At 43.9% G+C, this 448,096-nt stretch overlaps 5 protein-coding genes across 10 annotated transcripts; 4 read left to right on the forward strand and 1 right to left on the reverse strand.

The window, feature by feature from the left end:
• Positions 1-10,714: 10,714 nt before the first annotated feature.
• PKD2L1 (polycystin 2 like 1, transient receptor potential cation channel) lies at positions 10,715-61,504 on the forward strand. The gene is made up of 15 exons (XM_075258179.1): positions 10,715-10,994; positions 28,384-28,497; positions 34,477-34,604; positions 36,776-37,029; positions 45,034-45,258; positions 46,461-46,689; positions 47,580-47,750; positions 47,856-48,037; positions 48,904-49,024; positions 49,383-49,481; positions 49,994-50,115; positions 51,257-51,374; positions 52,127-52,263; positions 60,424-60,571; positions 61,325-61,504. Exons 1-15 carry the CDS (start codon positions 10,715-10,717, stop codon positions 61,502-61,504), a joined length of 2,508 nt encoding a protein of 835 aa, XP_075114280.1.
• Positions 61,505-68,966: 7,462 nt separating this feature from the next.
• DNA2 (DNA replication helicase/nuclease 2) lies at positions 68,967-103,571 on the reverse strand. Its single transcript, XM_075258706.1, has 21 exons — positions 103,468-103,571; positions 100,408-100,575; positions 98,902-99,088; positions 95,592-95,737; positions 91,913-92,029; positions 90,795-91,008; positions 88,643-88,760; positions 85,591-85,756; positions 84,515-84,709; positions 83,431-83,661; positions 83,228-83,344; positions 82,340-82,449; positions 76,929-77,038; positions 75,522-75,746; positions 75,121-75,314; positions 74,066-74,155; positions 73,775-73,976; positions 73,487-73,576; positions 71,531-71,713; positions 69,682-69,828; positions 68,967-69,011 (listed from the first exon to the last, which is right to left on the reverse strand). The coding sequence occupies exons 1-21, from the start codon at positions 103,569-103,571 to the stop codon at positions 68,967-68,969; spliced, it is 3,159 nt and encodes a 1,052-aa protein (XP_075114807.1).
• Positions 103,572-189,320: 85,749 nt separating this feature from the next.
• Positions 189,321-235,961, forward strand: LOC142183195 (WASH complex subunit 2-like). Of its 2 annotated transcripts, XM_075258156.1 has the most exons (30): positions 189,321-189,618; positions 195,335-195,499; positions 195,594-195,659; positions 197,494-197,667; positions 200,881-200,974; positions 202,579-202,649; positions 203,142-203,189; positions 206,507-206,599; positions 207,349-207,436; positions 207,826-207,897; positions 208,129-208,262; positions 212,317-212,386; positions 212,472-212,531; positions 213,293-213,445; positions 214,430-214,560; positions 215,230-215,319; positions 217,669-217,773; positions 218,426-218,548; positions 219,712-219,866; positions 221,078-221,168; positions 222,649-222,789; positions 223,313-223,489; positions 224,279-224,410; positions 225,620-225,721; positions 226,370-226,456; positions 229,703-229,765; positions 230,025-230,228; positions 231,549-232,145; positions 233,908-234,088; positions 235,006-235,961. In XM_075258156.1, the coding sequence occupies exons 1-30, from the start codon at positions 189,508-189,510 to the stop codon at positions 235,143-235,145; spliced, it is 3,918 nt and encodes a 1,305-aa protein (XP_075114257.1). In that variant the 5' UTR covers positions 189,321-189,507; the 3' UTR covers positions 235,146-235,961. The 2 variants fall into 2 exon arrangements, with proteins under 2 accessions (XP_075114257.1, XP_075114258.1); XM_075258157.1 differs by lacking the exon at positions 229,703-229,765.
• A 3,174-nt stretch (positions 235,962-239,135) lies between these two features.
• On the forward strand, positions 239,136-257,842 carry ZFAND4 (zinc finger AN1-type containing 4). Of its 3 annotated transcripts, none has more exons than XM_075288047.1 (10): positions 239,136-239,208; positions 244,221-244,506; positions 247,819-247,894; positions 248,016-248,083; positions 249,038-249,224; positions 250,765-250,912; positions 251,799-252,905; positions 253,776-253,830; positions 254,848-254,965; positions 257,110-257,842. In XM_075288047.1, the coding sequence occupies exons 2-10, from the start codon at positions 244,323-244,325 to the stop codon at positions 257,243-257,245; spliced, it is 2,079 nt and encodes a 692-aa protein (XP_075144148.1). In that variant the 5' UTR covers positions 239,136-239,208; positions 244,221-244,322; the 3' UTR covers positions 257,246-257,842. The 3 variants fall into 3 exon arrangements, with proteins under 3 accessions (XP_075144148.1, XP_075144147.1, XP_075144149.1); XM_075288046.1 differs by lacking the exon at positions 239,136-239,208 and adding an exon at positions 239,219-239,451; XM_075288048.1 differs by lacking the exon at positions 239,136-239,208 and having other exon boundaries at positions 244,485-244,506; positions 248,027-248,083.
• Positions 257,843-266,234: 8,392 nt separating this feature from the next.
• On the forward strand, positions 266,235-436,794 carry MARCHF8 (membrane associated ring-CH-type finger 8). 3 transcript variants are annotated; one of them, XM_075258199.1, is made up of 8 exons: positions 266,235-266,377; positions 343,136-343,296; positions 413,803-413,853; positions 426,679-426,758; positions 426,973-427,800; positions 430,462-430,642; positions 433,118-433,265; positions 435,714-436,794. In XM_075258199.1, exons 2-8 carry the CDS (start codon positions 343,210-343,212, stop codon positions 436,019-436,021), a joined length of 1,683 nt encoding a protein of 560 aa, XP_075114300.1. In that variant the 5' UTR covers positions 266,235-266,377; positions 343,136-343,209; the 3' UTR covers positions 436,022-436,794. The 3 variants fall into 3 exon arrangements, with proteins under 3 accessions (XP_075114300.1, XP_075114303.1, XP_075114301.1); XM_075258202.1 differs by lacking the exon at positions 426,973-427,800; XM_075258200.1 differs by lacking the exons at positions 266,235-266,377; positions 343,136-343,296 and adding an exon at positions 384,778-385,143.
• Positions 436,795-448,096: the final 11,302 nt, after the last annotated feature.

A 448,096-nucleotide genomic window follows, 5' to 3' on the forward strand; every position in this document is an offset into this window, starting at 1 on the left:
GTATTATGTCCCACTGTAGACACCCATAAACAGTTATTATACTCTGGGGTCTTTTCAGACCCCAGAGTATAATAATCGGAGACTCAGGGGGAGAAAAACATTAAAAAAAACTCTATTACTCACCTATCTCCCGTCTCCTACGAGGTCGGCCTCCAAAGTAGTCCATCTTCAATGACGTCAGACGTCACATGACCTGGGACGCAGGCCGGGGTCATGAGACGTCAGACGACTAGGCCGAAGCCTGCCTGGATCTTGGAGAGGTAAGTAACTTTTTTTATGTTTCTTACCTCTCCTGGGCTGCCAATCATTATACTGGGGGGTCCCCCGAGTATAATGATAGCAGCGGTAGCGGCTGTCACTGAGCCCTGTGGCAGCTGCCTCTGCTGCTACGGCGGTATTTACGCCACTGGTTTGGGGTGTCCCCAAGCGGACTCCTCGAATGGAAATCTGAACACAGATGTGAACCGAGCCTAAAGTAAAAAGGCCAAAATCAGAATATGCATCACTACAACAGGCAACTATGGTATCAGATCAATGTCTTTTTGCCACGTTTGAATATTTTTTTCCAGCTTTGTTCTGACAAGTTTATGGTTTTGAAGAGAGTAATGGCAGATTATTTATGGCAGTGACTTCATAACTTTGTGCACATGAGCATAGTCATACTGAAACCAAAATGGGCAACCTCAAAACTCTTCCCATATTTTTCCCATAATCCCCCAGTGAAGCAAAAAAAAAGCTTGTAAGTCTCCATACGCCTGTGAAGGTGCACACTCCCTAAGGAGTGTTCTTATCCTTTAAACCCACAAAGCAGGCAGCATACACCTGTGTAAACTGTCTTTATATATCATAGCATTAACATTATGCTAGACTGGAAAGAATCACAGTTGACCAAGACAGATCTATCAGAAGAGAAAGCTTACAGCATGAAGTGACACAGGGGGCATCCTATGACGGTGCTCCAGTTTAATCCAAATTTACAAAAATCATAAAGTTATAAAAGTATAAAAAGTGATGGTACAGAATGTGTAACTTTGTATTAGAACAGATGTCGGAAAAGTAACTAAGTATCTTTGTGCTAAAAGAATCTGCTGTACTGCCAAATTATTAGGAGGAACAGCTGTACTGAAATTATTATTTTTATATAAACACAAAAAAAAAACAAGGACAGGTAATCAATTATTAGGCCCCTAATCCCCCATTAAGTCTAACCTTTCCAATATAATATATATACAGGTTCCCATTTATTGGACCTTCACTGTAATGTGTCCTAAATGATCTAAGGCCCGGTTCACATCTGCATTCGGTATTCCATTTTTGGAGTTCGCTTGGGGACCCTACCCCGATCGGAATAACGAACAAATTAAAAAGCGGTGAGCAATGAAAGCACACAAACCCCATAGTCTATAATGGGGTCCGTGTGTTTTCTGTGCGGTGTCTGCACGAATCATACAGAGAGAAAAGTGCGGACACCGCACGGAAAACACATGGACCCCATTATAGTATATGGGATCCATGTGCTTTCATTGCTCACCGCTTTTTAATGTGTTCGGTATTCCGTTCGGGAGTACTGAACGCAGATGTGAACCGGGGCTAACTTGTAATCCAGTGGCCACCTTGCCTAGAAGAACTGTATCCAGAGTTTAACAAGGCTCTGCAGCAGTGCTTCTGGTCACGCCAGCTAACCCAATGGTGTAGATCAGGATAGCCAGCACCTGGTTTTTCCGAAGTACTCCCTAGTGATAGGTGGCCAAATAAGCACTCACACACTTGCAAAATGTATGTTTCCCGGCATTTTATTTTAGGCAGTTGAAGTTACAGCTTCACAATAGAGTCACAATAATTGCAGTTGATGGCCCTCAATGACAATACTCAAATCACAAAGCCCACTGAGGCATAAGACACAATCCTGTTCACACCAAGCTCACTCAAAATCTGCTATCTAAAGCTATTGCCCTACTGCTAGTTTTCATGACTGGGTTCCAAAGCTCTGAATGGGTCATGACTTTGGCTTCCCCTGAACTGACAGCCATATGGATTCAGGAAGATGCGGGAACTTTCCTACCTATAGTGAGAATTACCACCCCAGCATGATGGAAAAGTCATGGTGTAGCCTGCAAATGCTGTACTACAGGAAGAGAGCAGACCACAACTGACCGGACAACCTACAGATGCAACAATGTTCTGCCTGTGGGGGAATCACCACAACACCTTGTTTAAGGGACATATGCATCTTAATAAAAATGAATACCTTGGCAATGGAAGCAACAATTCACAAGGGGGAAAAACAGATTTAGGTGGTACTAAACTATCAATGGGGCTCGGTTGATATTCTGATTGTGGTGACAGAATCCCTATAAGACCAACATACGCTATGGCATTTGGACCACTCAGGGAAAGTAGGAGCGGGGCATCTTAACTGCATAGTTAAAATGTTAACACAACTTTCCTTCATTGGATATCATGAGCTCTAAACAAATTCTAATTTTTATCATGAGCCTGAGTAGCAAAAACAGAGAAAATTAATATGGCTTTTTATATCCCTAATGCTCATGGCAAAGGATGTAAAATTAATAGCCGGGCTGGAGAGGAACTCAGCAGAAAAGCAATAACAGGAAAACCTCAAATAAAATATATGTAGCCATGCTGTCACTGGAGCAATTGGTTTCAGGGAAGACATGAGGTTGTTTGCTTGCTTAAGTATTGGAAATACTCTCGAGACAATCTGAAGGTCATTGAGAAGAAGCCTGAATGATTCCAACCTTATTTACAAGAGAACATTAGGTCACATTAAGCACAAGAGCCATGCAAAGTAATGTTGACATGTTGCTGGCTTGTATTCCTACAAATGATATTCATTCAGATAGTAGGTGCTCTACTCTATGTTGTGAATCTGAACCAGATACTTTGGGATTTACACATACGGTACAAATGAGATACTAAAAAAGACACCTACATACACTTGTATACAGCCTCCCATTCAATAAAAATACAATTCAGTGTTCAGATGATGCATATTTGACACCTCATATTTAATATACACAGTGTTTAACTTCAAGGGGCTTGTTACGTCTATAAGACATTTTTTAAACTGATTTTCCCATTCATTGAAATCAACGAAAGGACTTAACATTCCCCAGGTAACAACCTTAAAGAGAATTAGGAAAACAGCAGAGTAAGTGAGGAATGTAAAACAAAGAATAATACTCACCCGTCTCTGGGGCTCCGGTGTCCATTACCACTGTTCATTTAGGCCGAAGTAGGTCTTCCATGTGACCGCTCAGACAAATCAGTGATCTCAGTGCTGGCTGGACAAGACTCGGTGATGTCACTCGCATTCGTCACTGCGTCTTTTCCTGCTGCCACCGATTGGCCTCAAAGCAGGCACGCATGGGCAAAGCACTGTACGAATTCAAACAGAGTGGCGGTGGACACAGGTATGTTTTTGGTTTTACCTACCCTAGCTTTTTGATTTGTCCAATTCCTGGACAACACACTGTCAGCTTTCTTTTTTTTATTCAACTGTAATTTTTATTGAGTTTTCAAACAGGTATAACAGTACAAACAATATTCAAGCTAAATAAAGGCCAAGAACAGGAGGGAAAGGCTGAACTGCCAGACCCCAAAGAAAGTAAAACCAAAGACGATATACAACCCAGAATCACAATAATAAAAAAGGGGGAGGGAGACAACAGACACACAGAAACAGAAGGAAGGGGGGGGGGGCGGAGGAATAAGAGGAGAAGGTCAAAGATCAGAGGCCACATAATGCACAATGAGCATCCCAGGGAGACCAGACAGAGTGGAAATTGTCCAGAGTATTATTAAGGCTAGCAGTGAGAAACTCAAGACTTCTAACGTCTTTGATATGAGCCAGTAATTCAATGCCTCAGGGAGGGTTCCCGCTCCTCCAATACCTGGCAATAAGGGTTTTTGCGGCCGTATAGAGGTGCAAGAAAAGTCTGGAAGTCTTGCTACCTAGGTGTCTGGGAGGGAGGTTCAATAAATATAGGAAAGGATCTAAAGGGACCCCCTTGCATAGAGAGCGTCAGTCAGGGCTTTCACCTCCTCCCAGAAACCCAGGACAAGAGCACAAGACCAAAAGATGTGGAATAGCATACCCACTGCAGCGTTGCAACACCAGCACCTTGATGGAAGAGCAGGGTTCAAAGCATGAAGAAGAGCTGGGGTATGGTACCAGTGCATCAGAAGTTTATATTGTGTTTCCCTAAAAGTAATACATTGGGATGATTTTTGAGCACAAGACCAGACAATCTGCCACTGCTTCTGGGAAATGGGGATACCCAATGCCTCCTCCCATTTGGCCATATAACGATGCCGAATAGGAGAACCAGTCATCTGAGAGACAAGAAGCTGATACACAGAGGATATGAGGCCCCTTGTAGAAGTGCCAGCACGGCAAATCCTTTCAAATGGAGTAGGACGAGAGACTTTAATGGAGCCGTGGAGAGCGCAGACAAAGTGGACTACTTGAGAGTAATGAAGCCACTCAGTCTGAGGAAGACCCGAGTTAGCCACTAGATAGTCAAAGGACCTGAGCTTTAACGTCAATGGGTCTGTCATATCAGCAATCCAGAAGAGGCCTGCTGTGGACCACACTCGAACCATAGCGGGAAAAAGACTGTCAGGAAGGACGGGGTTGTACAATACAGATACCATGGAGGAACGTGGGGACACCAGAGAAAATTTAGCATTACACGTAGACCATATCGAATGAGTAAAGCGAATGGGGCCAAGCACGTAGGAGCATTTCAAAAGAAATAATCAATACGCGTGTGCGTGTTGTGGAGGTGGGAGAAGAAAGTATAGGAACGGGCCGTAGGGTTATCCACCTGCCAAAGGTCATAAAGGGTGTGAGAGCGAATTAGCTGGCGGAATTCTCGAGCCAAGAGGGCCTGTTGGTGAGGGGCTGGGGTTGGAGGGACTGAGAGGCGATCCACCCGTTCCAAGAAAAGCATATTGAAGTCGCTGCCAATCAGCCAAGTCATCGAGGGAAGAGAATGGAGGCGAGAGAGGACCCGGCGCAGGAAGGAAATCTGACTAGAGTTGGGGGCATAGAGGCTACATAATATGATGGGGGAACCGTGGAGGAGGCCCTGCAGGATAACAAAGTGACCTCCCGGATCGAAGTGTAATGCTGCTACAGAGAGCAGACATGAGCGGGATAGAAGTATAGCGACCCCCGCCCTGCGACGATCATGGAAAGCAGAAAAAGAGGTGGGGACGTAATGCTTGGCAAAATTAAACGTTCCTGTACGCTCAAAGTGGGTCTCCACTGTCAGCTTTCTAGTGGTCTATACAACTGCAAATTCGTGAGGATATGAAAGGTCTTATTAACATTAAAAAAAAAAAAAAATACCGTATATTCTCGAGTATAAGCCGACTTTTTCAGCACAATTTTTATGCTGAAAAAGCCCCCCTCAACTTATACTGTGATGTCATAAAAGGTTCTGTAGAAACTAGAATGTAAGATCTAACTCAAGGGCCATTATGTGCAGGATTCATTGTGTCTTATAGAAGATGTCTTTTGTACGGAGGAGAGGAAGCTACAGTAAAGTGAAAGTAAAACACACAGGTACCTGCAGGAGTGACTACTGCTAGTAATGTCAGGCATTAGGGGTTATTAATTTAGTTTCAGTAACTCCATGTGCCCACATTAATAGCAGTTAACCTCATCATGTCCCTCATATTAACCCCTGTGTGCTCCATATAAGGGTTACTTATATGTGAGACACATGGGGGTACTAATAAAAGGACCTTAATTATGAAGATACCTAATTATTACCTCCATATGTCCCACATATCAGTAACCCTAATGTGAAGCACACAGGGGGTTAAAGGGGTTGTCCCATCACAAGGATCCTATCTATACTGCTAGTTTATGTGGATTTAAGACTTTTCCTAAATACATTGCTTTATCAAAACTGCTTTGTTTGGCCGTTATCTTAATTTATTCACTTCATTGTTTACACTTCGTTTCTATGGTGCTTGGGATTATCTGCTCATTTGTCAAATGATGTAGCTGCCTGCTCTCAGGGGGGAGAAGGGGCTGGGAGCAGCTCTGAGTTGTTTGAGAAGCTCCGCTACTTAAATGACACAGATAGGGAGGTGAGAGCTCCAGGATTTATGAGCTCTTATCAGTCGGTTTAATTGAATTTGGCTGATAAGTGCTGAGATAGGGAGTCCTTTACCTCTGTATGTAATGCAAACTGACTCAAATCCAGCTCTGCTACATCAGCTTCACACTGTGGTAATTCATTTACAACCAATCCTGTGCAAGTGAATCTCCACCCACCTATATGCCGAGAGAAGCAGGAAGTGAAGAGAGCACAACAGCCTGCAGGTTAGTGAACAAGCGTCATGGGAATACCCCTTTAATGTGAGGGACATGATGGGGTTAACTGCTATTACTATGAGGCACATGGAGTTACTAAACTGTAATGCACATGACCAGACTTTTTATCTTCAATGGTGGATTTCCCCCCCTCAGCTTATACTCAAGTCAATAAGTTTTCCCAGTTTTTTGTGATAAAATTAGGGGCCTTGGCTTATTCAGGTCGGCTTATACTCGAGTATATACAGTACATCAAAACACATAATAAAATAGCAACAATAACAGCAGGACAATGCAATAAAACTATCCTTAAAACTAGGTCTAAAGACATGCAAGGGGAAGAGGCAGTCAGGATATAGAAGCGAACCAGATAAAACAAGGGAAGGAGGTGGGAGAGAGAAGAGATCAGAGAGCCTGGAGTTTACAATAGATATCCCATGGGGCCCAGATGGATTGAAAGACCTCCACTGTGTTTTTAAGGGTAGCTGTGAGTAGCTCCAAACTTCTAACATCCTTAATACTGGCCACCAGAGCTGGGCCTGTAAGAGGCTGAACACTCCTCCAGTGGAGTGCTATCAGGGTTTTGGTTGCATGGCAAATATACAAAAATAGTTTAGAAGTCTTTTTACTCAGATGCTTGGGGTGGGTAGATTGAGGAGATAAACTAGAGGATCTAGAGAAACACCTTGGAGGAAGAACGCATCAGTCATGGTATTGACTTCCAACCAGAAGGGACGAATCATAGGGCAGCCCCAAAAGATATGGTGCAATGTTCCCTCTTCTGAGAGGCATCTCCAGCAGGAGGTGAGAAAACTGGGATTGAGAGCATGGAGAAGGACCAGGGTATGGTACCAGTGCATCAAGATCTTATATGGGGTCTCACGAAAAGTTATGCAGATAGAGGACTTCGCTGCACAGGACCATATAATCTGCCATTGAACTGGTGAGAGCTGCTTTCCCAAGGCCTCAGTCCAACAAGTCATGTATTTGTGAGTCAGGTGGAGACTGTCCTTCTGGAGAGGATAGCATTCAATAAATGGCTGAGATCACAACCTCTCAAAAAGTGGTAGAGACGGGGGACCCCTGGAGACCCAAATGTGGTAAACATGAAGTGGGCTATTTGCTGGTATTGGAAACATTCAGTTCAAGGCAAGTGAAAGGTAGAGGTGAAATAGTCAGGGTCAGAGCTCAAGGGAGAAGGGATCAATCAATTAGGGAGAGTCAGTAAATTGACCAGTCTTAAATAAAGAAAATGTTTGATCTTGTACCGTGTCAGCCAGTGGGTAGGAAATATTAAAAAAAAAAAAAAAAAAAAAAAAAAAACAACTTGATAGTCTTCAGTAGTTGATACCTTTTTAATGGCTAACTAATAATGATGACAGATTACAACGTTTCGGAAGTCTAGGCTCCTTTCTCAAGTAAATTTACATGGAGGTAATAATTAGGTATCTTTATAATTAAGTTCCTTCATTAGTACCCTCATGTGTCTCACATATTAGTAACCCTTATATGGGGCACACAGTGGTTAATGTGAGGGAAATGATGGGGTTAACTGCGATTAATGTGAGGTACATGGAGTTACTGAAACTAAATTAATAACCCCAAATGCCTGACATTACTAGGAATTGTAACCCCAGTATGTTCCTGTGTGTTTTACTTTACTATATGAGCTCTCCTCAATGAAGACACAGGGGCAGGGACCTGCCGCTTCCCGGGCTTTCATCTCTCTTGCTAGTGAAGGGTGGAGTGTCCTATATCATTACTGTAGCAACCACTGAAGGACACTCCCCCTTCACTTAATCTATGCAGGTCCTTGCAGTCCTGTGCTGAGTTAGACCCTGACTCGAGTATAAGCCGAGGGGGGCTTTTTCAGCATAAAAACTGTGCTGAAAAAGTTGGCTTATACTTGAGTACATACGGTACTATCAAACTGCTTTTTGTACCAGTGTCATTTTGGGATGTGGGTTTTTCAATTAGAACAAGTTATTCCCACCATAGGATAGGAGATAACTTGAAGACGGGTGGGAGGGCCGACCATGCAGACCACAAGTGATCAGGAGAATGCCCCCCATTCTGAATAGAGTGCTGGTTGGTGGGCGTATAAACACCGCTTCATTCATTTCAATGGCCAGAGATAGATAGTTCATGTACAACTGTCAACAATCTCTGGCACTCCAATTGAAATCAATGGAGTGTATACTGCCCAACCACAGACCATTAAGAACTAGGGATAACTTGCTTTTGTGGGAAAAACCCTTTAACCCTTGTATGTCAAGAGTAAAACCTTAAAGGGGCTCTATCAGCAAAATCAATTTAAAAAGGCTATTCTAGCACCGTAAAAGTTATATTAAACTACCCCCCCCCCCCCCCGTTTTAAAATAAAACCCTAAAAAAGAATGTTATCTACTTACGCATCATGCACGCTGGGCGGGCATTCAGGGTGTGTCTTCTTCATCCACGCCTCTTCTTCCTGCGATGTCCTCCGGTCCCATCCTCCTCCGGCGCTCGCGAGCGGACACTGATATAAAAAAATGGCCTGGGCGCTTGCGCAGTAGCATGCGGCTGCTACTATGGCTACTGCGCAGACGCCCAGGCCATTTTTTTTTTTTTATCAGTGTCAGTTCGCGAGGCCGGAGGAGGACGGGACCGGAGGACATCGCAGGAAGAAGAGGCGTGGATGAAGAAGACGTCGGACCCTGAATGCCCGCCCATCGAGCACGATCCGTAAGTAGATGACATTCTTTTTTAGGGTATTATTTTAAAACGGGGGGGGGGGGGGGGGGGTAGTTTAATATTACATTTACGGTGCCTGAACAGCCTTTTTAAAGGCTATTCACGCATATGTGGGGCTCTATCAGCATGATTATGCTGATAGAGCCCCTTTAAGTTTCACCAATATATTACAGGGGTACTAGTGGCAATGAGACCGTCATGGAGGCATTGTGACTGTTTTGGTTAATTGTAGTCATCTTGGATTCATTGTGGCCACCATGGGAGTTATGTAAGGTAAAAGCTAGATGCTTTGGCATCAAACAGTATATAGCAAAAGTTGAGGATCATACACGGCTACAATTAAAGAAGGTGTCACTTACGAGTTATTGGATTTAATGGTTAATTCTTTGATTGCACATGATAGGTATGTTATATGTACCTATAATAGGGCAAGTTAATAAATGGATAAGTTAATGTGCCTCCATATATACCTACTAAAAATTCAGCTATGGGATTATAAAAATGTTCACTAAGGGCTAGTTCACACGTAAAAACCTCCTGGCTTATTTTGGTCCTGAAAAAAACCGCTTCCTAATTAGGAAGCTTTTTTTTTTTTTTTACATTGCCAAGCTTTTTTTGGAGCTTTTTTTTTTTTTAAAAACCGCTTCCAAAAAAAGCCAGGCTGTTTTCCCCTCCCATAAAAGTGAATGGGCTAAAAAAAAACGCTAGCGGTTTTTTTCCACGCGGTTTTTTTTGCAAAAAAAACACGTGGAAAAAAAACCTCATGGTTTTTGCCTCCCATTCACTTCTATTGCTTTCTTCAGGCGGAAAACGCCTGAAGAAAGGTCATGTCGCTTCTTTTTTCTGCTAGCTTAAAAAAAGCTAGCAGAAAAAAAAAGCTAGCGGAAAAAGAAAAAGCTAGCGATAAAAAAAAGCTAGCTGTTCACATAGGGCTCCATTGTAAAGGGGCTGATTTTGAAGCGAAATCCGCTGTCAAAAAACTCCCCTTTGCCCACGTGTGAACTAGCCCTAAAATTGTCAAAGGAGACAATGGAGGACATACTAGCTGTCATGGGGCATAGTGACCCTGTGACTGTCAAGAAGGCATTGTGACTGTTATGGGAGGACAGTGGCAGATTTGGGGGTTTTCTGACTATCAATGTACTTATAATGGGGCACGTTATTTGGGAGTTTGGCTCAAGTGGGAGCATGCTTATGTGGACAATAAAAAAAAAAAGAAACAGAGGCGCCTCTTATGATAAAAGTCAAAATAAGAGAAAAAGAAATTAGTGACATTTTCTAGTAGACAAAATTATACAGCAGTAAATTCCTTGAATTATATAAAATGCTGCTCAGATGAGACCATGTGCACCATGTACAGTATATCCAGAATAAATCATCGTATTATGCACCTGTCTTACGTAGGTATGTTTGATACAAGGATATAATATTATCTGCTGTCCCTGTACTATCATCTGAGACAACCTGTTTGTTAGAATTGCTTCTTCTATCCTACAGACAATAGCCAGTATGAATGACACTATAAAAAGACCTGTGCACTCCCAGATCTGTTAGAGTCTCGTGTCGGAGCGGAGTCTAATCTATGACAGAGCTGACCTGTGTACATCAACCAGCAACATAAAAAGAAATATGAACCCTGCCAAGCTCAGAAGCCGCACAGAAAATCAGTTCAGAGCTCATGAGGAACAAGAAATGGATAATTTAGGGAAAAGGGCTTGGGATAACCCAGCCTATGATGGGTCTCCATCTCCAAAGATCAAAGCCATATATAACCCTAAAACTGTTTTGGAAAATCCATATGACAGCATGGACAATTTGGGAGATCCCCCACCTTACCAGGAAGAAAAGGATCATAAGAGGGGTAACCTGTGCTCACAATGTTGTGCCCACATTGGCCGGGGGATTAGAGGTAGGTGGGCTAAGATTTATACCAACTAAAGTGAATCCCAGTAGCTTACGTGTAATTACTTGCAACTTTTTATTTATAATATATATATATATATATATATATATATATATATATATATATATATTATTCCATTTTAATGTGGGTTTTCAGCTGAGAATATGTCAAATTTAGTTTAAGAATAATGACTGAATTATATTGAATATACAGAAAGCTCTGTCACTGCTGCATGAGGATCACAAATCTGCTTTGTAATAATACACATACATTGACTGACACAGGGCTTAATAAAGCAGGGTCATAGAATGAACGCTCCGATGCATTCATATGGTCTGTAAAACAAATAGTTTTAATTTTTTTTTCAATATTGGAAAGCTTATATTTCATATATATGAAGGAGTTAATATGAGAAATCATCAGCAATAGTGAACTCACAGAAAGGGTTACATTTTAATGTATTATTTTATTTACATCAAATCATACAATTATTTTTTTGACAAAAACATTAGCAATAAAGGCTTAATGTGAATACCACGAGGAACTGACTAGGCCTATAGTCACTACTGTATGATAAATCCAAAACTGAGGACACATTTGGGCTTTAATCACATTTAGATTTGATGTGATCTCTACAGAAGTCAGCATTTCTGGTCTAGTTATTTGTCTGTATTACTTATATTGTCAAATACTCTCAAAATGATATTTAATTCTACAATTGTGATTACTTATCAGTTATTACAGGATAGCTGCCTGATGGAAAGATCAATATTTGGGCAAGATTTTTGTCCGGATCTTAGTAAATATTATTATTATTATTATTATTATTATTAATTATATTATATTGCACATAATTTGATTATTTATATATAATATATTGCAAATAATAATAATAATAATAATAATAATATTATTACTATTATTATTGCCACTACTATTTATTATTACTATTTTGCTTTATCTCACTTTCGTCTGATATTTGTAGAGCCTTAAAAACTTGAAGACAAACTTAAATGGTAAATTAAATGGTAAATGGAATCTCAAATTGTTCATTGTTTGAGATATATTAGCAATAGATGACAAAGCAGAACCTACAAAAAGCAGCAGTTTTTGAGGCAGCCAATGAGATAAATAAAGTTGGTATTCTGATCAACAGGATAATAATAATAATAATAATAATAATAATAATAATAATAATAATAATAATAATAATTATAATACACATTTTATTTATATAGTGCCAACATATTTGATCACACAACAACTATTTTGACCAATCATTATAGAATAACTGTTCTGTCTGAGAGATAGAACACATATACATTTATGGACAACTTTACTTTTCTGGTCTCGCTTTAAACTAAGTATAATGGTTTTCAGTGTTGCCATGATCAGTTGTATACAACATATAACAATGTCTGAGGCCTACTGTCTTGGATAGACATGTATGAGCAGTAACTTCAAGTAATACAGATACATTATATCTGTCACACAATACAATGGAAAAAGCAACTTCTAGTGTATTAATAGGGAAGAGTATGGCAACATACGGTATGTAAAACAGCCACAAATGCAAATTGGGTGTGTAATTTTACATGTATAACAATGGCTAAAAATAGATTTTCTCACTAAGATTCAGTGTATTCCAACCTGAATGATGGTTTGCCAATAGTTATCTTATATCTATGGCCATCGAGCCTATTAGTAGTGCCGTCATAAAGATGACTTGCCAGGAGCTGGAGTTCTTGTTTACACAGGGCAGGATCTATAGTTTGCACTAGTACAGATAAATGGCATATCCCTTTGTGTTTGGAGGGATATGTGAGCTTTTGTCAACACTGAGCTAGACCAGGAATCGGTTAACAAAAGACTCTTTATAGCGGCACTGTCACATTTGCTCCTGTGCAGAGCATCATTTCACAAGAGCTTTTTGAAATCCAATACCGATGGCAAGTTCTATAAAAGAGAATGTTTGTACATAGTTTTTGCTGCACATTGCATTATCCAAACCATAGTTAAGTGGAGTGTTACCAGACACCCGAATATCGCTCCTGCCTCATCATAGATAGGTTAGAATCACCTGAATCAGTGTTGTCCCATTGAGAATTGGGGTCTCTACTCCCAAGCTATCCACTCTTTTGTCAATATTCAAATGAGCTCATTGAAGCAATGATGGCAATGCCGCTTAGCTATTTGGAGCAACAGAAAACCCTTCATTGCTCCAAGGAGCTCATTTGCATATTGACATTTTGACAACAGAAGCAGCGATTAACAAGGGGAAAACAATCCCTCAGACCCACAGGATTCTCAAAATGATGAAGGCCCAGGAATAATTTACTGTTGGGTTGACTCCTACTGTTTTCCTGGCATAGTTGAGTTCTATGTGACAAATTCTTAGGGTTGGCGGACCGGACCGACCACCAGGATCAGAAAATGAGAACAAACCTTAACCCCTTAGTGACCAGCCTGTTTTGGACCTTAATGACCAAGCCAAATTTTGGAAATTTGCCCTGTGTGACTTTATCAGTGAATAATTCTGTAACAGTATTAGGCATCCAACAGATTCTGATATTGTTTTTTCGTGACATGTTGTACTTTACTGAGAAGGTAAAATTAGAATGATATAACTTGTGTAAATTTATTAAAAAACTCGCAAATGCTGAAAATTTTGAAAATTTTTCAATGTTTTCCATTATATAGTTCCAAATGTTCCTTTTGTGTTTCAAGCATATTTGAAATAATTTTAGCATATTTGAGTAACTTAGACAATTTACAAGTTTATAAGCAAATTTTGGAAATTTTGAGTATGTAATTTTTTTCCTGAACCAAACTATATTTGCAGACAGGAATAGGCGGCATAATGATAGAACCTCCCATTAAATGACCCAATTTGCAAAACTAGACCCCTTCAGGTATTCTTTGAGGGGTATAGTGAGTATTTTGATCAAACAAATATTGTTTTGCAAGAATTATTACAAATGATGAAAAAAATTACATTTCCATTTTCCTCAAATATCTGTCATTTTAAAGGCAGGTTTTTTGCACACAATACATCAAAAAGAAGAAACACACCCCAAAATATATCACCCCACTTCTCCCGTTAAAAAATGTACACTTTGTGGCCTTAGTCCTATATACGCACATACAGTCCTATGAAAAAGTTTGGGCACCCCTATTAATCTTAATCATTTTTAGTTCTAAATATTTTGGTGTTTGCAGCAGCCATTTCAGTTTGATATATCTAATAACTGATGGACACAGTAATATTTCTGGATTGAAATGAGGTTTATTGTACTAACAGAAAATGTGCAATATGTATTAAACCAAAATTTGACAGGTGTAAAAGTATGGGCACCTCAACGGAAAAGTGACATTAATATTTAGTAGATCCTCCTTTTGCAAAGATAACATCCTCTAGTCGCTTCCTGTAGCTTTTAATCAGTTCCTGGATGAAGGTATTTTGGACCATTACTCTTTACAAAACAATTCAAGTTCAGTTAAGTTTGATGGTCGCCAAGCATGGACAGCCCACTCTCAAATGATCTGAAAACAAAGATTGTTCAACATAGTTGTTCAGGGGAAGGATACAAAAAGTTGTCTCAGAGATTTAACCTGTCAATTTCCACTGTGAGGAACATAGTGAGGAAATGGAAGAGCACAGGGACAGTTCTTGTTAAGCCCAGAAGTGGCAGGCCAAGAAAAATATCAGAAAGGCAGAGAAGAATTGTGAGAACAGTCAAGGACAATCCACAGACCACCTCCAAAGAGCTGCAGCATCATCTTGCTGCAGTTGGTGTCACTGTGCATCGGTCAACAATACAGCATACTTTGCACAAGGAGAAGCTGTATGGGAGAGTGATGAGAAAGAAGCCGTTTCTGCAAGCATGCCACAAATAGAGTCGCCTGAGTTATGTAAAAGCACATTTGGACAAGCCAGCTTCATTTTGGAAGAAGGTCCTGTGGACTGATGAAACAAAGATTGAGTTGTTTGGTCATACAAAAAGGCATTATGCATGGCGTCCAAAAAATAACAGCATTCCAAGAAAAACACTTGCTAGCCACTGCAAAATTTGGTGGAGGTTCCATCATGCTTTGGGGCTGTGTGGCCAATGCCGGCACCGGGAATCTTGTTAAAGTTGAGGGTCGCATGGATTCCACTCAGTATCAGCAGATTCTTGAGAATAATGTCCAAGAATCAGTGACGAAGTTGAAGTTACGCCGGGGATGGATATTTCATCAAGACAATGATCCAAAACACCGCTCCAAATCGACTCAGGCATTCATGCAGAGGAACAATTACAATGTTCTGGAATGGCCATCCCAGTCCCCAGACCTGAATATCATTGAACATCTGTGGGATGATTTGAAGCGGGTTGTCCATGCTTGGTGACCATCAAACTTAACTGAACTTGAATTGTTTTGAAAGAGGAATGGTCCAAAATCCCTTCATCCAGGATCCAGGAACTGATTAAAAGCTACAGGAAGCGACTAGAGGATGTTATCTTTGCAAAAGGAGGATCTACTAAATATTAATGTCACTTTTCTGTTGAGGTGCCCATACTTTTGCACCAGTCAAATTTTGGTTTAATGCATATTGCGCATTTTCTGTTAGTACAATAAACCTCATTTCAATCCTGAAATATTACTGTGTCCATCAGTTATTAGATATATCAAACTGAAATGGCTGTTGCAAACACCAAAATATTTAGAACTAAGAATGATTAAGGTTAATAGGGGTGCCCAAACTTTTTCATAGGACTGTACATGAGGGCCCAAGAGGTAGGGAGTGCCAATTGGATTTCAAAACACAAATTTTGCTTGCAAATATTTTATGCCCATTGCATAAAATTGAGTTATTAAACAATTGAAAACCCCAATAAATGACCCCATTTTATAAACTAGACCCCTTAAGGTATTCATTGAGGGGTATAGTGAGTATTTTGACCCTATAGCCGTTTCACAGATTTTACTAACCTTGGGATGTGTAGGTTAAAAATTACTAAAATGTCCCTTTATCCCCAAAGTTTTCATTTTCACAAGGGATTAAAAGAGAAAAGCCCCCCACAGTTTGTTAAACAATACCTCATGAACACGGCAATACCCCATGTGTGGCCACAATCTGCTATATGGGTACATGGACTCAGAATGGAAAGAGCACTATTTGATTTTTGGAGGGCAGATTTTGCTGGAATAGTTTTCTGGTGCCATGTCGCATTTGCACAGCCCCTAAAGTATCAATACAATGGAAACCCCTCAAAAGTGACTCCATTTTAAAAACTACACCCATCAAAGAATGTATCAAGGGGTATTATCATTTTGAGCCTAAAAATGCTTCCCAAAAATCAATGTACAAAATGAAAATTGAAATTTTAAAGAAATATGCCATTTCGGTGCCCAATACGTTGCCCCCACTTTGTGTTGTCAGAGACTTGCACTCCTAAAACTATTAAGGGGCCATCCCGAGGGGCCAAAAATTATATATGTGCGTGTAAACTGCTGCTTGGGCTCACAAGGGAAGGAGCACTGCGCTTTTTAGCTTTTGGTGTACAGAGTTAGAGGGACTTTCTGGGCGCTATGATGTTTTTGAGGACCTGGAGTTGACAGTAAATTGGAATTTCCCAAGAAGTGACCCCATTTTGTAGGGTCCATTTTAAGGTCTCGGCAAATGTGACATGGTGTCCAAACATCAACAATCTAAATCTGCACTCCAAAAGCACATATCGCTCCTTCACCTCTGCACCCTGCTGTGTACCCAAATGACAGTGTATGCCCACATGTATGACACTGGTGTACCCCGGATAACGGACTTAATGCCATATGTGGGTAGAAATGGCTGTTTGGGCACAGTCTGGAAGGAGCAATATTTTGGTTTTTGGACGTCATTCCACTTTTGCAAAGCCCCTTAATTGCCAATAAAGTGGAATCCGCAGACATGTCACGCCATTTTGGACACTACTCCACTGATGGGATTTATCAAGTGGCGTAGCGAGCATTTTTAATCCTTGAGTGTTGCATTTATTTAGTTTCCAGAAATGAATGCGCAGCTGAAGGGAATTTTTGGGGCTTTATAAATTTATTCATTTTTATTATAAACTTTATTTATTTTTCACTTTTTTTTTTTTTTTTTTTTTTACCTTTTCATGTGTACCTTTTAGCACACTTGAATTAGTGATGCTTTGATAAAAGCATCACTAATTCTGTATTAGATGCTGCAGGACACTGACTGCTGTGGGGGTGCCAGTAACACAGTTACTGTGGGAAGTATATACTAAGTACTTATACTTCTACCATCTGCTAAATCCACTTCTGGCTATAGCTCAAAAAAATACGGCAAAACCTGGAACAAAAAAGTTGCATTTCCACTACATTGGGCCTCAGCCTAAAGGAGTTGCATGGTTCAGTAAACCCATTATATCCTATCTGAGTTAATAGAAGAGAATGCCCATTCAGGAGCCCCATTCATTGGTCAGAGTGGAGAGTGACTACAAACATGTCCATGAAATACAAAGAGAGACCACTGATTTTAAAGGGGACCTGTCACTAGATTTCACAAACTGAATAAACTATTACACAGATCTCTTAGACCCAATGAGTATACTAACATTTAGCATCCTGGTCTATAAGGCCAAACGCTTCAGTACTGATATTGAAGTGAAGTGAGGTAAAGGAGGGAAAACTATAAAACAAAATTAATGAGGATTGATGTGGATTCTCAATGTATACCAGTCTCATTATGCCTAAAAGTTCTAAGGGAGTCTGTCAGGTCCAAGACACCTCAAAACCAATAATATAGTCACGCAGGTGGCTGTTAATAGGAGAAGAAACACAAAGTGATTACACAATACAGAGATAATAATCCTTTTTATGGATATGCAAATAATCCTGCAAGGGCACTGGGTGATTTGTCACATTTGCCTATAGACAGTCACATATGCTCTGTCTCTCCTCTGGAATTGGAAGCCATTGTCTCCTCTTTAGCCCTGATTGAAATTTTCGGCCTCTGTCTACATTACTGCCATCTGTAAGCAAATTGCCAACCTGATGCGCTTGCAGGCTGATCTGCATATCCATATAAAGGTGATTATCTCTGCATTGCGTCTTTGGCTTGTGGCCATAAAGTTATATTTTGACTGCTAATAAAAGGCCCCTGTTGGGCACTAATGGGTGGGAAGGCATTTTAAACTTGACAGTCCCCCTTTAATAACATATGAAGGAATCTTAAGCAGCGTATACATGCAATGTTTTAGCCTCACCCAGGCCATTCACTTAAAAACTGTAATCGTATAAAGATCAGACTGAATTCTGCATTTATTTTTTAACATTTTACTGCCCTTAAGAGAACATGCTCGTCTAGGTAATGATAGCATTGTAGTGACTATCGAGTACTAATACTAAGGGATCATTGTTATCACTAAGTAATTTGATGGACTTGAGTGAATTTGGTCAACTTATCATAGCAGATACATATGCTGCATAAAATACATATAGACAACTAAAGAACATTTACTAATTTTCAGTTGAAAGGCAGAATCATTAGGCAAAGGCCCCACACGTAGCAAGCCGCAGCCAAAAAGCAGTGCAGGAAAAATTGCAGCCAAAGTGGATTGCGTTTTGTGCCGCTACGATTTTCACAGAAAGTCCTCAGTTTTCCTCTTTGGACTTTCTGCTTCAATCATATCTATAGGGAATACTTTAGCGTTTCTGTATGTATAATTGACCTGCCTTAGTGTGCAGACACACAATGTTGGTATATCTACAAAGTCATGTGGCCAGTGACAACCAGCAATGAATAAATGTAATCGTAAACAGCGACAGGACAGACCTGTAGCTGGTAGACCCATAGGTGGGTTATTATTAGAAATGCTCGCTTCTGATAACTGTCACAATTATTGGGTGGTCCAATAAGTCCTTAAAGGGATTGTCCAGTTTCAGCAAATAAAATGTTATTGTTTGTATACTGAAAATTTTTTTACAAATTTCCAATATACTTTCTGCATCCATTCCTTACTGTTTTCATAGCTGCAGAGCTCATTACAGTCACGGCACAGTAATGGGCCATCTGTACTATATCACATGACCATGGACTGTCCATCACATGACCATGGACTCATTGTTATACACTGGAATTGAACAAAAGAATTGCAGCAAGGAGAAACCTTGGAAACCATAAGGAATTGATACAGAAGGCCTATTGGAAAATTGTATAACATGTTATACAAACAATGACATTTATTTGCTGAAAATGGACAAGCCCTTTAACTGTAAATACTTCATACAGAATAGGCGTTCTTCTTATTTGATACGTAGGCCTTAGCTGCCTGTTATCTATAATGATAATAGTGGGCCAAAACAATCAAGTCATCCTAGGACAAATTCATGTAAAATAATACTGTATAATAAAAGCTTTGGTTACATCAATAGAAAGGCGTTTGACCTTCAAAGAGCAAGTAAAGTAAATGGCCCCTGCTGAAGCGGTATGGCACCACATGCTCACATTAGACGGCTATTATGCAAAGTAAAAGATAGGAAGAGCCGGCACCTGTAACTTAAGAAGTTAATGCTTTTTATGTTTCATTGCTAAATATATGAATATAGTCATTGGCTGTATGTTCTTCCACTTTTATTCTAATGTTCTAAAAGTGAAACCTTCATATTCACCTTCATTTGACTTTTAACTTCTTGACCTGACTTGGAATACCGTAATACATCCTAGTATTGCCTTTATATAAAGGTCATACCCTTCCTATATTTATGACTTCAGCTATATCTCACTCTCCGAGTCAGTGTTCATCTAAAAAAATGAAAAGCAGTTTAACCTTAACATAGTTTAACATTAACCTCCAAAATAGCTTTTTTTACAGTCTGTTCATCCATTCCAATTTTATTATTTTATGGAAGATGCTCAGTTCGGTTCAGTGGAATTGAAAGGGTTATGTGGAAAAGGATTGTATGTAAAAATACAAATAGAAAAGAAAAGTAGAAAAACCGGGAAATGATAGAGCGCTAATGGCAGAAAGATTCGTAATAAAAGTGGAACTAAACAATGTGGATGGTTAAGATAAATTAGTATGCCTGACTACAGTAACGATACAGATTTGATGAAGAAGCGGTATTTTGTTTAAACACCAAAGCCCCAACACGCATTATCTTCATTATACTTGACTCAGTTTGTCATCTTTAAGGGAGTGTGCGCCCACGCGGGTTTTTTCGTAGACTTCTTCGGATTCTACTATTATAACAACTTATGCTCAATTCACAGAATACTGCAGCCCGAACAATTTCATTTAAATTTCATTTAAAAATTTGATATTTTCACCCTAAAAAATGTTTTAAAAGTCCTGCCACTAAGGGGCTCCTGGCTTTTAACCCCTTCCCGCTGATGGCATTTTTTTGATTTTCGTTTTTGACTCCTTCTAAACCCCATAACTTTTTTTTATTTCTCTGCTCCCAGAGCCATATGAGGTCTTAATCTTTGCGGGACAAATTTTTCTTCATGATGCCACCATTAATTATTCTGTATAATGGACTGAGAAGCTGGGAAAAAAATCAGAATGTGGTGGATTTGAAGAAAAAAATGCATTCCTGCGACTTTCTTACGGGCTTCGGTTTTACGGCGTTCACTGTGCAGCCAAAATGACATGTCCCCTGTATTCTGTGTTTCGGTATGATTCCGGGGATACCAAATTTATATGGTTTTATTTACATTTTAACCCCTTAAAAAAAATCCAAAACTCTGTTAATTTTTTTTCTAAAAGTCGCCATATTCTGACAGCCGTAATTTTTTTATATGTCCGTGTACGGGAAGGGGATGCATAGAACGTCTTTTTTTGCAGGGCCGGGTGTACTTTTTAGTTCTACCATTTTCAAATGCTATTGCTTTGATCACTTATTCAAATTTTTATCAGAATCAAAACAGTGAAGAAATGGCGGTTTGACACTTTTGACTATTTTTCCCGCTACGGCGTTTACCGTACAGGAAAAATATTTTTATAGATTCATAGAGAGGGCGATTTTGGACATAGGGATACCTAACATGTATGTGTTTCACAGTATTTAAATACTTTTATATGTGTTCTAGGGAAAGGGTGGTGATTTGAATTTTTAATACTTTTTTTTAAAAAATGTATACTTTTCTTTACTTTTTAAAAAAATTTTTTTGCATTTATTAAATCCCCTAGGGGTCTTGAGCCCCACGAGGTCTGATCACTGCAATGCATTAGCATTGTAATGCATTGCATTAAAGTACCGGCACTTCTATTGCAGGCTATGTAGCATAGCCTGCTATAGAAGCAATGTAATGACAAGCCGGGGAGCCTTCACAAGGCTCCCGGCTGTCATAGCAATGTGACGTCGGCCCCGGAACTTACTCCGGGTGCTGGCGATCACCAGGAAAATGGTGGCACCCACGCACCGCCGGGAAAATGGCACCTCAGTCAGCTTTGACCAAGCTGCTGGAAGAGATAATGCCTCAGATCGGTCCGGGGACCGATCGGAGACATTAGCGCCGTTGTCTACTGCGTAAAGCAGTAGACACCCGGTGGCTATGGCGGCCGCCCGGCTCCCGGCATGCGCCGTACTAGTATGGCGGATGTCGGGAAAGGGTTAAATCTGCTGTCCACTGCCTGTTACCAAGTAAAATACATCCTTATTATCAACGGCTGCTAAGGGCCAGTTCACATCTGCATTGGGATTTCCGTTTCCATTAAAAAGAGGTTACCTAAGGAATCCTGCAGACTTCATAGACTATAATGGGGTCTGTGTGGTTTCCACATGAAACATGCGGAGAGAAAAGTACTGCTTGCAGGACCTTTCTCTCCACATGTTTTGTGCGGGGAACCGAACAGCAACCACACGGACCCCATTACAGTCTATGGGGTCCACTGGTTTTCCAGATAACCACTTTTTAATGCATATAGGTTTCCATTCGGGGGTCCCTAAGCAGAGTCCCAAAATGGAAAACAGAATACAGATTTGAACTGGGCCTAAAGCCCGGTTCACATATGCTGATGTGTTCCGTCCATAAGGATCCGCATGAGGACCCCTACGGACGGAATACAAGCGCAACTGCAAGCGCTTTGCAGTTCAAGCGCACAGGCCCCATAGACTATAATGGAGTTTGTGGGCTTGCCGCACACTGCCCGCACGAATTGTTCATGCGCGGCAAGCATTATAGTCTATGGGGCCCGTGCGCTCGAACTGCAAAGCGCTTGCAGTTGCGCTTGTATTCCATCCATGCAGACTCCTTCCGGACGGAACACATCAGCATGTGTGAACCGGCCCTAAGATGGGAATGTAGAATTTAGGTGGGTGGGTCCAGCACCTCCATCACAAGCCTCTCTCTCCTCTGAGCTCCATACACTGCTCTCTGCATTTACTCTCTGGCGACTCTTCACTGGACTGACTGAGGTATTATCAGTGCAGAGATCTGTGTTTGTGATAACAGACTGAGCAGGAAAAAGACATGCAAATTAGTTAAAGGGGTTGGCCACTTTCCGACCAATATTGAGAGACAATTGTAATTGTTTAAATAATCAAGAGTTGTACAATTTTCCAATATACTTTCTGTATCAATTCCTCACAGTTTCCTAGATCTCTGCTTGCTGTCACTCATTCTGCTTACATCTAGTACAGGGATAAGCAATCTTCAGCACTCCAGCTGTTGTAAAACTACAACTCCCAGCATGCATAGTTGCTCTGTCTTTCTTGGAACTCCCATAGAAGTGAGTGGAGCATGTTGGGAGCTGTAGTTTCACAGCAACTGGCGTGCCGAAGATTGCTTACCCCTGTCCTAGTAAATAAAAATAAGTCCTTGGTCATGTGATGGACACAAAGGTGCACAGCTAGTCACATCATCTGTCTGATAATAAGCCGTGCACCTATGTGTTTAAATAGGATCCTTGAGATGGAATTATCCCTTTAACTGTTAATGGCTTCAATCGCAGGGTATGTTCCCCTTGTTCTAGCATTTTGGAACGATGAGGCAGATTTATTAAGATTGGAATGTCGTACGCTAACTTTAATAATGATCCTGACTAACGTAAGGAGTAAGAGATTAATGAAGAGACTATGGCCTCTACATAAAATCATTTGGACACCCCTGCGCCAAAATTGAAATCTACACCAGTTAGGAATTGTAAATTTACCTTACAACTCATGGCAGAAAACTGGTGTGTTATAATGAATCTGTGCACCTAAGGTGTCCCCAAAATGTGGGTTCGCACCATGTGGTGCCCAAGTCATGGTTTGAGAGTTCTGGTGCACATTTGGCACAAGAAAAGTCCTCGAGCCAAATGTACTCTACAGTATCATCCTTCTACAACAGATAACTGGCATAGAGGGATTGATCAATTCCCCCCAAATGTGTGCAAAAAAAACCTGAGATACATGCCTTGCACCACTTTTTTCTTAAATATTTTTGAAACTTTTTTTGCATCAGAAAGAGAGAAAGTATATATAAGTGTAGACAGAGGAGCAGATTTCCTGTGTTACCCATGCATAAAATTGCATCTAATTTGACATCAAAGTTTTCCAACTAGCTTGATAAGTAAGTGTGGTTTTTCTGGAAAAAGGGTGTGTTTTAGTGGCAAAAGTGGCAGAAGTGGCAGAGTGGCAGTGGCAGAAGTGACAAATTCCAAATAAATTTAGACTAGACAGCCTAAAGATGCACCAAATTTATCATTTAGCATCAGCCATCAGTCATAAATCTAATAGATTTTTAGACTGTCTATGTTTGTGAGGGTCCGTGTGTTTTCCGCGCGGGGTCTGCACAGAACATGCAGAGAGAAAAGCACTTGATGAACTAATTTCCTCTCCACATGACTCGTGACACCATGCGGAAAACACACGGACCCCATTATAGTCTATGGAGTTTGTGTGATTTCATAAGCTCACCGCTTGTCAATGTTTTCAGTATTCTGTCCGGGGGGGGGTCCCCATGTGGATTCCCCAAATGGAATACCAAATGAAGATGTGAACCAGGCCTAAGACCATGTTTGCACACAGAGAATGGCAGACTTCATTGACTATAAGGTGTCTGCCATTTCAAAATTGAAAGCGGTGGAGAAAAAATTCCTATGTGCAGGACTTTTCTCTCTGCCGACATTCTGCAGTGGAGACTCCGGCGCAGATGTGAACCCAGCCTAAGGGAGGGAGATTGCAGACAAATATTATGAGATTGCATACAAAAAGTCGCAGTTCTTAAATATATCTAAAACTGTCAGGGTAAAATTGCTCAATAAATGTGTCCCAGAACAGAGAACACAATTTTTGTAATAAATGCACTAGAAAGAAGGCAAAAATAAATAGATGAATATGCAACACAATGTCCATATATCAGTAAGAATTAGCAAATTTGCTACTATGTATTCTTCAATGTATTAAGATAAAAGCCAAGAAGTGCCTCTTAAACCCTTATTTCCCTATTTAATGTAATAAGAAGGTGAAGCACTGTCTTCTGGATGTAAATAGACTGAAATATTTAACAGCGGGGAGGATGATGGAAGAGAAGAGCTCGGGTGAAGGGCAGGGTGACCTCTAATCGCTGTTTTCATGGTTTAATCAAACTCACTGACTTCCGTTAAATACCTGAAGACAGAATAGAACATCTGATCACAAGAAGCAATTGATTTCGCCATTATGGATCCTAATAAATTCTGTAAAAAAAAGTGTAGCCTTTCAGCTTGTCCTGGATTCACCCCTGGCCAGGATTACATATGCATGTAGCTTACATGTCCTGCTTGTACTAATAAGTTTCTACATACATTCCAAAATCATACTAATAATGTGTAACAATGGGAATTCGTGTGGGCTGCATGTAAATTGAAGATACCTTTGAGGAGCATTAAGGTGATGAGGCCAGGACGACACATGTTAATTGCATGACCTTCAGCTTCAATGGCATAGGATTCAGCCAAGGTTATACACTCACCGGCCACTTTATTAGGTACACCTGTCCAACTGCTCGTTAACACTTAATTTCTAATCAGCCAATCACATGGCGGCAACTCAGTGCATTTAGGCATGTAGACATGGTCAAGACAATCTCCTGCAGTTCAAACCGAGCATCAGTATGGGGAAGAAAGGTGATTTGAGTGCCTTTGAACGTGGCATGGTTGTTGGTGCCCGAAGGGCTGGTCGGAGTATTTCAGAAACTGCTGATCTACTGGGATTTTCACGCACAACCATCTCTAGGGTTTACAGAGAATGGTCCGAAAAAGAAAAAACATCCAGTGAGCGGCAGTTCTGTGGGCGGAAATGCGTTGTTGATGCCAGAGGTCAGAGGAGAATGGCCAGACTGGTTCGAGCTGATAGAAAGGCAACAGTGACTCAAATAGCCACCCGTTACAACCAAGGTAGCCAGAAGAGCATCTCTGAACGCACAGTACGTCGAACTTTGAGGCAGATGGGCTACAGCAGCAGAAGACCACACCGGGTGCCACTCCTTTCAGCTAAGAACAGGAAACTGAGGCTACAATTTGCACAAGCTCATCGAAATTGGACAATTGAAGATTGGAAAAACGTTGCCTGGTCTGATGAGTCTCGATTTCTGCTGCGACATTCGGGTGGTAGGGTCAGAATTTGGCGTCAACAACATGAAAGCATGGATCCATCCTGCCTTGTATCAACGGTTCAGGCTGGTGGTGGTGGTGTCATGGTGTGGGGAATATTTTCTTGGCACTTTTTGGGCCCCTTGGTACCAATTGAGCATCGTTGCAACGCCAAAGCCTACCTGAGTATTGTTGCTGACCATGTCCATCCCTTTATGACCACAATGTACCCAACATCTGATGGCTACTTTCAGCAGGATAATGCGCCATGTCATAAAGCTGGAATCATCTCAGACTGGTTTCTAGAACATGACAATGAGTTCACTGTACTCCAATGGCCTCCACAGTCACCAGATCTCAATCCAATAGAGCATCTTTGGGATGTGGTGGAACGGGAGATTCGCATCATGGATGTGCAGCCGACAAATCTGCGGCAACTGTGTGATGCCATCATGTCAATATGGACCAAAATCTCTGAGGAATGCTTCCAGCACCTTGTTGAATCTATGCCACGAAGAATTGAGGCAGTTCTGAAGGCAAAAGGGGGTCCAACCCGTTACTAGCATGGTGTACCTAATAAAGTGGCCGGTGAGTGTAGATGGAGAAAGGGTGGGCTTAAAAGGGTCCAAGAGCAGCCAGATGGCTTAGTTAACCTAACTGTGAACGCAGCATATCGCCCTTCTATTGAGCCAGCAACAGTGTTTCAGTTTGGGGAGTTGGATAAAAATGTGGTGTTATATGCAGATGATTTTTTTTTCTACAGATGGGGTGGCGACCATACTGTCCTGGGTTGTGTCTTTGACTGTGATTTTGGGGGTTTCTGGGGATTTACCAATAAACGGATGATCTCTCTTGATCCCAATGGATCCTCTCTAACCCTGAGGTACCAGTGGTATCAGAATTTCATTATTTGGGGATTAGAAATCTAAGATGCAGTGTTATATTGGTCTTAATCTCCAGTCACTATTAGTGCGAATGAAAGCAAAGGTGGAGAGATGGTTGAAGTTACCTTTATCAGCCTAATGGAGGATGAATTGGCTCAAAACGATTTTAATGCCTCAGGTGCTACATGTGATACATAACTCTCCAGTCTCCAGTTGGGACAAATACCTCTTTCTCTATCTATCTAGCCATACCCTCCATTTCATAAACTTCCCATAAATAAGCAGTTGTGTGTGGCTCTGAAGTCTTCAACAGAGGGAGGAATTTTACCTGGACAATAATATATTTTTATTAATATCTGCAAACTCTGCATGCATTGTAAAAGCCCAGGTGTCCAATGTAGATTTGAGAATTAGCTCACTGGGGATACTGGAGCACATAGTGGAGGCCTCCAAGGGGTTGATTTCATTGGCCTATGAAAGCTTGAGAGCTCCTTTTCTGGGATACCCTATGGCAGAGGTGAAAGTTAATTGGGAATTGAATGTGGGTCCACTGTCACCCGCGGGATGGTAAGAAGTTGCAACTTTGCCGAGTAAATTATTTATTAATGTGGCCCAGCAAAGATCTTGATGGTTTAGTTCCCCTGGTATACCAGATGTGCCTTGTGATATTTACAATGGGGACAAGAAGTGATGTACGCCGTTTGAGACGCAGGGAATATTAAGCTAATCTTTTACACATGTTTTGGGCATCTGAGCTGGAGGAGTTATGATGCAGGCTCATGACCTTATTTGTATACTGTAGTTAGAGTCTGAAGGCAAGAGTGTTTGGGAGATTCTGATGGTGATCAGATGGAACATTTGGCTGTGTTTAAAATACTATACCATGTGCGGAAGACTATAGTGAAGAACTGGATAGATCTGACCCTGCCTATGGTGAGCAAAAAGACCCAGGCAATTAATGACGTGCATGTACATCATGGTGTGGGAATGGGGGTGTGTATGGAAAAGCCTCAGGAGCTGAGCCCTCTCTATACACTGGGGTTGTCGACTGTATAATACAGCCACAGCACCTGCCGCTAACAGCCATGATCAGTGGCGACACAGATTGCGGGTTTTGACCATTAAGAAGCTGTGGTAAAACGCGACTGTGCCTAGTACAATCAGATGCCATGACAGCCAGAGGTATATTGAAGGCTCCCAGTCATGTCGTGCTATAGTTCTATTACACGCTGCCATAACTGAATTTTCTCTAGACCCCACCATTCCTGAGCAGTAAATGCTGTTAATTTTTGGCTTCATATGCTATTTATCCTCTTTGTCAGTTGTCAGGTGGGAAGTTCCAGGCAAGGGGTATGATTCTGAGCTCTGACACTGTTCACCTCTGAATAGAGCTCTTAATCACACTCTTCTGTCTGCTTTTGCCTGACACTGCCCACCTGACAGGACAGAGCCTTGCACTGACTGCTCGGGAACGGTTGCGGATTAAAAAAAAAAAAAAAAAAAAAGTGCACTGGAATCAGTGGAGCTGCGCCTATTAACATATGATGAAAACTAGGAGTTGGTGGAGATGGTGAAAGATCCCCTTAAAGTGTGTCAGTAAACCAGAGGCAGGTTTCCCTTGTTTGTAAGGACCATCGATTGTCCTGGAGAGTCAGTCTGGAAAGCCTGACTGCATAAGATGTACTCTCAACGACTGGCATTGCCTGCCAGGACCAGACTAATATTTGTGGAGGACTTTGTGACCACCTTTGTTTTTGGAAAGAGAAAAGAATGAGAATTCAAAAGAAAAGTATTTCTTACGGTCAGACAATTTGCACTAAAATATACCCATAGATAATATATTGCTTCAGTGAGCTCAAACCTCCTGCTCATAAAAATCACATTTATAATTTGGAATATTTTAACAATTTATACCTTGAAAATGAATGTCAAACATGTTTTATTAATTCTTTTCATTTTTGATAGGGCTTTGGGGAACAACCTTAACCGAAGACACAGCAGAAAACAGAGAGCTGTTTGTAAAAACCACACTGAGGGAATTGCTGGTCTATATTGTCTTCTTGGTGGACATTTGTCTCTGTAAGTGTGGCCAGAAATATAAAGGTTTTTATTTTGAGTGCTTTGTAAGCTGCAAAAAGGCTTGTGATAAATATGTGTTATCCTGACGGCCATGTTATGTTTTTCTGTAAAGAATATGCCATGGCAATGAAAGCAACTTAAAAAACAAAAAAAAGCTCATAAAAAGCAAAGCAGTAAAAACCTGTATGGTATTATGTAATTTAGTCAAAGTTACAAGCTTAAGTGTTTTTTAGTTTTTTTTAAATGTAGATTGTGAGCTCCATATAGGGATCACAATGTACATTTTTTGTGTGTCCTATCAGTATGTCTTTGTAGAATGGAAGGAAATCCATGCAAACATGGGGAGAACATACAAACTCCTTGCAGATGTTGTTCCTGGCAGGATTCGAACCCAGGACTCCAGTGCTGAAAGACTGCCGTGCTAACCACTGAGCCACCGTGTTGCCCCACAAGCTTCTTAAGAGTTGATCTTATCCTAAAAGTTTTCAGAGGCTACTTTTGAGTAGTGTACTCTTGGTGAGAGAAACAGGATGGTGTTTTGACCAATAGCTCGCTATCCTGGTCATTGAGATCTAGTTGTTAGGAGGTGGCTATGTGAGGGCATGCATCACGGAAAACAGGTTATCGAAGACCTAGACAGACAAATATTAGAAAGAATTTTTGATCCGCTAACAAACACAAGCAGTTCCAAAAGTTTCCTTGTCAACCATTCAGATATATAGCACCTTCATTGCACACACCTGCCTCTGCCTGGACCATGTACAGGTTACTTTCAGAAGGAGATTTGGTGTCAATATGACCAATACATGTCCTGCCATTGACAGCCAGCCACCGTCGCCTCCGTTCAACGTGGTGTCATAAATAAGAAACCTGCACTGCTGTTGACTGGAACTCTATCATCTTTAAGGGGGTTGTCTAGGAAAAACTTTTAAAGTTTAAATCACCTGGTAATGGTGAAAAGAAAAAAAAAAAAAAGCATACTCACCTGTCCTCGTTGCTCCCAGTGTCATCCCATGTGTCCAGGTTTGTCTGCTTTCCCAGTGTTGTGCTAAAGCCACTGACTGGCCTTGGCGGTCACGTGACTGCTGAAGCTAATCAGAGGCTTTAGAATAACACCGGAAGATGCCGACAGAGCAGATGATATGTGAGGTATGGGAGGACACCGGAGCAACGGAGAAAGGAGAGTACGCTTTCTTTTTTTTTCATTGCCCCCAGCTTATTTATACTTTAAAAGGGTTGTCCATTTTTCCCTGGAGAACCCCTTTAATGACAAATCTATTTTATGTATTGGATCCAGCAAGGTCAGGTTTGAATAAGAAGGCCTCATATTGAGTGCTTCAATCCTGCTTTTCATCTGGTAAACACTGGCAAATGATAGTCGGTCACCCTCTTGTAGTGATACAAGAGACACTAATGTGTTGACTTTCATAGCAGGGATTCCTTACCGGTCTTTTTTAGCAGGATAATGCGTTCCCACACACAACAAGAGTTTGCCACAAATGTCTCCACCAGACTTCCTTGGTCTGTTCAGTCACTAGTTTTATCACCAATTGAGCATTTATGGAAAGCGAGCTTCAGCAACCTACGTGTAGGATCTACACGTCAGCTGCAACCTATGTGGGCAAATATGCTTTAAGATTCCATACGGAACCTGTAAGCCTCCATGCCTAATCTTGTTTCATCTAGTATCCAAGATAGAGGCAACCCTACTGGGTACTAAAGCTTTCTTTCAACGGTATAGTTTTCCCCAAGACACTTATAAATTCACTCTAATACAGTGATCACTTACATTTATGATCATTACATTCACACATATAACATTTAATTCCAACAACTTCTTGGTGCGTTTTTTGTTTTGTCAATGAGTGCATAATATATGGGCAAGTCAAAAGTATATATTTTTTGGGGGGGGATTCAACAATCCCTCTACACCAGTTGTCTAGCATAGAGAGTTGCTATTCTGGAGCAAGTCCCTTTCTTGCACCAAACGTGTGCCACAAGCCATGCCTTTCTCGCCACATTGTGCGAATGTGGGTGGAGCGGAGATCCATTATATCCAGGTCCACTATCCTACTAATATTATATCCTACTAATCCTACCAATATTATAAATGTGAAAGTTTGTGTGTTTGGATGTTTGCTCCTCAATCACGCAAAAACGGCTGCAGGGATTCGGCTGACATTTGGCACATGCATACCTTGGAACCTGGAATGAAACATAGGCTACATATTATACTGGTAAATGGCCACACATTGCGACTGCTAGCCCCGAATTCGCCGTACTGCTAGGGTAGCGGAGCAGAGAAGACTTCATCCACTGTTCTTCAGCTGCTTCCCGATAGGCCCACGGCATTGTGTGGGTGGCGCTGAGGACGCTGTACACTCTGGCAACCATGGCGTCCAATTCAACCTCTGGAGCGTCCGGGGTGCGCGAGAAGTCCCTCCGCTGTGCCGGCTGTGTGCACACGCTGGGGAACTGATCGCTTCCGTCTCTACCAGGGAGGAGTCACCTGCACCGCTGTCGGCAATGGCGGGTCAGCCTGCTGTGCCACAGCAGCTGCTGGCAGATGCGACCTATGGAGTTTGCCTCGGTGTACAGTCGCACACAGTCTCATGTGCCAAACATTTCGTGACAACGCTGGCTGTTTCAGCTCTACTACCTATGCCGTGGGACGGGAGTTTGTGGAGGGGTTTGGGGGGGGGGACAGTGGCAGGGGCAAACAGGATGGAGGGCCACACGGCAAGGGAGTTTGGGGAGGAGGGGTATGGGTGGGATGAATGCGGGGGCTGCGTGAAAAGAGGCGGCGCACAGGATAAGGGGGGGCCCAAGGGACGAGAGTTTGGGGTGAGGAGTAGGGGGTCACGGGTCGGGGTGGGTAAGTGAGGGGCGTTGGGAGGGGGCATCGGGTGATTGGGGTCCAGGGACTGTTGCCAAGCGGCAGTGCGCCAATGGGTCGCGGGGATGGGGCGCCGCAGATGAAGTCGCAGGAAATGCTAGAACTTATTATGGTAATTGGTAATATTTACTATATAGTAGAGCATATGTGTCATGTTAGTCAGCTTTTGGTCTGCATAATATTTACAGACAAACTGCTTTCCCCCACCCCAACACTAACATGGTAGAAGAGTTTTGTAGTACAGAATGTTATGAGCTCTTTACTCCCCGGGTACTTTACTGAACATTCTGATTTATTACCTGACTTTGTAAAATTCCTTTCTCAGCTTTTGCATGGACCATTGTTTCTAGGTTAAGAATGATTTCCTAACAGTTACCTTATCCACTGTTTAAAAAGGAAACCTAGTGAAGATAAACCTCTGGTGTCCAATTGTAATCGCATCTAGGTATATACTTCTTTAGAAACACGGCAGCCATGTCATGTCCAAAATACCCCCCAAACAGTGCCACAAAGGGTCCGTTCACTGGAGTGGAAACATACCAGTGGGAAAATTATTACCTATTATTATAGCCCTTTGTTCTGGCATATTGAAAAGGATCTCTTTGCACTGTCCATGTTCAGTTTTAGCTTCATGCTTATGTTTAAACAATGAACCCATCACATATTAATGTACACGTGTACGCATGCACATACATACATTCAGACCTGTAATACAAAACTACATACCTAGATATTAATGTACACGCAGATCCATGTATTGACCCGTGTAAACCTGTGTGTAGAAGCAAACACACCATGTCAGTAACACGCACTCCAATGGCAGATCAAGGATAGAATTTTACCTTTTCTGTATTACAAGCTGCAAAGTTGATACTGTATCTAGTATATTTATTCCCCTGCATTTCACAAAGGGAAAATGGCTATCAGTCCTCAGCACTAAATAACAGTAAAGCTGGCCATCACATTCTATAGGTGTTGATTGAACTCCACTTGAAGTGTTACTAATCCTTCAACTTATTATCATAAATTGATACTACGTGTTGAAATAAGAAAAATTACTATATATTTTATTAAGGAAAATTGTCCCCTTCCAAACTTAATTGCTTACCTCTACTCATTCCCTACTGTGGAGAAAACTCAAGAGGCTACCATCTCTCGAGCATCCTCCTCCTCCACCTCCCCTTTCTGTAGACTTGACTGGAGTACAGATCTTCTGTCTAGAGAAGAGAGCATCTGAAGGGAACGGGGAGACCAGTGAACAGACAGAGGGAGCCAAATTGGGAAGGGGACAATTTTTCCTGAAAATATAATGCAAAGCAAGCACCTGTATAGTTTCTTGTATATTGTTTAAGAGTTAGAAGGGATATTATGTCTCATTAGGGAGAGATTATACAGGGGCTTAGTAGACAATGCATGCCCCAAACCACCCACCCCACCCCACCTCCCCATATAGCGGTCACCAACTAAGTGGGCGATGAGACTCTACGGACTTATACCAAAAACCACCCGCCCCACCCCACCTCCCCATATAGCGGTCACCAACTAAGAGGAAGATGAGACTCCATGGACTGTTATACCCCACATCAGCCACCGCCCACCCCCCCCCATACTCTCCCCCTCGACTCCAACTCCCCCCCACACACACACACACTTTACTAGCTTTGGCAATGCCAAATATCCATTCGGAGGTGCCAATAAAGCCTATTTGATTTGATTTGCCCTGCTAAGAATTCTTGGTAAGGAATAAATAAAATAAAACTTCATTGGTGGAAAAGATGAACATGTTTCATTGCCCCATTTTGGAAGGTAGCTTCCTATAGATCTATGGCCTAGTTCACATCTACATTCGGGTTTCCGTTTGGAGAGTCCACTTGGGGATGTCCCTCTGAACGGAAACCTACACACATTAAAAAGCGGTTACCTAAGGGAACCCGCGAACGCCTTAGACTATAATAAGGTCCGCGTGGTTTCCGCTCGGTTTCCAAACGAAACATGCGGAGAGAAAAATCCAGCAACCAGCACTTTTCTCTCTGTATGTTTTGTGCGGAAACCACACGGACACCATTATAGTCTATGGGGTCTGTAAGGTTTCCTTAGGTAACCGCTTTTTAATGAGTAAAGGTTTCCATTCAGGGGGTCCCCAAACAAAAAACAGAACACAGTTGTGAACCGGGCCTAAGCGTGGTTTTAATGGTGGGAAATGAATGCCTGAAACAAGCATTTGTTCCTGTCACTTTATGGTTAAATTGGTCGGTCTGATAGAGGCTGAAAAGCATAATCTGGCATTAAAGCACGATCCTCTTTTACACCACGGACGTCTTATTTGTTTAAACAACTAAGCAATACCATCACAATGTATAGCAAGGACAAAAATAAACACAAAAAAAGCCCCAAAACCTTAGCAAAATGCTGCATGTGAATCTGTCCTAATGCACATTCTACACGCCTCCTACTTTTGCTAGATATTGTTAAATAATAGCTAAAACTTTACCGACTTGAAAAAGGAGTGTATGTTCTCCCTGTGTTTGCATGGATTTCCATCCCATAAAGACATACTGATAGGGAAAAATGTACATCGTGAGCTCTATGTGGGGCTCACAATCTACATTTAAAAAAAAAAAAATAAAATAAAATAAAAAAGAAAAAAAAAAAAAGAAAAAGGAGTGAAATGCTTATTTACTGATGGAACCGAGTGTTCGGCAGAGGCTTTTGCAATGCTCGGTTTCATTCCAATATTTGAAAGGACCTGCTCTATAAATATCATTGTATGGAAGCGGAGCTCTGGCTGTGCTAGTCCTGCACACACTGCCTTAGGTTTATTTGGCACCTCTGTTATATATAATACCCAGCTAGTAGAAATGCTTACATATGAGAGTCTTGTTTAGAATCTTTTCCCCTGTATTAGAAGATTGCTGAAGAGGTTGGTCTTAAGAAAATCATCATCATCATCGACCGAGTTGTCATCTCCTAGGGAAAATATAAACAAAACAAAGGGAATTGACTCAGAAGGAATAGCAGCAATACATTATATGCGGTGCTTATATCTGAAACTATATCATCTTTACAATGTACTGTTTTTTTAGTGACGTATGGGATGACAAGCTCTAACTCCTATTATTACACCAACGTCATGTCTAATCTTTTCCTGACCACGCCATCTGATAGCGGTGTTACATTCCAGAGTATTAGCAGCATGAATGATTTTTGGTCGGTGAGTACAGTTTTTTCCCATTATTGCCAATGTATTTTCATAATCTCCAGAGTGTTACATTCATGGGGTAAGTACAATTATTTGTCAAGTCTATATGACGCTATTAGGCAAAGTTTGTACCAGGTATCCCCTAAAGTCCATGGCGAACATTCACATGTAGAGACAGATGTACTTTGTCTTTATAAGGACTAGCAGTGACTATAGTTGGACTCCCATATAGCCAACATCCATGCCACAAAGAATAGTACAAGACATTAGCAAGCAAGCATGGAGCTGTGTACATACTGAACAGGAGTTCATGGATTGAGGTGGGAGTCAGAGGCCACAGGTTGAGCACCCAAAGGCCATTTGCTGCCTCCTAGCCACCAGTTACCCACCCACCAGTCCATACTATGGTTATACAAGCACTATAGCTTATCTGAAAAACAATGAAACCACCTATAATGATGATAGACGTGCAAAAATGTTTTGCTTTATTGTGACAAATTTCGATCTGATTCCCCCTTTCTTCCCCTTGCCTCCCTGTATTCTTACGTTTGTAGGGCAGCACTGGGGTTTCTCTCTGCTTGTTTGTATTTGAGATGCCCTGTTTTTGTGCTGTTCGCCCTGTATTATTAAGTATCTGGCCCTATTGTGTTCCTTTGGGCCCGTCCGGTTTTTTGTTTTGTGCTGTTTCACCTTGAATTTTCGTGTGTTTATTTTGTGTTATAAATAAAGATTTTATAAAAAATTTTTTTTTTTTCGATCTGATGGCTTGTCCATTTATACAGACCATTGGTCTGATGTGTGTGTAACCAGACTACAAGTTAAAATCCAGCCTAATTCTCCTCTAAAATGCCAATACCTTCCATTTACAATTTTGTCATTGCAGATGTTACACAATTTGTAATGCACGTTTAAGGAATGACCCTCTTACATTACAATAATTTTATTTGTGATCCTAAGTTTAGACAATAATTATACAATGTTTCATGTAGTGACTTTACACCAACCATTAAGTGCATTCATGTAATATGACTGAGTTCATATATGTAACCTTATGCCAAGTAACTATATTGTAACTTTTATGTATTTTTATAATTCACACCTGTATTGTAAATGATTATTGAGCAATAGGTAATATAAGCCACAAATGTTGCAAAATTAAATCATTTTCTAGCTAAAATCAGGAGTGAATGCTAAAGAGTAAATATAAATGCAAAAATTAAGGCAGAATATGTTAGTATACAGTAGGTGTAAGAAGATGGTGCCCTGCTAATAACCAGCAGAGACACAGAGCATTTGTCAACCTTCTTGCAACCATCTTCTTCAAATTTGCCCCCCCCCCCCTTTTTTTTTTTTTACTTTACTTAACTTACCATGTTTTTCAAATGATTTTATGCAAGGTTTATAATGTTTCTTTGTTGGGGAAAGTGGACGTGGCTTATCTGGAGTAACATTTAACAAGAATAAGTTCTCCTTGGTGGAAAAAGGAAAAAAAAAACACCCTAGAGCCATCTTTTGGACGGTAGATGTTTATAGTTCAATGCCTGGTTTTCTATGACACTTAGAGACATTGTCAAAGAAATAAAGACAAGCCACAAAGGAAGAGAAATCCATCTGCAGAAAGCTGATTTAGGGTTATTGCCCCTCATCAGTGTGAAGCAAGGTACTGGTTTGGCTGGAAGAGAGGTCATCAACGTGGGTCAGAAGTGCTCCTGTGTTTCTTTAGGGAGGGAGGTTTCCTTTGCAGGCCACCTTACGTTGCATGGAGTCTGGGAAAGGAATATGCAAATAAGTTCTCTTTTCCCAGGACTCCTAGCATAATACATAATGCATTTATGAAATGTCTGTTTATCAAGAAGATGTTTTATATAATATAAAAAAAATGGGGGGGGGGGGGGGGGGTACAACTGCCCTCCAGTATATAAAACCAGCATATCTGAATACATTGGAATCACAAGTTAGGTAAAATTAATAATAGAAATAAAATTAGGCGAGAAAAAATCTCATGCCAAAAAGAGTCTCTGAAAAATAGAGCAATTGATAAATGACCCCCAATATCTTCAGTGTATTAATAGAATAGCTGTTGTGCCAAGTAAACAGAAATAATGGGATAACACCCAATAAAATGTATAGTCTATGTCTGATAATCCCTACACTAACATTGTGTCCTTACTTTTATCTACTAGTACACACAGGGACCATTACTCAATGGCCTTTATTGGACAAACTGGTACAATAACGCTTCCCTAGACAACAGTGAAAACTCATTTATATACTATGAGAACCTGCTGCTTGGAGTCCCCCGAATGAGACAGCTGAAGGTAGAAAACAATTCATGTGTTGTACATAAGGACTTCAGAGAAGATATCTATGGCTGCTATGATACGTATTCTGAGGACGAAGAGGACAAAAACCCATTTGGGTTAATGAATGGGACGGCGTAAGTACTACCTGGGATAGACTACTTGCACATTGAGGTTTATACTGTAGTAGCCATTACCAGGGTCGGACTGCCTGCTGGGGAACCGGTGAATTCCCCAGTGGGCCCCAAGCCCCGACTGTTAAGTTCTCATTGTACTAATGCAGATACATTGGTCAGGGGGCCCCCAATCGAGCAGCTGACCAATGCATCCGCATTTGTTTCAGCACACAGGGGCCCCCATTAGCTGATGCTGAAGCTGCACATAGTGTCCTCCAGATATATAGGGAAAGTATATATCGGAAGACACGTGTGCAGCTTCATCATCAGCTGTAATGGCTGCTCGTAATCCTCTCAGTGACCTGCTGCAGCTATGGGTGCTTTCCTGTGAGGACCTGCTGTGCTGCCCGGACTTCTTCCCCCTCCTGGACTTCCTCCCCCTCCCCCTCCTCCTAGTGAGTCGTCTCTCACATCGGAGCGTGTGGGGAAGACTGGAAGCAGTCTGCTGTGATGGGTCACTTCTGTAAAACGTGAGTATATTATTTTGGTAAAATCTGTCTATTTAATATGTATATATGTGTACATTTGTTTAAAGTTTGTGTCTTGTATATTGTGTGACTACTGTATGTTTGTATACAGGTATGTATATACAGTATACTATAATGTGTATGGGTGAGTATGTATATATGTGAGTATATATAGTATTCATACATTCATCCTATTAATATTATAAAGGGAGTTTGTGAGTTTGGATGTTTGTGGGTTTGTGTGTTTGGATGTTTGTTCCTCAATCACGCAAAACCCGCTCCACCGATTTGGCAGAAATTTTCCACAAACATAGTTACTACACTCGACTGCGCAATAGGCTACTTTTCGTCATAATAGCGCACATACGTTTTTCCCAGGACCCCCACAAAAACCAAACTCACATCACTATCTCTGCAATCTCACACACTTTGGACCATAGCAAGCCACAAAATTCATATTACCCTCTACAGCAGAGGTCTGCAACCCCTGGCACACGTGCCAAGAGTGGCACTCCTGCCATATTTCACTGGCACACCAGCAGCACAGGACCTGCAAGAGTTAAATGAAGTCTGAGGTCCCTTCAGTGCTCTGCTAGAGCTGAGGCATAAGGACACTCCCCTTTGAGAGGGGTGCAGGAAACCCAGGGGGTGGAGCTTAATCGCTCAGGACTGTGCCTGCTATAGTGGTCTGCATCCTGCAAAAATTGCCCGAGGAGGAGAGGAAGCTGCTAGCAAAGTGAAACTGAAAAACACACAGGTACATAGGATTACTGTTCTCATTAATGTCAGGCATTTGGGGTTATTAGTTTAGTCTTAGTAACTCCATGTGCCTCACATTAATAGAAATAAACCCCATCATGTCCCTCATATTAACCCCTGTGTGCCTCACATTAATATGAATAAACCCCATCATGTCCCTCATATTAACCCCTGTGTGCCTCATATAAAGGTTACTAATATGTGAGACATATGGAGGTACTAATAAAAAACCTCAATAATGAAGATACTTAATTATTACCTCCAAGTACTCACATATCAGTAACTCTTACACAAGGGTTAATGTGAGGGACATGATGAGGTTAATTGCTATTAATAAGAGGCGCATGGAGTTACTAAACTGTCATGCACAGGGACAGACTTTATGTTGCTTGCTCAAGAGTATCCTGTGCCCAAAACGTACATGTACTGGCGGAAAATAAATCATACAATGTCATATATCGAAGTATATTCACTTGAAATACCTCTGTCCCAAAGACACTATGTACAGTTTCGCAGAACACCGTATAGCAGCTGAAATACAAATTAACTTCAACACAAAAGTCTCATGTATTCTCAGAATTACAGCAAAAACAAGATACAAAGTTACATTTCATATCCCATACCTTATACACAGTACGAAAACCTTACCGGCGCCTACGTACCCACTTCTACAATCACCGCAGACGAAGTCGCGGGTACCAGCTAGTAGAAGTATATATATAGATGAATGTATATAAATGTATGTGTGTATATATGCTATAATAATGTATATATGGTATATGTATAAGGCCTGGTTCACATCTGCGTTTGGTAATCCGTTCGCGGAGTCCGCATGCCCCCCCCGAATGAACTACGAAAGCATTAGCAAGCGGTGTGAAGTGAAAGCACATGGACCCCATAGACTATAATGGAGTCCGTGTGCTTTCCGAGCGGTCTCTGTATGGAACATGCGGACAGGAAAGTAGATCATGAAGTACTTTTCTGTCCGCATGTTCCGTGTGGACACCGCAAGGAAAGCACACGGACTCCATTATAATCTATGGGGTCCATGTGCTTTCACTGCACACCGCTTGCTAATGTGTTCAGTAGTCTGTTCGGGGGGTCCCCATGCGGACTCCCCAAATGGATTACCGAACGCAGATGGGAACCAGGCCTGAGTGTGTAGGTATATAGTGTGTGCAAAACCAAAGAACGGAGATATAGGATGGCACTGCTGAATATACAAGTGAAAATCCAAATGAACTGGAGGTAGATGTGAGGACTATACCTTATATATCAAGAGCCGTGGGGGTGCTCAACAACCAGAAAAAGCAATATAGAAATGGAACAGTTGTAGAAAAATATGGAAGGACACTCACCCACATCAAGGCTCATCTTCATAAAAAAACTTCTTTTATTAAGGTAACATGTCTTTAACCCCTTCCCGCCGATGGCACTTTTTGACTTCCTGACCAAGCTCGATTTTTCAAAACTGACATGTGTCACTTTCTGTGGCAATAACTTTGGAACGCTTTAACTTACCAAAGTGATTTTAAGATTGTTTTTTCGTAACACATTATACTTCATGTTAGTGGTAAATTTTGGTTGATATGTTTTGTGTTTAATTATGAAAAAATTGGAAATTTGGTGGAAATTTTGAAAAATATGCATTTTATAAAGTTTGAAATGATGTGCATTACATACAGATATAAATCAAACGGAAAAAACATCCAGCGAAGCAGTGGAGTATGTTGAATAAAAACTACTCCTTTATTATAACAGCTTCAACTTCGAAGAAGGATTAGCATCCGAAACGCGTCAGTCTGACGCCCCCCTCCCCCTTTTTCCTATTTTATGTGTAGTGCTGACTTTTAAGGCTGTTATAATAAAAGGAGTAGTTTTTATTCAACATACTCCACTGCTTCGCTGGATGTTTTTTCCGTTTGATTTATCTCTGAAACTCTGCACCGAGAGAGTTTTTTCATCCGGGCGTGACCCTCCAAGGAGGCATATGTGGAACTACAGGCACCAGGAGAGCATATAGGCTGAGTATAATCAATTCCTTTTTCCTTTTCCCCAGTATTTTGTTACATACAGATAGTCAGACCGCCAAAATTATATCATAAATCTCATGTCCCAGATCTCTGCTTTATGTCGGCATCAAACTTTAGGAGCCCTTTTAATTTTTACGGACATTATAAGATTTACAAGTGAAACAACAATATTCAAAATTTTCAAGAAATTTCCAAAACCCATTTTTTAAGGGACAAATCCAGTTATGAAGGCGTTTTGAAAGACCCTTGTATTAAACCCCCCCATAAATCACCCCATTTTCAAAACTGCACCCCTTAAATAAGCCAAAACAACATATACCTAGTAATTTAACCCTATAAGTGCTTAACAGGAATTAATACAAAATGGAGGTGAAATTTTCAAATTTGAATTTATTTTACTAATATTTTCGTTTAGCCCTAGAATTTGCACATTCACAAGGGGTTAAAGGAGAAAACGCGACCCAAAATTTGTTAGGCAAGTTCTCCCGACTACCATAGTACCCCACTTGTGGGTGTAAACTAATATATGGACGCACAGCGAGACGCAGGAGGGAAGGCGCGCCAAAGAGCTTTTAGAGGGCAGATCTGGTTGTGATCAGTTTCAGGAACCATGTCGCATTTACAAAGCCCTTGAGGAGTCAAAACAGTGGAAACCTCTAGAAAGTGACCCCATTTTGAAAACCGCACCCCTCAAAGAATTTATCAAGTGATGTAGTGAGCATTAGTAACCCCGAAGTGAATGTGTAAGCTGTGCGGAGTAAATTGGGTACACCAAATCCCATTCTATTTTCCCACCAGCTCCTATGATGCGGACGGGGAAGAGGGGCATTCTGGGGGGGTCAGCGCTGCTGTATTATCTGTCATAAGCTCTAAATATGGGGTGTCCCCTGAAACCGCTCGCACCGCTTACACATTTCCTTCTAGTCGCAGCCACTTATGTCCTAATGATTTGGCGACTTTTGGGGTTTTTGTCTTCACATTGTACAAGGTAGATTTTTATTTTTATTTTCTGGCAATGTGGCCATATGAGGGCTTGGTGTTTGCGGTATTAGATGAGCTTCTCAATGCCACCATTTTGGGCCCTGTAACTTATTGACTACATTTTATTAACTCTTTCTGGGTGGGATGTAAAAGGAAACATCAATTCTGGCATTGCTTTTTAGCATTTATTTTTTTTCCCGTGCAGCGTACAGCATAAGTAACATGTTACCTTTATTCTGCGGATCGGTACGATTACGGCGATACCTCATTTATATGATTTTTTAATGCGTTGCTATTTGTGCAGAATAGAATTCAATTCAGGGAAAAAAATCAATTATTTTTGCATCGCCATCTTCTGAAAGGCATAACGTTTTTATTTTTCGCTAGACAGAGCTGGTTGAGGGCTTATTTTTTTGCGGGAAGACCTCTTCTTTTTATTGGTACCATTTTGGTTTTCATCTGACCATTTGATTACTTTTTATTGAACATTTTGTAAGGGAAAGGTGGTGAATAATCAGTATTTTGTGCGGTTTTCTACGTTTTTTTTTTACGACATTCGCCGTTCGGGTTAAATAATGTTTTAATTTTATTGTTCAGGTTATTACGGACGCGGCGATACCAAATATGTAATTTTTTTTCTATTTTTCTTTATTTTACATAATAAAACATTTTACATGTGGAAAATGGGATTTTTGGGGCTTTATTAATTTCTATTTTATTTTAAACTTATTTAAACTTTTTTATTTTTACTTTTGTCCAACTTTTTTTTTCTGTCCCCATGGGGGATTGAAGCAGTGATCGGCTGATCACTGCTTCAATAGAGATACGCTGCAATACACGTGTTACACGTGTATTGCATTGTATAGGAAGCTGTCAGCCTGTGTAGACGCACAGGCTGACAGCTTCATTTACGGCAGGATCAGCCAGGTGCGAGGACGGGGTAAGTGAAGGGGCAGACCTGGGGTCACTGATCAGACCCCGGGCTGCCCCCTACGAACACCGGCACCCCCAGAAACCGGCGCGGGGGGTGCCGATCGGCAACATTTTAGAACGGAACCCCGGAGGTGCCGGCGGTCATGTTGATCGCCGGCATATCAGGGGTTAACACCTGCGATCGGACCTGGTTCCGACCGCGGGTGTTACGGGGCATTGTCAGCCGTAACATACGGCTGACACCCGCAGTGCGTGGTGCGCACACAGTTTCTGTGTGCGCACCATGCATCCGCAGTAATAGTACGGCGGTTTGCGGGAAGCCCTTCCCTGCAGCGCCGTACTATTACGGCGAATGTCGGGAAAGGGTTAAAAGCAAATAGTGCAGGGAGGGAGAGCAGCATAAATAGACAAGTAGGTTACTTGCCTATTTATGCTGCTCTCCCTCCCTGCACTATTTGCTTTTAAAGACATGTTACCTTAATAAAAGAAGTTTTTTATGAAGATGAGCCTTGATGTGGGTGAGTGCCCTTCCATATTTTTCTACAACTGTTCCATATAGTGTGTGCAATTTCATCCACACATTGCAGAAAAATACACACAGTGGACACACTGCAATTTCCAAAACTGTTGTGGTTTTGGAAATTGCAGCATGTCACTTATACCTACAGAAACACTGGCAGAAAGTCCTCAGAGGAAACCTCTGCAGAGTTCCTGTAATAAGTGCTGTTGGAAAAACTGATGCGTTGCCTCTGGGGTTTTTCCACAGCATTTTTTTCTGCAGGCTGCTATATGGGGCCTTAGCCTTATAGTGTAGTACATATTTATTTTACCGTAGATTGTGAGCCCCATATAGAGCTCACAATGTAGATTTTTTTCCCCTATCGGTATGTCTTTTTGGAATATTGGAGGAAATCCACGCAAACACAGGGAAAACATACAAACTGCTTGCAGATGTTGTTCCTGGCAGGACTCGAAACCAGGACTCCAGCGCTGCAAGGCTGCGGTGCTAACCACTGAGCCAACGTGTTGCCCCTAGTACACAGTATATTGAGATGATCAGGATGAGGCCCAACAGCGAGACGCAGCTCAAAAACCCTGTGGAATAAATGGCGGCAAATCCCAATGTATTTTTTCCACAGCGTTTTTTATAGCACTTTTGATGCATTTTCCCGATACTTTCTCCCGATTGCGCAGCTGAAAGTAACCGGCCATGTTTTTAGAAGCGCTCGCATTTTAGAGTTTGTGCCTGTTCCACATCTTTTTTTCCTGCAGTGTGCGGATGAGGTAAATTTGATTACATTTCATTCACTTTGCTGATTTTGTAAAACACTTTTTTTTTCTATAGTAGCCAAAGATGTTGTGTTTCTACAATGTGAGGTTTGAGGTATTTATGGCTTATTCTGAGTATAGGCCATAAAAAAGATTAACCCTGCACAACCCCTTTAATATGCCCCACACATTTTAACATCCCCCCTCCGCACAGAGTGTTACCCCATCACTGCTCCCACACAATATATTGGCCCCATCACTGTACCCCATACATTATTGGGAACCAGTGAAGAGACCACTGTATTGGGGGAGACCAGTGAAGTGGCCATAAAAAATTTGGCCCAGACATCCTCTTAAAAGAGGTTGTCTATAACCTGGAGTGATCACTGTGGTGGCCGCCAGGAAGGTGTGTAAAAAAAAAAAAAAAATTCCTGGGCAACCACTTTAAGGGATTGTTCACACGGGGAAGTTGGCAGCGGATTTTGAGGCAGAATCCACCTCAAAATCCGCTGCCAAAAATTGCTCCCAATGACTTCAATGGGAGCCGCTCGCTTCTTTTTTCCGCTAGTTAGCAGCGGAAAAAAGAAGCGAGCTGCCCTATCTTGCCATGGATTCCACGGCTGAGTCAGTCTCGGCATCTGCAGCGCGAGGCTCTGGCCCATTCATTTGGGCCTAATCCAGAGCGGAATGCCACGACGGGATGCCTGGCATCTGCGACGGAATGTTCACACGCGGAGTTCATGTATCTCCGAGTGAACTAGCCCTAAAGGATTTATTCATCTTTCTAATATTGACGGTCTGTCTTTAGGATAAGCCATCAATATTGCATCTGCGATGATACAACAGCCAGGACCTCTACAGATCAGCCTTTTCCAGGACCGAGCAGCTACAGGTAATAGTAGCATTTATAGGAGCCATGCTGTTCACTTGCCATACAAGGTGTAGCAATACATTTAGGTAGTGCACATGGTATAGTGGGTGAACAGCATGGCTCCCGACATGTTATTAGCTTTTATCGTCGTGTCTTGGTACCGCCGCTGATCTGCAGGGCCCTGGCGCTGGGCCCCTAGAAACAATTCCACTGGTGGGCCCTAGACACCCCAGTCTGACCCTGGCTATTACTGTTCCACAAGTTAATACATCTCACCTTACAGGTGTATCATTAATACACAGCCTAAATATTGTGCAGACTAAGGCAGAAGTTTGACATACACATGTGAGAATGAGGCCCCAAAGGGGTTATACACACACATATGGTCCACTTACTTTTGAGTGGAACATTTGTTACTGCTCCTTTAACCCACTGAACTGATTGTGGCTGCATGTAGCCATTGCAGAAATGCTTAAGTCCATACATGCTGCCCCTTTCTGGCAAAAGTGCGCATTGTATAAAATACCGCTGCAGCAGAGAAACCCCTGGCTGCAGCAAAATAGATCGAGAAAGGTAAAAATTATTTTTATGCTTATATAAGTTAGTAACAGTGACAGGTTATTGTGATGTTTTCTTGTTTGTTTCTTACCAGATGGACATATTATACAGAGAAAGAACTAGGAGGCTCTTCCCACTGGGGTAAAATAGCAACTTACAGCGGAGGAGGTTATTATATAGATTTTCAGTTGACAAAGATGGACACATTAAGGATTGTGCAAACTCTGAAAAATAACCTGTGGCTGGATAGAGGAACTCGAGTAGTTTTTATTGACTTCTCAGTGTACAACGCCAACATCAACCTTTTCTGCGTTTTAAGGTAAGAAACATATCATATATGGTGGCATTAGCCAGGCCTCCTCTACCACCTTCAGCTCCATTTAAAGAGGATATTTCACCACCTCCACCAATTCTGTTCCACTGATTCCAGCACAGTCAGAATTTTTTCTCTAGCCCTCACCGTTCCAGAGCAACAAGCACAGACAAGCAGTGTCAGAGCTCAGAATTACACCCTTTGCCAGCTCCTGCCTGACACTTGAAAGAGGCTGAGCTGCGATCGGGTCAAGTGTCTGATGAACATGATCCTATATGGCCTGTGATACAGAAGTGGTGCTCAGGAGGCCCTGCTGCCTGCCACATCATACACCTGATCCTAGAGATCCGGATCCATGGGAGCACCCAGATGTTCAATTGATCACCTATCCTAACTTAAAGTCCATAGGATAAGTGCCACACCACTGGGGGTCTGATTGTTGAACTGAAAAACTAATAAAATGATGGCAGATGGAGAATGCGTTAAAGTAAACAAACAAAAAAAAAAAACAATAAAAAACAAAGTTTTTATCCACCCTATATTTTTCAACCGAAAAGTAAAGACCTGTATTCAGCAGTTTATCTTGTGCTGAAAAAAATAGATGGTATGGAAGAAAGTTTTTGTCTACATTTTTAAACAATCCATTAAATGACTTCAGATGCAGATAGAACGGGGAAGATTTATTATGCCTTGTATACAATTTTTCTGGCATACAAGGCATTAAAAAGTTGTAAGATTTAACGCTTTTGACCATTTTCATGGAAGGAGATGTGTCTTGAGCAGGGTCACCAGCCCTGACAGATTTCTGATCATTTACGTTAGATTATTGATGTAAATTATCTCTGAAATCTACGCCAGCTACAAATTAAGTTCAGGGGCATGGCCTGGCCGAACGTGCATGTGATTTACGAGGTGGTGTCTGCCACCTCATAAATGAGACTCATTCTCCACTAGTGCAGTGAATATGAAGACTGGAGTTGAAAACACCAATCTTCATAAATCTGACCCATCTGCACCTTTCATTCCATTAGTTTTTGTCTGTTGTTCTGATCCTATGATGGATTAAAACAATGGACTGAACAACAATGTGAAGGGAGCCTTATATATCATTTCTGCCAAAAAATAGTAAATAGTCAATGTATCAGTTTACTTAATGAAATAAGGTTGTGGATTGAATTATGTACTCAGCATTGTACCTATTTCTACAGGCTTGTGGTAGAATTTCCAGCTACTGGTGGTGCCATTCCATCCTGGCAGATTCGGACAGTTAAGCTCATTCGATATGTCAGCGGCTGGGACTATTTCATCATTGCCTGTGAAATTATCTTCTGCGTATTCATCTTTTACTACGTGGTGGAGGAGATTCTAGAATTGAGAATACATAAATTTAAATATTTTACAAGTATCTGGAACATTCTGGATGTTGTAGTTATAATGGTAAGGATTCTTTTTCAATGAAATATATATGAAACATGCCCTCACACATGGCAGAACAGAAGCTCAGATTTGCTAATGCGGTTACAGGTAGGCTAGACACAAGTATAAATATGGAACATATTGACCATCTTGAGTCAACTTGCCGCATCTAGTAGGACTTAAAACTTTTCTGATGTGTTAGACATGTTGGCATGGTTTCTCAGAAAAGCGTGTAGCTTAAGTGCCGAAAAAATGTGACAATTCTAGCTCAAAGTAACCCAACTAAGAGGTGGTATAAACTTAGACTAGACAGTCTTACGCTCGGTTCACAATAGTGTTTGTCTCCTCCATTGTTTGGGTCCGCATGGGGACCCAAAAAATAGAGAGCCTACCCACTAAAAAAGTTGGCCTCTCACCTTTTGGGGTTGTATTGGTCACAACACCCAGATGCCTGGCCCGACGTGACCTGTTACTCTGCACATGAGAAAGGGCTTATAGGTGGACAAAAACGCGTTGTGCTTTTCTGTTTTTATTCACTTGGACTGTCAACCCGGCTCTTCCTACACATACCAGCGAGCACGGATTCCCTGTTGTGGACCCAGGTCCATGTTGTTGTTTTCCATCATTAGTAAATCTAGGCCATCGTTTTGAGAAAACATGGACCAGACTGAGTAAACAGAAAAGAAAAATATATTACGATCAAGTTAAATCTACTAGAAGGACTCACCACTCTTCATGCACATAAACATTGCATGCCTAAAAAGGGTACATATAAATCATGTACATACATGGCCACATGACACACAGTCCATGAGAAATCTGTCCCCTCCAAGCCATTGAGAAAACATAACTGAATTTGGTTATTACCCATGACATATCCATGTTTAACTAACCCATTTCATTTTCTTAAGCTTTCTCTCGTAGCCATTGCATTTCATATCTTTCGAAATTTGGAAGTAAATCGACTTATGGGATCACTGCTGGAAAATCCAAAAATATATGCGGACTTTGAGTTTTTGGCATTTTGGCAAACACAATACAACAACATGAATGCCGTCAATCTTTTCTTTGCATGGATTAAAGTAAGTAGTTGTTATGACAATCACAAACTTATCACCTATCCTGTCGACGGTTAATAAACCTTGACTGTTACAATGATATTTATATCCATTTTGCTATTTTTGCAGATCTTTAAATATATTAGCTTCAATAAGACAATGACGCAACTTTCATCCACTCTTGCTCGTTGTGCAAAAGATATATTGGGCTTTGCTATCATGTTCTTCATAGTGTTTTTTGCCTATGCCCAGTTGGGATACCTTCTCTTTGGAACCCAAGTGGAAAACTTCAGCACATTTGTCAAGTGCATGTGAGTTAATAGATTTTTTATTGGTATTTATATAATTCCTTTGAGCATTGTGTTGCATTTCAGAACTCATATTGGGTATATTCATAGATCAAAATGAGGTGCCACGTACCTCATTAAAGTCTGCTTGCTGTACAACCAATTCCGAGGTCCTATTAGATTGGCTGATATTCATGGCTATTTTTAGGAACAAGCACGGCTAGGAAAGCTCACCGGCAACAAAAGCCCTGTCTAATAGTGAACACATGACAATAAACATAGTGATGTCACATCTAATGGCTAAGGCAGGCAGTGATGTCACAGCATAGAGATTTAAAAAAAACAGAAAAATAGTCATATTGCACCTAGTGATCTCACAGTACCTAGATAACAAATGTTATATATACAAACATGAATATAGCAATAATACACCCAAAAGGAGTAACTTGAAGCCCCTGGGCTCCAATGCAAAATCTGTAATGTGTCACTTCCTACCTTAGAAGAGTGGTATATTTTATGTAGCACAGGGACCAGTCACAACTATTTCCTTTGAACCCACTATACTACGCCCCTGGATAAACCCTAGTGTTCTATGTATCTATAGTGAAGGCCTAGTTTTTACTACGGATGGGTTCATATCTGTATATATCTCTATTGGAGGCTCCATATCATAAACCACTGAAAATCAGCAGAGAGAAGTGTCCTGCACAGAGGACTTGTCTCTGCATGTGTAAATTTTCTCTGGTGGTGTCCTTGTGTAACCGCTGAAACAGCAGTCCGTCTCTCCGTCACTCGAATTGTAAAACGTGCGCACTGAAGTCAAGCTTACAATAATGTATCATAGCACTGTACCTCTAAAATTCATGCCATTACTTTTTTCTTTTCCAAAGATTCACCCAGTTTAGAATCATTTTAGGAGATTTTGACTATGATGCTATTGATAATGCGAACAGAATTTTGGGACCCATTTACTTTGTCACCTACGTCTTCTTTGTCTTCTTCGTGTTATTGGTAAGTTTGAGTGATGGTTGATGTTATGGCCATATTACAATATCACATACTGAGCGTATTGTACTTACCATCATACAGTACGTGTAAACTCTTTTAGAGCAATACAGTACATACAACTTTATTACACATGGCTCGAACAGTCCTAATAAGTAGTCATCTTTATCCAAGTGAAAATAAAGAAAATATGATGAAAGAATTTATGATCTGTACATAGCAGTTTATTTTAGCTTATTGGTATAGATAATATTTATATGCCTTTCCCCATGACATTATAGAGGTCTTGCGAGTTGCTTCCATATTATCTGTATTTGTTATTTAGCCTTAAAGAATAGATTCATTGATATATTTTCCTATTTAGAACATGTTTTTGGCCATCATCAATGACACATATTCAGAAGTAAAAGAAGAGCTTTCTAATCAGAAAAATGAGCTGCAGTTTTCGGACATCTTAAAGCAGGTATGGCTAGTGTCAGACATTGATTTATGGGTACCAACCAAAAGGAAATTATATTTGGGGGTACCTTACATTTCTCTTGACTGTGACAAATTTACTAGGTTAAATGGGGTAGAATTTATCGATCCTACTACTTCAGTTTTGTGGCATACAAGGATGGTATTGTTACCCACATTTGGAGCAAGGCTTTTTCATGCACCACATGTGGGTGAAACAGAATGGGAACACTTCAGCCCAACATATTCATTATAACTCATCAGCCAGTGGATAGGGGATAAGTGTCTGTAATGACAAAGCCCCTTTAATAAAGCAGCTTCTAAAAATGGTTCTAAATTCACAATACAACTTTGTTTGTAAGCAACATAAGTGTTGTTGTCCTGATCATATTAGATACATACATACATATATATATATATATATATATATATATATATATATATATATATATATACACATATATACACACACACACACACACGGTATATAGATACAATTGTCATTTACAATATTTTTAGGGTTACAGGAAGACATTAATGAAGCTTAAGCTGAAAAAGGAGCGCATATCTGATGTCCAGAAAGCCTTGCAAAATGGCTCTAAAGAAATGTCATTTGAAGAGTTCAAAACCAGCCTAAAAGAGTAAGTAGTAAAATCACATTACCAAAATAGGAAATGGCTAGATGAAGACACCCAATATATGTACAGAGTTATTTTATAGAACAGCAATAAGTAGAAAGATACTTATTTAAATTTAGTTTAAATTGAATATTCTAAATTATTTTGCTAAAACAATTCGTGCAAAGGAAACAAGGAATATATACCGGTATATATTTTTACTATCACCATATGCCTTTGGCTAGGAGTACATGGTGAGATCCACTGGCTGACAATATCGCCTGTGGTGTTCAGTATTGCTTCGCAAGGCATCAGATCCTGCTCCACCATTCGTTTCAAGTTCCTCAGCATCCTAAGGAAGCCAATTTAGTCAAAAGATGACATCCGGCCACTTGCCCTCTAAATCGATGTGGCACCACGGTTGTGGCTATCGGATAAATGTGCGAAGGAAATGTAGAAAGCCACTACCATATTGTTGCCATGAACATGGCTGAACTATAGTAAGTAATCTAGCAAAGAGCTCTTCCCATGCAATACATGGTAAAGTTATGGCATTTCAAATTCTTGGTATTGTGTTACTATAGGGTGTCAATTTGCATCTTCATTACTTTAACAGATTTCTTACTATAGTTTAGCCACGTTCGTGGCAACATTATGGTAGTGGCTTTCTACATTTAAAATACCAGTCATTGCATTTATATTGCCCCTATTGTTGTGTCATTATATACCATACTTACCTGAATGCTGGTCCATTTGCATGCGTTTTTTTCCTTCTTTTCCTTTTTCTATTGGACATCCGTGCTTTAACATTTTTGTTAATAAAGTTTGGACAGATTTTTAATAATTTATTGTGGTAGTCTTGCCTTTTTGTTGGCAAAAGAACAATCAGTTTATCATTAGTCTCCCCCATTGCATGCCCTATGTTTATATATTTTGTGTGTTATGTGGGATAAATATGAGAATGCGTCCTGATGCTATGAACTATGACAGGAATGAGAGCAGCTTTGCAGATATTGGAACTTTTGCATAGACAGTTAAACAAAAGAATGAAACAAAAAAACAAAACAAATAAAATAAAAAGAAATCAAATTTAGCAAAGAACACAACGAAAAAAATAAATAAATTAGTGTGTTAATCTTTTAAACTTGGTCCTACTGTTTTATAGGATGGGCCATGATGATCATGAAATTACAGCTGCCTTTTCCAGATTTGACCAGGATGGTAACCGGATTCTGGATGAAGATGAACAGAGTAGGATGAGAGATATCCTGGAGAGAAACAGAGTATGTAAACAATGGGTCTTTGATAAAAGTTAAAAAGGGTTTCCCTGTGAATATAAACATATTAAAATTTGTAGACAATTAAATCTTAAAGTTTTTGCAAAGATAGTTAAACAATTTGTAGAGTTTTAAATATTTCCTCTAACCATCTTAGTGGTGACAGCCTGTTTTCTTGATCGGTTCCCAGTAGAGACAACCGTGAACTCTGTTTGGTCTAGCATTTGTCAGAAACTTAGTACTGATTTCCTTATTATGGCCGCTTTATTATCTGGTGCATGTAGTGCCCTTGTCTGATAACCTTTCCATAACAAGGAAAGCATGGCTGGGTTTCTGCCAGAACATAGAAAAGTATTGATGGTCGTACCCATTGGTAATCTATGAAGACAAAAGACTGTCATCCCAAAGAGAAAATCTTTAAAATTCTGCTAAATTTTTAAAATAAATTTGTAAAAATGTTTAACTTTTGTCTACAAATTTAAATATGGTTATTCATTGGAAATTCCCTTTAAAATACCCTTTGTAGAAATTACTACATGCTAAAACATGTGCAGCAAAGTGGGATCATACCTTAAGGATCCCTCCAGGAGCTTCACCACTTCCTTTTCTCCCAAGAGGATCAAAGAGAGTCTAGAGACAGTCCATGAACTTGTAGCCATGTTTCCTTTACCCATGTTACTGTATATATAGTTAACAATTTCCTGCCTTTTATGTTGTTTCATTGATCTAATACAACATTACTGTATAATTTCTTACAGCTGGCTCTGAATGCTGAAATTGAGAATTTGGGAAGATCACATGGGAACACTGACTTGGACACAGTGGTGAACCTATCAGACTTGAGGAATGACCTGTCCACTAAGCCAAGCTGGGTGTCACAAGAAGAATTTACAGTGTACGAAGATTTATTAAGGTTTTGGGTTCACCCAAGGTGACAAACCAAACATTTGCTTACATATCCCTTCCATCCGGATCAATAATCAATTGCAACTGATCGTAGAAATGGCATAAAGTAAAAGACTGATGATTGGCCCAACACTTAGGCTAATTTCACACTGGCATAGGGCCGTCCTTGGGTGACCAAAACAATGGACAAGTGGACTGCCACTAATATGGTTACATAAAGAAACCCATGAACCCCATTTACTATCATGGTGTCTGTATTTTAGAACTGAAACCGGGAGACAAAAAAAATTGTCCGTGCAGCATTTTTTTGTCCTCTGGTGGACATTGGGATGGACTTCTCTGTAAATGTGAACATAGCCTGAGATAACTAAGCACAATGTGCACAACTTCCCCTAGCATCAATCTCCAGAACCTTGCTTATGCTAAGGAGATGGAGTGTATACATATGTCAACATATCAGCATGCATGGGTGTGGTATGTACATTGGTCTCGGTACACAGCGCATAGAAACTGCAATACAGACATACAGGAGCAAATAAACAGGAAAATTGAGAAGACTGTCTAAAGTGAATTTTTCACTTTGTTCCAACAACAATGATTTGTAGGCTATGCGATATGCATCAGAAGTAAAATCCAGTTTGTTCAAGCGATTATTCACACGACAGGGTTTTAGGGATATGTACTATATGGACAGCCTTAGCCCCATTGGCTCTAGTCATGTGACCTTTTATGTAATAGCGCATATGTCTGATCTGAGAAAATACAGAGCTTGACATATCTAAAATCATTAGACTCATTTATGAGGGATCCGTAAAAATAAATATACATCGGCCCCGAAAAACAAACAGAGCATTTTACTCAGTCTGTCACAGCACAGTACCCTGCACGGCCGAGTGAATGTTTTTTGTTTTGGTTTTTTTTTAATTTACTTTCAGGGACATTTCTTGCTTCTTATTTTTGAATGTAAGTTTCATGGATGATATAGAAGGTATAGCAGAAAAAGGCAGGCTATATATAAAATAGACACATAGCTGTCAAACACGTTTGCACAAAAAATAAACTGGTATCTAATATGGAGACCAGAGATTTTGTAAAAAAAAAAACAAAAAAAAAAAAACAATGTTACAAGAACCAAGAATGGATGTAAATACCTGTCCAAAAGAGAACCTCTCATTACTTTTTGCCTCCATTGTGGTGGTTTTTTAATAAGTGCAGAGATTCTGAACATTTAAGGACAGTACAGTAGCCAAGTCTAGGGAAAAGGCTCTGAGAAGGGGAAAAGAGCATTTTACGTGATAAATAGTAGTACAAAGTTCATTGCCTTTGCCATACAGTGCTAAATTATGTAAAAAAAATAAGTACATATTTAAGTGCTATGATACAAGGAAAAATATCAAAAGCTCCTATAATCTTCAGGAAAACATACAAACTAACGTGAATATCCTTCTCCTGTTCTGTGTAATAATGGCTTGAAATTGTAGGCCCAATACCTGCATCACTGCCAGATTCTGATGACATCTTGAGATGAGTGAATACCTTTCGATCGAGTAGGTATTCGATCGAATATTAAGGTATTTGAAATATTCGATTCCAATCAAATACCACGCAGTAAACATTCATATGCCCTTCCACCTTCCCTGGTGCTTTTTTTGCACCAATAACTGTGCAGGGGAGGTGGGACAGAAAGCAGTAAAACGTAGGCATCGGAAAAAAAATGGGAAAAAGTCATTGGCTGGCGAATTCAGGTGACCTCCGATTCATAAGAATAGTGTCAGCCATATTTGTGTCACTTGCGGTTTGGAGTTAGATAGGGAGAGACTTTGTGCTGAGGGCGAGAGAGGATTTAGGTTTGGAAAGGAAGGAAAAATTAAAACCAACAGCTCTTTTAAGAGATAAACTACTTCACCAGTGTATATACACCACTAGTATATACACTAAGCTCATAAGATTTCACAAAAGCCCTTTTTAGGGCTCAAATTCTCCACCAGTGGTATACTCTGTATACCTGTCCCATAGGGGTAATACAAAAGCTGTATACTGTTATCCGGTATACACGGCAGTATATATGCTCAATAACCTTCTGTGTATACAAAAAAAATAAATTTGTATACAGTCCATCAGTTTGTCAACTCACTCACTCATTCCTGTATACTGTCATACTAGTATATACAGCAGTATACACTCACCGGCCACTTTATTAGGTACACCTGTCCAACTGCTCGTTAACACTTAATTTCTAATCAGCCAATCACATGGCGGCAACTCAATGCATTTACGCATGTAGACATGGTCAAGACAATCTCCTGCAGTTCAAACCGAGCATCAGTATGGGGAAGAAAGGTGATTTGAGTGCCTTTGAACGTGGCATGGTTGTTGGTGCCAGAAGGGCTGGTCTGAGTATTTCAGAAACTGCTGATCTACTGGGATTTTCACGCACAACCATCTCTAGGGTTTACAGAGAATGGTCCGAAAAAGAAAAAACATCCAGTGAGCGGCAGTTCTGTGGGCGGAAATGCGTTGTTGATGCCAGAGGTCAGAGGAGAATGGCCAGACTGGTTCGAGCTGATAGAAAGGCAACAGTGACTCAAATAGCCACCCGTTACAACCAAGGTAGCCAGAAGAGCATCTCTGAACGCACAGTACGTCGAACTTTGAGGCAGATGGACTACAGCAGCAGAAGACCACAGCGGGTGCCACTCCTTTCAGCTAAGAACAGGAAACTGAGGCTACAATTTGCACAAGCTCATCGAAATTGGACAATTGAAGATTGGAAAAACGTTGCCTGGTCTGATGAGTCTCGATTTCTGCTGCGACATTCGGATGGTAGGGTCAGAATTTGGCGTCAGCAACATGAAAGCATGGATCCATCCTGCCTTGTATCAACGGTTCAGGCTGGTGGTGGTGGTGTCATGGTGTGGGGAATATTTTCTTGGCACTCTTTGGGCCCCTTGGTACCAATTTAGCATCGTTGCAACGCCAAAGCCTACCTGAGTATTGTTGCTGACCATGTCCATCCCTTTATGACCACAATGTACCCAACATCTGATGGCTACTTTCAGCAGGATAATGCGCCATGTCATAAAGCTGGAATCATCTCAGACTGGTTTCTTGAACATGACAATGAGTTCACTGTACTCCAATGGCCTCCACAGTCACCAGATCTCAATCCAATAGAGCATCTTTGGGATGTCGTGGAACGGGAGATTCGCATCATGGATGTGCAGCTGACAAATCTGCGGCAACTGTGTGATGCCATCATGTCAATATGGACCAAAATCTCTGAGGAATGCTTCCAGCACCTTGTTGAATCTATGCCACGAAGAATTGAGGCAGTTCTGAAGGCAAAAGGGGGTCCAACCCGTTACTAGCATGGTGTACCTAATAAAGTGGCCGGTGAGTGTATAGGCCCAATATATCTATCCTCTGTGTATACAAAAAAAAAAAATTTGTATACAATTCATCATTTGTCAACTCACACATAAAAAAAACAAAAAACATTTGTATACATCTCTAAATGCGCAAGGCTAGTGCAAAGGGATGTGGAAGGGGACAAGGCCGGGGGTGTGGAAATGCAGCTGGGGAGCAAGGTTGCGGTCAAGCTACAGCGCATCCAATGGCTACTGGTGAGGGACAGTCAGAATCACGCTTCTCCACAATCCCTGGCTTGATGGCTACATTAAGCAGGGTGCAGGGTACAAGATTGACCAGGCCTGAGCACCAGGAGCAGGTGTTGCAGTGGCTAGCGGATAATGCTTCCAGCAACTTTTCCACCAGCCAGTCAGCCACTACTTCTAGTCGTCTTCCTAGCCAAGAGTCTGCCCCTCCTTCCTCCCAACATGCACAATCTTCCCAGCAGAGTCATCCCACCTTTGCCCCCTCCCAGGAGCTGTTTTTGGGTCCTTTTACTGTCCTTCACTCTGTCCCACCACTTTGCGAATCCCAGGAGCTAACAGATGACTTTGTGTGTCTTGATGCCCAAACACTGGAGCATCCGCCATCTCCTGGCGATTTTGTGATGATGACGAGACACAGTTGCCATCAGGGCAGGCTGTTGTCATGTGCGGTGTGCAGGAGGAGGAGCAGATTGAGGAATTGGAAGAGGAGGTGGTGGACGACGAGGCGAATGCAAACGCAGCACAAAAAAAGGTGGCTACAGGCAGAGACACGTCCAGAGACAGAGGACAGCTGCTTCACAGAAGACCCAGCAAAGCCCAAGATGTTCCCTGTCCTAGCCACTCGAAAAAAACTCTCCCATCGAGGCCACATTCCTCCATGGTGTGGAGATTTTTCAATGTATGCGCGGTGGACAAATTTAGTGCAGTTTGCACACCGTGCAACTCCAAACTGAGTAGGGGCTCTGAAAAGAGCAACCTTACCACCTCAGGCATGCGCCGTCATTTGGAAGGCAAGCACTGGGCCCAGTGGTAGAGAGCAAATGCAGGACAATCGTCGTTCGACGTTGCCACCACTGCCTCTTCCACTGTGTCCGGTGCTGTTGCTGCAGTCCAGACCACCAGCCAGGACACCTCCACATCTGCCTCTGTCACTTCACCCTCATCCTCCCCTTTTCCTGCCTCCGCTCCTTCTCCTACACCATCATGTGCCTCTTCCCAGCAACCCACCATCTCCCAGGCGTTTCAGCACAGGCAAAAGTATAGCACAACCCACCCACATGCCCAAGCCTTAAACGGGCACATTTCCAAACTGCTGGCCCTGGAGATGTTCCTGTTCAGGCTTGTGGAGACTCAGGCCTTCTGTGACCTAATGGCAGTTGCGGCACCTCGCTATGCCGTCCCTAGCCTTCACTACTTTTCCAGGTGTGCCGCCCCCGCCTTGCACCAGTACGTGTCGCGTAACATTAGGCGTCCCCTTAGTTCCGCACTTTGCACTAAGGTCCAGTTGACCACCGACGTGTGGACAAGTGCAAGCAGACAGGGACGCCACATATCACTCACGGCACACTGGGGGAATATAGTGGAGGCTGGGACCAGGTCGCAAAGTGGGGTTGCCTACCTCCTCTCCCCGCCCAAGATTCGTGGCAGGGGTTCTGAACCACCCTCCTCGGCCGTAACATCAACGCCAGCTGCGAGCTGGCAACGCTGCAGCACTGGCACGGGGAGACATCAGCAGGATAGTCAGCTTGGGGGACAGACAGCACACTGCGTCGGAGGTGAAGGATGTCATCCTCGATGAGATGGCAATGTGGTTTGCACCGCTGCACCTGGGCCCAGGCATGGTCGTGTGTGATAACAGCCGGAACCTGGTAGCGGCTCTGGAGCTTGCCAGCCTCTAACACGTTCCATGCCTGGCCCACGTTTTCAACTTAGTGGTGCAACGGATTTTAAAAGGTACCCCAACGTTCATGAGCTACTGGTGAAAGTGTGGCCCTTGTGCGCCCACTTTCGTAAGTCGACAGTAGCCGCTGCTAGCCTCCGAAGCCTCCAGCAACACCTACATCTGCCCAAACACTGGCTGTTGTGTGACGTCCCCACACGCTGGAACTCGACGTACGACATGTTGAGCAGGGTGTATGAGCAGCAGAGACCCTTGATGGAGTACCATCTCCAAAACCCAAGGGTTCCTCAAAGTCAACTCCTGCAGTTTTTGCACCATGAGTGGCCATGGATGGCAGACTTATGCGAGATCTTATGCGTCTTTGAGGAGTCCACCAAGAGGGTCAGCTGTGACGACGCACTAGTGAGCTTAACCATCCTGCTCCTATGTGTGATGAGAGAATCCCTCATCACCATCAATTATAACGCATTGCACGCTGAAGAGTCGGGGATGGGAGCAGACCCATCCCAGCAGGATAGTCAGTGCACACTCCTGTCAGCTTCTCAGCCTGTAATGATGGAGGAAGAGAAGGAGGATGAAGTGTCAGATGAAATCATTGTCACACATGAGGTCAGCGGGAAAGTGCAGTGCGTCCCATGACTTCAGCACAGATGTAGCGAGGGGAGGACAAAGAGGAGGAAATGGACAGTGACCCTTCCGGTGGGGGCAGTGAAGTCATGACAACTAATACCCTGACACACATGGCTGACATCATGTTGGGCTGCTTTTCCAGTGACAAACGCATTGTCAAAATCCTGGAGAGCAACCAATACTTGATTTTTGCAATCCTCGACCCCCGGTATAAAAATAACATATCATCTTTCATTCCGGTAGAGGGGAGGGACAATCGCATTTATGATTGCCACAAGCAACTTGTGCAAAATATGATGGAAATGTTTCCATCAACTCTTGTTGGCAGCAGAGAGGACAGTTCCTCCAACAGGCTAACAACTGCCATCCGGTCCACACCCACCAGGGGCACAATCTCCAAGGTGTGGGACACCTTAATGGCACCCCCTCGCCAAACTACCAGGAGGGACAAGTAGAGGCGCATGTTGCAGGAATACCTGGCCAACCACAGCCCTGTCCTCTCCGATCCCTCTGCACCCTAAACTTATTGAGTGTCAAAGTTGGACTTGTGACTGGAGCTTGTGCTTTACGCCTTGGAGGTGCTGTCCTGCCCTGCCGTCAGCGTTCTATCAGAAAGGGTCTTCAGCGCAGGTGGCATCATTAAGGCTCACCTCAAGGGCCTAATATTATGCTCCGAAAAGGCTCTATTCATCCATAGAGCATAATATTAGGCTCCTACAATCCTCAATTCACCCCAAGAGCCAAAAACTAAAACTCTGCTGTTTAAAGGCTCAATTCACCCAAAGGGCCATAAACTAAAACTCTGCTGCTACAAGGCTCAGCTCACCCCAAGGGCGAAAAAGTATAACACTGCTGGTGCAAGGCTCTACTCACCCCAGAGGCCAAAAAGTAAAACACTGCTGGTGCAAGGCTCAGTTCACGCCAAGGGCCACAAACTAAATCTCTGCTTTTTAAAGGCTCAACTCACCCAAAGGGCCAAAAACACTGCTGGTTAAAGGCTCAGTTCACCCCAAGGGCCAAAAACACTGCTGTTTAAAGGTTCAGTTCACTACAAGGGCCAAAAACACTGCTGGTTAAAGGCTCATTATTTCCTTGGGGCGTCATAGTGGACTTGGTGACTCTCCTTACTTGAATTGTGGTTCCCCTGAAACGAGCATTTTTTCCCCATAGACTATAATGGGATTCGATATTCGGTCGAATAGTCGAATATTGAGAGGGCTACTCAAAACGAATATTTACCGTATTTTTCGGACTATAAGACGCAAAATTTTTGGGGAAAAGAAGGGTGCGTCTTATAGTCCGAATGTGGCCGCCCGGCATCCGCTGTAATAGAGAGGCGGATGCCGGCGAGGGATAGACGCCGGCACAGGTGCCGGGGCCTGAGACATGGCTGCCCTGCCCTGCATGAAGCCAGCAGCGGGAGGGGCCGTCCCATAGACGGCAATACAGTTGTATTGCCGTCTATGGGACTTGCAATCAAGTGACTGCAGGTTCAAGCCCCCGGGGAGGAATAAAATAGTAAAAAAAAAAAAAGCTTTAAAAATATATAATAAAAAAATGAAATAAATAAAAGTTCTAAATCACCTCCTTTCCCTAGAATAAATATAAAAGTAGAAAATCATATGTCAAACACATACACATTAGGTATCCCTGTGTCCGAAAATGCCCGGTCTACTAATAGTTTTACTGTACGGTGAATGTCAAAATCACAAGTGCTAAACCGCCGGGTTTTTTTTTTCAATACAAGGTGATCTAAGCAATAGATATTCCCCAAAATGGTATAACTAAAAAGTACATCTGGCCCCACAAAAAAAAAACAAACACTGTATGCGTCCCCGTACAGCTGCAGGGTCACCTGTCAATGTGGCCTTGCAGCTGTTGCAAAACTACAACTTCCATATATTAAATATTTTACCATTTTTTGCTTCAAAATTTTTTTCCCCTATTTTCCTCCTCTAAAACCTAGGTGCGTCTTATAGTCCGAAAAATACGGTAATTACTCGTTCATCTCTAATGACATCATGTTCCCTTCTGATGCCTGTCAGGGGCAATGTTCAGATGAAGACCACATAGGTGCCTTCATACACACCCACACACAAATACACATACACACACCTGCTCCTAAAGTCCATAGAAATGGGTCATTTGAAACAAACCAGCAAAAAAACCTTATATCAAGTGGTTCTTTTATTCGGCAGTAAAACATGTTCCACTTTTATTCCAGATTTCAGAGAAGACTACAGCAACTTGAAATGTCTATTAATCGAATAATGAGAAAAGTAGAAACTGTGGAAATGAAATTGGAGACTATGGAAACAAACAAGATAAAGCAGTCAAACCTGATGGATAATCTGCCAAACAATATAGCCAAAGTGAGTATTCTGGTCATTTATGTCGAAGCTCCTACAAACACACCTGCTCGGAGGTGGAAAATTGTATCGCCAGTTATAATGGCTTAGCTCAAGTGATGTACTGCTAAGTTATAATGGATGGCTGACCACATAAAGCATGGGCAGGAGGGACTGACAGATCATTTCTCTATTTTGGCTCATAGAGTAGTTTCTAATGCAGGGGGCTCCCGACGACATTTATATGTCCTTTCCCCATACTTAACAGTGAAAATGTCACCAGGTCCCATCATACCAAGCCATCCCTGCAGATAAATAGATTAGAGTCCCCTATATCCTGCAGTGCTTTTCCCTTGTGAATCGGTGCCTCCATTACTGAGCTATTGACGCTTTTGTCAATATTGAAACGAGCCCTTTGGAAGAACAATGCCCTCATTGTTCCAAAGAGCCAATTTGTAAATTGTCTCTTAGTAAGGTAGGCACCGATTCACAAAGGGAAAACTTTGTGAATCGGTGCCTTAACTTAATTTTACTTTATTTTCAGTGTAAACTAATGGAAAACCCACAGGCATCACATGATTTTAATATGAGCTGTAAAATAACTGACAGAGGGCGCCACCTCTCAATGTCACACTCTTTTGATGCTTTTGTTATTCACTAGACATGCCATTACATTTTTTTTTATACCAAGTTTAATTTAATGAAGAAAACCTTTTTTTGTATTTTGTATTTTTTTGTATTGATATAGAGTATATTTTATAAAAATTTTTTTTAAAGGAGAAACAATCAGGCTGGGAAGAAATTCATCCGAGCAACCTAGGCCAGTTGGCGAAAGATGACAAGGAAAGCTGGGAATCTGAGTATAAGCCCAGGAACATCACAGAACCATCTTACAGAAATAGTAACGCCATCTATCCACACATGAATGGCTCACAGAATTCTTTGAACTTCACTTAATGTTGTTTCCTAAGATTGTATTTAGCCTTTACCTCTACACTAGGCACAAAGAAAAATATTTCCTAATCTGCCGTCCAGTAACTGTCTGTCCAGTGTTGTGGTTAAATATAGTTCTATCTGGAGCCTTCTTATTAGGGATATGAAATATTAGCTTACATCTAATAATAAAGTACACATCTGCTTTCATACAGAGGACCTTTACTTTTCCATCCTTCAGTAGGTGCTGCTCCAGATACTGACACAGAATTTTTTCTCTAGGCGCCAACTTTCCTGAGCAGTCTAAGTGTTAGTTTCAGCTCACAACATGCTGAATAGGTTATAAGATTGGCAGCCCTGGGCTCTCTGCTGTATTCCAGGAGCCAGCCTAGGAGCAGGATTTTGGATACTGAAACTAACTTCAGCATGGTAGATGCTAAACAATAAAATAATAATTCCAACTGCGGTGGAGTCAGTGGAGAAACCCCTCCTCTTTAAATTAAAAACAATGCAGTGTCTTCCTGTGCATGGCTTCTTGTTTGTTTGTTTTTTTACATAACCTTACTGCTCACCTCTTAATGTTTGCTACTGATAAACTCAACATGCTCACTTTGAGGTTCCCCTAATATCAGATGGAAAGCCAGGTGTCATCCATCCACCTCACAACTTTTCTCCAAAGCATATGGGGGTCTTAAAGGTGTTGGGATGGGTAATTTATTTCAAAGGATGGACATGAGGGATCTGGCCATGTCACAACCCCAGGTCATGTGATCTGAAGTAGCATTCAGCCTTTTGTTTTGCTCCACCCACTCCTCACTTTTCCTTTCTCAAAGGTAATTAATTACCTCAGTTATGGGAACTGGTTGACTATACTAAAGCCAGAACCCACTGCATAAGAAATTACCTGTGGTGGAGGATAAGGCAGAGCGACCTGGGAGGACGAAATCCACCTTATATCAAATGACTTGGGGACCATGATATGGCTGAAACAGGTAATAACCAATACATCTGTGACCTAGACACCAGCAGAGGACTGGGGCTTCAATTATTTAAGGATGTAACAACATATATGAACAGTATGGGTCATTATAAATCACGTTGATAATTATGACCTGTCCTAATAATATCTAATGTAATTTCTGGGGGACAGACACCTGACACACCCACTAGCCAGTCAATATCAGGGTACACAGTTATCAAAACTAGAACAGTGTAAGCATTCCGATATTGATTACCGGTAATAAAGGAAGGTCACCAATATCTAAATCCTGTAAAATCCCTTAAAAGGTGTATACTAACACTATGACCTGTTCAGCTAAAAAGTACTGGTGACCGTTCTTGACATGACAAAAACTTGCATTCTTGAAATAACAGTGGTGAATCATTCAGCCCCCAGATAGGTTTGGGTGACTTGTCTTAAACAGTGAACCACATTGGTTGCAAAGATATTGCTGTTTTGGTCAATATGCTAATGAGCTGTTTGGAGCAACAAGGTCATTGTCACTTACTACATAGTTATTTGCATATTGACAAAAACAGCAATGTCTGAGCAATGGAAGCAGCGATTCGCACACACGGCCAGCATTGTCAGTGATAAGTCTCTGATTACCTTATGCAAAAATACAAATCATTACTGTAGATACATTCTGCAGCTTCCACACAAGAGGAGTATAGCAAGGTATGTAGAGACTGACTTGTTATGTAGACCAATTATAGGGGGCAGCATCACCCCAGTACGGCTGTCCATATAGTCCTTAGCTTTAGCTGCATTTGTTGTAAGCCATTCATTCAAGTTGTATTGGCAGCTTAAAATTACAACTGTAATGTGCACAAAATGGCTACTGGATGTAAAAATATACAATATATAAAGATTTTAAGAATAATAAGATAGCTTTACTTCTCAACTGAATTTAGGACTCATATTCGTGTTTTTTCTGTTACTGAAACTCTAAACTGACCGACTATCCTCCACATAGTACTGTATGTGCCGCCTATTGTATTAACCACTACTGTATAAATTTTAGCTACAAAAATAAAATTCTAGTAAAGCGAATATTTAGGGCTGACAAGCATGTTAGCACTAGGAAATGAAACAATACAATGAAAAAATTAGAGCTAAGAAAATAGAGACCTGTCATAAGATAATTGATGTAAAATTATAATAAATAACTTACCTGACCACTTTGTCATAGTATCAATTTATAACCATTATTTAAAATAAACAAGCACATACTAAATGGATATTTTTGTACATTGCATACAGCATGCTATTATTAAACTGCAATTTAATAAAAATGGTCAATACACATTACTTTATATATATATTGACAAACTAGAATGACTGAAACCAATGATGGGTTGATCTTGGAGACTTGTGTAAGTACCGTATATACTCGAGTATAAGCCGACTTTTTCAGCACATTTTTCATGCTGAAAAAGCTCTCCTCGGCTTATACTCGAGTCAGGGTCCACGGAGCATAGAACACTGGAAGGACCTGGGAGGGGGAGGTCCTTTAGTACTACTGCTCTGTGCTTGTCATGAGGTCACGTGACTGTGATGTCATCAAAGGTCCTGTAGCCACTGGTAACATCTGCAGATAAAGTTGAGACTAAATCTTAGTAGCTCCGCCCACATCAGAGTCCGATCACATGGTCATGACGTCATCAGAGGTCCTTTAGCACACTAGGATTTAGCATCTACCCTGCAGATGAGTGGATTAATTGTGTCTTATGGAAGATGTCTGTTGTATGGAGGAGAGGAAGCTACAGTAAAGTGACATACACACAGGGACCTTCCTTTAGTTACTCTGCCTATTAACGTCAGGCATTTCGGGTTATTAATTTAGTTTCAGTAACTCCATGTGCCTCACATTAATAACAGTTAACCCCATCACGTCCCTCATATTAACCCCTGTGTGCCCCATATAAGGGTTACTAATATGTGAGACACATGAGGGTACTAATGAAGGACCTTAATTATGAAGATACCTAATCATTACCTCCATATGTCCCACATATCAGTAACTCTTATGTGAAGCACACAGGGGTTAATGTGAGGGACATGATGGGGTTAACTGTTATTACTACGGGGCCCATGGAGTTACTAAGCTGCAATGCACATGACCAGACTTTTTATCTGCAATGGTGGATTTCCCCCCTCGGATTATACTCGAGTCAATAAGTTTTCCCAGTTTTTTTGTGGTAAAATTAGAGGTCTCGGCTTATAGTCGGGTCGGCTTATACTCGAGTATATACGGTAACTCTAACACTCCAGGTAATGTAAATGGTTCTTGCATATGTTCTATCAATGAGGATGAATTGGTAATATATTTTAATATACTTTATTAACAAATTTTGGCTCCTTTCTGGTAAATCCTTCATTTTTTACTTTTTCCCCAGTCTTCTCTTTTGAGAGCGGTTTCTGTCTCTTATTGAATGTTACAGTGTACAGAAGTATGGTGCTGTGCAAGATGTAGATAAAAGGAGGATGCGGGGTCACTTCAAGCAGTTATAGCTCAAACATTATAAAACTTATCTTTAGTGTCATAACATGACAGAGGAGATTCTCTCCATTACCCTATCCTCAATTTCACTACACATTACACACCCTGTACTCCATACACAGCAACATTCAATAAAAACAGGAACATCTCTCAATATGGAAACATGCAGGATTTCACAGAAAGAATCCAAAATATGGGACAGACTCTCCTTGGCAATACTTAGAACTAGAGATGAGCGAGTACTGTTCGGATCAGCCGATCCGAACAGCACGCTTGCATAGAAATGAATGGACGTAGCCGGCACGCGGAGGGTTAAGCGGCCGGCCGCCGTCAAAGCGGAAGTGCCAGGTGCATCCATTCATTTCTATGGAGCGTGCTGTTCGGATCGGCTGATCCGAACAGTACTCGCTCATCTCTACTTAGAACATTTCTAGAGCGAGTAGAACAAGTAAAATAGGTAAAAAAATATTACAAAGAAAAAGCTGGGCTAGATATACAGTACATGACTGAGGTGCAAAATGGCCGTGAAAAAAGTAAATTTTTGACAACCATTTTGCACCCGTTTTCAAGGATTCCCCATACATTTCAGTGTATGGAGAGAGCCATGAAAATGGTCAAAAAAAATAGGACAATAGCTAGACTTTGTTGCCATGAACCGTAAAAATTACATTCATGGGGATAGGCCCCATTCACTGACATTCAATATAATTCTGCCAGTTGACATTGGTTTAAGACAAAAAAAAACGGCTAAGAAGAATCCAACCTTAGGGTGCATTCACACTGAGTAAACGCTAGCTTATTTTGTAGAGTAAAATTACACTTGTAAATTTTGCTATCCCATTGACTTCAATGACATTTTACAGGCGTATTTTTACAGGCGTATTTTTTACAGGCGAATTTTTACACTTGTAAAAAAAATATCATTGAAGTCAATGGGATAGAAAAATTTACAAGTGTAATTTTACTCTACAAAATAAGCTAGCGTTTACTCAGTGTGAATGCACCCTTAGAGTATATACTTGTTAAAAGTTTACATACTTGTTAGCTGCTGTTCCACTGAATCCCCCCCATGTTTATATTTTGTCAGTACCTTCCGTATTTTCTGAGATGTTAGTGCTTAGTTTGACTACAAATTACATTGTGCTGGTGAGAGGGTGATTGCTGGGCAGTGAAAACCCACTTTACACTTGTACGATCTACTGTCAAAGAGGTGTTTTCCACTGCCCTGTGACTGTCCATTTTACAGTAAAGCGATATCAGTAGTTGAACTAACTGAACTGATATTTCTGCAACTGGGGCAGCTACTGAGAACAAAAACACCAGGGAATTTAGCATAACAGTGGCGAACTACCGCAGCACTTGTGACAGCGCTGTGGCCTCATCAATATTCACATCAGCATGCACACTGTCTACAGAATAATGGGGCAAAAAATATTGCAGCTTCATTCTATTTAGATACATATAAGGCAAGATAAACAATGAATCAGCTGCAGTGCTCATCTGTGCAACATTGTCCTTTCGCACAGCTGATCAGCAATGGCACCAAGAGTTGGATCCCACCAATCTGATATTGATGGCCTAATCTGAGGATAGGCCATCAATATTATAAAAAATTTTTTTTAAAAAAAAGTTATATAGGTCGCTTTTAGGGTCCCAGGGTGATAGCATACATGGGATATATATTTGGATCAACGCACCGTCAACTTCACCTCAGTGCAAACTGACTATTTCATCAATTAGACTCACAACACACTATGTTAAGAGGTGCAAGTACTGGAATGTTAATGAAATCTAAAACTTGCCTAAATGCTACTAGTTTCCATGACCATCTCTTATGGTCAAGTATTAAAGTGGTTCCCCACTTTCTAATATTGATGGCTTATCCTTAAGATAAGGCATAAATATTAGATCTGCAAAGTTCTGACACCTGGGTCCCCCGCAGATCAACTGCTCCAGGACAGAGCAGCTCCCATCAATGTTTACATGGTGGGAGCCATGTGGCAGTTGTACTTTATCATGTACACAAGACGAACAGAGTGAGCCAGGAATCCCAGTATATATGACCTGTTGGCTCCTCCAGACGCTTTTCCCCTATTAATGTGCTTGTAGACAAAGCTGTCAGTCAGCAGTGGGTTGGTGGCGTAGCCTGCAGCTTATGAATATGGAAGACATTCGTATTCATTGAGGGGATTCTTGGCTCATAATGCTCAACCCCGTGCTGCACCAGACACTGTAGTTTTATGAAAATTACAACATATTGACAAGTATGTAAATAATAAGTTGCTGAAATGAGTCAAAACCTAAAAATATATTTCATTTGAAGACATGAACCAGTATGACATATAACTTCTGAAGAGAAATACAAAAATTTTATTGCAGTATAAACTTCTACAAATACTTAAAACATATAAATAACAGAAAATAGACTTCAACAACTTCTGAATAAAGCTTAAACATTGCAGATGGCTTAGCTGAGGTTACACAATCTGCAATCGGAACATTTTCTGGTCACACCAAACTTTAATGGCTTATTCGTTTACCAGATTTAGCGGCCACTCAAGTGAGTGCAGCATCAATGTGAGCCCCTAAGGGCTCATTCACATCTGCTCCCAGTCTCCGTTCTGCAGGTTTCCGTTTCCTGCACAAAACAGAGGCAGGAGACTGACACCTGCAGGAGTCTTTCTCACCCATTCATTTGAATGGGTGAGAAAGCTGTCCGGCCGTGAGCAGCAGTGAGCGTTTTATGCTCTCCGCCGTGAAACTGGGCTTTTTAATCCGGACACAGAGTCGGACATGCAGTACTCGGATTTTAAAAAACGGTTTCGCGGCAGAGAGCATAAAACGCTCACCGCTGCTCACGGCAGTAAACATGAAAGAGACTGGATGAAATTGAGGTCAGGAATGTGTGTATATTAACAAATATTTAATATGAGTTATGAAATATTTCTGCTGGATATTAGATGTAAATGTAGAAGTTGTAAATAAATGTCTATTAAAGAGATTATCCCACTAGCACCATTTACATTGTATCCACGGGATAGGGGATGGGTCTGTCGATGGGGTCCACCAGTTGCCTATGTGAATGGAACAGTAATGGGCTTGCATGATTCAACAGCGTACGGTGACCAGACTCTTACCTTTATCCCGTGGACATGGAATAAGTGGTTAGAATCCATTCACATGGAGGAAAATGGTAATTTCAGCGCTCAAAAAAGTCTCCCATTGACTTCAATGGGTTCTTTTTTTCTGCAAAAAAACCCCCCATCGAGTCAATGGGAGGCTTTTTCTCAGCACTGAAATTCCTCACCATTTTCCTCCATTTGAATGGACCCTTAGTGGGAAAATTTTAATTGCAATTACTAGTTACATCAAAGGCCCCATTTCTCATCCTGAACCGAGTCAGGAGACTAAGACTCCTTGTTTTATAGTGATCTCTGATGCTAAGAGACCCTGCCTTCCTGAGGTTCCACTTACCGCACTGTATATAGTAGTCATTGTGATGCAAGGAGTCCCGGTCTCCTCACTGGGTTGGGTCAGGAAAATCAAACTAATATACGGACTGGATTTTCCAGTCCAGAATCCCAACTATGCATTGGAGCCTTAGGCTACATGCACACATGTATTACACTTATTCATTCCACATATGTGGTAATCCTCAGCGTAATACAGTAGCATTTAATCCAATTTTACTTTTCTAGTTATATGTTCACAATGCAGATATTTTCCATACAAATTGTCATATAGTGCAGATTATAATATCCACAGCATGTCAATTCTTTGTATGGATATTCAGTACAAATTCCATCTATACGCTTACATGTGCATGTAGCCTTATACAGCAGAGATAATTTATCAGCAGCAATGAATGAAATCACAGTAAGTGCAATGAATTTTCTACAAAAGTTATTTCCTTTTTAACAAAAATAAAATGTAAACATCACATAGAAGTCTTGAAATGATATCCATCCACATCATTGCATGGATCACATGGGAAAGTGTTCATGGGCCCCTGGGGGGAGATTAAAAATGTGCTGCTGGTTAAGGAGAATACACAAATAAAAAATATATTTAATATTATAACTACCCCAAAATGAAATTAAAAACTGTGCCTATGAATCCCACAACTAAGATCCAGTCTGTTACTTCTAAATGTCTTCTGAAGACAGAACCGTCCAGCTTTAACCATGCTCGCTGTCATTAATGTGTAAGCTGCAGTGAAGTCAATACCCTGCAGATTTTCTGTGGCAGCAATTCTGCAAATTTCATCCTTTACTCTGTTGGGAAATGCTGCGGATTTCATTCATTGCATAGTGAATTTCAACCCCTGGGAAAAAACAAAACCTCCCAAAAGCCCGAACCCAAGGCTGGATCCAGACACAGCATAAAGTCCCTAGGTGGGATCTTTTGGCACCCAGGTGGGTATCTCTGATCTCCCGGCTTATTATCTTTACAATTTGGTCATTTCTATGGAAATATAGTCGGGGAAAAAAAAATAAAGCCACGGGTTCAACAAGTTGAACCTATAATGTTATCATAACTTGTAATATTGAGTATCTTTCAAAGCATCCAACTTCTTGAACTTTTGCGGAGATCCAAAGATCATTTGAATCTACTGCCCATAGTAAATAGTTTGCAGAAGGACACCTCTATACTATACACTTGGAATATCACCTTAAAGTAAATATAAAGAAAGGATATGAGATTTTCACTTCTTAGATAACAAATCAACTTCTCCAGAGAATCAAAGCGAGACAAGGTCGGCACGCTGCCTATCATTATGAGCTTGTGCTTGGCTCGGGTGAGGGCCACATTGAGCCTCCTCCAATCCTTTAGAAGATCTCCAAGCTGAACAGAGAAAAGGTTATAGAATAGATTTAGAGTATTTAAAAACATATAATAAATTCCCACATGGTCCTGTAACAACTAATTTCACCAGGAAAATCATTTGACATTGTAAATATTGCTGACACTTTTTATTAATGGCATACTTTATCTTTAAGTTGTCTTACATAAGTAAAGGTTATTTAGAAAGCTTAAAGGGGTTTTCCAGGCTAAAAAAAAAAAAAAAAAAAAAGATGACTTATCCTACAGATAGGGCACCAAAATCAAATTTAGGATGGGCTGGCACCGTCATCCCCACTGATCAGCTATTCTCCATGAATCAGTGGGAAAACCAATGACTCGACCAGTAAAGAGCCTTCTTGTCTAACCCTTTCCCGACATCCGCCGTACTATTACGGCGCATGCCAGGTGTGTAACTATGGCGACCGCCATAGCCGACGGGTGTCTACTGCTTTACACAGTAGACACCCTGTGCTAATGTCTCCGATCGGTCCGGGGACCGATTGGAGACATTAACTTCTCCGGAGCCGCGGTCAAAGGCACCATTTTCCCGGCGGCGCATGGGCGCCGCCATTTTGACGGTGATTGCCGGCGCCTGGAGCATGCTCCAGGGCAGACGTCATGTTTCTGTGACAGCCGGGAGCCTATGCAGTCTGCAAAAGAAATTATGGTTTTTGGAATGCATTAGCATTGTAATGCATTGCATTAGTGATCAGACCCCCTGGGGTTCAAGACCCCTAGGGGGTCTAATAAATGCATAAAAAAAAATATATTATATATATATTATATATATATATATATATATAAAAATTATTAAGTATTAAAAATTCAAAATATTCCCCTTTCCCTAGAACACACATAAAAGTAGTTAAATAATATGAAACACATACATGTTAAGTATCCCTGTGTCCAAAATCGTCCACTCTACAAATCTATAAAAATATTTTTCCTGTACGGTAAACGCCGTAGCGGGAAAAATAGTCAAAAGTGCCAAACCGCCGTTTTTTCACTGATTTGATTCTGATACGAATTTGAATAAAAAGTGATCAAAGCAAAAGCAATTCCACAAAATGGTAGAACTAAGAAGTACACCTGGCCCCGCAAGAAGAGACGCCCTATCCCCGTACACGGACGTATAAAAAAGTTACGGCTGTCAGGATATGACAACTTTTAGAAAAAAAATTTTTAACACAGTTTTGGATTTTTTTTTAAGGGGTTAAAATGTAAATAAAACCATATAAATTTGGTATCCCTGGAATCGTACCGAAACACAGAATACAGGGGACACGTAATTTTGGCTGCACAATGAACGCCGTAAAACCGAAGCCCGTAAGAAAGTCGCAGAAATGCATTTTTTCTTCAAATCCACCCCATTCTGAATTTTTTTCCAGCTTCCCAGTACATTATACAGAATAATTAATGGTGGCATCATGAAGAAAAATTTGTCCTGCAAAGATTAAGACCTCATATGGCTCTGGGGGAAGAGAAATAAAAACAGTTATGGGGTTTAGAAAGAGGGGAGTCAAAAACGAAAATCAAAAATGCCATCGGCGGGAAGGGGCTAAGATGAGGTTACTCTTGACCACAGCAGTCAAAAGGTTGCCAGGACCAGAAGTCCCCGCATACCGAACAGTGAAGCAGGTCAGTAGCTGGCCAGTTGTCTATATACTTGCATAGGGCTTATTTTAATTTGCAGAATACTTACTTTCCCATCAATATTGCTTCTAACAAAAGACAAAATGATAATACTTTTGTCTCTTCCTTGGTATTTGTCCACAGTGTTAACCTCTACAGCAGTGGATGACAAATTCGTAAAATAACCAGAGATCACTTTTAACTGCTGACGATATGGAGCGATGATCCCAATGTCTGAGGGCTTGCATCCAGCCTAAGCATGGTGGAGAAAAATTGCATTGTAAAGATGTATACAATAATGCATTTGGCTGAGACAACGGCACTAACTGAAATGAGAATACAGGCTGCTTATAGCATACTTATTGTACAATATTAGCCCAAACTTGTATTCAGAGTAATCCTAACTGTTATTGAAAGACCTTGTTGCGTTTTCTCCGCCTCCCATTGATTTCAATGGGTTTTTCAATGCGGAATCGGCCTGAAGATAGGCCATGTCGCTTTTTGTTTCCTCTAGTTGAAAAAAAATCAACTAGAGGAAAAAAACCTGCTACTGACTCCTATTGAAATGAATGGGAGGCATTTTTTGAGGCTGATTCCTCCTCAAAAATCATCCTGAAAAAAGTGTGTGTGAATGTACCCCTAAATATGCTGCAAACAAGCTATTGGGGAAAATAAACCCATAAGGGCATAGTGTCCCAAATCAACCTAACAGAACTTTACACAGATTCATTCTATACTACATTATACACTCACCGGCCACTTTATTAGGTACACCATGCTAGTAACGGGTTGGACCCCCTTTTGCCTTCAGAACTGCCTCAATTCTTCGTGGCATAGATTCAACAAGGTGCTGGAAGCATTCCTCAGAGATTTTGGTCCATATTGACATGATGGCATCACACAGTTGCCGCAGATTTGTCGGCTGCACATCCATGATGCGAATCTCCCGTTCCACCACATCCCAAAGATGCTCTATTGGATTGAGATCTGGTGACTGTGGAGGCCATTGGAGTACAGTGAACTCATTGTCATGTTCAAGAAACCAGTCTGAGATGATTCCAGCTTTATGACATGGCGTATTATCCTGCTGAAAGTAGCCATCAGATGTTGGGTACATTGTGGTCATAAAGGGATGGACATGGTCAGCAACAATACTCAGGTAGGCTTTGGCGTTGCAACGATGCTCAATTGGTACCAAGGGGCCCAAAGAGTGCCAAGAAAATATTCCCCACACCATGACACCACCACCACCAGCCTGAACCGTTGATACAAGGCAGGATGGATCCATGCTTTCATGTTGTTGATGCCAAATTCTGACCCTACCATCCGAATGTCGCAGCAGAAATCGAGACTCATCAGACCAGGCAACGTTTTTCCAATCTTCAATTGTCCAATTTCGATGAGCTTGTGCAAATTGTAGCCTCAGTTTCCTGTTCTTAGCTGAAAGGAGTGGCACCCGGTGTGGTCTTCTGCTGCTGTAGCCCATCTGCCTCAAAGTTCGACGTACTGTGCGTTCAGAGATGCTCTTCTGGCTACCTTGGTTGTAACGGGTGGCTATTTGAGTCACTGTTGCCTTTCTATCAGCTCGAACCAGTCTGGCCATTCTCCTCTGACCTCTGGCATCAACAACGCATTTCCGCCCACAGAACTGCCGCTCACTGGATGTTTTTTCTTTTTCGGACCATTCTCTGTAAACCCTAGAGATGGTTGTGCGTGAAAATCCCAGTAGATCAGCAGTTTCTGAAATACTCAGACCAGCCCTTCTGGCACCAACAACCATGCCACGTTCAAAGGCACTCAAATCACCTTTCTTCCCCATACTGATGCTCGGTTTGAACTGCAGGAGATTGTCTTGACCATGTCTACATGCCTAAATGCACTGAGTTGCCGCCATGTGATTGGCTGATTAGAAATTAAGTGTTAACGAGCAGTTGGACAGGTGTACCTAATAAAGTGGCCGGTGAGTGTACAAACTATAAAGTAGGTGTGTATACAACACAAAGCTGCGCAAAAAAAACAAACCAACCTTTAGGAAGAGCGACGTTAGTAGGAACACCAGCTTTGCTTCAATCTTATTGCTGACACCACATTTTTCTTCTGTTTCCAAAGCAGGGATCTAGAAATGAGATTGAAATAACCATTCATGCCCAATGAACCATTTATAGTCACTTGTCCTTTCTATGCAGTATTTACATTGAAATAAGATGATCTTGATAATATATGCAGTTTAATGAGAATGATCATGTAAAGTCATATCCTGAAAGGAACATTATGTAGCAGTGATGTATTAAAACAGCTTTATAACTAAACCTACCTCCTCTGTATTTAGAAAGCAGACTGGGTTGCTCGGTTCTAAAACATTTTTGACCCATGCCTTTTCTGGAGACTCCCTAAATTCCATTTCTAGCTGAAGAGACTTGAGCTGAGGCAGCTGGACGATGGCTTTAGACACACGATCAGAAGCACATTCTAGTCTCCCTTCATATACTAGTGTATTGCTTAGAGCCATTATTTTACTATAGGAAAGCAAAAAAACACCTGTTAAGACAACAGAGATGTAACAATTTACGGATATGGAAAATGAAGAGATTCCCAGGTCCATTACCTATTCATACGATACTGCACAGTGAGCTGCACAACAGCATCCTGGTTCTTCTCCAGTCTCTTGAACAAACTCTCACTCATTCCCAGTTCCCTGCCAAAAACATATAATAAGAACAGCAAGATGTGGTTTTGTTTTTTTTGTTTAGAGAGTTTTTCTACGCTGACACATTTCAATCCAGATCAAGCATTAACTGATGATAAAACCAATTGATCAGACCTTTACATGATCTGATGAAAACCACATGGGAGGTATATAAAAAAAAAAAAAGAAAGATGAACGATGTCAGGGAAGACGACGGTCTAGCTGTGAAATTTCACTGATCCTTTTGTACTTGGGGAGAGGAATTGTCACCAGAGGTAAGCATGCTTGGCTAAAGCTACTAGCTAAAAACTCCAACACTCTCCAGGCATGCCGATCTTATTCTCCATCTATATGGAGAATAAGAACAGCATGCCTATGGAGAAAAGGTCCCTCAGACGGAATCTGTGGCCAAACTGATACACTTAATTTTGATTGTTCACCTAGATGTGACTCATATGATGTCTGTAATCAATATGTAACACCAATGCAAGATTCTTGAGTACTGTGGATTCTCTCTCTGGGGGCATTCACACTTGTGCCCAGTGTCCATCCTGTGCCATTCCACTGGGGTTCTGTCCTCAGCCCCGAGAAACTGGACAGGGGACGGCTTCCCGGTGGTCAGCTTTAAACACTTTCATTTGAATGGCTTTTTAAAGTTGACTGCCCGTGTCCGCCTATGGCCTCTCTGTGGGGAAACCTGTTTTTACAGTCGGACATGCAGGACTGTGTCCACTGTCCAGTTTCTTGGGGCTGAGGACATAAACCCGCTGGAATGCCACAGGGCGGACACCGGGCGCAATTGTTAACACCCCCTCATTTGTGGATGGTTGTAACAGACCTTCTCACTGGCACCTCCTTCACATGACAGTGTGCAATACAATTTTGACATAGCTTAAAAGTCAATGACAAAATATAATAGTCATATGACAAAGGTATGTTACCATCTAGTCATTCTGATAGGGTAAAGCAGTTACCTGGCTTCTGCACTTTGAACAAGTGGTGGGAGTTGTTGATGGTCTCCGACTAACACAAATCTGTGTGCAAAAAATAAGGGACCGAGGCAAATTGGCTGACTTATTTGTGATGCTTCATCAACAATGCAGAAGTCAAACTTCCTCTTGGTGAAGATTGGATGATTCACGCCCATACATGTGGTCGCTACTACAGGCTGGGAAGAAAGATGTAGAGTTAACCTACAAATTAGGAAATCTGAATATATGACGCCTTTGAATCTGCATTACGTAATGCACTACTCAGTCAACATGGTAATGTGACTTACCATACTATAAGTAGGAATATTTAGCTTGTAGTCAGATAAATATGAACAAATAAGTGTTCTGATAATAGTGAACATAACAAGAACACAGACACACACCTGACTGTTGTAGAGTTCTTCTAAAGCACTCAGTGACTTTATGTCCTTTGCTTTGCAGATTTCTTCCTCGCCAAATTTCTGAACCTCAGGGTGTATTTTCTGTGTCCTACCCAAACGTAAAAATCCAACTTTAAATTTTTTAAGCTTCAAGAGCATGTTGTCAACTGCAGAGTGAGTGTAACTGGTTAGCAGCACACTAAAGCCACATGCATGGAGAATCCGTACCTAAGACACAATACAAGAGATATTAATGCAGAGCTCTGATAATCCAATACATAGAGTTCATTATTATCAGCAAGAAAAAGTTAGAGCTGTACATATGGGTTCCAGTCTTGCAGACTGGCGTGTAAAAGGTGGTTACATTTATTAAATTAGTTTTGTTTTTTTAAATCAAAAAACAAAACATTAACAAGAACAATGCAGGAATCATCACAGTCTGACTCCCCTGACTGTACTCATCCATAGACTAATACTGGGGGGCATTCCTCACAGCTTAGCATCATCATTGGGCAGTAAGGAACACACCCTCTGAAAGTACAGGGCTATGGACAAGTACTGTCAATGGGGGTGTTCCTCACAGCCCAGCTAGACTGTCAGGAATGCCCTTCTGACTGTGGACACACATCGATAACGGTATCGATATCTCCAGCCCTGGGGCTCATAATGGGAAAGCCGACAGTGCGCTGAATTCAGTGTACTGTCAGCTTTCTAGCGATATATAAAACCGCATGTGCCTAAGGATATGAAAGGTCCTCTTTAATAATCTGAGCCCATCACTAAAGCGCAGAATTATCGGTCTTAGGCCCAGTTCACACGGGGCATGGAATGGCCTGCCGTGGCTTTTGACAGTTGCAGTTTCCACTCCGTAGTAGGCCCAAATGAATGAGCCTAGAAGGGAGGGTGCTGCCACGAGGCGGACACCGTGCCTGAATCAGCCACGGAATCCACCTGAAGAAAGGGCAGCTCGCTTCTTTTTTCGGTGAGCGGGAATATACCGCTCACGGTAAAAAGGAAGCTAGCGGTCTGCATAGACCTCTATTGTGAGGGTGCAGATTCTGATGTGGATTCAGTGCCAAAATCCGCCCCCTCTTGCCCCGTGTGAACGAGCCCTTACAGTTGTGTAAATGAAGCCTCAGGAACAGACTAGATTGATGTATAGTTTTGTGGGAAAAGATTCAGTATACCTTGTAATTTACTTACTACCTAAGCAGTCTGTTTCAGATGGCCATGCTGGATTCATGAAGCACAGGCTGTTTGATCCCCAAAGTTTAGCTGAACTCACTACATCATAGTGGTATGAATTGTTTTCACAGACCAAACAACCCATCTGAAACCAGACTCGATTGTTAAATGATGTAAGTTAATGATAAATCAGACAATAATTATCATTATTATTGATAAACTTACTAAAGTGCAGATGGTGGTGGTCTTCCCTGTTCCAGGCATGCCAACAATTAATGTATAATCCTGAGACAGAAGAACACGTTTCATGGCTTGCTTCTGAGGCTTATTGAGGCCTAGACAAAGATACCATATTAAACTGGGTTGCAACATCAAGAAAAAGGCTACACTACTACTTAAGGTTATCATTACAGGAGCATATCTAAAGTGTTTTTCTTTTATAATAACCCTACTGAGTTAATGGCGTTGTCTGGTTCTTTTTTATATTGCTACCACTGATGTCGAACTCCCAGCTGTTTGAAGGGGCTGGGAGCAGCCTCTATGGTTTACATTGCACAAAGCTTGTTTCATAGTGGCCATGTAATGTAATTACAGCCTCGTCCTATAGAAGTGAACAGGACATGGTTGTACCTATGTCACATGGCACTTATGAAACAAACCGCATCCCATGTAAACAGAGATAAGGTCATGGACCTCACATGAGGACTGCAACCATTTTAAAACAGCTAATCGAAGGGGGTCCCAGGAGTCAGAACTGGACAACAACTATAAGGACTTACAATACCAACAAGTGTTTGCAAGATTCTGACCCAATAGGGACTTAAAAGCACTTACTGTACTTCTAAGTTTATATATATATACCTTTACTCATCTACATGATCATCTACAAAATAAAAAGCAAGGACTGAATAAAAAAAACTTAAATGAGCATGAATTATGTTTGGAAAAAAGCATAGCTAGCATTTTTTTTTTTTTTTTAAACCAGTGATCAGAGTGTTTATAACCGGTTAAGGACCGGGCCCAAAAGGACCAGGCCTCTTTTTTCAAAACTGATGTATCACTTTATATGGCAATAACTTTGAGATACTTTAACTTACACAAGTAATTTTGAGATTGTTTTTTCGTAACATATTATACTTCAAGTTAGTGGTAGACAACTGACCAATATTTTTGTATTTATTTTATAAAAAAACTAGGAAATTTGATGGAAATTTGGAAAAAATTACAATTTTCAAAATGTGAAATTCTCTGCCTTTCAGGCAGTCATACCACCCAAATACATGAATAAATATCTGCCATATCTCTGCTTTATATTGGCATCATCTTTTGATTGTCTTTTACCGTATTTTTCGGACTATAAGACGCACTTTTTTTCCTCCAAATATGGGAGGAAAATGGGGGTGCGTCTTATAGTCCGAATGCAGCAGGTGAATCACTGTGTGCTGCGCTGCTGTGAGGACGATGAGGCAAGTTCACGAGTAGATAGATACTACTGTACATTGACTTGTCTATGTACAGAAATATCTATCTACTCCTGTACTTCGCTCAACTTACCTGTTGCTGCTGCCCTCTGCTGGTCCGGTCCTCTGTTCTTCATGTGGCTTCAGAGCGCCCTGCGCCCCGCCTCCCTAGACTAGTATTATAGAGAAGGCGGGGATTAGGAGAGTGTGGGCAGGTACTGGGAGGGGAGACGTGAGTGATGCACTCACGTCTCCCCGCCCACACTCTCTAGCCGCACCAAGCCCCACCTACTCTCTGCATCTCTACAATACTAGACTACGGAGGAGGGGGGACGCGCTCTGAAGACGTGAAGGATGGAGGACTGGGTGGGGTGGGGGGTCTTAAAGATGGCGGGCGCTCCTGCAGAGCGGTTGCCATAGCGACCGAGTCTCCGCTGTACAGGAGACTCGATAGCTATGGCAATTGCTTTGCAAGAGCGGCCGACCTGTTACTGTGCCACGCGGGAGCCTCCCCTGACCAGCCTCAATAATAATATTGAGCATCTCCCATAGACTACAATACAATTGATTGCAAGTTCAAATGATTACAATATTATATATATATATATATATATATATATACACACTCACCGGCCACTTTATTAGGTACACCATGCTAGTAACGGGTTGGACCCCCTTTTGCCTTCAGAACTGCCTCAATTCTTCGTGGCATAGATTCAACAAGGTGCTGGAAGCATTCCTCAGAGATTTTGGTCCATATTGACATGATGGCATCACACAGTTGCCGCAGATTTGTCGGCTGCACATCCATGATGCGAATCTCCCGTTCCACCACATCCCAAAGATGCTCTATTGGATTGAGATCTGGTGACTGTGGAGGCCATTGGAGTACAGTGAACTCATTGTCATGTTCAAGAAACCAGTCTGAGATGATTCCAGCTTTATGACATGGCATTGCATTATCCTGCTGAAAGTAGCCATCAGATGTTGGGTACATTGTGGTCATAAAGGGATGGACATGGTCAGCAACAATACTCAGGTAGGCTTTGGCGTTGCAACGATGCTCAATTGGTACCAAGGGGCCCAAAGAGTGCCAAGAAAATATTCCCCACACCATAACACCACCACCACCAGCCTGAACCGTTGATACAAGGCAGGATGGATCCATGCTTTCATGTTGTTGACGCCAAATTCTGACCCTACCATCCGAATGTCGCAGCAGAAATCGAGACTCATCAGACCAGGCAACGTTTTTCCAATCTTCAATTGTCCAATTTCGATGAGCTTGTGCAAATTGTAGCCTCAGTTTCCTGTTCTTAGCTGAAAGGAGTGGCACCCGGTGTGGTCTTCTGCTGCTGTAGCCCGCCTCCCTCAAAGTTCGACGTACTGTGCGTTCAGAGATGCTCTTCTGGCTACCTTGGTTGTAACGGGTGGCTATTTGAGTCACTGTTGCCTTTCTATCAACTCGAACCAGTCTGGCCATTCTCCTCTGACCTCTGGCATCAACAACGCATTTCCGCCCACAGAACTGCCGCTCACTGGATGTTTTTTCTTTTTCGGACCATTCTCTGTAAACCCTAGATATGGTTGTGCGTGAAAATCCCAGTAGATCAGCAGTTTCTGAAATACTCAGACCAGCCCTTCTGGCACCAACAACCATGCCACGTTCAAAGGCACTCAAATCACCTTTCTTCCCCATACTGATGCTCGGTTTGAACTGCAGGAGATTGTCTTGACCATGTCTACATGCCTAAATGCACTGAGTTGCCGCCATGTGATTGGCTGATTAGAAATTAAGTGTTAACGAGCAGTTGGACAGGTGTACCTAATAAAGTGGCCGGTGAGTGTGTGTGTATATATATATATATATATATATATATATATATATATATATATATATATATATATACACTCACCGGCCACTTTATTAGGTACACCATGCTTATAATGGGTTGGACCCCCTTTTGCCTTCAGAACTGCCTCAATTCTTCGTGGCATAGATTCAACAAGGTGCTGGAAGCATTCCTCAGAGATTTTGGTCCATATTGACATGATGGCATCACACAGTTGCCGCAGATTTGTCGGCTGCACATCCATGATGCGAATCTCCCGTTCCACCACATCCCAAAGATGCTCTATTGGATTGAGATCTGGTGACTGTGGAGGCCATTGAAGTACAGTGAACTCATTGTCATGTTCAAGAAACCAGTCTGAGATGATTCCAGCTTTATGACATGGCGCATTATCCTGCTGAAAGTAGCCATCAGATGTTGGGTACATTGTGGTCATAAAGGGATGGACATGGTCAGCAACAGTACTCAGGTAGGCTTTGGCGTTGCAACGATGCTCAATTGGTACCAAGGGGCCCAAAGAGTGCCAAGAAAATATTCCCCACACCATGACACCACCACCACCAGCCTGAACCGTTGATACAAGGCAGGATGGATCCATGCTTTCATGTTGTTGACGCCAAATTCTGACCCTACCATCCGAATGTCGCAGCAGAAATCGAGACTCATCAGACCAGGCAACGTTTTTCCAATCTTCAATTGTCCAATTTCGATGAGCTTGTGCAAATTGTAGCCTCAGTTTCCTGTTCTTAGCTGAAAGGAGTGGCACCCGGTGTGGTCTTCTGCTGCTGTAGCCCATCTGCCTCAAAGTTCGACGTACTGTGCGTTCAGAGACGCTCTTCTGGCTACCTTGGTTGTAATGGGTGGCTGTTTGAGTCACTGTTGCCTTTCTATCAGCTCGAACCAGTCTGGCCATTCTCCTCTGACCTCTGGCATCAACAATGCATTTCCGTCCACAGAACTGCCGCTCACTGGATGTTTTTTCTTTTTCGGACCATTCTCTGTAAACCCTAGAGATGGTTGTGCATGAAAATCCCAGTAGATCAGCAGTTTCTGAAATACTCAGACCAGCCCTTCTGGCACCAACAACCATGCCACGTTCAAAGGCACTCAAATCACCTTTCTTCCCCATACTGATGCTCGGTTTGAACTGCAGGAGATTGTCTTGACCATGTCTACATGCCTAAATGCACTGAGTTGCCGCCATGTGATTGGCTGATTAGAAATTAAGTGTTAACGAGCAGTTGGACAGGTGTACCTAATAAAGTGGCCGGTGAGTGTATATATATATATATATATATATATATATATATATATATATATATATATATATAGTTCAAATCACCCCCACATCCCTAGAATACATATAAAACAGAAACATTACTGTTGAAACACATGCACATTTGGTATCCCTGTGTCCAAAAACCCCCGGTTCTATTTACATTGGTGAATATTATATTATTATGTTATTAAATATTTTACAAATTTTTTTGCTTCAAAATTTTTTTCCCCTATTTTCCTCCTCTAAAACTTTAGTACGTCTTATGGTCCGGTGTGTCTTATAGTCCGAAAAATACGGTAATTTATTTTGGACGTTACAAGGCTTACAAGTGTAACAGTGATTTTCCAGATTTACAAGAAAATTCCCCAAACCAATTTTTTAGGGACCACTTCCCTTCTGAAAGGAATTATAAAGGCCTATATAATAGAAACCACCATAAACCACCCCATTTTCAAAACTACAGCATGCATGTGTCTCACATTGCATACCGTAGCAGAATGTCAGTCTGTGCAGACATACAGCCTGACGTCAGAAGGTCTTGGCAGGATCACTAAGTATGTGGGGGCTCCGGGCAGCCTGGGGTGACTGGCCAGACCCCAGGCTGCCTTTTACTGATATCGGCACCCCCCAATCTTGCCGAGGGGGATGCCAATCGTGACATATTGTCGGCAGATCCCTTTCGATCCACGGCACGATCGAAAGGGTTAAAACGTCTAGTCGGACTCTGTTCCGACTGGACGTTATTGAGGGGGGAGGAGAGTTAGGTGTTCCTGCCCCCACCCCCCTCCAAGGGGGTCTCTGAAGACCAGCTGTATTTTTACAATAGGCCGATCTTTAGAGACCAGGATCGCTGGCCGTAATTTTACGGCCAGCAGTCCTTCACCGGTTAAGGTGGTCACTTTTTATGGTGACAGTGTTTAAAAGTTACACCGGAGTCTTCCTTGCCGGTGTGTATTCAGCCATCTGATCCTGGTCTTTTCATCTTTTAGACGCAGCATACAATGGCAGGGTTAACAGAATTGTTGAAGAACTCATAGTACTTACCTATCAATATATTAGCCACAGTATCCTTTGCATCAGAAGGTAGAACCCAACTTAAATATTTGATGAAGCTTGGTTTCTTAAAATCAATAATTAAATCTCTAAGCTTCTCACTGAGGAAGAGAGCAGACAATGTAAAAGCTGGAGATACAGACACTAACATTAACACATTATATTATTACTACATAATAATAACTGCTTACAGAGTCAACAGTGTTTTGCATATGATAGGTTCCCTTTAAAGTGACCTTCCAAGTCCACACTAAACCGATATTCATGTTTTCAAAAAAAAAAAATTTATGGTCACTTCTTAATATAAGCCGTAAACATCTGATCGATGTGAGCCAACAGGCAACCCCCGCATAGATCATCTGTATGGTTCAGATTCGGAGTACCATACACTGCAGATCTGCTCTCATCAACTTCAATGAGAGCTCAGCTGCAGTACCTACACCCTGCCATTATATAAAGACCAGAGAAAATTGCTTCTGGTTCCATGCTGTGTATAGCGTGGGCATTGGAAGCAGCTCCAAAAAGCTGATCCGTGTGGTGGCTGTCTGTCAGAAATCTCCTACCGGCCAGATTTAAGAATAGGTCATACACAATAAATCCTGGCCAACCCCCTTTAAGTAATCTGTACTTTATAATCATTCTGCAATACAAATTCATTGTCTATGCATTTCATGGTGAGCCCTACATAGATGGCAACATTAGCTACAAGAAAGAGACTGGGAATCAAAAAGCAAAACAAAAAAAAAAAAAACAATGATAAAGATAGCTGGTGTCTCTATGTAAGTAAAATATGTGCTATTTGACAAATAAAATAAGAAGTGTTAGAAGAGATCATTGGTGTAAGTCATGATATAGTAATATAACTAAAAAGCAACAAACCTCACTGGAGAATTCTCCATCAGCTTGGACAGGTTTCCCAAGTGGGATTCCATGCCTCCTCCTCCTTCCTCATGATCCAGTCTAAATACAGTACCTTGAGGTATCTTGGCTAGACTTCTATATGAAAAAACACATTTGAGTTTTTAGCGTATATTATGGAGCATTGAAAATATGATAATTCATCCACAAACAGGTTAACAAACCTGTCCAAAAAGCAGATTATGTTATTTCTGGTCACTTCTTTGATGTAACCAGTTGACAGAGCAAGGAATTTTTTTTCCTCTCCACTAACTACAACTCTGTCTCCCGTCGTCAGGTTTGTAGCTGGAATATCACCACTTTGGCGCTGAAAGCAATGAAGGTGTTGTCCATCACAGACACTCTGCACGTTTCCTGTATGAATAAGATTTCCAACACACTGTCCGTCTGCTTCTCTGCAAAATGGCAAACACAGATTATGGTTTAAAAAGCACGATCCTGCCCCATAAAACAGAAAACTAAGCAATACATCCTTTACTGCATACACACCATTATGGCCATGGATACTTTGCAACAGGATTTGTATTAAAACTACAATGAGCAGTGAAAGGGTTACTAAACATGGCCCACCTTGTATTGGAATCGCTCCTAGTCACACGTTATACTTTTATAGTTACAAAAAGCTGCGTTTCATCAGAGTATGCAAAAGTTCCCAAGTGCAATGGGGGCCTGTGAGTGCTTGAATGGGCTCTTTTCCCAGCACTGCCTTTCAGCCAAAACTGCCCCCTGAATAATTCATTGGCAACCTCTGCCTTGATTTTAGCTGACTTACTGTGAATGTTCCCTAGCCAGCAAATAACTAACAGAGAAACTGTATAGCGAATGTGGCGGCCAGAGGACTCTCACAATGAGTCTGCCAGATATAAACAAGGCAGAGGCTATCTAATGCCTTGGAGGTTGTGCTGGGTGTAAGTTTTGGCTCGCAGGCACCCCTGGGAACAGAGGTCATTCAGGCTCTGACACCTTGTTGCAGTTGGGGCTCATTTGTATACTCTGAATAGTATCTGGTTTGGGCTTCAAACGACAGCAACGTGTGCCCTTAGCCAAAGGGCACATACAGTTATGTCAACTAAAGACATGAACACATAATAGATGTAGCTGTCTTTCCTTCATACTCTTCAATCCTTTTGGTTAAACTGCATATAGTGAAACCTAATTAATTTGATTAATTGTACTTCATTTACTTAGCTATAATGTTCTACAGGAAACAACAGCAATGATCTGACTGAATACCCCAACAACTAATACCTTTCTTCCGATGAAAGCATCCAGATATTTTTCCGCCCAGTCTTTGATTCTTTTGATAATGCCTCTAAAGAACACATGAGGTACCAAAGATAGAAGTACTGAAGATGAGAGGCTTTCAGATGTGCAGTCTCACTCTCAATAACTGGAAGCATGTCATTAGGAATGTAAAAACTACTGCCCTGCTGTTCTATAGACCTAGAATAAAATGCACAATAAAGAAATCACATTAGGCTAGGTTCACATCTGCATCCGCTTGGGGGACCCCCCGTACAGAAACCTAATCCGCTTTAAAAAGAGGCTACCTGCAGACCCCATAGACTAGACAAGCGCTTTTCTCTGCATTTTTCAAGTAGAGAGGGGAGCGGGATCCCCATATGGAGGGTCAGTGTTGGAGTGAATCTAGTCTAAGACTCCCACAGTTATATGTTAATTCAGAATCAGACCAAATCAATGTTTGTTTTTTTTTGTGTTTTTTTTTTTAAAGTATAATTGATTTGGTAAATATGGAGCACAATCCCTGAAGAACCCATTTCTGCAACCCAATAGTATGGTGCTGGTAAAAAGTAGTTCCTGCGCCACTACATCGTATTGCAGAGCAGGGAGAGTATAGGTTAAAGGGCTCTTCAAACACATGCAAGTATTATTAAAGTGATAAACACTCCTCGATAGCAATAGATGCACATTTGTCAATGGGAATAATGACTTTTATACATTAAAATGGCCACGGGTATGTCCTGGTTGTTAAAAAGCCATGCTGCAATGTAACTGGTGTGGGTTGTGGCAAGTTTGAGATCTATGCAGTGGAGTAGTGGCCCTTCGTTCATGTCTGACGAGCAGCAAACTTAGGGCATGACTGTTGCACTGTATTACAATACAACGTGCACACCTTTCCCAAGTATCACCCATGTTTTTGCAACCCCATTCTTTCCATGAGAGGACCTGTCCTGAGATTTGCGCCCAGACTAAATGGGTCAGAAATGAATCAATGTGCTATCCATATTTTTCTGTGTGCAATAGGCCCAAGTCTGTCATTCTAGTCTTACCAGCTCAATAAAAATAAAAAGCCCATTAAATACCTGCTGTAGAGCGCACAATTCCGAAGCTGTGAACAAAATTTGCACGCTTGTTTGTCAGCAATAAGTGATGGCAGAGAGGCCAGTCTAATGTCCTTGGCTCCACTGTCAGATTTATGTATCACATTTGTTAAATAAAAGGACAACTCGTTTCTTATTTTCAATAATTCTGAAAAAAAGAAGACTCCATTGTATTAAGTATTTCAGTAACATGACGCTATGAAGCGGTCAGACTTAAAGTGCTTCCTACAGACAATCATAAAATATTTTCACCCTCTCTAAACTTTTACAATTACAATGGTGAAAAAGAGAATTCCTAAAATAAGAAGGTGCCCTGTAAATATATAAACTATAAGAAAACCTCCAGCCTTAGCATTTTAGGTTATAAAGCAATAAAGGAGTACTCTGCCATTTTCTTTAGCTTCACCTTCTTGGAGACTGCACACTGTATTCATTTTATTCTTTCAAACCAGACATACTGAAACTAAGCAAAAACTAAGTTTACCTAAGCAATGAATTACAAACAATTTCTAAACTAATAAGTTTCCTCTACAAACAAAAAAAGGGAGTATTACGAGGACTAGTGTATTTAGCTCCAGTATTCGCAACCCTTGCACCGACAGAAGGTGCCCCTGGTTTATAAGGAGGCCTTATTAATCAGGCACGCCCTCTACTGGGCTGTGCACCTGCACACTGGTATCAGAGATAATTGATACCAGTTAGGGCTCGTTCACATTTGCGACCGTACTCCCTTCTGCAGGTTTCCGTTTCCTGCACAAAACTGGGCAGGAGACAGAAACCTGCCAGCATCTTTCCAAACCCATTCGTTTTATGCGCTCCGCGGCGAAACCGTTTTTTTTTTTTTTTTTTTAAGTCGGACATGCAGTACTCTGTGTCTGGTTTAAAAAAACTGTTTCGCGGCGGAGAGCTCAAAACACTCACAGCCGGACTCGGCATGACAGGTTTCCATCATCTGCATGCAGAAGAAGGAAACCTGATAACGGAGACCGGACACTGGTGTGAACCCAGCGTAAATGGGTGTATATGATAGTAAATCTAGCAATCCTGGATAGGGGTATAGTTTGTGACATATCCCTTAGCTAATTGAAGTGTAAGAAAGGATGGCATGGATGCAAAATAATTGAAATAATCCATATCAGTTTTAAGCCTTTCCCACTCAGTGCCATACATTTACAATACAACCAGCAAGCTGCTCCTATAAACATCCAAGCATGTAACAAGATGGGACGTTGCTGGCTTAAATGATAACTTGCCTAGTTTAAACTATCCACTATAGGTCCCCTCTCAGATGGAACCATCCTGGCCACCATGGATGTAAAATCCTTGTACTCCAACATCCTACACCAGGACGGTGTATATGCGTGCCAGTTTTTCATGGAAAAGCGAGGTATGAATGCTGAAGCTGTGGTGAAATTGACAAAATTCATCCTCACCCACAATTACTTTTCTTTTGGTGACTGTATCTATCTACCGGCACCACAATGGGGAGCAAAATGGCACCCCAGTACGCTAATCTCATCATGGCCAAGCTTGAGAGTGACTTCCTATCCACCTGCACCATCAGGCCTCTGGCCTACTACCGTTTCATTGACGATATCCTAATCATTTGGACTGGGTCTGAACAACAGCTGAAAACGTTCCATGAACAATTCAACCAGTTCCATCCCACCATCAACCTGACGCTCAATCACTCCTTCTCTGAAATAAACTTCCTGGACGCAGTCATCAAGATACAGGACAACAAAATTGAGACATCACTGAATCGGAAACCAATTGACCGCCCTACCTACCTAACATGGGATAGCTTTCATCCTAAACACATAAAGAACTCCATTGTATACAGCCAGGCCATCAGATACCATTGCATATGCTCAAACCCTGCAGATAGAGACAAACACCTTGGAGGCCTCAAAAACAAATTCTTGAGGCAGGGTTATCATCCAAGAACAGTTGATAACCAAATCACCACGGCCACCAGAATACCAAGATCAGATTTATTAAAATACAATACCAAACAGGAAAACAATAGGGTGCCCCTGGTTGTCACATATAACCCACACCTGGAGACGCTGAGAGGAATCACACGCAAATTACATCCACTACTGCAAAAAGACCACCGTCTAAAATCCATATTTCCAGACCCCCCCTCTCCTGTGCTATAGGCAGCCACCAAACCTAAGGAATATGGTGATTAGCAGCTCACTGTCACCTCCAACTAACACAAGAACATTTCCATGCGGACAGAAAAGGTGCAAAAACTGCCCTCATATACTGATCACTGACAGGATAGAAATACCAAACTCTAACAGGGAATATAAAATCCCAGGTACGTTCACCTGTAACACACCTGATGTAGTGTATTTGATCATGTGCACCAAATGTTTCACTGAAAATCTGTATGTCGGAGAGAACGGCCAGAAACTCAGAATGAGAATCAATTCACATCACCATACAATTAAACAACAGAGAATGGATCTTCCCGTGCCAAAACATTTCTGCCAGGAAGGACATATCACCACCAATGACATGAAAATTTTGATTTTAAGAGGGAATTTTAAATCAAGAAAACAGCGACTGATTTATAAGTACAAGTGCATGACTCTATTCAAGACTCTGGATAGTGGAATGAACCTTTCACACGGGTTCATGTCTTTCTATACAAATCACTGAACTAAGACAGCCATAAAGATAAAGAACCTGGGAACTGGGAATTGATTATTTGTTTTTATATGTATATAGTAATAAGCCTCTTCCCCCCTCCTGAAATCCTATCTCTGTGTCCAGTTATACATAAATATGCAGCCTGCAGAAAGTGTTTTTAGATATATCTGAAGAAGAAGCCAGAGGAAGCTTCGAAACGTCATATTCTGTCATCATTATGAGTTAGCCATTAAGAAAGGTATCACCTACTGAAGACTTGCAAGTTTTGTTGTTTTTTTTTTTTATATTACCTAGTTTAAGCTTCGAAACATATAAACACAAGATCTAAAAGAGCAAGTGAGAATGTATACTAAATAAACCTAGTAAAATGAACCTCTTTTGTCCAGACGGTTTGCAGGCACAGTGTACATATTTCCAGTTTTCAGATATAAAAGAAGGCCTGACTCAGGATCTTCTCTTCTTTCCTGACTTAGTAAAGTATACAAAATAACCTGGAAAGCAAAACCAAAACATAAATGCCAGACCCAACACTCCACACGAAAAGAAAGATCAAAGATTTTATAAGTAAATAGATGAATGTAAATTATATAACATATTATAAATTAAAGTGGTATTCCCATTTCAAGGAGCCTATCTGTACTGGTAGCTCATGTAAATTAAAGACTTTTCCTAAATATATTGCTTTTGCAATGCTGCTTTGTTTGCCTGCTATGTGAAAGTATTCCTCCCATTGTTTACAGAGTTTCTATAACCACGAACCTGTGAGATAACACAAATGATGTTACTCACTGCTCTGCTGGTGGCTGATAAAGCCCTGCCTGTTATCTGTCAATGTAAAACACACAGATAACACTCAGTTGTCCCTTCTCTACAAGCATGTGCATATTATCTAATCTGCATTAATATCAGATTTCTAGAAATCATAAGTATTGTGATACTTCATAGTGTCCTGTTCAGCAAGCTAGGAGGGGAAGTGAGAAGAGAAGACAGCAGGCAAAGCTGCTGAGAAAAGGAGATGGCAAAACCCCTTTAAAAGGGTATTCCCACGTCGCATAGTCACCAGTCTTCGTTGCTGCAAGATCTTCTAGAGAATACATTCCTGAATGATGGGGGTCTGACCACCGAGACAATCATGATCCTTAGGGGGCTTGTTCCATAGTCAGGCTGAATGTGGGTGTGTCAGGCGCCCCTATTGAAGTGAATGGGAGTGGTGTTCACCACAGACACACGGACATTCAGCAGTCAGGTTAGAGTGTGCAGCAGGGGGAAAGAATCCTGCGTTTTTAGGATCAGATACTCACAGATAAAATCCTTTTAAGTGGGAATATTGTTTCTGCGCGTTTTCTCCCGCAGACGGGTTCAAACTTCTACGCCGACTGCACATAAGCGCAGCCATTTTTTTTGTGGCTGCTTACCCCAGCTTACTGTGTAAATGGCCACAAGAAAGTGGCCGCTTACACCAGGCGGGCATGCGCAACTGGCTCTGCCTGAGGCCTGACGACAGAACCGACTGCGCATGCATAGAAGTTTGAACCCAGCTCTGGAAGAAGACGCGCAGAGAGGCTGTTCCTGAAGATGGAGGCGGCGCTGGAGATTTCTCTAGCAGCATTGGGGACACTCCCAGTGCTGTTTGAGCGCTGGGGACCGCCCCCAGCGCTGCGAGAAAACTCACTTGCATACAGACGAACACTGGGATTTCTACTGAATGGCAGCGCAGAGAAGACATCTAAAGGTAGGAGAAGAATAGTCTTTCTTAAGGCTATTCCTATGTGTGATCGAGAAAAAAATGTGATTTTAATGATAGAATCCCTTTAAAGGATTGAAAAAATACTTTTTGTGGCATAACCCCTTTAAAGGGGCGCTATCAGCAAAATCATGCTGATAGAGCCCCACATATGCGTGCATAGCCTTTAAAAAGGCTATTCAGGCACTGTAAAAGTTAAATTAAACTACCCTCCAGTTTTAAAATAATAACTTAAAAAAGAATGTTCTCTACTTACGGAACGTGCACCCTGGGCAGGCATTCAGGGTGCGCCGTCTTCTTCTTCCCCGCCTCTTCTTCCTCTGACGTCTTCGGGTCCCGTCCTCCTCCGGCGCTTGCTCGCGGACACTGATAAAAAAAAATAGTTCGGGCGCATGCGCAGTAGAAGCCGCGTGCTACTGCGCATGCGCACGGGCTATTTGTTTTTATCAGTGTCCGCGAGCAAGCGCCGGTGGAGGACGGGACCCGAAGACGTCAGAGGAAGAAGAGGCGGGGAAGAAGAAGACGGCGCACCCTGAATGCCCGCCCAGGGTGCACGTTCCGTAAGTAGAGAACATTCTTTTTTAAGTTATTATTTTAAAACTGGGGGGTAGTTTAATTTAACTTTTATAGTGCCTGAATAGCCTTTTTAAAGACTATGCACGCATATGTGGGGCTATATCAGCATGATTTTGCTGATAGAGCCCCTTTAACTAAATTTGAGGTAAGTTGAGGGTGGACATATTTGTAATTGCACACTTTCTCCTATTCATTTACAGCTCACCTGGCTCCTGTGCTCTATGGAGTTTGATTCTTTACCAGTTTTTAGTTCTAGCGGCATTGTTTTAACAACCTTTGATTTCTGGTGTATTTTCACTTTGGCCGTTACATCAATTTTTCCTTTGAGGCCAAATCTAGGAGACCAAACATTTTCCTCAATGTCCAGAAACTCAGACACTTGAACGGCTTTTGTATCTGCAATGTATCTAGCAGATAATCTAGTAAAGTAAAACAAAACAATATATTAATATACATTATAGATACATACTGTGTAAATACACACACAACTCATTCACATTTCCACCGGCCTGCAGTCTCTCATAAAATCAATAATATGCAGCCCGCAAGCACTGTGGATCACAGCAGGCTTGCACTGCCTCACCAGTGTACCTGTGAATACCCAGATAGGCTTCATGCCTTTAGGGAGCCTTACTGAACCCCCACTGTTTTTTTTTTTTTCCTTCACAAATAAGGTTTTATTAATTTTTCAATAGGAACATACAGTAAATAAATGCCGTCATTTTATGACCAGTAGTGGTCCAACTTTTAATATCCACACCAGTCTTAAGAAAGAACAGATCTGTGAGACAGATCTCCTGACCACAGCGAGACTTGTGTGCAGCAATACAAGTTCAACAAGGGAGGTGGACTCAATAGGCCAATAGGCTATTTTTCTACAGCCTGAATCCAACTCCTTCATAAATGGTTGACTACCATGGTCAGACAGAAGCAGTAAAGCGCCTCTAATTCATTAAACAGTGACTGAATTCCTATTAAATTAAATATGTAACAAATTATACTACTAATTATTCAACACCAATAAATTTATAAAATAATTATTTTTAATCAGATTATTTTTAAAAGCCAGTATTTGCAAGTTCTTTTCCCAACTCAGACGCCAAAGCCCTGGGGCAACAATGCTGATTCAGCAATTTGGGTTCTTCACAACTCAGCTTTTCAGGGTCAGTAGGGGCCCCCAAAGACCTGACCTACCAATAGAACACTTAAATCCCTTATGATAAAAGAAGTTTCTGTGGCTTTTGATAAGTTTTTGCAGAAACCGAAAGTCATTCCATTAAACAGTCATACAACTGCTTGTAAGAGGATTTCATTTGGGCTTACAGTGTTTTCTGTGTTTGGGCCTCTGATGCCATATAGTTACTTGTCCATTTTTGAAATGATGGAAGATATTCCACAATTTCTTGTAACACATCAGCTTGATTCAAGTTCAGCTGGTACCTGAAATTAAATTTAAAAAAAAAATACTGTAAAAAATAAAATATATCAAAAACAGCACATCAGTTTGCAAATAAAATCAACCAGAACAAATTTGCTGCAAAGTTTAAGGAGAATGTTAGTTTCTGTACCGTGTTAGCCAGTGGGTAAGAAATATAAAAACAAAAAACTTGAGAGTCTTCAGTAGTTGATACCTTTTTTAATGGCTAATTAATAATGATGACAGATTACAACGTTTCGAAGCTCTCAGCTTCTTCAGGTATATCTAAAAACAACTTCTGAAGGATGCATATTTATGTACAGAGGGACACTCAGGAATAGAATTCTAGGAGGGAGGGTAGAAGAAGGTTATTGGTTATTGTTACACACAAACAATTCATCAGTTTGCAACGTTCTTATCAGTTCACAGAGTGTCTTTTATGGCTCTTTCAGTGCAGTGATTTCTGTAGGATGCCATGAACCCATGTGAGAGATTCATCCCTTTCTGGAGAGTGTTAAACAAGGTCATAAAACTTGTACTCATAAATCCGTCTCTCTTTCCTGGATTTAAAATTCCCTCTTAAAACCAAAATTTTCATGTCATTGGTGATATTATGATTAGAGATGAGAGAGTACTGTTCGGATCAGCCGATCCGAACAGCACGCTCGCATAGAAATGGACGTAGCCGGCACGCGGAGGGTTAAGCGGCCGACTGCCGTCAAAGCGGAAGTACCAGGTGCATCTATTCATTTCTATGGAGCATGCTGTTCGGATCGGCTGATCCGAGCAGTACTCGCTCATCTATAATTATGATCTTCAATGCTGAAATGTTTTGACATGGGAAGGTCCATTCTCTGTTCTCTAATTGTGTGACGGCGTGAGTTAATCCGCATTCTAAGCTTCTGACCAGTCTCTCTGACATACAAAGTTGAAAGCAGAAATAGAATTGTCACCATACCAGAACCTGGGCGTCAATACTTTGATACTTAGTGTACGATCACGACTATCATTACAACAATACTTTGTAAGAAAAAAACAAAACAAAAGACATTGCTATGCTTAACCCCTTCCCACTGCCGCAATTTTTTGATTTTCATTTTTTACTCCGTCTTCCAAAAGCCATAACCTTTTTAATTTTTCTGATCATAGACCCATAAGTCGGCTTAATTTTTGTGGGACAAATTGTACATCGTAATGTACATTTAATATTGCATACGATGTACTGGGGAACTGGAATAAATTCGGAATGGAAGGGAATTACAGAAAAACTGCGTTTGCGTCCCTTTCTTACAGGTTTCATTTTATGGTATTAAAAGCAGCCAAAACAACGTGACCAGAATTCTGTTGGTCAGCACACATATATAAGTTTTATTTATACCATTTTGGGGAATGTCTGATGTATTGATTGCTTTTTTTTTATGAGTCGCAAAATGGCGGTTTTGGAACTTTTAATTTTATTCTCCCTCTATGGCATTTGTAGACCATCATTTACAGATGCAAGGGTAGCCTAATATGTATATTACATTGTTTATTTTTATATCTGTAATAGGGAAATGGGGGTGATTTGAACTTTTAAATAAATTTATTTTATTTTTAGATCCCCTAGGAGTCTTGAACCCCAGGCCTTCTGATCACAAATTCAATACACTGCAATACTAAGAGACCCAACGTGCGGCAGGGACTTCCACTACAGGACAACAATGGACCAGTAGGACCGGACTGTGTTAAAAGACACTGGAGCACCAGGGAAAGGAGAGTATGATTTTTTTTTTCTTCACCTCCCCCAGCCTATTTAAAAAATAAACTTGTTGGCCAAGCTATCACAGTGATGACCTATCCTTAGAACAAGTCATCAATATGAAAATCAGCGGAAGTCTGAAATCTGGCACCCTCATTGATCTTTTGATTTCTGCGGACAGAAGTACCGTATTTTTCGGACTATAAGACGCACTTTTTTTCCCCAAAATTTTGGGGGAAAAGAAGGGTGCGTCTTATAGGCCGAATGTGGCGCCTGGCACCCGCTGTACTAGAGAGGCGGAAGCCGGAAAGTGATAGACGCCATTACAGGTGCCGGGGCCTGAGACATCGCTGCGCTCCTCTGCCCTACATGAAGCCAGCAGCGGGAGCTGGCTTCATGCAGGGCAGGGCAGCGATGTCTCAGGCCCCGGCGTCTATCCCTCACCGGCATCCGCCTCTCTAGTACAGCGGATGCCGGGTCAGTATCAGCGGCCCCTTCTCCCCCGTACCTGTAAAGATGCAGGCCGGCTCCTGCGCGGCGATATCGCAGGAGCCGACCTGTTCGGGTGTGAGCCGGGAGCCTAATGAGGCTCCCCGGCCTGTCACTGCTGTATTAGTATTGCGGCTGGTCTCTATGACCAGCCGTAATACTAATAGACAGAATGTCCCATAGACGGCAATACAGTTGTATTGCCGTCTATGGGACTTGCAATCAAGCGACCGCAGGTTCAAGCCCCGGGGGGGGGGGGGAATAAAATAGTAAAAAAAAAAAAAAAAAAAAAAAAAGCTTTAAAAATATATAATAAAAATATGAAATAAATAAAAGTTCTAAATCACCTCCTGTCCCTAGAATATATATATATATATAAAAGTAGAAGATCATATGTCATAAACCACCGGGTTTTTTTTTCAATAAAAGGTGATCTAAGCAATAGATATTCCCCAAAATGGTATAACTAAAAAGTACGTCTGGCCCCGCAAAAAAAACCACTCTATGCATCCCCGTACAGCTGCAGGGTCACCTGTCAATGTGGCCTTGCAGCTGTTGCAAAACTACAACTCCCATATATTAAATATTTTACCAGTTTTTGCTTCAAAATTTTTTTTCCCTATTTTCCTCCTCTAAAACCTAGGTGCGTCTTATAGTCCGAAAAATACGGTAGTTGGCTCTGCTCATGGTGTAGTGGCTGAACTGCAACAGCGTGGCATATATACTACATGGTTCTAATACAACGTATACATTACACAAAATCGAAATGTCATATTGATGTGATATGACAGACTTAAATCCCATTACTGCTCATCTGTAGGTTAATTGGTATACATACCTCTAGTTTCTTTCTCTCCCGCATATGGTTATGCTCAGCTGGTTTATATAGATAACACCCCCTCATCCCAATCTATCTTCTTAACCTCAGCTTGCACTATGATGGGGTGCCCCGAAATTTTTGGTTGTCATCAAACAAGATAAGTCAGCGAGATCAATGCATAAAATACAGCAGGGCACCCCATTTCATTATGGGGAAAAACAACTCAGCTGTAACATCTGTGAAATGAGAATACTTAGCTGCAATTATGTACTGAACACTTCTTATCCTATTATATTCTGGTGTTATCGTGGACATCCTTCGACCATCAAAAAAAATCAACCAACTACAACAGTGTACAGAGTCTGGTTCCATACACCGCAGAAGTCAGCTGTTGCCAGGTGTCGGACCCCACAAATTTCCCACTGATGAGCTTTCCTAAAGGTCTTACATATATCACATAGGTCATATACAGTATATAATATAGTCTTGGAGAACCCACTTAATATTGGGTCAGTCATCAATTAGTTTAGCTACCTACATTTCTTTCAGATACTTTGGTCCATATACAGTCTGTAGAGAAAGCTCTTGCAAAACATCTTCGCTAAACCCACATGTTGTTGCTTTTTGGAAAATATCGTGTAACATTGTCCCGATCAACATTTGCCTCGATCCTTTATCACAAACCTAAAAGCAAGCAGCGTAGTAACATTATGTTTACACACTCTTCTGAATATAATATTTCTTCTTTCCTATAATATGTTACATCTTCTTCTCCTAACAATGTCACAATCTACTTACACAGAACAACCTGCACTTACAGCATTTATTAGGCTAACCTAACAAAGTAAAAAATAGTAGCCATTAAAGGAGTTCTCTCATGTCACCGTTTCAGCAGTTTGCCTGTTGTCTCTTCTTCTCACTTCCTGTATTCTCCCCCTTGCTGAACAGACACTATGAGGCATCACAATACTTATGCAGATTAGATAATATGCACATGCTTGTAGAGAATAGACTCTATGTGTTATCTACAGTCCTATGAAAAAGTTTGGGCACCCCTATTAATCGTAATCATTTTTAGTTCTAAATATTTTGGTGTTGGCAATAGCCATTTCAGTTTGATATATCTAATAACTGATGGACACAGTAATATTTCAGGATTGAAATGAGGTTTATTGTACTAACAGAAAATGTGCAATATGCATTAAACCAAAATGTGACTGGTGCAAAAGTATGGGCACCTCAACAGAAAAGTGACATTAATATTTAGTAGATCCTCCTTTTGCAAAGATAACAGCCTCTAGTCGTTTCCTGCAGCTTTTAATCAGTTCCTGGATGAAGGTATTTTGGACCATTCCTCTTTACAAAACAATTCAAGTTCAGTTAAGTTTGATGGTCGCCGAGCATGGACAGCCTGCTTCAAATCATCCTACAGATGTTCAATGTTATTCAGGTCTGGGGACTGAGATGGCCATTCCAGAACATTGTAATTGTTCCTCTGCATGAATGCCTGAGTCGATTTGGAGAAGTGTTTTGGATCATTGTCTTGCTGAAATATCCATCCCCGGCGTAACTTCAACTTCATCACTGATTCTTGAACATTATTCTCAATAATCTGCTGATACTGAGTGGAATCCATGCGACTCTCAACTTTAACAAGATTCCCGGTGCCAGCATTAGCCACACAGTCCCAAAGCATGATGGAACCTCCACCAAATCTTACAGTGGGTAGCAAGTGTTTTTCTTGGAATGCTGGTTTTTTTGGATGCCATGCATAACGCCTTTCCTTTTTGTATGACCAAACAACTCAATCTTTGTTTCATCAGTCCACAGGACCTTCTTCCAAAATGAAGCTGGCTTGTCCAAATGTGCTTTTGCATACCTTAGGCGTGCTTGCAGAAACTGCTTCTTTCTCATCACTCTCTCATACAGCTTCTCCTTGTGCAAAGTGTGCTGTATTGTTGACCGATGTACAGTGACACCATCTGCAGCAAGATGATGCTGCAGCTCTTTGGAGGTGGTCTGTGGATTGTCCTTGACTCTTCTCACCAGTCTTCTTCTCTGTCTTTGTGATATTTTTCTTGGCCTGCCACTTCTGGGCTTAACAAGAACTGTCCCTGGGGTCTTCCATTTCCTTACTATGTTCTTCACAGTGGAAACTGACAGGTTAAATCTATATGAGAACTTTTTGTATCCTTCCTCTGAACAACTATGTTGAACAATCTTTGTTTTCAGATCATTTGAGAGCGGTCTGTACATGCTCGGCGACCATCAAACTTAACTGAACTTGAATTGTTTTGTAAAGAGGAGTGGTCCAAAATATCTTCATCCAGGATCCAGGAACTGATGAAAAGCTACAGGAAGTGACTAGAGGCTGTTATCTTTACAAAAGGAGGATCTACTAAATATTAATGTCTCTTTTCTGTTGAGGTGCCCATACTTTTGCACCAGTCAAATTTTGGTTTAATGCATATTGCACATTTTCTGTTAGTACAATAAACCTCATTTCAATCCTGAAATATTACTGTGTCTATCAGTTATTAGATATATCAAACTGAAATGGCTGTTGCAAACACCAAAATATTTAGAACTAAAAATGATTAAGATTAATAGGGGTGCCCAAACTTTTTCATAGGACTGTATGTGTTTACATACAGCGATAACAGACTCTTATCAGCAAACTGCTATTAGCGGAACTGATTGTCCTGCTAGAGAGCACACAAAAGAAAATTCGGACTGCACATCCCAATGTAAACAAGTGCTTAACTACCTTGGTAATATATAAGTATAGAAAATGTAGGAGCACCTTGCACACAGCAGAAGCACATTACTACTATTAGTACTATAAAACTAATATATTCTATACATACAAATTAGAGGTTCTTTGTTATACACATCACAAGGTAGGCTTCTTACTGTTTGATCAAATGAAGAACATATAATTTGTATGTATAGATTATATTAGCTTATAGTAATGTATAGAATCTCCCATAAAATTGGGGGGAGGGGGGAGCTTTAAAAAAAATAATTAAAAAATAAAGTAAATAAAAGTTCTAAATCACTCCTTTCCCTAGAATACATATAAAAGTAGAAAATGACTGTGAAACCCATACACATTAGGTATCCCTGTGTCTGAAAGTGCCCACTCTACTGAATATAGGGTATCTGCAGTGCTCCTGTTCCGCCAGGAAGGGGTTAATAGGAGCACTGCAAATACCCTATATTCAGCCAGGCTGAATTCCAAGTGGGGGATAAAAAACCTCAGTCCTCAAGCTCAGGGAAGGGGCAGACAGACAACCAAAACACCCCCTCTCCCCAGCACCCAGCAACTACTACACCCAAAAACTCCGACCATTTTAATTTTTGAAATTTTCCAGTAGCTGCTGCATTTTTCCCCCTTGGCTTATACTATTATTATTATTATGTCAATAAGTTTTCCCAGTTTTTTTGTGGTCGGCTTATACTCGAGTATATACGGTATATAATTTACATTCATTTATTTACTTATGAAATCTTTACTCTTTCTTTTCGTATGGAGTGCTGGGGTTGACATTGATGTTTTGGTTTGGGACAACCCATAAATAATGGTGCCCACACAAAATATTGACTTAATCTGTCCATTTTCACTTAGGGGTGTACTCACTTTTCTTGCCAGGGCATCTGACATTCATGGCTGTTGAGTGATTTTGATGCCAAACCAAATTTAGTTAAACAAGCTGTGCACTGGCTACTTAATATTGTATCAAATTGTCATGCCATGAAAATATATAATGAAATAATGACAAAAAAGTGAGGATGTAGGGTTTGTAAGATAAGACACACAAATACACATACACACAAAAGAAACAAACCTTGAATTTCTCACTCAGCACAGATCTTCGTAAGCATCGAATTCCATTTGCTATGCTGGTACCAGAAATGAGGAGATCAGGGAATAAAATAATATATCCAGAATCCCTGTCTATAGTCCATGTGTTTGGCAAAGTGACGTTACCCTCCAAGTGAATGATATCTCCCGGTTTCACTTGAAATCCAACCCTGTACGGTAGAAGAAGCAGCTATTATTTGCATCACAAACCAAACATTCACTAGATGGCCTTGCATTGTATATAACAGGGTCAACTAATCTATATCTAACAGATACACATTTGACTCAGTGGCATTCAGGCAACAGCCAACTCCATTGACCGGCCCAAACACATGCACAATTATTTCAATGAGGAGACAAACTACTACCAGACATCTCTGATAGTGGGCTACTGTCCAGCATAGAAGGCAGCTCAGTTGAGTTGTCGCTGCATTTATGAAGAGATGTGGGCTGTGTCATAAATGAGGTTGCTCTTCTCTTAGGGGATGTAAAGACCAGCATTCAATACACCAGTCTTCATACATATGCCCAAAAAATGCCATTTAAAAAATAAAAATACTGTAAGTAACTAACTCATTGTGATTTACTTTCAGCTTCCCAGTATATTGTACAAAATATTAAATAGTGCCATTCGAATTTATATGGCAATTTTGAGCACAATTTTTGGGAAACCAAAGACTGCTGTATTGCACTGCAAATATAAATGATTAGGCTCACGTTCATTGCTGGATTTTTGTTGGACTGAAAGCTGCAATCATAGTAACCATTGCAATAACGTACATTACTTGCAATGTCGCAGGGCAACGCAGAAAATTTTGGTTATGTGGGTTATGTGATGTGTGTTTCCTAAGCCTAGAGTCACATGGAGATTTTGGTGAGGCCTCTTGTCGAGCAACCAAAGATTGTTGTTACCCTTCAACTACATCACTAATGTATGTGAATGGAGTTGCATCGTGACCACATCTTCTAGTCGCAAAACAAAAACATCACTTAATCTCCATTTAAATAGAGCCAGGGAAACACAGTTTGTGCAATTTATGGGCAACCTTAGGCTAAGGCCAAACTAGCTAATTTTCAGGCTACACCTATACTTGATATAAGCAACAAGATCAAGCTTAGTAAGCAGGAAATAAGTGTGGCTGAACTGCACGGTTTTATTATAATCCATATATGCATTTAAATTTGGCAACTAAAAATTTTATTTGGCTCCTAGTTTTTTCAGTTTAGAAGCCAATGGCTCCTAGGTTATTTTTTTTTTTAGTCTAGAGCAATGTGCATAACAGGTCTCAGGGACCCTAGTTCTTGGGATTAGTTCTGATAGGACTTACATCTGTTGCACAGATGTGAATATTCCATAACCTCTTTAAATACAGAACTGGATCAGAAATGAGTAAAGGGCTGCAAAATCCAAATTTTAAAGATTAAAGTTACACTTGTGTGCATGTATAGGTCTGTGAGAAAATAGAAAAGACGATTTATTTTTTTTTACCAGTCATCCTTAAGAATGCAGAGTTCTGTGTCTTCTCCATCTTGGTGAGCAGTAACAGTGAGGTGTTTCTCCTCTCTAGGTGCATACACCTCCTTCACATCCAAAACACAGTATCTGTTGTACAGACCTCGGCATAGTTTAGTCCGGGGAATTCTTTTCTTAGGAGGTCTATTTAAAAAAAAAAAAATAATAATAATAATAATAATAATAATATATATAAAAATTATATATCTCTCAAGAATAAATCACTAATCATAAAGATATATCCAGCATAATTAACATTCTGATGGTGGTAGATTTGTAGAATAAATCTTAAAGTGGTGTATTTTATACTGTTGATGGTGGGCCAATAAACAGGAAAAACAAAACACAGTACTCACCTCTCTGAGCTTCTGTCTCCAACTGCGGCCAGTCCGTTTGTTTGTATACAGTTTGCCTAGCTGTTTGTGCCTGGTGACCACTGCAGTCAATCACAGGCCTCAGCATTTACCTCCTCACAAATGGTATGTCACAGCAGTCATGTGCCATTTGTGACAAGGTCAACAATGTGGCCTGTTACTGGCTGCAGCAGTCATCTTACATAAACACCTGCAGCACATCCAATGTAGTGTATTTAATAATGTGTACCAAATGTTCCACTGATAATCTATATGTTGGAGAGACCGGACAGCAACTTAGAATGCGGATGAACTCACATCACCATACAATTAAAGAACGAAGGATGGACCACCCCGTATCAAAACATTTCTGCAATGAGGATCATAATATGACTGATCACATGAAAGTTTTGGTTTTGAGAGGGAATTTCAGATCAAAGAGAGAACGACACATTCATGAGTGCAAATTCATGACCCTGCTCCAGACACTAGAGTGTGGATTGAATGTGTCACAGAGTTTCATGTCTCTTTACAGAAACGTGTGAACTGATAAGGACCTGTAAGTGTTTACATTGTCTCTACCAATTACTAACAACCCCCCCTTTCCTCCTGGAATTCTAACACCCTATGTGCCTTCTCTGTATATAAATATGCATCCTTCAGAAAGGTTTTAAATTTACTTTGATAAAGGACCCTAGAGGTTCCTAAACATCAGTAATTTGTCATCATTATGAGTTAGCCATTAAAAAGGTATCAACTACTGAACACTATCAAGTTTTTTTTGCTTTTTTTACATAAACTTTGGAAGTCAATAGTGACATTAGCCACAGATTATAGAAGAATGAAGAAGAATGGACCTCCCGTTGTTCGAAATGGAGGCTCAAAGAGAGGTAAATACTTTTTATCTTTATATTTGCCCACTAGCATCAGTATAAAGTGGGAGGCTCCCCTGACCAGCCTCAATAGTAATATTGAGCATCTCCCATAGACAGGGATACCAAATGTGCATGTGTTTCAACAGTAATGTTTTTGTTTTATATGTATTCTAGGGATATGGGGGTGATTTGAAATATATATATATATATATATATATATATATATATATATACACATATATATATATATATATAGAAATTTTGAACTTGCAATCATTTGATTGCAAGTCCCATAGACTGCAATACAATTGTATTGCAGTCTATGGGAGATGCTCAATATTACTATTGAGGCTGGCCAGGGGAGGCTCCCACGTGGCACAGTAACAGGTCGGCCGCTCTTGCAGAGCGACTGCCATAGCCATCAGGTCTCCTGTACAGCGGAGACTCGGTAGCTATGGCAACCGCTCTGCAGGAGCGGCTGCCATCTTTAAGACCCCACGCCCACCCCGGTCCTCTATCCTTCACATGTCTTCAGAGCCCCCTGCGCCCCCCTAGACTAGTATTGTAGAGATTCAGAGAGTAGACAGGGCTTGGTGCGGCTGGAGAGTGTGGGCGGGGAGACGTGAGTGCACTCACGTCTCCCCTCCCAGTACCCATCCACACTCCCCTAAGCCCCGCCTTCTCTATAATACTAGTCTAGGGAGGTGGGGCGCAGGGCGCTCTGAAGCCAAATGAAGGACAGAGGACCAGACCAGCAGAGGGCAGCGGGTAAGTTGAGAGAAGTTCACGAGTAGATAGATATTACTGTACATAGACAAGTCAATGTACAGTAGTATCTATCTACTCGTGAACTTGCCTCGTCGTCCTCACAGCAGCGCAGCACACAGTGATTCACCTGCTGCATTCGGACTTTATTTGGAGAAAAAAAGTGTGTCTTATAGTCTGAAAAATACGGACTACAGGGGGTTCCTGATTTCTGGACCCCTCCCAGAATAGAAGCTGTACTATACAAGCGGCTCCTTTTCTCAAGTACTCCTTCCGTTACAAGAAAGCCATTTTTCTCTATTGCTTCCATTAAATGACATTCCCCTGCCTGAATGGCTGTGCCTGGTAAAATCAGCTGTTTGGTGGCGATGCAAGGAGCCAGACCAAGGGAGGATGGTTCATTCTAAATTAACATGGTGTGGAAGAACAAGAGCGGCCTGAACCCTGACCTCAATCCCAGTAAGTATTAGAATGGAGATTGTAAACCAGGCCCATGAAAGTCTGAACTCTCAAATGATCTTCTGGATGAATGGGCAAAAACCCCAGAGATACACAGCAAAACCTTGTACACATAGGTTTGGGGATAAATTGCTGATCAACGGAAGTTTATCTACAGAGACCCCACTGATCCCAAGAATGGGAGTGGGGGAAAACAGTGATGGACGCAGAATGCGAACCCCCCAGAAACAGACGTGTATCTCATGCAATAAATGTAGAGAGGATGCAGATTCACAATAGCGCTAACACCCTATACTTGGCATTAGTGGGGGTCTCAGCTGTAAGACCCCCACCAATCAGCAACTTCTTCCCTATTCTATGGATATAATCCCTCTAATATAAGTGGATTTAGAAGGAGATGTCATAAAAGCTCCTGTAGGTGGAATGTGTAGGTGTCCCAAACTATAGGTCCATAGGGCAGATAGAGCAGTGAGTGTGTGTGTTACATATATATACACACACACACACAGACACACCTGAGGCGAGAGGTTCTCATGAACAAGAGAGCCTCCCGCTACAATATGGAGGACACATTGCCCCGCTACCTGTCCTGTGAATTCTCATCTACGTCCGTGAAACTTCTCTCCATCATTATCTCCAGCAAGTCATCCTCGGTGGGTGCGGAGCACTGGTCGCCAGGGGAATCCATGTCACAGTGCACATAGGACAGTGCACGCAGGGTGTTTAGGGAGTCTCAACCATTAGCAGCGATTGGGACTCTGACACCGAGCGACCGCCCAATCATACAGCCCGCGCTGTGAGGTGAGGACGGCGGCCCGCATGGTACAAAACTAGAAAGCGAAAGGCGATCCCAGCTCGAAATACCAAATACTTGCACGCGTATGTGACAAATGCATATGGAGGCTTCGTACACCTGCGGTTTCCCTGCGTTTTAGGATGGCAGATTACCTTATGAACATAGTGACGGTACAGCATAAGTACCGTCACATAAGTTTCTGACAGAAAAACTTAATTGTAAATACCCATAGTAAGCTGAGAGGATTTACACATGGGTTGCGTCTAGAATGGAGTTGCTCCTGGTAGGTGCTCCTTCCAGCAACTCCAATCCAGTCACCTCACTAGTGAACGGGCTAGAATGGAGTTGCTGGAGGGAGGACCTACCGTTCTAGACAATTCAGTAGTGAGGTGACTAGATTGGAGATGCTGGAGGTAGGACCTGCTAGAATCAACTCCAATGCATACCTCCCAACTTTTGAAGAACTGAGAGAGGGACAAAATGTGCGGCGCGCGTAGCGCGCCGAGGCAAATTTAGCCCCACCCACTTTTGTGTTGACTCCGCCCACTCGTTAATTTTACATGTGCCCGCACACAGTATAATCCTCCTACAGTCACCCGTAAATTATATGTCCCCCCTCTATCTCTCCCCCAGTTTCATATACACCCTTCATCTTCCCCCAGTTTCATGTCCCTCTTCCATCTCTGCCCCCAGATTCATGTTCCTCCATCTCTGCCCCCAGATTCATGTCCCCACATCTCTGCCCCCAGATTCATGTCCTCTCCATCTCTGCCCCCAGATTCATGTCCTCTCCATCTCTGCCCCCAGTGTCATGCCGTCCTCTCCATCTCTGCCCCAGTGTCATGCTGTCCTCTCCTTCATCTGCCCCCAGATTCACGTTCCACCTCCACATTAAACTTACCTTCTCCTCCGCTCCCTCGCCGCTCTCTGCCCGCCTCTCTCGCTGACACATGCGGCTGAAGGAAGGAGCTGACACAGGTCAGCTCCTCGCTTCGCCGCTGCCCGCCTCTCTCCCTGACACATGCGGCTGAAGCTGCTCGCGTGCTCGCTTCGCCGCTGCGTCTCTCTCTCGCTGACACATGCGGCTGAAGCGAGGAGCTGACCTGTGTCAGCTCCTCGCTTCGCTGCTGCCACGGGCTCCTGGCTTGTACATCGCGTCTACAAGCCAGGAGCCGGCGGCAGCAGCGAAGCGAGGAGCTGACACAGGTCAGCTCCTCGCTTCAGCCGCATGTGTCAGCGAGAGAGAGACGCAGCGGCGAAGCGAGTACGCGAGCAGCTTCAGCCGCATGTGTCAGGGAGAGAGGCGGGCAGCGGCGAAGCGAGGAGCTGACCTGTGTCAGCTCCTTCCTTCAGCCGCATATGTGTTCAACTCAGATCTGCGTCCAGAGGACGCAGATCTGAGTTGAAATTGGGACATACCTCCCTCCAACCGGGACCGCGGGACATGTCACCCAAATCGTGACTGTCCCGTGGAAATCGGGACGGCTGGGAGGTATGCCACTGTAGACTGTTCAGTACTGAAGTGACTAGAATGGAGTTGGTAATAAGAGCTGCCGCCAGAAACTCCAATCTAGTCACCTCACTACAGGAACAGCTAGAGTGGAGTGTCTATAGGAAGGAGCCAGAACTGGCCAAGAGAGACATTGTATATGTATATGATATCAATAGGAATATAGGAAAAACACATTCCTGGACATAGATACATATATAGATAGATAGATAGATAGATAGATAGATAGATAGATAGATAGATAGATAGATATAGATATAAAAAATAAAAAAAACTTGATAGTTTTCAGTTCATAGTCAAGTTTTTTTTGTTTTCTTTTTAAATATTTCCTACCCACTGGCTAACACGGTACGAGAACAAACATTTTCCATATATATATATATATATATATATATATATATATATATATAAATAGATATACCTATATACTGTATATTACATATATAGTTTATTTATAAATATATATTTGCCATATGGTCTGAACAGGGCGTTGACGCCGCAGCCTTACGTGTTTATTATAACTTGCGCCACTTTCTTGTTGTAAGTGATGATGGAAACATATGACAATTAATAACTGATATATAGCTAAATTCTGACGTATTGCTGTGCGCCTGATTTATCAGTATATAGTTACTGCAGGTAGGTTCATGGTCTGGGTATATTCTGTAGTTGCTATAGGTAGGTCCTCCCTACAGCAACTCCATTCTAGCTGTCTCACTACACAACTGATTAGAATGGAGTTGCTGCAGGTAGGTTCATGGTCTCGGTATATTCTGTAGTTGCTATAGGTAGGTCCTCCTTGCACCAACTCCATTCTAGCTGTCTCACTACACAACTGACTAGAATGGAGTTGCTGCAGGTAGGTTCATGGTCTCAGGGTATTCTCTAGTTGCTATAGGTAGGTCCTCCCTACAGCAACTCCATTCTAGCTGTCTCACTACAGAATTGGCTAGAATGGAGTTGCTGCAGGTAGGTCCATGGTCTGGGTATATACTGTAGTTGCTATAGGTAGGTCCTCCTTAGAGCAACTCTATTCTAGCTGTCTCACTGCAGAATTGGCTAGAATGGAGTTGCTGTAGGTAGGTCCATGGTCTCGGTATATTCTGTAGTTATTATAGGTAGGTGGATGGTCTGGGTGTATTCTGTAGTTACTATAGGTAGGTTCATGGTCTGGGTATATTCTCTACTAGCTGGTACCCGCGACTTCGTCTGCGGTGATTGTAGAAGTGGGTATATACAGGCGCGGGTAAGGTTTTCGTACTGTGTATAAGGTATGGGATATAAAATGTAACTGTGTATCTTGTTGTTGCTGTAATTCTGAGAGCACATGAGACTTTTGTGTTGAATGTAATTTGTATTTCAGCTGCTATACGGTGTTGGTATAAACTGTACATAGTGACTTTGGGACAGAGGTATTTCAGGTTAATATACTTCGATATACGACATTGTATGATTTATTATTTTCCGCCAGTACATGTAAGTTTTGGGCACAGGATACTCTTGAGTAAGCAACATAAAGTCTGGCCCTGTGCATGACAGTTTAGTAACTCCATGTGCCTCTTATTAATAGCAATTAACCCCATCATGTCCCTCACATTAACCCCAGTGTAAGAGTTACTGATAGAGATGAGCGAGTACTGTTGGGATCAGGCGATCTGAACAGCACGCTCGCATAGAAATGAATGGGCGTAGCCGGCACGCGGGGGGTTAAGCGCGCTGGCTACGTCCAAGCGGAAGTACCAGGTGCATCCATTCATTTCTATGGAGCGTGCTGTTCAGATCGGCTGATCCCAACAGTACTCGCTCATCTGTAGTTACTGATATGTGAGAGACTTGGAGGTAATAATTAAGTATCTTCATTACTGAGGTCTTTTATTAGTACCTCCATACGTCTCACATATTAGTAACCTTTATATGGGGCACACAGGGGTTAATATGAGGGACATGATGGGGTTTATTCCTATTAATGTGAGGTACATGGAGTTACTAACACTAAACTAATAACCCCATGCCTGACATTAATGAGAATAGGAAGTAAAGGAAGGTAGCTGTGTGTTTCTTACTTTCAGTTTGCTAGCAGCTTCGGCAGGAGCTATCACTATAGCAGGCAGAGACTTGAGCGACTAAGCTCCACCCCCTGGGTTTCCTGCACATCTCGCAAAGGGGAGTGTCCTTATGCCTCAGCTCTAGCAGAGACTTTATTTAACTCTTGCAGGTCCTGTGCTGCTGGCATGCCAGTGAAATATGGCAGGAGTGCCACTCTTGGCATGTGTGCCAGGGGTTGCTGACCTCTGCTGTAGGGGGTAATATGAATTTTGTGGCTTGCTATGGTCCAAAGTGTGTGAGATTGCAGAGATAGTGATGTGAGTTTGGGGTTTGTGGGGGTCCTGGGAAAAACGTATGTGCGCTATTGTGACGAAAAGTAGCCTATTGCGCAATCGAGTGTAGGGACTATGTTTGTGGAAAATTTCAGCCAAATCGGTGGAGCGGTTTTTGCGTGATTGACCGCCAAAGATCGAACATCCAAAGGGTCCTGGGAAAAACGTATGTGCGCTATTGTGACGAAAAGTAGCCTATTGCGCAATCGAGTGTAGAGACTATGTTTGTGGAAAATTTCAGCCAAATCGGTGGAGCGGTTTTTGCGTGATTGACCGCCAAACATCCGAACATCCAAAGGGTCCTGGGAAAAACGTATGTGCGCTATTGTGACGAAAAGTAGCCTATTGCGCAATCGAGTGTAGGGACTATGTTTGTGGAAAATTTCAGCCAAATCGGTGGAGCGGTTTTTGCGTGATTGACCGCCAAACATCCGAACATCCAAAGGGTCCTGGGAAAAACTTATGTGCGCTATTGTGACGAAAAGTAGCCTATTGCGCAATCGAGTGTAGGGACTATGTTTGTGGAAAATTTCAGCCAAATCGGGGTCCAAAGTGTGTGAGATTGCAGAGATAGTGATGTGAGTTTGGGGTTTGTGGGGGTCCTGGGAAAAACGTATGTGCGCTATTGTGACGAAAAGTAGCCTATTGCGCAATGGGGTGTATTAACTATGTTTGTGGAAAATTTCAGCCAAATCGGTCAAGCGGGTTTTGCGTGATTGACTAACAAACATCCGAACACACAAACCCACAAACATCCAAACTCACAAACTTTCACATTTATAATATTAATAGGATAGGTTATTCAGTATAGGACCTATATCTTATGATAAGCTCCGCCTGCAGTAATATTAATAAAACAAACATACATTTAAAAAAATATATATTTTATTGAAATAAAACCATCCGCACAATCCTCATTATCCATTATAAAAAAAAAAAAAAAACACCTCCACTAGTTACCAACATAGTCTATCAATTCCCCCTCCCCCTAACTTACCTTTCCTGGTCTAGTATTACCTGCTTTCATGGAATAAACCAGCCACTGTCGTCTCATGTGATGGTGTTACTAGAGTAAAGACAGGATCACATGTGCGCCAGGTTCTACGTTGTTTAAAGAGGACCTTTTACCTCCTGGGGCACATGCGGTTTAATACACCGCTAGAAAGCCAACAGTGTGCTGAATTCAGCGCATTATCGCTTTCCCTTTCTGTGGCCCTGGTGAAGAGATATCGATGCCGGTACCGTATCTCTTCACTGTCAGAAGGGCGTTTCTTACTGTCAGTCATCTATAGCGCTGTACTGTGAGAGCGAGGGGCATTGCTTACTGCCCAGCGATGATGGACGAGTATTATCAGGAGGGGATGTGGGCGTTCCTCACCGCTCTCACAGTACAGCACTATAGACGCTACTTTGAGGAAGGGCGTCCCTGATTGACTTTCAGAAATGTCTTTCTGACAGTGAAGAGCTACGGTACCGGCACCGATATCTCTTCACCGGGGCACAGAACATGAATTCAGCGCACTGTTGACTTTCTAGAGGTGTATTACACCGCATGTGCCCCAGGAGGTGAAAGATCCTCTTTAAATCGGTCAGGTGACTGTGATGTTGTTATAAGTAAGTTCTGTGTGTTCTGTTCTGCTTACTTATTCTGCTTTGTCTGCCTAGCAACAGTGAGGTAGTAATGGAGGAGGAGCTGAGCTTAGGGGGAGGAGTTGTTAGACAGGGAGCCATGATGGAGCCTGGAATAAAGTGTTCTGATCTACAAGAGTAACCATCTCATAGTGGACTTATTCCAGAAGACCGGCATCCTCACTACAACACTACAATTGGCGACGAGGATTAAGAATCATCAGCTAAAGGTATTTCACTGCTACAGAAAACTGTTTGCAAGACTGCAATCCCAGCACCAGCCATGGCCTGCTTACCCTCCTTTGCTGTATTTGATGTGCACCAGCCCCAAGCAAACTTAGCAGCATGCTGGAATAAATGGCTGAAACGCTTTGAGATATTCCTGCAAGCAATGAACATTACTGATAATGCAAGAAAGAAAGCCATGTTATTACACTATGCAGGGGAGCAAGTCTATGATATCTTCACAACTCTGCCCAATACAGGGGAGGACAGTGACTATGAGCTAAGCAAAGCAGCACTAACTAAGCATTTCTCTCCATACATAAATGCAGCTTTTGAAATTTTCAAGTTTAGACAGTCAAAACAGTCAGCAACAGAAACCATTGATGAATATCATGTCCGCTTAAGACAACTTGCAGCTTACTGTGAATTTGCAGATATAGACAAGGAAATTCTGATGCAAATCATACAAGGTTGTGTGTCCTCTAAGTTAAGGAGACAAGCACTCAGAGATCCCACCATGACTTTAACAAAGCTACTGGACATTGCACGTATTCATGATGCAGCAGAGAATCAAGCTAAACTTATAGAGAACACAGACTGTATACTAGAGCAGCCATCTTCTGTAGCAAAGCTCACTCAGAAGCCACATGTGCCACACACACAGGCTGCAGCCTGCTACAACTGTGGAGGTCCTTATCCTCATCAGCAACCATGCCCAGCAAATGGAGTAACTTGTCATAACTGTGGGAAACAAAATCACTTTGCAAAAGTCTGCAGATCAAAATCACAATCTTCTCTCTCTGCTAAACAAGCCTTGCCACAGAAAGTTCAGGCAGTGCAGTCAGTGTCCCCTGCGGATGAGCCCAGTAGCACCTACTTATTCTCAGTGACTGAGGGGTCTCGCAATGTGCATGCAATGTCTAATCCCAAACAAGTCATCTTAATACATGGCAATCCGGTGGAGACACTGGTAGATACAGGGGCGTCTGTCAATGTTATTAGTCATGCCACTTATAACCAGCTAAAGAACAAACCTGCTTTGCAATGTACTAACCTGAAGATATATCCTTATGGTTCAGCTACTGCATTACCCCTATGTGGCAAATTTCAGGCATTACTAAAGGCTGATGGGAAATCCATCACGGACACTTTCTATGTAGTGGAGTGTTCTGCAGACACTCTTCTTAGCTGCAATAGTGCGGTATCTCTGGGCCTAGTGAAACTGGCAAACAGCGTAACACACTCTTCTGTCCAAAATGTTATGCAGAAATATCCTCAACTCTTTCAAGGCATAGGAAAGCTGAAAGACTTTCAAGTGAAATTACACATTGACCAGTCAGTCCAGCCGTCAGTTCAACCTCACAGGCGCATCCCATTCCATGTCCGCAAGCTAGTGGAGAAAGAGCTACAAGACCTTGAGACAGATGATGTTATTGAACGTGTCGAGGGCCCAACTCCCTGGGTCTCACCAATTGTTGTTGCGCCTAAACCTAAGCAGCCTGGTAAAATCAGGTTATGTGTGGATATGCGACATGCCAATCGAGCCATTCAAAGAGAAAGGCACATTACGCCTACCATTGATGATATTCTCACAGATCTAAATGGTGCAAAAGTATTCTCAAAAATTGATCTAAAATCTGGTTATCATCAGCTTGAATTGCATCCAGACTCCAGATATATCACAACTTTTAGCACTCATGTCGGTCTAAGAAGGTTCAAGAGGCTGAATTTTGGCATTTCATCGGCTGCAGAAATCTTTCAGAATGTTATCAGGCAGGTTCTTTCAGGAATACCTGGAGTCCTCAATGTTAGTGATGACATCCTTATCTTTGGCACAACCCAAGAGGAACATGACAATCACCTAGAACAAGTCTTTCAGAGACTGCAAACCTGCAATTTAACTGTTAATCCATCAAAATGCGAGTTCAACAAGACGTCATTGAATTTTTTTGGCTACATTTTTTCTGAAAATGGTGTTTCTGCAGACCCTGAGAAAGTAGCAGCCATAACCTCTGCTAGCCAGCCACAAAATGTCTCAGATGTTCGAAGTTTTCTTGGTCTGGTCACATACTGTGGACGATTCATACCTGATCTGGCTACTGTTTCTGAACCCCTACGACAACTCACTAAAAAGGATACTCCTTGGTCATGGACAGTTGAACATCAATCAGCATTTGACACACTAAAGTCCAGTCTTTCTAGTGACACGGTCATGGCCTATTTTGACCCACTAAAGTCTACTGAGCTCATTGTGGATGCCAGTCCTGTAGGCCTTGGTGCAATTTTAACTCAGGTGTCCAAAACTGGCAGTATCTCCACAGTCTCCTATGCGAGCAAGGCTTTAACAGAAACGGAACAGCGCTATTCTCAAACTGAGAGGGAAGCTCTCGCAGTTGTATGGGGATGCCTTCATTTTCATCTTTACCTCTTTGGTTGTCCATTCACAGTGGTCAGTGATCATAAACCACTCATTCCAATCTTCAATAAACATTCATCAAAGCCACCCCCACGACTTGAACGCTGGCTACTCCGCCTGCAGAACTATCGCTTTCACTTGAGATATGAGGCAGGAGCTGGGAACCCTGCAGACTATTTTTCAAGACACCCTTTACCACAGTCTACCAAAGATGACTTGCCTGCCACTGTCTTAGCTGAGGAGCATGTAAATTTCATTGTTACACACTCTGTGCCAAGAGCAATGACCCTCGAAGAAATTAAACATGCGGTGGATTCTGATCCCCAACTTCAGTTGGTAATTGACACTGTTCGGTCTAAGAACTGGAACTCTTTTCTAGCTGACACTCGTCTTCAACCGCAGGGCCAAACAGCATATTTGCAGGCCTTCTTTAATGCAAGACACTCTCTTTCTGTATCTGACTCAAACATACTACTACGTGACAACCGCCTGGTCATTCCTCAGAAACTTCAGAGTAGAGTGATCGATCTGGCCCATGAGGCCCATCAAGGTATAGTTAAAACAAAGCAATTACTTAGGGAGAAAGTATGGTTTCCTGGACTAGATAAACAAGTGGAAGCACTTATTGCCACATGTATACCTTGCCAAGCAACTACGGTGGACCATAGCCGAGCACCAGTACAAATGACACCTCTGCCAGACAATCCATGGACTGCTGTGAGTGTTGATTTCTGCACTTTGCCAGATCATTCCTATTTACTGGTTGTCATAGATGATTTTTCTAGGTTTCCAGTCATTGAACCCATTTCCACCACCTCTGCAAGAGCTGTCATACCAAAACTGGACAAAATCTTCTCTGCATATGGCATACCTAAAACAGTGAAGACTGACAATGGGCCACCTTTCAATAGTGCAGATTTTCAGTCTTTTGCAACTTATCTTGGTTTTAACCACAGGAAAATAACTCCTTACTGGCCTCAAGCCAATGGTGAAGTGGAGCGCTTCATGCAATCAATCAACAAAACTCTTCGGATTGCTACCATGGAACACAAGGATTTGCAGCAAGAATTGTACAGATTCCTTAGACAGTACAGAGCCACCCCACACTCTACTACAGGAACTCCGCCAGCGACTGCGCTTTTCGGCAGGCCTTTGCGCATTAAGCTTCCAAACATCCCAGTAGTTCACGTCCAGACTCCATTGGTCCTCAATGATTCCCTTGCCAAAGGCAGGATGAAAAGATATGCAGATAAGAGAAGTTGTTGCTTCAAACAGCTGGATGTGGGAGACTGGGTCCTGGTTAAAAGGCTGAGACCCAGTGACAAGTTATCATCCCCTTATCATCCAGAACCCTTTCAAGTCATGCACATCAAAGGTACCATGGTTACTGCTCAACGCCAGGGTCATCAAGTGACACGAAATGTCTCCCATTTTAAAAAGCTTTGTGACTACAACCCAGGAGCAAGTGCAGAGGAGACAGATGATGAGGAAATTTCACCAGCTACAACTGGTTCAGCAACACCAACAAGAGATACCTCAGAAAATTCACAGACTGTTTCTGATAACGAGATGTCTCAACGCTACCCGACAAGGATGAGTCGAAGGCCACCAACGCACCTCAGGGACTATGTTCTGCAGTAAAATTTTCTTTTCAGTTCGGACCTTTTATTTATTGTTCATTTATAATGTTTGCATTTTATTTTATTTTTTTTTATAAGAAGGGGAGAGATGTGATGTTGTTATAAGTAAGTTCTGTGTGTTCTGTTCTGCTTACTTATTCTGCTTTGTCTGCCTAGCAACAGTGAGGTAGTAATGGAGGAGGAGCTGAGCTTAGGGGGAGGAGTTGTTAGACAGGGAGCCATGATGGAGCCTGGAATAAAGTGTTCTGATCTACAAGAGTAACCATCTCATAGTGGACTTATTCCAGAAGACCGGCATCCTCACTACAACACTACAGTGACCTGAATGATGAAAAGCCAGATCACTAAAACATCAGTTACTCATGGACACCAGTGGACTACATTGACTTAATAGGGTCAGCCGTTTCCACACTGAAAGGGGCAGAGAGAATAATCCTCTGTGCAGTAATACTGTGTAGGGGGGCAGTGCTGGGCATGTTATACTGTGTTGGGGGACACTGCTGGGCATGAAATACTGTGTGTGTGTTGGGGGACACTGCTGGGCATGTAATACTGTGTGGGGGGCACTGCTGGGCATGTTATACTGTGTGGAAGAGCACTGCTGGGCATGTTATACTGTGGGGACACACACTGCTGGGCATGAAATACTGTGTTGGGGGGGGCACTGCTGGGCTTGCTATACTGTGGGGGGACACACTGCTGGGCATATAATACTGTGTGGGGGACACACTGCTGGGCATGTTATACTGTGGGGGGGGCACTGCTGGGCATGTTATACTGTGTGTGTGGGGGGGGGGACACTGCTGGGCATGTAATACTGTGGGGGGGGGGGCACTGATGAGCATGAAATACTGTGCACGCCACTGCCCTCCCCCTTAGATGCAGCAGTACCCCCAAAGATCTCTTTCGCCCCCTTAAATGCCAGAAACACCCAAAGAACCCTGTCTCCCTCCATGCCAACGACTCCTATACCACCCTAAACATCAATCCAATCCCCCAGACCCTCCGAGATACAGTCCCATATAAAACATCACTCTTTTCAGCCTCATCCAACATGCAGTCCCGTGTAACTACATAACTCACCCCTCCCAGCCTTACCCAACGTGCAGCCCCATGTAACTAACTCACTCCCCCCTCAGCCTCATCCAATGTGCAGTCCCATGTAACTACATCACTCCCCCCTCAGCCTCATCCAACGTGCAGTCCCATGTAACTACATCACTTGCTTCCCTCAGCCTCATCGAACATGCAGTCCTATGTCACTACATCACTCTCTCCCCTCAGCGTAATCCAACGTGCAGTCCCATGTAACTACATCACTGTCTCCCCTAAGCCTAATCCAACGTGCAGTCCCAAGTAACTACATCAATCCTTCTCTCAGCCTCATCCAACACGCAGTCCCATGTAACTACATCACTCCTTACCTCAGCCTCATCCAACGTGCAGTCCCATGTAACTACATCACTTGCTTCCCTCAGCCTCATCGAACATGCAGTCCTATGTCACTACATCACTCTCTCCCCTCAGCCTAATCCAACGTGCAGTCCCATGTAACTACATCACTCTCTCCCCTAAGCCTAATCCAACATGCAGTCCCAAGTAACTACATCAATCCTTCCCTCAGCCTCATCCAATGTGCAGTCCCATGTAACTACATGACTCCTTACCTCAGCCTCATCCAACGTGCAGTCCCATGTAACTACATCACTCTCTCTCCTCAGCCTCATCCAATGTGCAGTCCCATGTAACTACATCAATCCTTCCCTCAGCCTCATCCAATGTGCAGTCCCATGTAACTACATCAATCTCCCCTAAGCCTTATCCAACATGCAGTCCCATGTAACTACATCACTCGCTCCTCTCAGCCTCACCAACGTGCAGTCGCATGTAACTAAATCACTCTCTCCCCTCAGCCTCATCCAACGTGCAGTCCCATGTAACTATATCACTCTCTCCCCTCAGCCTCATCCAACTTGCAGTCCCATGTAACTACATCACTCTCTCCCCTCAGCCTCATCCAACGTGCAGTCCCATGTAACTACATCACTCTCTCCCCTCAGCCTCATCCAACATCTAGTCCCATGTAACTACATCACTCTCTCCCCTCAGCCTAATCCAATGTGCAGTCCCATGTAACTACATAACTCTCTTTCCTCAGCCTCATCCAACGTCCCATGTAACTACATCACTCTCTTTCCTCAGCCTCATCCAACACGCAGTCCCATGTAACTACATCACTCTCTCCCCTCAGCCTCATCCAATGTGCAGTCCCATGTAACTACATTGCTCTCTCCCCTCAGCCTCATTGAACGTGCAGTCCCATGTAACTACATCACTCGCTCCCATCAGCCTCATCCAACATGCAGTCCCATGTAACGAAATCACTCTCTCCCCTCAGCCTCATCCAACATACAGTCCCATGTAACTAGATCACTCTCTTCCCTCAGCCTCATCCAACACGCAGTCCCATGTAACTACATCACTCCTTACCTCAGCCTCATTCAACATGCAGTCCCATGTAACTACATCACTCTCTTCCCTCAGCCTCATTGAACATGCAGTCCCATGCAACTATATCACTCTCTCCCCTCATCCAACACACAGTCCCATGTAACTACATCACTCTCTCCCCTCAGCCAACATGCAGTCCCATGTAACTACATCACTCTCTCCCCTCAGCCTAATCCAATGTGCAGTCCCAAGTAACTACATCACTCCTTCCCTCAGCCTCATCCAACGTGCAGTCCCATGTAACTACATCACTCTATTTCCTCAGCCTCATCCAACGTCCCATGTAACTACATCACTCTCTTTCCTCAGCCTCATCCAACACGCAGTCCCATGTAACTACATCACTCTCTCCCCTCAGCCTCATCCAATGTGCAGTCCCATGTAACTACATTGCTCTCTCCCCTCAGCCTCATTGAACGTACAGTCCCATGTAACTACATCACTCGCTCCCATCAGCCTCATCCAACATGCAGTCCCATGTAACGAAATCACTCTCTCCCCTCAGCCTCATCCAACATACAGTCCCATGTAACTAGATCACTCTCTTCCCTCAGCCTCATCCAACACACAGTCCCATGTAACTACATCACTCCTTACCTCAGCCTCATTCAACATGCAGTCCCATGTAACTACATCACTATCTTCCTTCAGCCTCATTGACAATGGAGCCGGTACCGAATACGCGGCGCTATTTTGAGGCTGTGATTTTGTGGCTGCCGCAAAATAGCGCCGCGTATACGGTATCGGCTCCCATTGAAAACAATGGGAGCGTATACGGCCCGCAAAAGATCCCGCGGCGTCTACGTTCCACATTACGAACCAAAATACCGAATACAGCCTAAGAGCAAATCCCGTAAGAAAATCGCACAAATGCACATTTTCTTCAAATCCCCCTCATTCTGAATTTTTTTCCGGCTTCCCAGTACATTATACAAAATAAATAATGGTGGCATCATGAAGAAAAATTTGTCCTGCAAACATTAGGACCTCATATGGCTCTGAGAGCGGAGAAATAAAAAAGTTATGGGGTTTGGAAGGGGCGATTCAAAAATGAAAATCAAAAAATGTCGTTGACGGAAAAGGGTTAAAACTAAAAAGTAGCAGAGGCCCACTAAGGTCCAGGGCCCAGTAGAAACCAGTCTCGAGGCCAGCATTGGACTGGCCAACTGGAGGACCGTAAGATCCTCTGATGGACCCAGGCAGGGAGAGGGCCCCGGCCACATCACTAAGGGATGGGGCCTGGTGTTGTGTCATGTGCCACTGGGTCCCTTTCCAATAAAAGCCTGCCCAGGAAAGGTGAGTAAAATTAACAAACATTTATACTCCCCTCTCCTGGGAGTCTGGCATCATCTCCTGGCCATTTCCAGCTTACGGTTGATGTCGCTCATCGCTGGAGGAAGGGGGTCATTGTTGAGGCCTGTTACTGGGCCTCAACAGTTTCATGGGGCACACTGGTGTTATAACATCCCAATCACAGGTCTCAGTGTGACTCCCGGAACACGTGACATCAGCCAAAGAAGAGGAAGCTGGAGATAGTGGAACAGCGAAAGGATGCCCAGGGGAGGTAAGGAAGGTAACTATAACTCTTATTTTTTTTATACTGGGGGCCCTTTGAGGAGCATATTATATTGTGTGGAGCCATTATGGAGCATTATGGTAGGGGGGCCCCTCTATAGAGCATACTATGTAGTGTGGCACTGTGTGGAGCCTATTATGCTGTGCTGGGCTGCTGAGGAGCATATTGTTAGGAGTATTTAGGTTCATTACTTTCTATTTTTCTTACCTGGGGAGTTTTTGGCTGCGCAGTGTCTGGGGTGGCATCCTGGCGCTGCGGGGTTGTCCTGTCGTGGGTATTGGTGCACACCTTCTGACTTGCACGCGCGCACTGCTGGTAGGCAGCTTTATTTCCTGGTGGATTAGTCTGTCCTCCCATTTGCACCTGGGAGGAGTGGTCTCTACTCTGTATTTAAACCCATGCCTCCCATGGTTCTGTGCTGAGTGTCGCTTTTACAGAGCTAGGCCTTAGCAGGAGGAGTAGGTGGTTATCTTGGATAGAGGAAGTTCCGTGGTTGGTTTTTGGGAGGTTTGGGTGAACGAGTTGGTTTGTGTGTTTTCCCTTCTGTGTTCACCAATCCTCCCTCTGTGTATAATTGACTGTGTGAGTGAATTGCCTTATCCTTTGATTTCTACTCAGTTTCCCTGTGTTTGTTTCCTAGTGTAAGGTTCCTTCCCATATTGGTTTGGGGGAATCCTTTCCCACATTTTTCCTGTGTGCTGCTTGTGTTGTTAGTCAGCGCACACCCTTGTCAGTCCCTGTCAGTAGCAGCTTCACTTGTTCGTTAGGGGTGACCCCCTTTAGTCTCCAGTCCCTAGAGATCTTATAGGGCATTCCTTCTCCCCCTTCCCTCTAGGCCTACGGTATCAGTGAGCGAGGAGCTGTCGGGGTGAGGCTTAGCCTGAGTACAGCCGACCCACACCCGTGAGGCAGGGACCAGGATAGCTAGTGGGAGTAGTGCAGGGCGAGATTCCCTACTGCTATTCCTTAGCCCCGTTGCAGCTACCTGGACTGACATAACAGTACACTCAGCCGGTAAAAAAAAAAAAAGGTTTGTTTGCATTATGACGGACCTGAAACAGTTGTACCAGGCGGTGCAGCAGATTTCCACTGAGATGGAGGGGATCAAGCTATGAATGGATGCCATCCAAGCTTCTGGCGTATCTCAGTTACAGCAGTTGGCTCAACACACAGCCTCTCAGGTGGCGGCATACAGAGGCAGGTGAGTAGCGCCCCTGTGGGTCGGCCTCTGGAGCCAAAAGTCAGCTTACCTGAACCCTTCCGAGGTAAGAGGTCAGATTTTTTCCGATTTCAAAAGGACTGTCTTTTGTATTTCCGGCTACGGCCGTTTTCCTCCGGTTCTAAGGTACAGAGAGTTGGGATTATTATTACTTTATTGAGAGATGATCCCCTCATCTGGGCACATTCGTTACCAGCCGACTCAGCTTGCTTACTAACTGTAGAGGCGTTTTTCTCCACAATGGGGTTACTGTATGACGACCCAGACAGGGTACGCACGGCTGAGTATGACCTACGACGTGTGGTGCAAGGGGATCATGCTATAGAGAAATATTGCACAGAGTTTCGTAGGTGGGCAGCAGAAGTACACTGGAATGACCCCGCTCTACTTAGTCAGTTTGAGACAGGGCTCTCGGACCAGGTTAAAGACCATCTAGTTTCTCACCCTGTTCCGGGAGATCTAGATGAGGCCATGCAGCTGGCAATTAGAGTTGGACGGCGCCTCCGGGAGCGTGGAGACAAGAGTCCTGGGGGGCTTAGCCCTCCTCAATTCTCTGTTTTTAGAGAGGACCCGGGGGACCAACCCATGCAGATTGGGGCCACTGTGCGAAGTGCTAGACCCAAGAGTGAAGGGTCCCGCACAGTACGCTGTTTTGTGTGTGGAGGGATGGGACATGTAGCAAGGGTATGCCCCTCCAGAGAATGGTTCGCCAAGGAGAGTAATAACCCCAGGTCTATTGAGGGTAAAGGGAGAAAACCTACTAAGGAGGGAGGTGTGCATATTTCCTGTACTCAGACTGCCGGGTTGACCCTTGAAGGATGGGTAAATAGGCAGAAGTGCCGGATTTTGGTTGATTGTGGTTCGGCAGTCAACCTTATTGACTCAGAGTTTTGTGAGCAATTAAGGGTGAGTCCTTTGGTCTTGAAGTCTCAGATACCGGTGTGGGCTATTGATAAGACCCCTCTACAGCAAGCTGTCATCTCCAAACAGGTGGAGGGTCTGGAGTTTATTGTGGGTGGCCACAGGGAAGAGATTGACTTGTTCTTGTTGTCTAAGTTACCAGCACAAGTAGTGTTGGGGTGGCCCTGGCTGAAGCAGCATAACCCTATTATCAACTGGGAGACCGAGTCAGTAGTTTCTTGGGGGCAGGGGTGTAATGGTCGATGTCTGCCCATATCCGTTATGTCTTTGTCTATAGACAATTTGCCTCAAGAAATATGTGAGTTCAGGGAGGTCTTTGAGGAAAGGGCAGCCAAGACATTACCACCACATCGCACCTATGATTGCTCGATTAAATTTATACCAAATGCAGTGTTACCCAAGACAAGGTTGTACAATCTCACTATTCCGGAGAGGGAGACGCTCAAAGAGTATATTGAGGGGAGTCTAGAGGTGGGGCATATTCGCCCATCTAAGTCCCCAGTAGCAGTGGGGTTTTTCTTTGTAAAGAAGAAAGATGGAGGGTTGCGCCCTTGTTTGGATTTTAGGGAGATTAACAAAATCACGGTGCGGAATCCCTATCCCATTCCGTTGATCTCGGATCTATTCAGCCAGATTACGGGAGCCCGCTGGTTTAGTAAAATAGATTTACGTGGGGCATATAACTTGCTGAGAATCAAGAAGGGGGATGAGTGGAAAACAGCGTTTAACACACCCCTAGGACACTTTGAGAATCTTGTGATGCCTTTCGGTCTAACCAATGCGCCTGCGTTTTTTCAGAATTTTATTAATGATGTACTAAGTGCCGTCATAGGGAGGGGGGTTGTGGTCTATCTGGACGATATACTCATTTACACCCCGGATTTGGAGACTCATTGGGAGAGAGTGAGAGAGGTTTTAGATCTCCTGAGGGTTAACCAATTAAGTGCTAAGCTGGAGAAATGTGTGTTCGCGGTCAATAAATTATGTTTCCTTGGCTATATCCTATCGGAAAAGGGATTCGAGATGGACCCTGAGAAGGTCAGGGCAGTCTTGGAGTGGCCGCGACCCGAGAACCTAAAGGCGGTCCAACGGTTCTTGGGGTTCTCCAACTATTATCGCCAGTTTATCAAGGGATTTTCTGAGGTTGTGAAACCTATCTCGGACTTGACTAAGAAGGGGGCTGACTGTGCTAAGTGGTCGCCAGAGGCGCTAGCTGCGTTTGAAGAACTGAAGAAGCGATTCTCGTCCGCTCCCATTTTGAGACAGCCGGATGAGAGGTTGGCCTTCCGAGTGGAGGTGGATGCCTCCTCGGTGGGGGTGGGAGCAGTACTTTCTCAGGAGTTCGAGGAGGGTACGCATCCCTGTGCCTTCTTTTCTAAGAAATTCTCTGCCTCTGAACGGAATTATGACATCGGAGATAGGGAACTACTGGCAATAAAACTAGCGTTCGAACATTGGCGTCATTTCCTGGAGGGGGCCAGAAGGCCAGTCCAGGTATTTACTGACCACAAGAATTTGGTTTATCTTGGGTCGGCGAAGAGATTAAATGCACGGCAGGCCAGATGGGCTCTATTTTTTGCGCGGTTCCATTTTACCGTGACTTATGTGCCGGGTTCAAAGAATGTTAAGGCTGATGCTTTATCCCGGTATATGTCGACTGAGGAGGAACGAGAGGCGCCTGCCACTATTCTAGGGGATGGAGTGGTGGTAGCAGTATTGGGCACAAAATTGGAGAAGGCCTTGATCGAAGCGCAACACGCTGCACCTTCCAAGATACCTAGAAACAAGCTTTTTGTCCCAACTACTCTCCGACAAAGTCTCTTGAGGGAGTGTCACGAGTCGGTTCTTGCTGGTCACCCGGGGGTTTCAGAGACCATGAGATTGGTGTCTAGGAATTTTTGGTGGCCAGGGTGGAGTAAGGATGTCTTGCAGTTTGTTCAAAATTGTTCGGTCTGTGCAAGAGCCAAAGCGTCGCATACCCGTCCCCACGGTCTTCTACATCCATTGGAACCTCCTAAGGCACCTTGGACTCATCTGTCTATGGATTTCATCATGGGCCTTCCGGTATCTAAGGGTTTCACGGTCATTTGGGTAGTCGTTGACCGCTTCACGAAAATGTGCCATTTGATCCCGTTTTCCAGGCTGCCATGTGCCAAGACACTATCAGAGGCGTTTATTAAAGAAATTGTAAGGTTGCACGGTCTTCCTGAGGAGATCGTTTCGGACAGGGGAACCGCAATTTGTGGTTAAATTCTGGCGGGCTTTTTGCAGCAGGTTGGGAGTTACACTGTCGTTTTCCTCCGGGTTTCACCCAGAGTCTAACGGACAAACAGAGAGGAAGAATCAGGATGTGGAACAGTTTTTGAGGTGTTTTGTTCGAGAGAACCAGAATAATTGGGCTGCCTTTCTCCCCCTGGCAGAATTTTCCCTAAACAACCATGATTCCAATGCCACAGGTACCACACCTTTTTTTTGCTCTGGTGGTAGACATCCTGTTTTCGGAGTATTTTCTTCCATTTCTTCCCCAGTTCCGGAGGAGGAGCTATTTTCTAAAAAGCTGCAAGGGGTATGGTCCCGTATCCGAGAGAATCTGGTGCGGGCGTCGCACCAGGCTAAGGTCCAGGCGGATCGGAAGAGAGGAGAGTTGCAGTTCTTCCCTGGTGAGATGGTTTGGTTGTCCACCAAGAATATCAGGTTTAAGGTTCCTAGCAAGAAGCTGGGTCCCAGGTTTGTGGGTCCTTTTAAGATCATCAAGATGGTAAATGAAGTGGCGGCGCAGCTGCAACTACCTAAAAGGTGGAAGATAAACCGGGTGTTCCATGTCTCCTTGTTAAAGAAGGCCAAGAAGGGAACGTCTCCAGTTAAGGTTCCACCAGTTTCTGAGTCCGGGGAGTATGAGATATCCCGAGTTCTGGATAGCAAATATGTTCGGGGGAAGCTACGGTATCTGGTGGCATGGAAGGGATACGGTCCTGAGGATAATTCTTGGGTCCTGGAGTCGGATATGTCAGCCCCCAGACTCGTGGAGAAATTCCACAAGGAGTTCCCGAAGAAGGATGCTCCTAGAGAATCCGGAGTCTTCTCCTTGAGGGGAGGATCCTGTTAGGAGTATTTAGGTTCATTACTTTCTATTTTTCTTACCTGGGGAGTTTTTGGCTGCGCAGTGTCTGGGGTGGCATCCTGGCGCTGCAGGGTTGTCCTGTCGTGGGTATTGGTGCACACCTTCTGACTTGCACGCGCGCACTGCTGGTAGGCAGCTTTATTTCCTGGTTGATTAGTCTGTCCTCCCATTTGCACCTGGGAGGAGTGGTCTCTACTCTGTATTTAAACCCATGCCTCCCATGGTTCTGTGCTGAGTGTCGCTTTTACAGAGCTAGGCCTTAGCAGGAGGAGTAGGTGGTTATCTTGGATAGAGGAAGTTCCGTGGTTGGTTTTTGGGAGGTTTGGGTGAACGAGTTGGTTTGTGTGTTTTCCCTTCTGTGTTCACCAATCCTTCCTCTGTGTGTAATTGACTGTGTGAGTGAATTGCCTTATCCTTTGATTTCTACTCAGTTTCCCTGTGTTTGTTTCCTAGTGTAAGGTTCCTTCCCATATTGGTTTGGGGAATCCTTTCCCACATGTTTCCTGTGTGCTGCTTGTGTTGTTAGTCAGCGCACACCCTTGTCAGTCCCTGTCAGTAGCAGCTTCACTTGTTCGTTAGGGGTGACCCCCTTTAGTCTCCAGTCCCTAGAGATCTTATAGGGCATTCCTTCTCCCCCTTCCCTCTAGGCCTACGGTATCAGTGAGCGAGGAGCTGTCGGGGTCAGGCTTAGCCTGAGTACAGCCGACCCACACCCGTGAGGCAGGGACCGGGATAGCTAGTGGGAGTAGTGCAGGGCGAGATTCCCTACTGCTATCCCTTAGCCCCGTTGCAGCTACCTGGACTGACATAACACATATTATACTCTGTGGGGCCACTGTGGAGCATTATGCTGTAAGGGGGATCTAGGGAGATTTTATATTGTATGGGGGTCACTGTCGAGTAATACATACCATATATGGCCACTGTGTGGAGTTATTGGGGTATGCACTGTATTATAGGGGATGACGATACTGAAAAAATTCTGAAATGTACAGCACTGGTTCCAGATAGTCAGCACAGTAAAATTTCAGTGAAGGAGCCGTGGTGTAGGCTATTAGCAGGAGGCTGTTGGGTGGGCCCCAGATCAAGTTCTTCAGGTGGACCCTAGGCACTTGAGTTTGATACTGTTTCAGGCTGAGCATCTATGTAGTGGCCAAAGTGTGACTTAGAATTATTTGGACATGTTATCAGGATGGGATTTATTTATATGATTTTTCTGATGAATATACAATTTTACCTGCAGAACCAGGTGGCCAATAAGATGAATTTATCAACTGTTTTCTGGGTAAAACTGCTGGTTGGCTGTAAAAATAGCAATACTGCACAGTCAGTATGTCTGCACAATGCAGGTACAAAACAGATGCACAGTGCACATCCCAAAATAAATGCAATTTTTAGCAATAGTTTCCTTGGGGGAGCATAAATGCGTTTGACATGCAGTGCAAATTTTCTAGGTAAGCAAGGGACAAAAATTTCAGAAATTTCTGAAAAGTTCCTTTAATAATTCCCTTTAATAATTCCCTAATAATTCCCTTTAATAGAAGCGATGCTGTTATTCCGCTCCTCCATCCCCCCCCCTCCCCGAAATAGCAGCATCGCTCCTGCCGCTGCTGGCTTCATGCAAAGCAGAAGCATAGCGATGTTGCTGGCATCTGTGCTGGCGTCTAACCATCCTCGGCATCCACCTCTCTATTACAGCAGAGGCCGGGTCTGTATTGGCAGCCCCTTCCCCCCAAACGGTAAACTACCCCCCCTCCAGGCTCGCTCCCGTGCACTAAGCCCCTCCTCCCTCCCCCCTCAGAGCAGCAGATATATCACTTGACTTATGACCAGATAAGTCAAGGGATGTGTCCCAAAAAAATGAATAAAGTAAGATAGTGGACAAACAAAGCAGTTTTGCTGAAGCAGTGTATTTAGGAAAAGTCTTACATTCACATTAACAAGCAGTATAGATAGGATCCTTGTGATGGGACAACCCCTTTAAGGCTCCGTTCCCACAGAGTAACGCGCTGCTCATTCTGACACATAAACACGTGTCAGAGTGCTGTAAAACAGAATCCCATTGACTTCAATGGGTGCCATCTTACGCGCACTACACTTTGAAATCAATGGGAGGCTTTTTAACCCATTGATTTCAATGTGTAGCGCGCGTAACACGGCGCCCATTGAAGTCAATGGGATTCTGCTTTACAGCGCTCACTCTGACACGTATTTACGTGTCAGAATACGCGGCGCGTTACTCCGTGGGAACGGAGCCTCAATCTGCAGCAGTTTACAATATAGTACAAATGTATGTGAGGTTTTATAACCCATTCAGATGTACCATAAAAATGACACATAAATATCACAGCATGTCGTGGATTTTCATCTCTGCAGCATCTTCACTCTACGGCATAAATCCCAGGCATTTTTTTTTTATTGTGGATTCGCATTTGCTCTTGGAGGATGGTCAGAAACCGTTCTTTATTTGTGGCAAATTTGTGAGTGAGCCCATTCCCTTGGATGACCCATGCAGGTCTCAGGACGCTTTATTGTTGGCACCCAATGACCCCGAAGCATGATGAGTTTGCAAGTTGCAAAAGCAGTGAGACAAAAAGTCTATAGATATTTATTATCAATGTCATCGTACTGACCCATTAAATAAAATAAATATATGTTAGGTATGGTGAATGGAGTAAAATATAAAATGCAAAATCAATATCGGAATCGATATTCCACACATTAAAGAGAGTTAATACAAGTGAATGAGTTAGTAATATGTGTCTTATCCTGCAATAAACAAGACCTTATACAGTAATGTGAATAGACAGATAAAAAGGCCTTGTTGCTAAAACAGTGTTGGCATTTAAAGGGTTAAATCCTCCGGCTGCATCATATGTCACCATGGTAACGGCAGCCACAACCAATAGGATTGCAGGACAGGAATTAGAAAAATCAGTTATCTGCCGTCAGTTATTAGATGAGAGAAGACGTCCACGTGAGCGCTCTGCAGACGGGAGGACTTTGGTAAGTGACCGGGATCTAATACTGAAGATCTTATGACATGACTGATCATTACACAGACTGTATTACAGGGAACACTAGGGGGCGACTGTGAGTAACTGACCAGTATTAGTCTCTCTTCACATCAGCTTCTCCCTGTTTATAGGAAACATTTACATTAATGTCTCCAGTCATTTTTAATAAGATTTCATGTGCAATGGGACACTTGTAGCTTCTCTCCCATCCCCCAGCTCCCTGTGGGGTTCCCTTAAAGGTAGGAAAGAGGCGACAGTATGGCCAGGACAAATGTATGAGCTTCAGTATAAGCTGGTGGGAGATCATCACATTACATCAGATGTATAACAATGTGATTACATAGGCTCCATACATGACTCATATTTAGGTTTAGGGGGGGGGGACCCCTAAATATATCAATTCTGTCATATTATATATATCTCAATGCTGCATGACTTACCATGACGGACTTCACTGGACTAGAAGATCTTCTGGTTAATTGGTTAATTGTCTCCTAATAAATAAGAGCAATGTATATTGTTATTGTGCCAGTGACTTCTATTGTACAGACACTATTCTATTAGGTCCAGATAACTGATCCTACCTGGCCCCTCCATACACCTGGCCCTGATAGAAATGCTTATTATCCCCTATTATCTTACTTTATATATCTGTAATATGTGATAAAGTGACAGACGGGGGTCCCCGAGCCCACCAGAGGACATTATAGTCAATGCTGGCCCTCTATGGATACAGAACATAGGTATGCCCACTATTACTTCTACCATTGATTGTAGTGTGCTGTCACTCGGTAGTTGTTAGTTTCGGTGCTCAGAAAAGGCATCTCACCGCCATAACGATGTACAAAAGGAATTGCTGGCACTCACAGGGAATCATGAAGAAATATGTATTTATTTGCATCTAAAAGGGAGGGAGATGTGAGGCCTGGAGGGAGAGAGGAGAGAGATGTGAGGCCAGGAGGGAGAGAGGAGAGAGATGTGAGGCCTGGAGGGAGAGAGATGTGAGGCCTGGAGAGAGCGAGGAGAGAGATGTGAGGCCTGGAGGGAGAGAGGAGAGAGATGTGGAGGCCTGGAGGGAGAGAGGAGAGAGATGTGAGGCCTGGAGGGAGAGAGGAGAAAGACTAGAGGCCAGGAGGGAGAGAGATGTGAGGCCTGAGGGAGAGAGGAGAGAGATGTGAGTCCTTGAGGGAGAGAGGAGTGAGGCCAGGAGGGAGAGAGGAGAGAGATGTGAGGCCTGGAGGAAGAGAGGAGACAAAAGGCCTGGAGGGAGAGAGGAGAGAGATGTGAGGCCTGGAGGGAGAGAGGAGAGAGGTGAGGCCTGGGGGGAGAGAGGAGAGAGATGTGAGGCCTGGAGGGAGAGAGCAGAGAGATGTGAGGCCTGGAGGGAGAGAGGAGAGAGATGTGAGGCCTGGAGGGAGAGAGGAGAGAGATGTGAGGCCTGGAGGGAGAGAGGAGAGAGATGTGAGGCCTGGAGGGAGAGAGGAGAGAGATGTGAGGCCTGAAGGGAGAGAGGAGAGAGATGTGAGACCTGGAGGGAGAGAGGAGAGAGACGTGAGGCCAGTAGGGAGAGAGATATGAGGCCAGGAGGGATAGCGGAAAGAGACTAGAGGACAGGAGGGAGAGAGGAGAGAGATGTGAGGCCTGGAGGGAGAGAGGAGTGAGATGAGAGGCCAGGAAGGAGAGAGATGTGAGGCCAGGAGGGATAGCGGAAAGAGACTAGAGGACAGGAGGGAGAGAGGAGTGAGGTGAAAGGCCAGGAGGGAGAGAGGAGAGAGATGTGAGGCCTGGAGGGAGAGAGGAGTGAGGCCTGGAGGGAGAGAGGAGAGAGATGTGAGGCCTGGAGGGAGAAAGGAGAGATATGTGAGGCCAGGAGGGAGAAAGGAGAGAGATGTGAGGCCAAGAGGGAGAGAGGAGAGAGATGTGACACCTAGGGGGAGAGAGCAGAGAGATGTGAGGCCTGGAGGAAGAGAGGAGAGAGATGTGAGGCCAGGAGGGAAAGAGTAGAGGGATGTGAAGCCTGGAGGGAGAGAGGAGAGAGATGTGAGGCGTGGAGGGAGAGAGGAGAGCGATGTGAGGCCTGGAGGGAGAGAGGAGAGAGATGTGAGGCCTGCAGGGAGAGAGGAGAGAGATGTGAGGCCTGGAGGGAGAGAGATGTGAGGCCAGGAGGGATAGAGGAAAGAGACTAGAGGCCAGGAGGGAGAGAGGAGAGCTGTGAGGCCTGGAGGGAGAGAGGAGTGAGATGAGAGGCCAGGAGGGAGAGAGGAGAGAGATGTGAGGCCTGGAGGGAGAGAGGAGAGAGATGTGAGGCCAGGAGGGAGGAAGGAGAGAGATGTGAGGCCAGGAGGGAGAGAGGAGAGAGATGTGAGGCCAGAAGGGAGAGAGGCTAGAGGCCAGGAGGGAGAGAAAGGAGAGATTTGAGGCCAAGAGGGAGAGAGGAGAGAGATGTGAAACCTGGGGGGAGAGAGCAGAGAGATGTAAGGCCTGGAGGAAGAGAGAAGAGAGATGTGAGGCCTGGAGGGAAAGAGAAGAGTGATGTGAAGCCTGGAGGGAGAGAGGAGAGAGATGTGAGGCCTGGAGGGAGAGAGGAAAGAGATGTGATGCCTGGAGGGAGAGAGGAGAGAGATGTGAGGCTTGGAGGGAGAGAGGAGAGAGATGTGAGGCCTGCAGGGAGAGAGGAGAGAGATGTGAGGCCTGGAGGGATAGAGGAGAGAGATGTGAGGCCTGCAGGGAGAGAAGAGAGAGATGTGAGGCCTGAAGGGAGAGAGGAGAAAGATGTGAGGTCTGGAGGGAGAGAGGAGAGAGATGTGAGGCCTGGAGGGAGAGAGGAAAGAGATGTGATGCCTGGAGGGAGAGAGGAGAGAGATGTGAGGCTTGGAGGGAGAGAGGAGAGAGATGTGAGGCCTGCAGGGAGAGAGGAGAGAGATGTGAGGCCTGGAGGGATAGAGGAGAGAGATGTGAGGCCTGCAGGGAGAGAAGAGAGAGATGTGAGGCCTGAAGGGAGAGAGGAGAGAGATGTGAGGCCAGTAGGGAGAGAGGAGAGAGATGTGAGGCCAGTAGGGAGAGAGGAGAGAGATGTGAGGCCTGGAGGGGGAGAGGAGAGAGATGTAAGGCCTGGAGGGATAGAGTAGAGAGATGTGAGGTCTGGAGGGAGAGAGGAGAGAGATGTGAGGCCTGGAGGGAGAGAGGAGAGAGATGTGAGGCCTTGAGGGAGAGAGGAGAGAGATGTAAGGCCTGGAGGGAGAGATGCGAGGCCTAGAGGGAGAGAGGAGAGAGATGTAAGGTCTGGAGGGAGAGAGGAGAGAGATGTGAGGCCTAGAGGGAGAGAGGAGAGAGAGGTAAGGTCTGGAGGATGAGAGGAGAGAGATATGAGGCCTGGAGGGAGAGAGGAGAGAGATGTGAGGCCTGGAGGGGAAGAGGAGAGAAATGTAAGGCCTGGAGGGAGAAATGAGAGAGATGTGAGGCCTAGAGGGAGAAAGGAGAGATGTGAGGCCTGAAGGGAGAGAGGAGAGAGATGTGAGGCCTGGAGGGAGAAATGATAGAGATGTGAGGCCTAGAGGGAGAAAGGAGAGAGGTGAGGCCTGGGGGAGAGAGGAGAGAGATGTGAGGTCTGGAGGGAGAGAGGAGAGAGATGTGAAGCCTGGAGGGAGAGAGGAGAGAGATGTGAGGCCTGGAGGGAGAGAGGAGAGAGATGTGTGGCCTGCAGGGAGAGAGGAGAGAGATGTGAGGCCAGTAGGGAGAGAGGAGAGAGATGTGAGGCCTGGAGGGAGAGAGGAGAGAGATGTGAGGCCTGGAGGGAGAGAGGAGAGAGATGTGAGGCCTGGAGGGAGAGAGGAGAGAGATGTGAGGCCTGAAGAGAGAGAGGAGGGAGACGTGAGGCCTGAAGAGAGAGAGGAGGGAGACGTGAGGCCAGGAGGGAGAAAGTAGACAGATGTGAGGCCTGGAGGGAGAGAGGAGAGAGATGTGAGGCCTGGAGGGAGAGAGGAGAGAGATGTGAGGCCTGGAGGGGGAGAGGAGAGAGATGTAAGGCCTGGAGGGATAGAGTAGAGAGATGTGAGGTCTGGAGGGAGAGAGGAGAGAGATGTGAGGCCTGGAGGGAGAGAGGAGAGAGATGTGAGGCCTTGAGGGAGAGAGGAGAGAGATGTAAGGCCTGGAGGGAGAGATGCGAGGCCTAGAGGGAAAGAGGAGAGAGATGTAAGGTCTGGAGGGAGAGAGGAGAGAGATGTGAGGCCTAGAGGGAGAGAGGAGAGAGAGGTAAGGTCTGGAGGATGAGAGGAGAGAGATGTGAGGCCTGGAGGGAGAGAGGAGAGAGATGTGAGGCCTGGAGGGGAAGAGGAGAGAAATGTAAGGCCTGGAGGGAGAAATGAGAGAGATGTGAGGCCTAGAGGGAGAAAGGAGAGATGTGAGGCCTGAAGGGAGAGAGGAGAGAGATGTGAGGCCTGGAGGGAGAAATGATAGAGATGTGAGGCCTAGAGGGAGAAAGGAGAGAGGTGAGGCCTGGGGGAGAGAGGAGAGAGATGTGAGGTCTGGAGGGAGAGAGGAGAGAGATGTGAGGCCTGGAGGGAGAGAGGAGAGAGATGTGAGGCCTGGAGGGAGAAAGGAGAGAGATGTGAGGCCAGGAGGGAGAGAGGAGAGAGATGTGAGGCCTGGAGAAAGAGAGGAGAGAGATGTGAGGCCTGGAGGGAGAGAGGAGACTAGAGGTCTAGAGGGAGAGAGAAGGGAGATGTGAGGCCTGTAGGGATAGAGGAGAGATGTGAGGCCTGGAGAGGGAGAGCAGAGAGATGTGAGACCTGGAGGGACAGAGGAGAGAGATGTGAGGCCTAGAGGGACAGAGGAGAGAGATGTGAGCCCTGGAGGGAGAGAGGAGAGAGATGTGAGGCCTAGAGGGAAAGAGGAGAGAGATGTGAGGCATGGAGGGAGAGAAGAGTAAGGCCTGGAGGGAGAGAGGAGAGAGATGTGAGGCCAGGAGGGAGAGAGCAGAGAGATGTGAGGCCTGGAGGGAGAGAGGAGAGATGTGAGGCTTGGGGGGAGAGAGGAGAGAGATGTGAGGCCTGGAGGGAGAGAGGAGAGTGATGTGAGGCCTGGAGGGAGAGAGGAGAGAGATGTGAGGCCTGGAGGGAGAGAGGAGAGAGATGTGAGGCCTGAAGGGAGAGAGGTGGAGATGTGAGGCCAGGAGGGAGAGAGGAGGGAGATGTGAGGCCTGGAGGGAAAGAGGAGAGAGATGTGAGGCTTGAAGGGAGAGAGGAGAGAGATGTGAGGCCAGGAGGGAGAGAGGAGAGAGATGTGAGGCCAGTAGGGAAATAGGAGAGAGATGTGAGGCCAGTAGGGAGAGAGGAGAGAGATGTGAAGCCTGGAGGGAGAGAGGAGAGAGATGTGAGGCCTGGAGGGAAAGAGGAGAGAGATGTGAGGCCTGGGGGGAGAGAGGAGAGAGATGTGAGGCCTGAAGGGAGAGAGGAGAGAGATGTGAGGCCAGGAGGGATTGAGGAGAGAGATGTGAGGCCTGAAGGGAGAGAGGAGGGAGACGTGAGGCCAGGAGGGAGAAAGTAGACAGATGTGAGGCCTGGAGGGAGAGAGGAGAGAGATGTGAGGCCTGGACTGAGAGAGGAGAGAGATGTGAGGCCTTGCGGGAGAGAGGAGAGAGATGTAAGGCCTGGAGGGAGAGAGGAGAGAGATGTGAGGGAGAGAGGAGAGAGATGTAAGGTCTGGAGGGAGAGAGGAGAGAGATGTGAGGCCTAGAGGGAGAGAGGAGAGAGATGTAAGGTCTGGAGGGAGAGAGGAGAGAGATGTGAGGCCTGAAGGGAGAGAGATGAGAGATGTGAGGCCTGGAGGGATTGAGGAGAGAGATGTGAGGCCTGAAGGGAGAGAGGAGTGAGACGTGAGGCCAGGAGGGAAAAAGTAGACAGATGTGAGGCCTGGAGGGAGAGAGGAGAGAGATGTGAAGCCTGGAGGGAGAAAGGAGAGAGATGTAAGGCCTTGAGGGAGAGAGGAGAGAGATGTAAGGCCTGGAGGGAGAGAAGAGAGAGATGTAAGGTCTGGAGGGAGAGAGGAGAGAGATGTGAGGCCTAGAGGGAGAGAGGAGAGAGATGTAAGGTCTGGAGGATGAGAGGAGAGAGATGTGAGGCCTGGAGGGAGAAACAAGAGAGATGTGAGGCCTAGAGGGAGAGAGAGGAGAGAGATGTAAGGCCTGGAGGGAGAGAGGAGAGAGATGTGAGGCTTGGAGGGAGAGAGGAGAGAGATGTGAGGCCTGGAGGGAGAAAGGAGAGAGATGTGAGGCCAGGAGGGAGAGAGATGTGAGGCCTGGAGAAAGAGAGGAGAGAGATGTGAGGCCTGGAGGGAGAGAGGAGAGAGATGTGAGGCCTGAAGGGAGAGAGGAGGGAGACGTGAGGCCAGGAGGGAGAAAGTAGAGAGATGTGAGGCCTGTAGGGTCAAACGAGAGAGATGTGAGGCCTAGAGGGAGAGAGGAGAGAGATATAAGGCCTGGATGGAGAGAGGAGAGAGATGTGAGGCCTGGAGGGAGAAACGAGAGAGATGTGAGGCCTGGAGGGGAAGAGGAGAGAGATGTAAGGCCTGGAGGGAGAGAGGAGAGAGATGTGAGGTCTGGAGGGAGAGAGGAGAGAGATGTGAGGCCTGGAGGGAGAGAGGAGGGAGAAGTGAGGCCAGGCGGGAGAGAGGAGAGAGATGTGAGGCCTGGAGGGAGAAACGAGAGAGATGTGAGGCCTAGAGGGAGAGAGGAGAGAGATGTAAGGCCTGGAGGGAGAGAGGACAGAGATGTGAGGCCTGGAGGGAGAGAGGAGAGAGATGTAAGGCCAGGAGGGAGAGAGGAGAGAGATGTGAGGCCTGGAGGAAGAAAGGAGAGATATGTGAGGCCAATAGGGAGAGAGGAGAGAGATGTGAGGCTTGGATGGAGAGAGGAGAGAGATGTGAGGCCTAGAGGGAAAGAGGAGAGAGATGTGAGGCATGGAGGGAGAGAAGAGTAAGGCCTGGAGGGAGAGAGGAGAGAGATGTGAGGCGAGGAGGGAGAGAGGAGAGAGATGTGAGGCCTGGAGGGAGAGAGGAGAGATGTGAGGCTTGGGGGGAGAGAGGAGAGAGATGTGAGGCCTGGAGGGAGAGAGGAGAGTGATGTGAGGTCTGAAGGGAGAGAGGAGAGAGATGTGAGGCCTGGGGGGAGAGAGGAGAGAGATGTGAGGCCTGAAGGGAGAGAGGAGAGAGATGTGAGGCCAGGAGGGATTGAGGAGAGAGATGTGAGGCCTGAAGGGAGAGAGGAGGGAGACGTGAGGCCAGGAGGGAGAAAGTAGACAGATGTGAGGCCTGGAGGGAGAGAGGAGAGAGATGTGAGGCCTGGACTGAGAGAGGAGAGAGATGTGAGGCCTTGCGGGAGAGAGGAGAGAGATGTAAGGCCTGGAGGGAGAGAGGAGAGAGATGTGAGGGAGAGAGGAGAGAGATGTAAGGTCTGGAGGGAGAGAGGAGAGAGATGTGAGGCCTAGAGGGAGAGAGGAGAGAGATGTAAGGTCTGGAGGGAGAGAGGAGAGAGATGTGAGGCCTGAAGGGAGAGAGATGAGAGATGTGAGGCCTGGAGGGATTGAGGAGAGAGATGTGAGGCCTGAAGGGAGAGAGGAGTGAGACGTGAGGCCAGGAGGGAAAAAGTAGACAGATGTGAGGCCTGGAGGGAGAGAGGAGAGAGATGTGAAGCCTGGAGGGAGAAAGGAGAGAGATGTAAGGCCTTGAGGGAGAGAGGAGAGAGATGTAAGGCCTGGAGGGAGAGAAGAGAGAGATGTAAGGTCTGGAGGGAGAGAGGAGAGATATGTGAGGCCTAGAGGGAGAGAGGAGAGAGATGTAAGGTCTGGAGGATGAGAGGAGAGAGATGTGAGGCCTGGAGGGAGAAACAAGAGAGATGTGAGGCCTAGAGGGAGAGAGAGGAGAGAGATGTAAGGCCTGGAGGGAGAGAGGAGAGAGATGTGAGGCTTGGAGGGAGAGAGGAGAGAGATGTGAGGCCTGGAGGGAGAAAGGAGAGAGATGTGAGGCCAGGAGGGAGAGAGATGTGAGGCCTGGAGAAAGAGAGGAGAGAGATGTGAGGCCTGGAGGGAGAGAGGAGAGAGATGTGAGGCCTGAAGGGAGAGAGGAGGGAGACGTGAGGCCAGGAGGGAGAAAGTAGAGAGATGTGAGGCCTGTAGGGTCAAACGAGAGAGATGTGAGGCCTAGAGGGAGAGAGGAGAGAGATATAAGGCCTGGATGGAGAGAGGAGAGAGATGTGAGGCCTGGAGGGAGAAACGAGAGAGATGTGAGGCCTGGAGGGGAAGAGGAGAGAGATGTAAGGCCTGGAGGGAGAGAGGAGAGAGATGTGAGGTCTGGAGGGAGAGAGGAGAGAGATGTGAGGCCTGGAGGGAGAGAGGAGGGAGAAGTGAGGCCAGGCGGGAGAGAGGAGAGAGATGTGAGGCCTGGAGGGAGAAACGAGAGAGATGTGAGGCCTAGAGGGAGAGAGGAGAGAGATGTAAGGCCTGGAGGGAGAGAGGACAGAGATGTGAGGCCTGGAGGGAGAGAGGAGAGAGATGTAAGGCCAGGAGGGAGAGAGGAGAGAGATGTGAGGCCTGGAGGAAGAAAGGAGAGATATGTGAGGCCAATAGGGAGAGAGGAGAGAGATGTGAGGCTTGGATGGAGAGAGGAGAGAGATGTGAGGCCTAGAGGGAAAGAGGAGAGAGATGTGAGGCATGGAGGGAGAGAAGAGTAAGGCCTGGAGGGAGAGAGGAGAGAGATGTGAGGCGAGGAGGGAGAGAGGAGAGAGATGTGAGGCCTGGAGGGAGAGAGGAGAGATGTGAGGCTTGGGGGGAGAGAGGAGAGAGATGTGAGGCCTGGAGGGAGAGAGGAGAGTGATGTGAGGTCTGAAGGGAGAGAGGAGAGAGATGTGAGGCCTGGAGGGAGAGAGGAGAGAGATGTGAGGCCTGAAGGGAGAGAGGAAGGAGACGTGAGGCCAGGAGGGAGAGAGTAGAGAGTTGTGAGGCCTGGAGGGAGAAACGAGAGAGATATGAGGCCTAGAAAGAGAGAGGAGAGAGATGTAAGACCTGGAGGGAGAGAGGAGAGAGATGTGATGCCAGGAGGGAGAGAGGAGAGAGATGTGAGGCCTAGAGGGAGAGAGGAGAGAGATGTGAGGCCTGGAGGGAGAGAGGAGAGAGGCCAGGAGGGAGAGAGGAGAGAGATGTGAGGCCTGGAGGGAGAGAGGAGAGAGGCCAGGAGGGAGAGAGGAGAGAGATGTGAGGCCTGGAGGGAGAGAGGAGAGAGATGTGAGGCCAGGAGGGAGAGAGATGTGAGGCCTGGAGGATGAGAGGAGAGAGATGTGAGGCCAGTAGGGAGAGAGCAGAGAGATGTGAGGACTGGATGGAGAGAGGAGAGAGATGTGAGGCCTAGAGGGAAAGAGGAGAGGGATGTGAGGCCTGGAGGGAGAGAGGAGTGAGGCCAGGAGGGAGAGAGGAGAGAGATGTGAGGCCTGGAGGGAGAGAGAAGAAAGATGTGAGGCCTGGAGGGAGAGTGGAGACTAGAGGTCTGTAGGGAGAGAAAAGAAAGATGTGAGACTTGGAGGGAGGAAGGAGAGAAATGTGAGGCCTGGAGGGAGAGAAAAGAGAAATGTGAGGCCTGGAGGGGGAGAGACGTGAGGTGTGAATGGAGAGAGGAGAAAGGCGTGAGGCCAGGAGGGAGAGAGGAGAGAGATGTGAGGCCAGGAGGGAGAGAGGAGAGAGATGTGAGGCCTGGAGGGAGAGAGGAGAGAGATGTAAGGCCTGGAGGGAGAGAGGAGAGAGATGTGAGGCCAGGAGGGAGAGAGGAGAGAGATGTGAGGCCTGGAGAAAGAGAGGAGAGAGATGTGAGGCCCTAAGGGAGAGAGGTGAGATGTGAGGCCTGGGGTGAGATTGGAGAGAGATGTGAGGCCTGGAGGGAGAGAGAAGAAAGATGTGAGGCCTGGAGGGAGAGAGGAGAGAGATGTGAGGCCTGGAGGGAGAGTGGAGACTAGAGGTCTGTAGGGAGAGAATAGAGAGATGTGAGGCCTGGAGGGAGAAACGAGAGAGATGTGAGGCCTAGAGGGAGACAGGAGAGAGATGTATGGCCTGGAGGGAGCGAGGAGAGAGATGTGAGGCCTGGAGGGAGAGAGGAGAGAGGCCAGGAGGGAGAGAGGAGAGAGATGGAGGCCTGGAGGGAGAGAGGAGAGAGATGTGAGGCCAGGAGGGAGAGAGCAGAGAGATGTGAGGCCTGGATGGAGAGAGGAGAGAGATGTGAGGCCTGGAGGGAGAAACGAGAGAGATGTGAGGCCTGGAGGGAGAGAGGAAAGAGATGTAAGGCCTGGAGGAAGCGAGGAGAGAGATGTGAGGCCTGGAGGGAGAGAGGAGAGAGGCCAGGAGGGAGAGAGGAGAGAGATGTGAGGCCAGGAGGGAGAGAGGAGAGAGATGTGAGGCCTGGAGGGAGAGAGGTGAGATGTGAGGCCTGGGGGGAGAGAGGAGAGAGATATAAGGCCTGGAGGAAGAGAGGAGAGAGATGTGAGGCCCTGAGGGAGAGAGGTGAGATGTGAGGCCTGGGGTGAGAGAGGAGAGAGATGTGAGGCCTGGAGGGAGAGAGAAGAAAGATGTGAGGCCTGGAGGGAGAGAGGAGAGAGATGTGAGGCCTGGAGGGAAAGTGGAGACTAGAGGTCTGTAGAGAGAGAATAGAGAGATGTGAGGCCTGGAGGGATAGAGGAGAGAGATGTGAGGCCAGTAGGGAGAGAGGAAGGAGACGTGAGGCCTGGAGGGAGAGAGGAAGGAGACGTAAGGCCAGTAGGGAGAGAGGAAAGAGATGTGAGGCCTGGAGGGAGAGAGGAAGGAGACGTGAGGCCAGGAGGGAGAGAGGAGAGAGATGTGAGGCCTGGAGGGAGAAACGAGAGAGATGTGAGGCCAAGAGGGAGAGAGGAGAGAGATGTGAGGCCTGGAGAAAGAGAGGAGAGAGATGTGGGGCCAGTAGGGAGAGAGGAGAGAGATGTGAGGCCTGGATGGAGAGAGGAGAGAGATGTGAGGCCTAGAGGGAAAGAGGAGAGAGATGTGAGGCCTGGAGGGAGAGAGGAGTGAGGCCAGGAAGGAGAGAGGAAAGAGATGTGAGGCCTGGAGGGAGAGAGGAAGGAGACGTGAGGCCAGGAGGGAGAGAGGAGAGAGATGTGAGGCCTGGAGGGAGAAACGAGAGAGATGTGAGGCCAGGAGGGAGAGAGGAGAGAGATGTGAGGCCTGGAGAAAGAGACGAGAGAGATGTGAGGCCAGTAGGGAGAGAGGAGAGAGATGTGAGGCCTGGAGGAAGAGAGGAGAGAGATGTGAGGCCAGTAGGGAGAGAGGAGAGAGATGTGAGGCCTGGATGGAGAGAGGAGAGAGATGTGAGGCCTGGAGGGAGAAACGAGAGAGATGTGAGGCCTGGAGGGAGAGAGGAAAGAGATGTAAGGCCTGGAGGAAGCGAGGAGAGAGATGTGAGGACTGGAGGGAGAGAGGAGAGAGGCCAGGAGGGAGAGAGGAGAGAGATGTGAGGCCAGGAGGGAGAGAGGAGAGAGATGTGAGGCCTGGAGGGAGAGAGGTGAGATGTGAGGCCTGGGGGGAGAGAGGAGAGAGATATGAGGCCTGGAGGAAGAGAGGAGAGAGATGTGAGGCCCTGAGGGAGAGAGGTGAGATGTGAGGCCTGGGGTGAGAGAGGAGAGAGATGTGAGGCCTGGAGGGAGAGAGAAGAAAGATGTGAGGCCTGGAGGGAGAGAGGAGAGAGATGTGAGGCCTGGAGGGAAAGTGGAGACTAGAGGTCTGTAGAGAGAGAATAGAGAGATGTGAGGCCTGGAGGGATAGAGGAGAGAGATGTGAGGCCAGTAGGGAGAGAGGAAGGAGACGTGAGGCCTGGAGGGAGAGAGGAAGGAGACGTAAGGCCAGTAGGGAGAGAGGAAAGAGATGTGAGGCCTGGAGGGAGAGAGGAAGGAGACGTGAGGCCAGGAGGGAGAGAGGAGAGAGATGTGAGGCCTGGAGGGAGAAACGAGAGAGATGTGAGGCCAAGAGGGAGAGAGGAGAGAGATGTGAGGCCTGGAGAAAGAGAGGAGAGAGATGTGAGGCCAGTAGGGAGAGAGGAGAGAGATGTGAGGCCAGTAGGGAGAGAGGAGAGAGATGTGAGGCCTGGATGGAGAGAGGAGAGAGATGTGAGGCCTAGAGGGAAAGAGGAGAGAGATGTGAGGCCTGGAGGGAGAGAGGAGTGAGGCCAGGAAGGAGAGAGGAAAGAGATGTGAGGCCTGGAGGGAGAGAGGAAGGAGACGTGAGGCCAGGAGGGAGAGAGGAGAGAGATGTGAGGCCTGGAGGGAGAAACGAGAGAGATGTGAGGCCAGGAGGGAGAGAGGAGAGAGATGTGAGGCCTGGAAGAAAAGAGGAGAGAGATGTGAGGCCAGTAGGGAGAGAGGAGAGAGATGTGAGGCCTGGATGGAGAGAGGAGAGAGTTGTGAGGCCTAGAGGGAAAGAGGAGAGAGATGTGAGGCCTGGAGGGAGAGAGGAGTGAGGCCAGGAAGGAGAGAGGAAAGAGATGTGAGGCCTGGAGGGAGAGAGGAGAGAGATGTGAGGCCAGGAGGGAGAGAGGAGAGAGATGTGAGGCCTGGAGGGAGAGAGGTGAGATGTGAGGCCTGGGGGGAGAGAGGAGAGAGATGTGAGGCCTGGAGGGAAAGAGGAGAGAGGTGTGAGGCCTGGAGGGAGAGAGAAGAAAGATGTGAGGCCTGGAGGGAGAGAGGAGAGAGATGTGAGGCCTAGAGGGAAAGAGGAGAGAGATGTGAGGCCTGGAGGGAGAGAGGAGTGAGGCCAGGAAGGAGAGAGGAAAGAGATGTGAGGCCTGGAGGGAGATAGGAAGGAGACGTGAGGCCAGGAGGGAGAGAGGAGAGAGATGTGAGGCCTGGAGGGAGAAACGAGAGAGATGTGAGGCCAGGAGGGAGAGAGGAGAGAGATGTGAGGCCTGGAGAAAGAGACGAGAGAGATGTGAGGCCAGTAGGGAGAGAGGAGAGAGATGTGAGGCCTGGAGGAAGAGAGGAGAGAGATGTGAGGCCAGTAGGGAGAGAGGAGAGAGATGTGAGGCCTGGATGGAGAGAGGAGAGAGATGTGAGGCCTAGAGGGAAAGAGGAGAGAGATGTGAGGCCTGGAGGGAGAGAGGAATGAGGCCAGGAAGGAGAGAGGAAAGAGATGTGAGGCCTGGAGGGAGAGAGAAAGGAGACGTGAGGCCAGGAGGGAGAGAGGAGAGAGATGTGAGGCCTGGAGGGAGAAATGAGAGAGATGTGAGGCCAGGAGGGAGAGAGGAGAGAGATGTGAGGCCTGGAGAAAGAGACGAGAGAGATGTGAGGCCAGTAGGGAGAGAGGAGAGAGATGTGAGGCCTGGATGGAGAGAGGAGAGAGATGTGAGGCCTAGAGGGAAAGAGGAGAGAGATGTGAGGCCAGGAGGGAGAGAGGAATGAGGCCAGGAAGGAGAGAGGAAAGAGATGTGAGGCCTGGAGGGAGAGAGAAAGGAGACGTGAGGCCAGGAGGGAGAGAGGAGAGAGATGTGAGGCCTGGAGGGAGGAATGAGAGAGATGTGAGGCCAGGAGGGAGAGAGGAGAGAGATGTGAGGCCTGGAGGAAGAGAGGAGAGAGATGTGAGGCCAGTAGGGAGAGAGGAGAGAGATGTGAGGCCTGGATGGAGAGAGGAGAGAGATGTGAGGCCTAGAGGGAAAGAGGAGAGAGATGTGAGGCCTGGAGGGAGAGAGGAGTGAGGCCAGGAAGGAGAGAGGAAAGAGATGTGAGGCCTGGAGGGAGAGAGGAAGGAGACGTGAGGCCAGGAGGGAGAGAGAAGAGAGATGTGAGGCCTGGAGGGAGAAACGAGAGAGATGTGAGGCCAGGAGGGAGAGAGGAGAGAGATGTGAGGCCTGGAGGAAAAGAGAGAGATGTGAGGCCAGTAGGGAGAGAGGAGAGAGATGTGAGGCCTGGATGGAGAGAGGAGAGAGATGTGAGGCCTAGAGGGAAAGAGGAGAGAGATGAGAGGAGTGAGGCCAGGAAGGAGAGAGGAAAGAGATGTGAGGCCTGGAGGGAGAGAGGAGAGAGATGTGAGGCCAGGAGGGAGAGAGGAGAGAGATGTGAGGCCTGGAGGGAGAGAGGTGAGATGTGAGACCTGGGGGGAGAGAGGAGAGAGATGTGAGGCCTGGAGGGAAAGAGGAGAGAGATGTGAGGCCTGGAGGGAGAGAGAAGAAAGATGTGAGGCCTGGAGGGAGAGAGGAGAGAGATGTGAGGCCTTGAGGGAGAGTGGAGACTAGAGGTCTGTAGGGAGAAAAAAGAGAGATGTGAGGCCTGGAGGGATAGAGGAGAGAGATGTGAGGCCTGGAGGGAGAGTGCAGAGAGATGTGAGGTCTGGAGGGAGAGAGGAGAGAGACGTGAGTCCTGAAGGGAGAGAGGAGAGACGTGAGGCCAGGAGGGAGAGAGGAGAGAGACGTGAGGCCTGTAGGGAGAGAGATGTGAGGCCTGGAGGGGGAGAGGAGAGAGATGTAAGGCCTGGAGGGAGAGAGGAGAGAGATGTGAGGCCTGGAGGGAGAGAGGAGAGAGATGTGAGGCTAGGAGGGAGAGAGGAGAGAGATGTGAGGCCAGTAGGGAGAGAGGAGAGAGATGTGAGGCCTGGAGGGAGAGAGGAGAGAGATGTGAGGCCTGGTGGGAAAGAGGAGAGAGATGTGAGGCCTGGAGGGAGAGAGAAGAGAGATGTGAGGCCTGGATAGAGAGAGGAGAGAGATGTGAGGCCTGGAGGGAGAGAGGAAAGAGACTAGAAGGCCAGGAGGGAGAGAGGAGAGAGATGTGAGGCCTGGAGGGAGAGAGAAGAGAGATGTGAGGCCTGAATGGAGAGAGGAGAGAGGTGTTAGGCCTGGAGGGAGAGAGGAAAGAGACTAGAAGGCCAGGAGGGAGAGAGGAGAGAGATGTGAGGCCTGGAGGGAGAGAGGTGAGATGTGAGGCCTGGGGGGAGAGAGGAGAGAGATGTGAGGCCTGGAGGGAAAGAGGAGAGAGATGTGAGGCCTGGAGGGAGAGAGAAGAAAGATGTGAGGCCTGGAGGGAGAGAGGAGAGAGATGTGAGGCCTAGAGGGAAAGAGGAGAGAGATGTGAGGCCTGGAGGGAGAGAGGAAGGAGACGTGAGGCCAGGAGGGAGAGAGGAGAGAGATGTGAGGCCTGGAGGGAGAAACGAGAGAGATGTGAGGCCAGGAGGGAGAGAGGAGTGAGGCCAGGAAGGAGAGAGGAAAGAGATGTGAGGCCTGGAGGGAGAGAGGAAGGAGACGTGAGGCCAGGAGGGAGAGAGGAGAGAGATGTGAGGCCTGGAGGGAGAAACGAGAGAGATGTGAGGCCAGGAGGGAGAGAGGAGAGAGATGTGAGGCCTGGAGAAAGAGACGAGAGAGATGTGAGGCCAGTAGGGAGAGAGGAGAGAGATGTGAGGCCTGGAGGAAGAGAGGAGAGAGATGTGAGGCCAGTAGGGAGAGAGGAGAGAGATGTGAGGCCTGGATGGAGAGAGGAGAGAGATGTGAGGCCTGGAGGGAGAAACGAGAGAGATGTGAGGCCTGGAGGGAGAGAGGAAAGAGATGTAAGGCCTGGAGGAAGCGAGGAGAGAGATGTGAGGCCTGGAGGGAGAGAGGAGAGAGGCCAGGAGGGAGAGAGGAGAGAGATGTGAGGCCAGGAGGGAGAGAGGAGAGAGATGTGAGGCCTGGAGGGAGAGAGGTGAGATGTGAGGCCTGGGGGGAGAGAGGAGAGAGATATGAGGCCTGGAGGAAGAGAGGAGAGAGATGTGAGGCCCTGAGGGAGAGAGGTGAGATGTGAGGCCTGGGGTGAGAGAGGAGAGAGATGTGAGGCCTGGAGGGAGAGAGAAGAAAGATGTGAGGCCTGGAGGGAGAGAGGAGAGAGATGTGAGGCCTGGAGGGAAAGTGGAGACTAGAGGTCTGTAGAGAGAGAATAGAGAGATGTGAGGCCTGGAGGGATAGAGGAGAGAGATGTGAGGCCAGTAGGGAGAGAGGAAGGAGACGTGAGGCCTGAAGGGAGAGAGGAAGGAGACGTAAGGCCAGTAGGGAGAGAGGAAAGAGATGTGAGGCCTGGAGGGAGAGAGGAAGGAGACGTGAGGCCAGGAGGGAGAGAGGAGAGAGATGTGAGGCCTGGAGGGAGAAACGAGAGAGATGTGAGGCCAAGAGGGAGAGAGGAGAGAGATGTGAGGCCTGGAGAAAGAGAGGAGAGAGATGTGAGGCCAGTAGGGAGAGAGGAGAGAGATGTGAGGCCTGGATGGAGAGAGGAGAGAGATGTGAGGCCTAGAGGGAAAGAGGAGAGAGATGTGAGGCCTGGAGGGAGAGAGGAGTGAGGCCAGGAAGGAGAGAGGAAAGAGATGTGAGGCCTGGAGGGAGAGACGAAGGAGACGTGAGGCCAGGAGGGAGAGAGGAGAGAGATGTGAGGCCTGGAGGGAGAGAGGAGTGAGGCCAGGAAGGAGAGAGGAAAGAGATGTGAGGCCTGGAGGCAGAGAGAAAGGAGACGTGAGGCCAGGAGGGAGAGAGGAGAGAGATGTGAGGCCTGGAGGGAGAAATGAGAGAGATGTGAGGCCAGGAGGGAGAGAGGAGAGAGATGTGAGGCCTGGAGAAAGAGACGAGAGAGATGTGAGGCCAGTAGGGAGAGAGGAGAGAGATGTGAGGCCTGGATGGAGAGAGGAGAGAGATGTGAGGCCTAGAGGGGAAAGAGGAGAGAGATGTGAGGCCTGGAGGGAGAGAGGAATGAGGCCAGGAAGGAGAGAGGAAAGAGATGTGAGGCCTGGAGGGAGAGAGAAAGGAGACGTGAGGCCAGGAGGGAGAGAGGAGAGAGATGTGAGGCCTGGAGGGAGGAATGAGAGAGATGTGAGGCCAGGAGGGAGAGAGGAGAGAGATGTGAGGCCTGGAGAAAGAGACGAGAGAGATGTGAGGCCAGTAGGGAGAGAGGAGAGAGATGTGAGGCCTGGAGGAAGAGAGGAGAGAGATGTGAGGCCAGTAGGGAGAGAGGAGAGAGATGTGAGGCCTGGATGGAGAGAGGAGAGAGATGTGAGGCCTAGAGGGAAAGAGGAGAGAGATGTGAGGCCTGGAGGGAGAGAGGAGTGAGGCCAGGAAGGAGAGAGGAAAGAGATGTGAGGCCTGGAGGGAGAGAGGAAGGAGACGTGAGGCCAGGAGGGAGAGAGGAGAGAGATGTGAGGCCTGGAGGGAGAAATGAGAGAGATGTGAGGCCAGGAGGGAGAGAGGAGAGAGATGTGAGGCCTGGAGGAAAAGAGAGAGATGTGAGGCCAGTAGGGAGAGAGGAGAGAGATGTGAGGCCTGGATGGAGAGAGGAGAGAGATGTGAGGCCTAGAGGGAAAGAGGAGAGAGATGTGAGGCCTGGAGGGAGAGAGGAGTGAGGCCAGGAAGGAGAGAGGAAAGAGATGTGAGGCCTGGAGGGAGAGAGGAGAGAGATGTGAGGCCAGGAGGGAGAGAGGAGAGAGATGTGAGGCCTGGAGGGAGAGAGGTGAGATGTGAGACCTGGGGGAGAGAGGAGAGAGATGTGAGGCCTGGAGGGAAAGAGGAGAGAGATGTGAGCCTGGAGGGAGAGAGAAGAAAGATGTGAGGCCTGGAGGGAGAGAGGAGAGAGATGTGAGCTTTGAGGGAGAGTGGAGACTAGAGGTCTGTAGGGAGAAAAAAGAGAGATGTGAGGCCTGGAGGGATAGAGGAGAGAGATGTGAGGCCTGGAGGGAGAGTGCAGAGAGATGTGAGGTCTGGAGGGAGAGAGGAGAGAGACGTGAGTCCTGAAGGGAGAGAGGAGAGACGTGAGGCCAGGAGGGAGAGAGGAGAGAGACGTGAGGCCTGTAGGGGAGAGAGATGTGAGGCCTGGAGGGGGAGAGGAGAGAGATGTAAGGCCTGGAGGGAGAGAGGAGAGAGATGTGAGGCCTGGAGGGAGAGAGGAGAGAGATGTGAGGCTAGGAGGGAGAGAGGAGAGAGATGTGAGGCAGTAGGGAGAGAGGAGAGTGATGTGAGGCCTGGAGGGAGAGAGGAGAGAGATGTGAGGCCCTGGTGGGAAAGAGGAGAGAGATGTGAGGCCTGGAGGGAGAGAGAAGAGAGATGTGAGGCCTGGATAGAGAGAGGAGAGAGATGTGAGGCCTGGAGGGAGAGAGGAAAGAGACTAGAAGGCAGGAGGGAGAGAGGAGAGAGATGTGAGGCCTGGAGGGAGAGAGAAGAGAGATGTGAGGCCTGAATGGAGAGAGGAGAGAGGTGTTAGGCCTGGAGGAGAGAGAGGAAAGAGACTAGAAGGCCAGGAGGGAGAGAGGAGAGAGATGTGGGGCCTGGAGAGAAAGAGGAGAGAATTTTGAGGCCTGGAGGGAGAGAGGATAGAGATGTGAGGCCTGGGAGGAGAAAGGAGAGAGATGTGAGGCCTGGGGTGAGAGAGGAGAGAGATGTGAGGCCAGGAGGGAGAGAGGAGAGAGATGTGAGCCCAGGAGGGAGAGAGGGAGAGATGTGAGGCCAGGAGGGAGAGAGGAGAGATATGTGAGGCCTGGAGGGAGAGAGGAGAGAGATGTGAGGCCTAGAGGGAAAGAGGAGAGAGATGTGAGGCCTGGATGGAGAGAGGAGAGAGATGTGAGGCCTAGAGGGAAAGAGGAGAGAGATGTGAGGGCCTGGAGGGAGAGAGGAGTGAGGTCAGGAAGGAGAGAGGAAAGAGATGTGAGCCTGGAGGGAGAGAGGAAGGAGACGTGAGGCCAGGAGGGAGAGAGGAGAGAGATGTGAGGCTGGAGGAGAAACGAGAGAGATGTGAGGCCAGGAGGGAGAGAGGAGAGAGATGTGAGGCCTGGAGGAAAAGAGAGAGATATGAGGCCAGTAGGGAGAGAGGAGAGAGATGTGAGGCCTGGATGGAGAGAGGAGAGAGATGTGAGGCCTAGAGGGAAAGAGGAGAGAGATGTGAGGCCTGGAGGGAGAGAGGAGTGAGGCTAGGAAGGAGAGAGGAAAGAGATGTGAGGCCTGGAGGGAGAGAGGAAGGAGACGTGAGGCCAGGAGGGAGAGAGGAGAGAGATGTGAGGCCTGGAGGGAGAAACGAGAGAGATGTGAGGCCAGGAGGGAGAGAGGAGAGAGATGTGAGGCCTGGAGGAAAAGAGAGAGATGTGAGGCCAGTAGGGAGAGAGGAGAGAGATGTGAGGCCTGGATGGAGAGAGGAGAGAGATGTGAGGCCTAGAGGGAAAGAGGAGAGAGATGTGAGGCCTGGAGGTAGAGAGGAGTGAGGCCAGGAAGGAGAGAGGAAAGAGATGTGAGGCCTGGAGGGAGAGAGGAGAGAGATGTGAGGCCAGGAGGGAGAGAGGAGAGAGATGTGAGGCCTGGAGGGAGAGAGGTGAGATGTGAGGCCTGGGGGGAGAGAGGAGAGAGATGTGAGGCCTGGAGGGAAAGAGGAGAGAGATGTGAGGCCTGGAGGGAGAGAGAAGAAAGATGTGAGGCCTGGAGGGAGAGAGGAGAGATGTGAGGCCTTGAGGGAGAGTGGAGACTAGAGGTCTGTAGGGAGAGAAAAGAGAGATGTGAGGCCTGGAGGGATAGAGGAGAGAGATGTGAGGCCTGGAGGGAGAGTGCAGAGAGATGTGAGGCCTGGAGGGAGAGAGGAGAGAGACGTGAGTCCTGAAGGGAGAGAGGAGAGACGTGAGGCCAGGAGGGAGAGAGGAGAGAGACGTGAGGCCTGTAGGGAGAGAGATGTGAGGCCTGGAGGGGGAGAGGAGAGAGATGTAAGGCCTGGAGGGAGAGAGGAGAGAGATGTGAGGCCTGGAGGGAGAGAGGAGAGAGATGTGAGGCCAGGAGGGAGAGAGGAGAGAGATGTGAGGCCAGTAGGGAGAGAGGAGAGAGATGTGAGGCCTGGAGGGAGAGAGGAGAGAGATGTGAGGCCTGGAGGGAAAGAGGAGAGAGATGTGAGGCCTGGAGGGAGAGAGAAGAGAGATGTGAGGCCTGGATAGAGAGAGGAGAGAGATGTGAGGCCTGGAGGGAGAGAGGAAAGAGACTAGAAGGCCAGGAGAGAGAGAGAGGAGAGAGATGTGAGGCCTGGAGGGAGAGAGAAGATAGATGTGAGGCCTGGATGGAGAGAGGAGAGAGGTGTTAGGCCTGGAGGGAGAGAGGAAAGAGACTAGAAGGCCAGGAGGGAGAGAGGAGAGAGATGTGGGGCCTGGAGAGAAAGAGGAGAGAATTTTGAGGCCTGGAGGGAGAGAGGATAGAGATGTGAGGCCTGGGAGGAGAAAGGAGAGAGATGTGAGGCCTGGGGTGACAGAGGAGAGAGATGTGAGGCCAGGAGGGAGAGAGAAGAGAGATGTGAGCCCAGGAGGGAGAGAGGAGAGAGATGTGAGGCCAGGAGGGAGAGAGGAGAGATATGTGAGGCCTGGAGGGAGAGGGAGAGTGGAGAGACATTTGAGGTGTAGAGGAAGAGAGGAGAGAGATGTGAGGCCTGGAGGGAGAGAGGAGAGAGATGTGAGGCCTGGGGGGAGAGAGGAGAGAGATGTGTAGCCTCGAGAGGGAGAGGATAGAGATGTGAGGCCTGGGGGGAGAGAGGAGAGAGATGGTAGGCCTGGAGGGAGAGAGGAGAGAGATGTGAGGCCTGGAGGGAGAGAGGAGTGAGGCCTGGAGAGAGAGAGAGAGGAGAGAGATGTGAGGCCTGGAGGGAGAGAGGAGAGAGATGTGAGGCCTGGAGGGATAGCAGAGGGAGGACAGAGGTGCAGAGAGGTGTAGAGGTGAGTGGTAAGAGAGGCAGGAGGTGTTACGAGTAGAAGAGAGAAAGCTGGAGGGATAGGATAGATAAAAAGACGAAAGGTACGGAGGAATAGAGAGGTAGGGAGTGGTAGAGGTAACAGAGAGATGAGAGGTGCAGAGATGGAGGGGTAGAGGAAAGAGGAACAAAGCATAAATAACAGAGACATAGACAAGAGGCATGAGTAGCCCAGAGACAGAGAGAGGCAAGAAGGGTTAGAAGTAGGAGGTGGCGAATAGAGAAGGGAGGCAGAAGGCAAAAGATTCAAAGAGGGAAAGAGGAAAGTGGTGCAAATCGGTAGAGCAGAAAGGGGCGAAGTTCGGCAGGGTAGCTCAGAGAGGCACAAGACGAGGAATAGGTGGAGGAGAGAGGAGCAAGTGCAGAGGGGTAATTTAGTGAAAATAGAGGCGTGAGGTGAAGAGGGGTAGAGGAGAGAGGTGCAGAGTTGTAGATGAGGGAGGCTCGGGGGAGGAGAGGCATGAGCTGTGTAGAGAAGAGAGGTGAGAGGCACACAGGGGTAGAAGAGGTAGGGGTAGATAAGGGAGACCTGCCTAATACTATAATACCTATAGTTATCTTTTTAAACAGATATAGATATATATTTAGTACAAGCATCTTTAAATAGACTATCTATATCAATAGATAGATAGAGTTGTAAATCCAATTAATGTAAGCTGTGTACTGCATGTACATATATCTGTAGTTACATACTTGTCACTTAAGCATTATATACTATATACTGTAAGTATAAGTTGTGTATTGTGTATATTTTAAACATATATTTAATTACATAGAATACATATATCTGTAATCCATTATAGTACATTATTATCATTAGTATCCTATATTAGAATACTAGGAGGAGAGTAGTGGTAGGGGATTAGTGTAGGAGGAGAGAAGGGTTCAGCGGAGGAGGAGGTTGGAGGAGGGAAGGCAAAGGAGAAGAGGGGAAGTAAACAGAGAGCTGAGGTGGTAGGATTTGTAATATATCCTCTATCCTATGGATAGAAGATAAATACTGTAGTATATCCCATTTAATATGATAATACTTATAGGAATCTATGTAAACAATATAGGTAAAGGTGTGTGTGCTAATTATATATGACGTGTCTATATCTATTTTACTTATTTGTATATACAATTTGTGCAGATGTCTGTATTTTATATATGTTTTGTCCAGTGTGTGTGTGTGTATATATATAAATGTATATGTACACTTATTGGGATGTATACATATATGTATACACATACAGTTCGGGTACATTACATAAGTGGATACTACTTACTGACTATTACAAAGGTCGTACTACATGATGGGTGAATGAGCTCAGTACAGATTTTTTCACAATACCTTGTAGTGCTTTCTTTCATTTTGCCATTTGTCCATATACAGTATGTGTAAGGTGTGTATTGCATGTATATATTTCTCTGATTATGTACTGTATATATACCTGTTTTAAGTAGTACCACTTATGTAATGTATCTCTATATACAGTAAGTGTAAGGTGTATATTTAAACAAATTGAATAGATAGACAGATGTTATATTACATTACTATTACTAGTATCCTATCATATATTACTATGTTTTAGCCTTAGAGATGTTAGAGCAGAAATTCTGCATGACATGTTTGATCCCATCAACCACTTAGTGGCCTTATTACGATGGGTCCCTATACTAACACTTTACATATAGGGCAGGAGATCACCTTCTTATAGACTCACTGTTACAGGGCAGTTTGTAAAAACTTGATCTCTGGGGTGTATAGAGGGTGGGGGTCAGCATTTATTCTAGAAGTAAAGTCTTAGTGTAGGGACCCATCTGAATGAGGTCGCCGTGACGTGGCAGATGGGCTCGCACAATTTACTAAATTGTGCGCCAAGAACCTCACGTTTATAACTGTAGTCAGTGATACATGAAAGTGTAGTCTAAGAATTATATCATTACAAGCTCCGCACCAGAAGTATCAGCTCACTTGTCAGAACTTTGTCTAATCTGTGTATTTAGAACTGGGTCTAGTCTGTGTATATAGAACTGGGTCTAGTCTGTGTATATAGAACTGGGTCTAGTCTGTGTATATAGAACTGGGTCTAGTCTGTGCTTCTACAACTAGGCTCTGGTTCCTCTACAAACTTTCCTGGTGTCATCAGTCCTCATCTAATCTACCTGCTATTTTACTTTCCATTCATTAAAGTGTAACATTTTCTTTATTTTTATTGCACATCATATAGGAAATGTTTCTGTAGCTGTTTTCTAGTATACTTCAGGATTGACTTCTTATTAGTAAAAAAAACAAAACAGGGTGACAGCACCTATCAGATGATTTATTGTATTGGTCTTTTTGGATCTGCTGAAAAGTCCTCTGTCATTTTAACACATTGCTAGTTTTTGTTAAATAAATAATGAAACAATGTTTTTTGTCTTGTTGTCTTGTTCACCTTTGGTTGTATTACATCATTGAAACCAGATGTTTGTATATCATTTGCTTGTATATAATATGCTGTAGTGGTCACATCCAGTACATACCTATGAGGAGGGCTGGCTCCAGATTTGTGTGGGCTTTTGGGCAACAGATCCTCAGTGGGCCGCTTTTGGAACAACTCTTATGCACTGTAGCAAAAAGACAACCGAAATTGGGTGGTTTTTGCTTAGGCAGATGTACTGGAGTGGGCTGTAATATAGTCCATTCCATACAAGCGGATAGAACCTGTTCAGACATCAGAAAGTACCACGGAATTTTTGGCAGACATCTGCCTCCAATGCCTCTTTATTTGCTGCCACTGGCTCATAGTGGTGGAATATATATATATATATATATATATATATATATATATATATATATATATATATATATATATACACTCACATATAAACATATTTATGCAAGGGCATAACTAGAAAAAACTGGGTCCCAAAGCAAACTTTGATCTTTCCTGTCCCCCACACGGTGTAACACCCCATTTACACACCTGTAAACACAGTATAATGTCCCATAGCAACCCCTCCACACAGTATAATATCTCAAAACACCCCTTCACATATCCTGAAGCCACACCCCCAAAACAACACCTGTACAAACCTGACCTGTATTTTTGGATTGATAAGGTGACATCCCTAACCCCAGTATGTAATAGTATGGTGGATAGTAATAACTAAATAGTTCTACCAAGTACAATGATGAGAAGGAATTAAAGACTGGACGCCTTTTGATGGAAGTGTATATCATTACATGTGTGGACAAAAATATAATTAAAAAAAAAACACTATGGAGTTTTTGGCATCTTCAGTATGCATGTACATATACAGGTGAGCTTGCTTTGGTTATAATCCAATTTATATGATCGCTGCAGACAGAAGTGAGAGGAGTTCAAGACCACACTCAGGGCCAGCGTCAGCGTACGGCGTAGTCGGGCAAGTGCCGGGGCCCACAGAGCCTCTGGGGGCTCCCCGGCACTTGCCCACCCCAGGACTTGCCTGGCCCGATTTCTGCTCATTGGCGTCCGATGGACGCCGATGAGCTGAATACATAGGCGATTAAAGCAGGAGCTGTGACAGCTCAGCTCCTGTGTGTAGGCGCGATGTGATAACGTCACATCGCGTCTACAACTATGTGAATGGCATGAGAGCAGAGAGAGGAGCGGTGGGGGAGTGATGGAAGTTGAGTGTAAGTGTTTGTTTTTTTGTGTTAAACATTAAGGTGGAACATAATAAAGGGGACCCATGAAACTGGGGGGCAAATGAAGGGGAGGGGGGAACGGCATGACACTGGGGCAATGAAGGGGGGGCGGCATGACATTGGGGCAGATGGGGGCGGGGGGAGAACGGCATGACACTGGGGCAGATGAAGGGGGAATCGGCATGACATTGGGGCAGATGAGGGGGGGGGAAGAATGGCATGACCCTGGGGCAGATGAGGGGGGGGGAGAATGGCATGACCCTGGGGCAGATGAGGGGGGGAGGATGGCATGACACTGGGGCAGAGGAGGGGAGGGGAGAATGGCATGACACTGGGGCAGATGAGGGGGGGAGAACGGCATGACACTGGGGCAGATGAAGGGGGGAACGGCATGACACTGGGGCAGAGACAGGGGGACATGAAACTGTGGGCAGATGAAGGGGGAAAATGGCATGAAACTGGGGACAGAGATGGAGGGGGGACATGAAACTGGGGGCAGAGGAAGGGTGTATATGAAACTGGGGGAGAGATGGAGGGGGCATATAATTTACGCTTGACTAGGAGGATTATACTGTGTGGGAGCACACGAAAAATGAATGAGAATGGGCGGAGTCAACATAAAAGAGGGCAGAGCTAAATTTGCTGCGGCGCGCCGCACAGATTATGCCTCTTTCTGCTCTTCAAAAGTTGGGAGGTATGGCGTTGATGATGCCACACTCCTGCGTGATGTCACTCACTTCATCTGCGACGTGTAGTGTCCCGACTCCCCTGTCTCCTCCACAAGGGGGACCACTGAGGCTCTGGGCCCATAAAAACCTGGAGCTGACCCTGACCACATTTATGTATCTTCTAGTGAACAGTATTTCATAAATGCAATTAACAAAAAAAAAAATTATCCAAAGACGTCTATGGCCTTTACAGGGGTTTTCCAGGTTGGAAATATTATATATATATATATATATATATATATATATATATATATATATATACATACACTCACCGGCCACTTTATTAGGTACACCATGCTAGTAACGGGTTGGACCCCCTTTTGCCTTCAGAACTGCCTCAATTCTTCGTGGCATAGATTCAACAAGGTGCTGGAAGAATTCCTCAGAGATTTTGGTCCATATTGACATGATGGCATCACACAGTTGCCGCAGATTTGTTGTCTGCACATCCATGATGCGAATCTCCCGTTCCATCACATCCCAAAGATGCTCTATTGGATTGAGATCTGGTGACTGTGGAGGCCATTGGAGTACAGTGAACTCATTGTCATGTTCAAGAAACCAGTCTGAGATGATTCCAGCTTTATGACATGGCGCATTATCCTGCTGAAAGTAGCCATCAGATGTTGGGTACATTGTGGTCATAAAGGGATGGACATGGTCAGCAACAATACTCAGGTAGGCTTTGGCGTTGCAACGATGCTCAATTGGTACCAAGGGGCCCAAAGAGTGCCAAGAAAATATTCCCCACACCATGACACCACCACCACCAGCCTGAACCGTTGATACAAGGCAGGATGGATCCATGCTTTCATGTTGTTGACGCGAAATTCTGACCCTACCATCCGAATGTCGCAGCAGAATTCGAGACTCATCAGACCAGGCAACGTTTTTCCAATCTTCAATTGTCCAATTTCGATGAGCTTGTGCAAATTGTAGCCTCAGTTTCCTGTTCTTAGCTGAAAGGAGTGGCACCCGGTGTGGTCTTATGCTGCTGTAGCCCATCTGCCTCAAAGTTCGACGTACTGTGCGTTCAGAGATGCTCTTCTGGCTACCTTGGTTGTAACGGGTGGCTATTTGAGTCACTGTTGCCTTTCTATCAGATCGAACCAGTCTGGCCATTCTCCTCTGACCTCTAGCATCAACAACGCATTTCTGCCCACAGAACTGCCGCTCACTGGATGTTTTTTCTTTTTCGGACCATTCTCTGTAAACCCTAGAGATGGTTGTGCGTGAAAATCCCAGTAGATCAGCAGTTTCTGAAATACTCAGACCAGCCCTTCTGGCACCAACAACCATGCCATGTTCAAAGGCACTCAAATCACCTTTCTTCCCCATACTGATGCTCGGTTTGAACTGCAGGAGATTGTCTTGACCATGTCTACATGCCTAAATGCACTGAGTTGCCGCCATGTGATTGGCTGATTAGAAATTAAGTGTTAACGAGCAGTTGGACAGGTGTACCTAATAAAGTGGCCGGTGAGTGTATATACACTCACCGGCCACTTTATTAGGTACACCATGCTAGTAACGGGTTGGACCCCCTTTTGCCTTCAGAACTGCCTCAATTCTTCGTGGCATAGATTCAACAAGGTGCTGGAAGCATTCCTCAGAGATTTTGGTCCATATTGACATGATGGCATCACACAGTTGCCGCAGATTTGTCGGCTGCACATCCATGATGCGAATCTCCCGTTCCACCACATCCCAAAGATGCTCTATTGGATTGAGATCTGGTGACTGTGGAGGCCATTGGAGTACAGTGAACTCATTGTCATGTTCAAGAAACCAGTCTGAGATGATTCCAGCTTTATGACATGGCGCATTATCCTGCTGAAAGTAGCCATCAGATGTTGGGTACATTGTGGTCATAAAGGGATGGACATGGTCAGCAACAATACTCAGGTAGGCTTTGGCGTTGCAACGATGCTCAATTGGTACCAAGGGGCCCAAAGAGTGCCAAGAAAATATTCCCCACACCATGACACCACCACCACCAGCCTGAACCGTTGATACAAGGCAGGATGGATCCATGCTTTCGTGTTGTTGACGCCAAATTCTGACCCTACCATCCGAATGTCGCAGCAGAAATCGAGACTCATCAGACCAGGCAACGTATTTCCAATCTTCAATTGTCCAATTTCGATGAGCTTGTGCAAATTGTAGCCTCAGTTTCCTGTTCTTAGCTGAAAGGAGTGGCACCCGGTGTGGTCTTCTGCTGCTGTAGCCCATCTGCCTCAAAGTTCGACGTACTGTGCGTTCCGAGATGCTCTTCTGGCTACCTTGGTTGTAACGGGTGGCTATTTGAGTCACTGTTGCCTTTCTATCAGCTCGAACCAGTCTGGCCATTCTCCTCTGACCTCTGGCATCAACAACGCATTTCCGCCCACAGAACTGCCGCTAACTGGATGTTTTTTCTTTTTCGGACCATTCTCTGTAAACCCTAGAGATGGTTGTGCGTGAAAATCCCAGTAGATCAGCAGTTTCTGAAATACTCAGACCAGCCCTTCTGGCACCAACAACCATGCCACGTTCAAAGGCACTCAAATCACCTTTCTTCCCCATACTGATGCTCGGTTTGAACTGCAGAAGATTGTCTTGACCATGTCTACATGCCTAAATGCACTGAGTTGCCGCCATGTGATTGGCTGATTAGAGATTAAGTGTTAACGAGCAGTTGGACAGGTGTACCTAATAAAGTGGCCAGTGAGTGTATATATATATATATATATATATATATATATATATATATATATATATACACACTCACCGGCCACTTTATTAGGTACACCTGTCCAACTGCTCGTTAACACTTAATTTCTAATCAGCCAATCACATGGTGGCAACTCAGTGCATTTAGGCATGTAGACATGGTCAAGACAATCTCCTGCAGTTCAAACCGAGCATCAGTATGGGGAAGAAAGGTGATTTGAGTGCCTTTGAACGTGGCATGGTTGTTGGTGCCAGAAGGGCTGGTCTGAGTATTTCAGAAACTGCTGATCTACTGGGATTTTCACGCACAACCATCTCTAGGGTTTACAGAGAATGGTCCGAAAAAGAAAAAACATCCAGTGAGCGGCAGTTCTGTGGTCGGAAATGCGTTGTTGATGCCAGAGGTCAGAGGAGAATGGCCAGACTGGTTCGAGCTGATAGAAAGGCAACAGTGACTCAAATAGCCACCCGTTACAACCAAGGTAGCCAGAAGAGCATCTCTGAACGCACAGTACGTCGACCTTTGAGGCAGATGGGCTACAGCAGCATAAGACCACACCGGGTACCACTCCTTTCAGCTAAGAACAGGAAACTGAGGCTACAATTTGCACAAGCTCATCGAAATTGGACAATTGAAGATTGGAAATACGTTGCCTGGTCTGATGAGTCTCGATTTCTGCTGCGACATTCGGATGGTAGGGTCAGAATTTGGCGTCAACAACATGAAAGCATGGATCCATCCTGCCTTGTATCAACGGTTCAGGCTGGTGGTGGTGGTGTCATGGTGTGGGGAATATTTTCTTGGCACTCTTTGGGCCCCTTGGTACCAATTGAGCATCGTTGCAACGCCAAAGCCTACCTGAGTATTGTTGCTGACCATGTCCATCCCTTTATGACCACAATGTACCCAACATCTGATGGCTACTTTCAGCAGGATAATGCGCCATGTCATAAAGCTGGAATCATCTCAGACTGGTTTCTTGAACATGACAATGAGTTCACTGTACTCCAATGGCCTCCACAGTCACCAGATCTCAATCCAATAGAGCATCTTTGGGATGTGGTGGAACGGGAGATTCGCATCATGGATGTGCAGCCGACAAATCTGCGGCAACTGTGTGATGCCATCATGTCAATATGGACCAAAATCTCTGAGGAATGCTTCCAGCACCTTGTTGAATCTATGCCACGAAGAATTGAGGCAGTTCTGAAGGCAAAAGGGGGTCCAACCCGTTACTAGCATGGTGTACCTAATAAAGTGGCCGGTGAGTATATATATATATATATATATATATATATATATATATATATATATATATATATATATATATATATATATATGACCTATTCTCAGACCCCGGAGCGATCAGTTGTTCCAGACAGTCTTCAAGTTGCAGGCACAGCTACTCCTCAGTATACAGTAGGTTCCAGCACCAGCATTATTGAAAACAATGGGAGGAACAACCAGTGACAGAACTGGGGTTGTGGCTCCTCTTCTCCCCAGTCCTTGGATCTCTCCAGACACTCCGTCCATATGCAATGAATTGGTAGTATACCATGGTGAAAAGAAGAAAACATGGATGAACATGAATTTTTAGTCGTGTCCTTTCTGGGTAGGTGAAGTATCCTGGTAAAGCAATCCAACAGTGAGAGGTGACAGTGCTCACTTAAGCCACAGGGGGTCCTACTCAAGAAAGATCCAAATAGAACGTACAAAATCTTCAACTCTCAGAAAGAACGCTATGATGGGTTATACACCAAAGATATGCAAATAATAAGCATTATATGGACGGCCACAATGGGTTCCCAATACAGCAGGCGTGACTAGCGATTAGTCCAGTGATGTCATACAGTATATACAGAATAAAATAGATAAATGAGTAAATAAGTAAATATATTGCCACACAAGCAATTCATCATCAAAGAGTTAGATAGTTACAAAAAGTCTGAGAGAGCCCAATAAATCATTTCATAGTCCATTGCAAGATATACACCAAGAACAGATCAATAAGAAAATCAGTAAAAATACATAAAGTCTGCTCAAAAGCACAAAAATCATTGTCTAAGAGTTAAAGGGGCTCTATGATTGGGAAAAGTTATTCTTAGATAAGCACATCCTTGCATAGGCTTTAGAAAGGCTATTCCACACCTACCTTTAGTATGTAAATTGCCTCAGTAGACTTTGAATAAGCCCGTTTTTATTCATATGTTAATGAGTTTAGACTGTGCACCGGAAGTGTCTGTATGCACTGTCTGCTCTATGTGTATGTATAGCAGAGAAGACTCATCAGCACAGCAGCCTCTGCTATACATATATACAGTACATATAGAGCAGACAGTGCACACAGACACTTACGGTGCACGGTCTAAGCTCATTAACATTTGACTTATTCAAAATCTACTGAGGCAATTTACATACAAAAGGTACGTGTGAAATAGCCTATCCAAAAATGACTTTTCCCAAAGATAGAGCCCCTTTAAGTGGATTAAATTTAGACTGAGATACCAGTAAGTCTCCACTTGATGTCAGTATTGCTGCAAGTCCAAAGATAAGACTAGATCACTTTAATATTTCCTATACTGGGAATAAGGAATATGGGACAAACAAGTAAGGCTGTGTTAAAAAGGCCATTCTACTCCGACCTTCCATTCTTTTCTTTTCTCCACGGTTTCTGATAAAATCTGTTTCTTCTGTTATGCTAATTACGATCACAGAGCACCGGGGGCGCTCTCCCTGTGCTCTGAGCACCCCTACATTATAATCTTCCACCGCCCCTTAGCTCATCGTGTTCACTCCCCTCTTCCTCTTCTCCGTCTCTTCTGCCTTTCGCAGATATCGAACGCAGCGCTGTAACAGACCACCATAAAATGGAGAAGAAAAGAATGGAAGGTCGGAGTAGAATGGTCCTTGTAAAAGGTATTCCAACATGCCATTGATTAAAAAGGTGTTTTTCTAATGATAAATCACATCTAGAGGATCATACAAATGATAGAACGTTCCAAATAAAGAATGCGGACAACATAAAATGATATAGTCCTTTCCAGAGTATATAAAGGGAGTCTATCATTGCTATGTTACATTTGTAAATAAGCCCGTCATTATATAAAAGTATCTGTAGCTCACCATACAAAGGATCTTCTAAGCAGCATGAACCTCAGGGCGCACAAAGCTTCTCCGGACTTGGAGTAATATAGCAATCCTTCAATTCAGAATAAAAATCGTCATCTCTCTGAAGTTAGCAGAAAATGTAACTTTTAATCCATAAGAATAAAAATATACAAACAAGAGAAGAAAAAAAGGAAGAAAAAAAAAAAGTTTTTTTTTCCGCTTTCCATTGATTTCAATGGGTTTTTCAAGGCAGAATCTGCATGAAGATTGCTCATGTCACTTTTTTTTTCCTCTAGCTGAAAAAAATCAGATAGAGGAGAAAACTGCTACTGACTACCATGGAAATGAATGGGAGACAGTTTTTGTGGTGGATACCGCCTCAAAATCAACCTGCAAAACCCCATGTGAACCCTTTCCAGGCTCATGTTTTTATGTATAATATATGTAATAATAAGAACATAAAAGAAAGAACAACTTTATTAAACAATGGCTCGGTAAAGTGGTGTTGACATTACCGCCGCTGTCCACTGTTTCCATCGTAAACCCTGGGGAAACTGGACAGGGGACGGCTTGCCGGTGGTCAGCTTTATAACCCCTTCATTTGTACGTGCAGGACTTTCTGTCTGTGCAACAAAAAAAAAACATTTCCAGGCGGAGAGGCCGCATATGGACACCGGTGGTCACCTTTAAAAATCCATTCAAAACAGTGGGTTTTAAAGCTGACCGATGAAATGGTACATAGATGCCAATCTGTATTCTAAGTACTGCTTATACATAATCTTGTAAGCAGATCTGCGTGTACTTGTACTGATATTATATACTGATAATATCCTATGCATATATCTGGCTGTCCATAATAAGAAATGTATAGAATCTGCATATACTTTATGCTGAGTACCAGTGGCGTAACTACCGTGGTAGCAGCTGCCACAGGGTCCGGGCCATTAGGGGGCCCGTTGACAGCCGCTACCGCTGCGTTTTTTTTTTGTTTTCTTTTAATAGGCCGTTTAATAGGCCGTTACGGGCCCTATTTACTTGCCGATCCTGGCTGGGCCGGGATCGGTAAGTGACACCGTGGGTCCCACAAATACTATCATTATCTTTGCAGACCCCTGAGTATAATGATCAGCGGACTGGGAGAGGTAAGAGAACATAAAAAACACTGTTACTTACCTCTCCACAATCCTGCCAGGCCTCCTTCCTAGTTGTCTGACGTCTCTGACGTCACATGAACACGGCCTGCTTCCCGGGTCATGTGACGTCCGACGTCATAGAAGAAGGATGGCAGCGGAGAAGACAGCGTAGAAGCCGGGAACAGGTAAGAAACAGTAGTTTTTTTTTTGTTTTTATTCCCCCAGGTCTTCGATTATTATACTCTGGGGTCTGAAAAGACCCCAGAGTATAATAATTGTTTATGGGCGTCCACAGTGGGGCATTATACTGTGTGCAGGGGCCACTAAGGGACATAATACTGTGTGCAGAGGCCACTAAGGGACATAATACTGTGTGCAGGGGCCACTAAGGGACATAATACTGTGTGCAGAGGCCACTAAGGGACATAATACTGTGTGCAGGGGCCACTAAGCGACATAAAACTGTGTGCAGGGGCCACTAAGCGACATAATACTGTGTGCAGGGGCCACTAAGGGACATAATACTGTGTGCAGGGCCACTAAGCGACATAATACTGTGTGCAGGGCCGCTAAGGGACATAGTACTGTGTGCAGAGGCCACTAAGGGACATAATACTGTGTGCAGAGGCCACTAAGGGACATAATACTGTGTGCAGAGGCCACTAAGGGACATAATACTGTGTGCAGGGGCCACTAAGGGACATAATACTGTGTGCAGAGGCCACTAAGGGACATAATACTGTGTGCAGGGGCCACTAAGCGACATAAAACTGTGTGCAGGGGCCACTAAGCGACATAATACTGTGTGCAGAGGCCACTAAGGGACATAATACTGTGTGCAGGGGCCACTAAGCGACATAAAACTGTGTGCAGGGGCCACTAAGCGACATAATACTGTGTGCAGGGGCCACTAAGGGACATAATACTGTGTGCAGGGCCACTAAGCGACATAATACTGTGTGCAGGGCCGCTAAGGGACATAATACTGTGTGCAGAGGCCACTAAGGGACATAATACTGTGTGCAGAGGCCACTAAGGGACATAATACTGTGTGCAGAGGCCACTAAGGGACATAATATTGTGTGCAGAGGCCACTAAGGGACATAATACTGTGTGCAGGGGCCACTAAGCGACATAATACTGTGTGCAGGGCCACTAAGCGACATAATACTGTGTGCAGGGGCCACTAAGCGACATTATACTGTGTGCAGGGGCCACTAAGCGACATAATACTGTGTGCAGGGCCACTAAGTGACATAATACTGTGTGCAGGGCCACTAAGCGACATAATACTGTGTGCAGGGGCCACTAAGGGACATAATACTGTGTGCAGGGCCACTAAGCGACATAATACTGTGTGCAGGGCCGCTAAGGGACATAATACTGTGTGCAGAGGCCACTAAGGGACATAATACTATGTGCAGGGCCACTAAGGGACATAATACTGTGTGCAGAGGCCACTAAGGGACATAATACTGTGTGCAGGGGCCACTATGGGACATAATACTGTGTGCAGGGGCCACTAAGCGACATAATACTGTGTGCAGGGGCCACTAAGGGACATACTACTGTGTGCAGAGGCCACTAAGGGACATAATACTGTGTGCAGGGGCCACTAAGCGACATAATACTGTGTGCAGGGGCCACTAAGCGACATTATACTGTGTGCAGGGGCCACTAAGCGACATAATACTGTGTGCAGGGCCACTAAGCGACATTATACTGTGTGCAGGGGCCACTAAGCGACATAATACTGTGTGCAGGGCCACTAAGGGACATAATACTGTGTGCAGGGCCACTGAGCGACATAATACTGTGTGCAGGGCCACTAAGCGACATTATACTGTGTGCAGAGGCCACTAAGGGACATAATACTGTGTGCAGGGGCAACTAAGGGACATAATACTGTGTGCAGGGCCACTAAGCGACATTATACTGTGTGCAGGGGCCACTAAGGGACATAATACTGTGTGCAGAGGCCACTAAGGGACATAATACTGTGTGCAGGGGCCACTAAGGGACATAATACTGTGTGCAGAGGCCACTAAGCGACATAATACTGTGTGTAGGGGCCACTATGGGAGATAATACTGTGTGCAGGGGCCACTAAGGGACATAATACTGTGTGCAGGGGCCACTAAGGGACATAATAGAGTGCGGAGGAGGGGGTCAGTCGAGGTCTTTGGCGTCGGTGTCGGTTGGGGGGGGGACCATGTCATAAGTTCGCCACGGAGCCCCGCCATTCCTAGTTACGCCACTGGTGAGTACAGACAGCCAGTAACACTGCTATTATGCACAAACTGCAAAATACAAGTAGACAAATCATATGGAAACATTACAAAATTGGGAAGTGAAATTATTATACTTTGTGGTCGCTTCAGACCCCAGAATATAATAAGTGGAGGCCCAGGGTAGGTGTGGAAACATAATAAACAGTTATACTCACCTTCCTTCACCTCTCCTGGGCACCATGTGCTGCTCCATCCTTGTGGTCCTCTTCTAGCCTCCTGGGTGACATCACACAACCTGGTGACCTGTAATTTGGCCTCAGCAGTCCCATGGGGCACGGCAATGTCATGACACTTGCAGAAAGCCAGAAGAGGACCCCAAGGAAGCGACAGACACTCTCACCAGCTCATGACAAACTTGTTTATTCCAAACTGAATATTCTTTGGGCCAAACCATCCAAATCCAAAATGAAACAAATCTTTAGAGGTTCGTCCATCTCTAGTCTACCCTTGCCCGCCATTTGTGCCATCATCGTACTAATATTATAAATGTGAAAGTATGTGTGTTTGGATGTTTGTCTGTTTGGATGTTTAGATGTTTGGATGTTTGTTCCTCAACACCGATTTGGGTCAAATTTTCAACAAACATAGTTCCTAGGCAGGATTGAACGATAGGCTACTTTTCGTCACAATCGCAGACATACGTTTTTGCCAGGACCCCCACAAAACCACAGCTTATACCACCAGCTCTGCAATCCCACACACTTTTTAGCATAGCACGCCACAAACTCCCTATTGCCCTCTCGGGCCCACCTCCTAACCCCAGGCAGGGGAGGAGGCCGAGGCCGGGGTCAGGGGGTGGGTGCAAAGGGGTCAGGGGGGGGGAAGGGGGGTTGGAAAGGGGATGCAATTACACCTAGACGGGCGAACGGATTTGGCTGAAATTGCGCACATACATATCTTGGGTCCCAGATTGAACGATAGGCTACATGGAATTCCCGTTCACCACCGCAATTCACTCCCGTGACCAGTGCTTTTCACTTTTCAATTAGCTGCAGGATCTTGGACGCTGTAGGACCTGGGATGTCATCCCAGCCCCATCAGTAGCTCACCTGGATGGGTGCCGCTTCTCTATGTGGGTGGAGCTATCGGCCGGCCGGCGTTCACAAGAACATGGTGGCTCTCAGAGGTCCAGAGTGGCCTGAACCAGCGCCAGTATTCTGGGGCAGCGAGAAGTGCGTACGCTGCCCCGCCTGTGTGGGCTTACCACAGGACCGCAGTACTCTGCTGCGGCCAGGCAGTGGGTCGCCTGCGCCGTGGTCTGGAGCGCCGATTCGGCCTGCTGTCCCGTGCCGGCTGCAGCCTCTGGACTCTGCATGTTCATCGGGGATGTCACCGATGTCTGCTCAGGGCTATCTACAGTGTAATTCGGCCGCAGGAGAAGGGTCGTGACGACAGGTGAGTTAGGGGACTTTGCGAAGGGAGAGGGGTGGGGTGTTGGGAGTGAGGAGGTTGCCGGTCCAGTGGGGGACGTGGGAATGGGGGGGCCTGGGCAAGTAAACCCGGGGGCCCCTGGAAGGGGGACGGGGACAGGGCCGCCACAGCGTCCCCAGATGGAATGGGGGCACATGGCTTGCCGCGGGAGGGGGACCCTCATAGGCAGCCTTATAACACCGATGCACGGGGAGCCCAGGGTTTGGTGAGGCCGTGGGCGCAGGTTGGTGGGGGGAAAGGTGACACAGGGTCTGGGGGACGGGAAAGGGGTCACTGGGTAGGTAACGAAAACAGAAAGAGAAACACCGAGCGCCAAATATAGTGTAGTATTCTCACACGTGGAAGAAATATTTTCGTGTAAAAGACCAATTGGCCTCTTACCATCTCATGTTGTGAAACGTCACAACATCAAATTAAACCAATAATATTGACCGTAATGGCAGCACCTGTCTCCCTTCTTGTGGACCAAGGCACACAGTAGTAATGGAAAAATAAGAGTCCCTCAGGGTCATAACCCAATCAGGCGTGGAGGTATAGGGAAACGTGCGCACAAGACCAATCAGCTTATATCCTTCCAATAAATGTATTCTTTAAAATATAGGCACAACGCGTTTCGGGCTATCTGCCCTTCTTCAGGTGCAATTAAAACTCGGCTGGCAGCCCTCCGAGGTTGGTACCGATAGGTATAAGAGCTCATAGAGCTCACAATGTACATTTTTATCTATCAGTATGTCTTAGGAATATGGGATGGAAATCCATGCAAACAGGAGGAGAACATACAAACTCCTTGCAGATGGTTTTCTGCCCTTGACGGGATTTGAACACCAGGACTCCAGCGCTGCAAGGCTGCAGTGCTAACCACTGAGCCACCGTGTGGCCCCTTATTTATATGATTTTTCTGATGAATATACAATTTTACCTGCAGAACCAGGTGGCCAATAAGATGATTTTATCAACTGTTTTCTGGGTAAAACTGCTGGTAGGCTGTAAAAATAGCAAAACTGCACAGTCAGTATGTCTGCACAATGCAGGTACAAAACAGATACACAGTGCACATCCCCAAATGAATGCAATTTTTAGCAATAGTTTCCTTGGGGGAGCATAAATGCGTTTGACATGCAGTGCAAATTTTCTGGGTAAGCAAGGGCCAAAAATTTCTGAAAATTTCCTTGTTTCAGCTGCCAATGTTACATGTTCAAGGGTCCTGGCTGACAGAGGCCATTGACAGATAAATTGGCTGCTGGTGACATGCATGGATCAACTGGGTCCTCCAAAAGGACAACCTTCATCTATGTAAGAGACCCCACCATGATGCCTCTATAACCTAGGCCGGGGCCAGATGTCACAGATTTGCTGAGAATTTCTATAACAAATTGTGCACCTCAAGGCTCCGTTCCCACAGAGTAACGCGCTGTGTCAGAGTGCTGTAAAACAGAATCCCATTGACTTCAATGGGTGCCATCTTACGCGCACTACACTTTGAAATCAACGGGAGGCTTTTTAACCCATTGATTTCAATGTGTAGCGCGCGTAATACGGCACCCATTGAAGTCAATGGGATTCTGTTTTACAGCGCTCACTCTGACACGTGTTTACGTGTCAGAATGAGCGGCGCATTACTCTGTAGGAACGGAGCCTCAATCTGCAGCAGTTTACAATATAGTACAAGTGTATGTGAGGTTTTATAACCCATTCAGATGTACCATAAAAATGACACATAAATATCACAGCATGTCGTGGATTTTCATCTCTGCAGCATCTTCACTCTACGGCATAAATCCCAGGCATTTTTTTTTTATTGTGGATTCGCATTTGCTCTTGGAGGATGGTCAGAAACCGTTCTTTATTTGTGGCAAATTTGTGAGTGAGCCCATTCCCTTGGATGACCCATGCAGGTCTCAGGACGCTTTATTGTTGGCACCCAATGACCCCGAAGCATGATGAGTTTGCAAGTTGCAAAAGCAGTGAGACAAAAAGTCTATAGATATTTATTATCAATGTAATCGTACTGACCCATTAAATAAAATAAATATATGTTAGGTATGGTGAATGGAGTAAAATATAAAATGCAAAATCAATATCGGAATCGGTGTTTTATATTCCACACATTAAAGAGAGTTAATACAAGTGAATGAGTTAGTAATATGTGTCTTATCCTGCAATAAACAAGACCTTATACAGTAATGTGAATAGACAGATAAAAAGGCCTTGTTGCTAAAACAGTGTTGGCATTTAAAGGGTTAAATCCTCCGGCTGCATCATATGTCACCATGGTAACCGCAGCCACAACCAATAGGATTGCAGGACAGGAATTAGAAAAATCAGTTATCTGCCGTCAGTTATTAGATGAGAGAAGACGTCCACGTGAGCGCTCTGCAGACGGGAGGACTTTGGTAAGTGACCGGGATCTAATACTGAAGATCTTATGACATGACTGATCATTACACAGACTGTATTACAGGGAACACTAGGGGGCGACTGTGAGTAACTGACCAGTATTAGTCTCTCTTCACATCAGCTTCTCCCTGTTTATAGGAAACATTTACATTAATGTCTCCAGTCATTTTTAATAAGATTTCATGTGCAATGGGACACTTGTAGCTTCTCTCCCATCCCCCAGCTCCCTGTGGGGTTCCCTTAAAGGTAGGAAAGAGGCGACAGTATGGCCAGGACAAATGTATGAGCTTCAGTATAAGCTGGTGGGAGATCATCACATTACATCAGATGTATAACAATGTGATTACATAGGCTCCATACATGACTCATATTTAGGTTTAGGGGGGGGGGACCCCTAAATATATCAATTCTGTCATATTATATATATCTCAATGCTGCATGACTTACCATGACGGACTTCACTGGACTAGAAGATCTTCTGGTTAATTAGTTAATTGTCTCCTAATAAATAAGAGCAATGTATATTGTTATTGTGCCAGTGACTTCTATTGTACAGACACTATTCTATTAGGTCCAGATAACTGATCCTACCTGGCCCCTCCATACACCTGGCCCTGATAGAAATGCTTATTATCCCCTATTATCTTACTTTATATATCTGTAATATGTGATAAAGTGACAGACGGGGGTCCCCGGGCCCACCAGAGGACATTATAGTCAATGCTGGCCCTCTATGGATACAGAACATAGGTATGCCCACTATTACTTCTACCATTGATTGTAGTGTGCTGTCACTCGGTAGTTGTTAGTTTGGGTGCTCAGAAAAGGCATCTCACCGCCATAACGATGTACAAAAGGAATTGCTGGCACTCACAGGGAATCATGAAGAAATACATATTTATTTGCATCTAAAAGGGAGGGAGATGTGAGGCCTGGAGGGAGAGAGGAGAGAGATGTGAGGCCAGGAGGGAGAGAGGAGAAAGACTAGAGGCCAGGAGGGAGAGAGATGTGAGGCATGAGGGAGAGAGGAGAGAGATGTGAGGCCTTGAGGGAGAGAGGAGTGAGGCCAGGAGGGATAGAGGAGAGAGATGTGAGGCCTGGAGGAAGAGAGGAGACAAAAGGCCTGGAGGGAGAGAGGAGAGAGATGTGAGGCCTGGAGGGAGAGAGGAGAGAAATGTGAGGCCTGAAGGGAAAGAGAAGTGAGGCCTGGAGGGAGAGAGGAGAGAGATGTGAGACCTGGAGGGAGAGAAGAGAGAGATGTGAGGCCAGCAGGGAGAGAGGAGAGAGATGTGAGGCCTGGAGGGAGAGAGATGTGAGGCCTGGAGGGAGAGAGGAGAGAGATGTGAGGCCTGGAGGGAGAGAGGAGAGAAATGTGAGGCCTGAAGGGAGAGAGGAGAGAGATGTGAGGCCTAGAGGGAGAGAGGAGAGAGATGGGAGGCCTGGAGGGAAAGAGGAGAGAGATGTGAGGCCTGGAGGGAGAGAGGAGAGAGATCTGAGGCCTGGAGGGAGAGAGGAGAGAAATGTGAGGCCTGGAGGGAAAGAGAAGAGAGATGTGAGGCCTGGAGGGAGAAAGGAGAGAGATGTGAGGCCAGGAGGGAGAGATGAGAGAGATGTGAGGCCTGGAGGGAAAGAGGAGAGAGATGTGAGGCCTGAAGGGAGAGAGGAGAGAGACTAGAGGTCAGGAGGGAGAGAGGAGAGAGACGTGAGGCCTGGAGGGAGAGAGGAGAGAGATGTGAGGCCTGGAGGGGGAGAGGAGAGAAATGTGAGGCCTGGAGGCAGAGAGGAGAGAGATGTGAGGCCTGGAGGGAGAGAGGAGAAAGATGTTAGGCCTGGAGGGAGAGAGGTGAGAGATGTGAGGCCTGGAGGGAGAGAGGAGAGATGTGAGTACTGGAGGGAGAGAGGAGAGAGATGTGAGGCCTGGAGGGAGAGAGGATAGAGATGTGAGGCCTGGAGGGAGAGAGACTAGAGGCCAGGAGGGAGAGAGGAGAGAGATGTGAGGCCTGGAGGGAGAGAGGAGAGAGATGTGAGGCCAGGAGGGAGAGAAAAGAGAGATGTGAGGCCTGGAGGGAGAGAGGAGAGAGATGTGAGGCCTGGAGGGAAAGAAGAGAGAGAGATGTGAGGCCTGGAGGGAGAGAGGAGAGAGATCTGAGGCCTGGAGGGAGAGAGGTGAGAGATGTGAGGCCTGGAGGGAGAGAGGAGAGATGTGAGTCCTGGAGGGAGAGAGGAGAGAGATGTGAGGCCTGGAGGGAGAGAGGATAGAGATGTGAGGCCTGGAGGGAGAGAGGAGAGAGACTAGAGGCCAGGAGGGAGAGAGGAGAGAGATGTGAGGCCTGGAGGGAGAGAGGAGAGAGATGTGAGGCCAGGAGGGAGAGAACAGAGAGATGTGAGGCCTGGAGAGAGAGAGGAGAGAGATCTGAGGCCTGGAGGGAGAGAGGAGAGAAATGTGAGACCTGGAGGGAAAGAGAAGAGAGATGTGAGGCCTGGAGGGAGAGAGGAGAGAAATGTGAGGCCTGGAGGGAAAGAGAAGAGAGATGTGAGGCCTGGAGGGAAAAAGGAGAGAGATGTGAGGCCAGGAGGGAGAGATGAGAGGGATGTGAGGCCTGGAGGGAGAGAGGAGAGAGATCTGAGGCCTGGAGGGAGAGAGGAGAGAAATGTGAGGCCTGGAGGGAAAGAGAAGAGAGATGTGAGGCCTGGAGGGAGAAAGGAGAGAGATGTGAGGCCAGGAGGGAGAGATGAGAGAGATGTGAGGCCTGGAGGGAAAGAGGAGAGAGATGTGAGGCCTGGAGGGAGAGAGGTGAGAGATGTGAGGCCTGAAGGGAGAGAGGAGAGAGATGTGAGGCCTGAAGGAAGAGAGGAGAGAGACGTTAGGCCAGGAGGGAGAGAGGAGAGAGATGTGAGGCCTGGAGGGAGAGAGGAGAGAGATGTGAGGCCTGGAGGGGGAGAGGAAAGAAATGTGAGGCCAGGAGGGAGAGATGAGAGAGATTTAAGGCCTGGAGGGAAAGAGGAGAGAGATGTGAGGCCTGGAGGGAAAGATGAGAGAGATGTGAGGCCTGGAGCGAGAGAGGAGAGAGATGTGAGGCCTGAAGGGAGAGAGGAGAGAGACTAGAGGTCAGGAGGGAGAGAGGAGAGAGACGTGAGACCTGGAGGGAGAGAGGAGAGAGATGTGAGGCCTGGAGGGGGAGAGGAGAGAAATGTGAGGCCTGGAGGCAGAGAGGAGAGAGATGTGAGGCCTGGAGGGAGAGAGGAGAAAGATGTTAGGCCTGGAGGGAGAGAGGTGAGAGATGTGAGGCCTGGAGGGAGAGAGGAGAGATGTGAGTACTGGAGGGAGAGAGGAGAGAGATGTGAGGCCTGGAGGGAGAGAGGATAGAGATGTGAGGCCTGGAGGGAGAGAGTCTAGAGGCCAGGAGGGAGAGAGGAGAGAGATGTGAGGCCTGGAGGGAGAGAGGAGAGAGATGTGAGGCCAGGAGGGAGAGAACAGAGAGATGTGAGGCCTGGAGGGAGAGAGGAGAGAGATGTGAGGCCTGGAGGGAAAAAAGAGAGAGATGTGAGGCCTGGAGGGAGAGAGGAGAGAGATCTGAGGCCTGGAGGGAGAGAGGTGAGAGATGTGAGGCCTGGAGGGAGAGAGGAGAGATGTGAGTCCTGGAGGGAGAGAGGAGAGAGATGTGAGGCCTGGAGGGAGAGAGGATAGAGATGTGAGGCCTGGAGGGAGAGAGGAGAGAGACTAGAGGCCAGGAGGGAGAGAGGAGAGAGATGTGAGGCCTGGAGGGAGAGAGGAGAGAGATGTGAGGCCAGGAGGGAGAGAACAGAGAGATGTGAGGCCTGGAGGGAGAGAGGAGAGAGATCTGAGGCCTGGAGGGAGAGAGGAGAGAAATGTGAGGCCTGGAGGGAAAGAGAAGAGAGATGTGAGGCCTGGAGGGAGAGAGGAGAGAAATGTGAGGCCTGGAGGGAAAGAGAAGAGAGATGTGAGGCCTGGAGGGAAAAAGGAGAGAGATGTGAGGCCAGGAGGGAGAGATGAGAGAGATGTGAGGCCTGGAGGGAGAGAGGAGAGAGATCTGAGGCCTGGAGGGAGAGAGGAGAGAAATGTGAGGCCTGGAGGGAAAGAGAAGAGAGATGTGAGGCCTGGAGGGAGAAAGGAGAGAGATGTGAGGCCAGGAGGGAGAGATGAGAGAGATATGAGGCCTGGAGGGAAAGAGGAGAGAGATGTGAGGCCTGGAGGGAGAGAGGTGAGAGATGTGAGGCTTGAAGGGAGAGAGAAGAGAGATGTGAGGCCTGAAGGAAGAGAGGAGAGAGACGTTAGGCCAGGAGGGAGAGAGGAGAGAGATGTGAGGCCTGGAGGGAGAGAGGAGAGAGATGTGAGGCCTGGAGGGGGAGAGGAGAGAAATGTGAGGCCAGGAGGGAGAGATGAGAGAGATTTGAGGCCTGGAGGGAGAGAGGAGAGAGATGTGAGGCCTGGAGGGAAAGATGAGAGAGATGTGAGGCCTGGAGCGAGAGAGGAGAGAGATGTGAGGCCTGAAGGGAGAGAGGAGAGAGACTAGAGGTCAGGAGGGAGAGAGGAGAGAGACGTGAGGCCTGGAGGGAGAGAGGAGAGAGATGTGAGGCCTGGAGGGGGAGAGGAGAGAAATGTGAGGGCTGGAGGCAGAGAGGAGAGAGATGTGAGGCCTGGAGGGAGAGAGGAGAAAGATGTTAGGCCTGGAGGGAGAGAGGTGAGAGATGTGAGGCCTGGAGGGAGAGAGGAGAGATGTGAGTACTGGAGGGAGAGAGGAGAGAGATGTGAGGCCTGGAGGGAGAGAGGATAGAGATGTGAGGCCTGGAGGGAGAGAGACTAGAGGCCAGGAGGGAGAGAGGAGAGAGATGTGAGGCCTGGAGGGAGAGAGGAGAGAGATGTGAGGCCAGGAGGGAGAGAACAGAGAGATGTGAGGCCTGGAGGGAGAGAGGAGAGAGATGTGAGGCCTGGAGGGAAAGAAGAGAGAGATGTGAGGCCTGGAGGGAGAGAGGAGAGAGATCTGAGGCCTGGAGGGAGAGAGGTGAGAGATGTGAGGCCTGGAGGGAGAGAGGAGAGATGTGAGTCCTGGAGGGAGAGAGGTGAGAGATGTGAGGCCTGAAGGGAGAGAGAAGAGAGATGTGAGGCCTGAAGGAAGAGAGGAGAGAGACGTTAGGCCAGGAGGGAGAGAGGAGAGAGATGTGAGGCCTGGAGGGAGAGAGGAGAGAGATGTGAGGCCTGGAGGGGGAGAGGAGAGAAATGTGAGGCCAGGAGGGAGAGATGAGAGAGATTTGAGGCCTGGAGGGAAAGAGGAGAGAGATGTGAGGCCTGGAGGGAAAGATGAGAGAGATGTGAGGCCTGGAGCGAGAGAGGAGAGAGATGTGAGGCCTGAAGGGAGAGAGGAGAGAGACTAGAGGCCAGGAGGGAGAGAGGAGAGAGACGTGAGGCCTGGAGGGAGAGAGGAGAGAGATGTGAGGCCTGGAGAGGGAGAGGAGAGAAATGTGAGGCCTGGAGGCAGAGAGGAGAGAGATGTGAGGCCAGGAGGGAGAGAACAGAGAGATGTGAGGCCTGGAGGGAGAGAGGAGAGAGATGTGAGGCCTGGAGGGAAAGAAGAGAGAGATGTGAGGCCTGGAGGGAGAGAGGAGAGAGATCTGAGGCCTGGAGGGAGAGAGGTGAGAGATGTGAGGCCTGGAGGGAGAGAGGAGAGATGTGAGTCCTGGAGGGAGAGAGGAGAGAGATGTGAGGCCTGGAGGGAGAGAGGATAGAGATGTGAGGCCTGGAGGGAGAGAGGAGAGAGACTAGAGGCCAGGAGGGAGAGAGGAGAGAGATGTGAGGCCTGGAGGGAGAGAACAGAGAGATGTGAGGCCTGGAGGGAGAGAGGAGAGAGATGTGAGGCCTGGAGGGAGAGAGGATAGAGATGTGAGGCCTGGAGGGAGAGAGGAGAGAGACTAGAGGCCAGGAGGGAGAGAGGAGAGAGATGTGAGGCCTGGAGGGAGAAAGGAGGGAGATGTGAGGCCAGGAGGGAGAGATGAGAGAGATGTGAGGCCTGGAGGGAAAGAGGAGAGAGATGTGAGGCCTGGAGGGAGAGAGGTGAGAGATGTGAGGCCTGAAGGGAAAGAGAAGAGAGATGTGAGGCCTGAAGGAAGAGAGGAGAGAGACGTTAGGCCAGGAGGGAGAGAGGAGAGAGATGTGAGGCCTGGAGGGAGAGAGGATAGAGATGTGAGGCCTGGAGGGAGAGAGACTAGAGGCCAGGAGGGAGAGAGGAGAGAGATGTGAGGCCTGGAGGGAGAGAGGAGAGAGATGTGAGGCCAGGAGGGAGAGAACAGAGAGATGTGAGGCCTGGAGGGACAGAGGAGAGAGATGTGAGGCCTTGAGGGAAAGAAGAGAGAGATGTGAGGCCTGGAGGGGGAGAGGAGAGAAATGTGAGGCCAGGAGGGAGAGATGAGAGAGATTTGAGGCCTGGAGGGAAAGAGGAGAGAGATGTGAGGCCTGGAGGGAAAGATGAGAGAGATGTGAGGCCTGGAGCGAGAGAGGAGAGAGATGTGAGGCCTGAAGGGAGAGAGGAGAGAGACTAGAGGTCAGGAGGGAGAGAGGAGAGAGACGTGAGGCCTGGAGGGAGAGAGGAGAGAGATGTGAGGCCTGGAGGGGGAGAGGAGAGAGATGTGAGGCCTGGAGGGAGAGAGGAGAGAGATGTGAGGCCTGGAGGGGGAGAGGAGAGAAATGTGCGGCCAGGAGGGAGAGATGAGAGAGATTTGAGGCCTGGAGGGAAAGAGAAGAGAGATGTGAGGCCTGGAGGGAAAGATGAGAGAGATGTGAGGCCTGGAGCGAGAGAGGAGAGAGATGTGAGGCCTGAAGGGAGAGAGGAGAGAGACTAGAGGTCAGGAGGGAGAGAGGAGAGAGACGTGAGGCCTGGAGGGAGAGAGGAGAGAGATGTGAGGCCTGGAGGGGGAGAGGAGAGAAATGTGAGGCCTGGAGGCAGAGAGGAGAGAGATGTGAGGCCTGGAGGGAGAGAGGAGAAAGATGTTAGGCCTGGAGGGAGAGAGGTGAGAGATGTGAGGCCTGGAGGGAGAGAGGAGAGATGTGAGTACTGGAGGGAGAGAGGAGAGAGATGTGAGGCCTGGAGGGAGAGAGGATAGAGATGTGAGGCCTGGAGGGAGAGAGACTAGAGGCCAGGAGGGAGAGAGGAGAGAGATGTGAGGCCTGGAGGGAGAGAGGAGAGAGATGTGAGGCCAGGAGGGAGAGAACAGAGAGATGTGAGGCCTGGAGGGAGAGAGGAGAGAGATGTGAGGCCTGGAGGGAAAGAAGAGAGAGATGTGAGGCCTGGAGGGAGAGAGGAGAGAGATCTGAGGCCTGGAGGGAGAGAGGTGAGAGATGTGAGGCCTGGATGGAGAGAGGAGAGATGTGAGTCCTGGAGGGAGAGAGGAGAGAGATGTGAGGCCTGGAGGGAGAGAGGATAGAGATGTGAGGCCTGGAGGGAGAGAAGAGAGAGACTAGAGGCCAGGAGGGAGAGAGGAGAGAGATGTGAGGCCTGGAGGGAGAGAGGAGAGAGATGTGAGGCCAGGAGGGAGAGAACAGAGAGATGTGAGGCCTGGAGAGAGAGAGGAGAGAGATCTGAGGCCTGGAGGGAGAGAGGAGAGAAATGTGAGGCCTAGAGGGAAAGAGAAGAGAGATGTGAGGCCTGGAGGGAGAGAGGATAGAAATGTGAGGCCTGGAGGGAAAGAGAAGAGAGATGTGAGGCCTGGAGGGAAAAAGGAGAGAGATGTGAGGCCAGGAGGGAGAGATGAGAGAGATGTGAGGCCTGGAGGAAGAGAGGAGAGAGATCTGAGGCCTGGAGGGAGAGAGGAGAGAAATGTGAGGCCTGGAGGGAAAGAGAAGAGAGATGTGAGGCCTGGAGGGAGAAAGGAGAGAGATGTGAGGCCAGGAGGGAGAGATGAGAGAGATGTGAGGCCTGGAGGGAAAGAGGAGAGAGATGTGAGGCCTGGAGGGAGAGAGGTGAGAGATGTGAGGCCTGAAGGGAGAGAGGAGAGAGATGTGAGGCCTGAAGGAAGAGAGGAGAGAGACGTTAGGTCAGGAGGGAGAGAGGAGAGAGATGTGAGGCCTGGAGGGAGAGAGGAGAGAGATGTGAGGCCTGGAGGGGGAGAGGAGAGAAATGTGAGGCCAGGAGGGAGAGATGAGAGAGATTTAAGGCCTGGAGGGAAAGAGGAGAGAGATGTGAGGCCTGGAGGGAAAGATGAGAGAGATGTGAGGCCTGGAGCAGGAGAGGAGAGAGATGTGAGGCCTGAAGGGAGAGAGGAGAGAGACTAGAGGTCAGGAGGGAGAGAGGAGAGAGACGTGAGGCCTGGAGGGAGAGAGGAGAGAGATGTATGGCCTGGAGGGGGAGAGGAGAGAAATGTGAGGCCTGGAGGCAGAGAGGAGAGAGATGTGAGGCCTGGAGGGAGAGAGGAGAAAGATGTTAGGCCTGGAGGGAGAGAGGTGAGAGATGTGAGGCCTGGAGGGAGAGAGGAGAGATGTGAGTACTGGAGGGAGAGAGGAGAGAGATGTGAGGCCTGGAGGGAGAGAGGATAGAGATGTGAGGCCTGGAGGGAGAGAGACTAGAGGCCAGGAGGGAGAGAGGAGAGAGATGTGAGGCCTGGAGGGAGAGAGGAGAGAGATGTGAGGCCAGGAGGGAGAGAACAGAGAGATGTGAGGCCTGGAGGGACAGAGGAGAGAGATGTGAGGCCTTGAGGGAAAGAAGAGAGAGATGTGAGGCCTGGAGGGAGAGAGGAGAGAGATCTGAGGCCTGGAGGGAGAGAGGTGAGAGATGTGAGGCCTGGAGGGAGAGAGGAGAGATGTGAGTCCTGGAGGGAGAGAGGAGAGAGATGTGAGGCCTGGAGGGAGAGAGGATAGAGATGTGAGGCCTGGAGGGAGAGAGGAGAGAGACTAGAGGCCAGGAGGGAGAGAGGAGAGAGATGTGAGGCCTGGAGGGAGAGAGGAGAGAGATGTGAGGCCAGGAGGGAGAGAACAGAGAGATGTGAGGCCTGGAGGGAGAGAGGAGAGAGATCTGAGGCCTGGAGGGAGAGAGGAGAGAAATGTGAGGCCTGGAGGGAAAGAGAAGAGAGATGTGAGGCCTGGAGGGAGAGAGGAGAGAAATGTGAGGCCTGGAGGGAAAGAGAAGAGAGATGTGAGGCCTGGAGGGAAAAAGGAGAGAGATGTGAGGCCAGGAGGGAGAGATGAGAGAGATGTGAGGCCTGGAGGGAGAGAGGAGAGAGATCTGAGGCCTGGAGGGAGAGAGGAGAGAAATGTGAGGCCTGGAGGGAAAGAGAAGAGAGATGTGAGGCCTGGAGGGAGAAAGGAGAGAGATGTGAGGCCAGGAGGGAGAGATGAGAGAGATGTGAGGCCTGGAGGGAAAGAGGAGAGAGATGTGAGGCCTGGAGGGAGAGAGGTGAGAGATGTGAGGCCTGAAGGGAGAGAGAAGAGAGATGTGAGGCCTGAAGGAAGAGAGGAGAGAGACGTTAGGCCAGGAGGGAGAGAGGAGAGAGATGTGAGGCCTGGAGGGAGAGAGGAGAGAGATGTGAGGCCTGGAGGGGGAGAGGAGAGAAATGTGAGGCCAGGAGGGAGAGATGAGAGAGATTTGAGGCCTGGAGGGAAAGAGGAGAGAGATGTGAGGCCTGGAGGGAAAGATGAGAGAGATGTGAGGCCTGGAGCGAGAGAGGAGAGAGATGTGAGGCCTGAAGGGAGAGAGGAGAGAGACTAGAGGTCAGGAGGGAGAGAGGAGAGAGACGTGAGGCCTAGAGGGAGAGAGGAGAGAGATGTGAGGCCTGGAGGGGGAGAGGAGAGAAATGTGAGGCCTGGAGGCAGAGAGGAGAGAGATGTGAGGCCTGGAGGGAGAGAGGAGAAAGATGTTAGGCCTGGAGGGAGAGAGGTGAGAGATGTGAGGCCTGGAGGGAGAGAGGAGAGATGTGAGTACTGGAGGGAGAGAGGAGAGAGATGTGAGGCCTGGAGGGAGAGAGGATAGAGATGTGAGGCCTGGAGGGAGAGAGACTAGAGGCCAGGAGGGAGAGAGGAGAGAGATGTGAGGCCTGGAGGGAGAGAGGAGAGAGATGTGAGGCCAGGAGGGAGAGAACAGAGAGATGTGAGGCCTGGAGGGAGAGAGGAGAGAGATGTGAGGCCTGGAGGGCAAGAAGAGAGAGATGTGAGGCCTGGAGGGAGAGAGGAGAGAGATCTGAGGCCTGGAGGGAGAGAGGTGAGAGATGTGAGGCCTGGAGGGAGAGAGGAGAGATGTGAGTCCTGGAGGGAGAGAGGTGAGAGATGTGAGGCCTGAAGGGAGAGAGGAGAGAGATGTGAGGCCTGAAGGAAGAGAGGAGAGAGACGTTAGGCCAGGAGGGAGAGAGGAGAGAGATGTGAGGCCTGGAGGGAGAGAGGAGAGAGATGTGAGGCCTGGAGGGGGAGAGGAGAGAAATGTGAGGCCAGGAGGGAGAGATGAGAGAGATTTGAGGCCTGGAGGGAAAGAGGAGAGAGATGTGAGGCCTGGAGGGAAAGATGAGAGAGATGTGAGGCCTGGAGCGAGAGAGGAGAGAGATGTGAGGCCTGAAGGGAGAGAGGAGAGAGACTAGAGGTCAGGAGGGAGAGAGGAGAGAGACGTGAGGCCTGGAGGGAGAGAGGAGAGAGATGTGAGGCCTTGAGGGGGAGAGGAGAGAAATGTGAGGCCTGGAGGCAGAGAGGAGAGAGATGTGAGGCCTGGAGGGAGAGAGGAGAAAGATGTTAGGCCTGGAGGGAGAGAGGTGAGAGATGTTAGGCCTGGAGGGAGAGAGGTGAGAGATGTGAGTACTGGAGGGAGAGAGGAGAGAGATGTGAGGCCTGGAGGGAGAGAGGATAGAGATGTGAGGCCTGGAGGGAGAGAGACTAGAGGCCAGGAGGGAGAGAGGAGAGAGATGTTAGGCCTGGAGGGAGAGAGGAGAGAGATGTGAGGCCAGGAGGAAGAGAACAGAGAGATGTGAGGCCTGGAGGGAGAGAGGAGAGAGATGTGAGGCCTGGAGGGAAAGAAGAGAGAGATGTGAGGCCTGGAGGGAGAGAGGAGAGAGATCTGAGGCCTGGAGGGAGAGAGGTGAGAGATGTGAGGCCTGGAGGGAGAGAGGAGAGATGTGAGTCCTGGAGGGAGAGAGGAGAGAGATGTGAGGCCTGGAGGGAGAGAGGATAGAGATGTGAGGCCTGGAGGGAGAGAGGAGAGAGACTAGAGGCCAGGAGGGAGAGAGGAGAGAGATGTGAGGCCTGGAGGGAGAGAGGAGAGAGATGTGAGGCCAGGAGGGAGAGAACAGAGAGATGTGAGGCCTGGAGGGAGAGAGGAGAGAGATGTGAGGCCTGGAGGGAAAAAGGAGAGAGATGTGAGGCCTGGAGGGAGAGAGGAGAGAGATGTGAGGCCTGGAGGGGGAGAGGAGAGAAATGTGAGGCCAGGAGGGAGAGATGAGAGAGATTTGAGGCCTGGAGGGAAAGAGGAGAGAGATGTGAGGCCTGGAGGGAAAGATGAGAGAGATGTGAGGCCTGGAGCGAGAGAGGAGAGAGATGTGAGGCCTGGAGGGGGAGAGGAGAGAAATGTGAGGCCAGGAGGGAGAGATGAGAGAGATTTGAGGCCTGGAGGGAAAGAGGAGAGAGATGTGAGGCCTGGAGGGAAAGATGAGAGAGATGTGAGGCCTGGAGCGAGAGAGGAGAGAGATGTGAGGCCTGAAGGGAGAGAGGAGAGAGACTAGAGGTCAGGAGGGAGAGAGGAGAGAGACGTGAGGCCTGGAGGGAGAGAAGAGAGAGATGTGAGGCCTGGAGGGGGAGAGGAGAGAAATGTGAGGCCTGGAGGCAGAGAGGAGAGAGATGTGAGGCCTGGAGGGAGAGAGGAGAAAGATGTTAGGCCTGGAGGGACAGAGGTGAGAGATGTTAGGCCTGGAGGGAGAGAGGTGAGAGATGTGAGTACTGGAGGGAGAGAGGAGAGAGATGTGAGGCCTGGAGGGAGAGAGGATAGAGATGTGAGGCCTGGAGGGAGAGAGACTAGAGGCCAGGAGGGAGAGAGGAGAGAGATGTTAGGCCTGGAGGGAGAGAGGAGAGAGATGTGAGGCCAGGAGGAAGAGAACAGAGAGATGTGAGGCCTGGAGGGAGAGAGGTGAGAGATGTGAGGCCTGGAGGGAGAGAGGAGAGATGTGAGTCCTGGAGGGAGAGAGGAGAGAGATGTGAGGCCTGGAGGGAGAGAGGATAGAGATGTGAGGCCTGGAGGGAGAGAGGAGAGAGACTAGAGGCCAGGAGGGAGAGAGGAGAGAGATGTGAGGCCTGGAGGGAGAGAGGAGAGAGATGTGAGGCCAGGAGGGAGAGAGGAGAGAGATCTGAGGCCTGGAGGGAGAGAGGTGAGAGATGTGAGGCCTGGAGGGAGAGAGGAGAGATGTGAGTCCTGGAGGGAGAGAGGAGAGAGATGTGAGGCCTGGAGGGAGAGAGGATAGAGATGTGAGGCCTGGAGGGAGAGAGGAGAGAGACTAGAGGCCAGGAGGGAGAGAGGAGAGAGATGTGAGGCCTGGAGGGAGAGAGGAGAGAGATGTGAGGCCAGGAGGGAGAGAACAGAGAGATGTGAGGCCTGGAGGGAGAGAGGAGAGAGATGTGAGGCCTGGAGGGAAAAAGGAGAGAGATGTGAGGCCTGGAGGGAGAGAGGAGAGAGATGTGAGGCCTGGAGGGGGAGAGGAGAGAAATGTGAGGCCAGGAGGGAGAGATGAGAGAGATTTGAGGCCTGGAGGGAAAGAGGAGAGAGATGTGAGGCCTGGAGGGAAAGATGAGAGAGATGTGAGGCCTGGAGCGAGAGAGGAGAGAGATGTGAGGCCTGGAGGGGGAGAGGAGAGAAATGTGAGGCCAGGAGGGAGAGATGAGAGAGATTTGAGGCCTGGAGGGAAAGAGGAGAGAGATGTGAGGCCTGGAGGGAAAGATGAGAGAGATGTGAGGCCTGGAGCGAGAGAGGAGAGAGATGTGAGGCCTGAAGGGAGAGAGGAGAGAGACTAGAGGTCAGGAGGGAGAGAGGAGAGAGACGTGAGGCCTGGAGGGAGAGAAGAGAGAGATGTGAGGCCTGGAGGGGGAGAGGAGAGAAATGTGAGGCCTGGAGGCAGAGAGGAGAGAGATGTGAGGCCTGGAGGGAGAGAGGAGAAAGATGTTAGGCCTGGAGGGACAGAGGTGAGAGATGTTAGGCCTGGAGGGAGAGAGGTGAGAGATGTGAGTACTGGAGGGAGAGAGGAGAGAGATGTGAGGCCTGGAGGGAGAGAGGATAGAGATGTGAGGCCTGGAGGGAGAGAGACTAGAGGCCAGGAGGGAGAGAGGAGAGAGATGTTAGGCCTGGAGGGAGAGAGGAGAGAGATGTGAGGCCAGGAGGAAGAGAACAGAGAGATGTGAGGCCTGGAGGGAGAGAGGTGAGAGATGTGAGGCCTGGAGGGAGAGAGGAGAGATGTGAGTCCTGGAGGGAGAGAGGAGAGAGATGTGAGGCCTGGAGGGAGAGAGGATAGAGATGTGAGGCCTGGAGGGAGAGAGGAGAGAGACTAGAGGCCAGGAGGGAGAGAGGAGAGAGATGTGAGGCCTGGAGGGAGAGAGGAGAGAGATGTGAGGCCAGGAGGGAGAGAACAGAGAGATGTGAGGCCTGGAGGGAGAGAGGAGAGAGATGTGAGGCCTGGAGGGAGAGAGGAGAGAGATGTGAGGCCAGGAGGGAGAGAACAGAGACATGTGAGGCCTGGAGGGAGAGAGGAGAGAGATGTGAGGCCTGGAGGGAAAGAAGAGAGAGATGTGAGGCCTGGAGGGAGAGAGGAGAGAGATCTGAGGCCTGGAGGGAGAGAGGAGAGAAATGTGAGGCCTGGAGGGAAAGAGAAGAGAGATGTGAGGCCTGGAGGGAAAAAGGAGAGAGATGTGAGGCCAGGAGGGAGAGATGAGAGAGATGTGAGGCCTGGAGGGAAAGAGGAGAGAGATGTGAGGCCTGGAGGGAGAGAGGTGAGAGATGTGAGGCCTGAAGGGAGAGAGGAGAGAGATGTGAGGCCAGGAGGGAGAGAGGAGAGAGATGTGAAGCCTGAAGGGATAGAGGAGAGAAATGTGAGGCCTGGAGGGGGAGAGGAGAGAGATGTGAGGCCTGGAGGGAGAGAGGGGACAGATCTGAGGCCTGGAGGGAGAGAGGAGAGAAATGTGAGGCCTGGAGGGAGAGAGGAGAGAGATGTGAGGCCAGGAGGGAGAAAAGAGAGGGATGTGAGGCCAGGAGGGAGAGAGATGAAAGGCCAGGAGGGAGAGAGGAGAGAGATGTGAGGCCTGGAGGGAGAGAGGAGAGGGATATGAGGCCAGAAGGGAGAGAGGAGAGAGATGTGAGGCCTGGAGGGTGAGAGGAGAGAGATGTGAGGCCTGGAGGGAGAGAGATGTGAGGCCTGGAGGAAAAGAGGAGAGGGATATGAGGCCTGAAGGGAGAGAGGAGAGAGATGTGAGGCCTGAAGGGATAGAGGAGAGAGACGTGAGGCCAGGAGGGAAAGAGGAGAGAGATGTGAGGCCTGGAGGGAGAGAGGAGAGAGATGTGAGGCCTGGAGGGAGAGAGGAGAGGGATATGAGGCCTGATGGGAGAGACAAGAGAGATGTGAGGCCTGAAGGGAGAGAGGAGAGAGATGTGAGGCCTGGAGGGAGAGAGGAGAGATATGTGAGGCCTGGAGGAAGAGAGGAGAGAGATTTGAGGCCTGGAGGGAGAGACAAGAAAGATGTGAGGCCCGGAGCGAGAGAGGAGAGAGATGTGAGGCCTGGAGGGAGAGAGGAGAGAGATGTGAGGCCTGGTGGGAGAGAGGAGAGGGATATGAGGCCTGAAGGGAGAGACGAGAGAGATGTGAGTACTGAAGGGAGAGAGGAGAGAGATGTGAGGCCTGGAGGGAGAGAGGAGAGAGATGTGAGGCCAGGACGGAGAGAAGAGAGGGATGTGAGGCCTGGAGGGAGAGAGGAGAGAGATGTGAGGCCTGGAGGGAGAGATGAGAGGGATGTGAGGCCTGGAGGGAGAGAGGAGAGGGATGTAAGGCCTGGAGGGAGAGAGAAGAGAGATGTGAGGCCTGAAGGGAGAGAGGAGAGAGATGTGAGGCCAGGAAGGAGAGAGGAGAGATGAGAGGCGTGAAGGGAGAGAGGGGACAGATCTGTGGCCTGGAGGGAGAGAGGAGAGAAATGTGAGGCCTGGAGGGAGAGAGGAGAGAGATGTGAGGCCTGGAGGGAGAGAGGAGAGGGATTTGAGGCCTGAAGGGAGAGACAAGAAAGATGTGAGGCCTGGAGTGAGAGTGGAGAGAGATGTGAGGCCTGGAGGGAGAGAGGAGAGAGATGTGAGGCCTGGAGGGAGAGAGGAGAGGGATATGAGGCCTGGAGGGAGAGACGAGAGAGATGTGAGTCCTGAAGGGAGAGAGGAGAGAGATGTGAGGCCTGGAGGGAGAGAGGAGAGAGATGTGAGGCCTGGAGGGAGAAAGGAGAGAGAAGTGAGGCCTGGAGGGAGAGAGTAGAGAGATGTGAGGCCTGGAGGGAGAGAGATGTGAGGCTAGGAGAGAGAGAGGAGAGAGATGAGAGGCCAGGAGGGAGAGAGGAGAGAGATGTGAGGCCTGGAAGGAGAGAGGAGAGAGATGTGAGTCCAGGAGGGAGAGAAGAGAGGGATGTGAGGCCTTGACGGAGAGAGGAGAGAGATGTGAGGCCTGGAGGGAGAGATGAGAGGGATATGAGGCCTGGAGGGAGAGAGGAGAGAGATGTAAGGCCAGGAGGGAGAGAGGAGAGAGATGTGAGGCCTGGAGGGAGAGGGGAGAGACATGTGAGGCCTGGATGGAAAGAGATGTGAGGCCAGTAGGGAGAGAGGAGAGAGATTTGAGGCCAGGAGGGAGAGAGGAGAGAGATGTGAGGCCTGGAGGGAGAGAGGAGAGAGATGTGAGGCCTGGAGGGAGAGAGATGTGAGGCCTGGAGGGAGAGAGGAGAGAGATGTGAGGCCAGGAGGGAGAAAGGGGAGAGATATGAGGCCTGGAGGGATAGAGGAGAGAGATGTGAGGTTTGTAGAGAGATGTGAGGCCAGGAGGGAGAGAGGAGAGAAATGTGAGTCCAGGAGGGATAGAGGAGAGAGATATGAGGCCTAGAGGGAGAGAGATGTGAGGCCTGGAGGGATAGAAGAGGGAGGACAGAGGTGCAGAGAGGTGAGTGGTAAGAGAGGCAGAAGTAGGAGGTGTGACGGGTAGAAGAGAGAAAGCTGGAGGGGTAGGATAGATAGGTAGGGAGTGACAGAGAGATGAGAGGCGCAGAGATGGAGGGGTAGAGAAAAGAGGAAAAAAGCATCAATAACAGAGAGACATAGACAAGAGGCATGAGGAGCCCAGAGACAGAGAGAGGCAAGAAGGGTTAGAAGTAGGAGGTGGTGAATAGAGAAGGGAGGCAGAAGGCAAAAGATTCAAAGAAGGAAAGAGGAAAGTGGTGCAAATCGGTAGAGCAGAAAGGGGCGAAGTTCGACAGGGTAGCTCAGAGAGGCACAAGACGAGGAATAGGTGGAGGAGGAGCAAGTGCAGAGGGGTAATGTAGTGAAAATAGAGGCGTGAGGTGAAGAGGGGTAGAGGAGGGAGGCTCGGGGTTGGAGCGGCATGAGGTGCGGAGACGTAGAGAAGAGAGGCGAGAGGCACAGAGGGGTAGAAGAGGTCGGGGTAGATAAGGGAGACCTACCTAATACTATAATACCTATTGGTATCTATGTAAACAGTCTATTTATAGATGCTTGTTCTAAATATAGATAGATAGATAGATAGATAGATAGATAGAGTTGTAAATCCAATTAATGTAAGCTGTGTACTGCATGTACATATATCTGTAGTTACATACTTGTCACTTAGGCATTATATACTATATACTGTAAGTATAAGTTGTGTATTGTGTATATTTAAACATATAGTTAATTACATAGAATACATACATCTGTAATCCATTATAGTACATTATTATCATTAGTATCCTATAGTAGATTACTAGGAGGAGAGTAGTGGTAGGGGTTTAGTGTAGGAGGAGAGAAGGGTTCAGCGGAGGAGGGAAGGCAAAGGAGAAGAGGGGAAGTAAACGGAGAGCTGAGATAGTAGGTTGTGTAATATATCCTCTATCCTATGGATAGAAGATAAATACTGTAGTATATCCCATTTAATATGATAATACTTATAGGAATCTATGTAAACAATATAGGTAAAGGTGTGTGTGCTAATTATATATGACGTGTCTATATTTATTTTACTTATTTGTATATACAATTTGTGCAGATGTCTGTATTTTATATATGTGTTGTCCAGTGTGTGTGTGTATATATATATATATAAATGTAAATGTACACTTATTAGGATGTATACATATACAGTTCGGGTACATTACATAAGTGGATACTACTTAATGACTATTACAAAGGTCGTACTACATGATGGGTGAATGAGCTCAGTACAGATTTTTTCACAATACCTTGTAGTGCTTTCTGTCATTTTGCCATTTGTCCATATACAGTATGTGTAAGGTGTGTATTGCATGTATATATTTCTCTGATTATGTACTGTATATATACCTGTTTTAAGTAGTACCACTTATGTAATGTATCTCTATATACAGTAAGTGTAAGGTGTATATTTAAACAAATTGAATAGATAGACAGATGTTATATTACATTACTATTACTAGTATCCTATCATATATTACTATGTTTTAGCCATAGAGATGTTAGAGCAGAAATTCTGCATGACATGTTTGATCCCATCAACCACTTAGTGGCCTTATTACGATGGGTCCCTATACTAACACTTTACATATAGGGCAGGAGATCACCTTCTTATAGACTCACTGTTACAGGGCAGTTTATAAAAACTTGATCTCTGGGGTGTATAGAGGGTGGGGGTCAGTATTTATTCTAGAAGTAAAGTCTTAGTGTAGGGACCCATCTGAATGAGGTCGCCGTGACGTGGCAGATGGGCTCGCACAATTTACTAAATTGTGTGCCAAGAACCTCACGTTTATAACTGTAGTCAGTAATACATGAAAGTGTAGTCTAAGAATTATATCATTACAAGCTCCGCACCAGAAGTATCAGCTCACTTGTCAAGACTGGGTCTAGTCTGTGTATCTAGAACTGGGTCTAGTCTGTGTATCTAGAACTGGGTCTAGTCTGTGTATCTAGAACTGGGTCTAGTCTGTGTATCTAGAACTGGGTCTAGTCTGTGTATCTAGAACTGGGTCTAGTCTGTGTGTCTAGAACTGGGTCTAGTCTGTGTATATAGAACTGGGTCTAGTTTGTGTATCTAGAACTGGCTCTAGTCTGTGTATCTAGAACTGTGTCTAGTCTGTGTATATAGTACTGGGTCTAGTCTGTGTATCTAGAACTGGGTCTAGTCTGTGCTTCTACAACTAGGCTCTGGTTCCTCTACAAACTTTCCTGGTGTCATCAGTCCTCATCTAATCTGCCTGCTATTTTACTTTCCATTCATTAAAGTGTAACATTTTCTTTATTTTTATAACACATCATATAGGAAATGTTTCTGTAGCTGTTTTCTAGTATACTTCAGGATTGACTTCTTATTAGTAAAAAAAACAAACAAAACAAAACAGGGTGACAGCATCTATCAGATGATTTATGGTATTGGTCTTTTTGGATCTGCTGAAAGGTCCTCTGTCATTGTTAAATATTATATATTTACAATATTCTCTAGCAGACATGGGGTTAACACTCTACTGACATCATAGTCTTATAGTCTGGGTACATGGGTGCGGTTAGAGTACACCATTTTAGAAATCTCCTTACATAGCTACAAGATGGAAGGTAACACCCCCTCTCATGAATATAAATGAGTAAGAAATACACATGTCTGGGTCTGTCTTTGGGGAAGACCAGGAGGTCTGTCTTTGGGAACACCAGGGTGGGTGGTCCAGGCAGATGGACATCCATGGACGTCATAACCAGCCCAAGTCCACCAACCAGATGACAAGCATGAACCAAGCTGTAACTACAAGATATCCAGATGATTTAACTTCTCTAAAGATGTAAGCTATTGACAATTGACTGATATTTGTGTTATTTGGACATTTTCCCTGTTCCTGTGTTTTCCTTCAAGATATTAATAAACCTCTACACTGATTTATAACAAGCTGACTTCTTCCTATTGTGGATAAGGCCTACAACACGTGACACAAGTCTATCCCACAATTTCAAGGATATTTAACAGTGGACACAAGTCTCACCGGCAAATACAAGATATTTAACAGTCATTTTAGCACATTGCTAGTTTTTGTTAAAGAAATAATGAAACAATGTATTTTGTCTTGCTCACCTTTGGCTGTATTACATCACTGTAACCAGATGTTTGTATATCATTTGCTTGTATATAATATGCTGTAGTGGTCACATCCAGTACATGCCTATGAGGAGGGCTGGCTCCAGATTTGTGTGGGCTTTTGGGCAACAGATCCTCAGTGGGCCGCTTTTGGAACAACTTTTATGCACTGTAGCAAAAAGACAACCGAAATTGGGTGGATTTTGCTTAGGCAGATGTACTGGAGTGGGCTGTAATATAGTCCATTCCATACAAGCGGATAGATCCTGTTCAGACATCAGAAAGTATCGTGGAATGCCTCTTTATTTGCTGCCACTGGTTCATAGTGGTGGAATATATATATATATATATATATATATATATATATATATATATTATATATATATATATATATACACACACACTAACATACACTCACCGGCCACTTTATTAGGTACACCATGCTAGTAACGGGTTGGACCCCCTTTTGCCTTCAGAACTGCCTCAATTCTTCGTGGAATAGATTCAACAAGGTGCTGGAAGCATTCCTCAGAAATTTTGGTCCATATTGACATGATGGCATCACACAGTTGCCGCAGATTTGTCGGCTGCACATCCATTATGCGAATCTCCCATTCCACCACATCCCAAAGATGCTCTATTGGATTGAGATCTGGTGACTGTGGAGGCCATTGGAGTACAGTGAACTCATTGTCATGTTCAAGAAACCAGTCTGAGATGATTCCAGCTTTATGACATGGCGCATTATCCTGCTGAAAGTAGCCATCAGATGTTGGGTACATTGTGGTCATAAAGGAATGGACATGGTCAGCAACAATACTCAGGTAGGCTTTGGCGTTGCAACGATGCTCAATTGGTACCAAGGGGCCCAAAGAGTGCCAAGAAAATATTCCCCACACCATGACACCACCACCACCAGCCTGAACCGTTGATACAAGGCAGGATGGATCCATGCTTTCATGTTGTTGACGCCAAATTCTGACCCTACCATCCGAATGTCGCAGCAGAAATCGAGACTCATCAGACCAGGCAACGTTTTTCCAATCTTCAATTGTCCAATTTTGATGAGCTTGTGCAAATTGTAGCCTCAGTTTCCTGTTCTTAGCTGAAAGGAGTGGCACCCGGTGTGGTCTTCTGCTGCTGTAGCCCATCTGCCTCAAAGTTCGACATACTGTGCGTTCAGAGATGCTCTTCTGGCTACCTTGGTTGTAACGGGTGGCTATTTGAGTCACTGTTACCTTTCTATCAGCTCGAACCAGTCTGGCCATTCTCCTCTAACCTCTGGCATCAACAACGCATTTCTGCCCACAGAACTGCCGCTCACTGGATGTTTTTTCTTTTTCGGACCATTCTCTGTAAACCCTAGAGATGGTTGTGCGTGAAAATCCCAGTAGATCAGCAGTTTCTGAAATACTCAGACCAGCCCTTCTGGCACCAACAACCATGCCACGTTCAAAGGCACTCAAATCACCTTTCTTCCCCATACTGATGCTCGGTTTGAACTGCAGGAGATTGTCTTGACCATGTCTACATGCCTAAATGCACTGAGTTGCCGCCATGTGATTGGCTGATTAGAAATTAAGTGTTAACGAGCAGTTGGACAGGTGTACCTAATAAAGTGGCCGGTGAGTGTATAAATATATTTATGCAAGGGCATAACTAGCAAAAACAGGGTCCCTTAGCAAACTTTGATCTTTCCTGTCCCCCACACGGTGTAACACTCCATTTACACACCTGTAAACACAGTATAATGTCCCATAGCAACCCCTCCACACAGTATAATATCTCAAAACACCCCTTCACATATCCTGAAGCCACACCCCCAAAACAACACCTGTACAAACCTGACCTGTATTTTTGGATTGATAAGGTGACATCCCTAACCCCAGTATATAATAGTATGGTGGATAGTAATAACTAAATAGTTCTACCAAGTACAATGATGAGAGGGAATTAAAGACTGGACGCCTTTTGATGGAAGTATATATCATTACATGTGTTTGTGGACAAAAATATAATTTTAAGAAACACTATGGAGTTTTTGGCATCTTCAGAATGCATGTACATATACAGGTGAGCTTGCTTTGGTTATAATCCAAAGTGAAAGGAGTTCAAGACCACACTGATGTATCTTCTAGTGAACACTATTTCATAAATGCAATTAGTAAAAAGAAATTTTATCTAAAGACGTCTATGGCCTTTACAGGGGTTTTCCAGGTTGGAAGCCATATTTTATATATGACCTATTCTCAGACCCCGGAGCGATCAGTTGTTCCAGACAGTCTTCAAGTTGCAGGCACAGCTACTCCTCAGTATACAGTAGGTTCCAGCACCAGCATTATTGAAAACAATGGGAGGAACAACCAGTGACAGAACTGGGGTTGTGGCTCTTCTTCTCCCCAGTCCTTGGATCTCTCCAGACACTCCGTCCATATGCAATGAATTGATAGTATACCATAGTAAAAAGAAGAAAACATGGATGAACATGAATTTTTAGTCGTGTCCTTTCTGGGTAGGTGAAGTATCCTGGTAAAGCAATTCAACAGTGAGAGGTGACAGTGCTCACTTAAGCCACAGGGGGTCCTACTCAAGAAAGATCCAAATAGAACGTACAAAATCTTCAACTCTCAGAAAGAACGCTATGATGGGTTATACACCAAAGATATGCAAATAATAAGCATTATATGGACGGCCACAATGGGTTCCCAATACAGCAGGCGTGACTAGCGATTAGTCCAGTGATGTCATACAGTATATACAGAGTAAAATAGATAAATGAGTAAATAAGTAAATATATTACCACACAAAACAATTCATCATCAAAGAGTTAGATAGTTACAAAAAGCCTGAGAGAGCCCAATAAATCATTTCATAGTCCATTGCAAGATATACACCAAGAACAGATCAATAAGAAAATCAGTAAAAATACATAAAGTCTGCTCAAAAGCGCAAAAATCATTGTCTAAGGGTGAATTCACACTGAGTAAACGCTAGCTTATATAGCTTATAGCGTATACGGCAAGCTCTGCTCATGCCGGAGCGTACACGCCGGCACTCCCCATTCACTTCAATGGGACTGCACGGAGTGAAAGAAGCAGCCCATTCATTTCTATGGGGAGCGCTCGTATCCCCGCTCCCATAGAAATGAATGGAGCTGCTTTAGACGCCGCTTATTCTGAACGTGTTTTACGTTCAGAATAAGCTAGCGTTTACTCAGTGTGAATGCACCCTTAGAGTTAAAGAGGCTCTATGATTGGGAAAAGTTATTCTTAGATAAGCACATCCTTGCATAGGCTTTAGAATGAAAGATTATGAATGATACCGTATATACTCGAGTATAAGCCGAATTTTTCAGCCCAGTTTCTGTGCTGAAAAAGCCCCCCTCGGCTTATACTTGAGTCAGCAAAAAAAAAAAAAAAAAAAAAAAAAAATTTTTTTTTTTTTTTTAGGAGGGGGAGTCTATGACCAGCCACAATATTAATGTATAGAAACTGCCATAAAATAGTGCAAAAAAAAAAAAAAAGAAGATTTCATAAAAAAATAAAGGTTCTAAATCCCTCCTTTCCCTAGAATACATATAAAAGTAGAAAATTACTGTGAAACACATACACGTTAGGTATCCGTGTCTGACAGTGCCCAGTCTACTGAAATAGGGTATCTGCAGTGCTCCTGTTCCGTCAGGAAGGGGTTAATAGGAGCACTGCCAGACTGAATTCCAAGTGGGGGAAGAAAAACAGTCCTCAAGCTCAGGGAAGGGGCAGACAGACAACCAAAACACCCCCTGCCCTTTCCCAGCACCCAGCATCTACTGCACCCAAAAACTCCGACCATTTTAATTTTTGAAAAATTTTCCAGTAGCTGCTGCATTTCCCCCCTAGGCTTATACTCGAGTCAATAAGTTTTCCCAGTTTTTTGTGGTAAAATTAGGGGGGTCGGCTTATACTCGAGTATATACGGTAATCTGTTTTCCCTTAGCCCAAACAGCAGCACAACTGGGGTGTTCCTGCCCCTATGAGCTGTTAGGACAGGGGGAATTTTTAATTACCTAACAGCTTGATGAGCTGAATAGGCGATTAAAGCAGGAGCTGTGACAGCTCAGCTCCTGCTTTAACACTGCGGCGTGTGTAGGCGCGATGTGATGACGTCACATCGCGCTTACAACTATGTGAATGGCTTGAGAGCAGAGAGAGGAGCAGCGGGGGAGCAATGGAAGGTGAGTGTAAGTGTTTGTTTGTTCTTTTGCGTTAAACATTAAGGTGGAACATAATGAAGGGGGCCCATGAAACTGGGGGCAAATGAAGGGGAGGGGGGGAACGGCATCACTGGGGCAGATGAGGGGGGGGGGGGACGGCATGACACTGGGGCAGATGAGGGGGGGGGGCGAAATGGCATGACACTGGGGCAGATGAAGGGGGAGGACCTAACTATAGCAACTACAGAATATACCCAGACCATGGACCTACCTGCAGCAACTCCATTCTAGCCAGTTCTGTAGTGAGACAGCTAGAATGGAGTTGCTGTAGGGAGGACCTACCTATAGACACTACAGAATATACCGAGACCATGGACAGACCGGCAGCAACTCCATTCTAGTCAGTTCTGTAGTGAGACAGCTAGAATGGAGTTGCTGTAGGGAGGACCTACCTATAGACACTACAGAATATACCGAGACCATGGACATACCTGCAGCAACTCCATTCTAGTCAGTTGTGTAGTGAGACAGCTAGAATGGAGTTGCTGTAGGGAGGACCTACCTATAGACACTACAGAATATACCGAGACCATGGACATACCGGCAGCAACTCCATTCTAGTCAGTTGTGTAGTGAGACAGCTAGAATGGAGTTGCTGTAGGGAGGACCTACCTATAGACACTACAGAATATACCGAGACCATGGACATACCGGCAGCAACTCCATTCTAGTCAGTTCTGTAGTGAGACAGCTAGAATGGAGTTGCTGTAGGGAGGACCTACCTATAGACACTACAGAATATACCCAGACCATGAACCTACCTGCAGCAACTATATACAGATAAATCAGGCGCACAGCGATACGTCAAAATTTAACACTATATCAGTTATTAATTGCCATTTATTTCTATTATCACTTTCAACAAGAAAGTGACGCGAGTTATAGTAAATACATCAGGCTGCGGCATCAGTGCCCTGTCCAGACCATATGGCAAATATATATATATTTATAAACTATGTATGTAATATATATAGGTATATATATTTATATTATTTATATATATAACATTACATATAAAGATAAATATATATATTTATATTACATATATAGTTTATAAATATATATATATTTGCCATATGGTCTGGACAGGGCACTGATGCCGCAGCCTGATGTATTTACTATAACTCGCGTCACTTTCTTGTTGAAAGTTATAATATACATATGGCACTATGTATCTATGTCCAGGAATGTGTTTTTCCTATATTCCTATTGATATCATATACATATACAATGTCTCTCTTGGCCAGTTCTGGCTCCTTCCTATAGACACTCCACTCTAGCTGCTCCTGTAGTGAGGTGACTAGATTGGAGTTTCTGGCGGCAGCTCCTATTACCAACTCCATTCTAGTCACCTCAGTACTGAACAGTCCATATTGGAGTTGATTCTAGCAGGTCCTCCCTACAGCAACTCCAATCTAGTCACCTCACTACTGAATTGGCTAGATTGGAGTTGCTCCTGGTAGGTCCTCCCTCCAGCAACTCCATTCTAGCCCGTTCACTAGTGAGGTGACTGGACTGGAGTTGCTGGAGGGAGGACCTACCAGAAGCAACTCCATTCTTCACTGCAGCCTTCTCTTCCTACTCGGCACTGTCTTCAATAGCTCCGCCCACACCAGAGGCTGATCACATGGTCACGACGTCACCGGAAGTCCTTTAGCCCACTAGGATTTAGCAGCTCCCCAGCCCAGTTGAAGTCTCAGCAGCCGCTGGCAGACGGATCACGTGCTCACAGTGTCACATGACGCTAGTCACCTGAGTTCTGCTGCAATATGGCGGCTGCGGCAGACTAGATATTCAGACTAGTAATGTAATACCGCGCTCTGCTTCTTCTTCTCGACCTGTACAGACTGAGCGACTGTACCCCAAGTCGTGTGCTCCACTGCAGCGGCCGGCAGACGGGCAACTGGAAGTCATGAACGGCCCTGTGAGCGCTGGCACGGATGATCCAGTATGGGAGAGATCGTGGTCCCTGGAGGAGATCGGGAGGAGCAGTCAGAGCTGGTCCCTTGCGGCGGATGCTGGGGTGAGGGAGATGTGGCCATGTGTCTGCGGTGCCGCTACGTGTGTACTGCCGCACATCATCTTCTCTGATCTTATGTCACGCACAAGGCCTGAGCTAACAAAAAAAAAAAAAAAAACACAAGACGTGGCGCAGTTGTCAGGGGCAACCAATGCCATTATAGAGTTCAGTCTATATGCAGAGTGCAAAAATCATGTGATTGGTTTCTAGGGACAACTGTGCCACCTGTTGTGTGCTGTAGTCTTAATGTATGGGTTAAATAAATGTATAACTTCTATATGTATAGTCCCTAGTAGTAGTGCCCGCTCTGGTGCTTCTTTGTAGGGAATCTCCTTTTAGCTGACACTAGGAAGGCGTTCTTAATGTGAAAAGTATATTGTGGGCTCGGAATATTGATGGCCTACGTTGGCGTATGCCGATATCAGCTCGCTGGGGGTCTCAATCTTTGCTGACTGTTGAGATCAGTTGAACCCATAATACCTTGTACCGCTGTTACTAAGTAGACGGTATAGACAGATAGGTAGTCAGTGCAGTGCTCACATGAGAGCTGGTCAGAGCAGGTGCCAAGAGTCAGATGCCCACTCATCTGGAAGCCTGAGTATAGTCCATCGATATTCTAAACTTGAGAAACCCCTTTAAAACTATGGTCCCATGTTGTGGAAATGCAGCATTTTTTGCTGCTGAGGAAATACCCTAAAATGTTTATATATATATCACCATTAACGCCATGGTGCTTTACATTTTTTCTACTGTATGTTCGCACAGAGGAATTTTGCTCTGCAATTGAGGCACGTTCTGTCTCAACACCAGCTCCAACTTCTGCCTGAAACATCCTATAATCATTTCAATGGGAGTCAGATATTGATTTTTCCTATAGCAGATTTTTTTCAGCTAGTGGAAAAATAGGCCTCTTGCTCCATCCTCAGGCAGATTCCACCTTATAACTCCCATAGAAGTGAATGGGAAGCAGAAAATACAGGTGTTGATTTTGACGCAGAATTTGAACAAGTGGAAAATTCAGCTCAAATTCCTGAAGCAGAATTTATCAGCTAGGAAAATTTCCTCCATTTTAAGGGCTAGTTCACACGTGAGCATAAGGGGAGGTTTTTGACAGCGGATTTCGCGTCCAAAACCTCCCCTTATAATGGTGGTCTATGGAGACCGCCGGGCTTCTTTTCTCCGCTAGTGGCGGGCTGCTGCTAGCGGAGAAAAGAAAGGACATGTCCTTTCTTCAGGCGGAAGCCGCGCAGGCTCAGCCGCGCGGCTTCCGCCCCCGGCAGCTCCCTCCTATGTCGGCTCATTCATTTGAGCCGACAGCAGAGGGTTAATCCGCGACAGTGATGGTCGCGGCGGGCGGGTTTTGACAAGAGAGAGACGCGGCTCGCCGCGTCTCTCTCTGTGTCAAAACCCGCGCGGGCAGTTCACGTGTGAACTAGCCCTAACTGACCCCCTAGGGTACGTTCGCATGGTGGAAAATGAAGAATTCCTTTTCACCACAGTCTAGCTACGACAGGATGCTGATGTAGTGCATCACCATTCCATATTCGCATCCCGCTGCGGACTTCGTGGCAAGATCGAGCAGGACGCTTCTTTTCTTACGCAATCTCTGACTCCCATTGAAAACAACCGGAGGCGGATTTGGGAGGGATCTACTCCGGATTCGTGAGCGAAATCCGCCCCCAAATCTGCGGCAAATTCCTCCCTGTGAACACAGCCTTACAGTACCAGAAAAATGAATGAGATTTCATTTCAAGAACTCGCCCACCTATTGTGGAAAGAAAGCTGTGTTTACAAAAATGTACACAAATTAAAAACATAGCAAAAATGCTTTGAAATAAATACATGCTTATGCAGCTTTTTTTTTTTTTTTAGCCCTTGCAGAATTTTTCACTACGAGTCCTTAGCTTAACTCGGACGTTGTTAGTAAGGCAGCTAAGTAGCGATTACCTGACATACAAGTTTAGACTACCTGAAGTTCTTCAGTATGCACATCTTTTTATGGGCTAGTTTTGCTAAGGTTTTAATATTTGGAAGTTCCAATCTTAGGCTGGGGTCTCACGTACCGTAAATGCTGCAATTTTGAAGGGATTCTGGCTAATGCCATCCATGCATTGCAGAAAAAAAAAATCTGCAGTGGAAATCCTGCGATTTCAAAAACCAATGCAGCATGTCAATTATACCTGCAGAAACGCCATTGTTTTCTGTATAGATATAATTGAAGCAGAAAATCCGCAGAGGAACTTCTGCAGACTTTCTGTGAAAAGCTCTGCAGGAAAAACCACAATGTGTTTCTGCTGTGGACTTTTCCACTTTTTGGTTCTAGCTAACTACATGACGTCTTAGCCTTAAAGGGGTTTTCCAGCCCCAGAAAACTATGTGTAATAGGGGCATGTTAAAATAAGAAAGAAATACTCGCTGTTCCATGGGCAACCTGTGGGACCAGTGCAGCGAGATATTGTGGAGGGGTGAGTAACCTTTTCTTATTGTAACATGCCTCTTTTTGACACTATTACACTTAGTTTTCCAGGACTGAATTTAGGACAGGCCGTCAGTGGTTTTTTTTTTGTTTTTTTTATTGAAGTTTTTCAAACCATCCTATTAATATTATAAATGTGAAAGTTTGTGGGTTTGTGAGTTTGGATGTTCGGATGTTTGTTCCTCAATCACGCAAAACCCGCTCGACCGATTTGGCTGAAAGTTTCCACAAACATAGTTAATACACCCGATTGCGCAATAGGCTACTTTTCGTCACAATAGCGCACATACGTTTGTGCCAGGACCCCCACAAAACCCAAACTCACACCACCATCTCTGCAATCTCACACACTTTGGACCATAGCAAGCCACAAAATTCATATTACCCTCTAGAGCCTCGCCCCTAACCCCACACAATCACATATACATATACTTTAACACTTTGCCCCTCACCTTAACGATACTCCAGGAGGCGCTCTATAACGCTCCGAAGCAGCCATGTTTGCTGACCCCCACCACTCTGACAATCCGCGACACTGCCCACCCATGTCAATACCCCTAGGCGGTCTAATAAATGCAAAAAAAAAAGTTTCACAAAAAGTGAAAAAAAAACAAAAAACAAATAAAAAGGATTAAAAATTCAAATCACCCCCCTTTCCCTAGAACACATATAAAAGTAGTTAAAAACTGTGAAACACATACATGTTAGGTATCCCCGCGTCCGAAATCGCCCGCTCTACAAAGATATACAAATATTTTTCCTGTTCGGTAAACGCCGTAGCGGGAAAAATGGTGAAAAGTGCCAAACCGCCGTTTTTTCACTGTTTTGATTCTGATACAAATTTGAATACAAAGTGATCAAAGCAATAACATTTCCCGAAAATGGTAGAACTAAAAAGTACACCCGGTCCCGCAAAAAAAGACGCCCTATACATCCTCGTTCACGGACATATAAAAAAGTTACGGCTGTCGGAATATGGCGACTTTTCAAAAAAAAATTTTTTAACACAGTTTTGGATTTTTTTAAGGGGTCAAAATGTAAATAAAACCATATAAATTTGGTATACCCGGCATCGTAACGAAACACATAATACAGGGGACATGTCATTTTGGTTGCACAGTGAACGCCGTAAAACCAAAGCCCTTAAGAAAGTCACAGAAATGCATTTTTTCTTTAAATCAACCCCATTCTGATTTTTTCCCTGCTTCCCAGTACATTATATAGAATAAATAATGATGGCATCATGAAGAAAAATTTGTCCCAGAAAAATTGAGACCTCATATGGCTCTGGGAGCGGAGAAATAAAAAAGTTATGGGGTTTACAAGGAGGGGAGTCAAAAACGAAAAACCAAAAACAAAAAATGCCATCGGCAGGAAAGGGTTAACTTCAAATACTTCCGTCCCAAAGTCATTATGTAAAGTTTCTCACAACACCGTATATATAGCAGCTCAAATACAAATTAACTTCAACACAACAGTCTCACGTATTCTCTGAATTAAAGCAAAAACAAGATACAAAACTACATTTCATATCCCATACCTTACACACACTACGAAAACCTTACCCGCGCCTGTATATACCCACTTCTACAATCACCGCAGACGAAGTCGCAGGTACCAGCTAGTTCTTAATACAACACACAAAAAGGGGAGGGGAAAACTGGGAATAGGTAAGAGGGCGTACCAATGGAACGAGTCTCTGGGGGCGGTAAAAAATGTGCAAAGTCCGTAAGGCAGCTAGAGGGGAAGGGACCTAGAGGGGGAGAAAGAAGGTGCAGAACGGTCCTGGCACAGCAGAACCAACTTATCAATGCAAGTAATACATCAAGACAAATTATGAGATTCTGACGCAGCAGAACCAGTAAGTCACGAAACCAATACAGTGTAAGAATACAAGACAAAACATAACCGATGAAAAAATGTGATTAGGAGTCTAGAACAACGAAAAAAAACAAAAAGACATCAGACAGGAGACGCAGAAGGAAAGGGATCGGAAGTCAGCTGAATAATAGAAATGGTTCCAAAGGAGCCAAGTCTGCTGATGTCTGGAATCATCTTGATGAAGCTTAGCAACTAAAGTCTCCATCGTGCGGATAGACAACACCTCATTCAGCCAGGCAAGAAGGGAAGGAGGGGATGTGGTCTTCCACAGCCTAGGGATAACTGAGCAAGCCGCCACCAACAAAAAGCCTAAGAGTCTGTGGGTATGTTTGCGGAACTTCTGGGGAAATATGGAGAGAAGCAGCGGAACCGGGTCATTCGCCACATGGATTCCCGTAACCTGCCGCCGTCAGTGTTTGATCTGTGATGGGTTCAACCAGTGGAACACCCGGCTATGTACAGAAAAAAGAGAATGGGGCTCAGCTGCCAAAAGGGATAAGGTTCTGTGCTTGTGTATGGTTATGTTGACACTGCTGTTTTGCAATTCCATTGTTCTGACCTGTTATAGGCTCAGAGCAACGGATTGAAAATCTAACAATGAATGTCTGCATTCGTCTCCATTCACTGTATTGAACAAGGTGGAGGAATGCTTTCATCTTGTTTTAAAATTATAATGAATGTAGACGGACGCGCACAGGGGGTGCTCTGCCTGCATTAGTCATTCTGTCAGATGGAGGATTAAGAATGAAGGGACTCCACTAAACAGGTGTAACATTTTTTAATTGTGAGACAGTCTTTGTAACTCCTACCATTGTGTCAAGTAATGTGTCTACCAGTGCTCAGATAAATGCAGTAGAATTTGTCAGTGTCAGATTTACACTAGGTTCACAGTAGCGTTTGGCTTTCTGTTCCTCCGGTCCGCTAGGGTACCCCGAGAAATGGAAACCTAATCCACTTAAAAAGTGGTTAACTGAAAAATATGGAGAGAAAAGTCCCGCCTGTAGGACTTCTCTCTAAATTTTTAATCGAATTCGGGGAAGGAATTCCCAAATGGTGAACAGGCGCATGTGTGAACCCAGCCTTAGTCTGTTCTTACAGCAGCGCTATTTCCTCCAGCATACACATGAATACATAGATACTAATATATACTGTATGTGCATTGGTAGTCCTCAGACAGACAGATTGAGCTCACATACTTTGTACAAGATTATTGATTTAGTTCCATTATATACAATAATAAATAGATATATTACAGTATCTTCTCTTGTATAGTAATTGTGGGACAAACAGTGTAAACTCTGATTTATTGTTGCAGATTAACCATATCTTATTGATCTCCTTATTTGTGCTTTATTGCTTTAGCTCCTGAATTTTCTTCAGGAATTCTCCCACCAGACCATCTCTAGGACTCATGAGATTGAGAAGCAACTGGATGGGCTTGTACGTGAAGCAAAGACCACAGAATGCCGGCTGCACAATATCTTCAATGACTTCCTCATGTTATCTAATACTCAGTTTATAGAGAATGTGGGTGACTTGTTTTTTTTTTTTTTTTTGCTTGGTTACTTTATTTTCTGCTTTTAATATGGTATTTCATTGAAATTGGATTTTTTTTCTTCAGAGGGTGTACGATGAAGAAGTTGAAGAACATGTTGTAAAGTCTGATGCAGGAGAGAAACCGGAACAGGTAGGTCTCATATATTATCAGTACTTTATTTTTTTTCCCTTTTACCTGAATTTTAAAGCTAACATTTTAGCTCCTTTTCATCCCCGCAGATCTCTCTTAGTAACTCAGAGAGCCTCTCATCACAATGGAGCGGCCAGGGTAGGGGCATGGAGAGCTTGACTTCAGCCCTCAGCTCACCACCCCTTTACTGAAAACAACACGTAAAAGCTCTTTTTTTTCTGTAGTCAAAAGACACCAGGGCAGAACACGTGAGAGAACCTTTGCAGTATTTTGTGCGGTTTGGAGGGGAAAATGGAGCTGACAGTTTCCCTTTATATTAATACTTGTGTTGCAGCATTGCTCCCATTCACTGCCTAGGGTAGGTAGTTGTGCTGTTTTAATGCCTATGGCGGAGTGGAGCGATCTGTTCATACACTTGATCCGATTATCTATATGTAGGTTATTAATAATATTCTGGAAAACCACATTAATAATTTAGAGTTTAGGGGATCCCACACTTGGTTTTTGAATGTTTCTTTTTCCTACTGTGCTGATCCTTATTTTAGCTAATAACCAATTCCATGTATTTATTTTATGCTGGGGTAGGGGGGTCTGGGTAATTCTGTCTGGAGATATGTTCAGCCAGACATATAATTACACATGATGTAAAATGTAGGTTTTGTTGACATTGCATTATGGGGCTGCATTTGGCCTTTGCAAGGGTCCCATATGTAACTGAAATAGATATGAAGTTAAAATATAAAACAAAAAAAATTATATCTTCATGAGTGCTCTCTCTTTGCCATATAGAATAAAGGTGTCTATGGAATGTGCACACAACCAGTGTGAATACAGCCTTATTTTATATGCTTTTATTGAAGACCGTATAGCCTGTAATTCAGCCATGGACAGAAAATCTTTGCTCATAGCCTGTTGCTATACTTTATTTTAGACACAATTTAAAGGAAATGTGTCATAAAAATGGACTATTTTTTTAAAGCAAATTTTTAAGTTACAGCATGATATATTCTGATTTTATTTTTAATTTTTCATCTATATTTTGGCCACTAAGTAATCGGCTGACACTTGCCAGTCCTGTAGGGGTTTTCATTGCAACAGTCACCTCATTTACATCACATACAGATAGCATTACAACAGGAGACTGACAATAACTGATGTCACAGCTTATATACTTCCCCCTCCCTGTCCAGAGCATGTCTAAAAAAAGTTCCTATAGACCTTGTGTCCTTTCCAGTCTGTTGCTGCCTATGGCCAAGACTTTGCTGCAATAAATATTGTTAAGAGACCAGAGAAGCTCCGCCAAGATGGCAGCACCCCATAAGATGTACTGGAAATAAAATCTAAAAAAATCTACAATAAGAAAATAAATACAGATTAGAAGAAAAACAAAGTAATATATTTCTCAGTATGATTTGAATAAATAAATAAGAAGAGATAAATTTCCTGTGAAAAGCAGAACGCTGACTCTGCAGGTCTGGTAACAGACCACTTACTCATATAGCAAGTTACATTACAGTGATTACAACATGAGTAAAGAATTTACTACACAGTGCTCAGTACACAAGAGAGCGCAGCATGACCAAGTGCACAAGAAGAAAACAATTTACTAGAATAGCCTAGAGTTGAAAAACAGATTGACAGGGATAAGGTGATCTTGTTAGGTAGATCTTGTGGTCACTGTTCACTTGACTTTTTTTTTTTTTTTTTTTCTTTTATGGGTCTTGCTCGATTTTTATTTTTTTAATTTTATTTATTTTTCTTCCATTTTTGATTTCTTATTCTGCTTGTCTTTTAGTTTGTTTTATTAATTTAAATGAATATTCATATTTTTAAGGAGAAAACGAGAGAACAGAAGGAAGTAGAACTGATCCCAAAGATCCAGGAAGCCGTGAATTATGGATTACAAGTTCTGGAAACGGCATTTGAACAACTTGACATCAAGGCAGGAAACTCGGACTCTGAAGATGAGGAAGTCAATGAAAGAGTTGATCTTATTCTGGAGCCAAAGGTAAAGTATCATGTGGCAAGAGAAAGATAATGTAGAAGTCCCTGAAGTTATGCATGGTAAAGTCATTCCTTACTAGTGGAATTAGAGATAATTCCACCACCTGTCCAACTGGATCCTAGACTACCTGACATACCGCCCTCAGTATGTGAGAGCCCAAGACGGTGTGTCTGACACTGTGATCTGTAGTACGGGGGCACCACAAGGTACAGTTCTTGCCCCATTTCTCTTCACACTGTACACTGCTGACTTTAGGCACAACTCATCCAGCTGTTACTTACAGAAGTCCTCCGATGACTCTGCTATAGTAGGCCTTATCACTGATGGCGACGATAGGGAATACAGAGACTTAAACCGGGATTTTGTTGAACGGTGCCAGCAGAACCACCTCAGGATTAATGCTGGGAAGACCAAGGAGATGGTGGTGGACTTTAGTAAGCGGAGAGGTGCTCTGACCCCGGTGGAGATCCAAGGAACATGTATTGAGATAGTCAGGACCTATAAGTATCTGGGCGTGCTCCTCAATAATAAACTAGACTGGGCCGATCACCTGGAGGCGCTGCACAGAAAGGGCCACAGCAGACTCTACCGCAGGAGGCTGAGGGCCTTCGGAGTCCAGGGGACACTTCTTAGGGCCTACTTCAACTCTGTGGTTGCCTCATTCATCTTTTTCGGTGTGACCTGCTGGGGGAGCAGTATATCAACCAGGGACAGAAATAGACTTGACAGGCTGATCAGGAGGGCCAGCTCTGTCCTGGGGAGCCCTTTGGACCCAGTACAGGTGGTGGGTGACAGAAGGATACTGTCTGTGGTGACCTCCATGCGGGAGAACAAATCCCACCCCATGTATGGGACCTTGATGGCACTTGGCAGCACTGTAAGTGACCGTCTGCTTCACCCCAAGTGTGAGAAGGAGCGCTATCGCAGGTCCTTCCTTCCAACCACGACCAGGCTGTATAATCTACATCAGACCAAGCGAAGATCACTCCGCACAGAGAACTAATGATTATGACGATGACCATGAGGTCTTCCTCTTTCTCTTCCGTTTTTCCTTAGCTGCTATGGACTCCTAGTATATCTTCTCTTCTCAGCATATGTGTGTCTACGTCTGTAATATATTACTCTGTATTATCCTGTACCTGTATTACTACGCTGCTGTAACATGCTGAAATTTCCCCAATGTGGGACTATTAAAGGATTATCTTATAAGTGTTATATATGTTTCATGGCGTAATATGGGGAGGATAAACAACCTTACTTATATAGAGGAGGGACCACCCTGTGCTCTAGTTATTATATTTGCAGAGTGCAGCAGGGACATGAAAGTCTCATTCCCCTGCAGGTACTTGGTCATATGGCTATCTTTGCTGTACTCCGAGTAAAAGCAACCGAAGCTGAGTGGAGATGATGATGTAACAGAGAATACACAGACTTCCAGCCCCCTGCTGCACTCTGCAAATCTAATAATTGGGACGCTAGTGGAGCCTCACTATTTTTTTTTTTTGCTCGGACACAGTCAGATGTGTCCGTAAACCCCCCCCCCCCCAAAAAAAAAACAACAAAAAAACAGTTTCATAGCGGAGAGGCTGCATACGGACATCAGCAGTTTGTTTTAAAAATCCATTGAAATAAATAGGTTTTGGACCATTCCTCTCTACAAAACAATTCAAGTTCAGTTAAGTTTGATGGTTGCCGAGCATGGACAGCCCGCTCTCAAATTATCTGAAAACAAAGATTGTTCAACATAGTTGTTCAGGGGAAGGATACAAAAAGTTGTCTCAGAGATTTAACCTGTCAGTTTCCACTGTGAGGAACATAGTAAGGAAATGGAAGACCACAGGGACAGTTCTTGTTAAGCCCAGAAGTGGCAGGCCAAGAAAAATATCAGAAAGGCAGAGAAGAAGAATGGTGAGAAGAGTCAAGGACAATCCACAGACCACCTCCAAAGAGCTGCAGCATCATCTTGCTGCAGATGGTGTCACTGTGCATCGGTCAACAATACAGCACACTTTGCACAAGGAGAAGCTGTATGGGAGAGTGATGAGAAAGAAGCTGTTTCTGCAAGCATGCCACAAACAGAGTCGCCTGAGGTATGCAAAAGCACATTTGGACAAGCCAGCTTCATTTTGGAAGAAGTTCCTGTGGACTGATGAAACAAAGATTGAGTTGTTTGGTCATACAAAAAGGCGTTATGCATGGCGTCCAAAAAAACTGCATTCCAAGAAAAACACTTGCTACCCAATGTAAAATTTGGTGGAGGTTCCATCATGCTTTGGGGCTGTGTGGCCAATGCCGGCACCGAGAATCTTGTTAAAGTTGAGGGTCGCATGGATTCCACTCAGTATCAGCAGATTCCTGAGAATAATGTTCAAGAATCGGTGACGAATTTGAAGTTACGCCGGCGATGGATATTTCAGCAAGACAATGATCCAAAACACCGCTCCAAATCGACTCAGGCATTCATGCAGAGGAACAATTACAATGTTCTGGAATGGCCATCCCAGTCCCCAGACCTGAATATCATTGAACATCTGTGGGATGATTTGAAGTGGGCTGTCCATGCTAGGCAACCATCAAACTTAACTGAACTTGAATTGTTTTGTAGAGAGGAATGGTCCAAAATCCCTTCATCCAGAAACTGATTAAAAGCTACAGGAAGTGACTAGAGGCTGTTATCTTTGCAAAAGGAGGATCTACTAAATATTAATGTCACTTTTATGTTGAGGTGCCCATACTTTTGCATCGGTCAAATTTTGGTTTAATACATATTGCACATTTTCTGTTAGTACAATAAACCTCATTTCAATCCTGAAATATTACTGTGTCCATCAGTTATTAGATATATCAAACTGAAATGTCTGTTGCAAACACCAAAATATTTAGAACTAAAAATGATTAAGATTAATAGGGGTGCTCAAACTTTTTCATAGGACTGTATATATGTGTGTGTGTGTCAGAGTTGCTACTGGAAGCTGAAAACCATCTGTATAGATAATACTGTCATTAACATAAGCACGTGAATATACAGTATATCAGGGAAAACCTCTCTGTAGTCCTTCACAGGACAATTATTGATTTTTGTTCCTTCTACTATCTGTATGTTTATACTTAATTCACTACCTTACTATTATGTTTCATGAACAGCTGAACTAGAAGTTTTTATTCAGTGACTATTGAAAGTAGTTTATCTAAGTAACCTGTGTATGTCTCTTTCAGGATCTATACATAGACCGCCCATTACCGTATTTAATCGGTTCCCAGTTATTCATGCAGCAGGAGGATGTAGGTCTTGGGGACATTTCTAGTGAAGGTAATTCTTTTTGCATATTATTATTATTATTATTTTTTTTTATCTGTGCATGTGTAGCTGCAGATTATGTGGTAGTTGAAGGCTCAGCTTCTGAGTTTTCATTATTTGGTACTTGGGAACTACATGAGACTGAGCAGGTGTATAGTATTAAAGGGGTTATGCCATGAAAAATATTTATCCTCTATTTGGGGGGTTAAATGCTGATGGTGTTTACCCCTGTTGCAAGTGCAGTTGGGCTGAACGTAGGTGTGCGTCTGGCTGGACTGGATGCATCCATTCTGCCATTTACTTCAGTAGGGGCGCCAGAGATGGTTGAAATACAATAATTAAAGGGGTATTCCCATAACTCTTGTTCTAAAGCCTGAAGGCTCTGTACTCTCTTCACCACCTGGATTTCTCTCACATTGGTGGGCATGGTTTCACTTGCTCTGCTATCTGCTATGATCCACAGTATGATGCTGATGTGGTAACTGATGTAGCAGAGCTGGCTTTGAGTGCGCTTGCATTACATACAGAGGTAACGACTCCTTATCTCAGCCCTTATCAGCCAAATTCAATTAAACCGGCTGATAAGTGGAAAAGCTGAAGATAGACAGCACCGTAATCCCTGAGCTCTCACCTTCCCCCTCCCCTATCTGAGGAGCTCCATTGCTTGTTAGCCCCTCCCTGCCCCCCTGAGGGCAGGCAGCTACATCACTTGACAAATGAGCAGATAATCCCAAGGGCCAGTGTCAACAATGAAGTGAATTAATTAAGCTAGTGGCCAAACAAAGCAGTTTTGATAAAGCAATGTATTTAGGAAAAGTCTTATATCCACATAAACTAGCAGTATAGATAGGATCCTTGTTATGGGAAAACCCCTTTAACTATCCAGAAATACAGCAGACTGATGATATCCGTGTGCTGCCTGTGCCTTCACACACCCATTGATTACCTTCAGGGAGCTTTGGCTGCAAAACAGACAGATATAGGTATACACTGACCCGTGATATTATAAGGGTTTGTGTATATGGCCGTAGAGCATAATATTACCAAGCTTACCTATTAGTTTATGCGCCCCACTGTGTAACTGCTTAAAGGATGAGGTGCAATGTCCAGCAGCAGAATATGGTAGCCAAAAAGGGTATTAAGTCAAATACTTTTTTTCTGCAGAGCTTCTTTAAAGTAGAAACTGACCCAGATTCCTGCATTAATATCACGTGTACTAAGTCATTTAAGTATCTATATCATTGAAGTCATGTGGCTCTGTGAACATATCCTTTATGTATAGTACTTGGATGGACAATATGCACACTGTGTTTGAAGTTACTACTTGACAGATGTGCTAGTAAAGATCCCAGCACACATGTCAAACATATCCATAGGATGCCCTTTACCCAGAGCTGTCCAAAAAGTGTGCTTGGGTATATTTTCTTTTCTATTTTCGCTGTATACAATAGTACAATCTTCTGCGGTATATATCATACAGAGCTATCCTGTAAGCATGGCCTTTGCCATTTTATTACTCTACATTGGGAAATCTTTTTGACTTCTACCTTTAACATAGACTGTAACTGCAGAGTGAATTGACCCTGAGTGCTCATAGATGCTTTTATATTCCACAGAAGGGTCTGTGGATAATGATCGTGGGAGCGTAATTGACAGTGAGGAGGAAGACGACAAAGATAATGATGAGGTAATGTTATTTTCTTTATCCTTTAAAATGTTGTCAAGTAGTCTCCTTTGGTGATATTTGCTGAAAACTCAGTGTGTTACTGGGTAGAATTTTATTTTATAGGACCATCTACACTGGATAAGTATTATTATAATTCACTTATTTTGGCCAATAATAACAAAATTGCCCACTGTGAATACAAAGGCCAACTTTAACCCCTTCCCAACATCCGCCATTCTAGTACGGTTGAAGTCGGGTGTTTAAATATGGAGGCCACTCAGGAGTTGGGCGGCTGCCAGAGACCCAGCGCTAATACCCTTGATTGGTGCCTGCACTGATCATGGGCATTAACCCCTATGGCGCCTCAGTCAAAGCTGACCAGGCACCATTTTGCCGGGGATCGACGGCAGCCAGAGCAAGCTCTGTGGCCAGCGTCCCATTAACATGACAGCTGGGAACCTTGTGAACTATGTAATTTGTACTAAATGTTCAATGTATTGTTTCCAACAACAGGAGTCTGAAGAGGATTTTGGCAACAATTCGGAAGACGAAAAGAAACCAGTGAGAGATTCTGTTTCTATTCTATATTCTTTAACATAAAGACATGATTTAGACATGATTTAGTTATACTTACAACTAATACTTATATACTTATATATTATACTAGCTGGTACCCGCGACTTTGTCTGCAGTGATTGTAGAAGTGGGTATATACAGGTGCGGGTAAGGTTTTCGTAGTGTGTATAAGGGATGGGATATGAAATGTAACTTTGTATCTTGTTGTTGCTGCAATTCAGAGAATACGTGAGACTTTTGTGTTGAAGTTAATTTGTATTTGAGCTGCTATACGGTGTTGTGAGAAACTTTACATAGTGTCTTTGGGACAGAGGGATTAGACTTTAACCCTTTCCCGCCGATGGCATTTTTTGATTTTCGTTTTTCATTCTGGACTCCTCTCCTTCTAAACCCCATAACTTTTTCATTTCTCCGCTCCCAGAGCCATATGAGGTCTTAATTTTTGCGGGACAAATTTTTCTTCATGATGCCACCATTATGTATTCTATATAATGTACTGGGAAGCAGGGAAAAAATTCAGAATGGGGTGTATTTGAAGAAAAAATGCATTTCTGCGACTTTCTTACGGGCTTTGGTTTTACGGCGTTCACTGTGCAACCAAAATGACATGTCCCCTGTATTCTGTGTTTTGTTACGATTCCGAGGATACCTAATTTATATGGTTTTATTTACACTGTGACCCCTTAAAAAAAAATCCAAAACTGTGATAAATTTTTTTTTTTTTTTTTTTTTTAAAGTCGCCATATTCCGACAGCCGTACCTTTTTTTTATACGTGCGTGTACGGGGTTCTACCATTTTCGGGGAAATGTTATTGCTTTGATCACTTTTTATTCAAATTTTGATCAGAATCAAAACAGTGAAAAAACGGCGGTTTGGCACTTTTGACCATTTTTCCCGCTACGGCGTTTACCGAACAGGAAAAATATTTGTATAGCTTTGTAGAGCGGGCGATTTCGGACACAGGGATACCTAACATGTATGTGTTTCACAGTTTTTAACTACTTTTATATGTGTTCTAGGGAAAGGGGGGTGATTTGAATTTTTAATCCTTTTTATATTTTTTTTTTTTTACTTTTTTTTTTTAACTTTTTTTTTTTTTTGCATTTATTAGACTGCCTAGGGGTATTGACATGGGTGGGCGGTGTCGCGGATTGTCAGAGCGGTGGGGGTCGGCAAACATGGCTGCTCTGGAGCGTTAAAGAGAGCCTCCTGGAGTATCGTTAAGGGGAGGGGTAAAGTATATGTATGTGAGATTGGGTGGGGTTAGGGGTGAGGCTGTAGAGGGCAATAGGAATTTTGTGGCTTGCTATGGTCCAAAGTGTGTGAGATTGCAGAGATGGTGGTGTGAGTTTGGGTTTTGTGGGGGTCCTGGCACAAACGTATGTGCGCTATTGTGACGAAAAGTAGCCTATTGCGCAATCGGGTGTAGTGGCTATGTTTGTGGAAAATTTCAGCCAAATCGGTCAAGCGGGTTTTGCGTGATTGAGGAACAAACATCCGAACATCCAAACACACAAACTTTCACATTTATAATATTAATAGGATACTTATTTATGATTTACTTATATACTTATGATTTAGTTATACATTCAGTTTTACTTGATCAAAACTGATCACATAAGGCTACCTTCACATTGACGCTGTTGCCTTTTGTTTATTTATATAGCACCATTAATTCCATGGTGCTTTACATTTGGGGGTTACATACAATACACAGAATATACAGGTAGATATAATACTAGCAATGACCGACTGGCACAGTGGGGTAGAGGGCCCTGCCCGCGAGGGCTTACAATCTATGATGGAAGGGGGGTAGAGACAGAAGGAGAGGAGGAGACTGTACAGATGGCGGTGCGGTGATAGTGTTATTGAAGGTTGTAGGCCTTCCTGAATAGGTGAGTCTTCAGGGCCTTCTTGAAGCCTGTGATTGTGGGGGTCAGTCTTATGTGTCTTGGTAGGGAGTTCCAGAATATGGGGGATGCACGGGAGTAGTCTTGGAGGCGGTTGTGTGAGGAGCGGATGAGAGCAGAGTGGAGTAGGAGGTCATTGGAGGATCTGAGGTTACGTGTGGGCAGGTAGCGGGAGATGAGGTCAGAGATATATGGAGGGGACAGGTTGTGGATCGCTTTTTATGTTAATGTTAGTAGCTTGAACTCAATTCGCTGGACTATGGGTAACCAGTGGAGGGCTGGCAGAGGGGAGCAGCCGATGAAGATCGGGGGTGAGGTGAATTAAGCGGGCAGCGCAGTTTAAGGTGGACTGGAGGGGGGCGAGGGTGTTAGTTGGGAGTCCATCGAGAAGGGTGTTGCAGTAGTTTAAGCGAGAGATTATGAGGGCTTGGACGAGCATCTTAGTAGTTTCAGGGGTGAGGAAGGAGCAGATTCGGTGGATGTTTTTGAGTTGGAGGCGGCAGGAAGTGTTGAGGGTTTGAATGTGTGACTTGAAGGATAGGTCGTCCTCCGACAGACCAGAACAACAGATTGACGACATCAGTGTGAACATATCTTACCACAAACGTTATGTATTGGTCCCTTTCTTATTTTACATCACTGTTTAAAGGGTGTTACAAGATTCGAAAAACATGGCTGCATTCTTCCAGAAATAGTGCCACATTTGTCCACGGGTTGTGTTTGATATTGCAACTTGGATCAGCTGATGTGAATTAGAATAAAGTGCAATACCACATGTAACCTGTAGACAGCTGGTAGGATTTACCTGATATATTTTATTTGGTTTGTTTTTTTCACAATATGTCTGGTTATGTAAATTGCAACTTCAAATGCAGTCTGTTACTTTAGTCCCCATTTTGGTGGGGTCCAACCAATGGGCATTTATGGCATGTTCTGTGGTTGGTGTATCCTTTTTAGATCACAGGTACTCATCTTATTCTGTAAACTTGTTTTTTGGGTAAACCCCTTAGTGGGATCCAACCACTACATTTAGGCTATATCCAACTGAACTGAATGGAGTTGTGCGTGCGCTGCCTGACCACCACTCCTTTCAGAATGTGGGATAAAATTCCCCTTTCTGCTAATAAGTGGGGTCTGAGGTTGGACCAACGCTGATCTGAAAGTTAAATCTTTTGGATAGCTGATAACGTATTTTGCGGGAAACCCCATTCAAGGTTTTTTTTTTTTTTGGTTTTTTTTTCATCCTTTTCTTACGTTTTGCTTTTCTAAATCTGATAACTTGTAATTTTTGAATAATAAAGAGTAAAGATAGCAAATATACTTAATGTGATGGATGACTTAGGAAAATATATATATCATGATGTAATACTTTATATTTCCATACTGTATAGCACCATCCAGCGCTGAGTGATGAAGATGAAGATAACGGTTCAGACTTGTTTGGGGATTCAGACAAGGAAGATGAAGAGGACAATGATAAATCTGTAAGATGTGATGTTTATCTCTTATTTTTATTTTTTTTTTTTTTATTCACTTGTACTCCTCCAGCAAGCTCTGCTTCATCTTTATTGTTTAGCAAGCACAATATTTACTTGCCCACAGTACCAAGCACAACTAATACAAAGTGCACAGTGATGTGCCTGCTAAACAATGAAGTAGACATAGCACTTAAGGAAAGACTACCATCCCTTTAGGTAGCTGATAGTGGGTGCCTAAGCCTCACTTGTCACAATAGCACCAGTTCACAAGGGGAAAACATGGTTTGATTCACTGGTCGATATGTCGGGTTCTGGGCACAGATTCCCTTTAATGTTAGGTTATTAATGTCGAAAAACCAGTTTAGCATTCAGCTCCGATGAATCTATATACATTTTTCTGCAGTGAGCTCCACCTAGTAACAACTGTAAGCAAGCAGATATATATTTTATATTTTGATACAATGGCTGTGTAAAGGCATACTGGATTAGGAGCTCTGGATCTGAACAGCAAGGCTCTCACCCTTATAAAGGAATGTAGATGCATTTAGATCCATTAAATTACATGGATATCTTTTGGCAATTGATATTACATCAGGATTGCCTTTGAGATAACATGTTTACTGGATCGATAAACTTTGCATACATAATTAGTACAGGCAAATAAAATAAACTATGGATAATAAAGTGATAGCAGTTATTTATTTATTGATTGATTTTTTTTTTTTTTTAATATATATATATATATTTACTTTTAGATGAAGACCAGAACAAAATCCTTTGCTGATGAATTAGCAGCACGTATACAGTCAGAAGTCCCAAAACGGCAGGAGACAGATCAGTCATGTATGTTGACAAGTCTTCTAACACTGTTATAGGATATGTATAATTTCAACAAACTTCTGACATGTCATAGTATCATGTCAGAAGTTTTGATCGGGTTCCAGGTGCTGAGGCTCTCACCAATTCCTATGCATTATTGGGCTTTCTGAGTTGTCCGTTTGTAGATTCATAGGAAGTCCATGGAATTTCTGTGGAACTGCACACCACAAGCTCTGCTTTCAAAGGGGAGGCAATCATAGCTGAACAACAACAAAGTGGCACATTGCTCCTGTAAGTTCTTGTTTTAGTGATTGATGGGAGTTTCAGCACCCAGATCCCCACTGATCGAAACGTGCCATAGCGGCAGAAGTTTCCTTTAGAAATTGTTCTCTGATGTGTGTTTTTCTCTTCAGCTATATCATCTGTGGAAGTCAAAAACAAAAAAGACAAGCAGTTAAGAGAAACCCGGAAACTACCCTCTGATGGTAATATCATCTTTAAAGGGGTATTCCAGTCACAAGGAGCTGGATTGGGGATTAATTTGCTGATCAGGAGCGACCTGACCACCGATCACAAGAGCTGCGGTGTTTTGCAAATGGGTTAACTTCATGTGATTAGAATACCCTTTAGTAGCTTTGAGTACAAAACATTCATTGTATTATTATATTATACATCTTTAGAGTATACCTAAATGAGATTTATATATTCTTTTTAAGACGAGGACGATGATATTTTTAAGCCACCCAAACTCACAGATGAAGATTTCTTTGGCAACAAAGGAGGCCTTTTCAGTGGAGGGAAGGGGCTTTTTGACGACGATGACGATGATGATGATGATGATGGAGGAGAGGTTAGTAAACATGCACTCAAACTTATACATTTTCTAGAGTGTATTTACACAAGGCAGATTTGTAACAGAATTATTTTGACTGAAAATCGCTTTATGTGGATGTTTCCCGCATTATCTGTATGGGTTTCTGCAAACAGTCAGATATTTTTGCAGCAAACCTGCCACATGTGAACATGCCCAGGAATTCCCAGGTATTTTTTTTTAATAGTATTTAGCAACACCCAGTAAAATAGGGATAGATGTGGTTTTTGAGTTGCAGGCTGAATGTGCTCTCGCATACAACTCTGGTGCCCTTTATGCAACACTGTTGAAAATGGCAGGATGAGATGGATAAAATAACCCAATATATCAGAAAAAATATAAAATATATTATGCCAGTGATCACTGGAGATATAAATCATTTGACCTGTGTAAGACCTTGGCTGGTCTTATAGATGTGTAGCACAGGTTTGGAAGTCCTGCTTCTGCATTGTAACACAAGTAAATCAGGGTATTGGTTTCTCCCTTTTGTAGCCTACATAGCGCTTGATAAGGATTGTGATAATCTAAGGACCCAGCAATCAGTTACATGACACCCCTCCCCTGCCCATTCCCTAAAATGTTAAGGCTGCTAGATCTTATAAGACCCATATTGATTCTGCAAGTGACTATAAACAGTGGCTCAATGGTTAGCACTGCAGCCTTGCAGCGCTGGAGTCCTAGGTTCAAATCCCGCCAAGGGCAGCATCTGCAAGGAGTTTGTATGTTCTTCCTGTGTTTGCGTGGGTTTCCTCCGGGTACTCTGGTTTCCTCCCACACACCAAAATCATACTGATAGGGAATGTAGATTGTGAGCCCTATATGGGACAGTGACTGACAATATCTGTAAAGCGCTGCGGAATATGATGGCGCTATATAAGTAAGCATAATAAATAAATATCCTGAAGTTAAAAAATAAATAAATAAATAAATAAAAGAACAAAACACCCCACCCACACCAAAAGGAACTATTGCCATAGGTTAACATTTTATATGAGACTATAAATAATATGTATCCTAATAACTAGAGATGAGCGAACAGTGTTCTATCGAACACATGTTCGATCGGATATCAGGGTGTTCGCCATGTTCGAATCGAATCGAACACCGCGTGGTAAAGTGCGCCAAAATTCGATTCCCCTCCCACCTTCCCTGGCGCCTTTTTTGCACCAATAACAGCGCAGGGGAGGTGGGACAGGAACTACGACACTGGGGGCATTGAAAAAAATTGGAAAAAGTCATTGGCTGCCGAAATCAGGTGACCTCCATTTTAGACGAATAGTGGATTTCAAATCCGGGTCATATGAGAATGTGAACTTTGTGACTATGAGACAGGGATAGCTGTACAGGCAGGGATAGCTAGGGATAACCTTTATTTAGGGGGGAATGTTATTAAAAATAACTTTTTGGGGCTCTATCGGGTGTGTAATTGTGATTTTTGTGAGATAAACTTTTTCCCATAGGGATGCATTGGCCAGCGCTGATTGGCCGAATTCCGTACTCTGGCCAATCAGTGCTGGCCAATGCATTCTATTAGCTTGATGAAGCAGAGTGTGCACAAGGGTTCAAGCGCACCCTCGGCTCTGATGTAGCAGAGCCGAGGGTGCACAAGGGTTCAAGCGCACCCTCGGCTCTGATGTAGGAGAGCCGAGGGTGCACTTGAACCCTTGTGCACCCTCGGCTCTGCTACATCAGAGCCGAGGGTGCGCTTGAACCCTTGTGCACACTCTGCTTCATCAAGCTAATAGAATGCATTGGCCAGCGCTGATTGGCCAATGCATTCTATTAGCCCGATGAAGTAGAGCTGAATGTGTGTGCTAAGCACACACATTCAGCTCTACTTCATCGGGCTAATAGAATGCATTGGCCAGCGCTGATTGGCCAGAGTACGGAATTCGGCCAATCAGCGCTGGCTCTGCTGGAGGAGGCGGAGTCTAAGATCGCTCCACACCAGTCTCCATTCAGGTCCGACCTTAGACTCCGCCTCCTCCAGCAGAGCCAGCGCTGATTGGCCGAATTCCGTACTCTGGCCAATCAGCACTGGCTAATGCATTGTATTGGCGTGATGAAGCAGTGCTGAATGTGTGTGCTTAGCACACACATTCAGCTCTACTTCATCAGGCTAATAGAATGCATTGGCCAGCGCTGATTGGCCAGAGTACGGAATTCGGCCAATCAGCGCTGGCTCTGCTGGAGGAGGCGGAGTCTAAGATCGCTCCACACCAGTCTCCATTCAGGTCCGACCTTAGACTCCGCCTCCTCCAGCAGAGCCAGCGCTGATTGGCCGAATTCCGTACTCTGGCCAATCAGCACTGGCTAATGCATTGTATTGGCGTGATGAAGCAGTGCTGAATGTGTGTGCTTAGCACACACATTCAGCTCTACTTCATCAGGCTAATAGAATGCATTGGCCAGCGCTGATTGGCCAGAGTACGGAATTCGGCCAATCAGCGCTGGCTCTGCTGGAGGAGGCGGAGTCTAAGATCGCTCCACACCAGTCTCCATTCAGGTCCGACCTTAGACTCCGCCTCCTCCAGCAGAGCCAGCGCTGATTGGCCGAATTCCGTACTCTGGCCAATCAGCACTGGCTAATGCATTGTATTGGCGTGATGAAGCAGTGCTGAATGTGTGTGCTTAGCACACACATTCAGCTCTACTTCATCGGGCTAATAGAATGCATTGGCCAGCGCTGATTGGCCAGAGTACGGAATTCGGCCAATCAGCGCTGGCTCTGCTGGAGGAGGCGGAGTCTAAGATCGCTCCACACCAGTCTCCATTCAGGTCCGACCTTAGACTCCGCCTCCTCCAGCAGAGCCAGCGCTGATTGGCCGAATTCCGTACTCTGGCCAATCAGCACTGGCTAATGCATTGTATTGGCGTGATGAAGCAGTGCTGAATGTGTGTGCTTAACACACACATTCAGCTCTACTTCATCGGGCTAATAGAATGCATTGGCCAATCAGCGCTGGCCAATGCATTCTATTAGCGTGAACTGAGTTTGCACAGGGGTTCTAGTGCACCCTCGGCTCTGCTACATCAGATTGCTACATCTGATGTAGCAGTGCCGAGTGTGCATCAGATGTGTAGTTGAGCAAAACTGACTCAGCACTGCTAAGTCTCTGCATTCGCATAGGAATGCATTGGCCAGCCTTCGGCCAATCAGCGCTGGCTCTGCCGGAGGAGGCGGAGTCTAAGGTCGGACCTGAATGGAGACTGGTGTGGAGCGATCTTAGACTCCGCCTCCTCCAGCAGAGCCAGCGCTGATTGGTCGAGTTCCGTATTCTGGCCAATCAGCACTGGCCAATGCATTTCTATGGGGAAAAGTTAGCTTGCGAAAATCGCTAACTGACAGGGATTTCCATGAAATAAAGTGACTTTTATGCCCCCAGACATGCTTCCCCTGCTGTCCCAGTGTCATTCCAGGGTGTTGGTATCATTTCCTGGGGTGTCATAGTGGACTTGGTGACCCTCCAGACACGAATTTGGGTTTCCCCCTTAACGAGTTTATGTTCCCCATAGACTATAATGGGGTTCGAAACCCATTCGAACACTCGAACAGTGAGCGGCTGTTCGAATCGAATTTCGAACCTCGAACATTTTAGTGTTCGCTCATCTCTACTAATAACCTTAACCAAATAGTGGAGTCATCTAACGCTTTATTTTAGTGTGAATTAGCAAATACAAACAATGAAATATTTTTTTCTTTTTGCACGTACACACAACTCCAAATAACATTTAAAAAAAAAAAAAGAATAAAATAGAAAATATTATTTCATGTGTTAATTATTACATTATTATTAAAACAGAAGAGATTAGAACAGACCCATGCATCAAAAATTGTTTGATAGTCCTAAAAAAAATAATAATGAAGATAATAATAATAATAATAAGCTAGGACTGTTAATTTAAAACACCTAGCTTAGAAAACATTAGGCAGGCTAGACTAGAGTCTATTGCCGGAAATTTTAACACGTCCATTGAATATGCGGTCTTCTTCTAACTGATGTGTAAACCATCCATTTCTTTCTGGCTGCAGAGTGACCTTTTCTCTGATGTACAGAAGAAGGAGCACAAGATAACTGAACCAGTTCCTGTAGCAAGGCCAGGTACAATGTTCTGCGGATAATTTGTATATTCTGTCACATTGCATTGCGTATAATGAGTTGTTTAATACATCCGTCTACCCTGCAGATACACTACCATCAGATATGAAAAAGAAACCACCCTATGGAGGTGTTTCTCTTTTCCCAGGTATAAATTTATATATATATTTCATACATAAGTATTGGATTAAGTGGACTACAATGGAGGCTTGTGCACAGTTAACTCAGAAGCCATACCTGGGTTAAACAAAACTTGAGGATTTAGGCTAGGTCTAACTTATATGCTGTTGTCAGGCCTATTTCCTGCCACTCCTTTGTTCTCATAACACCAGTCACAATGCACATCAGTATCTTAATCTTGTTTCCCTTGAATAGTGAAATGTGTGTATGTGTGAACATGTTTGTGGATGGTAATTTGACTGTACATAAGTCTTTATGGTACAGTCCCATGTTGTGGGTCACACGATGCCCTGTTCAGCCATGGTGGTCAGTGGGTGCACAATTTTGTAGGTAATTGTGTCAAGCAGACATGTATCCCATAAAAAGCCAGTATATACCTTTTAAGTTGTCACCTCTAGCCTCACAGTTTGTAAGTGTAGATAGGTAGATGCCTCCTGAACCTAAAACAGAAGTTTCTTTGTGCAAAGGAACCAAGGACATAAATAAATGTTCATAGATGTCGATGACTTACATAGAAGGAGGCAGGGTATTAAAAGGATATAGCAATAAACAACGCGCAACTATTAGCTAGTACAGACGTAATAGAAAGATGTAGAAACCATTGTCTAGTGAAGACAAATGGATATGTGGAAAGTCATTAGTCGAAGTGGGGGTGAGGTTTAAAGTTATTATTTACAGCTTCTTGGTTTACTAGTGATTTGTCTGTAGTAACCTTTGCCTATGCTACAGGTGGGGAGAATGTCATAAACTCATCCATGTTGACAGAGAAGGATAAAAGAAAACAATCCACGCCTACAAGTGTCACCCCAAAACCTTCTGCCAGTGCAGGTCTGTTTGATGAGGATGATGTTCTTTTTGGAGCAGCTCCAACACAACCTTCAGGTACGAAGCATCTAAGTGTACTGATAAAGATAAAGACATAAATTATACAAGTTACTTCTATCTGAACAAGCTCTAATTAAGATATTTTAATCTAATATGTAAAGGGACATATCCCTGTGGGTGAATCTGATCAAATGCCCCTGCAGAGGCATCAACAGGTCCCCTTCAGTGGCCTCATACATTATATTTTAATGTCCCTTTTCCAGGTTGCCCTCCACAGTATATTGCCCTCATTCTCAGTTGCCCCCACCTCAGTAGCACCTCAAATAAGGGGGGAATAAAACAACCCAAACCTGTTTTCTGTCTCTGTTGCCAGCAGCTTCAGAGAGCAACAGATGTGATGTAAGTGACGTCACTACATTTGTCCTACTGCTCCCATGCAGAACACTGGGTGCAGAGACTGCGCAGCGGCTGATTGGTGATGCGGTGAGCAGAAGGTGCCCTGTAACACCACTATACTCCACTCATCTGAGCCTGAAGCAGATGAGATACAGTTGTAAAGTATAGGGGCAGCCCGGAGTAGCGGGACAGAATTCTAAATGCAGGACTGTCCCAAGGGGCCAACGCTACCATTGGGCCTGGTGCAAGTGCACCTTTGGCTCTATGGTTAAAGCAGCACTGTATGGGCATGTAAAGATTTAAGTCAGTGGTTCTTAACCTTGTTTGAGGAACCAAACCCACCAGTTTCATATGCACATTCACCGAACCCTTCTTTAGTGATAAATCAAATATGATTTTTTTCCAAATTCAAGACATAGGTATATGTTTTTTTATTGGTACACAAAATGAACCATGCATATAGCCTAGGGTTCGATCAAACCCTGGTTAAGAACCACTGATTTGTGTTTTAGGACTGTTGTGTTTGCACAGCTGTCTCTGCTCTTAGCCTGTGGCATAGGATTCTTGCACTTACCTTTGAAATCTTCTAAAAAGTAGAATTGGCAATCTTCACATTCGATTTTTTTTTTTTTCTCTTTCTTACAGGAAAAGTCAAACAAGCCGCAGATCTGTTTGCAGATGAAGACGACTTATTTAATGACCGCAATTCTGTCAATACTGCAAGTGTCAAACCAAAAGAGACTGAGGCGGCGACACAAAAGACACAGGATAAAAAGGTAAGGCTGCAGATATTTCCACTACATCCCTTTTTTATGGTGAGTACTAAGATGCTTGGCAAAAAGACTCAGGGGTTAACATACCTTAGTGTATGTTAATTTTACCCTTTACCTTTTGCTTACAGCAAATCTATGAACTAGTGCTGTTATGTTCTATATCGTTTAGTTACATAGTGATTTAACTTGTGAGACTGAAAAAATGCATGGGTACCCTTACTGGGCATAGATTTCTGTACTGACCTGTGATATATTTATATATAGCTGTTACATCACTCCTGTGCCTTTTTTTTATTATTAAATATAATACTACTAATTTTCATCTTTCTGGGTTCTGTAGTTCATCAATTGCATTTATTGGCTACCTTGGAAACTGCTCAAGCTGTTCCTCGTCTTTATTGTGCACTGTTGAAAAAAATCTGATTACAATATTCCGTGTGGGGCCTAACAAGTGATTTGTAAAATGATCCCGTCTTATTTGCCTTTGCGGCAGGTCCCCGACACTGGTTGTTACAGTTTAGAATAATGTCCTAATTTATTGTGTATTTTTGTTTTACCCAGCATTTAGTAAGTAATCTTGGCATGTATTTTCCCTTCTCATGTGCAGAATCTGACGGTTATCAGTATTATGCCTCATTCATCACTTCTCTGCTTAACTTGCATTACTTGCAGAACGTACAGATACCTACAGAGAAGGCTCCACCTGAACCATCCATCAAAAAGCATACCAAAGGTCTCTTCTCTGATGAGGAAGATTCTGAGGTACGGTAATTAGGAGTTTTCCAGAGACTAAAAATTTTACAGCTCAGGTTGGGTTAAAAAAATAAAAGATGTGACCCATTGCTCTTCTATTGTTGCTGGCACAGCCTGCTGTCTTATGTCCTCAGGCAGGGCAGTGAGAAAAGGGATGATGACATGGCACATAGAAAAGATTTCTTTATATGCTGTATTTTTAATTTTGTAACTGGGATTTGTTTGAGTTTTTATTCTCTAGGGGACTCTGACCATGTTTTGCATGGTCTCCTATTCATTTGAATGAGCATCATGCCACACAGTATTTTACAGGGGGCATACAATGATGATAGGAGGTATGTTAGCAACCAGCTGATCTGCAGGGGAGGGGGATAGGAAGTTCTTAATTGTTTTTTTATCGCTTATTTTACTGATGGACACAGCACCATGGGTATAGACCTGGCCACAAGGAGAATGAAAATCTGCTGGCTCCACCTCTGAGCTTCTCACAGACACTATGCTAGTCCATTTGAATCTAGTGTCTTAGGAGGCAGACACGACCTGACTCAGGTGGGTCTTCAGTATGTATGCCACAGTAGTCCCGAGCCATGTTTTCGCGTGCGCCTGCCCGCTGTAATAGCCGTTGCCATGCGGTCAGCCTGAGCCCATCTGTCTTCTCTGCCTTCCAGTACTCGCTCCGCAGCACACCTACTTTGGACAATAGAGAGTAGTTATCAGATCCCTGCGGGGTATTGCTGCTGGGATGCCACGCATACAGCGTTAGGGCCTGCTCAGCCGTGCGGTCTCCACCCGGGCCCCCTCCAGCAGTTACCCCTCCATTGGGCAGCCTCCAGTACCATGTACCATAGGCACCCTTGCCAGACAAATCCTGTCTGAGGTGGAAACTTTGGCTGCCTACCCAGATCACTGCTCTGTTGACGACCTCTAGGCCCCTCCCTGGGTGACCTCATCGTTCCATTCCCTGGAGCTGTCCTCGCATAGGGACCTGGATATCATTCTACAGACCATGGTCCTCCTTGCCATGTTCTGGGCACTCCCCATATAGGGTCACGACCCACGGCTCCACTCCCACAGGCGGAACCCTGTCTTCCTGTATGGTTTGTTTCTAGTGGTTACTGACTCCGTCCTGGAGTATCAGCTAGGCACATTTATATCCTCTGCTATGCTGGAGCTCAGCTGGTGCCCAGTCATGCAGTCAGAGAGACTCTACAGATCTCAGAGGCCTTGGCCCTTACTTTTTGAAAAGACCTCTCCCACCACACTTACAGTCCTCCTCTGGCCTCCCCCAACCCCGGGGTGTGGACGGAATTCCAGCATTACTCTGATCTTCCTTCTGGAGGTCGGATGTCCTCCTTTGCAGACCGAGGATGGACCCATGTGGTCGGAGCCCCCACAGTGGTCCCTGCTATGACTTGGCTCTCTCAGGCTACTATCCTGTCTTTAGAAGAGCTCTCCTCCTGCTTTTCTTGTGACATTGCCTCCATTCGCAAGGTCTCCGAGCTGGCCGTTCTGGCAGCCTCCCTTCCTGGTCGTTCTGGGGACAAGGTTGTCCTTCCTCCTCCTTTTTGCCAGGTGATTTCCTCGTTTTACATCTCTAGGGCATAGCTTGCAATGTTTCTGCCCGAACCCGAGGTATTCATGTGTGCTTTCTCTTACCTGCCTAGGGGGGTAAATTGGGTCCCTTTGTCTCTCTCTGGCCCTTTTCATTGTTAGGATGCTTTGTTTGTTGTCCCTGAGGGCCCTTGCTGGGCCTACCTGCTTCTTAGGCTTCCATCTCCCCATGGCTCAGGCTGCGATCGAGGAGGCGGTTTACGGGTGGGTGCCCTTCCGTGTGTCGGCTGTCTTCTCGAGTCAATTCGGAGCCTCCAGGGGTGTTCGACATCTGTTTTCTGCCGTCCATTCACTCTTTCTGCAGAGTTTTCCCTGATCTTTACTGTGGCCTTTGCTGAGCAGGTTGGACCGTAACGTTCTGCAGTGGCTGTGCGCTAGTTGTACGCATGGCTGTGTATTTCCCACCCTCTGGGACTGCTTTTGGACATCCCATGTGCTGTGTTCCCAGTGAAATAAACAAGAAAATGCGATTTTTGTACTTACGGTAAAATCCTTTTCTTGGTGTATTCACTCGGGGACACAGATCCCACCCTTGTATTTTTCCTACCTGAGCTATTTTGATTCATTTTCAGGTGCAAAACATCTTGGTGTTTGTTGTTTCCGTGCTTTTTTTTTTTTTTTTTTTTTTTTTTGCTTTCTTTCCTACTTATTATTTGTATGTGTTTTCCAGTAAACTGCGTTTTGGGGAACCATAGGTTTTACCAAAAACATATTTACATTTATAAATTTAGTTCTTTTCCTTTGTAGTCAGATTTGTTTTCACCCAGTCAAGCTGCCAGCAAACCTAAAACCGCAAGTGTACCTGCAACCAAGACCAGCACATCCTTGTCTTTGTTTGATGATGATGATGATGTAAGTAATATTAAAATATAAAGCACGCCTACTATCAGCCTAGGCCTGTGTTGTTCAATAAAGTATGACCCATTTATGGTATTACAGAAGCTACAACTGGACAGATTTGTCATACTACATACAATAACCTCTTCAGATGGTCCTGATTTACTTGGTGTCAGGTTCTCCTAAGGCTAGTGCTACACGGCAACAGTTGCGTGACTTAAAGTCACACTTAAATCACCGAACAGAAATGGCAATGTCTCTCTACAGTGTTACATGTGACATGCTGCAACATTACAGTCTCACAAAATCCATTCTTGCATGACTTTGTCACATGTCAAAGGTGCATGCAACATCGCTCCCATAGACATCAATTGTTTCACATGTGACAGCAAGTCCTGCACGATTTCGATGCTTTCTTTGTAATCTTTGCTTTTTTTTTTTGCTTATTGTCCATATTATTACATTTTTTAAATTCATGTGTATTTGTGCAGCTGTATAAAATTTATTTCTATATTTAAAATTTGACATCGCATCACCTTAAAGTCGACGTGTAGCCCTAGCCAAAGGGACAGCAAAAATAGTGCTGGATAGAATGGTGCTTTACCGTGAACTATAACAGTATCTTCATTGGGTCTAGAATTTTTATTTTATTTTTTTTTGGTTTTAGGATTTTTTTGGTTCAGCGCCAGAAAAAAAGGTATCAAGTGCTGCATCAAAGCCAGTGCAAAAGCCTACCATGCCTGCAGAGGTGAAGACTCAAAAATCAGGCCTCTTTAGTAGTGATGAAGAGGTAAAAACATTTCTTAAAAGGGTTATCCACCATTTTAAAATTGATGGATTATCCTTAAAGAGGTTTTGCACGCTTAATCTTTATTTTTTAATTAGGCTGGGGGAGATGAAAAAAAAATAAAAAATGCTGTACTCACCTGTCCCCAGTGCACCTGATGTGGTCAAGTCCTGTTGCAAGGCTGTCTTCTTGAGTGGGATCCCTCAAAGGCTGTGACCTCTTGGATCTCTGTTGCTGCTTGGCCTCAGCAGCCTAAGTTAGGAACCTGGGGACATCACGGGTAGTGATGTCCCAGGTCCTTCGCTGAGGCCGCTGATTGGCCTCGGTGGTCACGTACAGTGGGGACTTGCATCAGAAAAAAATAATGGAGCTGCAGAGCAAGACCGCGCTGGGAGGCACTGGAGACAGGCGAGTATGGTTTTTTAATTTTTTTTTTTCACCTCCTCCATCCTAATTAAAAATGTAATTATATCCTGAACAACCCCTTTAAGGAATACCAGGGTCTGACTGTAGGGACTCTCACAGATCAGCTGTTTGCCCTGGTGTGCAACTCTCAGCATTGTTTACTTGCCAAGTGCTGCTCACTTGCCATATTCTTGAGAGGAGTGAGCAGGATGTGATGGAGAAAGAAATTAGGTTCATATTGGAGCATAGGAAGGTTCATTCACACAGTGCATTATTCAGCAGCGTGCACATCAGTACTTCTCTGTATAAGCCCTGCATGATCCTAGGACTGTTTCTGAATCAGTGAGAGAGAAGGTTAGGGTGCAAATTCCCTTCTACTTGTTTACAGTGTATGTCAGCTAGTCTCTAACTACTGGCTTAAGAAGAGCTGCAAATTACAGATTGATCCTTGAGATGGGAAAATTGCTCGACATGCAGGACACAAGTCAAATAATTGCCAGAAATAGTGTAAGTTTTTACGTAAACACAGTTGCTTATCTTGAGATAACATTCACATTTCTTCCAAAACTCAGTGATTACTTTGCCAACTTAAGAAGTGCAGGTAGTTTACAAAGCACGGGCAGTGGATAGATGCATAGATTAATGAATCCAGTAAAAGTTATTAGATAACAGGAATCTGCAGTTAACAATGACAAGCAGTTCAAAAATGTCTTCCATTTGGCAAGGAGCCCTATTAATTTCACCAGCTTTGTGTCCTGCAGGATCTTGCCACGCAGTCTGCCAAAATAAAACCGATTGAGAAAAGCAAACCTAATGAAGACGATCCACCAAAGCCTAAGAAGGAAGAGAAGAATGAGAAGAAGTCGAGCCTTTTTGATGATGAGGACGAAGATCTTTTTGCAATTACTAAAGATAGGTATGTTTGGTTTTGTTTTTTGTTTTTTATTGTTTGTTTTTTTTCCTTATCTGATCTTTGGTTATGTAGTGTGTATGGTTTTGATATATATCTCCTACTAATCTGAAAGTTTTTATGTTTGGATGTTTGTTACTCAAATGGCTGTACGGATTTAGCCGAAATTTGGCACATAGATAAATAGGAACCCCCGATTAAAATATAGGCTACTTTTTAGCCCAGTAAATTACGTCACTACATGATCATTAAGCACGAATTTAGATACACACTACGTTTGAGGCCCTTTGATGATGTCATCACAGGCCCTTCAGCCGTCCCATAGGATCACGCTATGTGGTGGGCGGATCTACAAACAAATTTGGGGGCGGAGCTAAACAGGAGGGAGTCAGACAGTCTGAAAGCTGAAGAAAATGGACTCTCATACAAGATCAGGACACTACAGAACATACAGGCTGTGTGTAGCCAAGAGCAGTATATCGGCTATACAGTTGCTCTGCCTCAGATGAGGGAGGAGGGAGAACTGTTGTACATTTCAACAACATCCGTTCAGCTGTGTCTAACACAGAAGCTGCTCAGACACTCTCACACAAATTCGCAGATGTAGCAGAGCTGAAGCACGCTAGCACTTTGTGTGTGTAACACGAGGGCATGTGGTCTTCGGACTGTGCTGGGGGGAGGGAAGGGCAAACTGTCTCAAATTTCATCAGCAGCCATTCAGCCGTGTCTAATACAGACACTGCTAGGACACTCGGAGAAGACAATCCCTGTTATCAAAATTGCCTGATGTAGCCGAGCTGAGGCAGCGTGCTACCGTAGCTTGCTCTGTTCTCCATATGGATGTGCATACAGATGGGGCTACCGCGCATATGCACAGATGTAGCAGAGCCGACACTTGGCCGCAGGCAGATCACCGCCAACCACATTTAGCTAATAGCGCCTCATCGCCATCAACAACCTACAGTAATAATACATAGCGAGTATAAAGCTGTATTAGACAGTCATTTTCCCAGTTACCTGCCATTCTTAGACAGACTGAAGAGAGATGAAAGTATTACTTTCCTCTGATGTGAACATGATATGTTCATAACTAATATAAGGATAATATATGCAAATGGATGCTAGCTAATTTTTTTATACCTTTCACCAGAATGTATTCTCCTCATATATTAAAGTCAGAGAGGCGTTTCATCTTCTTGTGATATTTCTGTTCATAGTCAGAAGAAAACTCATCGTGTTTCCCTGTTGTTTGAAGACGATGTCAGCAGTGAGGAGCCTTTGTTTTCATCTGGAGTAACAACGTCTTCAGTAAGTCGGTGGTAAAAAGAAACCTTGCCACTCTTTTGCTCAGAAAAACTGTCATCACTGTTTTTGCATTGCGTTTTTCAACAGTCTGTTCACTAGATTAATGTATATAGCCCACACCGCAGGAAAAAGAAATACTGCACCTCTAAGCATTAGTAAAAAGGCCTAGTTAACATGCAAATTATGATTCCTTTTTTCTCATTACCAGCCGCCTAGTGTACATTATATATATCACTGTCCCCTTCACATTGGCAATTGTTATAGGCCTCCTACCTCCACAGTACATCAAACAAGCCATCCCCTTTCACTAGTGATCAAAGCAGGCTCTCCTCCTTTCTCTAGCAGACAGTGACATCAGGAGTCCACCCCAGTAGTGACATCATCTTACCTCCCACACACTCCAGAAGTGCGCCCTCTTCTGCCAGCTGTTGTATGTAACTTTTTTCATTGACTTGTCTGGCATAGCGGAACTGGAGGCTGTCAGTATCCAGCTCTGTCCCTACAGCACAGCACATGGATGCCACCTACCGTGGATTGCATTAAAGACAGGATGCAAAACCCAGAGCCAATGACAGCCACACTGTATTAAGAGTTAAAGGGGTATTCCCACGTCGCATACTCACCCGTCTTCGTTCCTCTAAAATCTTCTGTCTTCCGGCTTTGTCTCGTCATTGGTGGGCGGGGTCACATATGCAAAGCCAAGCGGCGAGATGCCGCCGGCCCTGCGTGCGCGCTCATACACCAGTCTAACCTTCACAATGCAAATACAGACCCGACACCCTGCGGGTCTGTATTCGCATTGTGAAGGTTAGACTGGTGTATGAGCTTGCACGCAGGGCCGGCGGCATCTCGCCGCTTGGCTTTGCATATGTGACCCCGGAGCAGAACAGCATCGCTTCTGCCGCTGCTGTCTTCATGCAGGGCAGAAGCATAGCGATGTGCCTGTGCCGGCGTCTAACAGTCCCCAGCATCCACCTATTACAGCGGATGTCGGCTATGCTTCTGCCCTGCATGAAGACAGCAGCGGCAGAAGCGATGCTGTTATTCCGCTCCTCCGCCCCCCGCCCCGGAATAGCAGCATCGCTTCTGCCGCTGCTGGCTTCATGCAGGGCAGAAGCAGTGATGTTGCTGGCTTCACCTGTGCCGGCGTCTAACCCTGTATTGGCGGCCCCTTCCCCCAAAGGGTAAACTACCCCCCCCCCCCCCCCCCTCCAGGCTCGCTCCCGTGCACTTAGCCCCTCCTCCCTCCCCCCTCAGAGCAGGCAGACACATCACTTGACTTAGGAGCAGCTAGGTCAGGGCTGTGGCCACAAAAAAATGAATAAAGTAAGATAGTGGCCAAACAAAGCAGTTTTGCTGAAGCATTGTATTTAGGAAAAGTCTTACATTCACATTATCAAGCAGTATAGATAGGATCCTTGTGATGGGACAACCCCTTTAAAACAAGTCAAGTATTTTGTTCTTAAAGCATTTCTTACGACAGGAACAGCCAAAGACGTCTGTTCCTGTAAAAGAAGAAAATGAGAAGGCTCCCTTAATTGATGAAACCAGTAAGAAAGCTGAACCTCAAGTAAAAGTCCAAGCTGTGGAGGATATGTTGCCTAAACTGCCACAAAATAATAAGGTATGGTTAACACTAGCAACTTTTACACCTTACATCCTTTGCCAAAATGTTTTCACCATTTGACAACCCTTTAACAACACTCTAGTGACAGCCAGGGGTTGTATGATTAAAAACAGGATATGGAGCTCTGAACGCTTGAAACCTTAAAGGGGTCTGCCAGCCTGATTATTTTTTTGGCCTATCCCGTACGATTATCAGATCAAGGGCGTCTTCACCCAGCACCCCCACTGATCAGTCAGAACTATACAGTGTATGGAGCTGGAAGTAGACCGCACAGTACAGTGTGTAGTGGCCTTTGAGCTTGACATGAATTAAATGTTTGCTTCTGGCACTGGAGGCTGCTAAGCACAGATCAATGCAGATGAGGGATGGCAGACCCCCATTGATCTGGTATCCTAAGGAAAGGCGATCAGTGTCCTAAGGCTCGAAACTCCTTTTAACAAAATCTGCTAAAAATATGTGTCTTTATACATTTTAATTTACTGAAAAATGTCATCATTTATATTTTTTTATTGTTTTTCAGGTAAAATCAGTGTCTCTAGAGGAATCAGATGGTGAGGATCTGTTTGCATCATCACCACCTCCTGCCAAACAAGTAGGCAAGGTGAAAAGTAAGAATGTACTGAGTCTTTTTGGGAATGAAGATGATGATATGGAAGATCAGTTTGCAAGTAATATTATACCTCAGGGTCCTGGAAAGGTAAGCATGGATATTGTCTTATTGTATCATCCCTTTTGGAAAGCTATTCCATGATCAGTGGTGGCAGTGCTATGCCGGCGATCTATGCTATCCCAATTCTGTCTCTTACACTAAAAACGTATTTCTTTTATCCTATTGGGGAATTTTGGGTTGATAGTGAGGGTTCCTCTGTTCAGGATCCTTACACCAGAGCAGTTACATAGATTGTCTCACTCTGAACCCCAGTCAGCATTACATTTTATTTATTTTTTTATTTCTATTTTTTTTATAAACGGACAGTAACAAATATCAAGGCCAACAATCGCTCAAAGATGTAAGGAGTAGAGAAGAGCGAGTACTATTCGAAACTCCCATTTCAAATAGCGCGCACCCATAGGAATGAATGGACGCAGGGTGTTAAGCGGCCGGCCGCCGGCAAAGTCAGCGTGCCGGCCGCTTCCATTCATTCTTATGGGTGCGTGCTATTTGAAACGGCCGTTTTGAATAGTACTTGCTCATCTCTAGTAAGGAGACATATTAGACAAAACAAGATAACACAAATGTACACAATAAACGCCTAACGACACAGAACCAACAGGGAAAATCCCTGAAGGATCCAGTAAGGGGAAAAATTTTAAGAGAAGAAGGAGAGAGGAGGAAGAGATACAAATCACTCAGCATAACACTTATACCTGGTTGGTGTGAATGGACACTGTAAATCTAAATCAGATCAGAACCCCTTAAATATATCTGAGTAGACCAGAAACTGACCGACGAAAATTAAAGTTGTTCTTTACTTAACTATTTTAGGATTCTGTGGAAAAGAGCACTCAGGGGAAGAGCACAGGAGTATTTCAAGATGAGGAACTTCTCTTCAGTCAAGAACTACAGAAGGACAATGACCCAGATGTAGATTTATTTGCCAGCACCAATAAGAAATCAGTAAGTGGTTTATATAATGACCAGTTTGTGTGGAGTTTCCTTATAAAAAGTATATGCACTCAGGTGTGAACATGCTCATACATATAAGAGTTGTCTGCTGAACTCACCTATTCCAACTAATGTGTATGGGGGGTATCACAACTCTCCCTCTAATTTCAGCCATCAGCTGAGCAGATTGTAATATGGGTGGATATTTCTGAAGACGAGTGCCCCCTGCTCCTGCGGAAGAGCCGCCTCATTTATGATCAGACCCACCTATTGATAAATGAGGTGGCTCTTCTGCTGGGTTGTGTGCTTGTACTGAAATCTTACACCAGTTTGTAGCTGGCATGGATATCATTGATCATGTGTACCAGGAACTGGCGTAAATAATATTAAATGTAGCTCCCCTCGCCAATTTCCTGAAAGTGGTGTGGGAGGAGCAAAAACGACACTTGCGACAATTATTGCTGCAACTGGCATTTATAAAGCTTCAAAGCCAGGGTGTGCAAGTTTTTGCGCCAGACATCTGGTGTAAATTTAAAGGGGTTGTCCACTTTCAGACAATTGTTATTGTTTGTTTAATGCAAATGTTGTACAGTTTTCCAAAATACTTTTTGTATTAACGTCTCACGATTTTCTAGATCTCTGCTTGCTGTCATTCATTCATTCTTATTGCCAGTGGATAAAAATCCGTCTATGGTCATGTGATGAGAACAGGGGCGCACAGCTCATTACCAGGCAGATGTCTGATTATTGTTCATCACATGACCATGGACTGATTTTTATCCACTGGCATCAAGCAAAGTGAATGAAGTGTACGCACTCATGCGGGAAGGCTGTCAATCATTGAGTAGGTCCACCCACTGGACTCCTAATCCCAGATTAAGTAGAGATTTAATGAAGTTTTCTCAATGGTGGTAGGGAAAGGGTTATTTCTAGTGACATATATACATTTTTGCTAATTGCTTTCAATGGGTGACAGTGATATTTTGACAAGTGATACTGAATCTTTTCTCTCGTATTATATATCAGTCAGTTCAGCTCCTCTGCTCTATAATATGCTGTGACAAACATTTGTAATGCACTTTTTCTCCTGGATACTCAAAGCGCACAGAGTATTGTGGAGGAGGGGAGCTAGTGGCCCCCTGTACTCATCTCCAACACCCACAAGGGTCATTAGTAAATAAAGTAAATTGAAGAAAAAAAATTGGTGTTCTTTTGTTTCAGTCTGAGAAATCCAAAACCACCAAACCCTCTCCAGGGGCGGGATTGTTTTGTGATGATGATAATGATGACCTCTTCGCCTCAGCTAAGCCTAAAAAGCCCCCAGTAAGTATTTCTACAGGTAGTTTCTCATGTTGTTGGATATGTAGTTTTTACTATAGTTATATATCGAAATGGCAGCCAGCTTTTCTGGCATTTTAACCTTTCATACATCCATAGCATAACTGAAACATTCATATGTGGCCAAATCAAATACACGCATTAATAGGAGTATCATGATGTGATATCTGGGAGCTGGGCAGGTCAAGTTCTGCTGGTTACTTGGGGATGTAAATTCTGGTCATTATACATGCGGTCTGGACTGGATTGCAGATGATGGCTGCATTAGTCATCTGAAGGAAGCCTTATTGTATCACACTGCAGTCTTCTCCCATGAAATGGCTGTCGGCACAAAGCATACGGTGGCACTTGGATTGAGACAAGTAGCCATATAAATGAGTGAGTGTTGGGATACACTCAACTTGTCAGTAGAGTGCATCCCATAAGTCTGGTACTGTCAGCTGGGCTATAATACAGGTTATTATTCACAATACGTTACATATAGGAGACCTGACAAGTGTACATGTTATTAGGGCTTTGTTTTTTTTTTAGAGGGGGTATATAAGCTACTATAATGAAGAATAGACTCCAAATAATGGACATGGAGAATACTGTATATCATTGATGGATGTGAATTTTATTGCCCTACTTTAGAAGGTGCAAGAGAAGAAGACCATCATCAAAAAAGAATCTGGCCGACCAATGGATGTTAATGAGGTGACGAAGACTGAAGAGTCAGAGGTTCGTATCTCGGTATACATTTCAATATAAAGCAACTAACAGTCCGGGTCAGATCTCTATCCAATCAGACAATTTTCACCTCTCCTGTGGCTGGGTCATAAGATGGTAAGGAGATGTACCATCTTATGACCCAGCCACAGGAGAGGTGAAAATTGTCTGATTGGATAGAGATCTGACCCGGACTGCGATCTTGAGAACAGGTGCCCTGCCGTGTGAATACATGCTGCTGTTTTTTGGGGTTTTTTTGTTTTCTTTTAACTGTATAGGATAGTCAAGTGCTGTACATGATTCCTCTTCATCAGTCCTACAGACCATCACACATGCTCGACTACTTTTGCTTTCATATGAAGGGATCCCATTTTTGTTATTGGTGGAGATTTCACCAGATGGACCCACACAGATTAAATACCTTGCGTTAGTGTGCCTATTAGGGAATATAGGTGTAATATAAGTAGCCCTTAAAGGGGTTGTCTGGGCAAAAAGTGTATATTTTAAATAGGCCATTGGTGGTGAAAAAAAAAGAAAAGAAGTCATACTTCCTTTCCCCAGTGCTCTGGTACCTCCCAGCACGGTCCAGTCCTGCCGTCCCATTGTTGCCTTCCGGCGGAAGTCCCCTCGCACCTGAATGTTGAGGGCAATTGGCCAACTTCCTGCGATGTCCCAGGGTCACTTCCTTATGCCTCTAAGGCCACTGATTGGTCTCAGCAGTCACGTGATTGCTGAGGTCAATCAGCAGCTTCAGCGGAAGGGCTCCAGGATGTCACAGCTGGCGAGAAGTTTCACTTCTAGAAGACACTGGAGCAGTAGGACCGGACTGCGCTGGGAGTACACTAGAGCAGAGGGAAACAGCGGAGTATGGTGCTTTTTCCAGCTCCTCTGGCCTATTTTAAAAATGATTTTATTGCCCGGACAACCTATTTAATCTTGAATGACAGCAAGGAGACACTTTTTTTTTTTTTTTTTTTCCCCTCCCTCTCTGGTCTTGTACTTTATATACAGTGTTGTGCAAAAATTTTAGGCAGGAAAATTTCTGCAAAGTAATAATGGTGTCAGAAGAAGAAATCTTAACAGTTTATTTTTGTAAATTAACAATATGAAATGAATGAATAAGAAAAATCTAACTCCCGTCAATATTTGTTGTGAACACCCTTTGGAGGAAAAGTCCTGGAAGTGATGATACGGCCTCCACAGAGCTCCAGTCTCAACATCATCCAGTCTGTGTGGGATTACATGAAGAGACAGAAGGATTTGAGCAAGCCTACATCCACAGATCTGCGTTTAGTTCTCCAAGATGGCGAGAACTGCTGAGTTCTTTCAAAAACTGTCTGCAAGAGGGGCATCACGGTGGCTCAGTGGTTAGCACTGCAGCCTTGCAGCGATTGAGTACTGGGTTTGCATCCCGCCAGGAACAACATCTGCAAGGAGTTTGTATGTTCTCCCCATGTTTGCATGGATTTCCTCCCATTCTACAAAGACATACTGATAGGAAGAAAGAAAAAAAAAGTACATTGTGATCCCTATATGGGGCTCACAATCTACATAAAAAAGAAACAAAAAAAAACTGCAAGTATATCGAGAGGAATTGATGGAAGTAAAGCATGGTCCCACTAAATCTTGATGGAATTTAGAATCTTTTATTTGTTCGTTTAATTTCCTTAAGTGACCTAAACTATTTAGCACTTGTATTAGTAAGCATTCTTACTGTGCAGCATTTCCCCCACACATGCCTAAAGCTTTTCTACAGTACTATACTATAATACAGTCTATTGAGTTTCAAGGCTGCCATGCAGTACCCACTTTGCGCATCAGAACCTCCATGGTCTTACTATGGCTATTTACGCTGAATTACTGATGTCCAAATCATGCAGTCCATAAGTCATGTTCAGTATAACAAAGCTTTCCTTTCTGTATTAACTGCTGGGATCACACATCGTATGTTTCTTGCAGAAATTTGTTTGTGGAATCCAGATTATCAAGTCTGCAACATGACTGATTTTTTTGGGGGGATGTTTCCCATGCGTTTCACCCACTGCAAATCATCAGGCTGGTTCCATACTATATTTTTGCACACATGTAGATGTAGATAATCATTCATTCTGGCCTATTTGGAGACCACTGCTGGACTCATTAAAGGGGTTTCCATCTGGACCATGTATGACATAGCCAGATAAGTCTGATAAATTTGTGTGCAATCTCTGCCTGCTTAGCTATTCTTAAAAACTCCCATGAAAGTAAGTGAAGAAGTCTCGAGTATTGCCACCTGTCCACTCAATGGAGCCATTAGATGAGGGTACAGAGGACCCCCTTCTTAAAATAAATGTGTGTCCCAGGGGTAGGAGTTGCATATATATCGGACATATCCCTTTAACAAACTTGACGTTTACAAAGTACTGATGTTCTATAGAAATGTATGTAAATGGACTTAATAGTAGTGTGGTTCCTTCAGCTAATGCGTGACAATTTTTAAATTCATCTGCATGCAGGACTGTAACTGTATATTCTGAAAGATAACCTGTCACCTGCTCTGAAATGTCCAATAACCTACATCATCTGATAAGTGACGTTACCCTGAGTATTTTGGTGTTTTGTTTATCCATATCTGTTCAGCCTTTCCAAAGATATAAGCCCTTTTAGTATTGATGCAAATTGGGGTATACTAGCCAAGTGAGCGGTAACTTACAGTACACACACACTTCCCCCAGAAACCACAGTGTTGCTGCCTACTTGGTTAATATAACCTAATATACGTACAATTATATCTTTAAAATGACTGAACAGGTTTGGATAAAGAAAATACCAAAATACTCAGGGTGCCATCGCTTATTAGATTAGGTATGTCATTGAGAATTTCAGACCTGGTGACAGATTTTCTTTAAATGGGTTTAGGTGAAGAACCTTTGTCATGTAAACTTAGTTTTTGAATTTTTGCCTATTTTCCACTTTTTGTAAGGTTTGCATTCTGCTCGTGGGGCCTATGTTATGGGACATGTATAGATCTTTGTGCTCCGGGGTCCATTCAGATTGGACTGGAAAATGGTCTGTTAACACTTGTCTTCCTCTTGGAGGACCGCCAGTTGGCATACTTTTCCTCCAGGAGCATGGTCTCAAAAATACTTATTTTTTTTACTGGATATCTGCACCCGTTGTGATAATGTCTGCATGAATTACCATAAATGAATATTTTATAGTAATTTTATTATTGCTCTTGTTTTCTTCTTCTTTTGGTTATAAAATCATTGTGCACAGAAAACCACTGACTCCGCACCAGTTAAAACAAAAGGTCCTTCCTCTCGGATTGGAAAACTCCAAGTAACTATTGAACTCTTCCACTTCTCTTCCGCTGACTTTTCCAATCATTTGATGCTATCTTTTGACAACTAAGTTTTCCTTTTTTCCCCCACTAGCAGTGCTTGGACCTGGGCTGGCCTTTCCTTTACATAGTGCATGCAGCTTCTCTTACCAGTGCTGCACCTTTTCTTATACCTATAATCACTTACAGCTTATGCACAAAATTACTTAAAACTTGATAACTACCTAAAAAGATATTTGCATATATTTTGTTTTTTAGGCAGATTTGCTCATTAATCCAGCCGCGTTGTTACCTGGCGCTATTCCAAAACTGTCAGCAGCTAGAACTGTTATAATGGAGGCAGAAGCTCCAACATCATCAGCGGCAGAGGATAACTTTGCTTCCAAATCTGTCGGCAAAAATATGGTTGTTGCAAGCTTTGACACCCCAGCACAAGTTGATACACTTCATAATGCCAATAAGGTATTCAGATTCTTCTTACTACAAAAAAAGTTCACAGTGCAGTCTGTACCATACAAATACCAATCCACACACAGCAGATACAACCATTTTGGAAATATTAGAGCTTTTATTATTTTCACCACTGATTGTGTCCTTTGCAGAACTTTGCATATGTTTATGTGTCTTTGTTGTTACAGATTACAAACAACCCGTATGTAGTCTGGTACTATCACAAAGGAGGGGACAAGTGTAAATGTAACTGCAGTATACATTAATTTGTATAGGAGCTGTAGAAATAAAAAGTTAGGAGAATTCTTTTAGATTTTTGGATGCATTTAGACAATAAAGCAAAAGGTGGACTCAACATTGAACCTGCCAACATTGAAAATACACCGACCTAATATTGTGTAGGTTTTCCTTGTGCTGCTAGAGAAGCTCTGACTTATCAGAAGGTGTGATATCCAACAACAAGAGGTTCATTGCTGATCCTTTAAAGAGGACCTTTCATGTCCTCCCAGATCAGCAACATTATATACCACTAGAAAGCTGACGGTGTGCTTAATTCATGCACCCGGAACCAGAGATATCGGTGCTGTTTTGGCTTCGATATTCCTCCTTTCTCGGAATGGTGGGTCTTATAGGCTAGCGTCTTTTCTGCACTGTGAGGAATGGCCCCCCACGACTTTGGAGGAATGCTGTCGGGGAAGGGGGGGGCGTTTCTCACAACGATGACGCTGAGCTGTAAGGCCCACCCTTCTGACAGTGGAGGGATATTAGTGTCAAAACGAATGGTAGTGACAGTATACCGGCAATACTGACTGCGCTGAATTCAGTTGGCTTTTTAGCGGTATGTACTGATAATTCTACCCACCTATGAGGACATAAAAGGTCCTCTTTAAGCTCTGCTTGTTGCAAGATGGAACCACAGTGTATTAACCCAAAAGCAAATGACTTTGTTCACTGTACAGCAGTTGCAGCTCGGCTTTCGTTCAGTTGAATGGAAACCGAGCTGCAGTAGCCTGACACAGCCACCACATAGTGGACAGAGCTCCCTGCCTTCAGCTTCCATATACTGTGTAATTCCAATGCTGCAGCTGCTAATATTAGCAGTTTATACCCGCACCTATCTGTTATAGATGATATATCTGAACGTTATCTCTTCTATATCTTTTGCCTGAATAAAAACCTTTACGGTATGAAGTAAACATAACTCAGGTTCAGAGTAAAGCAGTCTGCAAGATACTGAACCTTTGATGCAGATGAATTCTATGTAAACTGTAAAAACTGTTAAAATGAAAAGAATGAATCTTATTCATTGCTTTGTGACTTTGTATTCTTCAGACACGTGTGAAAGTTGGTGGTAGAAGACGACCTCCTACACGAATGGGCAGGAAGCTTGCATCCCAAGAGTCTGGGGAAAATGATGATCTGTCATCACCAATATCGCCTACATCCGCTGCAAAAAATGACACTGGACTAGCAGAGTCAAACTGGAGATCGGACAGAGATGAAATTTCTAGCATGAAGTTATCCTTCTCAGAAAACGACATACAGCCTAGAACGCATACAAAAGCAGCTGTAAATCCTCTGACGCCTGATGTCAATGATTTATTTGGGTCTGACCTCTTTGCAGGTAGCTCCCTGCTGAACCCAGGGGCAACCCAACAACAGAAGGAAGAATCACGAGGGAGTGAGTTTTCTAAAAAACCTTTCTTGGATCAGGGAAAGAAACCTTCATCTGTGTTGTTTGATGGTGATGGCAGCGATGATGACTTATTTAAGTCCATAAAAGACAAACCCAAAAAGACACCCAAGTCCAGCTCTCTGATAGACAAAGAGCCTGATGATGACCTGTTTGGGTTTCAGAAACCTCAGAAGAAAGTAGAGGCTCAACCTGTTGTTCCAAAAGATAAGTCCACAGCCAGTGACATGTTTGAAGTAAGTGATGGGGTTGCTTTGTTTTTTGGTTGTTTTTTTTTGTGTGTGTACTGCAAGAAGCTTCAGCACTTGCTGGTGGGTTCTTCCATACATAGCAGCTCATCATTGGGGGTCTTAGCAGCAGGAAAAGGGATTGTCCAACAACTCATTTAAGTCTGATGAAATGTAATATTGTCATATAACAATCTGCTTTTACTAATTGTGATACTAAGGTGTGTTAAAGAGAGCTTGTCACCCGGGTCTCTAAACTACTAGCATGTTCTTACGCATTGCCTCAGGTTCGGGTGCTTGTGCAATGTGCAGATGAAGCCAGGGACAGTACATCTCAATTCACTTTGCAAAGTGCCCATCTGGTGCATGCACATTGTAGCCTGTTGTAATGTCCTTGGCTTCATCTGTGCATGTGTTGAGATTTGTGCCAGATGTAGCTCTTATAACAAATTTACTCAAGTTGGACACATGCTGGTGATTTAGTGGCCCTAATCCTAGTAACTGGTTCCCTTTTAAAGGGTAGCTGAATTTTTATGAAAAGTTGCAATATGTGCAGGGTGTTGCTGGACAGTCTGCTGTATGACTGTTTAACCCTTGACACATGGTGTACTATCAGTTTTTCTAATTGTAATAATCACTTTATGGCTGCAGCACATTTTATATTTGTCTTTGAGGCTGTGGACTTGTACAATAATGAGCTGTCTGCCCACCCTCGCCTTTACTGAAATTGTTCTGCCAGGAGTACCTAGGCAAAAGTAAACAAATAGCTGAAAATAAGCCCAAGTGACTATAATATAGGAGATCCAGAAACAGTGAACTGTTAATACATGCAGCTAAAATACAGGAAGAAAACAATCTATGAGCCCAGTCTATAAAGATGCTTGTGATCTGTGAATATTATCCCAGTCTGTAACATCTCAAGCAGCCATAAGTAGATACAAGCACATAGAAGACTTTCCTTATAAGCTATGAGATTTGTAAAATTTTCTGCCGAGTGCACAGATCAACAGTTTGCAGACCATGTGTATGGAGGCTGTGAAGAGAATCAACCCCTCCTCTCTACATTCACTGGGGGAAGAGAGTAAAGAACTTCTCCTCCACTCACTGTGTTTCCATCTTGCATTTATGGATGAACTTCCCTGGTATCAAATGATTCAACTGCAAATTACCTAGAAGAGAAACGCCTATGGGCAGAAATTTTAAGAAAGGTTTTGTGTTTTTTTGGCGGAAAGCAGCCCCATTTTTAGGCTAAGGCCCCACCGGCTTAAGAAAGAACCACGGTGTGAACGCACTGCGGTTCTTTCCGCAGCGCTTTAAACAGAAAGTTGGCTGAGTTTTCCTCCGCGGACTTTCTGTTACAATTATATCTATGGGAAAGCCACCGGCGTTTCTGTAGATATAATTGACATGCTGCGATTTGCAAAGCCGCAACGGCTTTACAAATCGCAGCGTGTCCGCACAGCGTTTTTTTTCCGCAAAGTGGGCATGGGATTCGCATGAATCTCATCCCCTTTGCTTGCACTGTAAAACACCGCGATTTTTCCCGCAGCGTCTCTGCTGCGGGCAAATCGCGGCGTTTACGTCCCGTGGGGCCTCGGCCTTAAAGTGCATTACATTTTGGTTCAGAGTCGCATGATCTATGCAATGAGAAGAAGTTCACAGTAGGCATTTTCTCTTTGGATAACAATCCAAACACTCTTGCTTGTACGAGAAATTCAATGAATGAATGCAATGTCCACGTGACTCATATTGGTGTCCTTTTGTTTTTCAGGATGATATATTTGCGGCAGAAGCTATTAAACCAGTAAAAAAACCAAAAGAGAAAAAAGGAGCATCAGAGGCCAATCTTTTTGATGATAATACAGATATTTTCGCTGATTTCACTCAAAAACCTAAAGAGAAAAAGTCCAAAAAGAAGATGGAGCCTAAATCCATATTTGATGATGACATGGGTATGTGTGAGGAGCGTCATTGTTATCCTTCTAACATGTATAGAACAGCTTTGTTGTATATAAGCAGAGCTGTGCTGTTTATGTACTTTATCATGGTAAATATTAGTACCTGTCCTAAGGAAAAGTAATGTCAAAAATAGGCTCTGGCTAAACTGGTCACACATCAGTTATAGAAGCAACTATTTCTCTCAGTTCTCCCACAAACATGCACGCTTGGTTCACCATAGCTTGGTTTGTTTCAGTGGGGAGAGGGTTGTAGTCCTCTGCCAGGCTCTTTTTTATGTCTGGTTTCCAATTTTAACTCTAATAGGACCCTTTGGAATGGGAGAGTCAGTCTAGCAGCCACCATACAAGTTAGATCATTACATGATGCCATTGATATTACATTGCTGTCCAGAATTCTTTCTCACGGGTTGTGTTCAGTGTTCGCTGTAAGCTTTTATAGCTAGTAAATAGGGTAGTAGGGACCTGGGCGCTGTTTCTACTAATCAGTCTCTCGCAGAATGCTCTCCCCCCTCCACTTAGATTGATCTCTTCATCAATATATACTGATCTCCCCATCCTTTAGATTGCTCCTTATGGCATCTCTCACAGACTTATCTACCTCAGGCTGAGAGAACTGTGCAACTACTGTATGACTGCAAAGTTCTCTATGATCGGGCAAAGGGTGAGATCAGGCAGCCTTAAAGGGATCAGTGGTTTTGTGTAATCTTTTAGATCGGCCACTTTAGTTTCAAAGGAGCTGACCTGCAATACAAGATAGAACCCATGGACAGATATGGTGCTGTAACTAGAAGAAAGCGGGCATGTTTTTCTAACCATGTAAATCCTTTTCATCTAATGGAATGATTTGTGTGTATGAAGGATCTTGGTGTGATGAAAACTGTGTTTTTTTGTTTTTTTTTCTTTGTATATAGATGACATATTTTCAGCATCCGTGTCCAACGTAAAGAAAACAAAGTCAAAATCCAAGTCCACTCAACAAGGGTCAGAATCCAAACCAGACACCAAGGCGTCCACCGCATTTGACGATCCCCTAAACGTTCTTGGTCAATAAGAGGGATTGGCCATCTTCAAGACTGAGAATATTTGCACAATTTCATTGCTTCATATTCAAGGTGTATTGTCAGTAGTCATAGATTTTACTTACTCATTGTAGGCTAAGGAAGGAAAAGTTTTAGGATTTTTTTTAAGCACTTAAATGTCTGTGCCAAACTTTCTTACTTGGAAGACTCGATCATCTCAGATGTTGTGTGTACATATTACAAGGGCTGGTCTATAGAGCAGGATAGCTGCGTCCTGACCATTTCAGGAGACATTCCATTACACTTAGGATCTTTAGTGCGGTTTAGTTATACTGGAGCTGGATGCCTATTTCTGATGTATTCTCAGAGTAGGAGATCAGGGCTCTATCCTTGTATGAGCTACTATTGTCTGTAAATTGTATGGAAAGTAGAAATATCTTTATTTACATAAAATGTGGATCAAGGTGGAATGTGAACAGTGTCAATACTAGACTCAAATCCCAGCAAATGAAACTATGCATACTCTCTTACATAGAATTTCAGCAATTGTCCGCTCCCTGTTCATTTTGCTTCCTAAAATTTACAAACTGAGATAACATATACAAGTATCAGTCTTACTATAATATAGAAAAAATAAATGTTATTTATATGGCGCCAACATATGCCATGGCACTTTAAAAATCATTATTATTATTATATCAAAATCTACATTATGAAGGATAGCACACGGTGTTGGCATTGTGTACAGTTCCAACTTGTATCCATAGTGCAGTACATTTATAAAATACTGTACAATCCTTGTCCGAATATGATAATTCTATTCAGATGTCTAACAAATAAAACCTAATTCTGTAGTGGGGTCACAAATATTTTTTACGCCAGATAGACCTCATAAGAGAGAGAGTTTGTTGGTAATCTGAGGCTGGGGACCCACGGGCCGGAAACGCTGTGATTTGCCTGTGGTGGAAATGCCGAGGGGAAAAAAACGCAGTGTTTTACGCTAAATGCAAAGTGGATGGGATTCATGCAAATCCCATGCCCACTTTGCGTTTAAGATTGCAGTGCAGACACGCTGAGATTTTCAAAACCGGGGCTGTTTAGAAATCGCAGCATGTCAATTATATCTATGGAAAAAAAGCTTCCAAAATCTGCTTCAATTCCTGGTGCAGATTTTTGTTCTTTCTGACCCAATTCCTTCTTGTGAACATTACTACCATCATCCATGCAGTTTTGTAGCCTTTTTTGAGCCAAGGCTGGAAGTGGATCCAAAAAGCAAGAACTATATAAGGTAAAGACTGATCCTTCTTGGTAACTACTACTGATATTGGCACAAAAACTGCATGTGTGATTCTAGCCTTATAGAAGTTAGTTAATATGTGAAGTAGCCTCCTGGCAGACCAACTTTACTATATAGCACCCATAATGGACCCTTAAAGTAGTTACAACATGCCTTCAGGTAGTTATAACACACGTCTTCAGGACTTTTCCTCAATAACCAGAAAATGCTGTCTGCTTGAAATGAGACCAAACAATCCCATTAGTTTATGGTTGTCTCCTTAGGCCATATAATAAATCATATATATATATTTTTTCAACTGTAATTTTTATAAAATTTTGAAACAAAGTATACAACCATAAACAGCAGACATACAAAATACAATAAAATAAAGGAAAAACCTAACTGAGAATGGCTTTCCACAACTGTATGAGACAAAAAAGAACATAATACAACAAACAAACAGAGGAGACTAACAAGACAAATAGGACGAAGGGGAGTAGGACAAAAGAGAAGGGGTGGACAAGCAAGGGGGAAGGGGTGGACAAGCAAGGGGGAAGGGGTGGACAAGCAAGGGGAGATAATAAATCATATATAATGTTCTCTTTATATTTAACATCAAGAACAGAATCCCTTTCTTACTAAACACAAGCTTTAGGAATGCTTTCCCTGATCTGATCCATTCTTAGAAGTAGATATCTGGCTCCTGTATGGAGAAATACAATGCTGATAATAGAGGATTTACGTTGGCTGATATGGCAGAATTTGGCTATGAAAATACTGTGAATGTTCATTTGCGATATCTAAACTGTCCCTGTGGTCGGGCTGTTGATGGTGGGTTTGTTTGTATGAACAGTTGGACAGCTGGATCGTGTCTATCCAAAATCTATTGGGTATAAGTGTCATTGGCGCTTTCGCACATGTCAGAAGCCTTTCAGAAGAGGATCATGAGGACGTTACTCTGCCATGTCACATCATAGTGTGTTTATTAGGGAACAGCCACCAGGAATTAACTCTAAAAGCTCTCAACTTCAAGAATGGAATAACTCTTCCTACATACAGGGACATGTAAAGGCAGCCATTCATACATGCTATGGTACTATGGGAGACAAAATCTAATTGACAGGTTCCTTTTCTAGAATACAGCCATAATATAGTTGTCTGATGGCGGCCTGTGGAAGAATGAAAATTAATAGAGATGAGCGAGTACTGTTCGGATCAGCTGATCCGAACAGCACGCTCACACAGAAATGAATGGACGTAGCCGGCACGCGGGGGATTAAGCGGCCGGCGTCAAAGCGGAAGTACCAGGTGCACCCATTCATTTCTATGGAGCGTGCTGTTCGGATCGGCTGATACGAACAGTACTCGCTCATCTCTAAAAATTAATAATAATTACCTGTTTCCTGTGGTGACAGGTGTCATGTGTACTGTGCCTTCAGTGTGACACCTGTGCTAGGTTTTTATATAGTGTGCATCCACCTTTAGAGCTTATTCACATGGCCGTTTTGACAACATATTACATTCAATGTCTATATTCACATGGCTGTTTTTATCAGAAAAAAAAAAAAAAAAGCTTGCATGTACTATGTTTGTCAATGAAAATGGAAGAAGAAAGCAAAATATGAATAGACCCAATGAAATTCATGGTCGCTATCATTTACATGTGACGTCCGTTTGAAAAACGTCATGTGAATAAGCGCCATCTGTGGACTTGTACGGACAGACATGGTTGCTTTTCCTGAACATTGGTCTGCAATAAAAGGCAAAGCCATGTGCTTAAGGCCTTAGACTAGGCCTATACAACAACTGTGACTCCCATCACACCACCAAACATCACAATGTCGCCCTTTGACTCCTACACTAATGTGAGTGAATTAAGTCATAGTGTACTGTGAATGCAACATCACAAAAACCATGCGGCGGTGTTCAACCATTTTGTGACTAGCAGTTGCAGCACCCTTGAGATCAGTGTGGATCCATTGACTTCCATTTGTTCAGGAGTTGCAGGGCGACATGGTGATATTTGGTTGCACAATAGTAGTCGCCATGTTGCTCTAGTGTTATGCACAAATGTGCTTATGTACACAAGGACAGATCTGACACTTCAGAGATCTGCTTAGAGGGAGTCTGTCGCCATGTGAGGCATATTACACCAGCAGCACAGATTGAAAGATCAGGCTCACCTTAATGTGGCGCCTTTTTTTATTTGCCTCCATTGCAGCAATATGCAGATTAGCAGTCTGGGGCAATAAGGACGGGTCGTTGTCCTAACCAGCTGTGCCCCACACTCCTCTAATATGCCAGTGGGAGTGTGGCCCTGTCACACAAAGAAGGGAGGGTAGAAGGCGGACATATTAGTACAGTACATTAATACAGTGACAGACTCCCTTTACTGTACATTACAGTCAGTCTGCATGCACGTTACACATATACATGTTATAGTGTTACTATATGACATCATCAAATGCCCTAACCGCCCTCTAAACGGCAATGACATCATAAATCGGTAGGCTTAGAGTGCTCTGATCACATGACCCAGAATTAGCCTATACTTCCTGCCAAGATGAGTCACGTGACACCCGTTGTTAAGGACAGGGGTTAACGTCCGGGTATCTCTGTAACAACAACAAGAGGTAATGACCCCGCCCCCTTACTCTCCTCCCAGTGGCTGCCTCCCTCTACTGTCTGTATGGTTACGCCCACTCTTCTTATTGGCTGGCGCTACGCTAGAGTTCACGCCCGTCGCTTATTGGTCGCAGCGTCTGTCAGTTTTCCTGACGTCACAAAGGAGAGGCGTGGCTTGGAGGCGAATTCGGGTTAGTCGCTGGGAAGGTGTTGGAGGAGAGTCCGGGGTGGGGGTTCTAGCTAACCCCGTAGGTAATAGCAGGAGGGTTGGAGGAATGTGCGAGTGTATTCGCCCTGGCTAGAAGGACTAGCAGAATTTAGGAGGGGGGAGGGGCAGCAGTACTGCTGAGTGTCACCCAGTGTACCCCTACCATTCAGTGCCAACTCTCATGGGTATCCCCACCGATGAGTGATCTGCAGACTGACATGCTGAGGTAGGTCATGACCTCTCTAAGGCATATGGAATAAAGTGTAAGCTCCTGTGGTCAGGTGTGAGGCAGGCATTGTCTGCAGGTGACATCATGTTACATCACACCTGGGGGTAGGCAGGGAAGGGTTAATGGACTAGTATCCATGAATCTATCTGCACTCCTTCTCCTATGCTGATCTGTCCCAGTGACCGAGCCTCCTGTATATAGGGGGGTCCTGCTAGTCACAGAGCTGTCTCCCCCTCCCATCTGTTCTCTTTCAAGTCATCTTCCTATATTACTGGATCAGCCCGTATTCCTATATACAGGAGACTGGTCACATCATGGGTGATAATGATCCACAAGAGGCATGGGTGTCCTAGTGTAGGGCTCTATTCACATGTTTGACGCTTACATCAGCAGTTTTGTCACTGGGTGGTATTGCATATAGCACAGCTCTTTAATGCCAGAAACCACTTCAGGCTTCTATTAGGGTTAATGAGGCACCATGGTACTGCAAATCCTTTCATAACAGGTGTGACCTGTGTATTGTGTTCATTGGGAGACCTCAGATTAGGTCAGTGATCCCAAACAGGGGTACCATGATACTCTGGTTGGAAAGATGATTGTTTGCAACAACATTTTCTTAACATGCATGTATTTTGTCTTGGTAAAAATGATAGGTGAGCCCCAAGAATTTATTTTTTTTTTCCCAGGGGGGCCCAGAGCCTGTAAAGGTTGGAAAACACATTGGTTAGGTGCACCTAGGTACAATGAAACCGCCTCCATGCACTCCCCCTACAGAATCAGCTTCCAGCACCTGGCTGATCTGGGTGGGGTACAGGTGTTGCACCTCTACAGATCACATGCTGTGCATGTGTTGTGTACATGAGGCCTTATTCATTGCATTGCAATGTCTGATGTAGACACCTGTTCTACCAAACGTGCTCTCTGTCTGAATGGACCGATGGCTGAGCATGCACGCTGCACCTCTCTTTGCAGTATATGTGACTGATGGAAAATAACCATGCACTGTCCCCGGCCCCCCGTCTGTCACATAGACTTGCATACGTGAGGTCCTCAGTAGTGGGATCTCCAATAATCAGACAATTATCTATGCTCAGGTTGTGGTCATGTGACAACCCTTTTAAGAAGGAACGGTATACAAAAAAAATAATTTAGGAGCAGATTACTATTGTATTAAGGACTAGTAGTTAGTACCATAGCTGTGGCACATCTAGTTTGAGCTAAAACTGTTCTAACTTGCTAGATGTATGGGTATGGCTTCTCAGAAAAGTGGTCATGGCTTAAATTAACAATGTGCCAAAGTAATAGGAGGCGTAAACTTAGACTAGACAGTATAAGATACACCATGTGTATCAGACACCATGGAAAATTCTGTACGTTTTCTGACTAATTTATTAAAAGACTAGTGAATGAAATGAAGTAATGGTATAGTGTATTTAAAAAAAAATAAATAAAATATATATATATGTATGTATGTCAGCCCTGGTTTGCCTGTCCTTCAATATTTGCTTCCTGGTACTTGACACTAGGTTCACAATAGCATCAGGCTCTCGGGTCTTCCAGGAGACCTGAATGATAGAGAGCCATATTGCTAATACAGAGGTTACTGGCAGACCCTATTGACTATAATGCATACTGAAAGCAGCAGCAAGAAAAGTCCTCCGTTCAGGACTTTTTTTTTCTCCTCTGACCATTGGTGCTTTATGCAGCAGAGTCTCCAATTGGCCAGCAGAGATTCTGATGCAGATCTGAACCTAGGCCCCATGTTGCGGAAATGCTGCTTTTTTTTTTTCTTTTTAGCCAAAGCCAAGATTGGATTGAGCAGAAGGTAGAAGTATAAGAATTTCTCATATATTGCCCATCCCTTTTTGTATCCACTTGTGGTTTTGGCTCAAAAAAACGCAACAAAAACTGCAACAAAAAAGCTGTGTTTCCGCAACATGGGGCTTTAGCCTTAAAGGGGTATTCCCACGTCGCATACTCGCCAGTCTTCACTGCTGTAAAATCTTCTTTCTTCCTGGTTTCTTGCATCATTTGGTGGGCGGGGTTTCACATGCAACCTGTCGTTTAGCTCCGTCCCCAAATTAGCGTGTAGCTCTGCCCGCCGCATAGCGTAATCCTATGGGGCGGCTGAAGGGCCTGTTATGTCATCAAAGGTCCTTAAACAACACTATATGCACAATATTGGACTATGAAGTACAGGCAGGAGCAACTCCATTCTGTATTACATACAGAGACTGCCTGTCTCTGCCATAATGAACACAATTGAATTAGCTAGCCTGAGAACTGGGAGAACAGAAGACGAGTTCAGAAATGAAAGCAGGTCCTCTCCCCTATCTGAGAGCAGGAGGCTAGGTCACGTGGTGCAGACACAGGAATAGCTAGATACACAGGCTCGCTCCCGTGCACATAGCCCCTCCTCCCTCCCCCCTGAGAGCAGGCAGATACATCACTTGACTTTTGAGCAGATAAGTCAAGGGCTGTGTCAACGATGAATTGAATAAAGTAAGAGAGTGCACAAACAAAGCAGTTTTGCTGAAGCAGTGTATTTAGGAAAAGTCTTACATCCACATTAACAAGCAGTATAGATAGGATCCTTGTGATGGGACAACCCCTTTAAGTTGTTTCTCTGACCCTCTCCTATTTAGCCTGACCCTTAACTGCAGCCTTTCTTGCTTAGATAGGTAGAAACTTGATCACTAAGTATGTGCATGTATTTCATTTACAGCAAGGTTACTGTAACCCAAAAGTAATTAAACAATGGATGTGTTTCAGTCCATCCTGTCTCCCTGGGACACTTATTGTATATTGCAGGGACTCTAAATATTTTTGTGTTCATCTCCTTTGTTTTCCCCCCTCCCCCTATATATATATATATATATATATATATATATATATATATATATATATATATATATATATTTATTTTTTAAAAGCACTTTATTTTTTTTGCACTACATGTTTAGTGTATTTCAATGCTGGCATTTGACACTATATTGCCTCTTTGAAATGCATGGTCAGTTTCTAAAAAAAAACAAAATCACAATTGGTAAAATAAAAACGTTATGCACAAAACACTTTAACACATTTAATAAAACAAATCTTTAGATGGGATTAACATATATCATGGCACTTTACAAATGAGGGAGCAACAGTACCAAAAGTAATGAGAACGAATGAAAACAACCTGCTATAAAAGGAGAGCGTTTATAATACTCCAAAGTACTCTATAGTACTCCAAAGACATACTGATAGGAATTTAGATTGTGACCCCTATATGAGACAGGGATAATGTCTAAAAAAGCGCTCCTGTGTATGTTTCCGCTATAAAAGTAAGATAAATACGTAATACACCAAAGCATAGCTTCATCTGCACTGGTCACTCAGGTGAGAATTTCTACCTAACTCATGAATGAGAGATATAGAGGACTTAAAGGGGTTGTCCCATCTCAAGGATCCTATCTATACTGCTAGTTTATGTAGATTTAAGACTTTTCCTAAATACATTGCTTCAGCTTAACTGCTTTGTTTGGTTGCTATCTGAGATTATTTACTTCATTGTTTACACTGCGTTTCCACAACCACGGACCTGGGGATGATCTTATCTCTCCGCCCAGGACAAGTGACATACCTCCCTGCTCTCAGGAGGGAGGGGGAGTTGAGTGCTCGGAGAGGCTTGTATTTATGAGTACTTTATCTCCCTCTTCCAGTTAGCAGGTCGGCTAATTGAATGTTGCTGATAAGTCCTGAGACAGGGCGTTTGTTACCTCTTTATGTAAATACAGACCTAAAATTGCGTTTATTGCAAGCTGACTCTTGGTCCTCTAGCATGTAAAATTGGGATTCTCATCACCTATCAAATCCAGCTCTGCTACATCAGCTTCATATTGTGCATCTTCCAGTGATACTGTGCTAGTTTTACAAGCATCCCTCATTACTGACTGCAAACATATGTTGCTATGAAGAGAGATGGCAGAGCTGGCTTTGTCTGTGAGATAGCAAGTGAAACCCCGCCCACCAATTCACTGAGAAAACCAGGAAATGAACAGACCATACAGCCTGCAGGTTGGTGAGCGGGCAAGTTGGGAATACTCCTTTAAGACTATTTCAAGCCAAGTTGACATCTCTGGTTTTCTGTGCTATCATGGGCAAAGAATAATGAAAATGACACATAGGGCACCGGAGAGATTTGCTTTAAAAATAAATGAATAATGGATTTGTCATGTGATGGGCAACAAAATATATGGTGCATTGCAATATAAAGGAATTTTCAGCAAAGCCTTTAAAGATATGAACACAGCCTTAGAGGCGACATAATCAATGCAGCCATTAGGTGGCAGTATCAAATTATTTCAAATATTAGGCTCCGTTCACACCTGTCAGCTTCCGTTTCTCGAAGCATCATACACCTAATTCATTTCTGTTGAATAATGTCCCAGGCTTTGTTGTTGTTCCTTCCAAGCATAATAGAAAACTAAACTGCTGTATGTCATTTCCATGTGGTCCTAGAATTGGCATATAGTCCTTTGCTTGCAGCAGGTGCCGTCATGGTTTACCCTGCTTTTACTCACAGAAAATATGTACTATATCATAGAGCTCAGCTCCTCTCCCTCCGTTTTATCCTACTCTCAGATTTGGCAGTAGAAATCGCCTGAAAGGATCGCTATAAAGTCTAAAGCCATCACATTGTAGAACACTTCCATATACTATCATGATGTTAGCTGTGGAGTCCCTTTATCGCTAACCTTTTTCTTTTAATGTGTCTGCAGGTTGCCATATTTAAAGATGGAGAGAGATCATATGCCATTTGTGTGCAATCCAATGGATTCCTCATTTTAGTTCTTTTCTTCACTAGTTTTACCCCCTATGCAATGTCAAACAAAAAGGAACCTCCTTTTTTTAACGAAGATAACTTTGGCTCCTTCCATTACAAGCTACCTTTCTATGATACCATGGAGCTCTTCATTGAAACTCTCACAGGGACCTGCTTTGAACTTCGAGTGTCTCCATTTGAAACAGTCGTCTGCGTAAAAGCCAAAATTCAGAGGCTGGAAGGTATGTATGTTACAGAATGGTTACCATAATGTGGTGTTGGCGTTCGAGATGGGATTTACACCATTGGATGGGAATGGAGGCCAACTGGCAATGAAAAACACCCATTGTTTACATTGAACCGTTTTTACTCACCATGTACTGCCTGTGCACGGTCTGTGTTTCTGTCCCTCCTTGCATTAAATGAATAGGAGCCACGGAAGCACAGGCCACAAAACAGGACAGGAATAGGACATGTCCTATCTGATGCAGCCCAGGCTGTCGGCCCACACACAGGACCGTGAGAATTGCGACCGTGTGTACAGGCCCATAGATGAGAATGAGTCAGTGTGCTATCCGTGAAATAGACAGATTGACCCACACCACGGTCGCCTGCAAGGGGCCTTAGAGCCCAGAACCCTAAAGTACAAAAGATAACCTTAAACTTAAATTTCAGAAAATGCATATATTGATAAAACAATTATGGTAGGAAGAGGCTCCTTTTTTTTGAACCAACATTCTCATGATGAAAGTGGCCAAACTTACTAATCCACATGAAAGACCCTGGGTTGAGAGACGTCTTTCCACTATTTATCTGAACAATACAACATCAAACCGGAGCCTGTGGTAATTCATTCCCTTTTTGCTAGCATCGCCCATAAACCCTGTATGGTCCCTAAATACTGAAGATCTTTGGATTGTCCATGGGATCCCCTTACAAAGTGGTCTCAGTAGAGTGGCACTGCAATTGGTGACCTTGGAATCTGTAAAGAAATCCTCTTGGAGGGTATTGAGCACTGAAAATAACACCCATTTTTGGAATGCACACTACTAATTTTGATGTACGCGTCCTTGTTTGATTATGGGAATTAGGCCAGTGGCAGAGTGACTGCCTGACTAGGACACCCGTGTGCTGTATAAAGGAACCATATACCTTTAATGGCTCAACAGCTATTTTTCCTCCTGCTCCCTCATATACATGCATGCTTGGCTTGGCTAAGAGTGTATACAGACGAAAAGAAGCATGGATCCAGCATCAGTCGAGTGGTGATAGATAAAAATGTAACTTTTATTCGATTCCCATAAAAGTAGTCATCACATCCATAAGGAATAAATCACAGATGTCGAGTATAACATGGCTACGCGTTTCGGAGCTTTAACTTTGCTCCTTCCTCAAGGCATACCACACACATTCTACAAACTTCCTTTAAAAACACCTTTAATTGATTACTCCACCCCTTAAAAAATGTAACCCTTAAAAACATTTATACTTTAAACATCTTTACTTAAATATACAAATTTATTTTACTGATATACCTCCGAAGCTATATATATTTAACCATTTCATATATCTACACATGAAATTGCACTTTTATTGTAAGTGTACTTAACCTTTGGGGAAGAGATCTTATAACATAATATCCTTTCTGCAATCATCCCCTTACCATGCACTGATGATCATATTATGTGGCCTCTAAGCATAGCACATTACTGCTTCCTACCATCAAGGATGCAGGAACTGCAGTTTTAACTGCAAACAATAGCAGCTGTATTTATATTTAATATCGTCCTGCTGAGGAGCCATGCGATATGCATTGGTGAAACGCGTAGTGGAGCTATGAGGAGTATATAGCCCACATTAGAGTCAGGTGGCCTTCATACACAAGAGGTTCAGCTGACTTGTAGGACATGAGACCTGAGAACCTTAGGCATGTCTGAAGACTTTTTGGTTGTTCAGACTATTACCGTCTTTTTCTTACATTGTGTTCCTTGGTTTTCGGCAGACGTTAATTATTGTATTGTCACTAGGGGACATGGCGTAAACAGTCATTCCAGTCCTTCAAGTCCACTTTACTCCCCTGCTGAGCTGTAACAATTCACAAACCTCTGCTCCGCAAATGACATTTGTCGAAGACTTTTATTTATTTATTTATTCCATTTCATTGTATTCATAAAGTATGGTTTATAGAAGAAAGTACATGAACTAGTTTGCAAAAATTCTAAGTATTTTCAAATGAACTTTAAGTGTCTGAGGTCATGAAAGTTGTTCCTTTTGTTATGTTATGATCTCATGTATGTATGAATTTATTGTAAGGCTTTTAGGGAAGGTATGTTTTATCGTCCACATGAAGATTGTCTGAACCTGCGTAATAACCCTAATTTACCTGAATGACGCCTAAGGTGCTTTGCCATTAACAGCTCTTACACAAGATTGGTGGTTTTTGTCTCTAATCCCATACAATCATACGAACTTTGTGGTTGCTAAGGGTTCAGGTCATGTCTTGGGTTTTTTTTAATGTGCTGTTATCAGGGCTAGGACATGGGCTAGGCAACTGCCTAGGACGCCACCTTATGGCAAAAAAGCGGCACACTCAAAGGCTCATCATCCATTATGGTAGCCTCAGACTGTGTACTTTTAGGACTGCAAGGAGGTCAATATAGTCTCCAACGGCTCCTCGGGCATTTACATTTTGGAATTTGAGAGAGTCCACCGCTTCATATTCTTTAAAAAAAAATTCCAGCCCTGTGAAGTGGAGAAGAGCTTACAATCTATGAGGAAATAGGGGTAACACAAGAGGGAGGTGAGAGGGCTTGTTTGGTGCAATGAACCAGCCATCTTTTAATAAATAAGGTCTTGTAACTGAAGCTGAATGATCCAGTCACCAGCCGGTATACTAAGTGTGTGTAGTGCACTGAAGTATACATGAGCCAGTCTACCTGTACTCCAGTTACAAGCAGCGTACAGATTTCAGCTTGCAATAAACGGGGAAACAAAATGGATTTCTGCACAAGATTTTTACAGAAAGGATAAAAAATGTATTTCAGAATATTACAATATTTATTAAAGTCACAAATGTTGCCATGAAATCAAAAGTTGTTTGGACGTTTAGTTACTCTTTATACAATGTGTCAGTTTCTGCTAATAGCTACACAAGTAATGGTCTGTTACACTGGGTTCACACCAGCGTCTGGACGCCGTTATCAAGTTTCCGTCTTCTGCATGCAGAAGACGGAAACCTGTCATGCCGAGTCCGGCCGTGAGCGTTTTATGCTCTCTGCGGTGAAACCGTTTTTTTAAAACCGGACACAGGTTACTGCATGTCCAACTCTGTATCCGGTTTAAAAAAAAAAACAAAAAACGGTTTCTCACCAGCGCTCACGGCCGGACACTTTTCAAACCCGATCAAATGAATGGATTTGAAAGATGCCGACAGGTTTCCGTCTCCTGCTCAGTTTTGTGCAGGAAACGGAAACCTGCAGAATGGAGTCCCGGGCGCAGATGTGAACGAGCCCTAAGCGATATTACATCTATACTGACCTTCTATATCATTTCAGGCATTCCCATTGCCCAGCAACATTTAATTTGGAATAACAAGGAACTAGAGGATGAGTTTAGCCTGAATGACTATAAGTAAGTATTTGGCTCTAAATTAAAAATTTTGCTTATTATATATTTTTTTTCTTTCCTGATTTGCTATTAATGCTCTTTATACTATTTCACTAACTTTTTTTATTTTTTATTTTTCCTTAAGTATCTCTGAAGGTTGCACACTGAAACTGGTGTTGGCTATGAGAGGAGGTCCAATTAACACTCGGAGAGGTACTGCTTAAATAGTCTCTAGTTAAAGGGGATATCCGGGCCCAAATAGAATTTTCATACTGCTAACCTATCCACAGGTCATCAGCGTCTTTTGGGGTCCTACACCTGTACCCCGGACAGGTCATTTGTTGTAGCAGCACCTGTGTGCCTGAAACTGCTACTAGATGAGCAACGCTGCTATACCCCTGCTGCTATACGTAATATAAGTAATAGGAGCAGCCCAGCAGTCCCATCCACTACATATTGGTGGTTCTGGGAAACTGCAATGCTGCACAAGTTGCCCTTTCACTTACTACTTCCAGTACCTGGAGGCTGCTAGAACAGATGATCTGTGCGGGGTCTGGGTGTTGAACCCCAACAAACCATATACTGATGACCTATCCTGTGAATAGGTAATCAGTAAGAAAAATAGATTTTGAGCAGGAAAACCCCTTCAGCGCATTAAGAGTTAATGTGCCCGTAGGACTGGAGAGTCCTCAGCATCCGTTGTTTCATGATAATGGAAGAAGCCATTCATTTTACTATATAGAAAGAATCATGCATTTACTTGAAATGTATGTAAGAGTTCTTTAAAGAAAGTTAACACTGCCTGATAGATACTTCAGGTGTGATATGGAGGCTATGAAATCAAGCATTGACCTCCTATTATGGGGGAGGTATTCCTAGGGAGTGCCCCCTCTCCCATGTAAATAAATATTTTTATATGTCTATCAATGGGGACTTTTCTTGCAATGCATGAACAGGTGTGTAAATGCGCAGAGTGTCTATTTCACACGTAGCACTTTGTCACCAGTTTACTATGGGTGATGGCCAGGTGAGCCAGTGTCCTTTGCAGCATCCTAGTTCCTTAAATACTGTCAAAATGTACATTTCACATTCAGCTATACTGCACAGGGTTGTTTAATCTTTGGTTTTGTGTATTAATGTGTTTGCCCATTTGTTTCCTATGCTCAGTGCCGCTGGATGACCCTGTCAGAGAGATAACAGAGTACATGGACCCTGTACGAGATGAGATGTGGGAAAAGGCCTCTGCAAATAAGCAAGTTACGTTTCTGGTATACCGTGAAGGAGATCAGCTGAATTTCTTCCGTGTAGTGGACAGAGGAGATGGTACCCTGACACCATTATCAGAATCTCTCAGGTAAACACCATTTTCTTTGCATTTATTTACAGTATATAATGTATGATTCAGTTTTTGCAGATGAAGCATTTCTGATAGTATCTCTTAAATGGAATTTATAGATAAAACAGCTTGCACATGGCTCAAGGCTTCAGTATTGCCCTGGTCATAGCTACCAGATAATGGAGATAATTGCACGGAGAATAAAGAGGACTCTGCAACTGTAACTTCATAGCTTCACAGTTCTCTTTATCATCCTGTGATCATCCTATGATTCTGTAGTGCTGTGCCTGCTCATTAAGGGGACAGACCGTGTGTGCTGGAGGCGGTCTGTAGGCACTTGTCAATCACAGGTCTTGCTCATGCATCTTCCCTAAAGCTAAATGCACATGCTGTGTATTGTGTAGATTTTTATGCAGAAAATCTGCTGTGTAATACACTAGCTTTTAAGTCTGAGGTGTTTTTAAAGGTTATCAATTATGCAGCCTTAAAACCCCTTTAATGTGTAGGTCATATGGAACATTAAGTGATTAAGTATTACTACTTGTCCCACAAAAAACAAGCCATCATGCAGTGATGTTGATAGAATAATAAGAATTATGGCTCTTAGAAGGCATAAGAAAAAAATTTAAATTGGTGGCAGCAGCAGGATGTTTTGTTTTATAAAGCAGATTTGGCTATACAAATGTCTATACAAACTTGACATTAGTATTTGCAGGGCAGTGTTACTTCATAGATCTAGAATGATGCAGAGAGATCACGCTATTTACTAAGGGATCTGTTAAACATGGCCATACCCTTGGATACAGTAGCTGTCAGCTTGGTTCTTGTTCAACGGAGAGCTATTCCTGCCAACTCCCCCATACACATGCATGCTGGTGGCCTGTTCTACACATTAGATGGTCATATTCAGATGATCTTCTAATGTGTATGTCTCAGAAGGAAGATTTAATCAGAGGTTCAATATCCTGTCCTTTTCCATTTTCTTCTGAGCAGAAATTTGCCACCTTCAAAGAAATTTATAGTCCAAAATATGATAAACTATTTCAGATTTTTAGGAGTTATCTACCTGTAAGTTCTAATGTGACATATCTATAAGAGAGGGATAGAACAATCAAGTTGGAGCATACAGCTCCTAAAAATCCAGATATAATGCGCTCCTCTTAAAGAAATCAACAGAGACGCCTCGGAATACCAATAATCCAGGCTTTATTAAAGGGATTCTACCATTAAAGCAACTTTTTTTTTTTAATTACCATGTCGGAATAGCCTTAAGAAAGGCTATTCGTCTCCTACCTTTAGATGTGGTCTCCGTCGCACCGTTCCTTAGAAATACCGGTACTTACCGGTATGCTAATGAGGTCTCGGCAGCAAGGGGGGCGTCCTTCGTCTTCATCTGCTTCCTCCCCTTGTCTGTCGTCTTCTTTCTTCATCATGTCTGACGCCAACATTTCCTACGTTGTCATCTAGAAAAATATGCCACATTACAACGAAACGTATTCATTAGTTATTTAGGATGACGTTTTATCCTGTACATGATGTGTTTCTGTCTTCTCCATAGTGGAGGTTCGGTCTATAACTTGTACGCTGAAGATGAGGATGACATTGAGGCTTCTCCATCTGGCCAACAGATTATAGAAAATTCAATCACTATGAACAAAATGAAGTTGTTGAAATCAAAGATGGAGAACATGAACCTCAATAAAAAGGTCTTTAATACAACACAGTAAATGCTCTTCACTAGTATGGCTGTCTCCTAAAACCTACATCTGTGTATAACATACCCTATTATTGCAGGCAGGTTTTAGTACTTGCATTGTTGTATCTTAGGCATTTCCTTAGAGTTGTGTAACCAACAGGTAAGCGGCTGTATCTCAATATAGCTGTGAACTATCTTATAGCTAGACCCCGAAACTGCAACCAACTTGTTTTCTAGGGCAGACACCGGGTCCCAAAGACATCTTTCTACTTTCTTTCAGGCTTGAGATCATGCAGAAAAAGAACCTTGAATGCTGTGTTCCCTTGCCTGTATAGAGTTATGGGTTGAAGCCCCTCTCTGGAAAAGTCATGGTGACCAGTCCCCCTCTTGGATGGATTGACATTACATAGGCCTGATATGTGCACAATGAATTAAGGTGTTCTTGCTGGTGCTCTGGATGCAGCTCAAGGTGTTTGTGTAGGCCACGTACATCATCCTAGTGTCAATCCAGCCAGAAGGAAGACCCGCCAGCATCACTTTGAAGAGTGTCTGTACCCTCGACTCCTTAAAGGCATGGGAATGCCTGTGTATATTGTATTTAATTTACATGATGTTGAAATGGCAAGAAAGTAGATGATCACTGGTCCTGCATATTAGGTATATTAGATAAATTCGTCAAGAATATTAAAAGTAGATCATTGTGTTTTAAGATGGGGATGGAGCTACTTATAAAGTCTATGCCCGTTTTTTTCCTGGTGTATGACTTGATGATGTCCCTTATGACACTTACTAGGTTTTACTGAAGCATATTTTGATGTGTATGCTGTTGTGCATTACACTATATGGTTCTTGATGCTGTCACTTTCATGACTCAATTATTTATTTATTTTGTGTAGCCGAAGAAATCTTCTAAGTTGAAACCACGGCCCCCTAATGCTCCACGACCTACAAGTGGCTCGATGGCTTCTGCTCGTCACAGACTTCTAAGAGTTTTCCCTCACATTGGACAAACTTACCTACCTCCTGGGAACCCGTACGTCTCCGAGTCTTCCCACAATGCACTTTCTACCCTAACTGCTGCTACTAGGACAATACCTTCTATCACTAGTGACTTTCTTAAAGAAGATGATACTTGGGAAAGCTCAGCATTAATTCCATCCCTCACTAGTATTAATTTACCTCCCAAGGTTTCACGTGTAGAACTTGAAAGTCCAAGTCATTCAACAAATACAGTTCTTTCCCCTGTTGCCTCCAAAAAAGATGCGCTGACAAAAGACAGCGACCCCATCTTGCATCAGAACCTAAACCTTTTCTCCTCTGAAGATGCATCTAGGTCAATTTCGGAGTCCTTTGCATTACTAGCTGAGGCAGGGCCTTCAGAGCAGTTTGGAGAACTCTGCAGCTTGAGTAAAATGAAGTCTGATTTTCAGTTGACAGAAGGAAACAAAGAGGCCTCCGCCATTGAGACACATCAGACAGCACTCTCCAAATCCTTGAACTCTGATTTGATGGAAACATCACTTATTAATACGGCTGAACTAAGTCCACCAAGAAGCAAGTTTCTGTCACCCATTCACTTTTCTCCACAGCTGAATGATACCACTTTCTCCAAGACACGTCAGCCTAAGTGTTTTGAATTGGGAGGCCTGAGGCCGCCACCTTCACACAGTCATTTCCATTCTCTGCAACTCCGAAACATGGCTGATCCTACTTTTTCTAGGACAACTAGATTCAGAGGAGTGAAAGTGGAATCTCCAGGGAAACGATCAGATGTCATTTCCAAAATGGAGGCAAGAGACATGACAGAGTTGGTTAACAAAGCATCTAAAGAACCCATGGGGTCACTTAACAACTTAGGATTTTTTGCTTCGCTGGCTCGAAGCGCAAGTAGAGACAACTTAAGCAGTTCTAGCAATCCTGTACGACTGAGAAATCTTGTTGCTCCACCAACCACTCTCCAAGAAGAGAGGATCTCTGTACATGACACTTTGAATATATTTACTGTAAGTTTCCACAAGCAATAAAGTGTTTTTCTGTAACTTTAATGGTTAATACTTCATTGATATCAGGTCAGTGTGGATCTGATCCCCAGTAGTCTCACAATAGGCTGTTTGAAGGGTCCATGGTACAAGGGTTTTCCAGTCCCCAATGGATGTTTCATACTGATAATATAGCCACATGATGAGTCATCAGTATCCGATCTATTGGGGTTCGACACCCAGACCCTGCGCAGATTAGCCTCTGTGCACCAGAAGCTGCAGCAGTGGATAGCGAGTAGATACTGTCTGCTCATATTTAATAATAGCAGCAGAGGTCTATCCCGGTCCCCTTTATAGTAATGGGACTGGCAAACTGTAGCTCTGTTCCTATCACTTGACTTTAATATAAGAATCTACTTCCACTCCCTGTGCAGTGCAGCAGCATTTCTGGCACTCAAATACTGCCAGTATAGCTGATCTGTGTGTCAGGGTGCCGGACCCACATAGATCAGATACTGCTGATCTATCCTGATGGCCATAAAAACCCCTTTGAGTGTTGTGGCCTCTTTGTAACCAAATGCCTCACTGTACATTGTGTGTTTGTTACTATATGTAGTTTTGAGACTGGGACTGCACAACAATAAGCCACACTACCATGTATAGTTGCTACATAATGTACAGGGCTGTGCCTGATAAACAATGATGAGGCTGCAGCTGACTGGTGGGAATTTGGGAGTCATATAAATTTTATTTCTCCTGCAACAAGTTTGTTTGGCGAATGGAAAGACATAATGTAAGCTGTAAAACGATGTGTTCGGAGTATAATACTATAAATCCATGTTGGAAATATTTATATGGTACTTGCTAATTTGTTTTTCTTATACGTTTTTGCAGACACCCCATGGACTTGGACAAAGTGTGATAAATACAAGCTGTGGAAAAAGTACAGGTAAAACTATTCAGTTATTTAAAGGGGTTTTCTCACCACAACAACTTGTGAATGAAGTAAGAAACAAGTGAAAAGTTGGTGGTGGTGGGGAATAATGCATAGTGTTTAAAATATTATACATTGTAACACCAGATGTTATTCTTCCAAGCTTTCACTTGTTTCTTTTTTATGTGGAAACCATCAGGAGGCAGGTCACCTGTTATTTCAAAATTAAGTATATGGCGGCTTTGTAATTCATTAGCACCCTTATAGGACCCCAGAAATGCTTGATGTACCCGTTATAATCTGTCTTATTAGCACTGGGCTGGGTGGTGTTATACTTTTGATCAGAGCTGCAGTAGGGATATTTCTAAGTAGCCAAGACCACTACAGTTCCATCCATTGCAAGCTGAATTTTTCTTTTTGACTTACCAGGCACATACTTTTTGTCTCCTATTCACTTCTATATGAATTATCAGGCAGAATCCACCTGAAGATCGTTAATGACTCTTGGGCTGTGTTCACACGGAGGAATTTGCCTCCCGGAATCTGCCTCTCATTGTTTTCAAGGGGAAGCAGAGATCGCAGCAGGACACGGAAAAAAGAAGCGTCCTGCTCAATCTTGCTGAAGATTCCGCAGCTGATTTAGCAGCGAGGTCCACGGCTTGAGACTCGTTCCAGATTAGACCCATTAATCCAGGCTTAATCGGGAGCCCAACGCGGCTAGACCGCGGCGAAAAATGAAGAGAATCCCTCTTCATTTTCCGCTGTGTGCACATACCCTTATTTGTTCTAATAGCTGGGGGAAAAAAAATGTCTGCCAGCCACTGAAATCAATGGAGGCTGGTTTCAGGCAGATTTTGAGGCAGAGTCCAAATTCTGCAGTGTGAACATACCCTAAGCTTCTTAGCATTGCAAACAATAGGCCGTGAAGGCAGTTACTAGTACAGATTAGGAAAGACCATGTTTGATACCTCACAGAATATGGCTAAATCGTGACTAGCTATTGTAAATGTATTCTTTCTCTCTCCTGTTCAGTTGAAGCCACTCATCTCTTTCCTCCTGTTAAGTCTGCTGTTCGGAGTAAGAAGAAGGCAACAAAGCACTGCTTTCTCTGTGGGAAGAAAACTGGCTTGGCAACTAGCTATGAATGCAGGTAACTGTTTGGATTGTCTGCCTGCTCGGCCTGTCATACAAATGTAACCAGATGCTTACCGCCCATTGACTGTATATGTCTGTGCCGTCAGCAACTAACTCTGCCAGGATCTACATCTTGGCAGAATTAAGCAGCTGCACAAGCAGGGAGTCAAGTGTTAACATCCAGATATCCCAGAAAGATGGCATAGATGGTGTATACACAGTGCTCAGTATGGCTATGGGAGCCATAATAATGGCGATGGGATTGCAAATAACTGAAGGAGCTCCTAGGTCCTAGAGGACTCTGCTCAACACTGCAGTTCATGTTAAAATTAAATAAAAAAGACAAAGTGAAATAAAAAAAAAAAAATAGGTTCTAGCCCTGCCCCAATGTCCCAAAAAAGCAACAACAAAGAAAACCACCCCAAGGGGAATCTATATAAGACAAAATGTGACAATACAGACTCCTTTTTACTCCTCTGTTGATTACATTTCCTGGATATTAAAATAAATAAATAATAAACACAAATATTTCCAAAAATGAGAACATAAACAACATAAATAAGTAGTTACTAAGGAATATAACACAAATGTCATTTGTATACATAGGTATAAAACAAGTAAGGCCTTGTTCACATCTGCGCCCAGGTTTCCGTTTCCTGCCCGAAACTGGACAGGAGACGGAAACCTGAAGTCATTTTTCGGAAAGTGTCCGACTGGTTAGTGTTTTGTGCTCTCCACGGCGAAACCGGGTTTTTTTGTTTTTTATAACCGGACACACAGTCCTGCATGTTTGACTTTGTGTCTGGTTAAAAAAAAGAAAACCCGGTTTCACCGCAGAGAGCACAAAACGCTCACCGGCACTCATGGCTGGACACGGTCTGCCAGGTTTCCATCTTCTGTCGGCAGAAGATGGAAGCCTGGAAACGGAGATCGGGCGCTGGGTGAACCCAGCGTAATATGGGGATCATTATGCAATCAGCACATGTTCGTCAAAACAAAGGACAAATACTAAAATACCTGGGGAGCATGGTGGCTCAGTGGTTATCACTGCAGCCTTGCAGCGCTGGGGGCCTGGGTTTGAATCCCACCAGACACAACATCTTTAAGGAGTTTGTATGTTCTTCCCGTGTTTGCATGGATTTCCTCCCATTCTACAAAGACATACCGATGGGATAAAAAAAAATCTACATTGTGATCCCTTTGTGGGTCTTCACAATTTTTTTTAAAAAAAATACAGTAAAAAAACACCTTAGTCATACTTATACAGTATATGCAATATTTACCTGAACCCCTTGTTTTAGAGGGGATGGGTAGTTAACATTTCACAAAGCTTAAAGTGTGTCATCACACACTGGCATGTGACGTAATATCAGTAATGGAGGTCATAATGATGGCTAGCATGAAATAGTAGTAACCCAGGGGAGGAGGAGGATGATGATGATGATGATACCTACATATGCCCAAGGATCACTAGTGGAACATATAAAAGTGTCAAAAAATAAGGATATTGGAAATGCAGGGGGGCTTCTAAACATATATACTTCTTAAGTTTGGGAGATAACAGGATATTACTTACAGATACAAGCAGAGTTCTGCAGCCACGTGTTGTAGAGGCTATCAGCGTACGGATCTCCAGGAATTAGCGGTAAAACTATTTAAATGCCTCTCTGGCTGAAACCGCCCATATACATAGCGGGCAGTGGAGTGGGAGGGTGGGTAAATTGGGGTATAATAGTCCTTAGGGGTCTCGTCATTCTCCTCAGTTAGTGGCAGGTGGACACATGTTGGGCAGCGATCTCTGCAGTGGACTCCTCTTCTAGTAGGGTGTAGAGTTTCCTCTTCTCGTCTGGGATGTGGTAGAGAGTCTTTGGAAGTAGGCGGCCCTCACAGCGGAGTATTTGGTGCAGTGTAGCAGGAAGTGAGATGTGAGCTCCGATGTATGGGCATCACCGCCTAATGCTGACTATGGCGCATGCGCCGAGTGACTTGCCTCCGAATGAACTGTGCTGTTAGCAGAGGGAGAGATACGGGAGCCAAATGTGTAGTACATCGAAAATTGCATGAATACATATATTATATAATACATGAAATATAAGAAGGCAGGGTTTTCTATTTTTTACATTAATATTAGATGTATGTAAATGATATTTTTTCTTCTAGGTGTGGAAACAATTTTTGTGCCACTCATCGTTATGCAGAAACTCACAGCTGTACCTATGACTACAAGACAGCGGGTAGAAGGTATCTGCAAGACGCCAATCCTGTCATAACTGCGCCAAAACTCCCTAAAATCTGATGAGTTTATTTTTTTTTCTACTCTCCAAGCTAAATATTTGCCAAGTTCATTCCGGTTTATAAAGTAAAGTGAAAGCTGTTGAAAAGGAAAATTCTCACGTTTGACATCTCTCTCCTTAATTCACGGTTTGTGTTGTTTTAGATTGGCAAATAATGTTATTTCACTAGACAAATCTTACAGAAGATGCACTTTACTGAAAAAAATCACTATTTACTGTATAATGATGCAATGATGGAAGGAGTCTTGGAATTATCTGTTTGTCTTGTCTGTTGTATGGTTAAATTATTTCTTCAATATGCAAAGTGGGTGAGGAACAGGATGGGCTCCCGGCGGGGAATCTCTACCAAACAAGAGCTTCGGAAAAAGATCCCCTGCCATGTCTTGATGGGATCTGATCCTGTATGGAGCTGTTTTATAGCCGTCTGAATGCAGCCTTCATTGGCTTGTATAGGTCAGTGGGACTTAGCGTTATATATGTTATATATATTTATATCTATCTAATATCATCCACACAGTTCAGTTTGCAATGAAGTGTTTCCTGTTACAATGCCTCCAAATTAGGCGTTTTTATTCTTTTGTAATCGGTAATTTTTAAACTTCAGGGTTTTTTTTTCCTTCTAAAATACAGATTGCTGTCATAAAATAATGAAATAAATATTGTCTTTTAATGGTTGTGTCTGTTGTATTCCTCATCAACGCAGAATTGCAGTCCTATATTCAGTTTTGAGAATGGTGGCTTTCTTTTCAGAAAATTATTTTTTTTTTTTCTCTGCATATGCAAATGAGTCCAGATTTCATTCGGGCATGGCCAAGCAGTGTTGTGCATCACAAGCAGGACTGCCTCTACTACAGTCTCCATATCATGGCCAGCAATAGTGATGTAAGCATGGCTCCGAGAGAGTCCGGACAGCTATCTGTTTTGTGGCGCGCTGTACTGCACATGCATGGCAGACATCATTCTACATCTGGAAAAACCCAATGCAAAGCCAGTCTCCTCTAAGTGTAGGGTGACATTGGCCACGCATGCGCAGTACAGCAGCCACAGAACACAGAGGGAGTCCGGACAGCTACGATTACATGACTATTGCTGGTCAGGATATTGAGGTGGGGAACAGAGACAGTCGTGCTAAGGGGAACAACAGCACTTGACCATGCCATAATGAACTTTTGGGCTCATCAATCTGTACTTATGCACAAAATTAATGTTTTTTTTTTTCTGGAAAATGAAGCCACCATTCTCAAAGCTGAATTTTGGGCTGTGATCATTGCATTGGACGCGATAAGATTTTTAAAATATTTTTGAGATTCCCTTTAAAGTTTACCTAAACTTTCTATCAACTTTTAATTTTCGGGCAGCCTTTGTGACATTAATAAATATTATACTATATTAATGGATCTTGGCTTCTTTATGTGAAATCCTGAGATCCTGTGTCAGAAGCCATTTCCTGTCTCTTCTGTGTTCTTTCCCTGTTTCTCTATTGGCAGTAGAAACTTTCACTGCCTTTCATTGTGTATGGGTGGGCAGAAGACCTTTTGTTAGAGCTCATTCACACTAGCAATTTTTCCGACTGCTGTCTATGGGTAAAAAAAAAATTGATAGTTTATCAACTTATTATAGCGAATGGAACCATAATAATAGGCTTACTGTTTGTGTGGGGTTTTTTTTGTTTGTTTTTTTTCAGACAAATAGAAAATCATTAGGCCTCATGTGTACGAGTGTGCAGGCAGAAGCTCCTTCAGTGGAGGGCCTGATGCTCTGTTCCAATAACTATGGAGCAAATTCTATCCTACTCTGTGACATGGGCACACAACCCCCCCCCCCCCTTCCCATCACATTGAAATTAATGAGGGACAGAAGGCACTTTGGGTGTCACCTAGTCTCACTTAAAGGGGTATTCCCATGACGCTTGTTCAACAACCTGCAGGCTGTTGTGCTCTATTCACTTCCTGCTTCTCTCGGCACATTGGTGGGCGGGGTTTCACTTGCACGGGATTGGTTGTAAATGAATTACCACTGTGTGAGAGCCCCTTCACAAGGAGGATACGCTGGCTGATTCTGAACGTGTAAACGTTCCGAATCAGCCCATCACTTTCTAAGGGAGCCGGCATACGTGCACTCCCCATAGAAATGAATGTGCTGCTTTTTTCCATTCATTTCTATGGGGCGCGCACGTATGTCGGCTCCCATAGAAAGCAATGGGATCCGTTTTAAACACCACTGATTCGGAACGTTTACACATTCAGAATCAGCCAGCGTATCTTCCGTGCGACGGGGCCCTGAAGCTCATGTAGCAGAGCTGGATTTGAGTCAGTTTGCATTACATACAGAGGTAACGGACTCCCTATCTCAGCCCTTATCAGCCAAATTCAATTAAACCGGCTGATAAGAGCTCAGAGCTCTCACCTCCCCTATCTGAGAAGCTCTGCTACTTATCAGACACACACAGCTCAGAGCTGCTCCCAGCCCCTCCCTCCCCCCCTGAGAGCAGGCAGCTACATCACTTGACAAACAAGCAGATAATCCCATGGGCCATAGAAACGGAGTGTAAACAATGAAGTGAATAAATTAAGATAGCAGCCAAACAAAGCAGTTTTGATAAAGCAATGTATTTAGGAAAAGTCTTAAATCCACATAAACTAGCAGTATAGATAGGATCCTTGTGATGGGACAACCCCGTTAAGTACATTCCCCTAAAAACTCTGAACTTACTTGACCTGCAGACTTGTGTGAAGGATGCCTTAATGTTAAAGGGTCCTTATACATGATATGGTCCACCCGTGTCCGTTTTGAGAAACAGTGGGAGGATTTTTGCTAAGGCTAAATAAAGGGACAGTAAGTGGATTTCACATAAAGGAGGCAAAAATCATCAATAAAGTTGAATATAAAACTTAAGGTTGTTTCCCACTAAAGCAAGTTATCCCCTAAGATAGGGGGTAACTTTCAGGTCAGTGGGGTTCCAACTATTCATATATAATGTAAATGGCTGCTGTATTAGAGACTCCTGCCCTTTCTCGATTGGGGCTTCTCTGTATGGACACATGTCCCTGGAGTGTGGCATAACGTTCTTTGTGGATATCTTTCAATGTGAATCCATAGTAGAATGAGAAAATTGAGCAACTTTGAACAAGGCATTATCATCTGTGCTAGAAAACAAGGGGCCAGCCTTGGGAGATTACTCATGCAATGGTGTCAAGAGTCTACCAGGAATGGTGGGATCGAGAGAAACTTCCAGCAAAATTTGATCCTGTAGCCATAACCAACTCACCTGGTAAGATAAATCCATATTCCTGTTATATTATGCAGATGTTTTCTGTTGCGGCACTGAATTTGTTGCCCATAAGACAATGGTAAGTGATCATGGAGACCAATATCTCTGCCTGCCTTTGTTCTCATTTATGTAGCCCACTTGTCTCTGAGATTAAATGGGAAGCGCGCGTATATGTCGATATACGCACGCTTCCCATTGAAATCAATGGGCTCTGTTTTGAAGCGCCGCACTCTGACACATGTATACGTGTCTAAATGAGCGGCGCGCTTACGCCGTGTGAAGGGGCCCTCGGTGATTTTTGTATAATCTCGTCCACACATCATGGAGGAAAAAAAAAACCTATGGAAACACTGCATTATACGCAGCATGTTAAGTTTACTTGTATTAAGACCCTGTTCTTCCTATACCATTTTTTTGCCAGCTTACCTTTTAGCTGTATTATGCTATGTATAGCCTTAACTTTAAATTGTCAGATACACTTTCCAAATAACTCAAATCCACGCAGAAATGGAAAATTTCTCCCTTTTTTGTCAGTATACTTGGACTGACTGTATACACTTCTTAGAAGCGGGTATGAATGACATGAGGGTTCCAGTAGCTGTGTGTATGTACAGCACTAGAGCCATGTGTAACCTCCATATATGACTTCTGTCAGTGGATTACATAAAACCTACATTGTTTTAATGTAAATGGTTGTGTTTAAAGGGAGTCTGTCACCAGGGTGTCTCCTATTAAATTAGTAACACAGATATAGGTTTACTTCACCTGAATGAAACACCTTTTTCTCCATGAAAATTGAGAGATTAATCTATTTTACAATATTCAAATAAGCAGTCTGGAGCACTGAAGCGGCTCCATTGCTCCAACCTGATATACCCACACCTCAAAGCCGGATGAGATTTCAGCATATCTCCCTACCCCTGTCTCTCAAATAAGCCCCATTTCCCCTTTCCTTATTAGAGCACTGGGGAGCATATCCATCTGGAACAACGGAGCCGCCCTTGGTGCTCCAGACTGCTCATTTGCATATTGTGAAATAAATGAATATCTCTGTAACGGAGGCATGAATTCTCACGGGGTAAGAGGTGTTACATTCAGGTGAGCTTGACCTATCTAACTGTATTGCTGGTTTAATATACTTCACCCTGGTGACTTTCCCTTTAAGCATAAGGCCTGTCTGGGGAAAAGTTTTTGGAAAGTGCTACTACTGAGTTGCCATGCTGCATGTAAGGGTTTTTTGTTTTTTTTTTAAACAAGAAAAATCTAGTTTCCTGGAAAGCCTCTTTAGTTTAGTGACAATGTAACAGGGGGCAGCAATAGAAGGAGAGCGCTTAATTGTCTGTAAACACTGTAATTTCCAGCTCGATGTTCTAAGTATCTACTTCACCAGATTCGCTCTCACAGGAAATCGCTATGCTTTAAGCGCATATTGCTTACACTACAAAGTGAGATGAGGATTGTTGCCTTGTCAGGTACTAATTTTAGTGCAGCAGAAGCTTTTTACGTATTGTCACGAATGTCATATCTGGATGCTGAAATAATGGACCCAGTGATTGACAGCTACAAATGGACTTTCCGTGTGAATGGATATACGGCCACTCCAGCTACTGTGCTTTTTATAGTCAGACTAATGTGCTCAAATTGGATATTTAGTACATGTTACTTATTACACAGGGCAGCGTGGCTTAGTGGACTTGTATTGGAGTAAGGTGTCCTCTTGAATCTACCTATAATTTAGGATTAGAAACAAAATCTGATCCGTGGCGAAGCAACTTTTCTCCTATATGTTGCTAATTCAGCTGTGATTTGACAACTGGGGCTTTTCAGACTGGTTGCTTTGGATAGCTTGCCATAGGCTGCACATCCTTAGCAACCATCTCTTTGCTCCTAATTTATAAGGGTATCTGTCACCAGAACCCAGCATGTCAATCCGTCCCTGCAGCGAGATCGGCTATTGCCTGCCTCTTAGTTATGAACCATAGCGTGTCGAGGATCGGTGACATTGCAATATCAACTGTATCCTTTCCAATCTACTACCTTTGCCAGAGGTTAGTAACCATTCTGTACAATGCCTGCAATTCTTAACACATGCTCGCTGACTTGAAACCTTACGGAGCTTGCTGCTTATTTTGATGAATGGCCCGCCATCTAGGCCGTTCTGTTACTACCTGGAGGTAGTAGTGGTTTATTTAAAAAAAAAAAAAAAATTAAATCAGTGTTGACTAAGGCAACTAAGGCCCACAGTGCAGCTTCTTGCAAATATTACCTATCACATGTTCGCTAATTCCTACAATGTTGCCAACACAAATATATATTTCAGTAATAGCTTGCTCCCTAGTCCTTGCCTCTGATTGTAGCCTGTCTGGCTGGCTCTTACCTTGAGCTAGATCCTCTTATTTTTGTTGACTGGGGTCCCTGCAGTGTGGTTAATGAGGCCCAGGTAGGAAGGATACTGGTTAGCCTGACTCTGTTTTCTCAGCCACCCAATATGTCTACACTATATAAAAATAAACTAGGTAGTTTCTTCAATAATCTACCCAGTATTTTATACTGATGGATAGCCTGGTTGAGATGCTATGTGCAAAAACAATGAAGGGCTTCAGTTGCTCACACAAGTACCACAGTCTCTTTAAATAGCTGATCAGTGGGGGTCCTGGTTATTGAACCCCCACTGATCTCTTATCAATGACCTATCCTGAGGAACCAGGTTGGAACTGGAATACCCTTTTAAAATTAATTATCCACTTCTTAAAAATTGATGGCCTGTCATGAAAATAAGCAATCAATTTTAGGTTTTTAGGTTGGGGGTCTGACCATTGGCACTTGGCACCCCCACAAGTCAGTTGTTTTCCAGAGGACACAACTACCAACATTTTTACACGTCTGGATTGGAGCCCACAGGACTGAATATACCTATGCTAATAACATACAGGCCCAGGATACAATATATTAATAGGAAGATTCAAAAATGGCATTTTAGAAATGCCTTTTCACTGTTGACCAATAGGTGGCGCTCTTGTGTAAGGACTTTTCTTCCTGAGGTCAATGCCACATATTAGTTCAGTGGTAAATTAACTCCTGTGAACTTTCTTCAGCACAAATCTGTGCCTGAGCAAGGCTCTAAAATAGAAGTCTGAAAGTTCAACTCTTAAATGTTTAATGTGCATTTACTGCCTAAGCACCGAACATCTCTTTTTGGCAAGAGGAGGGTAAATGCTTGGTTTGGCAGCATAATCTGAGACTTGAGAATAGGTCGGCTCTTGACAGTATTAATCAGGGGCGGATCCAGGGCCGGGCAAACGCCCGGGGCCCAGACCTAACAAAACGCAGGTCAGGTCAGTCGGTTAGAAGCACCAGGTCCTTAAAGGGGTATTCTCATGTCCCTTACTCACCAGTCTTTGCTGCTGTAAACTCTTCTTTCTTCCTGGTTTTCTTGCATCAATTGGTGGGCAGGGTTTTATATGCAAAGCCAGCGACGAGATGATGTCGCTTCTATGCCGCTGGCCTTGCATGCGCGCTCCCGATGCAACTAGGCATCGGACATACAGCTCTATAAATAGATGGTGAGACCAGTGCCCCAGCCTTCATATACCTCACTCATTTCCCCCTCCTCTATCTGAGAGTAGGAAGCTAGGTCACGTGTGTAGCGCAGACACAAACACCTCAAAAACGCATTTTTAGGGATAATTTTTTTAAAAAAATCCTAGGTGGAGGCCCCCAGACCCCAGTTTCCCAACCCCCCCCCCCCCCCTCCCCCAGTAAGTAGGGCCCTGCCAAAGTCAATTGCCCAGGGCCTTGCAAAGCCTGGATCCACCACTGGTATTAATTGTTGTGTCAGATGGGGTGTAAAACTGTACTTTCCAACTGAACCGTGTGACTATACTGTTCCCCTAAACCATACTGCCATATTTTACACCTAAAATTATTCTGCTATCCTGTACATCTTAGCCAAGCTACCATACTCCTTACCTTGACAAGGTTGCCATAATTTAACCCTAAACAATGGGGAAGATTTATGAAAACTGGTATTTTTTTTTAATGTCTTGTACACAAGAAAACTGGCATGCAACCCATGATCAATATGCCCCAATATTTTTATACGGCATGCCTATACAAAGGTGTGCCTGATAGGATGAGGGAAATGTCTTTGTAGCATAAAGCTCACTGCAAAGAGCAGGGAAGGAGGATTTAGGTGTGGTAAGGGGTATCTGTGAGTCCTCCTGGTTTATAGGCCATGTTATAACTACAACCTCTGTGACCCCAATAATAGCATCACTGAGTATATTACACTACAGGTAACCATTTTTTTAAGCAGATAGGATTCTCAAGCTGACCCAAAGGATGGAAATCCGAACACTAATGTGAAACTGAGGGAGGCCGGAGAGAAGGCTACGTGTACACAGGAATGAATTCGATGAATATTCTCCATACAGATTTCACTGCATCTATTAAATACAGATATGGTCGGATTGGTCGCAGATTTTGTTATATTTCTGTATTGCAAAGGATGAAGTCCACTGATAGAATTGACATGCTATGGAGTCCAACATGTGCACCGTATATGTGCAGCAAATTTCCACAATGTGTAGATGAGACTTTGCATCTAATTTCCTTACACTGCGGGTTTGCTGCATGGAAAATTTGCAGTTGACCACACCTGACTGGCTGGTGCGGGTGAGTGCAATAGTTATTGTGCCTGTATACTGTATGGTACAGTGTATATTGTGCCTGTATACTGTATGGTACAGTGTATATTGTGCCTGTATACTGTATGGTACAGTGTATATTGTGCCTGTATACTGTATGGTACAGTGTATATTGTGCCTGTATATTGTATAGTACAGTGTATATTGTGCCTGTATACTGTATAGTACAGTGTATATTGTGCCTGTATACTGTATAGTACAGTGTATACTGTATGGTACAGTGTATGTTGTGCCTGTATACTGTATGGTACCGTGTATATTATGCCTGTATACTGTATGGTACCGTGTATATTGTGCTTGTATACTGTATGGTACAGTGTATATTGTGCCTGTATACATATAGTACTGTATACAGTCACAATAACTATAACACCTTCAGTCGGTCAGGTATGCTATAGTGCAAAGTGTTTCTGCCATTCCAATGGGCTGTATTAGTTTAGGGTTTCATGAAAGGCTCATATACACGATTTGTGTTCCATATCTTTATAGCATACCCTATATACAACTATATGATGTGTCATGACAGAAAATGTGCCCCCATTGATGCAACTTGTTAGATTCTTGTATGCATGAGCTGTGAAGGTAACGCAGCACTCTACATGTTATATGTGGGACGTGCTCAGATTATTGGGCTAAGGTTGCATTCACACAGTGCAACTAAAACAGCATTGAAAAAACTGCAAGCAGTTTGGTTGCGGTTTTTGCTGAATGTGTTAATGTGAATGTGTTATTGTACAGGTGAAAGGTAGACTTAAGAAACTGCACTAAAGATCGCATCAAAACCGCAACCCTCAAATCTGGCTTGTGTCTTTATTCTGCCCCAAGCCCCGCCCTTGTAGAAGTTCAGCGCGCACTTCTATTTATGTGCAGCCCAAACCTGCGCAACAGCGACGCCTAGCGCACCAATCTGATAGTGCCGGCGCGCTCATTGGTCGCACGTGTGACGTAATGCGCTGCTATTGGCTGCTGCCGCTTGTCAACAGATTGTGCACTTCCCTGTGCAGTCCGCAGCTGATCGTGTTGGAGAGCGGGACGTTCCGCGTGTGGACTGTGGGTGGACGCCCTGTGGTAAGCTCCGTGTCACCCGCTGACAGCTCTGCAGCCTGCTCCCTCCTGACTGGGGCATGACAATACCAGGGCGGATTTCCTTCTAACAGGTCAGTGTTGACTCTGTGTGTAGTACTGCAGGGTAGGGGAACCTGCAGCCTCAGCTGTAGCGGGACTACAAGTCCCAGCATTGACCCCTAGTTGTGCTGTATTATAGGATAGTCCTTGTATTTGTGAGGGCACTGAGGAGGACAAGTTTTGCTGGTGCCAGTTGTTGCTATGGCATCAGTGAAGGGCATTGTGGCATCAGTGGGTGGTCATGTGATGGGTGCTGCACCCCAAGCACTGCAAATATAACCGAGCCCACAGAGCTCTTATGCCCACCTTGACACATGTGCACCGTGTATGTTTGGGAATGGCTTATGTGTAGGTGTTAAGGGTGCTGAGAGAGGAAGAATTGGGGTGTATATGGCAGCCCCCATGCTAAACAGTGCTGCTCTGTATCCTCACTTTCTGACTTCACACCGTAAATACTCAATGCAGGTGTGTCCATGGTCTGTGTCCCAATGCGGGGTCATATCTACCTGGATATAGAGTTTAGCACTGGTATGTATTAACTAGAAATGAGCGAGTAGTATTCGATCAAATACCTCACCGGCATAGGAATGCGTGTAATCGGCCAAGGGGTTAAAACGCATAGAATAGCCGAAGCGTTTAACCCCTTAGTGTTCGGCCGAATACACGCATTCCTATGCCGGCGAGGTATTTGATCGAATACTACTTGCTCATCTCTAGTATTAACCTGTCCATGGTCTGTGTCCCATGTTTGGGGAGTTACATATACCTGTATATAGAGTTTAGCATTGATATGTATTTACCTGTCCATGGACTAGGACCCATGTTGGGGGAGTAATATCTACCTGTATATAGCGTTTAGCACCGATGTGTATTAACCTGTACATGTAAAGGGCATTTCCTACCCAATGCAGAGCGGGTGCACAGCTGGAAGCTAGAATAATACAGAGCCCATGTTATCAGTACTAATATGCAAATACACAGTATTGTATTATTATATGACACATGTGACATTGGTCAATGAGTTCTATGTTCTGGTTATAGATTATTTGTGCTGCTCAGACAAGTCCCCAATATTCACTTCTGTCTGCCTGTGAATAATACATATGACTGTGAACAACAACAAATGCAGTAGAGCTGGGTTGGTAGGATTTTTCTGAAAACTTCTGGTACTTGTTTTCTGTATTTTGGCTAGGTATTCCACCTGCACAATGCTGGGTATGTGGTGACAAACCTTACTTTGCATTAATATGATGGGAACAGCAAGTACTGCTAAATAGTTGACACTGACTGATAAGGAACCTTGTGTTATTGACAGTGTGTCACTAGTGTAAAAATTGCATCAGTTTTGCCAGTCCCTAGAGTCGCATAGCATCAATTATGCCAGTCTCTAGTGTGCTACAGTGTCACGTATACCAGTCTTTATCATAGTCTGTCAGTTATGCCAGTCATTAGCGTCATATGGTGTCAGTTATGTCATTCATTAGCTTAGTATGGTATCACTTATAGTAGTCATTAGCACAGTATGGCATCAATTATGCTAGAAACTAGGGTTGACTGGCACAATTGGTACACTAGGAGTCTGCAATGCCTTGGCATCTCCAGGGCCGCTCACTCTCTGGATTATAAGAAATACAGTGAGTAGGGGTCCTCTAGATGCTTTCAGGGACCTGCTTCTGGGAGCACTAGAAGTGAATGCCCCCTTGCTGGTAGATTTCTGAAACTCCAGGGCTGGGCAAAGCTGTTAGAGTCCGTCTATCTTTATTGCAGTTTTTCTCTATTATTCTATTGAAAATGCATTCGATGCAGGAGACCAGACTGATAAATGTGAGACAATGTGTAAATGAAGTTCTCTGCAACACTGTGTGGTTCTCTTAATTATCTATATGATCCCTTTTTACAGGAACTATGTATCTGTGCACACTGTTTGTATTCAGGTTACGTGACCATAACACAGATTCGTTTCACTTCCTTTGTACGCTCCTATAGCATCCCCTTTTTGCCCTGGGTAGGAGCTAGAATCAATATCCTTATTACTTGCAAGAAATATTTCCTGTTAGAACTGGAATCAATTACCATTTGTGAATTCTGTGGAAGATATTTGCATGCCGCCATATTGTTATTCACTGGGGCAGACGTTTCCTGGAATCCCTGTCAGTAATGTTGGATGTGTTAGCCAAAGTGTGGATGTAAAGAATGTGTGTCCATGGGTGGTGAAGGTAAAGACTGCTTAATGTGAGTCTGTCACCAGTACCCAGCACCACCAATTGGTATGGGGGTCTCAGAAATCAAACCGTGTTTTCCCCTGCAGCAACCTCATTGTGCCAAAGGTCTTAGTAGGATATTGATAAATTAGGAACAGGGGAATTTAGCGGCTATAACCTAGCTTTCTGCAGTGCTGGATTCTGGTGACAGACTTTCTATAAGGCTACACAGGTCAGGGCTGCTGCAGATCAGATGCAATCCCAGGGCAACAGGCCCATCTTTACAGCCTTTGCATTGCAGAGGTTGAAAACCACGGCCAAACGCACAGCAGTATTTTACATGGGATTTGTGTATCAACTACACTGCTACCCTATATAGCAGTGGCTAACTTGATGCCAGTACGCCGTGTGTTGTCCTGGCCTAATACACATCTTATACAAGTTTTCTTTTTCCTGACAGTATCTCACTAAGTTCACAACTGTGGGTTTCTGTTCTTTGGTTGTACTCGACCCAAAAATGGAATCCCAATCCACTTAAAAAGCAGTTACCCACAGAAACCTGCAGACCCCATAGACTATAATGGGGCCTGACGGGTTTTCCTGCCCAAAAAATACAGAGGACTTTTTTCTCTCTACGCTTTTCAAGAAGATTCGAGGATAGAATTCCCAAGCATAATCCAGACATGTGTGAACCTAGCCATAAACTGATCGTCAGCGGATTACTCCAACTTAAAGCCTAACTAATCTTTGGAACAGCGTGTCTCAACTGTGTTTTCAAGTGGTGGTTATCTCCTAAATAATCCAGGAAGAACAGGAAACTGACGATTGGGTGTTACAAGTTAGGAGTGTCAACATGGCGCACACTCATTTCACAGAAAAAATGGTAAAACCCAGTTAAGTCATTTATGCATTTCCAGGAGGAGTAAGAGAGGAATAGTACAATATAGATTTATGACAAAATATTTTGTGGGATGGACAAGCTTCTACTAAAACGTACATGACGGGCGCTGATCGGTCCTTTTAAACTACTTGAAGAATGCTAGTTGTGAAGAGGCACCATATAGAATAAAGATGGCGTATAATTAGAAATAAACCTTGTAACACAGTCCTAATGTGCAAGTGTCACAGTACAAAGTTCTGGTATTCCTCTTTCGGCTACGTTTTGGCTTCTACTTCCTCTTTCTGACAATGATTATAGAAGAGTGTTACAGATACTTGTATAGTCCTTAAAGGGGATGGTTAGTTTGTAAATTATTATTAATCCTAAAGGTCCTGTTCTACCCTTGTGTAGGGCGCTTCAGGTCATGCAGGTGTGACAAAGTGACTGATCCATTGGATAGGTAAAAACTTGCTAACTAGGTTCAAACACGTGGGATAAAATTTGTCCATACCCTCCGATTTCTGCCAGACTGTCCCCTGTGTATGGGGCCTCCCCACTTTACCAGCAGATGGTTTTGGGATGAAAGGATTGTTTATTATCAGTCTCATCATGTCTGATCTTTCTGTTTCTCTGGGACATATGTCGCTGCTAGAGATGTCTGGCACTGGATTACTCTGCTGTACTCTAAAAACACAAATGCCGGTACTCCTCCAAACTGAACGTGTATGGGTATGGGAGGAATAGCTGTTGGCTGAAATGGTGTCCAGCCAACAGTTATTGAAGGTGTAAGTTATACTTAAAGCAGACACCATGCGAGGCTTCAGAAAAATTAATGGGACTTGAACTGGATAAGATATATCACCGGGTACAAACACTCATATGACCGTGCTGTGTAGACAATAAAGTGGTTGCATTGTATGTATCAGTCTCGAGAGTCTGCTTCATATGGTATACAGTCTAGGAGTATATCAGGTAGTTTCAGAAACCTCATGATGCTTTCTCGCAGCCAGTTCTTCTGCCACCACCTAGCATGATTTGAATAACTTTCCATTGCCCTTGCATCTGTGTGAACTGTAGGTCATAGTCACTGGGTTTAAGAATTTGCATATTGTGGAAAACTATTTTGTACATTGAGTTCTGCTCTCCAGTATTGGCTATGTGCCAGTCAGGATACCCAGAGTGACTCTGTCATTAAATCCACATTACCCCCATCTTAATGGTATTACTCAGTGAGCTAAAATATCAGCCAATATAACCTGTAATTCTGCACACAAGGTATGTCAGGCCCCTCTTACAGCGAGTGCGCTCTGGTATACTGTGCAATACATTCAGGTGGAACGAGGCCATCCCACTGACCACCAGGGACTGTGGTCATCTGAGTTACTCTAGACATTTCTCATCTAACCAAGTACCCATTGCCGCAGTGTCCCCCAAAAACAGCTCTCTGAAAATCTGAAGGAGAGTATTGTTTCCTTGTGGAATAACTTTTACTGGTTTGGCTTCTTGCAAGGCTTCTTTAAAAACCCAGTCATTGACTTATTCCAGTAGTAGGCATGTAGGAAATATTTTAGGTCCCCACGTTATGGAAACGCACCTTCTTTTGTAGCATATTTTGTTGCATTTTTTTGAGCCTTACATACCTTTTCCTAGAATTCATAGGGAAACAAAATTGATTCTGATGTGATTTTTTTTTTTTTTTGTCTCCATTACGTCAGTCAGTTTGGCGGTACGATCCTATAAACCTGGCCCAGATTTCTATGCCAAAAAAACCTGTTGAGCAATACATTGTGAATGGTTTGCTGTAGGACAGTCGTTGCACCGAATCCACATGAAAGTTTGGTTAATCCTTTTTGGGCCCAATTCACATCTGCACATGGGTTTCCATTCGAGGAGTCCACTTGGAGATCCCTCCCCTGAACAGAAACCTACTCCGCATTAAAAAAGTGGTTACTTAAGGAAACCCACGGACCCCATAGACTCTAATGGGGTTTGTGTGGTTTCCACACGAAAAATGCGGATAGAAAAGTGCTGCTTTCAGGACTATTTTCTCCACGGTTTTCAAGCGGAGAGAGGAATGGAAAGGCCCGAACGCAAATAGAAATCGAGCCATACTTTCTAAATTCTGAAGACAATACAAGAAGGCTTTATGGCTCGTAAAAAGGTCTTACCGGTAGGTGAGATGGATCATTTCGCTCTTGAGAGTACCACCGTCTGACTGTAGGATTAGCGCGAACCTGGCAGGATAACCGCAGGTATCGTACTGTGCCAGCAGTCCTGTCTATTGATAATGCATGCTTTTAGCCAAGTTACGTAAACTATCTTTGTTTCTATGACAACGCAGCTCGGTAGAACATTTCTTCTAAATACAAAGACGTGGACTGACCAGGTCTTATTGAACAATAAATGCTAGCAGCGAGGACTGCTTGCTCACAGATCACAGAGGTCCCTGGAAGCAGCTGCTATCATGGCGAGCAACTTGGACTCGCTACATTTAGTTATTTGGAAATTGTAACAATTGAAACAACATAATGTATCCAACTGCTAATAAAGACAATACAAGGTAGCAGGATGAAAACACACGGCACGGCCAGCGCCAGTGACTGAGGCTCTGTCTGCACGCAGTGGATAAGGGCCGCGTGCTGTGTCCTCACCCTCAGGTAAAGGGTCAGCTAAATTAGATTAGTTAATATTTGTTGGGTTAATTGGCTATCATGGACTCCTTGATACATGGCTTTATGATGTAGGTTAATGCGTTAAATGTCAATATAGTCAATTTAGTTGATTAGAAATACGGCAGGAGGACCCTGTTAGCGTGCTGCCCTAAAATATACTGTGTGGTACTGTAGCCACAATCCAGGATGGGGCTGCTTGTACTTCACATAAAGGAGTTTCCCAGGCTAATAGTATTGATGACGTATCCTAACAATAGGTCACTAAAATCAGATCAGTGACGGTCTGACACCCGGCACCCCATCAATTGGCTGTTCTCAGCCGCTGATAGACAGGCAATAAAGCAGGAAGCAGACAGCTCCGTTCTCTGTGTGTTGACTGAGATGAGTCACTGCCTTTTTGGCCCTTTCAAGTGAATGGTAGTTGATCTGCAGTACCTGATCTGGCCACTATTCAGCGAATAGCGAATATTCTCTGCGTATCAGCTGCTCAGAACAACTTATTGGTGGGGGTGTCGGACCTCCACTGACATGGTGTTGATGGACCATCCTTATATCAATATTCTTAGCCTGATTGAACCCTTTTAGATAAGTTAAAGCATTTGACTATGGACTTTCCATTATTACGGACCGTGCAGTAACCTACAAAACAAAGTGTCCAATACTGAGGACAAGTCCATAATTGGTTAATGCTTTCACTGATGGTCCTGTCCTGAGTGTGACTACAATGCCGTATGATATATCATGTGACAGCACTCTAAAAATGCTTCTAAACTAAAAATTTGGCCATGTGGCTTGGATGCCAAGTCACACTTGGGGCCCTCTGAGCAGTTACAAGCGCTCCTAGAGTGGTAACTGCTTACCTATGTCAGGGGCTTTGCAATCTATCTTATCAGAGAGAAATGCCCCTTCTGCTCTTCTCAGGCACTTTTCCTGCTCCGCTGCCTCTGCTAAAAATCACTGCTGCATAGAACAGAGGATAAATTGACGATCGGTGGGGTCGCCCCCCTGAGACTCCATTGATCCTGAAAATAGGGGTGTTTTCTCTCCTATTTAGAAAGTAGCAATGGATGTGGACTTCATTTCAGTTGGAGAGCTGGGGATGTGGAACTTCAGCCATGTGAGGCTGTGTGTGTTGGGCTGTTTATTGCAGATTTGGGGAAAAAAAATTGCATTCTTGTGCAGTGTTAGTGTTTCTGGGAAAAAAAAAAAAAGGACGCCATTATAATTCAGTGGAGTCCATGAGGGGTTGGTGGTGTCCATCACGTGATTGATCCATCACGGCTTGTGTTACATTATTCTGCTTTTTTGATGGAACAGAATAACAATTCTGAACACAGATGTGAACTGAGCCTCAGGTAGATAGAGTTCAAAGGTGGTGAAGACTAGGAGAAAAGTGAAAGTTAAAGCGGTGCCACATGTCCCTCCCCCCCCCCTCCCTCCTATCTACAGATGCAGAGGCAATAAACAAGAACTTCTTTTAGTTCTCTATAGAGCAGAATAGAAGTTGTTTGCATTTTTAGTCAATTACAGAGATTTCTCTCTGTTACTGTAACATTCACTGTTTCGGCCTGGGGTATTAGGATATGGCTCTAGTATTTATTCACTTGTGCGTTCCACTTCCCTTTGAAAGCATATTTTACAGAGCAGAAGATATTTACTTTACAAGCCAAGTAATCTCTGGTAAATGTTACTTGTTGACTCTGGAAAACAGTCATCAGAACCTATAAAATGATATGAGACGACGTGCAGACAGAGGGAAGGACTGCATGGTCATATGCTCTCATGGGAATTTCCTTGCAGTTCTGCATATTTCATAGACAGCAGCCCAGTGTTATAGATCAATGAGTACCAGTCATTTACTTGGCGATAACTATCTGAACTGGAAATGGTTAACTGCTGTTTAGGGCTGGGAAACCCGTGCTGGGTCATGGACCCAATTCCTGCTCCACAATGTCTAGTTTGGCTTATATATATTGAAGTATATTGTTTGGGCTTTTTCCAACAGACTGGATGCAAGGTTGAAATGTGAAAATGGGTCTTGTACCGCCAGTCACTCTGATGAGAAAAAAATTCAGAAGTATTTATAAAATATTAAAGGGATTGTCTGGTGGGGAATATTTCTGTAATGGGTAAAAAAGATAAAGCGCCATTACTCTCCACTCCAACACCGCTACATATCTGGCCCCCCGCTGATCCCATCAAACACTTGGGAAATGCCAAGAATTGAGTTGCCTCGCCAGTGTTTGACTGAGCAGGTCTTTCCTGTATATGAAGATGTCGCCAGGAAAGGTCAGTGGAGATATAGGCACTGAGTCAGGGTGTTTTATGCTCTATTGCCTTGTTCACATCTGCACATGGGTTTCTGTTCGGGAAGTCTTGTGGGGGCTCTCCGAACGGAAATTAAGATAAGATAATCCTTTAATAGTCCTACAATGGGGACTATATGCGGGAAATTTAATCCGCATATAAAACCGGTTACCTAAGGATACCTGCGGACCCCATAGACTATAATGGGGTCAGTGTGGTTTCCGCTGTTTCCGCACAAAAAATGTGGAGAGAAAAGTGATGCTTGCATGGAGAGAGGAATGGAATGGCCCGAACGCAGATGTGAACCGGGCCTAAGACAGACATATCATGTCATGGAGATTACATGCGCACTGCCTCCTCACCTACTTGATCATCAGCAGGAGAACAGATGACAGAAAATCAATTTTCTGTCGCAACTGCAGTTGATTTTTCATACTGATGACCAATCCACACTGTCAACTGTATTAGTGAGGTGCGTCCCCAGACCCCACACAGATCAGCTGTATTAGTATTCTCCAGGTGCCAAAAGCTGCTATTGGATGGGCAACGCATGCAATGCCACTCCTAGTGATAGGAGCCGTGCTGCAATTCTCTGGAACCACTGCTATGCAGTACACAGGGCTGCTGCCTTCTCCTATTACTCGACTAAAAGCCGTGCTGCCCAAGCATTAGCAGCTTCTAACACCCAGAGGCCGATGGAATAGCTAATCTGTAGGGGTCTGAGTGTTGAATCTCCACTGATCACATAATGATGACCTAAACTGTGGATATGTCATTAGTATGAGAAATCAATGTGGGGCCCAACAACCCCTTTAAATGTGCCACAAACAGCGCACCCTAAAGATGCTCATCTAATAGCATTGAGCTGGCAATGAAAGGTGTTTTGGAAGAATTGAATTTGTGGGGGGCTGCTGAAATAATCAAATTCCAGAAAGATTTGTGTCATTCCTATGTTTGTGTTAAAAAAACAAACGAAAAAATGGCTTGCCCAGGATAGTTGACTCACAGTGATGTAATTGAGTACAACTTTATTTGGATGACTTGTTTCAGGAGCGTACTGCCACCTTCATCGGGTACAAAGTTCTGCAACATGTGGGATGCAGAGACTGGTGTCTGTGGTGTGAGGCTGATGACTGAGAGATGTAAGTGGTGTAGTAATCCAAGAGAAAAAATTATAGCTGACTAGCATTACCCGCGACTTCGTCCGCGGCCCCCTACCTCCTGCGTGCCCCACCTACAGTGCTGCCTGCCCCCCCCACCCCCCCGGCCTTTGCCTTGTGGCCGCAGTGGGCCCTTCCAACCCCAGTGCGCCCATGGACCCCCACCTTGCGCCCCGCTGGCCCCCTTCCCTTCCCCCCTGGCCCCCCACTTTTTTCCCTATCCGCTCCAACATTCCCTCACTCCGTTCTCCCTCCCCAACCCACGACCCTGAGCCCACTTCCCACCTCACCCCGTGCCCCGTTTTTTTGCCATCTCTAACCACTCCCCACCCACACCTGCGAACCCGGCTGCACCCCACCCCGGGGTTACAGGGGTGCATGGGGTTGGCAGACTGTGCAGCGCAGCTGCTGCAGCCATGCACGGCGTGCGGCACAAGTAAACAGCGATCTGTGGGAGTACGGCACAGTTCCCTGTACCCCTGCCGACCCCTGGGGCCCCGGCCGACTCACCGCTCCACGTCGCGCGCCGGGCTCCAGCGATGCCGGCATGCACGCCAGCATTTTCTTCCTGTGAGTGGGTGCACGCCGGCTTGTGGGTCTATAGCTCCGCCCACGCAGTTCCTGGGCCAATCTGAGCCCCGCGCATGACGTTGTTCCGACCGAAAGTCACTGCTGCTAGTGTGGCTGTCTGCAGAATGTGGGGTAAGGCAGCCGCAATCTATGCCGGCTCCATGCTGCCGGCTGGCATGGCGACGTCGCTCCCGCACTCGTTTTTGCGTAATTGAGGAACAAACACACAAACTTTCACATTTATAATATTAGTAGGATGTGTCACCAAGGTTGTTTACTTCGGCGATCCTGTAAAAAAAAAAAATAAAAAAAAAATATGCGCCAGTAACAATAGGCTTCTGAGCATTTTCTTAAGTGACTGGAATTTGTGTGCAGGATTTAGAAGTGACTACAGAGTTTTTGGGGAGGTCACTCCCATACTCCATCCAGGGATTTTCTCCCCTAATGAAAGAGAGTGAATGGACAAGTGTGGTGGTACAGTAGATGATGATTGTGGTACAGTAGATGGTGGTGACAATGACGTTGGTGGAGTGTCTCTGAGAAAGGACACCATGAGGGTCTGTTACTGTATCTCAGCCAAGCTGCTGAGACTAACCTGATTTATTTTTTTATATTTTGCCTGAATTAAGTAGTTTTTGGTGTCCCATTGCTTGTTGAGAAATTACTGAAGGAAGCTTCTGAAGTTTATCCACTGTTTTTACTATTTACATGGAAATAGAAGCCTTTTACTTGTAAAGAAACCTGGGGCTTTGTTTTGCTCTACCAAGCTCCTATACTACTACTGGGCTAAACCCCCCACAGTGGTTAGACCGAGAGAAGGGGTTCCCTTGACCTCCATATAACATGGGGTGCTAGAAGGTCGTTGTGGCAGCCTGAGGCCTGTCTGTGGGATCTGGCTCTGCCATGTACATTTACTTGTATAATACCTTGTAATACAGAAGTATTGCAAGGTATTATGCAAGTCATTCCATGTTGAAGTCTTTTACAGGAACTGATTTTAAAAATTTAAGAAAAACAAAAAAAAAACATAATTGGTGTCACTTCTTTTGTAGTACCGTGAGCCATGTTACTTACCTCCACAGTGAATGCTGTAAAAAAAAAATAGAAAAAAAATACCAATATTGCTGCTTTTGTTAATTACATCTAACAAAAAATGGAAATCTAGAGTAGTCAAAAAGTTACATGTACCCTCAAAGGACGGCTTGTGTGGTTAGATTAGTATATTATTCACAAACGGCAAAGGCTTTACTAACTGTATTCATAGACACGACCCCCCCCCCCCCCTTTGTGTTTTAGCTGCTTGATTTCATGTATTTTCCCTGTACTTACAGTCCTGTGTCCCTGGATCTCCTATATTAGTTACTTGGGCTTTTCTCAGCTATTATCGGTAATGGATAGGGGAGACTGCAGACTGCTCCTTATTGTAACACCCCATGTAAATTGTGTTTCAGCCATAATGTGACTTATCAGCCAAGAATCTGATAGGACATCCTGTATTAAGGCTTATACAGTCATTCTCAGTAAGACCCTGCACATATTTCAGCTTTTCTCGAAATCTAATATACTCTTTAAGGGGTTATATGTATAAACCAGGTTAGTTTAGTTAGAGTAGTGTATGTTAAGCCGTGGTAGTGTCAGGATGCCTACGTAACTTTCATGTATCTGTACTTCTCTGTACTAGCGTCATGTATTCTTGGCCGGTTCTGCTGTATGGATTGGCTTCTGAGGCTGCAGATAAATTATGAAAGTATTACATTCACTTTATGGGAAATTGCCCAAATGTTTTATCATTGATGTCTATTGCCTGGAATTCCCCTGCTTCTATTGCCAGAATATGTCTTACCATGCTAAAGCCTTTACTGGCAATATAGCAGGGGAAATGACAATGGAGCAAGCGTGGAATTAAGGTAAAGTCGTGCAGTGTGACGGCAGTGTTGTGATGGATCCCTCCTGGGATAATTTATGGTATCTTCTATAGTCACTTCTTCATAATAGCACTTGACTACAATCTTCCCGTTGTGCTAGTCTTCAGCATTGAAAAGGGACATTTATGCTCTTCAGGTAGTCTTCACTTTATCATAAACAGTCCTTAAATGTATGTTCACCTAATGTGACCCTGCGATTTACTCATCATTGTATTGTATGTACTTCTTTTATTGGATTCTTCTCCTGTATCAGTGGGAGTCATCTGCTAATAGGGCAATAAAGGGAAATCAAATCCTCATACTGCCCCTTTTCTGGCCAACGCATCCGGGCTATTATTCTGATGTCAAAACAGTAAGAATTTGGTCCCCTGCTTTCTTATCAGTTATTCTCAAATTCTTTATATGTAACTGTAGGTTTGTTCTTGGCCCGTGAAATATTTCATGTTAGATTTGTAAACACAATTGCAAATAACAAGAACAAGGATCAAATAAAAAGCCTGAATGTAATGTAAATTATCATGGAATAGCCTTCGTGATAGTCTACGTGCTTGCTTATTGATGGAAGAATATATGCACGATCTTCTAAAAGGCTACTGTTTCTCTGTTCTCCACTTAAAGGGGTTGTCTAGTTTTGGAGAAATATTGCAAGACTGTTATTGTTGTATAATTTTTCCAGTATACTTTCTGTATCAATTCCTCACGGTTTTCTAGATCTCTGCTTGCTGTCATTAAATCTAACAGTGGATACATAAGTCCATGGTCATGTGATGGGCACACAGGTTCACGGCTCGTCACAAGGCAGATGCCTGATTACTGTGCTGTGACTGTAACAAGCTGTGCACCTGTGTGTCCATCACATGACCATGGACTGCACCTCACATGACCATGGACTGCACCTCACATGACCATGGACTGCACCTCACATGACCATGAACTGCACATCATCCACTGGTCTATTTCTCCTTTTTCAACACGTAGCTGAAAATGCAATGTGTTACACCTGTAGGGGAAGCCATTGTATCACAATGCAGTTATATGACTTCTGGGGACTAAAAGTTCCAAACTGTATACCATATTTTTAGCTAATGTTGGAACATTTTAAGCCAAGGCAGCACGTAATGCCACATCTATCCAGTGGTGAATGGCTCTAGCAATGTTATCCCAGAATACAGCAAATAACTTGTAGTCCAATTCCTCCTTGTTCTGCTTTTGTGTTTGTTTTCACATATTATGGACATGTATGAGGCTGGGTTTCCTTTTTGGCCGATTCAGGACTGTTTATCAAATCGTTGCACTGAAATAAGTTTTAAGGGCACAAACCATTATGTCGGCAAGCAGCGTGATTTCTTGTTTTGCATAGTCTGTATTGATATAAGTTGAGCGTGTGCCTTCAAAAGGATCGCAGCAAGCAAAATAAGGAAATCGCCCCAAAATTGTCCTTTTTAGGAATGTTTTTGCTGTTCCCTTGGATTAAAAATACAATGAAAAGCAAAATAAATAGCAGGAAAAGCTGAATTTCATGCAAGTAAACAAGGGTATATTCAGCAAAGGTCAGTGGGGGACATCTATGCCTTATGTTTTTTAATAACGGTAGTATTTCATTTTATTCCTATAGCCAAAGATAAAAAATATATTGTCCTCTCATTTAAGTGGTTGGGTACAAACAACCAGGAACAATGGCAAAAAACAAATGGCATAGATATACACAATATATCATTGTGACCTACACTTCTTGGTTCTCCTTGGAATTGTATATCTTCTTGTGAATGGCTTGACCTGGTCCTTTGTTAATGGTTGTGTATGATATTCGATGAGAGATGTAACACTAGTTGTTTGCAGGTTGGCCTAACGGCTATCACTGTTAGCAGAGTATACACTTGTCATGTCATGAAAGTGATCATGGGGTCTGACCTCTAAGATCCACCTCAATGCCAAGAAGAAGGGGGCTTTAGTCTGGACAGTTGTATTGATAAACGGTGAAGCTCCCATTCATCTCTCTGGCAGGGGTTTGTGACATCCACTTGATGCCTCTCGTTCTTGGAATCTCAAAACACATTAATTGACAAGTCATAAGAAAGATATCTGAGTCCTAGACCCTAGACAACCCCTTTAAGACCTGCTGTGACTTTCCTGTGATTGACGCAACATTATTTCTCGAGAAAACAGTAAATGAATAATCATCTATCTCTGTTTCCATCAAAAACATCCGTTGTGGTTTTTATATTCTTAGCATCAGAAAAACATGTGTGATGGGTTATGCTACTCTATAATATTCAACTTGTCCTAAAAATACACATATTAGTCAATAGAGTTTTTACATTTTTTTATTTTCCCATTTACACTGTTAAAGACCAGTGGACGTGGCACCTATGGATACATCCTAAGGCTAAGTTGACACGGCTTCTCAATGGATGTTGACGGGCATTTTCCAGGCCAAACACTGAACCGGGCCCCAGACTCCAAATTTCATGGTAATCTAGGATATTGATGCTAGAAGTCCCTGCCCCCTGATGAGACTACGGTCATATACTGAGAACGTGATTACAGTATGGGACAGTGGTCCCGTGGAGATGCACGGTCTTCTAGCAGGCTTGGAGTCCAAGTCCCGGCTCATTGTTGGGTCATTAGTTGAAGATAGGCGGAGGTCCAACAACTACGACTCCCACTGATTAGGACTTTTGGTAAATTTCTATAGCGGCTGTGCTTGATATCACATCTTAGCCCATTCACTTGAATGGGACCAAGCCATGAACAGGCCATGTGCTAGATAAACGTGACATCACATGGCCTGTGAAGTAGAAGCCGTGCTCAAAGGACCCTTCTGCTGTTTCATAGAACTGATCTATGGGGATCCTGTGTTTCAGACCCCTCTGGTCATCAGTAAATAAGTCCCCAGAAAACCTCTTTATAGGTATACCCCATGACAAACACCACGGTATAGGTAATATATGTATGTTCGCTAGGGGTTCTCACTTATCACTAGAACAAGGGCCTGGGGGGGGGTTATTTGGAAATATTTAACTAAACCAGTGGTCAAGCATGTTTCCTAACTCCATTTTGTGCCTGTTTTACTGACTAATGGCTATGACTATGACTATGGCTGAACACCATACTTGGCTATCTCTATCCATCTCATAGACTGGAATGGAGCAGCGGGTGTAACTGCAATGGGGGGCTCAGAGTCCTACGTTTTTCTGATCTTGAATGGGGTTCGTTAATTAAAAGTTTGTCACAGGATAACCCCTTAATAGGGTTGTCAGGATGGAACTACCGCTTTTAACATTGACCTTTAACAAAGACAGCCACATAAAAATACAGTATGCGTTAATGGAATCGCTCACTATTAGTGCAGACCATTACCCTGTAAGTGAATAGAACAGCAGGTTTTATGATATCACAATACAAGTGTATATCTTACAGATCGTCTGAGCCACCTTTCTCTGGTGAATCCCTCCGCTTGTAGGTCACTCTGCTCTGTGACATTAGCCTCGGTATAGACATGTCCCACTGCACGTTCCAATGTATTTGTATATGTGGTTGTGTCAGAATTTCTCTAGAATCCTAAACTGATGTTGTAACCTATGTAATAATATGCCCAGTAATCTGATCAGTGGACCATTTCATCACAAGCTTCTTACATACAGTAGGTTTCACAATCCATCGGCTGTAGTCAAACATTTGCTCTTGTTTCGATCATCTTGTTGTTTGCTTCTGAATCCAGGTAGAGCCTTTTTACATATTATTTTTAGGAGGACCTCTCACAACCTCCACCCTATGTGTAACTTTGTATTCTTTAACATACTATCCTCCACTGATTCTTTTGCAGTTGGAATTTTTTCTCTAGCCCCTACGGTTCCTGAGCAATCAGTTTTGTTACTTTCAGTTCTCAATATGCTAATTATGCTCTCTACAGTCTAATGGGCGGTCCTGGGCAGAAACAGAAAGATGGGGACTGCGGGAACAACGCGGTGGGAACGCATCGCGGTTCTTCCCGCAGTGCTTTAAACAGAGAGTTTGCAGAGTTTTCCTCTATTCTTTTCTACAGCTGATGCCTGTGACTAGCCGCCAAAGCTGTGCCAGAAAATAATCCGTCTTCGGTGGCTTAACTCCTCAGATGCCATGATCAATATCTATCACGGCATCTGCGTGGTTTCTAAGGAAGAGAGCCACCCCTACAATCCTGGTTCTGATGGGTTGCCTATCCCTATTGCATATAGGGAGGCCTATGTGTTTTGAAGTACATTATACTGGGGATCAGAGATCGCAGGTTCAAATCGTCTTTGAGGAACAGGAAAAAAGTATTAAAAAAATAAAAAGCTCAAAAACCTATAATGCTAACAAACATGGTCATAGGAGGTGCAGAAGTAGTAGTTTATACCAGAGCCCTGGAGCATGAGGGGGCCCAAAGGTTTATCTACAACATAAGACATCAGTATTCTCGATAGTCCATGGTAAGTGGGGACCCAATTACAGATTTTGTGCTGGGCCCAGGAACTTCAGGTTATGGTTCTGTTTATGGTGTACTGTGAGTGATACAAGAACATACAAATATGGTGTAGTCAAACACTTGCACAGTAAACTGGGTGGATACAGATTTTAGACCGTTTGCTGGTCCCATCTGTAATGCTATGACATGGGTTTTGGTGATCCAATTACATAGATCTATTTAGCCAAATAGAGTATACATCATTTATGAATGAGAATCGGTATGTATAAAGCCATCATGAGGCATTTCATTTTGTTCAGTATTTTCAGGGTATTGTTATATGCCAGGTATCCGATACACATTTGCAGCATGGCTCCCTGCCAATAACATCATACCATACCTAACTATGGTTTCCTCTACTAAAATCAGCACAAGCCACAAAAACCATAAGTGACTCTAATATATTCTACCATGACATGGCGGAGTAAGAAGCCTCATCCATCACTTCAGGCTGCTGTATTTGTATTGTCTTATGTGCATGTACTGTCTGCCATTATACGATTACTGTCACATTATCACAGAACCAACCTGACTGCTATTTATCGGCCATGTTTATTTCACTGTTTACTTAAAGGAACTGTGACCAGATATGTCATAGAAGCCAGAATAGTGCGTTTTGGTGATCCTGAGAACAAGGTGGTCTTGTTCAATAAGTTGAATTGCCCTTGTTTAGCCCACATGGATAATCTCATCGTACCTAGATGCAGAAGATATAGAACTATGAAACTGGCCATATTGTCCAAAAACTTGTAACCACACACCTGTTCATGTTCAGCTGCCTGTTCTCTCTCCTGACCCTCCGTACACCTACATGCTCAGCTTGTCTAGATGTGCATTTCGAGGAAGTGGGTAGTAAGTCAGTGCCAGACACCTGCGGCACCAACGTTTCTCCCTGAGAGCAGAAGGGCCGGGCAGGTGAAGTTCTTTTCTCTTTCCTAATCTCTGCCATCGGGGAGAGTCAGGAGACTTCCACGTCTAATGTGTTTGGCCAGGTTTAGAGAATAGGAAGATGATCTTGCAGGAAGACGTGTTGACTTTGAACCTTGGCAGCAATGTCAGGAAAGAAACAAATGCTAGCAAATAAGTATTCAGAAGGTAGTAAAACTATAATTGTAGAGATAAATAATTATAAGGGCCGTCTCCTCCTCAGCACAGGATATTGGCAGGTGCACGAAGAGGATAGTCGGGTCACTATGACATATCTTACACCACTCTTAATTCATTCTCCAAAAGATGTTTCAGAATCTAAGAATCTCCTGAGTCCTAATATTTTATATTAGTGTGTCTGAATTGAAGTTTACAGCACTCAGGAACTGGCATAGATTTCTACTAGGAGTTATAGTAATTCTCATAGACTGAGGTTGCCCCACATCAGCTTGTCGACATGCCCGTCCCGCTCTGCACAGTATCTAAAAAGTGGCAAACTTGGTGCATTTTTGGCCATTTTCTAGACACACCCAGATGGTAACTGGGGGCAGCTAAGACTCAGTGTGAACAGCTATATATATATATGTTGGTGATCAGGTGACATACTATCTTTCTAAAACCTTCAAAATGTCTGACAACGGTCGTACCTTACTATAACCATTTGCAGAAATAGCATTTCTAAAGCGCACAAACTGCTGTACTAGCAAGTGAATACTTTGTTTCTATTCTAGAAGCAATAACTTGTTGGATAGGCACTTTTCCCCCTCTTCTTCTTCTTGTCAGCTTGTTTTCTTTTTTTTTGCTAACCTATCCCCATTCTAGGGGATTTTACAGCAATAATGTAACCCTTTATCTAGCAGCTATAAAGAAAAAGAAGACTTCAGCATTTTTAATATCCTAAGGCATTTATATTGTGTATTGTAAGAAATGTCATGGTTTTCGATGCCAAAATTGGTCATAATTAGGTAGAATAGGCTTAAAAGAGTTGTACTTGTATTTCTATACACATCACAAACAGAAGATATCTAGTCCTCTAGCTTTTATTTAGCCCTTTCTGAGTGGCTGGACCATCACAAGGGATCAGGCTTTGTGTCCTTCCAGAAGGGCATTTGCTGCAGCAGACTGGCTCAGATCCAAGGCAGCCTACACCCACCACTATTACTTACTGTTCAGCCGCTATGTTCACCTGACGTCCCAGAGGTGCTGGTGACAATGAATACTAGCAGGGAAATATTTAGATTATTGTAGACTATAGACTACAGTCCTGCTATAGTATGCCATGTGGTATCTCTGTAGAGTATATAGACTCTTGTCCCTTGTTTTTATCACTGATTTTATCCTGATTTTTACCTCCATCCTGAGTTCCCAACCTAAACATTGAGCATTCCTGATCCTGACCAATGGTGCTCCCTTGCTGCCAGTTGTTGAGTTCAGATATACCTTTATGTTTTGTCACCGATGAAATATATGTTTAGGACAAATGATTGACCTTTTCCTTCCTTCACTCAGTACGTATATTCATCTTTCTGGTTCTAGTCTCCGTTGAGGATGAGTCACAAGTCATACATATTTTATTCAGATTTGCAATTTAAACTTTCCTTTGGCGTTTTGCTGAGTGATACATATATATTTTATTTTTTAATCTTCTAATACTTGTTTGCCCTCTGGAAAAACAGAATAGTCCATCTCTTTATACATCTAAGTGTAGTTTCACATACACTGGCTCAACTGTACTAATACACAGTGTAAATGTAGGCAGGCGGTCTGGAGGTATGCCAGATTTATCACAGTGGCTGCTGCTGGATGATAAATCACTGTGTAGTTGGAATATTGGCACATTTAAGCCGCTCCCTCTTTTCTGAGAATTCACACTCGCATATATATTGAAACACTTTTAACCCAAACTAGATTCGCCAGGGTTACGCCTCAATGTTAACATCTGCCAGGTAACAAATTGTACACCTGTGTGTTCATCACATGCCACGGGCCGTGCATATATCGCATGACCACGGGCTGTGCATATATCGCATGACCACGGGCCGAATACAGTGAATCACAGAAAGCAGAGATCGAGAAAACTGTGAGGAATTGATACAGAAATTATATTGGAAAATTCTATAACCTTTCATTACACAAACTATAATGGTTGTGTCTCAATATTTGTCTGGAACTGGACAACCTCAAGCTATCTTGCTCCTGGTAACTGTGGATAGAGCTGTAGCCCAACTCCTATTACTTGAATAAGAGCAGCTTGCACATGCTGCTGGAACAGCTGATCTGTGCAGGGTCTAGAAGTGGGACCCCCACAGATCAAATACTGAAAAAAATTGATCAGTTTGTAGTAAATGAATGTAATACTGTGACTACTGTCATGGCCACCTAGTTTACATCTGTGTAACTGGACATCGTGACCACACCGTATGATCACACAACTGCTCGTATGCTGATATTGCATTTTTTTATGTTAAATCTATGTTAGCATTTCCCTAATACAGGGATAAACATCCTTTTTTTGGCTGCCCTATGCAGAGTTATAGGGCATTTATTTTGAGTGGCTACTTGGGTGTTTTCCAGCAGTTCTCTCTAACGTCATCAGATATTTGAGATTTTTTTCCTGTCTTTGTGCTTATTTTTCTTAGAAATCAGTCACGAGCAATGTAAATCAAAAAGCATTTACCACATTGTAATTTGTTACCAGTTGTTCCAGTTTAACTGTAGATATAGTAATACTGTACTACGGTTAATGGGTGAGTAGAATTGGTAAGACTTGCTTAGCCCTTCTAATCCTGACGGTTCTTAAAATCCAGTGCCACAACCTTGAATAATATTACAACATGGAAACAATCAGTAAAGTTGTGCAGTACAAGGTGTACAAGAACCATTAAACACTTGCTACACATAAATAAGTCTTGACGTGAACGAATTGAAAACAGAATTTTCAAGACACAAGAGGTTTACAGGGGTTGGTCTCAAGTAAGATAGAAAAATAACGTAGCCACACACACCATGGTAGAAAAGGCTTGGATTTTGTTCAAAATTTTTTGGATTATGTCAGTACCAGATCTAACCCCCAACACCACACCAATGAGCTCTTCTTAGCAGCTGATACACAGGTGAAGGAGCAGGAAGCAGACAGCTCTGTTCTGAGTAGTGGCCAGACCCTCCTATTCTTTTGGATAGGACCTAAGCTGCAGTGACTGTTCCACCACTGCACAAAGAAATATCTACTGTCTGCTTCCTACTCCATTCTCTGCGTATCAGCTACTGAGAACAGTGGGTGTGCAAGATGTCAGATTCCCATCAATTTGGTTTTAGGGGCCTATCTTTAGAATAAGTGTTCAAAATATTTAGCCTGGAAAACCCCTTTTAAGTATCTTGTTTGGCAATGCCCCACTTACACAGCCTATCCACTGGGCAAGGGTAGGCACAACATTGTTCATCCAATTATTATACAATCCACTTACTTGCTGGGAAGAATATTTCATGTAATACACCTAGTAGGCATGGGGGGCGGGGGATGACTGGCTGTGACATCAGGCGATCTGATCACTGTAAATATGGTATGGGCACTGGGGGTGCCATGATCCTGGCTCTAGGCCACATTTTGGGAACATACCATTCCTCACAGACTAGTATCTGGTCACTCTATAGTAGTAGCCGGGAAGATGAACTGCCAACAAAGGTGTGAAACTTAATCCCCTCTCAGTTATTGAGAATACTCAACTGTACCAAGCATGCCTATGTATAGGGATGGACTGGGAGGAATAGCTAAAGGCCAAGCAAACATTTGGCTGACCGCTGTTGGAGGTGTATATCTATCTTGAAGATGACTCCAGAGTGAATTATAGATATGGTTGTTTATAACACACCACCTAAATGTAACATTGTATAGCAAAAAGTATTCCAGAGGAGAAGAGGTCGAGGGGTTTCAGAAAATATTGCTTTGCCTACATCACATCATTAAATATGGATTGGACAGCATAAATAATAGAAAAGAAAGAACAGTATTGTGTAGTGTAAAATAAAATGCTAGCTATTAAAGTAAAAATAACAATACATAGAACAAAGACATAGGTTGTAACAGAAAGCCCAGAGGCTTCATTGGCAGTGCCAGTTACGAGCATTGTAAAACACGAGTGTGGCATCTACTGGCGGGTCGAGCAGTAGAAGATGGATGTCTACTGCTAGGCATAATGTTCATGCAAACTGCTGGTCATTGGGGAGTTTTAGGCTTTGAAGGAGTTTTTCTTTCCTTTTTTTGAGATATCATATATTGGCAAAAAAAATGTGCTAATAACATTACATCAAAACTCTGAGCTTGTAACATTGTATCTACTATCTTTAAAGAAGTTTTATGGGACTAAAATATTAGTGACTGATCTTGTAAATATTAGGTTATCGCGGGGTCCAACATCTCGGACCCCCTTAGATGAGCTTATCAGGATACTATTGGCACTCATATAAGCGCTGCTTCAGAGTCACAGGCCATGTGACATTACGTTCATCGGTCACATGCCCTCCTCAATTGAATGAGGCTCAGCTGTAATACCAAGTCAATATGCAATGTACAATTCTGTGTTTGGTAAAGAATGAAGTGGTCTTTCCCATACATAGTTTATAGGAAGAAGATACCTTGTTCCGATATCTTCATTGACGTGGTGGCTGAAGCAGCATGGAGGACTTTATACAGCAATACTGAGCAGTGTAGCTGTGAATCCATGCTGTAATGAGACAATAAAACATTTATTAGAACCTGCAGCAGCATCTGTGTGTGTGTGTGTGTGTGTGTGTGTGTCCATGCCTCTCTCTTTATAGCAGCTTTTTCCTCCTCCACAGCCCTTTCCATAGTTCCTATGGACAAGAGCTGCAGCCTATTCCCTCGTTGACTAGAAATCCATCTCCTCTTTGCCTTTGTCTCCAAACAAAGACTTTGGCAGTGAATTGAAAATGAATGGTTAATGGAAGAGGCAGGTGGAGGGACAGAGGAAGTGGCTGAGAGGGAAAAAAGGCATTTTACTCTTAAAAAACAAACAAACAAACAAACAGGGTATATCAAAAGTAAAATCCAGTGATTGACTTTGGGTCTGGGTCTGCGCAAATCACCAGAAATGCCTATGGAGGCCATCAGAGGCCTCTCTTTATGAGTCGGCACAGTGTCTAGGTTAAAGGTCATCAATCCACAAAAGGCACAAGGTTAGAGGTCAGTTGATGATCCAGCTTGGCTGCCAGTGACTATATATCACACTATCTTGAACCACAAATCTGTATAAAAGAAGAAATGACACATATGACCTCTCATGTAAGGAATCCTTAGCCTATTATAAATCATATATTTATTATACTCCGTAATATCCTTATAACAGGAATATCACAATAAGTGATATTTACTTCTACTTGCCTGAGTCAAATTTCCCCCCTGCGTTCTTCGAGGCCTTTTTTTTTTTTTTTTTTTTTTTTTTAAAAAAATAAAGATTTGTGGATCTTGGTACTTGAAGAAAGTGTTACCAATAACATCTCGGGACGAAGTGGTGCAGACCCAAACAGTCAAGACAGGGACACACAAGTGTGCTGCAAACTGGTTTATTTACAAAAAACAAACAGAAAATAGACCTTGACTTCAGGCATAAAAATACAAAGCAAAACACAGCGTTAACTTCAGGAAAACACCGAATAAATACCTGCTCTTCTGAGCACTACCTACACAGTAACAAAAATACCTCACTATATGTGTGGTTTACAGTCAGCCACGAACAAAAACAAGTCAGTCCAACTTGGTCTCACCAGGCTCAAACATCCCCTTTCAAGGAGAAGCTGTCATGCTAAACATGATCTGATTTACCAGCAGCATGTTATAGAGCAGGAAGAGCAGAGCACATAGATATACAGTTTTTTAGGAAAAGATTCAGAATACCTTGCCATTTGCTAATTCTGTGTTCATTCCTGGCTTAGGAGTCCAGTGGGCGGCCCTATAGAGTTACCTTTATATATGTGCTCCTACAAGGAGGGGCGGCCAGGCAATGCGTAGGATCATTCACTATAGAAAGAGTAGAGATTCTAAATTATAAAATACATTTTCCCAAAAAATTACATATCAATCTGCTCAGCTCCCCCTCCTCTATCACAAGATGAGCTAAGATTGGACTCTTCATGGGATTATTGTTACTGCTTTTTAATTGGGTGATAATTATTATAACTCCTTATTAACAGACATTACCGCCGCGCTATACTTACATACTAGAGCGGAAGCCGTGCTACATAATAAGAATGTTTACTGTGATAAGTTGTGTGCTGTATGTTTTCTCAGAGGTACTGTATTCACGGTCAGTGACTAAGTGTTTATGTACTCTTGGCAGGGTGTCAGTCAGGAAATCTGGAGTATGGAGCATTGCATTATTTAACAGCAACCGTGGAAAAAAAAAAAGAGAGAAAGTTTTTATGGTAAAAACAATGAACTTCAACCCACCTGAGAGTCTTATCTCACTTCTTAAGCCTCAGTTATTCTCCTTTATCAGTCTTCAGAGAATCCAACCCTCCAGCCACTTGCTGCCTGACTTCTCTCAATCTCTTCGAACATAGATTTTTTTATGTTTGTGTTAAACATTTCATTTCACAGCCTGGGCCACATCCTGGTTACTAACTCGCAGACCCTCAGGTATTTGTCAGTGGAGATGCTTCATGTGGACCCTATTGCTGGATGGCATCACTCATGTATGGCTAAGACTAGGTTCACATCTGCACTTGCTCACAGTTTAGGGATTCTGTCCTCATTCTGCTTGAAAAATCTGACTTTTCTCTCATCATTTTTCGGCCAGAAACCCGGTGGACCCTATCATAGCCTATGGGTTCTGCAGGTTACTTCTTTTTAAGCGGATTGGGTTTCCGTCTTTTGGGTCCTCAAGAGAACCCGAAAAATGGAAACCCGAATGCTAGTGTGAGCCTATTGTAAGAATGCACAACCATATATTGTTTACTAGCAGTACCCGCGACTTCGTCCGCAGAACCCTGACCCCTTGCACGACCCACCTGCAGCGCCGCACAGGCTTGTTCTTTTGCCTTGTGTCCGTAGCAGGCCCTTCCTACACCTGGGGGCCCATGGACCCCCAGGCCCCACCCTGCGGCCCACTTTTCCTCCTCTCCCTCCTGGCGCCCGCCACCCCCCTTTCTCCCTATCCGCTCCCCCATGTGCTCACTCCTTCCCCCCCGTGTTACCTACCCCGTGTCCCCTTTTTCCCCTTTTTAGCATCTGTTGTATTAGACACTGCTCCACTGATTCTGGCACAGTTGGAATTTTTTCAGTGCAGTTAGTTTTGGTGCCTGATATTCTGCTTAGGTGTTGTACTGGCAGGGTAGTGTCAGACAGGAGCAAGCAAAGCATGTTAGTGTTTGTGCATTGTGGGATCAGAACAACAGACTAAATATAAAAATGGATCAATCTAATGACTGACAGCGATGTATCCTGAGGGACCCTATTGAATAAAATAGGGTTTGGGGTATCCATAGTCTTTGCTGTCACTTTGGATGAAAAACTCATGCTTGTAGATGTAAACAATACCCGAAGTATGTTGTTTTTTTTTTTTTTTATTATTATTTCCTGCTCTTAGGCATTTTTCTTAAATTCCTGTACAGCCCTGTTAAGTGTTCTGCTATGACAATCCTATTAAAGGTTTTTATGAGTTAACATCCATTCCACTTTCTGTTTTATGGATATTCCCATCAGGACAACCATTTAGGTCATGTGTATGATCTTCTGATTCCAGAATCCCCCCCCCCCCCCACTCCTTTATGATTTGTATTAGAGAGCCACTGCACAAAACGGTCCCTGTTCTTGAAGATTTGGCACCGTATTACATTGGTATTACATGTTGCCTATATGTATGAATGGATGCCATGTATGTAGAGGACATGTGCAGGCACCTGCAGATTCTTCCTGAAGTAAGAGCTGGATTTGTGGACTCAACTGGTTGCATTTACAAAAGTGTTTGTTCATTTTCCATACTGTTGTATTGATTTGGTTTGTCATTCCTTCCTTTTGCCCTGCTTGTTTGTGTATTGAAGAATAGATCTAATAATAGCATTCACATGGAGATGCAGCTCTGTCCTTTCCCATTGTCATACATAGCGTCATATTAATTTCCTGACAGCCGAAATGTAAATCTATTCCACTAATCCAGCCATATAAATATTTTGATAGGATGGTAATTGTATAAAGAACTCAAAACATACCTGTGTGCAATATCTCTTATGCCGATCCTATATTGTATTCCAGAGCTGTATTTATAATTCTGCAGGTATTGAGGACTCAGAGCTTTGGTGATTTACATTTTGGGGCATGTTAGCTTTACTCTAGGTGCTGTACAATATTTTGAGCTATGTTAATCGTACTGACTGACTGCAAAAAAAAAAAAAAAAGTAGCTGAGCTGTAGAATTAAAGGTGCATTCCATCAACCATCTATGCTGAGAATAATGCAACTGCATCGGAGCTCCATGCAGGTCTGTTGGGCTGCAGACCCATGGACAGTCACAGTTTGGGAGCACCATTGTACAGGAAGAAGTCTTGATGGATCAGTGTGGGTCTTGACAGTCAGACCCCCCCCTCCTTTCAGCACATTATATATCATATGTTGCAGTGTTCTTTTCATTATGTAGAATTGACTATACGGCTTCATACATGGACTGTAATATTACTGCAACCACAATAAAATAAGCAATCTCAAGCTCATCTAGAGTGCTGTCCAACTTCCTTTCTGTAGATTTCGTGTCCTGCCAGTCCTCCATAGAATCGTGCACCCGACAACCTTGTAACCATGAGGGTGCTGCCTGTCTGTCTCTTTGAAGCCATGTGCTAATATATGCTGCTGTCACAAAGCCATGTAAATCCTATCTCTGCTCACAGTGCTCCTCTGTAGTCTGATGACTCTGGCATTGTAGCACACCCTTGGGGTGAGACTGCACCCAGTCATTGCCCTCACATGCCCTACTTCTCCTCCCTTGTATGTGACATACAGTGGTGAAAACAATCTTCCCTATGGTGCCCATGTCAAATCAAGTCAAACAGGCTTTATTGGCGCGTCCGAATAGATATTTGGCATTGCCAATGCTAGTAAAGTGGGGGAGTTGGAGTCGAGGGGGAGAGTATGGGTTTGGTGGGGTTGGTGATTTGGGGTATAATAGTCCGTGGAGTCTCATATTCCTTTTAGTTGGTAACAGCTGTATGGGGGGGGGGGGGTGATTTGGAGTATAACAGTCAGTGGGGTCTCATCTTCCTCTTGTTTGGTGACAGCTGGACACGTATTGGGCAGCGATCTCCACAGTGGCCTCTTCTTCTCCCAGTAGGATGTAAAGTTTCCTCTTCTCGCCTGCAGATATGAAGTCTGGGATGTGGGCAGAGAGTCTTTGGTATTAGACGGCCCTCACAGCTGAGTATTTGGTGCAGTGTAGCAGGAAGTGGGTCTTGTCTTCTAAGGCCCCTTGGTCACAGTGCTGGCACAGTCTGTTCTTCCGTGGCTTGTACGTTTTCCTGTGCCGCCCCGTTTCAATCTCTAGGTTGTAGGCGCTCAGTCTGTACCGGCTCAGGGCTTGTCTGTGTTTGGGGTGGGGTATTCTCTCCAGGTAGGTGGCCATGGTGTAGTCCCTTTGTAATAACTGGTACACAGTGAGTTTCTTGGAGTTATTTATTGCGCTTCTCCATTCCTCGATGTACCGCTCTCTGTCTCTCTCAATAACTCCTTTTATTTGAGGCTTGTTCAGGGCATATTGGGGATTTTGGCTTGGCAGATGGCTGATGCTTGGTTGGGCGGTATCGGGTTTGCTCAGGGCTCTGTGGCTCAGCCAGGCTTGGTGGTGGTAAGAGCCAGGGCTGCTGCCCTGTATGTGTGTCCAGATTGATAGCGCCCTCTTCTGTATGGTGAGCCATAGGGGGAGTCTGCCTAGCTCTGCCCGGCATCCCATGTTGGAGGTGTTGCGGTGGACATGGAGGAGGTACTTGCAGAACTCCAGGTGGAAGGTCTCTGTTGGGCTGGAATCCCACTTTGACTGGTCTGGGTAGGTGGCTGGGCCCCAAACCTCACTGCCATAGAGAAGGATCAGAGCGATGACTGCGTCAAATATCTTCAGCCAGACCCTCACCGGTGGTTTGAGGTGGTACAGTTGTCTTCTGATGGCGTAGAAGGTTCTATAGGCTTGTTAAGTGGCATCTCTGCAATACAGCTGTTCCTGTTTGGTGACTGTAATTGATATTTCTGCTTTAGTTATATCTTTTATTTAAGAAATGTTTGGTCTTAAGGGCATGATATATCATAACTTACCATTGTTAGTATCACGGTGAATTAAGGCCTCTTGCAGATGCCCTAGTCGTGTGATGCCTACTTGCTCCTCCTTATTGCACAACCAAGTTTGGAGGAATTTGGCAGAATCGGCCGTCACTTATATTCTCTGCTCCTCTATTCCAGTGTCTGTAAGACTGATAGAGACAGCTGAGTGCAGGTTCTGTCAACCCCATACATTTTAGGCTTAATACACATGACTAAGTGTGCAGATCGAAGCTCCTCCAATGCGGGGGGGGGGTCTGTGCTCCGTACCAATGATTATAGAGTAGGTCCTATCCTGCTGTGTGACGTTGGAACGGAATCCCCCTTTAAAGTCAATGGAGGACAGAAGGCACTTGGATGTCCTCTGCGTATGGTACGCTATAAAGCCATCCCTCCCTTGGCTTGCACACTTGGTCGTGTTCATGAGTCCTTGGAATTGATGATTCCAGATTGGAGGTGAGGGGGGGTCAACAGAAATTTCCACACAGGATTTCATCGACCCTGGTGTGACTACAAGGCTCTTGAGTGTCTTCAGTTGCAACCAGCAGAATTGAGAATACAGCTCTCGCCTATAATAAAGGTTTATCCATTATAAATACAAGACAATTACGGTAATGTATTGCGTTTGTAAAGTTCCTTCGTTTTAATGTGTAACATTACTGTATATAAACTGTGTACATATCTTCTTACCCGTAGACTACGGTAGGACATGGCGCTAAACGAAATTCCTCAGTAATTGACATATTTATTTATAGTCCTGATACAATGAGCTGGAGACGGAGTAATACCTCGCATCTTCACAGCTGTACCACAAGTTTAATGTGAGGTTGACTGTCTTTTCCGCTTACCTCTATTCTTTATGCTTGACCCAGTTCCAGAAATAAGAGCAGGATTTATAACTCCTTCCATACCGCACAGGTTACTCTTAAGTGGCCCACTCTGAAAAGTGAAACGGCAGAAGATCCTTATGAATAAAACATGGTTAATGGAACGGCACAAAATACTTTTCACATCTATACCAGCAATAATTTTCTTCCTGGGTGCAGACATCCTGACAGTGCCCTTTCCCCTAGGGGGGTGCTGAAAAGTTAAATGTGTTGGTGGTAACACCAAGTATTGCGGTGTAAGCAGTATCCCTGATGGGGCGCTATTGCAATGGTTAATTTATTTCATGTCTTTTCAGTGCAGTTATATAGGGAAAATAGATTTGCTGTATGTACATGCTTGCTGGCCAGACACCATTAGGAAAGGTGATAAACCAGAGGCTATAAAGTTCCTCGTAAGACCACGGCCAGCAGTAAAGCGACATGACCGGCAGCCAGCCAGCTCTGGCTTAGCTGAATTTCACTGGAAAAAAAGAATGTCCTTTGCTAAATTTACATTTCCCTTTCCTATCACTTCCCAGTCTTCTAGCTGTCGTCGCATTTGGTAATGGCTAATATTTTCAGCTTATTGCACAGAGTAGGATTTGGAGAACCCACATGAGCCAGCGCAAATTGTTCATGGTAGAAATCTGTGCCAGATAGGAGGTACTTGGAAATAGACACGTTATTGCACAAGGATAATTGAACAAAAACTGGTTTTATAAACTATTAAAAGGGATATGCCATATGGGACGCCTATGGATGTGAAATAAGCAGGATGGATATATGGATTTTGGATATGCCCTGATGGGTAGATGTAAGTCCCAGGGAGCAGCGGGGCTCAGAAATCCCATAGTAGTGAATGAAGATAACTATACTGCAGCCACAAGACAGGGGTCTGGGGACTCCATTCTCGAGCGGTCATATTTTTTTCAGACTTTATGGCATATTCTATATGGCAATTGTATCTATGGTCAGTTTGACTTTAAAAATAAATAAATGATCCACCCATTCCTTCAGAAGACATGGCATCTGGAAGGTTGTGTTAGCACTTAGGGGCTGTTCACACAGAGGAATTTGAGTCGGTCTTCCACAGAATTCCTGCTCAGTTACACCCAGATGGCCACTGCAGCCAATGACTACTGGAATGGGGAGTTCTCATTGGAGGGCAGGGAGTGTGGCTAGGTTCACATCTGCATTCGGGTCTCTCCCGACTGGAAACCCAATCCACGTTTAAAAAAAAAAAAAAAAAAAAAAAAAAAAAAAAAGTTAGCTTAGAAAACCCGCGGACCCCATAGACTAATGTAAAATGCTGAGAAAAAAAAGCACTATTCCCCCCCCCCCTTTCCTCCAAAGGTAACACCGGCGCTAGCTTTCTGTTTGGGAATTCTGTTCCCCTTTTGGCTTGAAAAATGCAGAGAGAAAAGCACTACAAGTAGAACTTTTCTCTGCCTATTTTTCACCCTTTTCGGGCAGAAACCCGGCGGACCCCATTAATAGACCGGTGATTTCCACAGATTAGGTTTCCCCCAGAACAGAAACCCGAACACAGCTGTGAACCTACCGTACTCGTATAGTTGTGTAAATTTGGGATTGACTACTTGGGAGGATCCGTGCCGATAAAAGCTTCTGCCTTTTACACAGACTGATACACATTTTTTTTTCGAGTGCTTGTAGATCAGACAGTAAAGTAACGTGTGATTATATTTGCCATCTGCTGAAAATTAAATAAATATATATATCCACAAATACTAAATATCTTTATTACATACAGGGACTCTCCATCTATAGTGCATAATAAATTGGTTTGTACTGCTGCTTTATATATTTTTTACAGTTTTCATTTCATGGTGGCTTTTTGGGAAAAATTGTAATTTAATTTTGCACATTTAATTACTTTCCTTTGGAGGTCTGGCCGTATGACTTCAGGGCATATTTTGTTTCCCCGGTGTCATTCTTAATTATCCACATTAATAATAACTTCACATTTCCTCTCCATTTGTCTGTTCCACTCCATTAATCATTCTCCAGGAAGCTATACTGACACATAATTCAGAATAAATTGTTTAAATTCTATGAAATTACCCTGTTCTGGTGAAGGGGTTTTCCCATCGGGAGAGCATTATTCCCTGTCCATAGGATTGGGGATAACTTGCAGATCTGTCAAGCTCTGATTGCTCAGACCCCCAAGGATCGGATGAACTGGGGAATTTTTGTCGCTTGTTCCAAATGGAGTGGCTTGCACATCAATCCGTGCCTTTCGATGGGAGAACTGGAGTGCCATCATTGACTCTTCCATTGAAATGAATGGATGATGGAGGAAGCCCTTAAAATAGAGGTTGGTTAGTATTGAAAACACATTTTTTATATACCCTATGATGAAATTTTGAGGTAGAGGTCATCTCTTAAGGATCAGCATTTCTTATCCAGGACAGGTGACGAGTAACAAAGCGTGTCTTTGGGCGACATGTTGTGCCCTGCATTACGTAGACAAGCCATAGCTTGGACACTGTGTAATGCTTAATTTAACCTGTGGTGGTGCTGCTGGAAAGATGACCAACTTCTGTCTGTATCCCCCCACATATGATTAGTAGGGGTCCTAGCAGGGGATACTTATAGGACCCTTCTTACAGGCTGGGAGTGTCCAAAGAAGACAGGCCTTACAGTATGGGGTGTGCTCGATTTCTTCTCTGTTCCTTATCTTTCTGCTGCTTATACTGTAGTAGGAATTCTCTTCACTTTCCGTCCTATCAAATTAAAATGTTGCCGGTTTGACTTTCAAAGTAAAGGACATGTTACCTGGGAATGCAAAAGCAGATTTATAAGAACATTGAACTATAAATACTACTCTGGAGGGGGCTCGAGGTGATCTATGAGGGACTTCATTCCAGCTGAGCCTTTACTGAACCTGTCACACGGAGGTAGCATGGTGTAGAGCAGGAGGAGCAGGGCAGGTTGATGTTGTTTTTTTTTTTTTTTTTTTTTTAAGGATGTTGTATTATAAACTTTATTTAATGTACATTGTGAAAGGGGTTATCTAGTTTCTAATATTGAAGGTTTAACCTCAGACATGTTAACATTACCTCAGCAGATCTGCGGAGGTCCTGCGTGTAGGATCTTCGTAGATCTAATAATATATTGATTACCTATCCTAAGTATATAAGATATAAAAAAAAAAAAAACCAAAAAAAAAAAAACAATGTATAAATAATCACTTTAAGGGATTTGATCATTTTATTAAAACATATGTAAGCTGTCTCTTTAGCAACTCTGAGTGTTGCCAAGGAAAGTCCAGTGTGTACAGAACAGGCTGAATACAGAGATCTGTAGCATCCAGAGATAGGCTTCACTACCTGCCTCTCCGCTCTCTACCCTATGGGTGCATTCACATGGAGTAATGTGCTGCATGACCTGGCACGTATATGCCGTGTGAGATTTTGAGCCTGGATCGTATACGAGACTAACTCCTATTGAAATCAATGAGAGCGTATACGGCGCTTAAAATCTCACACAAGTGCAATTCTTCTTATTAATAAAATCTATTGGACCTGTGAGCGCCGTCCTGCCCTATTCCTCAAACTCTCACACGGCGTATACGTGCCAGGTCACGCGGCACATTACTCCGTGTGAATGCACCTTACACCACTGCCTTTATGCATTACTGCTGCTGTCTCCCTATAAAGTTAAATTTCTATTCTCCGTGTACCTGTTGCTTGCCTTTAGTGCTGACCGCTATCGGCACAGCTCCCCTTTATCTTCCTGGTACTGGCCAGTCACTAACCAACTAGCCAGTACATGAAATAAGCCGGGCAGGTAGAGGGACGCTGTACTGTTAGTGATCAGCGGTAACAGCAACTGCTTTCTTCTGTATCTTACATTTTGCCATAGTCCGCATTTTGCATTACACACTGAATATAGATTCCCCATAGAAATGGTCACTTAGAGTGTTGCCAAGAAGAGACTTTAGAACTAGAGATGAGCGAACACTAAAATGTTCGAGGTTCGAAATTCGATTCGAACAGCCGCTCAATGTTCGTGTGTTCGAATGGGTTTCGAACCCCATTATAGTCTATGGGGAACAGATACTCGTTAAGGGGGAAACCCAAATCCGTGTCTGGAGGGTCACCAAGTCCACTATGACACCCCAGGAAATGATGCCAACACCTCTGGAATGACACTGGGACAGCAGGGGAAGCATGTCTGGGGGCATCTAACACACCAAAGACCCTCTATTACCCCAACATCACAGCCTAACAACTACACACTTTACACACTCAATACCACATCTCTGACAGTAGGAAAACACCTTGAAACATGTGTATTTGGCACTTGCAGTGAGGAGAGCTTGTCACCAGCAGCGAATTTGGCCCTTGTAGTAAGTTGAGGTTGGCACCAACATTTGTTTTGAAAATCAGGGTGGATTGAGCCTCTAACCAGCAGAGTTTGGGCAAATTCATGGTGGAGGGAGCCTCTAAACACCCCAGTTTGGGCAAATTCATGGTGGAGGGAGCCTCTAAAAACCCCAGGTTGGACCAATTCATGGTGGAGGGAGCCTCTAACCAGCCCAGTGTGGGCAAATTCATGGTGGAGGGAGCCTCTAAAAAACCCAGTTTGGACCAATTCATGGTGGAGGGAGCCTCTAACCAGCCCAGTTTGGGCAAATTCATGGTGGAGGGAGCCTCTAAAAAACCCAGTTTGGACCAATTCATGGTGGAGGGAGCCTCTAACCAGCCCAGTTTGGGCAAATTCATGGTGGAGGGAGCCTCTAAAAAACCCAGTTTGGACCAATTCATGGTGGAGGGAGCCTCTAACCAGCCCAGTTTGGGCAAATTCATGGTGGAGGGAGCCTCTAAACAGCCCAGTTTGGGCAAATTCATGGTGGAGGGAGCCTCTAAACAGCCCAGTTTGGGCAAATTCATGGTGGAGGGAGCCTCTAACCAGCCCAGTTTGGACCAATTAATGGTGGAGGGAGCCTCTAAACAGCCAAGTTTGGACCGATTCATGGTGGAGGGAGCCTCTAAAAACCCCAGTTTGGACCAATTCATGGTGGAGGGAGCCTCTAAAAAACCCAGTTTGGACCAATTCATGGTGGAGGGAGCCTCTAAAAACCCCAGTTTGGACCAATTCATGGTGGAGGGAGCCTCTAAAAACCCCAGTTTGGACCAATTCATGGTGGAGGGAGCCTCTAAAAACCCCAGTTTGGACCAATTCATGGTGGAGGGAGCCTCTAAAAACCCCAGTTTGGACCAATTCATGGTGGAGGGAGCCTCTAAAAACCCCAGTTTGGACCAATTCATGGTGGAGGGAGCCTCTAAAAAACCCAGTTTGGACCAATTCATGGTGGAGGGAGCCTCTAAAAAACCCAGTTTGGACCAATTCATGGTGGAGGGAGCCTCTAACCAGCCCAGTTTGGACCAATTCATGGTGGAGGGAGCCTCTAAAAACCCCAGTTTGGACCAATTCATGGTGGAGGGAGCCTCTAAAAACCCCAATTTGGACCAATTCATGGTGGAGGGAGCCTCTAACCAGCCCAGTTTGGACCAATTCATGGTGGAGGGAGCCTCTAACCAGCCCAGTTTGGGCAAATTCATGGTGGAGGGAGCCTCTAAAAACCCCAATTTGGACCAATTCATGGTGGAGGGAGCCTCTAAACAGCCCAGTTTTGGCAAATTCATGGTGGAGGGAGCCTCTAAAAACCCCAGTTTGGACCAATTCATGGTGGAGGGAGCCTCTAACCAGCCCAGTTTGGGCAAATTCATGGTGGAGGGAGCCTCTAACCAGCAGAGTTGTGGGAAAGCAGGGTGGAGGGAGCCTCTAACCAGCAGAGTTGGTGGAAATCAGGGTGGAGGGAGCCTCTAACCAGCAGAGTTGGGGGAAATCATGTTGGAGGGAGCCTAGTATTAGCAGAATTGTGCAACGCTTATGGTGGATGAGTATGAGGATGCGGAGGAATTGGAGAGGTTGAGTACAGACATGGAGTTTCATGTTGGGGTGCTTTACACAGGTGGGCACAAAAATGAAGGCTCTATCCAGTGGTGGTTCATTTTTATCAAAGTGAGCCGGTCGGCACTCTCAGCTGACAGACGGGTGCGCTTGTCAGTGATGATGCCACCGGCTGCACTGAACACCCTCTCAGATAGGACGCTGGCGGCAGGACAGGACAGCACCTCCAAGGCATATAGGGCAAGTTCAAGCCACAGGTCCAACTTCGACACCCAATACGTGTAGGGCGCAGAGGGGTCGGAGAGGACAGGGCTGTGGTCGGAAAGGTATTCCCGCAACATGCGCCTATACTTCTCACGCCTGGTGACACTAGGACCCTCCGTGGCGGCACTTTGGCGAGGGGGTGCCATCAAGGTGTCCCAGACCTTAGACAGTGTGCCCCTCGTTTGTGTGGACCGGTGAGAACTTGGTTGCCTACTGGAGGAACTGCCCTCCCTGCCGCCAACGTCACATGCTGGAAACATCTCCATCATATTCTGCACCAATTGCCTGCGGCAAGCATTGATGCGATTGGCCCTCCCCTCTACCGGAATAAAAGACGAGATGTTGTTTTTATACCGGGGGTCAAGGATAGCAAAGATCCAGTACTGGTTGTCCTCCATGATTTTGACAATACGCTTGTCGGTTGTAAAGCACCCCAACATGAACTCAGCCATGTCTGCCACAGTGTTAGTTGGCATGACTCCTCTGGCCCCACCGGAAAGTTCAATCTCCATTTCCTCCTCATCCTCCATGTCTACCCATCCGCGCTGCAACAATGGGACGATTCGAAGTTGCCCGGAAGCCTCCTGTATCACCATCACATCATCGGACAACTCTTCTTCCTCCTCCTCCTCCTCCTCCATTAAACGCAGTGAAGCGGACAGATGTGTGGACCTACTCTCCAGCTGTGACGGATCGGATGCTATCCCTAACTCCTCTGTGTGATCTGAGTTATCCCTGATGTCAATCAGGGATTCTCTCAGAACACACAAGAGCGGGATTGTAAGGCTCACCATCGCATCCTCAGAGCTCACCCTCCTTGTGGACTCCTCAAAGACCCGTAGGATGTCACAAAGGTCTCTCATCCATGGCCACTCATGGATGTGAAACTGAGGCAGCTGACTTTGTGGCACCCTAGGGTTTTGTAGCTGGTATTCCATCAAAGGTCTCTGCTGCTCAACCACTCTATTCAACATCTGAAACGTTGAGTTCCAGCGTGTGGGGACGTCGCACAAAAGCCGGTGTTGTGGCACATGCAGGCGTTGCTGGAGAGATTTTAAGCTAGCAGCGGCTACTGTCGACTTGCGAAAGTGGGCGCATATGCGCCGCACTTTCACCAGTAGCTCTGGAACATTGGGGTAGCTCTTTAGGAAACGTTGCACCACTAGGTTGAAGACGTGGGCCAGGCATGGAACATGTTGGAGTCCGGCAAGCTCCAGAGCTGCTACCAGGTTCCGGCCGTTATCACAAACGACCATGCCTGGGCCCAGGTGCAGCGGCTCAAACCATATTGCCGTCTCATCGAGGAGGGCATCCCTCACCTCGGAGGCAGTGTGCTGTCTGTCCCCCAAGCTGATCAGCTTCAGCACAGCCTGCTGACGTCTACCAACGCCAGTGCTGCAACGTTTCCAACTCGTAGCTGGGGTCAATCTAACAGCGGAGGAGGAGGCGGTGGCGGAGGAGGAGGCGGTAGAGGAGGAGGAGGGGGGTGTTCTTCTCGTGTCCCTGCCAGGAATGTTAGGCGGGGAGACGAGGTACACCGGGCCAGTTTGGGAAGCAGTCCCAGCCTCAACTACATTCACCCAGTGTGCCGTCAGTGAAATGTAGCGTCCCTGTCCGCATGCACTTGTCCACGCGTCGGTGGTCAAGTGGACCTTTGTGCAAAGCGCGGAACTAAGGGCCCGCCTGATGTTGAGTGACACGTGCTGGTGCAAGGCGGGGACGGCACACCGGGAGAAGTAGTGACGGCTAGGGACGGCATAGCGAGGTGCCGCAGTTGCCATCAGGTCCAGGAAGGCGGGAGTTTCAACAAGCCGGAACGCCAACATCTCCTGGGCCAGCAGTTTAGCGATGTTGGCGTTCAAGGCTTGCGCGTGTGGGTGGTTAGCAGTGTATTTCTGCCGCCGCTCCAATGTCTGAGAGATGGTGGGTTGTTGTAAAGAAACGCCTGATGGTGCCTTTGATGGTGCAGGAGAAGGAGATAAGACAGGACCAGGGGAGGATGAGGTAGAAGTCAACAAAGTGGCGGAGGCAGATGAAGTGGTGTCCTGGCTCGTCCTCTGGAGTGCATCGCCAGCACAGTCAGCAGTGGCAGTGGCAGAGGCAGTGGCAGAGGCAGTGGCAGTGGCGTGAACGGCAGGCGGCCTTTGTCCTGCCGTTGCTGCCTGCCACTGATTCCAGTGCTTGGATTCCAAATGACGGCGCATTGAAGTGGTGGACAGGTTGCTCTTCTCAGAGCCCCTAATCAATTTCGAGAGGCAAATTGTGCAGACAACACTATATCTGTCCTCGGCGCATTCCTTGAAAAAACTCCACACCTTCGAGAAACGTGCCCTCGAGGTGGGAGTTTTTCGGGGCTGGGTACGAACTGGAACATCTTGGGAGATTCCGGGTGTGGCCTGGCTTCGCCTAAGCTGCTGACCTCTGCCTCTGCCTCTAGCTACCCTTTTTGGTGCTGCACCTGCCTCAACATCCACACTACTTTCCCCGCTTGACATCCCCCCTGTCCAGGTCGGGTCAGTGTCCTCATCATCCACCACTTCCTCTTCCAACTCCTGTCTCATCTCCTCCTCCCGCACAATGCGCCGGTCAACTGGATGCCCTGACGGCAACTGCGTCACATCATCGTCGATGAGGGTGGGTTGCTGGTCATCCACCACCAAATCGAACGGAGATGGAGGAGACTCTAGTGTTTGAGCATCTGGACACAGATGCTCCTCTGTTAGGTTCGTGGAATCGTGACGTGGAGAGGCAGGTTGAGGGACAATGAAAGGAGCGGAGAACAGCTCTGGGGAGCAGGGACAGTTTGGGTTATTGTTCTGTAAAGCTTCGGAATTTTGGGAGGAAGGAAGACAAGACTGTTGGGTAATAGGAGGAGAGGAGGCAGAGTCTGACTGGCTGCTGGACAATGTGCTGTAAGCGTTCTCTGACAGCCATTGCAAGACCTGTTCCTGGTTCTCGGGCCTACTAAGGTTTGTACCCTGCAGTTTAGTTAATGTGGCAAGCAACCCTGGCACTGTGGAGTGGCGCAATGCTTGCTGCCCCACAGGAGTAGGCACGGGACGCCCTGTGGCTTCACTGCTACCTTGCTCCCCAGAACCATTCCCCCGACCTCGCCCACGGCCTCGTCCACGTCCCTTTCCGGGAGCCTTGCGCATTTTGAATTCCTAGTTAGAAATTGGCACTGTATACCAGTAGTAAAAATTGTGGGTGCACGTAACCCCAATATATTCTTTGAATTCCCAGTCAGACACTGGCACTATATGGCAGTAGCAAGAAATGAGGGTATTTGTATTCCCAATATATTCTTTGAATTCCCAGTCAGACAATGGCACTGTATACCAGTAGTAAAAATTGTGGGTGCACGTAACCCCAATATATTCTTTGAATTCCCAGTCAGACACTGGCACTATATGGCAGTAGCAAGAAATGAGGGTATTTGTATTCCCAATATATTCTTTGAATTCCCAGTCAGACAATGGCACTGTATACCAGTAGTAAAAATTGTGGGTGCACGTAACCCCAATATATTCTTTGAATTACCAGTCAGAAACTGGCACTATATGGCAGTAGCAAGAAATGAGGGTATTTGTATTCCCAATATATTCTTTGAATTCCCAGTCAGACAATGGCACTGTATACCAGTAGTAAAAATTGTGGGTGCACGTAATCCCAATATATTCTTTGAATTCCCAGTCAGACACTGGCACTATATGGCAGTAGCAAGAAATGAGGGTATTTGTATTCCCAATATACTCTTTGAATTCCCAGTCAGACAATGGCACTGTATACCAGTAGTAAAAATTGTGGGTGCACGTAACCCCAATATATTCTTTGAATTACCAGTCAGAAACTGGCACTATATGGCAGTAGCAAGAAATGAGGGTATTTATAACCCCAATATATTCTTTGAATTCCCAGTCAGACAATGGCACTGTATACCAGTAGTAAAAATTGTGGGTGCACGTAACCCCAATATATTCTTTGAATTCCCAGTCAGACACTGGCACTATATGGCAGTAGCAAGAAATGAGGGTATTTGTATTCCCAATATATTCTTTGAATTCCCAGTCAGACAATGGCACTGTATACCAGTAGTAAAAATTGTGGGTGCACGTAACCCCAATATATTCTTTGAATTACCAGTCAGAAACTGGCACTATATGGCAGTAGCAAGAAATGAGGGTATTTATAACCCCAATATATTCTTTGAATTCCCAGTCAGACAATGGCACTGTATACCAGTAGTAAAAATTGTGGGTGTATATAGCCCCAATTCTATTGCTAGGGGACTTGCAGGGTATTTCTGGGGTGAAGGTGGGGGGGCACACCGTTGGAACGGGTATCGGGGTATATATCGGGTATACGGGAATACACTGACCGTGTATTCCATTCAGGATCCTGGGAAAGCTGGGTTGCGGCGATTGAGCCCGTCAGTGCCACGTTACACTGACAAGCTTCTCCCTGGAATTTAGCTCTTACAAGAGCTGTTGTGGTTGTCTTCTCCTTCCTATCCTAGCCTGTCCCTGCCTACCCAGAATCTAAGCCCTAGCTAGCTGGACGGAAACCTCCGTCCTCGGTGAATTGCAAGCTCAGAATGACGCGAACCTGGGCGGCGCTGTTCTTTTAAATTAGAGGTCACATGTTTTCGGCAGCCAATGGGTTTTGCCTACTTTTCTCAACGTCACCGGTGTCGTAGTTCCTGTCCCACCTACCCTGCGCTGTTATTGGAGCAAAAAAGGCGCCAGGGAAGGTGGGAGGGGAATCGAGTAATGGCGCACTTTACCACACGGTGTTCGATTCGAACATGCCGAACAGCCTAATATCCGATCGAACATGAGTTCGATAGAACACTGTTCGCTCATCTCTATTTAGAACCTGTTTGTTCATTAAATGATCATTTGTAATAAAGTATATTAGAAAAAGAATGTTAATAGTCCAATACCTTACACAAAGTAGGACCGCCCACTGGACTCTTAAACCCATAATGAGCAGACTTTAAATAAATAACAGATTGTACTGAAACGCTTGTTAGTAAATATCCATCTACTCGGCCCCTCTTGCTCTATAACATGTTGCCTACAGATTGAGCTGCATTTTTGGCATAATAGGTCCCTTTAACATCTGCCCAGTTGACTCTGGTCTGCCGCCAGCGAAAATGATCTTGTTTACATTTATCCACTGGAAAGGAAATGAAATCTCACAATACGGAAAGGAATCGAAAGTTTGCAATGAACAAAGGGTTGTTTTAACGTTGTTTCCATAGTTTTTTTATGCACTGCTTCTATTGCAGTCCGTCTCTTTGCACCAGACCTTCCTGTGTGCGGATTGGCATTGGAACCTATTCAACAAGATAAAATCTCCTGGTTCCTAAGTACAAGCAGTGGAATAAAAATTGCAGCAGTCCAGATAATATAAATATATATATATTTATATAAATAAATATATATAATTTTTTTTTTTTTTTTTTCAGCAATGTTTCAGTGCAATGATGAGTCGTTCCCAGGACTTGAGAAAAAGGGTCATGTGAATAAAGGCAGAAGTTTGTTGTTTGCATCTGAAGTGCTGCATATTTTTCCACTGTTTGTCAGGAACTTCTAAGCTCATAGGTGTAAACCTGTATACTTGCAGATCTTCAGCGGAGCATGACCCCGAGGGCAGTGCTACTATGCTTATGTAGGGGTTGTGGCCGGCACTGGTAACCCAACTTGTCTGTCAACATGACGGGGAACACTGGAGACTCCCGTTTGTGGTTGCCAACCTGGTATTTGTTTTTGTGTGTGTTGTATTTGTTTACTTGGATAAGAAGTGGGTGAGCCACCTACAAGTTTACAGGCAAGGTTCACACCACCACCCATGGGAGTCGGTTGCAGATTCCATTACATGGAATTATACTTTTTAGACACCCATTCTGTTAGCTGCATGTCCAAATTTAAGATCCATCTTGGCAAACTATGCCTCAGTGTCCCTGGTCACCTTATCCTTCTTCTTGGTTGCTGGATTAGTAGTATGTGATGTCAACATAATGGCAGAAACCATCCGTGTCGATATGTTTTACCTGTCTGCACTGTTGCAGAGCAACACAACGTTGCCATTCATCTGGATTTGATGATGCAATGTATATACTCCAAACTAGTATTGTGCTGGTCTATCTCATTGTTGGCACAACCAATGTCTTGTCACTTTTTCCCACAATAAACCTCCACTTCTATATTTCCTAGAAGTAGGGTTCTCTTAAAGTTCGTATCATGTCCCATAAATTACATGCAAAAAGAGAATTGGTTACTTGTACTTGGGGCCTTTGTACACTCCTCAACATAGAAATTGAAAAAGGAATTATGGAAATTACAGAATGCTATCCATAGTAATGATATGAAACTAAATATTCAGAACATCTCAATTTATTCATTGTCAAATCCGAGCATCACATGCTGAAATATACCCACTTACGCTGTGTTCACACTCGCATTCGGCTCTGCATGGGGATCCGAAAGACAGAAGACTGTCTGCTAAAAGCTGTAACTCGAGGACACCCCCAGACCCCATAGACTATAATGGGGTCTGTCTGGTTTCTACTGGTTTTGAAATGAATCTGGCAGAGAAATCTGTCGATTTTTAGGAGAATTTTGTGGCAGATTATCCTACAGAGACTCTCAAAGCAGATGTGAGCCTAGACTTAGGGTGAATTCACACTACTGATATGCTGCCTGATTCTGAATGTTAAAACACGTTCAGAATAAGCGCGTATAAAGCAGTTCCCATTCATTTCTATGGGAGCCGGCATACGAGCGCTCCCCATTGAAATGAATGGGCTCCCATTCACTTCAATGGGAGTGCTCGTAGTGAAAAAAACAGCCCATTCATTTCAATTGGGAGCGCTCGTATGCCGGCTCTCATAGAAATGAATGGGAACTGCTTTATACGCGCTTATTCTGAACGTGTTTTAACATTCAGAATCAGGCAGCATATCAGTAGTGTGAATTCACCCTTCGTTTGGCATGATATCACTGAGTTTATTAATGGCTGTCGGAGCAATGTTATGCCATGTGAATGAATTTGGACAATCCTATCATCAATATTGGCGGCTGGCATCTCCCTTTACGCTTTCTGACAGGTGACATCATAGATGTGCACGACGGTAGACAAGTCTTGAGACATTTTAGGCTCACATTAGTACGAGCAACATGTGGCTTGGTGTTAATAAAATGGCTCCTTTGGACACTTTGGATAAAGAGACATACCCCTGGCTCCACATCCAAATGTAAGTGTACCTGAAATGAAGACTAGAGAGGTTCAGCTACCATACATTATACCACCCTACACCATAATCGCAGGAGTAGGACCAGAGTGACATTCCCTGGTGAAGGCTTCTTTATGATGTTGCCCACATGGTGTAAAGGCCAATCTGGTTTTCATTGTAGCCCAATGTCATGCAAAAGGTATCATGGTGGTTTTGCCATCCTAGGCTTTGGAAGTGATGTCCAATTTCACTTTTAGTACAGAATGACTGTGCCATTCTTCCTGATATCCTTGCAGCTCTTGTCATTCCAAGTCGTCCTCGTTCTCCCAACCATCGGACCACGCAACACTGCTGATATCTCGGCATAGGTGCGTAGCGAACGGTCGGAGTCATAAACCAACAAGTGGTGATAACTGACATCAACAAACAGGAGGCATTACATACCTCACACCACTATATGCGGTTCAGTCTGGCTTTTATGCCCCTCTTACATGCTATAGGTTGGCGTTGGTGCTTGGTGACTTGATCATTAGCCGATCTTGGCGTCCCCTGCTACTTTCTCATTTTGCATAACCTTGCGGCTTGTCCTTGGTGTTGCAGTTTTGGTCTTGAGGATTGTATATTTTGGTCCTATTGGTGACACCCTGATGTTGGAATTGAAGAGCAGTATTCCAGTAATATCACAGATACATTTCTTTTTCGTCTGCCAAATGAAATTTTTTTGTTATCTTTGAGAACAAAAGTCTGGCTTGGCTAATAATAATAATAGTAGCAATAATAATATACTCACTGTGTTCTGCAGAACAGGAACTTGATGTGTATTGAAAGGAAGTGTTTTTTGCTACATTTAATTTTCGGAATGCACAATTGTAGTTAAAGGGGACCTTTCACCAGCTCCATTGACTCCATTGATACTCATTGACTTCAATGGCAGCAGACCTGCAGAATCGGGTTCCAGCCAATGTATGGGTTACCAAGTCAATGGTTTATAGAACTCTCATCAGCCCATACAGCTGATCCATGTGGGGGCTACCTGGCCACAATGAGTTATTTATAAGCTATCCTAAAGAAAGGCCATAAATGACAACCCCTGTAGTAGGTGCCCCAACGCTGACTCTGATGCACTTGGAATATAATAATTAGTCTACAGTCAAGTGGGTGGTCTCAGGATCAAGCAAATGGTCGTGTTTCAGAGCTCTGAGACTGTGTGCTTCTGATTGGACAGTGACACAGAGCTTTGAGTCACGCCTCCTTGTTTGCTCCTCCCTCACATCACCCACCTAACAGTAAAGAGCCTAATTATCATATTGGGTACCAAAACTACCTGCACAGTTTGCTCAGGGATGGTGGGTGCTACTGAAAAAATTCCATCTGCATATGAATCATTGGAGGGATTGCTATTTAATAATGCAAAAAAATTGGAGGTGGTGAAAGGTCCTCTTTAAGACTGATATCCAAGGGCTCAGTATGCATGTGCATCTCATTGACACTGGTGGTATAGTAAGTGTAATGGATGCCAGCTGTCCATGTGATGGCTTTCTTGAAACAGGCAAACTGAACAAGTAGGACCTGCAGTGTAAAGCATGGGAAGGGAAAGATGAGCAGCTTGATGAGACAGTAGGTGCTCATCCTCCAACCCCTTTAAGAATGTGTTCTTCTCACCTAATATAAAAAACAAAAAAAACTTTGCAAGTCTTCAGTAGGTGATACCTTTTTTAATGGCTAACTCATAATGATGACAGAATATGACGTTTCGAAGCTTTCCTCTGAGCTTCTTCTTCAGATATAACTTATATCTGAAGAAGAAGCTCAGAGGAAAGCTTCGAAACGTCATATTCTGTCATCATTATTAGAGATGAGCGAACAGTGTTCTATCGAACACATGTTCGATCGGATATCAGGGTGTTCGCTATGTTCGAATCGAATCGAACACCGCGTGGTAAAGTGCGCCAAAATTCGATTCCCCTCCCACCTTCCCTGGCGCCTTTTTTGCACCAATAACAGCGCAGGGGAGGTGGGACAGGAACTACGACACCGGGGGCATTGAAAAAAATTGGAAAAAGTCATTGGCTGCCGAAATCAGGTGACCTCCATTTTAGACGAATAGTGGATTTCAAATCCGGGTCATATGAGAATGTGAACTTTGTGACTATGAGACAGGGATAGCTGTACAGGCAGGGATAGCTAGGGATAACCTTTATTTAGGGGGGAATGTTATTAAAAATAACTTTTTGGGGCTCTATCGGGTGTGTAATTGTGATTTTTGTGAGATAAACTTTTTCCCATAGGGATGCATTGGCCAGCGCTGATTGGCCGAATTCCGTACTCTGGCCAATCAGTGCTGGCCAATGCATTCTATTAGCTTGATGAAGCAGAGTGTGCACAAGGGTTCAAGCGCACCCTCGGCTCTGATGTAGCAGAGCCGAGGCTGCACAAGGGTTCAAGCGCACCCTCGGCTCTGATGTAGGAGAGCTGAGGGTGCACTTGAACCCTTGTGCACCCTCAGCTCTGCTACATCAGAGCCGAGGGTGCGCTTGAACCCTTGTGCACACTCTGCTTCATCAAGCTAATAGAATGCATTGGCCAGCGCTGATTGGCCAATGTATTCTATTAGCCTGATGAAGTAGAGCTGAATGTGTGTGCTAAGCACACACATTCAGCTCTACTTCATCGGGCTAATAGAATGCATTGGCCAGCGCTGATTGGCCAGAGTACGGAACTCGACCAATCAGCGCTGGCTCTGCTGGAGGAGGCGGAGTCTAAGATCGCTCCACACCAGTCTCCATTCAGGTCCGACCTTAGACTCCGCCTCCTCCGGCAGAGCCAGCGCTGATTGGCCGAAGGCTGGCCAATGCATTCCTATGCGAATGCAGAGACTTAGCAGTGCTGAGTCAGTTTTGCTCAACTACACATCTGATGCACACTCGGCACTGCTACATCAGATGTAGCAATCTGATGTAGCAGAGCCGAGGGTGCACTAGAACCCCTGTGCAAACTCAGTTCACGCTAATAGAATGCATTGGCCAGCGCTGATTGGCCAATGCATTCTATTAGCCCGATGAAGTAGAGCTGAATGTGTGTGCTAAGCACACACATTCAGCACTGCTTCATCACGCCAATACAATGCATTAGCCAGTGCTGATTGGCCAGAGTACGGAATTCGGCCAATCAGCGCTGGCCAATGCATTCTATTAGCCCGATGAAGTAGAGCTGAATGTGTGTGCTAAGCACACACATTCAGCACTGCTTCATCACGCCAATACAATGCATTAGCCAGTGCTGATTGGCCGAATTCCGTACTCTGGCCAATCAGCGCTGGCTCTGCTGGAGGAGGCGGAGTCTAAGGTCGGACCTGAATGGAGACTGGTGTGGAGCGATCTTAGACTCCGCCTTCTCCAGCAGAGCCAGCGCTGATTGGTCGAATTCCGTACTCTGGCCAATCAGCGCTGGCCAATGCATTCTATTAGCCCGATGAAGTAGAGCTGAATGTGTGTGCTAAGCACACACATTCAGCACTGCTTCATCACGCCAATACAATGCATTAGCCAGTGCTGATTGGCCGAATTCCGTACTCTGGCCAATCAGCGCTGGCTCTGCTGGAGGAGGCGGAGTCTAAGGTCGGACCTGAATGGAGACTGGTGTGGAGCGATCTTAGACTCCGCCTCCTCCAGCAGAGCCAGCGCTGATTGGCCGAATTCCGTACTCTGGCCAATCAGCACTGGCTAATGCATTGTATTGGCGTGATGAAGCAGTGCTGAATGTGTGTGCTTAGCACACACATTCAGCTCTACTTCATCGAGCTAATAGAATGCATTGGCCAATCAGCGCTGGCCAATGCATTCTATTAGCGTGAACTGAGTTTGCACAGGGGTTCTAGTGCACCCTCGGCTCTGCTACATCAGATTGCTACATCTGATGTAGCAGTGCCGAGTGTGCATCAGATGTGTAGTTGAGCAAAACTGACTCAGCACTGCTAAGTCTCTGCATTCGCATAGGAATGCATTGGCCAGCCTTCGGCCAATCAGCGCTGGCTCTGCCGGAGGAGGCGGAGTCTAAGGTCGGACCTGAATGGAGACTGGTGTGGAGCGATCTTAGACTCCGCCTCCTCCAGCAGAGCCAGCGCTGATTGGTCGAGTTCCGTACTCTGGCCAATCAGCACTGGCCAATGCATTTCTATGGGGAAAAGTTAGCTTGCGAAAATCGCAAACTGACAGGGATTTCCATGAAATAAAGTGACTTTTATGCCCCCAGACATGCTTCCCCTGCTGTCCCAGTGTCATTCCAGGGTGTTGGTATCATTTCCTGGGGTGTCATAGTGGACTTGGTGACCCTCCAGACACGAATTTGGGTTTCCCCCTTAACGAGTTTATGTTCCCCATAGACTATAATGGGGTTCGAAACCCATTCGAACACTCGAACAGTGAGCGGCTGTTCGAATCGAATTTCGAACCTCGAACATTTTAGTGTTCGCTCATCTCTAATCATTATGAGTTAGCCATTAAAAAAGGTATCACCTACTGAAGACTTGCAAAGTTTTTTTTTGTTTTTTATATTTTATAACCACTGGCTAACACGGTACCAAAACAAACATTTTCCTTTCTTCTCACCTCTGATACTGTAAGTCTGGAATTTAACCCCTTTTTATTAGAAACTGCTGAACGGTTTGGTCGATGTTGCTCTTTTGTGTATCATATCCTCTTCCCTCCTCCCCTCACAGCCTGTAATAAGTGATCAGTATCTGCCTATACAAATTTGGAAGAGACCTGTCAATCTTAGTGCGCTCAGGAGGGGAAAGCTGTGCTCAATCCTCATCCATAAATGGTATTTTTGAGTTATTTTGTCACAGTGTTAATTTATGCGTTAAATGAATTAATTGCAGATAAATGCCTTTTCCAGCCTCGCTCGGTGATGTGAAGGTCTCGAGAACATGGCAGAACGTTTCAGTATAAGGACACTCCTCGAAGAGTATTTTTACAAAGCGCATCGCTTACACCAGATGAATAGGATCAAGGGATCACAAATTTCACAAGTTGCTATAGAAACCCACTGTAGATAGTACTTCAAAATATGTAGAATACAGAATAAAACCATCAACAAAGCAAATAAGAGCAGCGAACTACATTGTGTCTCCCGGTCTTGTATAAGGCGCCTCTAATCGCTTGTGTGTGATTTTTTTTTTTTTTTTTTTTTTTTTTTTTCTTCCCCCATGGTTTCTCAATTGCACTAGAATTAAGCATTGAACGTCCTGCTGTCTGACAGTGCCAAGAGCTTTGCTTCATCCTTTAGTCACAAATCGAATATAGAATATCCCCAGTAAGGAAAATCCTTCAGGCCCATAAATGTAATATAGAACGCAAAGCTCTCTTCTGTGTTTGGCTCCTAACAGATCCTCAAATTCCATTAAAGGCGTTGTCCAAGATTTAGGTTTTTATGGCCTTTCATTAGGATAGGCCATAAGTATCTGATCGTTGGGGCGGCCACGAGCAGCCCTCACACCGATCAGCTCTATGGGCCTCTTCTGGCACGTCTACAATACACAACACAGAGCTGGAAGCCGTTGACAAAGTGCCGGTACTGCCCAGCTCCCATTGACTTCAGTGAGTTGTTGAGCTATAGTACTGGTGCTCGGCCACTATACAGACGTGGAGCCATCTTCCAGCTCTGTGTTGTACATGGCCCTGTACAGCTGCTCACTGTGGGTGGCGGCTGTTGGCACCTTGCTGATCAGATATTTACGTCTACAAATAAAAAAGGACCTGGTATGCCCCTTTAAGGGGTCCCTAGTACCAGGTAGGAATGGTTCAAAATGGATATCCCCTTTTAATCAAGTTTTCCCTACATATTGTACAGGGTAATGGAAAAAAATGTTAACAATCTTAATTTTTGACAACCCCTTTAAATTTGCCTTGACAGCACAGCATGGTCACTAGGACCGCAACCCATCAGACCCAATTATAAGTTAGTGCGGCCCATTAGGCACCATTGTTTTCCGACATAACTGGAATTCTTAACATGGGTGTCAATGCAGCCGAATTATATTTCTGATTTATGGCTCTCATTTTTACAAGATCCAAAATGGATCCAGTCATGGATGCAGTCATTCCTAACAGATATGGGTAGGTATATTTTATTCTTTATTGGAAGGATTTTCATTGCTCTGTTTATTGTATTCTTCTAATGCAACAAAAACGAAGTAGAAAAAAGTCAAGTGTAAACAGAGCCTAAGGATCAATGTTCAGTGCGTTGTGATGGCAATTTTTTTAATGGCCGGGACATGGGAAACAATGACACACACTCTTCTTTGGTTCTTCCTGCCTCCAGATTTTTGTGTCATTTGACTACAGATCATTGATAATGGTCTTTCACAGATCTGTTTATTCTGGAATGCTACCAAATCTACTGATCATGAAACTAATATGTGACTTGGGTCTGCTTCATGCCTGCGTTCAGGGAGTCCGCTTGGGGACCCCCGAATGGAATACTGAATGCATTAAAAGTGGTTAGCTAAGAAACCACACGGACCCCGTAGACTATAATGGGGTAAGTGTGTTTTCCGCGCGGTGTTCGCACGAATTATGCAGAGAGAAAAGTACTGCAAACGTCATTCTTTACACATATTTCGTACGGACACTGCATGGAAAACACACAGACCTTATTATAGTGTGGTTTCTTAGCTAACCGCTTTTTAATGCATTTGGTATTCCGTCCCCAAGTGGACTTCCCAAACAGAATACCGACCGCAGATGTGAACCAAGCCTTGCAGTCTCTCACTTTTTGGATATGTATCAACAAATTTATTTGGAACTTGTGTGACGTGGTTTCATATTTCACGATGTTTGCAGAACCCTTCTACCATTCTACCGAGGACCACATCAACACGAGGTTGTGCAGCATCTCTACTAATGCAAGCTTTTTTTAATACCAGTCACACTGCTGCATTAGCATCAATTTATGTGATTGGAGTCTATTCACATGACAGATATCCCTTTTTTTTTTACATCTGTATTGCATCTAAGGGCCTAAAGGGTTTTTACCAAAAATCCCTTACCCACAGGATGAGAACAGTCAAATTGGTTGGCACAGGATGAGAAGAGTAGGATCAGTTGGTGTCTCACTGCTGGGACCGTCACTGATCACAATTCCTAGTCTCCTGCTTGAATGGAGCGGATATTGTGCATATTGTTTCTTCATTTTATATGGGACTGCCAAAGAGGAGTACAGCATAAGTTATCCCAGGCAATCCGGTAGCAATGGTGCAAATGCATGACTTCTACTCCTTTCATATGAGAGGGTCGAGACCCCTGTTCTCCTAATCACACTATAGGGGAGAAGTTTCACTTTTGGGAAGAACCCTTCCATATCCCTGGTAAGTCTGAGCTTAGGAGTCCAGTGGGAGGTCCACATGACTGCTAGACCATCACTCCATCCACTGATCCTAGTTTGTAGATAAATCTGTTCAGCTCCTCCTGCTGTATAATGTCCACCAATCATCCGGCATGTTTAACACGACAGGTTCCCTGTAGATGTTCTAAGACCATTTGTATTCTGTTACTCTTCTTCTTATTAAATTGTATATAGTGGTGTCAGGCAGGGGAACAATGATTTACCTTCCGTACTTTATCTGTAAATAATATATTCTGGCCTTTTTGTGTTGCTTTGACTTTCATCGATTTGTAGAAGTACTTGTTCGAGTGGCGAGCCAAAAATTTGTTGTTGAATACCTAAAAAATATATATATGAGGAGAGATAAGAGGCAGACAGCGCATTCTCTTGGCTTGTTTTCATATCTGCTTTCAGCAGGCACATTTTATTACAGCAGGAAGTTGCTTTGGTCATTTAACCATCTCTATTATTCTCGCTGTAACATCGAGCATATGGTAGTGTGCTTGTAATGTAATGTTTAAGACTATAGCACAATGACTTGTCAGTCTTAAGTCTGAATGACTCTTCAAGGGAATGTATCACTAGAAAATAACCTGTTTATAAAATCTTTACATTAAACATATTTTTTTAAGAATTATCAATGATTTTTAATTTTATTTTTCTTGTTCATATTTACAAAAATCTTAAACTTCTGCAGTTTTCACACTGGCCACTAAGCCTAATAATAGGTCGACACTTCCTATTCCGTACAGTATACACATTCTTTTTATATTCCTGCAGTTATCTTATCTGTAACCCTGCTTATGAATGATAACACCTCTGTTGTTGTCACCACCAGTCACCATAGGTTACTTTTACAGCATGTTTATTTCCCCCTCCCGACCCAGTGACCTCTGCACAGGTCACACAGCATATCTAGAAAATTCACTCTCAAAGTCCATGAGTCCTCTCCAGGCTATGGCTGTCGGTGGTCCAGGTGGCTGCTGTAAAATATATCTCTGAATGCTGTTAAAGGAAGCTCAGTGGCTGCACCCATAATAATGTACAGAAAACAGATTTTAAAGATGGTCTAGGAAAACAGGATATGTTTTAGGTCATTGAAATTTATTTAAAAAAAAAAAGTGATTAAAATACACATGATGTCTTGTTGCATCTAAACACACTTTTTCTTTCCACATAAATCAACAGAGCATACAAAGATGAGAAACTTTTATTTTTGTAATATATGTAAATGTCACTTTCCCAATTTTATCAGATGCCTCTTTCTCCATTTATCAGATTCCTCTTTCTCCATTTATCAGATTCCTCTTTCTCCATTTATCAGATTCCTCTTTTCTCCATTTATCAGAATCCTCTTTCTCCATTTATCAGAATCCTCTTTCTCCATTTATCCGATGCCTCTTTTTCCATTTATCCATTACCTTTTTCCATTTATCCGATGCCTTTTTCCATTTATCCGATGCCTTTTTCCATTTATCCGATGCCTCTTTTTCCATTTATCCGATGCCTCTTTTTCCATTTATCCGATGCCTCGTTCTCCATTTATCAGATTCCTCTTTTTCCATTTATCCGATGCCTCTTTTTCCATTTATCCGATCCCTCTTTTTTCATTTATCAGAATCCTCTTTCCCCTTTATCAGATTCCTCTTTTCTCCGCTTTATCCGATGCCTCTTTTTCCATTTATCCGATGCCTCTTTTTCCATTTATCCGATGCCTCTTTTTCCATTTATCCGATGCCTCTTTTTCCTTCCTCAGATGCCTTTCTCCATTTATCCGATGTAGGACGGACACAAGTTCCAAGTTCCTTACAGCATTTCTTGTAGAACTTTCCATAAAACCACAATTTAATAGGTGTATCCGGGCCAGTGCTGAGTCCTCTCAATGATGTTCTTACTGTTCATGAGTTGTCAGTTTCCAGCCCACCCGCCAGTGATCGAAACCCGTCAGTCAGCTGTAAGGAGACCCCGCTGCTTATAAACATGAGGTTTCGGCTCAGCAGTTCCTAATAATGTGTCATTTTATGGAAACTACTGTGAGAAATCCATTAAGTGACACACGGCTATGATCATGGTATCTGTCATTACTGGAAGCTTCCCTCAGATTTGGACAGCATAAACTTGGTGACAGTCTGCGTATAACTCTATTTGTTATCCTGTCACACTCCATAACCTGTATGTATTTTCAATATTCATATTGTTGCACTATGTTTTTGGTTTCTTTATCTGTAAAATGAAAATACTTTTCCAAAAAAACGTTTGAATTAAAAAACAAAAACAAAAAAAAAACAACCTGTTGACAGATTTCCTGTAAAGCTTCTTGGATCTTATTACTTAGGAGAGGCTGGTGCCATTTGTCATGTCTCGTGAGGAGCAGGTGATTGGGACCTCACCCATGACACTGGTTTATAGCCTCTGCTTGGTCATTAGAAAGCAGCCTTAGAATAGTAGTCAGGGGAGAGGGTGCCGTGTGAGTAGCGTCTTCCCCCATGCAGGTACAGTCTCTCTCCTTCTGGAGCTGTACATAGCAAAAACTTATATTTCAAGATGGAATACACACCAAAGGAAAGGCAATTCTGTGTCAGTACTATAGCACCATTTTTCTTCTGCTTGATAAAAAGTAGGCACCATGGTTTGTTTGTTTTTTGTTTTTTTGTTGGTCTCTGTTCACATCCGTGACGTGGCTTTCTTTTATAACAGAGATTGTGATGGTTTCATTGAATGACCGATATCAGAAGTGCCCTGACTGACTCCAATGACTTATATCGCAGTCAGATGCCTAGCGAGTTCTGTTGCTTCTCTCAGGGTTGTGGGATCGGTTGGCCGAACCTCCAGCGCAGACGCCATATTCGATACCAACTCCTTCATAAATGGCTGACAGCCAAGGTTTGGTCAGGAGCATTAAAAACCTATAATTTATTAAAAAGTCTAGTGACTGAATTCTTACAAAGTAAATGTGTAACTAACACTTCATCTAATTGGATTATATAATCTTAATAAATGTATAATATTATTAAAATTGATTAATCGTGTTATTTTAAGGTTGGAATCAGTAATTTTCTTTAATCTCCACCCAAAATTGGTCCCACCTCTTAATCTTCTACCCTGCTTTCCCAGGGGTAATAGTTCACTATGCAGCACTTTCCCGCACATCAAATCTCACGACTCCACACTGGTACAAATGTGAACAGTACCTTATTTCAGCATACAGAAGGGATAGATGAGTATGACTTAATTTTTTATGTTTTACACCCACCCAGGGCCGCCATCAGGAATTTTGGGGCCCCATACAGCCTAAATGTCTGCCCCCCCCCCTTGCCGTTTTAAAACTACTTTATTTTGCGACATACCAATCATGTGTTAAATTTACCTTTATTTTGCAGCATTACAAGGCCAACACCATTTATAAGAGCCCTCTTAATAAATCCTCATTGCGTTTTTGGCCTCCCTTGCCGGGATACGTTGGTAACCAGTCAGAATCAGCTGTCAACTTATCCCTGCACGAAGAACTGGCCATTAAAAAAAGGGGGGCCTGCAGTTCTCCGTGCAGGGATAAGTGGGTAGCTGATTGTGACTGCTTACCAACTTATCCCGGCAAGGGAGGCCAAAAACGCAATGTGAATACTCCTTTAAAAGTGAAAGTCCCACCCCCAAACAGGCTGCTATGCTAGTAGCATAGCAGCCTATGTCATTATTAATACAAAGCACACATACCTTTGGAGGTATTGTGTGCTTTGTAGTTCTCCAGCTAAAAACTTATATATTATAGCCCCAGTTCCCTCTCCGCAATTCCACATACCCGATGCCCCAACAATCCCCCCCCCCCGTCCACCTTCTAACATATTTCCGATGCCCCCTGTACCCATACCTCCCAACTTTTGAAGAACCAAAAGAGGGACAAAATGTGCTCTGTGCGCCGCATCAAATTTAGCCCCGCCCACTTTGAATTGACTCCGCCCATTCTCATTAATTTTTCATGTGCCCGCACACAGTATAATCCTCCTACAGTCACCCGTAAATTATATGTCCCCCCTCTATCTCTCCCCCGGCTTCATATACACCCTTCATCTGCCCTCAGTTTCATGTCTCCCCCTCCATCTCTGTCCCCAGATTCATGTCCCCCATTTCTGCCCACAGTTTCATGCCCCCCTTCTCTGCCCCAGTGTCATGTCCCTCCATCTCTGCCCCCAGATTCATGTCCCCTCCATTTCAGCCCCCAGATTCATGTCCCCACATCTCTGCCCCCAGATTCATGTCTCCACATCTCTGCCCCCAGATTCATGTCCCCCATCTCTTCCCCCAGATTTATGTGCCCCCCGTCTCTGCCCCCAGATTCATGTCCCCTCCATCTCTGCCCTCAGATTCATGTCTCCACATCTCTGCCCCCAGATTCATGTCCTTCCATCTCTGCCCCCAGATTCATGTCCCTCCATCTCTGCCCCCAGATTCATGCCCCCTCCATCTCTGCCCTCAGATTCATGTCTCCACATCTCTGCCCCCAGATTCATGTCCTTCCATCTCTGCCCCCAGAATCATGTCCCCACATCTCTGCCCCCAGTGCTATGCCGTCCTCTCCTTCATCTGCCCCCAGTTTCACGTTCCACCGCAATGTACACATTACACTTACCTTCTCCACGTTGCCTCGCCGCACTCTTTGCGCCTCTCTCTCTCACTGGCACACAGTTGTAGACGCGATGTGACGTCATCACATCGCGTCTACACAGCGACTAGTGTAGACGCAGCGGCAAAGCAAGGAGCTGAACTGTGATAGCTCCTTGCTGTAGCCGGCGCCGCGTATGTGTTCAACTCGGATCTGCGTCCTCTGGATGCAGATCTGAGTTGAAATCGGACACACAATGACTGCTGCGGGCGCCAGGGGGCCGGCACACGGTGGCGGGCCAAACCCCCCCCCCTCCCCCAATTTTTCAATTTGGCCGGGCCCCTGACGCCAGTAGCAGTAATACTGGCCTATTGGCGGCCCTGCACCCACCTTAGCTACCCCTGATATGTTCCAGAAATCCCTGTGTCCCTTTCAGCTGATTGATATTTGCAGAAATCCTTGGGGCACATTTACTAGCCCCAAGATAAAGACAGTGCCAACTTAGACTAGACAGTCTTAAAGGGGTTGTCTGGCCACAAATCTAATTTTTATACTGACGACTTAGACTCCAATAGATCACCCCTTTTGACCTATTTAGTTGATGAAACCTGGACCCTGCACAGATCAGTTGTAGTAACCTTTGAGTGCCGGGAACTGCTACCATAGTGGGTGGGGCAGCGCTGCACACACCAATCCTGTTCAGATAATAGCAATAGTTCCAGTTCACTGCAGCACCGCTCCTATTACTTATATAGGAAGGGAACCGCAAACTGCACTGATTTACTAGTATACTCCAGCACCTGGAGGCTGCTATAACAGGTGATCGCTACTGGTTAGGGGTGTGGAACCCCGACAGATCTTATACTGATGACCTATGATGTGGATCGGCCATCAGAATGAAAATTCAATTTGAGGCCGGCAACCCTTTTAGAATGTGTCAGAGCTGTGGTCTAACATTAACCAGTGTGATAAATCTAGGGCAGCTTTGGACTGTCTAGTCTTAGTTGATAACATGTATCAGTTACATTACTATGTGCTACAATTTTTCACCAAAATGTTGCTTTGTAAGCCCACACCCTTTCCTGCTCACTCTCTCACTACGCGCCACCACTTTTTAAGCTAGATGGGAAAATTGACTTAACACTAGATGCAACGTTTTGTGCAGAAACGTTCTAAAATGCACCAAGAACTCAAAAACCCAGTAGACATAAGTACAGGAATAGCTGCAGTCAGATGAATGAAAGTGGTTTTCAGCTGTAGAAACTTCTGCAATAAATCTGCTGTATGAATTCCCCTTAATGTTGTAACCGCCCAATACCAGTAATGTTTCCTGAAGTTGAAGACTACAGGATGACCTAAGATGTGTAGTGTCGTGCTCTTATACATCATTTCTATGTCCACAAGTGTAGATTTTTCATATTATGGAAGGAACATGTACTTGGGTCTCTTCCTTGTTCCTGAATTTTTTTTTAAACTTTGATTTGTAAATTTCTAGATGCAAAATACCAATAACTGTAAAACACCCATGAAGAGAGGCAAATACTTTGCATACATGACGCCACGCGTTTGCCTAATTCTCCATCGTACATGGATGAGCAGATGGAAGGGGTTCTGGGAAGCAGGGGCTGTGGAGTCGAAGTCAAAACCTATTTTGGGTGGGGTTGCAGTTGAAAAAAATGTTGCAAACTCTGACCTCAAAATAAACTGATGATGATGATAATATAATAATAATATTAATAATAATAATAATAAGTAATATTGTATTAGGAATTAGTTGCATATATTTTTGCATTCTTATTTACTTTCAGAAAAATTCAGTCCTAGACTTTTTCATCAATTAGGCGCCAGATCACATCTGCGTTCGGGTTTCATTTTGGGGAGTCCACTTGGGGACCCCCTGTACGGAAAACCATCCACATAAAAAGTAGTTACCTAAGGAAACCCACAGACTCCATAGACTATGATGGGGTCCGTGTGGTTTCCACATGAAAAATGAGGAGAGTAAAGTTCTGCTTGTAGGATTTTTCTCTCCGCATATTTCTTGCAGAACGGAATGGCTCGAACGCAGATGTGAACTGGACCTTACAAGACATTACTGTTTCACTCTTATTGGTCATTGGACTTTGGTCTGTGTCATTGGTATGGCCTAGTGATTCCACAGTCCTGCTGGGAAGACAAGGTTAGTGCTTTGAGGGTCTGGTGGACCTATGTGACATTGCTGTCACCTTCTAGGCAGTCTTTAGACTTTTTTTTTATAGCTGTCTGATGTTCAGAAATGTTGATGTCCAATATTAAAATATTTGTTAATGGTACGGAGTATGGTGGCAGTGCTGGTCCAGTGGATAAATGTATGTTCTAAGGGCAGGTTCACACCAGCACCCGCTCTCCACTTCCAGGTTTCCGTCTTCTGCCGAGAGAAACTGGACAGGAGACTGAAACCCGGCGGTCAGTTTTCAAACACATTCACTTGAATGGGTTTGCAAAGTGACCACTCCTGAGCGTCTTCTGCCTCTCCGCGACGAAGCAGGTTTTTTTTTTTTTAAACCTGACACACAGTCCTGCATGTCCGACTGTGTCCGGTTAAAAAAAAATGGTTACAGGTGGTCACTTTGAAAACCCATTAAAGTGAATGCGTTTGAAAACTGACCGCCGGGTTTCCGTCTCCTGTCCAGCTTATCTCGGCAGAAGACGGAAACCCGAAAGCGGAGACCGGGCGCAGGTGTGAATCCGCCCTAATTTGGTTATCACAATGCGTTTTGGGTCGAGCACAAGCTTACACGCATTTGAGAAAAGGGTTTGACCCCAAACATGTCATGTTTACCGAATTGGATTTATTGACTGGACCAGCACTGCCTTCCTCAATTGTTTGTTTGGGGTATATATTTCCCCATTTTCATATTCTGATAATCTTCTATTTGTCTCTACTTTTTTTTGGTCGTCGTGCACTGGATTTTCGTAAGTGTGTATTTTTTTTTTTTATTTTTTTTTAATGGATACAACACTATATAGTAGACTCATTCATTTCTACCCCACTATGAACACGACCATGACTTTCACAGGTCTGTCCGTAAGCCTTGGCCTCAAAGCTCAGAGCGGGTCTTTATTCCTGTTCGTTTTGCAATCTAGGCTCTCTTATTCAAGTGTGTGGGCTGTGGTAAAACGGATGGTACACAGATGCCATTTTTTCTTGGATCCACCCATATGCAGCAATGGCAAACCGTATGACTGCAGGGCCAGACAACACCAGGTAAATCGGTTGTCTGTTCCTTGGATACACATGCATAGACTATATAGACACAGTTTTCCATCTTAATATAATGGCATATATCAGCTAATGTATTGTATTAGATAACACATTTATTTACTATTCTGTTTGCCCCCCTTTGAAAGGAAACCAGGAAGGGGCGAGCCTTCCCATCAATGACATTAATTTTCTTCTTAATTGAAAGTGGAACTGTGCGTATAAATAGTTCTTGTTCTGTTTTCTTTTACGGAGAAACCTGAAATTTGCAAATGTTTTGTAATACACACAGAATATACTGAAAAATCTGACTTTTCAGTAGCATTGGACGGTCTTGTGGCTTATTTACCACATTCATAGATGGAATTAGTCACATAATACGTGGGAGGAAATTTTCTTTTTCCATGCCTGCTGACTAACCTAGGTCTACAAGAGATGTTATTCAGCAGGTTAAGAGGTTTTTTGTTTTTTTATTGTATATACAGAGGACAGTATCAGGCCTATACTGAGACCATGTAATATAACAACTGTTGCAGGGTTTTCATGTTGCCCATTGTAAACTGTTTAAAACATTTTACCATGCCCATACAGTTTGCATCTAATCTCCATTTACATGGAGAAAAATTGACAAATATTTGATTTTTGCAGCTTCATAAAAAAAACTGCAAAGTTGCTTTTTATTTCATATTCATTGAAGCAGCTAATGTTGTAGATAACATATCTATTATAGGGAAGCTGTCAGCAGGTTTATCCTGTCCTATATGCAGGCCACATAAAGTAGTGACAAACGCATTCATTTCAATAGCGTTGAAGTTATTTTGGTTGAAAATGCCTTTTTGGAGCCCTTACAGAATCATTGCAGCACATGGGTCAGTGATGTGAATCCAGACCAATGTATGTGTAACATTCAGGTTCCCCTGCCCACTCAGTGCTGATTGACAGGTTGCTCCCTATTCACAGATTATTTTTTTGTGCAATTTTTACCAGGTCTATCCCTAAACTTACATTGACCTTCACTTCAGCCATTTTTAGGACAACACACTTGTAATTGGGAATCAAAGGAGAAATTGATCATACTATGCAAGACTAAGATGATATCCTCTCTATAATGTCCTGAATACTTATTATTGCCTCCTAGCTACTCTGGAGGAATCCCAGGAACACTGAATTGCTAAATAATTGAACAGTTTCCAGTAATTCTAGATGATATTGTGTTTTTGCTGATTTCTGTGGAATTTTGCACTTGAAGAGTAGTGTTCTAGAGAGGCGGTGTAATTTCTGGTTCCCTGCGGTATACAGTTACAGGCGTCATTCAGCTTCATATTGGTAGAAGGCCTGGGTACTGTCATGTCTCATTACTGACAAGCAGGTCTTCTAGTTATTCTCAAAATGTGTCTGGGAAACTGTGTTGTGAAGGGTTCATGACAGAGAGGTATGCATGTATGTATAATGTATATATTCCTAATAGAGGGAGTCTGGGTTATTAGACACAACAGTGACTGCAGGCAGTCCTGTAATATGTTGAAAACCTTGAAGTCCTCTTCAGAGAAGACTTCCCTTCAGCATGGCTACCCACTGACTGCAGCACCACTTGGTAGGCCACAGCTCGAACACATTGGGAACTAACTAGGTAGAGTTAATGGAGCCTTGGAGCGTGTGCAACCGCTACAGCCTTTTCATTGTTTACCGTGGTCAGTCTATCTGCACACCGTATATATAGTATCGGCAGTCTGGGGTATTGCAGCATGGTCCCACTAAAGTGAATGCAGCGAAACTGCGGTGCCTTGTTCTGCAACTACTAAGTCGATAGTATGCCAGTACATGGATCATAGTCCCTTCCAACTGCTGGATAGCCAAGAGTCAGACTGCCACTGATGTGATATTGAAGACCTAGCCTTAGAATAGGCCATCAATATGCAGATCCTGGAAAACTGCTCTAAGCATCTTTAAGTAGAGTTACCCTTTACATTAAACTTCAATGCATTACATGGTTACTGTCATATAATACTACACTCACCGGCCACTTTATTAGGTACACCTGTCCAACTGCTCGTTAACACTTAATTTCTAATCAGCCAATCACATGGCGGCAACTCAGTGCATTTAGGCATGTAGACATGGTCAAGACAATCTCCTGCAGTTCAAACCGAGCATCAGTATGGGGAAGAAAGGTGATTTGAGTGCCTTTGAACGTGGCATGGTTGTTGGTGCCAGAAGGGCAGGTCTGAGTATTTCAGAAACTGCTGATCTACTGGGATTTTCACGCACAACCATCTCTAGGGTTTACAGAGAATGGTCCGAAAAAGAAAAAACATCCAGTGAGCGGCAGTTCTGTGGGCGGAAATGCGTTGTTGATGCCAGAGGTCAGAGGAGAATGGCCAGACTGGTTCGAGCTGATAGAAAGGCAACAGTGACTCAAATAGCCACCCGTTACAACCAAGGTAGCCAGAAGAGCATCTCTGAACGCACAGTACGTCGAACTTTGAGGCAGATGGGCTACAGCAGCAGAAGACCACACCGGGTGCCACTCCTTTCAGATAAGAACAGGAAACTGAGGCTACAATTTGCACAAGCTCATCGAAATTGGACAATTGAAGATTGGAAAAACGTTGCCTGGTCTGATGAGTCTCGATTTCTGCTGCGACATTCGGATGGTAGGGTCAGAATTTAGCGTCAACAACATGAAAGCATGGATCCATCCTGCCTTGTATCAACGGTTCAGGCTGGTGGTGGTGGTGTCATGGTGTGGGGAATATTTTCTTGGCACTCTTTGGGCCCCTTGGTATCAATTGAGCATTGTTGCAACGCCAAAGCCTACCTGAGTATTGTTGCTGACCATGTCCATCCCTTTATGACCACAATGTACCCAACATCTGATGGCTACTTTCAGCAGGATAATGCGCCATGTCATAAAGCTGGAATCATCTCAGACTGGTTTCTTGAACATGACAATGAGTTCACTGTACTCCAATGGCCTCCACAGTCACCAGATCTCAATCCAATAGAGCATCTTTGGGATGTGGTGGAACGGGAGATTCGCATCATGGATGTGCAGCCGACAAATCTGCGGCAACTGTGTGATGCCATCATGTCAATATGGACCAAAATCTCTGAGGAATGCTTCCAGCACCTTGTTGAATCTATGCCACAAAGAATTGAGGCAGTTCTGAAGGCAAAAGGGGGTCCAACCTGTTACTAGCATGGTGTACCTAATAAAGTGGCCGGTGAGTGTATATTTCCCATGAAATGGCTAAATTGTACAACTAGAAGTGACTTCATCTGGATGTCCGTGTGTTTTCCGCGCAGTGTCCGCATGAGTCATACGGAGACGAAAGTAGTTCATCAAGTACTTTTCTCTCCGCATGTTCCGTGCGGACCCCATTATAGTCTATGGGGTCCATGTGCTTTCATAAGTTTACCGCTTGTCAATGTGTTAAGTATTCTGTTCCCCAAGCGGACTCCCCGAATGGAATACTGAACGCAGATGTGAACCAGGCCATAATAAGGGCCACTCATTGATGTCCATGGAAAGTTTTCTAGGCTTGCTATGTGCACGGGGTGCGTTATGTAATCTGTGATCTCACCTATTGACAGTAGTATTAGATGCAGCGTTGGGTGTTATGTGGTATTATCTATAGAACTCGTGATGGTTGGTATTCTTGGCTTCTTCCTGTGATAGTTCTTATAAGATGATAATGTAATGTATACAGTGTTATTTGACTTTTCAGTAGCAATGAATTTCTATATTCTAGTACGATGAGAAATATCCATCAGTAAGCATGAGCTATTTTTGACATCGCTACTTTTAGCCTGTAGGTGTTGTATAGAAGTAAAATTGACAGATTTGTTGTGAACATTTGGGATGTAATTTTGCATAATTCTTGGCGCTAATAGAGGCAATCGCATAATAGTCATTTAGGGGATTGATGGGCCCTTTAAGGACTTATTCATGAAGTAGGGCATCTGAACAGGCCCGACTTCAACATGTCACATTATTTTCTAGTACTATAAAGCAGACTTTCAGGTTTACTTGCGAAGTCAGAATGCGAGCATGTAGTTGTTATTTTTATATTGACGTCCTTCGAGTTGAAGTAGAAGGGTTGATGGGATAACTAGAAAAGCTCTGTCTGTACAAGGCGCAGTTTAATTTCCCTTTCGGTTGGCCTTTGACACTTGAAATGAAAAGCTATTTCATCACTACAAATGATACTATTTAACATGGAAGTCTACAGCTTCAGACGCTGCCGGCCACGTAGTAAGCAAGGATTGGGAACACGGCTCAAAAATAATGACAAAACTATTTCACAGAAGAATTTTTGGTGGAGAATGCTTTGTGCTTGAACAATGTGAAAACATGGGAAAAAAAATGTCTACCTAAGGCCCAGTCTCTTCATAGGAGCTCTACATCTTCCTTAAAGGGATTCTATCATTAAAAAACTTTTTTTTCTAGGTAACACGTCGGAATAGCCTTTAGAAAGGCTATTCGTCTCCTACCTTTGGAAGTGATCTCCGCCGCGCCGTTCATTCGAAATACCGGTTTTGTACCGGTATGCTAATTAGTTCTCTGGCAGCGATGGGGGCGGGCCCCAGCGCAGGAAATGCGATGGGGGCGTCCCCATTGCTGCTCGAAAACAGACTACAGCGCCGCCTCTGTCTTCTGCATCCTCCCCTTCCTTCTTCGGCTTGATGTCAGACACCTGCGCAGTATGCTCTGTTTGGCGAACTTCGCCGAACGTACTGCTCATGCTCGTGGCCATAGTGCCGACACCGCAAGTTTGCCGAACAGAGCGTACTGCGCAGCCGTCCGACGTCCAGCTGAAGAAGGAAGGGGAGGATGCAGAAGAAGACAGAGGCGGCACTGGAGTCGGTTTTCGAGCAGCAATGGGAACGCCCACATCGCATCTCCTGCGCTGGGGGACGCCCCGATCGGTACGAGACAACTAATTAGCATACCGGTACAAACCGGTATTTCGAACGAACGGCGCGGCGGAGAGCACTTCCAAAGGTATGAGACGAATAGCCCTTCTTAAGTCTATTCCGACGTGTTACCTAGAAAAAATAGTTTTTTTAATGGTAGAATCCCTTTAAAGGAGTTGTCCAGGATATTTAAAAAAATTTGGCAGCATGAAGAAAATATGACAGTGTTGAGGGGAAGGGGGGGATAAAAACATTTTTGTTTCCCCGGGCCTTTACCATTTTTCGTAGCATGTTGCCAAGGATTTTTAAGAGTCTTGGACAACCCCTTGAAGTAGAATTATTGTTCCATATTTCTAGGAATATACCAGTTAGAATAATTCTCAGAAACCTAAGATCTTTTGGATTCCGTTAAGTTTGAGCACATTTCCGACAAGTATTCTAAACCTTTGGTCTAGGGTAACCTTTCATTGTAAGGAAGCTTCGCAGGTCAGGTCAGGTGCTCTCCCTGAAAGATTGACTTCTGCTTGGCTTTATTCATAGTTACATTGGGAAGATCATCGGAGTGCTTTCAGCTGTCTTTGATCTAAGACTTCAGAATCACAGTGTAATTTTCGGCAAGAGCAGGACACAGTATAGAAAGGTAGCAATTTAGTGTGTACACCAGGACAACCTGACTCGACACCATTTGGACTTATCTTAAAATCTTGCGACAATAACATAGGATTTTACGGAAGCCTTTCATGTTTAGAGATTGTACATGTTCTTAGTTGTGTATTCCCAGTACCCTCCCTTTAATACAGCGTGGATAGCAACTTCAAAGAGTGTCTCTTAGTAAATCCATCCCGACCTATAATACTGGAAAAGGTACTGTGTAATACTTACTGCCTGAAAACTGAACATTTGCTGCTAGGATTTATTAGATTTTTATTATTTATCTAATAGTTATGGGAGTTGTGCAGCACCTGGCCCCTGCCCAAATGAGCTCTGTTGGGGGTGGGTCTAGTCCTGCGTATGATACAGTGCACAAAATTGGAAACTGATGGCGCCATGCCCTGTATAGTTGCCACTCACTCAGCTCTGCTCCCTTAGACCTTCCTCAATTAGCAGAGCTGTAGTATCAGCACCTGGCCACTATACAGGGCATGGCGCTATCTGCTCACATCTCTGTACACTGTATAGTGCACAGATTGGATGCAGTTACTAACACCTAATCCACAAAGGGGCCAGCTGGGATATTTATGGCCTATTATAAGAACAGGACATAAACCTGAACAGTACCTTTCAAGATTTCCCTACACAGTGTACAGATCTGTAATGAATGTTTTATAGTCAGAACATTTAAGAAATAAGTAAAAATGGAAATATGAATATATGTAGGGCAAACCTAAAGGAAATGTCTAGTCCTAAATCAACAGTAATAGGGACAAGTAATCAGTCTCCAATATTAAGTCTATAGTGCAGATCTTAGTTGTAGATTATGCAGATTAGTGACTGCTTGTATGACTTCTGTAGAACGATGGTTGATAGCCAGGACAGTAATTTTGACTGCCAGATCTAGTTTCTAGATCACCCCTTCTGGTAATGGAGGAAGAGTCTATAAATACAGCTGTATTTGGGAATATGAGACTTATCAGGATCATCAGATACACCAGTTAATATCCGTTATAAAATGTGTTCAAAGAAGACTATTGTATAGGTTATTGGATTGTTCTGGTTGTATCTTTGTTTCATATATATACAGTCCTATGAAAAAGTTTGGGCACCCCTATTAATCTTAATCATTTTTAGTTCTAAATATTTTGGTGTTTATAACAGCCATTTCAGTTTGATATATCTAATAACTGATGGACACAGTAATATTTCAGGATTGAAATGAGGTTTATTGTACTAACAGAAAATGTGCAATATGCATTAAACCAAAATTTGACCGGTGCAAAAGTATGGGCACCTCAACAGAAAAGTGACATTAATATTTAGTAGATCCTCCTTTTGCAAAGATAACAGCCTCTAGTCGCTTCCTGTAGCTTTTAATCAGTTCCTGGATCCTGGATAAAGGTATTTTGGACAAACAATTCAAGTTCAGTTAAGTTAGATGGTCGCCGAGCATGGACAGCCCGCTACAAATCATCCCACAGATGTTCAATGATATTCAGGTCTGGGGACTGGGATGGCCATTCCAGAACATTGTAATTGTTCCTCTGCATGAATGCCTGAGGATTTGGAGCGGTGTTTTGGATCATTGTCTTGCTGAAATATCCATCCCCGGCGTAACTTCAACTTCGTCACTGATTCTTGAACATTATTCTCAAGAATCTGCTGATACTGAGTGGAATCCATGCGACTCTCAACTTTAACAAGATTCCCGATGCCGGCATTGGCCACACAGCCCCAAAGCATGATGGAACCTCCACCAAATTTTACAGTGGGTAGCATGTGTTTTTCTTGGAATGCTGTTTCTTTTTGGACGCCATGCATAACGCCTTTTTTTATAACCAAACAACTCAATTTTTGTTTCCAAAATGAAGCTGCCTTGTCCAAATGTGCTTTTTCATACCTCAGGCAACTCTATTTGTGGCGTACGTGCAGAAACGGCTTCTTTCTCATCACTCTCCCATACAGCTTCTATTTGTGCAAAGTGCGCTGTATAGTTGACCGATGCACAGTGACACCATCTGCAGCAAGATGATGCTGCAGCTCTTTGGAGGTGGTCTGTGGATTGTCCTTGACTGTTCTCACCATTCTTCTTCTCTGCCTTTCTGATATTTTTCTTGGCCTGCCACTTCTGGGCTTAACAAGAACTGTCCCTGTGGTCTTCCATTTCCTTACTATGTTCCTCACAGTGGAAACTGACAGGTTAAATCTCTGAGACAACTTTTTGTATCCTTCCCCTGAACAACTATGTTGAACAATCTTTGTTTTCAGATCATTTGAGAGTTGTTTTGAGTAGCCCATGATGCCACTCTTCAGAGGAGATTCAAATAGGAGATCAACTTGCAATTGGCCACCTTAAATACCTTTTCTTATGATTGGATACATCTGGCTATGAAGTTCAAAGCTCACTGAGGTTACAAAACCAATTTTGTGCTTCAGTAAGTCAGTAAAAAGTAGTTAGGGGAATTCAAATCAATAAAATGATAAGGGTGCCCATACTTTTGCACCGGTCAAATTTTGGTTTAATGCATATTGCACATTTTCTGTTAGTACAATAAACCTCATTTCAATCCTGAAATATTACTGTGTCCATCAGTTATTAGATATATCAAACTGAAATGGCTGTTGCAAACACCAAAATATTTAGAACTAAAAATGATTAAGATTAATAGGGGTGCCCAAACTTTCATAGGACTATATATATATATATATATATATATATATATATATATATATATATATATATATATATAATATAGCACAGTATCCAGCCTGACTGGCTATGGTTAATAATACTCTCCATTTTTGGGGTGTCTGTCATGTAATGGGGCTGATAATGGGGGAAAAGACAACAAGAAATAGCCTAACATGACTATCTAAAAAAGAGAGTGTCCCAGAAGTATGTCGCCAATTTCCAGTGTCTCCAGGTGGCCATACACGCTAGATAGCTGTTGTCTGAATGCTGCTGTATCTGACCACTATTCCGCCCTGTCCGCCCCATACACATACACTCCCTCCTCATCTCCTCGATAGGAAGAGGTGAAACAAGACCTCTCCAGACTCCTCTAGTGATGGCTTAGACCCCATGAAATAAAAAAAGATTGGGCATGTTGAAATCCAGCATGTCTGACCCTGCTTTCACCTGTCGTCTAGTGTGAGGGGAGGCTTGGGACACCCCAATACACATTAAATGGTGACACTGGGGTTTTTAGCTGAGCCACCTGTAGCTGTAACAATCCAATATACAAAGTGTGATAATTTTCCACATGGCAAAAGCGAATACTCGCACAATATATGTTTTTTGTAATTAAGTTTTGTGCACAAATCCTTTCCTTTCCATTTTCTAAATCTCTGATCGAAGGTCATCCCAAGTTACTTTGTATTTTATTTCAGGAGTGTTTTGTTAGCTGCATTTTGGTTATTGTATTTTTTTTCTTTTAAATTGATTTACAAAATGAGTTATTTTGTCTCGTATCTTCCATTATCATCCTGATCCAACCTTGGGCTGATCTACGGAAATGACGCTGGGAGTAACCTTGTTTGCCAAATGACGTATTAATGGTTCCTGACTATAATGGCGGTATGTCTCGCTGGCATTGCCTTTTTTAATGAGCTTTTGTTGGATAAAGGCAATTAAAGCTTTCAGTACTGATGGTCATTGGCCCAGTCCTTAGTTTGGGTCACCTTAGACTTTTTGTATTTAGCGCTAAGTGTCTCATTTGTGTGGATCAAGCACATGCATCAGTAATGGATTCTAGAATTAGTCTTTGTTGAATACCCAATGTCATGTTTTGGACGTAAATTGACCAAACCATTGCAGTTCCTATAAACCCATTTTTGGTGTACAACATTGATATACAATAGCTTTTTATTAAGTATGCAAATTAGGTTGGAAGTGTCAAGAGGGTTGGCCCATTCCCTAGCAAGGGCTCTGTATCTTGGTTGTAAACTCCCTAATACTCCCATGTGCCCAACTGACAACGCCAGTACTTATGATGGACAGAGGATGGCTATGTTGTGTGCACCATAGGTCTGTGAGGTCATTGCCCATGATAAGAAGCATGCATGAGCATTTCAATTAGGACAGCAACGGTGACCGAAATGCTGGTGCTGTGAATTAGGGGACAAGAGGATGTGCTGGGACGGGCTGGAAATGGGACAACCAATTTGACACTTCAGACCTAAACCTAAGACCTGAAGCTAAACCACCCAACAGACTTCCATTGCAGACAATAGATGTGCCCAGAAATGCTTGTGGTGTTCGCTGCTTGTCTATAGCCTCCCATATACAAATCTAATGGGACAACACTGAATTATTGCAGGTAAAATTATCTGGGTCTTACTACAACTCCTTTAATGCTTTCCGGGGACATGTTTAGTCATCCACAAGGAAGGACAATCCCAATGTTTGCTGACTGTCAGAAATGGTCTTTTAGGAATAAGTAAATGGATTAGTAAAGTCCCTGCCTCGTGCTGTCGTTCCCTGGAGTTGCAGGAATAAAGAGATTGATGTACATTTGTGATAAGAAATGTTATTCAGAAGGTAATACATTGACTATAATGAGTGACCTGCTCTGTTATTCATTTCCGGCATATCACAGCGAATAAGAAGCTGATAGACTTGTGTGAAGGGCCTCGCGCACTGAATGATATCAGCAGAACATATTAGCAGAAAGACTCGGGACAACTATTTTTAGAGATTCAATTTTCTACGCTGAGCTCTGAAGTCATGATGTTGACGCAGATGGCTACATCCTCTTGTTTGTACCTTTATGTAGCCACCTGTATGCTTGGTACACAATGTTCTCGTGTAATATGGGTTATCCTCATGTAAGGTAATGTGCTTGTGTTCTCTACATTTCTTTATTCGTCTTGCTTCTAGAAGATTCCATGTATAATTACTATGGACAATACATTTGAACTTAAAGGAGGTCCTTTTACCACCTCCACTAACTCGAGTTCTTTTATCCTTTAATAGTCCCCGCACCACTGACTCTGGAGCAGTTGGAATTTTTTTCCGTAACCCTCACTATTCCCAAGCACTCAGTACAGTTAGTTTTGGTGCCTGATATGCTAACTAAACTCTCCAATGTTAAGTAGGTGGTCAGGCAGGAGCAGGCAAGAGGTGTGGCTCAGAGTTCTGACACTGAGTTCTTATTGGAGCCCCGAATCACGCCCACTTATCTGCTCCTGCCTGACACCACCCACTTACCATTAGAGAGTCTAGTTAGTATATCAGGCACCAAAACTAATTGCACCAATTGCTTGGGAAAGGTGGGGGCTAGAGAAAAAAATTCCAACTATTCTGGAATCTGTGGAGCAGCAGCTATTCAAAGAAGAAAATCGTATGAGTTGATGGAGATGGTGATAGACCCTCTTTACGAAGTCCAGTACACAAGAATAAAGCCACATGAACCTCTTCTTTTGTGGAGACAACCTTTTTCATGTATGTAGGGTATTCCAACTCTCCCCCAACATCACGTGATCATTTGGTTCACTAGCAAAATAAGCCGCTGACAGATATGAGTGAGTTATATCCCTCTTCCCATTGAGAACACATGGGGGCTTAGCCAACTGTCCTGCAGTAGATGGTGATGTAGAAAAGAAGGTCATATTGAACTTCAATCCCTGATCCCGTTTGATAACCACTCCCAGAGTGTGCATGTATAGGACTCAGGAGGAATAGCTGTAGGAGCATGGCAATCTTAAATTGAATGTATTAGCAGAAAATTATGTACTTTTTTTTTTTTTTTAAACAAAGTTTTATGTTTTTATTTTTTAGAATCTTGGATAATTTTAGTTTTCACTCAACATGTAACGATTAATATTTTTAAAAAGTACTTGTTTTTTTTTTTGTTTTGGTGTTTTAAACCTACTAACAGTTCTGTAGGGTTTTCTTTGCATTAGTCATCTAATTTATATAACATAGTATAGTATTACAATAAAAAATAACACCTGTATAGCGAACTCTTCCCTTCATTGCATCCACTACAGAAAATAGATGATGTCACGGCTTATATATACCACCTCCCTGCACACAATGTGTATAGACCTCTATGAGTTAGTTCGAGGCTATAGCTCCCTATGGCCGTAAGACTGCTGTAAAGCCTAATCACTAAGGCCTTCTGCATGGATGACCACAGATTGGTAATGTATAGGCCCATATGGGTCTGCACTTTTTTCTTCAATTGCTGACCCGCAAATGCAGACCAAGAATATGTTTGTTTGCAGGAGGCTCGCAAGATGGTAGCCCCAGTATTCATGTGCGGAAAATACAATAAAAAAAAAATTATCAGAAAATAGAAACAGATTAAAAAGTAAAGTTTTATATATTTAACTAGTTATTAAACAATAACAGTAAGGAGTTTTATTTCCTTTAAGGAGCAGTAAGGAAAATAACTGGTAGGTAAGTATCGCCTATAGCTATGGAGTTCCTTATTTTTTTAGGTTTATGACTGAATATCTGCTTTGGCCATTACAGAATATTAAAATTCCTTGTTGAAAATTGTATTTTTATCAATTATAATAAAAATACTAAAATTGTAAAAATGAAAATTAAAGTAAATAAAAATGTCACGTCTTATGAATTTACTTCTGTAAAATGAGAGTGAGTTGATTTATCAGCATTACAAACTTCCCAGTATCCCATTGGGACCGTATAGTGCGGTGCAATAATCCTAGTTTTTGCCTATTTCATTTGCAGTTTTCACATCCGCAGCTCTTTTTAGCCTTTGGCTGATGTCAAGTCTATTTATAAACCATACCTTGAATAGAAAAGGTGACTACAAATTATATAGGATTTCTTTTTGCCTTGTGAAGTGTACATTTTGCCGTCAGCCTAGATTATATTTAAAGGAGCGCGCACACCTTCAGTAGGTTCCCATTGCCTATTCATGCTAGGTCTAGTTAGCGTTTGAGGACGGATTCATATGATGTCAGAGTAGGTATAAAGAGTGTGAGTCCCATAATGGGATTTTCACATTTTCAGTTTCTACACTATTGCTCTGTGGCTGTGCAACCAGTTGCCGCAATGTAAGCTATTACTACAGAAGAGCGATCAGCGGTTACTCATTCCATGGTGGGTGGGGCCAGAAATGAGGTGAATTTGCATATTATCAGATGTCTACATTTCCACTGATATATTTATATTGCAAAGTTGTTTTTTTTCTGCCCAGTAGGTTAATATAAACTACAGTTTTAAGATCCGTAGTAATCCTTTAAGTCCCTCCCTTTTGGCTATGCCCCGCCCTATTAGTCAATTTCTAGCCCAAGATGGAGGTAGATTAACTCCTTTTGTTCTCTGCAAGATTTCTACCATAGTGTATTAGGGTGGAGCACTATCTGGATGATCCTGATATAAACAGCGACAACTATATCAATATGAATATTGATTCAGTAATAATATGTTAAAGGGATGTTCCATCTCACATATTGAACTACACAATCGATAACCTGACTACTAGGATGAGACTTGAGGAAACATCCCAACAGGCAGTACTATCTTGTTTCTGTACAGAAATAGGAGGGAATGTGAGTTCCAAAGTGATTTACTTTGCTTCTGTAGCTTCACAAACTGTGACTCATTGAAGTCTATGGGACAGTTTTTTTTGGGAATGTTCTGCGGATAAACTGTGTTATCATGTGTTGACATTAGTCGATGGCTCAGTGGTGTCATTTATAGAGGTGTTCTCGAATTGTAACCTTGTCTGTGATGTACTGCTGCAAAGAAAACCCGTACAGAATTTTCAAGTTCTCACCTATTAATAGGCTTGGAGGTCAGAGTGAAAATTGCAATTTATTGGGCTCTTTTTAAAATTAGAGAATGACATGGAAAATTTAAAACCGATGTTCAAAAATTCTTTAAAATAGGTTTGTCATTAGTTTCACTTTTCCTTCTATTAACCATCGCTGCCTGCTTGGTTACTTTGCCTGGCAGATTCATGTTCACATTGTTGATTGTATTTTATTCATTCTGCTGTTTGTTATATATTTTCTTGTACTTAATACTTTTGAAACATGAATAAAACTTTTGAATTTGAAAAAAAAAAAATAGGTTTGTCATAAAAAAAAACAGGTAATTTTCGGGTACACATTCCCTTTAAGTACAATGACTTGGCAATGCTGTTCTATTGGAAATCCTAAACACTGTGGCAGTCCACATAGCACATTGTAGCATCATATCTACCATGGCTCAATGAACACATCGGTTTTATTTTACAGTATCAAATGTGCTAGCACTGCAGCCGGAGGCGAGATTGTTCACCCTAAGCCTGGTCTTACATGACCGTAATGTAAGTCCGCAATTGAGGGTTTTCAATTGCGGACACATTATATTCAATGTGGCCTCTTACTGGATATTTTATTTGTGGTGTGACCGGGCTGCAACCATGGTCCGCAATTTATAGGACATGTCCGTAATGGCCGTGAATTGTGGCACTGCATGGACTTATAGAACTCAGGGTGGGTACTGTTGGATTTCCCATTGCCTATTCCATCTGTGGTTGTCATGGGCAATGTGATTTAAAGGGGTGCTTGGGGTTTCTTTAGCTTAAAATTTGGGTTTCTGTCCATCCAATTGGGGAGGAAAGAAGATTTCCAGGTATTTTCCCACTTTGATAGAGGTTTTTTTTGAGTGTAGAAAGTGTGTAGTTGATAGTCTGTGATGGTGGGGTAGCACCAGGGGTGAACCTTCCCCTTTCGCCGCCCGAGGCGAACTACAGAAAGCCGCCCCCCCCCCCCCCCGGGAGGAGGGGGAGTGGCCGATTGGAGGGGCGTGGCCGATCAGAGGGGCAGGGCTTGGCGCCGTTCGCCGGCAGAGAACAGGCCCGGAGACTGCCTGCTCTCTGCCTGAGCGTGAGGGGAGGCTGCTGGAGCAGCGCTGCTCCAGTGGCCTCCCCAATCCACCGCTCTGTGCTAAGCCAGTCCAGGACAGCTTGTCCTGGACTGGCTTAGGTTAGCAAAAATGCCGCTCTCCCTGAGGCCCTGGCATAGTGCCGCCTGAAGCGCTCGCTTCAGGTCGCCTCATGGGAAATGCGGCGCTAGGTAGCACTGTGACTTGGGCTTGTTAGATGCCCCCAGACATGCTTCCCCTGCTGTCCCAGTTGTATTGCAGAGGTGTTGGCATCATTTCCTGGGGTGTCATAGTGGACTTGGTGACCCTCCGGAGTCGAATTGTGGGTTCCCCTGAAACGAACGGTTTTTCCCCATAGACTATAATGGGGTTCAATATTCGTTCGAATAGTCGAATATTGAGGGGCTATTTGTAACAAATATCAAATATTTCACTGTTCGCTCATCTCTAGTTGAGGCTGCTGTGCCGTTCGACTGAACAACACTGCTGCTTCACATGCCAGTGTCGACATGTTCATCTGTGACTTGCCATCTTTACAGCTCAGTACCAATCATGTGAATGGGACTTAAAAGGATTCTACCATTAAAAACTTTTTTTTCTAGTTGACACGCGGAATAGCCTTAAGGAAGGCTATTCTTCTCCTACCTTTAGATGTCTTCTCCGCCCCGCCATTCGGTTATAAATCCGTTTTTCAGCAGTATGCAAATGAGTTCTCTCCAGTGCCACCTCCATCTTCGTCAGCAAAGGCCTTTTCATCATCTTCTTCCGGGGCTGGGGGTCACACTTGTACGCCTGCGCAGTCGGCCCTGCCATTGGGCCGCAGGCAGAGCCGAGTGCACATGTCAGCGGCCATTTTTTTGTGGCTGCTTACGCGAGCATGTGCAGTACGCTCCTGTAGTTCTATGAAGTAAAAGTGCAGCACCCAGCACTTTTGTCCTTTTCATTTGGATGTCAAAGATGACATACTTCCTCCTACTTCCAAACTGTTTGTTCTGGATGCTTCACATTGGAGCACTTGGCACCCACTAGTTTAACCCTTGATGGGCATTTTAGAAGTTCCTTGTCCGATAAGAGTGGCTTTTCAAAGGCAAAGCAAAAGGTTGTAATAAATAGTGTTTATTTTATGTTCTTGTTCTGACTCTGACTACCTGAAAAGTCTTCTTTAATTTCATACCGTTCTATATACCTACTTGCGTCATAAGACAATTGAGGGCACAGACCCCACGGGGGGCCGCTGTTACTTGCATACTTACTAAAGACATCTTCCCAGATGGAGCTTCAGAACATCCATATTAGTCTACTATTGTAAAGGAACATCCCTTGTGATCTAGGGCAGTGAAAGGATTTCCATCATTGTCTGGAGCAGGTGAAGGATTTAAGCGTAACAATCTTGGTGGTCTAGGACAGTGAATAGGTTAATGGTAACATTTCTAGTAATCTAGGGCATGAAGGGGGCACTGATAAAATTGACTGATATGATGCCAGTGTCTTTGAGGGACCAGTGGAGACTGGGGAAAGGGGGTTGGTGACAACTTGTTTTAGAATCCCTTGGGGACTCTGTGCTGCCTTCAGACTCCTGTTCAGTTGGACAGAAAATAGAAGTTATATGTCCACCTCTGACTTGTGTCTAATGTTGAATATCTATTATCATAGAGTTCTTTCTGGCCATCTCAAGAAAAATCCCACATCATGTCATCTGTGTGCACATTTATGGACACATCTAATGAAGGTATTTCCACTTTGGAATATTTTTGAACAAAAGTGTACACAGTGCATGGCACATTCTTGGGTGTATTATATGGTTTCGTGCTTTGACTCCATTTTTAGTTGTACAAATACACTCACTGGCCACTTTATTAGGTACACCATGCTAGTAACGGGTTGGACCCCCTTTTGCCTTCAGAACTGCCTCAATTCTTCGTGGCATAGATTCAACAAGGTGCTGGAAGCATTCCTCAGAGATTTTGGTCCATATTGACATGATGGCATCACACAGTTGCCACAGATTTGTCGGCTGCACATCCATGATGCGAATCTCCCATTCCACCTCATCCCAAAGATGCTCTATTGAATTGAGATCTGGTGACTGTGGAGGCCATTGGAGTACAGTGAACTCATTGTCATGTTCAAGAAACCAGTCTGAGATGATTCCAGCTTTATGACATGGCGCATTATCCTGCTGAAAGTAGCCATCAGATGTTGGGTACATTGTGGTCATAAAGGGATGGACATGGTCAGCTTCTATGGCCACTGGGCTTATCTGCTCAGTTCCCAAGTGATGTAGCTGCCTGCTCTCAGGTGGGGAGGGAGGGGCTGAGTGCTCGGCAGCAGCTCTGAGCTGTTTGTCTGACAAGTAACAGAGCTCCTCAGATAGGGGGAGGTGAGAGCTCCGGCATTTCTGATACTGGTTTAATTGAATTTGGCTGAGATAGGGAGCCCGGTACCTCTGTATGTATTACAGACTGACTCAAATCCAGCTCTGCTACATCAGTTTCCACAACAGCTTTATACTGTGGTAATGCATTTACAACCAATCCCTCATTACTGAATGCAAACATAGCAGAGCAAGTGAAACCCCGCCCACCAATGTGCCGAGAAAACCAGGAAGTGAACAGAGCAGACAGCCTGCAGGTTGGTGAACAAGGGTTATAGGAATACCCCTTTAAGCTCTCCGGTGAAGGGAGTAATTGAAGAATATTTTTCCTGGCTTTGCTAACAGATTTTGACATGAATTCTGTTGCTCTTCCATGACCTGTTGTGTGTGTGTCTGCCATTAGATAGATACAGTAGTAAGCATTTACATTTGCGGGAGTGACTCACAGCCGTTGTACGTCTTTGATGCTGATGGGCATGTTAATAATCCCATCACACGAGACATAAATGAATTACAATTACCCATCCATCAAGTCATCATTACCATCATTTATAATAAATGAAATGTATGTTCCTATTTAGTGTAGCACAATATACAGCAGATTGATCATATCCAAACACTTGTTTGTACAGTAATCTGCAAACATGGCATGTTGCCAGTCAGCAATCCATCTCGGAAATATTCATAGTCAGATGTACAGCCTTCTATTCATGTATATAAATATCATTTGACACATTCCTAGAATCCTTTTAAGGATTTTCTCAGCTTGGTGGTAAAAGAAAGTGTGTTATCTCTGAGGTGTTAAGGGCTGTATTACATCACCTACAAAGTGGCAGAAGGCATTATTTCCATCGACCTGTACCATAGGATTGACATGTAATCTTCTGATAAGTCTTTCCAAGTGATCAGAGCGACAGCTGTATGGATGCATTTCCTCTATAGATTTCTTCTTAATCTTCCTATTTTCCCATCATAAAAAGATCCTTTGATCCGCCAACAATGGGAACTGATATGAAATATTTGGATCATTGGATGGTAATAGAAAATACAGAAATCCCTTGTAGGGAGAATCTTCAGGAAGACTGCACAAAATGTTTTTTTTACACGAAATATGCTACAAAATTTACTAATATTTCCTAACAGACAGAGTAAACCAGCTACAAAGATCAGATTTATCACAGTGTCTACTAGTGCTGGACGATCAATCTGGGGTATTCTTAGACCGTATAGCTTTAGGCCGGGGCCCCACGTTCTAGTGAATTCTATCCACACGATTCACAAAAATACCTGGAGCGGAAGTGCTGCGATTTCCAAAACCATTGCATTTTTGAAAATCTCAGCATGTCAGTTATACCTATAGAAATTCTGGCGTCTTCCATATAGGTATAATTGGAGCCGAAAGTGCAGAGGAAAATTCACACCACAGTTTTTTCCACAGCAATTTTTTTTTTTACTGTGGCCCGCTAAGTGAGACCTTAGCCTAAAGGGGATTTTACCATCTGTCTAGCGTCTGTAATGGTGGAGCCCCTTTAATTTTGCCCCACCTATTTGATTGCTTAGTTTACATCAAAAAATGGTCAAAAAGTTTGGCAAGGTCTTTGGCCCATGAGTCATGCCCTTACCTGGATAAGGCGCACCAACTTTGTGAAAAGTGACTGACTCTCTATAATCGTTAATAGAGATAAGCAAGAATATTCGATTGAATACCTCCACCGCATAGTTCTTGGTATAAAACGCGCCAGGGAAGGTGCGAGGGGCAGTAAAAAAAATTTGATGCCCCTCCCATGTTCCCTGGCGCTTTTATACACCAAGAACTATGTCGCAGAGGTATTCGATCGATTATACTCGCTCATCTCTGTTAATAAATGGGATGCAGGGAATGTACTCCAGGTTTTTGGTGGAGATTTTTCTGCATTTTCATTACTAAGTCCTGTCCCTTTGTATTTTAATCAGAAAAATGCCTTCCTCTCAATCTATGGTTTCTGAAATATGAAAACACACACTTAGCAGATCTGTACTGGAAGGAGGTATGAGAGATATACATACATCAAATACAATATAGGACGTAACATGCTCACTTTTGGTTCTCCAATATTGCCCAGAACCAGGGAATGTGTAGCCAACAGGTGTCTAAAAGGTCTTTGGATGGCGGCTCTGATGGATCCTTCCTCTGTCCACCTAATGTATGAAGCTATATGCTCTAGCCCTGGTTTCTTAGTCAATCGTCCAGTTGTCCTAATAGAAAGTACGCCTGTTTTGGTGGAAGATTGCCTCAATGCTGGCAACCATAGGATCTAACAAGTGGTGAAATATCTAATATTCATATTGTCAGATGAACATAGAATAGGACAAACCTTTCACGGAAGGCATCTTACAAGTGGGCAGCACAGTGGCTCAGTGGTTAGCACTGCAGCCTTGCAGCGCTGGGGTCCTAGGTTCAAATCCCACCTAGGACAACATCTGCAAGGAGTTTGTATGTTCTCCCCGTGTTTGCGTGGGTTTCCTCCTGGTACTCCGGTTTCCTCCCACACATCAAAGACATACTGATAGGGAATTTAGATTGTATGTCCCTATATGGGACAGTGACTGTCAATGTCTGTAAAGCGCTGCGGAATACGATGGCGCTATACAAGTAAGCATAATAAATAAATAATAAAAATAAGCTGTGTGCACCCAAAAATTCAATATACAGAGCAATAATAATAATGTAATTCATTGGGGGCCACACGGTGGCTCAGTGGTTAGCACTGCAGCCTTGCAGCGCTGGAGTCCTGGTGTTCAAATCCCGCCAAGGGCATAAAACCATCTGCAAGGAGTTTGTATGTTCTCCCCGTGTTTGCATGGATTTCCATCCCATATTCCAAAAAAAAAAAAAAGACATAATGATAGGGAAAAATGTACATTGTGAGCTCTATGTGGGGCTCACAATCTACAAAAAAATAAAAATAAAAAATAAAATATTGTAATTCATTAACAATACTCAGGAAGTTTTGAAACCCCACATCTTATACTTGATTCTCTGTTTCAATGTAGAAGCCGAAATTACAGTCCAAAATGGGAGGTAATGGAAATATTTCATCTGAAAAAGACTGAACGTAGAGGCTGTGATGAAAATGCATCAGATGTCTGCGATCCCATCCAGAGATGTTCACTCCACATGCTTTCAGAAAAAGGTCAAGGAAAGAGAGGAGCAGGTAAGGCTCTATTATGTAGCACTTTATTGTAAAATATAATAAAATATTGGAAATGTTGTGTCCTCGGGATGCCAGGTTTAGGTAAAGAAAATGCAAATCTCCATTCATTTATGACAGCTGTAACTCAGATCACGTAATCCTTTATGATGGTAGATAAGCCTACTCAGTGGGCTCCTGTGTTAATATTCACATGATCGTGTCTATAAGTGTGATATACCCTTAGAGCATGGTATCTAGAAGTGTTTGACTACAGGTAGGTATTGGTATACATGTGCAGGTCCACCAGCCACTGGTTTAGGTTGTCTTTATAGGTGTGTCCTGTACATCTCGCTTAGTCCCACATTAGTAAAAATAATATGTAAGGAACAGGAATACATTGCGTCTATGTTCCAAGATTCAGCAGGACAGTTCCAGATTATGGACCCCTCCATGTCCTACCTAGTTCCATTATCTGGGAGGATATTTGATATACTAAAACTGTATAGTAAAGTGAATAAAGCTGGCCATACACATTCGCTGTATATCGGCCCAACCCACCAATTTCGATGAGCTGACCAAACACCTAATGTGTATACGGTCTCCCAGCTTAGTCGAGTGTGTATAGGGAGTCTAGTATGATGGCAGTTTTCTCTAAAGGCTTTCAGTATGTCAGGCTGGAGACATTTTACTAGCTACTGCCAACAGAGGGCAGCTTTACTCTCTGGCATAGTGCATGTGTGTTTATCATGGCTGGCGTGCCCCTGGTAAGGGCTGCACAGTATAGCACTCTTGCTGTCAATAGCTTCTGAAGGTGTATGGGCGCCATAATACAATGTTTTTGTGGTATGGCAGCTGTTTCTGGTAGTTCAAGTCATCACGTGATGATAAAGCTGAAGAATATGAAGCTCAGCTCCGTATATTGTTACCTGGATCCGTGTCTATGTGACTATAGACATGAGACTACAGCCTAAATGGGTTGCATAGTAAAGATGCTTTACGTCTTTGTCATCTTTTCTTCCACTGCCCATTTTGTCGATGGCTCAGGAGCAAGAAAACAATACAAATATCATTTAACAAAACACACATCTTCAGAAACAACAAAGCGTGAGTGCCAATGTGCACAGGAAGAGCTGACGGCGAAGAACAATTCATATACATAACAGATTGCAGAGGTGACCACTGGTTATGGCAGCAACAAGCCTTTGTATATCAAAAGCCCAATCGTCATGGTAACCGCTTTGTGTTATGCCAGTATTTTCATGGGAGATTTTGCACCCCCTTGCAACATTCCAGCGAGTGTGAGCACAAAACAGCCTTTATGGACGGGATCATGCTCGAACGTGCTGCTCATATGTCCAGGTAAAGCTGTTTGCTATGCAGGCCTGCTACATGGCACCCACAAGGGCACAATATAAGAGCATCAGAATAGCAATGTATACACAATGTACATTTTTCTACATCTTTATTTCAGGTTTGTCAAGGCTTGAATAGTATTTGTTGCAAACTTGTTATTCTTTGCATCCTCAGTATGCCTTTAAGGAGGACCTCTCCCCAGGTCTAAAAAGACCAATGACTTACATAATCTTATAAACATGTCACTAGTCAGCCAGCCCACATAGCACAGGTAGTTGCCAGGAAGGGAAGATACGGATAGAGCGATCTAGGGGGTGGGGACACGTGACCCAGGGTCAGAACCAGCCTAGAACCCCCAGGTCCAGCAGCAACTAACACCTGTATTACTAGGTTAATTTCAAGTACCTGGACGACCCCTTTAATTAGAATCCGCATAACCAATAATTGTGTATTATTCACTGTCTCAGGACGTACTGGGAGTTCTAGTTTTTAGACAGCTAAACAGACACCAGTTAGAGACCACTGGACTAATAGGGGGACTTTATTAATCAATTTCTGCCACTATTTCAACATAGAAAGGTTGTAAATGAGTGTCTTACACCATATTCTTGGGGGGAAAAAATCGTGAACAATTGTGACAGATTTATCATCCATAATACAGACAGAAAATAGGGAAAATCTGTGCAAGAAGATTTAATTTTCTGCTGTTGGGACATAACAAGGAGGTACCAAATGCATTGAAAGATGTGCACCTTAATTTTGGTGGATTTGACTCCCACCCATTTCAATTTAAGAATTATGAAATGTCTTCAATGTTGCAGTTACCTGCTGCACTGCTCTCTTATAGCGGCTTGCACTGATTTTCCTAAAGTGCCTGATGATTTGGGAGAGTGTAACCTGTGACCCTAGTTTGTGGTTTGGAAAGTGTTAACATCATTTTCTACAATTATACAGGAGACTATACATACCACCCAACTTTCAGAGGACCAAAATAGGGACAAACTGCATAGCATGGTGCTGAAAATCTATGTACAATAAGTCACACCAGTAACCCTGCCCATGCCCTCTATAACCCTGCCCAATCCCACCTATCCTTCTGGCTGCTTCCTCATAGTGGCACCCCCACACACTATAATACTTCCTCATTGTGGCATCCCCCCACACTATAATGCTTCCTCATTGTAGCATCCCCCCACACTATAATGCTTCCTCATAGTGGCTATGACACTATAGTATTGGGACCAAAATAACAGGGTTATAATGCCCCCCTAAGTAAGATGCACAAAAGAAGAAAAAAAAAGCCCCCATTTTCCTTAGTCCAAACCGGTGTCGGCTACTGTCAGCTTGGGAGCAGCAGGCACAGTTTAGTGACATCACTCCCCTCACTCTTGCCTCCTTTGAAACTGCTGAGAGCAGAGACAGGACATCCACTCCCTGCTTCACCATTGTACTCGTCTGTTTGCATCCCCAGGACCATAGACCTGTACTGTATTGAGTCGTCATATTAGCACCGCAGTTCCTAAGGGTTCGGGTATATTCAGGGCAGAGACTAAAATGATGAGTTTCTGAAGCTAAGAATGTGAATGTCTGGTGAAATACATAGCGGAATGATATTGTGTGCGGTGCGGGCCGTCTCCACCGCAGCTGCTGCCACCGCCATGTTCCTAATTACTGTCAGACTCATGTGGACATTGTGGAGGCTTCATCTGTCTGGACACAGAAATGTCTTTGAATGCATTCTTCAGGTTCCAAAGGCAGAAATCAATGTCTTCATAAATTGGTAGCAAACCAGACAAAGCTCAAGAGAACTCATTTCCCAGAGTTTATATGAACCTTCCACAAATAGCTTCAGGTGTTATGATAAAAGCCTGGATGAGGATTCTTCTCGCCGTAATGGATTTCAGTAGTATGAGCAAGCAGTAAAGTATCTTATATAGAGATGTTAGGACCTGTCAATAGCAGCAGATCAGTATAGTTAAGGTGTGGATGTGACATACTGTATCTTCTAATAGTGAATGTTCATATATTGTTTAAAAACTTCATTTCTTATAAAATTCATAATTAAATCAGTTTTCTCCTCTCTGGCCATATGCCTTATTATTATGAACATGATGGGTACAGGTATCTTTAGCTCCGCAGCTAATGCTGACCTACAAGGCAACCTGTAACCTGTCCCCATCATAGACCTTTGTCCTAATCTTCTGCTACCTTCCCATATGTAATCTCCAACCTCCTGCTCCCCTCTATTAATCCACTCTTCATACAAAAGCTTCCACGACTTCTCCTGCGCTTCCCCTAAACTCTAGAATGCACTACCACAGTACATAGGACTGTCTCCCACTATTGCAACCTTCAAGATGATCCTGAGGATTCATCTGTTCAGGAAGTCCTACAACCGTTACTAAGCTGGCTGCCACCACACCGTCTGAAAAGCTTCTACCCTCATCTACTGTCTCAATTCCCCTTCTCTCATAGATTTCAAGCTCATGCGGGCAGGACCCTCTGTCCTACTGTACCAGTTGGCACCAAGATAATCTATTGTATTGTTTTTGTATTGGTGTATTTTTGTGGTTTTGTATGTTAACCACCATTGGTTTAATGGTACTCTGAATTCATGAATAATAATTGTATATGAGCAGCAGAGAGATTCTAGGCAAGAACAGGTTCTTTTTAGTGGACCAGGCCTAGTTCACATCTGCGTTCCGCGGAATACCGAACACATTGACAAGCGGTGAGCAATGAAAGCACACAGACCCCAAAGACTATAATGGGGTCCGTGTGTTTTCCGCACGAGTCAAACAGAGAGGAAAGTAGTTCATGAAGTATGTTCTGTGCGGAGAACACACGAACCCCATTATAGTCTATGGGGTCCATGTGCTTTCAGTGCTCACCACTTGTCAATGTGTTCTGTATTCCGTTCAGGGGTCCCCAAGCAGACCCCCCAGACGGAATACCAAACGCAGATGTGAACCAGGCCTTACATGCTTTGTGTATTATTACATTTTGTCCATTTATATTAACAGCAAAGAGTTTAGTCCAGTCATGTATTTCCCCAGCATCATCCTCTATAAGGTAAATGGATGGCCACAGACTACAAACTGCTAGCTGGATTGCCAGCAGCTGGACAACTGATCACCATGGCTAGGCAAACTTAAAGGAGTTGCATTTGATGAGACATCCCCTTTAACACTACGGCAGGGCAGAAATTTTTTCGATGAAGATCTGATTTATGTTACATGGTCTGTAAGACAAGCCTGTTTCATTTTTTTTTCTGAATAAATTGACAACTAGATGTTACTGTTTCCTTTGTCAATGGGTTGGTGTATGGAGACGCCCCCAGAATTGTCAATTTTTGCATACATTTCTAGGAGGAATAACTCGAAAAACAGTGGCACAATACAGCGCTGTAACAGAAGGCATCCAGAATTGTTGGAATAAACAGATCCAAATACAGATATGTCAGAAATGGTGACAAGTCGCCTTTAACTTCACTATCCGTATCTTCTAGTAAATCTTCCGAAGATAAAGCAGGACTTCACTACACATGTAATGACCAATGTCTCAGGCAGCTCTGCAGACAACTGCTATTTTGCACAATGCTCTGGTATTGATAAGTGTCATTGTTGTAGTTAATTGTGAGTCATTGTCACTTGGCTTTTTGTCTCCCATCTGCAAGGAACAAAGAGAAGCAGCTGAGGCTGGCACCGAGGCGCGCTGATAATTCACTTAAGGTTCTGGAAGAAAATTGTTGAATGCTAAAAATGTCTTTTCTTATTTACTTCCCTTCTGGAGAAGAAACCTGGTGTTACAGCATCGCTTATATCGTTGACGGCCGCCCTTGTGCTTATCGCATCGGCTTTGTAAGCAGAGCAATGTATATAATAACATTACTATGAAAGCAGATCAATAGAAATGCAGAGATTTGTTATCAGTGACAACACTGTCTGCTATATATCTTCTGGCTAAATAATTCCTAACCAAATCTGTAGGCTCGGGCTGCACTTATAGGCCTAGATGGATGTAAGATTATTACTTCTTGTCCTAATTGAAGGATAACATAAGATATAAGACATTACCCACACCCTGGATATCACTCTCTATTAATATGAGCTGACTGGTAAAGCGGTGTAGACTTCTGTCTCCAGGGGACACATTTAAAGGAATCGTCACACCACAGGCACCCCTTTAATGCAAGTGCTGTGCCTGTGATCTCTGCTTCACAAGACCCTGGAAACAGCTGATTTAGCCAGGGTAAGAGGCCTAGAACTTCTCAATATCCCTGCTAGATGCTCTTGTTAGGGCAGGTGCTGAGGGCATACATTTTTGGGGATTTTGAAAGTGCCACTTATTTTGTCTGTCCATCCAATCCATCTGACCATTCCTATCTGTCTATTGTTAATTCTTCCTATTAAATACCTAGCATGTCTGTACCAGGCAACATTCATGGTTAGAAGAGAGAGACCACAATCTTTAAAGGGGTTGTCCAGGGAGGATTCATTTACTTAACAGTTGGCCAGGTAAGTAAATGATGGACCCAGGGGTTCCAGGAAATTAATTACCTGTACTATGGGGGGCTGGGTGACTGTATCCCTCCCCTTATGTCCATTGTCAGCATCCCCAGAACAAAGCAAGTAAATTATTACTCCCAGACAACCCCTTTAAAAGGAAAGTAAATATTTTTCTTTTATTTAGCGGCTGCCATCTTGCCTTAGTGTCTCCTCTGCTCTGATAACAGCAATTAGTGATCTGCTTTACATAAAGTCATGGCCATAGGCAACAATAGACTAGAACAGACTCATTGAGGTCTATAGGAGAGTGGTCTAGGTTTGCGCCTTGCAGGGAGCAGGAGGGACAAGCTTCAGCTATTGTCAGGAGTAGTTGTAATGAATGATGGGTCACAATGGATGTTATCTATAAGGTGGGAAGTTCTATTGTGATCCTGTCAGTCTTGTTTGTGATGTAAATGAGGCCCCTGCTGCAGTGAAAACCCCTACAGAATTAACAAGTATAAGACTATTATGGGGCATTAGTGGACAAATAGCAGGGTTTGGGGTTTTTTACTATAGTGACGTGGAAAACTAAAAATAAAATCATGAAAGATTGTTTCTCATAAAAACTTGGTTTAAGAAAAATAGGTCAATTATGATGATACATTCTGTTTATTCGTCTTTTAGTCTCGTATCTATCGCTCTGTCACCTTATAGGTTTTTGTTTGAATTTGTTGTATGATTTTTCTTTATTTTAATACAACTCTGTAATCCTTTTTTTTTTTTTTTTTTTTTTGCTATGAGTAATGTTTGTAATTCTGTTTTATTAAAGGTTTTGCTTCATTCGGCTACCACAACGCAGTTTGTATACACCGTATAAGCACCACAATACAAGCTGTAGAATACCATTTATTAGCCGAACCATGGGTTCACTTCTGCGCCCGGTCTCTGCTTTAGCCAATCCAGACGATTTCTGTCTTCTGGCCCGTGAAACTGGACAGGAGACGGAAACCCTGCAGACAGTTTTCAAACCCATTGGGGTTTGTAAAAACCCTGGGTCAAGGTGTCCTTAAAATCTAGAGTCCATAACCTGTAATATTGTTCTTTTCAAGAAAGACATCCAGGCCCTTTTTGAACTTGTTTAATGAATCCACCATCACTAGCTAACACCCTTGCCCCCCTCCAGTTCACCATAAACTGTGCTGCTCGCTTAATTCACCTCTCCCCTCGATCTTCATCGGCTGCTCCCCTCTGCCAGTCCCTCCACTGGTTACCCATAGCCCAGCGAATTGAGTTCAAGCTACTAACGCTAACATACAAAGTGATCCACAACCTGTCCCCTCCATATATCTCTGACCTCATCTCCCGCTACCTGCCCACACGTAACCTCAGATCCTCCAACGACCTCCTACTCCGCTCTGCCCTCATCCGCTCCTCACACAACCATCTCCAAGATTTCTCCCGTGCATCCCCCATACTCTGGAACTCCTTACCAAGACACATAAGACTGACCCCCACAATCACAGGCTTCAAGAAGGCCCTGAAGACTCACCTATTCAGGAAGACTTACAACCTCCAATAACACTATCACCGCACCGCCATCAGAACAGTCTCCCCCTCTCCATTTGTCTCTACCCCCTTCCCTCATAGACTGTAAGCCCTCGCGGGCAGGGCCCTCAACCCCAGTGTGCCAGTCAGTCACTGTTAGTTTTATATCTACCTGTATATTCTGTGTATTGTATGTAACCCCCAAATGTAAAGCACCATGGAATTAATGGTGTTATATAAACAATAATAATAATAACTACTTCTTCCTGGGGCAGAGGGTTCCAGAGCCTCGCTCTTTGCAGTTTTTCATGTGTGACTCATAAAGGACACATTGTACTACTCCCCTTTTTTCAATTCACTTTTGGTTTTGGGTTGAAAAACTCCACCAACAAACCCTGTCCTTGTGTCTGGAAAGAAAATTCCATTTTCCGAAGGTGAAATAATTTTATTTCTCACAAATTTCCCAAGCCATTGTATTATATTAACAAAATCCCAAGAGTAAAAGCACTTGTTATAAAAGGATTGTGCAAAGCGGCCCATCTCGTGGCGCACCCTGGTCAGAGTTCTCGTTTTTGGCATCTTCTGGGGAATAAGACACATGGAGATAATTGAAGAACACATTGTGGTTTTCTTTTTATTTGGATGTAAAACTTCAGCATTTTTAAGTTATTACTTATCTGTTTTTTTCTATTGTACTGTGTTGGTGGGCTTGGCTTAGTATAATGCTTATCGGTTTAACTTAAGAAGATATTCCCATCTCAATATTTGACTATACTCTTAGGATATGCCAGAAATACCTGATAGATGTGGGTCCAACTCCCACTGCCAGGGCCATGTGTCTCATTATCTACTTAAAGGGTGAACCTATCTTAGTATTACTGGTTCTATCCATTGGGCAGCACGGTGGCTCAGTGGTTAGCACTGTAGCCTTGCAGCGCTGGAGTCCTGGGTTCGAATCCTGCCAAGGATGACATCTGCAAGGAGTTTGTATGTTCTCCCCGTGTTTGCGTGGGTTTCCTCTGGGTACTCCGGTTTCCTCCCACACGCCAAAGACATACTGATAGGGACTGTAGATTGTGAGCCCTATATGGGACAGTGACTGTCAATGTCTGTAAAGCGCTGCGGAATATGATGGCGCTATACAAGTAAGCATAATAAATAATAATAAGGTATCCCTGAAGTTCCTGATAGACATGGGTCCTAGGTCGGTGTCCCCTCTGTTTGCAAAATTGAATGGAGAGCTGCCTGCTCAAATATTTCCTTCAATTCCTATTCAACAGAATGGAAAGATGTTCACAACACACCCTCTCCTGTTTTTTGGTTTTTTTTTTGGTGAACAGACAAAGCACTATTCTCAAGATAGATGCAGGCCCCAGATACGGACTATCTGTTAGGTATTTCTGGCATACACAATGGATATAGCCATAAATACTGAGATGAGAATGCGCATTAAGGCCTCCTAAACACGACTGTGCACAGTATATCTACTAGCCGTGTTTTTCACAACACACTGACCCAATCATTTCTGTGACCCGGTACACATGACCGTGTATGGGGCCGTGATCCAGGAGCAAAACTCAGGACAGATCCGATTCCTGTACGTTTTGTGGCCCATGCTCTCTGACCTCCATGAATGGGGCTGTGGAGACTTGGGTGGCACACTGATGTCATCCATGTGCTGTTCAATAATGGCCCAGCGACATGCACAGAGGCCTAGCCTTAGAAGAAGCCAAGGGAATGAAACTTCAATTGGGCTAAACTACAAAGTAGAGTGTTTAACATGAATTCTGCTTTAACCCGAATGTACAGTATAGCATATTTGTCATTGTGAATATAATAACTCTGTGCGGAAACAAGGTTGCAGTGATATTTCACTCTTACACCTTTTCTCTTTTATAAGGATTATGGTAGTATGAAGCGGTATGGCAGCCATTACCAAGTGTGGTCCTTGTTAAGCAATGTCCTCTGTAGGGGGAAATGACATCAAGATTAGTGGAAGGTAAAAATAAAATTCCTCGGGCTCTAAATTCACCTTACATTTAGGACTGTGTTAGGCTGAGGCCACATGTGGAAAAGCTGGTGGGGTTTGTTGAAGATTTTGCTACAGTTTTTGAGCCAAAGCCAAGAGTGGCTACAAAAGGAATGGGAAGTATAACGGAAGGACATATACTTCTCTCCTCTGCTAAATACACTCCTGGCTTTGCAACAAGAAAACTCAGCTTTTCTGCAACGGGGACCTAAACATTATCCAAGACTTTGAGGAATTTGGCCAAAGGGAGAGCACTGCATAAAATGCTAAAATACCAATATTTGGCCTTTAATCCCACTCTCTGGTGGCCTCATAGGTTTTCACTTGGCTGTAACATAGATGTCAATGTGTCTGCTGCAGCTTTAAGCCGTCATGACTGCAGCCAAGTAAACGCAGGCTGGTGGGGACCTCTTGTAGTTTTATGCAATTCCTTCCCTTCGGTTACATATTTATTATCCTGGAAAAATCCTTTAACCACTGTTGGATCCAAACTGTCCCGAGTGTTGTGCAAGGCTACAAAAATGTCACCTCCTTCCCTATCCGTGATACGTTTATAGCATTGGATAATTTAGGGAATGGGGGCCACGTATTGTTTTCTGCAGTTCTATATTGTTGTTCCAGGTTCTTGACTAATTTATTAGTCCTGATTCAGACGTTATTTATCAAAGTCAGGCCTGCAAAATGTAGGGCACATCTGTTAGGGCATCATCTACATTTATCAAGGGCAGGGACGGCTTCACAGCGTGATGAGATGGTTTACCCTCATAAATCTAGTAGTATCTGGTCACCGCTATCAGAGCTGCTCTGTTATAGGGCTGACTGTTTATCTATTTCATAATTGTATTAAGACACATATGTTTAGACGGTAGCTCGCCGCAGTTCTATACAGGAGGTACTTATCGGCCAGATGAGCCCTCCACATCTACTGACACATCAGTGTAAGTGGCTGACATTTAACGTTAAGTAATTCGATCATGGAGGGAAAGATTCATGGACGGAGATATAGAATACAAAGCACACATGGGTAGGATCCAGTTATATTCATGTCCTTATTTTCTTCTGTGCTCGGTGCCCAGATCGTGAAGCACTATGTGCACATTGTCAGTGACCTTGCATATAAGATTAAGCTCACTGCACTAAAGAACTTGTAAGAATGGCGGAGGCTATACAACCGTACACAAGTCATTTACAATTCCATACTGCGGAGCTACATGCAGTCAAGGGGAAAATCTGTGCAATGTAGTTTCTGAAAGAGTATGACCTGAAATGCTTATAGACTGTGACAGAAAACAATCTTCCATAGGTCTCTGTATGAAATAGGAGGCATATGGAGAGTATGTACCGTAGGACCCCATTAACGTCTGTGGATATCCTATTATGGCTCTGCACAGTACAGAACTGAACTATAACACAGTCATATGTATGAGGCCATATTCTTTTACAGAAGTTTTAATGAGGGGAGATCCACAGTTAACTCAAAATAATTTTGCCAAACACTATCTCTCTGCCCCCCATGCACACCTAGGTCGGCCTACTTTCTACCCCTCTCACATAATCTGTCAAAGGAGGGAGGTATTAAGCTTACCCTATATGTAGTCTGAGGCTCCCGATGCATTAGGCCGGGGCCCCATGTGGTGGAAATGCCACAGAAAGAACTATGGCGTTTTACAGTCCCTGCAGAGTGAATGGGATTCTAATAAATCCCATCCCCACATTGTGGGAAAATACATGCAGCAGGTATAACTGAAGCAGAAAGTCTGCAGAGGAAACCTCTATGGACGTTCTGTGAAAAGTGCTGCGAGAAAAACCGCAATGCGTTGTCACTGGTGTTTTTCCTGCAGCACTTTTTTGCTGCAGGACTGTGCATGGGTCCTTATGGTGACTTTGCTTTGATGTGTGTAAAGCCATTGAGTTTGAAAACCTACACGTCCATCAAGTTAACACTTTCTCATATATATTAAGCATCATTTATTGCTAATTATATTATATTACTCAATGCTGTTGGTCATGAGATGAATGTCGGGCCCTTTAATAAATACTGCAGTTGAGTCTGCCATCGCTATTACTTGGGTAGGGGCATTTTTTAAGTTGACAACTCTAACTGTAAAGAACCCTTCCCTGTAGCAATGTCTGAATAAACTTGTGTCACACTTGCCAAAACTGGCTGTAGATCACAATGCGTCTCTTCCTCTTTTCCAATCCGCTCTATGGTTTCAGAAATCTAAATGTAAAAATGCATCCTTAAAGGGGTTATCCGAGGCCCAAGGGTAATGGATACTGAAGAATTATCCAGGATAGGCCATCGGTATCTGAATGGTAAGGTCTGAGACTTGGACCCCACACCGATCAGTTACTGCTAGAAGCCGTATACAAGTGTGTACAACTGAAAGCAGCTCTGCTCCTATTCAAGTGAATGGGAGTGGAAATACAGTGTACATCTCTATAAACTGTATATAGTATCCGAGCTCCATACACTGGAATGGCACCGACAAACTGCAGCAATGGTCACGTTCACTTGAATAGGGGCAGAGCTGCTTATGCTTGTATTCCTTGTATACATCTTCGGGCAGCTCTATTTAATGAGCGTTGCAGGTTCTAGATATTGGACCTGCAACATGTTTCCTCTGCCTCATGTTGGAGAAATGCGTTTTGTGTTGGTTTTTTTTTTTTTTTTTTTGCGGTTTTTAACTATATTCTGCAACGTGGGACCTTTTAACCTTTGAAGAGTCTTTTCCAAGCTGAATAAATCCAATATTTCCAGCCTCTCATTTTAAGGACCTTAAAGACCTCAAATCCCATTTTTGAGAGTAGTCTCCCCCCCCCCCTTCCCCTCCAATTCACCTGTATTTGCTGGATATTATAGTAGTGCTTTGCAAACATTGTACATGCCTAAATCTGCACAAACCTCAAAAAAGCAAATAATTTTAAATTTCCGGGATTGTCTAGAATGGAGGATTATGGGGGAAATCTTCGCGGTATTATGGAGTGAAAGGCTGTTCAAGATGTAATTAGAAATAAATCCTTAATTGGGCTGTCACGAGAGAGATGAGATGTCACAGCCCATTGTAAATTTCACCAACTTTGGATATGATTCAACTCCCTCAGAGTAGCCAGGAACAAGCTCAATTTCATATGTGACAATCATCTCAGGAAAGCTAAATATGCTTGTGTCTTTGGCACATCAGCCCTGGGCCGCTCTGACTGCTGGATTATATCCAGCCCTGGAACATTTATCCTGGCCAATAGACTGCTTAGAAGATTATTTCCAATTATGTTTTTGAGAGACATTTTGCAAATGATCTTCTCTCGGCATAAGTTTAAGACTATTATTCTATGTGTGAAATTGGATCTGTCATTAAAAATATCTTATGCATATTAACCTTTTATTGCAAAGTCATTTTACTTCATATGAGAACATAATTACAATAATAGAGATTAAAGGATCATGGAAAATAAACTAGCGTTGGCTGCCACAAGCCCTGGAATTTATTATTTGTTTCCCTCTCTCAACTTTTTAATCCAAATGTTCATTGTCAGGCTGGAGTATTAGGGCTGAAATTACCCCTAGAAACACTTCTGGTAACTCGGGTTCCCTTTAAGTAAAACAGTCAGGCGGTTAATACACCAGAAACTGGCCCAGTGACTACTCTGAAGCTTCTCCCCGCCCCTTTGACTACTTCCGGTCATTTACCTATGACTATTTGTTATACCTGCAGTGAATTGAAGTTATAAATGTCTGAAACCGAAAGATTACATAGAGAACAAATGGACAGGGAATGGCTTCTTCCTGCCAATGATGCCCATGATGGGACAGGTTCCCTTTAAATTGCACCTCTAGTGCTCTTAGATCCTCATGCGTAGTACTTTGGGAAGCTCAGCTATCTGCATTTCAAAGCTCTTAATCTTCCTACTTCACAATAAGAAGTTGATGTTCTTGTCTACCATATTATAGACCTACAGTAATAGAGCTAACGTTAAGCTTGCCCCTTCTCTGCCCTCCCCTTGCTTGCATGGCTCCATGTAGATGCTGCTGTAATCACATGACTTTATTATCTCACCCAAAAAGTCAGGTAACACAGAGGTGCAGATCTTAAGGATTTTTAAGTGGATCGATGTAGATAAACATTAGGGGCTCAAGCACATGACCTTATTTTTCACAGCTAGCACACTAACCCATTCGTTTGTAAGGCTCCTTAGGGTATGTTCACACTGAGTTTTTTGGAGGCAGATTTTGATGCTGAATCCTCCTCAAAATCCACTTGCAAAACTTACTCCCATTCATTTCAATGGGAGTCTCTAGCAGGTTTTTTTTTTTTTTTTTTTTGTTAGCATGAAAAAAAGCAACATGAACTGTCTTCCCACGGCTGAGTCAGTCAAGGAATCCCATTCACTTTGCTGTGACTTTAAAAAAAAAACAATGTTTTTTTTTTCCAGCAGGACCCTGGACCATAAGGGGGTTTTCCCATCTCTGTCTTTCTGCAGTCTGCCTGGAGTGTCTGCTTCTCACTTCCTGTATTTCTCCTCCTCCCCCTCCCTTCTGCTGAACGGGATATGCAATACTTATGCAGGTCAGATAATATGCAGATGCTTGCTCAGAATGGGCTTTGTTATCTGTGTGTTTTACGTAGAGAGATAATGAACTCTGCTTTACCAGCGAACTATGATTTTCCTGCCTGCAAGAATGGTGAGTGAGTGAGGTCACGTGTCCTATCTCACAGGTCCGTAGTTATAGCAACACAGTGTAAACAATGGGAGGAATAAGTTCACATAGCAGGCAAACGAAGCAGAATTTCTAAAGGAATATATTTAGGAGAAGGCTTCAGTTTACATATGCTACCAGTATAGATAGGATCCTTGAGATGGGACAGCCACTTTAAGGTGCATTGGATAGTTCTCTAGATGTTCTGTGCACAGAGAGGTGGAGTAAATAAGCTGTGACATCGTCTCCTATCTGTTAAGGATGATGTGTGTTATGTAATATTATTTATAAATAAACGACATGACTGCTTCAAAGAAAACCCCACCAGAGTTGACCAGACCTGGAAAAGGTTAATATATAAAAAAAATTCTTAAAAACTTTAACCTTAAACTCATTTTTGGTGATTCATTCTGTTTTTGTGCTTTTTTTTTTTAATGTTATGAGCTGCAGGACAGTTGTAGGTAAATTGAGCAATATATTGCATTTTGGCTTCAGCTACGATGTTTAACAAGGCCCCAGTAGGAAAAGTTTGAGAACCCCTGGTAGAAATGAACTCAGTGAATAAAACTTACACAATGTGTTATTTCTGTCCAGAGTCTTGGGGATATCTGTAGCTCACCTCTTAATTTTCCATATTGATAGAATATGCCAAGTCTCCATAAGTTCTGTGTAGTGTTTCACGTACATTTTAATGTCATTGTCATTCTCACTCATTTTATAGTTGGGACATAAGTTATTAACGTCTGTCTGGTGGCCATTGATTTCTTGGTAAAATAAGTATTTTATGTGCACTTTGTACAAAACCAATGGCTCACTCTTATTCTCTGCAAAAGGCTATTGCATTATGCTTGAGTAATATTCACATTGAATTCCAGCCAGTTCCTAATGTGGGCTTGAGATAGACTTTTAAAAGTGCTGGGTGTTGAGTTCACTAACCATTTAATAGTTGATCATGTCTAGAACTAAATCTCACCATGGACTGATCGATAAAAGGTATGGATGGCGTATCATTGGATGGTTTGTCATTGTGGGGTTGGTGAAGAGCTGACTCCTGGCCCTTGTCAACCAGCTGACTGAAGGGACTGAAGCAATCCATGGAGTGATATATCCATTATATTGTTTACCAGGCACACTGCTATACCTTGATAGTGGTTGTGCCTGGTATTGCAAATACCAGAGTGAATAGATTTGAGCTGTAATACCGGCCACAGCCATTGTAAGGGGGCATACAGACGATGTAACGTGGTGTTGATTCTGACACGTAAACTCGTGTCAGAATCAGCACTGTAAAACAGAATCCCATTGACTTCAATGGGTTCCGTTTAGCGCGCGTAACACATTGAAATCAATGGGTTAAAAAGCCTCCCATTGATTTCAATGTGTTACACGCGCTCAGCGGAACCCATTGAAGTCAATGAAATTCTGTTTTGCAGCGCTGATTCTGACACGAGTTTATGTGTCAGAATCAACACCGCGTTACATCGTGTGAATGCCCCCTAAAAAAGGTGACATTGTACTTGCTGGAGCACCACTGCCCCATCAGTATTATATAGTCTCAGAAAATTCCTTTAAGGTTTACAGATACTAAAGCGGATCATACTTTGCCCAGTGTTAGAACCCACTTAGATGACCAGACAGAAAATGAGGCCTTGTATGCAGGACTGTGGAAGTGAATTTGAGACCAATATTGGGTGGAGTCTGTGTCAGAGAAAATTTACTGAATGATTATTTTTATTAAATTTATACAATAAATTTGTATAATTGGATATATAGTTTATTACATATTTGCTTTAATTTTTATTTTTTTTTTTATTTTTTTTTTTTTTGGGGGGGGGGGGGGAGATTGAGAGGAGCTTTACAGCTTCTGGCTGACCATGGTTGCCAGCCATTTGTGAAGTCCGAGCAGGAGTCAAAGCTGATGGTTTGGCCTAATGACTCCACAACCCTGATTGTTTGTATGGGATGATATCATTCACTTCTGTGGATCATATGATCTATATGATGCAGAAATTGCTTTGATATGGGAAAATCTCATATGCCTTTCCTATACATTGATGCCATCATAGTAAAATAAAAGTAGTATGCTCCACACTGGAGATACAAGAACATGCACATGTTACCCAACCACGTAATGTTCCATGTTACCTTTACTGATTGAAGTAATAGATTTCTACAAGGTTTATACTTCTTATGCCTAAGGGCTCATTCACACGGGGCAAGAGGGTGTGGATTTTGGCGCTGAATCCACGTCATAATCAGCCCCTTCACAATAGATGTCTATGTAGACCGCTAGCTTACTTCTTTCCATGAGCGGCATGTTGCAGCTCACAGAAAAAAGAAGCGAGCTGCCCTTTCTTCAAGCAGATTCCTCGACTGATTCAGCCCCAGTGTCCTCCTCGGGAAGCTGCGACAGTCGTGGCAGGCGCATTTTGGCCCTATTGTTACGCGGCTTCCTGCGTCACAATCAGAACCAAAATCTGCCAATCCGCCCCCCATGTGAACTAGCCCTTAGACTTCATTTACTGATTTTTCTGTAATGAATTCAGAGGAAATATCATGGCATGCTTGCTCAATATATTTCCTGTGATATTCTGCCCTAGTCGAACAGCCAATTATTTCATTAGACTATTGAAGGAACACTAGTCCGTTGTGATCTTTGACCACATATGATTTTCTATTACTCAAGATTATCAGATCAATTATTTCAGGTTTTGGAAAATAAACATTATGGTCATAAACCTCTGTTTAACGAAACGTGATATTGGGTTTCTTAGAGGTTTTATAGGCGCTACATCGGTAGATATTCTAGAGAGGGATCAAGTCGAGTAGCATCAAGGTGGTAGTCTTGCCCACAAGATATGGTACGACGCAGTTAACTAGAGATGAGCGAACACTAAAATGTTCGAGGTTCGAAATTCGATTCGAACAGCCGCTCAATGTTCGTGTGTTCGAACGGGTTTCGAACCCCATTATAGTCTATGGGGAACAGATACTCGTTAAGGGGGAAACCCAAATCCGTGTCTGGAGGGTCACCAAGTCCACTATGACACCCCAGGAAATGATGCCAACACCTCTGGAATGACACTGGGACAGCAGGGGAAGCATGTCTGGGGGCATCTAACACACCAAAGACCCTCTATTACCCCAACATCACAGCCTAACAACTACACACTTTACACACTCAATACCACCTCTCTGACAGTAGGAAAACACCTTGAAACATGTGTATTTGGCACTTGCAGTGAGGAGAGCTTGTCACCAGCAGTGAATTTGGCCCTTGTAGTAAGTTGAGGTTGGCACCAACATTTGTTTTGAAAATCAGGGTGGATTGAGCCTCTAACCAGCAGAGTTTGGGCAAATTCATGGTGGAGGGAGCCTCTAAACACCCCAGTTTGGGCAAATTCATGGTGGAGGGAGCCTCTAAAAACCCCAGTTTGGACCAATTCATGGTGGAGGGAGCCTCTAACCAGCCCAGTGTGGGCAAATTCATGGTGGAGGGAGCCTCTAAAAAACCCAGTTTGGACCAATTCATGGTGGAGGGAGCCTCTAACCAGCCCAGTTTGGGCAAATTCATGGTGGAGGGAGCCTCTAAAAAACCCAGTTTGGACCAATTCATGGTGGAGGGAGCCTCTAACCAGCCCAGTTTGGGCAAATTCATGGTGGAGGGAGCCTCTAAACAGCCCAGTTTGGACCAATTCATGGTGGAGGGAGCCTCTAAAAAACCCAGTTTGGACCAATTCATGGTGGAGGGAGCCTCTAAACAGCCCAGTTTGGGCAAATTCATGGTGGAGGGAGCCTCTAACCAGCCCAGTTTGGACCAATTCATGGTGGAGGGAGCCTCTAACCAGCCCAGTTTGGGCAAATTCATGGTGGAGGGAGCCTCTAAACAGCCCAGTTTGGACCAATTCATGGTGGAGGGAGCCTCTAAAAAACCCAGTTTGGACCAATTCATGGTGGAGGGAGCCTCTAAACAGCCCAGTTTGGGCAAATTCATGGTGGAGGGAGCCTCTAACCAGCCCAGTTTGGACCAATTCATGGTGGAGGGAGCCTCTAAACAGCCAAGTTTTGGGAAATTCATGGTGGAGGGAGCCTCTAACCAGCCCAGTTTGGACCAATTCATGGTGGAGGGAGCCTCTAACCAGCCCAGTTTGGGCAAATTCATGGTGGAGGGAGCCTCTAAAAAACCCAGTTTGGACCAATTCATGGTGGAGGGAGCCTCTAACCAGCCCAGTTTGGGCAAATTCATGGTGGAGGGAGCCTCTAAACAGCCCAGTTTGGGCAAATTCATGGTGGAGGGAGCCTCTAACCAGCCCAGTTTGGACCAATTAATGGTGGAGGGAGCCTCTAACCAGCCCAGTTTGGGCAAATTCATGGTGGAGGGAGCCTCTAAACAGCCCAGTTTGGACCAATTCATGGTGGAGGGAGCCTCTAAAAAACCCAGTTTGGACCAATTCATGGTGGAGGGAGCCTCTAAACAGCCCAGTTTGGGCAAATTCATGGTGGAGGGAGCCTCTAACCAGCCCAGTTTGGACCAATTCATGGTGGAGGGAGCCTCTAACCAGCCCAGTTTGGGCAAATTCATGGTGGAGGGAGCCTCTAAACAGCCCAGTTTGGACCAATTCATGGTGGAGGGAGCCTCTAAAAAACCCAGTTTGGACCAATTCATGGTGGAGGGAGCCTCTAACCAGCCCAGTTTGGGCAAATTCATGGTGGAGGGAGCCTCTAAACAGCCCAGTTTGGGCACATTCATGGTGGAGGGAGCCTCTAACCAGCCCAGTTTGGACCAATTAATGGTGGAGGGAGCCGCTAAACAGCCCAGTTTGGACCAATTCATGGTGGAGGGAGCCTCTAAAAACCCCAGTTTGGACCAATTCATGGTGGAGGGAGCCTCTAAAAAACCCAGTTTGGACCAATTCATGGTGGAGGGAGCCTCTAACCAGCCCAGTTTGGACCAATTAATGGTGGAGGGAGCCTCTAAACAGCCAAGTTTGGACCAATTCATGGTGGAGGGAGCCTCTAAAAACCCCAGTTTGGACCAATTCATGGTGGAGGGAGCCTCTAACCAGCCCAGTTTGGGCAAATTCATGGTGGAGGGAGCCTCTAAACAGCCCAGTTTGGGCAAATTCATGGTGGAGGGAGCCTCTAACAGCCCAGTTTGGACCAATTAATGGTGGAGGGAGCCTCTAAACAGCCAAGTTTGGACCAATTAATGGTGGAGGGAGCCGCTAAACAGCCCAGTTTGGACCAATTCATGGTGGAGGGAGCCTCTAAAAACCCCAGTTTGGACCAATTCATGGTGGAGGGAGCCTCTAAAAAACCCAGTTTGGACCAATTCATGGTGGAGGGAGCCTCTAACCAGCCCAGTTTGGACCAATTAATGGTGGAGGGAGCCTCTAAACAGCCAAGTTTGGACCAATTAATGGTGGAGGGAGCCGCTAAACAGCCCAGTTTGGACCAATTCATGGTGGAGGGAGCCTCTAACCAGCCCAGTTTGGACCAATTAATGGTGGAGGGAGCCTCTAAACAGCCAAGTTTGGACCAATTAATGGTGGAGGGAGCCGCTAAACAGCCCAGTTTGGACCAATTCATGGTGGAGGGAGCCTCTAAAAACCCCAGTTTGGACCAATTCATGGTGGAGGGAGCCTCTAAACAGCCCAGTTTGGGCAAATTCATGGTGGAGGGAGCCTCTAACCAGCAGAGTTGGTGGAAATCAGGGTGGAGGGAGCCTCTAACCAGCAGAGTTGGGGGAAATCAGGGTGGAGGGAGCCTAGTATTAGCAGAATTGTGCAACGCTTATGGTGGATGAGTATGAGGATGCGGAGGAATTGGAGAGGTTGAGTACAGACATGGAGTTTCATGTTGGGGTGCTTTACACAGGTGGGCACAAAAATGACGGCTCTACCCAGTGGTGGTTCATTTTTATCAAAGTGAGCCGGTCGGCACTCTCAGCTGACAGACGGGTGCGCTTGTCAGTGATGATGCCACCGGCTGCACTGAACACCCTCTCAGATAGGACGCTGGCGGCAGGACAGGACAGCACCTCCAAGGCATATAGGGCAAGTTCAAGCCACAGGTCCAACTTCGACACCCAATACGTGTAGGGCGCAGAGGGGTCGGAGAGGACAGGGCTGTGGTCGGAAAGGTATTCCCGCAACATGCGCCTATACTTCTCACGCCTGGTGACACTAGGACCCTCCGTGGCGGCACTTTGGCGAGGGGGTGCCATCAAGGTGTCCCAGACCTTAGACAGTGTGCCCCTCGTTTGTGTGGACCGGTGAGAACTTGGTTGCCTACTGGAGGAACTGCCCTCCCTGCCGCCAACGTCACATGCTGGAAACATCTCCATCATATTCTGCACCAATTGCCTGTGGCAAGCATTGATGCGATTGGCCCTCCCCTCTACCGGAATAAAAGACGAGATGTTGTTTTTATACCGGGGGTCAAGGATAGCAAAGATCCAGTACTGGTTGTCCTCCATGATTTTGACAATACGCTTGTCGGTTGTAAAGCACCCCAACATGAACTCAGCCATGTCTGCCACAGTGTTAGTTGGCATGACTCCTCTGGCCCCACCGGAAAGTTCAATCTCCATTTCCTCCTCATCCTCCATGTCTACCCATCCGCGCTGCAACAATGGGACGATTCGAAGTTGCCCGGAAGCCTCCTGTATCACCATCACATCATCGGACAACTCTTCTTCCTCCTCCTCCTCCTCCTCCTCCTCCTCCTCCTCCATTAAACGCAGTGAAGCGGACAGATGTGTGGACCTACTCTCCAGCTGTGACGGATCGGATGCTATCCCTAACTCCTCTGTGTGATCTGAGTTATCCCTGATGTCAATCAGGGATTCTCTCAGAACACACAAGAGCGGGATTGTAAGGCTCACCATCGCATCCTCAGAGCTCACCCTCCTTGTGGACTCCTCAAAGACCCGTAGGATGTCACAAAGGTCTCTCATCCATGGCCACTCATGGATGTGAAACTGAGGCAGCTGACTTTGTGGCACCCTAGAGTTTTGTAGCTGGTATTCCATCAAAGGTCTCTGCTGCTCAACCACTCTATTCAACATCTGAAACGTTGAGTTCCAGCGTGTGGGGACGTCGCACAAAAGCCGGTGTTGTGGCACATGCAGGCGTTGCTGGAGAGATTTTAAGCTAGCAGCGGCTACTGTCGACTTGCGAAAGTGGGCGCACATGCGCCGCACTTTCACCAGTAGCTCTGGAACATTGGGGTAGCTCTTTAGGAAACGTTGCACCACTAGGTTGAAGACGTGGGCCAGGCATGGAACATGTTGGAGTCCGGCAAGCTCCAGAGCTGCTACCAGGTTCCGGCCGTTATCACAAACGACCATGCCTGGGCCCAGGTGCAGCGGCTCAAACCATATTGCCGTCTCATCGAGGAGGGCATCCCTCACCTCGGAGGCAGTGTGCTGTCTGTCCCCCAAGCTGATCAGCTTCAGCACAGCCTGCTGACGTCTACCAACGCCAGTGCTGCAACGTTTCCAACTCGTAGCTGGGGTCAATCTAACAGCGGAGGAGGAGGCGGTGGCGGAGGAGGTGGCGGAGGAGGAGGCGGTAGAGGAGGAGGAGGAGGGGGGTGTTCTTCTCGTGTCCCTGCCAGGAATGTTAGGCGGGGAGACGAGGTACACCGGGCCAGTTTGGGAAGCAGTCCCAGCCTCAACTACATTCACCCAGTGTGCCGTCAGTGAAATGTAGCGTCCCTGTCCGCATGCACTTGTCCACGCGTCGGTGGTCAAGTGGACCTTTGTGCAAAGCGCGGAACTAAGGGCCCGCCTGATGTTGAGTGACACGTGCTGGTGCAAGGCGGGGACGGCACACCGGGAGAAGTAGTGACGGCTAGGGACGGCATAGCGAGGTGCCGCAGTTGCCATCAGGTCCAGGAAGGCGGGAGTTTCAACAAGCCGGAACGCCAACATCTCCTGGGCCAGCAGTTTAGCGATGTTGGCGTTCAAGGCTTGCGCGTGTGGGTGGTTAGCAGTGTATTTCTGCCGCCGCTCCAATGTCTGAGAGATGGTGGGTTGTTGTAAAGAAACGCCTGATGGTGCCTTTGATGGTGCAGGAGAAGGCGATAAGACAGGACCAGGGGAGGATGAGGTAGAAGTCAACAAAGTGGCGGAGGCAGATGAAGTGGTGTCCTGGCTCGTCCTCTGGAGTGCATCGCCAGCACAGTCAGCAGTGGCAGTGGCAGAGGCAGTGGCAGTGGCGTGAACGGCAGGCGGCCTTTGTCCTGCCGTTGCTGCCTGCCACTGATTCCAGTGCTTGGATTCCAAATGACGGCGCATTGAAGTGGTGGACAGGTTGCTCTTCTCAGAGCCCCTAATCAATTTCGAGAGGCAAATTGTGCAGACAACACTATATCTGTCCTCGGCGCATTCCTTGAAAAAACTCCACACCTTCGAGAAACGTGCCCTCGAGGTGGGAGTTTTTCGGGGCTGGGTACGAACTGGAACATCTTGGGAGATTCCGGGTGTGGCCTGGCTTCGCCTAAGCTGCTGACCTCTGCCTCTGCCTCTAGCTACCCTTTTTGGTGCTGCACCTGCCTCAACATCCACACTACTTTCCCCGCTTGACATCCCCCCTGTCCAGGTCGGGTCAGTGTCCTCATCATCCACCACTTCCTCTTCCAACTCCTGTCTCATCTCCTCCTCCCACACAATGCGCCGGTCAACTGGATGCCCTGACGGCAACTGCGTCACATCATCGTCGATGAGGGTGGGTTGCTGGTCATCCACCACCAAATCGAACGGAGATGGAGGAGACTCTAGTGTTTGAGCATCTGGACACAGATGCTCCTCTGTTAGGTTCGTGGAATCGTGACGTGGAGAGGCAGGTTGAGGGACAATGAAAGGAGCGGAGAACAGCTCTGGGGAGCAGGGACAGTTTGGGTTATTGTTCTGTAAAGCTTCGGAATTTTGGGAGGAAGGAAGACAAGACTGTTGGGTAATAGGAGGAGGGGAGGCAGAGTCTGACTGGCTGCTGGACAATGTGCTGTAAGCGTTCTCTGACAGCCATTGCAAGACCTGTTCCTGGTTCTCGGGCCTACTAAGGTTTGTACCCTGCAGTTTAGTTAATGTGGCAAGCAACCCTGGCACTGTGGAGTGGCGCAATGCTTGCTGCCCCACAGGAGTAGGCACGGGACGCCCTGTGGCTTCACTGCTACCTTGCTCCCCAGAACCATTCCCCCGACCTCGCCCACGGCCTCGTCCACGTCCCTTTCCGGGAGCCTTGCGCATTTTGAATTCCTAGTTAGAAATTGGCACTGTATACCAGTAGTAAAAATTGTGGGTGCACGTAACCCCAATATATTCTTTGAATTCCCAGTCAGACACTGGCACTATATGACAGTAGCAAGAAATGAGGGTATTTGTATTCCCAATATATTCTTTGAATTCCCAGTCAGACAATGGCACTGTATACCAGTAGTAAAAATTGTGGGTGCACGTAATCCCAATATATTCTTTGAATTCCCAGTCAGACACTGGCACTATATGGCAGTAGCAAGAAATGAGGGTATTTGTATTCCCAATATATTCTTTGAATTCCCAGTCAGACAATGGCACTGTATACCAGTAGTAAAAATTGTGGGTGCACGTAACCACAATATATTCTTTGAATTACCAGTCAGAAACTGGCACTATATGGCAGTAGCAAGAAATGAGGGTATTTGTATTCCCAATATATTCTTTGAATTCCCAGTCAGACAATGGCACTGTATACCAGTAGTAAAAATTGTGGGTGCACGTAATCCCAATATATTCTTTGAATTCCCAGTCAGACACTGGCACTATATGGCAGTAGCAAGAAATGAGGGTATTTGTATTCCCAATATATTCTTTGAATTCCCAGTCAGACAATGGCACTGTATACCAGTAGTAAAAATTGTGGGTGCACGTAACCCCAATATATTCTTTGAATTCCCAGTCAGACACTGGCACTATATGGCAGTAGCAAGAAATGAGGGTATTTGTATTCCCAATATATTCTTTGAATTCCCAGTCAGACAATGGCACTGTATACCAGTAGTAAAAATTGTGGGTGCACGTAACCCCAATATATTCTTTGAATTCCCAGTCAGACACTGGCACTATATGGCAGTAGCAAGAAATGAGGGTATTTGTATTCCCGATATATTCTTTGAATTCCCAGTCAGACAATGGCACTGTATACCAGTAGTAAAAATTGTGGGTGCACGTAACCACAATATATTCTTTGAATTACCAGTCAGAAACTGGCACTATATGGCAGTAGCAAGAAATGAGGGTATTTATAACCCCAATATATTCTTTGAATTCCCAGTCAGACACTGGCACTATATGGCAGTAGCAAGAAATGAGGGTATTTATAACCCCAATATATTCTTTGAATTCCCAGTCAGACAATGGCACTGTATACCAGTAGTAAAAATTGTGGGTGCACGTAACCCCAATATATTCTTTGAATTACCAGTCAGAAACTGGCACTATATGGCAGTAGCAAGAAATGAGGGTATTTGTATTCCCAATATATTCTTTGAATTCCCAGTCAGACAATGGCACTGTATACCAGTAGTAAAAATTGTGGGTGCACGTAACCACAATATATTCTTTGAATTACCAGTCAGAAACTGGCACTATTTGGCAGTAGCAAGAAATGAGGGTATTTATAACCCCAATATATTCTTTGAATTCCCAGTCAGACAATGGCACTGTATACCAGTAGTAAAAATTGTGGGTGTATATAGCCCCAATTCTATTGCTAGGGGACTTGCAGGGTATTTCTGGGGTGAAGGTGGGGGGGCACACCGTTGGAACGGGTATCGGGGTATATATCGGGTATACGGGAATACACTGACAGTGTATTCCATTCAGGATCCTGGGAAAGCTGGGTTGCGGCGATTGAGCCCGTCAGTGCCACGTTACACTGACAAGCTTCTCCCTGGAATTTAGCTCTTATAAGAGCTGTTGGTTGTCTTCTCCTTCCTATCCTAGCCTGTCCCTGCCTACCCAGAATCTAAGCCCTAGCTAGCTGGACGGAAACCTCCGTCCTCGGTGAATTGCAAGCTCAGAATGACGCGAACCTGGGCGGCGCTGTTCTTTTAAATTAGAGGTCACATGTTTTCGGCAGCCAATGGGTTTTGCCTACTTTTCTCAACGTCACCGGTGTCGTAGTTCCTGTCCCACCTACCCTGCGCTGTTATTGGAGCAAAAAAGGCGCCAGGGAAGGTGGGAGGGGAATCGAGTAATGGCGCACTTTACCACGCGGTGTTCGATTCGATTCGAACATGCCGAACAGCCTAATATCCGATCGAACATGAGTTCGATAGAACACTGTTCGCTCATCTCTACAGTTAACCAATATGTCCAAGTCACTATGACCAGCACAACAATCCAGATAGTCCGCGTACCAAGGAGTACCAATAACATTTTGATAATCCAGTAGGAGAATTTCACAGGACTCGCAAGGTGTTAAAATATTTGTTTTATTTTAGTCTCATCCAGATAACCAATGCTATTTTCCATTACACATAAATACTAATAAAAAATTCCTGGAAGGACCAAACTATCTGATACTAATCCAGTGACTGTTATTGTCGAGCCTGGAGGTTCATCCCTTAGACACAGTCAATGCGTCCTTGTGAAGCTACTTGAAATCTGTTGGCTTAGCATTGGTAAGACATTTGTAAGAATGTTCAATAGGGAAAGTACAAGTATACCGTAGAGATTAGTGCAACGGGGCAAATATCTAGACTGTGTGGTTACAACATAGTATATAATTTTCTGAATTTAACATATACAAATGGTAGGTGAAATATACGTTTGTGTTTTGTACACAGGGTAATGTATTTCCTTAGTAGGGTAGTGGGCGCCTCCAGCAATCTCTAAGAGGTGAACAATAAACCCACATAGGATCCAGAGATACAACTCCACTTGTAATACTTAGGGTGGGCTTACCAAATTGAACATATAGGAGTAAATTCTGTGTGTAGACTGAAACAACCCATTTAGTCGTCTTAGAGTTATTTTTATTCTTATTCAAGATTTCATAAATTGTCATCCAAATCTTCCGTTTTGGGCTCCAAACTTATTTAGAAGGCTGCAGTTTTTTTTTCTTTCATCAAGATTAGTATTCCTCCATTAATAGCATGGCTAGGATGTTAAATATTACCATCTTAAGTTTAGCAGATTATATATAAATAGGCTTAAAGACGTGAACGCTCCTTGCACCTCCTCCCATTGACATCTGTCACTTGGTGCTAAAAGATTAGTAACAGATTATTTTTCCTTTAAAGTCATATGAATTCTTCCTTAATCCAAATGGTTATATTGTAGCTGAGAACGCAGCAGATCTGAATAGGTTAATACTGGATAAAGCAGTACAACGTTCAGGCGGTCACCACATGAATTATTACTCGGGGTGTAATGATTGGATGGGAAATGGAGGTAGAGAAGAAATAACATAAAACGTAATCGGGCGCTCCGATGTCTTGCAAGATTCTGAAAGAATAACATGTAAGTGCACATGACGAGAATAACTCTAGTACATGTAGACTGTTCTCTATCCGTAATGGAGAATCTACCTCCTCTCCTGACATATGTTAAAGTAAATCTATAGATTCCCCATAAAATAACAATTTTGTGCCTTGTTAGGCAACACCGTGTCCGGCAGAAGGAATTGCTGTGCTGTTTTTATTAGCGAGTCCGTCATCTCCTCCAAGTGTATTTCTCTTCCACCACCTCCTTACAGAGCACATTACAGTGTTAGATCTCATTCCTTTGTTACGCAAATGAGGCAATTTCACTGGGGGTGGGCCTTCAGCTCCCTGGACCAATGATCTTGCTGCTCAATTAGGTATCAGTGATGTCATAGCAATGGGAGGATCAAATCTCAGTGCACGGGATGGCGCAGACAGGAGTTTGGTTTGTAGGGGCCTGAGTGGCAAGAGCAGTGCTCCAGGAAGTTGAAGGCCCACCCCCAGTTCACCCACTGCATCACTTACATAAGACCTCAGTTTTCTTTTCTCCAAATCTACAAATGTGACATAAGAAGGGTATGATGTGCATCAATGTGGTGGCATTTGAGTATGCTTGGAGAAAGTTGTAGACTTGGGAGCAGTGGCGTAACTAGGAATGGCGGGGCCCCGTGGCGAACTTTTGACATGCCCCCCCCCCCCCCATCCCAACTGACGCCGAAGACCTCGACCAACCCCCTCCTCCGCACTCTATTATGTCCCTTACTGGCCCCTGCATACAGTATTAACCCCAATAGTGGCCCCTGCACACAGTATTAACCCCAATAGTGTCCCCTGCACACAGTATTAACCCCAATAGTGGCCCCTGCACACAGTATTAACCCCAATAGTGGCCCCTGCACACAGTATTAACCCCAATAGTGGCCCCTGCACACAGTATTAACCCCAATAGTGGCCCCTGCACACAGTATTAACCCCAATAGTGGCCCCTGCACAGAGTATAATGTCCCACTGTGGACACCCATAAACAATTATTATACTCTGGGGTCTTTTCAGACCCCAGAGTATAATAATTGGAAACCCGGGGAATAAAAACATTAAAAAAAAACAAAACACTGTTGCTTCTTACCTGTTCCCCGGCTCCTGTGCTGTGCTGACCACCGCTCGCGTCCTTCGTTAATGACGTCGGACGTCACATGACCCAGGAAGCATGCCGGGTTCATGTGACGTCAGACAACAGTAGGACGGAGGCCTGGCAGGATCGCGGAGAGGTATGTAACAGTTTTTTATGTTTATTACCTCTCCCGATCCACCGGTCATTATACTCGGGGGTCTGCAAAGACCCCCGAGTATAATGATAGCCCCTGTGGGGCCCGCGGTGTCACTTGCCAATCCCGGCCCAGCCAGGATCGGCAAGTGAATAGGGCCCGTAACAGCCTATTTAAAAAAAAAAACGCAGCGGTAGCGGCTGTCACCGGGCCCCCTAATGGCCCGGGCCCTGTGGCAGCTGCTACTGCTGCTACCACGGTAGTTACGCCACTGCTTGGGAGTATATAAATAAAGAACCCCACCGCTTTCATACTCGTCCTGGCGGTCTGCACTATGTGTTTTATTCTTCATTCATACAAGTATCACTTCATTTTATGCTTAATCCATCAGTAGGAGATTGAATCACTAAAGTACAACATGAAAAAAAAAAAAAACTTGCATGAAAGGTGATCTTTAGGATTTCAGAAGTGCCACTGGTGTTTTATGAATTTTATATGCAAGTTCCGGGTGTGGTAGCCAGGGAGTAAACTACCTTTTTGTGTTATTTGCTATATGGGCTTCCCCCTTTTGACTCTAGCTCCACCTGAGAAGATGAGATTAAGTGCTTACCTTACCTTGATCCTTGTTTTCTGAGTACTTACTAATACTGGCATGTCAGGAGAGACGACAGGTTCTTTTTCCATCTGCCAAGTGACGTATGCACTGGATATATAGCATTCATTAATCTAAGAATACACATGATGCTCAACATATAAGTGAATAGACTAAACTATCTGAAGTACACTATATGTAGAAAGGTACTGGGCCCAACTCTTCTTCAGTAAATCAGGCTTCATTCAGTCTGATTACCATAGCCCTAACCATGCAGCCACCTTTACAAACATGTGTGCGCCAGTAGCTTCAAGGCAACCCTTATGTCACCAAGCACAATGCCAAGTGGTGGATGGAGTAATGTAAAGTACAATACCACCACTGGAACAATGGAAACTTGGTCTCTGAAATGATGAATCTCTCTTCTCTACCTGGTAGTCTGATGGACAAGTTTGAGTGTATTAAATGTCAGGAGAACTTTATCTGCCTGACCACATTGTCCAAACTATAAGATAATGTTATGGGGGTATTTTTCAGGGGTTGGCCTAGGCCCCATAGTTCCAGTGAAAGAAAATTGTAAGGCTGGGTTCACACGGGGTTTCTTGGGCCGGATTTTGACGCGGAATCCACATCAGAATCCGTCTAAAAAAAAACGCCCCCCATTGACTTCAATGGGACCCATCTACTTCTTTTTTCCACTAGCGGTTTTGTGCCGAAAAAAAGAAGCGACCTTCCCTTTCTTGCGGCGGAATCTACCACAGAGTCCACGGTGCAAACACTCCCTCCCGCCTAGGCCCAGTCACGCTAGCCTCAAAATCTGTCAAAAAAAAACAAAACCTTGTGAACCCAGCCTTAGATACATGCTGGTAAGGTATGCTGAAGCCTAACACTCAATGACCATTATATATGCAGGCACTGGGAAGTCAGGGGCGGTAATAACTCGTCCCTGCCTTCTCTTTGATATGTCTGACTGCTGTAACTGCCAACTTCCTCCGTCTGCGACTACTTGATGAGAGAGAAGCCGATTGTTCGGACCTATATAGTCAGTAGGGTCAGCACCTGGTTAAAAGTTTTCATATGAAATACATTTTTAAGAATTTTTGACGGTTACACCCATTAATGACTGGTATACAGACTTTCTACATCAGTCACTAATGGGCCTTATTGTGCTGGAGTTGCAGCAGGATAATGTGGTATCTCCCACACTCTCAAATGCGTGTACCTACTCCTGACGCCCAGGATATGCAAACCGGTTGGCCCTGGGTGTTTAAACCCTTGGATGCTGTGGTTAATAACAACTGCAACGTCTAAGGGGTTTTGGAGAGAGCGGGCTCCCTCTTGAGGCATCGAAATCCCTGTGAACGAGATCACAGGGTTTAGGTTCCTTTACATGGCAGCCGGTGGTCCAATGAAGACTTCCAGGGTTGCCTTCAGTACAGCCTAATAAACAAACAGGCAGTAATGTACATATTGAGTATTGCTCCATCTGTAAGAATACATGCAATACGACTGTAAAGTTATTTTCCTCTGTGTAAATAACTGCTTTTTAAAAAAAAAAAAAAAAAAATCTTGACACTTTCCCTTTAAACCCATCAGTGTATTTGGTCTCCCCGTGGTGCTGGCGTGCTGTTTCCTTTGATTTCATCAGCAGTCACTGTACAGTTAATAGAGGTCTAGAGGGACTGGAATAATTTTTCGTCATCGTATTTCTATCAGGTCAGATCTGGTTCCCAGATACACTGTGGCCGTGCTTGGATTCAGTAGCAACAGCTGCTTCTCAGTCATGTGGGGGAATTCCGCAGCAATTATTTGGAATTCCTATATACAGCCAAGCCCAGGGATTTGCTAAGCTATCAAAATGTTGGAGAGTTCTGTATGTTTGTACTGTAATCCATGCTGGGTGTTTGATAGGTAGAGACTGCCACTAAAATATCAGCACAGCAAAGGTCACAAATGGGTCCATGCGGAGCGTACAATATCCGTATACAGTATAAATTGTGCATGGCAAAAAATAGATGTCAGGTAGACTCTGAATTCTATATCACAAGCCAAATAACAAATGTATAGGAATGGTGCGAGACTATGTACATCACAAATATGCCTGGTTACAGGAATCCTTCTCTCAAAAGGGGTTTTCCAACGCTACTGAGGATTTTCGTCAGGCTGCATTGTAAGGCGGGCGGTCCTGGTCGGCAGGAGAGAGATGAGGACAGCCCACCTGACTATAAATAGCCTAATGGTGCTGAAACTAAATGCACGGATTGCTGTATACAAGAGCTGTCATTCAGAGGAGAGGGGTGCAGCTATGGTGTACCTCAGTGCAGATAGCAGGAGCACAGCAGGCTGACGGACCGCCCTCAGTGCACTTATAGAACATGCAGTGCTGAACTAGAAGTGTATTCACATTACACAATTCTGCTGCTACATAAAAGTATGTTTTGCTCCAGGGCTACCTTTGTCAGCTTTTTTGCAGGGTCAAAACTGTTGACTGTTTTCCTTTGTTCCCATAATGGTAATGTAAAAAATTGCAGAAGTTTGGTGGTTGCGGTCTGACCCAGCACAGCATAGTTCTTAAGAACATAAAAAAAACGTACCTGTATTTAGTAACTAGGAACTTATCTTAAAGGGGCTCTATCAGCAAAATTATGCTAATAGAGCCCCACATATGCATGAATAGCCTTTAAAAAGGCTATTCAGGCACCATAAATGTTATATTAAATCCTGATCCCGTTTTTAAATAAAAGCATTAAATCATATATGCTAATCTTATCGAACATGCACCATGGGCGGGGATGCACGAATTGATGTCCGCTTCGGGCACGCCTGCCTCTTCTGTCTTCTTGTAGTAATGCCCTCTGGTTCCATGTCTTCTTCCAACTTCTTCTCTTCAAATGCCATGCCTGCGTAGTAGCGCTTCCCTCCGAAGCGCTACTGTGCAGGCTCACTTGCCATTTTACTTAATGGCAGTTCGCGAGTGAGCCTGCGCAGTAGCGCTTCAGAGGAAAGCGCTACTACGCAGGCGCGGGATTTGAATAGAAGAAGTCGGAAGAAAACACGGAACCAGAGGGCGTTACTACAAGAAGACAGAAAAGGCAGGCGTGCCCGAAGCTGACATCACATCTTGCATCCCTGCCCATGGTGCACGTTCGGTAAGTTTAATGGTTTCTTGTCTCAAGACATGCGAAGTGTTGGTGTTTTATTTGTTTTTTTACCATCATGTGCAGGATGAAGTCATTCTCTTTCCATTGTTGCCCCTCTCTGATCTTTAATGTAGTCAAGGGGAGCTTCAGCCTGGGCACGCAGTCCACATACTGTTCACACCTCCTGGTTATGATTGACAAGTCTCTTGTGACATCAGGGAGCGGGAGGGATTGTGAGAGAGCTGATCAGCTGTCAGGCCGCCCAGCAATGTGGCACATGTGCCCTATTCTATGAATTAGAGGATAGCTGTCTGTTACGGTAAAACCCCTTTAAGGCTAAGTCTCCACTATGTTGTGTTTTTTGTTTTGTGTTTTTTTGGGTCCCAGGGTAGCTTACAACATTATTCCCCATAGCTAAGCATTATAGTTGTGAGTAACTCCTAAACCTGCAGTGAATCACTGTGTAGCCATAGCCTAATATGGAAAACCACTGTATGTATGTATATAAATCATCATGGTCACTGCCCAATGATGCATTTACGAGCAGTTTTTGGTTTGTGTTTGCAGATTCCTTTAGTGAAATTGTTTGCGCTGTAGCATATAGCATTGTGATCGGTAGATGGCTGTCTTGTATGTGCATGTCACTATAGCTATGTACAACGTATAGTAAATGTTATAGACTGCACAAGAGGTGGCAATGTGCATAATGCATTTCTAACATGCCATCTGTGTGCCACCCAGAAGCTAGATGTGGCCCTGTAATGCCTCTCTATCCTCAGCTTAATGGTTCCCCTATGTAATTGAATTCCTTAGAATCTAATAAGATCCATCATGTGCGGGTCATCATCTGGAAAAGTATTACTCACAAACAACTACGTCAAGCAGGCCGCATGGAAAAAATATCTTAGAATCACTATTTGTAACCATGTCTTTTCTGTTGCAGTTATTTTTATTAGGTTTCTGAAATAGCAGCTGGGTATCTTCCGGGCTTTATAACCTGTGGTAGGGGCTCGCAAAATGTAGAATGTGTTCCCAAGATGTCGTCCACTTCCTATCTGAGCCTTTGATTATAAACATATACTGTAAGGGTTCCTGGACGCACACCTACAATAGAAGACTCCAAAGTGTACCACTGTATAGCCATAGCTAAACTAGGCATGGGGGCTAGGGGGAAGGGGGGTGTTGGGATTGTGAGAAATATCTTTCGGCTGAACAAGCACTCAATCGGCAGCTATCTAATGTCCCCCTCTAGCCACACCCCGTTGTATGATGCTGGGAGCTCCTGTATTACCGCCACCGTAGTGTACGGTATTCACAGTATTATACACGCAGACCATATTTCTTAACCCAATCATGGTGATATTCCCTCAAAGGTATACAATAAAGGACAGCCATGCCTGGTGACCAATATTACACACATTAATATGTGTATTGGCTTCTGTTTTATTACGCCACCTCCATACATTGTCCTCTTACTGTTCGAAGTGGTATAGGGGGAAACCCGCCCCAGTTGTTGGTCTCTTAAGAATATCTTCCCAGAATTGCAGCCGAGCGTGAAGTCCAATTAATTTCTGTGATAAATATTAATTGGCCCGTCAAGTTCATTTCCAGCAATGCGATTGTTCCTTGCACTGAGGCTGCATTTTGTCAGGAAGAAACAGCATACCAAAGGCCGTTCCCTGGTCATTTGGGGCTGGTTTGTTTGTATGGGCCAAGTGTCTCTTATTGGATCAGCGTTACTTCAGTTTATTCCATTGGCTTCTAGTGGAAGAAGACAATGATATTGTGGGAATAAGCCACGGAAATCCAATTATTATATTACTCGAACTTTTTCTTATTGACCCGATGACTTAATAACATTTACATTAGTGCCATGTGTAAGAATGCATGTGTACATAGAATTCTATCATAGTAACATATTAGATGAGGTTGGATGAAGACACAGGTCCGTTAGGTCCAACCGATCTCCCTACAGTGTTGCCAGTTGCCCGATTTTAGAGTAAAAAATTCCTTTGCATTTGGATTAATTTAAAATCTAAAGCCTATGCCTACGAGTGAATGGATAAGGGCTGCTCAGCTATTTCGGTAACTTTTGTACAAGGCCTTGGAGGGAGAGAGACACACTTTATGGCTCATCTCCATTCACACACAGGCATAGATTGGTCCCTCTTCTTGTGCATGTTCCAGATTTGAGACCTATCAGGATATAGCCAGAATACTGAGCAGGGAATATCCTTTTATGTCTATGAAATTTTTTTTTTAAAAGAGAACCTTTTACCTCCTCCACTAACGCCAACTCTGCATCCTTCAGTAGGTGCCGTTCCACGGATTCTGGCACAGCTGGAATTTTTCTGTAACCCTCCCCCCACACACCATTACTGAGCAATCATTCCGGTTAGTCTGAGACCTCCCATCTGAAAGCAGAAAGCCTGCCTATGCTGAAACTATCTGTTCCAACCCCGGACCACCCACTTGACAGCCTAATTAACATATCAGAAACTGAAATTCACAGCACCTGTTGCTCAGGAATGGTGGGGGGTAGAAAAGAAATTCCAACTGTGTTGAAATCGTTGGAACAACAGATATTAAAGGATTCCAAAAGTTGGGGTGGTGAAAGAACAGCTTCTTTCCATGCAAATTTTAAAAACTTCAATGACAACGGTGACATTTAATACCGTATTCCGGCACAAACGCTTTCACATGCGCATGTAGCTTTTCTTGTTATATGCAGAGGCCTTTTTGCAGCCTTCACTGAGTGTTTCTTTAGCGGGTAAGTTCGCTTTGATCTCAGCGACAACCTTTCTGATCTATGCTTGATCATCGTACCTGACACCTCTTATGTCATCTACGCTTTCCTTGTAGACTTCAGTCAAGCCTTCATGGTGGATTGCCACTGAAACGTCAGCTACCTGACAAATAAACCCCAGTGGAGACATATGGGCACTTGCTTATAAAGTATATACTTTATTACCTGGATACGTTCTGATGTCTCTGCACTCCCGTATAGCGGCAGAGGAAAGTCAGAACTGGTGACAGGTTCCCTTTAATTAAAGAATGTTGTATGTCCACCAGCAAAGGCTAAAAGTTGTGACGTGTCAAGAAGAACCGCGGACTGATTTCTCAACAACCCTTACCTTGTTTTACCTGATGAGCGCCTCTATTTCCTGGCTAGATTTCTCATTCTTGATCTTTTGGCTATTGACGCTTGGTGAAAAGATTCCTTTTTGTAACTATCCAGAGTTTTTTGTTATTATATATTTATGCCATTTGTGTTGTTTTACAAGCTTTCTACTAGTTTATATAAAGAGACTAGCATCTGCTCGCGACTTCGTCTGCGGGTTGGAGTTGGCCCTGAGCCGCTGATATTTAGGCAATCGCTGTTGGTTATGATCCGCCGTGTGCCGCCACGTCCACTCCTGCGCGCCCCTGTCCCATTTGCTCCTCACCTGTCCCCGCGGGCTCTTTATCTACCGGCTGCTCCTGGCTCTCCGCAACCAACCTCGTTCCCCACATGGCACCCCGGGTCAACCTCCCCACCCCCCTTTTCCTGCAGAACCCCCCTCCTATGGCCCCCATAGGAACCCCCTGCACCCAACCCCCCCCCCCCCACACACACACACACACACACTTTAGCAGGACCCCCTCTGCAGAATCCCCTAACTCCCCTGCCAGCAAATGCACTGTCCCGCTGCTGAATGACACGGCGTACTCACCATAGCTAAGCTGGAGGGTTGAGAAGGCACAAGACCAGTAAGTTGAGTGCGGCATCAGGGACTGATGTTGTGTATGTCGGCAATGTGCGCATGCTCCTGCAAATACAGTGTAGTTGGTGTGGTTGGCCGGACGTTGTTGTGGAACACGATTGCGCTGGTGTTCTGCAAATATGCCGGGTCCAGAGTGTGGAAGAGGTAGGCCGCTGGAGTAACCTTAACGTGAGCGGGGAAGTGTGAAAATATATGTAAATGTTATTGTCTGGGGTTAGGGGCTAGCCCGGAGGCGGCAATAGGGAGTTTGTGGCTTGCTATGCTAAGAAGTGTGTGGGATTGCAGACCTGCTGCTATGAGTTCTGGTTTCGGTGGCTCCTGCCAAGAACGTATGTCCGTGATTGTTCCGAAAAGTAGCCTATCTTTCAATCCTGCCTATGAACTATGTTTGTGGAAAATTTCACGCGAATCGGTTAAGTGGTCTTTGCGTAATTGAGGAACAAACATCCAAACACACAAACTTTCACCTATAGGATAATCCGTATTGGGAAATAAAGAAGCAGGAAGAAATGCCCAATCTTAGCTCTACTCGGTTATTCTGTCAATTTTTTGGAAAAAAAACATAAAGGCCGGAGATGTTTTTCCTTTTTTTTTTTTTTTTGTCGATTTTCTATAGAAACTACAATAGTGTGTACACGCTGTCTAGTTTCCATGGTAGCTGGGAAGAGTGAAAAAAAGGCAGAGGATATGATTGGCGTGCTCCGCACATACAGGTGACAAGGGGTTAATTTCTAAAAGAGAACTCCTGTGTGAGATGTGAATGAAGCACACAATCTCTCACAATAGTGGTATGGTCCAAGCTTTTAAATATTGCCTCGGTTTAAAGAAGTCCAAAGGGTTTAGACATTAAGGCTACATGGCGACTTTGACCGTTAGTGACGTACTGAGACCAAAATATTGCCGCAGAGTCCTAGTGCAACCCTGAGGGTCCCAAGATTGTTACAAAAAAAAATGATGCAATATTTAAGTTTTTTGCGCCTTGAACTAAGATGTGGCACCCTGGGGGTCGCAATGTGACTCCAGTCACTAACATGAGTGAAAAAGTGGAAGGTGCAAGGTGACTCTGGAACATTAAACTAGACCTTTGCAATATGTGGTGTTCGGTGCAGGGTCCTCACAGGACGGAGCTGCTATCACATATAGACACATAGTGGTCACATACAATTGGCTTCACGGGTAAAAAAAAAAAAAAAAAAAAAAGCCACTTAATATTGCAGATCACTAAGACCAAACTTTGTTGTTATGATACATTACATCCTGACAAGTCCATTAGTCTGATCCACGCTTATAATCCTGTAATACACTAGTGCATAGGACATGCCATCGTGAAAGTAGTGCTTGGTATGTAGTCAAGAGGCAGCAGCGCTTGTCTGAATGGCGTGACCTCTTCTTCTGATCAGTGGGAGTCCCAGCTATCTGACCCTCACCAATCTGATATTGTTGACCTTTCCTAAAGAAATGTAGGCCATCAATATTCTAGTCCTGGAACGTCCCTTTAACTATGGAGCTATGGCGGGTATGACTGATTTGTTTGGACCTATAAGGAGGTCTTTTGAAATGTCTTTAATATACAGGACATTTCAGACCTCTCTGGACTTTTGTAAACAATCTCAAAGAAAAGACCACCATACACATGAGACGTTTATCTGCAGATCATTGAGAAATTCAACTTATCTTAGTAGCATCTGCTGTTAATCTTGTGTATGACCACCATAGACAGTGGATTCCTGGCAAATTTCACCAGGTTTAGCTGGACCTATGGATATGTCGTATGTGTATGGCCAGTTCTAGGGGGTTTGCAGCATGTCAACTGTGTGCATACAAGGGGCAGAGTGATTGATAAGACTGTGTTCACACCTTCTGTTTTCTACTAGTTAATACACAGAATAGCCCAGCATGCTACAGCGATTTGTCTGTGATTGAAGCCTGAGGCCATCTGCACACGGGCCCTTTCCTGTCTGGAAAATGGAGTCTGTATATCCTATCCTATTAATATTATAAATGTGAAAGTTTGTGGGTTTGTGAGTTTGGATGTTCGGATGTTTGTTCCTCAATCACGCAAAACCCGCTCTACCGATTCGGCTGAAATTTTCCACAAACATAGCTAATACACCCGATTGCGCAATAGGCTACTTTTCGTCACAATACCGCACATACGTTTGTGCCAGGACCCCCACAAAACCCAAACTCACACCACCATCTCTGTAATCTCACACACTTTGGACCATAGCAAGCCACAAAATTCATATTGCCCTCTACAGCCTCGCCCCTAACCCCACACAATCACTTATACATATACTTTACCACTTTGCCCCTCACCTTAACGATACTCCAGGAGGCGCTCTTTAACGCCCCGGAGCAGCCATGTTTGCCGACCCCACCGCTCTGACAATCCGCGACACCGCCCACCCATGTCAATACCCCTAGGCGGTCTAATAAATGCAAAAAAAAAAAGTTTAAAAAAAGTAAAAAAAAAAATAAAAACAAATAAAAAGGATTAAAAATTCAAATCACCTCCCTTTCCCTAGAACACATATAAAAAATAATTAAAAACTGTGAAACACATACATGTTAGGTATCCCTGTGTCCGAAATCGCCCGCTCTACAAAGCTATACAAATATTTTTCCTGTTCGGTAAACGCCGTAGCGGGAAAAATGGTCAAAAGTGCCAAACCGCCGTTTTTTTCACTGTTTTGATTCTGATAAAAATTTGAATAAAAAGTGATCAAAGCAATAACATTTCTCGAAAATGGTAGAACTACAAAGTACACCCAGTCCCTCAAAAAAGACGCCCTATACATCCCCGTACACGCACGTATAAAAAAGTTACGGCTGTCGGAATATGGCGACTTTTCAAAAAAAAAATTTTAACACAGTTTTGGATTTTTTTTAAGGGGTCAAAATGTAAATAAAACCATATAAATTTGGTATCCCCGGCATCATAACGAAACACAGAATACAGGGGACATGTCATTTTGGTTGCACAGTGAACGCCGTAAAACCAAAGCCCGTAAGAAAGTCGCAGAAATGCATTTTTTCTTCAAATCCACCCCATTCAGAATTTTTTCCTTGCTTCCCAGTACAATATATAGAATAAATAATGGTGGCATCATGAAGAAAAATTTGTCCCGCAATAACTAAGACCTCATATGGCTCTGGGAGCGGAGAAATAAAAAAGTTATGGGGTTTAGAAGGAGGGGAGTCAAAAACAAAAAACGAAAATCCAAAAATGCCATCGGCGGGAAAGGGTTAACTTCAAATACTTCTGTCCCAAAGACACTATGTACAGTTTCTCACAACAGCGTATAGCAGCTCAAATACAAATTAACTTCAACACAAAAGTCTCACCTATTCTCTGAATTACAGCAACAACAAGATACAAAGTTACATTTCATATCCCATCCCTTATACACAGTACGAAAACCTTACCCGCACCTGTATATACCCACTTCTACAATCACCGCAGACGAAGTCGCGGGTACCAGCTAGTCAGCCATATTTCCCAGACTGAAGGCTTTCTGTAGACCTAGACAGTCATAGTCATCTATGTGGGACGACTGTCATGTATGGCTACCATAGTTCCAGTATGGGACAGAAATCCTGCAGTGAGTCAGTGACTTGCAGCACTACAGATGGCTATGATACAGAGTCCGGGTTTCCCGATAGTATACAGTATATACTTCTGTATTTTTTAGCCGGTGAAGCCCACATGCAGCAGCAGGCCTAATGGGTCAGGCAAGCTCATTGCTGATCTGTACGTGAACCACAAGGCCACATCCATGTGCAGCTATCTGGAATATTTCAGTCCAGCCTAAGCGCCTCTAACTATACCCCTTTTAATAGTCCTATAATTTGCAGTAGGGGGCACAATATCCTACATTCCCATATAATTTGACTATATTGAAATCCAGAGGTAATCCAGCTATGTAAAAGACATTTGACGGCGTACCAATAATCTTATTCAGAGGAACAATCACACCTAGGAAATGACATTAGCTCTAATGATTATATTGGATTATTGTAAATCTTTCTGCTGGTAGATATAAAATACCAATGAGTATAATATGTACATGGCGGTATACTCATTAGCCATTGTAGCCTTCAGATGTGCCATGACATGATAGAATTGACAGGTTTGGGGGGCCACACGGTGGCTCAGTGGTTAGCACTGTAGCCTTGCAGCGCTGGGTCCGGATGTTCAAATCCTGCCAAGGGCAAAAAAAACATCTGCAAGGAGTTTGTATGTTCTCCCCGTGTTTGCGTGGATTTCCATCCCATATTCCAAAGACATACTGATAGGGAAAAAAATGTAGATTGTGAGCTCTATGCGGGGCTCACAATCTACATAAAAAAAAAAAAAAAGAATTGACAGGTTTGGGGCAGTAATAAATAGGACAAATCATTTAGATATTTTTATAATTTTTTAGTGCGCCATTTTTGAATATAGGTGTAAATGGAAACGCTGTGTGCAAGGATACTGTACAGCAGGCTATATACATGAGATATTTATCTGCAGATCATTGGCAGATTCAGCTGATCTTGGTAGCATCTTAGAATGGATCTGTACAAATCCAGCCTGTATTTTGTCCCTGTGCATGAGACCTGATTTAATAAAATGGTTAGATGATGTGACAGGTCTGTACTGTCGGCTGCACCTGCTCCATAGTCCTCGTTAAATCATGGCCGGTCAGCAGTGCCAGCGGGGTTCACGTGTTGCTGCTCACCTTATACTTTTCCTTGAAGATCCCCTACTGACTTTTAAGGCATTGCTTTCTGGCCTGTAATACATGGATGTAAAACAGAATCAAGCAAGTTTCGATTTCACAGATCAAATTTTAAAGGATTATCCATTTCTTTATATTGATGGCGGATCCTTAGTAGTGGCCTTCAATATTAAATCTAGAAGGACCCCCGCAGATCAGCCTTTTCAGGACAGTGTGGCTCCCAAGTCCCCGATGTCAGAACCTCACAGTTCTGATATTGATGGCCTGTGCTACAGATTGGCTATCGGTATTAGAAATTGGACATTGTCATACATATAAGCTGCTTTCTGAATCAGGAGGGGGGGGGGGGGGGTCGACTATTTCGTTTTTTGGGGGTTCCTGACTTCTGGCAGATTACCCTGCAGCGCCACCACAGGAGTAAGGCCTTACATTGTTTTGCACCCGAGTTTTGCCTAGTTTAATGAATCCCTTATACATTGCGGTGTATGAAGGGATCGAAGAAAACGGACAAAAATCGGGCATGACCTATGTTTTGACCTTGTTGACACATTGTAACAAACCATCCAAATATCAGTCATGTGAATATCCCCCATTCCCAGACTAATGTGGCCGTGTGAAGGCTGCCTGATTTTCATTGTCATGTGAAAATAGGGTAACTCAGAATTCCCTAAAATGGTGTTTGATTTCTAAAGCAAGTCCCCTGTAAGTATATGGCCAGCTAAAGGCTTTGGTCTGACATACAGCTTGCCATGGAACATGTTGCATAGTTTTATTCTTTTCTGCCTCTGCATCACCTTGAGTGATATGTTCAGGATCTGTGTGATACCCAAACACGCTCATGTGAACAACATGAAGATATTAATGACCAATACCAGATCGGTTGAGATCCAACACCCGGCACCTACATAGATCAGCAGCTGATAGACAGAGAATGGAGCTGGAAGCAGACAGCACTATTCTCTGGGTAGTGGCTGATAAGAGATACTGCAGCTTAGCTCACCAGTCTAGTGAATGGAAACTGATATGCAGTAATCTAGTCTGACCACTACACACACAACACAACTGTCTGCTTCCTGCTCCATTCTCTCTTGAACCTCCACCAATCTGATATTGACTACCTATCCTTAGAATCGGTCATTAGTATCTTTAGCTCGGAAACCCTTGAATACCTATAGCAACTTTTTATACATGTATTCTGTTTTATTTCCAGTTTTTGCGTATTTATTGTATATAAATATGTATTGTGTGTTCTGCGATTGGATAGATGCACCTTTTGTTTTGCAAGGATATCTTGTAATACAATATAAGGATTAGTGAAATATCTTGTAAAATAATGCACTTTGGTAAATGTGTATTAAAGGGCAGAAGTAAAATGCTGGTGAATGTCGCCCTCCTATAGGTGGCTATCCTCACTGAGCCTTATGATGCTGCATGTTTAATGCGGTTGCCAACACAGGACTGGCTGCAACCTCACAGCACACGAAAGCACTAGTTGGAGGCGGGGGCAGTGGGCCTTGAAGGAGGATAAAGAGGAGCACATACATTATTCATCCATTGCCTCTTCTCACAAGAATCAGCTGGAGGAAGTGCTCCGGCCACTCTCCTCATACTTGCTAGCCCTCGCCGGCTTGTTAACAAGCCCAGGCAAGTCAACTTTTCCTCTCCAGGCAAATGTAGGGCAGACGGCAGATGTGCACAGACCTCATCCTTTTAGTCTGGATTACTGGAGTCATGCGAGAGGAAGAAGCTTTAATAAGGATACTCTGATGCATTCATGTTGGAAAATGAAGCTTCAGGTAGGAGAAAGCTTTGTCAGCAGACTTCTGTCTATTTTATTATTCTGAGTCCTGGCCATGTCGTAGCCCAGTACAATCGCTTCGGACTACCAGCACTTGCGGAAGTAAATGGCCTTTCGTTACTAGCCCTTGGGCCACTGTAATATTGCAGACAACTTGTGTATTTTTAGCCATTTATTTGTGTATGCACAGTGATGTGTTGAGCTTTTCGTTACACTGTGTTAGTAGAACCCAGACCACGGCATCTGTATAATGGACGTATATTAAAGTTTAGGTAGTACCCCATACCTGACACGTAGACGCGAGTATGTAGTAAGGGTATCTGTGTTGTCTGCACTCTCTATACTGTGACATACTCATTGTATACATCGGATTGTAGAGTAATGGAAAGCAGTTGTGTCATTGTTGGCATTGTATGTCCCCGGGGAACCCTTGAGCATCTTCGAACATAAACAAAGGCTCTTTGTTTGGCGTCTTATTTGCTGCCTGCTTTTGCCCATGTCATATTTTTGCTGTAAAAAAAAAAAAAAAATGTTCCTGCTTCCTTTGTCTGTATCCTAATAACACGGTGGGTGCTGGCTGTTGGTGCCAAGTGGTGCAATATGGAACAATTAGGAATAGGTGTACAGGAACATAATGATGCAAAGGTACAGCATGTATACCCAGCGGGACACGGGCTTGTTATTTGTGATGCCAGTTACCTAGAGGAAAATAATGACATCACTGCAGCATGGAGAAACAGTTAGCTTTGTGTGAAATCTCCAGAGGCAAGCTGGATAGTCACATGGTGTATATACTATATACCAGTGCAATGCCCTACAGAACTGGCACGACACGCTAACCCCAATAACACTTGCTTCATTCCAGGGTCTGGGGCTGTTTGCACAATGTGACTTATCTGCGCTGCCTGCTGGATTGCTAGGCAAACACTATACTATAATTGGAGTGTTGCTCTGACAGACGGATGTGTGTTTACAGCGAATCCACCACATCACCTGTTCTGTGGGAAAGATTTCATAATAGGAGGCTTGTATCCGGGAATTGGCGAAACTGTTGAACTAAATTTGGGGGTCAAATGTGCACCTGGAGATGGATCAGAGCTGAATGTGACACTTAACCATGTGTTACTACACTGTACATTGTGAGTTTGCTTGCAGTTCTTGGTGAAATCCTTTTATAACACATGACAGTATCACTTGTATGACCAACGTGTTGCATACTCAGCTCTGCTACATCTATGTTTTAATACGATATTTGTTGTATTCATGTAAGAAATATTCCAGTTTTATCCTATAGCATCGATTTGTGACTGTTTACACTAGATCCTCTGGGGGATTGGCTTTGCAGGGGGCAGCCATGTTCGATCACGTGGGGATTACATTGCTGCCTACCCTTCATTGTGTGGTTATGTACACATAACCCTATTTTGTTAGTAGTAGACGTCCCTGGGGGAGTCCTAGTGGGTTTATACATATAATAGACACCTTCTCAGTGATAGCGAGTGACCATTATAGGCTCAGACAATGGACAAAGGAACAAAAGCACAAGCCTGGTATCTTGAAGGTGTCAGTATCCATTCCTGCTGTTCTGTGTATCACTATTGTTTGGTGGATTGCAGAAGGGAAAGAAGTTTGTGGTTCACACGAAGAGTTAATCCAATTTAGAGGTTGGATTCTGTGTGATACAATGTAGCAGGGATGTGAATGTAGCATTTCTGTGTATACAGCGGCCATATTAATGAGCTTATAATGAGGACAGCTGTTTTGTGACACTTGGCTGAGCATTAAAGTTCTCTATAGTCCACGACAATCAATATGATATTAATCTTCTGGGGCTTCGGGAACTAGCCCGTACTGAGCATAGCTATATGGAATTTAACCCACTCCTGGTAGCCACACAAGAAATAGAAATTGCCATACTAATATTTGTGGAATTGTGAAAACACAGACCGTTGTATGGTATAGTTAGCACGATCGCTCACATAGCCATCAACTTTAAAAGGGTTGTCCAGGATCAGAGTTGTCTGTTTGTGTTTGAACAAATGATCATAAGCAAATATAAGTAGTATTAGCATATTGTGAGCAGAAACTAACAACTGATTACTTGGGAATGGTGGGAGCTAGAGAAAAAAAACTCCAACTGCACTCGGATCAGTCAAATAACTCTTATTTAAGGACACCAAGAGTAGAAGTTGGTATAGGTTGTGATGGGGCAATAGTCAGCAGGTCATTTCTGCAAATGGTTGTTCCTGATAAATAATAAGGCCTAGAAGCAGCGTCCCACCGCTGTGTCCTGATCGTCACCTCTCTCTGAAGAGCATGGGAAGGATAGACATAAACCTTGTCTAGAGTTACTCAGGCAAAATCGGGAGATGGTATTCCCATGCTAGAGGGTCCAAGACAGAATACCAGATTATTACAATAAGATGATGTGCTTACTATACTAGTATTATGCCACGTAATACCCAAATACTGTTCCTGTTTGGGGGGGGGGGGAGTCATGGTGGCAGAAAGCTTAGTTTAGGTTAGTAGTAGTAGAGAATCTTGAAGATGCTCTGATACCTCCTGACAGCAGGGTAATTTGAAGTGTATGGTGATGTAATTACTTAAGAAGTCTGCAGACATAGCTCAGTAACTGCTGTTCATCTTCAAGGTCTGCACCTTAGCACGTCATTGAGCCAGCCAGCAAGGGTAAGGAATTGTTTGCTCAGCCATTCATGCTGTAGGAAAACAATTCACACAATACAATGGCTCCTATAACCCAACACAAATGTGCTAGGTGTGCTGCAACATGGAGTCACAATGCAAAGACCTGAAAAAGTGGGAGAGAGTTAATTATGTAGATTGTGTTCCTGAGAAAACTCAAGGCCTTTTTTTATTGTGCACCAAGGAGCTGACAATACAAGGCCTTCATGTCAGACTTCCTGATACCCGTCTTTACCTTTTGAATAGATGGAGCCTGCTATTCTGTATGCATCACATAGGTACTGTTCACTAATGAAGAAATGTAGGAGCGCGGCTGAGGTAATGTGAGCATGCTGTGCAGATGGCAGCGTGAGCACGGTCTCTTACGTAAGCGGTGCCATGGCTTAGATCCTTGGTGCCAACTCTCACTTCTGTTCTAGAATTTCCTGAAGTCTTGGCCAGCAGAACTGGCATGAAGATGAGCATTTTGCCTGTCAGTCCTTCTATTTTCAGGCCTACTGGCAAAGCTGAGATGCCGTTGAGTCACTGTGGTACAATCATACCAGGCATACGCTAATAGAATGACAGCAAGACCGCAAGATAACAGTTTTTTCCATAACTATTTGCTCTTTCATGTATTCCGTTAAAGAGGTATTCCCATGAATTAATGTTACGGTATGTCACTCGGATAAAAGCAGAAGGATGTGGCCTTTACAGTTTAGATGGCCAGTTCTTCTGCACCTTCTTCCCATACACATGCACACAGAGCTTAGCTAAGTCTCCATGTGCTCTCCATAGGGCGAGGGGAATATACCACTGCCACGCATTTCCACTGATGGATTAACTCTCTTGAAAACCAATAGATTGACCATGTTAAAATCCAACAGTCTGATCCTTCTTCTTGTCCCGACATCTCTTTGGGAAACCCTGAACACATCTCTGCATATTAGATGGTTGGCAGATCCCAACTAATATGGTGAGCATGGTTGGCAGTAATTTACTGTGCATAGTTACCTTAAAGAGGTTGTCCCTATTGTTTTATTATAGTAGGCCAGGGAAGGTGAGAAGAAAAAAACCCAAGCATCCTCACCTCTTCCTGGTGTTCTGGTGTCTCCCAGGGCAATCCTGCTCCGGTGTTTTCTTGCAGCGGAAGTCCAGGTGCACTGTGTTGTCCCGGGTCCCTTTCCTTAGGCTGCTGACTAGCCTGTGCGGTCACATGAAACGGGACTTCTGCTGGGAGAAAGCATTGGAGCAGCAGGATTGGGCTGTGCTAGGAAACACTAGAGCACCAGACAGGCAATTTTTTTTTCTTCACCTTCCCTGGCCTAATATTAAAAAAAAAATAAATTCCTGGACAACCCCTTTAAGAATTGGCTGCTAATTCAGTCAGTCAGACCCCCATTGATGGCGTATTCTAACCAACCCTTTAATTATGGTTTAAATATTAATGGTTTATATACATGTAGATCAACCAGGACCAAGTCAGTTACTATAGCTCTATATAAGGGGTTGCTGCTTTAGTGCCAAGGTAATGTCTTATGGAAGTTATCATGGTGGCATGGAGGTACTACTGGAGGCTGCAATTATCAGGGTCTTATAGTAAGTCCTCCTTGCTGAGGGAAGAACAAAGAAATACCTATTCTTTTCAGTGGAGAGAGCGTTCTCTCCGATATTTGGGAATCCAGCTCTCCCAGTCTTACTCTACCCTATACGCGGTTAATTTACCCTAGCCTGTTTAACGAATTGCGAGCCCTCCTGGATAAATGGCGCCTTCTTCATATCTCGCTTTTGGGCCATATCAGTGCGGTCAAGATGTCTCTTCTCCCTAAACGCCTCTATTACTTTGAGACGCTCCCAGATGTTGTCCCACACTCCGAGTTGCTCTCCCTGCAGAAATAACTTTTTAACTTCATCTAGAATGGCAAGCGTCACCACATTCCTCGATCGGTGATGCTTTCTGGTAAAGAGGAAGGAGGGTTGGCGGTGCCGCATATCCTGCATTACTATTGGGCCGCCCATCTGCGTTATATACCATTTTGGTCGGCCCCACAGGTCTACACAAAATGGGTTGAGATTGAGAAACTATGGCTGGCTTCGATTCATCACAATGCATTTTTGTTGTCCCGCCTCTCCCCTCCCCCCCCCCCTCCCTTCCGCTCCTCTTTTGGGCCCTATACGCTTTACGAGGTCTATCTGGCTTACCTTTTCTAAAATTTTCCCTCTGGCTTCCAAGTGTTCATCTATGATTTCCTTCCTGCATAACCCCCTCCTCCCGGAGGGACTCACTTCGGCTCTGGTGAAACCCTGGAGCAAACTGGGTCTTTTCCCTATTGCTGACCTTGTCAACCCGTTATCCTTGGAGATCAGACCTTTCGACTACTTTGTAACTGGCCTGCACCTACCCGCCTCAGAGTGGCTACACTATCAACAGATTTTTCATTTTGCCCATACCCAATTTGGCTCCTTGAAGGTCTCACGGCCGACATCCTTTGAGAGACTGTGTCGTGCTGGTACTTCCACGGCTGGCCTTATCTCCAGTATCTATTGCATCCTCACGTCTTCTGAGGAGCGGAGCTCTGTCTCTCATAAATATATGGAGAGGTGGTCTAGGGCATTGAATAGGCAGATCTCTCCCTCCCAATGGCAGATTATCTGGTCTCGTGCAGTCAAGTCCTCCACCTGTATTATGTTCCGCAAGACCCAATACAAATTGTTGATGCATTGGTATCATACCCCCGACTTCATTCTCTCAATCCCAATATCTCTCCTCAATGTTGGCGATGTGGGACGGGGGTTGTTACCTTGTATCACATTTTCTGGGAATGCCCGGGGATTCGCTCCTTTTGGTCGGAGGTTGAGTCCCTTACGGACTATTTGTTTATCTGTGGGGTCCCGCTTGATCCCCTCATATACCTCCTGAACCTCCCACCTGTACATCTTGGCAAACAGTCTTCCAAATTGTTACTCCTTTTATGCACCGCAGCTAAGACGCTTATCGCTCTCCATTGGAAGAAAGCTTCCCCCCTTCCTGCTTGGACCTTATTGCTCAAGTAAAAGATGTGCGCAGCCTGGAGAATCTGACGGCCTCACTTAATCATACCGTTGAGGCTTTCCAGGCTGTATCGTCAACCTGGGACACTTATTGTGCTTTGAATGGCCTCTGACGCCCCCCCCCCCCCCCCTCCCTTCCTCTTACCCCCACATTCATAGTTTTGTTGTCTGTACTCTGTCCCCATTGCTGGAATGATCTAGTGCTGTTTGCCTTGTTACTTTTTACCATATGTTCCTGTTTTTTCTCTATGTTTGCCCCTTGTTTCTGTGATGTTCTGTACAATTTAAAACTCTTCCAATAAAAATTACAGTTAAAAAAAAAAAAAAAAAAAACCATTCTAGAACCACCTTTTGCAAGGTAACCCCTATAGATCAATGCTTGATTTTCCTTAAACCTAGTTATTCTGGTTAACAAAAGCCAGAAAATCTCCTTCAAAAGTATGAGATACCCATCCGCAGGTGCTGTTTCGGACTGATTGAATAGCTTTATTTACAGTCAGTCGTCAAAATGAAAACTTACATGGGGCTGTGGCCAGTGGCAACTGGATCACAACTCAACATACAGTAAAGTCACAAATTCCATGTTATACATTCTAATAAAGGCAAATGCCTGAAGAAACAAAAACAAATGAGTGACAGGCTGAGGCTTTTTGGAAAGAACAACACCAAGGGGAGAAGGACAGTGAGGGTCCAGACAGTCCATGACATAATAGTCTCTGAGCAGGCTGTAGACCACCCTGCAGTCCTGGACTGTCATCCTCTCGCAATTCATAATTGGGCGTTTCCTAGCAATCCAGCTTTATAAGGTGCCAGACTTCACTATGGACTCCAGCAGACAGTCTATAGAGTATCAAGGTAGAAACCAAACACTATCCACAAGCTCATTCAAACAAAGCACTTATGGACGTCTCTCCAAGGGCTCCCTACTGTCGCTCCTGGGAATACTTGGAAAGATGTGGTTTCTAGTAGATTAACCAACAAGCAAAAAGACCTGGCGTGGATGGCCATTGTGGGGTGGATTTGCCGTGAGAACTTTACTTGTCAGTGGACTATGGATGCTTGGGCAGTACTTAGTGTCAAGTTGCTGATTAAACACCCTTGCACCTCTTCTGGTAGTTCCTGTTTGCACAGGCCCTGTTAGAAAAATTAATTCTTTGTTCCCAGGAGCAGCCAGCTGTTTCAGCAGTATTGTCTTTCATTGTTCCGCAGCAGGGTACTGCCTGGCTAGGTGATGGTTCATAGATCTGGTCAGAAGGGGTATGTTCAACTTTGTATGTACACTGACCTATATAGATAATATATCCATGAAAGGATTCTGGCATAACAGCATGCAAATAAGTAGAAAAAGGAAAACGTGCTCTAGCACCACCTTGTGGAAGGTAGCTCTCTATAGCCCAATGCCTGGTTTTCCAGAGACTAGAACTGGGTTTTAAAGCCAAGCCAAAACAAAGAGAGGCCCATCTGCGGACAGCTTTTTCGGAATTATTGCCCATCACCAGTGTGAAGCAGGGTTGGTACTGGCTGGAGGACCTGGCATGGTTGGCCATTCAGGGGGACTGCGCTGAGAACTTTCTTGCATACCCATGGACTATATGCAACATCAGTTACTTCCCAATGTGCCCATTCACTAAGCAAATGCCCTTTTTACCTCTACTTGGGAGTGGCCGTTTCTGGAGGTCCTGCTTAGTCAGTCCAAGTATCCAGCAAGGAGTAGATGCAAATTTCTTCTTTTGCTATTTCACTTGTCGTTTTTTGAGTGGGGGAAAAAAAAAAACTGCATAAAAAAAAAAAGCCTGCACATTTCTCTAAAAAACACTGTATAAAACTACTCTGAAGTCTACCACAACCAACCCACCTGTATGGTATTGTAACCAGGCCTGCCGCAGCAACTCCCTTTAGGGCTACGTGCATATACTGTGAAAAACCAGGCTGCTATATGGATGCTCATACATATACAAATAGCGCTCTCATGTAGCGGTGCAATTTCTGCATCCATCAGAACATTCATCTTCATTTCCTTCTTTCCACATAGATGAACAGAAACTCCGAGCATGGCATTTATAGAACAAGGCCTCCGCTACGTCTTGCCATCGTCCTTTTGAACCCATCTCAATGTGTCCTTTCACTGACCTCAAGTATCTTTCCTATTCAGTCTCTTGTGGCTTTACAGTTCATAACATTTCTATGTGTGGTTAGCGCGCAGCACTCCGGGCCATCTGTGCCCATCATTGTAATTGCAGGGATTCCGGTAACCCAGCGCTTCCTCCCCACAGTGGCCACCTTGCTGCGATGTCTGCTCCAGGCGGACTGCTCCCTGCTGGAGAAGTGTACCTACTGTCATTAGATTTAACCCCCTCCTCTCAGGATGCACTGACGTGGTCACACTCCTTGTTGTACATCATTGAATGTCTCTCTGCAGTCATTCTAGTAAGTGTATATCTCCCTACAGTCATGGATGGAAGAAGCATATTCATATTAGTAGATTGAAAGAATCAGGATTTTATTGTCGTGGATAAGCCAGTAGCTCATTCTAGTCAGATAATTGGACCTAGTGTGGGTAACATTTGGCAAGGATGCTGGACATTGAAGTTAAAGAGCGTCTCTTGCTCTGGAGGACATGTCCTATCCTGAATTGTACGGACAACCTTTTGATTTCAATGGACACTGTGTAATACTCAGTTTCGCCTGTGGTGGTGCTGTAGACTTGTTTGAAGACTTGTTACAAGGTTTCTCCACAGATATTAGGCGATACTGGAGGACTCAGCTGGGGGATATTTTTCTGAACATGAATAATAGACTTTTCAGTGCAAGTAGAGTAAAAACCGCCTTGTTTTACAACTAACACTAAAATACAGAATGTTATTATCACTGTCACTGGAAGGTGTTAGTCGGGTTTTTCCATTTTAACATATTATCTCTCTATCCACATAACTTGAAGATCAGTGGGAGTCCAACCACTCAGACCCCCACTGATAAGGAGACCAAGGAAATTTTGCTCCTACTTCTGAATATAGCAGTGGTCGGGCAGCATGTGTACCACTCCATGTATACTTTGGCCATCTGTAGTAGTCCCATTGAAAAGAATGGAGCTCATGTGTGGAGTGAGCCACTGCTCTATTCAGAATAGGGGACAAAGCTCGATAGGGCAGCCGTACATTGACACTGTCTTCTGTAAGTTGCAAGTGTTCTCATAGTCATGTCACATATCAGCAACCATCATAGGGTACATCGGTTCTGTACGTTTGATGATGTGTAGCGTTCTATGATGTGTAGCTCCAAGTAACAGGTCATCTATGATAGAACACCCATTCTGTAGAGAGGTTTTTTTTTTTTTTAAAGGGAACCTCATGCCAGTATTTATTTCCTTTCTGCCTAACTTCAGTTACTCTGGAAAATATATATTTGTGTCATAACCTTTAAAAAAAATTGGATAGAGCGATTAGTGCTCTCCCAATAAATGTCAAGGCGACGTGATTCTTTCTGGTTTATCGATCTGTGATCTCAGTGTGCGTTCTAGACAACTGTATCTCTATTAGAGTTGTTCCCAGCAGGTGTCTTCACGTGGAAGTCTCTTCCGTCCTTCAGTCCTGGGGTCTGAGCAACCTGCGCCACAGACTAATTATTGATGGGGGTCTGCCCATTATTCTCTAGTACCCTACAAAAGTGCTAATGTCTTGAGCGTTAGCGAGAAAAGTGACAGAGAAAATTGGTGCAATTACTCCATCCAAAGACTGTGATTTTCACAATACAAACCTGCACTTTTCTTCAATCTGCTATTGGTTGGATGTGAGGATTTCACTTTGGCGCTGTTAGCTGTACGTGACTGCTTATTAGACCAGCTGTGCCTAGTGTAAAGGGGTATTCCGACTGCCGCAAATGTCATTGTGTAATGAAACATTTTCTTTATCAGTTTCTCAGCAAGCAGAGGTCTTGAAAACTATCGTTCACAAGAAGCTTTTATTTCCAGGTCTTTGGCCATTACTGTACAGGTAACAAAGCTTTGTCTCATAAGGGTTTGTCCACATGAGGGACAGCGGCACAAGGCGCGCACAGATTAACCCCTTCATATCTTTGGTTAATCAAAGCCATGGCAGAATCCTGATGCGCCATCCCACAAGCTGCTTGTAGCACAGCGGCTGAAACTAGTGTATGAATAGACACTTAGTGGGTCAGCTAGTAAGGATGATTTATCCCCAGCATCATTGCCTTAAGGGACAGCACTTATGGTGACTACCACCACTACTTCCGTCCAGTAACCATAAGGGGACATTATATGGTGACTATATACACTCACCGGCCACTTTATTAGGTACACCTGTCCAACTGCTCGTTAACACTTAATTTCTAATCAGCCAATCACATGGCGGCAACTCAGTGCATTTAGGCATGTAGACATGGTCAAGACAATCTCCTGCAGTTCAAACCGAGCATCAGTATGGGGAAGAAAGGTGATTTGAGTGCCTTTGAACGTGGCATGGTTGTTGGTGCCAGAAGGGCTGGTCTGAATATTTCAGAAACTGCTGATCTACTGGGATTTTCACGCACAACCATCTCTAGGGTTTACAGAGAATGGTCCGAAAAAGAAAAAACATCCAGTGAGCGGCAGTTCTGTGGGCGGAAATGCGTTGTTGATGCCAGAGGTCAGAGGAGAATGGCCAGACTGGTTCGAGCTGATAGAAAGGCAACAGTGACTCAAATAGCCACCCGTTACAACCAAGGTAGCCAGAAGAGCATCTCTGAACGCACAGTACGTCGAACTTTGAGGCAGATGGGCTACAGCAGCAGAAGACCACACCGGGTGCCACTCCTTTCAGATAAGAACAGGAAACTGAGGCTACAATTTGCACAAGCTCATCGAAATTGGACAATTGAAGATTGGAAAAACGTTGCCTGGTCTGATGAGTCTCGATTTCTGCTGCGACATTCGGATGGTAGGGTCAGAATTTAGCGTCAACAACATGAAAGCATGGATCCATCCTGCCTTGTATCAACGGTTCAGGCTGGTGGTGGTGGTGTCATGGTGTGGGGAATATTTTCTTGGCACTCTTTGGGCGCCTTGGTATCAATTGAGCATCGTTGCAACGCCAAAGCCTACCTGAGTATTGTTGCTGACCATGTCCATCCCTTTATGACCACAATGTACCCAACATCTGATGGCTACTTTCAGCAGGATAATGCGCCATGTCATAAAGCTGGAATCATCTCAGACTGGTTTCTTGAACATGACAATGAGTTCACTGTACTCCAATGGCCTCCACAGTCACCAGATCTCAATCCAATACAGCATCTTTGGGATGTGGTGGAACGGGAGATTCGCATCATGGATGTGCAGCCGACAAATCTGCGGCAACTGTGTGATGCCATCATGTCAATATGGACCAAAATCTCTGAGGAATGCTTCCAGCACCTTGTTGAATCTATGCCACGAAGAATTGAGGCAGTTCTGAAGGCAAAAGGGGGTCCAACCCGTTACTAGCATGGTGTACCTAATAAAGTGGCCGGTGAGTGTATATTAGATGAATCTGAAAATGGGTAGAGCCAGCCAACCCTGTAATGGTCGTGGTGGTGTCCTAACTCTATATGGATGGCAGATTTCCGGGTAAAGAAGGATTGGGCATATTTTATTTCAACATGTCCAATCCTTTGTTGTGGAGGATAATCTGCTACCAGAAGTGTCAAATATTGGCTGACGGCTAGCTATAGTGTCTGAGACGCAGTCTAGGAAATGGAGTAGGCTGGTGGAAGAGGAACCATAGGGTGAGGGTAGCCTATATCTTCTGGATCGTGGATTTGCCCTCTCCCTACATAGGGACTACTCCTTTATGTATTGTAAGATGGTATACTGTCGGTGTAAGTCTTGAGGAAGGTGCGTGAATTTATATATAAACAAATGCACCTCTCTTGTTCTCTATGTACATACAAATATAACGCTGTCTTTATAGTTCTACATAGTGCACATATAGAGACATAAAGGACGTACGGTTTGGCCATCGCCACGTAACATCTTCCCCTAAGCCTCTCTGGCTTTTTTTCTTTCTATGTAGATATTATATTTTTAGTATTTAAAAACATTGTTTTCTTAATCTCTGGTGTCTGCCGTTTCCATGGTAACTGTGCAGTCAACGCGGTGCTCTGGGGAGACATCCATTTTAACCTCGGCACTGGGGACTCCAGCTGAAACCATCAGTCTTCAGCTTCGCTGTGTGAAAAGGGTCTGGAAATGTCATCTTACCCTATATAGCCAATGTGGAGCAGTAAGAATATCTGGAAGTAAACACTGCGGCCATGTCTGCAAGCGCATTTCTATTTAGCAGTGTTACATCTGTTTATCTAAGCCTTAATAGTATTTCTGTGCTGCTCCACATGCTGTCATTTACAGTAATGTTAGATCATACCTACTATTATAATGCATCTGCATAGGACATGGGACTATCGCAGACTTCTGATATATCTTATTAGGGAACAGCGGAATCTTCTTCACCTTTCTGCAGGATGCCAAGTATCCGCAAATCTGCACAAACTGCCATGGTTCCTAATAAAGAAGTGTATTCAGCCGACACCACCATGTCACAGAGCACATACAGTGATAAACAACATATCGTTATATGTGTCATGTATGTCATGTTTGGTGAAAAAGGTCTCTCACTTGCATAAGACTTCAACTGTTGCACTGGGGGCGGGCCGTCATCTCCCGGGAGCACTGCTCTTGTCCTCCCTGCATTAGCCCTTCCTACTTGAGCAGCAAGAGCAGTGCTCCCAGGGCTGAAGGTCTGACCCAGTGCTCCCAGGGCTGAAGGACCGCCCCCAGTGCTCCAACTGCTTCAAAGATGCTTCGTTCATGAGAGATATGTTGTCTATGACTGTTACGTGATCTGTGATGCCATGGTGACGTTACATGTGATTGGGGGTAATGATAAACTGCCTTTAAACGCAATGTGCCCTCAGAAAATGACTTGTGCTTAAGATAAAACTTTATTAAAGAAATATTTTTGGTGAGGTTTTTAATATTTTTCCATATTTTTTAAAAAATATTTTTTTAATATATATCTATATATCTCTGCAGTTCTAAGGCTGTCCACTACACCATATAATACATTGAGACTTCCTGTTTTCTATAGATTTTTTTTTTTTTTTTTGCAATGGTTGTCTCACTTATCCGCTCACTGATGATCACAGCCATCAATCCACCAGTCACAATTGAGGATATCACAGCCTATACACAATGACCACTGGCCAGGTCACAGAGCATGCCTAGAAACCTCTCCCATACATGTGAATAGGGTCTGCTCCACACCATTGTGTCTATGGCCCACGTTTCTTCTATAGGAAACAGAAAGTCATTTTTTAATATAGCTATTCATTTGGAAAATTAAACTTTTTTTATTTTTAGGAATTTTTGGTGATTTTTTTTTTTTTGGTTTTAACATTTAATACTGTGATTTAAACAATAGGTTAATTCCTAGCGAGCGCTAAAGGAGTCCTGGTAGTCAGTTAATGGTAATTGAATAGGTTAAAGTCAATATGTTATATATAAAATGTTTCATTTATAGATAGAACTATATGTGTACACACGTACACACACACACACACACACACACACACACACACACACACACACACACACACACACACACACACACACACACACACACAGTCCTCAAGGCCTCACATTGACCCCAGTGAAATGCACTGGAAAAAACCTAATGTCTATGACCTGCTATGTGTGAACGTACATTCATATCATATAACGTAATCATAACACATACACGTATATACGGTATGTGTGGATAAAAAAATCTTTATGTAAAATGTATATTTGTGCTATAATCTACATGGCCTTTGTGAATCCATGCATCTTTTTACTAGCGAGAATGATGTGCTTGGTAAGAGTAATGGCAGCTATAACATGTAGACGTATAAATCTAGTTTGCATTTCCCACTTATGGTAATATATCTGTCTCTTCTGGGGCTGGGGAATGGGCAGGGTTACAGCTAAAACATGTTTGGCTCCATACACACACTGCATGGACTTCTATGCCTGGAATAATAAAATATTGCATTTACGATGGGACATGAAAGGACAGGGGCCTAGGGTCATAACATTTAAGTACATTAGATCCTCCAATGATTGGTGTTGCAGGCCGTGGCCGCTGATGTAAGCAGATGGGCAATTCAGCTGAGTGCTGTGAGGACATTTCATTTAGGAGAATGCCGTAATCTCTTCTAGTGGTCGCCGTAATGATGATTCCCATTTACATGTGTGCAGTCATTTATCTGGTGCATCGTCTTGTACAGGATGCCTGTAGTAACGGATATCCCAGTGTGTACATTTCTAAGAATATTTGGCAAGGGGTCCGTTCACCTTACTTCACTTACGCTATATACTAGATCTCATAAATCTGCTCCTCGCAGTGTTAGGTACCTGCAGTATATACGGGAAAAAAACAACAACTTTTGTTCTGTTTAGGGCACCTGTCCTATGGCTGCGGCTGTACATTTCTCTTTATTTATAAAATAATATGGATAATCTTAAAGAAAACAGAGCGAACTTATATTGCTGACGCCCATATGAAGCTGTGCTGTCCTCTCTGAGTAGTAAGAAAGAAAACTGGTAAAAATGTGTCCATCTGCTTACCTGAGAATGGGTCCTCCGTGTCAGATCAGAAGGGGGTCCGCTTTGTGGCACCACCAGTGATCAGGTGATTGAGGGGGCTTTTTGAAGTAAAAACAGTTCCATAATTGTGTTATGGCCATGTCTGGTTTCTGCAGCTCAAGTTTGGGGTTTTTTGGGACTTGCATATTGATGATCTGTTCTTAGAGTAGGTCATAAATTGTGATCTTTGGGAGTTCAATACAAGAGACCCCCACAAACAGGCTTGTGAGGTCACATGGTACAGCAGCACTTCAGTCCCAAATCAAGGGAATGGGGTTGAGCTGCAGTACCAAGCCCAGCCCCTATGATGTGTACAATACTGTTCTCGGTATTCAGTGAGGAGAGCACAGTGCTCAACCATTGTTGGGGTCCCGGGTGTTGTCCTATCCTAAGGAAAAGTCATCAGTATATAGAAGTCACAGAAAACCCCCTTTAGCGCTGGCCATACAGATTAGCCATCCGCCAACTGCTATTCCTTCCCTCCTGCACACAGGATCAAGCATTTTGACATCTATCATACCCGCTCCTTCTTTACCCCAACATCTACTGGAGAATTGAGTCCTTTACTCACATTAGTCAGTCCCCCTCTATACAGTATATGGACTGCATGGTCCTGGGACTAAAGTCAGCTATAGAGCAGATTCCTCTTCTACTCTCCATATGTACTGTATTATAGCTATAGCATGCAGAGGGAACACTGCTAATCCTGCACAATGTAAATCTTCATGTGTAGCAGCTTATAGCCTTATGTCACAACGCTGGAGTCCTGGGTTCGAATCCAACACCTGCAAGAAATTTTTATGTTCTCCCCATGTTTGTGCGAGTTTCCTCCGGGCACTGTGGTTTTCTCTCACTCTCCAAAGACATACTGATAGGGAAGTTAGATTAGTAGTCCTATATGGGACAGTGATTGTCAATGTCTTATAGCGCCAACATATTCCGCAGCCCTTTACAAAGTAAGCAGTATGAATAATAATAAACTTTCCATATGTCCTACTCAATCTCCTATACTTGGGAACCCTTCCTCTCTGGCTCTTTATATCACGGTTATGGCATAGCTGACCAGTGAAGCTTCCCGCCAAGAACAGACACTAATGATTTCGCTTCTGCTGCCAGTTAGATGAGAGGACAGATTATATACGGAGTCTGAACTGTGGCCTAAACACTAACAGTATTATATTATACCTTGCAGCTTACTTCATGCCAAGGTTCAAAGTACAATACAATGACGCATTATCCAGATATTGTCGTACATTAGTAGTTGGTCTCAATAGACTAATAAATGTGTCGCCTGTTTTCATTTTTACGGGTACAAAAGCCTTATTACATGTGTGCCAAGTAATAAAATCAGTTCTCATGTGTTCTGATGTGAAGCCATTTGTCACACAATTCACAGGAGGATTGCATGAGATAAGACAGATAAAATAATCAGCTGGTTTCGAGATAAAGCGCCTCTCTGGTCTATAGGCTGTGTCTGGTATTGCAGCTTATTTCTATTCATTTATTGCAATTTTTTAAAATTTCTACTTTAGAATACAAAGGACAGCACATCTTTAGGTATTACACTGTGTAACACAAATTACTAGAACTAATATTCTGAAGACTGTCTAGATTTAGTATTTTAGGGTGTAAAACTTTGTAAAGTACCGTTTTTTCCTTACAGAAAGTGTCATTATTCTTCATGAGCTTTGTGATTTCTTTGGAGATGGGCAGATATATATGATATATATGACACTAGTATTTCTCTGTGTGAAATTCCCCCAGTCTTTGGTCTATGTGCTATTCTTCATATGGAGTAGAGTTATAAGTGAATGCATTCTCAGTGGAGTATGTTATTTATACATAGGCGGAAGACTGAAGAAAATCGCCCAAATAGCTGACTAATAATATAGTTTAGTTGTCAAATAGCGTGATCTAACGCAATACAATGGCGGCATGCTGGGGCCCATATTGGCAAAGTGTTCTCCTATGTAATTCTGCCTACTAATTGAGAAGCTCTTCTATTTGTCAGGGAGCGCACTTACTGCATGTGTCACTGGAGAGATACGCATAATAATAAAGCGAGTCTTGTTTTTGGGTAAGCCTTTCATACATGGGGTAAGCTGTTTCCATCATCAGAGTTATTTCCATCTTATATGCCATCACTTTATCATCGGTTGTGCTCAAGGTCTCTGTGGACCCCCACCAATCCAGACAATGAAAAGGTCATGAATTGATGTGTTTGTTTTTGTGTGTGTTTTTTTTTTTTTGTCTAGTCCTATCTAGTCACCTGCTGTTCAGGCAGTGAATGCAGGTGGTGGTCAGGAGCACTGCTGTGCAGGCAAAACTTAGAGGAAAGGGAACCGTCCGCCCTATGGAATAGCCCTGTTATAGGGACATTTGACACCCTTAGCCTTACCCAGCTCCTGTACTGTACCATATCTGGCTTCATTGATCAGCTGTGCCATCACCCTGATGGGTCTGTTGTCTGTAGGGAAGTATGAAGGGTTTTTTGTTTTTTTTTGTTTGTTTTTTATAATATAAACGTGGACACAGATGGCACCGCTATGGGTCCTTACAATATCGACCTGGCAGATTCCCTTTAAAATCGATTCCTATCTACTTGGGAACATTGCTGTTCCAGGGGTCAGCAATCATAAAGTGATGGCATATCTCAGCACCCTTAAGAGCAGGATAACCAATGTTGTACTATTGTATCTGTATATTATACATGTATAGATCATGTTGTTTAATGTCTTTTAGAGGTTTTATAGCAAAGTAATATTGTCCTTTAAGTTAGTGCTGCTCAGGCTCATTCACTTGAATTTAGATGAACTGCAATACCAGACATGGCCAGTAGATAAGAGTGGTGCTGTTTTTGGGACAAACATCAAAGCATATTATCTTTCCTCTGACAACACCTTTAGCTGTTTAAAGTTAACATCAGACAGAGCTGTCACCTGAGACGGAGTAGCGCCCCGAACGGTGGATCATTCACCCGGGACGGGTCTAATTTCCTCTTTTGCACGTCAATAAATGATGATAGAGAACCAGCAGTAAATAACTTCATCAGTACAAGCTGCTGTGAAAGCTATATATTCAGACTAAACCATAAGAGGGTGCTTAGACGTTTCCAAGGGCCTTTCTAAATGGGATGATCAATATCGGGTTATCATCTTTACTGGGCGTAAGTGCAGCGTAATGGACGTTGGTTACAATAATGGGAAATAGCAATACATTCACCACAGCCCACTCTCTGGGAAAGAGTCTTGGCAGAAATATTAAGTTTTGACTGGTTGATACATTGTTTATGCCGCATTAAACCAGTACAAGATTATGTTCTTCTGGAAGAGGGATACAGATCCTTCTGTTTAGGGTTCTATTACAATCCTTAGTGTATGGTAAGATTTGGAAACCGTTAGGTCATATCCATGACTATCCAAATATGATCTGAAGCTTTTATTATTTACTTTTTGATACTTTTGCATCATGTTCAATTATTTTATTAGTGTAGTATATCTTCCAAAAGTCTCAAAGTAGGCTAGTCATTGGCTGTATTGTTATGGCGCCATTCTTTACAATGACCGTACGTGCCGATGACTGTATCAGGTTCTCTTGTTAGCTATATTTTGCACGTAGTAGTGCGCACTGTAGACTTGTTTATTCTCCACTACAGACAGAACAGGTGAAGGAGATTCTGCCATAGCAAGCTGTTTCCCAGCCAGAGGCAAGGATGCCCAGTGCGTGGCCTTTTACTGAAATCCTTGTTCACAGGGCTATCACACAGGAGGGGAGAAGTTAGCGAGACTGAAAGCTTCCAAGGAGATATGTCCAGCTTTCTTTTACTATTTGGTATGTTAAAACTGAAAGGTTTGTCACTTAAGCGAGAAAAATTAATATAAGAAAACCAGAAAAATTTGCTCTTGGAAAAAACATTCTAACATTCTTAACTGGAAATCACCTTGGCACAATTCCAGTGATACAAAAATTTTTTCCTATTGTTTAGTCCACGTTTAACAAAGTTTGCAGTTTCCGAGTATGGAAGCAGAGCATTTAGTTCTTGGTTCAATTTTATTAAAAGGGATGTGAGCGAACAAGAGGATGTATGATATATAAACAGTTTAGTTTACTTAGGACCTGGGACCCTTTTGGGGAGAAAATGTTCCTTTTACATGGCCCCCTGACAAGCAGTGATCTGTAGTAGATTAGCGCTTGTTCTAGGAGACATATAGAAGTTTATTTTTTGTGTCACTAACCTAGATGACCACCAACCCTCCTGCGTAGCTTGTCACCCAGCTCTCCTAGACATCCATGGTGGGGGAATCTGTTACAGTATTATTAAAGGGATTCTACCATTGAAATGAATTTTTTTGGCAATCACATGTTGGAATAGCCTTTAGAAAGGCTATTCATCTCTTACCTTTAGACGTGGTCTCCGCTGCGCCGTTCCTTAGAAATAGCGGTTTTTACCGGTATGCAAATTAGTTCTCTAATAGAGCGGAATAACAGCATCGCTCCTGCCGCTGCTGGCTTCATGCAGGGCAGGAGCATAGCAATGTTGCAGGCATCTGTGCATCTGTGTCGGCATCTAACACTCCTCGGCATCCGCCTCTCTATTACAGCTTATGCCGGATCTGTATTCACATATGCAAAGCCAGCGGCGAGATGCCGCTGGCCCTGCGTGCACGCTCATAGATGGTGAGACCAGTCTAGCCTTCACAATGCGAATACAGACCCGGCATCCGCTGTAATAAAGAGAGGCGGATTCTGGGTCTGTAGTCGCATTGTGAAGGCTAGACTGGTCTATGAGCGTGCACGCAGGGCCAGCGGCATCTTGCCGCTTGACTTTGCATATGTGACCCCGCCCACCAATGACGCAACAAAGCCGGAAGACAGAAGATTTTACAGCAACGAAGACTGGTGAGTATGCGACATGGGAATACCCCTTTAAGCTATTAAAAAATGTGGAAAAGCAGTTTTGTTTTTTTTCTGTTGCTCATTTTGCTGCTTTTTTTGAGGCAAAGCCAGGAGTGGATTGTACAGAAGGTAGAAATATAAGTATCCTACTAATATTATAAATGTGAAAGTTTGGATGTTTGTTCCTCAATCACGCTAAAACAGCTGGACGGATTTGCCTCAAATTTTCCACAAACAGTTTTTCCTTGGGATTGAAACCTACGCTGCTTTTCGTACCGCTAAACAACATGGCTGCCTAGCAGGACAGTCCCAAAAGTAGGACTCCTAGCCCCAGCTGTACAATCACACAGACTTCCTTGCATTTCCAGCCCCAAACTACCTGCACACTCCATATTGTCGCCTCTACGGTAGCCCTAACCCCACTCCGTCACATTTACATGTATTTCCTGACCTTACACAGTCACGTTAAGCAGAGTAACAAAGGTGACGCTCTGGCACCGCCATCTTTTCTCAACAGCCGCGCGCCACCGCTTGGCCACTCACACTAACTGCACTTCACTGATAACGCCACACGCACAGTTCCCGCGTACACGTCAGACCGCACAGCGCGCACACAGCGAGGCCCGCACCGCCACAACTCGGCACTGCAATTCCACAGTCATCCCCGACCCTGCAACTTACCCTCACTGCCTGCACACTCAGCGGTAAGTTCGAAGCACACACATAAGCTGCCCTGCTCTTTCTCCTCCATCTTCCGCCCCAGCCCTTCAACACAGCCGCCCGGCCAGCCGACACATGACATTACCTTCGGCCTATAACACCACTTCCCTCCCTAAAAATTTTTTAAAAAATTGTCAAAACCTCTTCTACGCCGGGTATACGGTGGCCCAAGGCATACAGGACCACCATCGCAACCTTCTTGCGGCGGCACGGCCCTCCGCCACATCCACCGCCACTCTCAAACTCACGGCGGCCACTTTCCTGCCGTCTGGTCACCATAGCAACCAGGTCTCCACACGCGGAGGCCCGATGCTCATGGCAGCCATTAACGAGTAAGCCCCCCCCACCCACACATCCATTCAGTCATCCATTCAATCATCAATCCATACTTTCAAAGTTGCAGCCCGGCTCCTGCCTGCCCACTTCGCAAGAGCCGACCTGTTCTGCTGCCAGCCGGGACCATACTGCAGCCTCCCAGCCCGGACATTCAAATCTTACCATCGTGGCTGGGCTATGACTAGCCGCGATAGTAAGACACATTCCTGCCCTGTGGTGACCATAGCAACCATGTGTCCGCCACACGCGGAGGCCCGATGCTCATGGCAGCCATTAATAATGAACCCATCCATTCATTCATTCATTCATTCATTCATTCATACCTTCACAGTTGCAGGCCGGCTCCTGCCTGCCGACCTGTTCCGCTGCCAGCCGGGAGCATATTGAAGGCTCCGAGCACGGTCATTCAAATCTTACCATCGCGGCTGGCCTATAACCAGCTGCGATAGTAAGACACACAGTCTCCCGTACACGGCAATCCCCTTCGATTGCCGTCTATACCTAATGCCTGCAATCAAAATGTACTTTGATTGCAGGCATGAACACTTAACCCCCCTCACCCCCACCCCCATACCTTCAACGTTGCAGACCGGCTCCTGTCTGCCGACCAGTCACACGCAAAACAGAGAGATTTCTCAAATAATCTCACAGTTTCACACGTCTGTCTCCACCCAATTCCCCAAACACCGCAGACGAAGTCGCGGGTAAAAGCTAGTTTCCTATACATGTTCCATTCCCGTTGAAGCTACTCTTGACTTTGGCTCAAAAAACCAGAAAAATCTGCCACAAAAAAAAGCTGCTTTTCCTCAACGTGGGGCTTTTGTCTAAATACGGTAGGTATTCTAAGGTGTCTAGGTATTTTTAATACTGATGACCTATCCAAAGGAGTAGTAGTATCTGATCTGTGGGGTCCGACGCTGATCTGATTATTCAGCTGCCAGTGCAGCTGTGTCCATCCTATAGCTTCTATCCCGAGGCAACACCGCTATACACTGAATATTGCCATTTTCTGGCACTGTCCACTTTATGGCAGGGTTAACAAGTTACTGTAGCTTTGTTTCTATTCTATGAAACCACTTTACTGTAACCCATTTGCTGATCATATATAGAGATACTATCCTGTAAAGAAAAAAAAAAAAACCATCATGACAGGACTGATACAGACATATGCACTTTAACATCAGACCATACAAAGGACTTCAGTACTAAAGTGTAGACATGGCCTCATTCTGTAACACTGTGTTAGTCAAAGCAAGTCTGTAAGAATCCTATAAAACTAAGAAACCAAATCTCATGAGATACTACAGAGGTATTCCCTGCGGAAAGCATTACTTCTACAGGTGCATACCGGGCCTCTTAAAAGACACTATATAGCGCTACATAGAGTACCTACAGATCTGTATTATGGACTGTAGAGACTCCATGTGCTACTGTACAGGCTCCATCCATTGCCTTGTGTCCTACATGTGTACTCTCTGATAGCAGATCATGAATGCTGGCAGGGAACACGAGGAAAATTGGTCTTCATCGCTGCAACATTTCTCACAGTATAAGCCAACAGGGCCTTTATAGCTTTCTGTCAGAGTAAAGGAGATTTTTATTTTTGCAAGGGTCTATCAGGAATATTATACAGTTTTACACAGGTCATATGATGAAATATTATTTGTTAGAAAATTTCTAGGGATATTTTAGCTCTTTACACTTAGTAAGTAGCATATTCTGTATCCACGTCTGCTGCAGACCTGGCCATGGCAAAAGCTTTCCAAAATTGTCTGGTTTTCCGACATGTCTTGTTTTAACCATGGTCCCCAACCGTCTGGACCGGCTTGTGACATTTGCATTGTAAAGGTTGAAAATTGCAGCTAAACCTGTGTCAATAATTGGCATGCTGCGTACCCATAATGGAAGAGATTTTCTGCCACTAAAAACACCTAATACCTCAATCAGTTTCTCTGCTGTCTCTGATCCTAGAGGCTTCAGGGAGGGGGGATGAAAGTTATGTCACCACATTGCACTTTCTGCTATCTAGACTGGAAGCAAAGACTGGCGGGAATGTTAAAACAGGGGGCAGACGTCAGGAGTCAGATGAGTTGAAATCCGGACATACCGGTAGATGTAGCAGAGTTGGGAGGTATGGGTTAGCTGTGAACGTACCTCGCCTGTCCACAGTCTTAGGCTAAGGCTGCATGGGACGTCCTGCAGCATTAAAGCGCTGCTTAAAAAACTGCGGCACCAACACATCGCGGTTCTTCCCACAGCACTTTAAACAAAGTTTGCAGAGTTTTCCTCCACAGACTTTCTTTTATAATTATACTTACGGGGAAACTACCGGTGTTTCCGTAGATATAATTGACATGCTGCGATCTCCAAAACTGCGCTGGTTTTGGAAATCAAGGTGTGTCTGGACTACGGTTTGTACTGCAAAGTGGGCATGGGATTCCCTAGAATCCCATCCACTTTGCACTTACTGTAAAACACCACGATTCTTCACAAATCGCTCCGTTTCCATCCTGTAGGGCCCCCGGCCTGGAATGGAGATATTGATGGCTAATCCTTAGGATACACCATTATTGAGATCAGTGGGGGTACGGCTTTTGGCAACCCCACCTTTCAGGTGTTTGAAGGAGCTTCATCCCTTGTACAAGTGTTGTGGCCTATAGTGTAAAAGGGAAAATTGTAGCAATTCATAACAATCGATCCGATTACGGAATATTGGAAAACAGGGAATGCCTTGATCTCATGGATCACTGCAGTAACCAATTCCTTTATTTCCTTTACACTAGTTTTGATCAGTCTCCCCAATACATTAAAAATGGATGTATGCCTAAATACATACAAGTCCTTGTCTTTCTTGAACGAAGTATAAAGTTTTGTAGAAGTCACCTACTAGGAAATACCAGCAGACTTCTGGCAAGCAATTATAGCGTTGTAGAAGTCGCTTGTGAGAATATGGCAAAAATCAGTCTTATGTGCGCCCTGACTTAAGCTACTATTTTTGCTTGCTCACATTTGATCAGTAAGCCTAGGTGAACAGCGCCATCTAGTTTCGGCCTGAGCAGTGCGAGACCTCTACCAAGCAGCGCTGTAATCCAGGAGAGTCATTAAATGCTTGTAATATTTGTGCAGTGTTGTCTCCTTATTACAATGCAGCTGAATAACATAATTCAATAGTTGCTTGGTTATTGTTTAATGTCAGCCAAGGAGAGTTCTGAGGTCATTAGATTTTTTACTTACTCAAGCAAAAGCAGTTTCTATAAAGCCATTCATCAGCACATTTATAGGGGCTGGCTGACATGATGAAAGATAAAAATGAACAACTCATTCCGTATCCATTAACCTCTCCGCTCCCAGGTTGACGCTCATTTCAAAATCTGCATTTCCGTAACTCTATAGGTTTGTCATTTTCTGCGTAGAAATAAATTTTGGTCAACTCTTCCAAAAACAGATTTCAGTTTGGAGTAAAGATAATAAAATGGTTTAAAGGGGAACTCTAGATGTAGCAATTGATTATGGCTCTGCAGCAACTTATCACATAAAAAAAAAAGTTAGGGTGAGCTCCAAATGTGTAAACCAAAAACAAACAAACAGCGTTTTACGGTCTCTGCAAAGTGAACATTACGGGAAAAATATGCGCTGTGGACACGCTACGATTTACAAAGCTGTTTCAGTTTTGGAAATCGTGGCATATTCAGTTATACCTACGAAAAAGCAAATTTCCTTATAGGAAATCTCTGTAGGCTTTCTTGAGGCTAAGGCCGCACGGGACAATCGAGAACGCATTGCGGTTCTTCCCATAGTGCTTTATACAGAAAGTTCAGAGTTTTCCTCTGTGGACTTTGTTACAATTAAATCTACGGGGAAGCCTCTGGCGTTTGCATAGATGTAATTGACATGCTGCAATTTTCAAAACCGCGCTGGTTTGAAATTCGCAAGGTGTCTGCGCTGTGGTTTTTACCGCAAAGTGGGCATGGGATTCGCATGAATCCCATCCACTTTGCAGTTACTGTAAAACGCCACGATGGGGCCCCGACCTTAAATGGGTTTTCTAGCATTTTATATTAATGGCCTATCCAACACCCCTACTGATCAGCAGTCAACCAACACCCGTACAGATCAGTTTCTGCTAGGTACCAGAATTATATAGCGGATGGAGCCAGATCCAGATTGGGATATCGTGGGGGATAGGCCATCAATATAAAATAAGTTTGGAAAACCCTTTTAGGTCCGGAAACACTACAGGAAAAATCGCGGTGTTATACAGTAACAACAAATTGGATGGGATTCATGCAAATCCTATGCCCACTTTGCATTTAAAACCGGAGCACGGACACACTGCTGGTTTTGGAAATCGCAGCATGTCAGTTATATCTACGGAAACGCCGGCGGCTTTCCCGTGGATATACTGGTAACAGAAAGTCTGCGGAGGAAAACTCCGCAAACTTTCTGTTCAAAGCGCTGTGGGAAGAACCGCGATGTGTTCCCGACTTTTCCCACAGCGCTTTAGAGCTGCGGAACGTTCCATGGGGCCTCAGGCTCTTTTTAAAATGGAGAGAAAAAATATTTTTACTGGAGTGCTCCTAATTTGTGATGTCATGACACAAGGATGATGTTGCATGCTTCCCCCTCCCCACATCATACATGGGCAGAGGCTATGTTTTTGGTGGACCATTACATGGAGGCTTTGTTGGGTCTTTGCCCTTTAAAAATAAAACAAAAAAGAAAAACCTTTTTGAACATAAAGGATTTTTTATTCCCTTTTGTTTTGCTCTCCGTGCCCCAGCATGCCGATTTTTCCCAGTCTCTTTGCCAGCGAGCTTAATTAGTTGGCATAGGAAATAATATTTCTCAGTATGATGATTAAATACAACTACCTGTTGTTTTAAGATTGTTATTTTATCTGCAGTGTGTACAACTAATAAGAGGTTTTACATATGGAAATGAAGGGAACACGTGGTGAGCTTTTCAAGCAGCAAATTCCCAAGAGCAGTTTCAGAATGTAAACCTTTGACAATTAAAATGATGTTCTTAACGGAGGTTAATTGTCTGCGCTGCCGAAACAAAGCGTCGCTTAGAACTCAACATCTGTATTTGATCTTACTTGAACATTTAAAGTTCCATTCATGCTTTGTTTTATGAGAACAAACGGGTAAGGGATATGTTCGAGTGACTAAAACTTGAATTCAAATTCATCGCCAGTCTTAGGATGTGGTATTAGATATTGGAAAATGAAATTGCTTGGTCATGTGCGTCACCACCTCGCTCCAAGGCATGCAAGATGAAAATGAAGAAACAAGAAAAGATGTTTTTTGTTGTTTTTTTTACAAACGTTACGTTATTGTTTACACCTTCGGTGCGGATCTTTGTCTCCCTGGTAACGGACTACACATGAACCCTGCAGACGGATTCTGCAGTCATTTGCTACTCGCCTTTACCAGTATCTGCTACTGCTTGTAGGTTAGCAAAAAAAAAAAAAAGGGGAGGCTATTGCCTTGTAATCAGACAACATGCTGGACTTGTTTGTAGTCTGTATCTGCGGAGACACTTTGCCAAAAATTATTTTAGATCTTTTAAATAGGCAGTGGTCACATTAAAGATTGGAATAGGTACCAGTAATGTAAATTTTCACATTAATATTTTGCAATGGTTTTCTGGTAAACAGAATCTGTCAATGTATATACTGATGACGTAATGTTTTGGAATATCGCTAGGCTATACCATGAAATTATGATCAGTAGGGATCTAATGTGTGGGACCCCTGCCGATTCATAGAACAAAGAGAAAATTCAGCACGACAGAACTTTAGGCCTCCCGCTAGGCAAGAATTTGCAACACAGCGCCATTTAGCTAAATATGGCTTTGGTAGTTGTTTGAATAGTGGGTGGGGGGTATTGCCGTGCAAAAGAAAAAAAAATAAATAAATTTTCAAAAAATTAAAGTGAAGGAGCCACAGATTCAGTCTAAAGACAGGTGGGAGTCTAGATAGTCAGGACCCATCAGTCAGTAAATGATGGAGAATCTTAGCAATGTGCTATCACTTACAGATAGTGGCAGAAACCTGAACCTTTTTTTTTTTTTTTTTTTTAAACGTTTCAGTACTGCCTGTAAAAAATAAAAAAAAAGTGTGTGTGTATATGTATGTGTGTGTGTATATATGTATATATATATATATATATATATATATATATATATATATATATAAACATTGCTGGGGAAAGGGTGTCAAATCTATATCAGCTCCATGTTGTATTTGTATTGTATTGTATTGTATTTGTTGTATTGATACTTTACGCCAGGTACACACTAGCATTTGGGTTTCCGTTCTTTGGGTCCACTTGGGGACATAGACTCTAGTGGGGTCTGCCGGGTTTTGCTTGCAGGATTTTTCTCTCCGCATATTTTAAGCTGAATCAGTGACAGTCCCAGAACGCTCACCCAATGCTAGTGTAGCCGCCGCTTTACTTGTATATTTAAACAAAATAATCTTAATAAGACACAAATGTCAGTTTTACATTCAATGTAAGGAAACCAACATTAGAGGGCATGAGCTAGTGGGTGCATTGGCCTTTGAGGACTTAGTCCCCTTGTACACTTGAAGTCATGATGTCATAAGCAATGAAAGACGGAGTAATTGAGTTGCCAAATGATAACCTGAGATTTAGTAAAAAATCAAAGGTTGCGGAGTTGAGATTTTAGCGGTGCAACAGCTGTGACAGCGAAAATCTTCAATTATAACAAGGACAAAACATACCCAGTTACAGGTCACGTACTCTGCTGCTGTAAAAACCACAAGTGTTTAAATGATCGAAGAAGCTAAATCCAGTGACATTCTCGTCTGACATTTCTATTAAAAGAATGAGAAAAACAGCAAGTTGTAAGCTTTAAGACCAAAAAAGTTTCTAAGTGCACATTATATATTGTGTCATCTTGCAGAATCGGAAATGCTGAGATCTGGGTGTATAGTGGAGGGAAAGCAGAGGAATTTCTTGACAATAAAGGACACTTGCAGAAAAGGTCATTTCTGACTGTACAGCGCTGAACTTGATAGCTTCCCTCTAGTGACTGACATCAATGTAAGAGCCCGGGCTTCCAGCGATGTGGTTGTCGGATAATGGGTCACTCACTTTCCTCTCTGAAGGGTTATTCACATTGGTGGTGAAATAAAATCTGAATGGTAACTGCGGAGTTTATGGATTATGGGTGGCTATATACTGATACAGTACATGTCTGTAATGGAGAAATCTGACTCTACAATTGTAGGGGCTCTAGATCTCAATCTCCGAAACCGGAATTTCTGAATAAGGCAAAAGGTTTCCTGTAATAACCAATAAAACCACGTTATAGGTTGCAGTCAGTTCACAAACCTTGTAAAATGAGAAGTTCGTGTTGGTAGATCCTGGATTTGAAACCCCTGTCGATCATTGAAAAGAATGGGAAGAATTGCTTGTGCCCCTTTCTGTCAGGAGAGGAGGGGTTAATGTTGTACAGACCTTAAAGCGGTTTTCCAGGAGTTGAACATTAATGACCTCTCCTTAGGTCCACCACCCATGGTCAGATATTGCTGACCTATCTGGACACACAAAGATTAACCTTGCTTCCGCTTCACAAGACCGTGACCTAATGTTCTTTTGTCACATGGCCTGTTTGCATTTCGGTCGGTCGTATTCACATGAAGGAGCTGAACTGCAATACCAAGCATAGCCCCACAGTTTTTGTGTCCGGCCAAAAAAACAACAACCAAAAACCAGTTTCCCCGCGGAGAGGCTTCATACGGACACCAGTAATTTGCTTTTAAAACCCATTCAAATTAATGGATTTTAAAACTGACCGTCGGGAAACCGTCCCCTATGCAGTTTCTCTGGGAGTCTCGGTGGGCGGACACGGACGCAAGTGTGAACGCACCCTGAGCCCGGTCTACACAAACTAGTTCAGAAGTGATGATGATAATATAATATAATAAGCTCCTGGGCGGATTCTTCTGTCTCTACTTGGTTACAGACTACAAACTAGCCCGGTGTGTAGCCATATCTCATTTCCCTACCTTTTCTTAGTAGTTGATTAGGGGAAGGATCTTTAACCGTCTACATTCATGTTCTTGTGCACTAAAATGTAGATATAATATCTTCTTTCACATTTTTCACAGAAAGCCTCTTTATAACATGTAAAGATTGATAAAATTGTGTTTTGCAGCACAATACACAGTGTAATAAGTATTTGGCTATAGTGACTGATGGCCATTGTTGTCTGTTCTTTGCTGTCTTTCATGCGAATTATCTTTTTTTTCACAAAGTCTCATGTATTTCCATATCTATTGTATTTCAGAATGAAAAGACTTTGGGCCGTTCAGTCAGCCGTTCCAGTAACATTTCCAAGGTAATGTAGAACTAATAGTAGATCCTATTTTCTCCATTGTGGTGTATGTGTGTTCAGATGAGTATTGCAGTAGTGTCACCGTCTGATTATCTATAGATAATCCAATTGGCACAAGTTAGAAAGCCTTAGTTAAGCTTTTCTTTGTGGAATAACAAACTCTAATGTTGAAGAATTACCCGATTTTTAGGTGTTAAAGATACAAACCTTGTAAAACACCAGATTTTCCTGTCCTAGTGCTCTTCTTCTTCCACTTTCCCCTGGAGAAGTTGGGCAGCCAGATAGAACTCTTGCACTCGACTTAAGACTCTCCACTTGTTCTGAACCTGCACTACTACATAAGGCTGGACATACCCAACTGAATATTGACCAAGCATGCAAGTGTTTTCAGTGGTTTCTTCCAGACATGTTTGGCAGCAAGAACAAAATTATCAGGCAGTTGAAACTCAACATTGGGATGTTGGAGAGTTTGACTGCCAATATGTTATAGGTAGGTTATTATAGGTTGTTATAGGTAGGTAGGTTATTAGACTATTAGGTCCCCCCTTTTTTATGCAGGAAAGCAATAGTCAGCCCCTGATGTTTAATGAAAGTTAACCCCTAAATTGAAGGGTCATTTTTTTCAAATTGCTCAATACAATACAATACTCTGTATGCTGGTATGTCTGAGCATAGCTTAATAACATTGCATAATAACAACCACCAGTTCTATCTTGGCAGTCACAGATTGTTCTCAGTCTTTTACATAGATTGTACAAGAATGGCGAGTCATTTAGCTGGGAATGATGCTAAAAGCTCTTAAACTGAACCTTTTGTGAGGCTCTCTCTTATTCTGCAGAGTTTCCATAATGGGTTTCTTTAAGAGTTTGTGCATAATCTCAAAGTCTGACAGCGTGCATGTGTTGGACAAGTACTATGGGAACTTACTCCTAAGTTATTACTTGACGTGTTGGCTATATTATGTTGACCAGGGGCAGGCAACCTTCAGCTCTCCAGTTGTTGTAAAACTACAACTCCCAGCATGTATACTTGCTCTGCTGTTCTTGGAACTCCCATGGAAGTGAATGGAGCATGTTGGGAGTTGTAGTTTCACAGCAGCTGGAGAGCCAAAGGTTGCGGACCCCTGATGTAGATTGTTCTTTGTGCCAGCACATGGAACAGACTTTACAGCTGCAGCTTAAAGACATTTGCACACATGCAGCTTTTTTTCCATCTGCAGGATAGACTATTGATTGGTGGGGGTCCCCGTGTTACCACCAATCACAAGAACAGGGGATCCTGGGTACTCTGAATGGAGCAGAGATTACTCAAGTATACTGCCACTCTATTCATTTGGGTGGGGGTGCTGGAAATAGCAGAATTCTGTACGACATGGGATACCTTGGATGCCACCCCTTCATTCTTTTCAATGGGAGCTGCCAGAAATAGCTGAACACTGTATGTCTGATAGCAGTTGTTACCCCATATCCATAGTATCCATCTTTTTACTCCAATATCCCCTTTAAGAACAACACCTTTGTTTTGATGCTGACAACACTGGTATTCCGACATACAGCAAACCTTAAGGACCACAGTTCCCACAATCCTTTCAAAGATAATGCCTCTATTTAGAGCCAGCTAGATGATCCTCTCTTAAAGGTGTAATTTAGTGTTGTGATCACTCCCTATATCCTCTGCTGTTGCTCAGTGACTCTACATTATCTGTTGTTCAGCATGTGAAACATGATTCCTCCAGAGTGTGAGAGGGAGCAATGGAGATGGCAAGGGATAGGAGAAGAGTACAGGACTTCATACAAGTAGTAGATGAACACCAGGAGCATGGTCATTTGTCAGCATATGAAGCTGGCTTACAAAAGTGTCACCACTGCAGACAGTCCGTCATAGATCTTGTACATCATTATTAGTATACTGGTATTGTTATACAAGGCATTTGGGTCATAGTCAGATTTTCTCCAGGGCCAACATGCCAGAACTACAGAAAAGAGTTATTTCCCCTTTTGTCTCTAAATAACTTCAGAAATCGTAAAAAGAGATACAGACATAAGCAAAGAATAGATTGCAATAGATGAGCAAACTGATGCATTATACTGTTCTTGTATATACTGAAGTTAGTGCCTTTTGCTTGCTAGGGGTTCATCACAGTATACATGATTATTGTAGAGCCACAAATTATTAGCACGTGCCCTAGTAGTGTGAGTGTACACAGTAGTAGTGGTCTCCCCTTACCAGACATCTTCGCTATAACATGGTGGTGGTCCGTTCCATTATGAACTGTGGCAGCATCCTCCCATATTACGTCCCAGCTGTTTAATTGTAAAGTAAAGTAGGGAATAACTGCTTAAATATGCAAATTAAATTCAGGTTATGACAGAACAAATAGATCGTTTCCACTGCGGCAAATGTAAATTTGAGCCATTGGGTTGATGCATTGGCCCGTCTTCTATTTAGAAAGCAGAGGTGAATCAGGATATAGGAAGCCCTAAAATTAGATAATGTGGATGTTGTTGCAAAATTTTGCTGCAGTAATAGCAAACAAAACCAAGGTCTTGCACACAGCAGCATTATTTAAATTGATCTCTCCTCGGTTTCACTTTGACAGGAGAATCTACTCACGTGCACAACTTTGCTTTCTAGCAAGAGATATTGGTGCAGTATTTGAGGACGATGGGTCCGGACTGGCAATGCGGCTCTTTGCATCTGCTTATAATGATCTGAAAGTTTCTATTGTTCGTTATTTATCAGAAAATATTGAAGTGTTATAAAATAATCTTACCCCACAAAAAAAAACAATATATCATGAGATCTACCACAGAAGCACCTCTGGATCCTTGGAAGAAAAGTTTGAAGGCTGGAAATTTTACATTTTTGCCTGTAGTATTGCTGGGAAATTATTTTCTACCACCATTGCCATTTGACACCCTAGCACAAAATCTGATTTTGACTCTTAAAGGGATTGTTTACGTTGGGTGGTTAGTTTATATTTAAAGTTTCCTTAAAAAGAAAAAAAAGAAAAAAACAGAGGGATCAGTGAAATAAGGAAAGGGAAACCTTCCAGCAAGTGTTGAATATAATTTTTCAGCATGGTCACTGTACAGTGTACAGATCTGTCTGTCTCCGGCTCCATAGACTGTGTACGTATTCAGTTGGGATGCTGGGTTGGGCATCAGTATAAACTCCTGGATTACCTCTTAAAGGTTCCTGCTCTCCTATTGTAGATGCAACATTAGGGGGTGGAAAGGGGTGAAGTCCTCATGTAACCACTTGTGTAACAGCCTGACAAAGCCTTAGGAGAAGTTGGGCGGTAATGGCCGATCTCAGGCTTTTATTAAATTGCATTGTTCACACATATATGATAGTGCTGAGTCTGACATGCAAGCATTTTAATACAGTTATAGTGGGGCTTGAAAGTTTGTGGACCTTTTAAAATTTTCTATATTTCTATATAAATTTGACCTAAAACCATATCAGCATGGTGGAATTTCAGCCCGTTTTTTTTGTACAAGGAGGATCCTTTGTGACTTTGCAGCCTCCTATACACCTTGACTCTTGGTGCAATCTTTGTTGGTCACCAACTCTTGGGAAGTGTAATAATTGACTTGAGTTTCCTCCAGTTGTACACAATCCGTCTGACTGTGGTTTGGTGGAGTCCAAACTCTTTAGAAAAAGCTACAAAACGATCTCGAGTCTGATGAGCTCTTCTTCAGAGGTCCTCAAGAATCTCCTTTGTTTGTGCCTTAATACACTCCCACAAGTGTGTTGTGGAGGTCGGCCTTTGATTGATGCTTGTTCTTTAAATAAAACAGCTCTCCCTCTCACAAAATTGAGAACACTCAATTTCATCTTCAAATAATCAGCTAATCCCAAACCTTCACATACTTATTCCACTCAGACATGTAGATTATGACTATGTATTGCCCTGTGTATTAATTCCACTGTATCTGATGGGTAAGCCCATGTATTTAGTACCCAATATCCATTGTACTTGATGATATTGATATGTGTTGATCTTCCCTATTCATGTGCTTGCAAAAAAAAAAATTAAAATCTGGCAGTCATTGAATTTGTTTACAAATAGTGGTGTCGCTTTTAATGCAGACCTGTATTGTGTACTGTTTTATTTCACATGAATTATGCTCATTAAAGTTTGATGTATCCAGCTGCGATCAGAAACTTGCCAAGACCTTGAAAACAGAAAAGAGATACCTCAGAGAGGGGCAAGTTTAACCTGCGCAGCATTGTTCACATCACCAGCAGCACCAGGGGATTCTAGTCTGCTGTGGAATACAATACTGAACATTTTTGCATCGTGTTTAGAATTCAATGTCCCAAAATAACCCGTCTTCACGAAGCGATTCTAAAGCCGAGAAAGTTGGTGATGAGTCACAAATGTTTTAGTTAATGGATTGGTGTGCTTTTGTACAAGCCTCACAATATGCAGAAAGCACGGTTTACATGGGATGTCTAAACTCAAGAACCTTGTCTTGGAGAATGAAGTCGTGATCGATTAGATCCACCGTGATCAGTCATAAGTTTTATTTCACTGTTTGACTATTCCATTCATGTACATAGGGATTTTCTTAGCAATGTGCTGTCGCTTTGACAGGAAACCGCAATAGAAAAATCTCAAAATAAGTGACTTTCTCCATGAAAAATAGTCAGCCAGTTTATCCCTGGGAAAGTGTGGATGGCGAGTAATATAAGTGACCTTATATTTTCTACATGAAATGTCTAATGACTTTCCCTTTCAGTGATAAATGTAGCTAGTTCTGCAGTGACACCATTACTTATATCGCTTGCTTAAAGGCATTTTAACTTTACAGACTTAAGATAGGGGGATAAATACGTTGGAACTCCCAGCTTTAAAGGAGAACAGTGGCCCTAAAGTCTCCCTGCGTCCTCCATGTGAATGATATACATGTGCTCTTGTGTGACTAATGCTTCATTCACTTCCATGGCGCTTTGGAGTAAATGGAGCACTGGTCATGCATGTGCTAAAGCGCGTCATTCACACAAAGAATACACAGAAACTTTTGGGCCTCCTTCTTCTGATCAATAGGGGTCTCAGAGTTTAGACCCCAGCAATTTGTCACTTATCCCCTATCCTATGGATATGGGGTGGGTGTTTTATAATGGTAAAATTGCTTTAACTAGGCAGATGCAATTCAGGAGTCTTGAGATAGAAAACCGGAAAACCATCCTATTTAGGAGCATATATATATATATATATATATATATATATATATATATATATCGGTTTAGCGGTTTTTGTTGGTATGTTGTGTAGTATCAGTTTTATATCAGCCATGATAGTTTCAAATTCTTACCTGCAGCACTTTAAAAATCTCCCCATTACCCCATTTTATGTTATATTTTGAAACCTAGCAAAGAATGTGTTGTATATCTGCCATACAGTAGAGTGAAAGCCCCCATTCTCCTGCCACATACTGTACATGACTAAGCAGCAGAGCAAGTACAGTGCTGCATTGTTATACAAGCAATTAAGCGAGTCCTTTATCTCTGTAGAGTAATTAAACCTCCGCATCTCATTAGAGTATACACAATGTAACACCATGGGAATGGTGCAGGGACCGGCGTCCTATCTGGACAGAATTGTCTCTGTATTATAGAACATTTCATTGCAGCCTTTACTGGGGAATGAGCAATATGATCATAGAATGGCTTTGTACACTGGATACAGTCCATGCATCCGATTCTTCCCCACAATCCCATGATATCTCACACTCCTGTGAAGCTGGTCTTAATTCACCAAATATATGCAACAAGTCCGTCGCATCCAAACGTGACCTAATTCTTCATATGATTAAGTTATATTAATAATTTGTATAAAAATGCTCATTTCCCTTCACACAGAAGGTTTAAGGTTATGTTCACACTAATGTTATTATTCTCTGTTGCTGTCATCCATAATAGGGTGACAGCAACAGATATTATCTATAGCAGAGTAATGGATACAGATTGAGCCCCTCCTGCGTCCTTTCTTATTGACGCGAATATAAACAACATGATGGACACAGTCTTTGGTTATTTCTCCATCTGTTATTTAATGTCTGTTGCTTTGATCCTGAGACATTTTAAAGCAACGGACCTTAAATAACAGTGGTTTGTACCTTCCTTACTTGGTTGTAAATTACAAGTTGAAACTTAATCTTAGAAGATTAGACTTTGAATCTCTGGGCAACCCAATATCTTGAGTATATCAAGCCATAGAGTTAAGGGGGTTTTCACACAAACTATACTTTTCCTCGATCTAGTTATGTGTCTGGTCATGGGGGGTCCACAGATTGTGAGTACACAAGTCTGAAATCTCGAACATGTGCCAGCTGCTACACAGTGTGGTCTGTTTTCCTGAACACCTCATTCCTCCTACAGTACTCTGCATACACAGTCCATGGAGTAGTCGGTGCATCAGCAGTACTATATGGGGATGCCATAACCATTAAGACAGTATCATGCATGCTTCAGCCATGGAACAATTGGTGTGTGGTTCAGTGATGGAGTCAGGATGATACCCAAAGTTCAGATGTCCAAGAGTAAATCGGACTAAAGTTGTGCTGCTTTTGCTGGCACGGACACACCCCACGTGCATTTGCATACAAATCAGAAGTAATTTTCTGGGCATTTAGACAGTGATTTTACAGTACAAAGTTATGTTCCTAACCTAATCTGGGTCCCCAGAGGTGCCTTTGGACCAATTTTTCTGCTGGTAGACTCCCTCTGTACTAGCTCCTATAATGCACAAATCAAATAGAAATGCAATAGAACTTGACACACTGTAAAATGATTTAAAAAAAAAATCTACTGCACTCAAAATGTAAAAAAAAAAAAAAACCTAAACTTGAAATAGTGAATGTTCAGCTGTGAATGTGTATGTCAATCTAAGAAATGGTTGTCATGCTGAACAAATGTATTATAGAACAAGGCTTGCCTTTAATGCTGGCAGAAGCTTTCAACATTTTCTTGCCATGTTTACTGCCGGGATCTCTGTAATGAAAAAAACAGCAACTCCACAGCTCTTATCCTTTAATGTGAGAAAAACATTTTGTTAGAGCAGCTCCTGAGATAATAATATGGTAGTAACAGACAATAAAACCCATCCAAACAGACAGATATGAAATGTTTGGGATTTTCAATAAATCGACATCACTTTGGAAGTGACAAATCTATAAAAATAAATCTGGAAAGTAAATCTGCTATTAAAACCATAAGTAAATACCAGATCACTCGAAATATAAGATTCCTTTTAACTATTGGAAACAAATGTAAAAAAAAAAAAATTACCATTCCGTTAAAATAACAATCCAGACTAGTGTTAACTAGTAATTAAAACCATATGATTTTTAAGTAGTGAAATCCTTTAAGTAGATCAAATGTATCCTCTCCTGATAGGGAAATAAGGACTTCCCCAATTAAGGAGACTACCATAGATCACATACTGATGACCTATCCTGTAGGTGGCTAAGTCAGTATGAAAACTCACTTTGTGGCTAGAAAACCCCTTTTAAAGAGAATAGAGGACCATTGCCTTTTTCCTTCCAGAAACAACACCATTAGAGATGAGCAAGTACTGTTCGGATCAGCTGATCCGAACAGCACGCTCGCATAGAAAATAAATGAATGTAGCCGGCACGCGGGGGGTTAAGCGGCCAAAGCGAAAACTGTCAAAGCGGAAGTACCAGGGGCATCCATTCATTTCTATGGAGCGTGCTGTTCGGATCGGCTGATCTGAACAGTACTTGCTCATCTCTAAACACCACCACTCGAGTCTAAGGATTGTATCTGTTACGGCAGCTAGGCTCTATTCACTTGAACAAGGCCAAGTTTCTATACCAGATGCAACCCATGGACAACCAATGTTTTTGACCAAACTTCATACCGCCTCTTAAATGGGTTGTCAAGGGGAGCATGAGGGGGGCGTTACCCCACTGTAGACTGTATTTTCCCATCTGCAGGATAACAGATAAATGGGGGGAGAGAACAGTGATGATGAGAATAGCTTTGGTCCGCTTGTGCCCCTTGTGAAAGAAGTGGTGGTACCCATGCCTGGCCAGCACTCCACTTCGATCACCATTCTAAAATTCCTTTAGGTGGAGTGGTGGCGCCACATGCCGACCATCGCTTCATTCACATGGGGTACTTGTAGATCCTTGTTGTCCTGATTGGTAGGGAAACCAGAAATCAGACACTGGGGGGGGGGGGATAAATTTCTTTAATGGGAAAATACCTTTAATCAATGTCTGGGTCTTGAATGGGTACCATATGAACAGTGGTGAATTAGTAATACACAAAGAAAAAAATATGAAAGTGGAGAATCTGAAGGCATATGTGGCTTACCATCATGGCATATAGTAGCAATGGTGACTACTGGAACACAAATCCATTCTATATTTGTAGCGTAGTATATTTAGTAGTTCTTTTACTATCACACACATTGAGCAAACATTCACTTGTCGTAGCCAGAGAAAAGATTTCTACTTGTAATCTCTCAAAACCCTCCCAACCATTTGATCTGTCAGCCTCAATTATTCGGCTCAAAGCATTTCAGAATGTGTGTTGAGAACAATTGGGCTGGTCCGCAGCGAGACCCATGCTAGCTTTATCCATATGACCATCAGACACTGTGGCAGCAATTTAAGATGCTAAATCGGTTCTTTTTTGTTGAAGTCAAATTGATCAAAACTAACCTTTCTAAATGTAGTCAATACAAAAATGGCAGGTTCTGTGAATAGTCCTATTGTGCATCAAATAGCTGCCATTGGTATTTCACGTTAGGTTTCTAAAAAAATATATTTTGGACACCGTGTTCTATAAATCAACAAAAGAGCAGCTTGATCTTCAGAAGAGTAATCTAAAACTGTGTCTTGACATTTAAGAAAATTAGTACATTCAGTATTGGCGAATTCGGGAGTAAATCATCAGGCCAGAGTCTTTAAAAAAAAAAAAAAGGTACGTGCTCCCACCCTCACTAAAATCCTACGTTGTCATGGCAACCGATTAACATATACTTGTGACTCACTCCTCTTGCTTGATCTGCTTGTCTGGTAACATTAAAGAAGCCGTAAATTTTGGAGGTTGATAGAAAATGAACAGGCACATTCACAGATATCACTTGCCATACCCAGAGATAAGCAATAATAGAAGTAAATGAGGAGAATATTACGGTACTGTAAGGCATAATGTGCATGTAAGCAATAACAAGCTGACACCCATCCTCATAGCTTGTTACCCTACTGAACAATTCCTAAATAGTGACAACGGTGCTCACATATATAGTCCACAGATTGCCTGGACGGTGGCATAAGCACCTGTTTACTGTATGCAGTGCACATGTAGTACCTATTGTGTCCATATAGTATATACACATGCATACTTCTTTGTCCAAGGTAATATACAGTCCTATGAAAAAGTTTGGGCACCCCTATTAATCTTAATCATTTTTAGTTCTAAATATTTTGGTGTTTGCAACAGCCATTTCAGTTTGATATATCTAATAACTGATGGACACAGTAATATTTCAGGATTGAAATGAGGTTTATTGTACTAACAGAAAATGCGCAATATGCATTAAACCAAAATTTGACCGGTGCAAAAATATGGGCACCTCAACAGAAAAGTGACATTAATATTTAGTACATCCTCCTTTTGCAAAGATAACAGCCTCTAGTCGCTTCCTGTAGCTTTTAATCAGTTCCTGGATGAAGGTATTTTGGACCATTTCTTTCTACAAAACAATTCAAGTTCAGTTAAGTTTGATGGTCGCCGAACATGGACAGCCCGCTCTCAAATGATCTGAAAACAAAGATTGTTCAACATAGTTGTTCAGGGGAAGGATACAAAAAGTTGTCTCAGAGATTTAACCTGTCAGTTTCCACTGTGAGGAACATAGTAAGGAAATGGAAGACCACAGGGACAGTTCTTGTTAAGCCCAGAAGTGGCAGGCCAAGAAAAATATCAGAAAGGCAGAGAAGAAGAATGGTGAGAACAGTCAAGGACAATCCACAGACCACCTCCAAAGAGCTGCAGCATCATCTTGCTGCAGATGGTGTCACTGTGCATCGGTCAACTATACAGCGCACTTTGCACAAATAGAAGCTGTATGGGAGAGTGATGAGAAAGAAGCCGTTTCTGCACGTACACCACAAATAGAGTTGCCTGAGGTATGAAAAAGCACATTTGGACAAGGCAGCTTCATTTTGGAAACAAAAATTGAGTTGTTTGGTTATAAAAAAAAGGCGTTATGCATGGCGTCCAAAAAGAAACAGCATTCCAAGAAAAACACATGCTACCCACTGTAAAATTTGGTGGAGGTTCCATCATGCTTTGGGGCTGTGTGGCCGTGTGGCCAATGCCGGCACCGGGAATCTTGTTAAAGTTGAGGGTCGCATGGATTCCACTCAGTATCAGCAGATTCTTGAGAATAATGTTCAAGAATCCGTGACGAAGTTGAAGTTACGCCGGGGATGGATATTTCAGCAAGACAATGATCCAAAACACCGCTCCAAATCCTCAGGCATTCATGCAGAGGAACAATTACAATGTTCTGGAATGGCCATCCCAGTCCCCAGACCTGAATATCATTGAACATCTGTGGGATGATTTGAAGCGGGCTGTCCATGCTCGGCGACCATCTAACTTAACTGAACTTGAATTGTTTGTCCAAAATACCTTTATCCAGGATCCAGGAACTGATTAAAAGTTACAGGAAGCGACTAGAGGCTGTTATCTTTGCAAAAGGAGGATCTACTAAATATTAATGTCACTTTTCTGTTGAGGTGCCCATACTTTTGCACCGGTCAAATTTTGGTTTAATGCATATTGCGCATTTTCTGTTAGTACAATAAACCTCATTTCAATCCTGAAATATTACTGTGTCCATCAGTTATTAGATATATCAAACTGAAATGGCTGTTGCAAATACCAAAATATTTAGAACTAAAAATGATTAAGATTAATAGGGGTGCCCAAACTTTTTCATAGGACTGTACCTTACCTTGATAGTGTCATATAATCTGGACCTGACACCATCAAGTGCTCTCATGTTGTTTAAACTGTGCCCAGATATGTTGTCCATATAGAGCCATACTGTAAGATGGTGCACACATAGAGCCATCCATTCATCAGGGTACCTGGATAGCGTCCTACTATGTGCACAGTTTCAAACAGTAATAGCGCCCTACCTTGTTAAACAGTACCGCACTACGCAAAGCCATCAGCTGAACAATTGTTCATACAGCTATAGCTCTTAACCCCCCTATCCCCTATATATACATATGACCAAGCTTCTACTCTGAACGGGAGGAGCAGAGTAAATCCCTGCCATATACCTCTGACTGTGGCCTCTCATCTAAGCCTCCATTCAGATGAACAATGTGCAAAACACACATTGTTTTGCATCTGAGGAGAGATTGTTTTCACACATTCCTCATCGATTTGAGTCTATTGAGAGATCATTGAAAACGGGTAAAAATAGGACGTGATATTTTTTGGACAATCCATTAAAACACTGAAAAAAAAAAATGTCCCTGGCATGGTCACGAACATCATTCATCTGAACAGAAGTGAAGAACAAAAAGATCCTTCTATCTCTTGACATTGTATGTTGGGGAGACTGGAAACACATCAGTCATCTTGTCCTGCCAGAATCTACGTTAATGTTGGCTGAACCCACAATATGTACAGTATATATGTATAGGCAGTGACTCCTTATGCTGTCTACATTACTCTGTGATGGAAGGGACTATGTAACTAGGTAGTCTCCATTTACCTTCCCTCTCAGCCCTAGGCAGAGAATGGACTGAATTGTGGTACTATAAGGAATAACTCAGATGTTACATTGATGATGTATTCCTAAGACTTTTTACAAAAGAACTCAACTTTTGATGTAGAATGAATTAACTTGTTATCTACAAAACACTGTTCTAGCATGGACTACATGGTAATAAGATTAGTCTATGTGATTTCTGTATTGCTAAAAAGCACTCAACCTATGAAATAGTAAGACCTATATCTGGAGTCAGGTCTGCGAATATCTTTAGAGAACCAGCTAGGAATGTGTGCGCCCTCACTCTTCTTTCTAGTTCTCAACTACACCTTTCACCGACTCCAGTCCTTTGCAGCATTTAATGGGCGCCCCAAATTGGACTATGTAAATATCTGTGGTGGGTCACTTAACCCCTATCTTGCAGGATATCCACCAGACAGACCCCATTTACTGAAAATTGGGTTTGGCTGGTGCTTATCACAAAGCAAAGAGTCAGCAGTGGTAACTTGTGGTAAACCTGTTTGTTAATCCGACCTACATGTTTCGCATTTAGAAAGGCTTCTTAGCACAAAACACATCCATCTTTCTCTTGGGTGGGATCTGTCATGGGCACATCCTGCAAGATAATGTCCATGCAATCCACAACAGATATTTACATTGTATACAGTGCCATTGGGAGATGACCAGAAGGGGCCTGGTACATTACAACTGCAAGATATAGAGTGCCTCATTGTACACAACTCATTTAGGAGAGCACATTCATAGCACCGTCCTGCAATAGACTATAACCCCATGGGTTCATGCTTAGAGCCCCTTGTACTTTCATTTTTTTTTTCATGTTTTATAGATCTCCAAATTGGATTATGGTGGCCTAAAATACTTGTCAGTTTAGTAAATTATTCTTGACCAAGACCGAGTGTTGAAGCATTATAATGACAGGTCGATCCCAGATAACTGTACTCGCCAGCAAGGACAGACTTTTTGTTTGTTTGTTTTTGTTAATGGTGAAATGAAGGCTCTGGTTGAACCAATTGTCTTCTATTTTTTAGGCAGGAAGCCCAACTTCAGTTACTGCACCAAATAGCTTTCCACGGACATCAGTGACACCTTCCAGCCAAGATATTTGCAGGTATTAACTGGTTAATTATGTATTTGTATAGAAAACATATGACGGCTAAATGTATGTAGTCCATAGACTTTGATCACATATTATCTGTGTATGTTCTGCCTTGTTCCACCCATGTTGTCTTTGTATTGTTCCCTCTCATGTTTATCACAATGAATGTCTTCTCTTGTCATTCTTTTTTTACTTTCTATGCTTTTTTTCACTGTTCTGCATGCAGTTCCAGTGCTGTATTTTCTGAATGTTGTCATCAAAGTCCATTGCAGTCTGCTGTTGTGTTGAAAAATCCCAAATGCCCAAGTTCTAGGACACCAGGGGCCACCGTGACCATTATTTGTCAAGATGGCTTCTCTATGGAAAATGCAAATACAAAAACCCATAGCAGCATCGTGAAGCCCCCTAAGACTAAGTCCACCCTCCCATTCTCAAAGTCACTCAATGACGTGGACCCAAAAACAGAGGAGTCGTCTAGGAACTGTGATTTTGTGGAACGAACTAGCTCAGAAGGAAAACTACTGTCAGCTGAAGGAAACCATTTTGCAAAGAACAAATTTCAGTTTCTAGAAAATGGAGCTAAGTTTACTGATCCCGATTCTCTGAATAACTGTAATGTTGTTGGAGGCGAATCTGTTTCATCCAACCTCCTGAAAATCCCATATCTGGACACTAGTCTTGGATCTGTATGTATACCTGTTATCGATGATAAGGCAGACAGTGATTCATCAAAAAGCAAAACCTTGCTCCACTATATTTTTTCTTTTTCACCAAGCTCAAGTGTCCATAGCCTGAACAGGTTCCAAGAGCTTGATGGCTACTCTAGAAGCCTCCACGCAGGAACATCTTCCAGTATGCTTTTGGGAAGCACTGATTTTTGCTCTGATGAAATTGGGGACGATGATGTGTTTGAGGACAATATTACCGTCAAAGAAGATCCAAAGGAACTAAGGGCTCCTCTATGTTCAGTGGAGGATAGTGACCTTGAATGTCCTTCCCCTTCCAAAAAATTTCCCCCCGCTTCCCCCGTGTCTGCCTCTGGGGATGTATGCAGGTTGGTTTACTAAAGAACCACCCTCCACCTTCTTCTCAGAGATGCAGTCCCACAGTTTTACATTGAATCATTGACAGCCGTAGCGAGTAAATCACAGCCTACCACCTGGTGGTTTTTTAAGATGTCAAAATAAGCAGTCAAACTTTGACAAGTCGAAAGTTCTCTCTGACAGATTTTGCAAACAGGAACAGGGTTTCATAGAGTGATATTTCCATTATATTGCATAGCTTTTGTTTTTATTTAATGCGTTTGAGCAAAATTCTGTATAACAATTCATTTAGGTGTCCTCAAGGGGGAACGGATACAGAAAGTGACTAAGACTATGTTTAAAACACATTCCTATTACAATGGCTTCGTTAATAGGTTTCATGGCTGTCAATAATACAATTTTATTTTCAGTGGGATTACATCTCTCTAGTTAGATACGGGCTTTTAGTCGTGGATATAAAATCTTAGTTTGTACTACATATTGAGATTTATGATCTGAATATCACTCTGTATTGTTGGCATATTGGATATCATCAAAGACATTTGTTTGGCGGCCCTAGGACAAACAGCCATGTAGTCTGCCTGCTTGGTAACTAGATCACCAGGGTATCTGAGAAAATCCCTATACGGTCTTATTTCAATTTTCATGCCAGCATTACTTATAAATAAGATATTCAGATTATGTCTTCAGAGATCACTTTCTTAGTTTGTGCTGTATCGAAGCAGATTTTTCTACTGTAGAAATAGTATGCCCTGACTTTGTCTTGTGCGTATAAATCAGGACTGGAGAATTCAAGAGCTGGGTTACCAATAAGCCTAGAAAATTTGAAGGGGCATTTCTCTCTTACAAGTTATCTTCTGTCTGTCCATCCATACCATAGGGGGGATAAAACGCTAAAATGGAAATAATCCTTTAAGGCTGGGTTTACATGGTGCTTTTCTTCACAAAAACACAAGTATTTTAGGGGCGGCTCAGTGACTCAGTGGTTAGCACTGCAGCCTTGCAGCACTGAAGTCCTGGGTTCAAATCCAACCAAGGACAACATCTGAAAGGAGTTTGTGTGTTCTCCATGTGTTTGCGTGGGTTTTCCTCTCACAGTCCATAGACATACTGAGGGGGGGGGGGGGTCCATAAGCATTTTTGTAGAGAAAAGCTCTGTGTAAATACTTGTCTATATTATACCGATGTCTTTTGGGCCTTTCTAAATGTCTTTTTAGATGTGACTGACTCCTGAAGTCAAGCTTAATTTCTCCACCCCTGATCAAAGTGTATTATTGTCGAAAGACGTTTTTAGGCTGAACCCTTCAATTTGTAACACTAGCTCTACCTATATTCAGTAGTCATCTCCTGCCTCACTAGTTAGAGCTAAAGTGCTTTCCATCATTATCATGACCACATCTTCATGACTCAGAACGGCCACCGCTGCGAGTCTGAGTCTAGGTGACAAGTACGTGCTAATGTGCATCTAGCATCCTAGCTGCTCAACAACGTTCATTTAATCTGGCATTTGGTGGTCTGAGAGCTTAGTACAGAAAATTCTGTAATAGGGCATGCAATGGGTTAAATTTAACGATTCCTTGATCTGAAGAGTGTATACTGTATGTATTCCCTGCTTTGTGGCAGATTGGTAATCTAGAATAGTTTATAAAACCTGGTACATTTGTGGACCTGTTGATGCCAGATTAAAAGAATTTTATTGTAGATTGTGACTGCAAATTATATACATCAAGGGTGAAAAGCAAACTGATACGCTCCCTATAATGAAAGCTACATTTACAAATAAAAATACTTTCATATTATAAGGGGTTTCTTTGTCTACATTATTGATATAAGATAAGAATTCAATTATAGCAATAGGCAAGGTGTTGTTGTTTTTTTTGTTCTAACTAGTGGTGGCGTCTGGTATTACAGCTCAATCTCATTAACTGAAATGGGACTGATTTACAGTACGCTGCAATACAATCCACTACTAATGTACAAAGCAGTAATACAATAGCCAGGGTCAGTCTGAAGCTGTAAAGCTCCTCTAATTCATTAAATTAGTGAATACCCATGAAAGTAAACTAATTATAGAATTGTAGAATATCATTTATTTATATAATAATTGTATAACTAAAAATCATTTTAGCTATTGTCAGTCAGAAGCAGTAAAATCCTCTAGTTTCATACAAATTCAATCACTAGCTTTATAATATATTAAATATGTAACACCCATGTAATTATAAAATATTGATGATATAATTGATATGCTATATATGATATAATACATTATGATCTAATTTAATATCTATATTAATATCTAATTTTTAATATCTATGATATAATTTGATGTGATTTTATTTTGAAGCCCCCCTCCCCTAGGCCTAGTAAAAAATAAAGAATCCAGCGAGTGCCATAGTCAAACCTGCACAAGTCTGATCATGTAGTCTCCTCTCTAAAATATAGGACATCAATACTGTAGAACTGGAAACTCCCTTTAATGAAACGTTACATAAAAGGGAAGAGCTGGGGTGGATTTCATTGTTATGTTCACACTTCACTTCCCAAATGAGAGCAAACCAGCATTGTCACATAATTTGCAGATATGGCATAAATATAAGAAAAGTAAATGTGAAAACGTAAAATGATTTACTATTAAAAGTATTGCTATGGATGTCTTGTTTTTAATTCAGGATATGTCACTGTGAAGGTGATGATGAAAGTCCTCTGATAACACCCTGTCACTGTACAGGAAGCCTTCATTTTGTGCACCAGGCTTGCCTCCAGCAATGGATCAAGAGCTCGGATACTCGGTGCTGTGAACTTTGCAAGTTTGAATTTATTATGGAAACCAAATTAAAGCCTTTAAGAAAAGTAAGTGAAACCAATTCCTGCTGAGCGATTTAACTAGAGCCGCGCTTTTCAGCTGGGGAGGTAGTCGGCAGATGTGGCAATATCCCGCATAACCTCTCGGCTGCTTCTTAGTAACAACACTTGTGCCTTTGTGCTTAGTGTACCAACCCCCTACTGGTGACTTTCATAAACTTTAGTATTGTCCTAAGTTCAGTGGTGAAGCTCAGGCATGACCGCTTTCTACTGGCAAGGCCCCAGTACAAAAAGATTACCCTTGGTTCACATCTGCGTTTGCAAATGCATTTGGTAGTCCGTTCAGGGGGTCCCCATGCGGACTCCCCGAATGGATTACCAAGCGGTGTGCAATGAAAGCACACGGATCCCCATAGACAATAATAGGGTCTGTGTGCTTGCTGCGAGATCTCCGCACGAATCATGCGCACAGGAAAGTAGATTGTGAAGTGCTTTCTTGTCCACATGTTCCCGGTGGAGATCTCGCGGCAAGCACATGGACCCCATTATAGTCTATGGAGATCTGTCTGCTTTCACTGCACACAGCTTGCAAATGCATTCGTGAACGAGGCCTTAGATTCACACTAGCATCGGGATATCCATCGTTCTGGTCCATCAGAGGAGCAGAACTGACAGATCAGTGGATATCTGTGGACCCCATTAACTGTAATGTATATTAGGCAATTCAGCAGAAACCCCCCACATGCCTTACTTTCGGTGGGTGTCCTGCTTTCGGGGAAACATGGTAAGTTAACAAAAGCATCTGAAAAGCACGGTTTTAAATACAGCCTTAAAGAGGTTGCCCAGGATAAATTGATAATTAACCCCTAAATTAAACTCCCTTCCCCCACCTAATTTCTAATTTACTTAAATTTTAAAAAATAAATAAATCAAGAATTACCCATAACCCTGGAGCGGTCATGTGATGTCATAATCTGGTGCTGTTCTGTTTCACCGCTTCTGAAACAGAACGTCACCATCACTCTTCCCCCTCCTCTATCCCCAGCGATACTAACCAAGCCTTGCTGTGTCCGGGGAACGGCTCATCCCCCTCTTCCTGTCTTCTAGCAGTGGGTGGAATAAGTTATCCAGGGAGACGGGGTAGGGTTTAGTAATGGGTAGGATCGCTAGTCAGTGAGAGTGGGAGAGGTTAGGCTTAGTCAGACGGAGGGTTTTGTAAGGGTATGTTCACACAGCGGAAATTAGATTCCGATGCAGTGCACCGCCATGGCATTCTACTCTGGGTTAGTCGGGAGTGAGTCTCGTGACACGGACGCCGTGGCAAGATAGGTCACCTCGCTTCTTTTTTTCCACTACTAGCTAGCGGAAAAAAGAAGCGAGTAGCTCTCATTGAAGTTAAAGGGAGTGTTTTGGCATCGGATTTTGACGCAGAATCCGCCTCAATGTCCGCCTGCCAAAACAGCAACTAGCCCTAATGTGAACTAGCCCTAATGTAGAGAGGGAACTAGTGTACCTCTCTCAGTGAGAGGGAACTAGTGTAGCAGCTACACCATGTAAAAACAGAGGATGCAGCAGCTGCCAGAGACACCCAGAAATCACTCCAAATATTGCTAAAGTTATATGGGTGCACTTATTAACCCATTACTAGCACTAACAGACTTTTCTAAGAAAAAGATTTTCTGCCTAGAAACCCATTTAAGATGAACGGACTTCTGTATATGGATTTTATCAGTGGCAGAAGGAGAGAATCAGTAGAAAGCAGCATTTTATTTTATTAGAATATTTTACAGAACTTGTTACCCGCACATATTCATTAATGAAGTCTAAAGTTTATGGCTTGAGAAGCGCTGTGGCTTGCAGATGTCCGACACTAGGGTTTTCCTAGAAACCTTGGAGCAGATTGACTAATCTTGTCTAATACTTAGGCAATGGAAAGACCAGATGGTCTTAAGGAGGAGGCACATTTATCACAGTGGCTCACACTGTACAATACATTTGTTGCATCTTTCTGGACTATTTTGACTGTTTTTACACCACCTATTGGTTGGCGAACTTTGTGCCAAGATGTTGCTGCAATTTTGGTACATTAAGCCACAATGTGCGGCAGAAAGACAACTTGTCCCCATTTTTCAAATACAGCCTGAATTCTGTCAAATTTAGATCCCCCCAGTGTAGCTGTACATGTATTAGCAACTCTGTCTACTGTGTTCATATAGTCAATAGAATTATATAATTTCAATGGTGGATTTGGGCTGACCAATACAGCCAGAAAGGTAAAGAATGCAGTGCAACCTCTTCTTACCATAACTTGAAATTATGAGAAATTATAAATTAATATCAATGTTATTTCACGTTAAAACCCACTAAGGCCATACATAAGATGTGACCCAACCGGCTACTCTGGTCGCTATTGATTGTTGCGCTTCATTTCTGCAGCCATTAGAGAATTGCTTTATGCAGAGAGAGTTGATAGAAATGATATTAAAAAAAAATATATAATTTATATAATCTTTACATTTTTAGTGGGAAAAGCTGCAGATGACATCAAGCGAGCGGAGGAAGATCATGTGCTCGGTTACATTCCACATCATTGCAATCACCTGCGTTGTTTGGTCCTTATATGTTCTAATTGACAGGACTGCAGAGGAGATCAAATTGGGACAAACCACTGGTAGGTTACTATTTATTAAAGGGAGTTGTCACCAGATCCCATCAGGTCAACCCTGCACCACAAATACATAGCTTAGGGTCCCCTGAATCAAACAATGTTTTTCCCTTGTGAATCGCTGCCTCTGTTGCCAAGAGGTCACTCTTTTTACCAATATGCAATGAGGGTGTTGTCATTGCTCCAGAAATAGCAATATCTCGGCAACAGATGCACCGATTCACAATTCACCTTGAATAGGAACAGACTGCTCCTATTCACTGCAGAAGCTTCTGGCTCCCAGACACTACCTGTGGATAGGTCATCCGTATAAAAACCCTTTACTCTAAGGCGCCACATAGCAGTCAATAGCAAAAAAGTGCCGCAGTTAAAGTCTCGGCGGCAACGTATCACTGTTTTTTTTTTCCCTCGGCACTTTCACAGAAAGTCCATGTTGAGATGTTTCCTCTGCGGACTTTCTGCTTCCATTATACTTGTAGGGAAACAGACAGCATTTCCACTAGTATAATTGATACAATGGTTTTGGAAATCGTAACGTTTCCACTACGCATCTTTTTCTGCAATGTGTGGATGGGATTCCAGTTTGCAGGGACTGTAAAACGCCACTTTTTCCCCCACTGCATTTACGCCACGTGGGTCCCTAGTCTCAAGAATTGCATGCTTTTTTAGATTGCAGTAATGGCTCGCACATTTTATTATATATTCCTGCTGTAAGCCAATTCTCATTATATTGAACACGGCCTTAGGCGTTCCCTAGCATAAGCGAAAGGAGCCATAGATTCACTTAGCAGATGCAATAACTTCAACTTAGCTTTTCCTATTAAGCATCTAATAGATGGTCTTACTTAAAAGGATGTGTGCTGGCAACAGATCCTCTTTAAAAGCATTTTTACATATACCACTGACACTATTAAATATTACTCGTACCCTCCATCGTATACTTACTTAACCACTGCAGATCTCTCGTCTGTAATCGGCCATAAAGCAGATTGATGCAACTCAATCCATACACAGCAGATTAAACTCCTAAATAGGATGTTGCCCTGTTCCCAAGTAGTAAATCCCATCTCCACTTATAGACCTGAAAATTCATGCTACTGTAGTTAACCACAAAATTACACTGCCTTGTGCCATTCTCGGGGGCCCAGGAAGCTGAGATATGGGGAGTTGTCTGGGGGTTCCAAAACTTTCTCTTTAAATCAGAGGTAGGTGTATGCTACTGCTATACAAAGACCAAGAAAACCAGTAATACCACCATACAGTAACTGTAGTGGTCACATACTAGTTCTATATAGGTGGTGTGAAGGACGTGATAACATTGCAGACTATAAAGGAGAAGATATCACTGGCAGAACACAATTCCATCTAAACTCTTCATCATTGAATTTTTACTTCTAAAGCAAAAACCTATCATTCTGTGCCTACTTAACACTGCCATCCTGCTGCTACCCCCAAGTACTGAACCTTCTTCCAATATTAAACAGCTGCCCCAGGCTCCCCATATAACACTAGATGTATAAATACACACAGTATTATTTCTGCCATAACTATGCCAACCAAAATAATAGTACCAAACAAGGTCACTAGAAATAAAACTTGCAGTTCCTAAAAATAAGAGCGTGCTGATTTGAGAAAACACTGGCCCAGATTTACTAATAAGACTGTATAAACTTAGTCTGAAAATACACCCGATTTATCACAGTGACTGCAGCGGGATAATAAATCTGCCACATCTTTAGACAGTCTAGTCTACATTTATACCTCCTTTTTGTTGACTGACTTGGAGTCAGAAAGATTCGACACCATACACCATGTTTAGTATGCCAGTGTCTAGTCAAAACCACAAGAGTAAATCTGGGCCAGTCACTTTAGTGCTACCGATTGGTGGACAGCTCAATCCATGTCTATTCCTTTAAGGAAAACATAAAAGGAAAATCTGAGAGAATTTTTTTTAGACTGCACTAAGGATAAAACCTTAAACAACCCTGGCTAGGACTTAGCGAATCCTCCTCCTGTAGAGCTATTTTGGGTCTCGACGATATCATTACATGCGTAGTAACAAGATCTAGAATGTTTCTTCACTGTAGCCCACTTTTTCCCTTGAAGATTCATCAGAACAAAGGCTTTGGGGAGTGAGTAATAGTTTGTATTATTCACTCAGAGCTATTTTTGTCTATTTTTGACTCCGGTAACCTTTACTATAGATTGTTCAGAGTGCTTTTAAAGATATAGTATTGCCTTCACCCATTGAGCCCAAGTCTGAAAGCCTTGTTTAAGTGGAGGAGCCCTCCGAATTACACAGAAATAGTCTGATATTACGGACAGTACTAAGAGGGTGCATGATGTATATTATACTAAATATTTTGTCCGTGATAAGGTTTAGCTCTTGGTCTTACGAATAGAAATGCCTTAGTCAAGTACATGAATACTTACCATCTCTTTACCTTTGAACAGGTATCCTGGAATGGCCATTTTGGACTAAACTAGTTGTGGTAGCCATTGGCTTCACTGGAGGACTTTTGTTTATGTATGTGCAATGTAAGGTCTATGTCCAGCTATGGAAGAGACTAAAGGCGTACAACAGAGTCATCTATGTGCAGAACTGTCCCGAAACTTGTAAAAAGAAAACATTTGAGAAAACGACTGTAATAATTGAGCCAAATCTGGAGAGCAAAGAAGCTCTTGGCATCCATCACTCAGACACAAACTCTTCTTACTACACAGAACCCGAAGACTGCGGAGCAGCTATTCTCCAAGTGTAAAGACTGGATTCTTATTGGACTCTTTCAGGAGATGACCATTTACCGACTGCAGGCAGCAGTAGATTTAATGTCCTGAAATATTTCACTTTTTGGTTTTGTCCGTTGCTACTATAAGCAAGGTTTATAGAAAAACAAAAAGGAATAACCTGCATATTCAGGTGCACGATCAACTATAGGAATATTCTCGACTCCGTAGAAGACGATTTTTTCCCCCCCTCGAATAAAGTACAAACTATTCATGGCTTCTTCACTCTACCTGGTGGTAAAATGAGTGAATGAGGTTCACAACGTCTCCAAGAAGGAGGCAGCAGAAAAGATAGGACATTCTTAGCACATCCACTGCTCTTACTGCCAATGACATCTTTTTTTGGCTCTCGCTTTTTAGAATCCTGCTTTACTGAAGAGTCACAAGAGCATCTAGCACTTTTTTGTGTAAAGTGATTTTGTAATATCTTTATTGACTTCAAAAACAATTTCATTACAAAACAGAGAATGTGCACTGTCATTTCTAGTATAATTAATGTGCAACCTCTTGCCTTACATAATGTATATACAAAAAAAAAAAAAGTTTTCTTCACAACTTTATCATTTTACACATGACGATAACAAATTTTGCCTTGTTATTTCAGGAAAATGCATCTGTAAGTAGTTGGAAATTAACATTTTTTCTACCACATGTATTCAAGACCTTTTTTTACCAATGAAAATGCACAAAATTGGTAGATCTTTGAATTTCTCGTGTAATATTGAATAAAAATGTAGACCTTTTATTACGTTAAGTTATTTTTTTTTGTATGTCTGTGGTTTTTGGGTTTTTTTGCCAAACATTTAGTCCTCAAATACTGTGTTACATGTAAGAAAATGATATAGTAGAATGTATCTGTAAGATGGACTGTAAGATGTTCCCTAGTGAAAGAAAGGGGAACATTTCAGATTTTCAGTGTGAACCACCATAGATAGACAAAGTACAGAGATCAGTCCCCAGCACTCAGCAAATTACCTCTTATCCTTGTTACTGGAATATCCCTTTAATTCCAAGCCTTCTTTATGGTCTAAAGTCGTAAAGGGCTTATTGTCTGAATCCATAGTAAACTAAAGGTAGTGCAAGGGTTAATGCACCTCTAAGCTCCATCATATTGAGTACCACCGTATCACTGCAGTTTCGGGGCAAGGACAACTTATTTCTTTAACTGAACATGGAAGGGTTTTTTTTTTTTTTTTTTTTTTTTCCAGAAGGTGTAGGTTCCATATCAAAAACATTTTCAGGTCGAGGGCCCCCATGTGGCGTAAGTTCCATAGTTTTCCTGCGGCAGAAACGCTTTAGAAGAAAAAAAAAAGTGGTATTTTACAGTCACTGTGTACTGGATGGGATTCTAGTAAATCCCAAACCCAACGTGCGGTAAAATATGGGCAGCAGACACTGTGCGGTTTTGGAATTAACAGCATGTCAATTATACCTACGGAAACTCCAGTGGTTTTTCTATAGGTTAAATTGAAGCAGAAAGTCTGCAGAGGAACCTAACTGCCCGCCACGTTGGGGAAAGGCAGTGTTTTGGATGCCGAAGGAAAAAAAAAAAAAAAAAATCTGTATTTTACAGTACCAGCAAAGAGAATGAGATTTTGATCTTATTCATACATTGTAGAAAAAAAAGCTGTAAAAAATTGCTTTTTGAAGAACTTATTTGTTTTTGGAAAACAACAGGATGCTAATTTTAGTTCTTAAGTGCACAGAAAAGGCCTGTCACAGCCGTAATATTCAGAGCAAGACATTTTTGGCAATCAATCTGAGTTAAACGTTTCGGTCTCTAGGACCTTCCTCAGTACATCGGATATGGTGTAGTGAGAGTGGCATGGAAGTCAAGTTGGAAAAAACGTCCAGGAAGAAGAATTCAAAAAAAAAAAAAAAGCAACCACATCATGTTCACACTGGGATACTTGTCTGACAGACACTATGAATTAGTTCAGGGCCACACTGTAAGACACCGGAGACATCCACTGGAAAGAACAGCAGCAGTAAAAACAGGTATAGCCAGGTACAGAGTATGAGAGCAACGGGCCGTTTCATGCGCTTCTTCAGCCTGTAGAAACGCATGTTGCACAAAACTGCTACATTCAACTGTGAGTTCCTTGAAAATGTAAGCGGCCATCTCTGAGGTCTATACGAGTTAGAGAAAAGGCTAAGCAAGCCATGCTTATCTTCTTGCATAATATAGACTTCAGTGGAAGAGACCACCAGTAAGTGTGGTCACCTTTCCATTAAAGAATGTGAATGCAATGCATTGGTATCAGAGATTACAATCCCCTCTGGCTAAATATTTCACATATTTATGGTATACACCAATATTTTTAAGAAGACATGAACTGCACATCACAGCGTTGTACATTGATCTTGTAATTCTCAGCAAAATCTACAAAACTGAATATGGAGGTTCTTAGCATTCATATTGATCATTTATATAAGCCCACTAGCCACTTCTTGGCAACCTCTATATAATGGGTCCCCTACTCTGAGTACAGCTCAGCACCCACAGGAAGAGCGACCCAACAATCCACTAAAACCCCTGCTGCTAGACTAAGTCCCTAGGTTCTGGGCCACATCACCCAACAGCAATGGCAGACAACACAGCATCTTGTGAATAGATCTCAATTATTATTATACTTTTGAGATCCCAGAATATAATGATTGGAGGCCCAGAGGAGGTGAGCAAACATAAAAACCACTATTACTCACCTCTCCAGTGTGACTCCATGCTGTCTTCTGCCTCTGTAGTGATATGACATGGGTCAGGCTGACGTAACCCACGTCTGTGACATCATTGAAGAGGGCTGAAAACAGCAGGAAGTAACACTGGAGAGCAACATTGGTTTCTATGTTTTTCACTTCCCATCATCATACTCTGGGATCTGAAGACAGTATAATAGTTCGTGGGTGGTGTACCCCACAAATTTCAGGTTCTGGCGAAACCAAAATTTTTGAAATATTTTCAACAAACCCTGTTTGGGACCTGGAAAGGGGGCACATGGTAACAGGTACTCTTATGTGTGCAGTGTAGTATATAGCAGTATTCACCCACCAGCTCAGGGAGAAACGGGAGAGTGAACAGGGAGAAAAACAAAATTGCAAAAGTAATGCAGAATAAAAGTCATGTATTAGCCAGAAATAATGTTATTCCTCATACACACACGGCAGATAATCCTGGTGCATTTTATTAGTTTATAGTATCATTTGCAATTGTATAATACTCATCTCTATTGCTTATGACTTCCTGTAGAAATGGTCTGTGCTAGACTGCTTTGTCAGACTGACAGTCTGCTGCATAACATCATAATACACACATCACATGCTAAACGGTTTATCCAAAGGGTGAGGATGTTGCATATTAATCAATGGTGAACATAAAAAAAAAGCTGTTCTGCAGCAGCTGAAGGCTTACAGTGGCTTCCAGACACCATTTCATATAACTTCAAATTGGACATAAATGATATTGAGGATTCAACAGAAGTTAAAACATTTGCAAGATTTTGCTAGCAGTCTGTTCTCTGACTGTATCTAAATCATATAAGCTTTGATCTTGTCAGTTTGCTGCCAATAACCCCATTATGGCTGCAGCACATTTTGTACTTTTGTCTGAGGCATAGACATGTACCATACTGAGCACTCTACCCTCACCCATTTATTATAAATTTACACGCAATTCTGCCAGAAGTAACTAGCAAATAGCTGAGAAAAGTTCAGGTGAACATAATATTGCATTGCAAGTCCAGGATATGATGCAGCTAAAAAGATCTCTGACACAGAAAGAGAAATCTGAGCAAAACCAGGAAAGCTGCTTGCTGTCTATCAATAACATCCCATCTGCAATAAGACAAGCAGCTACTTAGAAGTACATAGACTCTCCCTACACTCAGTAGGGAAAGCGATGAGGCAACATCTAGCGGCTGTGAAGAGACCCCACCCCTTCCAATCTTGAATCTCCTGGTTTTTAAAATAAACATGGAGTGAACTGCAAACCAGCAAGAAGGGAGACACCTAGTGACAGGCAGAAAACAGTAACACTATATAATTAAGCATATTACTGTTTGGTCAAGAATCACATACTAATGAGACTAAGTTGTCTGGTGAGTTCATGACATTCAACATACAATACTTGGATGGAGGGTCCAACAAATCAGGTCATTCACTGTTATAAAATCCCTGTATTACTTAAGTGCATACACTGATTGGCTGACTAGTAGCGCCTCTCTACAGTACACGGCAGTACTACACGTTAGGTCCTTTTCTTTACTTTGCCAGATTAAGCGGCTCTTTTGGATGTCATTTGAGAGCAACTTCAATTTATTTTTTTGGGGGGGTACCCTGTGTATACTTTCTAGAACCCTGAAAGTTCTGTCACCATCATATAAAGTGATATATACAGTAGGTGCGTTATATATTGGTCACCTGATGACATTTTAGGGTCTTTAGAACAAATTACTAGTTTATCATAGAGTTATGGTCTCAAGTTCCATTTGTCATCCTGAATCCAATTATTGTAACTTGGGAGACTGCAGATATTAGGAAATTGCCAGTAAATCTAAAGAATAGCTACCATGGTGCCCTGGTCATGGAACTCCTCTGTGATTTCTAATATTCTTTTCATTCTCAGTAGGTTATGTTGTTATTCCATTATTATTGACTATTATTAGAAGTGGCTAAATAAAATACTCACCAGTTCATCTCTCTACATCTCAATAGAACTGGATACGTTGGTTTCATCATTTACTTTCTGAAGAGAGAAATAATTGTTATTAAAGTTGCAAAGTAAAATCAGTACTGGGCATGTAAAATGAAGCTTGTTGTGACGCAAGTCTTTTTAGAAAACAGATCAGTAGATCATATACACCAAGGAGCAATAAGTACAACATAATATTGTGTTCCCCACAACTACACAGCGGGATATGCAGCAAGGTGCAACGCACTGCATGTTCTGGTGCTTTTTTATTTTTTTTAATTTTATTTATTTATTTTTTACACGTGGTTATTAAAGGTTTTTCCAACAATAGTTATGTAACAAACACCAAAAACAAACATCCCGTAAGGTAAGGAGATGGATCAACATTTCGGCCAGTCCTCCCTTTCTCACGTCAAGAACATCCAAAAAAAATAGAAGAATCAAGTACAGAGGCTGCAAAAGGTTCATCGAACAAAGAATTTATGATCTGCAACTATCAGCCCTTCCCTATAGTCTATTACTCCTCCAGGGCTTAAGTGACAGATCTAACAGGGTTTAGAGGCAGAAGGCAGGAAGAGTAAGAAGTTCAAAAGAGGGGAAAATAAGGACACACACTGGTCTGCTACCACATCACACAGGGCCCAAAAGTCCACTGTTGTGGCACTATGAGAGCACTTGAGGGGGAAAAGGTCTGAGGCAAGGGGGTTTTGTCCCAACAAGTTCTGTCCCTAGTACCACGTAGTTGACTGGAAACCGTCTTTAATTCTCTGCTCAATGTGAAGAAGTAACATTTGGAGTCCACGTGTCAACAAAAAAAAAAAAAAATTCACCATGTCTGTTGTAAAGAGGCATCTACCCATTCCATCCTTAGCAAAAAGTTTTCCAAAAATAAGTGGTGTGTAGGAGTGTGTGGCACCAGCCAGATACGTAGAATTGTTTTGCATTCTGCTGCATCTGATACAGTTCTATAATATCCAGTGGTAACTTTTTTCAGCAATTTGTGTTACAGTATCAAGGTGGAATCAGACAAGAAGGGGTAGCCATTGCTCCTTAGACACACATTACCCTGTCAGGGGCTGACCGGTTGTCCTAACTTGGTCTACTTCTGGCAGGTACACATTGCAACACCTATAGCTTAGGTTTCCTAGAATCCATTTCACATCTGCAACATGGATAATCTCAATGCAGACACTACTTCATGTAGAAAGATTATCTAAGGGATAAGTAAGCTTCCTAATACATGTGAAAAATGCAGCAATGATCAGCCCAACAGACACAGAGTTCTCTAGAAGTAGATCGGTGCATAAAGAAAAAACATATTGGGTTCACTAGAGATAGCAGAGTGGAGTAAATGGAGTATGGCGAGCACTGGAAAATCCCTTAATGGAACATTAAACCTAGAGAAGAATGATGGAAGTAAATAGGATAATCCTGCCCACAATGTCAGGCTGCAGCTTCCGCATTGTCCTGAAATAAACATTTGTGTAGAAATCCTGCAGAGAACTCCAGTGTTCGTTATATGCTGATCTGTTCCATTTTCAGATAGGGGGGCTTGACTACCTTTGTATCCTAATGTACACAGGAAAGGGAGGAAAGGCTTCTGCTACAGCTAGTAGAGTCACACACACCGAATAGAGAGAAGTGGAAATGACTGACCTCCTAAGACACATATGGAACATACATCAGAAATCTATTGCTGTGGCTTTTGTTAGCGGATACAAAAGGAAAGGAGGAGGTCAAGTGAGAAAATGCTAGAACAGTTTTGTTTTTGTTTTAATGTTGCAATTTAGGTTTGATTTGTCCATCTCAAAACTATGAAAATTGCTCTGGCTATCGGAGGTGCAAAATTTCTGGGGACCCCTGACAGCAGAGGCAGCTTCCACAGGGCCTGGAACATTAGGGGCCCAGTGACAGCCGCTACCACTGCTATCATTATACTCGGGGGGTCTTTTCGGACCCCCGAGTATAATGATTGGCGGAACGGGAGAGGTAAGAAACATAAAAAACACTGTTACTTACCTAGCCACAATCCTGGCCAGGCCTCCTTCCATGTTGTCTGACGTCTCTGACGTCATATGAACCCGGCCTGCTTCCTGGGTCATGTGATGTCCGACGTCATTGCAGAAGGACAGCAGCGGAGGCCGACAGCGTAGGAGCCGGGGGATAGGTAAGAAACAGAAGTTTTTTATGTTTTTATTCCCCCGGATCTCCAATTATTATACTCTGGGGTCTGAAAAGACCCCAGAGTATAATAATTGTTTATGGGTTTCCACAGTGGGACATAATACTGGGTGCAGGAGCCACTATTAGGGATAATACTGTGTGCAGGGGCCACTATGGGGGGATAATACTGTGTGAAGGGGCCACTATTGGGGATAATAGAACGCGCAGGAATGCGTAGGAGGGGGTCGGTCGAGGTCTTCGGCATCGGTTGGGGGGGGGCCCATGTCAAAAGTTCGCCACGGGGCCCCGCCATTCCTAGTTACGCCACTGCTGGCAGTGAAAGGGTTAAACAACCATTCTTAACCTTACTAATCTCCTGACATCACACCAACACTTACCGAATATACTCGAGTACAAGTCGACCCGAATATAAGCCGACCCCCCTAATTTTACCACAAAAAAAAGGGGAAAACTTAATGACTCAAGTATAAGCCGAGGGGGGAAAATGCAAGATATTCTGTTAATCCTGTTAATCCTAGCTGGCTTCAGGCCTATATGGTAATATCCCAGATGTCACATGGTCTGGGATATTACCATATAGGCCCAAAGCCTGTGGTAGTAGTAATAGCCTGTTACTGCTAGCACAGGCTATGGGCCTGTATGGCAACAGGCTGCTACTGGTACCATAATGCTTTGGGCCTGTATGATAATGCCCCAGACGTCTCTAAATACACAAGGTTAGGCTAGTACTACAGAGACTTTGGTCATGACTCCCATCACAAGACCCAAGATTTATCTGCTGTCCTTCAACTTCACCAATGCAAGTGGAGTTACATTACAACCTCCATAACTCCATCCCCTGACAGTACAAGGCTATTGTGGAATACTGTCATGGGTAGGCCCACTCTTCAATAAATTTTTTCATATATTGTGGGGAAGGTAGCTCAGCAGAAGCAGTGGTGCAGACCGAACCAGTCAGAGACAGGGACACAAATCTTGCAACAAAACACCAAAATAAATAAACCTTTACTTCAAGCACAAAAATTAGCAAAATAAAATACAGCCTTCATTCAGGAAAAATAATGTCAAACAAAATCCTGCTCGTCTGAGCGCTAAACAGAAAATACTAACTGTATGTGTGACTTACTTCCTGCCATACGAATCAACCATCAACCACAATTCAACCACTGGCAGACCCAGGCACCTCCTCTCCTCCCAGCATCTGCCATGAAGTGCAGGCTCTGCAACCTTTTATGGACAAGTAACGAGCCTATGACCCCCATACACCTGGCGCTGAAACTTATTCCAGACCTGTATATATATATATAGATAGATAGATAGATAGATAGATAGAGAGGAGAGAAGAGAGAGAGAGGAGAGAGAGAGAGGGGAGAGAGAGAGAGCTGGAGTCACAGTATATCTCCCCCAGATTCTTGACATATAGTGGTCCAGGACGGATTTTGAATAAGCTGCAGCCCAGGTCTGAGTTATAGGCTCGTTACTGAACCATAAAAGGCTGCAGATCCTGTACTTCAGGGTAGATCCTGGGATGAGAGAAAGTAGCTGGGTCTGCCAGGACACTGAGAGCCTTGTCATACGGTACAGTGTTGTTTTGGTTGATTCCTGTGGCTTGTAGTAAGCCATACATACAATTAGTATTTTCTGTTTAGTTATTGCTCAGATGAGCAGCTTTTGTTTTGCCTTTTTGCTTGAAGTTAAGGATGTATTTTATTTTTCTTATCCTGTGCTTGACGTAAAGGTTTGTTTTGCTGGGTTTCTTTTTTTAAATAAACCGGCTTTTGCTGCAAGATTTGTGTCCCTGTCTCTGACTGGTTGGCAGTGGCATTACTACCGGGGTAGCAGGAGTAGCGGCTGCCACAGGACCCGGGAAATTAGGGGCCCGGCGACAGCCGATACTGCTGTTTTGTTTTGTTTTTTTCTTAATAGGCCGTTACCGGCTGGAGTTACTCTAGCCCAGTGGACTCAAACTTGCGGCCCTCGGTACAATAGTTTGTGGCCCCCGTGCACCAGGGGCGGATCCAGGGCCCGGGCGGCGCGGACCTAACAAAATGGTCCCGGTCGGCGGGAGGTAGGTCCTACGGACGCCGATGAGTTGAATACATAGGCGTTTAAAATAGAAGCTGTCAAAGTTCAGCTCCTGCTTTAACGCTGTGCTCCGGCATTTGTAGCCGCGATGTGATGATGTCACATCGCACCTACAATATGTGTATGAGTGAGACTGCGGAGAGAGGGGCGGGGAGCAAGGGAAGGTGAGTGTGGTTTTTTTGTGTTAAACATTAAGATGGAACATAATGTAGGGGGCCCATGAAATTGAGGGCAGATGAAGGGGAAGGGGGGAGAACGGCATGACACTGGGGCAGATGAAGGGGGGAGAACAGCATGACACTGGGGCAAATGAAGGGGGGAGAACGACATGACACTGGGGCAAATGAAGGGGGGGAGAGAGCGGCATGACACTGGGGGAGATGAAGGGGGGGAAAACAACATGACACTGGGGCAGATGAAGGGGGGAGAACAACATGACACTGGGGCAGATGAAGGGGGGGGAGAACAGCATGACACTGGGGCAATTGAAGGGGGGAGAACGGTATGACACTGGGGCAGATGATGGGGGGGAGAACAGCATGACACTGGGGCAAATGAAGGGGGGGGGACAGCATGACACTGGGGCAGATGAAAGGGGGGAGAACAGCATGACACTGGGGCAGATGAAGGGGAGGAAAACAGCATGACACTGGGGCAAATGAAGGGGGGGAGAAAGGCATGACACTCGGGCAGATGAAGGGAGGAAAACAGCATGACACTGGGGCAGATGAAGGGGAGAGAACGGCATGACACTGGAGCAGATGAAGGTGGGAGAATGGAATGACACTGGGGCAGATGAGGGGGGGGAAGAACAACATGACACTAGGGCAGATGAAGGGGGGGAGAACAGCATGACATTGGGGCAAATGAAGGGGGGGAGAACGGCATGACACTGGGGCAAATGAAGGGGGGAGAACGGCATGACACTGGGGCAGATGAAGGGGGGGAAACGGCATGACACTGGGGAAGATGAAGGGGGGAATGGCATGACACTGGGGCAGATGAAGGGGGGGGAATGGCATTACACTGGGGCAGATGAAGGGGGGAAGAATGGCATAACACTACGGCAAATGAAGGGGGGGGGACGGCATGACATTGGGGCACATGAAGGGGGGAGAACAACACGACACGGGGCAGATGAAGGGGGGAGAACAGCATGACACTGGGCAAATGAAGGGGGGTAGAGAACGGCATGACACTGGGGCAGATGAAGGGGGAGAACAGCAAGACACTGGGGCAAATGATGGGGGGAGAGAACGGCATGACACTGGAGCAGATGAAGGGGGGAGAATGGAATGACACTGGGGCAGATGAAGGGGGGGGGGAGAACAACATGACACTAGGGCAGATGAAGGGGGGGAGAACAGCATGACATTGGGGCAAATGAAGGGGGGAGAACGGCATGACACTGGGGCAGATGAAGGGCGGGGGAACGGCATGACACTGGGGCAGATGAAGGGGGGAATGGCATGACACTGGGGCAGATGAAGGGGGGGAGAATGGCATAACACTACGGCAAAAGAAGGGGGGGGACGGCATGACATTGGGGCACATGAAGGGGGAGAACAACACGACACTGGGGCAAATGAAGGGGGGTAGAGAACGGCATGACACTGGGGCAGATGAAGGGGGAGAACAGCATGACACTGGGGCAAATGATGGGGGTGAGAGAACGGCATGACACTGGGGCAAATGAAGGGGGGGAGAGAACAGCATGAAATTGGGGCAATGAAGGGGGGAGAACGGCATGACACTGGGGCAGATGAAGGGAGGAAAACAGCATGACACTGGGGCAGATGAATGGTAGAGAACGGCATGACACTGGAGCAGATGAAGGGGAGAGAACGGCATGACAATGGGGCAGATGAAGGGGGGAAGAATGACATGACATTGGGGCAGATGAAGGGGGGGAGAACAGTATGACACTGGGGCAAATGAAGGGGGGAGAACGGCATGACACTGGAGCAGATGAAAGGGGGGGAGAATGGCATGACACTGGGGCAGATGAAGGGGGGGAGAACGGCATGACACTGGGGCAGATGAAGGGGGGGAGAACGGCATGACACTGGGGCAATTGAAGGGGGGAGAACGGCACGACACTGGGGCAATTGAAGGGGGGAGAACGGCATGACACTGGGGCAGATGAAGGGAGGAAAACAGCATGACACTGGGGCAGATGAATGGTAGAAAACGGCATGACACTGGAGCAGATGAAGGGGGGAGAATGGCATGACACTGGGGCAGATGAAGGGGGGGGAGAACAACATGACACTAGGGCAAATGAAGGGGGGAGAGAACAGCATGAAATTGGGGCAAATGAAGGGGGGAGAACGGCATGACACTGGGGCAGATGAAGGGGGGGAATGGCATGACACTGTGGCAGATGAAGGGGGGAGACTGGCATGACATTGGGACAGATGAAAGGGGGGGGAGAATGGCATGACACTGGGGCAGATGAAAGGGAGGGGAGAACGGCATGACACTGGGGCAGATGAAGGGGGGGAGAACGGCATGAAACTGGGGCAATTGAAGGGGGGGGAAAGGCATGACACTGGGGCAAATGAAGGGGGGCGTGAACAGCATGACACTGGGGCAGATGAAGGGGGGCGTGAACAGCATGACACTGGGGCAGATGAAGGGGGGAAACACAGCATGACACTGGGGAAAATGAAGGGGGGTAGAGAACGGCATGACACTGGGGCAGATGAAGGGGGGAGAGAATGGCATGACACTGGGGCAGATGAAGGTAGGAGAACAGCATGACACTGGAGCAGATGAAGGGGGGAAGAATGACATGACATTGGGGCAGATGAAGGGAGGGAGAACAGCATGACACTGGGGCAGATGAAGGGGGGAGAACGGCATGACACTGGGGCAGATGAAGGGGGGGGGAACAGCATGACACTTGGGCAAATGAAGGGGAGAATAGCATGACACTGGTGCAGATGAAGCGGGAAAACATGACACTGGGGCAAATGAAGGGGGGAGAACGGCATGACACTGGGGCAGATGAAGGGGGAGAACAGCATGACACTGGAGCAGATGAAGGGGGGGGACGGCATGACATTGGGGCACATGAAGAGGGAGAACAACA

This window comes from Leptodactylus fuscus, chromosome 10 (genome assembly GCF_031893055.1).
Source record: "Leptodactylus fuscus isolate aLepFus1 chromosome 10, aLepFus1.hap2, whole genome shotgun sequence".
In the NCBI taxonomy this organism is placed as follows: domain Eukaryota; kingdom Metazoa; phylum Chordata; class Amphibia; order Anura; family Leptodactylidae; genus Leptodactylus; species Leptodactylus fuscus.

What these genes read in the sequence shown, in the direction of transcription:
- PKD2L1 (XM_075258179.1), top strand. Translation starts at nt 10,715, where the DNA reads ATGAACCCTGCCAAGCTCAGAAGCCGCACAGAAAATCAGTTCAGAGCT. An exon ending in CTTGGTGGACATTTGTCTCT is followed by an intron (nt 28,498 to 34,476) that starts GTAAGTGTGGCC and finishes CTGTTTTTTTAG; the next exon opens with TGACGTATGGGATGACAAGC. An exon ending in GCATGAATGATTTTTGGTCG is followed by an intron (nt 34,605 to 36,775) that starts GTGAGTACAGTT and finishes TTTATCTACTAG; the next exon opens with TACACACAGGGACCATTACT.
- DNA2 (XM_075258706.1), bottom strand. Translation starts at nt 103,571, where the DNA reads ATGGATTCCCCTGGCGACCAGTGCTCCGCACCCACCGAGGATGACTTG. An exon ending in AAACCGTCTGGACAAAAGAG is followed by an intron (nt 85,757 to 88,642) that starts GTTCATTTTACT and finishes TCTTTTTTTCAG; the next exon opens with AATTATTGAAAATAAGAAAC. An exon ending in ATCTAAGAAGTGAAAATCTC is followed by an intron (nt 69,012 to 69,681) that starts ATATCCTTTCTT and finishes AACCAGCAGCAC; the next exon opens with ATTTTTAATCTCCCCCCAGG.
- LOC142183195 (XM_075258156.1), top strand. Translation starts at nt 189,508, where the DNA reads ATGAACGGCCCTGTGAGCGCTGGCACGGATGATCCAGTATGGGAGAGA. An exon ending in ATACTCAGTTTATAGAGAAT is followed by an intron (nt 195,500 to 195,593) that starts GTGGGTGACTTG and finishes TTTTTTCTTCAG; the next exon opens with AGGGTGTACGATGAAGAAGT. An exon ending in TCTTTAGTAGTGATGAAGAG is followed by an intron (nt 218,549 to 219,711) that starts GTAAAAACATTT and finishes TGTGTCCTGCAG; the next exon opens with GATCTTGCCACGCAGTCTGC.
- ZFAND4 (XM_075288047.1), top strand. Translation starts at nt 244,323, where the DNA reads ATGTCAAACAAAAAGGAACCTCCTTTTTTTAACGAAGATAACTTTGGC. An exon ending in CAAAATTCAGAGGCTGGAAG is followed by an intron (nt 244,507 to 247,818) that starts GTATGTATGTTA and finishes ATATCATTTCAG; the next exon opens with GCATTCCCATTGCCCAGCAA. An exon ending in AAGCTGTGGAAAAAGTACAG is followed by an intron (nt 253,831 to 254,847) that starts GTAAAACTATTC and finishes TCTCCTGTTCAG; the next exon opens with TTGAAGCCACTCATCTCTTT.
- MARCHF8 (XM_075258199.1), top strand. Translation starts at nt 343,210, where the DNA reads ATGAAAATGCATCAGATGTCTGCGATCCCATCCAGAGATGTTCACTCC. An exon ending in TCAAGGAAAGAGAGGAGCAG is followed by an intron (nt 343,297 to 413,802) that starts GTAAGGCTCTAT and finishes ATTGTATTTCAG; the next exon opens with AATGAAAAGACTTTGGGCCG. An exon ending in CAAATTGGGACAAACCACTG is followed by an intron (nt 433,266 to 435,713) that starts GTAGGTTACTAT and finishes ACCTTTGAACAG; the next exon opens with GTATCCTGGAATGGCCATTT.